Below are 566,391 nucleotides of genomic sequence, written 5' to 3'. Positions count from 1 at the left end.
TGGGCTGTGCGTGCGTGTCAATCACAGCCTCCCAGCTGTAGCTAGCCCCACTTCAGAGTTTGGAGAAGAGGAAATTGAAACTCCAGTCGCTCTTTTGCAGAAAGGAATTAACATCCAATTATTCCTGGGCTATAAATACCACCTCACCTGCCTGTGCAGGAAGGCCCGAGTGTGGTCTACGCCTGAGCCCATGGAAGGGCTTTTTGAATGCCTGCAGATGGAAGGGGCGGAGGGATGGGATCTGTCTCCTGAGAGCTGCACCCTTGGATGGAGCTCGAAGCAGGATTTGGGGTGGTAGGGGAAAGGCTGCAGGAAATAAGGTGGGCCCAGAAGTTCTGCTCCTAGACTGCTGGGCATGGCCCCAGCTGTGTGGGTTGTAGTGAGCTCCCGGTCCTTGGAGGTGTGCAAGCAGAGGCTGGGTGACCTGCAGAAAGGGTCTGCTCCCCTGGTGCTCCCCTGACTCATCTCTCTTGTCTGCGGTACCCCTCCTCCCCTGCAGGGGCTTGCACAGAGCAGGCCTTAAGGAGTGTGGCTGGAATTGGGTGAGTTCTCAGGCCCTTGACAACCCCAGAGACTGTCTGCATTCTGGGGGAGGGGACAGGAAGAGGCCAGAGATGGACAGCAGCAAGCCTTTAGGTCAGTCCTGGCTGGGGATGGACAGCAGCAAGCCTTTAGGTCAGTCCTGGCTGGGGACTGACAACGTCCAGGTTTTCACCAAGTGGGCCGCTTGTCCTGCCGGCTTTGAGTGCAGGGAGGCTGCCATGGCAGTCTGTCCCCATTGGTGACATCCACCCTCCACCCGAGGCATAGGCACTGGCTCTGGGAAGGGGTCTGATGAGACACTTCCAACTTCCAGCATTTTCCTCCACTTGCCTGCCATCGGCCTCATGCCATGGAGGGTCGACTTTTCCATAGCCTTTCTTTTTTTTCCCCTTCTATCTAAAATATTGTAGTCAAAAATGCAGAGAACTGAGAAAGTCATCTAATCCTACTGCTTAGAGAAAACCACTGTTAATATTTTGGTGAATTTTCTTTTCTAAATATACAAATATATATGGTTTTGCTCTTCCTTTTTTTTTTTCTTTGTAAACTTGAGCTCGTGTTGTTTTGCAGACTCATTTATCATCGCGTGTGACCGTTTTCTCACGGTACTCTTCTCAACCGTGACTTCACGGCAGTTGGCATTCCAGGGACGTGCTTTGTTACGGTTTTTCTGATTACCAACGGTGCTGCAGTGAATCTCCCTGCTCGTGTGATGGTTTCCACAGGTTCTCGTCCTCCACGTGAAGGCGGCGGCACAGATGTTCTCGAGGCTTCTGATGGATCCTGCTAGGCCTGGTTTCTCTTCTGAAGAAGCTAAGTGACAGACTTCAGAGTTGCCAAATGTCCCAACTTGTGAGACTCCGTTGAGATCATTTTACCAAATCAGGCCCTGCTTTTTGTGGCTCTTGGGGACTCTCCTGCCCACTTCCGAGCGTCACCATCACCCCAGAGTGACGTCTCTGCAGGGAGGCTGGGAGCAGGGAGGGGAAAGGTGCTGATGGTTCCAGTTGACTCCTGGGACCTTGGCAGGAACCCTGATTGATGGCAGTGAATTTAACAAATGTTATTTATGGAATCCCTGTCTAAGCCAGGTGCCGGGTTGCAAGAGAAGGACCTGGGGGCTAATAAGGCAGCTGGTGCCTGCCAGGACTTCGCAGGACCGTGAGGAGACAGACAGACACGTTGTTGCCGAGAGGTGTGCTGAGTGCAGTGATGGGGATCAGGGACCCAGGAAGCAGATGGAGGGCCGAGGGTCGGGGGTGGGGGGGCCTCACCGAGGGTGGCGACCACCGAGTGGGTTCCTGGAGGGTGTGCGGGAGCTTCCCGGTGGGCAAGCGGGTGAGGACACTGGGGTGATGTCGTCTGAAGGCCGGCCAACCAACCGGCTGGAGTTGCCCTGAGACTGAAAATTGCCAATTGCCATGAAGCTTTGATGATTAAATGGGTGGGGAGACCATCAGATTTGTTTTTCTTTCCAAACAAGCATGTCTGGAGTTACAGCAGACAGTGTCAGGGGTCATCCTGGGCCAGCAGGGGAAACTGGGACTTCAGGTCTCCCTCGTCCCACCAGAGAAAGCAGCTGGCTCTGTGGGGCTCGGCGCGTCAGCACAGATGGGAGGCGGCGAAGGCCCAGCACCTTCTTCCTTTCACCTTCAGGTGCAGCCACCTGGTTCCTCGGAGGGGCCCACCGTGGTTGCCAGCCCCGAGACACGCAGCAGACAGCCACGTCCTGTTCTGTGCAGCGAGCCTGCCAGAGGATGTGGTCGGACGGCGCTGGGGCGTCTTGGGGACCCGCTCCGGGGGACAGCGGAGGTCTTCCCTGACCCCCTCCTCAGGAGCTCTCCTGAGCCCGCCTTGACTGCCCATGGCACCTGTGGGGTCCCCCACCCAAATGAAGGCAGGGGATGGGGCTCGGCCCACAGTGGGTGCCCCAAAGTGTCAAGTGCGGGAGGATTTTCCAGATTTATCCAAATGGGTTTCTCCTCACAGGAGGAAGCCTGGAGTCACTCGGAGGTGTCTTCTGACTAATTTTTAACATAATGAAGCCACGTCCTTGGTGTCTGCTCAGAACACCGGGCCTCACTTTCCAGGGCTCCTCAGGGAAAAGCACTCAAGTGAACAGCTCTTCAGTGAAGGATTTCTTTAGTTCAAGGACTCCCTTTTCTGCTCTCCCCTGCTTGCATCACTGGAAGCATCTTTAGAAATCCATGTTAATTAATTGGCTCCAGCCTTGGCGTTGGTGGGGGTGGCGTGGTTGATGGCACGGGTCATACAGCCTCCCGGGTTAGGCCTGAAGCTGGCCCTGAGCCTCAGTGACCCTGAAGGGCACCGGAAACCCTTGCTGAGTCCAAGCTGGTGCCTGCCCGGGGTGGGTGGAAAAATTATTTAAATGAAACATAGGCTAGACATAGGTGGGCATTTTGGCAACGGATAGATTTTCTTTTTAAAAATTAGCCTGGGTGGCTCGGTTGGTTAAGCATCCAACTCTTGATTTCGGCTCAGGTCGTGACCTCATGGGTTGTGGGATCGAGCCCCGCCTCGGGTCTGTGCTTGGCACGGAGTCTGCTTGGGATTCTCTTTCTCCTCTCCCTCTGCCCCTCCCCTCCTCATGTGCATGCACGTTCCCCCCCCCTTTATTATAGAAATAATACATGTTCCTTGGAGATAAACAACATGAAAATCTACAAAGCCATTTAATAATGTCTCAGTGGGTGGCCTTCCAGGAGAACTTTCCTTGCACTTATATACATATGCCCATACATAACACCTCTTTCAGCGGGAATAAGATCATTTATGTGTGTGGCAGCCTCACTGCACACACACACACACAGACACCCCTTTGGGTGAGCCGTGTGGTCCCTAGAGACCCCAGGCCTGTGTGGCTATTTCAGCCTGAGCCATGGCGGGCCAGGTAGGAGGAAGTGGCCTCTGGAACATTGTGGGAAGTTGATCTGGGACCTTGTCTCTCAGACTCACATTGGTCTCTGGAGCTAGCTGGGGGCTGAGGCCGGAGACTCATCCAGGGGTGCGTCTTCTCCCTGAAGTCAAGAGGGACAACCACTGTCATTCTTGGAGCCACTGAGGAAGGCGTCATCTCCATTTTGCAGAGGTGGAGCCTGAGGCCCAGGGGCTCCTGCCTCTTCCCCACCTGTGTCCCCATGCTGGTGCCGATGACTCCTAAGCGCCCCAGGAGTGGCGGCGACCTTGCTTCCAGCCTCTGAAGGACACTCAAGTAGGAGTGATGCAGACTCCAGAGAGAGAGAGATGAGCAGAGCATGTCAATCTTCCCTGCTGAGCTTTCCTGGGGAGGTGCCAGGAGCCCAGAGGAAGCTCTGGGGGCTTTTATTACGTTAATGATCTGTATTGTGGCATTTCCAAAAATGGTTCCCACCTCCTCTATGCTGGAAGAGACAGGAGGAGACAGGCCATCACTGCCTCCCAAATGCAGCCAGCTTGCACCCCCTTAGGATTCCCTGCCTTCAGAGCAAAGCTTACAGATGCAAAAATCGAGGTTCAGAGAGGGTGGTGACTTGCCCAAGGCCACACAGCAAGTCACTGGCAAAGGTGGGGTCCACTTTCAGGTCTCTAGGGCTCCAGAGTCTGGAGAATTCCAAATCCCGCTCTGTCCCCTGCCAGAGGCACTGTGGCTGCTTTACTCTGTTTTCTGCCTCGTGACAGACCTGAGTGGAGGCACTTTGTGGGTGGAGCCCGAGCTGTGGGAAGAACAGGGAGCTGAGAGCTCGGAGTCTGGGTCCCCATGGGTCCTGGATTCCCTGTGCCTGCCCGTCCCATCCCCTTCCCTTTCTGGGCCCTGTCTGTTCTCGAGGTGCGGTGGGGAGTCAAGCCAGTGGGCATGAGGAGGGGGCCTGCTTCCTGGCACACGGACAAGGGGGGACTGCATACCTGCTCCCCTGCCCCCGCGTCCCAGGGGCTTTGAGAGCTGTTTGCAGAATTCACTTTGCAGGTGATCCAGATGAGGCTGCACGTCAGGGAGGCCCTGGGCGCTCCAGCCCCGCTGAGGGCAAGGGTCCTTGGGGTTTCTATGTGGACGGGGCTTGTGGAATCCAGGGCCCGCTGTGTAGGTTTCCCTCACTGTGACGATGCACGTGACTCACCCTCAGCTCAAGGACACGTGTCATTTATGGTCCGGTCTCTTCGCTCATCACTGGACATTCACTGAGGGTCTTCCTGTGACAGGTACTGGGTCAAGGGCTAGGCACGAAGCACGGATAACACAGGAGTCCTGTCCTCCAGAAAGGGAGGGGGGGTCCTATGGTGGGCCACGTGGCACGCACATGTGCTGGGTGGTGGACAGAATGGACTCTGTACTCTGATCGGAGTCAGATGTGCACAAAATGTACCTCCTTCCATAACTGATCTCATTTTGCTCTGGAAAACTGGTGGCAGGAAAAATGTATTTTTAAAAAAATGTGCTGATTTAACAGAACCCATTCTCTCCGGATTTAAAACAGGCTCTTCTGGATAAAATGTTCAGTTAAAGTTCAAACTCTAGACGGGCTTTGTGTGAATTTCAAAAGGCACTCTTCCTCCAAGCAGGTGCAGCTCTGTACCAAGGAGAGTGGAGGGTGGGCACGATTTCAACCGGTCCCTGTCCCCTCAGCCAGGCCTTCTTGGACAGTGAACAACTTGCACAGCTGTCCAAGGTGGATTTGTCAAACTCCCCATCAAAACTGTCTTGTCTCAAAAGGTCTCCCTTCCCCTTCATCCCTCCTCTTTTCAAGGTGGCTTTAAGGAGGGTGCAGCTTATGTGTGGGGTTGCAGGAGGGACCTCTAGCCCTTGTTTTGGACTTCAGACCCACAAACCGAAAGGCCGCTATTGGGTGGGATGGGCCTGAATATCCAAAATGGACTCAATCCTGGATCCGAGGCTCTGTGAGTCTGTAGGCCACACTCCCATCTCTAACACCTGGCTCGGGTGACTCAGCGGCCTCCCTCCAGTCCTGCCGGGCCCGGGGGGTTTAGGGCTTTCCCTCCTGCTGTTAAACCACCCCACTCCCTGGAGCCAGCTCCCACTGCCCTTCTAGAAACTCTGGAGAAGCCATGGCCACTGAAAAGGGAGTTGGCAGTGAGAAGAGCCAGATCTCGGGCACAAATGGGCATCCATCCTGATGGTTGTTCAGCGGTAACACGCTGGCTGCCACCCACAGGAAGTCCTCAGGGGATACCCACGAGAAGCTCAACCACTGTGGCTCCCGAGGGGTCGGAGGCTCACTGGCCAGTGCTCGCTCCGGCAGCTTGGACGTGATGGCAGGTGAAGGTTATGGGGGTGGTGGCCACTGGTCCTCTCTCCATGTGGTCTGTCTGCCCTCTCTCACTCCCATCCCCCAGTTTCCTTCAGGCTCTGGGGGGCTGAGTTTGGGGTCTGTCCTAGACTCACAGCTTGAGGGGACTAGAGCTTTGTGGCCGGCCACTCACACGGGGAAGAACCAAGGGAATCCACTCGCATGGGGAAAGATGCTCTATTGCCATATGTGAACGGTCTCTCCCCTTCCTGCTCACCTGCAGGACTTGATGAGGACATCAGGCTGCTCAGGGAATCCTTAATCAGCCTTGGAGCTCTCCCACCAGGGGCTACACCCCAGCCGCTACTCAGGCCTACCACCTGCCTCTGAAGTCTTGCTGTCCTTCCCCGTGCTTGCTCTGCCCGCTGCTCCGGGGAGCGGCTTGACTCACTCCCCCACTGGATTCCTACGTACACATCTGGTAAAAGTGGGGCTGGGACAGGAGAATCGCCGTCTACAACAGGCGGTGAGGTGCCCGGACACGGCCTATTTAGAAGACCGTGGGTGGGCAGCTGCAACGTGACCTGTCCCCACTAGGTGGCCACACCGAGTATTTCTGGATCCCTAGGACTCCGACAGCCAGACCCGCCCCACAGACCCTCCCCTCGGTAAGGGAGGCCAGCAGGGCAAGGCCTCAGGCCTGGGCCTCCTCGGGGGTGGGGGGGTGGCCCCCACCCTCTGTCGTCTCTCCCAGTCCTGACCCCTCTGGAGGCAGCCGGAGAGGTGGGTGTCTGAGGGCTTGGTGGTGGGAGTCAGGGTCTGTCTGACCTCACTGAGGGCACAAGAGTCAGACTCGGGCAGATCTGGGTTCGAGTCCCCATGCTGCTGGTTGCTCTTGAAGGGTCAGACCCTAAATGTTGGAAGAAGTGTAGTGCCGACACCCACCCCCAAGTAAGTAAAATTAGAAACAGTTCTAAGTCAGTTAGACCAGTCGGTTAGTAAAACTGGGTCGGGGTCGGGGAGAGCAACGAAAACAATACTAAAGTCAGAGAATGCGATGTACGGTGTTGAAGTGATACCGTTTCACCTGCGTGTAGGCTGATTTCTTGGGCATCTCAGCGCACGTCGCCGGCCCAGCTGTGTGACCTTGGCCACATCGCTTAGGCTCTCTGGTGCTGGGCCCTTGTCTGCAAAGCAGACTTAGTACGCGTTCCTCTGGGGATGCCGAAGGGCCACGGGGGATGATACATGTCACGTATTTAGCTTTGAACCTGGGACACAGTCGTTGCGCCTTAAACAGGGGTCCTCTGGGCTGTTGGGGTGTATTACCCACAGCGCTGGAAGCCTCGTGTTGGCTGGTCAGCAGCAGACAGGGACGACCGGGGGGTTCAGCTGATACTTGATCTACAAAGGATGGAGACACGAGTCAGGGGTCAGAGGGGAGACTGTCCCAGGCTGGGCCCCAGCATCGCCCCATGGCCCTCATGCCATCCCCACACATCAGCCTCTGGGACAGGTAGGTGGTTATTTTCACTTTCAGGGGCAGAAACTCAGAGACAGACGCTCAGGGAGGACCCGGGACTTGCCCAGCGTCGCGGCGGCGTGGGACTCTGAGCCCAGGTCCGTACAGCAGCTTGATGCTCAGCGCTGTCCTGCTGCATTGCTGAAGACGGTCCTCAGCACCATGTCTAGGTCTCGGTTCCATGGTCACTGGAGGGGTCCTGTGACGCCGTCTCCTCTTCTAACTTCTGCTGGGACAGAGGGGACCCTTCTCTCTCCTTCTGAGGGCCACAGAGAAGAAAGGTGATTTCCCCTGGGTCCCTCCAGGTGCAGTGCAAAGGCCCTGAGGCCTTCAGCTCGAGATCAGCTACGGGCCTGGACCCCTGCAATGGGCCTCCCACCTTCAGAAGTCACTGGGCCAGAAATGCCGCTGATGTCCAGGTAGCCCCCAATTCTGGTAGCCAAGCACTGTAGTAGATCGCTCTTGCCCTGGTTCTTTACCCTGTCCATGCTCGCCCTGTGCCTTGTGGCTTGCAGCTCTAACACGAAAGAGGAGGAATTTATTTCCCTCCCCTTGACTCTGGTTTGGCCATATGACTTACTTGGGCTTACAGGGTAAGTGAAAGTGACAGTGGTCAGTTCTGAGCCAGGCGCTTCAGAGGCCCCATGCTTGTGTCCTCGCCTGCCATTGTCAGGAAGAGTGGGTGGGGACTGCCCCTCTGGTCCAAGGAAGCGGGTGGAGGATGTGTGGGGAAGAGCTGAGGACACCCTCGCCCGCCAACACCAGCCAGCTGCAGACCCCTGAGCAGGCCAGCTGAGCTCAGCGAGCTGCCCCGCCGAGCCCAGCCTGGAGCTCCCCCAGGACAGGTGAGCAGGTGGGGCTGAGAGCGGGAGGATGCCAGCCACCCCCTGCACACACGAGTGGGCCCAGCGGAGCTCAGCAGAGCTCTCCAGCCAGCTCATTCTAGATCATCCGGCCCCAGCGAGCTGCTATTCCTGAACTAAGTAAACATGTGTTGTTGTGGGCACTGACGTTCTGTGGCTCTTTGTTATACAGGATTACCACGGCCCCGGTTAACTGATACACACATCCATCTTCCACCCCACTCTGGGGGAGAGGGACTGAAAATAAAAATGCATTACTCACCTCCCCAGGCTCTGAGGAAGCTCCTGCCCATGCTTCTCTCTTGCAGGGGCACCGGCGTGGGCCTGCAAAGCCTCCAGCTCAGCCACCATCCGGCCTGCAAGCAGGAGGCCCGCTCCCCCTCCCCGGCGGGCATCCCCAGGCTATCTGGGCAATTCTCAAAGAGTCTCCTTCTCTTTAAGCGTCTGGGGGCGATACTTGATGTGACAGCTTTGGTCCTCGGCTTCAGCCCTTAGCTGCCAAGCGGGGACAAAAACCTCGCTGGGCGGCCTGTTCCCTGAATAGTATCTTAATGAATCTCCACCTCGTCTGTGAGACCACCCCCACTTTACAGGTAAGGAAACTGAGTCAGCAGTGGTTATGTGACCAGGAGGAACAGCTGTGCAAAGGTCCTGGGGCAGGAATCGGTTGGGCGTAGTGGAGAACAGAAGGAAGACCAGTGTGGCTAGAATTTAGAGGGCGAGAGGGGGAGTATTATGAGGTGTTATTTGATTGCATTGTTTTGACATGAGTTTTAAGCAGTAGTGGAAAGTCCGCAATTGTACAACATGGTGCTCCCCGGCCCCCCAGCACTGCCCAGGCGAGAGCTGACATCTTGCCACCGCTGCCTCGCTTGGCAGGAGGCTCAGCCTGTCCTCGGCAGCCCTTGCTGAGGCCTCCGTGCCCCCGCCCCAAACTCAGGCACCCTAAAAGCGGCCTAGACCCTTGGGCCCCAGACAGGGACTAGGGGACAGGGAGGCAGCTCAGAGAGTGTGTGGCTGGCCTGGTGGCCCGGCGTGGATCACACAGGACGGGCTTGCTCAGTAGAGAGCCCATCGTGAAGACTGTTTTCTATCATAACGGACCTTGAATGTCAAAGCTGGACACACGGGCGGTCCCCTCCTGAGCTCCTCCAAAGCCTCCCACTGTTCGTTCTGTAATCTGGCTCAGGTCTGTTAAACCCGATTCCCCCCTGTGTTCTGTTTTAAGACAGCCCCCACCGAAGGGCTTGAGGAGGCGGGAGCTCCAGGCCTGGAAGTAACTCCAGGGTCACCGCCCGGCCGCCTCCGGGCTCAGTGACCTCCCACAAGTCAACTCGCCACAGCTCATTTATCAAAATGACGGAGGGAAGGAGGTCCATCATTACAGTTTCCAAGTTAGGGATTAACTGAGATTGTCCCCACGAGCTAAGGGTACATAAAAAGAGCCGAACCGCAGTAGGGGTCAGTCCTGCTGGCCACATGGCCAAGGACCTGAATAAGCAGCCCCTTAACAGACAGTAGCCAAGACTATAATCCTTCTCTGCCCGTCTTGCTCACTCACCTCCAGCCGCACGGGGACCCCCGGCTGCTCCTCACCTGTGCCCGCGTTCTTCCTCTTTGGGGCTCTGCACCTTCTGGCCCCCCGCCCCCACGTCGGCACCTCCCTTCCCTGGTGTCTGTTCAAGGGGGTAATATGCAGCAACCTTCTCCCCGCTCCCGTTCTCCTCAGCCCTCACTGTCTCCTCTGCGGCTTCCAGCAACACCTGACCTGTTACGTGACTTCTTTTTATTTTTGAGGGACGGAAGTTTCTAGAAAGCATGAAACCACTTGTCGTGGGTTGAATGGTGCCCCACCCCCCTCCAAAGATATGTCCATGTCCCAGAAACTGTGAATGCGACCTTATTTGGGAAAAGAGGGTCTTGGACGATAGAATTAATTAAGGATCTTGAGATGAGACCATCCTGGATTGGCCAGTGGGCCCTAATTTCAATGACAAGTGTCCTTATAAGACCCACAGAGGAGCCACCAGGAACGTCAAACCACCAGTAGCGGGAAGAAGCACAGGAGGGTCCTCCTGGGAGCCTCGGGAAGGAATATGGCCCTGCCAACCCCTTGATCTCAGACTTCTGGCTTCCAGAACTGGGAGAGTCCATTTTTGTTGTCTGAAGCGGCCCAGTTGGGGGTGCTGGGTTGCGGCGGCCGGAGGAAACTAGAGCACCTCGGTATCGCCAGCACCCAGAACAGGGCCTGAAACACAGCAGAGCTGAAAGGGCCAGAGAGCAACATCGGAGGCTCTGCGGGCCACTTGTTTCTGTCACCACAACCCAGCCCTGCGGACGGAGCGCGAGAGGCACAGGCGTAGATGCTGCGGAATCCACAGGGCTGCGTTCCAATAAAACTTTATTTATGGAGGCCGAAATTTGAATTTCATAGAATTTTCCAGTGTCACAAAATATTATTTTGATTTTTTCCCCCCAACTATTTAAGAATGCAAAAAGCACATTCTCAGCGGGTGGGTGGAGCACCCACAGGCTGGGGGTGGATTTGGCGCGGGGGCCACGGTTGGCTACTTCCCGAATGCGGGCTCGATGAGTGTTGGCTGAGGGGTTGACGACACCTTTGGGCAGGTGGCTGGAGGCTCCATTCAAATAGAAGCCCAGGGACCGTGAGGAAGCCGCGTGTACACTAACCTCCCCGAGGGTTAAAATGGAGCTGGATTCTGGCTGGGGGGTTTGTTCCCGGGTCCTCCGTGCTGGTCTGGGCCACGATGGCTCGTGCGGTGAAGGAGGCAGAGAGTAGCCAGGAGCATTCCCTACACAGATTGGACGTTGAACTGTGGACTTAGGAGGGCGGATCCCAGGTGACCATCTGGGTACAGCTCTGAGGACAGTGGAGCTGAACCTCTAACCCCGGGGTGGGCAAGTCTGGTCGGTCAGGGGCTGCCAGGATTAGGTCAGGGATGGAAATGTGCCAAGTAGGTCTGATGTAAGACAACTGGGAGTGGTGGGGAGTGTGGCAAAGCGGGGAGACCATCTCCTGCCTTCCAGCAATTACTCAGCTCCAGCTAATTCTGCCAGTTGGGAACGCAGGTCCAGTGGGGGCAGAGTTGTAGGTGATTCCTGAGAAGGTGGAGAATCCAATTGTTTGTATGTAATCTCCTGATCGAAAAACTTGGCTCAAGAGAAAAAAAATCTTGGCTCAAAGTAAAGAAAAAGTCATGCCTGGAGTTTTCCATATGTCGAATGGATATTGTTACGCCCATCTTGTGATGGTTCATGGGGGCCTGACCAACGGCACACAGCCCTGACATGGCCAGTCTGTGTGCCCGTGACCTCGCAGTTTTCTGAGTGAGGGCTCCCTGGGTCCCGTTCACGAGGTGGAGGGCGAGGGGCTCAGGGTGTCTCTCCAGCTGGGATGGTGGGTCCCTGTCACCTCTAGTCAGAGGGGGCCAGAGAGTGAGGGTCAAGTTCCTGGAGGGACAAGGCTACACGTGACTCTCCTTGGTTGATGGAGAGGTGGCCGGGCACTTAACGCCGTATCTGATGGAAGCAGCTCTCACGCATGTTTGCTAAGGAGCCAACCCTTGGTCAGAGAAACCTTGGGTAAAAGGGCTGTCCCTCTACACTTGTGTCTTTGGGGCCCGGGAAAGCCCTCCACACGCACTTAGCGGGCTAGACAGCCCTTCTGCAAAGCCCTCCTGCCCGCCCCGTCTCATTTCACAATCCCATCAGACTCGGCACTTGCTCTGGTGGAGAAGGATTTGCTTTTAATGAGTCTGCCCAGAACTGCCTTGTTTTCTTGGCGTTGACAAACTATATCCCTTAATGAAAGTTTCATTACTCAATTTAGCAAGGGAGACATGTAATCCCAGCCCCACCCGCCCTGATCTCGGAGATTATCCCCGGGTGTCGGTCCCGGCAACAGTCCTGTGTTTGACACCAATGCTGTCTTCAGGGCTTCTGTGGGCAGAGGGTGGGGGCTTAGCCACACACAGCTTCAGGGGTGAATCCTGATTGGCTGAAACCAACAGAACACCCCATTCTCCCCGTCCATGGTGAGGCATCGGGAACCACCTACTGGGGCTTCCTAGAGAGAGAAGTTCCTCTGAAGTTCCTGCAACACACCACCTTTATAATCAGAATTAAAAGCTATTAAAAAGGAAGAAAAGGGGGCACCTGGGTGGCTCAGTCAGTTAAGCGCCTGCCTTTGGCTCAGGTCATGATCTCAGAGTCGTGGGATCCAGCCCCACATCGGCTCCCTGCTCATCGGGGAACCTGCTTCTCCCTCTCCCTCTGCAGCTCCCCCTGGCTTGTGCTATCTCTTCTCTCTCTCAAATAAATAAATAAAATCTTAGAAAAATGAAAGGAAGGGAGGAAGGGAGAAAAGAAGAACGGAGAAAGAAAGAAAGATGCTCTCGAATGGTAAACAATTCTGAGAAGATAAAGGGCATCTTCTGTGGACTGGTGTGGATGTTGACCAGGTGGCCTACAGCCTCCAAGCTGGCCCCTAACGATCCCTGCCTTCTGTTCTGAGTAGTCCTCTCTCACATTGGTTGGTATTGACCTGTGTAGCACCTTGAATATTATGGAAATGACAGAGTGTGACATCCCAAGCTAGATCATAAAGGACATTGCAGCTTTTTCTCTGAGATCGCTAACTCTGAGGAAGCCAGCTGCCATCTTGTGAGGACGCTTAAGCCACACTATAGACAGGTCAGCATGACGGGGGCGGGGACAGGGGGCATCTGTTGCTTTCTACCAACAGCCAGCATGAACTTTTGGGGCAGCCATCTTGGAAGTCAAGCCTTCAGAGACTGTAGTCCTGTCCAACATCTTGACAGTGGCCCCGTGAGAGAACCTGAGTCAGAACTACCCTGCCAAGCCAATCCTAAGTTCCCAACTCAGACATACTGAGAGCTAATAAAAGCTTCTTGCTGTTTTAAGCGACTATGTTTGGGGTAATGTATTACACAGCAATGGCTGACTGGTACACCAAGAGGGAGGAGCCCATGTTTATTAAACCCTTGTGTTGTTCCAGGAATCCACAAATATTCTTATTGTGAACCCCTCAACAGACTCTCATGTGGGGTCGGTATGGTTTGAAGCATTTTCTGTATTATTCAGGTAATTCTCACAATAAGTCTAAGGCAGAGGCTACTATTATTCTCACTTTACAGACAAAGAAACCAAGACACTGAAAGACTGAATAGCCAAGGTGACACAGTGATTGGTGGGAGCACTGGGATTCAAACTCACATGGTCTGGCTCCAGGAGCTCCTGTACTTCTGCCCATCATGCCATGTTGTGAGAAGACCCCAAGGCTCAGCAGTTAGAGCAGCTGATGTCCTTGTGAGTTCCCTTTCTTTCTTCCCTCTTGTCCATCACAAAGGAATGGTTTTATGAACATCTCTGGGACATAGGTTGGCCATTTCTGCTCTCCACATTCTTTTTCAGTTCTATCAATTCTATATACTTTGTTTCTGGAGACGCTTTGAGAGTCCTAATGGGGAGATGTCTCCAGTTGACCTCTTCCCACCTTCCCAGTGACCCAGACTTGCTGCCCTGGATGCCTGGGGCCACCAGTAATTCCATCTTTGTCTTTCCTCTTTGAGGACATGCTTTGCATGTCCCCGGCTCTTAGGGAGAGGGCCGGAGGCTGGAAATGTGAAATAATGAGAACACAAATGTCCACTGTATCGGTTAGCTTCTGCTCCAAAAATGCTACGTAACAAATGACCCCCCCCAAGTCAGTGCCTTAAAGCAGTATCTGTTTGTTCATGTGGACCTGTGGGTTGGTTGATTGACTGATCTAGGCTGCACTTGGTGAGGGAGCTCTGCTGGTCCTGGTTGGGCTCAGTCACCTATCTGGAAGTCAGCTGGGGGGCTGTCAGTCAAGGTCCTCCTCCTGGGGCTAGCTGGTCTAGCTCTGGTGTGTTCTTATCCTGGCAATGACACAGGGCAAGTGGGAACACGCAAGGTACCTTGAGGCCTAGCCTGGGAACTGGCCCAGCAAGATTTCTACCTTATACTATTGGCAAAGCAAGTCACATGGCCAAATCCAAAGTCAAGAGCCTGGGAAGTGGGCCCATCGTGGAAGGGCATTCCAAAGTCACAAGGCAAAAGTTATGACACAGAAATACACAGAGATACGGTACAGAAATAAGTACCAGAACAACACCCCAGGCAGAAAGGTCACAGTAGCTTCCCAACTCTGCTGTATTTCTCTCAAACCACCAAGAAGGCTGGTTCCACCTTCTCCCAGGGCCAAGGTCCCCCTGCCCTGCAGCCAGACTACAGTATACGGCAGGGGCCACACTAAGTCACAACCACCTCGTCTGCTTCCTCTCCGCATTGAGCATGACCCTTTAGACCAGTAGTACCCACATTCCTGAGCGTGAAGACTTATGACAATCCCTTTGATTCATAGCCCAAATCCACCCACTTGCGTGCCCATCCTTGGTTCACTGTGCACCTGGAGGGTACTGGCCAGGGCTCGATTTTCTCTCAATAATATCCTTAACCCAAGAGGGGGCTCTGTTCTTTCTTCCGTGCTTCACTGACCTCACAATTTCAATGAAACCCTCTTCTAATACGATAGATTGCCTTTCTGGTCCAAAGCTTCCAACACACAGAATGGAGTTGACTGCTCAGGTGTTCCTGGGGAGGCCCTTTCCAGGTCGAGGCATCCTGGGCCACTAGAGTCCGAATCACATGCCTGGGGTTGAACCTTAGCTCTGCCATTGACCTTGGGCAAGTCACTTCTCTTCCAGTCTCAGTTTTCTTACCTATAAAATGGGAATATAAGGGCACCATCAAGGTCATGCGTGCAAACTCTGGGTACTCTGGGTGACGATTAGTGGATGTTCTTTCTCTTTCTTTTACTTGGGAGACTAAACCAATGAAAGGAGGGTTAGGCGTGTGTGTGTGTGTGTGTGTGTGTGTGTGTGTGACTGTGTGAGCATCTGCACTGGTTAACGGATTGTGTGGTAAAGATAAAAGGCTCCAGAAGATGTGTCTTGATTATAAGCCCTTGGAAGATAAGGCAGCGCTCCGCAGCACGGGCAAGTGAGACTCGGGCATCCCTTGCACAGGCCTGGACTTGAGTTTGCTAGAAGCCCACAGTGTCTCCTGCGTGGTGGGGGAAGCTCTCGTCCCCAAGTTCAAGGGTCCCCATGTTCTCACCTTGCCCTCCCAACAGTCTCCCTTTGGACAGTATCATCTATCACAGCCACAACAGGCATGTCCTAAGAACATGAACCATTGGGGTAATGTATTACATGAACCTTTCTGGTTGACCTCTCCGAGTTCTGCCCAGTTCGGTGCCTCAGTTTCCCTAGCTGTCAAAGCGAACTAGACCGTGCCTGCCACCTCGTGTGGCTTGTGGGTGTAATGAGTTAATAGATGGGAGCCTGCTTATATAGCTCCTGGCACAGAATCAATATTTTCTATTGTGATATTTATCACATATTATTACGGCTAAAAACAAGACCTTTGCACGGAAGACTTCCCAGCGATCCTTTGTTACGAGGTGGGGAGTGACCCTGAGGACTTTCCACAGCTGCTGAGGCTGAATTGAGTCTCGTGTTTTTCTTTCATGAAAGAGACAAGTGCCCACATTAGCTGACCTCTTCTGGGGTGACACGTGACTGTCAGCTATTTGTCCCCCAAAAAACAATGCACCTAGTCTGCTCCTTCAAGAAGAAGGTGACTTTTAAACAATGCATGAGACTAATTGCTTTTTGAGAGGAACTCAGGTGTTGGGAAGAGCATTCGGAAAGCAGATGTTTGGAAAAGCTTCCATTGTTATGAGCTTTTGTTGCCAAAAAGCAATGAAAGTATGTTTCCTTCAAAAACTCTCCGAGTCTGCATGCTTTAAGAACTTGAAAACAGAACATTTCAACAATTCTAAGACTTTTCAAAAGAAAACTTTTAAGGGGCGCCTGGGTGGCTCAGTCATTAAGTGTCTGCCTTCAGCCCAGGGCGTGATCCCGGAGGTCTGGGATCGAGCCCCGCATCAGGCTCCTCCGCTGGGAGCCTGCTTCTTCCTCTCCCACTCCCCCTGCTTGTGTTCCCTCTCTCGCTGGCTGGCTCTCTCTCTGTCAAAGAAATAAATAAAAATCTTTAAAAAAAAAAACTTTTAGGGAGACTTGAATCCATTTGCTAAAAACACACAAATACCAATCTGCTGATTTGTCTACAAGACTAAGTGATGGCCATCAAGGAAGAAGGATGTACGTTAGCCAAAGCACACCAAAAACGGTCCCTATTTTGTGAGTGGGACTCAAATGTGAGTATCGATGCATAGAAAGTATAGCCCACAAGCCACTTCTTCCATTCGGATTTATCAGTCTTTGTATAAATCAAAATTTCAGCCTTGCTTTCAGCTTTAACCACCGCTCAATCAAGTGTGGAAAGAACCTTACATAAAACCAGACCCTTGACCTACCGCAACGCAGTAGTGTTAACCCACGCTTTTCAAAAACCGACAAACAAAACACACGCAGTTGCGTTGCAAGCAGTAAAAAAACCATTAAGATTCTTTAAGTGAAAACCAAAAGGTCTGCTATGCTGATATTAAATAACATAGAAACATTTAAAAGTAGTGTTTATCTAGTCTTTATGTCCCTTACATTTTTCTAGTTTTTATATATATGCTTTATACTGTTTGTGATATATTTGTGCATCACTATGGAATTTATAAATAATTTATAAATATTGATACTCGGTTCCAGTCTTCTGCTCTTAATCCCTTGTGGAGTCCCGGGTCCCTCCCGCGCCCCCCCCCCCCCATCTCTCCCCAGGCAGTGTTAGCTCCCTGGTGGTGGGTGGGGAAGTAGGGAGGGCTTCCTCCCTGGTGCAGGAAAGCAAGGTCAGCTATGCTCCTCTTGGCCCCTAGGGGGCAGCAGAGGGAAGCAAACAACAGCTTTGGAAGGAAGGTCCACTCAAAAAAACAGCCCAAGAAGGGGCTGGTCCAGAAGACACCTTAAAACGTCTGTTTGCTTCCCAGTCTTCCTGTCATCCCTCCTCAAGGCTGGAGTAAAATCAGCTTCAGACCTTGGAGACTGAGGAAAATCCCACCAAGCGCTGAGAACAAGGAGAGGAGTCAGAGAGCAAGGAAGGATGGTTCATCTTGGGTCTTGGTGCCGACGCTTGATTCACTGGAAGACGCCAGGGAGACAGGCCTGGATTCTGACCCCTGCCTGCTCCTTCCTGAGCTTCAGTTTCTCCGTAAGAATCCCATAAGGGTTCAATCTCTGGCCAAAGTGCCTGGCACGCAGTTGGTGCCAAATAAATGTTCACGGGCTCTGACTTGAATGACTCTCAGAGCCGGCTTCAGTGTGTGGTGGGAACCTGACACATCTTCAAGAGGCCTCACCTCCCATCCACCCCCCTCATCCCCTACTGGCCTCCTGGGCAACCTTCCGGAAACACCCCTGGGTCACGTCATGCTCCTGCTCCACAGCCATCACTGGCTCCCATGCTCAGCACATGCTGGCCTTCCCTTTCCCCACCCCTATTTACAGTTGAGAACACACAGGCTCAGAGAGACGGGTGTGGCCCAGGTGTGGCCCAGCCCGGATGAAAATTCAGACCTTCCGCCCTCAACCTGGGACGCCTAACACTCTCCAGCTCCAATTCCCCTCCTTAGTGAGGCCCCGGGTACTTTCTCTCCCATCCTCTTTCCTTTACTCCGCTGCATAGACTACCACGTGCAATTACCGAGTTTATTATCGGTGTCCTTGTTTATCGTTGCCTCTCTCTCAAGAACATGAGCCCCATGAAATCACGGACCTGGTTTGTCATGTTCACCGAATCCCGGGCACAGAGCAGGGACTCAATAAATTCTTCTTGAACAGTTGTTGGAAGAACTAAGACAGTTTCAAAGAACAGGCCGATCTAATGAAATTGGATCCTTTCTCCTCGGGAGAACCCTCCCCCTGGGACTTCTTTGATTGCACGGAGCTCCAGGGTCCCTTCCTCCCCTGGGAATACTCGCCCGGAGCAGCAAGCAGCCTCTGAACACAGCAGCACGGGGATTGGGGTGGGGAGGGGGCTTGTGTAGAAAGCCTGGAGTGGTGTCTTTACCAGGGGAATAAAGAGGGTATTATGCTTAGATACCTTGAGAATGAATGTTTAAAAAACCTCACCGATAATTGTTAATTGACTAATCCCTTGCTATAATTAGGAGGGCCCAGAGGCCGGGGATGCTACGGTTTCCCAAGCTCTGTTTTGAAGATTTAAGAATCAGGAAGGGACTTAGGAGGCCCAGAACCAACGCCTTTGTATCAGTCGACTCCAGAGACAGTCGGAAGCAGAATGCAAGTGGGCCATGTCCCTTCAATGCATATTCATACTTCCTGAAAAGTAGTAATTTCATTATGAATAGCAACATTTTTTTTCTGGCCAGTTTTGTTGAATATAAAAGAGAGCATAATTCCCAACTGTGCGGCTCGATGAGTTTTCATAAACTGAACCCACTTGTGTGAGCGGCCCCCAGAGGCCCCTTACCATGGCCCTCCTGGCCACCAGGCCACCTCCCAAGCGTAACCGTCATGCTGACTTTGAGCACCGTGGATTGGTTTTATAAAACATGTTTTGGGCTTTGATTCTAGGTTCGCAGATTCAAATGAGCACCCCCGCCCCCCCCAAACTCAGGGCCCCCACAGGTGTCCTTGAAGATGGAAGGGCCCCAGACCTGCTGTGACCCCTCATGTCCCCTGCAGGGGACTTCTGCCAATGGTTACCGCGGTGGGCACGTAATTTCATCTTGCAAAAGAAGCTAGATGTCTAGATTTTGTATGAAATCTCATGATTACTGAGCGTTGGTAACTCATGAAAATTTAACACGCTGTGGAGGCAAGTCCAAGCAGGCCATACAGAACACGCTTACGGGCCAAATTTGGCCTGCAGGCTGTCAGTGGGGGAGACCTCAGGGGGCCCCCGGGCCTGCCGGGGAGACAGGTGTGGACACAGGCCTGGCAGCTCAGAGGAGGCCTGGGCAGGGCCAGGGAAGCCTCTGCAGCAGGGCGATGTTTAAACAGGCCTTTGAAGGACAGCCGAGATAGGGAGAGCAGGGGCGCTCCAGCAGAGGAAGGGAGGCAGGCAGGGACCCGAGGTCCGCTCTGAGCACCAGGTGGTCAGACCTGCAAAGTGGTTTGGTGTCGGTGGCAGCGGGAGGAGTGGGCTAAGGGGCTGGAGATGTAGGCCGGAGCCCATCTCGAAGGACCTGGAACAGCATTTAGACTTTGTCCTGGGACAGGCAATGCAGGGAGGAGGTTAAGCAGAGGGGCGGGGCTCATCGCTGTGGCAGTAAGTGCAGGGTGGGAGCTAGATGGGGACCGGCTGCTGCAGGGGCAGCAGAGAAACGGGAGGTCTCGGCCTGTGGAGGGGAACCAGGGGCTTGTGCCCACATTTCTGGACCCCTAAACAAATCCCACCCCCCTCACTCCTGACATGGACTCTCCTTGACCAAAGCAGGGTCAGGCCCCTCTGAGCCCTCTTCCTAGCCAGGCTCTAACCCTGGGCTCTGTCCTTGGCCGGCTTAGTCCCATCGGAGCTAGAATCCCACTGGGTCAGTTTAGCAAGAATCCCTCACCCTTGAAACCCACTCAGATTCCTTATCTCCACCCTGGACATCTTCTTCCCCGGGGCTGCCAGTGAGAGTTCTTCAAGTGGGTTTAGCCGAATCCCTCTAGCTGTGATGTCTTCCTCTTCGTGATCTTCCCCCGTCGACCCCGAGCCTGCCCCTCGGCTATAGCTCCCCTCTTTTCCTTGTTGTGTTCAGAGTGGAGCCCTATCTCTCTCCCCTCAGGCCAACGCCCCCATTCCCGTGGCCCCTTGAATAAAGAAAGCCTGTCTTACCATCTTTAACAGGTGCCACGAGTTTTCCTTAACGCCTGGCCGCACCCAAGGTGGTGTCACCTGTTCGTGGCTGTTTGACGATAGCCAGCCGCGCGACGGGGCAGCCCAAGGAGTTGCATTCGTTTCAGTCTTATCTGTGGCTTGAGTACAAGGCCCCACGCGGAATCAGCCAGAATTTCTGATCTTCCCTGTGTAGCCCCAGGTCGGCTTCTCCCAATGCCTTCTGTCTCCGCAAATGGCAACTCTGTCCTTGGAGGAGCTCCTGCCAAACACCCCAGGGGTGTCTTTACACCCTATGCTTGATCCTTGAACAGATCCTGCTGCTTTGAATATGGACCTGGAACCTCCACTGCCTTTGCTACCACCCTGGGCTGAGCCACAGGCATTACCCTGCCTGGAGATACTCACTAGCCACTGGCTGGTCCCCTTCTTCACCCAGCAGCCAGAGAGGTCCCGTTATACCGAGTCAGATCATGTCTCCCTCTGCTCAGAGCCGCTTGAGGCTTCCACCCCACTGGGGGTAAATGCTATAGTCCTCGTAAGGGCCCACCCAGACCACGCGCTCTCACCGTCTCCCCATCACCTCGGCACCCTTGTTTTCTGCTATTCTCCTTGCTGCCCACTCAGCTCCAGCCACACTGCTCTCAGTTATTGCCCTACCGCAGGGCCTTTGCACTGGCTACTCCCGCTTTCTGGAAACTCCTTTCCCGGGATGTCCCTACGGCTTGCTCCCCTCCTTCAAGCCTTTGCTCCAGTGTTATCTTCCCAGTGAGATCTCCTCCAAACCCTGCTTTAAAATCCCAGCCTGCTCCCCTCACTTCTGCCCTTGGCTTTGAACATTTGCATACCCTATATCATCGGTATTAATGTTCGTGTTCTCTTTTCTCCCCGGTTCTGAGCATCCAGTGGGGTGCTCAATGACTGGAGGACTTTTCACCCCCCCCCCCCCTGCATGCTTCCTCTGAGTATTTCTGAAGAGGGTGTGATCACTGAGACATATTTCAGTTGGGATCTGCTGGCTTTGAATGTCCAGGGCAGAGTTCCCAGCCTGAAGGTCACCGAGTCCTGCCCACATGTCCATTGTCACAAGCCTCCATCTGAGGGACTGATTTTCAAAAGTGTGCAGACACTCCTGTGATGAATATTGCACGCCTATTTAAAAGTGATACTGAAATCCTTACGAGTTTTTGGCCGTGACAGATTTCCTGTCAACCCATACGCTCAACTCCGTGATTATTCCATGGAGGTCCTCCTTCTCAAAGTAGTTCGGAAGGCCTCGCATTGGGCCAGAAAAGGGATCTAATGAACGAGTCTGGAGACCGCTGGCCATCCTATGCGTTCCTGCCAGGGACAGTGCCCACAATTACTGTCACCCACCAGCTGACCGTGAGCATAGGTTCGCCCACCAGAATAAGGCAATTCATACTCCGTTAACCTTGAATCCTGCAAGCCCTGCCATTCCACAAGCTGGCGGTTGTTGGAGCAGCTCTGAGCTTGGGCAGAATTCAAATGAGCTCTTGCAATCAACATTCAATTAATTGTCCGACGCCCTGGGCATCTGGGCCCCACGCCCTGCTGGTGTGAAGGGAGTTCAGGTCATCTCAGAGAAGAGGTGGGGCTGGGGGTGCTCACAGTTGGGCAATCCCACTTTGCACGAGAGATCCCGAAAAGGTTTGTGCAAATTTGGTCCACTGATCTTGGTTCAGATGTTAATGATAGTGGCTGGCATTTACTGACCACCTACTATGCACCAAATGCTTTTTTATAGGCACGATCTCATTACAACAGCTTCATATGCCTCCCTTTTTTTATAGATAGGGAATTGAGGCTCCCAGAGGTTAAGTGAGACGTTCAAAGCCCTCAGCTGGTCAAGCCCCAGAACTGCATGACCCCCAAAGTCAGTATTCTTGATCGTTCTGCCCCCACCCCAACCTTGAAGTTTCTGGGTAGACAGCCTCTGTAGGGCATCCCTACCTGGCAACCACAACTTTGTGTCCAGACCTCCTTGGGTCATGCTGCTCAGGAGGAAGCCTCCTTTGTCATACACAACACTTGGCGTCCCATGTGGGGCACTTTTTTGCCACCTTTGCTGCTGTTCCTTGCCATCATAGAGAGCCCAGGTGACTGTAGCTTCCACCTGCGAGAGAAGCCCTTCCTTTTGGTTTACACAGTCTAAGTCCCCCTGGGTGACCCCCAGGGAAAGCACAAGCCCCAAAGACTCTGCCACCCTGCATTCCTGCCCCCCCCCTTCTGATTGGGTCCTGCGAGTCCAGGTCCAGCAGAAGGCATGCCTTTCAGTTAAGCCTGAAGCTCCCTGGCTGTGGGAAGCCCAGGAAACTTTGCAGTCCTGACCTTTTGGGGCTCCTTCCTAGGGTTCCCTCCTGCTGGTCCTTGTCCTTCTTGGGGAGCCCAGCACCCTCTACTGAGCAGGATGCCCCCTCCTGGCCAGGTTTGTGGGCCGCCCCCATACCCCGCGGGGAGACTCTTTTTCCGAGAGTGCCTTGACTGACATTTTCCTGGCTTCTCAGCCCCTCCAATCGGGTGCGGGGCTCCTCGGGGGGCGTCCCCTCTCTCCGGGTCCCCCGCCCGCGCCCGGCGTGGGGCGCCCCCTCTCCCTGTTTAGGGCGGGCGCCGGAACAGTGTCGCCGGCCGCCTGCAGGTGTCTCCCCACGGAGGGGCGCACGTCCCTGCGCCGTGGCCGCTGCCAGGCGCCAGCGGCTCCTTGCCTAGGTGCACTCGCGCTCCGGGCTCCGGGCGCGCCGGAGCCGCTCCGCCGCTGCCGTCCGCCCCCCGCGCCCCCCGCGCTCCCCGCGCCGCGCCCTCACCCCGGGGGGGGCATGGGCCCGCGCCGCGTCCGCCGCCGCGGATCTCAGGCGCCCGAGCCCCGGGGCGCGGCGGGCAGCGGCCGCTGACGCGGGGCGCCGGCTGCCAACTTCGCGCGCGGAGCTCCCCGGCGGCGCGGTCCCGGCGGCGCGGGCGGCATGAAGACGAGCCGCCGCGGCCGAGCGCTCCTGGCCGTGGCCCTGAACCTGCTGGCGCTGCTCTTCGCCACCACCGCCTTCCTCACCACGCACTGGTGCCAGGGCACGCAGCGGGTCCCCAAGCCCGGCTGCGGCCAGGGCGGGAGCGCCAACTGCCCCAACTCGGGCGCCAACGCCACGGCCAACGGCACCGCCGCCCCCGCCGCCGCCGCCGCCGGGAACGGCCCCCCTGGCGGCGCGCTCTACAGCTGGGAGACGGGCGACGACCGCTTCCTCTTCAGGAATTTCCACACCGGCATCTGGTACTCGTGTGAGGAGGAGCTCGGCGGGCTCGGTGAGTGAGCGGCGCCGGCGGCTCGGCGCCCGGCTACCCCCCACCCCCCGCCCCGGGCGGCGCGGCCCCCGCGGCCCGAGCCCCGGCCCCGCGCGCCCTCCCCGCGGCCGGCCGAGGAGCCCCGCGCTCCGCAGGGCTCGGCCGCACGCCCGGGGGTGGGGAGCGCGCAGGAGCCGGCCGGGAGAGAGTGGGGGGCGGCCGGGACGCGCCGCCGTGCCGGGGCTCTGGGCAGAGCTGCTGCCCTTTCCGAGCGCCGGGAGCCTTTGGGGACGTCGCCGCGCCCCAGGGAGGCGCGTCTCCCGGGCACCCAACCCAGCGGCCGGTCGGCGGGGCGCGCGCTCCGCTCCGCGCCAGAACTCGTCTCTGGGCTCGCCCCCTCCCCCGCCTTCGTTGGCGGGGCACCGGCTCCCCCTTCCCGGCGGGTCCCGCCTGGGGGAGGGCGCACCGCCTGCTGCCACGAGCCCCCCTCGCCCCCCCTGCAGATTCCCGGAGCCTGGGGGGGGGTCGTTCTCCCAGACGGGGCTCGAGAGTCGGGGGTGGGGGGAGGCCGGTGGGTCCCCGGCTGGAGCCCTTCGCGTCCTGGCCCCCGCCCGGGAGAGAATGCAGCGGGAGGGGGGCGAGGCGGCGGGAAAGCGGGACCGCTCGGCTGGGCTCGGATCAACGTTGGTGGTGGTGGTGGTGGGGGGTGACTTTTCAGAAGGCGGGTCAAACTGCTCCCTTTGCCTCGCTCCTCTTCCTGTGCCAGCCCGGGGCAGCCAGGGCGGAGAGAGTGCCCCCGAGGCAGGCAGTGAGGCCGCGGTGGGGGTGGGGGTGCCGGTTCACACCACCCACTACCTCCCAGACCGTGTTGCTCTAGGTTGGGGCGTGAGTGAATTGACCTCTCTCCCCAAGGTTAAAAGTCTGTGCGTGCACAGCTGTTCCTCGTGCTAGGTCGTGGTCTCCGTGCGTACTCCGATGTAGACGGCGGGGCGGGGGGGGGTGGGGGGGTGGCTGACAACCGAGTTTGCCCTGAGTAAGTCATTGGCCTGTCTAAAGGACAGAGACAAGAAGGTGTAAAATAAACCCAAGGAGGCTGTTCCCTCTGCTTGGAATTCCCTTCCCCGCATCTTCCCTGGCTGGCTCCTCCTCAGTCCCCTGGAAGGTCCCCACGGGGCTTGCCAGGCAGGGTCTTCTGGAGAGAAGACCTCCCCATCCCCTTCGAGGCGGGGTCCCCTAACTTTGTGTCTCGTCACCACCTTTATCTCCTTCATCATGCTTGGCACAACCTGAGATTTTCTGGAGCTCGCGTCTGGGCACTGGCTTCTTGTCCCCTGTCTCCACCGGGTGTCCCTGTGAGGGCAGGGCCTGGGCTGCCTGGCTCGTGGTCATCCCCAGCCTCTGGGCAGCGTCTGGTGCACAGGAGGTCGTCAGTACATTTTTGTGGGATTCATGTTGGATGAGGGCCTGGGGTGATAGACCGGCGGTGTCCTGGGGTGCTGGCCGCCCCGCCTTGCCTCTGGGGGTGCCCCGCTGAACTTCCCTCTCACCACCTGCCTGATGCTAGCCGTTTGCCCCACACTCGCTGTTCGAATAGGATTCCACCTCTGACCGGTGTCACCCCATCAGACTCACTTCCGATATGTACTCAGAACTCACATCTCTACTCCGGGATGTAAAAAAAAAAAAAAAGAAAAAAGAAAAAAAAAAAAAAGAACCTCAAAAGGCATCTTGGCTAAAATTTTCTGCTTTCCACTCAGTCTGACCCTGACCTATTCCACGGAGGCCTCGTAATGTCTTACCCTGTGGAACATCTGCCTCTTTGGGGGGTAGAGGTCCCCACACATCACCTCCACTTGTCACCAAGTTTCCCCTTTGTGTAGAAACGCAGCCTCCTTGTCCTTCCTTTACGCACATACTTAAAAACACGAAGCTGCGTCTCTGGAGTGGTCCGGGCCCTGCCTCCGTGGGGTGTCCCGGCCCCCCATGGCTGGCTGAGCCTCTTCCCTGAGCTCTCTCCCCCTGGCTTCTCCCTGAAGGTCATGGCCCCCCCGCCTGCAGTGATTTCCGTGTGCGGAGCGTGGCCGTGTCGCTCATCCAGGGCTTGACACGGGATGTTTAAGCCCGAGCAGTTTTAAAAATTATTAATTGAAAAACATTTAAAGCAATGTTAGCTTACATTTATTGAGCCCTTAATGCGTACCAGGCGCTGCTGAAACTTCGCGCCCGCCAGATCCTGTTGACTCCGTGCCAACATCTCCGTGGCAGGCACTCCTTGGGTACCTCCTTTTCAGATGAGGAACTGGGGGTTCAGAGAGGCTTTTGTCCAGGCGTCCCAGCTGGCGAGGGGGCCCCGATTATCTTCGGGAACAGAAAGGGATCAGGGTGAATGATGCCGTTGGGGGATCCGGGATGGGCAACATTTTAGGGGGGGCCCTCAGCCGAAGACCCTCATCCCCAGTCCTCTGTTCGTAAAAACATGGGTGGTTAGTTTGTTGGATAAATAAAACAAACCCACAGTTTTCCCTTTTCTCTTCATCGCTGTTGGCTAGAGATCGCCCCTCCCAGAAAATCACAATTTTCCTCCCCGAGAGCTTGGAAAATAGTTATCAGCCTGTCAGAGCCGGTGAGAAATCTGGGAGGTCTGAGCCAGCTTGGATGGTTTCCCTGGCTGATGCCACAATGCCCAAATCCTGCCTCGCCACCTCTATGGTCCTGAAAGGATGTCAGGAAGTACCTGGCCTCAAACTTTGGTTGCTATGACAACCTTTCTTCTGCGTTCTGTGACCATTTTTTAATTTATTTTTTACTTGAAGAGGGGAAAAAAAATGCCCCAACACCCCCCTGCCCCCGCCAAACCTGCCCTCCTCTCTCCCCACCCCTGAGACATCAAGGACCATGTTCTTTCCCTCCCGCCCAAACTACAGGGAAGGCTTTCTTTCCTTCCCAGCATTTTACGTTCACCCCAATGAAAACACCAACCACGAAATCCTGACCTCTCCGTGAGAAGCAGCTGCTAACTGTTCCTTTCTCTCCAGCGCTTGTTGGGTAATTTCTTTCTGTGCCCAGAAGAACCTCTCCCCACTCTGGGCAGCCACAGGGAAATCTAATAAGCCCTTTTACCCACATGAAAAAATCTACAGCGTTCACAAAGAAAACTGCAGCCTGTCCTAAACAGACACAATTTCACCAGACCGGGCACAAAGAAAGCTTTTCTCCTTCCTCCAAGAAGGGGCGTCCACCTCCTTCAACAAACAGAAAGGGAGCGTGGCCTTGACACAGAATTACCCCGAGCCCTTCACGCAAATTGGATTTCTCCTCTGGATTAGATGCTCAGAAGGGCTGGGTGGTTGGCATCCTGGGGGGCGGGGGCAGCAGAAGAAAGGTCTGGAAAAGGAATAGTGAAGGTCTGGGGGTAGGGAGATGGGCTGGCGGGCGTGTGGTTGTGCTAACTGGGAGCACAGGTGAGGCTGGACCTCATCTTGCATGTGTTTGAACTTGAGTAAGTAGGTGACTGGGGAAGACTGGCGGGGTGGGTGGGCAGGGTCAAGGAGGGCTTGCCGGGAGGCCTGGAGGGAGGTGGGACTGAGGCAGCCACAGGGAAGGGAGGGACGGGTCCCAGGAAGCAGAAGCACTGTTTCCCCATCCCTGGGGTGGGTGGAGCAACGCCATTTGTGAAGGATGGAAGCTTCTCCGGTCTCCTGTCGGCAGTGTGGTTTGGGCAAGAGCCTCAGTTTATTCCTCTGTAGAATGGGGATCAGAGCAGGTGGCACTCGTTGGGGGTGTGAGTATTTAGGGAAATGTGTGCGGAAAGTGCCGCGCACCTGCTGGGTGTGTGAATGCCCCTTGCCCCCTCCAGAGGGCTGCCACCCACGTCCCTGCTTCCGCCGGTGACCCCCCTCAGTCGGCTGTCCACCCAGCCCCACAGCAATTGCCAGATCCTGTCTCGTCTTTGTTCAACTCCCTCCGTTGGCCCCACTGTCACTTAGAGTCAAAGCCATGTCCTCCCGTGGCTCCTCCCTGGCTGCGCCACTTCTCTGGGCTCCTCTCCTGCTCCCCCATCCCCCTTCGTGGTCACTGACTCCTCCCACACTGGCCCCCAAACGCCAGGCACACTCAGCCTCAGAGCCCTTGCACTGGCCCTTCCCTCCGCCTGGAATGCTTTCCCCCTAGATGGCCACAAAGCTATTTCTGGAAACTTCAAGTCCGTGCTGAGCTCTGTCGGCGCACCCAGTTCAAAATTGATCTCCCGGCACGTTTCCTGCTTGCTTTTTCTTCTGGCACTTGCCATGGACTTTACCTCAGTGTTGCCCATCTGTTTTGTGTCTTGCGATGCTGGCGGCTGAGTTTATCTGCTCCGTTCACCTAGTGCTCAGAGCACTGGCACATAGTAGGTCCTCAGCGAACATTTGCGGGATGAACGTTGGTTGTTGTTACGAGTCCTGCTCTTTCTCGGGCTCCAAGTGTCTTCTTACCCTGCAGCGAGGCAGGGGGCCAAGCGGGGACCCCTCCCCTTTCACTGAGGTGCCCACTACACACCCAGGTGCGTGTGCGGTGGGGCCATTCTCACTCAGGAGGAGGAAGCCCCTAGCTGACCCCCCCTTTCTGGCTTCCCCTTCTTTTCTACAGAAAACCCCTGATATTCCGCCTGCTCCCTTAAATTATGCCTCTACCTTTTTCACAAGTACGAGGGCAGCTGTGGTGTCCCCACCCAGGAGGCCTTTAGTGCTGGGAGTGTGTTGGTGTCATATCAGAGGGGCTTTGTGTTAGGATCGTCTGATGGGTGAGGACTGGGACTTTGAAAGACATGGCTCTAAACCCAAGATCAGTGTTGCTTCTTTCCATTTCCAGAACAGCTCTCTGACAGCCTAGTGCCATGGTTATACCTATTTTTTGGGGCACAGAGAGATGAAGGGACTTGCCCAAGGTCACACAGCTACCCGGTGACAGAGCTGGGATGTGCACCCAGGCAGAAGGTTCCAGAACCTGCCTCTTGCGTGCTGTGCGGCACCACAGTTCAGTCAGGCTCCCTGGGCTCCTCCAACAGAGGAAGAGCCATGCACTGGAGTCGAGAGCCCCAGGTTTGAGTCCAGACTCCAATGCCAGCTTGCTGAGTGACTCTGGCTAAGTCCCATTCCTACTCTCTCTGGCCTTTTCTTTCCTCATGTGTAGAATGAAGGTGTTGTGTGTTTTTTCTGTCTGGATTATGGAGCCAACAGAGCACACCCCATGATGACAGGCTTCAGAGACAGAGAGCCAGGGCCCCAGCCCCCACACCACCGCTCCCCTGCTGTGTGGCCTTGGTTGGGGGCTTGCCCTCTCTGGGCCTCAGTTTCCTTGGCTGGGACACAGGGACGATCAGAGCTGCCCCCCCCCCCCGCCTTGTTGGAGGTAAAGCCGATGGTGTGGGCACTCTGTCGGCACACGGCAGACACCCAGTAAGGGCCCTGGCTGTGAACGACCCCGTGGCCCACGGGTCTGCTCGGAACTTTCCATCTGTTTCCTTTGGCCCCGTGGTATTTACAGTTGCCAGCATTTGAAAATGGAGACACTTCACAGAAACGTCTGGATTTACGGCTTTTCTCAAAAGCCTGGCAGGTCCGTTGACACTGGGCCAGGGATCCCATGGGAGTGGCAGCAGGCTTCCCCGGGAGGCCACGGGCTGCCCCCTCCCACCCGCCCCCTCACTGTGGACATGACCTGTCCCCTTCCAGGGGCTCCGGCCTTGGGAGAGTCCTCCTCGGCACCTCTGGTCCTCATGACCCCATCTTGTCTGCTGGCGAATCCTGCCGGCTCTTCATTCAGAATCCAGCCCCCACCGAACAGGCCCCACAGGTCTGCCCTGGCCTGTGCCCTGGCACCCCACCCCTGGACCCAGGCAGTAGGACCTCCCTGGGGTCCCTGCTTCTGCCCTTGGCCCCCATGGTCTGCTTTCTATGCAGCAGTGAAACCCAAGTCAGATCACCTCCCTCCGCTGTGCACGGCCCTCCTGTGTAGTCCGTCTCACTCAGGTTTAGGGCTGATGCCTTCCAGGGCCTGTGGCCCGCTGTGATGTACCCGCATCGCCTCTCTGACCCCACCCCCTCCACTCTGCCCCAGCCCCAAGAGCGTCCTTGCTGGTTCTTGAACAGGCCAACACCTTCCTGCCCCAGGGCCTTTGTACTTGCTGTTCCTGCCCTCTGGGGACTCTTCTCCCAGATGTCTGCAAGGCAGGCGGGTCTGGTCTCAAATGTCCTCTTTCCCAGGGGCCTTCCCTGCCCACGCCCTCTCAATCAGCGACCTTGCCCCCCCCCGCCCCAGCACTTCCTTCCCACCGTCTCCCCCATGGGTGTGATTGTTGTGTTACCCACTACATATCATACTCGTTTATCTTCTTTATGATCTCTCTGCCCTTGCTCACCAGCTCGCTCCATGGGGGCAGGACTTGGTCCATGTCACAGAATGCCACATTCCAGCACCTAGACGGACTGGCACTTAGTAAGGGTGCAGTGACTGTGTGTTGAATGCATTTGGGATTCTAGAACTTCTTTGGACTTTTGGGTACAGCCAGAGGCCCTGGCTCTGTGCTCCGTGTCCATCATTCCCACGGACTTGTCAGTCACTCTTTCTTCGCTCCCCCCTTCTGTTCTGCTCCTGAGAAGCGGTGCTCCGTGGGACCCCATGGGGAGCTGGAGGGGTTCGGTGTGGTCATCGCCCCTGTTTCAATTCTGGGGTACCAGGCTCAGAACCATATTTTGGGGATACTATGACCTCGGGCCTCTCTGTGTCACCTGCAGGACCATGGTGGTGAAGCTCTTTTGGTCCCAAGAAGGACAGAAGCAGACTCAAGCCCCAGTATGGAAAAAGGCGTTTTTCATGGGGGGCTGCTGCCCCCCACAGTGTCCAGGCGGAGATGTAGTCACCAGGCCTCACAGGTCAATGCCAGGGCCCCACCTGGGCTCCTGGAGGCCCAAGGTGATGGGCCCTCCCGCCAACTAAAATCCTACAGGGCCCAGCCCAGAACAACAGGAGGGGGCCATAGAGGGACTGGTGGGGCCTGTGGGGGAAGTGGGGGCATCTGCCTCTGTTAGAGGGGCAGCAGCTGAGTCCCAGACGACCATTTTCATTGCAGGGTGGAGGCCCATAGGGGACCCCACTGTCCATTTTGTCAACACTCCAGGTGTTTCTAGGAAATCTCTTGATTGTTAAAATTTGGAAACCGATTCAGTTCAAAACAAGGAGACTGTCCTGCAGGCCAAAAGCAAACGCTTCCGACGGGGCGAGCAAACCCTCCTCTTTCCAGTTTGCCATTTCTAGAGCCGAGCTCTGCTGGTAACAAGTTTCGATTCCACGTCTGTTGGTTCACGGTCTTGAGACAGAATCTGATGGAATGGCGTGGTGCAGGGGGCCGCGGCTGGGACGGGGGGTAGGATTACACAACCGGTCCTCTGGGCAGAGGAGGCCAGAGCTGGGAGCCGGGGCAACGGATGGTGCTCGGGCAGACATTCCATAAAGGAGTCAGCCCTTCTGGCCGGGACTGTAGGAGTCACTGCAAGCAAGAGAAACTCAAGTGAGATGGCCTTGAGCAAAAAAAAAAAAAAAAAAAAAAAAAAAAAAAGGAACTGTGGTCTCTCTCTTTTTATAGATTCTAATTTTTTCTAAAGATTTATTTGTTTGAGAGAGCGAGAGAGCACAAATGGGGGGAGAAGCAGAAGGAGAGGGACAAGCAGACTCTGCTGAGTGCGGAGCCCGATGTGGGGCTCGATCTCATGTCCCTGAGATCATGAGCTGAGCCGAAATCAAGAGTCAGACGCTTAACTGACTGAGCCCCCCAGGTGTCCCCTTAAGTAATCTCTACAGCAAACGCAGGGCTCACACTCACAACCCTGAGATTAAGAGTCGACGCTGTACCGACTGAGCCTGCCGGGCGCCTCTGTGGTGTTTCTTCATAGAAAGTCTCGCGAGAAGAGTCTGGATGGTGGCGTGGCTGGATCAAGCAGGGTTACTGGGAATCTGTGTCTTTCCAGCACTTGGCTCTGCCTCCCTCTGGGTTAACTTTATCCTCAAGTGGACCCTCCCCTTGTGGCCGTCCTTGACAGCTTTGAGCTTACCTCCTGTCCTTCCAAGAACTTCAGTGGAAAAGCGAGGTCTTCCTTCCCAAGGTCCAAACAAAAGTTCCAGAACTGGTTCTTGGAGGATGAACTGGATTATGTCCTCAGCCCCTAAGCCATCCGTGTGGCCCAAGGGGGTAGCCAGGCCTTGGTCACTTGTGCCCTTGGTCACGTGGTCACACCCTGGGGGCGGGCAAGACATCTCTGACTGAGCCAGGTGGTCTGAGAGTGAGAGGAGTGTAGCAGTTAGCTCTTGCTATGTAACGCTGCGTAACAACAAAACCTCCGTGGTGGACCACTGCAGGCATGGACTCAGTGCGAGTCTGTGGCTCAGTGACTTAGGCTGGGCTGGGCTCACTCACGTGCGGGAGTCACTGGCGGGGGCCCGGGATCATGGGGGCACCGGGGCCTCTTATCGTCCGACAGGCTAGCCCGGCCGCTCTCATGGCCGTGTCGGAGACGTGAACGCGGGAGCGAGCACCGCTGTATGGTGCCTCTGCGGATGCCGCGTGTCCTTACATCCCATTGGCCAGAGCAAGTCACCTGGCCGAGTCCAGAGGCGGCGTGTGGGGTGCTGCAGTGTAATGGTGGCCAAGGGCATGGATGCACGGAAGGGGGAAGAACCGGAGGCATTAAAGCAATCGCTCTATCGCGGGCGTCGCTTGGACTCAGGGGCTGGTCCTAGTCAAAGGGGCAGTAGGTGCTGGTCAGGCAGGGGCAGAGCTGGCCCTCCTGACACAGCTGGGGAGCCTCTGGGAACCGAAGGAGTTTGGCCATGCCCTCCAGCCCTGGCCTCCTTCTTTTAGCCAAGACACTGCAGCTGAGCTTGACGCTGGAAGTTCTTTTTTTGTTGTTGTTGAAGATTTTATTTATTCATTTGAGAGAGAGCACAAGCAGGGAGAGGTGGAGAGGCAGAGGGAGAGGGTGAAGCAGACTCCCCACTGCACTGGGAGCCTGACGCGGGGCTCGATCCCAGGACCTAGAGATCATGACCTGAGCCGAAGGCAGACGCTTAACCCTCTGAGCCACCTAGGCGTCCCCAGAGGCCAGAGGTTCTTAACTGTTTGGTGTGCTGGGACTCTGTGATGCTGGCCTGAAACCAGGTGCCTGCATCGCAGAGAAAGGCATCCCCCTAAACACACCGCTGGGCCTCTAGTTTCCTGAGGTCCGTCCCTGGACACCACATCAGGCTATCTCTGACCACCTGCTGTTTCCCAAACTTGGCCTATGCCCCTGATTCATCTAGAGAACTTGTTAAAATGCACATCCCCAGGGTCTTGCCCTTGGACTTTTTGTTTGGTGGGTCGGGGCGAGGCCCGGGAATCTGTATTTCTAACTAGCACCCCAGGGGTTTTGGAAACACAGCAGGGGTGGGCACCAGCGTTCTGAGCCAGCCCTGTCATTTTGCGTCTGGGAATGAGGCAGTGGGCAGGCCCGGGGCTGGCCGAGTGTGGGGCGGGACTGGCCCCCAGTCAGAGCCCCTACCTGCCGGCTCCCCCTGCCTCCTGCTGTCTTGTCTCCTGGGACCACCTTCCGTTCCCCCTGCTCTGCCCAGCTGGCCCCCCCTGCAGCTCTGGCTCCTCCAAGCTGATTTCCCACCTGGGAACACCCTGGGGGTGTTCGCTCCTGTCCATCCCTCGCCTGGAATTCCCTTCTTCCATCTGTAGGTCTCTGCTCTGCCCGCAGACCCTCGTCAACCCCCAGCCCTAGCTGCTGTCTCTTCCAGAGGCGGCTCGCTGAAATGACCTTTTTATTTATTTCCTTGCCTCTTTACGATTTCCCTCTCTCATCCTAAAGTGAGCACCGCAGAGCAGACCAGGGACCGCGTTCAGCTTCTCACTGTGGTGTCCCAGGAGCGGGACACAGCGGTCATTAGGAAGTGGCAAAGTCCCTTGGGATCCGAGAGCTGACACCCAGTGTCTCCCCGTCCTGGGAATGTGCGTGTTGCCTTGGAAATGCTCAAACCCCAAGGAACCATTGAGGGCTGCCTGGGGGGCCAGGGTGTGTGTGTGTCAGGAGGAGAGGTTGGGGAGAACGTGACGGGACAGGGTCAGACAGCCCTCCTGGCCTGTGCGGAGCCCCCGTGGCTCCCCAGGCCTGTCCCAAGGATCTCAACAGATCCAAAGATGTGGTTTGGGTGGGGACAGTGGTGGAGACTATGGTTTAGAACAGAGCAAGCAGAAGTTTTTTCTCTTCCGAGTTTTCAGGGGAAACGTGGTCCTCAGTTTCTGTATCTGAAAAGTAGGGGTAATGGTGGTACCAGGCTTTTTGGACGGGCTCCTTGCAGGGACTCCTGGTTGATACCTACTCCAAATGGAAGGCCAGAATCCCTGCCCCCAAACAGCCCCTTAGCTCCAAAAACAAATACAAGGGGCCCGAACTCTGCAATTGGCTGGTGATGTTGGTGAGTTGTGGAAGGTGGCCTGGCCCCACGCTGCCCAGGCCGTTTGGATACCTTGGTTGTAGGGTGCGGGGCCTGCCCACTTCCCCGCTGTGGGGACGGCCAGTGGCCGTGGGAGCCTTGTCCTGTGTCCCAGCCTCCCAGGAACTCGGTCCAAGGTGACGGCGGGACCAGGGTGGGGAGAGGACAGAGTGGGGTGGAAAGAGGCAGTGGGAGACAAAAGGACACAAAGGGAGAGAGACGCAGACCCGGGGGCACACACAGATACGCACACATGCACGCACGCTCGCACACGCACGCGGAGGGAGCAGCAGAGGGGAGCCCGAAATAGCCCGCGAGGCAGGACGGGGCCCATGTGGCCCTTTCTCTGCTCTTCTCCAGAAGCTCCGGAGTCTGTGGCTCTGTCCAGGGGGTCCTGCCAGGCCTTCCTCCCTCGGCCCTGGGCGTGTGGCGAAAGCACCCTTCCTCCCTCGCCTGGCCTCCCTCCTCCCTCCACCCGTGCCCTGTTGGGGGGCCTCTCCAAACTGTCCCAGGTTATTTTTATCAGTCATTCACAGTCTAGTAGGAAACTCAGTCTGTGGGCGGCCGCTTCTGGGCCAGCCAACTGGATCTGTGCCCTGTCGCCTCTGGGACACACTTGTGGATCCTCCACCACCCTCTGTCTATGTCCGTTTGTCCTCCCTTCTCTCCGGGCCTCTGCCCACCCTGCATTCTCGGTCAGAGGGTCCATTCTGGAAAAGGGGAGGGAGAGGCTTAACTCCCTGCTGCTCTCGGCTGCCAGCCTTGTCCCATGCTGTATCCCCCCTCCCCCTCCGAGAGCCCTTCTGGGTGGTTCTGGAAGAGGCACAGAGGGAGGGAGATCCTCCCCGGAGCACGGTTGGGTGGGGTGGACACAAGTCTCAACTCACCACTCAGTTGGCAGGTCCACTTGGAGGTGTGAAGGGAAGGACCAAACCCCACACTAACCACTTGCGTTCCCGCCTTCATCCGCCGGGACAGGCTGCGTCATGCTGCCATAACCGTCTGCGAATCTGGGAGGGTTCAAACAGCCGTGGGGACTGCGTTTCATGCTGTCCTCTCCAGGGACCCAGATAAGAGAGGCTCCCTCTCAGGCCTCCATGGCTGCTGAGGCCAGAGAACGGGATGAATTTCTGCCTGGAAGTGGCACCGGCCATGGGCCAGAGCAAATCCCATGGTCCCGTCCCATGGGCCTAGGAAGCGGGGATGCTGGGAAGAGTGGTGACACCAGTGACACCCACACCCTTCCCCTCTCAGTCCTGGCTCAACAAATGACGGAAGACACACGTACATACACGCCACTCAATGCATCAGCACATCCTACTGGCTTCCTTGAAGAACACATCCAGAGTCCAGTCGTTTCTCACCCTCTCTCTGCTACCGTGGCTGAGTCAGCACCATCCCCTGCCTGGACCACTCCATCACCCCCCTCACTGGTCTTCCTGCCTCCCCTTGTCCGCCATAGTCTGCTGAGGGTTCCTGTACACATTGGATGACGTCCCTTGGGTAAAGCCAAAGTCCTCCCAGTGGCCACAGAACTGGACCTAAGTTGTCCCTGTTGTCCCACTACACTGTGCCTCGCTTCCTCTGCTGGGCTTTTGCACAACCCCCTGAACCCCCAGGCATGCTTCTGCCTCAGGGCCTTTGCACCTACGGTTTCCTCAGCCCAAACACTCTTTCCCAGATTCCCACCCCCTCACTAATAAAATGTATGGGGTCTTCTCTGGTGACCCTGTTTAAAACTGTGACCCCCACTCCCAGCACACCCTCTTCCACCACTCAGCTTAATTTTTTTCCCCTACAACACTTCTCCTTCTGACATTCATTGACCTCAAATGCCCCAGTGACAGGCAGCCCATTCTCTGAGAATCATGACCTACACCGACTCTGTTTAATGGACAAGGACGCTCAGTCTCTGCAGGGAAAGGACCTCCTTGCAGAGCTGGCGCTGGGACCCGACTGCCTTCCCCTTGGCCCTGACTTCTAGTTGCTGGCCCTTGGTTATCCCTTAAAGATCCACAGACCTTGACCTTCAGTTTCATGACTTCTGCTCAATTTGTCAGAAGAACGGTTATTTAAAAATAGCCCTTCCCCGTCCCCCCAAAAACCACTTTTCCTGGGATGGGTAGGAAGAGAACAGTGGGAATTACTCTGATGGGAAGCCTTGAGATTTTTTTTTTTAGATTTTATTTATTTATTAGAGAGAGAGAGAGAAAATGAGCAAGGGGAGTGGCAGAGGGACAGGGAGAAGCAGACTCCCCGCTGAGCAGGGAGCCTGATTCAGGGCTCGATCCCAGGACCCTGGGATCATGACCTGAGCTGAAGACAGACGCCTAACTGACTGAGCCACCCAGGCGCCCCACGCCTTGAGATTCATTCTTTCATTGAGCTTTGAGCCCCTACTCCATGCTAGGTCTTGGCTGTAAGTGCGGGCATGTTAGCAGGTAATGAGACAGAGGAAGTTTTTAATCTCATGGAACTTGCATTCTAGAGCAGAAGGACAGATAAGAGGTTGTATATACATCTGTGCATTTTACTGAGATTTATGGAGTCCCTGCTAAGGCCACTGTGGATTTGGTGGCGAGCAAAACAGACAAAGGCCTTGTCTTCGCAGATCCGACTTCCGAGGCGGGATAGACAATGAGAGTGGGTTTATTGGCGATCCTGGCTCATGCGGCACCAGATTCGGGCCGAAGTGACCCCGGGACTCAGGGGTCGGGGAAGCAATCGGACTCCCTCCAGGAGTCAAGGCTGATGGGCTGATTCCACATGCATTCTGGCTTGCACCAGCCCGACACGTCTCTGTGACTTTTCATTTTCCCGCTAAAGGTGGAATTGAATTTGGAGACCCATGGTCATCTTTCCATATACGAAACCCTCACCTGCCAGCCAAGTTGTTCTCACCCTTCAGATATTTTCCAGGACACTATTCCCATCTTCAAAGATTTACTCTTTTGTAATAAGAGATTATTTGGAAGGATTTTCTGGAAGCTGTCTTGTCTTCTTCCATCTTCATTTACTTATTTATTAATTCACTCATTCATTCAGCCCATTTACGGAGCCCTTATCTGCTGGGCACCTGGGATACTTGTAGAACTTGAACAAGGCCCCTGCTCGCAAGGAGCTCACATTCCAGCGGAGACAGAGAGAATACGTAAGTTAATAAAATAGTAATAGATAATTCAGTAATTTCATAGTGACGTAAGTGCTATGGAACAGGGCTATGAGGTGGCACTCAAGGTTGGAGAATTTTTTTTTTTTTACAGATTTTTATTTATTTATTTGACAGAGAGAGAGAGCGGGAAAGCACAAGCAGGGGCAGCTGCAGACGGAGAGGGAGAAGCAAGCTCCCCGCTGAGCAGAGAGCCCCATGTGGGGCTCGATCCCAGGACCCCGGGATCATGACTTGAGCCGAAGGCAGACACTTAACTGACTGAGCCACCTAGGCGTCCCTGAGATTAGAGTTTTTAATAGGGTGTCATGTCATGGAAACTTCTTCGAAGGGGTGCCATTTGAAGTGAGACCTGAATGAGTCAAGGGAGGCAGCCTTCAGGGGGCAAGGAGCATTCCAGGCAGAAGAAGTCCATCCTTAACAGTGGGTTGCTACGGTTTTCTACCTTCGGAGTCCATTTTCCGTGAGTTGTGTTTTCTCGGAAAATAATTTATTCATCGAGAGTTTTGAACTGACTTGCATAAAATTTAGCACAGTGTTTTCTTAGGATTGAAAGGAAAAGTCTCTCTGTGATTCGTTTCCTTTTTGTACTCCTCATCCTGTGGATTTGAGTTTTCTCTCTTTCTCTTGTGTTTCTTGCTGGAGTCTGCCGAGTGTGACAGGGGCCCTGGTGAACGTTGCTTTTCAGACCCTCCAGAAAATGCAGACTGGCTTGAAATCCTTACGTGGGACCTGGGCTGAGATGTCACATCCTCATTCTGGAGGCCCTGATAATTTGGTCCAGCTTCCCCTCCTTTTTTTCCACCCAGGTCTTGCCAGGCTGTTTTATGGTCCCTCCCCTCCTCCCATCCTACCCCCTCCCCCGGCCTGTTTTTAAGAGTCAGTTCTTTTTTTTTTTTTTTTTTAAAGATTTTATTTATTTGACAGAGACAGCGAGAGAGGGAACAGAAGCAAGGGGAGTGGGAGTGGGAGAGGGAGAGGGAGAAGCAGGCTTCCCACGGAGCAGGGAGCCTGATGCAGGGCTCAATCCCAGGACCCTGGCATCATGACCCGAGCCGAAGGCAGATGCGTAACGGCTGGGCCACCCAGGAGCCCAAGAGTCAGTTCTCTATCTATCCATTCTGTTTGTTTAAGTTTTTGAATACGGCCTGTTTTCTTTTGGCTCAGTTTTTTGAGGTTTTATTAGCGTTTTCAAATATTTGAGTTGAAAATTTTGTTTCCGTATTAAAAAAAAAAATTCATTTGATGCTATGAGTTTGCCTCTGAGCCTTACTTTGGCCCTGTCTTGTGCGTTTCAAAATACATTGCTTTCTTTGAAATGATTTTCTGAAATTACAATTTTGTCTCTAACAGTTGTTTTTTTTTTTTAAAGATTTTATTTATTTATTTGAGAGAGAGAGTGAGAAAGAGAAAGAGAGAGAGCACGAGCAGGGGGAGGGGCAGAGGGAGAAGCAGACTCCCCACTGAGCAGGGAGCCGATGCGGAACTCGATCCCAGGACCCTGAGATCACGACCTGAACCGAAGGCAGACGCTTAACCGATGGAGCCACCCAGGCGCCCTTGTCTCTAATGGTTCTGAAACTTAAGTTTCGTTTCTCATTAATCCAAGAATAATTTAGTAGAGCACTGGAAATTTCCCAGTGCTTTGTCTTATTTGCTGAAATGTTGTAATCAATCTCTAGTTTTACTGAATGGTAGAGAAGGTGGCCTGTGAACTTTCTGCTTCATAATCTTTAAAAATTTTTTGGACGGTGTCTTGGTAAATGTCCCTGAAAAAGCAGGGACATTCCCTGTGTGTAGGGTAAAGCAGGTTTATAGCTCATACTGTTCAAGGACTTTCTTGTTTGTTCTTCTGCCGTCTTGATGGCCAGAAGCCGAAGTAGGTCAAAGGCTTTCCCTTCCGTAGAACTCTTGCCATTTTTACTTGTGTCTCTGCTAGTTTTTGTTTTTTATAAAGTTTGATTCGATGTTATTCATCACAAAACGATTCATGACAGTTATATTTTCATTGTGAAATTGTGGATTTTATCTTTTGTCAAGATAAAATGACTATTTTCCCCTAGTGAATACTTTTTGCTTTGGATTCTATTTTTTCATATTTTAATATTGCTGTCCCAGCTTTGTTTTGTTTGCGTCCCCTTGATGTGTCTCTCTCTAGCCTTTTCATTTTCACTTTCCATGTCTTTCTGTTAGGTGCATATCTGGCCAGAGCAGTGTACTTAGATTCAGGCTTCTGGTACAACCGGGGCGTCTTAACCAAACAACATTTATATTCAATCTCATTTCTCCTTTTTTTTTGTTGAATGCTTCCAATTTTTTAGTCCTTTTTCTTTCCACGTTTTCTTGGCTATCTTTTACTATATGGATTAGGGTTCATTTCTTTTTTCTTTACTAATAATTTAAAAATAGATACACACTACTGTTAATTCTGCTTTTAATACTTGGATTTCTATTTCTTTGATAACTAAGCAGAGCGATACAGCATTTTCTAATTCTTTTTTTACTCATATTGGTAACGACGACGATCGCAATGTGATCCTTTGCTTACCTGGTTTCGGTGCTAATTGCAAGTCCCTTAGTTTACTTTCCCTCTGCTTTTGTTCATATGTTGGTTGGATTTGAATGCGACATAAGACAGCCACCAGGGCCGTGTTGGGTCCCATGCTAGATGCTGGGATATAATCTTGAAGTGGATGACTAGGTAGGCTCCTGCCCTCATGGAACTTCTAGTGTGTTTGTATGCGCATGTGTGTGTGCACTCATATGTGAGTGTGTGTGTGTGTGTGTGTGTGAATAATACACAAGGTAACAAACCCACCCCCTCTGAGGAAGGAGAGCTTTTTTTTTTTTTTTTTAAGATTTTATTTATTTATTTGACAGACACAGCCAGCGAGAGAGGGAACACAAGCAGGGGGAGTGGGAGAGGAAGAAGCAGGCTCATAGCGGAGGAGCCTGATGTGGGGCTCGATCCCAGAACGCCGGGATCACGCCCTGAGCCGAAGGCAGACGCTTAACCGCTGTGCCACCCAGGCACCCCCTCTCTCATAATTTTAATGTTCTCTTTGTCTCATTCTTTTGGAATTTGTCCTGTATGGCATTCTACGAGCTTCCTGGATCTGTGGTTTGCTGCCTGACGTTAATTTGGGAAATTCTCAGTCATTATTGTTTCAAACATTTTTCTGTTCCTTTTTCTGTCTCTTTTTTTCTCCTAGTATTCCCATCATGCCTATGTTATACCTTTTATAGTTGTCCCACAGTCCTTGGATATTCTCTTCTATTTTTTTTCCTGTCTTTTTTTTCTCTTTGTTTCTCAGTTTTGGGGGGTTCTGTTGAGATATCCTCCAGCTTAGAGATTCTCTCCTCAGCCATGTCTAGTCTGCTCATGAGCGTATCAAAGACATTCCTTATTTCTGTCACAGTGTTCTTGATCTCTGACATTCCTTTTTGGTTCTTTGGTACTTTTTCCACTTTGTATCGCCCATCTGTTCTTGCATGCTGTCTACTTTATCCATGAAAGCCCTTAACCTGTTAATCATAGTTGTTTTCAATTCCTGGTCTCATAGTCCCAACAGCATTGCCATTTCTGAGTCTGGTTCGGATGCTTGGTCTGTCTCTTCAAATTGTGGGGTTTTTTGTTTTTTGGGTTTTGTTGTTGTTGTTGTTGTTTTTTTTGTTTTTTGTTTTTGCCTTGGAGTATGCCCTGTAATTGTTTTCCTGATGGCTGGATGTGATGTCTTAGGCCTAAGGAATTGCTGTAAACAGGACTAGAGCTGGCTGGGGTTGGGTGTTTGCCTTCCCCCAGGTCAGTTAGGCTCTGATAATACCGCAGGAGGTTAGGATTTGGTTAACTAGTTTTTCTGGAGAGCACGCCTTGTTAAGGAAAACAGAATGCTCTGGTGTATTTCAGAATTGTTCCTTTCCTGCTCCCCTGCGGGAAGCATGAGATCTTTATCTGATATTCATTGTGAGGACTCGATGGAACTTCTGGAGGTCAAGCTCACAAAAGTGTGGGCGCCCCAATGACTGGCTTCCCCTGGAGTTTTCATCTCTCAGACTTGTCCACACTGAGCCTCCGGCAACTTGTCAGTTATGGTTCCAGATTTCCTACCCCGGAGCTGGTTCCCATGGTGGTTACTGCTCTGGTAGGGTTGTTACTCTCTGTATCTGTCTGTGTCTCCAATTTTGGGACAGCAGTTTGCCCTGTGACCTCACTTCTTTTAGGGAACAACAAGAGTTGTTGATGGCATAGCTGTTCCACTTTTGACTTCTTGTTAGGACAGATCGGTGACTTGCAGGCTCCTTATATGCTGGACCGGAAGCTGGAGGACCTGTGTTGTCTCATTCTTCTGCATTCCAGAATAGTTGAGAAAGTTTGTTCTCCAGCTTCTGGCATCTCTGGATGTTCAGGGGAGAGGACCCGCACCCGAGCCCTACATCCTTCCTACGTTTCTACTCCAGTGCTCAATGTGAGACCGTGCTAGACGAGCTCTGACCGTGCCTTGCTCTCCATCCCCGTGCCTCAGCCTGGTTCTGCTGGGACCTCTATTGGGTCCATGTGGTGCCTCCATTAAGGCAAGAGGAGGCTCGAGGACCCAATATCAATCCCAGCCCAGCGGAGCAGAGATATAAAAGACAGAAAGATCCTCCCCGCCTCTTGAGTTGGGTCTCATTATGTCCCTAAGTCGTGTCGAAACGTCTTCCCTTGGACGGGCTCCGTGTCACTAACACTACGTTGCTGGTTCAGGCTCCTCTGGGGTTGGGTCTGCCCTTCATTGCTGCCGATGGGTGGCTCTGCCTTTGTATCTGTGGGACCTTGCAGTCCTTCCTGTCCTCACGTGGCTCCCGTTTCAGCTCCTCAACGAAATCTGTGGTCTTCGCCTTCAATCGGCCAAGCCCTGGGTATAGAGTTTAGAGTTTGTACTTTCTTAGGGACCAAAACAAATGCTTTCACGGATTATCCGTGCTTCCTTTAATGGGTGCCTTTCAAAGAGGCGCTTCTCTTCTCTATCTTGAGTATATTGTTCCTCTTTTTAGGTTGTGGAATTGTCCCCCTAGCATCCAATATGTGATTATTTTCCATGTGCTTCCTCATTTTGGGTCTGGAACGGTCTCTCCAGGCCTCCTATTGGCTCATACGTAGCGTGGGTTCTCTTTGATCTTTCTCCCTTACACTTGGCTGCTGTTCTCTTCCTGCTCCCCTGTCTTAAGATCTTAACTGGCCCTGATGGCTGGCATTTATATTGCTAAGCTGATTTCTGTTTTGGGGAATTTAAAAAATATCTTGTGACTCTGCTAGCTAGAGGTTGGACCTCCCTTGCTCACCTCCCGATGAGCCTTGAATACGGCAAAGAGGAATTACTTTCCTTAACAGAAATGATTGATATAAAACTACACTTCCCAAGGTGCACCCTGCCTGCATTTTTCCCCATCTTTGCCCAGTTTTCTTTACAACTCAAGATGCAATGCGCTGTTGCCTGTCCACTCGGGCTCTCGGCCACGTGCCGTCCCTGGGAATCGCAGATGTTGGCTGGCTGGCTGGAAGCTGGGGGTGAGCAGTCCCGGTCTCCATAGAAAGTGGCTCAGTGCTACGGAGGGTCGTGCTGCCTCTGCCACACCCAGCGCTGTCGTGGCTGAGGGCGGTGGAGCCCTTCAGGCTGCTTCTTCCTTGGCTGCAAGGATAAGTGGATTCATAGAAATTCCTTTCTGGTCCAGCAGCGATCATTGCCCCATTTGTAGCTGCCCTTATAACATTTCCCGGCTTTGTGTGTCTTCTTGACATTTTGGTTGCAAGGTGGATGAGAGGGGCAAATCACGTATCCCTGGCCCGCCGCCAGTCTAAACCTAGAAGCCCCACATCCTCTGATGGGCACAGGTTTTGAGGAAGAGGAGGGGGAAGCGTGGTAGACATCTCCACTGGATTTAGCATGAAGAAAATCTCAGTTGGCATCGGGACACATTTATTCGCTCATTCGCTCCTTCATTGCGTGACTACTCACTGAGCTCTGGATATACGTTAATATTTCATCAGATGCCTTTTCCTGGTAGGAACTGGAGGTAAAAAGCAGCGCGCCTTGGGTCTCTGTCCTGGGAAGAATTCCTCCAGCGCCAGCTCTGGGTGATCTTGACCAAATGACTCAATCTAGTGGCGCCTCTATTTACCCATCAGTAAAATGGCCATAAAAGCCCAAAACACCTGAAGGGTTGTTGTGAGCTTGAGAAGGGGCAACATACAGGTGAGGTCTCTTCCACAGCGCCCAGCACGGGGCACGGGAGCACGTGTGCTGCCTTCAGGCCTGGATGAAGCTCTTGGAATGCAGGAGATGGTCTGCGGTGGGGACACTGGTGGGAAAGGAGACGCCAGGCTCTGCACTGACTCCAAGAGATGCTGGGCAGCCAGTCAGCACTGCCGGGCCTGGGGGGCAAGTGGCTCACCTGCCCCCGTGTCCAGCGGGTCGGAGCTCAGCAGAGGGAAGGTTCTCGGTTCTGGGGGCTGGGAGACTGTCTCCATCTCCTGGGTCCCACTCAGCGGAAGGGGTTCTCCATTTCCTTTGCTGGAAAGGCACCTGTCCTTGAAATTTCATTCATTCACTCCTTAGAAAGTTGTTCGAGTGCGTGCTGTATGCCAAGTGCTTTTTGCGTGTGTTTGTTTTTGAGTTTTGGGGCTAATTTTTTGGTAATAAGATTTCAGTGACAAGACAAGGTCCCTCTACTCTTATCAACTTTCGATTCCTTTTTAGGGGGAAGAGTGGCAAGGCAACAAATAAACAAATTAATAAAGTGGTTTCAGAGAGTGAGAACTACAATGAAAGGGGGGTCGGGGGGGGAGGCCTTCCTGGGGGGCCGATGTCTTCCCTGAGAACCGACTGTCAGAAAACAGCCTCCCAGGGAGGATCTGGGGAAAGCGCGTCAGGCAGAGGGAACGGCAAGTGTGTAGACCCTGAAGTGGGAGCAGGGATGCAAAAGAGGTGGGTGTGGCTGGGGTCAAGTTAGGAGGTGATGGCGGTGACCCACACAAGGTGCTGGAGTGAGCTGGAAGGGGTGGGCGTGGGGGAGGGGGATGGGCATCGGGGAGGGGGTGGGCTGGGGAGCTGTTTTGCAGGAAGAAGCAACAGGACTTGATGAGGCGGCCACCAAAGGAAGGAGGGGAGCCAGGGACGGCCCCTGGGGTTTTGATCTGAGAGACCGATGGGTGGTAGTGCCATTTGCTGAGAGATGGAGAAAAACGGTGAGAAACAGGTTTAAGGGGGGAAAATCAGGAATTTGGGGTTTGGGCATATTGAGGTATAAGCACTCATGTTGACATCTGACCTGTTGAGGACCAAGGACAAAAGCCCAAAGTATTGTGTGTGTGTGTGTGTGTGTGTGTGTGTGTGTGTATGCGTGGGTGTGCTCTGTGGAGGGTTTGTCAACATTGACACTGTTGGCATTTTAGATCAGATCTTTCTTTGTTGTGGGGGGCTGTCCTGTGCCTTGTAGGGCGTTTAGAAGCCTCCGTGCCATTAGCACCCACCTCAGTGGGTCCAAATGCCCATCAAAATGTCTCCAAGCATTTTCACATGTCCTCTGGGGGACAAAATCGCTCCCGGCTGACAACCGGCATGTGATCTTCCCAGGGACACTGACTGTGGTCCTGGGAAGAAACGGGTCCATTTCTGGACACGCAGCGTGAGTGCCAGCACCACCCGCTTCTTCACCCATGGTCGGCATCCTTCATTGATCGTATTACTTTTTCCTACAAATCTCAGACGCTGCCTCAGAATCCTTCGTAACACAATTGACCAGGAGTCATCGTCAGTGACTGAGATTGGTAATGAGAGGAAACCCATTTAATCTCCCTGTTCTAGGGCTAGAAAGAAAGAAAGAAAGAACCCAGAATGCTGTCTGTGGCCCACCCACTGATTTACAGTAAAACCCTCGATAGCGGTCCTTACCCATCTGTGCCTCAGTGTCCCTGCATGTCAGCTGAAAGCAACACTAACTGCTTTCTACGGATCTGACAGAGCCTTAAGTGGGAGGATCAATGAGATAATCTTGGTAACTCAATTTGAGTTTTTGGAGGCGGGCAGAATCTTACAGAAATGCACAGCGGGATCATTATCTCATGGGGTGCTGTGAAGGTGAACCTGTAAATAATTAGAAAACATTTAGCTGTTATAAAGTGCCAGGTTTAATAATGGGAATAATGAAAAAGAAAGGCTCTCAGAAGCGGGCAGGCAGGTTGGAAGGCCTAGCAATCGGCTCTCAGGCTGTATTGCCGGGAGGATGGAGTGGCGGTGCTCAAGGCTACGGTAATCTGTGTGTGCTGTTTTGTTCGGGTTCCGCGTCACCATGGAGACAGACTTCCCCCCCTTCTTTCCGTGGAGCTGATCCCACACCCCTGCTCTGTGTATACACGGTACACGCTTGGCCCCTCCCTCCCCTCTACCACGACTCCTTCTGGCTTGGGCAGAAGTGAGGACTCAGGGGAGGCTCCAGACACGGACAGTGTCTGGGAATCTGAGCGCCAGCGTTGTGGGTTCAAGCCCTGCCTCAGCCCCTTCTGGAGCATGTGATCAGGGATAAACCACTCAGCCTCTGGGAGCCTCCGTCTTCTAATCTGTAAAATGAAGATGAAATACTCCCCCCCCCCCGCCCCAGGGTTAAGGGGGGGGGCGGTCAGACTGCATCTTGAGGGGAGAGGCGCTCTCTGAGCTCCGAAAGCCTAGAATGTGACCTCGCTGCGTCGTTAATATGGACCTCAGAAACCCGGAATTGCAGCAATCAAAATCCTTGATTAAAAACAAGCAAAAGCAACAAAACCAAACCTGTGGTTCGTGATGTCCTCTCACCCTCAGTCCGTGCGTGGCCTCCCTGTATTTTATTTATGTGTTTAATAAGAGCCCTTGAGAACTGGGACCGTGACTCCGGCAGCCTACAGCTTGGAGCCGTGCCGGGTGCCGGCCTGGGCAGCCGGCCTGTGCGGGTGTCTCAGCTCCCCCGTCGCTGGATACGGAACCACAAGTTTCTGACCTTCTCTGTGCCTCAGCTCCTCGTCTGTAAGAGGGATAATAGTAGTACCCACTGCACGGTTGTTGTTATGAAGATTAAATGGACGGATCCCTGGGAAGCTCTGTAGGACCAGGTCTGGCTACTGAGCGTTTGTGAAGTCAATGAACTTCATCAAGCCTGACGCTTGATAGCCAGTTTCTGTAGAGCTGGTCACAAAGCCGGGGGGCAGGATGGGGAAGTGGATAAGTTGTGAGTGTGGGTGGCTGGGGGTCCAGGCCAGAGGGCCAGTGTGTGTGTGCACGTGTGTGTGTGTGTGTGTGTGTGTGTGTGTAGGGGCTGGTGAGGACCTGTCCTTGGTGCTGAAGTGGAAACATTTAATCCATGACCTGCAAGATGGGTTTGGGCACTTAGATCAAACATATAGCCATCAGGCAGTCGGAGGAAATCTCAGGGTGCAGAGCCGTGGGGAGAGGTTGGAGGTGGCTGCATCCCACTAGGGGAACTATTAGATGGAAAAATGTAACGTATGGCACTCAGCTCCAAAGAGTGAACAAACAGGATGTAGCTGGTGAATCCCCGCATAGGACATGGCCAGGCTCTGGTTAATCGAATTTGATATGAGGACAGGGTCTAGCGCATAATAAGGATGTATATGCATTTTTATATTACTATTGTTATCAACGCTGCTGCTATTGTTGTGCTGTTATTCTGGGCCGACAGTGTAAAATAGGTTCCAAAACCAGAATGTGACCTTGGGTCATATCAATAGAAACATTATATACTGTATGAGGGAGGTGTGGTCCCTCTCTTCCTTGCCACTGTATAGGCACACCTGAAGCATTTGGGATCAGTTCTGGGTGGCCCCAATTAAGAGGGACATTAATGAACCGCTGTGGGTCTTCTGGAGAGGAACCAGGAGGGTGACATTCACAGGGAAATGCAGTCTGTGTCTTAAATTCACCCATTAATGGCTTGCAATTCAAGGAACTAAGGAACAGAGGAATTCAGTCCTTGTGGGCTGCATACTCTTCTGGGGCGTGTCAGCCAGGCACCTGGCTCTCATACACAGCGGGAGATGCGGTTTAACAGTGTTGGGGAGCAGCATTTTAAGCCAAGGGAAAAATGGAAGGCAGAGTGGCCTGGGGCATGTGGGAGCTGTTTTGAAATGTGTCAAGGGCTTCTGTGGGAGAAAAGGGTCTGCCTTGTCCTATGAGACCCAGAGTCACCATCAGAGGGAGACAGTGCTGGGAGGACTGACAGAACGAAGCTCCGCTCAAGGCGCCTGGGCTGCTGGGCCACTGCCTTTCGCAGGGTTCCCAGATGCCGACTGTGAGTGGCAGTGTGCTTGGGAGGGGATTCTAGAAGTTCCGGTGGCGAAGGGGGGCCATGAGACAGGGTGCGGGGGTGTGGGCGGCGCAGTGTGTGCTGAGCAGGTCACCGGCAGACTCTGGGAGATGCCCCTGCGACGTGAGGAGTCAGGTTCCTGCCTGCCACCTGCCACGGACCACGGCGTCGCTAACTTGTCCTGGCTGCTGGCTGAGCCCATGGGAGGCGGCCAGGGCCAGGGGCACGGGGGTGGTGCCCGGGACCCGGCAGTGAGTTTCCTGAACGGGCTCTGTGCCCTGGATGACTGCCGACGGGGAGCAGGGCAGAGACTGGGTGAGGTGGCATCCTCGGGGCATTTTGTCCGTGTTGCCCACTCGAGAGAGGTGCTGTAATCCCAGACCTTGTTATCCCACAGGTGACTGGGGGAGTTTGGAGGTGGTTACACATGGTAGAAGAATAACTTTTCAAGCTGTTTTTTTTTTTCCCCCTTAAACCACCCACTCCAGCCTCACTCTCTGGCTAATTCTAAACATGGAGCCCACTCAGATGCCAGCTAGTGGCCAGAAGTGCCCATTCGTTTGCTGACCCAAACGAATCCTGCCCTGATTAATGGTGATTTCCCGAGGGAGCGTGGCCTGGTGGTAGCGAGGTGGCCCAGCGCACCAGGGGAACGGGGTGGAGGGAGCTCAGAGTTCCCATCTGTAAGCTGAGGGCTGGATGAGGAAATCTCTAATTCTAGAGCTGACATTTTCGGTCTCCGGAAAAGCTTGAATAAGACATTAAAGCAATTTATTATTTGAGCTGCCATTAAACTACAAAGACCCTGTGTGGAAATTCGGGCTATTACCATGATGTGGCAAAGTGCTTCCTAATATTTTATGAATTAATCGTGGCCCCATTAAAGCCCCTAGTGAGGGAATGCACGTGTCCTATAAAACCAGGCCGGGGTGGCCGAGGGGGCGAGCAGATGATAAATAATTACTGTGTCTGAGATGTGTCACCGACAAGTTGGCAATTGGGGGTCCCCGTGGGAGCAGGAGCCTCACCTATTTTATTGGATTTAAAAGGCACCATAAAAAACCCGTTTAATATACATATTCTTTAAAAAATATAGCCGTAATTAGTGTGTGCGGAGGAGGGGAGAGAATTCACCTGTGTGCGAGGCACTCTCCCATTTTACAGCTGGGGAAACTGACAGAGGAGCTCCGTGATTTGCCTCCTACCGGGGTTCTTACCCGGGGGCCATTCTGCGCCCCAGGGGACACCGGGCAATGTCCGGAGACATTTGTGTGTCATGACGGGCAGGGGGCGGGGGGGCTGCTCCTGGTGTCCGGTGGGTGAGGGCCAGTCTGCTCGGAGACCTCTCACCCTGTGCAGCACAACCCCAGCAGCAAAGACGGACCCAGCCCCAAATGTCAGCTGTGCCCAGGCTGAGAAGAAACCCTGCCTGGCGTCACCCCGGCAAGATCTCCTGGAGTCCTAACGCCGGCCCCAGCCGCCTCTGCCACTGCCCCAGTCCCGCGTGGGCACCGAGGAGCCTCGGTCTCCGGTCTCCAAGACGGGCCCGTGCTCAGAGCCGAGATGTTGCCGCCGTGTTTCAGCCCTGGTCTCCTTAGAGCAGGCGCTGAGGGCTCAGGACCGGCTCTGTTGCCGCTGCACTGTTTCCCCTCCTTAATATACTCCTTTATAGTCTGCTTTTCCATTAATTATTGTCATAAACATTCTCCACATTTCTGCAGTCCTAATAATGATCATGATTAAGGGGGTCCTACTACTCCATTCTGTTCACAAAGCACTCTTTTCTGAGTCATTCCTATGTTGCTGGGCATTTATTTTATCTTTTTGGTTCCTTTATAGTTTAATAGCACAATGATTCTTTTCTTGAATAGTTCATTTTTGTTTGTGGGATTATTTCCTTGGAACCATTTCCCAAGAGTATCTTTCTCTCTCTCCCTTCCTCCCCTCCCTCCTTCTCCCTACCTCTCCTTCCCTCTCCCGCCTTCCCTTCCCCCTGTCTTCTCTCTCTCCCTTTCTTCTCCCTGTCCCTGTCCCTCTTTCTCTCTCTTCCCGCTCCCTTCTTTCCTTCCTTATTTGATTTGATTTAATTTAAATTTTTGGAATAATAATATATGCACATGATTTGAAATTCAAAGGCATAAAGCAATGCACAGTAAAAAGTCTCCCTGTTCCCAGCCACCCACTCCCTCTCCCAGGGGCAAGCACTGGTAGCATTTTTCAAGGATTCGTCTATAACCCTTCTTTATAAATGGTGTGACAGTCTGCCCACTGTTCTGCCTGTGGGTGTATGTGGGAGCAGGTCTCCTTTAGATGTGGGGGTGTGGAGGCAAAGAGGGCCTCTCTGAGGAGGTGACATTTAAGTGGAAACCTAGAGGATGGTAAGAAGGAAGAAGAGTGAAACAAGAACAAAAGGCAGCAAGTGCAAAGGCCCTGGGGTCAGGAGTTTTGGCAGATTTGAACATCTCTAAGGAGGCCGATGGGGCTATTGCAGAATAAGAGAGGTCAGGTTGCTTGGGAGGGACCTGGTCATGCAGAGCCTTGTTGGCTGTGGTGTATAACATTTGGACTTCATTCTAAATACAGTGGGTTGCCTTTGAGGGTTTTTATGCAAGGAGGTGGTAGGATCTGATTAGCATTTAACGAAAGAGCATTGTGACTGATGTGTGGAGAATGCTGGATAGAGGCAGAAATAGGAGGGGTGACAGGTGGTGGTCCAGGTGAGAGATGCTTGTGGCTTGGCTTTCAGGGGAGACGAGAGAACTGGATGGATTCAGGATAAAGTTTGAAGGTAGAGCCAACAGAATTTGCTGGCCCATTGGATGTTGAGTCAGAGAAGAGAGACGCTGAGGACGACTCCTAGATTTCTGTCCTCACCAAATGAATGTGTTTATTACTGTAATGGGGAAGACTGAAGTGGAAACAGGTTTTTGGGTTTTTTGATTATTTAGTGGGAAGAGAGGGATTTTGAGTTCAGACCTGGCCGGGTTAAGTGTGTGATGTCTGTGTGATGGCCCAGAGGCCATGTCAAGTGCAGGTGGGAGGAAGTGGGAGAGAGTAAGCGAGGGGAGAGGGGAATCAACCTGCCCCAGGGGTCAGAGTGTGAGCCAGGCCAGAGATAGTGATTTAGAAGGCTATTGGCCCGGGCTGGGCCGGGTTCCCCAGGAGCACTGAATCTGTTACTTGCACCTGACTGTGCCAGCTCTGGGTGTTATCATTCCTTTTTGTCCTTGATTTTGTTTCTACTTTTTCAAAGCAGACATGGCCTCTAGTGAATTTAAAGACATTGTATGGCTGCCTGTATGGGGGTTCTAAGGGCTGTCTTCCTTGTTTTAGTGGCTTTCCCTCATCTAGGGTGCGAACAAAGTCAGCTGGTTACCCAAATTAAGAAAAAAAAAAAAAAGCCTTTCTGGTTTTCCCTCCATTCATGCATCTCCAGCCATGTCTACCTTGAAAGCCAGGGGTGCTCGCTGGAGAGGAACCTTCCAGTAAAGAGCCGGAGCGGGTCTTCTCTTCCATGTGTCCCTGAAATACCCAGGAGATGTGGCTCCCCGCTGATCTTGCTATAATGAATTCCAGTTGCTTTTTCAATATAAGTCCTGATTTTCTCTGCTTCCAGCTTATTTTCCTTTCCAGTGGGGTTATAATCCCTGTCAAAGCTCCAGAAGCCCCAGGATGCATTCTCCCCCAGCCTCCCACCCCCAAAACATCAAGGCATGGAATTGGGAAGGCCCCCTGTTCTCAAGAGTGGCTGTTTTTTTTTTTTTTTTTTTTTTTTTTGGAAATGGACACAGGGTTCACCTTCTGTCAGAATCGGTGCTCTGCACATCCAGTGAATCTCGTATCTCATATTTATGTTAACATTTACATAAGGTAGCATGAATTAATTCATCGGGCAGGTATTTACAGAGCACGATCTGTATGCTGGGGTCACAACTGAGCTTACCACTCAGCTTGCCACAAAGAATCTGGGATCTTCAAAATAGGCAGGAAATGAAGGTCACCCCTCTGGTCAAGGCTCCCACGAATGGACAAATGGACACATCCATTTATAACCTAGAGGGCCTCCCACTCTGGGACACCCCGCTTTGGGGAAGTTAATGGATGAGCTCCCGCGAGGCAGGGGTACAGTTACCATGGGGGGCAGGCTGAATTTCATCCATCCCTTCCCCGTGGCCTGAGTTCTCAGTGTGGGTATTGGGATACAAAAACGAGCAAGGCTATTTATTTGGTCACAGGTGACCAACTTCAACTCAAGCATAAGCAAAAAGGTGAGTTTTTATTGGCCCATGCCAGGGAGCAGGGCTTCAGGCTCAGCTAGATTCAGGTGCTTGGATGATGTCGTGCAGGATTCGGTCTCTGTTCCTTTCCACCTCTCTTTATCTCTCCTTCTGTTTCTGTTTTTCTTCCCTCTCTCAGAGCTCCGTTTCCTTTGTTGGGTTCACTGTATGCAAGCCTTCTTCATGTAGTGGCCCTTAACAGCTCCCTGTTTATACCCCCCCCCCCCCAGTTTAGCACCAGTAAACCTCCCAGGGAGGGCTCATCAGCCAGGGCGAGGGTCACTTGTCCTCCCTAAGCCTGTCGTCGTGAGGGGTGTGGCTCTGAAAGGCGGGGCCTGGGTCATCTGCTCCACCCCGGACCTAGGGCTGGGGTCAGCCGCAACAGAATCTCCTAGACCCAGAGTGGACGTCCCCGGAGGAGAGTGAGGATGCCGCTCCCACAGCTGGGGAGCACCGATTGCCAGGCAGGCAGAACGACAGGCGAGCACCTCGCCCCTTCTTTCTTCAAAGAGCGCCTCCATGACTCTATGCCTTGTGCGCACGGCTCCCTTCCGAAGCGTCCCCCATCTGGTCCTCCTGGAAAATTCCTTCCTCCTTTTCCTTCAAGGTTGTATGAGGCTCCCTCTGTCTATGACCTGGCATGCTTCGCCACGCCCTGTTCTGTCTCCACAGCTTGCAGAGAAGTGTGAAGTCATCGTTCCGCCCACCCCGTGTCACCAGTGAGGGTGTCGTGTGCATGCGGCCGAGTTCCCGGCATTGGGACGGTGTGCTTGGCAAGCCGCTCCGAGACACTTGCTAGATTCCTACGTGTCCTTCAAAACTTAATGCAAAGTCAGTGTTGCTTCCTTGATAAAGCGTCCTTGGCTCCTGTAGACGCGGCTAGCCACTGCTCTGAGCTCCCGACGCTAGGCCAGGTGACTATCTATGGATGAAGAAATGACTGCCTTGTCCCCACTTCTGGCTCAAGGTGGCCCCTAGAGACCGATGGGGAGGTAGGCGGACTCTGAGACAATCCATCATCAGTAGGCCTGTCCCGGGGGGGGGACCCTGAAAATTCCTGTGGCGGTTCGCCGGGGCGTTCTCATTCCCAGCCATTCTTGAAAACCCATCTGAGAAAAATCAGTGTCCCTTGCGGCTGTGCTGTGTTGAATGGCATGACGGATGCCTTCTCAGGGTCTTTCACTTTGACCAGCCCCACCGGCAGCCTTCTGCATACAGGCCTTCCTTGCACGGGTCTGGCCGTGTGGCCCGTGTTAAGAGATGGGGGAGGACTCTCAGAGGGCACACTCCAGAAGCTGTTTTAAAACTCCATTTGTATTTGAAAATTTCTCCCCCCACAACCCTCATGTTCTGCCAAACCCTCCTCAGGATGGCACAACCGCTCACACACGGGCTCACTATGTGCTTGAGAGCTTTGGACAGCTGGGATCCAGGACCAGACTAACAATCTGACCCAGTCAAGAACTACATCCTAAAGTGCACCTGGATTTTATCACCCGTCCGTCCTCATCCATTTATCCATCCCTCACCCATCAATCTTCCATCCGTCCATCTATTCACAAGCCATCCATCCACCCATCCATCACCCATCCATCCGTCCATCCATCCACCCACAAGGCATCCATCCATCACCCATCCATCCGTCTCTCCATCCATCCATCCATCCATCCATCCATCCATCCATCCATCCATCTTTCATCCACCCACCTATCCACAAGCCATCCACCCATAAGCCATCTATCCATCACCCATCCATCCGTCCATCCATCTGCTCGTCCATCACCCATCCATCTGTCCATCCATCCACCCACAAGCCATCCATCCATCATCCATCCATCCAGCCATCCATGCATCACCCACAAGCCAACCATCCACCACCCATCCATCCATCTGTCCACCCATCCGTCCCTCACCCATCAATCCTTCATCCTTCATCCAACCATCCACACACCCGGTTATCCATTTATGCATCATCCATAATCCATCCCTATAGCAAATATTTGTTGATGTCTCTGCTGTGCCCGGCACTGCCTTAGGCAGTAGGCTGCCCAGATGGGTGAGAAGTTCCCTGCCCTGGAAGAGCAAAATACAATGAGAGAGAAAGGTACAAAAGCAAAGATAATTAAAAAAGAGACAGGTGGCCTCGTCTCACGCCAGTGTCAGCCATTTACTTTACGCTCATGATGCCCGCGTACCTATGATACACTTTGACTCCAATAATGAACATGGCAAAAGTTCACATTTATCCAGTCTTTACACAGTACTTTCCCATGCGTGGTCTCACTTATTCCTCAGCACCATCCTTTGGGGGTAGGCATTGCTATTTCTGTTTCTCAGGGGGGAGGCTGAGACCCAGAGATGGCAGGGAACTGCCCAAGGATCTTCGCGGTGAGCGCAGTGAAGGTACTGATACGGTCTGTGGCTCCAGTCACGCGCTGTGTGGCAAGGCGCTGCCTGCAGCTCTGCTCGCCGCGGGTTGAGAGTCTGTCCATCAGCTGATGCAGGCCACGTGACATCTGGCGGTGTCAAAGAAGCCTACTGGTCCCCCAGTGCCCTGCCATCCATCACCCTCTGTAACGTACCTGGGCCAGGAATGAGAGCCTTCCTGACTGCTGGTCACCTCTGCAGGCTCCGAGAGCTCCTGAAGCTGAGCACTACCCCCCCCCCAACCACTGCCTTTCTGGCTACAGAGAGCCATAGCACCTCTAGAGAGAGGGAATTACCGCATCTGTCTGGGCGTGTAGCATAGAAGTTAAGCATAGCGCCGTTAGGTCCCTTCTAGACAGTATGAGCCCGAGGCTGGCTCTCTCTTTGTGTATATTCTAGAGACGCATTAAAAACATCAGCACTGAGCTGAGACCTTCTTCTTGGTATTAATAGAAGGGCAGGAGAAGCATTAAAAAGGGGATAATTTTTTTTTTCTCTGAGAGTTAAAAGCTTAGGCTTTGAAGCAAAACTGCCCAGGATTTAAATTCTTGGGCATGCAACGAGGGCTAACTCTTATTAATATTACTCTTATCATCACCACAGACAGAGTTGAAAAGCCACAAACAGAATAATGTGGTGGTAAAGAGTTTACACTCTGGAATCCTAGAGGCCCGCGTTCCAATCCCGGCTTTGTCGCCTGTTATTACCTTCGCCACTTTGCGAGTGACTTACCCTGGGCGAGCCTCAGGTTATTCACGTGCTGGATCAGGACGAAAAATAAGAAAAAAACAGTCAACACTAGGGAGCATTTGCCACAAGCTTGGCAATGTTGTCATGTAATGACTCACTTGGCCTTCACAGCCCTTCGAGGTAGGGACTGCCATCATCCCCATTGGACAGATAAGGAAACGGAGGCAGCAGGAAGTGTAGGACCTTGCCCGAATCCCCACAGACAGTAAGCAGTGAAGTTGGGCTTTGATCCTAGGCTGTCTGGCTCCTGAGGTCCTCATGGGTCTAGTTGGGAAGACCAATGAGATGACGTGTGCGCATCAGCTCAATGCCTGGCACGTAGTAGGACAGGATCCAGAAAGGTGATGGTGCTGCCCATAACATTGACTCTTTCCAGTACTAATGATGGAAGTCCCACCACCTTATGCAAAGAAAAGAAATCAATTTGTACTTATAAACAACAAAGTAGAGGTGGCGTCAGGTTCAATTGGATACAGGCGCCCAAAAAAGTCACAAGAGGCTCCTTCATATCGTAGACTCTCTCTCCATTGGATGCATGCAGTATGTTCGCCGCTGGCTGCATGGCTATCAGATTGAAATGCAAATAGATTAAAATAAAACAAAATTTATATTAAATCCCAAGTAAAATTTAAACCTGAGTAACTCCCCTGCACCGGTCACATTTCTTGTGCGGGCGGCACGGAGAATTCCATCATTGCTGTCATACTGGGCCGTGCTACCCGTAAGTCCTACACTCACACCCTACAGCTTTGCAGGACTAGACAGAAGAGAGCTTTTTTTCCCTGATCGCTCTGGCAGAAGGCTGTCAGGGCAGGCTCTCATTGGCCTGTTTCTATCACATGGCCATTCCTGAACCAATCACTGGGGCCTGGGGGTGGGGTGGGGTGTGAATGGAGCGCTCCAATTGGCTGGCCTAAATCATGTGCTCACCCAGTGGTGGGGACGAGTAGACCCGCTCAAACCACGTGGCATATGCTTCACGGAATGGAGGAGAGGGGAAGCTGGAGGGTGAAAAATAACGTCCTGTGATAGATGGTATTATTTGTTCATGATTATTCATTTCCTCCACCGTTGCTGCGTGTCTCTGAGGCTGTGCGTACTTTCCTGCCCCGCCTTAACTTTGGATTTGGTTATGTGACTTGCTTTGACCATTGATATCTGAGAAGATGTGATGTCCGCTGTATCCATGAGCCTTCGTCTTCCTTTAGCTCCTGCCTCTGGCCTGACAACGCAGTGCCCTGGGTAGTGGGTGTCTTTTCTCTCTGGTTCCAGAGGGAGAAGACACATGGAATCCAGTGCGGCGGGACCAGCTGAGCCCGGTTGAGCCGTGGCCGCCCTGCCGCCCCTCCTAGACAAGAACAGAAATAAGTGTTGGGTATGGAAACCTGCTGAGATTTGAGGACCCCCTGTCGCTGCAGCAAAAGCGGCTTCTGCAGACCTGATGCTGTTGCCCCAGTCCCATCCTGCTCCCCGCGCTTGCGAACTTTGGGCTTTTGCCAAGGGCACGCAGTCGTGTGCGGCAGATCCGTGGCACAATCAAATTCCAGGGAGGAGCAACCTGGGGCTGGAGCAAAAGGGGCTCCTCTCCCGATTTCTCTGGGGCTGCCATTCATTCACTCAGAAACGTTTCCCGAGCTCCTGCAGTGCGCCGGGTGCAGGAACCGCAAGATCTCAGGGGACATGTCCTTGCCCTGCAGGTGCTTGCAGCTGGAGAGGAGAGTGGTGGGCGGGCAGGACCAGGACTCTGGTGGACCCAGGCCGAGACAGCTGGGGGCTCAGCTGGCTGAGCAAGGGCTGGCCTTGGACCCAGAGCACTGTGTTTGTCTTACTAGTTTCTTAAACATGCCCATTGGATCACAGTGTGGTCCTATAGGGTAGGTCGTCCAGCAAGACTAAAGGGCTCTAGAGAGTCTTCTTTTTGTGCGAGGAACATGCCCCCCGAGCTCATTATCCTTCATCCAGCGCCTGCCATGGCATTTCTCTGCCTTGGCTGTGGGTCACATTTTACTCCTGTTGCAGTCCCCGGGGCCATCACAGTGACAGGTGCGTCACGCCAACTGTCAGCCTTGTCCTGTCCTAACACACTGTTCTCTGACTTCAGACCTTACTGGTCCTCATTATAAAAGCAAGGCTGGGATGGGGATCCCTGCTCTTTTATGGGTTCCTGGGTAAAGGCGCGGCTCTCTTCTGATTTATTCATGACTTCCTCAGACACTGAAAGCCAATTATGTCCACGTACAGGGGGTGGGGGTTACAAGGATGGTTAAGATACAGTTAGCGCTCTGGCCTGGGGAAACAGGGAGGATTTCCTGGAGAAGGTGGCCCTTGAGCCGGGCCTGGGAGGATGGGTGAGTTGATCAAGCGGAGAACATTTGAGGCAGAAATAATATAGAGACGGGCCTTTAGAGGTGGGGTTCCTGTCTGCTTCATGCCTATCCTTCCTTTTTTTTCCCTCAAGATTTTATTTACTTATTTTGAGAGAGAGAGAGAGATAATGAGCGAGGGGGCGAGACGGAGGGAGAGGGAGAAGCAGACTCCCCACTGAGCAGGGAGCCCGATTCGAGGCTTGATCCCAGGACCCCGGGATCATGACCCGAGCCGAAGGCAGATGCTTAACCGACTGAGCCACCCAGGCACCCCATGCCTACCCTTCCTCAAGAGTTGCTGTGTGGGGAGTGTTAAGCCCTGTTATCACCCGGGGCCCCTCGTCTCCTTTCCTGTTGATGTGGCTCTTCACACCCCAGGCACAAGGCAGCTCCTTGGCATGGATAGGACACAGTGATACGTCCTTCCCTTGTTCTTGCTGGCGCCCCCTGCCTTTCCCATGTGGGCTGCAGTGGGGCCACAGCTCCTTCTGCTCAGGCCTGCAAGGTTTGCTTTCAGGACCTGGGGCTTTCTCTTGGTTCTGGAGAGGAGTTCTTGTCGCAGTCGTGGTCAGTATGGCTGGAGCGCCCAGGTGGGAAATCAGGCTACGTAACACTCCTGTTTATCAGGCACCTACTACGTGCCCGGCGCTGCCAGGACACGGCTTTGGTAAATTTGAGAAAGCCTCCCACTCTGAGCATGGAGGATGGGTTCCACTGAAGTCCCTCTGAGCCTCAGGTATGTTTGTGTACAACCTGAACAGCTGTGCTTGGCAGCCCTGGGCCCCATCTAGTGACTATCTCATTTAATCCTTGTAACAGTGCTAGGAGGTAAATGTATTCTGTTTTCGCCCCTATTTTACAGTCAAGGAGACTGAGTCTTTGAGAAGCTCCAGGGACGTGTTTAAGGTCACCTAGTCGGCAAGTGTGGGAGCCACTTCAAGCCAGACATCTTTGATTGCAAGCCCTGCCCTCTCTCTGCCACACGTCACCGTCTCCTGCCGCCAGGCACCCGGGCCTCTCTTCTGATGGGCTCTTAGCTGATTTTCCAATAATCCTCCCCTGCTGTTCTGGGGCCTGTTATCATTCATTATTGCGTTTTGTAGCTTCATGGATTGTTTTATTTTTCACTCCCAGTGGCGCATTGCTTGGGAGCAGCCGAGAACCTGGTGAGCCCTTGCTCTAAATGTGTCGTGTCAGAGGCAAGTGTAGCTAATTTACTATCAGAGTCGGCGGCAGCCCCTTGTTGATTCCATTCTGGGCTCATTTCCTCTCTGATGATTTCCATGCAGGTGGTGGTCTACCTGCCAGCCCCTGGGCCAGGCTCCATGTGCACCTCATCTGGTTGTGAGCCTGGGGACAGCGCGTTGCCTGTAGCCCCGCAGCAGGCAGCATCGCGGCATATCTCAGGAGCACGTGTTCTTTAAGGAGCAAAACCCCATGTCTTGGGGGAGTGCTTGGTTTTGGAGACAAAAGATCTGAATTCAAGTCCTCTTGCTGCTACTTCCTTGCTGTGTGGTCCCAGGCAAAGCATTTCAGGTCCTGAACCTCTGTTTCTTCATCCATGAAATGGAGGCACCGTTTTCCTTCCCCAAGGTGGCAAAAATATTGACCATCTCAATGATATCACAAGTTGGTAAGGTTGTAGGAGCATGGGGGTCTTCACGTAATGCTGGTGGGATCCCCACATGTGGCTACAACGGACAGCAAATTGGCAACATTTATTAAGACTATAAATGTTTGGGGGCGCCTGGGTGGCTCACTTGGCTGAGCGTCTGCCTTTGGCTCAGGTCATGATCCAGGGGTCCTGGGATCAAGCCCCAGGCTGGGCTCCCTGATCAGCAGGGAGTCTGCTTCTCCCTCTCCCTCTGCACCTCCCCCTGCTTATGCTCTCTCTCTCTCAAATAAATAAATAAAATCTTTAAAAAAAAACCCACAAAACTAAATGTTCAGACCCTTTGCTTCAGCAATCCCAACTGCTGGGCCCGAGCAGGAGAAATGTACCCATACACAAAGATGTTCATTGCAGTCTTGTTCAAATTGGAAACAAAATGTTCCTCCCTAGGAAGATGACCGAGTAAATGGAATATTCACACGATAGTATATACTGCATCTGGTGCAAGGAGTGACGTAAATCTACAGGCGACACGTGGATACTTACTAGTGAGTGAACAAAAGCGGCCTTTAGAAAGAAGGATCAATTTCACATGAAACAGAAAGAGAACACTTGTGTTTTCTTAAAGTCTTTAGAAAGGGTGAATTATGGCGCCTGGGGGGCTCAGTTGGTTAAACGTCTGCCTCCAGCTGGGGTCATGACCCCAGGGGCCTGGGATTGAGCCCTGCATCCGGCTCCCTGTTCAGGAGGGAGTCTGCTTCTCCCTCTCCCTCTGCCCCCATCCCTCCGCTCATGCTTGTGCTCTCTCTCTCTCTCTCTCTGAGATAAAGAAATAAAACCTTAAAAAAAAGAAAGGTGCACAAAATAAAGATGCTCTGCTTAATACAGAGCCAGCCTCTCATGACTGCTTCTGAGGTCGAAGTAGAAACTTGCCACCACCCAGAAACTCCCCTCATGCCTCTGCAATGACCCCCCCAACTTTTACCCTGAGAAGTACCCACTTCCTGGCATTTAGTGGTCACTGCTGTGATTCACCTGATAATTTTGCCACCTAAGCCTACAACTTTAAACACTATAGTGTAATTTTGCCTGTGTTTTGTATTTAATTAAAGGAGTCACACGGGGTATTCTGTTGTGGGATTTCACCCCCTAGTTGCTCCGCTGTGGAGTTTTTTGGGGACATAAACATGCAGGTGAATGGGGTAAGGTACCCACCAGATTGAGGGTGTCAGTTTGGAAGAGGGGTCTGAATGTAGGGATGGGGGTGCTCTCAGGAGATTTAGGGATCTTCTACGATTTGGATTTTTCTAAAGGAGGGATGTATTGATGCCTTACTTGGTTAATTACATTGGAACAGAAAGAATACAATGGAGAGAAAACTCTGCTTGCCGGAGTTGTTGGGGACAGGGAAATGAGTTCATGTAGATAAAATCTAGAGCGCGGAGTAGGCATTCAGGAAAAGGGAAATGGGTATAGGTAAACAGAAACTGAATTTCTTCCAGAAGCAGCCAGAGGGGCCTCATAGGTTAGATGCACGGGCTCCAGGACAGGTGTCCTGGGTTCAAATCCTGGCTCTGCTACTTGCCGGATGTGTGACGTTGGGCAAATTACTTAACTTCTGTCCCCCTCCCTGAGTTTTCCCTCCCTGTATTAGTTGTCAGATGCTGCCTACCAAATCTCCCCAAACTTAGTGACTTAAACAACAATGATCATTGATTCTTGGTCACAGATTTCTAAGGGTGAGGAATTTGTGAGGCTTTTGGCGGGTGGCTCTGGGTTGCGGTGTCTCTTGAGGCTGCAGTAGACATGGATGGGGGCTGGAGAGTCAGCCCCCATGGTGGCTCAGTCACATGGCTGCTGAGTTTGGGCTGGCCAGTGGGTCCCTCTCCACATGCACCTGCCATGGGACTGCTTGAGTCCTTGAGACATGGCGACTGGCTTCCCCCAGAGCAAGGAGCCCGGCAGACCAAGCCAGAAGTTGCAGTGCCTTTTGTAACCTGGCTTCGGACGTACCACTCTGTCACTGCTGCAGGATTCAATCAGTCACACAGGTCGTCCCTGGTTCAGGGTGAGGGGGGACCGTACAAGGGTGTGAAGAGAAGGAGGTGAGGCTCCCTGGGAGTCATGTAGGGGCTGGCTACCACACCCCATCTGAAATAGGGACAATGGCACTCCCCTCCGAGGGCTTCAGTGAGGTTAAGTGAATCCGTCGGGGTTCGGGTACTTGGCGCAATGGCCGGCACGTGGGAAGTTTCCGACGAGTGCTAGTTGTCAGCGTTACTGCAGAAATGCTGCCACATGCATCCCCGTAATGCATTTTTCTGGGTTTCCTTTGACTTCCCAATTTTGTGATTGTCAGTCAGTTCTCAGCTTTCCTGGAGTGACACACTGCGTACCAGTCATGACGAGCTGCACTTTGGAGTGACCCCCAGAGCAGCTTCTGAGCCGGTGCACAAAGACGACACCCCACGGAGTCATTTGCATGTTGCCTTCATTGCGTGGACTGAGTCACCAATGCCCAGCAAGACGGGAGGGCTGATTTTAATCTCTTTGGGCACAGGCACGGAGTCTTTGACTTCAATCACTTTCCGCATGAGCACCCCAGAATGAGTGGAGCCATTGATGTGAGAGTAGACTTGTTACTTTCACCAAAGAACAGGAAACCTGACCATCTTCCCTGTTTGAGTTCAAGGATCCCAAACTCAAGTGCCTACAAGGCCAGACAGGTAACCCCAAACTGGGGGAAGTGGCCAAGGGTGAGAAGAGCCATGTGAGCGTGTTGCCAAACAGCAGCCGACCCTTGGCCTCAGTGTTGGAGAGACAATAGGGAGTGGTGGGGACTGTGGCAAACAAGCCAACAAATGCCCCGTCTCCAGGGCCATCGTCTGCAAGACTGCAGGCCGGTGCCACCTGGATTTCTGCCCCCTCCTCTCAGCCCTTTGCTGCCACGGCCCACCACCACAGCAAAACCTTGAGCCCTTAATGCTCGAGTGTTCCAGTTGATCCGTAGCCAGTGTGTAGAGTGGCTACTGGCCTCCTCTGACTAGCCTATCTCGTTTCTATAGGCTGTTAGCACTACAGGACGACTGGGTCTCGTCATACACCAGAGTTCAGCCTGGCCAGATCACAGCAGTGGGGAGGATTTATTGACTTCCTTCATCTGATAGCATCCACTGATTGACAAAGTCATGTTTATCATTCTATGCCAGATCATGATCAAAGGCGATTCAGAGCATCCTTCAAAGATCTCATGGAGGAAATAGGCACATCTCAACAGTCCATCTGGGGGCTGTGTGGTATGGACTCCAGTTTCCATATGAAGTGGGACCTGGGTTATTTGACAAATCTGAGGACATCAATAGTGGGGCAGATGTACTTAACTTGCTTAGAGGTGGGGTGGGTTGGGATAGGCATTGTGGTTTCCTGCAGTCCCTCTTCTTCCTTGTCCATCTGACAAGGTGGCTGAAAAGGGCGGATACTTTCCCAACCCTCATGGCCAGCAGTGGTTAAATGACCTAGTTTTGGTCAGTAAGATGTATGTAGGACTCTGCTGGGGGCTTTTTTTTTGGGAAATATTTTCCTTTTGATGAAAGGAGGTGGGTATATGAGTAAAGTCTTTCTCACCATCCTGGATGTTTCCCTACTTCCCATATGTGGGAGTGGTTGGGTGAAGATGTGACGTCTGGAGTTGCAGCAGCCATTTTGTGCCTTTAGGAGAATTTCAGAGAATTATATCCCTGAGCCACTAGAGCAAACCTTAACCACCTACATTCAGCCTTCTTGTTATTGTTGAAGCTACTGCTAGTTGATTTTTTTTGGGGGGGTTTCAGCCAAAAACTGCATTTTTAATGTTATAGAGAATGTTTGAGTATTTCATCTGAGGGTATGGAGAATTGGGTGACCCTTAAACATTCACAGGGGCTTAAATTTTTTCTGTCCTACTCCTAGGCCATTTTCTCTAAATTAAAAAAAAAAAATTCGATTGCCAAATATATCACCTATGCAAAAGAGTGTGTAAAACACACATGTATAAAGAATAATAATAGAACGCCCATATACTCACCGCCTCAGCTGAAGAGCGGAGTATCATCAAACCCTCCACTCTGCGTGTCCCTCGCCATCAGACCCCCTCCTCCCCAGAGCTGGATACTATCCTGAATTTTGTGTTAATCACTTCCTGCTGTTCTTCCTGGTTTTACCCCTCACGTGTCCCTACACAGCATCATATTGAATTTTGCCTGTCCTCGATGGTCTACAAAAGGAGGCAGACTATACACGTTCTTTTGTAACTTGCGTCTCTTGTCCTACGTGTCGTATATCATGTTTTTGAGATGCGTGCATGTCGGGGGTACGGTGATGGTTCTGTCATTCTCACGGCTGTATAGTTTTCTGCTGTAAGATCAGCTTGCAGGCGACGTGTTTATGCTGTGGTCGGCGTGCGCGAGCGTCACTTGGGGGCATACACCTTTGATGGGGATGCCGGGTTGTAGGAATGCACTTGTACCTCTATTAGATGATGCCAAGCGTCTTCCGAAGTGGCTGTGCCAGTTTGAACTCTTGTCTGCTCGTGTTGCTTACCGCCTCACCGACACTCTGTCCTGGGCGCGTTCTGCTCTGAATGGCTCTGTGGCCAAGCAGAGTTGACCTCTGACCTTTGAAGATGCCCTGCCCCCACTTATCATTAAGTATCAGCATTCATACTTCTCTAAATGATCACCCCAATGTGATTCTGGGGGGTCCTGCAACAAGGCCACTGTCTCACGCGTGGCCTTTCTCTCTGGGTTCTACTGAATTTGGAGTTTCCAGTGAGGGGACAAACCAATTTGACTTTCTCAGTCATGAGAACTGCACCTGATTTGATTTGCCCACATGTCAGCGGGAGCTTTTCCTGAAGGTCAGCATCCAATTTCTCTGCCTGGGTTCTCTCTCTGTCTTCTGAATAATCAGCTCTGAAGGTGGAGGCAAATTGCTGGATTCTCAGGCGTGCACGCTGGAAGGAGGAGGGGGCATTGGGGACAGGGTGGGCAGGCAGGAAGTTTTGACAGGAGGCGAGAGAGCCCTTCTTTGGTCTAATTACTGGTGTGGACAGGTCCCCTAACCTCTCTGAGCCTCAATGTCCCTTTCTATTGAGACGGGGGCGAGGGGCACCTGGGTGGCTCCGTCGGTGAAGCATCTGCCTTCGGCTCAGGTCCATGATCCCATCCCGGGGTCCTGGGATCGAGCCCCGCATCGGGCTCCCTGCTCCGAGGGGAGCCTGCTTCTCCCTCTCTCTCTGCAGCTCACCCTGCTTGTGCACTCTCTTTGTCAAATAAATAAATAAAATCTTTGAAAAAAAGGGGGCGATAATACAGGGTCATCGTGGGAGAGGGAGTGTCCACAGAGTCAGCACAATGCCAGCATGCAGCAAGTGCTCAATAAATGTTAGCAGCCGCTGTCGGTAGCTGTTCTCATCCGTAGAGCAGGATGCGGGGGTTTGAGAGCCGTCCCAGGTGTCCCTATCATGCCATAAATGCCCCGCGGAAGACTCATGATTTGTACGATGATGCGCTAAGACAGGGCCAGTGAGGGAAACAGAGCTGGGTACCTCTAGGGAAGCTTTCCCCCCCAGCACCGACGAAACCGGAAACAAGTCCGCATCAACACCCGAGCACGGACTCCCAGGGCTCATTTGCACCCAGCCTCGCGGTCAGCTCCACACTGGCCTTAAACCCTGAGGTGCCGGCCACCTCCGCAGATACGGGTCCTAGAAGGCCCTGGCTTCTCATGGAAACCGTTCCATCAAGCCTAAAAGCGCAGTGGGGAGGGTAGCGTTCGTCGTGAATCCGTTCTTCCAGGGGAGGTACAGGTGACTTGATAGCCTTCTTCATCTCAATTTGCCGTGTCCCCGGATGGCTTCATCCCGCCACAGCACAGACGCCCTTGAAGCCGCTAATCCAGCCACTGCCTGCGACAAGGGAAGGCACGTCTGCAGACATCCGGCTCCTCTCTTAAGTTCTTCAGTCCTGCTAAGGGTATTTCCTGGGCGGTGCTCATTCCTATTTAAAAATATTAACATGCTGGGGAAAATCGTGTCTGGACACAGTGTTTCCACGATTTCGCCATCCTTCCCTTACTTACCAGTCGTGGACGGGGTAACCTGTGTTAAAGGCACCCGTCTCATCGCAGAACAGACCATTCCCTCTGAGGGTCTTTTTGCTCCAATGGTCTAGAACAAGGGCTGGCAAACTCCAGCCTGGGGGCCAAATCTGGCCCACCACCTATTTTTTATAATCAAATCGGGGTGGCTCAGTTGGTTAAGCATCCGACTCTCGATTTCAGCTCAGGTCATGATCTCAGGGTTGTGAGATCGAGCCCCGTGGCAGGTTCTGAGCTCAGAGTGCCTAAGATTCCCTGCTTCTCCCTCTGCCTCCTCCCCCGCCCCCACCACCACAGCCATGAGCTCTATCTCTCTGTCTCAAAAAAAAGAGGGTAATCGCATTATTGTGCCCATGGCCTGTTTTGTCAATAAAGTTTTATTGGAACACAGCTGTGGTCATTTGTTTATGTATTATCTATGGTGGCTGTTTTTTTAAAAAGATTTTATTTATTTATTTATTTGAGAGAGAGACAGAGCATGAACGGGAGGAAGGGCAGAGGGAGAGGGAGAAGCAGGCTCCCCACTGAGCAGGGAGCCCCATGCAGGCCTCGATCCCAGGATCCTGTGGTCATGACCGGAGCTGAAGTCAGATGCTTAACTGAATGAGCCACCCAGGCGCCCCTATGGTGGTTTTTTTGATCCAGCCTTAGATTTGGGGAATTGTGGCAGGGACCAAAAGGCCCACAAAGCCTAGAATGTTTACTACCTGGCTTTTTACAGATTTTTCTGACCCCTGTTCTAGAATTATAAAAATCATCAGTTTCCTATGTCCAGGGCCTTTTCCTGCCTTGGGTTCCTAGAGCCCAGGATCAACCATGATAAAGCTCTGCCGCCGTAACCGAGAGGCTCTATGAAACAGTAGGGACAGGTTCACCATTTGTCAGCCTAGCTGCCTCAGTTTCTCCTTTGTGACCGAGGACAGATAAGCTCTGAGGAGTCACTCGTTGAAGCGGCTGTGATTTTTCTGGCCACATTTTGTGTGGGCGAGCTTCCCTTTCTGAGTCACCTTTCATCCCTGGGGCCTCAGGAAGCAGGGGACCCCTCTCATCTGACAGGACTTTGCCCTGGTCTTCAGTGGCTAGCCATTTCCTGGCCCTGTGAGGTCATGCTTCCTGGCTCCTGGCCCCGGCAGAGGGGCCAAACTCCCTGCCTCTACGACTACTCTCTCTGCAAAACCACTGAGCTCAGACCTACCTCGTTGGAAATTGATTCCTCCTCTCTGTCCCCTGTCCTGGAGTGGTCCCTGTCCCCAGGGCCTGGGTAAGAACCGAGAGTGCCTCCTTTCCTGAGAGGGCAGGAAAAGCCCATTTCTTTTTTCCTTCTTTTTTTTTTTTTTTTTTTTTTAAGATTTTATTTATTTATTTATTTGACACAGAGAGAGACAGCCAGGAGAGAGGGAACACAGCAGGGGGAGTGGGAGAGGAAGAAGCAGGCTCATAGGGGAGGAGCCTGATGCGGGGCTCGATCCCATAACGCCGCGATCATGCCCTGAGCTGAAGGCAGACGCTTAACGACTGCGCCACCGAGGCGCCAGGAAAAGCCCATTTCTAATTTGCTTTAGAAACACAGAAACATTTATTTATAATGTAATTAGGTATTCATTGTCAAAAGATAAACTAGCCCGAACGAGTGAAAATTAAGAAAATTCCTCTCCTTCCTGTGTTCTTTGGCTCCACTCTTCAGCTGAGTCTTATTTTTCCTGTTGCCCTCTCTCCACCTACCACCGCGTCCTCACGCAGGGCGACAGAAGCATGCGCGTAAGATTCCCCACTTGCTTGCTTTTCCTGAAGTAGAACTCAGGCAGGTCCCCAAGTCTGTAACATGGATTACATTCTTGTTCTCTTTCTGCCTCATTGTCTGTAATAGCTGTTTAGTAATTCCCCAGTGGGTACCTACCCTTTAATTTCTTCAGAATATAGGCTTCCTTAAAGCCTAGTGCAAATGCTGTCCTCCTCCGAGAGGCCTTCCTTGATTCCTGGAGCACAAAATGGCCACTTCCTGCTCCAAACTCCTAGAGCCCCGTCCTGGCTCAGATGTTGTATCAGTCAGGGAAAAGCTATGTTGCTGGAACAAAGAGACCCTGACATACAGATGCTTCAAGAATGGAGACCTTACTTGTCTCTTAGGTAATAGTCCTGCTTGCTGGGACAGCCCTGTCCCTCCAGCCATTTCAGGATCTTGGTTCCTTCCAACTCCTTGCTCCGACATCCCCTAGGGCACTCCAATGTCCCTGTGGTTGAATCTGGGCCCCCAGGAGCTGGGACAGAGTGTGGAGGAGGCCTGCCTGATGTCTGCATCGCTGAGCTGGAGTTTCCACTCACAAGCCATTGGCGAGAGCTTTGCGTGCCTGTGCCTACTGCCCAGGAGGCCAGATGTTGGCTTCAACATCGTAGGAGAATGGGAAACAGGATTTGGTGGATAATGGCTGGTCTTCTCCCCAAGCTTCGATGCCTTTACTTCATGTATGGGATCTACGTGTTTGCATTTCCTGGCTTTGGCATTGGCATTGGCAAGGGTGACAGAGCAGGGTTCAGGACTGGCCCATCTTTGCACCTTCCTTCAGGCCCATGAAGCACAGGCATATCGTCAGTGTGTGGTGATGCAGTCTGTCATTGAATCCGAGGGGGGGTGGGCTCCAAGCAGAAACACTCACGCACTTGGCAGAAAGCTGTTAATGTTTACTGTGTGCCAGGTGCTGTTCTGGGCCCTGGAGACTTCAAACATTGTTATCATTATCCTTTGGGGTTCCTGGAAAAGAAAATTCTGTTCCTGCCCCAGGGCCTTTGCACATGCTATTCCTGCTCCCTGTGGCTCTCCTCGTCACTTGCCCACCCAGCTCCTCCTTTGTTTTTCTTCGTAAATGTCCCCCGCTCAAGGAAGCTTTCTCTGGCCCCCCTGCCAGACTTGGTTGGCTTCTCCTGGTCATCCACACATTGTACTTTTCCTTTGTCACTTTATTAGAGCTGTGTTGAAGTAACTTTTTTTGGGTATAAGATGTTATTTCAAGTCAGTCCCTACCATGAGTGTGTAAGGTGCACGATGACAGGCGCCTTTTTGAGTGCTCAGCACCTAGCAGAACACTTGGCACCATAGCCATTCTCTCTTGACTTGTTAAATGTCTTATCCATATCATTGCCAGTTCACAGATGAGGAAATTGAGGCCCAGAGAGGCTGAGCGACTGGCCTAAGATCACACAGCTGGTGAGTTTGGGCACTGAGGTTTCAGCCTATCTGCCTCTAGAGCCCTTGCTTTCACAGCTAAATGCAATGAGAATGCCTCATGACGTGTGCTGTAATAGGGTATTAATAGGGTATTAGTTTAAGGGGTGGTGGGAGGGCAGAGGAGGGCATGACTGACTCAGCCTGGGGGAGTGGATGGCTGCCTGGAGGAGGCTGTGACCTTGACGACTCAGAGCCGTGGGTAGTTTGGAGCAGCTCTAGCGACAGTGGGGGAGCGTGGAAGGTGGGACCAAACGGTGGGCTCGTTGCGAAGGCCCTGCTTTGGGCTGTCAGGGAGTTCGGGCTCAGTTGAGCTGATGCGGACTCTCCGAGTTTCCTAAGTAGGTGGGGGGGGGGGGTGACGTGATCCAGTAGGTTCCATTTAGAACGTCACCTTAGGTCAGGGCTGCCTGCCGGTGCTTGTTGGCACGGGTTGGCTGGGCTCCCCGAGCATCCTGCAGTGGAATTCGTGGCCAAGTCTGTTAGTTAGGATTCTGATCACGGAGCCAAACACCTAAAATGACAGTGGGTTAAACGAGATAGAAGCTTTTTTTTCTCTCCCACATAAAAGTCCCAATTAGTTAGGTACCTCAGCTCCGTATCGGTGAATCCTCCGGGATTCTTCTAGATAGTTGCTCTGCCAGTTCCCCAAGCCACGGCCTCTAGTCCACATGGTCTGAAAGGGACCACGGTCATGGCCAGATTCCAGCCACCAGACCGGGTGGCTATTCAGGTCAAATAGGTAGGTTCCTCTTAGTTCAAACTAGAAAAATTAGGAGATTTCACCTAAGAGTTCAGGTTCTTGGACAATAGGAAGGCCTGGCGGTCCTGCCCGGCCCAGCAGATGGAGCTGGGTAACACTCATCTGTATACCCCGACCCAGCCCCCCAGCCCCACCCCTACCCCGAGGGGCAGGGAGGCCCTGCAGGTGCCGAGCCAGGGGCCCCGGCTCAGGTGGGCTGGCTGTGGGAGTCAGCACTGGCTCGGCCTCCTCCTCGCCAGGATTTGCCCCTCCCTGTCTGGTGACTGTGGTCCCAGCTAGTCCCTCTACCTTGCAAATCCGGAGACTCTCCAGGAGACCATGCTGGCAATCAGGGTGAGCTTCCCCTCCAAATGGCCCTTTGGACCTGTGTGCTGGGCCGTCATTCACCGTCCTGGGAGCGCCTCTGACCGGGAGCCCCCATGTGGGCAAGCGTGCCTGGCCTTGCAGAGCCCCCTGTCCCCAGCCCTGCCTGCGGAGGCTCCGGCCCTGCTCCACTGTCCTGGGAAGGGCTGAGGCTGGCCCAGTGGGGCCCAGCCAGTCCAACCGCAGCGCTGTTCAGACTTCGTGTCAAGGGCAACTGCGGAGGGGGAGGCCGCATGTGGAGTTTGCGATTGTGGCCCTGCGGAAGCTCTAGATTGTGCCCCCCCACTCCTGCGGGGGATCAGTCGCCTAGGAGTGATTGCCCGTGTAGGGATCGTCGGCGCCAACCTTCTCCATTATTCCTGACCCCAGGCCTCCGGAGCTGAGACTCTGTCAGGCGGGAGGGGGATGGATGGCTCTCCTCTCGGAGGCAAATGTGGACGAATGTGCTGGAGAACGGAGGGGGGCTTGCTGCCCAGCGGGTGCGGGCTTTGGGGTCCACAAGGCTCCTGGGGGCAGCAAATGGCATTGGGATGGTGACCCCTCAAGGTCAAACAGCACTTCTCAGCGTGCAGAAGTGTCTCCCATACGAGCCCGAGTTCAGTCTAATTCTTCCCGTAGTGGCGGCCGGGGCCTCTGTGCCTCCCGAGAACCAGGCACGTGGGTGCAATTCCCCAGAGCACGTGTGGGCTCTGGGGTCCAAGCCCCCCTCCTATCTGCAGGTTTCCCTCCTGAGCACTTGGGGGTGAGTGTCTCTCACAGCTGACCCTCCCCCTGAAGGGGGGGCGGCTCCCAGAGGAGATGCGGACCAACCCTCTTAAAGAGGCTCAGAGCATTTGCCGATTTTCCTGAGGCTCCGTGGGAGGCTGCCTCACACAGTGCGGGGCTTCCGGCCTCTGGCTGGCCCGTCCTCCTTCCACCTGCTTTTCCAGGGAGTACCTGATGCCACCCCCTTCATCACATAGAGGCCCTTCCTTTTCCCCCCGAGGCCCTTCCTCGTTGGAGGCAACGCACCATCTTGCGCATGCACGTGGCGGGACCCTCACCTTCTACTTGTTAAACCATTTTCCTCAACAAAGTGATTTCTGTTCCCCAGAGGAATTCTGGTGCCGGCAGCTAGGACAAGATGGGCCCCCACCTGGGGATGCTGCTCCCAGCCGTGGAGTGGGCTGAAGTAAGACATCGCCCCCATGTTACAGATGAGAAACTGACACACACAGAGGGGCGCAGAGACTCCGCGGAGTCCGCGGACTCCAGCTCCAGTGCTCTTTGCTGGCGCGAGGTGCCGAGTCTGCTTCCATCTTGAGCCTTCCTGGGAGCACAGGAGACCAAAGGTAGCAGCAAAACGTTTTACTCATTTAGCATGTAGGGGCGTGCCGTCTATGCGAGAAGGAGACGGAGGGAGACTCCCTGGCCCCGTGGAGCTGGTCTGGGGAGACAGACAATGAGTGTGCACACGAATGTGTCTTCCCATGGTCAAGTCTGTGTGCCGCTGAGCCAGATACAGCGGGGTCAAGGGGCAGGGGGTGCAGGGGTGGGTGCCATCTTCTACTGGGGGTCAGGAAGTCCTCGTTGAGGGCATGAGCCCCACCGAAGAAGGAAGAAGGAAAGCAGGGCAAGCGTCTTCCCTTCTTCTGGGGGAGGAGGGCAAGCAGGTGCAAAGGTCTGAGGCTGGACAGTGTCCAGGGGTGTGGGGAGCAGTGCGGACGCCCCAGGATTAGAGTACCGTGAGTGGTGGGGCTGGGGCAGGGAGTAGGAAGGGCACCTCGTGCAGGGCCCCTGGGCTGGGTCCTGGCTGTGCATTGGAGCCCCAGGAGTTAAAAGTCCTGACACCCGGGGCGCCTGGGTGGCACAGCGGTTAGGCGTCTGCCTTCGGCTCAGGGCGTGATCATGGCGTTATGGGATCGAGCCCCACATCAGGCTCCTCCGCTGGGAGCCTGCTTCTTCCTCTCCCACTCCCCCTGCTTGTGTTCCCTCTCTCGCTGGCTGTCTCTATCTCTGTCAAATAAATAAATAAAATCTTAAAAAAAAAAAAAAGTCCTGACACCTGGACCCACCTCCTGGGCGTCCAGGGGGCTCCTATGCGCAGCTAGGGTTGAGGACCACTGGTCTAGGGCCCTGCCGGCCACCGAGAGGACTTGGAGTTTATTCTAAGTGTGACCCAAAGTGCTGGGAGGGCAGGCAGGGAAGTGATGCAATCTGATTTACTTTTCTAGAAGATCTCCCCGGTGGAACTTGAAACAGATGGAAGGCAGTGGGAGGGAAGGCAGCGAGGCCACAGGGAGGCTACCGCCGTGGTCCAGGGGAGGGCCAGAGCTGGCTGCCAAGGAAACCCATCTTGGCTGGGGGGGGGCCTCAAATGACCATAAACTTAAGTGGCTTAAAACATAATTCTCTTACAGTTGTGGACATCAGAAGGTCTAAAATCAAGGTATCTGTAGGGCTGCGTTCCTCCTGGAGGCTTCAGAGGGGAATCTGTCTGCTTGCTTTTTCCAGCTTCTAGAGGCGGCCTGCATTCCTTGGCTCACGGCCCTTCCTCCATCTTCAAATCACACCACGTGCCAATTTCTAGTTCTATTGTCACATCTTTCCTTTTTCCGACTCTGAGCCTTTGGTTTCGTTTTTACACGGACCTTTGTGATGACCTTGGACCTACCCAGGTAATGCAGGATCATCTTCTCAACTCAAGATCCATAATCACGTCTGCAAAGTCCCTTTTGCCATGTCGGGTAACGTATTTATAGAATCTGAATATTAGTACAGGGACATCTTTGGGTCCGTTATTCAGCCCCCGGTGGAGGGTCTGTGGTGTGGGGCCCAGGGACTCTGTTCGCTCCTCCGGGGACTTCAGGTGTCTCCCTGCCTGGGCACAGCTATGCCTTGGCTTTTGCTCTTCAAAGGTGTGCCAGCAACAGAGGTCTGGTTTTGGGAGTTCTCCAGGCAGGCAGAGGACTTCTGTGGTTGCCAGAGCTGCTCACTGGCCTTAGGGGACACTGATGCCATTCCAGTTTCCAGCCAGAGGCCTTGGTCCACCAGATCACTCACTGCCGTTTGCCTGGTGTGTCCAGAATGTATTAGCTCCCTACTGCTGCTGTAACAAATTTACTACAAATTTAGTGGCTTCATAATACAGATTTATTATCTTAGTTCTGGAGGTCAACGGTGCCCTGTCATCTCACCCACTTACAACCAAGGTGGCTGGCAGGCTGTGTTCCTTTCTGGATGTTCTAGGGGAAAATCTGTTTCTGCTTATGCTTCTCGTTGGCAGAATTTAGTTCCTTGAGGTTGTAGGAGTGAGGTCCCTGTTTTCTTGCTGGCTGTAAACTGATGGATGTCCTTGGCTTCCAAAGGTCGCCACGATCTGGGGCTCATGAGCCCTTCCTCCATCCTCAGAGCCAGCAATAGGCGGTCAAGTTCTTTTCATATTGCATCTGTCTGTGTCCAGAGCCGGGAAAAGTTCTCCGCTTTTGAGGACTCATGTGATTGCATTGGGTCCTCTTGGATATTCCCAGATAGTCTCACCCTCTCAACATTTGCAACCTTAATCACATCTGCCAAATCCCTACTGTCATGGAAAGGAACATACTTCAAGTTTCGGAGGATTAAGGCGTGGCCATCTTTGGGGGCCATTAATCTGCCTGCCACACCAAGTAACGATAATAAAGATTGCAATGTAATTAATAATTACTAAGTATTTACTACATGACACACTTTATGTTCGGCAACTCACCAAATCCTCAGAATGATCCTTTATCGTTGTGCCCATTTTATAGATGGGGAAACTGAGGCGCAGAGGGGTTAAGTAATGGTATGGGTTGAATTATGTCACCCCCCCAGTATTCATAGTTTGAAGTCCTAACTCCTGGTGTCTCAGACTGTGACCTGTTTGGAGACAGGCTGTTTACAGAGGTAATTGAGTTAAATGAGGTCATTGGGGTGGTGTCCTTATGTGAAGGGGAAATTTGGAGTGACACATGCGTGCAAGGAGGACGCCACGTGAACGCCGAAGACAGGCAGCTAGGAGCCAAGGAGAGAGGCCTGGGACAGTCTCCCTCCCAGCCCTTGGAAGGAACGCACTTTGCTGAGAGACGGTCGATTTCTGTCGTTGAAGGCCCCCGCTTAGTGCTGCTAGCAGGCTGACACAGGTCGTTTATGTTCATTGTGGCTCCTGGCTTCGAACCTGGTCTCCTTCTCGGGCAGACTCTTTTCCCCTTGCTCTCGTCTCTACCTCTCTCTCTTTTTGCTTCCTTTGCCTCTGCCTTGCTCTGTCCCGATCTTTCTCTTGTCTTCTTTTTCTCATTCACTGTCCCCCTGGCTCCTCATGGCTTAATCCTGCTGAATCTGCTTCTGTCTCCCTCCTGCCCTCCTTGCCCTGCAGATTGAGAGGGGACCCCTCCCCGGCTCCTGCTTCCCAGCCGCACCCCCCCCCCCCCCCCCCCGCCGGTCTCCCTCCAGCCACTGTCTTCCAGAACATTCCTCTGTAACCGCACCGCTGATGGCTGGAGGAGCAGGCCTGAGTCCCAGGGTGCCAGCTCTGGCTCTGCTTGGGGCCTCGGTGGTGGCGGCTCTGGGTTGGCCGTTAGCTGGCTGGGTGCAGAGGCTTCCCAGTCTGAGAGAGGAGGCCCATGAGCCGCAAGAGGAGCCAAACCGAGCCTCCCCCGCCCCCTTTCTATGGGCTCTCTTCCTTCCTCTTGACGCTGCTGTGCACACAGGAACTTCTGACTGAGTGGCTGTCAGCCTGGCCGCCCCACCAGGCCTGGCTGGCGCGGGACACCGGCCGTGGGCATGTTCCGGCGATCACCCTGACCTTGACGCAGTGACTCTTGTTTGTCTGCTCCTGGCTCCTGGTTTCGGGACCTGCAGAGCAGCCCTGCCCGCCACACCCCAGGCCCAATGTTTAGGATCTGACCTGTCCCCTCTCCTGCCCCTGCGTCTGGGTCCCCTGCTGCTCTGAGTGGGTTGCTCCTCGCTTCCCTAAGCTCCAGGGACTCTGGTGGCCTTCTGTGGAGTGGGGGGGTGGGGTTGCTGAGATGGACACAGGGATGGAGGAAGGCAAGGCAGGCTGCCGAGAGGGAATTCTGGGGACTGCCCGGCACAGGGCACTTCGGAGCTGTCTGCCCTGCCCAGGCTCCCTTCTCTGAGAGTTTTCTTACCTATAGTGGTGGCCGTGATTTCCTGGGTGGCCTTGCCCTTCCCTGGCTGTGCTGATTGGCCTCTCGGGCTGGACACTTGACCAGAGCTGGGCTAGCCCGCCGCTTTGCCCTGGAAATCTGGAAGACCCAGAGACAGCTTAGGCTTCGTAGGGCGGCATGTGCGCTGCGGCTGGAGTGACTGCCTGTGTTCAGAGGAGCAGAGAGGGGCCCAGAAGAAAGTCCCTGGAGCTGAGATGACCAGAGACAGGCTCCCTGGCTCCGGACAGCCCCCTCTCCCGCAGCGCCTGCATCTGGCTTCAGCGAGAGAGCCGTATCACCTTCGCGTTAACAAGCGTCCACGCCTTACCTTGTGAGTGCGCTCTTTTGCAACCGCACAGCCTCCAGATAGAGCTTTGAAAACTGCAAATCAGATCACAGCGCTCGGTGCTTGGCTCCCTCCAGTGACTTCTCAGAGCCCCAGCATAGCTCCCCACGTGTGCCCTAGCCCAAGGCCTGCATGCCCCAGCCCTGCTCACTCCTCCCACGTCCCCTCCTTCTGTTCGCCCAGCACCCGCTCAGCTGCAGGCCCTCCAGCCTCTTTGCTGCTCCTCTAGCGTTCCAGTGTATTCCTGCCCGAGGGCCTTTGCACTTAATACGCTTCTCCCTGGGAGGCTATCCCCCTGGATCCTTACGTGGCTGGCTTGTCTTCATCAGGTTAAAGCTATAGTGTGCTCTCACCACAGAGCAGATCCTGTGCACCTTGTTGGAGATGCCTCAGCCACACCCCTCACTCCATCCCAGCTCCCCGTTTAGTTTCATTCCGAGTGCACGTTGTCAACTATTGTTTACTTCTCTGTGTACTTGTTTTCAGTCTGTCTCCTCTGCTGGAACTTCCTGTCTTGTTCACTCCTGAATTTTCAGTGCTTCGAACGGTGCCTGACACATAGTAGGTGATTAGTGAAGATTTGCTGATTGAATGCAAAAGAAATGGTAGAAGGGCTGAGAGACACTCTGGAACTTGGCTGAGTCTGCTGGGAGGGAGTTGAAGGATGCGTCTCATTCTGCCACACAGACAGGACTTCTCCTCTTACCCATCGGCTGCTCTGACCCAGTAGCTGATAGTTCTTAAGGTCTCCAGGTGGTGGGTGGAGACCAGGTGGCCGGGCTGCAGGGAGGTGATGAGTGCAGGGGAGCTGCTGGGGTCTTGGACCCCTCCGGTCCCCTTCTGGGCTGACATACGCTCCACCCACTGGGCCAGGGTCTGCTCTTTCTCTTGTGGACCCTGGAAAGGATTTCTCCAGGAGAGTCCCCTGTCTTTCCTAGAGTCCTTTAGTAAGTGGCCACGGTTCAGATTCCCCAAGACTTTGGGGCTTTGGCCAGGGGAAGGGTCTTGTGTCTGAAAGTGAGCCCCTTCTTGGATAAGCAGGCGAGAGAGACCATTTCATGTGAGGGTGAGTCGCCTTCTGCCTCCTCTCTCCACTTTGCTTTTAAAAAAATCATTGTATAGGGCGCCTGGGTGGCTCAGTCAGTTGAACATCTGCCTTCGGCTCAGGTCATGATCCCAGGGTCCTGGGATTGAGCCCTGCATCGGGCTCCCTGCTCAGTAGGGAGCCTGCTTCTCCCTTTACCACTCTCCCCATTTGTAATTTCTCTCTCTCTCTCTCTCTCCCTCTCGTGCGTGTGTTCCCTCTCTCTCAAACAAATAAATAAAATGTAAAAAATTTCATTGTATTTATTAGCTATGCCATTCCACAATGATCCTGCGACATGTTTCATGCTGTTAGGAAACCACCCTGCCATCAGGCTGCACAGACATCACAGGCTGGGGGGAGACCCCTGACGGTGGAAGATCTGGGCTACTGTTGGCCGTAGCTCCCCTTCTCTCTGGAAAAATGATGGCAAACTCTGAATCACCTATGGTAATGGGGAAGAGGCAGGATGAGCAGACGTGGTCCAGGGTCCCCCTCACCTCCCTGCCAGATAGAAACGGCTGACCAGCCGCTGGTCTTGGTGGATGGGGATTCTGCAAACTTTCTTTTCCTTCCTTGCGTGCGGATGGAGGTGCTGACGAGCAGTGCCATGGGTGGCAGGGGCGAGGGGGAGGCAAGAAGCCCGAATAAGCCACTCTTGGAATAATCAGCCCTGAATAATGGAGAGTTGACGGGGCATTGTCGTTGTCTTGGCCTAGAGATGCTGAGTCTGGGAGACAAGAAACAGGCAGATGGGAATGAGAGGGTCTGTCTGGAGAGAGGACACAACATCCGGGGTCAATGCAAAGCAACTTGGGGGCGAGGGGACCTATTTTTATTACAATTTTAAACTACAAGGGCAAAGGGCTAACCCCGCGGCGGGAAGGTTGCAGGGAGGAGGAGAGGAGAAACATACACAGGAAGGAACAATATTTCTTTCTAGACAGTAAACAACTGCCAAATAATCCCCAGAAACAACGCTTTGAGAGCGTCTGTGGTAAGCTCAGGGAGCTGCTCGTCCTGAAAGAGTTATTGGTTTTGTTCAAGCTTCATCTGATGCTCGCTTAAAAAAATAGATTTTTGTTTCCCCTCTTGCAACAGTCTGGAGGGGAAATCAAGCACATCACAGCTGCCTCGTGTCATCATTTAGACGCTGATGAATAAACTGACAGCAGTGGGGGGGGGGAAGCAAATAGACGGGGAAACGCGACCCAGACTCTTCCCCGCGATCTCTGTGTGGATCTTCCGCCGCGGGGACGGTCCAGAGTCGATGTCCCATCCCTGGGTCGGGTCCTTCCTGCCACTCAGCAATGTCCTAGGCCTCACCCTCCATGGTGGCCTAACTTTTGAGCACACGGGATGTGCACATCTGAGCAAGCAATGGTTAGGAGCATGGTCCGTGTAGACGGGTTGAACTGGTGTCCGACACAGACTAGCTGCAAATCCTGGGCAGCGTCTCCATTCCTCGGAACCTCCTTTGCTTCGGCAATAGAATGAGGAAGATCATAAATGTGGCAGGATCGCTATGCTTATAATATCAAGAGCTCCCTGCATTTCCCAGCATCCTCTGCTGTGGCACTGGCCATGTGACGGGTGTGGCCAGTGCAGTATGAGTGGAGGTGATCTGTGTCCTTCCCCGGCCGAGGTGGGTAAGTATAAGTGTGCCCCCCCCCCGTACTCTCTCTCCCCTGTCTGTGGTGCAGCTAGGCCATGGAAGGAGCCTGGGTCCCTGAGTCACTGCGTGGAGGGGAGTCATGCAGGAGAGAGGCAGCTGAAAGATTAGCTTTTGGGATTTTGGGGGTGTTTGCACAGCAACCAGTGTTAACTACGCAAAGGAATACAGTAGGACTCCTTTGAGAGTCATGGTGGGAAATTAAACAGAGCTTATAAAGAGCTTAGCAAAGTACCTAGCATGTAGAAAATGTTCCATTAATATTAAGCATGCATATTAATTTATTTACAAAGCAAATATTTATGGGGCTTCTGTCGTAGGCCAGGCACGTGGAATAGTCCTAACAACCACAGGCACGTAAAATTGTGTTTTGGATTAGCATGGCAATGTAGAAAGGACTTGGTCCCTTGTTCCTTCAGTGTCTGTGAACCTCCCCCTCCCCGTGTGCCAGGCATCACGCCGAATGGTGGGACACGTGGATGAATAAGTCAGTTCCACTCTTAAGTTGCTTGCAGGCTGCTGTGAGAGGCACAGGCAGACGATTCAAGTGACAAGTGTCACACAGAGGGGTCTTTCCAAAGTGCTGGCGGTGTCCCTCGTTCTGCCTGGGGAAATCAGGGAGGGCTTCACCGAGGAGAGGACTGTGGAATTCAGCCTTGAAGGTCGCCATAAGAATCGGACAGGTGGGAAAGGGCATTTCAGGCAGAGGGACAGGTCCATCGTCACGAGGTCTTGCGTCTGCGAGAGTGACGAATATTCTGGGGGCTGGAATCCAGGCTATCCAAGGCAGCCGGCACATTGCCCCCTCGCCGAGATGTCCACAGCAATCCCTGTGACCCGTGAATATGCCCCCTTACATGGTGGAAGGGACTTTTTCAGATATGATTCAATGAAGGATTTTGAATTGGGGAGATTATCCTGGATTTTCCAGAGGAGCCCAAGCTGGTCACACGAATCCTTAAAAGTGGAGAATCTTTCTCAGTTGTAGTGGGAGAAGGAGGCGCGTCTATTGGAGAGGAGAGAATCAACAGGGCTGATGTTGCAGATGGTGGAAGGGAAGGTGCGGAGACGAGTGAGCGTAGCTGAGAAGCTCGAAAAGGCGAGGAAACAGAATCTTCCCTAGAGCCTCCCCAAAGGAACCCAGCATTGCCAACACCTTGACTGTCGCCCAGTGGGACCCACATTGGAATTGTGACATATAGAATTACAAGAAAGATTTTCGTATCGTTTAAGCCGTTAAGTTTTTGTGTCGTTTAAGCCATTAAGTTTGTGGCCATTTGTTACTGCAGCAATGGGCAATGCATATGGCGTCTGATGGGGAAGGTCAAGTTGACCACACTGGACAGAGGAGGGGTAGGGGGAGTTGTTCGAATTTATTCTGTGTGCCCACTGGGTCTCAGACTTCTGTGAGGTTCCCACTTCTTCACATAATATTGATACTCTGTGTTCTGTATTAGTATTAGTTAATATTAATGTTCTGGGCTAATATTCTGAGAAAGAGAGAAAGAGCTGCCTTGTTTGTTTTAATGAGTGTGAATTTTCCATACATTGAATATATATTTGTTGTTTAATTAACAGACATTTTGGTTATTTCTAGTCCTTTGTTATTAAAATAATGCTGTAGTTATCTCGACCTTGTGTTATTTTGCACACGTGTGAGCATGTCTGTAAGATGAGTTCTAAGAAGCGAAATTGTTGGGTCATGGAGAATATGCATCTTTCGGGGTCTGCATTTTTAATAAATGTCTGAGGGCACGATGATTCTGGTGAGAACTGAAATTACCATGGAGCTTGCCGAACAGAATTCAGGTCTGGGCTCTGTAAACATCCCTGTGGCTGATGGAGGCAGGGAGGCCAGGGGAGAGGCTGAGGCTGGGGGCCTCCAGTGAGAGGAACGTGTCTGCGTGTGTGTGTGTGTGTGTGTGTGTGTGAGAGAGAGAGAGAGAGAGAGAGAGAGAGAGAGAATATGTTCTGTACTGGCCTGGCCTGGTGTAAGTTGATTTTCTTCTTCTTTTTTTTTTTTAAATCAGCGTGGGAAATTTCTAGGACATGAGAGGCTCGTTCTCAATGGCCCTGGGTCAGAGAGCCATGTGGGGTGGGGGCCGGAGTCCCCGAGGACAAGTGAGGCCTCGATTCTAATCTCTGTTCTACCTGCTCACTTTGAACCTAGGCAGATACTTACCTTTGTGATGTGGGGGTGGGGGCGGGGAGGAATAGAGAAATGTGTCATCCTAGCCTTTGACCCCGGTGTTTCCAGCTTAGGCCCCTTCTGAGAAAGATGAGAGAGAGCGCTAGGTGCGTACTTCCTCTGACCTCCTGATTTCCGATTCTCCTGTGACTTTCAGAGTTAAGTCAGGATGTCGTAACACAATATCTCCCATTGTTTTATTTTGGTTGTGTGTTTACATAGGTTTTTTGGTTTTTTTTTACTTTGATATTTTTACTATGAATTCTTCAATCTTGAGCTAATTTTGACTCTTCCCGGTGAGCTGGGTTTCAATGGCATCTAGCTTTTTTGAGAACAGCTCAGGGATCCTCTGCTCTTCAAGTACTTTCATGGCTGAGAATGTCAGCCTGCTGCCTTTTGACTTGAATGTGCTGCTGCCTTGCTGTTTATCTTCCTGAAGCCTCCCCCGAGAAGAGCACTGTCCCTGTGTTTCTTCCATTTCTCCTGAGGATGGGTTGAGTGCCAGCTCTTCTTGGGTGGCCTGGTGGCCCCCCTGGGCATGGGGACACTGTCAGGGGATCAGAGAGTGCCGTCATTTGCAAGGAGGAAATTTTGGCTGCCAGTTTCAGGGCAGCTGAGCAGAAGATTACCCCTCTTCCTTCCTCTGTTCGGGATATTTGTTACTCTAAAAATATTCATGGCCGCTGTGGAGGTTGTGCACTGCACAACTCCAGGGAATGTCCATGCAGGTTGTGCACTGCACAACCCCAGGGAATGTCATTCATATAAATCATGGCGTGGATGGCGCTCCTGGGTTGTGCAGGGTGGTGGATCTGCAAGCTCTTGGCCTGGGCTGGGCCTGGAAGTGCAGAATTCTTTTATCTCAGTATTTCCCATGTTTTAGTTTTTCTCATCTCACCTTTGTGGATTTGTTCTTAGCCACATACCCCTGTTCCATGATTTTTTTTTTTTTTGGCTCTGTATTGGCTCACATTTTCCTTATATAAATGAATTTAAAAGGGAAACTTTATATTACAATTGGAAACAGAAAACCAGCACAACTTGCCAAAAATAGAAGAAATACGTATATGCATGTGTGTATGTGTGTGTGTGTGTGTGTGTGTGTATGTGTGTGTGTGTGTGTGTGTGTGTGTGTGAAACAAAGCAATGCTATCCAATTCACGTTGGATACTTCTGCCTTTTTTCTTTGTTTGAAACAGAAGATGAGCAAGTATTAGAGCGATGTGAAGGACAAGCTAGCCCCAAACTGAAGTTTCCCTCCTGGAAGCGATCTGAAGGGTTAGAAGGGAATTGGGAAGGGAAATCACTCCCCATGATGTGATTCAGTGTAATCTAGCGCCATATTCCCCCGTCAGGAGCCACTCATGGGACGTGTGAGGAAACACTGGCCCAGTCTGATATGCCGCCCACTCCAGGCTGCTTGAAGCTCTTGGCAACGTCGCCACGGGGTGGGCTAAGCCTTGCTTCTATTCTTTCACCACCGGGAAATTTAATGCTACCCTGGAGGGGCCTGTTCCATGGCTGGACTCTTTTTGAGATGTATCAGGCAGTCACTGGGCCCAAGTGGGTTTAGCTTCGCTCCTTGGAATCAAGCAGAAAAGTCAAGTCCTTCTTCTAACTTATCTCTCTCCAAACGTGATTAAAAGTGGGGCCTCTATGAGTTACAGCCCCCTGGGTGGAATCCTGGGTCCACGACGTGCTATCTCTCTGTCTTTGGGTAAGGGACTTAACCTCACTGGGCCTCAGTTTCTTCATCCGATAAATGGGAACAATAACAGTACCTCCTTTGTGTGGCTTGAGAACTAGACCAGTGAGTGCGATGGAGACTTAGAACAGCGCCTGGCACATAGTAAGCGCTCAGCAAGTGTCTGCTTTTGCTGTTTTCTGTAGTCAGGGACTGTGGGCTTCTCATCCTCCTTTACCTTCTTCTGGCTCAGAAGGCGGAGGACTCGGGTTCCAGCTTCAGCTCAATGTCTGACCGATGATGAGAACTCAGGCCACCCTTGGGCGCTCCCTGGGCCTTTGTTTCTTTCTACATCTGGAAACTGAGGGCAGTGGGCTCCGTGGCTCTTACGTCCCTCCTCCAGCTCTAGCTGATTTGGGCAGAGAGGAAATACCAGATGAGAGGATGGGGGACCATAATATCCGTGTCTGCCACTGTGTGCCATGGGAAAACGATCTAGGCTGCTTTTCTCCTTTTAAATTTCCCTTCCTTCCATCCATCCTTTTCTTTTCTTTTCTTTTCTTTTCTTTTCTTTTCTTTTCTTTTCTTTTCTTTTCTTTTCTTTTCTTTTCTTTCTTCCTTCCTTCCTTCCTTCCTTCCTTCCTTCCTTCCTTCCTTCCTTCCTTCCTTTTAAGATTTATTTACTTCTTTGACAGAGAGAGAGAATGAATGGGGGGAAGGACAGGGCGGGGGGAGGGAATCCTCGAGCAGACTCCCCACTGAGCACAGGGCTCAATCCCAGGACCCCAAGATCATGACCTGAGCTGAAATCAAGAGTCAGACGCTCAACTAACTAAGCCACTCAGGTGCCTCTCCAGTTTCTCTTCCAAAACATGATTTTGGGGAGTGAGACAGGACAGCTCATGGATTCCTGGTGGTATTAAAAAAGGGGGGGCAGAAATAAGACTGAGGTATTAGGAAAAGCAGATTTGTGTAGCTTTAACCAAATCCAACAGATGGGATGACATAAAAAAAAAATCACGATCTCCTTAATTTATCAAGCTCCCTTGAAAGATGATGATACTAATAGTTGTGAACACTTCCTGAGTCCTTGTCAGGCACCAGCTGTCTCATGTGTGTGGTCCCATTTGATCCCCAACTGTGTACAAGGCGACAGTAGCTGCTGTAAGGAAGGAACCCAGAGACGTCTATGGATTAGCAAGGACCGTGGATTCACAGCGTAGCAATGTCTTGTTTGCTCATATAACGGTGGATGGCAGCTCTCCTCCACCCGGTGATTCGGGGACCAGGCAGTTTCCACATTGTGACTCTACCACTTCCCAGGGTCTCGGAGCCCTCGGGATCTAGGTGCCAGAGAAAAGCAAAGGCATGCCCACTTCCTCAAAGCCCTCTCCAGGAAGGGCCAAGCACCGCTCACACTTTCCAGGTAGAACCAGTCACGTGACCCCACCAGGATGCAGTCTGTTGGAAAATATCATGCCTGGCTAGGCGGCCACTTCCTAGCAATGACCCCGAACTACAGAAGGAGTAGCACAATTTTTGGGGGATAGCCAGCTGTTTCTGTCACACCTTCTGCGGTAAAAAGGACAATCATGCCCATTTTACAGATGAGGAAACTAAGACCCAGAGTGTCTGGGCTGGGTCATGGAGCTTGTAAGTGGCAGGGCTGGGACTTCGATTCAGGACTCTGTGAGTTCAGAGCTCTTGCTTTCAACTACTATGGTATTAATGTAAAATTAGCATTTAGGTTCTTCCAGCTATAAGAAGTTCTTTAGAATAGTTCTTTCCCTACGGTTTACCCACAGCGCCTGGAATGCCCGAGCAAGGTGTGTCTGGAGACCATGGTGATGAGGTCATGATGCCAGGCGGGATTTCAGCCTCCAGTATTTTATCCACTTGGAGAAATGATAATCCCCAGAAAGTTGACCCACATTTTGGACTCCTGCCAGAAATCAAGGCATGGTACCATCTGTAAGAGAGAAATAAATCAAAATATCATCAGCAGATAAGTGTGTACCATCTGCTGCCCTGTCAGTTGAACTGGCAGAGGCCTCTGGAGAATTCCAAGGGAGTGCTTGCCAAGGCTCTGCTGCCAGCCTGGAGAGCGAGAGGAGAAGCTTCGCACAAGGTCTGCTGGCATTTTTCTTTATTCTCTGATCTTGGAGCTGAATTCCTTGAATCCAGCCAGCGAAGGTGTGTGAACTTTTGCCCTTGCCAAACAGTTAAAATTATTTCTCATCGGCCATGGTTCTTGGGGGCTAGGACCAGCTCTTCTGTGCCCTCCTAGCAAGTCGAAAGCACTTGCTATAGAGAAAAACTAGCCACGCATCTACCAGGAGGTCGGGTTCCATGGAGTCTGGGTCTCAGAACCACACTCAGAATCAGCCAAGTTTGGGTCCGTTGGCTGGGCATCTGCAAATGTGGTCACATCCTGGTGGCTGCTGATTTCTCCTGCCACCTGTAGAGTCCTCTTTGGAGGGCATCTGGGACTTCCCTTAGGAAGAATGGAGTTTTCTAGAACCTGCTTGTTCTGCCAGGAGGCAGTCGTGGCCGAATGCAAAGGCTCCGCTGAGCCGGCTGCGTTGGAATCCTGGCTCCCACCACTGGCTGAGTGAACTTGGACAAGTTACTCGGTCTTCCTGTGCCTCAGTTTCTTCATCAGTAAAAGTGGGGATGGTAGTTTGCAAAGCTCTCTGGACCTGGCACGAAGCACGTGCACTATAAAGGTTAGCAAATATTTGTTGGCCGGCTTCGCGAGGCCAGCGTGACTGCCTCTCTCTCACCAGTCCCCTCCCCATGGGTCCCCCTGATGCCGCTCCCCACCCTGCCCTCCGCAGAAACCTCGACTACACCATCTGGTGGGGTATGGAGTTAAGTCACGATCCTCAGACTTGGGATCTGGGGACCCGGCCAAGGATGCTGGTCTCCCCAGCGCCCCTCCCACTTGCTGCCCATCTTCCCGCTGCCAGCCAGACCTGGACTCCTGCGTGTTCACGCCAAGGGCAACTTGGCCGACCCTCAGCGCTCCACAGACCTTCGCCAGCCTTGGGCATCTGCTTCTGGCCACCTCCCTGCATTCTGCCTGTGCCCCTGCCAGCTTTCCTCCACCTGCCCAGGGCGAGGTTGCACCATTACGGCCTCCTGCTTCTGGCTTGGGAAGACTTCCCAGCTCTCCCCGGGAAGAGCACAATGTGTCTCTAACCCACGATCCAGAGAAGGACTCAGAAATCAAAAATGGCTCCTATTTACAGAGCCAAGCACAGGGCAGGTGTTTCCACGCACTCTCCTGTTTTCCTCCTTTTCACAAGCCTAGAAGGCAGGTGGCCGCTGACTTCCATTTGGCAGGTGAGGAAAAGGGTCCGAAAGGTAAAGTCACTCTCCGAGGTCACATGACTAAGAAGAGGCAGAAGAGGGATTTGAACTCATGTCTTCTGGCTTCTGAGCCCCGACACTTCCATTTGCCTCTGAAGAGCACCCCTTTTCAAGGACGGAGCTTTGGGAACTTTGACGAGTGACAGTGGCGCTCTTCTGCAGATGTCGTCTGGTGTAAATCCCAAGTGGAGATGTCTTGTTTGACCTTGTTTGGCCCACAAGCAACCCCACGAGGTGGAAATGACCACTCTTTACTGGCAACCCCCACCCCCCCAGGCAAACTAATAAAACCCTTCGTTCCCACACAGTCCCACAGCTAGCAGATGGCAGAGCTGGGAGTTGAACTCGGGTCCCTCTGCCATCAGAGCCCAGGCTTTTCACCAGGGAGCACGCCCTGCTGGCTCCGCTCGCCGTTGCCACAGCCTGGCCTTTTCCTCAAGTAGACTGGACCCGGAGGAGGGACGGCAGGGCGAGTTTCCTGGCATCAGGCGGGAGTGGTGAGCTGGAGCGGAGGCGGCTGTGACCTGGCCGGTTGTGTCCACGCTGGATTCCTGGAAGCCTCGTTTCTGCCGGGGCCGTGTGCCAGGTGCTGCCGTTGGTGCGGGATCGATGTGCCCACGGACAGGCTCCAGCCGCTGTGCTGAAGGCAATTTCTGAGGCTTCCCCCCTCCCTGTCCTTAGCTCAGCCGGGTCCCTGCAGACAGTGGGTCAGAAGCAGTCAGCAGTGAGGGCGGGTCAGGGCCTCTCGGGTTAGGTGTTTTATTCCCACACTGCAGAAAGCCACCAGCCCCATAAGGTGATGTCACAGAGTCTAGGAAGAAACGATCTTCCGTTTGTCTTTTCTGAGCAAGGGAGCAAACCCTTCAAAAAGACATTTAGACACAACTTCTGGGATTTGTTTCAAGATAACCCTATGGGGTGGGGGCTACGGGTGTAAAGAGGCAAGATTGGCCGTGGAGGGACAGTTTCCAAGCTGCGGGTGGGGACATGGGGCTCCTTGCACTAGTCTCTCTGCTTTTGTACAAGATGGGAATTTCCCATAATAAAATGTTTAAGAAGGACATTTCAGAGACACTGTTGAGGCCAAAAATCTCATCTGGCCATGGACTGTTCTGGGTCTTTATTCTGCTTCTGGACAAGTCAGTCCCTTGCATGATGGACAGAGCTTTGGAAAGACATGGAGCTGAGCCCACACCTTGATTCTGCCACTTCCTGGCTGTGTAACCTTGGCTACGTCGCTTTGCTTATGTGAGCCTCACTTTCTCATCTGTAAAATGGGGATAGATACTGACCTCATTCAATTGTGAGGAGTGCCAAGTACTCAGCATGGTGCTTGCCCTGGGCCCTCCTTGGGTCATTGGATCCCAGATCTTGGGCAACCTAAAACATTCTAGTTTCCACCTGCTGCTGGGGAGATCTGCCATTTACAGCCCCAAAGGGGGCCAAGCCGGAGGGGCCAAGCTGTGCCTGAAGTAGAGTGAGACAATATAATGAAAGATATTGTGATAAAATGCTGGGAATTCAGAGCAGGGAGACATCTTTTTTGGGGGGAGGGTAGGTGGTGGGTGAACAAAGCGGTCTTCTTGGTGGGGGTGTAGGGTGGGCACTGAGCTGGATCCTGAAGGCTAGGGATGGCTCCGGCATGGAGAAATGGAAGGAGAGAAGATGTGGAGATTGAGAGGTGGGAAAAATGTAAGGCTAAAAATTGGAACCCCCAGACACAAAGCAGCAGGAAAGGAGCGGGTGTCCATGCATCATGGCGGGCACGAGACTGGGTATGGCTGCCCAACGGGGTACCCCCTCTTTACTCAATAGTGAAGACACCCCTTTTCTGTTTGCCTCTCTTGTCTTAGATGGGCCCCGAGACACTCCAGCTGAGCTCAACTTCCTGTCTCACCTTTGCCTACAGGTGTCATGGTCACACCTGTAGGATTCTGCAGACTAGAATCCCCCATTTGGTGTGATTCTTGATAAAGGCAATTTATGAAATGCTCTTCCTTTATTTGTTAATCCACAATCATGTCTGGAGCCCCTGTTACTGTCTCAGGCCTTGAAGACACAGCAGCCAGTTTCTGATTGTTGTAGAGACACTGGGCGTTATTCAGAAGGCTGGGGAAAGCCCTTGTCTGGTGCAAGGATTTTGAGTGGCTGATAACATACCCTTTAACGTAAGAACAGAAGAGCCACAAGGGCAGGGACTTGTCTGTTCGTTCACTGTTGTATCCCCAACCCGCAGAACAGTGCCTGGCACATAGGAGACGCCCAATAAACGTTGGTTGAATACAATTGTACGAATACAAAGCACTGAGAGTGGGAATCTAAGAGAAGAATGTTTTTTTCAGGATCAAAATTAATTCAAACACATCCCCACATCACTGCTTGATGTGATTTGGATTCCTAGGATTCAGAGAGAGAGAGAGCGAGAGAGAAAGGAAGGGGGTGGGTAAGGAAGAGCGGGGAGTGGGGGAGAATTCTGCATTATTGCTTTCTTTCCGGGCATGCAGGCTCCAGCCTGCTACAGAATGCGGTCAGGCCCACGGTCCACACAGATCTGCTTGTGAATAACGCCCACAGCCGAGAAGTCCCTCATACATCCCGCAGGGGACCCCAACAATAAACAAATAACCAAACACACACACAAGATCATTTCAGATAGTGCTCGTGGTGATCGTGGAAGTCTGTCCTCCTGCCTCTCTGTGCCGGGATGGGGGGAGTGGAGGAGGGTTAGGGGGTGGGGTGGGTGGGGGGAGACTGCCCTCTGCAGATGGAACAGCCCCTGTGCCCTCTGGTTTCTCATTGGTTCTGGCCAGGGGGAGGAGCCAGTAGGAAATCAGAGGGTGGAAGCAGAGAAGGGTGAGGGTATATCCCCCACTCTCCTGCCTCACTTTCTCCCTGTTGAGGTTTTGACAGTGACGTGTTCCTCTAAGGAGTGTTCTCAAAAATGAGGTTCCCAGACCAGCAGCATCAGCAGCCCCTGGGAACTTGTTGGAAATGCAGATTCTTGGGCCCCTACCCCTGAATTCTGGTTCTGATGCTTGCTTCAGTGTGGCTGAGCTCCCAGTGCTTTCCCTTGCCCGCCCCCCTGGGCTGGGGGAGGGGAGCCGCTCCCCACTGTTGCTAGCTCCTCGCGCCTGTCCACCCTTCTGTGAATAGTCCCTTCACTCGGCTATCTTCAGTGAGCTCTTTCCAGGGTGCCGTTTGTTTCTTGCCAGGACCCCGACTTCTCCAGATGGCCAGGAGGTCACTTCATGTTCCTTTAGACAGGGCACACCCTCTCTAGCTTACCCACTCCCCTCTGGCTTGCCTCAGTCACTGCCAGGCGTTGAGATCTCATGAGTTGGCCACCCTTGTGTTGGGGCCGGGTACCAAGCCCACCTATTGGCCACCTGCCTCAGGGCAAGGTGCAGTCATGAGGACCCCATACAGGATGTTCCCCTTCGAGGCTCTGTGGGTATGAATACGCACTCTCACTTTTTACAGGCAAGCAGTCTCCCATTCCTTTATTTCTCTAATCTAATGGGACTGAGCTTCCACTCTCCAAGGTAGGGAGAAATCCAGACCCCACATAATTGAGGCTCCCTACCAGCCTCTGGGTCATGGGAAGTCTTCAGAACTTTTGGGAGAGCCTTCTAGCTTTTTCTTACCCTTCTCCTTACTGGCGATGGTTTTCTGACCCCACAGGGGCCATGGGACCCTCGCTGGGGTGCAAGATTTTTTTCAGGCCTATGACCTCTGATCCCAATGTCCAGCTTTCTCAGGTTGGTTTCCAGGAAGGTCCTGACATCTCCTTAGGGGTCTGTGGAGGCTCTGCAGCTCATGGATCCCCAAAACACTCTTTCCCTGGGGTCTGCTGGCTTCACCCTCTTCCTGCACAAATTCCTTCTTTCTGTGTCCTCTCCAAAGTGGGGCAGCATTACCCTCCAGTGGACCTCTGGGAACACACTGGGTCTTTCGGGAACTCTCCTTCCTGGGGAGAAGATGCTCTCTTTCGCCTTCTCAATTCTTAGCAGCTCACCATGAGCCAAAGGGGATCAGAGTGAGAGGTAGCAGTGGGAGAAAGGGCATCTTCAAGGGGCAAAGATGAGGGAATTACCAGACAGTGCCCATGGGTCTGGGGGAGACAATGGTGCAGGCAGTGCAGGGCCGCACCCCGGGCACGGGCTCATAGGGGAACTAGACATCCCTGCGGCTGCCGCGTGACAGTGTGGACTCCTGCCTACTGAGCTGTCCTAGCTGTGCCACCTGGTGGTTGGCACCGCCCCTCCTGGTCCACCCTGTTAGAAGTACTATAGAAACACTAGCATCGGTGGTTTTCACTTTGTATAGATAGGGAAACTGAGGCACCAGAAGGTTCATGTTGAGTCATACATCTCGTAAGTGATGGAGCCAAGCTGAATCCAGGCGGGTCTGGCAATAGGGCTCCTGCTCTCAGCCCCACTTCCCACCTCCACCCACCACAATGGGGATCTGTGCATCAGTCCGATCTCCTCTCCATGAGACTGCAGAGGCCACGCCCCATGTTTCCTCTGAGTCCTGTTGGGTGACGACGATGATGATGACAGCCACCACTTCCTAAGCACCCACTCTGGTCTAGGCATCATGTCTAAGCTCTGTGGCCACGTTAAGTCTTTACAACGCCCCTATAGGTGCTGTACCCATTAAACAGTCAAGGAAATCAAGGCACAGAAATCACGTGGCAGGAAATGACAGGGCCAGGATTTGAACCCAGCTCTGCAGATCCCAGAACTTAGGCTCTTGGCCACTCTGCTACCCTGCCCCACAGACACTGTTGCTTGAAGGAGTGTCCATTGTGATATTATGATCCATCACTAAGATGGCCTACTATTGTTTTTCTAATGTTGAAAATAGATTTTTTTACAAGTCAGATTGGAGTGCCAGTCTCAGCCTAGCTGCATGCTGGAATCACCCGGGGAGTTTTTAAAACCCCACTGAACTTTAGGCCCCAAACCAATCAATTAAATCAGGGTCTCTGTGGGTGAGACGTGGGCTTCCGGGGGCTGAGAACCACTTAAATTGGATGAACTCTAGAATCCTTCCCAGCTTCATGTTCCATGTTTCACAGAAGGTACGCTGCCATCAGGTGGCAGTAACATGCCACAGCTCCATGATCTAATTGACAAGCCTCAGTCTGAAGATAAAGTGCTCGTCTCTAGTTTTATACCCCAATTAAATCTCTTAGTTAAACATATCAACTTAATGATAATTGACAAAGATGTTTTAAAGGCTACTTCTAAAAGCAATAAGACAATATGGTACAGTTTGACATCTTTCATACAAATGGTTAGCTAATTTTTATCATGAAGAACAGGGTTTGGAGAAAAAACTCCTTTCTGTGTTTGGATTCCGGTTATTAGACTTGTTGACCATTGAAACACCCAGTCTTCCTTATGTCATTACTATGATTTTTTCTTAGACGTCAGCATTGATCATCTCTGCTCAAACATCTTCCATTCAGTCTTGTCCACGTAGAAGGGTGAGAGTCATTTTATTTGGCCCCTTGTGGATTTTCCCTGTCTGCACGGGGCGGGGGTGGGGGAGTTGGTATGTTCTCAGGGGATTCCTTGCAGAATCGGGCAGCTCTACACAGTGGGAATGTCTGGCTGCAGTAGGAAGTTCTGACATAGCAAATTGGAACAGATAGCTGCAAAAATTTTAGGGCATGGAGTTTGGAGTTTACAGATCTGGACTGAGTCCTGCTCCATCGTTACTGGCTGTGTGGTCTTGAACAAATCACTGAAAGCTCAGAGGCTCGGTTGGAGTGTCTCTAAATGGGGATTCTCACAGCTACATCATCGCAGGTTATTATGGGATTAAAGGGAAGGCAAGCATACTTTTACAATAAAACCACCCAACAAACTAGGAATAGGAGGAATGTCCTCAACCTGATAAAGATTACCTATGAAAGCCTACGGCAAACATCATACTTAATGGTATAAGAATAAATGCTTTCTCCCTAAGATCGGGAACAAGACAAGGACGTTTGCACTTGCCACTTCTATTCCACATTATGCTGGAGGTTTTAACCAGAGCAACTAGGCAAGAAAAAGAAATAAAAGACATCAAGATTGGAAAGGAAGAGGTAAAACGATCTCTATTTGTGGATGGCATGATATCGTATATAGTAAATCCTAAGAATCTACTGAAAACTATTAGAACTTATAAGCAAGATTGCAGGGTACAAGGTCAATATACAAAAATTCATCATATTTTGATACCATAGCAATGAATAATCTGAAAATGGAATTAAGAAAACTATTCTATGTACAATAGCATCAGAAAGAATAAAATTCTTAGGAATAAATCTAACAAAAGAAGTGCAAAACTTATATTCCATAAATTACGGAACATTACTGGAAGAAATTAAAGGGGGTCTAAATAAATGGAAATACATCCCATGTTCATGGATTGGAAAACTTAATATTATTAAGATGGCAATATTCCCGAAATTGATCTACAGACTCAGTGCCATCCCTATTAAAATTCCAACTGGCGGGGTGCCTGCTGGCTCAGTCAGTAGAGAATGCAATTCTTGATCTCTGCGTTGTAAGTTCAAGCCCCATGTTGGGTGTAGAGATTACTTAAAATAAAATTCTTTTTTTTTTTAAAGATTTTTTATTTTTTATTTTATTCGACAGAGAGAGAGACAGCCAGCGAGAGAGGGAACACAAGCAGGGGGAGTGGGAGAGGAAGAAGCAGGCTCATAGCAGAAGAGCCTGATGTGGGGCTTGATCCCACAACGCCGGGATCACGCCCTGAGCCGAAGGCAGACGCCCAACCGCTGTGCCACCCAGGCGCCCCTAAAATAAAATTCTTAAAAGAAAAATCCAACCGGTTTTTTTCCCCCCAGAAAATGACAAGTTGATTTTAAAATCCATATGGAGTGGTGCCTGAATGGCTCAGTTGGTTAAGTGTCTGACTTGTGATTTCGGCTCAGGTCATGATCTCAGGATCGTGGGATTGAGCCCCATGTCAGGCTCTGTGCTCAGCGGGGAGTCTGCTGGAGATTTTCTCTCTCTCTCTCCCTCTGTCCCTCCCCCGCCCCAAATAAATAAATAAATCTTTAAAAAGACAAAATTCATATGGAAATGCAAGGGACCCAGAATAGCCAAAATCATCTTATAAATGAAAAGCAAAGTTGGAGAACTCACTCAATTTCAAAACTTACTATAAGGCTACAGTAATCAAAAACAGTGTGGTACCAGTATAAGGACAGATATATGGATCAATGGAATAGAATCGAGAGAACAAAATAAACCTTCCCATTTGTAGTCAATTAATTTTTGGCAAGGGTGCCAAGGCAATTCAATGGGGGGAAAGAATAGCCTTTCAACAAATGGGGCTGGGGCAACTGGCTATCCACCTGCAAAAGAATGGAGCTGGCCACCTCTGGTACACCATACATGTAAGTCAGCATCAAACAGATAACACATGCAAAGGTAAGAGCTAAAATGATAGAACTCTTAGGAGAAAGAATAGATCTTCATGATGTTGGGTCAAAGTCTTCTGAGATATGACACAGAAGCACAAGCAACAAAAGAGAAATAGATAAATTGAGCTGCATCAAAATTTAAAACTCTTTGCACTTGAAAGGACACCATCAAGAAAGTGGAAAGACTATTCACAGAATGGGACAAAATTCTCGCAAGCTGGATATCTGATAAGGTATATGTATGCAGACTCTTGGAAGAACTCTCAGAACTCAATAATAAAATGAAAAAATAGTCCAATTAAAAATGGGCAAAGGATCTGAATAGACATTTCCCCGACGAGGCCATGTAAATGGCCAAGAAGCACATGGAAAGATGCTTCACAGCACTAGTCATTAGGGCCATGCAAATCAAAACCACGATGAGATGCCGCTTCCCACCCGGAAGGATGCCTATGATATAAAAAAAGATACAATAACAAGTATTGACAAAGATGTGGAGAAATTGGAGCCCTCACACATTGCTAGTGGGAGTATAAAGTGTTGTACCTACTTTGGAAAATAGTCTAGTAGTTCCCAGGAAGGTTAAATACAGAGTTTCCACATGACCCAGCGTTTCCACTCCTAGGTATGTACCTAAGAGAAATGAAAAGTTGTCCCCACAAAATCTTGTGCATGAATCTTGTCATCAATGGCCAAAAAGTGGAAACAAACCCAAAGTCCATTAACCAATGAGATAAACACAATGGGATGTATCCCTATGATGGAATATTATTCAGCCTTTAAAAAGGAACAAAGCACTGATTCATGCTACCACATGGATGATTCCAGAAAACATCATGCTCAGCGAAAGAAGCCAGACACAAAAGGCCACCTATTGTCTGATTCCGCTTATGTGAAATGTCCGGAATAGGCAAATCCATAGAGAAGGAAAATAGGTCAGGGGTCGCCCAGTGCCGGGAGGACAGGGGGCAATGGGACTGGCTGGTAAGAGGTATGGCGTTTCTTTTTGGGGGTAATGAACGTGTTCTAAAATGGAATATGGTGATGGTCACGCAATCTTGTGAATATACTAAGAATACACTAAACACCTTTAAATTGTATACTTTACATTGGTGAGTTGCATGGCATGTGAATCATAGCTCAGTAAAACTGTTTAAGAGAAGGCAAAATGCTTAGCACATCAGTCTTACATATTTTCAGGAGGCCGGTGGTGGTGGGAAGACACTGATGTGGGAGCCGGGAGACCCAGCGCTGTAGGGCCTCCTTCTCCCTCCTGTCTGGGGGCATGGAGCCAGGGCCCACAGTGCTCTTGTGGACCCATACAAAAGTTTTAATTTCTTCTAAAATCAGAAGAAAAAGATACATTTTTAGGTGAAGAAAAATTTTAATATATAATTTAATATATATATTTGTCTTTAGCCAATGCAAGTGTAAAATGTAATTTTTAATTTAATTTTTTTTAATTTAGGAAGGACCCCAACAGGCCAAAGTGCCAGGACCCACAAGGTCTGAACGTGGCCCTGGGTATTGGTCTGAATTTGACCATTAATGTTTTCTCTCTCCAGATTTTGAGAAAACGATGTAACATTAAAGAAAGTTTGAAACAATTCATTCAAATCCATCCATTCTAGCATGCCACCAATTCTTATGTTTTTATCCTCCTTTCTAGTTCTTGGCTATCAGCAAACATCTCTTTTAGTGGGTTCTAATCTTGGTACATCTGACTTGCCGTGTGGTCCCGGTTGGTCACTCAGTGGCCCCGAGCCTTATTTTCTTCATCTGTGAAGGGAGGTGAGGGTCCTGCGTCTCAGCATAGAGTCTGGGGAGGAAGCCGCAGGAGCCCCATCCAAGCCACCTGTGGCCTCGTGATTCTTTGGAAGGGGTGATGTGAGTAAGACAGGAGTCCGCTCCTTAGCTGAATCTCAAGACCCTTTGTGATCTGGCCCCCGCCTTCATTCTCAGCCTCATCTGCCAGCACACCCCTTGTCTGATTTGCATTTATATGGGGCTGGAAGGACGTTCAGGACCCCAAAGGGGCTTCCAGGGGCCTTCTTGGAGAACTTAGGAAGCTTCAAGCAGACACATGAATTGAGAATGCTGGAAGTTTCCAGATCTTTTTCACCTCCCAACTCTTATTGGTTCCATTTTGACACAAAATCTATATCCTTGATGGGATTAGCAGTAGAATCCTTAAACCTGGGGTTGCAAGCTGACCCTAAAGGTCATCCAATCTAGTGTCCCAGGGGCCGGCTGGGTGGCTTCCGTGAGGCTAGAGGGAAAGCAGCAGGGAGGGGCGGGGACTGTGGCTCAGGGCGCGTCCGCGTCTGAAGGGGGCAGCATCTGCCTGGCTCATGTGATAGTTGCTGTGTGGGCTGTGGGCCCAGCGCTTCTGGTTCTTCAGCTGGATTTGTAGGCAACATTTTCCCTCCGTCAGGATCCTGTATGTGCTACCTTTGTGACACAGGGCCTGGAGGCTGGGCCATCTTGCTCATCACAGTATCCTTCGTGGTCAGCACAGTGCCCAGCATCAAGGAGGCCCCAGAAGAGACTGAAAAGTTGCAGTTTCTTATAGGCCTAAAGTTTGGGTGTAAGACATTCATTCATTCCTTTGCTCATCTGTTTGTCCAATCACTCTTTTGTTTATTCATTGATACACTCTTTCAGCAAATATGTATTATGCACTCACTATGTACCAGACACTGTTTCAGGTGGTAGGGGTCCAGTAGAAAGAGAGATGGGCAGTCAGGGGAGGGACCTTTGGAATATTAAATAGATTAGCCAGCAAAGGCCTTCCTGAGAAGGTCACATCTGAGGAAGGTGATAAAAAAGAGGAAGGAAGGGTTAACCATTCAGCTATCTGAAGGAAAAATGCTTCAGGCAGAAATGGCAGTATGTGCAAAGGCCCTGAGGTAGGGGTGTACCTGGCATGTTTAAGGATCAGCAAGGAGGCCAATGTGGATGGAGCCCAGAGAGTGAGGTAGAAGCGTATAGGAGATAAGGTCAGGGAGTTGATGGCCTTGTCAGGCCACGGGGTGGACTTGGAGCATTCTGAACAGAGAAGGACATAATAATCCATCGTAGGTTATAACAGGATTCTCTGGCCACTGTGTGGAAAAGGGCAGAAACAGGGAGACCCAGGCAGAGGCTACTGCCCCAATCTAGGTGGGTGATGGTGGCTGGAGCTGCAGAGTGGGTGAGAAGTGGTCGGTTTCTGGATATACCGCCAAGCCAGAGCCACAGATCAGATGTGGAAGTATGAGACAAAGAGAGAACTCAAGGTTGATGCCAAGGTTTTGGCCCGAGCACACGGGATGGAGTTGCCATTTCCCGAGCTGGGTGCACACTGAGCATGTGGGGCGCGCCCTCATGGCGCTTACAACCTGTGGGCCATCCATCCAAGAGTATATGCAAAAAGTGGAATCCTAAGGTGACTGGGTGTCGGAGAGGGCCAGCGTGCCGTGAGAGCTCATAATAGGGGAAGCGTGGCCCCGGCAGGGGGAACAGCACATGTGAGGCCTCATGGTGGAGTGTCGGGGCTGAGTGCAGGGGTCCCCGTGAAGGAACTTGGGCTTCATTCTTTGGGAGGTCATCGGAGGGTTTGGGCAGGTGTGTGTATGCCTGTGTGCATGTGTGACGCGATCAGAGCCATGTGTCCGGAGAGTATCCCTCTGGCGGCGGTGGTGTGGAGGTCTGGGGAGCCCAGCGAGGGGTTGCCCTCATCCCTCTGGGTCTGGATGGCGTGTGGGCTGTGGAAAGGGCATGACGGCTTGGAGCAGGTGGGAGCCACCTGGCAGGATGGGTTGGATCAGGGGTGAGTGCGGAGGCGACCTCCCTGGTGCTGTTTAGCTCAGTTTGCAGATTCGCTGTCCGCAGTTTCCCCGGGGACATTGAGTTTCTGGGAATAAGAGTTAGAGGTGCTCGGGGCCCCACACCCTGGCTCGGTGTTGAAGCTCAGAGAAGGGGAGAGGCAAAAGCCTGAAGCTCTCACTTCCTCTCACATTCTGAAAACCCTTCTTTTCTTTTCGAAGGTGAAAAATGTCGCAGCTTCATTGACCTGGCCCCAGCATCGGAGAAGGGTAAGTGTGGCCCCCCCACTCAGGTGTGCAAGCCCAGTGCCCCTCAGAGACACTTCCTGCCCAGTGGCATGCCGCAGCCCCGTGAGGGTTTCTCCAGCAGCGCCCCTGGGCGATGGCTCCCCAGAGAACCATAATCTTGCCAAGCTCCGAGTTTCTCGAGCAGTTGGGGAGGGGAGAGAGGCAGGTGGAGGATCATCGTGTCCTTCCCCTGATCGGGGCGGTCCTGGAGTCATTACACTTTCATTTTCATCACTTCCGGCGTGCACCAGGATTTGGTGGGAAGAAGGACAGGTGTGCAGAAGTTGGGGTCAGGCTAGACCAGTGTGGGGGGCACTGCATCCAGCTGCAGGATTTGGCCTCAGGGGCAGGAAAACAGATGTCCCGTGTCTGTCACTGTCTGGTGCATGGGGCCCAAGAGCAGAGAATCTGACCCCTGGTGATTCGCGTGTGGGGCAAGCACAGCAGTTAGGACTAGGTTTAGCTGCAAGGAATGGTGGTCCATAAGAGCTGGCTTCAGAGGAGAAATGTGCATTGCTTTTATAAAGTTTGAAAGTAAGCAGTCTAGTGTGGCTCTGCTCCAGAACCTTGCCATCTCCACCATCTCCGTGGTTTTGCCTTCATGGTGTAAGACGGCAGCTGGTGCTCCAGCTGTCACACCTGCCTTCCAGGCAGCAGCTTAGAGGGGGCAAAGGAGAAAGGGCAAAGCTTGCGTGTCAACTCCAAGGTTTCTAGAAGTTGCCCACAGCACCTGCTCATGTCTCCTTGGCCAGAACTTGGTCTCAGGGCCAGACTCAGCTGCAAGGGAGGCTGGGAAATGAGGCTGTTATCCTGGCAACCATGTGCTCAGCTAAGTCAGAGGCTTTATTATTAAGGGAGAGCAAGAGAGCAGATGCTGGAAGATGTGCTGCCAAAGGAATGTAGGGTCTTGGCCGCCTCTCCACCCGCCTCCCCCTTTCTGCCAAGGAGGACAGCGGCCAGGAGAGAGCAGGTATGCTGGTGTCTTCAAACAGCCTGGAGACTAGGAGAGTGCTCTGGTTCTGGGTGTCAGGGTGGGGAAACTGAGGCAGAAATCCAGTCCTCACATCTGTCCCAACAGGGGGGAATCTCTGTGTGCCTGGCTCAGGAGAAATCCTTTAGTCCAGGGCTTGTGGATACTCACGCCCCCTGCTGGTGGGTCCCTGCAGTGTCTGGAGGGTCAGGGACCCGGAGGGCGGGCCTCTGACCCATCCCGGGTGTTGGCAGAGGGGGCTCCGCGGGGGGGCCATGTGTCATGGAGGCCGGTGATGTTCGTGTCTCGCAGACACTGTCCCCTTGGTGAGCTCCGTGAGACGGGGACCCTCAGGGCCAGCCACTCCCTGCTGATCAGACTTTCCGCGGGGCGGGTGGGGTGGCAGGTGGCTGTCTCCTCAGTTTCCTCCCCGGCTTCCCAGCGACCGTGCCCCGTTTGGCTGCTACAGGCGGCCATCCCTGAAGTTTGGAGCTGAGCATCTGGGCCCCGGTTTCTAAGCTGCGGTCAAGAGGCGCGAGGAATACTATCGCTAATGCATGGGGGATGCGCGCTGAGCGGCAGTCCCTGCGTGCCCCGCACTGTGTTCCCAGCGCGAACTGAGGAGCCCCCCCACAACCCTGTGAGGAGGGGGCTGACAAACTCACCCCCGCTGCCAGATGAGGAATCTGAGCCTTACACACATGAAGCCACCTCAGTGTCCCTTCTCATGTGGGGCAGAGCCCAGGCTTCAGACTCCTCTGTTGTCCCGCGTCTTCTAAGCCTGTCCCTGGAGGCAGACCCTCGCCAACGCTCAGCCGATAACCCCCAAGACCTCGGAGCTCCGGGGCCACCTGTGCTGCCCCTCTGGCTTCCAGGCAGCACGGCCCGTGTGTGCACACGTCAGCGTGTGTGCGTGTTGGGTTGAGGGGGAGCGTATGCATGCACGAGCAGGTGCACGCGGGTCTCCTGTGTGGAGTGAGAGGTGGTGGTGGCTGAGCTTGCACACGCGCGTGCCCGTGTGAGTATGTATGTGCTCGTGTGCCCGGCTGAGCCTGTGCATGGAGGAGGAGGGCGTGTCCAAGTGCAAGCATGCATATGTGTGCACGTGTGAGCGTGTACGGATGTGTACACGTGTGTCCATGTTCGGTGGCACGTGGGTCACTCGTCCTCCTCCTGGAGACATTTGACCTTTATTCCTGCTTCTTTTATGAGGACCGAGGGCCCCAGAGAGATTGTATCTTTGTGTTTTACTGGCCTTGTGATTTTTCTTTCCGGGCTTGGCGGCCACGCCACGGCCCTTCTGGCTGTGTATATAAAAACGTTTATAAGGAGGCTGAGTGGGCTGGCTTTGCCGCCAAGTGGCAGGACGATGTTCACGTACTCACTGCCTGTCGAACACTTCAGCTGTCCCTTGGATCGGTGGGGTTCGTCACGCAGGCCCCCGACCTGGCCCTCTGGACATGCGTGCGGGACTGTGGTGCTCGTGGGTCCATCCCCGTGCTCACCTCTCACTGTGATGGTCCGTCTCACAGATGAGGCCCCCGAGCCACGGAGATGGAGTGTGTGGTTCGAGGCCACACGGGGTGTCTGGGGCTGGTGTTTGAGCCCAGGTGTGTTCTTTCCCAAAGCACACTCTTCTTCTGCATTCTTGTCCCTGCGCCCGCTCCCTCTGTGCCTTACCTTCTGGTCTGCCCGATATGGTAATAATCGTGGCACTCGCGCTAACTGGCTTTGCACAGTGCTTACCGCGTGCCGGGCACTGTTCTGAGACCTTTACACACACTGGCTCATTTAAATCCTCCTTTTACAGGTGAGGAAACTGAGGCATAGCACGTTAATTGACTTGCTTGAGGTCAAGTTAGGATGCTGGGATTTGAACCTGAGCAACTGGGCTCTTAAATGCCTGGTTCTTCTGCTGAAAAGCTAGGCTTTCCAAGACTCTGTGAAAGAGTGTGTGTGTGTGTGTGTGTGTGTGTGTGTGTGCACTTGTGTGAGCGTGTGATGTGTGATTCTTCCCCTTCCTCCTTCACCGAGACCTCTGAGCTGAGTTCAGGGTGTTCTCAGATAGTGCTCTCCTTCTTTCCTTGACCTCCTTCCACCTGGCAAGCCATGGTCATGCTTCCAAGGCCCTTTGCAAACGGCACCCCCTCTTTGCCATTTTTTCCAACAACCTCTCACCCCTTACTTCCTGACCCTGTCCCCTGGAAAAATATTTGTCATCAGTATTTTTACCATGGCACGCGTTTTTCTTCGTTTGTACCTGACCATTGTAGTTTTGTACTTCTCATGGGAAATATCTTTTTGTTTTATACTAGCCTAAGCCACATCCATTTTTCATCTGGATTCCTGCCACAATCTCTTAACTGCTTACCTCCTTCCATTCTTGCCCCCTGATTCACTCGTGCCAGAATGATGTTTTTAAAGCATAAGTCATCTCATGTGAATCCCTGTTTAAAGCCCTCCCTTGGCTTCTGTCTCACTCAGAGAAAAAGCGAATGTTCTCACTATGGCCTGTGAGGTCTGTGGGATCCGGCCCCAAACTTCTGGGTCTTCATCTCCTGCCATCTCCCCTCTCTCCCCACACTCCACCTCCCCCAAATCCTGTTTCGTGAGTTGGCCAAATGAGTGTGTGCCTCAGGGCCTTTGCACGTGTCATTTTCTGCTCCCGGAACACTGTTCTCTCAGTTCTCTGCACAGCTGGTTCCTCCTCGTCATTCAGGTTTCGGTTCAAATGTCACAGCCCCAGGGAAGCCTTCCTAGAAGCATCTCCTTGTCACAGCCCTTCCTCCTGCCAAGTCCCTCTCCACCCCTGCACGTCACTTATTCCTGCCTGCTTACCTGATGAACAGAGGGTCAGCTCCACGAGGGCAGGGGTTTGTCTCCTTTGTAACTCACTGTGTCCCTAGTGCCCAGGAGCAAAGCCTGGTGCTGTAGGGGCCCCACAACACCTGTTGAATGGATGAAAAATAAACATGGATTTTAACAGTATACACTCTAATTATAAAAATTATAATGAACCTCAAATGCATAAATGAGAAATAAAAGGTCTCTTCTGAGCCCACTGCATATTCCCTAATAAGGGTTTGGTTCATTAGCCCTTGAAGATGATGGATAGATAGATAGATAGATAGATAGATGCATATATATACATCTATACTTATATATAAAATCATGAGTTGCTTTTCATATCAATACATAAAACCACCCTCATCTTCTGGAACAGCTATGAAATATTCCATCACGTAGAGACAATTCGTGTAAGCAGTTCTCTTGCTGGATACTGTGATTGTGCCCCCACTCCCCTGCAGGCCTTCAGTATCAGAGCTGAATAATAGTAACTGGTACGCACGTCCTCCTTCTTCACAGGGCTGGGGCCCTCTGAGGATAGCAGTGGTTTCTTATTTACCTCCGGGCCTCGGGGGTCCAGCCCAGCCCTGGAGCTGCACTGGTGGAATAGTGGCTTGAGACTTGAACGAAGGCTGTGGGAAGCAGAGGAGGAGGGCGACTTAAAGATGCTTGAGCAATTTATGAAGATGAAATGTGCAAATGCAGAGAAACAGCAGCGTCCATATGTTGTGAACTTGATAGTGAAAATGCAGAGGGAACGCTCCTCATGCTTTCTTGTCTTCCTCTTCCCTGTCTCTTGAAATCTCAGTCTCTTATTCACTGGGCAGGATTCTCCTACCAAGCAATTGTGACCAACTGGGTAGTCTTCAAACCTATTGTACTGGTCAGCAACATCCACCGTAATGCTGCGTAACAAGCCATCCCGGAGCTCAGGGGCGTTCTGCATTTATTTTTTGCTGACATGTTTGTGGGTTGACTTGGTTGTAGGTTGTCTTGGTTCCAGGATGTAGTCTGGGTTCAGTCACGTCTGTTCCATGTGAGTTCACTCTGGGGGCCAGGTAGAGGGGACAGAAATGCAAGGTGGCAGGACACCTGGGTGGCTCAGTTGGTTAAGGGTCTGACTTTGGCTGGGATCATGATCTCGGGGTCCTGGGATGGAGCCCCACGATGGGCTCCTCACTCAGCAGGGAGTCTGCTTGTCTCTCTCCCTCTGTCCCTCCTCCCGTTCGTGCTCTCCCTCTCTCTCTCTCAAATAAATAAATACAGTCTTAAAAAAAAAAAAAGAAATGCAAGGTGGCTAACGGCACAAGCACATGTTAGACCTTTGCTTACATGGCGTCTGCTAACACCCCACTGGCTAAAGCAAGTCACGTGGCTGCGTCCAACATCAATGAGGCAAGAAATACACTGAGCTCAGGCTTCAAGGATGGTTGGCAGCTGGTGGTGCTGGAATTGGCTCAGCTGGATTTCTGGGGGTATGTGTGCATGGACCTCGCTGATTTGCTGCTCACAGTCTCCCCGGTCGTTGTCTTCCGAAAGTGACCTATTTATTTCTCCACGAGGGACCTAAACGTTTGGGTGGGTTCCCTTGCCGAGCACCAACTGAACGGCCTCTGCGTGCCAGTCATTCTCACACATGCCTTTCAGTTAGACAAACGTTTCCTTAGCACCTACTGCACGGCAGGCTCTGGGCTAGGCACTGGGGCTGCAAAGATGAATGAGGCGGAAGTCCCCGCCCCACCCGTGTGGGAGACAGCTAAGGAAATGCTTAGCAGGCATGGTGGAAGGGCTCCGGCAGAGGAAGGAAGAACCCACCCCTGCACTGGGAGAGGCAGGAGGGATGTGATTCTGCCACCCGAGATCCCTGCAAAGAGTCCAGGAAGATGTCTGGGTTTTCCTCCCTTTACACTATTAACAGGATACCCTGATAAGGATCGGTTCCAAGGTACCAGTCAAGGTGTGATGTGGGGAATGTCCCCAGTTCCTAACCCCCAGTTTGGAGCTTTCCCTTACGGGGTCCATGGGGCTTTCACTGTGAATGAATGAAAAATGAATGAGCGAATGAATGAATGAGCTAATTGAGCCTCCCGTGATTTATAGCCGTCATCAAGCCGTGCGGATATCCTCCTGCCTGCTCTTCCTTAGTGCCCATCAACACACACCATGGAATTCGATTCCGCAAGGGGGGCGAACAGTCTACAGCTGCTCACGGCAGCACGGATTTGGGCAAAAGAAGCCAGATTCAGGAGAATAAATACTGTATGATTCCATTTATATAAAGCTGGAAAACAGGCAAAATGAGGCCGCGCTGTGAGAAGGCAGGACAGGGGTCGGCCGCGAAGACTGAAGGGGGCCCGCCGTGCAGAGGGCGCCGGCAGCTGGCGATGTTCGATTCTTGGTCTGGGTGCTAGTTACATGGATGTGTTCAGTTTATGAAAATTCATCAAGCCCTATACTTGTGATAGATGCACTTTTTCTGTCTGTATGTAGAAAGAAAGTAGAAAGTAAAGTAAAGAGAAAGTAAAACAAAAATTTCCCACACTGAATTCTAAACGATCCTTCTAAAGTGGAAAATCCAATGGTATCAGGATTCTGCTTGAACCCTTTCCCTGGCTCCCAAACTTAAATACGCCGGGATATTTTAACATGGTGTTCACGGTCCTCTGTGATCTGTCTGGAGCTAGTCTGACTTTTTCATTCCATTTCCTACCATCCCTGACAGGGACCCTGGGCTCCAGCCCTGCCTTCCCCCTCGAATACACTTCCCTCAAGCTCCCCATCATCTTTCATACCTCTGTGCCTTTGCATATGCTGTTCCCTCTGCCTACCTGCCTTTACCACCTCTTGTGTGCCTTGGAAAACTTCTATTTATCTTTCAAAACCCAGCTTAGACATACCCTCTTCTTTTCTCTTTTCTTTCTTTCTTTCTTTCTTTCTTGAGAGAGAGAGCGAGCGCATGAGAGAGAGCAAGGGGGGAGGAGAAGAGGGACAGAGAAAATCCTAAGCAGGCTGCACGCCCAATGCAGGGCTTGATCTCATGACCCTGAGATCACGACCTGAGCCGAGATCAAGAGTCAGAGGCTCAACCCATATATGACTTTTTCTGAAAAGCCACCCCGAACCCAGAGATACTTATGGTGACTGGTCGTATTAGGACCCATCACTCTGTGTTGAGATCATCTTCTCCATCAGACTGGACACTCCCTGAGGACAGACACTGGGTCTTGTCCTTCCAATGGCTCCTGTGCCTCAGCTAGGTGGGGTTGGCACACAGCAAGAATTTAGTAAAGGTTTGTGGAAGGAGGGGAGGGAGGGAAGGAAGGAGGGAGGAAGGAAGGAGGGAGGGAGGAAGGAAGGAAGGAAGGAAGGAAGGAAGGAAGGAAGGAAGGAAGGAAGGGGAGAGCAGGGGCCTGTTATAGACCCTGGGTGGCCCATTTGTGTTTGGAAACCTGGACTCTGATTCGGGAGGCTGTGGTCTCCTCTAACCGCCCCCCCCCCGCCCCCTGGGCTGAGCTGCGTTAGTCACCCCTGCTCCCCGCTTCTGTTTCCCAGCTGGATTTCTGGCAGCCACCAGCTGGCAGGTTTTTGCGAAACAATCTCCAAAGCTTGTAGGTTTCATTTGTTTAATATTTCAGGGATGTGTAACAACGTGGTGGCTCCGTGGCCACAATCCTGAGTCTTGCCTGAGTCATTTCTCACTTCGGTTTCTATAATAGTCTCTTGTTGGTTCCCTCAACCTCTCTGTTCTGCGCCTGAAATCGATTTACAATTCTGCTGCTCACTTAATTTATTTAGTGCATTTTATTGATTTATGTCACAGACCTGAAACATGCATAGATCAGAACACGCTGGGCAGGGGAAGGGAGAGGACAACGAGCCCTCCCAGCTGCCCAAGAGCTGCCATTGGAGCTCCACGCGGGTCAGCCTGCTGGCCGCAGCCCCAGCACGCCGGGCGGCCAGCCTATCCTGTGCCTGTGTGTGAATCCTGGGCGATCTTTTCACTCTGTCCACCTAGGCACCTCTCTGTCAGCCCTCCCTTGCCCCCAGACTGCATCAGCTACTTCTGCTTCAAGTTACCGGGAACATACCTGTGGTCCGAGGCCCGACACAACAAGAGGTCTGATTTTTTCATCCTGTGAGACGGAGACTTCGGGACACAAAGAGGCAGGAGACCAGCCCCAGTAGTTGACCCGTCCATTGTTCCCTCCCACCTGCCATTCCCAGACATTGAGATAATTCTTGTAGCCCTTTGGCTGAGGGTGGGACTCATCAATCATCTGAATGGCCCTGGTCCATTTGCGGGGGCAGCAGAGCTCTGGAATCCTATAGAAAGAGATCATTTCCTGGCCATTCTCAATAAACTAACAACGCAGGCCAGCCCCCTCAGTGTCATTTAATTCCTGGAGGCAGGGTAGACTGCAGCCTCGCTTTCAGGGAGGGGCCTCCGTGACTTTGCCCACCTTGCCTCAGGCCAGTGGGTGGCATTCCTTGGTGTTAGGCTGTGTGCCAGGAGCCGGGACACTGAGGGGAGTCACCCCCAGCTTCTGCTCTTGAAGAGCCTTCTAGTGGGGGACAGATGGGGAGGACAGTCACATCTATGGGCCTGGGGCCCGGACGGGTGGCCAGAGGGCTGCAGAAGGGGCTGATGACAGTCTGGCCGGGCTGTGGGGAGAGGTGCCACGTGGGGAGGATCTGGAAGGATGAATGGCGTTCCTTCCAGTGCATAAGGGGCCCAGGGGCTGTTGTTCTGGGTAGGATGAATGGCATGTGCAAAAGGGTCCACGTGGCCGATGCACAATAGTCATTTACTGAATGACTAAAGAGTAGAAGGAACGTAGAGCCCAGAGAGGTTAAGCGCCTTGCTCAAGGTCACACAGCAAGTTTAGGTGAGAGTCAGGCTCACTCTCCAGGCTTCTGAGGTCTTTTAGCAGCACCCCGCCCCCCTTCCGGCCCCCCAGTCCTTTCTCCTCCCACCCATCCCTCCCACGACCCTCCAGCGTCGTTTTCTCCAGCAGTGCACAGGTCTCTGTCACCTCCCTCATTCTGAACTGCTAGTTCTGTCACTTTCTGTTCTGAAATTCTGGATTTCTCTAATTACGTGCCCTTAAGAAAGGTGTTTAAATCCCGATGCCTGGTGGAGGACTGCTCCTGGAGATCACAACATCTAGTAATTGCTTTATTGCTCTAATTCCAATTATTCCAGATTATCTTTCCAGGTAATTAGCTGTCTGGGCAGTCTCGCCCGCTCACTCTCTCAGAGAGCGTCATATTAACCCCAAACGGTGACCAGCTTTCATGTTTCATAATTGGAAACAGTTTCTCCATGGTGAGAAGACTCGCTTAAGTGTAAACAGTGGTAATTTAAATTTCTAAATGACTCTGTAGTCTTACCATCCTTTGGTGGGAGAAATGAGCTCGGACGCTTCAATCCAGCCCTTTGCCTGTCTGAGCAGGGGTTTCAGCATGGGGGGGGGGGGGCAGGGCTTGCTGAGCTGCACGGGGCCTGTGGAATGTGAAGGATGCTGGCTCCTTTCCATAACCCAGAAAAGTCTTCCCATCGGCTGGTTCTTTCTGGACCTGTCCCCAGAATGGAATTTACAACAAGGCCCTTCTCTTTGGCCCAGGACTTGCATTTGCAAAGAGCTTTAACTTTAGCCACACAAAGATTCCTTCAAATGAAGTTAGACAAACAGCTATAAATTGAGTTCACCACGTTCAGTTGGGCAGGTTACTCACTGTGCAACTCTGGGGGTCATGATTCATATTACAGTCTATGTGAATAGCATAGGGTTGGGCAGTGCACATCCTGTACAACTGTATGTGGGGGCCAGGGATACATAGACAGGGTTAAAAGAAGACAACATTCAACATACTGTCTATACCTACATCTCATTGCTGCATCACACTGCCTGGTATAAGCTGGGAATTTGTGACCCTATTTTGTTGTGTTTCCTTTGTTTTAATCAATATAATTTAATTGGTATAATTTAGGAAGAGTGAATCGCACAGGTTTTAAACGTACAATTCACTGAGTTTCAGGAAATACATACATGTGTATAACCCAGACCCCTGTCAAGATATAGAAGCAGTGTCATGGGCATGTGACTTATACAATCACAGAAGGTCCCATGCACAGAAGGGACTCACATTTGGTTAAATGTTCCAGGGTCACTATCCTGAAATTCTTAATAATTTTTTTTAAGTAGGCTCCACGCCCAGCATGGAGCCCAACATGGGGCCTGAACTCACAACTCTGAGATCAAGGCCCAAGCTGAGATCAAGAGTCAGATGTTTAATCAGACTGAGCCACCCAGGAACTCCAATAATTTTTTTAACAAGAGATCCTGATTTTTCATCTTGCACTACTTTCCCAGTTTGGGCTGTGTACTGCCCCCCGCCCCATAGAGTCACTTACTGTTTCTCTTTACACTGATTCATTTAGAAAGTCTAACTTTTTAAGCCTCATCCTGAGTAAGGATACCTATCAACTCATGGTTTTTGTGTGCCGAGTTATTCTTTCCAAGCTGCTTTAGAATAAACAATACCCCCCCATTTCCCCCCCCCCCCCTTTTTGCCAACATGACAGACCCAGCAGATCCCCCAACAACTTGCTGAGGTTTGTGCTGCTGGGACACCAAGTCATGGGTGGGGAAACTGAGGCCCAGAGAGATTAAGTCATTTTATCCAAGACCATATGTGTTGTGATGCTTCACCGTTCCACTTACTGCCTCAAAATGAGCTACTGAAATAGAAAAGAATCGTAAAGCTAGTCACGACTGGGAAGGACTGAGGTCTAGTGAGAGGGAAGGACAAGTTAAGTGTTGGCCAGATGGGGCTGGAGAGGAAGAAAGGGCTGCCACGCCGCATGGGTTGTCACTTGTGGCTCCCCAGGGGCTCACACTGCATGCGCCTGTCTCTGCTTCCTTCTCGTGACATCTCCAGTTCCAAGAAAGGGGCCCAAATGTCCCAGTTGAAAGGGCGCAGAGAGCTGATCTCACCAGAGAGCCCATTTTGCAGATGGGGAAACTGAGACCCCAAGAAAAAACTCTGTGACTGAATGGGTTGAGTATAGTGAGTATACCTACTGCGTACTCTAAGAAATGGGCTCGCCGCTCTGGGGCATCTTCCTCCAGGCCAGCCCTGGCAATGCAGTGAGCATGCATTGAGCGCCTGCTGCATACCAGTCCCTTCTAGGCACGTCATACCATTTAATCCTTGCAACAGCCTGCCGAGTAGGTATTATTACTACCACCCCGCCTTCCAGGACAGGAAGCTGAGGCTGCGATAGGTTAAGAAACCTGCTTTCGGTCCAGCCAGTGGCAGAGCTGGGATTTAAATGCAGAGTTTCTAAGCTCGGTGTTAATGTGGCGTGTGGGCTCTGGATTCAAATCCTGCCTCTGTCTTACTAGCTGTGGACGGGGGGCACGCTGCTCATCCTCTTTATGGCTCAGTTTCTTCATGTCTAAAATGGGGATAATAGCATCTGCTTTGCGGAACTCTCCTGAGAATGGAATAATCCATGTGAGGGGTTGATGCCTGGTCTGGCTCAGTCAACGCCGGCTTGAATGTTCCATTGTGTTTTCCCCATCTCCTGGGTTTAGCCCAGCCAGCAAGAAAGCTCACTTGGAAAGTAACTCAATTTGCATCGATTTCTACTTGAGTAACTTATTGAATAATGCACAGAATTCCATTCACTGCTAGATATTTCCACACCCCTTGTTTCACTTAATTCTTTCGACAGCCCTTTAGAATAGGTGCTATGAGTTCCGGTTTATAGCCAAGGAAACAGAGAAGACGAGCAATTTGCCTGAGGTCACACAGTGAAGTGATGCATCCATCAGTCCCGTGCTGTTTCTGCCACACCTCACAGGTCTTCCCACTCTGCCTGGTGCCTCCTGGCTCCTCTTCTGCTCCTCAGGCCCAGAAAGTTCCTTGGTTGGCCTTGTTGTGTGTTCTGAGCCAGCCAGGCGGCCCCCTTGGCTCACAGCTGTCGGGGACTACGTGGCAGCTGAGGGGACCCACGGCAGCTCCTGCTCCCGGCACCCTCTGCTCCTCACGCATCCCATCTGCTGGCTTCTGCAGCCTCTCATTTGCAACCATCTGCCGGGCTCCCCGGAGGCTCTGCGAAGGCCTGGGATGTAACACAGAACCCCCCACAAATATGCCGCCTTTTGCAGGCGTGAGGAGCAGAAGGCTGTAAGCCTCTGAAACCCTACCCATGCCCCGAAGCCACTAGGAACCTACAAACCCAAGAGAGAAGCCCTTTCAAAAGGAATGTTCTAGAAGGCTGACGCTCCTGCCAGATTTGCTGCCCAGGAGTCGGCTCCCGCAGCCCTGGTGTGGGTTCCCCGAGACAGCCCAACTCCTACAGGCTTTGTTCCCCGTACACTTTCCCCTGAAATCTCATTTTGAGTTTAAAAAGTCCAGCGTCTCAGGGCGCCTGGGTGGCGCAGTCGTTAAGCGTCTGCCTTCGGCTCAGGGCGTGATCTCGGTGTTCTGGGATCGAGCTCCACGTCAGGCTCCTCCGCTGGGAGCCTGCTTCTTCCTCTCCCACTCCCCCTGCTTGTGTTCCCTCTCTCGCTGGCTGTCTCTGTCAAATAAAAGGATAAAATCTTAAAAAAAAAAAAAAAAAAAGTCCAGCGTCTCTTGGCTGCGATGTCCTGGCCCCTACTTGTCCGGACACTCTGCGGCCTCTCAATCTTCTGATTTTCAGCATGCGTTTTGCCAGAGGCAGAGAAATGTAGGGGGGCAGTGATGGGATGCTTCGGCAGACAGGAGGGAGCACAGGTGGCTTCTCCAAAGCTGGTGTCTTGTTGGTCTCCTTGCTCATGCCCCTCGTCTGGCCCATCTCTGGGGGCGAGGCCAGAGGCTGTTGATTTTATTCATTAGTTTAAATATCTTGGGTCGTTTTTTTTTTTGTTTTGTTTTCTTTTGTTTTTTTTTTTTTGTTTTTTGTTTTTGTTGTTGTTTTGGTAACAGCTTTATTGAAATATAATTACTTACCATGCAATTTGCCTCCTTAAAGTGTACAGGTCAGTGGTCTTTAGTACGTTCAGGCTTGTGCAGCCATGGCCACTATCAATTTTAAGAACATTTCTATCACCCTGAAACCTGTTCCCTTAACCTTCAGCCCTCAACCCTCCGGACCCCACAGACCTCGACAACCAGCGATCTGCTTTCTGTCCCTGTAGAGTTGCCAATTCTGGACACATATGAGTGGAATCACATAGTAGGCGGACTTTGGGGTCTGGCTTCTCTCACTGAGCACCATGTTTTCAAGGTTCATTCACATCATGGCGTGTGTAGTATATCGCTTCTCCTTATTGCCAAATAATATTTCGTTGTATGGAGATACTCCATTTTGTTTCTCTTTTATTTATTTATTGAAGCTTTTTAAAATTGAGAAATACAGTAACATTAAAAAATACATAAAATGCAAATATATAGCTTAACAGTCTATTGTAAAGCAAAAACTTTATTACCACTGGGGTCGAGAAAGAGATCACTGCTGGCCACCCCACATGTCCCTTCTTGAGCACTGACAACTCCCGATCCCAGAGGAGAATAACCACTGATAGGCAGGGGTTGGCAAAGCACGGCCCACCGCCTGTTGTTGTAAATAAAGTTTTATTGAAACACAGCCACGCCCATTCTCTTGTGTAGGCGTAGCTTTTGTGCCACAATGGCAGAATTAAACGGTTGTGAGAGAGCCCATATGGCATCTGAATCACAGATAGCTGTCTTCTCACATGGTGCAAGGGGCCAAGAAGCTCGCTGGGGAATTACAAGGCCATTAATGCCATTCACGAGGGCTCTGCCCTCATGACCTGTTCACCTCCCAAATGCACAACCTCCAGATACCATCACACCTGGAGTTAGAACACCAACAGATGAATTTGAGGAGACACAGACATTCGGTCCATAGCGATCATAGCTGTAGTCTGTGCATTTTCATTGCTATGTAATATTCCATTCTATGACTCTACGTTCTTCTGTGCGTTCATTCTACTCTTAATGGGTATGTGGGTCACTTTCTGTTTTGCTTATGAATACTGCTGTTAGTTCTTCAAGCGTGGGCCCCGGACGGACAGCATCAGCGCCTAGGAGCTTATTAGAAATATTAATCCTCGGGCCCCACCACAGAACTCCTGAACAAGAAACTCTGGGTCTGGGGCCAGCAAGCTCTGTGTGACAAGCCCTCTGACCAGCCACCGCATGTGAGAATCACTACTCCGGTGTTGACCTTGACGTGGGATTGCTCCGTGAACTTTGAGTATCTGCAGATTTACTAAGCAAAGCCATCCCAATTTCCAAAGTCGGGGTACCAGTTTACGTGCCCACTAATGGAGTATGAGGATCCCCATCACTCTATCCTTGACAATACTTAGCTTTATCGGATATTAACATATTTCCAACCTGTTGGATGAGAAGCGGTTAACTCCCTGTGCGTTTCACTTTGCACTTCTCTGATTACTGACGGGGTTGAGTATCTTCTCACGCTTGTGGCTGTGCGGATTTTCTCTCGCAGTGCCTGTTTGCATCTCCTGCTTGTGTTTCTATTAGATTGTCTTTTTCTTATTGATTTATAGACATTTTAACCTTTTTTTCTTACACATTTTAATCTTCAGTTGCTTACAGGTATTTCGAATTCCTTTTCTCACTCGGGCTTGTCTTTTCACAGATGTCTTTTGGTGAACAGACGTTCTTTTTTTTTTTATTGTGGTAAAATATGCGTGACCTGAAATTTAACATTTGAACCATTTTAACCATTTGTGTAAGCGTAGGGTTCAGTGGCGCAATTATGTTCACATTGCTGTGTGTCCATCACCACCATCCACCTCCGGGGAGCTTTCTCATCTTCCCTAACTGAAACTCTGCGTCCCTTAAACACTAACTCACACTCCCTCGTCCCCCTGGCCCCTGGCCACCACCATCCTGATTTCTGTCTTTAAGAATCTGGCTACTCCGGGTACCTCCCCTAAGTGGGATCATGTGACATTCGTTCTCTTGTGTCTGTCTTATCTCACTTGGCGCGATGTCTTCGAGGTTCATTCGGGTTGTAGCAGGGTGTCAGAAACAAAATGTCTTGGTCTGGTCTGGTCTGTAGACACCACATTTTGTTTACCCATTTGTGGAGGGACATTTGTGCTTCTGCCTTCTGGCTATTGTGAATAATGCTGCTGTGAACACGGGCGTGCAAACATCAGTTCAAGCCCCCTGCTCTCAGTTCTGCTGGGTGGATACCCAGAAGGGGACTTGCTGGGTCACATGATGGCCGGGTATTTAATTGTTCGTAGACCCACATACTGTCCATAGCATTTCACATTTGTGGTGCTCGAGGGCTCCAATTTCTCTCTATCTTCACCGAGATTTGTTGTTTTCTGTTTTGATAATAGCCGTCCTCATGTGTGTGAGAGGGTGTCTCACTGAGGTTTTGATTGGCATGTCCCTAAGGTCTGGTGATTTGGAGCGTCTTTTCATGTGCTTTTTGGCCATTCATGTATCTGCTTTGGAGCAATGTCTATTCAAGTCCTTTGCCCATTCTTGAATTGAGTTGTTTGTTTTTCTGTTGTTGAGTTGTTGGAGTTCCTTATATTTTCTGGATATCATTCTTTATCAGATCTGTAATATATAAATATTTTCTCCCATTTCACGGGTTGCCTTTGCACTCTGTTGATGGTGTCCGAAAGCTTTTAATTTTGAGGAAATCAATTTATTTGTTTTTTTCTTTTGTTGTCTGTGCTTTTGGTGTCATAGCTAAGGGATCATTGCCAAATCCAACGTCATGAAGTTTTCCCCTATGTTTCCTTCTAAGAGCATGAGCGCAACCAGAACTTCTTCATCCATCCATCCATCCACCTACGTATATACCTTCATCCATCTGCCCATCACCCACCCAACCATCTAACTATCCACCCATCCATCCACCTATCCGTCCATACATATGTCCATCCATTCATCCACCCACCCACCAATTCATCTGTGTACCTATCCATCCATCTATCCATCCATCCATCCATCCATCCATCCATCCATCCATCCATTTATCCATCATCCATCCATCCATTTATCCATCATCTATCCATCCATTTATCCATCATCTATCAATTCATCTGTGTACCTATCCATTCATCATCCATCCATCCATCCATCCATCCATCCAGTAAACACTTGTTGATCTCCTCCATGTGTCAGACACTGGGGATATGTATGTTGTTCTGTGCGGGTCCTACTGGGTCCTTCTTGACCTCAACACTTCAGTAGCTCTGCTGATTCTCCAGCTGCACCCACACCACGTTTGGCCTCATGAAAAACACTCCAAGGCTGTTCCAGACCCATTTGTCTAGAAACCTTTCCTATTCATTTGCTCCTGCACTGTGGTGGGTGCAGGATAACTCGAGTCTTGTTACTGTCCTTGTCTCTCCTTGGGAGTTTGGATGGTTCTTTCTGCTTTAAGATTTCCTAAAGTCCGTTATTCACTCCCTTACAGGATGATGATGATAATGATGATGATGACGATGATGATGATGATGATGAGTGTGTGTGTGTGTGTGTGTGTGCGCGTGTTGGGGGAGGGCCCAGGGGCCTACTTTAGTGATCCACTCCAGCATCTTTACTTTCTGTGCTTTCCCTTGTATAGTAAGCCTAGCTGCTGTAACACAGAAACCCCCAACTCTCAGTGGCTTTCCATGGTAAAAGTTGATTTTCTGCTCATGTGGAGTCCAGTGTGGGTGTTCTGGCAACAGGCCCCCTTCTGCAGGCTCATCCAGAGATCTGGGCTCCTTCTTTTGCAGGACTTGGGAGTGGTCTCCATTCAGCCAACGACTGGGGACGAGAGTAGAGGAAGGTGTGGGAGGTCCCTAAGGGCCAGGCTTAGAAGCAGCTCCCTTCATCCCCACCCACTTTCCTTTGGCCAGAACTCAGTCTTACAGCTGCACTCAACTACCATGGATATAGGGAAATGTGGTTTAACTGTGCGCTCATCAGGAAGAAGAAATGGGCCTTGGTGACACATGAAAGTGTCTGTCATACCCTCTGACTTCCTTTCCTCTGTCCCCCAGGCCAGGGGAGCTTTATTAAGCATAGGATGTAGAGAGGGGAGGTAGCCCAGACTTCTCTTCTTCTAAATATATCATTTACAGTACAAACTGTGGCTTTTGAACTTAAAAGTCCAGACTTTTGCAGCTCAATAGCCTTGTTCTTGTGGCCTGAGAGCTGGCCTTGCGTTCCACAGTACCACCTCTCCCCTGCAGCAATGAATACAGGTGGCAAAGGACACGGGTTCAGGAAGGCTGTGGGAAACCTCAGCTAATGTCTCAAAATATTATCCCGCTCCAGTTAACTCGACAATCTGGCTGGGTGTCTGCCCCCTTTTAGTTTGGAGATTTCTTGCTCTTTTTGAAATTGGAATGCCATTCCTGCTTTCAGATACTTGATTCCTCACTGGTTCCTCAAGCTTCCCCACTGCACATCAACAAAGGGCCCGCCAGTCCCCCATGGAGGGTCCTAGCAGGGTTCCACCTTGCTAGTGCTCACTCTGCCCTTTTTACTTGAAATGAGCCTCTTCCTTGCCAGAGAAGTCAGGAACAAAGCAGGATCTGGGGAGTTCTGCTCACTTGCTGTCATGATTTGACATCGTACCTTGGGCTCCGAGCAGCCCATTCATCCTTGCCTTGTTATTCTTGTTCTGAACAGGACCGCAGAGCCCTTTGTGGTTCTTGCCAGCAGATTTTGCAGCGGGCTCTTGCCCAGCCCGACAGGACAGGATCTCCTTTCCTACTGGGGTGTCTGCCCCCATCCCTGCCAAGACTCCAGCAGCACATGGAGGCCTGCTTGCCTCTGGAAGCCTTTGTGGAGCCTAGCATTTTGGAGTCTTGGGGAGTCAGTGGTCATCCTGTGTGCCCCTCTGCTCTTTCCGGAGACCATCTCCCTTGTCGATCATTTAGGCAATCATTTACTTCTAGATCATTCTCCTAATGAGGCATATTGGGGCATGACTCAGAGAGCACTTCCTAAATCCTGGGCACCATGTGGGATTGGGGACTGGTGTGGGTTCTTCTGAGAAGAAAGATTGGCTGCAAGGGCCAAAAGCCTGCTCAGACTAGCGAAACTGGCAAGAGGCTTTGAGAGGACCCAGGTGAGAGGTATTAGAAGCCCGGAACTCTAGAGCGCAAGAAGGGCGCTGGCCAGGGTATGGTCCCTATTTCTCAGCACAATTGCTTCTTTCTTTTCGTGTGGCGACCCCTACGTGAAGACCTCCCAGAAGTCTACCAGCCTTCCCGCCCCTAATTAAGTCCTTGGGTCCCACTTCCAGAAACTTGAGGAGAGAGAATCTGATTGGTCCAATTTGGAGCCGGGACCAACTCAGGTCCAATGGGCTCAGGCAGGGGGCGGGAACACACGGGAACGGGAGGGGGACACCATGGTCAGGTTCACCAGGAAGGGGGTGTGGTCAGGGAGGCCATGATTGGGAGGGCTCCTGTGGCTGCGGGATGAGGAGAAAACCTTGGTTTAGCTTAGTAGAAAGAGGATGACTTTGAGCCAGAGGAACCCAAGATCTGAGTTCAAACCCCAGCTCTGATTTGCGAGCTTAGTGTCCTTACTCGTTCTGAGCCTCAGTTCCCTTATTTGTAAAGTGATCGGGATCATCTCCCAGCAAGGGTTCTGTGAATATCAGCACCGCCTCTTCCCTTGCTTGCATTGCTGTTGGGATGGGTATATAAAATTTTTATTTAATTTTTTAAAAGATTTTATTTATTCTAGAGAGCGCACGCGTGTGAACACATGCATGAGCAAGGGGGAGCGGCAGAGGCAGAGGGAGAAGCAGACTCCCCGCTGAGCAGGGAGCCCGATGGGGGACTCGATCCCAGGACCCGGGGACCATGACCAGAGCCCAAGGCAGACGCTTAACTGACTGAGCCCCCCAGGTGCCCCTGGAATGGGCATGTAAAATTTTTAGTGTCCTGGGCAGGCTGGGTGAAGGTCAGGTGGGGTCCTGAGGGGTGGGGTCGATTCCCTGGGTCCTCAGTTTGAGGGGTCTGAGGTGCTAGTGCAGTTGCCCTGTGGGTCCCAGAGCTGGACATGACCCTGCTTGGGGTAAGGATCAGGTTATCTGGCAGGAGTCACTGAATGGTAACATCTTGGTACATCTTACAGGCTGAGTGGTCAAGGTAGGGAAAGCATTCCAAGTGGGAGGAACAGCAGCGCCTGCAAATTCCAGACTGGGTGTCTGGGACCTATTCTATCCACAGCAGCTAATGGCTCTGGCTGGACACTGAGGGGCGGGGAGGAGTGAGGAGCCAGGCTGGAGGGGTCAGCAGGGCTGGGCTGCAAAAGCCTCAGATGTCACGTCAAGACACTTGGTCTCTATTGGGGAGGCCACCAAGGGGATAATCTGCTCTGAACTCTGACGGTGGTCCTTCACAGCTGTCTCCAGACAGAGGGGAGGCATCAGTGAGCAGCAGTGGCCACCGGAACTCTGAGGGAGCTCATGGAGGGCCTGTGAGGCATGTCCCCTTCATGTCTGCATCTGGGTGTGGCTGGGAGCCTGGTGCTGAGTAAGTGTTCGGTCGAGATGTTGACAACATCCGTGTTTCACAGACTCCGGGTGGAAGGAGCCTGAAGTCAGCATCTGTTTTATAGACTTAATTTGGCGTTGGGAATAAAAACCCGAGGGGAGCCCTGGTGCTGACTCCGAAGCCTTCCTTCCCCCATTGGGGTGTGAGGAGCTGGGAAGCTGGGGCCCAGGCTGCCTTCAGAGGGCTGGAAAGGCAGGGCCATGCCCAGCAGCCATCCCAGCTGTCCCTCCTAAAGCGGGGAGAGGTTTGATAGTGGGAGTGTGCGGGGTCTCTTTCTGCGCCCTATTTCCACCGAAACTTTGTATAATGGGGTCTTTCTCAGCCCCAGGTCCCTGGAAAAGCCTTCCCCTACCACCTTGGCTAAAATAGACCCCTCCCCGGCCACCCTGCTCTACACAGATCCACAGATCCCTGGAATGACCTTGTTGTCTGCGTGTCCTTGCTGTCTGTGTTCTTCGCACAAGACATCGAGTTCCATGAGGGCACCGCCTGGCCTGCGTCATTCAGTACTCGCCCAGTGGGTGCTCAGCAAACATCTGAGCTACGGTGTGGAGCGTCTGCTCTGAGCCAGGCCCTGTGCCTAAGACCATCTCATTTAATTCTCCCAATGACCCAGTGGAATAGGGGCTGTTTTTGCCCCCATTATACACAGGGGAAAACCGAGGCTCAGAAGTAGCCGAGTCCCTTACTCCCACGTGCATAGCCGGGAAGGGACGGAGTCGGGGTTCGACCCAAGGCTTGCTGTGCCAGCACTATTTTCTCTGGGTGTCCTCTGCTTCTGGTTCTCTTCTGCATCCTGGTTTCTTCAGAAGCGAAATTCATAGCTCACATTTTTAAGCGCATCTTCTCTTCCCTTCCTGCACCTCAGTGGCTTTCATCCCAGGGGGTTTATGTAGAATCAAAATAGCAGGAGTGGGAGGGTAATGAGAGGAGAGGCCCTGACACATGGCCCGGCGGCCGGCTGCCTCCTTCTGGGCTGCAGTGTGCTTTCCCCTCTGCTGTCTTGTTATTTCCCGTGGAGTTTTCATCAACGTCTCTTTAGGACTCAAGTTGACAAATAAACTGGCTGAGCTGGTGAGAAGGATTTAATTTAGCTCGCTCCGCACCCTTCATTCTCTTGCGCCCATGCCAGCGGAGCGAGCGGGGTGGGCTGGGCTCAGCGTCGGGGCTTGGCCTCCAGCAGATCCGGGCTTGAGTGCGGGGACCTCGGACCTGTTTCTGAGCCTGGGGGGTAAAGGTGACAGAGACCCAGGCATTTGAGGTTTGCATTCTGACAACATAATGTGAAGCCTTCTTCCAGGAGGGCATTTTGCTCTCTGAGAGTTCATGGAAGGCTTTGGATGTTTGACCTTAGGTCATTGGTTCAGCGAGGATTTATTGAGCACCAACTGTGGACCTCCTGAGGACTATTTTAGGTCTCTGTCCCCATGGACTTGGCTTTTGGTGAGGCAGGAACTCAGGGCAAGAGAGTGAGCTGGCCTTACTCTCAGTTCAAGGCAGTGATCAGCCGTTGTCTGTGCATATGGGCTGGTGATCGATCCATCAATTTCTCTTTATCCCCCCTCTTCCATACTGGCATCCAGCAATTCTGCTGAATGCATTCATGTTTGTATGTGTTCTCACCCACGTGTCGCTTTTGCATATTTTAAACTTATATCAATACTACGTCTATTAGTCAGCTATTTCTGCAATAAGGCTATCTAAGAAATCATGCCAGAACTCAGTGGCTTTCAAAAACAAGGACTGTTCTTCTTGCTTGTGGGTCTGTGGGTTGGGTGGGCTTACTGCTGCGGGCTGGGCTTGGCTCTAGATGGTGGCTTGGGTTCGGGTCTGCCCCGTGCATCTCCTGTCTTCCTGGAGCCAGCATTTCCCTGGAGAAGATTCTCACATCCATGGTGGAAATGCGGGAGATGGGAGAGAAATCTGTGATGGCACCTAAGCCTGGGCTGGGGGATCTCCACAGTCACGTCTGTCCATATTCCAGTGGCCCAAGCAAGTCACATGGCCAGGCCCCAAGTTAGTAAGGTGGGGAAGTGTCTTCCGCCCCAGGAGTCCAGGCTATGAGGGTTTGCTGGGCAGGAATACGGTCGATCGCTGGGCATGTTGTAGATGTCAGTTTCTTACGTTCCCATGAAGCACCACGTGTTTAAGATCCATCCATGTGGCTGTGCGCGAACCGGATCCAGCCCCTGCCCGACGCTTCGAGTCGAGCGTCTCCTCCCTGTGCCTCCTGCGGTCCCAGCGATGGGCACTGAGTTTGTTTCCTGCTCCCTGCTGCCGTCGATGCCACTGCCTGTCCTCCTGAGGCCCCGTATGAGAATATCCTTGGGGTGTAGGCCCAGGACCGTGGGGCCGTAGGGTAGGATATACTTATTTGCAAAATTAACACCAGCACATGCTTGAGGATCCCATCCCCCCGCAGCCGGACCAACACTAGGCCTTATCCAGCTTTCTGAAGTTTGCCTCTCTGGTGAGTAGAAAGCATAAAGTGAGGTCTTATGGCCTTTGCATTTCTCTGCTTAGTAGTGCATCTTACTTTCTTCCTGTGTTCCTCAGGCCTGGATTTCCGCTTCTGGAAAATGCTTCTTCTTGTCCTCTGCACTGTGTGCTTTCCACCAGGAGAAAGGCCAGTGGGCTGGGAAGGGGGGTGGGCTGGGGCAGCAGGGTGGGGACCACCCCTCTGGACAGGCTGGGCTGAGGTCAGAGCCGGGCATCCGTGTGGCTGAGTCCTGAGGGGCACAGGCAGGACATGGTGCTGGAAAGAGGTCCAGGCTCATCTGCTTTATTCGGCATTAATTATTTAGCCTTCGGAAGCAGCTCTGAATGGGACACCTGCTGTCCTTTGATTGGCCCTGTGAAGAACCCAAATGAAGACGCACATGTCAGATTATTTGCTGTATTACGAGTGACCTGGGAGTTGCCCGAGAGGTACCCCCAGCCCTTCTTTCTCAGATTGTTATGGAAATTGAGAAAAAAAAAACCAGTTTTGAACCACACCAGTCGAGGACCTACTGTGTGCTCAGGGCCTCCTACCCATTGAATTCTCAGGGATAATGATATCACCTTGGGGATGAGAATAGGACCTACCTCACTGGGGGGCTTGTGAGCATTGAATCTATTCACTCTGTCAACAAACACTGACTGAATCCTGTTATGTGCTGGGTGTGTGTTGGGCCCTGGGATACAGCAGTGAATAAAAGGAGAACAATTCTACCTTCTTGGAGCTCGTATTCCAAGGGGTGGGGGGAAGTGAGAAAAGAAATGAATACATAGCACGTAGAGTACGTTGGGTGGTGTTAAGAGCTAATGAGAAGGTGGGGCAGGGTGGTTGAAGTGGTAAGCAGTGGAGGAAGTCTTCCCCTGGCTGGAAGGTGGCATTTGAGTAAAGACCCAAAGGAGGTAAGGGTCTTTTCTGGGGTATGATCTGGGCTGTAGGAAACCCATTAGAACAGGAAAGAAGGAGAGGGTGGTGGAAGAGAGAAGAAAGCTGGGTCCCTGCCTACTCACTCCTCGTTCTCTCCTGTGCTGGGTCACCTCACCAAGTTCATCTTGGAGCAGACGTACCAATCACAACTGCAACAGTCAAGACTTTTAAAAACCACACACAACAGAAACACAACTCAGGCTGAAAGAAAAAAGAGAGTGTATGGGTCCAAGTCACTGAAAATCCACCTTCAAGCATGGATGGACCCAGGAGTCAAACGACATCTCTGGAATTGATTTCTGTTCAACTGTTGGCTTTCATCTGTTACGGCTTCATTCTTGGGCTGATTCTTTCCGGAAGGTGGCAAAATGACTGCTGGAGGGTCCATATACAGCAATCCCGGAGGGAAGAGAGCTTTTTTCCCTTCAACAGCACACCACCAAAGCCTCAGGCGGATTCTCCCTGGGATGCTTTAGGCTACTTGTCCTTTCTGAACCAATCACAGGCATTAGGGAGATGGAAAACTCTGATTGGCCAGGCCTGCCTCACGTGACCATCCCGGGCTAGGAGCGGGATCTTCCAAACCACAGGACTGAGTGGGGGGAAGGGTGGTGCTCTAAGGAGAACCCGGCAGCTGTTACCAGAGGGGAGGATGGGCTGCGTCATTCTACCCCACACACCAAGTTTTCCGCCTGCCAACACCTGCAAGGAACCATTTCTCCTCTAATGTGGCTCTTGAGTCTGGCTGCACATCAGAAAAACCCTGGGGCAACGTAGAGGAATATATGTATCTTGTGTCCCACCTCGACAGATGCAGATGCACGAAGTCTGAGGTAGGACCCTCCCTCATTTTATTTTATTTTATTTTATTTTATTTTATTATTTTATTTTTATTTTATGGTAGGCTCCATGCTCAACGTGGGGCTTGAACTCACCACTCTGAGATCAAGAGTCTCATACTCCGCCGACTGAGCCAGCCAGGTGCCCCCCTGCACCATTATTTTAAAAATGCTCCTTCAGGAGTCAGGGCTGAGAACCATTGCTTTTGGGTCCCCACCCCTTAATTTACTCCATGTATTACCATTCTATTATAAGGAAAAACCTTCAGTGTCCTAGTTCACAGGGAGGAAGACTAAGAGGGGCCGGAATCCATAGCCAGACTCGAAAGCCCTGAGCCAGGCTCTGGCTTATATTAAACTGGGGTTTGAACTGGCCCTCAGGTCTCCTGTGACGGGGACCAGGATGGCTCTCAGCAGACCGTGGCTTCTGATGGGCATCAAAGCCACTGAGGTTCATTCCACTCCCGCCATCAGGGCCACGAGCCACTCCTCTGAGGACCCCTGACCCCACTGGCCACCGCTGGCCCAGGCCACCACCCCGGTGTCAGCAGGAAGTTCACGGTCAGCTGAACAGAATCCAGGTAGACGCCTCTCTCGGGTGGGGTGGACCCGAGACACACAGAGCCCTGGACTTTGTTTCATCTTCTTTTTACTCACAAGGGTTTTATTTTCCTTAGAACTGGGCCTGGGGGCGAAGTGACTGGGGAGAACCAGGTGATCCCTAATGAGAGCCTGGTCAGGGGAAGTATCTTCACGGATGTTATTGTCTGCCATGTCTTGAGGACTTGGGCAGTGTTGGGTGGGGAGAAAGTTCTGGAGTCATGTGGACTGGGGCTGTAGTCCACACTCTGGGACTCGCTTCTCTTTGTGATCCTGACCTCTTAAGCCTCAGTTTCCCCATCTGTTAAATGTAGCTGATAGGAATTCCTACCTAATAGGGCTTTTGTGAGAATGAAACCGGCAGTGTCGCCGAGTCCATGGGCCTGTGACAGTTATCTTCACCTGCCGAATAAGTACTCATGGAGCACCTGCTTTCTCAGGATCTGGGGGAGGTTCTTGGGGAGACGCTCTGCCCTCATGAGCTTGTAATCTAGTGGAAGAGACACACATGAATAAAACGAAGCTAGGGGTCATTTATGCAGAGGGGGGAGTTGTGATAAAGCATGGATTCTCCACCGTGGCTGCACGCTGGAATCGCCTGGGGGAGAGCTAAGAAATATGGGTGCCTCACCCTCCCACTTAGAGATTCTGGACCTAGGCTGGCGTTTGGGCATCCGTGTTCTTACACTCTCCCTAAGTGATTCCAGTATGTGGCCAGGGTTGAGAATCACTGGCCAAGTGAAAGGATGATTGACAGCTGTGTACAACAAAGAAGACTTGCCTAGACTGGGAAGTCAGGGAGGGTGTCCTGGAGGAGGTGAGAACTGAGGAACAGGTGTGAACCTACTAAGATAGGTCTTGGTGGGGGCAAAGGTGAAAATGAGTGTCCCAGTTAGGGAACAGCACGTGCAAAGGCCCTGTGGTTCGAAGGAGGATGGCATTGAGGAGGGGGTCTGAGAAAAAGCCAGTATGGCTGGAGCACAGAGAGGATGAGTGTGGAGACATGGAGGGGACAGCCTGCACAAGACTTTGAAATCTTTCCTCCATCTGAGCAGTAGGGAGAGCCACTGAAGGATTCTGGTGGGAGGTGACAAGATCAGGTTTGCATTTTCAAAAGACTCCTCTGATTGTTATGTGGAGGGTTGATTGGAAGAGGATCCTTTTGGGTACAGGAGACCCAGCAGGAGGCAACGCAGTCCCGTGAGTGAGCAAAGACCAAGGGTTGGGTGAGGGAGTAGCTCAGCATAGAGGTCAAGTGCATGGGTTTGGCCTCAGTCTCTGACCATGTTCTCTTAACTCTTCTGAGCCTTAGTCTCCTCATCTGAAAAGCAAGGGTAGTAGTCCTAGCCACCTCCTAGGGGTGCTGTGATCATTAGGTGGGAGATTGTGAACTGCCTACGTCCCAGTAAGCACTTGATTGATGGCAGCCTTTCAGCCCACTTCTCCTTAGGCAGCTCTCTCTTCCTCTTCAGTCCTTGCCCCAGATGTCACATCTTCCAGCTCCTTGCTTCTCCGCTGGGATTCCTTGTCAAAGCATTTTATCAGCCGGATGGCTCTTGTCTGCATCCCCTGCTGGGCTGACCGGGAGCCCTGCAAAGGCAGGGAGCGGAACCATTTGGATCAGGGCTCCATTTCTAGCCCAGTGCCTGGCACATAGCAGTCCTTAATAGATGTGATAGGTGAATGCATATGTGAAGGGACAAGTAAGTGGATAACCCCTCTCCCCACAGCCCCTCATTTTATGGAGCCAGGACTGAGTACAGACTGGCTCGCAGTCAGGTGGGTGTGGAGCACTTCTGCGATGGCTTCCCACGCTTACAGTCTAACGTCTGGTGCCTCTCCTAGGAGAAGATGGGACAAGAACAGTGGGAAGGCTGTGTCATTCCTTTTCTCTGTTTCATATTTTCAAGCCTGTTTTGTTGAAATCCAATTAGAAGCCCCACTTCAACTAATGTACAAAAACTTTCATGGAGCATGCTTCTCGGGCTTTAACAGCGCACACATTTTATGCAGCTCATTTTTTTCCTTCCCCTCTGATGGTGGCATAAACACATTATGGTTTGGACCTCCTGGGCCGCCCTCTGCTGTCACCGTTCAAGGACTCTCTACGTGCCGCAGGTGGGAACCTGTTCTTGGTTGATCCTTTGTCTTTGCTTCTTTGCTGGCTTGGTTAATGATGCCATCATTCATCTTGTCAACCCCTGCCCCTTGGCCCTGACAGGAAGGCACCGCTGGTCTTGTGGATTCTGTCTCCCCAGATGGGGGGATTCTCTCACTTCCTTCCCACGAATGCAGCCATGGGTGAGCCTGTGGAATTACCCTTGGGCAAAGGGGGCCTGCTCCTAACTGGTCTCCTTTCGTCCACCTCTCCCCTGCTATGCATCCTGCACCCCCAGCCCAGGAGTGAATCTAGATTGGTCTAAATCAACAAGGTTATCCTGTCCCCTTGACAGTGATTGGCTTAGAAGTAGGTGTGTGACCCAGTTTTGCTGGGAGACTGTGGAAAACTTTTCTCGCTCTTAGAAGAGATAGAAGAGTGTCTTCTACTTCAGTCTGGATTGCCGACAGCATATTATGACCGTAAGGGTCAGAATGAGGACAACCCATCATCCGTCATTGTCGGGATGGTGGAGCACACATATGGGAAGGACTTTGTGATGATACTGTTGAGCAGCTAAATTAATCAATCCCAGAGCTGCTTTCCTTCCAAGGTTTCTTTTGTGTGAGATAAGAAAATCCCTTATTGTTTAAGGTAGTTGAATCAGGATATCTTGTTACTTGCAGCCTAAAGCAACCCAGGCAGATACAAGGACAATAGCTAAGTCCATTCAGGTCTGCTGCTCACTAGGACATTATACAGCCATTAAGAAAGAAATTCTAAGGTTGTGCAGCCACACGAAACAACATTATGCCATTATCTATGCAAAAAACTCAAGACACAAAACTGTTGGTCCAGTATAGAAATGTATGCAAAGGAAAAAAGATCAGAAGAAAATAATTTTTAAAAATGACGATGGCTGTGTTAGGGTAGTAAACTCGTTGATTTCTCCCTCTACTTCTTGTTACCTTCAGTAATGTGGGTACATACACACATACGTATGTATATATACATATACATTATGCTGAATTTACTGTATGTAGTATGTAGTATGCTATAATGATATGTAATATTTACCTCATAGTTCAGTAAGTATATGTAGTATATACTAAATACATAATACTGTATACAATGATATATAGTCATATACTTATATATATAATGTATATTTATATATGCATTATGTATATTTGCATATATGTAATTTTGCTCTTACAGATTTAAGCACTTTGTAAGCATAAATATTACATTTATAAGTATTAAATATTAAGCACTTCATACATATTAAATTGAGTTAATCCTCACAAGCCCTCTGAGGAAGATTCTATTGTTATTCCCATTTTTCTTTGAGGAGAGTGAGGCCCAGAGAGGCTGGCCCTCTGTGAACTCGTGCAAGGTCACAGATCTAGCATGTGGGGAGACAAGATTGGAACACAAGCAGCCAGGCTCCAGAGTTTGTGCTCTTAATCGCCATGGTACACTGCCTCTGAGTGTCCATAAAAATGATTCCCACAATACTATCTGGTTTTGCTCTTTTTGGCACACTGTGTATTGTGGATCCCTGGCGAAGTCTCCCCGTTTGTCATAGGGCATGGGATTGACAGAGTGTGTCAGGGATGTGGGAGTGGGAGGTAGTCCTCATCTTGGGAGGGGGTATGGAGCCTCTAGAGAGCACTGGGACAGAGGCAGTAGCTCAGTGAGTGTTGCCCAGATGGCTGTGGTGTGCTGCGTGCCACACAGAGGCTGGATGCTGGCCAGGGGCAGCAGAGTAAAGCTTTATGATCATGTCCAGTCCATATCCCTACAGCAGGCTTTACCCAGCCGGTAAAAACTGGTTCAGTTTGTCAAATCTATACATGCAAGCGGTATGTTTAAATGATGACATGTTAAAGCAGTAGTGGAGGATGAGGGGGCATGAGGTTAATGAACGTCAGCATGGGGTACCTTTACCTGTGTATGACTGGGGGGAACGCTGGTATGTAGGATTGAGTGCTATCCATTGTTGCACTGGAATCCTGGGGCAAATGGTACTGGGGAACTGTCCAGCAGGCAGTGCTGAAGGCTTGGATCATGAGAGAAAGCAAAATGCGGAATGAACAAAGGGAAAAGAGATGGGGAGGGAGTCACAAGGACTGAAAATCCAGGTCAGCATCTGCATCAGAGAATCACATCTTCCCCTAGAGGTGATTGATAATATTGATCAGGGGCCAATCTATTGTAATCAAGTAGGGAAACTTTAGGTTACTTAAGTATATAAGATGTATTTGGTTACAGGTATGTGAAGGAAAAAGCATAATTATATGGCCATGCATATTGGAAAATATTTTGTAGTTATGTTTTTCTTGAGAAATAGAATATATTGGCTCAATGGTATCAGACAAATATCTTGTGCAGTAAGATACTTGGAGACACAGGCATGATAAAGAGGGGGAAACTGCGGTTTTGACATTCTTGTGGCCACTAGAGAGATGGAAGAACTAGACTAGCACAGAGGAGAGAGAAATAAGTCATTTTCAGGGCAGGAGGGATGGGTGATGGATAAAGGAGATGCATGTGGGCATGGTCACGGCAAGGGTAAATAAATGAAATGTTGATGAATTTGTTTATTATGTTCTGCTCATCGGCACAGCTGCTTAGAGGACACAATGGACTGGGGGAAGGCAGCAGGTGCTCTTCTGGTGGTCTTTGGGGGGTTGGCTTGGCTTATCAGGAATTGTGGCATCTTGCTGCCTCGGTCTCCCTCCCTGTCTCTCACTGCTGCCAAAAAAGGTGGGTGACATGTACGATCAAGGCAGAGTCCTCATCGTAGGAGGGCACTGCAGTGTAAGACACATCACCAAAAACCAGAACTTGGGAAAGAAACCAAGACAGAGATCTGGATATGCAGAGGGAGGTATCGAAGCTATCAAGCCAGTACCCCAGCTGGACTTCCTACTGCATTTCTATGAACTGGGGCACAGTTGGGAAAGCCTTTGAAGGGTGAGTAGGAGTTTTGGAGGAAAGATGTGGGAAAAGGAGTCCCAGGCAGGGAGAATGTGCCAAACAATGTGTCTTGTTTGGGGGAATGGTGGGGAATTCATGTAGTTGGGGTTCATGGTGGTTGTGTTGTAGGAGATGAGGTTGGAAAAGTTAGTAGGGGCAAGAGTTAAAAAGAATATGCCAGATGAGAGGCTATGGGACTTTAAATAGTGCTGAGTGATATTCACAATCTTTTTAACAACAGACACCAACCGGAGGAACAGGTGCTGGCCATGGTGCTGGAGCGAGTCTTGGAAGGGGAATCTAAGGTCTTGGAGAGAGGGGCAGGAGCAGTGTGTGTGTGTGGTGGGGGGCACCTGGGTGGGGAGAGGTGGTCTTCAAGATAGCAACTGTTTATCCATACAAACTGATATGACAGTATTTCAATATTTGAACCATCAGAATGCCTGTATGGGTGCATATTTGCTGAACGTCAGGCCTGAGTCGACAGCAAGGGAGTGATACAATTGGATTTATGCTTTGAATAGTGGCTCTAGAAACAGCAAATATTTGTTTATCAGGTGGATTGATGGGTCATAGATATTTGAATGGATAGGGATCTGGGCTGATTTCTTTCCATTTGACAAAATGTAAGAGTCCTTCTTGTCCTTCTCAGCCTGGGCTTGGCCAGAAATCACCTGTTTCCATCTGGCCCTTCCTTCCCTGTGACTGAACATATCCCCAGCTCCCCATGTTGTCTGCGCTTGGCCACTGCAGCCCAAGCTGCCTCTGTCCCTGGCTGGTTGTCTCTCCTCAGCCCTGTCTGGACACGCCTGCTGTGTCTTGCTCTTTTCTCCCCTCACCAGCAGGAGAATTGGCAGTCTTCTGGGATTTAATTACAGGTTCCCTGAGGGCCTTTCAGCCCATCACAGGGCTCCTGCAGGCTGCTGGGAGGGTGACAGCAGCGTGCGGTGATGAACAGCAGCTTCCCTGCATGGTGGCTGTACCCAGTAGCCGGCCCACGCTCCTTGGGCTGCTCTGCATTTGCCTGAGCAAAACATGTCTCATTCCCATTTTGCAAGATCAGATAGCAAACGGGGAAAACACTTACAGCAGGAGAGATGATAAAAGACAAGAGGGCCGTGCAACCAGGGCGGAGGACAGAAAGCACAGCAGTTCCCCCGGAGGTAGTGCCTGCTTCCAACAACTCCTGAAACCTCTTTACATTTGTTAAATAATGACTTAGTAATTCTGCTCACTTTAATTAAGTCAGCCTGGTGAGCTGACAGCTCAGGTCCAGGTGGGGATCTTTTTGGCCTTAGGCAGCCGTGCTAGAGTCCAAGAAAGTCCATAGACTAGGGTCAGCAAATACACAGCGTGCATACTGCCAGCCCCCGCCATTCCCCACTCCTCCGCCCACGGCAGACATTGCTAATTGATCGTGGCACCACTAAGCCTGAATATTATAGGAGCCTGGATATGAGTGCTGGTCTTCAGGGCTCAAGGGTAGCTTAAAATAAGACAATGAGAGATTTTTTTTCTTTTGTCCTCTTGAAGTACAGTGACACTGTAGGGTCTCAAGTGTGCCTCGAAGGAGGACATTATGACCATGTCATAGGAAGTTTCTTCCCGCCAGGCAAGATTCCTCAATATTTCCACAGTTCAGCTTCCTCTGAAATTCCATTTGGTGTGGGGTCAGAAGGACCTTCATTGGGAGAAACAGGATAAATCCCCCTCTGTACCCTTTGTTCTTGGTGCTGGGGAAAAATAAGCATCTAAACATCTTGTCTCTGGTTTTCCTACTTCGGGGTGAAAACCAAGTGATGTGGACTCTACATTATCAGGGTGGAATGGAGCCTGCTCCCCTCTGCCTTTGCCACTGTGCTGTCAATTCTCCATCACTCTCAGTCTGTGTGGTCAGGAAGGGGCTGACCCTACGCTCCAGGGCTGGGCACGGGGTCTGGGCCTGGCCGCTCAGAACTTTCCATCTTTTTGGCTACCATGGCGGACACTGGGTTCTAGCAGGCTCATGAGACTCAGCTCTGGGGTTTTCCTGTACATACTGAGAAAGTGGGGCTCTCCTGCTGCGCTTGCAGGCTAAGCTGGAGGGCTGTTAGCCTGGAGCTGCTGATGAATATCTTCATGGTCCCTGGGGGAGATCCTGCAAAGGCCCTGGGTGGGGACTGAACTTGGCATGTTTTGAGGAAGAAAGATAGTATGGCGTGGAGGGTGAGGGGAGAGTGGTAGGAGATGAAGTCAGACAAAAAGGAGGTGGCCAGATTATGGAAAGCCCTGTAGACCACAGGAGGGAATTTGCTGTTTATTCAAGCGGCAGTGGGAAGCCATCACCACTTTGGGCAACCCCACACCCTCGAATTGTCTTTGCTTCTGACTCTTCCCTCCATATGAGGCATCTTGGATATTACCAGGTTTGATTAAAAGTTGGAAGACCGGAGGCCTCTTCAAACTTTGCTGATAACTTGCCCAGTGAAATGGGCCAGTCGCACCCCTCCCTTCTCTGGGCCTGTTTCCATTCTGGTTCCTGATGGAATCGGACTAGTTCAAGGATAACAAAGAGATTTCATCTTTCATGCCTTCTCTGTTCACTGGGCAGTGCTTACCTGGACAGCTGTGAGGAGAAGGATTGTGAGCATTGCCCAGGATCTGTGGGAGAGTGCCATGATCGATTAGCAATGTCTGCCATGGGTAAAGAAAAGGAAGTGGTGACTCATTCATCTCAAAACTGCACGCTCCTGGGAGACATAGCATTTTATGAGTCTTTATGTCAGATGTATCCTCTTGGAGCACCAGCCAGGAATAAAAGCGTCCGGCAAGTTAGGGAACTCATGCAGGGCTTCCCACTTTACAAAGAGTTTTTATGGCCATTTTCTCATCAGTCCTAATAGTCTGTCATGTTTGCCTCCCACCCAGCCTCCCTTCCTCTGGTGACCATATCCAGGTTTTTTTCTTGGGCACCAATCCCTTCCTATCCTCAAGCCATGTGCTTTGGGGCTGAGGACAGAGCATGAGACCCAGGCCTTCACCACGATAGTCCTCTAGCCATGGCAACGGGGAGAATGATGGATCCGTGACTGTACAGAGGTTATGGGAGATAGGAAATGTTTGCTGCAACTCCTGGAAGGAGATTGTGCCCTGTGCCCAGGGGCTTCCCCCCCAACCCCCGAGAACCAGCTTGCCAGCGTGCCACTGGCCTGGGGCTGCCAGCAGCTTTCTCGCTGCTGCAAGGAGGCAGAGACCTAAGCTACAGAGTGGAAGGTAGAGCCAAGAGATAGAGGACCAAGCCCAGAGTGCAACCGCACCTGCAGCTGGACCTTTATACCTTTCAGCTGATAAAATTATTCTTCTGTTTAAGCCTATGTGGGTTGTATTTTCTGGCCCTCACAACTAAAAGATGACTGGTATAAATTTTATATTCAATATGCAACAAACAGATGGCTTAATACTCATTTCTTCAAATGGAAAGAGTTCTTCACTGCCTTGGGAGGAATGTTCAGATTCTTACCTGGCACCCCAGAATTCTGGCTCCACTTGTTTTTTCTGGCCTCGGATAAAGGCCTCTGTGCTCTAGGTTAATTGGACTTTTAAACTGCTTTCAACAAAGTCTGCTCCCAGCCCTCCTCTGTGCCTTTGTCCATTCTGTTCCCTCAGCCACTCTGCTATGCCCATCGTATCTGAAAAGATCTCATTTACTTCTTAGCTCGTTAATTTTCAGTCTCCCCAAGGGAACAGACTCGTTGTTGCACTCACAGCAATGTCCCCGGCACCCCAAACAGCAGCCGGCATGGTGCTCAATCAACGTTTGTGGAATAAATGAGGACTGCTTGGGCCCATGAGCCCGGGAAGCCAGGGTGACTCTCCACTGTCATTTGTTTGCTCACTGCCCTGTCCTAGATGCCCAATCTTTATTTATGGCCTCACAAGGCCTTCTGCTGTTCATGGATTTCTTTGCTTTCAAATATTTCTTTCATATCTGAAATAGAAGGCTGGCAAATGCCCCCTAAATCACCAGGCTTCCTTGGCAGCGTGCCACGTGCTCAGACCCCACCCTGCCCCTCTCTCCCTACTTCCTGTTTTTGAAACCAGTTGTGTGCGTGTCTGTGCGTGCGTGTGCACGAGTGTGCATGCATGGGTGCGCACGCACACACACCTCCACTGGGAAAGAAATGCTTCTCTGTCCCCGCCGATGGTTGCCCCATCACTCAAGCTTGGCCTTAGCTCCAATCAATACCTATGTAGTTGCGGCTTAGTTCTGTGTGCAATCAGGAGCCATTTGCTCCTTGCTTGGTTGCAGGTAGGTTCTCTTCGAAGCCTATTTGAGATCACAGCCCTTTGATTACCACACAAATGACACGGGAGCAGTAATCACAGGGCTGCAGCGTTGAGCTGGAAGAGTGCCACCTGCCACTTTGCTGGACTCCTTCCAGACACTTGTTTTTTTGTTTTTTGTTTTTTCCTTAGGTGTGAGTGTAGCCAGGGGCAATCTTCAAAACATTGAGCAGCTGGTAGGATGCAGAACTGTCCAATCAGCCTGGTTGTCCCCTCCCCCCTCCCATGTATATATTATTATTTTAAATAATAATAGCTCTGACACAGAGGTGTGACCCACAGCCAGGCTCATCTGTGTCAGATGCTTTAAAAAAACATCAGATAAGGAAACAGAGACCCAGAAAGATGGCCATTTTCCCATTTTTCGTGACCATCACCCTTCAGAACTACAGAATATCGCGTCCAATGATGTATCAAGTTCACATAACGGTTCTCCTAGTGCCAAGCAATTTATATTGTTTCCAGTCTTTTTTGCTGGTATAAATAATGCAGCTGTGACGGTCTCGATGTCATTAAAATTCCTTGAAGAATTCATTTTGGATGACTATATAATATTTCATATTGTCAACAAAAATGTGTGTACAAGGATACTAATCACATCATTACTTATAATAGCAAAAATTGAATGTAATTAAGCCACACAGAAAAATGCTCCTGAGATGGTGCTAAGTGAACGCAGCAGGGTACAGAATCACATAATCAGTGTGCTCCTGATTACGGAGGGGGAGAAAGGTAGAGATGCGTGGAAAATAAAAAACAAAACAGAGGGAAATATCCCTAAATTTTACCAGCGCTTATTGCTGGGTGATGACTTTATATGGAAAATTGTTATTTTCTCATGTTTCTGTATTTTTTGACTTCTTCACAATGAGCATTATTACTTTGACATTTTAAAAATTGGTAAAATTTTTTTTTGTTTTTGTTTTTTAAAATAAATAAGTTCAGTCCGTGCATTTGGTTCACTGCTCTAGCCTAGGGTTTGGCCAACTTTTTATAAAAAGGGCTAGAGAGCAAATATATGATCGTAAATATTGACTTTGTAGGCCATGTGGTTTCTGTTGCAATTCCGCAACTCTGCGTGAAAGCAGCCATAGACAATTCATAAGCAAATGGATGTGGCTGCGTTTCAATAAAACTTTATTTACAAAAATAAGAGGTGTGCCAGATTCGGCCCGTGGGCCCTAGTTTGCCAATCCCTGCTCTAGCCTAGCTTAATTACTGTTTTCCTTTAAAAAATGACTTTATTAAATATTACAACAGATACATTCCAGTACTTGAATATAGAAAAAGGAATATTTATAAAAATAAGTTCAAAGTACCAATAATAAAGATGCAGTGACCATCCATGTCCTAATCCCCAATTTAAGCAACACTGCTATTAGCTTTGAAGCCCCGGGTCCCCCAAACCCAGACCCCAGACCCTCCCTTCAAAGGGAACTAGTTTTACCACAAGTTTGTATCTCTCAATACATTGTATAGTTTTGCTCACTTTTGAACTTCAGATTAATTGGATCATGGTATAAGTATGATTCTATAACTTGTTTACGTTTTGTTGTTAAGATTCGTCCACGTTGATGTGTGTAGACGTAATCCATTTCTTTGCACTTCTACATACCATTCCATGGTATGAATATACCATATTTATTTAGCTGTTAGACTGTTGGTAGTCATTTCGTTTCCAGTTTTTTTTTTTCTATTTCAAACTGTGTTCTGAACACTCTTGAATCCATATTATGGTGCAAGAATTTTTTTGACGTGCACAAATGCTATCAGGATTGTTGGGTCATAGGATCTGAACATCTTCGGATGTACTAGGTAAAGTCATTGTTCTCGAAGGTGGTTGTTTCAACCCATACTCCCTCCACCATGGGATGAGAATTCCCGTTGTTCCATGGTCTCACCAATACTTTCTTTTTTTTTTTAATAATATTTTTTATTATATTATGTTAGTCACCATACAGTAGATCCCTAGTTTTTGATGTGAAGTTCCATGATTCATTACTTGCGTATAACACCCAGTGCACCATGCAATACGTGCCCTCCTTAGTACCCATCACCAGCCTATCCCAGTCCCCCACCGCCCTCCCCTCTGAAGCCCGCAGTTTGTTTCCCAGAGTCCATAGTCTCTCATGGTTCACCAGTGGTTCACCAATACTTTCTATCTCCACACCGTAATTATTTTTCGTCTTAATATTGTTATTGAGTATACTACCTTACCTCCCAAAGCTTTGTGAAGTCGAAAGATGTGAAAACCAGGCCTTTAGGCTTAATGCCAGTTGTCTTACCTTTAGTGGACCTGGATCGCGGGCATGCTGGGAGCTGGGGTGCAAGGATGGTGGCTGTCAGACCCTCCTAGGATTTGTGGGAACTGACCAAGCCCCAGCCTAACACCCCCCCAACACACAGCAGTTAGTAGGTGGCCTTATAGCTTGAAATCAAAGATGACAAGCTAATCATTTGTTTATTTGACAAATATCAAATGCCTCCCGTGTTCTCGGCAGGGGTCAAGATGCTAGGGGACAGTGGTGCATAAAAGGAATAGAAAGCACTGTCTTCACAGAGCTTACACTCTTGAAGAGTGAAACAAACACCCCAAAAAATGAGTGGTCAATTACCAATTGTTATTAGGTGGTGGTAGAGTGTGGGGAAGAGTGAAGGGGGAAGGGGCTATAGGTGGGGGTTTGCATGTCGGACGGAGTGACCAGAACAGACCTCACTGACAAGGTGACGTTTGAGCAAGGATCTGAAGGCGGTGGAGGAACAAGCCATGAGGGTATCTCGTGGAAGAATGTTCTAGGCAGCAGGATCAGCAGTTGCAAAGGCTCGGAGGCAGGAGCCTGCCCAGTATGTTCACAGAAGAGCCAAGTGGCAGAGACCCGTATGGCTGGAGTAAAGAGGATAGAGGAGGGAGTAAGAGGAGACGGGGCTAGACAGGAGAGGGGCCAGACAGTGCTGGCTACGCAAACGGCACTCTTGATTCGGGCTGCCAGGAAACTCCGAGAGTCCCATCAGGCTGATGGGGGTGTCTGGGTCTGGCAGCTGCAGAGGGGAGGTGGCTGGATGTACACAGAGTGTCGGGGCCCCAGCCCTTGCCTGGGGCTCCAGGCAGGGAACTGGAGAGTTCGGGGAGACAGAGGCAGGCTCCCACTGGGGAGAGCAGGTGGACAAGGTGCGTGGACCTGTACTGTATGTGTCCGGGCATCTCTCCTGGGAAGACTGGGGATCATTAAGTACGAAGTTCTTGTAATGCCAGCTTTCAGGCTGATGGGGCTTAGGCAGGGGTGGGGTTGAGCCTGGAGGCGGCGCTGGGGTGGCCAGGCGGGGCCCAGAACAGGGTACTAGTCCCAGGCTGAAGTGATGCTGGGATGCGGTCTCAACCTCTCGGGTCCTGTCCTCCGCAAGAGCCCTTCCGCCTCAGGCTCTAGAAGGCTCTGCAGCCCTAGGGAGCCTGTTCTGATCTCAGCTCTGATATTTAGCAGCTGTGTGACCTTGAGCAATCCATGAACCTTCTGTACCTCAGTTTCTCTGACTATAAAATGGGGATAATATAGTACATTGTAAAGATTGAATCTGTTGAAATAGATTGATTAGAACAGCACCAGTAAAATAGTAAATAATAATAATAATTATATTTATATTAACATTAACAATAGCTTTGGAATACTAGCTGTATTACTGTTGCTGTTATTATTTCTCTTGAAGAGAAATCATTTTCTTGGATGTCACGGCATTTATCTTTGTCCCAAATGCAGATCAGACCAGGAGGGACCAGTAAGGGGGTACGTCACTTAATTGCTCTGTGATCATGGACAAGTTGCATTGCTTCTCCGAACCCTGGTTTTCCTAGCAATGAAATGGGATTGCCCATGCCCTCTTTAGACACTCACCAGCACTGGCTTGTCCAGAGCAGGGGGCAGGGCGGGGTCATGGTGGTGCTGCGTGACCTTCTCCATCATTCCATTAGACTCGCCCTTTCTGGACAGGACTGCAGGCAGGTAGTGGTGAATGGGGTGTGGGTCCTGACTTCTAGGCCCCCAGTCTCATAAGGGAGGCAGATAATGACATCGCAGCAACAGGAATAACAGTTCGATGTATGGTGCACTTACCACGCCCCAGACACTGCGCTCAGCCCATCCCATGGGTTATCTGTGAAGCTGGGGCTGCTGCCATCATCCCGGTTTTCAGGCCAGGAGGCTGATGTTTGGCGTGGTGAGGTGGTGGGCCTGAAGCCCCCAGAGCTATGGCGATGGTGCCAGGACTTGACCCACACTCTCTGACTCCAGCCTGGGGTGGGGTGGGAAGAGGCATTACTGTAGGCTTGCACTGGATGAGACACTTGAGCTGGGTATTGAAGGATGCATAGGAGTTGGCTGGGGACACCGGAATGGGGATGGGAAGGGCCTGCCAGGCAGACGGGAGAGCGCTGGCAAAGGTGTGAGGTGTGTGGGGGGATTAGAAGAGGAGTCCGTTATCTCTTGCCACAGGAACGCTGCCTATGAACCGCGTCCCACGCGGGTATGTGGGGCTGGGCAGGGGCAGCTCAAGCCTGTGGGGAGGTTGGCTAGGTGTCCTGCTGATCCTGGCTGGGTCGCTTAGGTGTACAGGCACAGGGTGAATGTTGCTGACTGAGGCTGGCCTCGGCTGGGTTGGTTAGGACTCAGCCCTGCTCTGTGGGTCCCCCATCCCCCAACAGGCTCCCCCGGACATGACCTCGTGATGATAAAAGAAGTACCTGGGCGTGGCCCCTCGCTTGTGTCCCATCCACTAACACCCCACTGGCCACAGCACGTCACATGGCTGAGCCCCAAGTCCAGGCAGACGGTAGTGCAGAAAGTACAGACACAAGGGGGAGCAAAGAATTGGGGCCACGTCTGCAGCCTGCCACACAGGGCGTTGAGGGGTGCAGAAGCTCTGCGGAGTGGTCACACTGACGACGAGGTAGCAGAGATCACTGGGGACGACTGGGGAGAACGGAGGGGCCAGCGGGAAGTGGGGAGGAGGTAGGAGACGCTTCCGGGCACAAGAAAGGACACGGGCCTGGACCAAGGCAACAGGGGTGGGGACAGAAGAGATTGATTATGCCACTTTTGTCCTATAAAAAACAAGGAGTCAGGCTGAGGCACTCGTTCGGCTTCGCGGATGTCACAGATGGCCCCGGGGATATAATTGGCCTTGGCCTCTGCAGAAAGGTTAATTGCTCAGATCACAGAGTCTGAGGCTCCTAGGACTGGCAGAAAACCTCCCCAATTAAGGACCCGGAGCTGGGAGCTTCTGTCCCCTCTGGTCGCTTGACCAGGCTGTGGGTGGCAGTGGAGGGGCAGAGAGGCGGCAGGCGCTGCCCAGGGAGCTCAGAGCCCCGGGGAGACACTAACCATAAGCAAACATTCCGGGGGCTGTGACAGCCAGCCTTCCAGGACAGTGGAGGCTAGAGGCTGTTTTGGCTGCAGGAACAGAAAACTCATGCCAACAGGCCTGAGCCAAGGGAGGAATTTGCTGGCTCTGCGAACTCAGTGGTCAGGGGTGGGGATTGGCCTCGCACAGCTGGATCCCGCGCTCTCAGCGGGTAGCTTCTGACTCTCTGCTGGGCCTCCCTGTGCCGGCCTCATTCTCAGGGGGGCTACCTAGTCACCATGGGAGGCCCCCTCAGCTCCACGTCTCCGTCCTCCCCGGCTGAGCAACCAGCACTGGCAAGGGAACACCTCCTAACCATATGTTTCAGCAAAGGCCCAGGACTGGCTCCGATTGGCCCGGCTTGAGTCCCACGCCCATCCTGGAACCATCACCATGGCCTGGGTCACAGCCCTGCTGGAATTGGGAGGGGGTGGTCTGCCCCATCTCAGTACCAGGGCTGGGAACCACGGCACAGTGGTCCCTGCAAGAAAAAGCCAGTTCTGTTCCCAAAAGGGATGCCAAGCTGGTCCAGGGCACCAGAGAGGGGAGTGGTGGTGAAGACGGGGTGTTCATACCTACCAGGCTCCCAGGAGTCACGTTGAGGAGGGAAGGGCCCTTAGGAACTGTTGTCCAGCGGCCCATTTCACAGATGAGGAGACTGAGCCAAGGATATGGTCCTTTCAGAGTGGGGAAGCTGCTGGAAAGACAAGGAAGATGGTAGAGTGGGGGTGGGGGAGGGTCTGGGGAGAGAAAGTTTGAATTGGTGGATAGATTGGGGCCTTTCTGGGTCCTGTCTAAGGAGCTGACATTTTAATTGAGACCCGAATGGAGATAGAGAGCCAGCCATGTGAGGATAAGAAGGAAAGAACCTTCCAGAGGGAACAACTAGGTGCAGAAGCTGAAGCAAACCTGGTCTCTCAGGGTCCCAGGCCAACATTTCAGCATAGGCAGGGGTGAGAGCCAGAGAGGTCACGTGTCTGTGCTTTTCTCAAAACCTTTTCCTGTGCATTTTCTCAAAAGTGACACATATTTCTGCTCAGAGCCGGGTGGCCAGGACAAGTCACCCTGCCCTTCCTATCTGCATGGGGGCCTGAGAAGCAGGGGAACGGCATGCCGTTGAGGGACAAGTAAATGTTCCCGCAGGGCAAACCCACCTTCCCTTCACCACCTTCTACCAGAAACTCTTACCTGAAAAACCTTTGCTCAGTATTCCCAGTTTGAAGTGCTGTCTCAAGAATGTTTTAATCTAAATGTTATTACTGATGAGGCTGAATCTATTTTTCCATATGATTTTAACGACCTTTCTTTCTTCTTTTGTGAATTATCTGGAAACCTAACCTCCTGGGCCTCCTTAAGAAAGTTTTTTTTTTTTTTCCTTAACCTGAACCGCAAGGCATTTGGGAGCTCTGATCTCAAAGGCCCACCCAGCTTGCATATGCTCCTGGATTCTCTGATCTTTAAAAATATCAAAGGAAATGCCATTTATATTGGCAAAAGCTTTGTGGGTGCCTCCCAGATGAGAGAATACACCCCTGAAGTTGGCGAGTCTAGATTATTTTTAGACTCTTCTGCTGGAGTGATAAAACCAGGATCCTTTTGGCCAAGGTGGTGGGGGGAGGGGAGTGGCAAGAGATAAGAGGTCGTCTGGCTCTAGTGTAATAAGTAGAGATTCTGAGTGCAAGGGAGACTCAGGGAAGAATCATGCATTAGTTTCCCCCCTGCCAAGAGGAATATCCTGCTCAGATCCAAGAAGCCCATCCTTTGTTCTAGAATAGCCCTTCATGCACCCTCGAGGATAAGCCCTAAAAGATTTCTGCCCACAGACATTTTTTCCCCCTTATACTGTCCATGCCTTGACGATGCTGACATGAACTTGCACAGCGTTTTTCCAATCTGCGGGGTCTAGCCTGGTGTACGGTAGGATTTACGTGTCTGTGGCGAAGAATCAGAAGTCCTGGGTCGGAGTCCACTGTCTTGCAGGGCTATGTGACCTTGTTCGATTCTTGTGCCTCTCTGACACAGATTTTTACCATCTGGAAAATGAAGTGCAGTGAACTCAATTATGACTGGGTGTCTGCGTTCTGGGAAGGGTTGGGAACTGGCATCCTAGGGCCCTGCCACCGCTCAGCTGTGTTTAGTTGACTCACATGGTGTTTGAAAACATTACACTGCATTGCTGATGTTTTCAAAATGCAGAGATTTCACATAAAAGTCAGGATTTCTGGCTTCTTCTGAAAAGTTGGAAGATCTAGCAACCCCAGGCGCGTACTCCCACCAGTTGGCTAGAGCCAAGCTGCAGCCTCTTCCTTTATCCCGGTAGCGGGCTGCTCCAGAAACTTGGGTTTATCCCGGAAACGGCTGCAGCTGCCACCAGGTTGTGTCATCTTCCTGACATGGAAGCTGACAGTTTCCATTTATTATTGGGACTGTGCCTTTCTTTAGGGGAGGAAAGTAAGAGATTTCTCGTACCTGAGTTCCTTGCCAAGGTGGAAAAAGCATGTGCAAAGGCCCTGAGGTAGGAATGAGTTTGGTATGTTTGTGGATGGAAAAGGCTGGACAGGTGGATGGGGGCAGATCACCTACGGTCCTGGGAGGAACTTGAGTGTGATGGGAAACCACTGGATTATTGAGGGGCTTACAGGAAGGATATTTGGTTTGCATTCTAGGAATATCCTTCTGGCTGCTGAATGAGGATACATGCTAGGGACAAATATAAAAAGGGAAGGGGACTAGGGAATGCTGGGAGGGTTGTTGGCAATTCGACATGGTGGGATCAAGGAAGACATCACTAAGAAATGACGTTTAAGCAAAACTTAGAGGAGGGGAGGGAGATCCAGAGGAAGAGTGTTTTAGGCAGGGAGAATGACAAGTGCAAAGGTCCTGAGGCAGAGTGTTCCTGAGCATTTAAAAACAGCAAGGAGGCCAATATGACTAGAAGGATGTGAGCAAGGGGCGGGAGGGTAGGAGATGAGGTCAGGAGAGATGGGGGTAGTTAAAGGCCATTGCACAGGTGGCTGCTGACCCCAACAGGTGAGAGAATGCTGAGCCAGCTGGCACGGACACTCAGAGTGGTTTCATGAAGGACCACAGAGGCCCTCTGTCTTGGCTGGGGCCCTCCTGAGGTCAGGACTTCCAAAGATGGGAGTGTGGGGAGGGGTATGGCTGCTGAAGTCTGTTTACTGAGCCCCAGACTCCTGGCCTGCTCTGCAAGAATTGGTCCCCCGGGTGGTGGTGGGGAACAATTGGAGCCCCTGGAAGGGAGTCTTAGCAGCTCAGGTCCCCTCCCCACCTCGCACTGTGAGTAGGTTCCGTCTGTGACCGTCGCTGTGATGGAGTGGTGGGAATAAGGGTTGATGGAGTCGGGTAGGAGTTTGGGCCACCTTAGGTACTTGTCTTTGTGGAACACATGTCAGACTAGCGTGACCTGGGGTTCTCAGGGCTGAACCATCTGCGGCTACCTTGGCCTCACATTGTACCATCGCCTTCAGGGATCCCACCGTGGTCTCCCCGCAGGTCAGTGTGGACGCCAGTCTTGTTCCTCCCTGCTCTCTCTGAGTGACGGGCAGCATGATCTTGTGGACACCCAGATCTGACCACCCCCCGCAGGAGGCTTCCCCCTGCTCTCATTGCTCTCGGGATAAAGTGGCTTCCTCTGCCCAGTTCTGGCCTTCACACTTGGCCTCTGTGGTCCAGCCATGCTCGCGGTCCTAAGCCCTGCTCTTGGTCTGCTTTGCCTTCCCTGGACCCTCCTCCGGAAACTCCCAAGACTCCCCAGCCCAGCCCAGGTGGTATTCCAGGTCTGGTGCAGAGCCAGCACTGAGCCACAGTGGGGCCCTGTGTCCACATAGGCCACGGAGTCCACACTGTAACCCTTGAGGTGGATGTTGTTGGCATTCCATTTTACCGATGAGGAAACTGAGGCCCAGCAAGATTTACATAACTTGCCCAGATCACAGAGCTGCTAAGTGGAGGAGGTGGGATTTGAACCCACTCTGTCTGGCTCTAGAGCCCTGCTCTTGTCCCCACCTTGTCCCTCTCCACTGAAACTGAATTAATAATTCACTGAATGAAGCCAGATGACCAACCCCCAGATTGGCTGCCCTCCCCTTCTCCCTCCTCTGAGCAAACCTCCCCAGGCCTGCTGATTCCCACCACCAAAGTCCATGGGGTCTACACTGCCAGCCTCATCACCCGCACCTATCCCAGCCCCCAAAGTCCCATTCCCCTTGGCATCGGCCTCTGAAGGAATCTGCCTCCCTCTCTGCACACAGAAGGGCCCAGATCTCCAAAGCCTGTGGACTTTTCCCATCTCCATCCTCATTCCCCGTGACCTTTGGGTGGCATTCACAACATGGCTCCTCCTTCTTGGATTACTTTCCTCTCTTAGCTTTGCTGCTGAAGGAGTCTGGCCGCCTCTTTGTCCTCTTTGCCTGTGTCATTTCTTCATTTGTTCATTTAACAAATATTTACTGAGTGCCTCCTGTGCCGTGCTAGACACTGTTCTCAAAGACAGAGCTGAACATGCCAGACAAAATCTCTGCCCACGTGAGGCTCTCATTATGGAGGGAGAGCAGGATACACATAAGTAAACTAAGAGATAACACCATTTCAAATAATGAAAAATAAAACAGGGCAAAGGGTAGAAAGTGATGTGTGTGTTGGGTGTGGTAGCTCCTTTAGATGGAGCTGTCAGTGCCATCTGAGCTGGGAAGCAGTCAATCAAGCAATGCTGGGGGTTGAGCATTCTGGACAGAGGACACAGCAAGTGCAAAGGCCCTGAGGTAGCTGGAGTGTGGTGGGTTAGAGGCCGTTCAAGGGCGTGCAGTGGTTTGACATCCTGGTGGGACCTCGAAAGCCAGGTGGGGAGTTGGGGTTTATTTCAAGTGCAGTGGGAAATCTCCAGAAGGTTACAGCAAGGGAGAGACTTATTCAACATAGTATTGAAGTCCTAGCCACAGCAATCAGACAAGAAAAAGAAATAAAAGGCATCCTAATTGGTAAGGAAGAAGTAAAACTTTCACTATTTGCAGGTAGCGTGATACTATATATAGGAAAGCCGAAAGACTCCACCAAAAAACTACTAAACTGATAAATTCAGTAAAGTTGCAGAATACAAAATCAACATACAGAAATCTGTTGCATTTCTGTACGCTAATAACGAAATAGCAGAAAGAGAGGGAAACACTCCCATTTACAATTGCACTAAAAAGAATAAAGTACAAAAATAAAAAGAATAAAATACCTAAGAATAAACTTCACTGACGAGGTAAAAGACCTGTACTCCGAAAACTATAAAACACTGATGAAAGAAATTGAAGATGGCACAAGTGCAAAGATCTTCCACGCTCATGGATTGCAAGAACCAATACTGTTTAAAGGTCCCTACTACCTAAAGCAGTTTACAGATTTCATTCAATCCCTATCAAAATACCACAAGCCTTTTTCACAGAACTAGAACAAACAGCCCTAAAATTTGTATGGAACCATGAAAGACCCCGAATAGCCAAAGCAATCTTGAGAAAGAAGAACAAAGCCAGAGGCATCACAATTCCTGATTTCGAGATATATGAATGGCATTTACATTTTTAAAAGATCCCTCCTTCTCAGAATGTGCGCCACGCAGCAGAACGACCAGGGGTGCTTGTTCAAAAATGTGGATCCCAGCCTCTGCTCGCATCTGTGGCATCGGCTTCCATGGGTGCAGCCTGGGAATGTGCATTTTCACGAGCACTTGCATCTTTGAGAACCGCTCCTTCAACCTGGAAATTACCAAGGGGTCAGCAGACAGAACTCAGGGGATCCGAGAGTTTGGGTGGCAAAATATTACATCTCTACTCTTGTAGCCTCTAATTGGCAGTCGGCATTTCCCTCCTAGCCCTACGTGGGACCTTGTTGCCGATCAGAATCAGAGTTTTCATGACACATTACAGGGTTTGTACACATCTCAAAAATACCATGTCCCTCCTCGCTGCTTTGAAGCCATGGGAGTTATTAGAGCTTGTTATTTCATGCATTAATAAAGAAGCATGTAGGTTAATATTATACATCTGACTTTTTAAAAAAATGTCTTGGTAACTCCATTTCAGTATAATTAGTTTCCTTTGCAATTCTATGTATGTTTGTTTTATGCATTTAAAAACATTATTCAGAGAAAGAGTCCTTAGGTTTCATCAGATGTCCTAGAGACAGAAAAGGGGCAGAACCCCTGCAGAGAGCTGGAGGCCGGCAGGCGGGGGGCGGGGGGGGGGCAGCACTCAGGCAAAGCTGGATGCCACTTGCCAATGCTGTGGGACCTGGGGCAAAGTACTTTCCTCCTCTGTGCCTCCGTGTCCTCACCTGTAAGATGTAGCACCTATCTTGAATGCTTGTTGGAAGGAACCAGCCAGGCTACCCAAGTGGGGGGAAGGGCACCAGGATGTGCCCTTTTCTCCACTGGAACATAGGGTTTTGAGGCCAGCTAGGCTTGTCATGAGGGGAGAGCTGGCCTGGCTGTGCTCTGAATCCCAGCTTTGCCACTTACTAGCTGTGACCCTGGGCTGGGTAATTAACAAATTTGTGCCTCTGTTTCCCCTCCATAACTTGGAGGTAGTAATAGCACTCAGGTCATAGTTGTGGGATGAGATGGGTTTCTATTTGCAGGAGCCCAGCACAGTGCTTGCCACTCCCTGGATGACATATTATAACATGGTCATTATCGAGGTGTATCTCACCCCTGAGGTTAAATTTGGGGTTCCCGGAGGGCTAGATCCAAGTCCTGTTCCCCTCTGCATCCCCCATAGTACCTGACGGGAAATACGTTTGCTGCAGTGACTGCTCTTTTTCAGGTGAGTTAAGGCAGAAGGGACCCTTGCTCTCTAGGTCAGGATCAGGGAGGGCAGGTCAGATGCCACTGGGGCCACAGGGGACCCCAGATTCAGCAAGGGGGCCACAGGGAGGCAAAAGGCAGAGGGCTAGAGCACAGCTAGTCTTGGGGTCCTGGGCAAATACTGAATCCGGATAAACCAGTTGACAGTATCTCCCCACCACCCACCCAGCCTGGCTTTGTCAGGCTTGAGACAGATGAGTTTTTTCTCCTGCTTTCCAAGCCTCACTGTTCTCATCTGTTGAATGGGGGCAGCTAGCACCCATTGGGTCCCACCACGAGCTAAGCCTTGGTTATGACTCTTGACATGTTTTAATTCTCACAAGAGGTGGATGGGGAGACTGAGCCTCAGAGAGGTGAAGTAACTTGCCTAAGGCCACACAACAAGGCAGTAGCAGAGCTGGGGTTTGCCTGGGTGGTCCGGCTCCTGGGCCATGCCTTAAGCACTGGGTACACCAGTATCTCACAGCAGGGAAGACTTTCTCCTCTTTCCTCCCTTCCACAGTGACCAGCTCCACTTTATGTTCACAGAGGTGTTCTCAAGGGTCCTACTCTTCCCCGCCTGGCAGCTGGAGTCAGAACCAGCGGGTGTCTGGGAGGCCCTTCTGATGCAGTGCCTTTCCTGGCTGGCATCTTCCCCGAGCCCTGACCATGTCTGTCCCCAGAGTGCATACGCCTGGCTTCTTTTCATCTCACTGCTTTCTCCAGGCTCCATTGTGAAGGACTCTGCTCCCCCTCGGGGGTGATTCCCTGGGCTGTAGCCGTCCGCCTCCGTGGCAGGATACTATAGGGAAGGGCAAAGTGCAGAGCACCTGCCCTGCCTGTGGGGGTAGCCACCCCTCGGCTCTAGCCAATGTTTTCATGTGGCAGTATGGCCCTGGCCTGCCGGGTTTCCACAGGAATCTAGATTTTCATGTGGTTTTCCCATTTTTAAATGTTGGCATCTAATTCAAAATCTTAAAAATACCACGTATACCAAGAGAGGAAGAAAGAGATGCACACAGAGAGAGGCCGACAGACACAGAAAGAGAGGAAACAAAAAACCCGGAAAACAACAAGAAACGAGAAACAACAAGACAATCTCAGAAACTTGTCTTTGGGCCAGTTTGCAACTTCTGACCTCCCCTCTTCTGTTTCCTTTGCCTGCGCAGCAGCCCCATTTGGGGACAAGGGGAGGCCCAGGGACATGAGAGCACTTGTCCAAGACAATGGGGGGCCAGTGTGGGGCTGGGGGCCAGAACCCAACCTCAGCTGTCTCAGCGTTTCCCAATACACTCCCCCTACCAGCACCCTCCCCAGGCCCCAGCCTCTGGGCCTGAGTTAATTTCCAAGGCCAGGTTCTGGGCTCTAAAGAGGAAGAAAACTCACTGCAGTCTGATGCTGAAGGCCACGGTCACCATGACACATCTCCAACGCTCAGTGACTGTCCCCGGATTCCAACAGAGCAGTTTCTAAAGGGCATGTCTGCTAGAGTCATTTCTAAATTGACGGGGACTGGAGCTTTGCGGAGCTCTGGGGGCAATAAGGCCTTGTCAGATTCCTTTCCAGTGATCAACTGGTTTGTCCACTTATGAGCTCAGAGGGGAAGGACTCGTTTCTCTGGGCCCGGAGTGTCAGCTTGATACACCCACATTTGAGGACCTACAACGTGCCAGGAACCAGATGGGGGGGCAGGTGGGGGGAAGGCGTTTGCAGCCATGATCTCATTTAATTTGTCCGGAGGACGTGTAAGTTTGGTAGCATTGATTCCATTTTATAGCCAAAGACATTGAGGCTCAGAGAGGTTGAGATAAAGATCCAAGGTCAAATCCAGGCCTCTTTGTCCGCATGTCCAGATCCAAGGTCAAATCCAGGCCTCTTTGTCCGCATGTCCAGATCCAAGGTCAAATGCAGACCTTTTTGTCCCCAAGTCCAGGCTCTCTCCACCTTCGCAAGGCATCTACCTGGATGTGGTGGAGAGACTGCCTTCTTTGCTGAGGTCGGTCTGGGGGCCACAACGGGGGCTAGGGTGGTCAGGAGAGGCTTCTTGGAGGAGGTGACCATCTCTGAAGAAAGAAGGTATATTAGTTTCTCATGGCTGTTGTAACAAATTAGCACAAACCTAATGACTTGAAACAGCATGGATTTATCATCTTACAGTTCTGGGCATCAGAATTCCGAAATGAGCCTTATGAGGCTAAAATCCATTACAAGGCAGGAGTGCGTTCCTTCCTGAAGGCTCCACGTGAGAACCCATTTCCTCACCTTTTCCAGCCTCTGAAGGCTGCTTGCATTCCTTGGCTCGTGACTAACCCCGTATCACTCCAACCTCTGCACTGTTGTCCCATCTTCTGTTCCTGACTCTGGCCATCTGGCCTCCCTCTTTTTTTTTTTTTATTTAAGATTTTATTTATTTATTTGACAGAGAGAGAGACAGCCAGCGAGAGAGGGAACACAAGCAGGGGGAGTGGGAGAGGAAGAAGCAGGCTTCCCAGTGGAGCAGGGAGCCTGATGTGGGGCTGGATCCCAGGACCCCGGGATCATGCCCTGAGCTGAAGGCAGACGCTTAACAACTGAGCCACCCAGGCACCCCTCTGGCCTCCCTCTTATAAGGATGGTCGTGATTACATGGGGCCCATCTAAATAATCCAGGATAACGTCCCCATCTCAAGATCCTAATCAGATCTGCGAAGTCCCTTCTGCCCTGTAAGGTAACATATTGGCATGTTCCGGAAACGAGGATGTGGAGATCTTTGCAGGATGTTATTCAGAAGCGGATGACCCCAGAAAGGACACCATTTTGGGGGCTGGGGCCAAACCTGAGGCTCAAGAGGCGTGGAATGTTCAGCAAGCAGCCATGCTGAGGGTTGGAGGTGGGCAGGGCTGCTCAGGACCCACGCACCTGTCAAGGGCACTGAATGCCGCATCGGGGCATTAGAACTTCATCCCCTAGAATAGCGCTCCTCACACTTGAACGTGCATCCGGATGCTGGGGAGCTGGTGACCATGCAGACCTTGAGTCAGTCAGGTCTGGGTGTGGACTGAGAATCTGCATTTCCCACAGGCTCCCAGGGGCTGCCGCTGCTGCTGGTGTGTGGACCCCCCGCGAGGCTTTAGAGGAATGCTCTAGAAAAGATGGTGATGCAGAAAACAGTCCCACCCAGGCTCCGTGTTTCCAGAACCTCACACTGTTTGGCATTTGAATGGCATTCTCTTCCCAAGCCCTCTGTTACCCAACGTTTTTACACATCCTACAAGAGTGGCCGCTGAAGATCGCCACCATGACCCCCAGTCCAAGCCTAAAAGTTTCTGTCTGACTCAGCGAAGGAAGATTCCTGGTGCCGTGACACTGGCGACTCACCAGTCTTCTCAGGCCTTCGTGAAAAGGATGTGGGGCCAGGGTGGACAAGATGACTCTCGGGAATCGCTCTTAGATCCGTGCTCTGGCTCCATTATATCGATGTGGGCACATTTTTAGAGCTGAATTGTCTTTCCTTTTAATCTAACTCTTTGAAATTTGGCACCCTCATGGGTGGGGTGGGGTGGCGTGGTATTTGCTGGAAACTCCCTTATCCCTGAGGCCAGCTGGATGGTGAGGGTTTGCTGGATATTTCACTCCTACATGGAGATATCAACAAGGACCGTGCAAGGTCTTAAAATGTTACTTCGCTGTAGAGAGTCAGGGAGAGAAATGGCTTTCGACAACATTGTATAGAGGGGGCTATAGACTCACAGACTCACCAGAGCGTGGACGGGAGCTACGAAAGGGTGAAGGGAACCAGGTAGGGTCTGTGCCGTGTTTGAGGGGCTCAGCCCCACAATCAGCATCCTCTGGGGATGCGGGTCCCGTGTTGCGCAGGCACCCGTTTTGCACACGAATCCAGAAACCTGGATGAAATTGTATGTGAAGTCTCCTATTTTTAAATGTTGATAATGAATTCAGATATTTTTAAAATACTGTGTGGGCCAAACAAGACATTTTTGTGGGCTGGATTCGGCCTGTTGGCAGCTTGTCTGAGAATCCACTTGTTTTCCTGGGAGGGAAACTGAGGCCCGCAGAGGCACAGGGGCCTTTCAGAGGTCCCGCAGCGTCGGCTGGAGCTCAGGGCTGCTGACACTCGGTGCAGCCACCATCCATCCGTCTCGCCACAGCTCTTCTTCGGGGCAGCTCCTTTCCCCCCACCCCCCAATCCTCAACCCCTGCGCCTCTCAGAGGGTTACCTGTCTCCTCAGTCTTGCAACATCAAGCAGCCGGGAGATGCATGGGCCCCCTCCTCCCCACCCCAATCTGCCCTCAACCGGTTTTGTGACGTGGGCACATCCTAACTCCTCTCCGGGCTAATGTCTCATCTGCAGATGGAGGGCGGGGGGGCTCCGTGGGCTCTGGAACCCCTCCCTGCAGGTCCCCGAGGCCTCTGGCCTTCTCCTCCCAGCCCCTGACCATCCCCGCCTCTGAGCTTCAGTATTGACATTCCTCAAACCGCGGCTGTCATGAAGCCGTTTCCAGCCCCAGAGGTCCCGGCCCACGTCATTTACATGATTTAACATGCTGGGTTTCAGGGGGCGTGTCTCCGAGCCCACAGCCAGCAGCTACCGCATGACTTATTGATTTGACATATTAAACTGATGGATTTGGGGGGAAAATGTTTTATTTTGAAATGCCGCCGTGCCTCGGGATTTTGCGTGATTTCGCAACAGTTCTGCTCCCCAGAAGGGTTTTATTTGTCCAGCGGCTGGAAGCCACTTGTTTCAGGCTGCCCACTCCTTGGCCACGTCCCATGGAAATAACAACAAAGACAATAATAGTAACAGCTCGCGCTTATGGAACACCTGCTGTGTGCCAGGCACTGCCCTAAGCACTTTACTCATCAATTAACTCACTTTGTCCTCACACAGCCCGCAAAGTGGGTACTATATCTATCCCCCATTTTCAAGTGAGAAAACAGGTTCAGTGGGAGCGTGTTGCTTGCCCCGTCTCCCAGCTAGTGCCTGGCAGAGCTGGGCATCAACCGAGGTGACCCGGCCTGGCTCCGTGCTCTTCATACCTGTGCCCCACTGCCACTTATAATTATTCTAATTGCTCATAATGATACTTATTAGGAAGTGATAGTAACACTTAGCTTTCTTGAATACTTCCCAAGTGTCAGGCTGGTGTGATTTATAGATATTGTCTCATTTAATGCTCAGGACAAGTCTATTATGCCCATTTTTCAAATCAGGAAACCGAGGGACAGAGGGATAAGGCCCCCGGCCAAGGTCGTACATCCAAGACACGGTTCCCACCTGTGATTTCCCACTCAGCCGAACGGGCCCTGGAAACTGAGCAAGGGAGGGGCCGGGGCGGAAGGGAAATTGTTCTTGCAAACCCATCAATTCCGTCAATGGAGGGTCAGAGTTGGTGTTATGAAGCTGTTTTTTAAAAAGGCAAAAAGTGCAGCTAACAGGATTACCTGTCACCCCACGGCCCCGTACCTGATGAGAAGCCATTTCATTTCTTCTGCCCTGGGAGGTCACCAGTTCTCGGCTACAAATCGAGGCATTCGTGCCAAGTTTCAGAGACTCGAAACAATCGTCTCTGTGATTACTGAGACTTTCTGGGCGTCACCAAGGCAAGACCCCATCATCCCGGTCAGAGGCTGCCAGCCCACTGTCCTTTCTGACTTCCTTTATTCACACGCGCTTGTATCCATGAAACGAATAATCGTGATGAGCACTGATTGCGGGCCAGGCCCTATGCGGTGATTCCCGATGTTTCATTATCCAAGTTCCACCTTGTCTGTGTTTGCCAGACGCCAGCACCTATCATCTACCATCGATTCAATCTTCTTCTGAAGTTGACTCTTTTTTTTTTTTTTTAGGGGGTTGGGATCATGGACTCAATCTTCTTCTGAAGTTGACTCATTTTTTTTTAGGGGGATGGGAGGGGCAGAGAGGGAGGGAGAGAGAGAGAATCTCAAGCGGACTCCATGCCCAGCACGGAGCCCGACATGGGGCTCAATCTCACGACCCTGAGATCATGACCTGAGCAGAAATCAAGAGTTGGACGCTTAACTGACAGAGCCACCCAGGCGCCCCTGGAATTGACTCACTTTCTTACACGTACATTAGAAAGGGACCTTTTGATCAGTGGTGCCCATGTTTGAGGGTTCGTCAGCATCATCTGGAGAGCTCGTTACGACACAGACAGGTCCCAAGGTCCATGAATTAGCATCGCATGTTCCTGCGTGAGGCTGTGGGTTGGGGGCTCACACTGAGACCCCTGGCTCAGATCGCTGCTCTAATTGGCTCCCTTGCCAAAACCCACAACATGTCAGGGAGGGTCCCTGCAGTAAACAGAATCCCCCAAATGGTTCAAATGAAGGCACTTTAATGAAAAAGTCCCTAGCGAGGTATGGGAAGGGCCAAGAGAATTGGAGGCCCCCGAAGGCTGGCAACAGAGGGGAGCCATTACCAGCCTTGGGGGGGAAGGAGAAAGGGTGGGAACAGTGTAGGAGCTGCAACTTCTTGGCTCCCACAAACCTTGGGAGCTGTGGTCCTAGGAAGAGAATGAAGCCTCTGCCAGAGAAGGGGCAGGGCACAGAAACACTGACTTCCGTTTCCCACCCCCCGATTTCTAGCCGGTGCCCCTCCTTGTTCATCCAGATGGCCAGGGAACCTGGGGGTGCAGTCCTAGGAGTCAGGCCCCTGGGGCACAAAGCAGGGCAGAGAAGGGCAGAGTGGCTGGGGGAGGACGGGAGAGGATAGGGTTGGTGGAGAATCACCAGCCCTGAAGGAAATTGTCTCAATGTCCTTCAAGTCTGCCTAGGAACAGATTCTGAGCCCTCTCTCAGTTTTAAACAATTAACGAGTGGTAGAAAGGTGTTAAGGACACATTAGCACCAAAGAGAGACTCTTTTGATTGAGGTGATAAGAATTTTAAAAATAACAGAGAACTGAGTAGCTTTTTCACTTTTTGATACAGACAATTTAGTGTTGTGCCGAGACAGGTGTCATACCACCTCTCCCCTAGTAGGAAACACAGATGTGTGGATGGCACCCCCCAGTGTTACCCACTTGGGGTACTTGGCGGCTCCCATCAATGGTTGAGGGCTGCAGCTGGGGGTGGAGGGTGGTGTCATGGCCCCCCAGTCCAGCCTGCTGTGAAGGTGGGTGAAGGGAGTGGGCTCTGGGGACCCCAGAGAGCCTTGTGCCAGCAGGGGGCAGTGTGTGTGGAAGCGCGGTGGCAGCGGCCAGTGGGGCACCCACAGTGTCAGCCTTTGCAGCCCTCTCCCCAGCACCCCTCCCCTTGAGTACCAATGTTCCCCTGGATCCATCTCTCACCCTTTTCTCTCTTGCTCCACGTTCTCTTCGCGTCAACCACCCTCGTGCCTCCAGCTACCATCGCTTTGACAGTCAGGGTAGATCTTGAGTGAGTGCCCACGTCTCGCTGATGCCTGCTCGTCTCTGCCCGAGCTCCCGCTACGTCCCTGACAGCCCGCTGAGGTCCTGCAACTGATGTGGAACCTCATTGTCTTCCTGCCTTAACATCACCCCATTCTCAGTGAAGAACATTCACCGTCTGCTCCATTGCCCAAGCTGGACAAGTGGCCCCACTCTGGACTCCTCCCTGTCCTTTGCCACCACATCCGTGGTCAGAGTCCACTGAGCCCATGCCTCCGAAGTGATCGGGTTCTCCGCTTGTGCTCACCCCCACCGTGGCCATGGCAGGCCACCATCGTCTCTCTCGGAGCGCAGCAGAGACCTCTAGCAGGCCACCCCACCCACGCATCCTTCCAGAGCGGGCCTCCTGAGGGGGGTCCTTCCCTTGCTGAGACACTGCGGGCCCCACGGGCCTCTGCCTCATGGGTCAAAGACACCTTCCACAGACTGGCTTCCGAAGTCCTCAACACCTGTCTGTTCTTCCTTGTGACCTCCTTCCCCGCAACACCTGGTGGCCAGCTGGCCTCGGGATCACGGAGGACTGAAGCCCGCCCCTCCCCATCGCACTCGGTGGCCACCCCCTTGCAGGAATCCTGGTTCAGGAATTGCTTGGCATGCTGGAGAGCATGGAGATGAGAGCCGTGGCCAGGGAATCCTGTGCCCCCCAAACCAAACGGGCCCCTCTGACCAGGCCAAGGGCGGAGAATGATAGGATTTCAAAATGGCTCTTCCAGCTGCCAGCTTATAGCCATGACGGGTCCTGGAGTCACAGAGGCCTGGGTTTGAAGCCAGACTGTACCACTATCTAGCTGCGCAGCCCACGTGCTTAGTCCCTCTGAACCTCAGTTTGCTCAGCTGTAAAGTGGGTGCTACCTACTACCTCGTAAGGGTGTGGGGAGGTTAACAGATGAATGCCAGCGTCTGAGGTCAGATTCCCCAGAAGTAGACACCGAGATGAGGAGTCCCGTGTAAGTCATGTACGGAGGAAATGCCCCAGGGGAGAGCGGCAAGGGAATGGGGGCAGGCAGGACAGGGAAATAAATCTGGAGAGAATAAGAAGCCTAAGTAACCCTAACCAGGCATTGGAGATACTGGGGCCTGTTTCCCCACAGTTAACTTACTTATTTTCTGAGCATCTCGGCCCCTGACGCCCCATCCGCCTCTCAGCGCATCTGAAAGCACACAGCCGGCTGCTGCTGTGAGGGGAGGTGGGAGGGGTGGAGGCCTGGCCGGGCCCATGTGGGCAGGGATAAGAGCACCCCCCGGGGGGGGGGAGTAGGGGTGCTGGGGGGGGAGGCACTGAGTCAGTGCGCGGCACCAGCACCGTGGTGAGCGGCGGCCTCCGCATGCCACCAGGGCAACAGCAGCAAGAGGTGAAGGCTGCCAGGAGGGAGGCCAGGCCTCCGCAGGAGCTGCCGCCCTCCTAGTGTGGCTCAGCTCGCCCCACATCTCCGGCCTTCCTCCCTGCTGCCTTGGTGGGCCTTGGGCCAGAGAAGGGCCTCAGAGGCTATGAGTGTGCCGTGCCTGGGGGTGTTTTAACAACATCCAGGCTGCCAAGAGCACATTATTCTCTTACAGAAATCCAAGGGATTGCCCAGGAGATGTGGTATTTTTGTAGCCAAAAAAAAAAAAAAAGAAAAGAAAAAAAGAATTTCTCCACAGCTCTAAAAGCCCGTTGTGCTAGGAATGATAGTGGGTGTTTCAGAATCTGAATTCTTCATCCGGGAGCAGATAAGGACTGAGAATTTTGTTTGTTCGCTTCATTCACTAAGCAGTATATATTGGATGTCCCTAGGACATTCCCGGTGGAAGGAACAATCTTATAAAGAAAGAGAGGTAGGAAGGACATGTTTGACAGGTATGGAGAACAGAAAAGCTGATGATCTGGACTCTTTGTTGTAAGGGATAGAAATTCCACCTCAAAATGGCTTAGGCAAAGGCAAGAGCTTAACTGGTTCATGTGATTGAAAGAACACATGACTCGGAGCTTCAGGCATGGCTGGATCCAGGGGCTCAAACAATGTCATAGGACACAATCCTCCTCCATCTCAGCTCTGCCTTCCTTGGCATTGGCTCTGCTTTCAGGAAGGCCCTTGCCCCTTGGTGACCCAGTCAGTTCCACCCTTCCACCCTCCCAGGCTCAAACCTAGTAGAAAGAAAGGAATTTTCTTTGCCAATAGTTCCAGCAAAAGCCCTCTAGCTAACTCTCATTGAACCAACTTGGGTCATATGTCCCTCTCTGACTGGCCAGGCCTGGTCCATAGCCCCTTCTTTAAAGCATGGGCCTTGCTCTAACACTGGTTGGGGTGGCTTGGAAGGTAAGTCATGTGATGTGTTAATTTTCTTCTGCCCATCCTTTTTCTCAGAAATCTGATCTGCTCCCATAATTGCATTTCTTCCTCTTGACTGTCTCTCCAGGCTTGACCTCACTCAAGCGCCTCTGGGCTCCATTTCCTGGGACACGGTGGGGACACATTCCTCTCATACAACAACAGCAATATTGCACAAAATGATCTGTCACTAGATGTTAAACACAAGCTCTTCACATGGCTGTCTAATGGACTCCTCACAGCATGACAACACTATGAAATAGGTGTTATTATTGTCCTTGTTTTATAGGTGAAGAAACAGAGGCATAGAGAGGTTCATCCCTGAACCAATGACTAGGGTCAGGGGGGTCCTGAAGCTCTGACTGGCTAGATAGGAGTCATGTGCCCGAACGTGGAGCCAGGATGTGTCAGCTGCAACTGAACTACACAGACCGAGAGGAGGGAAGGGCCTTTCCAAATGAAAGCCATGTCGGAAGAAGGGTGTGGGGGGATAATGTGGGGCGGGAGGAGCAGAAGATGCCCCCTAAACTAGGGGACAAATGATGGCAACCCAAATTGGGAAATTTTGGGAGAAAAGGGAGCTGTGGTAGCAGAGGGTATACAAAGATTTGAGGAGCCAAATCACTGGAAGGACAGAGGGGCAGTGCGCCTACAGGAACGGCTGGAACCGGGTGCTCACACTGTCAGAAGGCTCACACTCTCAGAGCGCGTTTTCCTGTTCACCTCTGTGCTTCCCAGCGCGGACTGCTAGGGAAGGGCTCTGATTGGCCAATCCTAGGTCACATGATCACATCGGACCAATCAACTATGTGCAGTAAGGGAGGCCCTCTTTAGAACATGGCTGCTCCGGGGACAGCCACGAAGTTGAAGCTGCATCAGGAGCTACAGTAGTTTCTAGAAAAAAGTGGAGGAGGGTACAGGGCTGATGAAAATGTAGGTGTATGCTCGTAGCTGCGGGTGACAGAGAATGGAGCCCTGACCCGTTTAACCACAGGGAAGCCCTCAGGGCTGGTGATTGGCCCGGTGATGTCACCCTCCCGTCACTCTGCTCAGAAACAAGTGTCTGCTTCATCCCAAGGCGGGTGCCCTCAGGGCCATCAGATGGCTCCCAGGAGCAGTCATCCACCAGATGAGAAGAGAAAGAGAGACTCCGCTGCAAGACGGTGGTTTCTCCGGTCAGAAGGGGTCCCCGCACTAGTAAGCGTCACCCCGAGAGCGCCGGGCTCCCACTGACTTGGGCTTGGGCGCCTGAACCAGTTCTGGGGCAGAGGACGTGGCCGTGATCGGCTGTGTCATTAGGACACACCCTAGAACTGCGGTCCTCATCTGGGCCCCCCAACCAATGGGCGTGAGGTGGAAGGTACACGGGGCGGGGCCACCCTGCTGCGTCCCTCATCTCACGGCCGCTCTGCCCCTGTCGTGCAGGGGTCCTGTGGCTGTCGGTGGTCTCCGAGGTGCTCTATATCCTCCTGCTGGTGGTTGGCTTCAGCCTCATGTGTCTCGAGCTCTTCCACTCTAGCAATGTCATCGACGGGCTCAAGCTCAACGCCTTCGCAGCTGTCTTCACGGTGCTGTCAGGTAAGGCGGACGGCCTCAGGCACTGGAGCCCAACCTGGGCTTCCGGCAGAGCGGACTGTGGGTGCGGAAACCGCCCTGGGGCTGAGGCCTGGCTGTTCCCCCCACCCGGGGTGACCTTGCACCACTCACTTCCCTTCTCTGAGCCTCCATGTTGCAGTTCATAAAATGGGATTTGCTCGCTTATTCACCCATTCGGTGGTTATTGAGTATCTGTCACGTGCCAGGTGCTGTGCGGATAAGTACTGGGGCTGTTAGTGATGAACAGAGACGGACAGTTGCAGCCCCAGTGGAGTTTCACGTGTGCGGGAGAGAGAGGTGGATTAGCTTGAGATGTATTTGGGAGCTGAACGCCACATGGCCTAGTGATGGATGGTATTTGTGGGACAAGGCAGAGAGAGGTGCTTTATTAGAATGAGTGGATGATGGTGTCTTCCATAGGGATATAAAAGGGGGAGCCCGTTTGGGGTGACAGGCACATCACTCATCTGCTCTAGCTTATTTGCCTTTGAGACATTCACGTGGAAGCTGAGGGAGCAAACAGGTGTGGAAGCTTGGGGACTAGTGTGGGGTAGGCAGAGATTGTGCGGAAAGGCCACAGAGCCAGGGATTTGGAGGGCTTTAGGGAGAATGGGGTGGTCAGCCTCGTGATAGGACTCAGGGAGGTGGAGACAGACGTCTCCAAGAAAAGGCCATTGGATTAGGTGGCCAGGTGCCCAGAGTTGTTTCAACAGATCCAGGTCATGAGGGGTTAAGCAGGGAATGTGCCAGAGGGAGTAAAAGGAGCCTATAAACCATAACTTCAGGCGGCCTGACAGCTAGAGTGGTGGCTTGGCTATGTAAGACATCTGTTCCTAAAAAGCCAAATGTAAATTGAATTTCTATAAATCTAATCCCATTCTTCATGCATTGGAAGAACCCTCTATTTAATGAAACTGAAACGACGAGCCTTTTGGTAAGGGAAATAATCCCCCCTAATTGAAGTATGTGTGTATAACAGAGGGATCCCTCAAAGATTGAGAGCTGAATTCAAGAGATTACAGTACGCTCTCCACAGATCAAAACACTCGTGACCTGGCGTTCTCCAGATGTGGAAATCTCGCCATCATAGTAAAGGAGAACAAGGAAAAAGAGAGACGCTCATGGCATAGTGTCTGTTTTGGTTCTTGGTCACACCATTCCTCGCTATCGGGCCATGGACTATTCTGGACCTCTTTGTTCTCCCCCTCACCATCCTGTATGCGTTTACTCAACCAATAGTCAAAGAAGGCCTAAAGGACCAGGCCCTGTCGCACTGTACGTTTGGGGGAGTCAAAGGAAAAATGGCGTACCTTCACCCTCCTGAAGTTTGCCATCTTGTGAGAGACAGACTCATCGAACAATTAGAATATGGTGGGTTGACCTCTGTACTGGGCGTGGTGAGAGGCCTGTAGGAGGGGCACCCACGTTGCCAGTGGGGGTGGGGTGGGGATGGTGAGGTATGGGTATGAGGAAGACATCCTTTGAGCTGAGACTTGGGAAAAAAATGTTAGATTTTCCCTGATTGACAGTTTGGGGAAGGCATTCCAGATAGAAGGAACAGCAAGGGCAAAGGCCCAGTGGGGTGGCATATTCTGGAAACTCCCGAGTTGTTCAGAATGGTGGGAAGGCAGAGAGAGAGCAGGAGAATTGAGAGTTGAGGCGGGAGAGCTGGGTGAGGGTCTTGGTGCTTTGCAGTGATCTTTAGATTTCACCCTGTAGGCTTCAGGGAGCCATTAGGAATCCGGAGCAGAGGGGGATAGGGTCAGGTGTGCATTTGGGGTGGAGGGCTCCGGCTGTGGCATGGGCGGAGTGGAGCAAGAGTAGAGGTGAGGAGACTGGCCAGGAGTTGAGAAAGGACGCGGCCCTGCCCCAGGGCAGGGGTGGGAACAGAGGATGTAGGCACACATGCCCTCTGTCCAGCCAGAAGGTGAAGTCAGCAGGGTTGCAGACTGCTCAAGAGAGCTTGGTGGGTATGGAAAGCAGAGAACCCAGGAGAGCTTCCTAGTGTGGAGTCCACAGAATTCAGGGGGTCCATGAGCTGGGTGGGGGAAAAGTTCCAGCCTTATTTCTCTAACTTGTAACTGACATGCAGTATGTCCTTCAACCATGAACGGAGGCAACAAAGCTCAGGAGCGGGGAGCACCTGTTATGTCGTCACCAATAATAATCTGTGTTTTTGCTCTCACGCTACAGTTGTGGCAGGTGTCTTGAGACGCGTTCATTGAAAAGTGTAATGCTTACTAGAGTTTCTGCGGAGTCTTGTTACCTAGTCTGTTAAGGAAGAAGCACATATATTCCTGTACCGCACACTTGTTTGAATATTTTGCTAACTGTATTTCCATGTAACTGGTGTGCTCTGTAATCCTATGTATTTTACCTGATGCAGCCAGAAACATGATTCGGAGGAGGGGCCCGTAGGTCCAGACGGCCAGAGCCTCTGACCCGGTATCCCCTGGCTGGCGTCTGGCCAGGGACGGGATGAGCTCTGGATCACCGAGATGGAGAAGGTGGGAAAAGAGCAGGTAGTGGGAGGTGATGGGTCCGCTTGGAGCAGGTGGGCTGTGACATGCTGGCTCCCCTCCCTTGTTAGTGGTCTCACCTTTTCTTTCCCCTCTCCGAGCTCGAAGAATCCCTTTCATTGTCCCAAGCACCCAGCCCTCCCCCTCAACCTGCTCACTTCAGTCACACAATAAAGGCTGGTGGGCAGCCCAAGACAGCCATCTCCAGGTCTTCAAGCAGACCTCTCATGGGGTAGGGGTGGGCGATCTTTCCCCTACCTCAAAGGGCTTATCAAAATTTTCACCCCTCAAAACAAAACAAAACAAAAAAACAACCCCAGAGCCCCACTGCTAAAGAAAATAAGATTGTCTCCAGTAATTTAGACAGATAAACAATGCAAGGCTCAGGGAGGTTAATTGACTTGCCCAGGGTCACACAGCTGGTCAATTGTGGAGCCAGGATTAAACCCAGCTTCTGCTGGCTTCAAAGCCCTGTGCTCTTTTCATAGGATCGAGCTGTAGGGGTGACCGGGCTGGAGGGAGAAGACTTTTAAGTCTCCAGAAAACAGTAACTAAGAAGCATGTGTGAGCCAGAAGATGTCATAAGACTGAAGTAAGAAGTGGTAGAGAGAAATGATTTTGTATTCATGCCTGGGAGAAGATAAATGGGGGCAACAGGATACCAGGAGAGAGGCTGCCCGGCCTGGGAGCCCCTGGCCTTTCCAGAGCTGCTTGAGAACAGGCCAAGGGGTGGGGGGGGGGCCTGGAGGAGGAGGTTGGCTTTGGGCCTGCTCTGATGGGAGGGGAAGGAGTGGGCAAGCCTGCTGACGGAGTCCTTGGGGGTGGGCCACGAGGGCTGGGCTCTGACGCTTCCAGACTAGCTCACACAGAGGGGTTCTCAGCCCAAGGTCAACACTTTCTAGGATAGAGGGGAAAGCACAGTTGGGGCAGCCCCTACTTGAACCAATTATTATAATCAATTTTAAAATGAACCAAGTGATTCTGGTAATTCATAAGTGCCAGTGCTGGCTGAGATACTAGGAGCACCGGCACTGGGCTCAGCCTGCCACATGGTGTCCTTGCCAGGAGGGGTCTAACACTGCGCGCACCCCCAGTGGCCTGCAGTCGTGTAGCTGGTAAGTCGTGAAACCCCCGACCGAGCCTGCCATGTAAAGCGCTTTGAGCAGAGCTTAGCACCAGGGACTTCAGCTTGTCATGTTGTTATTACTATTCTCAGCTGTCTTCCAATATATTGAGGGGTGGATCGTGGCCCCGGGGACCAGCCCTGTCCCAGTGAAGTGGGGGGCCGAGAGGTCACACTCTTCAGTGAATGGAGACAGGGTGGCAGGGCCTGCCCAGCAGGGCTGCGTTCCTGGCAGAAGGTGGTTGTACAGATGGGGATCAGTCCCCGAGGACTGGGGACAGGGGCTGTGGTTGCTGGCCCACTGGCCCAGAGCCTAGAGCTCACAGTACTTCTAGGGACCCATGAAATGTTTTCATTTTGACTGCTTTTCAAAGCAGAAGGAAAAAAAATTAGTAATAATGAAGACCCAACAGTGAATCTAGACTGGATCATAATTGTCTTTCTAGCACTGTAGTCATAAAATGTGATTTTTAGTATTTCTTCTATGGAGGAACAGGCCCGTGGAGGCAAAAGTGCATGCGGCCCATGAAAGTCATGATGTGGCCTTGCAATGGGCCACAGCTTTTCTCGGGCTCTCAGGACTGAGCAAGACCTGGTTCCAGACCAGGGGTGGCTCCAGCCGCCTGCGGCCCCTTGCTGGATCCCGTGGCTTTAGCCAAGAGGTGCTGGAGAGGACGGAACTCCCTGAGTTTCTTCCCCCAGGGACTAGAGTCTTATAGCCCCAAAGGGATGTGAGAACAGGCTGGGAAATGTCTGTTCTTCCTCAATTCCTCTGAAAAATGGGACCGATCTACTTAGGAAGAACACAAAGTCATTTGGAGAATCCCTGCACAATCCAGCCAACTGTGGACTTTTAGTAAAAACTGCTGGGGCTCAAAGAGAACATAATGGTTTCTGGGGAATAAGCAGACCTTGTGGAGAAGTCAGTAAGAGTATTTTGTTAAGCAATGAGAAAAGGAAATTTTGCGGTAAAACAAAAAATGGCCAAGGTGAGGTTGCTGTTTGGAATTGGGTTTCAGGAGCCGTTTTCAGAGCTAGGTATGAATTGAGGAGCAAGCAGTTCCACGGCCCACAAGGTGGACACCACAATGTGCTTTGGACAGAGGTTTAGGGACCTTGGAGCTTCTCATAGCATGGAGATTGAAACTTCCCACCGTAAACCATCACATATTGTTTTAGGATGAATTTCTTGATACCCTAATTCTTGGGTCTGTGCTGAAAAAATCCCACATTGATAACCCCCTCTGTTCAGTCTCTCTGCCCTGGTCACACTGGGTCTCTCGCCCATAACTTAGAAAGCAAGTACTTTTGTGTATTTTTGTGTCTAAAATGCAGAGTCAACGTCAGAGACATAAATATTTCCATATTATTAAAGATTCTTTTGATTGTAAATGATAAGAAACCAATCACATTAGCTAATGGAAGAAAGGGGATGATGATAAAAATCTGTTGATTCATGTAGTTGAAAAATACATGGTGGTTGAGCTTCAGGCATGGCTGCATCCAGGTATCACGTCATCAAGAATCTATATCTCCACATTTTGCTTTCTTCTGACTTCAGTCTCAATTAGGCTTTGTCCATGTGGAGAGAGGATGGTCACAAGCAGCCCCAGTCTTATGTAAGATTCCAGGGGTAGAGAGAGCTCCTTTACAACAGCTCCTGCAAAACTTTAAGGAGGACAATGACTGGACCAGCTAGGTTCATAGACTCATTCCTGGACCAGTCTCCATGCCAGAGAATGAAATACTCTGATTAGCCATGCCTGGGTCCCTAGACATACCCATGGTGTGGACTAAGTAGGATTGTTATGCAGTGGTAGGTAACTGGTTGCCCAGATGAACGGGTTGACTGCAAATCCAAATGGCTTGTCAAGTTGGGAGATTGGCAGGGGGTCGGCATTGGAGCTAAAGGACTCCGAGCCCCAGGAATGGCAGAGGTCTTGATCTGGGTTCCTTCAAAGCAGATCCTAAGATGAAGGCTTGGGTGCCGGTAGCTTATTTGAGAAGTGATCCCAGGAAGCACGGTGGGAGAGTAGAGAAGGAAGACAGGAAGGGGGGAAAGTCAATAAAGGGAGTGTCGATGAGCAGGTGAGCACTGGGGCCGACTGGGGTTCAGTCCTGCTGGGGTCTCTCTGAGAGACTGTGCCGAACACACCTCAGGACTGTTCACCCAAGGGCTGAGAAAGCAGCACAATTTCCTCGTCAGCTCCTGTCGGGCACTGGTTTAGAGTCACTCCTAAGGCATTCACCTTCCAGAATCTCTAATCTTCTCTGCCTAAGAAAGCAAGTGTCCGAGGAAGGAAACTGCTAACGGGCACAGGAACCATGCTAACCCACGCTGCAGGCGGGACTGACGGCATCTGGCATAGAAAACCAAATGAAGGCGAAGAGGGGGTGCTCTGCTATCACCGGCACACCGTAATATAATCCCGTGCTGTCGCCCAGAGTGAGCCTCAGACGCCACGGTCCCCAGCAAGACTGCCCCCACCTCAGATGCCAGCTACAAGTTCCGCTTACCCCAGGCCGGCCTCCCTTCTGACCAGCTGACAATTCAGGGTTCCCACAACCCCCTGTGATAATCCACTAGCACGACTCACAGAACTCGGGAAAGAGCTATATTTACGATTACAGTATTATTGTAAAGGAGGCAGTCGGGACCAGCCAAAAGAAGAGACCCTAAGGGTGAGGTCTGGGAGGGCCTCAAATGCAGAGCTTCCGTGCCCACCTGATTCAGTGGAATCGGGGTGCATCGCCCTTGGGGCACATCAGTGTGTTCATTAACCAGGAAGCTCGCTTGAGCCTGGTGTCCAGAGTAGGCAGGATTGATGGGATCGCTGTCCCTGTACTTGAACTCCTCTAACCCTCCAGCCAACCCCCTGCAGGCTGATGTTAGGGCTGGCTTTGAGCCCTACCCTCCGATCACATGGTGGGTCTGCCTGGTGACAGCCCCCATTTTGAGTCATCTCATTCTCATCTCATTGAGTTTAGCAAAAACTCAGGTGTGATCCAGGGGCTCCTGAATAACAAAAACACCTCAATCACTCAGGAAATCCCAAGGATGTAGAGTCTTCCCTTCAGAACTGAGGACAAAGGCCAGATAGATTCTTTATTAGGGGCCTGGATGGGCAGACTGGAGCTGTGCCTGCAGCTGAGCTGGCCGCCATCGGTTTTGTTCGGGTGGGTGGGTGGCACTGGTAACATTTCAGGGAGGGAGGGGCCTCGGCGGTCTTCTCTGATTTGGGACAAGCACCTTAAGCACTGGCAAGGGGGCTGGGCCTGCCTGGCCTGCAGGCTTCCGTGGGGAGGGGAGTCTGGATGAGTTTTAGATCCTCTCTCCAGCTCCCTGTTCCAACGCCTCCTGTGACCACGCCCAGGCTCCCCAGACTCCGATCTCTGGAGCTGATCCGGCCAGTGCCACGCTCATCCCCCGAACCCAAGTGTGCAGGGAGCACTGAAGCGCTTTTGTGTCTGGAAAGGAACTTAATTTGCATACTGAGCTCCCATCTTCCTGGCCTACCACAAGTCTTACCTGCAGAATTGTGGGGGGCTGTCTCCCTCCTGTCTTTGCTGTATGGTCTTACGTAACGTCAGACAGACACGGGACGGGGCTTAGTCTTTGTCATCATTCTACGGGTCCCAGTCCCTGAAACCCTTTCAGCCAGAAGTGTCCCAGAATCCGGAACTTTTCAGATTTTGGAAGGTAACATGACTCCTAGACCGTCCCTTACCTAACACCGCAGCAGGGGCAGGGGCTGCACCCTGTAAACAAACACAGGTCCAATCTCTGCAGTAAAAAGCCATGAATATTCATGCCGGGGGATAAATAAAGACCATCAGTAGCTTCACATCCATTCAGGTCAGGCTTTCTTGCTAAGTGAGTTCAGGCCAAGCCAGGTTTTAGGTCCATAATAAGTTTTACAAAGAAGCTTTTGGATTTCAGAAGTTCTGAGAATCTGGAAGTGTAGACAGGAAACTATGGGCTCAGTAGCTACCATTCACTGAGCATCTACTAGGTGCTAGACTTCTAAACACATCACCCCTGTGGAAGCCGGTGATGGTAAGTGCTATCATTATGTCCCATTTTACAGTTGAGAAAATTGAGGCACAGGGCTGGTGAGTGCAGTTCTGGCTTCAAAGCCCACGTGCTGTACTACTGCATGGGTCCGTGCAGGCCACTGCTGTGCCGCGGCCGCCCTGGTCCCCGGGGCTCTTTGTGGCTAGGGCCACATGGGAGATGGGAGGACAAGGCTGGTACTTTCAGTTCCTGTGGTCCTGTCACTCCAGATCAGAGTTCTCAAATCCGGCGCCCACAGGGACAGTGTGGGTGACATCAGTGGGTAAAGCCAGCTATATGTAACGCAAGAGTGACTGTGAGGACCCTGGCAAACGGGAGGGCACATCCCCTCAGCAGCACCTGGTTGCCATGGAGAGAGATGCGTGGCCTTCTGGGAAAGCCCCAAATCAGATTTTTCATTCAATTGTTTTTAAAATAGCTTTATCGGAGCATAATTTATAGATCATAGGGTTCACCCATGTAAGCGTACGATTTAATGCTTTTTAGTTACCATCACCACAGTGCGATTTTCAAACCTTGTCGTCACCCCAAAAAAGAAACCCTGTACCCACTAACACTTCTTAGTTTCCACCAAGCCCGCCAGCCCTGGGCAGCCACTCATCTACGGTCTGTCCCCGTAGATTTGCCTTCCAGACATCCCGTATAAACGAAATCATACAACATGTGGTGTTTTATGACTCGCTGCTTTCACTCAGCGTGAGGTCTTCACAGTTCATCCGTGTCGTAGCGGGTGTCAGCATCCTGTTCCCTTTTACTGCCGAAGAACATTCCATGGCCCAGATCCCCCACATCCGGTTTCTCCGTTTATCAGTGGATGGGACACGTGTGTTGTGTCCACTTTTTGGCCAGCTATGAGCCTTCTGTGATGGTGGCACGAACATTCCTGAACCAGTGTTTGTGTGGACATATGTTTTCCTAGGGCAGGAACGGCTGGGTCACACGGTAATCCTCTGTTTAACTTCTAATTCAAAATATTTGAAACTATCGTGCCGGCCAACAGAACCCTGACCTAATCTGCTCAGTAAAATGAACGCTTCCCAAAGTGAAAACCAGGAAGGGAAGGATTTGCAGGTGGGTTTTTCTTGCCCCTTTCCTGCAAAACCTCTGGGACAAGGAAGTTCAGAGCCTCTGAGTGGAGGGAAAGAAAAGGGGGAGAAAATACAGGGGGAAAAAACCCACGAATTAACATCTTAAGACAGTATCCAGCCACACCCATTTGCCTGAGGGTCCTTTGGCGGACTTCCCAGGCACCTGAGGTTGAAATGGATAATTCCTCAAAGGGACAGCTCTCCGTGTGATCCAGTTCCAGCCGCTTTAGGGACTTAAAAATACAGAGAAGTCTTTTCTCACTTAGTCTGATTTGACCATTTTCAAGATTTTTTTTTTCTAAAACAAAGTCTGTTTTTGCCATTTTTAGTTGGTATTTATCAAAGGTTACGTTTGTGGAATTGGATCCAGGCTCTGTCCCCAGGAAGTGTGGCCTGTGCCTTCCTCTCTGAGTAACTTGGTCTCCTGCATTTCAGTTGCTCCTGGCTGATCCTCAAACTCAGAGCCCATCCTGCCCGAGCCCGGGGCTCCTTCTGAGGGACTGCCCTCCACACTCTGCTGGCTCCCTCCCTCCCTCCTTCAGGCCTCTCTCCAAGGACATCTCCTTAGGGGGCCGGTCTTCCCCTCCTCTGCCCCCCAATCACCCTCCTGTGTTGTTTTTCTAAACGGCTTACAACTTTCCAACATTGCCATAGGCACTCAGTGGATACCGGTTGAGTGGATGCAAGAACTTCTATACCCATTTGTTTACTTGTCTGCTGCCCTGCCCTTCTGGGACCTGGTTTTCTCCACCTTGGTAGGACATTTTGTGCCGAGTCATTCTTTGTGGTGGGGGAGGACGGGCTGTCCTGGATCTGGTAGGACTGGCAGCGTCCTTGGCCTCTCCCCAGCGGAGGCCGCAGTAACACCTCCTTCCAAGTCATGACGACCAAAGTGTCTCCAGACCTCGCCCAGTGTTCCTTGGGAGGCAAAATCCCGCCTGGTTGAGAACCACGGCCCTACACAGTGGGCCCCAGGAGAGCAGGGGCCTAATCTTTCTCCTTCACTGCTGCAGCCTGAAGGCCTGGCCCACAGCTACTTCTCATTGAATGCATGAGAACCGCAGAGGCGAAGCCCAGGGGGAGACCCCTCAGCGTGGGCTGGGTGGCGTTTGGGCCTTGGGGTTCGCAGCGTGGGCTCCTAGAGCAGGCGTGGGCTCTGGAACTGGACGCATGGGCTCCCACCCCAGCCCGGCCACATTAGACTGCGTGGCCTGGGCAAGTTACGTATCTTCTCTGATCCCCGTGTCGCCTCCGAGAAAGCAGCGGCAGGACGGTTTTGAGCAACGGAATGCAATCACCTGCGGAGAGCCAGTGGAGCGAGGGGGCGCGCAGCGTGTACTCAGGCCTGGCTTGTTGAACAGGGCTGCGCTCTCGGGGGAGAAGGGCACGGATGCACATGTGTGGGGACCAGGGGCAGGGCTAACGGAATGACGGGTAGGTGACCGTGCATCCTGGTTGCTCGGGTTGGGAGGAGAAGCTGCTCTGCTTGCCCTGCTTCTGGGGCACGTTGAGCTTGCATTACTCTGCGAATGCATCCTTAGTTTCTTAGAACAGTGCGGATCTTGCCCTCGGGTTTCCTAAGCTGGAAACCCCCCTGGCCACCCGCCCCAGCGTCAGCACCAGCCCCTCGCTGCTGCCAGTCCTCTGAATTGCTCTTTCCTCCTGCCTCCGGGCTGCTTCCTTCGCTCTTGGCTTCTCTCTGCGTGCTGGAGCCACGGGACTTTTGGTTTAGGTTTTGACAGGGGCCACGGGACTTCTGGTTTAGTTTTTTTTTTTTTTTTTTTAAGATTTTATGTTTTTATTTTCTTAATTAATTTGAAAGAGAGAAACAGCCAGCAAGAGAGGGAACACAAGCAGGGGGAGTGGGAGAGGAAGAAGCAGGCTCCTAGCAGAGAAGCCTGATGTGGGGCTTGATCCCAGAACGCTGATCACGCCTTGAGCCGAAGGCAGATGCTTAATGACCGCGCCATCCAAGTGCCCCAACTTCTGGTTTAGGTTTTGAATGTATTTTCGCCCCGTGTGGCTGATGGGAGCAGAGGCTGGCTGGGAGCTAGGGGAGGTGGGCCTGTAACAGCCAGCCTCTCCCCTGGGTGTAAGTGGTTCTTCCACGTGGGGGGCCCCCAGAAACTGAGAGAAAGACTCAGCCTCAAATGAGGCCTTAAAGGATGGGCAGAAAAGTAGTCACAGGGTGGTCACGGGTGACAAAGGTGGAGAGACCAGGAACACAGCATCCGTTCTTTATTTATTTCCCGTCCCTCCCTCCCTTTCTTCCTTCCACAAACAGTCCTTGAGCATTTCCCCTGTGCCAGGTGCCAGGTGCCAGGTGCCAGGAAGCAGTCGGTAGGCTCTCCGCAGCGGGGACTTGTGTCTTGTGGGGGAGGCAGTGGCTTGCTGAGTGGCAGAGGCTGTGACAGGAAGAGGAAGTCCTGAGGCTGTGTCACAGGGGACCAGGCCCCCTAGGGGGCTGCCCTCTGAGGCCTGAAGGATGGGAGGAGTTAGCTGGCTGAGGGGACGGTGGGGGTGAAGGGGGTTGGAGAGAGTGCTCCAGCCAAGCAGGCAGTGAGGAGGAGGGCCCCAGGGAGACAGGATGTTCTCAGGGTGGAGGACCTGTGACAAGGTGGCCGTGGGAGGAGCCTGGAGAGCCAGGGGAGGTGGCAGAGGTGGGTGGCGCAGGGCTTCTGTTCTCTCCCCTGGACATCAGGTAGGAAGCCAGTGAAAGGTTTTCAACAGGGCAAGCTCAGGGAAGGTGACACCTGGAGTGGCTGGCAGGGACTGCGCTGGTGGGGGTGGGGAGGGGCAAAGTGGGGTGGGATTGTGGCCGTCTGAGGACCCCAGGCTAGGAAACGTGGGGGCTTGCCATGGGTGGGGTGCAGTGGGGGAGCCCCTGAGGGTTTTAAGCAAGGAAGATGTGAGGAGGCTACTAGAATGGTCCAGGTGAGAGATGCAGGGGGCTTAGGCCGGGGTGGCAGTGGCGGAGGTGTGACGGTGGTTGGCTTCTGGATATGTTTGACAGGTAGAACCAACAGGGCGTGCTGATGGATCTGACATAGGAGAGATGGGGATGGAGACAGAGGCTGGGGGATGGAGGGATGGGGGTGGGAACGGGGGATGGGGGAGGGGGATGGAGGGGCGGGAATGAGGAGCTCAGATTTGAAGCATGCTAATTGGAGATGCCTGCAAGACGCTGCAGGTGAGTTAGACACAGCCCCTGTCTCTAGGGAACCCAGCGTCGAGTCGGAGGAACCATCCAGGACACAACTTAGTGGCAGTGTGCTGGGTTAAAGGCTGCCACACAGGCGTGGACAGCGTTGCAGGCACCTGGAGCACTTGGAAAGGTGAAGGGGCCTCTGCACAGGTGACAAATCGGCTATTCTTTGAACAAAGATCCGTGAAGGGTGGGGACAGTCATTTCAGGCCGAAGGAACAGCAGGTGCAAAGGCAAGGAGGCACAGCGGGGCCTGGAGCATGCAGGTGAATCCGTAGTTCACCTGTGGCTCTGATACGAGCTTGAGCATAGGGGTGTGGGGAGAGAGACTGCTGGAGAGGCTGCCACGCTTGGCAGTTCAGACTTCCCTCTGGAATCAGTGGGAGCCAGGAATGGTTCTAGATCAGGGGAAGTGAGATGGTCAGGAGTGCCCTTTCAGAAGGTCCTGCTGTGTTCCCCTGGGACACAGGTTCCTTAGGACAACCTCCTCCCTTTGACTCACAGGTGGAGGGGCCGTGATTTGCTTCCAGGACGGTGTTTCTCAACCTTGTTTTCATTATTGCTCTCCTAGGAGCCTTGTTAGAAGTTTTTCTTCCTAATTGTCCCTTCCTCCATGAAATTTTCACCATGGGTATACTGTGTATCTGCTTACGTATTATATGTACGTCTGTGCTTTCTAGATAAAAAGAGTGAGGTTTTGTTTTGTTTGCATGTACAGGTGACCCTTGAACCCATGGGGGTTGGGGCACTGAGCCCCCATGAAGTCAAAAATCCATGTATAGCTTTTAACTCCCCCCAAAACTTAACTATTTTTTTTAAAAGATTTTATTTATTTATTTGACAGAGAGAGAGAGACAGCCAGCAAGCGAGGGAACACAAGCAGGGGAAGTGGGAGAGGAAGAAGCAGGCTCCCATTGGAGGAGCCCGATGTGGGACTCGATCCCAGAACGTTGGGATCACGCCCTGAGCCGAAGACAGACGCTTAATGACTGAGCCACCCAGGCGCCCCATGAGCCACCCAGGCGCCCCCCAAAACTTAACTATTATTAGGGATGCCTGGGTGGCTCAGTCAGTTAAGCATTTGCCTTCAGTTCAGGTCATGATCCCAGGGTCCTGGGATCGAATCCCACATCGGGCTCCCACTCAGCTGGGAGCCTGATTCTCCCACTGCCTGCCACGCCCCCAGCTTGTGCGGGTGTGCTCTCTTTCTCTCTCTCTCTCTCTGACAAATAAAAAATTAATAAAATCGTTAAAAAAAACCTTAAGTATTATTAGCTTACTGTTGACTGGAAGCCTTACTGACAACATCAACAGTCAGTTAACACACATTTGATATATTATATGTATTACATGTCACATTCTTAGTCTAAAGTAAGCTAGAGAAAGAAAATATAATTAAGAATATCACAAGAACGAGGAAATACATCTACGGTACTGTCCTTATTGAAAGAAATCCCCGTTGGAAGTGCCGTTCAAACCCATGTTGTTCTAGGTCGACTGCTGATGGTGGCCTTTCATGCTGAGAGCGACTGACTCGGGGGGAGTTAAGCCATGCTCTGGGAGCCTGGGGGCTGGCGTCTGCCCTCCTCTGATTGGCCGGCTGTGGGTCTTTGCTGACCTGACTGGTGGTTCTGTGCGATTTAATAATTTGCCCCCATGGAGCACCGCCCCCCACCCCGATGCTCCGTGTCTGTGCTGGACCCAAGGCAGCAGATCTGAGCGGGGTCTGGCCCAGCTTTCGATGAGCTTCTTGCCAGGGGGTAGCAGAAGGGGGAGACAGGCTGCCACAGACGGGGGTGGATGGTCATCATCCCGGCGTTGCTCAGAAAGACGGAGCCTGCGGAAAGATTGGGCCCCAACGAGAACTGTAGTTTTTTGTTTTTAGATAAAATTTCCGTTATCAAGAAAGTTGATCACCCATCCATTGCTGGTGGGAATGTGAAATGCTGCAGCCGCTCTGGAAGATAGTTTGGCAGTTCCTTTCAAAAGTAAAAATGGACCCAGCAATTGCGTTCTTGGGCGTTCATCCCAGAAAAAGGAAGACTCCTTTTCATGCAGGAACTTGTACACAAATGTTCATAGCAGCTTTATTTGTAAGAGCCTCAAACTGGAAACTAACCATATGTCCCTCCGTGGATGGATAAATATATAAACTGTGGTATATCCACACCCCGGAGTACTACTCAGCAACAAAGAGGAACCAACTATTAGAAACGACAAGAGTTGGGGAGCATGTGGAGAAGAGGGAACCCTCGTGCACTGTTTGTGGGAATGCAAACTGGTGCAGCCACTCTGGAAAACCATATGGAGTCCTCAAATAATTAAAAATAGAATTACCAGGGGCACCTGGGTGGCTCAGTCAGTTAAGCGTCTGCCTTCAGCTCAGGTCATGATCCCGGGGTCCTGGGATCAAGCCCCGCATCAGGCTCCCTGCTCACTAGGGAGTCTGCTCCTCCCTCTCTCTCTGCCCCTCCCCCTGCTTGTGCTCACTTGCTCTCTCTATCTCCCTCTCTCTCAAATAAATAAATAAAGTCATTTAAAAAAATAGAATTACCATATGATCCAGTAATTCCACTACTGGGATTCACCCAAAGAAAATAAAAACACTAGTTCAAAAAGATTTATGCACCCCTATGTTCACTGCAGCATTATTTACAATAGCCAATATCTGGAAGCAGCCCAAGTGTCCGACAACAGCTGAATGGATAAAGATGTGATATATATACACAATGGACTACTACTCAGCCATAAAAAAGAATGAGATCTTGCCATTTGCAACAACATGAATGGATCTAGAGGGTATAATGCTAAGTGGCTAAGTCAGGCAGGGAAAGACAAATACCATATGATTTCACTTATATGTGGAATTTTAAAAAATAAATGAACAAACAACCAGACTCTTAAATATAGAAGAAAAACTGGTGGTGGGCAGAGGGGAGGAGGGGGAGCGAGGGGTTGGGCGACATAGGTGAAGGGGATTGAGAGGTACAAACTTCCAGTTACAAAACAAGTCATGGGGATGAAAAGTACAGCGTAGGAAGACGGTCAGTGATATTGTACGGTGACAGATGGGGACGACACTCACCGTGGTGAACACTGAGCAATGTGTAGGGTTGTCAAATCCTTATGTTGAACACCTGAAACAGGCACAACATTGCGTGTCAACTCTACTTCAATAATAAATGTTTTTCAAAAAAGGAACCAACTACTGATATACACAACAACTCGGGTGGACCTCAAGGAAATTAAGCTGAGTGGGAAAAGCCAGTCGCAGAGGATATGTAAGCCATGATGCCATTTATGTAACATTTGTGCGGTAACATATTTCTTATTTATAGACACGGAGAACAGATTAGGGGTTGCCGGGGATTAGGGGTAGGAGGCTGATGGGTGTGGCTGTAAAGGGGGTCTTGTGATGGTGTAGTCGAGTATCTTAATGTGGTGGTGGGTAGGCAAGGCTGTGCATGTGACAGCACTGCACAGAGCTACACACACACTCACACACACTCATAGGTGCGTGCATAACTAGGGAAATCGGAATCAACCCTATTGGTTGGGTCCAGGGCAATTTCTTGACCGCCATATTGTATCCTAGGACCATACAAGTCGTGTGCTAACAGTGGGGGAAGGGTGCGCAAGATATTCTTGTACATTTCTTCCCAACCTCCTGCAAATCAATAATGATTTCCGAATAAGTTTTTTGTTTTTTATTTTAATTCCAGTTATCCGAGTTAGAAGGTGCATTAGAGGTGAGCCAGTTGGAAACCTGTCCTTTTTGTGTTCACTAAGCCTCTTGGCCCGCACTCACCTGTAGCGTTATACTCACCTGTCTGTGGCGGGTCCCAGGAGATGAGAAGCCGAACCAGAACAGTCCTGAGTCTGGAGCCCCATGATGCCAAACTCAGCAGGACCGGGAGGCCCAGATTGCACTGTTCCGTCCCTCCCTGCCTTTGCTTGGGCCCTTCCTGCTGCCTGTCTCCTTCTTCCCTTCCTCCCGCTGCTCCTCCTCGGTGAGCATGTGCTGACCTTGCCAGACTCACCTCCTTTTCCAGGCCTTTCTCACGCCCAGGTAAAACGGACCTCTCTCTCCCTCCGGTCCCTTTCGGGGGTTGAAAAGATAAATGCCTTCAGGGGTCTGGGAGGAAATACGAGTGAGAGCAGGAATGCGGCAGGAATGGCACAGGCAGGGGACAGGGACCACACCTGGTGGGTCCTGTGAGGCTCTGTGGCCACAGGCCCCAACTAAATGGCACAGCTCCCATCAGACTGCTGAGGGTCGCCGAGGGGAAATGTAGACCTGTTGTCGCCAGAGTTTCTGATTCTTACAAGAGAAGCCAAAACTCCCATATTTTAATGGAAATCCTCCAGATTTTTAAATGTTGGCAAAAAAAAAAAATCCATTTTTTATAGCTCTAGCCAACATCTGCAGGTTGGCTTCAGCCCATGGGCTGCCAGTTTTAGACACAGCTTCTGTCTTTCTATTTTAGTATTTGTAATAATTGATTTTACTTCACTATTTATGTCACCCTCCTCATTAGCCTTGGGGGAATGGCCGTGCCTTATTCACAGCTGTATCCCCAGTGGCTGGTCCAATGCTTTGCATATAGAGGACGCTTAATAAATATTTGTTGAATGAATGAGTTGGGATGTTAGAAGCAAGTCAGGGGCTGCAGTGGAGTCTGAAGATTCTAGAAAGGAACCGGGGTCTGTCAGCTGGGGGTAGCCTGTGTGTCTTCAGGAGGTAGGGCTGAGGGGGAGGCTGTGTCCTGTCCTTGGCCTCGCTGAGGCTGGTCACGGTGATTGAAATTCTGCCACAGCCTCTGCGTGCTGTGGCGGCAAGGGTTGGGGGATATGCAGGCCCCTGGGCCTTTCATACAAATGAGCCTGGCCCCAGGCACAGGGCCAGGCAGAAATTGGGCTTTGGGGGATAGGAGGAGGTGAGAATTTTAATAAGTTTAATAAAAACTGGAAGTAAAACCCACAGTCCTGGGACTTCTCCGTTCTAGCAGTTTTAAATGACTTAGTGGACTGGGTGTAGCAAGGGATGCTGGGTGCTCAGGGGCCTGGTCTCAGGGGAAACAGGAAGAGGCCCAGGCACTGGTCCAAGGGAAGGCTGGACTCGAAGGGGCATGGCGAGGAAGGTGTCCTGGAGGTATGGCCAGGAAGGGGCAGGGCCTGGGTGTGGGCCAAAGGAGATCAAGGCCTGGGCATGTGACCTTAGATGGAAACCTGGGCAGGGCAGCTGGAGACCCTCAGGAGGAGCCTGCTCCCTCCTCTCCCCAGTGGCCAGGACTGCAGCCAGCTGGGGGCCGTACGGGCATAGGAGGCAACCCCAGGCAAGTGGGTTGGGGAGGGAACTAGGTGGGGAAACTGAGGCCAAAGCCCTGTTGTAGAGAAAAAGGCTGTGCTCTGAAGTCTCTTGCACATGGCTGGGGAGGAGGGTGCAGAGGGGGAGAGGCGGGAAGGATTTAATGCAGGGACTGGAGTTCTCCATTAACTGGAGGGAACGAGACTCTGAGGGACTCCTGGGACAACTGGCCAGGGCTCACTAGTCTGCACTGTCCCTAACTGACCGAGGCAGGAGCCAGGCCTGCCCTCTACTCCCAGGGCTTCCCGCCAGGCACTCTCCTTGCTAGGGTGTGAGCTCTAGGTCAGGATTGGGTCTGTCTTGTCATTCCTATATCCCTAGTCCCTGGCCCAGAGGTGGCCTTCATAAATGGTTGTTCATGAGATGAGTGTAAGAGCGCCTGCCTTACAGTAACCTAAGAGGGTACCTGTGTGTGGGAGGGGTACACGGGGGAGACAGCAAAGGCTGGAGACTCCCTAAGACGTGCTCCATCACAGGTGTGGAGAAGTGAAGGTGGGAAGCCGTGGTGTGGGGGGGATGAAGGGCAGACTGCCTGGGTGTGGATTCTCACCTCACCACCCACTGTGTGTCTTTGGTCAAGTTCTCTATTTTCCTTGAGCCTTAGTTACCCCTTCCCCAAAGCAGGGTCATAGTCCCACCATCAGCCCCTACCATATGGGCGGGTTGCAAGGATTTAAGCCACGAGCAAGGACTGAGTACTTAGCACAGTGCCCGGTGTGTGCTTGGCTCTCAGGATGATGCCTGTATCAGAACTGGTAACATCGTGGCAGTTTGGGGACCTTCATGGTAACAGTGACTTGGCATTACAGTGGCAATGTGTGTAGTTCACACGGAACTGTGTGTAGATACACAGAAACAGAGATACCTAGTGATAGGAGGTAGAGGGAAAGAAAGATGTCCAGGGAAAAACAGCAAGGGCCTAGAGACACAGGGAGGCAGACTAGAGAGATGTAGAGGGAGAGAGAGACCATGAAAATACATTTACTGCCTGTGGTTATAGCACGAGTGGGGGTGGGGGTTGGCGCATCCAAGCCCTGCTGTTCATGTTTAGCCAGCGTGGCCATTTCCACCTCCACTCTCCACCCTGTGCCAGTGTCTGAACTCCCCAGGCACCGAGAAGGCCTGTAAGCCTCCCAGTCCAGCAGACAGAATAGACAGGGCTTGTGCTGGGGCTGGGGACACTTCCCAGGGTGACCAAGGGGGGTATAGAGCCAAAGGGGCCTGTGGATTATTCTGTCCTGATGAATCCAGTTCAGGAAAACTTGCTCTGAGGTCCAGGCTGGGAGCGGGAAGACAAAGGGTCAGGTGCTGGGTGGCTCTGGAGCAGTGGGATTGAGGTGGGGAGGAAGCAGGAGGTCCCAGGAGGTTGCTGGACTGGAGCCACGTGTGGCCAGGAGCCCAGTGCGTGGGGGTGGGCGGGGCCGCCTCACAAAAGAGCACCCAGGCTGGTGCGGTCTTCATCTCCAGTGGAGACCCATGCTGTTCGTCCTGCCCGAAACACTGTTCCTCCTTCTTTCCTGCCTTCCCCTCAAGCCCCAGGTCAGGCAACCTCTCCTCGTGAAATCTTCTTCCACTTCTACCAGTTTCTCATCTATCCTTTGGGAACTGTTCTAAATTTGAAAATGTGTATATGGTAGTACAGTGCACTCCCTTGTCTCTGCCTTGCTTTTTTCACTTATTATTTCTTGGGGGTCATTTTTGGTCACCATATTTTAATCGACCCAATTCTTTTTCACTGGTGGATTATTAACTTAGTCAATATTTAGGGAGTCCCTTCTATCTTCCAGACACTGTTCTAGGCATCCGAGACACAACAATGAACAAAATAGACTCCATTTCTACTCCGGGGAGCCGCTGTGCTAGTAGGGAGAGATATTTAATAGTTTAACATATGAATGACATGCTAGGTAGGACGAGTGCTGTAAAGGCGGGGAGGGATATCCTACATACTGTGAGAAGGGGAGGCCAGTACGGTAAAGAGACCTTTGAGCAGGAACCTGAAGGAAGTTGACTTAGTTACTGATGTGTAGCAAGCTACCCCCACACTTAGCAGTTTTGTGGGTCAGCGATCTAGGCCAGATGAGTAGGAAGCTCAGGCTCCCGGTCTCTTGTGGGCTGTAGTCAAGCTGTGGGCCAGGGCCGCGGTCACCGCAGCGCTTGCCTGGGGCTGAAGCACCCACGTACAGGCTCACGCTCGTGGTTGTGGCAGCTTCGGTTCCTCACGGGCTGGTCACCTGGGCCTCTCCCGAGGGCTGCTTGCAACAGGACAGCTTGCTTCCCCCAGCAGAAGTGACCCAAGAAAGAGAAGGAAAGAGAATGCATGCTAAGAAAAGAGTGAGAGAGAGCCCAAGATGGAAGCCACAGTGTTTTCTCAAACCTAACACCAGAAGTGACATTCCATCACATCCGTATTCTGTCGGTAAATCCAGCCCGTACTCTACGGGAGGGGATTCCATAATGGTTCCACAATGAGGCAGGGATCATTCCAGGCCATCTTGGAAGCTGCCTCCCGCAGAAGTGGAGATCCGAGGGAAGGATGGCTCAGGTAGAGGGATTGCAAGTGCAAAGGCCCTGAGGTAGGAATATGCCTGGCACATCGAAGAGACAAGGAGGCCAGAGTGGCTGGAGAGGAGTGGGGGAGTGGAAGTGGTACAGAGGGTCCGGTCAGGGACGGAGACATAGATTTCTGTTGCCAACACTTAAGCCATTAATCCCTGGTTGGTGGACTTTTAGGGTGTTTTCAACCCTCTGCTGCAATGAATATCATTGTCCAGATATTCTTGTCCACATGAGCTAATACATCTGGGGGTAAATTCCGAGTAGTGGGATTGCCAGATTTCCCCTCCAAAGAGCTAACCTTCCTGCTGGCCTCCTCTGAGAATCCTTCATGCCCTTGCCTTCCCTGGTCCCTACCTTGGCCTGGTGTCCTGTCCTGGCTGTTTCACACTGAAGGTTTGTACTGTCTCCCCAGGCTCCCGTCTTCCCTCCATCCCAGCTCCCTCCCTCCAGACGGCCTCTGCTGCAGATGGCTGGGGAGTCTAAGAGCCCCTTGGAGGACACTTCCCCTTGATGGAAATTCTTTGCGCTTGGAAAATTCTTCTCACAAACGGTATCTTCTGTGTGCTTTTCCCAGGTGTTGGAAATTCCCTGATGGCTATTTTGAGACAGTGAGTTGATTCTGTGCTTGGCCACCATTTATCTCTGGGAAGGTGGCCGGCTGGCAGAATCTGCCAAAGGACAGAGCGCTGAGAACACCTGGCCTGGAAGGAGCGTCTGCTGCCCCCTCGTGTTCCCCCTCTGCGTAAAGCTAAGCCACACACGGCCACATGACATTTACAAGGCCTGGCGAGGCCTGGGGCCTCTGAGACCCACTGGGGTTGAGACCACATACAAGTCAACCAGCATTTACCAAGCATGCCCTGTGCGCTCTGTGCTTTTGCGTCTCATATGACAAAGTAGGGGAAGTGTCACCTGCATGCTTAAAAGCTTCTAGTGGCTTCCAGTTGTGTTTGGAATAAAACCCCAACCCCTCCCCAAGCTGGTCCTTCCCCACCTTCCTGCACCCCCTCACCCCTTCACTCCACAGGCTCCAGCCACACTGAGCCCTTCTCCCCATCCAAAGGCCTTGGCAATCTCTGTTCCCTCTGCTTGGGACTGTTCCCAGGCTTTTTCATGATCAACTCTTCCTTATCCTCCCAGTTCTAGTTTGAAGCCCCTTCCCAGAGAAGCCTTCCCTGATGATCTAATCTGAAGTAGCTTTCTCCAGTCACTCTGTCTCCTCATTCTGTTTCTTCCTTGAAATTTCATCTTTATTGTCTGTTTCTCCCACCTGACTGTCAGCTCCATGAGGACAGGGACTCTGTCTTGTTCTCCACCATATCCCCAAGACGTAGAAAAAATATCTGGCACACAGTAGGTACTCAAGGAATATTGGTTGTTATGAGTGGATATGCCTGGGTATTATTCTCACTTTCCAGATGAGGGAATGGGGGCTCAGAGATGTTAAGTGACTTGTTCATGGACACACAGCTGGGAAGTGGCAGAACTGAGATTCAAACCCAGGTCTGTCTGACTCCAACCCAGTGCTCTGTCCCCCGTTGGATGGCCAGACAGACATTGCTGGCTGTCCAGAGATGACTGGTGGGTGTCAGGCCAATGTTTGCAACTTGAAGGTTAGTGGTGTCTATGGGCAGGTGTGCTAGGGGGTCCAGGAAGCAGGCTGGAATGAGGGGCTGCTGCCCTCCTCATCCATCCCCCGCTGTGGATAGAGCCTCACTGTATACTGCCATGTAACACTACACATCCTGGCCAGGCCTGTGGGCTCTGAGACCCACTAGGGTGGAGACCACATAAGAGTCAACCAGTGACAAGACAGGCAAGGTCTGGGTCACCATCTGGGTCACCAATAGCTCTCAGTACCTCCTCCTCCACATTTCCATTTTTCTTATCATCATGCTTAGTCATACCTCTTCTCCTGAGGTTCAGGTTGCTTGGGAGGGCAGTGCTGTGTCCTTTATCTGGAGAATCTGGCCCTTCCAGGGGCTACAGAGAAATAGTCAGGGGTGCCCACTCTGGAGCTAGCCCACTTGGCCCTCCACATACATCCATAAACTTTCTGAGCCTCTGTCTCCTTATCTGTTAAAGAGAGAGTAACAGTTCCTCCTTCATAAAGTCCCCCAACGGGGTCAATGAGGTGGTGCATGTCAATTGCTGTCTTGTGTGCACAGTCAAGAACCCCATGACAGTAGCTTCGTATTAGTCACCATGTAGCCCAGGCATCACCCTGCAAGGCCTTCCTCCTTCCTCAAAGTCTGCCTGGGGTACCCCACGCCGCATTATCTCTCACATTGCCACCACGCTTCCCAGTTACTTGCTCTCCTCCATTCTTCTCCACAAGGACACACGCATCATTCGTGAACTTCCTTTGCAGGGACAAGTCATGGCTGAGCAGATGTATCAGTTAGGGTATTATAAATTGACCCGGGACACAGAGGGCCCTCTGCTCCGTGCTCTGGTGGGCGAGTAGAGTGAGCTGAGAGTGGCAGAGCAGGGGGGTTGGGGAGTGCTGGGGAAAACTAGCAGGAGTGGGAAAGCATGGTCCTCAGGACAGGAAGAACTCAAGACTCCATCCAGCATGTGTCAGCATCCACGCATGTCTGACCCAGCAGATGGAGCACTGCAGCAGGAGTCCTGGGGTCAGGTGGGGGTGAGGCTTGGCAGCGACCAGCGTAGCCTCCACACTATGCTCTAGGCACTGTTCTGTGTGCTCGTGGCTCATTCCTACAACCACGTGGGGAAACCGAGGCACAGAGCATTTAACAGCATTGCCCAGATCACATGGTTTGTAAGTGTTGGAAGCAGGATTTGGATGTAGGTGGTCTGATTCCAGAGTCCACATTGTCCTGCCTCCCATGACAGCGGCTCAGTGGTCTGCTGGATGGGGGAAGAGGCCCAGCCAGTATATGGGGATGGGAGAGGTGGTCTAATCTGGGATGTAGGGGTGGGGCGATGGAGAGGGCGTATTCCCAAGAGCCCTAGAAGACAGTGAGCCGCTTAGGAGGGAAGTGGCAGTTTGGTTGGGGAAGGCGTCTGTCAGCTGGGGCGGCAGGATGGGGTGCACAGGGCCACTCCTGGGCCAGGCCTAGGGAAGGTGAGCAGACCCCACCTCCAGGAGGCCTGGGTCAGGAGCAGCGCTGCTGAGCCTGTGGCCAGGAGTCTCTGGCTGCATGGCTGAGCCTTGCTGGGGCAGACAGGGCCGACCGGGGGGAGCTCTAGGTGAGGGCTGCCCCCGGGGCCTACACAGAGCCACCCTTCACTGGCCTTTGCTCCTTAGCAGCTCACAGACTCCGCTGCGGCTTGATGCCTCGCAGTCTGAGGTGTGGGGCCCTTGCAGCCTGGTCGTCGCTCTGAGCACCAGGGAGCCCTGGTGGGAGCACCGCTCTGACTCCTGGGCCTTCCTCAGAAGAGAGCGAGGCAGACTCACTCCCACCCAAGATGAGTATGGAGGGGACAGGCAGAGGGTCTCAGGCAGGGACAGCAGGGCCAACAGCAGCCAAGGCAGCAGGCGGCAATATCCAGGCCCGGAAGTGATGCCAGGCGCACCCTGGGCTCCCGGGTGCCCTGCCTCGCCGTCCTCCCTGAGCACCCCCGTCTGCCCTGAGACTTGCTCAGACCCAGGCAACCCCGGATGCTAACCCTGCAGAAGCTCTTAGCACTGGCCGGAGGGTGACGGGGACAGCGCACGTGCCCAAGCTCCACTGTCCCCACCTCACTTCAGCTTTCTCCTCTTGTCACCTGGCCCTGTGGGGCTCTGTGTGGGCTCCTGTCCCAGGAGAGGGGTGGGCCAGGAGGCGCCTCTCTGTGAGCACCCCTGAGCCAGAGGTCAGGAGGACGGGTGCCTGTAGGAGGGACAGCAGAGCCGCTGGGCTTCCAAGGAGGCAAGGCTGACAGCGCCCCGGGCCCGTGTCCTCAGGACCCCGCAGTGGCTCCTCACAGCGCACTTCCCACCTCCCTGCCCTGAATCTGAGCACAAATGTGAGTCCCCGGTCTCTGCTTACTTATCACCTCCCCAAAGGGGCCGGCCCTCTCTTCCTTGGCTCTTAACTACCACTTTGTCCTCATGCCCTCTTTTCCTTCACAGCATTTATTAAACTCTGAATTTTAAATGCGCTTATTTTCTGTCTTCCTCCCGAAGAACATCAGCTCTGTGAGAGCAGGGACCTTGTTTGTCTTACACACTCCTTTATTTCCCGGACCACGCGAGGACGGTCAAGTGCTTTGCAAACTGTAGAGTGCCCACGGACGGTGGGGAGGGCTGTCCGGAGGTTTTGCTCTCTGGAGGTTTTGCAGCAAGGCGGCAGCTCATCTCATTTTCCTGGTACTCGGGCAGCTTCCTGGACAGCGAAACTAATTGGATAGTATCACAGCGTCGCTGCAGGGAAGCGTGGCAGCCCAGAGCACTTAAATCTAACCAGCCAGAAGAATAGGATTTGCATTTCAGCTAATGTGACTGGTGGATGGAAGAGTAGCTTTGGGAGGAATGTTCTCAAGGTTGGGCAGGCATGAGGCGCGGGGCCCCAAACCCATCATAGTTTCCTCTGTGCAGGCCAGGGTCCCGCAGGGGCCAAATGGGAGGTGGGGGGGGGGGGAGCCCACTGCGTGAGACCCGAATACAATGGGTGTTCCTACCTGGACCTTGTGCGCATGGACTCGATATTCCCGGGAGAGAGAGACAGAGAGAACCAGACAGGGAGGGAGAGTCAGAGACAGAGGTAGAAGGGAACGGAAAAGGAGACAGAGGCAGATAGAGAAAAGCCAAAGGGAGGGGCCCACGCAGTGGCCCCAGTGAGCGCGTGCTCCAGGACAGTGAGATGGAGAGACGGGACTGTCCGGTGAGCGGCCCACCCCCCTGTGATTCCAGAGCCCCCAGTGCCTTTCCTAATGCGAGCATCTTGCCTCAAAGAGCATGCTTCTAGCGCTTCAAGATTCTTCTTTTCGATGCCACAAGGGCCCTGAAGGTTAAGCCGATTCCTTCCTCTGGTGCCCAACCCAAGAGAGACCATCGGTGGGCAGATTGGAGGAACGCTGACCTTGAACTTCCAAGGGAAAGTGTGTGCTCTCCAGGACGCACCCCCTCCCCCGGCCCCCTGATTCCCAAGGCTGTCACAGGGTGTGCGGCTGATGGGACACGCCCCAGCCTACAGCCCCCTTGGGCGCCTGGTAGCCGCTCTCACCCGATCCGCCAGTCCTCACACTTTGGTGTGCGCCTCTCGCTCCACGAAGGTTGCCACATCCACGGGGCCGTCACTTCCTTGGCATTTCCCTCTAAATCACTCACTTTTTTTGAAACTTAAATGTATTCAGAAAGGAAGCTTCAGATCATCACCGGAAATGAAAAGCCAGTAGTACTTGCAATAAATAGAAGGGAACTGTAAAACTGGGAAAATAAAAACATCACCATTGTAAAAACGTTCGTGTAGCATCTCAACCAGTGCCCCCTCCCCCCCGCCCCAGGGGCCCTCTGCCCTTCCCCCATCCCCACCCTGCCAGGGGACATTTGGTAACCTCTGGAGATATTTTTGGTTATCACCGCTTAGAGAGAAGGGAGGTGAATGTTCCTGGCATCCAGTGAATGGGTGGAGGCAGGGGATGCAGCTAAACATCCTGAAAAGCCCGGGACAGCCCGCCGCCACGGCCAAGGGCTATCTGGCCCCGGGTGTCAGTAGTGCTGAGGCTTAGAACTTCTGGTCTAAAGTAAGCGTGAGCACCTGAGGGAGGTGTGCCCCACACTCAGGCAGCTCTGACCTGGGTAGCTCCTCACCCTTCAGGCTCAGCTGCAACACCCCTCCCCAGGGACGCCTCCCCAGACGCCCAGAGCGGAAGACTCGGGCGTCAGCTCCTGCGGCCCCTGCACCGCCCGTCTCCTGGCTCCCTGGCCCTTGGCCTTTGCTTTCTGCCCGTGTCCTGGTCCCCCACGAGAGCTGCAAGCAGGCAGGGCCCACACCTGTCTTAGTCGTCTTTCTCCAGCCCTAGCTCGTAGCAGGTGCTCCATGGTTACACGGGGGATGAAAGAAGGCTGGGCAAAAAAGAGAGGGGATTCTGTCCCTGGGTCCCCCACTGTTGGCCAAACTCTGTTTGTCACCTGTGAACGGGACACCCTTTTAGGACTGCTGTGCCCAGTAGTACCCAGCAGATAGAAAGGTCCCTGGCAGAGGGAGAGCCCTGGGTAAAGGTTAGGGGCCATCTGCAGGTGGCAGGGATCCCTGGAGAGATCGGGGGCTTGTTGCCTCGTTCATTTCTTCTCCCATAGTTATTGAGTTGTCCCGGGGTGGTTGATAATGGCACCTCCTTTCCTTTCAAGTGTCCTAGCCTGGACAGTCAATGATGGGGACCCCTCACCCTCACTCTCGGGCCACAGTATCTAGTGGGGCAGGTGGAGAGTTGAGCAGTCACTGAGGCTTGAGAGAGCGGTCCACACTGGCTGTCTCTGTGCCACCGCTTGGGGACCCTGACCTTACAGGAGGTGCTCAGGCATCTCTGTTTAGCAGCGGGGTCTAGAGGCTGGGGGTGGGGCTGGCTGGGAGCCGCTGAGAAGGCGCCCCCTCTGCAGACAGGGCTTCAAGTATCGTGCATTGTGCCGGCATTGAGGCTGTTCCCCACAGACGCAGCCCAAGGCCAAGGCTTGGGTGCAGTGTCAAGACCACGTTCCTGGGGCGTGTGGATTTCTGGGGTAGAGGTGCAGAAGGCAGGGTGAGAGAGGGCCAGAGCCGTGGCCTGGGGTGTGGACATGTCAAGGGGGCCTTCCAGCTCTGTGTTGGATGGCTCTAGCTTGTTCTCCTCATTCCCACCCAGGTACGGGCTGGGGTGCCCTCCCCTTCCTCCTACCACCATCCTGCAGGGGAGGCCCACCCACTGTATTCGGTGCTTATGAGTATCTGAGGCCATCAAAATGGGGCTAGTGCATGGGAAGAATCGCATGGGAGCAGGCCCCAGGAGGGCATCCCTCTTTCTGAACGACCTTGAGGACGCACCGGCTTGTGTGCACGTGGCCAGCCCACCGGGATGTCCGCTGCTGTCTACTGTCCACTCGTGTTGGGAGAGGACCCTTTGTGGGGGCTGCCCCATGGCCCACACGCTCCCGGGAAAGTCCTGAAGGGGCTGCTCTGCTCGTGTCTGCATAGTTGAATTCATTCTTTCCTGGGACCCACTGTCCGCTCTTCCTCCTCCGCGTCCTTCCGCCAGGCAGGCAACTTGACCTGGTCTCCAGGGGGAGGGGAGAGAGGCCGGCTCTGCCTTATCACACGTTCTGCCAAACCTTTTCAGCGAGCGCCTGCATGCAGGCTTTGGAAGTCTGCAAAGCTGGGACTTGAACTCTTGTTTTCCCAGTCTTCTGTGACATCTGTGCCCCCAAGTCATTGAGATCTTCTCTCTGGTTGCCCAAATGAAGGAGGCTAATGGAATGCTGGGACCGGGTGGGGGTAAAAATCCACGATTTTTAACATCAAAAATCATCCCACCACCAAATCGCCCTGCGCTACCCCAAGACTCACCAGGAACTGGGGTCATGGCCTCAGGGACTCCTTCTAGACCCCCACCTGGTGGGGAGGGTCTGAGCCCGTTCATTGCCTGAGGCTCGAGGGAGGGGGCTGGGACGGACAAGGCTTGTGGCGGTTCAGTAAACCCAGTTCTTGAAATGGGAAGGTCCCCTATGAAATGCTCCCTCTGATTTGGCCACTTCACTCTAAAAGGCAAATAGAGAAAGGAGCAGAATCCAAACAAGCGTGTTGCTAATGACTCAAGTGGTCTGAAAGGGAGACATTTGCAGGAAGGGCAGAGTAATGGCAACGATCTAGACGGCGCAGCCAAGGTTGAGGGGCGACTCGGTAATTGCCAAGCTCCCGTAGGATCCCCTCGAGAAGAAGCCAACCGGCTCACCCCCTTGTCCTCAGAGGGCAGAGCAAGAAATTAGCTTAAACTGGAGCTGGAAAGATTTAGGTTATGTGTAAGGAGGAACTTTTAAAACCCTGAAATATGCTACGGAGAGAGGCTCCGGGTTCTCGGGAGAGTGTCTAAAAATAGCCTGGTCTTTAAAAATAGTTCTGGGCAAGCTTTAAACATAGCCTCAGCTCAGCTTCTTGGTCACGGTTTTCAGAGCAAGCGGACCCACGGTATGGGGTCCTCCCCAGGTCAAAGGGCTCGAGGGACAGTCAGAACCAGCCTTTGGTCTCTGTCTGGACAAACATTTGGATGGTTTAGACACTTACAGATACGGGATTTATTTTTCTGTCTGCCTCCCCGCTGATGGGTGTCACGAAGTTCCAGCCTTTAGAATCTCAAAGTTCTCTTTCCGTTGGGAGCGTATTCCAGGGCTGACGCTAAGTGGGTCAACCCCACCAGTTACCCCCAGTCCCTCTCCACTCCTGAGGCAGGGCTCCCCAGCATCTGCGGGTCAGCTGGGAATTCATCCATCTCAGCAAATCTCCCATCCCTCCGGCGACCTGCTCACCTGCCTCCTGACCTTAGCAGATGTGGCCTGGCCACGTCCTTGTCGCCTGGGGAGCTACAGCTGCCTCGCCCCTGACTGCCTGCCTCCCACCATCTCGTCCTCCACACGCCAGTCAGAGAGCTCTTACAGAAGCACGTCTGATTCTTGCCTTCTTGCTTACAGTTACGTGATTCCTGCCCATTTGCCCTCAGGACAAAACCCAGACTCCCTAGGAGAGCTCCAGAACTTTTCAGTGTCCTGTTTATCCCTCTAGCAGCGGCTCCCCCACCCACGTGCCCTGCCTCACGGCCCCAACAGCCCACCAAACCACCTTGCCTCTGGGCTCTGCCAGAGCTGGTTTCACTGCCGGGCCCACCCTCTTGGTCTTTCTGAGCCTGCAACTCTCAGCTTGGATGTCACCTTCTCTGGGTGACATTCTTTCCTGACCTTCCCATCCAAGTCTGGTCTAGGAGTCCAGCTGGGCTTCCCATGGGCCCCTGGCCTTCCCCCTTGGCTGCTCTGGCCCACGCCAGTCCCCAGTGTGTCTGTTTCTCCCCCCTCCCTAAGAACATTGGGAGACCAGTTGGCTTGTTCCCAGAACATCCCTCCCAGCTGAAAGAGAGGCTGGCACACAGCAGGTACTCGATATATGCTCAGCGACTCATCAGCTGAATGTCAGGCTACCCCAGCAGGGGCTTCCCCTTGGCAGCCCTCCTGCCCTGTCTCATCTGGTTTCAGCTTCCTTCCTTCCACCAGCCGTGTGACATCCTGACATGACATGCGTGGGATTGTTGGCAAATCCAGATTGGTGCCCATAAACACGAGAGTATTTATTTAGACATGAATGCTCTCCGAGTGTTTGGAGTAATAACTTAGACAGCATCTTTAATAATAAACTCTGTTATAAATTAATTAATCAGCTACTTCCCTGATATCTCAATTAAATGGAGCATGCCCTCAGCATAATACATCCAAACCCTGCAAGAGAGAGGCGGGCCAGAGGCTAGAGAGTCCTGGAAGCCAGGGGGCATCATTGCTGCGTACCCTGCCCCAGGCGGCATCTCCAGGCTGCAGAGTGTTCCCGCAGGAAGGGCCACCTGGGCCGGGGTCCACCATGGCCCCTCCCCACAGGGCGGCGACATGTCTTCGCACTCCGACGTGTCTGTGTGTCCTCTCCCAGTGCCGGCGTCCCACTGCCGTGTCGCCTGATCTCACTTTACGCTCGTGAGCTCAGACCCCACACGCATGCAGTGTGCGTGCTTGCCTGCACTTCCCCACTCCCCAGAAAGTCTATGTCACCCCTTCTGTCACTCCTTAAACTCCCCCCAAGTCCACACCCAGCTGGCTCACTCTCAGCGGACAGCCTGGCCCTGCTTGGTGGAGAGGAAACAGCGAAGCTGCCTCCAGCCCCTTGCCTGTGTGGAAGCTTCCCTGCCCTTCTTGCCTCCTCTCTGCCCTTCTTCTGCACTCGCCCTGGGGCTCCTCTGACCAGCAGTCTCCCCCAGTCTACTTGATTGCTCAGGGGGGAGTGCAGGCACATTCTCTGTCTCCCCTCTTCAGTATCCCTCCCTGAACATCACTGTCACCCCCTTTTTCGTGCTTCTCCACGGGTTTTGACTCCTTCTCTGGGATTACTTGGCTGCTTTTTCTCCTCGTTTTGCCTGTTGTAGCTGAGCGTCTGTCCCCAGTGGCCTGCATGTTGGCAAATTCAGGGTCACTTCTCTATCTTCACCTCTGACCTCACGGGCTGCTCCCTTCGTCTCAGCAAGCGTACTTCCCTGGCCCTGGCAATGCCACACTCGCTTCCTCCTGCTGCCCGGGCCCCTCGTCGGCCCGCTCTGCGCACCCCTGCTGCTCCGCTCAGCCCCAACATTGGCTTGGCTTTCTCTTCCTACGATCTCTCTTCGGGTGGTCCCTCCCCAGCCCTTGGCCCTGTGCCAGTGACTCATGCATTTAATCCCCAGCTCGGACTGTTCCCTGAACGCCAAACTTATATACCCAACCGCTCGCTTGCCATCTCTGTTTGGATGTAAAATATACATGTCCAACTAATATGGCCCAAATGGGATTCCACCACCCAACGTCTTCCTTCCTTCATCTTCTTCACCTGAGTAGATGGCACCACCATCCGCCCAGTTAGTTGCCCAGACTGAAACTCTGGAGGTCACCCTAGATCCCAGGTACCCTCGCCCCCACGCCCAGCCCGTTAGCACGTCCTGTTCGCTCCACCTTCACACCTGTCCCGGGGCTGCCAGGAGCTCTGCGCCAAGCAGCAAGCCTCCTGGATGGGCCTCGCAGCCGGGCTCCCTCCTCCACACCCTCTCCCCCGTCCTCTCTGTACCCGGTCACCAGAATGAGCTGTATGCGTAGCCTAGGCCTCTGCTTCCTCCCTCTGCGGGCTTCTGTCACACTTCGCATAAAAGCCAGATTCCTCACTGTGGCCGCAAGGCGCTGGCCACCGCCTGCCTTCCGGGACATCTCCACACACCTTCTCCTTAGCCCTCTGCAGCAGCCTCGTCTCCTTGCCACCCCCAGGCCGGGCTCCTGCCTTCAGCCTTTGCCCGCTTCTCTCGCTCTGCCCAGAGTGTTCTTCCTCAGACCTCCCTGTGGCTGCCTCCAGCTCCATTCAAACCTTTGCTTAAAAATCACCTCCCGAGGGGCACCTGGTGGCTCAGTGGGATGGGCGTCAGCCTTCGGCTCAGGTCTTGATCCTGGAGTCCCAGGATCCAGCCCCAATGTCAGGCTCCCTGCTCAGCGAGGAGTCTGCTTCTCCCTCTGCCCCTCCCCCTGCTTGTGCTCTGTCTCTCTCTCTAATAAATAAATACAATCTTAAAAAAAAAAATCACCTCCCCGGAGAGGCCATCCCTGACCACCCAGTGTGATGGCCCCCAGGATCTCTCTGTCACATTGTCCTATTTTATTTTCATCATGGCACCTCTCACTACAGGATGTTTTCCTGGTAACCTATGTGCTCGTCATCTGGCTATCTCCACTAGAAACCGAGAGCCTTGAGGGCAAGGGCCTCGGTCCATCTGTGTCAGTGGCCCCCACACACTAGACCAATGTGTGGCATATGAAAAGCATTTGATAACTATTCACTGACAGATTGAATTATGAATGATAAATAAATGAATGATGACTTGGATAGGGCTCATGTAGACGACTCGCTCTCCCCAGTTGTCAGATCTGGCCCTGCCCTTGCTCATTCCCATATCCCAGACCCAGAACTTTCCACTAGCCAGCCTAATCCTCCGCCACCACGCACCTTGACATCCATGGTCTGTTCATTTGACACATATCGAACACTTACTGTGTGCTGGGACTACAGACCTGGTGCCTGGACAAGTGTGCCGTCTAGAGGGCCTATGCAGTGAGTCTCAGGCATTCATTCATTCATTCATTCATTCATTCATTCATTCATTCAAGAATATATAGGGCCTCCTTCCTGCCAAGCGCTGTTCTAGATGCTTCACAAGTTTAAGCTACCTGATACTCATACCAGTCTATGGCAGGTGCTGTTATTACCCTCACGTTACACTTGAGGAAACTGAGGCACAGAAATGGGAGGTCATCTCCTCAAGGTCACACGGCTGATGAGTGACAGAGCTGGAAACTATAGACTCTCTCTCACTTTGTTTCACCCCTGCTTCACCTTGGGCTTACCTTCTGACCCTCCCGACACTGTCTCTTAATTCTGGGCCCATGCCAGCCCCTCTGGACTTGACAGCTGACTTTCCTTCTTTGGTCTGACCAGCGGAGGGCAGGGCTGGGAGTCGTGGCAGCCCTTCCTGCTCTGGGGTCTGGCAGGCATCACACCCAGCCCAGCTCTGGCTCCTTGGTCAGTGTCACCCCCAGTGCTCTCCAGCGTCCCCCAGGGGCTGGGAGGAGCCATGGCCACCTCACCACGTGGGTTGTGGGTCAGGGCTCTCGTCTATGGCGTCAGGAGTTGGAAAATGAGGTTTACAGCCATGAGTTTCCTTCCCGCCGGGAAGCAGCAGTCCCAGAGCAGGAAAACCTCATTCTTTTAGTTGATGCTAATTTAGGAAGCGCAGTAACTCCGCAGAAAGTCACTTTTTCGCTCAGAGGAGCTGGAAACAATTCCTTCTGTGGAGGGTTTGTACGACAGATGCTACCATGGACCTCCCTTTGCAGAACAGACATGCTTCCAGAAATACGGGCTAGGGTCAGATTTTTAAAGGAGAGTCTTCAAAATGCAATCAGAGACTCTCACCAGCCTATCTTCGAGTGAATTGTCATTTTCTTAAAGCACGGCCTTTCATATTTGGGAGTAAATGGAATTCGATTGAGAAATCGATGCTTTTTCAAGCTAACAATTTGGAAAATTAATTATTCTGCCAACAGGCTGGGTCTGGCTTCTGGGTCTAGCTAGGAGTTTTCATTATGTCCCCACTGCCCTAACACAAGGAGGGGTTGTTCTCATGAAAGTTCTCCTTCTTTAGTAGCTGCTCATTAGAATACCTATGTCTACTAATGTCCCCACTTTATAGATGAGAAAACCAAGGCACCCAGAGGTCACAGAACTTGGAGAGCATCTGGACTGGCGTAGTACAGAAGGAACTGAAGAAGTTAGAATAACAGAGTGTTTGGAGAGCAAGCTCCCTCCCCTAGAAAGGGACTGGGGGGGGGACTAGGGAAGGGGTCAGGACCCCACCAAAGGCACAAGGCTCCTGGGTAGAGCAGCAATTTCAGGCAAAATGAGCACTGGGCAGCTAGGAGGGGAGGCTTGTCCTCACAGCTAACGGACTCTACTGTGAGTTATGAGGACTAAAACAGTGTGACATTGACATTGGAACAGAGTGACATTAGGACACGGACTCATATACATGTGGGGCTTGGAATGTAAGTGTCATTTAAAATCAGTGGAGAAAGAACAGGTCATTCTATAAGGATTCAAAATAATTAGCTGCTCATTAAAAACAGCTCACACCATTCACCAAGATAAATTCCGGGTGAATTAATATAAAAATATAGGACCGTGTATTTATGATGCTGCTTTTCTGAGCTATTTTTTTTTTTTAGAATGACATTGCTCTTTCTTTCTTTCTTTCTTTCTTTCTTTCTTTCTTTCTTTCTTTCTTTCTCTTTCTTTCTTTCTTTCTTTCTTTCTTTCTTTCTTTCTCTTTCTTTCTCCCTCCCTTCCTTCCTTCCTTCATTTCTTCCTTCCTTCCTTCCTTCCTTCCTTCCTTCCTTCCTTCCTTCCTTCCTTCCTTCCTTTCAAGATTTTTATTTATTTGAGAGAGACAATGAGCAGGGGGAAGGGCGGAGGGAGAGGGAGAAGCAGACTTCTCACGGAGCCGGGAGCCCGACGACACGGAGTTCGATCCCAGGACCTGGAGATCATGACCTGAGCGAAAAGCAGAAGTTTAAATGATTGAGCCCCCCCCCCAGGCACCCCTACGGTGTGGTTTTCTAAAAGTAGACACAGGAAGGGAAAACCGAAAAGGAAAAGACTGGTAAATTTGAGGATATCAAATATCAAAATGTATGACAAGAGCGGCTTTATCCATAACTGCCCAAACTTGGAAGCAACCAAGATGTCCTTCAGCAGGTAGATGGCCCGCAGGTGAGTGACCTGTGATGCGTCCAGACAGTGGAACATCATTCAACACTAGAAAGCCATGAGGAGACTTGGAGGAAACTTACATGCATCTTGCTAAGGGAGAGAAGCCGATCTGAGAAGGCTACACACTGTATGATTCCAACTATATATCATTCTGGAAAAGGCAAAACTATGAAGGCGGTAAAAAGATCAGTGTTTGTCAGGGGGTTAGGGGGAGGGATGAGTAGATGGAGCACAGGGGATTTTTAGGGCTGTGAAAATAGTTGACGCGGTAACGGTGGCTACATGTCATCATACATTTATTAAAATCCATAGAATTTACAACACAAAGAGCAAAACTTAATGTAAGCCAAGGATTTAGTTAATCAGACTGGATCAGTTTTGGTTTGTCAATTGTAACAAATGTATTGCACTAATGCCAGATATTAATCATACGGGAAACTGTGGGGGTGTGACCTCGGGCACAGAGGAACTCTAAGTTCCCCTCACTTTTTCCGTAAACCTCAAACAGCTCTAAAAAGTAAACTCTATTAATTAAAAACCAAAAAGATGCTCAGTACGTGGGAAAAGGCAAGCAGTAAAGTCTCGGTGGTCTATGCAACAGACAGGAGTAGTATCCAGAATACATAAAGAGTGCCTACCAATTATAAGGGAGAGTATATTTTTTTAAAAAAAGAAAAAATTGACAAAGGATGCAGACAGGCACTGTGGAGACAGAGGTAGGGATGGTCAATGAACACGTGAAAAATGCCCAAGCTCACTAGTAATGAGGGAAACACAAAACATAAAATGATGTTGAAGTGTCATTCTGCATCATGCAAGGGGCACGATAGTTAATGTTTTGGAATCTCCAGTGTTGGTGAAGATTTGGGTAAGGACGCCCAGACAGCTGGCAGAAGCACAAGATGGGGCTACCACGCGGGAGAGCGATTCCCCGACATGGGCTCAAATTTAAAATGCATAGGCTTTATGAGCCGGTAATTCTTATTATTCCCTCTGGAGAAATACTTGCTTGTAAGCACAAAAAGACTTGCAGAAAGGTGTTCACTGCAGCGTTGCTCATGGAGCAAAAAGCTGGAAATAACAATATAACCATCAATTGGATAAATAAAACATGGTATTCGTTATTAAGGAATCATACGCATCGGTTCCAAAGAATAAGATATATCTGTTACGTACCTCCTGGCAAGTTCACCCAGAATGGTGTCCAGTAAAGAAAAAGATGTCCATGTGGCTCACCGTTCTTCTCCTTCTAATAGACTGAGCCAGGGCAGAGAGGAGCAGAGAGGGTGGTGTTCGGTGTGACAGCCCAGGACAGTTCTGCACCACCGGCCAGGGCACAACTAAGGATGCAGTCCTCGGGCCTGGCAGAGACAGCCTGGAGGAGGGCGGCCCTTTACAAGGCTCCCGAGGTGGCCTCAGCACCTGTCATGGTGCCTGGATTTCCTCCCTGAATTTCCTGACTCAAGTGCTCCCCACCAGCTCACATCTGCGGTCCAGGTGTAGCGAGAAGTGTCTGTGGGGCGCTCTGCGTCCTTGGTCTCCGTCGGGCGGGTCCAGCGACCGAAGTGAGACCCAGAGGTGTGCTGGAGCCTGCTGGCGCCAGCTCGTGAGCCCCGACTATGCACACCTCTGCTCTGCTCTGTGCTGCTTTCAGAGACATCACATTGGTAGCTTGAAATTGGCCATAGTGGGAGTCGTTGCACCATGGAACAGGGCAAATGCTATGAATCAGGGCTTTTCTTTTCCCTCTGGAGAACCAGTTGTTAAACATTTGTCTTCACACTATGGGAACGCAGGATGGCCCCCTCCCTCCACTCCCCACACTGGGTTCCAGGCCGCAGAGCCCTGCTCCCTCTTTACTTCCATCTCTGCTTAACCTCCACCTCTCCTCCCCTTACCTCCATCTTTCCTCTTGTCTCCTCTTCGAGAAGAGGGGAGAGGGTGATCGGGCAACCAGGGGAGGACAGACGCCCACTGGGCAGCATGGGAGAAACCCGGGAGTTGAGGGCATTTGGATCTAGGCACCAGTCACAGCAATGCCGTTGACTCCTTTCGTGACCAGGGACAGAATTTACCACTCCAGACTTCTGTTTTCTCACCTGTGAAATGGGAATAATGATACTCAGGGCTGCCATATACAGCCTTGCAGGCATGGTTCTGCTTCAACTCCAGGGATGCACATGCACGTAGACTGCATTGTGAATGGACCCTATGGAGATGTGCAGTGGGCAACCTGAGCAACAGTACATAGTCCTGATCATGGTACTTCATGATACTTTAGAGGGTTGTTATGAAAAGTAAGAGGTAATAACACAGAGTGCTCGGCTCACAGCAGGTGCACAAGCGTGATTGTTTTCCTTTCTTGTTATCTACCCCTTCCCTCCTCAATACTGTATCACTTTATCATAAGGGTAGGTTTGTGAGGGCTCCAGACACCATGGCCCACACAGAGAAATGCCCCCAGGCTTGTAATAATCCTGCTAGCTGTAACGATTACATGCCCCGTAGGCACCGACCCTGAGGCTGCCTTGCCTCATTCACCCACCCTTCGCCTTACCCATCACAGTCCTCATCTTAGGGTTCAGGGATTTGAATGAAGCTCAGAGAGTGAAGCTCTCCCCAGGGCTACATGGCAAAAGCGTGGTGGAAGAGGATTTCCGCTCAGATCCCTGGGAATCCAAGTTTTCCCAGCCAGTGGGCTCAAAAGATTTTTGTTTCAAAAGATTTTTGATCGTGAGCCACAGAAAAGCATTTCATGTTTCAGTCCACACACACAGACGTATGCATAGAACTGGAAAGTTTCACAAAACAATATTCACTCTTGCTACACTTGATGGTATCCGATATGTCTATTCTATTTCATTCCGTTCTTGTTGCTTTTTTTTTTTTTTTTTTTTTTTTTACTGCTGGCCATCAGTGAAGGTGATTTCATGACCCACCAGTCTGGTGAGTCCAGACCTGCAGTTTGAAAAATACCCTCTAGGCTGCTTCTCCAAAATGACCTTCTAACATAGGCATCAGCAAACTATAGCCCACGGACTAAATCCGGCCCAGTGCTTGTTTTTATAAATAAAGTTTTATTGGTACACAGCCAGACTCATTTAGGTATTGTCTTCGGCTCTTGTGTGCTACAGCAGTAGAGAATTAGTTGCAACAGAGACCGCATGGACCACAGAGCCTAAAGTATCTACTTATTTGGTACTTAACAGAAAACGTTTGCCCATCTGTGTCCAGATCTGACCCTGTCTCCCTTGTTTAATTTCCCCAGGCCTGCCTTTTGCCCTCTTGCTCGAGCTCAAGCTCCTTGGCTGGCTTAGAAAAGCACCACCCTCTGGCTTCCCTGCTCTGGTCCTGCCGAAGGCCCTTCTCCTTCCGTGCTGTCCCCCAACACTAACAGGCCCATGGGGCAAAGGGGGACAGAGCCCCACCTGGCTTCCTGACCGCTTGTTCTGCCCCCCCACAGGCCTGCTGGGAATGGTAGCACACATGATGTACACGCAAGTGTTCCAGGTCACTGTGAGCCTCGGCCCTGAAGACTGGAGACCCCACTCCTGGGACTACGGGTGGTCCTTCTGGTAAGTGGCTTTGACCTTCAGGCATGCTGGGACTTCAGCAGCTCGGCCCAGCTGGGGGGGCGAAGGGCAGAAGAAGGCAAAGGGAGCTAGCCCGGAGTCCAAAGGCACTTTGAGACCCTAGAGCTGGGGTTGGCAGACTGTGGCCCATGGGCCAAATCAGGCCCACCACCTGTTTTTACACCGCCCTCAACTTAAGGATGGTTTTTACATGTCGAAATGCTGGAAAATAAACCAAAAGAAGAATAACATCTTGTGATGTGTGAAAATTATGCAAAATTCAAATTTCAGCGTCCATAAATCAAGTTTTATTGGGACAGAGCCACACTTAACGTTTGCATGTTGTCTGTGGCTGCTTTCCCACTACAACAGCAGAGCTGTGCTTGTGACCGACACTCAATGGCCCACAAAGCCTAAAATATTTACTACCTGGCCCTTTACAGAGGAAGTCTGCCGACCCTGCCACACAGGCTGCTCTGGAAGGTGGAGATGGAAGCTGGCAAGTCGTGGGGGCCCTGGGAAGTCTGATAGGCTGGGTGGGCAAAAGAAAGACAGGATCAGCACTAGACTCCCATGTATAAGTAAACATGGTTGCGTATTCGTTCAGGTCACAGAAAAGTCCAGGTGGATCGGCTAGGGTGCCTTGGGTTGTAACAGAAAAATCCATCCACGTCTGTCCAAGCAATATGAAAATATGTTGGTTCCTGTAAGTGGCAGGTGCAGCTGTGTTGTGGACTTCAGGGTACGGTTGATCCAGGGTCTCTGATGTCATCAGGACGGACTGCTCCTCCTCTGTGATCGTCTGCACACGTTAGCCTTGTCCCTGGCTGGGCTTCCCTCCTGGTGGTGAGAAAGCTGCTCCTGAGGCTGGTGCTTCTTCCTTCACATACGGGGGAAGAAAGGGCTTCTCTTTCCTGACACTGACTAAAGTCCCAAGCCTCCCTCTGATGGACCCAACTTAGGTCATTTTCTCTCTCCTGAATCATCACCATAGCTAAGGGAATGTCATGAGCTCATTGGCTCAGCTTGCCCACACTCACCTCTGGAGCGAGGAATGAGCCAAAAAGTCACAAATGGTGAGTGGGTAGAATGGATGCTGGGTGAGCTACCAAAATGTCTGCTTCAGGCATGGCTGGAACCAGGTGATTCATCAGTAGGTTACTCAGTCTCCCCTTTCCACTTTCCTGCCTCTGTTACCTTTGTGTTGGTTGGCTTCATTCACAAGCAGCTTTTCCCTAAGCAAAGATGGTCACCAAGCTGAGGTCTAGGCTTACATTTTACAAAGGTAGCAACACCAGCAGAAAGATGGGGCCTCTTCCCAATATTTCCAGCCAACATCCTGGTTATGGCTTTCATTGGATTAGCTTAATTCATGTGTCCAGCCCAGGACCAACGATTTAGACCCTGAGGAGACTGGACTACTCTAATTGGTCTGGCCTGAGTCACAAGGTCAAGGAGGAGGGATTGGCCCCACCCAAACCCTTGGACAAAGAGAGGAGGAGGAGAGGTCCCCCAATGGAAAATTGGGGGTGGGGTGGGGTTATCAGAAGAAGGAATGTGTGCTGGAAAGATGGCGACAGCAGATGTCCAGGTCTGCTGGTCCGCAGGTCTGCTTCTGGTGGCTGGGGACATTTATACACGTAGTCATTTTATACGTATTTACCGAATGATTACTTGGGGACAGCCACTCTCCTAGGTGCTGGGGGCACAGCAGTGGCCAAGACACTGTTGTAACAGGCAATTGAGACAAGTAAACAAGCTATCATGTGGCTATGGGGGGTTCGCAGACGGGTGTGGCAGCACAGAGAAGGGGTTGCGGACCCAGCTCTGGGCAGGGAGGGTCCTCTGGGGAGAATGTGGTCAGGTGGAGTAGTGGAGGAGGGAATAAGATAGGGTGCTAGGCGGGGGGGGGGGGGGGGGGGGGGGGGGGGGGGGGGGGCGGCGGGTACAGAGACTTTGGAGGAAGATGGTCAGAGTGGAGCAGGAAGGGCTCCAACTCAGAAAGACCCCCTTTCAGAGCAGTGGGGACTCCTGCTGATTTGGGCCCCTTCCCACTCTCTGCTTGGCCCCGCCCCTGCAAAGGCATGTGCCTTAAAGGGCCCTGGACCCTGCAACACCAGCCCTGATCCCTCGAAGTGGAAGCACCGCAGGGAAACCAGCTGAGGCTCTGGCTCCCTTTTACCCAATGCTTCCCTCCCTCTCACAGTTCCTGCCTGAGCTCTTGACCTCGGAAGCTGGTCATCTGAGCTAGAGAAGGGGACAAGGGAAAGGAATGAACATTTTTGAGTGTTGAGCACGTGTGTAAAATCTCAGCTGTGTATCGAGCCCTGGTATGTCGTCCTTGTCACAGCGCTATGGGGCGGGTACTTCGTGGAGAGGAAACTGAGGCACAGGGAACTTAAGTCACCCATCCAGGCTATCTGGATGCTGAGAAGCAGAGTGGGGAGCTGAACCCCGGCGGTCTGGCCTCAGAGCCCACACCCTCAGCCTCTGTATTGTGCCTCTCTGAGAACGGGGTGAAACAAAGACAGTTTGTAGATGTGCTTAGCACCCTGTTTGACACATAAGTGCTCTTAAACATCAGCCTTTTCTTTTTAAAGGAGTTTATTTATTTATTTAGAGAGCACACAAGCTGGGGAAGGGCAGAGGAAGAGGGAGAGAGAGAATCTCAAGCAGACTCATGCTGAGTGCCAGCGCAGAGCCCGATGTGGGGCTTGATCTCTTGATCCTGAGATCACGACCTGAGCCGAAATCAAGAGTCTGGCGCTTAACTGACTGAGCCACCCAGGCGCCCCAGACACCAACCCTTCTAATATTACCGTTATTGGTATGAAATTAATACATGCAAAACCCTGAGTTGCAAGTGTGAAAACCAGGGCTCAGATAGGTTGGGTCACTCACCCTGGGGCCCACAGCCTTAAGTGGCCGTAGGATTTGGAGCCCCCTCCTCCCATAGGCCTCTCTAGAAGCCTCTAGCTCTCCACCCTGGCACTCAGCGTCTAAAACCCAGCCTGCTGGTGTCGGCCACGGGAACCTTTCTTTCCCTGAAAGCTGGGCCTCCAGCCCTGCTCCTCTGCTCCTCTCCTCCCTTGGGACCGGCCTCATTCTCATCTGACTTATTTAAGGCCAGGGCCCAATGTGCGGCCCCTATTAGGGCTGATCCATTTCTTCTTGTCACCGAGGCCTGCGAGATGGATCAGCCCCATTTTTCATCCCTTGCTTTTGGGGCCTTGCCAGGGCTGTGCAGTGTCATTTCTCTTGTTTAATATGTGTGAGGCCATTTGTCAAAATTCTGGCCCCTGCGCCGCCCCTGTCCCCACCCCAGGCACCAGAGAGGAGACCAGCTTTGAGACCAGACGGTGCTGGCCTCTGTCTCCCCGCCCAGCAGAGCAAGACAGACTGTGGGGGCTTGGGAGGTCGGGGAATCGGAGACGCCCAGCTGATGTTGGGCACCAGCTGCTGGGAGGGAAGCCTGCACAGGAAGGGGAAGGTTCCTTGGTTGGGAATCAGACAGCCTGGCTCCAACCTTACCTGGACATGCATGGCTGGGCCGCTGTGGGCCGGCGGCGTGGAGGCGTGGGTGAGGCCAGAGGAATCAGCTTGGGAGCAGACCCCCAGTCTGATGCTCTCCGGCTGTGGGCTCACACCAGGTCACTCAGCCTCCCGGGGCCTCAGTATCCTCATTTGTAAAATGGGGATGGCCTGAGTCTACTCATGGGGCTCTTGAGAGCAGTGCATCGTGTTTCTCTTCATTTAGACCACAGCAGCCTCAAATACAAATGTGTTATTGTCTCTTACGGTTTAGTGGGTTGACCGGGCTTGGCTAGGTCATCCTTGTCAGGGTCTTCCATGACGCTGCAGTGGGATGTTGGCCACAGTGGCACCCTCTGGGGCGTGGCCGGGCAGGACGTCCAAGCGGGCCCCTCCCAGCACGGGCTGGGGGATGCTGGCTGGGGCTGGGGGCTCAGCTAGGCTGTCAGCGGGAGCGGCTTCCTGCGGGGAGCACGCGTTCCAAGCAATCCGAGCAGAAGCTACAAGTTTATTTTATGACCTTGCCTCAGGAGTCACACTGTCACTTCTGGTGCGTTCTGTTGGTCAAGAGCAAGTGATGGGGCCGGATTCAAGGCGAAGGGGCCGCACAAAGGGTGAGCCTGAGGAGGTGAGGCTCGGGGCGGGGCATCTCTGGGGAGGAGCTACGATGAGGACCGTGCGAAGCGATGCGTGTGAGGTGCTTAGCACAGAGGATGTGCTCCACGAATGTTGCTGTTAGAGGCAAGCAACCCAGCCTCTCGGCGTATCCGTCTGTAGAGCAGGTAACAGTCACGCGTGCGTCATAGGGTTGTTGGAGGGACTACGTGGACCAAGCTCTTAAAGCGCTTGGTACACAGTAAGTGCTCCTAAGTGGCGGTCATTCTAAGTGGTGACAGTGATTTTGAACCTTTGGTAATGCTGCTCTCACTTGCTGGGAGGCACGTGCCCCGAATGGCCAAGTGATGACTCCCGGTGGGCGTGCAGGCAGCCCCTTGCTGTCTGTGCTCTGGCCTTCACCTGCCCTGGCCGTGCCCTCCCGTCCCTGCCTGACTCCCCGCTTTGGCCCTAAGCCGCAGAACCCCATCCTCGCCTGAGCCCGGGGCCCCTCCGGCCGTCCTGCCTGCCTTCCCTGCCCCCCGCTCCAGCTCTGTGTCTCAGCTCCCCGAGCTGTCTGGTCTTGCCATGCTAACTCCCACGGAGGGGCTACCACGCCCAGGTCAGGGACCAGGACACAGCCTCAGAAAGAGCAAAGGCCCAGGTCGCATAGTTAGCAAACTGCATGCAGCCCGGGGCCGAACGCAGCCCCTAGATGTTTTGTGTGGCCTGCCATGGTGTTAGATAAAAGATGTATTTGGGCGCCTGGGCGGCTCAGTTGGTTAAGCATCTGCCTTTGGCTCGGATCATGATCCCAGGATCCTGGAATCGAGCCCCGAATTGTCACGCTCCTTGCTCAGCAGGGAGTCTGCTTCTCCCTCTTCTCTGCCCTTCCCCTCTGCTCGTGCTCACTCTCTCTCTCTCTCACACACAAAAAAATCTATAAAAATCTATACCTATTAAAAATACAGTGCTGAAAAAAAAGATGTATTTGTTTTTAACATCTTAAAAATCCGAGTTTGGGGCTTCTCTTGACTGTGAGAAGCTATGTCCTTGCCGAAGTGGCCTTGCCACATGACAGCAGGAGCTGGAGTGGAGTGGTGGCTGCCCCTTTAGATGGGGCATATGCTCTCCAGGTCACCCCTGTCCCCACCACTCCCTATTGCCCTGTATTTTCCCCACGTTATCACCCACCAGACAGGAATTTGAGTTGTGACCCCTGCGTGGAAGGTCAGCATGGCAGATTTCCTGGTGATGACAGGAACGTGGAAAGCTAGTCACTTTGTCCTTCTGTTTTGAATTTGAGCAAAATGGAGAAAGATTAAAAAAAAGGGCCCCTCCGACCACAACACACATAGCAAACCCCCAATCCTGAGGGGTAGGAGAGCATCATGGAGTTGTAGCTTTATAAGAGCTAGAAGCCCAGAGAGGTTAAGTGGTTTGGCACAGGTCACACAGCAAACAGTAGCAGGTTGGGCCAGTACCGAGGGGGGTGGTGCCTCTCTGTTTGCCTCTGAGACCCCATCTGTGTGAAGTTGATGGCCTCACTGCTAACCTCCCTTCTTTCCTTTGCCCCATTTCAGTCTCCACAACCCTGTGGAAACAGAAGGCTAGGCTCTTCCCTCTCTAGGGACCCTAGGCTGCCCTGCCGTCTCTGCAGGCCTTAGCTGGACTTTCAGCAGATCGATCCCTTAAGGGTGGGGGGTTCTGCTGCTGTGACCACAGAAGGACCTTGGCCCCAAAGAGCCCCTGGAGAGGGTGTGTTTGCTGGTGTCACTGCTGAGAGTCTGAGTGGTCAGCAGGAAGCTGGAAGCTCTTGCTCTTTCTCATGTCCCCCAAGGCAGGGGGCTCAGGCCTCCTCCCCTCCCTCTAGGACCAGGGAGGGGAAGGAGAGGTGTGGCTGCCCAAGGGTGCCTGCTGGCAATGCTGGACTAGCTGGGCCCCCAGAATCTGCCATTGTCAGCTCCTGCTCCCATCAGCTCTGGGGCACTGGGCATGGCCTGGACTGATCATTTGTGTCCTGTCCTGCACCGTGACTCTCTGTGCATCTGTCCTGAATGAGGATGAGGGCTGCCCCCCTTGGGGGTCAGGTAACAGTCTTCCCACCAAGCAGGGCCTGTGGCGGATTGCAAGGTGGCGTCTATGCATTTCTGGATCTGTCCCCAGCACCCCCTGCCCCGCCCTGCAGCTCCCAGAGTTCAAAGCAGTTGACAGCCACTCTGTCCAGCCTGTCACCCTCCCCTTCCCTCCCCACAGTGTCCACTCTGCTCTCGGCTCCAAAAACCAGGCCAGCCACCCACGTACCTCGCTGCACCCGCTCAGAAGTGCAAGCTGCAAACCCCAGCAGGTGTTTGAGCCCGGGGTTTGCAAACTGTGCCCTGCCTGGGGGCCCAGAGCGGTGCTGGCATGAGGCACAGCAGGGAGGAGGGAGACTTGTGGATGTAACCCTGAGCCCCCCAACCACAAAACCAATACAGTGTTTTTATATCTGTTTGTTCAGTCTGTTTTTATTGTATCTGTATTTCTTCATTCTACAAATATTTACTGAGCATCTACTGTGTGCCAGGCACTGTTCTGGGTGCTGAGGACATAGCAGTGAATCAAACAAAGCTCCTGTTTTCGTGAAGCTGAAGTTTGGTGTGGGTGGGAAGACCATCAAAAACCAAATAATTGGGGCTATCGCTTTTGGGGAGACGGAGTAGACATACTTCTCCCTATTCCTCCTGCTAAGTACAACTGAAATCCTAGAACATTAGACATAAAGCAAGCGTAAGAAGATGCTGAAAGGTAGACAGAAGACAGTAGGCTGGACTGGGGCCAAGAGACAGCACGTTGGTGAGTACTTTTTCTAGTGCATTCCAGTTTGGAAATGAAGAAGTCAGCAACCCAGCACTGCCAAACGGCACGTGCACGCACACGCACACGCGCACACACACACACACACACCCAACCAAAAGTCTGCTTTCTGTAGCCAAAAGACCAGGAAAGGGGCAGCCTACCAAGACAGGAAACTTAGCAATAACTGCTCTCGATAGTCCTACATCACAGAAAACAAACCACAAACAAGCCAACAGTTGTGGTTTGACCCCCCCACTCATGCCAAGCTTAGACTCACCTCACCAGGCTGTCATGAGGCCCCTCACCGGCTGCGGTGAGAGCAGAGTAGGGAGCCGGGAGGGTCACTTTGCTGGAACAGTAACAAGTCCCACCCACCCAAGAGTGGCAGTGGCGGTCACATGCGGAGCCCGGACCCCTAGCCCCAGCAGGGGGTAGCATGACTAGAAGTTTCCCCTTAAGACTGGGAACACCACTCTTCCTCAGCCCAGTGCTGGAAGTTCTTGCTCATACAGTAAAGCATGGAAAGTAAACCAAAGGCATACAGATTGGAAAGGAAGAACTAAGCCATACTTATTTGCAGATGACATTGACGGTCTATGTAGAAAAATCCAAGAGAGCTACCAAAAAATGCCTAGACCTAATAGACGAGTTCAGTACAGTCTTGGTATACGAGAGAAAACCACAAAAATCAATTGCATTTCTTTTTTTTTTTTTTTTAAGATTTATTGATTTTACAGAGCGTGTGAGTGTGTGAGAGTGGGGGGAGGGGCAGAGAATCTTCAAGCACACTCTCCACTGAGCAGGGAGCCTGAAACCAGGAGTCAGACGCTCAACCAATGGAGCCACCCAATCAATCTTTTAAAAAGATTTATTTATTTATTTGAGAGAGAGCGAGCCCAGGCAGGGGAAGGGCAGAGGGAGAGGAAGAGAATCTCAAGCAGACATGCCGCTGAGCGTGGAGCCCGATGTGGGGCTCTGTCTCAAGACCCTGAGATCATGGCCTGAGCCGAAACCAAGAGTCAGATGCTCACTGACTGAGCCACCCGGGCGCCCCAGTGCCCCAATCAGTTATATTTCTATAAACTAACATTGAACAGCTGGACAACAAAACTAAAAATACAATACTGTTTGCACCTTAAAAAGTGAAACGCTTTGTCATAAATCTAACAAAAAACATCTGTAGGACTTGCATGCTCAAAACCACAAAATGCTAATGGGAGAAATCAAAGAAGATCGAAATAAATAGAGAGATATACCATGTTTGTGGTAAAGACGCCAGTTCTCAAGTTGATATACAGGTTTCATGCAATTCCTATTAAAATCTCAGCAAGATTTCTTGTAGGTATAGACAAGAGTATTCTAGAATTTATTAGGAAAGGCAAAGAAACTAGAATAGCTAAAACAATTTTGAGAAAGAAGACGAAAAGTGGGAGGAATCAGTCTATCCAATTTCAAGACTTAATAAATAGTTACAGTAGTCTAGGCTGTGTGGTATGGGTGGAGGGATACACAGAGATCAATGGGCAGAACAAGGGACCCAGAAATAGACCCACACACAGAGGCCTAACTGATATTTGACAAATATGCAAACCCGTTAAGTGGATGGGGGAGTAGCCTTTTCAGCAAATGGTGCTGGAACTATTGGACATTCAAAAGAAAAATCAATCTTGATCTAAACTCCATGCCTTGTATAAAAATTAACTCAAAATGGGTCATGGACCTAAGTATAAATTGTAAAACTATAAAATTTTTAGAAAAAGAAAGAAAATCTTTGGGTTCTAGACATAGGCAAAGAGGTTTTAGATTTGATATCAAATGGATCAAAAGCATAAATGGGAAATTTGATAAATTGGATGTCAGCAAAATCAAACACTTGCTCTGTGACAGACTTGTTAAGAGGTTGGAAAGACAAGTTACAGGAAGAAAACGTTTGTAAGCCACCTCTCTGACAAAGGCCTGGTATTTAGGATCTATACAAACACTCCAAACTCAACAGAAAACAACAGCAGCAAAACAATCCGATTAGAAAGTGGGCAGAAGAACACGAGCAGATATTTTGCCAAAGAGGATAAACAGATGGCAAGTAAGCAACTGAAAAGATGTTCAACACCATTAGCCATTAGGAACACGCAAATGAAAACCACAATGAGGTGTTACTACACATCTATCCGAATCGCTAAGATAATAAAAAAAAAAAGTGACAACATGACATGCTGGTGGAGATGTGGAGAAACCCCCTGATGTAAGGGAACAAATGGTTGATACACACAGCAGCCGGAATGACTCTCCAGAGAATTATACTGAGTATGAAAGCCAGTCCCCAAAATACGCACTGTGTGATTCCATTTATGCAACATTCTTAAAATGACAAAATTAGAGAAATGAGCTGATTACTGGTTGCCAGAGGTTGGGAGGGGAGGGGTGTGGCTGTAAAATGGCAAAGGAGGGATTGTGGTGGTGATGGATGGAGATGTTCTGTATCCTGACTGTATCTGTTTCAGTACGCTGGCTGGGGACTGTATTTGCAAGATATTACCATTGAGGGAAACTGGGTAAAGGATACATGGATCTCTCTGTATTATTTCTTACAACTGCATGTGAATCTATAATTATCCCAAAATAGAAAGTTTCATTTAAGAACAAAGAATAATAAATAATAGGAAGAAAAGCTACAGGAGAATTACAGGGTGTGGCGAGGGCTGAGATGAAATTGAACAGGGGTGTGTGACAGGGAGAGACGCGCCTCCTCTGGTTGGGTCATCAGACTTGGGAGTTGGACCTGCTCCTGGATAACATCCTTGATCATATAAAGACTAGAAGTTCACTTTAAAACTAAGCTATGTAAGAGAGGGGAATTTATAGAAAGTAATTGTACAAGAAGTTGGGTAGCCAATGACAGACACCCAGTTCAAACTGGCTTAGGGAAAGAAAAAAATTCGATAAAGGAACTTGGGCTCCCATAACTGAAAAGTCCAGGGATAATGGCTTCAGCTCAGGGATCTAGCTCCTTACCATGGCTCTGCTTTGAGTCAGCCTCCTTAGCAAGTTGCGTAGTGGCAAGACAGTCTCCAGCAGCTCCAGGCTCAAATCCCACCAGCTTGGCACACTGGGAGAAATACGTCCGAGAGTCCTGGGATCAAGTCTCATTAGCCTGACTTGGGAGTCACATGCCCATCCTTGAACCTGTTACTGTGGCCAGAGGGAAGTGTTGCTCTCACTGGCCACGTGTTGGCCATGTGATCACCCCTAAAAGTTGGGGGTCAGGCCAGCTCCACACAAACCATGTGGCCTGAGAGGAGGGGAACACTGGTCCCTTAACAGAATGGATGCCAGTCAGGCAAAACCAACCTATGTATCCTCGTGGAATCCCAGGAAAAGCCTGCTTCTTTATTCTCTAACTTCACGTTCTGAGTTTCCACCTCTGTAGTTCAAACACACATCCCACTTTGAACTAGTCTTGAGTTTTATTGCTTAGAAGAGAGAGTATCTGACTGGACCAACTTTGGTCAGATGCTCAGCCCTCATCCAATCATCTATGAACAGGGGGCAGGGTCACCTACTGGCCTCTTTGATGATGGACAGGGCGGTTCTAAGATGGGCCAGGTGGACCCCGTCGCTGTCTATTACAGACACAAAAGCTTCTGAGAGATCTAAATTAGCTCCTTAGTATGAAAGAACAAGGAATCCATTCACGGTTTTGGCAGTAAGGGACAGGTGATGATAGGGGATCTCTGTGAGAAAGGCTGAATCCTCACACTTCCCTTTGCTTTCCTTCTGGGTGGCCTGGGGCTGATAAAGAGAAGAGCAGTGGTGTGTGAGGTGGGCTGCCCTGACTTTGAGGAATGTATGGGTGGGGATGTTGAGAGACCCGAAGGGTGGCTGGCATAAGGGGAGGCTGGATGCTCTGAGACAGCTGAACCCCCGATTCGGAGGAAACCAGTCATCAGGGCAGAGACTGGGGAGCAAGGACCTGGAGACCAGACTGGGTGCAATGAGCTGGAGCCAGGCAGGTCCCCACTCCTGGTTCTAAATGTCACCGCCCAGTCTCGGCCAGAGGAATTAGGTGGGAGGCCACTTCTAGAAGAGACACTGGGTCACAGTAGACCAGCAGCCTGGCCCGCTGATCTCCAGCCCCACACCGCCCTTCCCTTCTTTCCAGTTGTGGCTAGGACAGATTCTCCAGCTCCGGCTGGCTCCGCGTCCACATTAGGTGAGTGTGGCCAAGAGTGGCCAGTGGTGCTTGGAGGAAGGGTGGAGCAGAGCACCACACGTGTCCTGATAACTTAATCTCTCAGAGCGAGAGTTTGGAAATGAAGCCAGACAGAAGTGGCTAGTAAGAATGTTGAAACTGCTGATGGCAGTAATGACAGCAAACCTTTCCTGAGGGCCTAGTCTATGGGCCAGGCCCTGTTCTGAGGTGTTTGGAGTGGCCTATCTCCTTCAATCCTTGCAACGGCGTTGTGAGCTGGTGCTGTTGTTACGTCCATTAAAATGATATGAGGAGTAAGAGGCAGAGAGGTTAAGCATCTTGCCCAAAGTCACACATGAGGAAATTTAACCCCATGGACCCCAGCTTTTAGAGTGTCTGCCCCCCTCCATCTACTTCTCTGTCATCACTCTCCCTCAATCCAGCATCCCAGACCTCCTGTGGTCTGCGGACTGTTCCCTACTGCCTTGCACCTCTGCACCTTTGCACATGCCCTTCCCTCTTCTTGGAATGCCCTTCCCCCCGGCAGACTCTCGTTTGTCCTCCAAGACCCTGTGCAAGCCTGGTTGGGTTCTGGTGACCTTGCCCGAGGCTGGCCCCCTTGGATGGAAGGTCTCGCTCTTGCCTTGCCTCCCAGTAATAAACGCTGTCATGTCCGTGTCACCGAGTACAGCCTGAGTGAAGCAGGGACCTCATCTTGGTCTTCTCTGGCCCAGAGGAGGCAGCTGTGCAGGGTGGATGCATGTCCGGCGGGTGGGCTTTCCTGTCCGCTGCCCAGCCTCACTGTGGCGCCTCTCTCCTCGTCTCTTGGCAGCCTGGCGTGGGGCTCCTTCACCTGCTGCATGGCGGCCTCTGTCACCACCCTCAACTCCTACACCAAGACGGTCATTGAGTTCCGGCACAAGCGCAAGGTCTTTGAGCAGGGCTACCGGGAGGAGCCGACCTTCATAGACCCTGAGGCCATCAAGTACTTCCGGGAGAGGTCAGTGCACATGGGTCACCTCTGGCCACCATTGGGAATCCAAAGCCCAGGGTTTGGCCTCAGTGGCCACAGGGCTCCAGTCAAAAACTGGAGTGAGTGATCTGACAGAAACATCCTTGGGGGGTAGTGGGGGTTGAAGGGACAGGCTGGGTGAGGCAGGGTTTGGACCCCACTGTGTTAGAATATCTGGGACATTTTGATGTTTTATGGGACGTGAGGTTGCCTTGCGATCAGAGCCTGAGAAACCAAGAGGAAGAGAACTGAGTCTCAGTGTTTGGTACTTAGCCCCAGGCTTCTGAGAACCAGGCTTCTTAGGGGCATACAGAGAATGAACCAACGGCCCCTTCTTGGGCTCTGTCACAGCACTGAGTGAAGAGAGGACCCAGCAGTGGGGTTGTTGATGACTGCTGGAGGAGGAGGTCTCCTCAAGGCCAGGGACTACATCTGATCACTTGAGTCCTCAGAGTCCAGTTGGAAATAGAAGAAGTGACAATAAGTTGTGTGTGTATGAATGGACGGATGAATGGTTGGGTATATGTATGTGTATGGTCAGGTGGGTGGATGGATGGATTTATGAATGGATGGGTGGGTATGTGGATGGATGGATGGATGGACGGTTGGATGGATACATGTATGTATGTATTGGTGGGGGATGGGTGGATGGATGGATGCCCTGTCAGGAGCACAGAGGGAGAGGCCTGGATATAGTGGGATCCACAAATCCGCGGACAGGAATGGCGGGCATGGCTGGGAGACCCTGCACCCTCTCCCAGGGCACCACACCCATCTTCACACCGTGACCCTCAGCAGACTCCCCTCAGTCACCCCTGAAAGCCCAGTGGGTGGATGGATGGATGGATGGATGGTGGATAATGGATGAGTGGAAGGACAGACAGACAGATAGCATATTTCCTGGGACCCCCTCCTAAGTAAACTACCCACACCCAAATCCTTATCACAGTGTCGGTCCTGGGGGAGCTGACTGGATATGCAATAATGCCTTTCAATGGCAGGGAACTGAAAGGTTGTCAGGACTGATGACCGTCTGAGGAGGAAAAGGGGGAAGGAGGCTGTGGAGCTGCATTCTCTGTGGGGCAGTGGAAAGGTTTCAAGCCGAGGAGTCACATGACGGAGGCCACACAGGGACCTCTCTCTGACTGCTGCAGACCCTGTCATCTCTCCTGTGCCATGAGGGTCTCCTTTCTGTCCCTTGAACACGGCAAGCTCACCCCCTCTTGGGGCCTTTGCACTTGCTCTGCCCTTGCCTGGAGTGCTCACCTGGCTGGCTCACTGGGGTCTCAGCGTGCACGTCGCCTGCTCGGAGAGGCCTTCCTTAACCCCTCGCTCTAAGTTTGCCCCACACACTCCAGTCGCTCTTTTCCCAGAACACCTACGCACCCTGACCTTGGTCTGTTTGTGTTTGATAGTTTGTAGGCCGTGAGCTCCAGGATAGACGGGCTTCGCTGTCTTGGTCCCCGCTGTATTCTGAGCACCTACAACTAGGCCAGGCACCTAGTAGGTGCTTTTTTATTTTTCTTTGGGTAACCGATGGAATTGTTCTCCCTGGAGACCTCAGGCCTGGCTGCCTCTTACCGTTTCAGCCCAAACTTCTTCATCGGGCAGATTCAGCTTCCCAGCAGCCCCATGCTAGAGTCCCAGGTCAGGTGTCCAGTCTGGGGCCAGGCAGCTGTGGCTGGGGAGCTCAGACTGCCCAGGCAGACAGGGCTGCCTCGCCTGTGGCTGCGGACAAAGTGTGCTCACTAGGAGGGTGGCCATGGCCAGCAGAGGACGGGACCCGCAGTGGGCACTCCAGAAATGCTAATAGCAGCCGCACGCACAGCCGGTGTCTAAAACCACCCCTTAACGCTGCATCCCCAGCTGTCCCCTCGGCTGCGGGGGAGCCTGCGGCATCCGCGGGCGGGCTGGTTTTGCTGAGGCAGAAAACAGGACCTCCTAGTACCCCAGCAGCAAGAAGTTGCTGTTTGCTCCTGCCCTGGTTGCCACGGTCCCTGGCAGCTCAGGCCCCAGCTCTGTGGGGCAGACAGATAGTTCCCAGCATATGTGCAGAATATCACTTTACACGTTCATAACTCGAGCATCATGCACAGGTTAATCAAGTTTTATTTCCCATCCTCTCCGAGGAGAACATTTCAGCTTAGCTGGGCTGTTCTGGTTTTTTTTTTTTTTTTTTTTTTTTGGTGCCTTCCCCACAAAGCCCAGAGCATTGGATCTCTGTCTGTACAGGCTTGCAAGTGGCCCAGCAGCAGCAGGGCTGCAATTCTGCAATGGCCAGTGTCCCCAGAACTGCAGCCATGGACACCAGGGGAGAGATCGGAGGGGCCCACCTGCCTAAGTTTCCTCCCCCTTGGGGGACGGGGGGTTCCATGGAAGGGGGTGGGAGTAGGGGCTTGGGGGAAGCCTCAGTCTGAGTGTGTGGGCGTTCCAGGCCCGTGGCTTCAGTGCTGTGTGACTTGGGGGAAGGCGCTGAGCCTGTCTGGGCCAGTGTCCTCTGACCCCCAGCGGGAGAGCCCAGAGCCGTCAGCATCCTGGGAAGTCACACTTTGATAACCCTGGTAATGTGCTGAGCACAGAACTCCATTTTGCGTGTGTGAGTCTGTTTCCTTTGCCACTGATGTGAAATATAAAGCTTGGTAATGATTGGGACGATTAGCTTAGGAGATGGCATTTTAGGCATTAGGAATCTAAGAACCAGATTAATAAGCACAGCAGACATATGGTGCCTGCCCCGTGCCAAGCACTCTCTGTCTGCTGCGGATGTGACTCGGTGACTCCCACCACACCTCTGCGAGGTAGTAGGTACTATTGTGTTTCCGTTTCATAGATGCGAAATCAAGGCACAGAGAGGTAAAGCGACTTGTCTGAGGTCACACAGCTGGTAAGTGCCAGAGCTGGGATTTGAAGCAGGCCACCATCAGTCTCGTGATGTGTGGCCTCTCAGGACTGGTCAGCAGCCTCTGCCCCGCGGTGTTGAGGTGGGAGCTGGGCTTGCAGGGGTGACTGAGGGGAGTCTGCTGAGGGTCACGGTGTGAAGATGGGTGTGGTGCCCTGGGAGAGGGTGCAGGGTGTCCCAGCCGTGCCCGCCATTCCTGTCCGTGGATTTGTGGATCCCACTATATCCAGGCCTCTCCCTCTGTGCTCCTGACAGGGCAAGATGCCGCCCCATGGGGGCTGATGGAGGAGGGAGGGCCTGGTCTGCCCCCACACCCCACCCTACTCCTATTGGAGTTTTCTCTGGGGAGCCTATTACAGGTCTCGGGACTCGGGCAGATTCTGAACAGTTTCCCGGGGTTTTGAAATGCGTGTGTGTGTGTGTGTGTGTGTGTGTGTGTGTGTGCACGTGCGCATGTATGCATGGGGAGGGGCCAGTGTGCACGAGGGTGGACCAGGGGGTGGGTAGCCTACCCCCTGACTCTGAGCAGCCTTGCCCACTTAGAGAAATGTCTGGAATTAAGTGCTCCCCAGTCACCCTGCCTGCCATCCCCAAGGAGGGCGTCTTAATGGGGCCTCCTGACGGGAGGGTCGGAAGCTGCCGAAGGAAAGGTAAATGTTTGCAGACCGGGCTTTCTTGAATGCTTAATGTTCGGAGCTGCTTTAACAACTTGTGGAGGAGAGCCAGACCGGTCGGACTGGCCTCCAGCAGGAATCCAGCTGCACCAAGCAGACATCCCGCCTCCCTGGGGGAAGCCGCCGGGGTGGGAGAGCCAAAGTCTGGGAGCTTCCAGGGGGGAGAGCTCTCGGTCCTCTGGTGGCCTCCTCCCTGGGGAATCAGATCGCAGGCTTTCACCTTGCTCTACGGCATGTCCCACTCTCTGAACTTACTTGTTGATTCATTTACGGCCTCGTTTGTGCCTGCCGCCTTCCCGTGCGCGCACCGTCAGAGAAAGGGGGGAGCCGTCCTTCTGGCTTCCACTCGGGCCTGGCACCTAGCACCTCAGGGGCTCAGTAAGTTGTGTGACTAATTCTCCATAAGAATTACATGGTTACTCACACCCAGTGCTGGGCTGGCTTCCTCACGGCCCAGGCCTGTTCTGGGCCTGGCCTGCGTGCACTCATTTAACCCCGAATGCGCCCGCTAAGAAATCGACCGGGGTTGAAATTAACTCGGCAGTTGACTAGCTGTGGGTCACTTCCCCTCTTGGAGCCTCAGTTTTCCTGGCTGGAAAATGGGCTGGCACCCTTCCTTGCAGTTTTGTTTTGAGGATTACATGAGATGATGCAGTGACGTTTTGGTTACAAAACTGGGGGTCCCCCCTTCCCTACCCACACCCCCGCCAGAAACCGCCCTCTGTACAAGGCAAGGAAGACACACTCCCAGCTTGAGAAAGGGGCGCAGCACACACTGTAAGCTGGCGGCCCTTGGAGAATCCTGTCGAAAGATGTGCTTTGTTTGGCCCCCACAGTGGTTTAAAAATGTTTAAATTTGGCTGACTTTTAAGAATCAGAAGATTTCGTGTTAAAACGTCAAGGTTGTTGCTTCTCACGAGAAAGCTGAGGGTCTGGCTGCATGGGGGCCCCCGCTCTCCCATGGTGTCAGTGGGCTGGAGCGAGCAGCATCTGCCCCGGAAGTCCCCCAGGCTCTCCCAGCACCTGCCCAGCCCCTGGCTCAGGGTCTAGTGAGCACAGCAAGGTACCACTGTGAGGTCTCCTGGAAGGAACGGCAGGCCAAGGGCCCAGGCCCACCCCAGGGCAGCTGGAGGATAAAAGAGCTTTCAGAGATGAAACCCTTGAGCCAAGTTTTTCGAGACACGTGCAGCGCTCGCCAGCCAGATGGGCAGCGGGTGAGAGAAGGCGTTCTCAGGCACAAGCAGCAGCAATGGGCAAAGGCCCGGAGGGGGAACGCACAAGTGGATTTAGGAAAATCTGAGCAGTTGGGTTGATTTATGAGTGGGAGTTGGACCTGAGTCTCTGATCTCTCTCATCCTCCCACAGCATTGAGGTGGGGGCTGGCGGCCCCAGAGAATTTAATAGTACAGGCTTGAGACCCGTGGAATAGGAACCCTCCCCAGGCCTCCTTCCTGGGTTGCACGCAGCCCTCACTGGGCCTCGAGGCAGACGTGCAGGAGCCTGACTCCGAGATGGGGGAGATGGGCACAGACTTACATGATTTCTATGCCATCGAAGGCCTGAGCCCCCCCTTTGCCCATCTCCCTGCCTGTGCAGAGGGGGGCTCTCTGCTGTCTGCTCTCTCCTATCTGTTGTAGGGAAACTCTTGGAAGAGCCTGTCTCCACTTTGTCCCCTCTCTCTCACAGCACAACCCACTACAGTCTGCCGGGCACCCTCCACTGCCCCACGCAGCTCCCAGGGGCCCTGACCCTCTGCGTATACCCTCCTCCCTCAGCCTCGCTGGCCACTCCCTCCTCCCCTCCCCTTCTTCTGTTAAATGGTGATGCTCCCAGGACCCTTTCTGGGCCCTCCTCTGTCCTCATTTGACGTAAGCCTCAGTGGCCACACGTGTGCCAGGACTCCCACATTCTTAGTCCGCCCCAGACCGCCTGACTCCATATCCATCTGCCTCTGTGTCGCTTCTACTTTGGATTCTCAAAAGCACCAAAAATCAGCATGGCCAGGACCGACTCATGATGGTCTCCTCCAAACCTAGGCCTATTGCCGTGTCTCTCTGCCCCCCTGTGGTTCTGCGCATGCGAGCCGGACCCCTGCGAGCCCTGCATGGTCTTCCTGCATCTGGCCTCACCCCGCCCATCTGCGCCCCCTCCCCAGCAGGATACCCCTTCACTGTGCTACGGGGCTCAGGGCACCTCTGCCCCCAGCTTTCTGCCTAAAACACTGCAGCGATTTCCCACAGCTCTAGGACAGCTTCTTGTCGTCACCTATATGGCCCAGCCACCGCCTAGCCTCACCGAGGACCCTGGTCCCCTCCCCCTGCGCGCAGCGCCCCCTGGACCCTTGCAGTTCCCCGGCCAGGTGTCTCTACCTGCCCAGAGCCGCTGGACCGCTGTTCTCTCTGCCTGGAGTGCCTCCCACTCTAACTTGTTGACGTTCAACCTTCAGGTGGTGCTTCCAGCATCGACCCTGAGCCAGACAAACCCCTCTCTGCCCTGGAACAGCCCCGTGAACCGTCCCCCACCATACTCAGCTCTAACCGTGCAGTTCCTCAGCAGGGTCCACGGGACAGGGACCCATGTCCGCTCCCCTGTTTCATTCCCCACCAGCGTGATAGATGGAGACAGTGATGAGGAACAGAGAGGAAAGCCTCTTGGAAGGAGCCTCTTGGGCAGGTCACTGGCCAGTCAGGCCAAGTGACCTTTGCCCTCTGGGAGCTATCACTGGTCTTGCTTGTGTGACCAGTTTCCCACTGTTTCCCAAGCCAAGCTCAGCAGCTCCACACCTCAGGTGGGCCCACCTCCTCGTAGGCTGAGGAAGGAGCTCTGGAGATAGATCAAGTCTCGAGGCTTTTATGCATCATAGGAGCCCCTGAGAGGCCGTGGAAGGTGGGGTGGGGGTCCCACATGTGCTCATGATTATTTGTTTTTCTAAATGGCAATTTCTCACCCATGCAGTTCTGAAAATAATTTCAAGGTGCTTGTATCTAGAGGTCTCGGTTAAAAACCCAGTATTGGAGAAACGGAAGAGAAAACTGCACAGGACAATCAGGGAGGGCATTGGCAGCACGGGCATTTATCTTCTCTGTTGTCTTCCCTGCATGTTTCGTATCATGAAGATATTACTCATAAGATGGGAAACGCAAAACAAAAAAACCCATCTTTTTAAAAAACCCGTTTATCTCCCCTGTCTTGAAATGGCACCTTTGATACGATGTTACGGAATCTTAATTTCCTCTGTATAGTCATTGATTTGCCAGCATTTCTTTTAATTCCAGCCTGTATTCCACTGCAAGTGGATCATTTCAAAATCCCGGTGTCCTTTGTCCTCTGCGACCGTCCCTACATAGTTAGCCTCTGAGACGTGTTCTGTCACAGCACCCTCTTGCCCGCCTGTTTCTGCTTTCACGGCCTGAATATTACTTCTCAGCGACGCCGTGCCCTTCCTCGCTCTTTGTGGAGGTCCTTTGAAGTCGCCGTGTATTCTGGAGAGGAGCGTGGCGGCACCCAGAAATGAGAGGTGGCCCCGTGGAGGCTGCCGGCCTACGCGGCGTGAGGGGAAAGCCGAAAGCCCAGATGGGCCCTTGTGTGGACAGCGATCGGAGGGAAGCAGGAGAACATCTGGAAGGAATGGCCACTCCCTGAACTCCCATGTTTCCTCCTAAATACCAGCCAGCTGCAGGGGTCAGAGAAGCGGGAGGGAGCTGGCGAGGGGGCCTCCAGCTGCCCTCCAGCCCCACTGTCACTGCGGCCAGCTCTTTGGTGTTGCCTGTGTGTAGCCCGCACCGTGGGGAGGACACCGGAGGCCTGGGTTCGCTGGGCCGCAACCTAGGACACCGAGGGCAACTGGGCCAAAGCTTCGAGGAGCCCCACATGTACCCGAAACTGACGGTCCAGCGCCTGGCTCCTCAGTGTGATCCCTGGCCAACTGCGTGGGCCTCACCCAGGAACCTTCGAGAATGCAGAATCTCAGGCCCCACCCCAGACCGGCCGAACTACAGCCCCCGTCTGCAAATAGCCACAGTAACGCGAGGACAGGAGTTGAAGTAGGAGTTTGGAAGCTTCCACAGAAAGCTGAGATGGCTGGGCCACCTGAGCTTGCTTTCGTATGTCGTTTTTCCCCATTTCATTTTCTAGTAACTCATTTCGATTGTGTTTTATTTTTAAAAAATTGGTTCAAGGTAGATTGGAAACGAAGGGGGGAAGCCAGTCCTTTGTCAGACAGGTGCAGAAGCACGCACGGGCTGTGGATGCCAGTTCGTACCGGGAAATGGCTGGAGGTTTGGGAAACAAGCCAGCCTGGGGCCAGGGAGAGAGGGGCTGGCTTTGAGGATGGTACCGACAAGACCACAGGGGACAGAGAACGTTCTGGAAGGGCCGTGCTAGGAAGGCCCTGGGGTTGCTGTCGCAGCAGAGAGAAGATGGAACCCCTGTCTGTGGTGACCTGACGTGCTGTGGCCACATTTGGCCCTGGAATTCAGTGGGCAGGTACTGGGGGTCCTCCTAGAAGACAGTGTGGCGGCTCTGGTCCACCTGCAAACCCTCAGAGCCTCTCCACTTCTGTCACTTCCTGGCATCCATCTCTTCTCTCAAAAAAGAGCCAGTACCCAGCCTCAGCCCGATTCTGGAAGTCGTGGGTCACTGGGATGGTGGCTGTGTGACTGCACGGTACAGCTGTTGGCACACCTGCTGGCAGTTCTCAGAGCCGGAGCTGCATGGTCCCCACTTCCATCTAGGACCTCATGACACAGGCAGGGGGACCCAGGCAGGTGTGACTGAGAGCCCCCTGCCAGCGGGGGTTCTGCAGGGCACAGTGGAGACACACTCAAGATACGGGGACTGATAAGCCCGAGCTCAGACCGCAGCCAGCCGGTGTTGGCTCATGAGGGCCCAGTGTGCGGATGTCTGCCCGTCGGCTCCATGGTCCGTGACGTCGCACTGGTGCCTTCAGATCGGCCACGCTGGGCGTGAGCACAGACGCCGCAAAGCTGGCCTCTTGCCTTCTGTTGGGAAGCCGGCCGTTAGCCTTTACCAGAGCACCCCTGAACCTCCCAGGGCTACCTCGGCCTCAGTTTCCCTGTCTGCAAAATGGGGATGATGGTAACCGTGGTGGTGGCGGTGACTCTGGTTAGGATATAGGTCTGAATGGGTGCAAACAGACCCCAAATAATGAGGATTTAGACAATTGACAAGTGTATTTCGCTCTCACTTGAGAGGCTGAGTGGGTCCTGTCACCCTCACCCGGGGCTCATCCTCGCCAGGCACCAGCCTAGCTTCTGCTCTGTCTTGTCCCCGGTTGGGGAGACTCTGTCTCTTCGGGGACGGAAGGCTGCATGTGAGCCCCTGTGGGTGCTGTCTGCCCTGAATCTGCTGCTTCCAAAACACCCCTTTCCTGAGGCAGTGTGTGGCTCAGGTCTCACTGATGGAGTGGAAGGAAAGGGGGTGTGGCTTTCGGGGGTTGGGGGTGGGGATTGGTGAACATGTTAAAATCCTGTCCTTCTGCACCCGGAACCACGAGGTGGAGTCACAGACGGACGGACCATAAAGGCCCCCCGCAGACACGGCTGATGACGACCATGGTAATCATGTCGTGATGAGAGCTCCAGACAGAGTGAGCTTTTCCGTGGACTCACTCATTTGCTCCCACAGCCGCCCCGAGAGGCAGGTGCACTATTATGCACGTTGATCAGAGGGGCAAGTCAGACTGGCAGGTGGTCAGGACACGTCCAGACTCCAGCAGCTTTCACAGAGGTGATACCCGACGCCTGCAGAGGGACGCACACAGTGGGTTCACGGAGGACAGAGGTGCTCGCTGCCTGCCTGGTGCCCCTCCTGAGCACGGCTTCAGTCCCAGCACCCCCCGCCCCCCACTATTTGCCCTTCAAGGCACTCGCTTAGATTTGTGGGTAATTTCTCACACCACCATTAAAAACAACTGTTTTCAGAAAGCACATAGTATTTCCTGCAGGAAATCACAGTTCAAAATCAAATATAATTGCCACCTCGTGCCGTTTGCCGTTGTTCCTTCTCTACTCGGAGCTCAGCACCCTGGAGGCTCCCCACGTGGGCGGCTCTTAGCCTCGGGCTGCCTGTGCTCCTTCCTCCCCCTTCCTTCCCTGCTAGCATTTCTGTGGACGCCTGGCGCCAGGCACCGGGCTAGACCCTGTGGCCTCCAAGTGGAGAACGAGATAAACTCCATCCTCTTCTCTCGGACTTTAAAATGTACTGGGGAAGCCTGCCGATTAAGCGAGTTTAGAAACAGTGGTGGTTAACTTGTTCCGAGCCCTGGCTCTGTGCCAGGTACCGGGCTCCAGGGTTCACATCCACCAGCGGGGCGGTGGTGCTTGTCCTTACGCTCGTGCTTACCACCCTGTGCCCATTGCCATGTAGAAACTTCTAGATCATAGGGTTCAGAGCAGTCAGGTGAGCTGCACAAGGCCATGCTGTTTGGGAATAACAGAGCTGCCGTCGGCCGTGATCCCTCCTCCCTGCAGGGCCCAAGGGCTCAGTCGTGCCCAGAACATCCCTGTGTCCTGTTTCCAGCCAGGGAGCCCTGGGGGTTACTGGAGGGTCCCTCTTGCCATAACCGCGGCCACGCCTTACCCCTCATCAGACGGCTCTGAGAGCCCGCAGATCTATTACTTTCATTGACGACTCTGGCAGAAACAGCTGTGTTTGAGCAAGGGAACGAGCTCTTTCCAGAATGGTGGCATGGCATAGCAGGAGGCCGGGCAGACGGGTGTGGCTCCAGCCTCCTCTCTGAGAAGTGAGCAGGTCCCGCAGCCTCCAGCCTGCTGCTCCTGCATCGGATTCGGGCTTTCTCCACGTAGCCCCTGCTGCTCGCGACAGGTGATTCTCAGCCCTGGCCGCATGTCACAATCGCCGGATAAATGACAACTCCCCAGGTCACTTCGATGGACCTCCAAGTTGAGAACCACTGTTAAGACCACGCTATCTCCCAAAAACCCAATCTGGCCCTCCACCTGCTGCAAGTAAACGTCTACTGAACAACACTCCCGTTGGTTTGCACAGTGTCTGCGGCTGCTTATGGACCACAAGGCCAGTCGAATAGTTGTGACGGAGAAGCCTCATGTCTTTCCTATCCAGGCCTTTACCAGAATAGTTTGCCAACACCCGGACTAGGCAGTGATGCACCCTGCCAACCTTCTTAATTAACATTCCCTGGTCTAGAACTTTGCACATTAAGTTATGATTATTTATGTGAACAGGTGTGAGCTTCTGGAGGCAGAGCCTGAGTCCTCCCTGTGTCCCCAAGCCCAGCACAGGCCTCACCTGGGCCTCCAGCATTTGTTCACTCATTGGCAGGTGTTCTTTGATATGTTAACTATTGAACTTTGGGCTTCTTGGCCACAAGGTCTGGGTGACCAGGGAGGGGGAGGGACCAGACCAGGCGGGGCTGCTTCTCTCCTTAAACACCAGCTCCTTTGCTCACTGGCCCCTCTCCCCGGGGTTGAGACTCCCAAGGGAGGGGTTGATCTCAGAAGATAAGAAGTCCTGAGAACTGGGAGCCTGGGGTGGATCCAGTAATCAGTCCAAAGTTAAGGCTGCAAGGCCTGTCCAAGGCAGGGCGGGCATCTGTTGACAGAGGCCCTGGACATGGCCAGGCAGATGGCACTCCGGGACAGGGATGGGCTCAGTTAACTGGTCCAGCCTCCATCCAGTGTTTGCAGTTTCAGGATTGGTGGGACTCTAGTCTTGATTACCTCTGGGGCTGGGGAGCCCAGTACCTCGCCAGATACACACATAGCAGTACTTGCAAGAGTGCCCCTAAGTGTCTGTCAGTAGGGGATTGAATAGTAACTATTCTTTCACATACAATACGAGGGAAAAGGCGTGTGAGATTTATGTGTACTGACATGGAAAGATGCTGGAAATGTGCGGGTAAGAAAAAAGCCAGGTTGCAAAAGCATGTTTCATTTGAGGCTGTATATGTTTAAAAAAAAGTTTTAATTCTGAAAAGATAAACACCAAACTCCTAGCAGTGGCGATGCCACCAGAGGGAGGTGTCATTATAAGGGGACTTCTGCTCTGTGAGTGGGAGGTGGGTTTTTTTTTTTTTTTAAACAAGCCAGTGCTATCAGGAAAATAACAAAGATGTTTCTACTAAAAGATGAAAAAAAAATAAAAAGACATCTTTCCTTCTATGGAACCTTCCCACTGCACCAGCCATCTACGCCACGTACCTGCCTTCCCACGGCTTCAGCGCTTAGGGCTTTGTTCTGCCGTCTGGGACCACCCAGGCCGGAGAAGACACTTGTAAAAAACCCCGCTGTGTTCAGAGTTTGCTCGCTGGGACGCGCAGGCCTAGCCCCTGGGTACAGACGGCGTGGGCAGTCTCGGGCGGCGTTCTACAATGCTTGTCATTGCCTGCCTCGTGTGCCAGCCGTCTTCCTCCTGGACCAGAGGCTCTGAGGGCAGAGACTAGGAGGTTGACATTTCCGCGGCGCACAGAGCATCTGGAGTAAACGGCCCGGAGCAGGTCCTCGGATATTCCTGGTGAATGAGTGAGGGAGCAGGCTGAGGGGGCCAGAAGGCTCATGCCTGAGTATTTCTCTCCCTTCCCTTAGGCATCTGGCATTGCTTGCTTGTCCTCCGTCACCTTCCCCCGTGTCTCCTCCAGCCCCACGCTCTGGACCCAGCTGGGGTACTCGAAATAAGACGCGAGGGGAAGGACCAGAAAACAGGGGTGGGGCATTTGCCTGGGCGGGGACTGAGACTTCCCTGCACGAGAGAACAGAGGATATCCATGCAAAGAAGAGGCGGGTGGAGAAACGCAAAGCAAGTAGAAGGCAAAGAGGAGTTGAGAGAAGATCTAAGAACGTGCGCGGCCACGGATAAGGAATTGGGAATACTTGCAGCATTCTTTAGCAGATATAGTGGTGATGGGCATTGTTTCTGCTTCTGGGGACCAGACTGGGTTCCTCTAAAGGGGATACACGCCAGGACTGGACCGTGTGGAGCTCTGAGATGTGTTCGGGTTACACGGGGGCGAGCGCGGTGTGGGAACATGGCCCTACCCATTCCCCGGGCCCGGTCGGTGGCGGGATGAGAGCCAGGGTTTAGGTCTGCAGCTGCCACCACTCAGACCCTTGTCTGCTTGGCATCCCCTGCCACCCCCATTTCCAGCCTCCTCTGGAACTGCGGTGATCTTGAGATGCCAGAGAAGGAAGCCACACGTGTCGGTGGCAAGGAGCCACCTTCCAACCTTCTGCGTCAGAAGTCAGGAGACGGGGGCTTTGTGTCGATGCAGAAATGCCCTGAGGAAGTGTTTTCATTTAGTTAAGAAAAGTGACACAGCTAATAGGCGTCCATTGCCCCTAAATCAGAGAATAGATGTAAGCAAAAAGAAGGTTCCGGATGGAATCCCTATCTCCTCATTATCTAGGGTTAGTTTCTGTTGGCCTTTTGGTATATATTATGGCAAATGATCTTTTGTGCATATCAGCGTATAATTTTTAAATCAAACCGTGCGTTGTCTTTTGTAATTTAGCATTTGCACATAATTGCACATCTTTTTCTGAGGACACGTGGGTTTGCGTCCCTGTTCTGCCTCTGACTTCTTAGCTGCATGACACTACTGGTCCCATTAGCTTCCGGTGCCTCAGTTTCTCCATCGACAGGACGGAGATCACGGCACCCATCTAGCAGGGTTGCGGTAAGGCTCCGTGCGGCGGCGATAGCACGGGTTACTCAGTGTTCCCGAAGGGAAAAGACTGTACTTTTTTTTCAGGTCCTGGGTCTCTGCCAGCTCAGCTTGCTCTTTCTTACACAGGCTTTTGGGTCCTTTTCTTTCCAGGATCGAGAAGGGGGATGGGCATGAGGAGGAGGACCTGCGCTTAGATTGTCGCCACGAGAGATATGCTGCTCGTAAGTGACCTCGTCGGTAGGAGCCCGCGCCGTCCGGGGAGAGGGGACCCTGGAGATGAGCCAGGCCAACCTCTCCCTGCACCCCTGGTTGCTCCCACAGACACACACTGCAGATGGGGAAACTGAGGCTGGCATCTTGTAGCCAGTCGCCTGCACCCAGCAGCCAAGGGTTGCTTAGAAAGCGAGGGGGACGTTGGGCGCTTCAGGGCAGGCAGGCGAGCCACAGCTCGAGTCCCGGCAGTGGTGGCCGTTGGCCAGAAGGGGGAACAGCTCCGGGGTCCAACTAGCCAAGTCGGGAGTGACAGTGGATGAGATTTGTTCAGGCACAGAGGCTCCTGGCAGCTTGGAGGGCGTCGCCTTCATACGCCTCACGGTGGGGGACGCCGCAGGCAGAATCTAGGGCACCCGCTAGGAAAACAGATGCCTGGACCAGAAAGCAAAGGGAGGTGAAAGGAGAGAAAGGGCCTTGCTCCCCCCAGAAAAAGAAAGAGTTGACATGAGATTTAAAGTGAAAATGGCAGAAGCTCAGCCCAGCTCAACTCAGCCTGCGGAAGGCCCGCCAGGGGCTCCCCGCGTCTCCTCCCTCCCAAGGGCTTTTCATGCCTGACCTCCTGTGCATGCTGACCCCCAGCCCCGACAGCTGCGACCACGAGCTGCGTTGTGCAGGTGAGGAATTCAGCCTCAGACAGGTGGGGTAGCGAGCCCAAGGTCACACAGCTCTGCCACTCGTGGCAGTGCAGTTCCAGCAGATGCCGTCCGTCCCGCCCGTGTCTCCGGGACCTTGTGCGAAGCTCCAGTGCCTTCCAGCGGCCAGGATCCGCATCTCCGTGCCTGGGGGCCTCTCCCACCTGCACTCACAGAAGCAGAGAGGGCTGGGGAGCAGAAACCCCTCCAAGGGGCTCGGGAGGCACATAATAGGGACGAAGACTGAGAATGCTGGCGTGTTCGAGCGTCACTGGCTCCTGCTTGGGCCCGAGCCTCCCCACGCTCCCTGAAGAATGGGCAGGGCAACCCTGGGTGGAAGGAGGCCCTGGGGCTTGTCTTGGGGACAGGGAAGCCCAATCCCCGAAGCCCAAGGGTGAAGAAAGAGTTGAAGGGACCCTGTCTGGCTCTAAGAGCAAGCCCTGGAATTAATGAGGACACCCAGGGCCGGGGGACCTGCAGAAGCCCTCCACCTGCAGCCCGCCTCCCCCGGCCCTCACCCCTGCCCTGGCACCCACTTCATCTGCCAAGCAGCATTCCCTCACGAAAGGAGCATCCCGTGCACTCGCATGCAGGTCAACAGCCTGCAGAAAATCCATCTCTCATTCCCTCGAAGACACAGCCATGAGTGAGCGAGAGGAGACCGAGGCCTCCGCCTTGTGGGGCTCACCGGTGGGGGGGCGGGGGGGGGCGGAGAAAGAAGTGACTCAGACACAAACCAGACAATCTCAGGTACAGACAGGAGCTCAGAGGGCGCAGGTGAAGGTAGGAGAATGGGGCGGGCTCCTTGACAGCCGCCTCTCTGACCGGAGCCTGAAGAACGAGAGCCAGCCGGGTAAAGGCCCTTCCAGGCGGAGGCTTGCAAGTGTGGGACACTCCCCAAGGCAGGGGGCAGCCAGGACTGGAGGCTGGTGTGGCTGGGAGCAGGGACAGCAGTGGGGAGGCAGGCGATGGGGCCGGAGGGGCGCAGGGGCACGGGAAGGGGGGGGCCGACTGTGCAGTGGGGAGCCCAGGGGCATTTTGAGCAGAGAGGAGACTTATCCAGATTGTTTATATGTATCTGTGTATCTATCTATACCTTTAATCTGTACTCAGACCTGTATTACCTATCTGTCTCTCTCCATATCTGTATCTCTCCGTCCAGCCATAGCCATCCATCTGCACTGTGGAGAAAGGGTCAGAGGGGAGCAGGACCAGAGGCCAGCCAAGCAGCTTAGATGCTGTTGTAGTCACTCCCAGGAGAGATGATGGTGGCCTGACCTTCCGCAATGAAGATGAAAGTGGGTGGGTTCAAGACCTGTCTGCCGGAAGAATTGTCAGGATGTCTTCATCCGGGTTCTTCCAGAGACAGATCCAGAGATAAGGACCCAGCAGCAGCCAGCACCCATTTGTGTGATCCCAGAGGACACACGTAGGAGTGGGGGAGGTAGCCTAAGCAGGGAGAGGCAGGCGTCTGTACAGGACACAGTGTGGAGGCAACCTCCCTGAACCCCGCTGGGGGGCTGGGGCAGCCAGTGCAGAGTGACCGTATCCGAGTTACCGCCCCAGACAAGCCCGCCGCTCTGCTCGGGCACAGACGTTGCTGGGCTGGGGGTGCGCGGCCGGCATTCCTCTGGGGTGGGGTGGAGGTCAGCAGCCTGCTTCGTCGAGGGGCAGCCTGGCAACAGTGTGTCTGGAGAGGGCGGGTTGGTGCGGCCGTGCTGCTTTGTCTGGCTGTGGTTGGACAGTCTTGCAGAGTTGGGAAGGGTGGACAGCTGAAGCTAGGTCCTTTGGGGAGCATGCTTGGGCGGGGAGAGCCGGTGAAGCCGCCAGATCCCAATGCACTGCCCAGGGGCTCACACAGGAGCCGCGGAAGGTGGCAGGGAAGGGGCTGTGGAGGGCCGTCGGCGGCCCCCAGAGGTTTACCAGATCCCCGCTTCTCAGGAAGAAAGCAGCCTCAGATCCCACAGCGCCTCTGCCAGGTGTGCCTTTTATCAGCTAGCCAGGCTGCCGGGGATGCTGTCTTTCCCCCGGGGCCCGCAGAGGCGCTGGGGACTCGTTTATCACCAGCAAGGGAAAGATCCCGTCTGCTCTCAGAGGAGTTGGCTTTGGTCACTTGAGTTGCCCCTAAGGTGGCTGCTCCTGTGGCCACGGGAAAGCCATTTAATCAACACGTGGTTACGAAAGATGCTTCTCTGGCCTGGGACCCGGGCTGTGTTCTGGAACATGGGGGTGAGCAAGGTGTGTTCCTGGACTGGGGGCTCCCGAGCATGGCTGTCCTGTGCAGCCAGAGCTGAAGTGGGGTCCGTGCAGGCGCTGTGACAAGCAGAGGAGTGGCGCCCCCATCTGGCTCGCGGTGAGGGCGAGGTGCCGGAGAGGGAGGGGGGTCCTTGGCCAGGGGTGACCCGACTTGGTAGAATCCTACAGAGATACTGATTCCTGGACTCGATTACAAGAACAGCCAACGAGAGCTCAGTCCCACCAGGTCTGCTGATCATACCTCATCCTGGTGTGTGTTCTGACGACTTTTCATTTGTCCGCTTATTTAATCCTAAACATAACCCATTTTACAGGCAGGGCAAGTGAGGCCCAACGCGCGGTAGAGCCGGGATTTGCATCCAGCCTGTCCGGCCCCAGAGCTTGAACCCTGGGCCCCCAGGGCAAGCTGTTGCATGCCAGTGGGTGGCCCCCGAGATGGGTGCAGCCATCTACCAGGCGCCGGGCGGGGTCCAGGGACTCGGGGCCCAGCCCCATGTGGACGAGGTCCTCACAGACCTTGTGGGCTAGAAAAGCAGCCCGATCAGGCCATCTAGGGAAATAGCACCATCTCCAGAATGCAGCCTCTTAGCTGCTAGTGGGGTTTTGGCCAAGAAAATATTTTGGAAATGCCTGGTCGAGTTTTGCAATATTTCTGCACCGAACAGCTGCTCGGATTTTGTGGTGGGCTGACTTGCGGGCAGGAGGAGCGGGGGAGGAGGAATGTCAGCAAGCCCACATTATTAAAGGCTTACTGTGTGCGGGTCTCTGCTCAGCCGTTGACAGCCCTGGGAAGGAGGGAGGATGACTCTTCTGTGGGGATGGAAAGAGTAAGGAGCTGGAAGGCACCCTGACTTGCTGGGATCTCTGGTCCCCTGGGGGATATAGCCCGGCTCAGTTGTCTGTCTTCTCCCTTCTTCTGGGTACAAGGCCATTGCTGTTCTGGCCTCCCAAACCCCACCCTCAGCTCCTCTCCCTCTCCCTTCTCTCGTTTGGCCCCAGCCCCCTGACCTTTCTCTTTCTAGAAAATGGAAAACATCCCCTCACAGGACCTTTGTACTTGCTACTCTCTCTGCCCGGACTGCTGTCCCTCTATATCCTTGCATAGCTGGCTTTGTCTCACCTTGAAGTCTCAGCCAGAAGACCACTTCCTTGGAGAAGCTTCCCCTGACTGCACCTGCTTCCCTCTCTGTCCTCGTTATCACCTTGTTGTCTTTCCTTCATAGCACCTGTCCCTCTCTGAAATTATTTTTTATATTTACGTCCTTGGTTTTTGTTTGGTGGCCTCTCCCAACTGGGTTCCAGGAGAACAGGCCCCGTCTTGTTCGCGTCTGTGTTCTGAGAGCCCAGAACAGTGCATTGCACACAGCAGGTGCTCAGTTGCTGCCTCCAAGTTTCTCCCACCATTTCCCACTAGAGCAGCCACTTTTCCACAAACCAGTACATGAACTTTTGGTATCTTAACTGCTCTGGAAGTCGCTGTTTTTTCTTGGGCTACTGTGATATGGATTCTGCCACAATTTCTTTTTCCCGAGGAAAGAGTTTGCTTTTGAAACTTGCCTTTGGGGCTTTGCTGTGCCACCAGCTAGCTCAGGAGCACATCAGATGTGACATTTGATAGAGGTGATGCTGCCATCTGGTCCAGGTGTCTGCATCTTCCTTTTGGGGGCAACTGGGGCTTGCAGCTGATTGCAGCTGTCAAGTTCAATGCCCAAGACAAGCTTTTGATTTTGCCAGGTGTGTCTGTAAGGCCGGGCGGGGTTGGGCAAGAGGCTCTCACTCGCCGGGTACAGAGGTGGCTTCTGGGAGCTCCATCGAGCTGGGTCTCCGCCGCCGCTGCCCTCAGAATAGCAGAGGGAATTTCAAGGAAGCCTTCCCTGGGTCCAGAAGAGCTTGGCATTTTTATTAGATCAGAATCACAACCAGTAGAGTACTGCTCAAGTCTGCTTCCTTTATTAAAATGGAAACAGACAGTATTTCTGAAATACATATGGATGCTAACTCCCTGGGCACCCAGGTGGGGATGCGGCTCGGAGACATCCGAGACCCGGGGCCTGGGGGCTGAGAGATCGAGGCCAGTGTTCACATCAGAATCACCTGGGGGGCTCCCTAACATGCGGATTGCCGGGCCCCGTCTCTGAGTTCCTGGCTCCAGAGGGCTGGGGTGGGGCCTGGGGATCTGCATTCCTAATGGGTCCCGAGAGACGCTGTTTCTGCTGCTCTGCGGACCAGCTTCTGAGCAGTATTTGGCCCCGAGCCAGTACTTGTCCCTCTGAAGCTGCGACCAGGAGCAAATCTGCAGTTTGTCCCTTGCTTGGGCTCTTCGGTGGCTTCTGGGTGGAAACGGGTGCTTTTAGGGCCAACTCCTCTTCAATCCATCCTCCTAAGACAGTTTTGATGCTGTCTCCCCAGCCCCCTCCTCCTAGTTCCCCAGGCTCCTGTGGTGGCCCCCCTGGCGCGTGTCAGACTCTGTGTTGACCCGTCCCGCACATGCCCACAGAGGCCCTCTTGCCCCCCTCCCATCCCCGCTTATTTCCCAGTCACCCACTGCTCTCGGGACCCTTCTCTGCTAACTGTCCCCCCACTAGAATGGAGACGTTGTGGGGACAGGGGCCTTGTCACCACAGCTGTGTGAGCCCCAGGGCCTAGCCTGCAGTCCGTCGGTCGTCAGCACGTTTCCCAGGAATGATTTAGCTCACTTAGTCTTCCTGCAGTAGTTGCCCTGACGACCATTTCCATTTTACGGGGAAAGACACTTGGGGTCAGAGAAACAAGGTCGTTTGTCCTGGGTCACAAATCCGGGCGACTTGCTGTGCTTTTGTTCTTCTCTATGACGGTTTTCTGCCCAGAAACACTTGGGGGCAGTTGTTAAAATACAGATTTCCCTGGAGATTCCAATTCCTCGGTTTGGGGCCGGGCCCAGGGGTCTGCATCCGGTAAGTCTGCTGCTACAGTCCCCCAGACGCAGGATGAACCCCGTCCCCCTGAGGGGGCTGCTGGGGCCCTTTCCCCGCCGGCACCCAGCAACTCGGGCCACCAAAGTCCCCCACCCTTCATCCTGCCAGCCGCGTGTGCCCTACTTTCCAGCCACACAGACCTTCTCGCTTCCCCCAGCCGCCAGCAGTGCCAGGTTTTTCACACCTCCTGAAAACCTCATTTACCTGCCAAGAACCCATTTCACACGCTGTTCCTTCTGCCTGAAAAGACCTGCTCCCTTCCTCCGCTGGGCAAGAAACAAACCCTACTTGTGCAATTGTGAGCTTCACAGTGCTTTCCAAGTCTAGTTCAAATGTCCGGGGGATGGCAGCCAGCCCGCCCTTCCCCCTCCGCCAGAAGTGGCCATGTTCATCTCTGCATTGTCCTGTCCTGGGGCTCACATCCATAAGGTGGGATTTTGTGGTGGTTACAAGCCCGGCCTTTGGAGGCTGCCTGGGTTCAAATGCAGCAATGAGACTGTGGACAAATGACTTAACCTGTCTGGGCCTCGCTTTCCTCGTCTGTAAAATGGGCATAGTAATGGCATCTCATTCCGATTTCTGAGGATTAACTGGGTCAGTGCACATGAGGCGCAGTGAATGGCTCCTACCACACTCTAAGGGCTGTAGACACGTGTGCTTATGTCATCCCCACATGTATGTGTCTGTTTCCCTCACTAGCGCTGGCAGGTGTCTCAGTCCTGTCTGTAGACCCAGCACCCGCTGTGGAGGCTGACACACAGTAGGTGCCCAACAAATGTTTCATAAGAGAATGAAGGAATCCGTGGTCCTGGGAGAGGTGGCAGGTTAAGTGGCCTCAACCTGATCCCAAGTGCGGAAAACAGAGGAGGAGCACGGCATGGCCCAGCAGTGGGGGGGCCCCAGCAGACGGACTCCAGAGAGGACAAGAATGCGGCTCCCATTTGATCTCCTAAGACAAGCTGCGCCCAAGGTAGACCACGAAACCCAGCCTCCCCTCCACATGGATCTCCCACACATACCTGATCTTCTTCCCAAATCCTTGTTCGTTCATTTAACGGATCCACATTGTCAGCCGTGTGCCTGGAATTGTGTGAGGTGCTGGGGACACAGCAATGAAGAGCAGCACGGCTGGTCTGTGTCCCCACGTTACCCACAGCCTAGTAGGGGAAACTGGGAGCAATTGAGTAAATGGCTGTTACCAAATATGCCGGAGTCTCTGAAGTGCCCTCAGGATACAGATCTAAGAACAAGGTTGACTTGGAGAAGCAGCCATAGGGCCCTCGCCAGGGTGGGGCCATTTTAGGAGTGGAAAAGGGACAATGGTGTCACTAGCTGAAGGGTCTCCAAAGCCAGACACCTCAGCGCCAGCCTCCATTCATTTCTCCATCACTCCCCTCAGCCTGTCTCTTTCTAGAGGAAAGAGTTTGAGGTGGGGCAGCTAGACAGTAGGCTCTGGCTGGGCCCGCCAGTCCTCAAGAGAGGCCGTCAGCACCTCGGACAGCGGATGTGGGGGGAGGGCAGGGGGTGAGGCGTTCATCTGCCTCTCCCGTGCCAGGCCCGGCTGGGCTGCTGTGGGGTCAGAAACGCCAATACCAGCCACTTGCCCACGGTCATCAATTCCTTTACCAGCTTCGGAGCGCCTTGGACAAGTTACATCCCCTGTAAGTGCCCCCATTTCCCCTTTGACACGTTTGCCGTGGCACTGGCAGACTTGGCTTTCAAGGGCCCTTCCAACTCAGTGAATCCATTCCGGAACACAGGATGTGACTGCACGCAATTCAGCAGAGCTGAGAGCTGATCCTCTGGGGTCTTGGTGCTCTGGGGGAGTTCATGACAGTGATTTCCCACCGAACAATGGAGAAATGAGGACAGAAGAGACAGGACATTAAATGTGTTCATGTTCATTTGGGCCAAATACTCTGCTGAGCCTGGTTGCTTCCAAGGGAATTGAACACACAGCACTTGCTATCAACCCTCTGAGTGGCACCTTGGACAGATCTCTTCCTACCCTTGGGCTGTGGCTCCCCAGCTGTGAAGAGAGGTGGTTGAATCCAACCCCCTCTCGTGCAGGCATTTTGCTATTTCCACATCGATCTGAAGTCGGATAGCGACGGACTTTTAGCAGGGGACCTGCTGGGCCTGCTGAACCCTTTGTAACTCACATCCATTGCATGTTCAGAGAGGAAAAGGTACTTGTCAGCAGTCACACAGCTTTAAAAAAAAGACAAGACTGGCACAGCTTGTAAGCATTGCAGCCTGGATTTGAACCTTTGACTGTAAGATGGCAATTACAGTTTTCCCCCTAAGCCTGTATCCACAAGAGAAGAGACTGACCAAGGAGCACAGAACCTCAGAATAGGGAGGACAGGCAGAGCTCATTCTCCAAGCTTAGGAATTACTCCATCCTCCTCCTGCATGGTTTCTTTATTTGTTCTCAGGGCTCGCTGTGTGCCTGGCCAGGTGCTGGGGGCCAAGGCTCTGGGATGAAAGCACACCCAGTCCCTGACTGCCCTGGGTCCCCAGGTTAGGTGTGGAGACCCTCACAACATGGAGTGACAAGCCAGGGAGAGAGAGACGAGCAGCGTGTCGTGAGGTCACGGCGGGGAGCGAGGCCTGTGCCTGTGAGGTCGTGGGATGCTTCCCAGAGGGGGAGCATTGGAAAGACAAGTGGGGGACTCAGTAGCCAGGCAACAGCAGGGAAGGGCATCAGGCTGAGGGACCAGAATGTGCAAAGCCATGGCACAGAGTCATGGAACAAGGATGCAGGTTGGGAAGTAGAGTCAGAGCTCAGCCTGAGAGATGCTACTTGGCCCACGGATGGTTTTAAATGTTTTTAAAGCCTCAGTGGTCAGTATTGAAAAGCTAGGAGATTTGATCTCAAAATTCTAATTTTCAGTTTCTCTGAACTTTTTGGAAGATCTGAGCCCACATTCTCCATGGCAACAGTTGGCCAGAGCTGAAGAATGGCTGCTTCTGGCTCCTTTGCCCATTTATGTCATTTGGTTGGGCTTCATAGACATTTTGAGGTGGTATTCTCCAATCTACAGCATCAGATGCTCCCTTTACCCTGTCCCCCCCCACCGTCCCCCCGCTAGTGACTAGCCTGGAAGTAAAGATACTGGAAGATGGGAAGTGAGCGGGGGTCGTGGTGGCCTGGGGGGCTCTCCTTAGGCAGGAGGACGGAGCTCCCTACCGTCTGCTGTAAATGGCTCTGGGCCCCAAGCCCCTCCCGGGAGGCTGAAGAAGAAAGGCGGGGCCCAGTCCTCAGCGACGAATCCACCTCTGGATCCAGGGGACCAGCAGCCTGATTTTACCTCAAGAGGAAGGATAGGGATCATGGCCTCTCCTTTTCCTTCAAAATGCATGATCCCTCTCTGTCTATTCCAGCAGACTCTCTGGGGTTCGGCCTGTTGGCGACGGTGAGAGCAGCTACGATCACTTTTAAATATTCATTTAGAAAAACAATCAAACCTTTCTGCACATCAAATATTTGCCTCTAGATTTTTTTTTTTTTAAATCCAAACACCTATATCTTGGCAGCATTCACTTCCAAAGAATGCAACTGTTTCGGTGGCTGGGGCCAAAACAGACCTTTTTCCCGAGGCCAAATGGTTCCAGAATGTTTGCCAAATATTTCCCACCTTTTAAAAATACAGTAAAATTAGCAAAGCAGTAACATTAAAGAATATTAAAAACAGAAAAAAGTCAAAGCACAAAACCCCGCAACCACCACCCCACCCCCCCCCCGTAATTGGCACAACGATCCTCCCCTTTGCCCGTGGCCTTCCAGCCTTTGCTGTGAGGAGGACTTTCCCAACAGAGCTGCTTTGGGAGTGGAGGAAGGGTTATGAGCTGTCTGTCTGTAGAGGTGTGCAAGCGAGAGCTTGGCTTCAGGAATTCCCACCTCAGTGGGGGTTGCTACTTGGAGCCTGTCTGATCCATCATGGGGCATCTGTCAAGCCGTCGTTGTCCTCGGCGCGTGGTCTGATGGGGGCCAAGCCGGGGACTGCCACTGGGGTGCGTGCTGCAAGATGAGGGAAGCAGCCCAGGGCCTCAAAGAGATGTGGGGGGGCTTCCTGGAGGCGGGGAGACATGAGCTGGGCCTTGAGGGTTTGAGTCACAGGGGGTGCTGGGACATGGTAGCAGGTCTCAATGTGGGGATGGACGTGGTTCCGGCGGGTCAGAGACACTGGGGAGGCGTTTGAGCGAAGGCAGGGAGCAGGCTTCTGAGAATCCAGGGAAAGAGGGGTGAGCGTGTTGGGTGAGGACCAGCTCCCAGCCTTCCGCTCGCCCGGGCCCCTGGAGCAGCGGGCAGTGGAAGGAGGTGGTGGAGTCCCTGCCGTGGGCCAGCGAGCTGCTCGGAGTCACTTGGGCACAACCACGCACTCACGCTCGGTCCCTGGGGTCACACAGGGACTGGGGCCAGGAGTTGCATACTTGTCCTTCTAACCCTCCCCCAGCTCCTTGAACCTGTGGAGACACAGTGTCACTTGGGGAAGCCTGGCGGGGCAGTGGGTGGGTAGGTGGAGAGGCGGTCCGGGCTGGCTGGGGGAGGGGTGGCTGGGGAGCCAGGTGGGCAGGGGAGCGAGAGGGGCAGGAGGGTGGAGCGCTGGTGGCTGGGTGCACGGTGGGGGGTCAGGGATGTGGCAGCAGGTTGGGAAGTGGGCAGGTGGGCAGGTGAGGTGGGGGGTGGGCGAGCGGGAGGCTAGGTGGTTGTTTCTGGTTGCTGGTAGGTGGGGCTGTGGGAGGTCAGCTGCTGAGGTGTTAATGGGTCTGGAGGGGGCTGGGTGGTGTGTGGACAGGTGTGGGAGGCGCAAGAGTGGGTTTGGGACTGTGGGTGGGAAGAGCGTGTCCGAGCGGGGTGGTGGGCACACTGGTGGGTGGGGAGTGGATGGCGGTGTTGGCGGGTGTACGTCCGGGTGGGTGGGTGATGGGGACACGGGCTGGTGAGCTGGTGAGTGAGGTGGTAGGTAGAGAGCCGGGTGTGGGTTGATAGGTGGGTGGGCAGTGGGTGCGTGGATGGAGGAAGGCAGCCGTCCGTACTGACCACCCCGTCTCTTGGCAGGACACCATCCACACATGGGGGATTCCTGGCCCCGGAGCTCTGCCCAGGAGGTGCCAGAGCTGAACCGCCAGTGCTGGGTCCTGGGGCACTGGGTGTGACTGAGACCCAGCGTGGCCCCCAGACCTCAGGCTGTCATTGGAACCGGCCCCCGCCAGAAGATCGCTGGTCTGGTGCCCCTGGAAAGCTGGCCTGTGTGCTGTGAACTCAGCCAGCCTGTGTGGGAGACACAGGCCTGCCCTTCCCACCGCCGCCTGGGGCTCAGGGCCCTGGACATGGAGCCGGGGTGGTCTGGGGAAATGCACAGGGCTGCACATGGCGACTTTGGGACAGCAACTCCTGACTCTTGTCACCATCACACGCAGCGCCCTGTCCGGTGCAGCTGGGATGCCATGAAAGACACGGCCGTTGGCCACGGAAAGCCGGCCGGGAAGTTCAGGGGGTGTTTGGCGGCACGGAGCCCTGCACGAGGCAGGGAGCAGGTGGGGCTTCCTGGCGCTGGCACCATAGAGGGGGGCACACAGCAGGCACACAGCAGGGGCACAATAAATGCTTGTTGAACCTGTTTTCTTGCTATGTGTGGAGGCCAGTTGCTCTCTGGGCTGTGGCTGCCCCCCACGGCCCCATCCTGTCGGGTCCTCAAGGAGCCTGAAGGTGAGACAGGCTGAGTGTGCTGGGGTCAGGGCCAGACACTGAGGTGCTAGAAGGATGGAGCCCAGAGTAGAAGCTGGGTCTGGGAGGTCGGGGTCAGGGCAGAGCCAGGCTGGCAGGCTGCCTTGGATTCCAGAGGGTGGGCAAGGTAGGTATGGGACAGGCAGGTGGGAAATTTGGGAGACAGGCCCTCAAGCCCAGGCCCTAAGCTGCCCTGACTCCATGGGGACCCTTGACCTTATTTCTAGAGCTACTTTTACATTGAGTCCTGGGGCTTAGGTGCCTGGGGAAGCATCCCTATTATAAAGATGAGGGCACTTAGGGTCACAGAGATGAAGTAACTTGCCCAAGATCACGGAGCTAGTGAATGGCAGAGATGGTCAGAACCAGAACTTAAAGAAGTCTCATCCCTTTTCAGAAGGATTTCTAGAGCTTTCCCCCGAGTAGAGAATGTTCTTCATCCTTCCATAAGTCCGTCCATTATCCATCCTCCATTATCTGCCCATCATCTATCCATCCATCATCCACCTGTCTATCCATCCTCTATCATCCGTCCGTCCGTCCATCCATCCATCCATCATCCATCCATCCATCCTCCACTTACCAAATGTCGTCCCTCCTTGTATCAGATGTCTGTCCATCTTCCTTCTGTGCATGACCCCTCCTCATTATTTAACTATCCGCGTATCCATCTACCCGATGCCACAGTTCATTGTGCTCCTACTATGTGCCAAGCACTGCAGTAGCATATGGAGCCCTCCAGACGGGTGTCTGTCCTCACAGATGGGTGTGACAGAGAACTAGACAGACGGTTGTTGTACCGTGTGTGACGTGCTTGGTGTGCGGCTCTGGGGCCAGGCAGCCTGGGTTTATGTTCCAGTTCCTCCACTTGAGACCTTAGGCAAGTGACCTAACCTCTCTGTGCCTCATCTCCATGGGCGCATGGAGATAATCCTTACACCTACCTCTTAACAGCTGTCCTGAGGGCTAACTGAGCTGCTGGACGTATGGGATTTAGAACAGAGCCTGGCACCCAGTGCTTGTTGGTGTTTGCTCTTGATGGGGAAAGTCGGGGGCTGCGGGACGCCCATAGGCAGCACCTGCTGGGGGAGGGAGGCGGCGGTGGTCAGGAGAGCTCCTTTGGGAAAAAGATACTGAAGCCAAGACGTGAAGGTTGTCTAGCTGTCAGGCAAGAGGAGAGGAGCAAGAAAGTGGGAACATTCTAGGAACCGTACAACAGTCTAGACAGCAGGTGTGGAGAGAAGGGAGGGCCGTCAGGGTGAGAAATCCAGCTCAGACGAGAGGAGGTCAGGGGAGCCAGGCCAGAGGGACGCGAAGCCTCCCTAGGAAGATTGGACTTCATCCTGGGGCCGCCCCGCTGTGCCTTCTAGGAGGATTTCTGCCTCCGTATCCCTCCCAAGCTCAGACGGAGAGAAGCGGGTGGTCTGGTTCGCACAGTGGCCGCAGGGATGGGGCAACGAGGGCAGATTCAGGAGCTAGTCATGAGCTAGTCAATAGACTGACATGGAAGGGAAAGCTGGCAGAGGTTCTCAGATTCCAGGCTGGGGCAGGGGCGGGTCCAGGCAGCTTGAGTCTCAGGTGTCCGGGGTCACCACGCGGATCTGTGGGCTCATCATCACGCATGCGTTCATTAACCCAGTGATTCATTCATCCATTTTCCAGTCAGTCCGTAAATATTGTGCACCTACTGTGTGGGGCGGGAGATGGGGCTGGGAGGGGGAGTGGGGTCCCCTGACAAAGACCTCGATCGTCAGGACAGGGAGTGTGGGCTCTGGCCCCCGGGCAGGACGTGGGCTGGGCTCCCTGGGCACCAGGCGTCCTGGGGCTCTTTCTCCTCAGCCGGGGCCCTTCTGTAGTTGGCGGCTGGACCACCCACGTCCAGGAGATGATTTTCATTGACACGTGGGCAAAATTTTAATCTATTTTAATAGTTGTGTTTATGTAAACGTGTATTAGGAAACAATGTGTAACGGGCACATTAGTGTCATGATTTCACCGACGCTATCACTTAGGACGAAACCAAAATAGGCATTTCAGTAAAAAGACAAAGAGCTGGCTTGAAGAAAAATATTCAATAAATAATCGTGCAAGTGGTACGTGGTTGTGGTCTGCGGACGGCTCAGGTAAAGGCCTTACTTATCCCCTGCACAAGCCCACCCACCCGTCCTCCTGTCCCTCTGGGCACCTGTCGGGCAGAGGGGGAGCCCCAGCTGTCTTTCCGCCTCACGGAGCTGGCAGCAAGAAGGCTGCTCGTTAGGTGAGAGGACGCGCTGCCCGGCAGGCCTGGGCCTGGTCCCAGTGGCTCCCTACTGAGTGTAACTGGGAGGGTGGTCTTCACGCGGGGAGCAAACGCCGCGGTCGGCCTGCCTCTGGGAGGAGGGAAGACCGCCTGGGCTGAAGGCAGGGGGTGCCTGGGTCCCCGCGCCCAGTGTCCCTGTAGCCATGCTCCCCGGGCTCCCGCGCCCACACCGGCCCAGCAAGCCCGAGTTAGCGCTCGGTGCCAAGTGTGCGCCCACGGGCCCCGAGCACACGTTCCCAGGGCGGGAGCTGGTCCTGGACGCGCACTGGCCCTGGGTTGGCTCACACCGCCTCCTCTCCCCAGGTGCAGGGGCCGTGGGGGCCCAAGCTAAGGGTAATGGGCAGGTCCAGGCCGCAGGAAGTCGTGGGGCTGACCTCCGCCTTCGGCTGGTGGCCGTGATGAGCCGTCGTCCCTGCCGCCCTCACCAAAGCCAGCTTCTCCCGGCCACACGCTTGTCTCCCTCAGGTAATGGAAAGGTCAGCTTGACTCATGGGTGTCCATTTGCCGCAGCCAGGCCTGACTTGTCACGCTGGGGACTTGTCACACTTCATCCCCTGGGAGGAAGTGAGGACAGAGGAAAGCCTCAGAGGCCGTGGAGTTCATTCAAATCTTGAGACCACCACAGACCTGCAGCGGGCCCCATTCATCCACGAACCACGGGAGCCGCCATGGCGAGTCAGGAGGACACGATCTTCACCCTCGTGGAGTTCGTATTCCCGTGAGGAGACAGAGACCACTCAAATCATTCAAACAACAGCAGTATCACTCCAAGCATGAGAAGTGCTATGTAAGCGAACCAAGGGAAGGCCTGATTTACACTGGAATGTTGAGGGTGGCCTCTCAGGAAGGGCCATGAAGCAGGGACTGAAGGAAGCAGCAAGGGAGTATGGGTAGCAGCCACAGCATATGCAAAGGCCCTGGGGTTGAGAGGACTGTTGTGTGTGGCACTATGACAGGACCCAGTGCTTGGAGCTCAAGGCGAGGGCATGAAGTCTGCTGCTGAGCCATTGGTCTTCAGGGGTCAGAGCCGGTGGGGTCTGTGGGTGATGGCCAGGAGTGCGGCCTTTGCCTGGAAGGCCACAGGGAACCATGGCCACGAGGGTTTTTAGAGGAGGACACAGCAAGTTCCTCCTGGTTGTGTGGGGGGAAGGCCTGGGAGATGGGGTGCAAGGCAGAGGCAGGATGACCAGAGAGGGGGCTGTGGCAGGTCCTGCTGGGAGACGGTGGGGGCTTAGGCTGCGGGGGCACCAGGGATGAGATACGTCGTCCCAGTGCGGCTCAGGAGTGGGTGAAGGCACGAGGGACACCTGGGCTCGGCTGGCTGTTTTCTGAGGCTCCTGTCTGGGCTTTGATGCTGTACAGATGGGGACACCATGGGCCATTTGGGGCCACGAGGGGAACCAGGGAAAGCGTCATCTGAGTGGATGAATTAGGAAAGCACCTGACCTCAACCCCCAGGAGATGCGGCCCGGGACACACGGCTTGGGGGGGCTGGAGTTCAGCGCCCCTCACCCCTCACTCCGGGGCTGTGGCCAGTGACAGATCGCACCACCGCACCAGTGGACGGCCCCGCCGCGGGACTGAGGACAAACTCAGCCCAGCTGGGGACCATCAGTCATGAGGAAAAACCAATCTCCTCTGCGTGGGATTTACTGCCTGGACGGACAGGAAATCCCGGAGCGGGACCTCTGCCCTGTCCCCAGCACAGCCCAGCCCGCGACACCCCGGTAATTGCTTTTGGGGTCACATTTCATCCTGGACTGACACCGGCTGAGCCTCTGCCTTATGGGAGACCAGTGGCCAGGCTGACGCTGCCAGGACGGGCTGGGATGTGGGGGCTGGGGGGTCCCTGGGATTCCAGGGGGAGCGGGAAGGGGCTTCTGTGCAGGAGAAGTTCCACTGTATGAGGCCGAGCTGGCGAGCCCCTGCACCAACCCCCTCCCCTCCTTGGACCCTCCCAATCCCCCAGGGAATGGCCAGGGTGAGTGTGGGTGTCCTGGGGGTGCAGAGGCTGAGACCTCCACCTGTGCTCTAAGGCCAGCGCCCCTTGTGGCCCAATGAGCTCCAGCTAGCGGAGGCTGGGAGGTCGTCCAAAGGTCAGGAGGGGCAGGTGGAAGGCGGGGCCGGGTTGCTCCGGGGATGAGTCCAGCTCAGCCGCAAGGGCACTCTTTCCTTCTGGAAGCCTCCGTGTGCACACCTGGGGTTGGATCGCAGGCACGTGTGCTCGCTCCACTTCAGGCAGGGCTGTGGAGGGGACACAGGTGAGGGGCGCAGGCGGGGCCTGAGGCAGAGGGGCCGTGGGGAACCCGGCAGCCGAGAGTAACGGGGACCAGAGCAGAGAAACAGGGACTTGTCCAGACCCGGGTGGGATCAGGAGCCTCCGAAGGGCATATCCAGGCGGGGGCAGGGGGGAGGTGAGGACGCGGCGGCAACAGGCCTGGGCTGGGGCAGCCGCCCCGTCAGAACGCAGAGACAGCCTTGGCAGGCTCGGGGGACCACCTGGGGCCTTCTGAGGTCGTGGTGCCCTGTGCAGAACTGTCTGGGGACCAAGGAAGACACGCACAGAGCAGGTCCCTCCCACTGCCGGACGAGGCGGCAGGTCCCCGGAGGCCTGAGGGGAGGTTCCTCGGAGCCCTGGCCTGCTCTTCCCATTCGTCAGCTGTGGCCCAGAGCGGAACCCCACGCCGGGTGCCAGCCAGCCCCCCAACCCGACAGTTGCAGCTTCGAGGTAATTTGGGCCCAGTGCTGATGTGTGCGGTGGGAAGCAGGACGCCCAGGGCAAGGCCTCTGTTCTCCCACTGCGGCTCGGCTCGGGGGCTGGGGGGGGGGGGACTGCCACTCCAGCAGGCAAAGGTACCCGGACTGACCTCTGCCTTTGTGCCCTAGGGGGTCTGAGGGTCCAGGATCGATCCCCTCCCTCCGCTGACTTCCCAGGGAGGAACCAGCTCTGGGGTGTTCGGGGAGCCACAGGCTGGGGACTGCAGTCTTTAGGGGGACCAGGAAGGAAGGGGATGCTGGGGTTCATGCCGAGGCAGGTGGGACCTAGGGTGGAGTCGGGGGGGGTGGCTATGCAGGACGGGTAACCGGTTTGGTTCACTTGGTGTTTGCTTGGTTAAGTTGAGCCAACACTTACAAGTGAGATTTCACATTAAAAATAGATAAAACACCTGGATTTCTGGCGTCTCTTAAAATCCTTGAAGGTCTGGCATCTCTGGACCATTGTCCCTGAGTTACAGCTGTCCCCAAGAAGGGGTGTGCGCTGCTGACCAGGTCCTCATGGGCCGGCTTTGCTCCCGGACGTCAGACCAGGGCTCTGGCTGGGGGCTGCGAGGCGGATCGTGGCCCCGAAGCTGGAATGCGCCATGCGGCCTCCCACCCCACACTGCACGGCCTTGCCTGCCCTCCGGTGGCTCCAGGGCTGGCCCGGAGATGCTACAGATGGAGGTCGGGGAGGCTCTCCAACAGTGGGGGGCCGGGGAGACACTCCCCTCCTGGGCCAGAGGAGGGAGGTGGGGTTTCCAAGGGGCCCTCTTGCGTAGCACCAGTGCAACCACAGGAATCCGGCCTCGGGGGGCTTGGCTTCTAGGATCCACGTAACTCTAAGGGTAACCCCAAGGAAAGACCCAGGGATTCCACACCGCCTCAGCTCTCCCGAGGTTATCCCGGGATCTGTGCACTAATGGCTTCTGAAGCTGTGTGTCTTGGGCAAGTTACTCAACCTCTCTGTGCCTCAATTCTCTCATCTGTAAAGGGAGGGTCATAATAGTGCCTACCCCATAGGGTTGTGACGTGGATTCCATGAGGTGGTGCGGGACACAAAATAACCACTGTCATCTGTCTATGATCGTGCCCCCACTTGCAGGTGGGGAAAGGGAAGCTCTGAGAGGGGACTTGCCCCGCGTCATTCGCCGGCCTCCAGTGAACTCTGACTCCGTTCTTGGAGGCAGCATGGGCTCCCTCTGCCTGACCCCAAATCCAGCACGTGGGACCATATTCTTAATAACATCTTTTATTGATTTTGCAAGAGAAAAAAAATAGAAACTTATTTTACAGTTGATGCCTGTGCAGCTTTCTGCCCCTCCTACGGCGCATGGCGCATACAGTTACTATCAACAGCAGCAGAGGTTCTGGGAGTGAGTGTGCGTGGTGGTCTGACCTGTGCCCCCGCCTCGCGTGGGGACAGGGAGCTGGGCTGCCTTTATAGTGGCGGCACTGGCTTTGGTCCCTAAGGGCTGGCTGGATGAGCCCCCTGCTCCCCCCGGGCCGCAGCTCTCCTGGTTGCCACGTCTGGGAGGGGAGCACTGAAGCTGGGGGGCCCTGGATGCTACAGAAATGACGGATCTTCTCCGGGAGAAACAATTCCTTATCTTCACATCGGCCCCAGGCTCCAAATGAAAAGCGCATTTGCATGGCTGCTCCGCGGAAGCTGCAAAGCTCACGAAGTATTTGTGGGGCTCTCGGTTGCATAGGAACCTACTTCGAGTACCGAGTACCGTGCTGCGGCGGGGGCCGGGCTGGGCGCCAGGAAAACAACGGATTAATATTTGGAACGAGAAATTACCCACCACTGGGAAACCAATTAGGTCCCTGATCCCAGCTTGTTACATCGATGCAAATAGATACGTTCTGAGCTTCACTCGGTTGGGGGTGCAAGGCACATTTCCAACTCGCGGGGAAGCTGCTGGAAGGGGGGCAGGCTGGGCAACAAGCACCGCTGACTGCAGGGGCACCTGCGCGGAACAACGGGAGGAGCGAGTGGGAGGAGCCCGAGCTCAGACCAGAGGGAGGGGCCGCCCGCCTCCAGATAAAAGTTCAAGTGGAAGGGGAGGTGGCCTCGGCCCGAGGGTGGGGTCGTGGCCTGGTCCTGGGCCTGCCCCGTATCCTGACGTTGGACGGGCCCTGCCAGTCGTCTGGGGGGGGGGTGAAGCTGTCCACTGCCTGGGCTACGTGGCTTGGACGCACGACAGGTGGGCACCGCTCCCTTCCTTTCCTCCAAGAGACACACGCAATGCTGACGGGTCCGTCCTCCAGGCTGGGACGAGGGAAGGGGGTTGGAGCAGTCCTGGCTCAACATTCGACATTCGGGGGACCAGGGAACAACCCCATCCTCTCAGCCAGCTCCGCCAGCCCCCAGATGAGGCAGGGATGTGGCGGGGAGGGGAGTTGTTGGCACCTCCGCTTGGGCCTCCCCCTGCGCCCCCGCATGTTGGGGCTGGTGTCTGAGGCACCCCCACCCCGGCCTTGGGCAGCCACGCTGTGCAGGGAGGGGAGGCCCCCCCGGGGCACCACAGCGTCCTGGCCTGAGGCGGCCCAGCGTTTGTGGGCGCAGGCGTGGGTGCATTCGGCCCTGCTGGGCTGGAGCCTGCGGGCACCAAGCCAGCTGTCCTGGGAGGGTGCCCCGGAGCCGAGGAGCAGAGGAAGGCCCAGCCACACAAGTCCCCTCTCGCTCTTCCAGCCCCCAGAGTCCAGGCTGCCACAGCTGAGGACCGGGGGCGGGTGACACAGGCACCAGGAGTGGGGGGGGTGACAAAGGCCCTGCTGGCTGGGGGACCAGCTCTCCCTCCTCCGTGGTCAGCACCGCCACCGTCGCACTGTCTCTTTCTCGCTTATGCACGTTTTGGGGCGTAAGGCTGTCAAGGGAGAGTACAGAGAGGAGGGCGTTACCCAGCTTCAGTCCCTGAGGGCGGCCCCACACTCCCTTGGGAGTGAGGAGTCCACAGCTCTCCGGCAGCCTCCGAGCTTGGCACCCGGGCACGCTGACCTGTCGCCGCCCCCCCCCCCCCGCCCCCACAGCAGGCTCTGCCACGCTGTTGCCTCTGCCTGGCCAACTCCCTGCATGTCTTAGGGTACAGCTCAAACACCACCTCCTCTGGGAAGCCCTCGGCCCGGGCATCCTCCCTGGTTTCCCACGGTCCAGGGCAACCCCTTCCATATAGTCCGTCTGTCCTTAGCGGCCTTTTCCGCTTGCACCCCAAAGCTGGGCTCCCAGGAGGCCACACCGAGCTCCAGGTGCCTATGGGAAGGGGACTGCACGTTGCTCCCGGGGTTCTGCCCCCACAGGCCCTCCTCAGCCCCCTACAGCCTCCTGGGGAGAGAAGAGGGGTCCGAGGGGCAGGCAGGAGTGGGCGTGGGTGCGGGACCCTGTCAGCTCCCCATCTACGCAGCCTGGAGTCCCGCGGGCGACACTCTGGGCAGAGCCGCGAAACTGACCTGGGTCAACCGTGCTCTGTTTCCTTCTCGAGCTGGTGATAAGCTGGTTTTCATCCATCATCTGGACGTCCTGATCCTCCGCCTGATTGCTGGGGGAGGGGAGACAGAGGTTCGACCCGGCCGTCTGTCCTCGTTAGGGCCCACGGGCGAGACCGCGGGCCGGGCGTACCTGATGGTGGTGTGTCGCTCCTGGCGGCAGATGTCCGCGTCCTCGGTGAAGAGGATGGTGTGGTAGGGCACCGTGGGCTCGCACGTGGGCAGGATGCCCCCCACCAGGTGGCCCACCATGGCCAGGATGCCGTTGTACACAAGCAAGTCGTCCACCAGGAGCTGGCAGGCAGAGAGGAGGGGACGCACCGTGGGGCCAAAGGTCCCCCCCCCCCCCCCCCCCCCCCCGCCGCGGCCTTGGGCCAAGCGAGTTACAGCCCTGAGCCTGGCCGGCTAGCCCGGCCTGCATGAGGGTCTCAGGCCCTCCCGACCATCGTCGACCATCGGGGAAGGATTGGCCCCCAGGCCCCCGGTCTCCGTGCCCCAGGATCGCCTCCCTGAGGGAAGAACTCCCGAGACCCATGTGATTCGGAAAGAAAAGCCACTTTCTGGTTTTCAGGGTGATGATTCAGATCACGGGGGGCAGGTTTCGGAATCACGGGGGGTGCCGAATTTCCCTGCCTCGGGGACGCAGGCACTTGTGTCTAAGGTGGCACCAGAGAGAAGTAAATCAAACCGCGACAAGTGTAACTGCTGGCAGCCTGATTACCAATGAGCATAATTCTCGCGGGAAGCCCAGCTGGTAAGTACTCACGCCGAACTCTTTCACCCCGCGATGGGGCGTCTTTGCGTAATTCCACAGTTTGATCATAGACACGGTAGTGGGCAGATCGAAAATCACATAAACCCGGTTCACCTGTCAGAGACGAGCACTCATTCAAACAGGCCTGTTTGGAAACAGAGGCGCCGGGCGGGGCGGGGGCAGGGGCGAGCCCCAGCGCGTGGGGTTCCCGCTGCCGTCCGTCTCCTAGAAGCCCATCTTGAGTCCGGTCACGTGCAGCTGCGTTGGCAGCAAACCGCGGACTGGCTCTGGGAGGGCCTGTTGTCTTGAGCCCAGCGTGGCCCTCATTTAAATACCCGCAGAGAACTGGGTGCGCCTGTCCCTCTCCCCCAGGTCCAGCCAGACACACAGCGCGGGGCTTCCCTGGGGCCAAAGGGGCAGGCCACCGGCTGCAGAGTCAGGGAGCACTGTTCCCCCCACCCCCGGGCGCTGAGCACCGCCTTGACCCCGATCTGTCCTTTCTCCAGTCGTAAATGAGAAGCACAGCAGACAGGCCCCGAAGGCGCTGCTGGGTAATTTCCAGCCTGTGTCTTTGAACCTCTGCACGGGGAGCGGGGAGCGGGTTGCCCAGCTCAGTGGCAGAATCAGCTAGTAAAGTCAAACCTGGTGGCCTCCCCCCATGCCCCCCCAACAAAGACTCTTCCACATTAGGGGACCCCTTGCAAGACAGAATAAAGCAATGAGCATTCAGCGTCAGCCCCAGGCCGCAGACTCAGCTCTGCCCCCAGCCCCGGGTCTCAGCCGGCGGCCCCCCCATGAAGGCCTCGGAGGCTGTCGGGGGTTGCAGGGGTGGGGTACTGCTAGGGGAGGGTCAGCCTTCCGGCTGTGCTGTGGAAATAGTAACGGTCCTCAAGCTCGGCTGCCCACGGGGCTCAGGCAGATACAAGCGTTTGGGTCCAGCTGGGAGACGGGCGGCTGCAGAAAGCGACTTGCACCGAAAGAGGCTGATGAACACCTGCTGGCCAAGCTCAAGATGGCAGCGGGCAGGTGGGGCCCGGTCTCGGGGCTGAGAGACCCCGTGTTTCTCCTTTGCAGGGGTGGGGCTGGCGCTCAGGGGCACGGATGGACACTCGGGGTTCAGGGGGGGAGACGCTGCGGAAAAATAGCTGCTGATGCTGCTCTGTGTTTTGAGAGGAAAACACACCTCCTTGTCCTCCTGCCCAGTCACACGGAGGGAAAGGGGACACTTCGGCGGTCGCACGCATGCGCTGGGCCAGCTGCACTCCTCCACCCAGGTGTCTGGCTGGCGCAGGGCTAGAACCACCTGTCGCCACCCAGCCTGTCTCCTCTCTCTCGATCAACATCGCCAGGCCCTGGGGGCACGATGGCCCACCCCTACATCCCTAAGTGACAAGCAGGAGGGTCTGAGATCTGGGAAACCGAGTCAGCTGAAGAGCTGACAGGCAGATCTGGGGCCAGAGAGAGCGCCGGGTTGGGTCCCTCCCCGGTGACCTCAAGGAGCAGGCGGCACAGGGGACGTGGTCACCCCCGGGGACCGACGGGTGCCTGCCGCAGGGGGGCTCCAGAGTCCCATGTGGGGCCTTGTCTCTCCAGGGCCCCTTGCAGTAACCACCCCAAGTGCAAAGGGAATGAACTGTGGGCCCCAACGGGTGCCCGGCAGACGTGTCAGCGAAGACCTGCGCCTTCCTGATGGCCTGCGGGCATTTTGATTCCTTAACTTGGCCTGGAGGAAAGCCATGTCACCAAGACCAAGGACACAGAGTCCCCCCGCGAACCCACCAGGCCAGGCAGGATGGGGGCCAGCCACATGTGCCTGCCGTCGCTCGTGTCATTCACTTGGTCGATGAGCTTGTCAGGGGTCCGCACGTCCCCGCACACGCCCTCCAGGGAGTTCACGCTGTCGGGGAAGGCGGCGATATCTGGGGAGCCTCTAAGCGCTATAACCCACGCAGCGTGCTCGGCGCCGTGCGCCAGCCTCCTCGCGCTCACGGCGTGGCTCAGGGGACGCGCGGCTGGCGGGCAGAAGGGCCGTCTGCTGCTCGGGGCAGCCGGCAAAGGGACGGCCAAATGAGACATTCTGGGGAAAACGAGCACCGAGGCCGGTGGGGGTGTGTGGCGGGGTGGCCAACGTCAGGGACAGGGGAGGCGGCCAGGCAGACAGCCGGCTGGAAAAACAGCAGTCTCATGGGACTGCTGGGGGCAGGAACAAAATGTGTGGCTGGCACTCTGGGGAGTGGAGGGCAAACTTCGAAGGTGGTTGTTGTTGTTGTTGTTGTTTTGGCAAAGGGGCTGAGGGATGGTTGGATATGGCCTTGGCATGGGGGACCAGCCTGAGACGGGACGCCCTGGGGGAGCCTGACCCGGCGATGGCTACTTGAGGGCTGGACATTATCGCGGATCTGGACCAACCAGTTCCAGCTCCGGCTGTGCCTGCCGACCTATGAGGTCTGGGGCAAGTCACAGAGCATCTCGGGACCTGCTTCCTCATCTGTAAAATGGGTATAAAAACCTCCACGTCCCAGAATGGATGGGAGCAGGCTCAGTAAAATCGAACGAGCCTTCTACCTCCCAAGAAGTCACTAATAACCACCGAAACCACCAGGAATCATTTACCCCAGGCCAGGAGGATGGTGTCCCCTGGGGCAGGCAGAAAAGGAACCAACTGGAACCCAGGGACCACAGGGCAAGGGTCAGCAGTTGGAGCATGGTCTCCAGAGCCAGACTCCCAGCCCCACACTCACATGCTGTGTGACCTTGGGCAAGTTACTTAACCTCTCTGTCTCAGTTCCTCATGTGTAAAATGGGGATAATAGCACTCACTTCACAAGATGGTTATGAGGGCCAAGGAGGTACCATGGGACAAGCCCTCACAGAGCGAGCCCTCAGTAAATACTGGCGATTTGTTTTGGGGGCCTGTTAGGAGACAGTAAGGACATGTCTGGGGAAAAGGGCAGTGGCTACTCAGGTCCAGCCATCATCGCCGTGACTACTGCTAATTTCTCAAGAGTAGTTGAAGATGGAGATTTTCACGTGAAACCCCCTGATTTTTAAAAAAAATATCAGCGACTAATCCAAAATATTTAAAAACTCAGTGGGGCTAGCAGTTTGCAAGTTCTGGTGTGAGCATTCCATGAACAAAGGGGTTCACGGTCAATAACTTCAGGACACACTGGGTTGAATACAGTGCCATAGGCGGCTCTCTCTGCAGGCCTTGCCAGAGCCTTTAGAACTCCCAAGTCCTTGTGGTTCTCCAGGAGGGGGTGCAGCTGGTACCCTCCCCCAAATCTCCGGGCCACAGGCCTATCTGTCTTGGGGGATTCCTGCTATGGATGCCTTGGCAAGGGTGGCTGGAAGCTGTTCCCTGCTCTGCCCACCACCCCAAGGGTCAGCATCTGACCCTCAGCAGAGCCCACTGGCATTTTTAGTCCTGGGGTCTGGCTCCTACAGGGACATTTCCTCTCCTCCCCCTCGACCCTCCCATGCTCCCTTCCATCGCGGGGGAGTCCCCTTCAGCCTTGAAAGGATACTGTTTTCCGACAGAGGGATCTTTTCTCCCCGCTCGTCATAGAGCTCCAGGCCCGTGAGACCGATGTAATAGGGGTCGCCCCAGCTGGTCAGGAGCTGCAACTGGAAAATGACTAGGAGATGTTATTAAGGAAAAACAGGCTTAATTTTCTGAGAACAAAGCAAAACAGTGACAAAGATAGTTTAGGGCTACACTTTGGGGGGCTTCTATAGATGAATAAAAGGGAAAAAATCATTTTTTTTCTATGAGACTGAAGCCCATCAAAATATACTTGAATTTAAACTGCGTATGTGTGTGTTTCAAGAATTAAAAACTGTCCCCCAAGCCGGGGAGACAGGAGGACAAGAGGGAGCTGGCAGGACGAGAACCATTTGGGCCACAAACTCATTGTGTGCTGGCACTGACCGAAGTGACCGGGACTCAAACTGTCCCCTGCCTCAGTTTCCCTGGTTGTAAAATGACAAGAACGAAGTGCCCGTTCCCTCCTCCTCCGTCCATTTCAAGTGTGCAGGGTCCGGGGGGTGTTAAGGGGGGAAATACATGAGCTTTGGAGCCCCGGGAGGGATGGGTCGTGGCCACGTGAGCCGCCACTGCTGACTGCGTCCCACAGTCCTCAGCCCTGTCCCCCACCAGCTCCCAGCATTCCAGGGCCTGGCAGGGCAGGAGAGGCAGTTTCTGGGCAATATCATAGCCACGGGCAGTCCATCCAGAACAGGCTGAGAGAGCCAGGCTGCTCGTGTTCACTCACCTGCCCGGCCCCTTCCCAGCTCTGTGGCCCTGGGCAGGTCCTTAGCCTCTCTTGGCCTCCGTGTTCTCAGCTGTGAAATGGGAATGCTCGCAGCACCACCAACCCAGGCTGTGGTAAGCACTGAGTTAATAACCCGCTGTGACAGGGCCAGGCCCAGGGAAGGATCCAGCAAACTGGGGCTATCCTTACTTTATAATGTTCACCTCCTTCCTGACTGGTTCCAAGGACAGCCCCCAGTTCAGGCCCTGGGGAGAGTTCCAGCTTCTCTGGACCCTCCTGGCTGGAGTCCTAGGTGCTGCCTCCTGAAGACTCAGCCGGCCAGCGGGCGGGGTCTGTAACTGTCGCTGCCCCGCGCCCCCAGCAGCACGCAGTGAGCCCCAGGCCCCAGAAGCCTCCCATCCTCCCCTGGGTTTCCCCGTGTGGCCGCCCCAGCTCCTCGGCCGTGGCCTGCCTGGAACCCCAACACTGCCACGAGGACCGAGCCCTCTCCTGGGGTTCCAGGCGTGGCCCCTGAGGGCCTGAGATGCGCACACAGGTGGGAGGAGGATACAGCCGCAAGGCATCGGGGGCGCCTCGTAGTCCATGGTCGCCCGCTCCAGGCTTTGCGTGTCGAGCCTAAAAAGACACAAAACAGCACCAGGAAGCAGAAGATCGCAATGACCCTGACGGCTGGTCAGTTATGCCCCAGGCGGCAGACTTCAAAGACGTGGCCGGGTGGGAGCGGGTCCCCGGCAGCGGGGACGGACCAATGAAGTGTGTGCCCGCTGCGAAGTCCCGTCCCACCGCGGGAGACTCGGGCGCCTCGGGCTCGTCTATGTGGACTCTTCTTGCCTCAAAACAACCCCGGGAGGTGGGTACCGATATAGCCTGGGCTTTGCGGGTGAGGAAATGAGCGCAGAGAAGCGCAGTCATTTGCTGAAGGCCACACAGCTGGCAGGGGGCAGAACTGGGATGTGATCTGAGGCTCTGGGTTCTGGGAGTCCGCTCTTAACCACCCGGCATTCCTGCCCTCTCATGAACAAGGCAGGTCCGCGCTGTGCCGACAGCTGAGCGAGATCCATGCCGGAGTGATGGAAGGGAGGGAGGCAGCCACATAAAGAATCAGAACTGAACCTTCCAAGCAGAGGAGCGGCCAGAGCAAAGGCCCTGTGGTGGGAAAGCACCCGAGGGGCTGGAGTGTGAGGCAGGATGGGAGGTGGGCAGGGAGAGGAGGCTGGAAGAGGTGGGTGTACCCTGTGGGCTTTCGCTTTGTGATCCTGAGCAAGTGGCTTCAACAGCGGGGGCCTCAATGCTCACATCTGTAAAATGGGCGCAATAGCCCCTTCTTCAAAGGGTGGCTGGAAGGATTCCCTGAAGGATGAATACAAAGCATCCGAACAGATCTGGCCGTTGGGAGGAAGGGTTCTCTTCCCTGCACACTCCTCCCCTGGGGACACTCTCCCCCTGGTCCATGGACCAGTACCCACCAAGCCTTAGGGGTTTTCTTCATTTCAAGGGCAATGTTATAATTAAGTGGCTGTTCCCAATGACCAGCCCAAGAAGTGATCCAAGCCACACAGTGGAGGGAAACTCATTTTGTTTTGTGAGCTTGGCCTCTGGCGATTGGACATGGGGGGTGTTTAAATGAGTAACTGAGCATAGGCATTTACAAATTGTTATAAACTTAATGCAGCTAAGACGGGGCCAAGAAATACCAGCGCACCCATGAAATGTGAGGCTCTCATTTCCTCTTTGAATCTTTCTAAACCAGCAACCCGGGAACAAGAGAGAGAAGGCCCTTCCCCGAACTGGCCGGCAGGCATTTCTGGAACGGAGGCAGGCTGGAGCCCTCTTTTTCCCAGCAGGCAGTGCAACGAAGCATTGAAGCAGCTCAAACGCTCCAGACTGTGGGAACCCAAACGTCCCGAGACAAGGTGGGCACATCCCACAGGCTTCCGCGGAGCTCGGCAGAGCTTTAGAAAGCCGCCGAGTTGAAAAGCGAGGCGTTTGATCATCATTTCAAAACCTTTAGGTAGCGACTTCAGAGCGACGGTGAAGCCAGCGGCTGGAGGACGGGGAGGGGACATTCCCGGGGCTGCTCGCGCTCACCTCCGGGCCGGCTGGGGCAGCTGGCGAGACTGGAGGTGGTCCACAAAGAGAATTTCTTGAGCGAAATCAAAGTGGCAGTTGCCCGGCCCCCTTCCGGATGAGGAAGCCCTCTGGAGGGGAGACACACAGGCCGTCCAGGGAGATGTGGACGATTTTGGCCTAGCAAACAAAAGGAGAAATGCGTCTGAAGAAAGGGAGCCAGCAGCGTGCAGGGCGGGCGGCGTGCGCCAACGGGGCTGGCCCTGATGCTGGCCGTGGTCCGAGCGGGACGGGGTGCCCTCACGGAGTCCCCAGGCTGAGACGTCGCTCGGTCTGGCTTTTCTCGCAGACCAGGACCACCTGGCCAGGTCCCCTTTCTGGTGCCATCTGAACTCCGTGCCAGGCGCTGTGCTGCACGCTGGGTGGATAGCAGGGGACCAGGCAGGTGCGGCCCCTGCCATGGTGGCCCCCAAGTTTCAGGGCTGGCACCTGACTTAGCCCGGTGCCCTCCCCAGCCCCCATCTGACCGGCCACAGTAGCCTGAGGTGGTACAACGCGGTAAGCGCCTTTCTGATCTTCCTCCTCACAGCCCGAGCTCGTCCTTATAGGACAGGTCATCCCTAGCAGTGTCCTTGGTGGTGTCTGGGTCTCCCTCTGCGGCAGAGACCCTGGCCAGGCCATCTCAATCTGCCCCAGGGCCTGGTGCATCGTGGGCGCTTACCAAGAGCTTGCCGAATGGGTTCGGTTTGGGCCAACATGTTCCCCTGGCTTGGGACAGATTTCACCAGCCAGAGGCCAGGATCTACCAGTAAATCTCAAGCCTGAACAGCAGGGTCTGGAGTGGCTCAGCTCTGCTTCCCTTGGGCAGGGGGGGTGGTGGGGTGAGCAGAGAGGGGCAGTAGGCCAGCACTCTCTCTCTGACTACGCATTTTGGAATTGGGACTCCCGAAATCTTCTTGGTAGATTTTCACCTCTGGGAGACGCAGAGGGGCTCCCTCCACGCAGAGAGGGCCCTGCCCGGGGTCCCACTGGTAACTAACGTGCCTCCGTGACCCTTTGCTCTTTCAGCATTTCGGGAGCCCCCTCGTGGCAGCCGGTCACAGGGCACATAAGCCTGAAAACTGTAGGGTAAATGGCTTCAGGCATGGCTGGATATGGGGACCCAAAGGCTGTCCCTATATCTCCTCACTTGGCTTTGCTCAAGGCGGATTCACACCCTGGCCCAAGGGCTGAACCTGGACGAACAGAACTGTCACCCACTGGTCATACAACCGGACCAGGGACGTGGAACCGGACCAGTACAATCAGCCTGACCCCGGCGGTTCTGCTGGCTCGCCTCGAAAGAGGAGGTCCTTCTTCAGCTGGGCTGGAGCTAGCTGGAAGCTGGCTGCAGAGCAGAGGCCCAGGAAGGCCCCCAACCAGGGCTACCCCGTCCTCTGGGAAGTGCCCCTCACTTCCCAGGCCTCTGGTTAGTCCCTTGGACAGAGCTTCTATTATCACCCATCTTACAGCCACAGAAACTGGGAGTTCAGAGACGCTAAGCAATTTGCCCAAGGACACACTGCAGGAATCTGAAGGCCACTCCAGCGAGTAGGGCCCGGCTCTAAACACTCGCCAGGGGCCCGTCACCAGGGCGCCCAGAGGGCCTTGGGGGACACAGGCACCCGAGGCATTCTCCTGGGGGAGGTGCAGAGATTACATCACCTGCAGTCTGGGATCCCCCCTCCCAGGCTCTGCCCATCTCCCCACCTCCTTCATCCCACAGTGGCCACTTGTCACCTGCACCGACGCGGATGGCGGCGGCCAGGCCTGGGAGGCAGGGGCTCTGGGTCCAACATTTCCAGGCAGCCAATCCAGGTCACGGAGCCTTCGCTGGAAGGACTGATTCGCTCAGGGAATGTAAATGCCCCGAGGCAGGAGTTGAGCCGGAGGAATGTTTTCTTAACACCAATATATCTGCCTTTTTAAATGAACTGAGAGCAGACTCGAGGAGACGCCCGCGCAGCCCGGGAGGGTCTGTATGGTCCTGGGGGCTATCGCTCAAGAAGGTGAGTGCCCGGGGGCTGCTGACTCCACACAGGCAAGCCCCCACAGTTCTGCAGGCCCCACGCGGCCCACGGGAGAAACTCTGTGGCACCTGCGTGGCGGAGAGCCACACCCGGGGCTCCCGGGACCCAAGGCCGAGGCCTGGCTTTGTCTACGTCCGTGTGGCAGAGGCTGACGACCACCTTCCCAAGGCGGTATCATCCTCTTCCTCCTCCCTTTACAGATGGGGAAACGGAGGCCCGGGGAAAGCAGGCCACTCGCCAAAGGTCATACAGCTGGTGGGGGTTGGAGCGGGGATTCAGACCAGGGCCTTGTGACTTGAGGGCCCTAAAGGCATTGCTATATCTTAGTTGACATTATCACCATCACTTCTGTGTTGTGGGGGGGAGGGGACGAACCTATCATAGTCCGTAGTCACATGACGACACAAGAGCCCATGCAAAGGGCACTTCTGTTCTTCTCTTTCCACGGTGCAGCAGAGGCCCGGCTTTGTCACACCCAGCAGTGGAAGGACATACATAGAATTGGAGTGTGAGCGCCAAGCCCAGCAGATAACCACTGGGGCTCTCGCTGTGTGACCTCGGGACGAGTGAATGCACTGTTCTGAACCCCAGTTTTTAATACCCTGAAAGATGGGGGTAATAACACCTGTCTCCCAGAGGCTGGGGCGAGGGTCCCCTGAAATGAATGGGTGCAGAGCCCACAGCTCAGGGCCTGGCCCCCAAAGCGCTCAATGAACAACAAGGTCCCAATCTACCACTACGGTTGGGGGCTGGGCCTCCTGAGGACCCCCGAACCCCAACCCCCAGAAGAAACAAAGCGCTTCTGTGTCCGAAGTCTGCCCTGGGCTCTTCAGCCCACATTTGCTGTTTGCAGTAGAAGCAAACAGCAGTGTGCTCTCTCCCTGGCTGTAACCCCCCAGCTCCATTTGGAAAGTTCTGGAAGATTTATGCTCCTCTCTGGCAGCCACGCCAGCCATTCATCAAGGCGCCGTTTCCCTGACAGTGGACTGAGCGCGGCTGCTATTCCCCAGCTTACCCCGCGATAGGTGTCCTCGGGAGATTTATTGTAGTTCCAGAAGCGCAGGCCTGCGATGCTTTCGGCTTTGTCGAAGCGGATCGTGACCATGTGGTCCAGGCCAGGCGAGAAAGGGATCAGCCACATGTGCTCATCCTCCATGGTGATGTTGGCTCCATCGACTAACCTGCAAATAGTGGGGAGGGAGCGGTGAGGTGGGGCTTGGCCACGACCTGTGGGAGAAATCAGAGCAGGGGGTCTACACCCCATTATGGCCCCCGGCACCCTGCCTGGCGCGGGCCTGGACGCACTGGGCTTGTTAAAGGGAGGTGGGACTCATTACAACCACTGTGAGGGGCCACGTCTCATCTGTAAAATCAGACAAAATAAAGAAACTGGAAAATATAACAGTCTGTGCTGTTAAAGGTGCAGCGAAGCGATCAAAAGGTTTAAAATAACGGGGGGACATGTGTCACCTTTCAGGACCCTTTAACCCGGGGATCCCATTTCTGGAATTGTTTTCCTCTAGGGAAAATTTGTTCAACCTGTGGGAAAGGCTATCTGCATGAGGACATTCATTACAGTGTTGTTTATTTATATCAGCAAAAAAGGGGAAAAAACCCAACAACCAAAAAAACCCAAGTGTCTCAAAATACAAAGGGCCAAGTAAATCTGTACAGTTGTTAGTACGATAATCGTGAGGATGACGCAGTGACATGGAAAACTATTTTAATACTGGAAGATGAGGACAGGGGCCAGGAGAGCCTATGCAGAAGAGAAAAACACATTTGTGTCAGAGGTGATGGGAGGTGGATGCTTTTCTCCACTTTCCAAACTTTCTACAAAATGCTGTATTGGCTCTATGGTACATTTTGAAAGAATTCGATTCCTTCTTTCTGGTGCCTGGTGACAGAGATGCTAAGGCACTAGGGTGAACTTGGCAGCTCTTGGTGTGGGGAAAACACAAGAAGGGGGAGGTGTGTCCGTGGGAGCTGGTCTGGCTCATCACCATGCAGCCTGGATAGCCCAGGGAAGCCCCCTGCCCTTAGGGGTTCTCGGCTGGTGTTCTGAATGAACTCGTCACCTCGCCTGCATTGCATTCCTATCCTGGCCAGTTTCTGGTTCTCCTGCTCCAAACGTCCTGCCTCATCCTTCTCAACTTGGCCTGTGTTTATCACAAAGACCATCCTGCCACTGACTCCCCTGGACTGCCCAGCCTACAGGAACAGGGGCCCAGCTCTCAGCCTCTTGGGTAACCCTCCCCTCCACCTCCTGATTTCCTGGTGACTTTGAGGCTGCTGAGCTAGGAGAAATTCCTAGATTTAAAAATAAACTTTATTTTTTCCTTTTACATCTTAAAGTTCTGGATTTGGAATAAATCTTACAATCTAAGTGTTCATCCAAGGAGGTAATGTTTCTTTTTTTCTCTAAAAGGCTGTTATTAAATTGATGGATGGTGTGTCTTACAATTGCTGGCATCTTAAAACTGAGGAAATTCAGCAATTTAAAACGGAGGTGTTTGTGGAATTAGGTTGACTACAGAACCTTCCATTTCCTTCTAAAAGCAATTACTTCTGTGTCCTAGACATGGGGCTGCCTCCATAGAAAACTGCTACCCGATTCTGAAAGTAGGGAGAGTTGTTGAAGAGTTTATAGTTGATGGTGAAGGGATGTCCCTACGGACACCCTGAAGAATATCTACATGATATTTCCCAGCTCTGTCCACAGAAAAGCCTAGAAACTGTGACCAACCCAGTAGCAATGAGCATCTCTAGTGGCTAGATTATGGTCTCTAAATACCATCTCCCACTAGAAGGAATCAAGGCTTCTTGGGAAAAATGGCTGATTCCACATCTGGGACAAGAAATATGCAAGGGAAGCCTGGAATATCTTGTGACATCAGAAAGCAGGAGAGCTGTCCCACACTACCATTTTAAAAAAGGATCCAGGGGGGCGCCTGGATGGCGCAGTCGTTAAGCGTCTGCCTTCGGTTCAGGGCGTGATCCCAGCGTTCTGGGATCCAGCCCCACATCAGGCTCCTCCGCTGGGAGCCTGCTTCTTCCTCTCCCACTCCCCCTGCTTGTGTTCCCTCTCTCGCTGGCTGTCTCTGTCAAATAAATAAATAAAATCTTAAAAAAAAAAAAAAGGATCCAGGAGCTGTCAGTATCTAAGAGCATCAATAAGATAAAAACCGCAATATATTGAAACCCTTCAAAGAGTCTGTTTGAAACCATGATTTAGGATAGTCAAACACAAACGTTTTAATGTTAGAGAAACAATTTTTTATTTTCCAAACTGAAAAATAAAGGAAAAGAACCAAGCATTCAGGGGCGCCTGGGTAGCGCAGTCGTTAAGCGTCTGCCTTCGGCTCAGGGTGTGATCCCGGCGTTCCGGGATCGAGTCCCACATCGGGCTCCTCCGCTGGGAGCCTGCTTCTTCCTCTCCCACTCCCCCTGCTGTGTTCCCTCTCTCACTGGCTGTCTCTCTGTCAAATAAATAAATAAAATCTTAAAAAAAAAAAAAAGAACCGAGCATTCAGACTACCTTTCCTATTTGCATTGTATCACAGAGTAACCAAATAATTGAAGAAAAATTTCTCTTTATTGATGAAAAAAGAATGATGGGATCAGTGCATCACCATCTTGCAAGCAAGCAGCTCTAGCCACTGAGCACTGACGGCCAACGTCACAAAAAGCTTCACCACCAGACACTCTACACGTCCTGAAGGGAATTCACAGTGACATCCACACCCCCAGGTCATGTCCAACCTCAGTCTGATCAGGCATCTAGACGCAATGAACAATTTACAAGACATACAGGGGCCTGAGGAACAGGTTAAACAATACCATGGAGATGCAACTCTATACAGCAAACAAGTCTTTCTTCAACAGATAATTTGTTAAGAAAAAAATGAAAAAGGATGGAAGGGAATCTAGAGATTATAAGAAGCTTAAGAGACATATCAAAGAATCACAACATATGGACCTTATGTGGACCTCAAACTAACCAATCACAACGTATGGACTTTATCTGGATCTCAATTCAAGAAACAAACTTAAAAAAGGAAGGTGAGAAGACTTTCAGGGAAATAGGAACATGCTGGATGTCTACTAATTTAGGGAATCACCGTTAATTTTTTGGGGTGTAACAACAGTACTGAGATTATGTTCTTTTTAAAGTCCTTACTGTTTAGAGCTACATATGGAAGTGTTCAGAGATGGAGTGCTATCAGGCCTGGGGGTTGCTGTGATCCCGTAACCCGGGCAGAGGGGTTTGGTAAGTGGGTGGGTGTGGATGAACAAGTAGGGCCGCCGTGTGCTGATCACTTTTGCAGTGGGAGCTGGGTCCACAGACTCCAAGCCTGAGTATGTGCGTGATGTGCCAAGATGCGGAGTGCTGAGTGGTTCATGAGCAGACACGGACAGCAGGCGTGAGGGCCACGGTTAAGGGGCCCCTGATGGGAAAGCAGGGAGGAGTCTACCATTGACCGCAGGTGCTCTGGGCCGGGCATGGGGTGCAGATGTGGTGTGGCGATCCCCTCCCCGCCCTCCAGCCAGGGGATTTATTGTCCCCCTTCTACTGATAAGGTAAGTGAGGCAGGGGGAGACAGTGGAGGTCAGTGGTTAGGTGCATGGCTGTTGGTCTCCCATGGACCTCTGTTCAGATGACTCTTAGTCTGGGTGACTTCTGGCCAGTTTTTAATCTTTCCGTAGCTCAGTTTCATTTGTAAAGTGGGGGCCTCTTAGGACCATTTGAGGCATAAATGGACGAGTATCTGTAACCTGCTTAGTGGAGCCCCAGAGTCTGGCATTTATTTGGGGCTCCAGGAATAGCCGCTATAATTTTATTATCATTCCTATTGTAATTGGAGAGGTTAAGAGACTTACTAGCTGGTAAGGGGCAGAGCCAGGATTGGAACTCTCATCCCTCTGACCCCTCCAGCAGAGCCCTCCAGGCAGAGTCCAGGCCCGGCAGCTGTCCTGAGCAGGGGGCCAGCACCCGTCTGTGGTGACGGGAGCGTGGACTGATGCTATTATCCCAGGCTTGCCCTCTTCTTGACTGGCCCCAGTCTGGGCTGATGAAATCAGACAAAAGCGGAGAGGAAAGCGCCCACAGAGGACTGCGGAGACTTGGACTTCCGGAGCCATCCCCTCCCACCATGAGCAATGGCAAGCTTTGGGTTCCTCGTGTTCAGAGGCAGAGACGGCACAGCGAAGGACTGCCAAGCTCTCGCCGGTGTTCCGGGCCCCATGCTGAGCGTGCTGGAGATCACACAAAGCACGACTGTGTCTGGGAGCAGGAGAACCCTGCCCACTGCTTCCGGCCCTGTGGCCCTGGAAGGGGGTCATCTCCCTTTCCCAAGCCTTGGTTTCCCTTGAGTCTAAAATAGGAAGACCACAGACCCCATGGGGTGGCTGTGGAAGGTGGAACAGGGAACACGACTTGATGTTTGAATCTGGAGTCAAAGATGAAGAGCAGGTCCCCGAGCCCCCGCTCTGCATCTGAGCCTGAGTGACCCCGCCTCTCGGGCTGAACGTGTTCCGTTGCTCGTGGTGGGAGGGGATGGCTCTGGGAATCCGTGCAGGCGGCTTCTCACAGACACTTACTTGTCCAGGGTCCGGGAGTCATCGGTGTACTCAGGGAGGTCATTTAGGTCTTTGGGGGAGGCCGAGATCTGGTGCAGGCTGACGGGCAGTGCCTGGCCGTCCTTGCCCACCACTTCCAGGCCCGTGAGCCCCAGGTAGTGCGGGTCCCCCCAGGAGGCGGTGAAATTCAGCTGGAGGCCTGTAACAGGAGGAAGAGTGGCCCATGAACACCAGAGGTTCCGGACAAGGGCCCACAACGGAGACGGGAAAAGGAGCGACCTTGAGCCTCTACCAACTTGAAAACCCAACTCAGATGAAAGCGTCTTCAGAGCAGGCTCTCTACCTCTTCTTTTAGTGACCCTCGGGCCTGGGACACTGCTGATGTTCTAGAAATGTCTGCAGGATGAATGGACCAGTATTGTTTAAACCTGCACATGGGGGGCACCTGGGTGGCTCAGTCGATTGTCTGTCTTCGGCTCAGGTCATGATCGCAGGGTCCTAGGATCGAGTCCCATGTCGGGCTCCCTGCTCAGTGGGGAGTCTGCTGCTCCCTCTCCCTCTCCCCCCGGTCATTCTTTCTCTGTCTCTCACTCCCTCTCTTTCAGATAAATAAATAAAATCTTTAAAACCCACACACAGCCCTGGATCCTTTCTCCTGCATCCATCATGTTGCCCCCCCCTCCCCGGCCCATGCTGAACACCCTGGCGTGGCTTCCCATGCTGCTTGGCCAACAGGCCTTGTCCGTCTGGCTTCTACCTACTTGTCTAACCTCATATTATACCTTGTCTTATACCAGGGAGCGTGGCTCTGCCCAGTCTTTCAGTCATTCTTATTTCCATCCCTCTCTCCTGGCACAGGGCCTTTGCCCGTGCTGTTCTCTCTGGAACTCACATGGCCTCGTTGTGCTCACCCTTCAGATCCCAACTCACTTCCCTAGGGAAGCCCTTCCGACTTCTCTGAGCGCATCAAACCTCCATCCACAGCCTGCCGTGTCACCGTGAACTTCCACTTCCATGCCCTGGTCACCGCCGTGATCTTGTGACCATTTGGTACATAGCCATCTGCCCTGCCAGAGGTGAACTCCCTGAGGGCAGAAACCCCAACCGATCTGCTAGACCTTTGTGTCCCCAAAGCCTGGCACAGTGCCTGACACGTAGCAGGAGCGCGGTCCAGATGGAATGTTTAAATAAGCAACTGCATGCAAGCAGCTATGTCAATACAACACATAAGAAATGGACATTTTATACAAATTGGGCACTATCGCGAGACTTCCTGGGATCCAGGGTAAGCAAGTGTTTTACTGATACCCCCATGTTTCTGCCCCTGCCTCACTCCTGCTCCATGGGAGACCATCTGGAAGTGACCCTCCGTGGTCCTGGGGCAATATGGCCCAGGCGAATCATCCATTTGCCCAGAGAGCTCAAACTGAATGAAGCCCTTGGTCAGGTCCTATCAGATATCTGGCTAGAACTTCTCTTTCCTTACTGGTCTCCCGTTAGAGCAGAACCAAGCCCAGTGACTCTCTACCCTGTAAGAATCTGGAGCCTCTTTTAGCACCCTTTGGGGGGGCTGCTATTCAGAAGATTCACACCCTTTGCAACTTTCAGGATGTCATGTGGTCCCACCTAATTGAGCTCAGGTGTGGAGGCAGAAGCCCAATGAGGCCAAGCCACCCAGTCTCCCTGGAGCTCGGCTTCCTCTCCTACACACCTGTCATTTCCAATATAGGTTTGGTAACTCAGCCACAGGTCCTTCTGCTCTCCATGGTGCTGAAGCAGCACGGAGAGCATCCTGGGGGCAGGTGGAAAAGACATGCGGCCAGCATGGTACTGGGCACATCCTAGCTCCTCACGGCACCAACGGCATGCAAAATGGCCACACGTTCTTTGCAACGTGACTTTGCAGCTTCTCCCATCCAGAAGCGGGGGTCCATTTCTCCACTCCCGGAATCTGGGGCACGTGATGTGCTTTGGCCAATGGGAGAGACGCAGAGCTGGTGCGCGCAGAGGATGGAAAGCGCACTTGGGAGTCCTGCCGTGTGAAGGAGCCGGGCGCGCCCGGTCTCCCTGTCACTCCGGCCAATAGCCTCCCAACTGCTGGACATGGGAGAGGAGACATCCAAGGTCATTTGGCCGTCAGCCCATCTGCCAGCTGACCGGACCCGTGAGCAGACCCAGGAGAGGCCGTCGAGCCAGTGATTATGAGCTGATCATGGATTAAACAGTGGTTGTGCGAAAGCCACTCAGGTCTGGGTTGGTTTGGTTTGCGGCAAAAGCTGATCGATACACTCCTTTTCATCCTGAGTCTCTGTTCAAATGTCATCTCCTCAGAGAGGCCTTCCCTGACCGCGCTCAAATGGCAACCCCCCCTGCTGCCTCCCCGCTTTATTTTTCGTCACAGCACTTGTCACTACCCAACAACGTATTTTCCATTCCTTTGCTTGTGTGTTTTCTCGTCTTTCCCACTAAGTTGGAAGCTCCCTGAGGGGAGGAGTTCTGTTGACTCTGTGCACTGTTGGACCCCCAGAGCCTAGAACAGTGTCTGGAAAACAGATGGTCAATAAAAGTTTTTTTTCCCTTTTAAATAAATGATGGATTGAAAAGTAGGTATTCAGTAGATAAACACAGGTAAATGAATTAAAGTAAAATCACTGAGTTTCCCCAAATTCATAGTTAATGGTAAACAAATCAGAGGTCAACACATTGCAAAATCTCTGGGGAAGCTTCCATTAGAGTGAAGACAATCAGCCCATAACAGACAGACAGATAGGACAGTTCCATAGAACAATGAATGCCATGACAACAAGAAGGCGTGGGTAGGGAGTGACTGAGTGGAGTAGCCGGGGTCAGGGAGGGAACTCTCTGAGGTGGTGGCACCCGAGCTGAGACCCGAGTGATGCGTAGGAGGCCGCCATTCCTCAACATTCCTGGAAGAACATTCTAGGCTGAGAGGACAGCAAGGGCACAGGCTCTGGGATGGGAAAAAATCTGACCTGTGGTTAGAACCAAGTCATCAAGGGGAGCAGTGGGGGGAAATGAGGTGCAAAGCATTGGGCAGGGTCTAGATCAGGCCATGGAGTCTGGATTTTCTTCTCTCTGCGGTGGGGTGTCACTGGAGGGTTAGACTTTGAAGCAGGGGGCTGACTCGATCCCCTCTGCATCTTGGGAAGTGTACTCGGGTTGGGGGTTGGGCTCTCCAGGGAGACCAGGCTGTTGTGATACCAACTGCGCTGGACAAGGGGTGGTCCTCCTGGAAACGGGGAGAAGCAGACAGACTCAGGATCTGTTTTGGAGACAGCACAGTCAGAATGCTCAGCGGCTTGTGCAGAAGTGAGGGAAAGAGATGACATTGTTGACCCAAGCGACAGAGTGGCTGTGGGTACTGACCCCGAGGGGCAGAGTGCATGGAGGTGAGGGAGGGAGTGGATCTGGATGAGGGGATCACTGTGAGGGAGAAATGCCACCTCCCCCAGGGAAAACAGGAGGCAGCCCCCCGGCAGCCCCCCAGCCTCTCCCCAGCCGCCCCTCTGCTGGCCTGGCATGCCGAGCTGCAAGGACATCTAATTTGGGGTTGCTCCAAAAGTGCCTGCTCTCCTGTTTGAGCTAATATTCACGTTCCATATTCATTTTCCTCTGGTGTATCAATTAGTATTTATATAAATGGAAATTAATTTTGTTATTTCTCTCCCACGTTTCAACTCTCTCAGCTACTTTCCTATTCATCACTGCTGATATTTGCAAAACGCCCAAAATTAGTGTCATCTGCAAATTAGCAAGTCATATATCCCCTTTCAAAACATTAATAGGATTGGCCATATTTACCAACCCTGGCGCATCCCCCCGGGTCACGTTATCAAAGTGCTCTCCATTTGCACAGGCTGGTGAAGTGGGTTTAGAATTTTAGACAGTGGGGGGAGAACAAAAAGGCTCAGAGGAGAGCGATTCAGAAATCACACGCCTCCAAAAGTGCAGAGGATGCTTGGTCAGGACGTTCTTCTTCCTACTGAGTAGAGAAGCAGACATCGCATGTTCCCTACAGCAGAAAGGGCTCTGAGCTCTGCTCTGGGCAACACTCCCGAAGGTACTAGAATACATTTCTGAGAAAGGTCAGAAGCTGGTTCAGCAGGAAGGACATTTACAGACAGCATCTTTGGGGAAATCATCAGATGAAGGGGACAGTGGCTGCTTCGAGGCCAACCTTCCTTCCTTTCCTGGCTGTGGCACTCCCACCTCCACCAGAGCATGACTGGGTGGTTGACCCCTCGCCTGGGGCTCCAGGGATGGGCTCTGACCCAGGCCTGGCCAATCCGTGCTTAGTATCTCACACTCCCGCCCTCCCCGCCATGGTGAGCCACAGTGATTGGTTTGTGGATAGGCAAGTGACCCAAGCCAGGCAGGGGAGACCTGATTTTGGGCCGACTGTTGGCCTCAATGGGAACAGAAGCTCTCGCATGTACCGGGGTACCAACGGGAGAAAAGGCAAGAGAGAGTGACAGGGCAGAGGGTGGGAGGGAGACACCAAGGCTTGATGACGTCATTTGCACCCCTGGATCCGGCTGTATGGACCGAATAAGAACTGAGTGTTGGGGAGATAAGGCAGGGGTAGCCTCCACTTGGTGCCCGCACGGGAGACGAAACCAAGCCCCAAACCAGGCTCTCGTCTGCACTAGGCTGGTTCCAGAAATTCTCTGTTGTCTCCGAGTAATTGAGAGAAACTGAGAGAGTGTTCTGGAATGTAAGGAGCTGTGAGGATTCAAAGCAAGGCACCTTCCCCTCTTCTAAGAGGGGATTTGTCTTTGTGCTGTGAGGCGGGGAGAGATGGTTCTTGCTGGGCACATGGGCAGGCTTCCCGGGGAGGACGGGGGTGACAGCAGGGCCTCAAGAAGGGGGTGCAGAGGATGCTGTGGGGTCTCACTCCCACCCCTGGGACCGAAGGGCTCATTCTTCCAGTGGAGGGGAGTGCTGAGGGCTGATGTCTCACAGCTGAGTCCACCCATGTGCACTGCCCTTGGCCTTGCCCCTCCCTAGGGGCAGCCCACATCCCGAAACGGGTAGATACAGGCGTATAAGCGCCTGGGCCCCTCACTCAACTCAGGACCTCTCCCTGGGCCTTTGCAGCTCCAGAGGCCTTGAGGTGACCGAACAAGGCCCAATTCCTCCCTCTGACCCTCCCCCTTGCTGCCCTCCCTCAAGAGCACGCCCCGGGGAACTCTAGCTGCTGTGACTGCCAAGAGCTGGCTGACAGCCTCCTTAACAGGGAAGGGGAGGGCGATCAGTCAACCAGGACCTCGGGCCTGAAGATGCCCCAGGACACAGGGCAGTGCTGGCGGGCGGTGCACAGAGTGAGGGAGGACCTGGCTGGAAGGGTCAGCAGGGAAAAGAAGAGGGAACAGACTCAGTGAAGCCCAGATGGGATCTGCTCAGAGGCCACAAACTGGCAGCCGGCTGGCTGAACACACATGTGTTTTGTTTGGCTCATATGGTGTTTTAAAATATTATAAAATTAGTCACCAACACTTAAAAATTTGGAGATTTCACATAAATACCCAGATTTCTGTCTTCTCAGAAGACCCAGCACCCTGGGCTAGGATTCCTGCCGCCCCCGCCCCACCTGGAACAGGGAAGAGGCATGTTTTCTTTGTGTACGCGTAGGTGTTTGAAGGGCAGCCCAAATCACGGGACTGGCAGATGCCTTGGGTCTCTTCTCTTATGTCTGCTTGTCCTCTGCTTTCTGGGCTCTAACTACAGCCGCCCAGGTCACGGCACAACTAACACATAAGGTGACTGCATACCAAACATGAAAGTGTCCTTCTGGAAAAGCCTACTGCAGGGAGGTATCCCTCCTCCAAAGTGATGGCGGACCAGCTGGGGCCAGTGAGCCTAGGCCAGGCTGTGTCAGCCCCCACTCGTCCCGCAGTGTGGCATCTGTGTGCAAGGTACAACCTGCCTGGCTGTCCGAGGAATCTCTGCCCCTGGTGGCCATGACTCCCCCCTGGCCCCTGATAGTCCTCCTGCCACCGGACACTCTCCCAAGACAGGATACTCACAGATCCCGTGGTAGATGCCCGGCTCTGGCGTAGTTACTTCGGGGGCAGGGGGACTGGATGGCAGCTCTCGCCCGGGGACCTGTGCACGGGTTGGAGGAGAAGCAGAGGGAAAGGAGGTGATTTTAGTGATACTCGCACAGCTGGTTGGCCATTCTCCCAGATGCTATATGCACCCCGAGCCCCAGGGAACCCCTCGTGTCTTTTTGTGCATTTTCTGCCACTGTGGAAGCTCTGTCACTGGTAACATGGCCAGACCCAGAAACCCTTGTGTGTCTGTGTCCCCGCCAGCAGCTCTTACTGGTAGGGGAGGAGTTGGACACCACCAGCTAAGGTGATCAGGATTTTCTGGAACAGGGAAGGACCCAACAGATGTTTACCTAAGGAGCTGGAGGAAGGAGGGAGGGAGAAGGGTCAGGAGGGAGGGATGGAGGGACGGAGGGGGGAAAATTCAACTGCAGAGAGTGGCTCTCAACCCGAGGCCTGGGCATCTGCATTTTTAAAGCTCGTCAGGTGATCGGCATGGGAGGCCGGGATAAAGCAGCCCTGGTCTGGAGGCGGTTGGAGTGGGCAACCGCACCCCACTGTATACATTTTGCTCCTTAGACGTCTACGCTGTAAGTTAGGGCAAAAGGGCCTTTACGACATTGCAGACAAGGAAGCTAAGATGCAAAAGGAAGGGAAGCTGGTTGCCTGGACGTGAGAGTTTCGGTGGGGATGGTGTTTCAGTCCCAGGAACAACGGTGCCCTCGGCCCAGCCCCTAGACACAGCCTCCTGAGGCCCTTTCTTGCCTGGCTGTGGGTGGAGAGTGAGGAAGGTGGCCTGCCAGGGGTATTCACGATGCCGAGCAGCCTTGGGTCACCAGGGAAGGCCGCTGCCCTGACACCCATGTGCCTTCTCTTGCCTTCCCTGGCTCCCTGCCCTCCCGGAGCCTCCTGGGACGCTCCCTGGTGGGTGCGCTGACCTGGATACCCAGACAGGTGGGGTGCAGCTCCAGCCCTGTCGCTTTCTAGGGGTGAGCCACTGGCTTCCCAGAACTTGGGTTCCTCGTCTCGGAGACAGAGAGAAGGATTCCTCCCTGTCCTTCACAGGCTGGATATGATCAGAGAGCCTTAGAGGCATTTGGAAAGTGCTGGGCACATAAAAGGCTTCAAGGTCAGCTTCCGACTGGAGACCCAGGGATCAGATCCAGACCACAGACCTGCTGTGGCTCACAGAAGGTTTGAAAGCATTTCCACTTGGTTGCCAACAGTTTTTAATTGGGACGTTTTCCATAAAAACCCAGATTTCTGGCTTCTCTTGAGAAAAATCAGGAGAATATCAAGATGAACTACCAACTCCTATCTGTCCTGAGAAGCAGGGGGCTCTGCACCCCTCAGTCTTGCATGACACTCTGCCTGGCCCCTGTGGGTTTTTTACCCCCCGGTGAACACCGTGGGATCTGCACACCATAGCCCCATGACCTTGCTGGGCCCCGCCTCCTGTCCTTTGGTTTCCAGCTGTCCCCACTCCCCTCCTCCACCCTCTGTAGCCAGCTTCTCTTTCTCCTTGGGGCCTCAAGAACCCTGGGGGCCCTGGGTCTCCCAATTCCTGGTCCTTCACTTGGACCGGCCCTTCCCTCGAGGGTGGTCTTTCATTTCTTAAAAAATTGCTTTATCAAGTTAAAAACACAGATCTTGGAGACATGCATGCAAGTTCTAGCCTGGTTACTGTCCTGCTGTGTGTCCTTGGGCAAGTCACTTAACCTGTCTGAGCCTTGGTTTCCTACATGGGGATACTGATGATCTCTACCTGCAAGGGTGGGTCACGTGGTAACACGGTGCTGGTGGATTGCCACACGTGTGCAGGAACGGATGGCTGAGACGATCATTACTTTAATTCTCAGCCTGCCTATTAAAAGCATTTCTAGTCCTTTCCATCAAAAACAACAGTGAGTGATCAAAACACAACCCAAAGCAAAGACCCCCCCGAGACTGCCAACCCCTAAATCACAGAGACAACGCAGAACTGATTTCTCCTAGCTTTGATTAAAATTTGAATACTTTCTTCACTTTGCTTAAAAAAAAAATAAAAAAATAAAACATAATTAGAGAATGAAATATGACACAGAGGACCAAAAAATGAAGTAGAAAAATGGGAAATGTCAACACAGTAGCACCAACAGCTTAAAGGCTATCCATCTTTATTCCTCCTGCTCCACTCGGAGCCAGGAGGAGAAATCTCTCCAGGGGGCTCCCCTCCCCGCCAGTCCTACCCGGTCCTCAGCCCAGGGGCCGGCCTGGGTGTAGGGCCTGTCCTCCCCATCGCTGCCGGCGGTGCTCGGCCTCCTTCGCGTCTCCTCGTTCTGCAGGGTGTAGGGGCTCTCCACGTCCACGTCAAAGGTCTCATCAGAGCAGAATATGGCCTCCAAAATGTCATCGTCAGTCGTGAATAAGATGGTGTCTCCAAAGTGCTCTGGGGCTGGGTGGGATACCACGGAGACAGGAAGTGTCAGCTGGCTCCAAACCCCCATGGCGTGGAGAGCAGGAACCCAGACCCATCCACCTCTGTGCTATAAAACCCCCACCCACCGACAGCTCCTGATTTGTGTTAGGAAGCCTTCCTTGTGATTACTCACACATTTGCAAGTGAAATTCACATGGCCCGGGAGCCACTTAGACCTAACGAAGGGATCTAACCTAATGACAGTCATCGCGATCCGTCAGGAAACGAACCGCTTCTTAGGTGTGGGGGAGGTACCTTAGCAGATGCTGTTGGGGCCTCACCCAGGGGCCTGCTGACCCCTTTTTGGGGGCTGGAGGCTTGCCTGGAAGGGCGTGGGAGTTACACCCCCAACCCGGGGAGCCCTGCTGCTCTGCCTTGAGGCAGGACGGATCCCGCAATTTCTCCTCCAGACCCCTTGCGGATCAGGCTGAGACTCGGCCTCCCCCAACCGCTATCCTTGCCTGGCGTCTCCCCATTCCTATCCTGTCTCCCTCCTTGCACCACAGGTTCTCCTGGGAGCGCCCCCTCAATAGCTCACTCGCAGAAGAATTCCCCCTTCTCTGACTCAGGCGCTAGGGAAGCTGAGTAAGGCTGGTGCCCGGGGGAGGAGTGTAAACGAGGTCAGCTCTCCCACCCGCATGCTGCAAAAAGCGAGGAGTGAGCCAGGCCCAGGAAGAGGAGAGACCCATCTGTCACTGGCTAGCCAGGGCCTTTAGTTTTTCCTCAGAGCCTCAGCGGGTAGCAGGTAGGGGCTTCCAGAACGTTCTTACAGACATACTCTACCTCCTGTCAGGGTCCCCGAGGCCTTGGCGATCTCTCCTTTAAAGATGCACTGTGCGTCTAACAGCATGGTGATGTCCTTCACGCCACGGAAGGAATGTATCCGAGATTTATTGTAGTTCCAAATTCGGATCAGGGCGACTTGGCAAGGGTGCACGAAATCTATGGAGATGGAGTGGGGCTTGCCCAGCGTGAAAGGGGCCAGCCAGACGTGCATGTCGTCCTGGGTCCTGTTCACCCCATCGATGAGGTTGGTGACCACGCGGGGGTCTTTCCCGTAGGCTGGTAAAACATTGATGTCCGGGGGGTCCGCGTGAATGTTCGCGATCTGCACCGGCTCCCCCTCTGAACTGAATATTTCTATTCCGTTAAGGCCGACATAGTGCCTGTCCCCCCACGTCGACTTGATGTCGATGACCAGGCGCTGTCCATAAGGCAAGACGGGGATTTCAAAGTCGCTCCCGTCATCCGTGTCTGCGGAGCTGTCCTCCGGCCCTCTCCTTGGCTCCGGCTTCTCCTCCTTCCCGGGGGGCAGCTGGTTGCTGTGGCGGCTGCCCTTCTGCTGCTGTTGGAGGAACTCGTCCAGGATGTCGCCCTGCAGCTCCACGTTGGAGATGCGTCCGCGGTGGGAGCGGTCAAAGGCGCTGAGGGAGTCCCAGGACTCGTGCAGCGCGTGCTCCTTCTCACTGCACCACCGGGGCCGCGGCGGCGTCTTGGTGGGCCGGGTGTCTTCTGCAAGAACACGGGGGGGAGGTGAGCCCCATTAGCGGCATGTGTGCGAGTGGGGACCTCTACGGATGGTCTCAACGGGGGCTCTCGGCTAGGTGGGGTCGCCCTCCGGGGGACATTCAAAAAATCAGGGCGGTTGCTCTTGGCTCTCTCTCAATGCCTGGAGGCCCTGTGGGCCTTTGACAGGTGGACCGGGATGTTCATCCCTTGCCCCGCATGGGGACAGTCGGGGCCCCCATCACACAATATTCAGGTCGGTAAAAAATCGATTATGGTTACCCAAGTCTAGAATCTGGTTGTTTTGCAAAAAGCGAAGAAGTTTTCAATACACTTGGGATTTTCTAAGAGGGAGACCCCCCCCCCATGCAAGTCAAGGGCAGACCTTTCGTTGTGTGAGAACCTCTGCGAGAAGCCATTCTGCACGTCAGAGACACACGATGGGCGGGGGTGGGGGGATGGGGGGGCAACGCCTGAGTCAGCATCCAGAGGGGCAGCTCTGAGGCTGTCACATCACGTGACTCTGACGGTGGTTTTAAAGACTGCCTGATGGCAGGTGGAAGGCTCGTGAATGTTAGATGGGAAAAAAGCCAGCTACGCTCTTTTGGCTGCAGCAAACCCGGGTATGGGCGGTGTGAACCAACGTGTTAGCATGCTCCTTCCTGGGTGGTTAGGAGGAAGGACTTCCAGCTTCCTCTTGATCACCCGATCTTCTAAGTTCCCCAGATGTATTAATTTTATAATCAGGAAAAAGTGCTATGAGGAATGCCAACAATACAGGTAAGGAATGTACTCCTATGTGTGGCTAGGCTGGCTTGGAGAACAGAAGCCTGTGTCCCCAGCACATGGACAGCGTGGGCCTGGCCCTCAGAGGGTCGGCTCTGAAGGCCACACTCTCCTCCCTGTAGAATAGAAAAGCCCCGGCATGTGCCCCCACAGCAGCCTGTCCTCACTAACTGCCACGTAAGGGTGTCATTCTGGAAAAACAGCAACTGATGACACGGACGTTCTGTTTTTCCTCCTTTCATATCGGACTGTGCCCTGCACTCTATTTTCTGCCTGTCTCCTAGGGTGCCTGGCTCCATCAATTATCCTCTCTCTCCAGAACCCTCCATCACCCCTTCCCCACTGGCACCTTGCCCTCTCTCCGCCTGCAGACACATATAAATCTCTCCTATCGGAAAGAAAAAGGAAGCCGGACCTGATCTCGTGGCTTCCTCCAACTGCCGCCTGATTTTCTCCTTCCCTTGGCTGCAGCCCCTGCGCCCCTCTCACTCCCACCCTCCCTCAACCCCTGTAACCGGGGCCCCCTTTGCAGAGTTACTGGTTTGGCCCCCCCAAGCCCCACCTGCCCTTCTCCTGATCTTCCTTTCGGGATCCCCCCACCATCAGACCATCCAGATTAGACAAATGCTGACAGCGTGCTTCCAGGCTGGGACAGGAACTACAGAGAGAGAGGGGCTCTCTTTAGACTGGTGCCCCTTGGTGGCAGGATGTTGGATGTGGGTGTGCAGTGCCGGTGGCCAGTTGGCTACACTGTGGGTGGAGCCTGCCTGACAATGAAGCCAACACAGGGAATGAGAGCCAAGAGATGGAGAGAGTCCCGATGATGTCATCTGAGCCCCTGGATGCAGCCATGCCTGAAGTCAAACCCCTGGTGGCTTTCCATCCCTTGCCTTCATATGAGTCCTCTCATTCCCACAACCCTCCACGGAGCTGACTTTCTGGGAGTACACAATGACTCTGAGTACCCAATCCTTTCTCGGTCCTTGTGCTTGACATCCCCGGCGAAGCTCTTCCACCAGACAGTCCCTCCTCTGCCGGCTCAGGAGCATTTGCACTTCTGGGCTCTCCACTGCTCCTGCTGCCCGCCTCCCCATGCTGGGGCCCTACCCTGAGCTTCTGCCTGACCCCATCCGGTCCTTTCTCAACATTGCCCTCCCTCTCTGACCTCACCCTGCCAGCTCCTGGTTGCCAGGCAGGCACTGCTCAATTTTCTAGGTCAAGTTCTGGCTTCTCTCCCCTAGCCACCACCTTGCGGTTCCAAGGACCCCTCCAAAGGTCCAGACATATCCACTGTGTGCCTGAAAGGGAATTTGTCACCAACTCCTCCAACTGGCATACTATCTCCATCAGCTGGGCATGAAGAACATCTTAACTCCTCGCCATGCCCCCGCTCCCTGCCCCGGGCCCTCGGGTGGCCCCTCTGGCTTCTCTAACCTCACCTCACACCTTCGCCCTAATGATCAGCTCCACGGTGTTTCTGTTCCACGGACACAAGTCTCTTCCTGCCTAGCCCAGCTGTGCCCTCTGTCAGTTATGCTCTTCTCCCAGATCTCCGCGTGCCAGCCCTTCTTGGCTCCCTCCCTCCTTGGGGAGGACTTCTTTGCCCTGCTCCCTTCTGTGTCCCAGTGCCTGGCATAGGACGTGGTGCACAGAAGTGCTCAGTCCACATTTGCCGGCCCAGGGATGGATGGCTGGCATCACCATGACGCAACACCTGGGTTCAGGCCCGGGAGCGGAGGGACTCCCCCCACCACCTGTCAGCTCTGGTACACCTGTCCTCTCCCCTCCCCTCCTTCTCGTCTGCCATTAAAAAAGACCCCAGGAGTTCCTTCCTTTCCTCCCGGCGTGAGGCTTAACATCTGGCAGAAGGAACTTCCCATATGGATCGTCATGACATCAGTTTATTGGGATTTGATTTCCACTGACTGAAATGAACGGCCTGGGTTGGTCTGCAAGTGAGCCGAGGAGAGCGAACAGACGTCATGTGTCAGGGACTCAGCCTGTGTGTCTCGGCCTGGGTGGGCAGGAAAGGCAGGACTCTGCTCTCATTCCGCACCTGCTTTCTGATTTATTCTCCCCGAGATGTATACTCGGGGTTTTGAAAGCGGAGAGGTGCAGGCTTTCTCCTGGATCTCTCGGATGTGACAGCAGGCTGAGAGCCCACGTTTCCCTCTGTCTGCAGGAGAACACACCACTCATTAGTCCCTGGGAGTGGGGGAGCTGCAGCGATCTGGGCTTTGTCTTGTCTGTGTCAACATTCCTACCCACAGCTTGGAATGGACACGAGAAAGCGGCTGCTTTAACCTGCAGTCGACACAGTTGGGAGAGGTACCAGTATGAGATGACGGGATTGATGATTTAAAACTACCCCTTGGTGGAGGTAAACAGGAGCTATGAAGTTCAAAACTCAGGCTTGTAAAAATCAACAGCACCACTGTGAGGTATATGCTAATCGTTCCTAAAACGGGAAACGAGAATGAACGTGGGGAGACACAACAGAGCCATGTGTGTTCAAGGTGAAAAGCCCTCCAGCCGCAGCTGATTGGACAAGGGGTGGACACCTGACCCACGTCTGCCAATCAGTGCCTCCCCTGAGACTTTGGGAGCGAGAGCTGGGCAACTGTCACTCTTGGGCTTCGGGGCATCTCCTGCCCTGTGCACAGAGCAGAGAAAGCTGATCTCATGAGGAGGAGTGAGGGAAGGTGGCAGAGGCAGGGCCCAGCAGCCGTGGCAAGTCAGGGGGCAAAAATCTCCTGGGTGCCCCCTGGCTATCTGCTTCCTCCTTCCAATTTTAGGTGATGGGCAGCCACACTTTCTGGAGGTCCTGTGATCAAATTGGGCAGGTGCAATTTTATTCACCTCTAGCCAATGGACCCCTGATGCAGACGCTTCCAAAATGCAGATGACATTACAATGAGATGCTCTGGTGGACAAAAGGATTTCCGGGCTCTATCCTTCGGTGACAACACGACTCTAGCCCCAGGGAAGAACTCAGGCAGTCATTCATTCTACAAGCATCGTTGGAGGGCTCGGCCGGCGCCTTTCCTGAAGGGCATGGCTGTGGGATTTGGCTCTATGTAATGGGTAATTTAAAATTTCTAAGCAACTTTCCTTTCTAGCATGACTGGCTTAACAAGCATTAAATCTCCAGGGCTCGGTTCTCAATGTGTCATTAAGCCAAGCAGTGAAATGCCTGGAAAGAAATTAAAATGAGACCAAATCTTCTGAATGTGGACAAGTTAGAATAACACCCATCACCCCAGAGCTCCCAGAGGTTCTGTGGGTCTGTTTACCAGGGAGGCTCCGGATCGCCTGGCTCTCCCCGGTCGGGCAGCTGCGGAAATGGGCTGCCATAGGGTGAGTAGTTGGATGCGTGGATGCTGGAGCAGGATGGCCTGGGTTCAGATCCTGCTCTAACCCCTTCTGGCCGTGTGAGCTGAGGAAAGTTCTTTAAACCTCACATTTTGTCTGTCAAATGGGGCTGGTGTGAGAAGGAAATCATTTTTTTTTTTTTTAAGATTTTATTTATTTGACAGAGATAGAGACAGCCAGCAAGAGAGGGAACACAAGCAGGGGGAGCGGGAGAGGAAGAAGCAGGCTCCCAGCAGAGGAGCCTGACGTGGGGCTCGATCCCAGAACGCCGGGATCACGCCCTGAGCAGAAGGCAGACGCTTAACGACTGAGCCACCCAGGCGCCCCGAGAAGGAAATCATTTGAGTAATGTGCCTGGACGAGATGGTAACAGAACAGAGGCTGACCCGATTCCCTAGGGAACAGACACACTGGCTTCTCATACAGATTCACCAGGATGGGGGGAGGGGAACCACAGGGGTGGGGGAGGGACGATGAACAGCAGCGGCCGACGCCTGCCGCCGGCACTGTGCCAAACGCTGCACCACACGCAGACCCTCATCTCATCCTCCCAGGAGATGGGTATGGTTGGCGTCATTTCACAGACGAGGGAACTGAGGCTCGGAGGGGTGTCGGGACTTGCCTGTGGGGTGGGTTGGGGGTGGGGAACCAGGATACACGCCCAGGCGGCTTGACTCTAGCGCTCGTGCTCCTGCGGGGTGCGGGGTGGGGCGGAACGCCATGCAGAGGACCCAGGATCTGGTGCTAGTGGGGCACTTCCCACATGCCAGGCTCTAGTTACTAAGTGACACCATCATCTTATTCATTCCTCAACACCGAGGAGGGGGAGGCGGTTTGTTCCCATTTTACAGATGAGGACGCCGAGGCTCAGAAAGTAGATGTGCCCAGCTCTGTAAGTCCCAGCCTAGAAGTAGCAGAGGCTGGATTCAAATGGTCTGAGGCCTAGCTGTTAGGCAGCGCACCTTCCCAGGAGCCAAATCTGAGTGCAAATATTTAGAGACCCAGCCTTTCAGATTCCTCAGATATAATCTACTGCAAAGTTAACGCACCAGGTGAGTCCTCCCAGCAGATTTTTTTTTTTTGACCCACATAGTGGTTTAAAAATAATCTCAATCCATTGCCCATACTGAAGAATATTCTACACTTCTGATTTCTCTTTATAAAAGGAGAAGGGAGACCTGGTACATGGGCCTTGCATTGCTGAATGCCAGAAAGCATTTCGAGTGGAGTAGCAGCTGCCCGTTTTAGATGGGCTGGCCCTCTCCAGTGCCACAGTCCTCACCACTCCTTATAGTACTTCCCCCACCCAGGCAAGTGCCAAGTGCTACTTCTCAACACGCTTGGTTATTTTTCTGATGGTACGGTTAAGAATAAAGGGAAGTCATTAGAGACCAATGTCTCCATCAGAGGCAGAATAACAAAGCCTAGATTGGAAAAGCCTCATGGCAAGAAAAATGGGCAAAGGAGCTGTAACTCGGTGGCAATGACAAATATATCGAGGAATTTAATGTGCAGAATGTCTTCCCATTCCACTCATGCCTATCACCTCTATGGCCCCTGAGACAGTGAATTGAGAAGAAGCCCCCTGCTTTGCAGATGAGGAAACAGAGGTCCACGGAGCCAAATGGTATCATGCCAATCAGCAGCCCGCGCTCGGCCAGGACGACAGCACCCACGTCAGACGGCTCCTCGCACTTACCTTTGCCAGTCGGCGGGCCATCGCTGTGACTGCTGATGAGGGTGTCCTTCCTCGGGCCCCTCCTCCCACTAGCAGGGTGCTCCCTGTTGGAGGGCTGGTTGAAGATGTCAAAGTCATCACAGACTTTGGGGGTCACCTTCTGGGCTCTCTCCCCAGCGATGACATTCCAGCTGCTCGGCCGCCCTGGCTCACGCCTGGGGCCTTTATCCCTGACATCCGCCTCTCTAGGAGCCTCCCCCACAGTGTCAGGGCTGGCGTCTGATGCAAGTCTGCCTTCCCAGTCCAGCGGCTTCTCAGGACTCAGCCAGAGGGGTTTCGGCTTCCTGCCTCCCTGCTTCCTGCCTTTCCCGGTGGCCGAAGGTTGCAACCATGATGGGGTTTTCGCTGGTGGCTCGGAGACCTTTCTGCCCATGAGGTTTTCCAGCTGTTGGGCCAGTGAGAGCTCTGGGTCAAGGGGAGGGCATTCCACAGGCGGGCAGAGGGGGGGAGCCCCCGGCACGCCACCCGTCAAGGCTGGGGCTGCCGAACAGCTTGCGTCTTCATCTAACTTGGACAAGCTGTCCTTCGTGCAGTCGGGAGGATTCATCTTTCCGCCAAGTAACGTTCCTTGGGAAGAAACCTTCACATCCACTACTGCTCCAGCTGGTGGAGAGAGCTCCCCATCTGTGCCAGCCACCTTGCAGGCCTCTCGGCTTTCTCCCGAGGGGGCACCCAGGGCCCTTCCCCTGCTCTCATCCTGCTCCTGTTTGAGGCCCACCAGGATGCTCCGGTCAGCGGGGGCCTCTCCACCTCCTTTGTCTAACGTGCCATCAAAGATGAGGTTTTTATTGACGTAAAGCTTCACATTCTTGGCACCGATGTCAAGATCCTGAAAACACAAGATTTAACAAAATGAAGCTGCGTGGCATCGGGCTAACGTATCGAAGTTTGGAAGTAGGAGATCAAAAAGAAACATGGGGGATGCTAGAAATGCAAGCTTTAAAAAAATAACTATAGCATCCGGGATGTTAAATAAGGCTAGTGTCATTTTTGTGTGAACCTTTCCGTACTCTCTAAATCAAAGGACACTCACAAAGAGCCCGATTGCTGCCTCCGCACCGTTACTCCCTGCTGGGACACTGGTAACAGCCTGCTAATTGGTCTGCCTGCTTCCTGTCTCTTGCTTCCTTCAACCTCAACTTCACATTGCCAGAGTTCACTCTCTACAAGAGCAAAGCTGGCCCAGTCACTCCCCTTTGTGAAATGCTCCTTGTTCTTCACCGTCTGTTCTTTAATGCATGGTTCCTGGGACCTCTGCATCAGGAAAGCCTGATGTGCACGTGAAATGCAGAGCCCCTGATTCCATGTGTGTCCTATTTTGGGTGCCCTGAAAGCAGAGCCTGAGGCAAGGGTTGAGTACAGGTGGCTTATTTGGAAGCTGTTCCCAAGAAGGAGTAGGGAGAGTAAGATAGGGCAGGAGAAAAGCCCCCAACAGTTTTTGAGCTGGTCCCTGCTATAGGCAAATGGGGCTCCATCCCTCTGGGGCACTTGCAGGAACCCACAGAACACACCTCAGAAGTGCCCCTCCCAAGGCGGGAGGCTGGGGTGTTTATCTACTGACCCCCTTCCCTGCAGTTGAAGGTTGCCCCTGGAAGCACTGACTCCCCACCACACAAGCTGAGGGCGCTGGTGGCTTTCGAAAGGCAGAGAAACCTGGGAGCCCTTGAGGCGGTGCCCTGTCACCATACCCAGGGACTGTGTCACCTCAGCTGCGATCGGAGGGGGGCCGAGGGGAGGTGGTGTGGTGCTGTATTTACATCAGGTTCTCTGGATGGTTCTTTGGCACATGGAAGGTGGAGAACCTCAGGCCGATGGGATGAATTTCGAAGTCCTGGGCATGACAAACATACGGTAACCTTCACGACAGGACGCCTGGCTTAGCCTTCCCGTCTCCCCCTCCCCATACTTGTGCCGCCTACGCAGGCATTGAATGCTTCCTTGTTCATGCTTAAAAGATCAGCACACCTCCTCCTGCCACTGCCCTGTTCATCCATTCCCCTTTACAGCAAAACTCTTTGAAAACAGCTTTATTGAGAAATAGAACCCGAACTTCATACAGTAAGCCGTGCGTATTTAAAGTGTACAACTTGGTAAGTTTTAACCTATAAATACACAATGGTGTATCATCTCCATAACCAAGCTAATGAGCACATCCGTTGCCCCCAGAGTGTCCTGGTACCCTTGGTAATCCCACCCTCCCTGCTTCTCCCATCCACAGGCACGCGGATCTTTTAAAAAATCTTTTTTTTTTTTAAGATTTTATTTATTTATTTGACAGAGATAGAGACAGCCAGTGAGAGAGGGAACACAAGCAGGGGGAGTGGGAGAGGAAGAAGCAGGCTCATAGTGGAGGAGCCTGATGTGGGGCTTTATCCCGTAACGCCAGGATCACGCCCTGAGCCGAAGGCAGACGCTTAACCGCTGTGCCACCCAGGCGCCCCTTAAAAAATCTTTTAAAAAAAGATTTATTTATTTATTTGAGAGAGAGAGACAGAGAGAGAGAGCATGCGAGCAGGGGGACGGGCAGGGGGAGAAGGAGAGAAAGAATCTCAAGCAGACTCCCCACTGAGCATGGAGCCAGACGCGGGGCTTGATCCCAGGACCCTGAGACCATGACCTGAGCCGAAATCAAGAGTCGGACGCTTAGCCGACTGCGCCACCCAGATGCCCCTTCCCAAACCGAATTCTTGATCTACTTTTTTCAAACCTGGTCTTTGCCCATCTTAAAAATGGGTCCCACCATTCAACTGGATGCCCCAACCTGGGAGTCCTCTTGATTCCTCTTGTTCTCTCACTTACCAATCCCATCTGCCAGAGTCCCCAGGGGCGACTTCCAAAACCCCTCCTGAATCTCTGACCCCTTGTCCCTGAATGTGCTGCTGCCATCAGCCCCAGGGGACCCCCATGTCTCCCCGAGACAATGACCAGAGCCTCCTAATGGCCTCTGCTTCCTCTCTGTGCTGTCACTGTGCTTTTGCCCAACACGAACACACTTTATTGTCTACACAGCAGCCAGTCTTTTTTTTTTTTTTAAAGTGTATCAGCTCATGGCAGCCCCCTGCTTAAAACCACCCAGCAGTTTCCCATGACACTGAGAATAAATTCCAGCTCCCTTCAGTGGCCAGTGAGACCTATGTGATCTGGCCCTTGCTGACATCTCTGACCCCAGCTCCTATCACATTCCACCTCCTGCCCCCACTCCCCACTCTGGTCGCTGCTCTGAGATCCTTCAAAGCTCATGGCCACCCTGGGACCTGTGCACTTGGCTGGAGTGTTCCGCCCCAGATACCTGCAAGGTCGGCTCCTTCCTGTCTTCTGAGAGATCTTCCTGACCCTCTCTCGAGCCCCTGACTCATCCGGTCCCCTCTCTCTCCCATTGCCCTGTTCAATGTCCTTCCCCCCTCTGGAATGGTCTTGCTGATCAGCTTTTAGCTTAGATCCTGTCTCCCCCACTCCAATTTCAGCCCCCAGATACTGGAGGCCCTACCAACCTTGTACAAGGGCCCAGCAGGTACCCAGCACATGCCTGACACTCAACCCAGACTTTGCAACTGCAAGAGCATGAACGCAGGTGCCTTCTCCAGGACGGCACTGTTCTCTGACAGTGTCTCGAGAACAAATCTCATCAGGAATATGGCAGCCTGTTTTTTCACCCCTTGGTTGGTGTCCCCCTCACTTTGGCTGCTGATCTATGTTTGAGATACGCACTCTCAGACCCCGGGGGTATTCACCTCTCCTTATTCCCTGCCCTTAGCCTTCCTGCTGCTAGGCGAGTAAGCTCTAACTAAATTTCTGGTTCGCCAAGTTATGGCCACAGAGGTTTCCGTCGCAATTTCGAATGAGAAGCATCAAGCCCGTGTTACACCACAGGAACCCGACTTCAATCATCCAATTGCGGGATGGCAGGCTACTATTTGCCGACCGTCAGAAAAGTCGATTCTCAAAGCTCTCTTTTACATGTTTCTATGGATGTGTTCTCTGTTTGGCGGAAGCACAGAGCGGGTGATTGCTGTGAATTAATCAGGAAACAGCTATTCGAGAAGGACAGCACGGGCAGCGTCAATGGCTCGTTTTGCACAATTTCCACCACGGAAACATCTGGCGAGACAGAAACACTCTCATTTCAAGAGGTGATGGGGTGGTGGGGAGGCCTTCTGGTCCGGCGCAGTCACGAGGTGGGGACCCTGGCTCTCCTCATGAGATGTCTGGCTTCCGAAGTGTGTTTGTCTACATTCCATGGACAGCCTGGAGCACTGCTTGACCTCTAGCTGTCTGCCACCCAGCTCCCTCCAAGAAGTCTGGCGGACAGGGGACAGAAGAAGGGACGCAGGTGGAGGCGGGGGCCAGGCAGGTGGGAGAGAGATGTGCTAGGATAGAACCTCAGGGCATGGTGGTGGGGGGGGGTGCGTGGGGAGCCGTGAGGTTGGGCCCTACCTGACAGTGCTTAAATCTGAGAAAAGTTTCCAATCCTCTGCAGGCCAAACAAGCCGAATCTGTACGCGGATTTTGCCCAAGGATCACCAGAGGGGGCTCCCTCATTGGGGAACAAATGGTAGTCACTTCACCGGGGATTCCAAGTATAAAAAAAATAAAAGGTCGCCGCATCATGTCACCCAGCCTTGGAGCCACTCTGCAAGGTGAGCACTAGGGCCCATCTTACAGATGAAGACACTGAGTCTCAGCCTTCCCCGAGGCTGTGCAGCTGGTGCACGGGGAGCCAATCTGACCCGCATCTCCCTTTAGGTCAAGCTAGACTCTGAGGCCTGGCCACGGCCACAATCACCTGCCCCGGGCGGAGCTCCGACCCCATTTCTAGTTTTCACTAAGTCCCTGTGGACCTGCTGTCTCTTGTCCCCATCCTGGCTCCCTCCTTAGCCCCGGAGGTGATTGCTCTGGGCCCCTGGGTGGGGGGTGTGCACACACGTGACCTTCCAGACTCTTCCTCCGTATTTACATAAGTACGGACGTGCCCATCACCACACCTCGAGGTGAGGTTAGAAACCACGTGAGATGCACATGTGTGGTGGGGAGGAGGCTGCTCCAGGATTTTGCAAGTCCAGATTCCTCGGCATCCCCGCAGTAAAGTTCTGCATATGGTGTGTCTTCGGGTGTGGATACAGGGAGAAGGTTCTCTCTTCTAAGGAACCAGCCTGCTTCCTCCTTTCCAATAAGCAGGCCTTTAGTCCCGCCTGTTTCCCACTCTGGCCTGGCTTCCGAGGAGTCCAGGGTGAAACTCCTCCTACCTCCTTAACCTTCAGAGACACTCTCCTGTCATGGGTTTTCAAAAGGACCCTTTGGAACCCTTCGGTTGGCTTGTGGTGAATGGGAGCATCTTTCCTTGTTCACACCCCGACTTAATTGCCCTTCTTTACAGTTGACAAGAACCCACCATGTTGAGGCTATCATGCATTTTTAATACAATATTAATTATTTCAATCTGTGTCATTTAATCGACTTTGCAAGGCCGTTTTCCTCCTTGGCCCAGGTGCCGAATGACATCTCTCTTCCAATGAGCACACACACCGCTGGGCGAAGGTTGATGGTGGAGCAGCTCCGTTATGACAACGACCCAAGCAGAGGTGTGGGCATCTGCATTCACCAAGCGCTCTCCCCGAGACAAACACCTGCCTTTCGCGCAGCCGACAACCCCGGAGAACAGTGTTTGCAGCAGGCACTGGCCAGGCCTAAGTGCTGAGTGCCGGGCAGAGGCCTTGAAAGCAAACCGTCCCTTGGGCACCCGACTAGAGTTGGCCCCGCTGTGCAATGGCTGGACCCCATTCACGCACAGACCGTGGGGGTCACACTGAAGGCATCCCACATTCCATAGGTTCTGTCATGACCCGGGGCTTTGAGCTGATTGGGAGGGGTTCCCCCTGAGAGCAGGTTTACTGGGGAGAGGGGGGCTTTGGGGACTGAGCTGCGGCTGCCTAGGAGCCACCATGCAGGCTCAGGGGCCCGGCCCTCCAGGAATCCCCTGGCCCTCCCTGTCTCCCCCTCCTCCTTTCCTCTGGTGGAATCGAGGGTCCTCCCCTGGGCTCTGGGAGCTGGGCTTACCAGCTGGTGCCTGTCCTGGCCTGGATGTAAGATCTTCAAGGACAGGGAACAGTCCCGTCCTAATTCCTGCCTGTCTTGAGGCCCACCTCTGGGAACTGACTGTGCGCCTTCCTGGAGCACCTGAACTTGAATGTTTTATGGGGCGGAGACCTTAATGGCCTTTTACATGCCCCTGGGGAAGAAGAGAATGAAAACCGCTTTTGTGATGTAGAAAGTCAGAAGAAGACGGTGAGACTCTGTGACAGGGGACAAGCACCTACCACCTGCTGTGCTCTGGGCCAAGCACTCTGGCCCTCCCAACACCACAGACGCAAGACCATAGACTCGAACAGGATGTGACAGATCGGGGCACTAATGGGCGGCCCTACAGCTAAATCTGGGCTGCGCTGACTCCCGGAGCAGTTAACATTTCCAAAACTAGCTGACAATTTCTAAAAATTGGGAGCTTTCTGGTCTCTCTGGAACATTCAGGCCATCTGGCACCACGGGGCCAGTGCCGAGGGGCAGTGACCGCTGCCTTGACAGGGCACGGCTCTCCAGTGACCACAGTGTCTACTGAAAGGCAGGGCTGTGTGATGGGCCCCAGACGGCCTGGTGGTCATGTGACCACCAGCAAGCCGCTCTGCTGTCCAGTGCCTCAGTTTCTCCCTCTGTAGAATGGAGCTGATCACGCCTACCCATCTCTAGGACCGCTGGGTGGAATCAATAAGCTGCTACATGTGAAGCCCTTTGCATATGCCTAGCTCATGTAAGCTACTTGTACCCGGTCCACTGCCAAGCCAGCTGCTCAGGGCTAGCGTGCCCCGGAGACTCCCTGCTCCCCTAAGGCTCCGGTGCGGCAAGCCCCCTGTTCCGGGCAGAGGAGGAATCCCATGCCCCGTAGGGTGGTGCCTAGAATCACTCTCACTGTCCCTAGGCCAGGACTCCCCTAGATCTGGGCTGAGGCCCCAGAATGCAATTCTTGCAATTTTGTTCAATCTAATGCATAACGCATGGGGGGCTTTCGGGGTCCTGGCCTGTGTGGGATACAAAAGAAGAAAGCAAAGTTTATCTTAAGGAGTTCACGACAGTCTGTATATTAAGGGGTCACAAACTCAGATGCTTGTAATGCCCCAGTGGTGGTGGTGGGGGGGTGTGGGGCCTGGGGTGAGCGGGAGAACACTCCTTCCCCCCCAGTCCAAAGGGTGCCCCCGGCCACTCAGCACCAGCTGGTGGACGCCACACAGGGAATGTTGCCAGTTCATCAAAAGCCAAGTTTCAAATATTGTCAAGTGATTCCCAAGCTGTCCAACACTGTGAGGACCAAGTGGGGTATACCCACGGGCTGGCTTTGACCAGGGGGCACCAGTTTGGGGTACAGGAGGCTCAGGAAACTGAGGAACACCTAGGGAAGCATGGGACTTGGTGCCTGGAAGGGCATGGCTGGAGACCACCCGAACGGGCCTGGGGCAGGCTAGGGGTGTGCGGGACGCTTGTGTGCGAAGAGAGAAGGACCGCAGTGTCCCTGAAGGCAGGGTTTGTAATAAGCCGGGCTAGGCATTCTGGGTTCTGGGAACAGCAGGTGCAAAGGCATAGCAAAGAGAACAGTTTCCTGGGGACCAGAGAGAGATAAAAGTTGCACAGGGGTGGAAGAGGCAGGGGGCCAGTTTGGGGGTCTGGGAGCAGAGGAGGTCCCCCCCCCCATGCATGCACATATACGTGGGCTCTAGGCAAGCATCACACATGGGAGAGGCGATGGGGTGTAACCATGTGTCACTGTGTCAGGGAGACTAGTGGGAGTGGTGGGGACTTCAGTGCCGTGACTCAGCTCCCCCGAAGCTCCCAGCTGTGGATGTGGCCTGGTGTTGCCAGATCTTCGTTTCTCAGTAAAAGTCAAAAACCATATTTTCACATAAAACCTCCCAATTTTTAAAAGCTGGCAATTCAAAGAATTTTGCAAAATGCCACGTGAGCTGGCTGAAAATGTGTCTGTGAGCCGCCTCTGGTTGGTGGGGGCACAGCTCCTGTCATGGCCTTCTTACCAGGATGTTACCGGGATGATGTACCAGGACGGTGCCACTCCCTGGAGGTCCTCTGTGGCTGCCAAGTCCCCAGCTCGTCCCCTGGCTCACCCCCTTTCACCGCACTGGCCCCATTGAACTATGGTTTGCTTTTGATCCCCCTGGACCCCTCCCCCCCCCCCGACTGGGTGTGAGCTGGCAGGGGCAGACAGCATGTCTGATTCTTGGTCCCAGCACAACAGCCGAGTGTGGGGGATCGATAAGCCTCTGCTGATGAGACAGGGGGCCGAGCGGCTGAGTGAGGGGAGCGGGGAGATGGGATGCGTTCCGCTCGGGGGTCAGCGGACAGGAGGGGGGGGAAGGAGCAGCTGGGTCTGGAAGGAGACAGGTTTTGGCAATGGAAATAGCAGGACTTAGGGATGACTGGCAGTGAGGGGCAGGGGGAAGAGAGGAGGACGCAGAGGTGGGAGTGAGATGCTGCTGTAGGCTGGGGCAGACTTGCCTGGGCTTGGGTGGGTGGGGTTGGAGTGTCAGTGCCTTGCTGGGCAGAAATGCCAAAGACAAGTGTCTGGGGGCCAGGATGGAAGCTTCAGAAGTTAAGCTTGGGGGAAGGTTTAGATCTGGGAGCTAATGAATTAGTTCGACAGAATGTGACTTCTGTGTTCTTTGAGAAAAAGAAAAAATACCTAGTTTAGATATCATTTCCTATGTTCCCTTCTCATGGAGACAGCACCTCAATTTTCCACGGGGCATCCATCCTTCCCCCAACCTCCCTTCAGAGGGATAATGTGAGCCCCACCCCAGGTTGCCTGGCTGCTGGGTCCTAGACCCGGGGCTTTCATGAGGACAATCTCTTTCTGCAAGGGCTACTAAAATCAGGAGTCTGATGTCATTAGGTGCCGCCCCTTGGAAGCCAACACAGAGGAAAGTAGAGAGGCATGAAGGAGGGAGGCAGATTCTGGATGACATCATGTGAACTCCTGGATCCTACCATGCCTGAAGCCAGCCACCCCATACTCTCCTGTTACATGAGCCAACAAACTCCCTTTTGTGTTTATGCCAGTTTTAAGCAGGTTTTCTGTCCTTTGCTACCAAGAGAATCCTGATTGATACACTAGCCCTGGGATGGAGAACTTCAATCAGTAGGTTCAGTTACTGAATCACTACTGGCCAAGGTGGGCAGAAGGCAGGCGAGGGGGAGCCCCACTCCTGAGGGAGTCTGGGATTATCTAGACCGGCATCTGCATGTGGGTGAGCAGCCCTCCCTTACTCAGACATCTGTCCAGCCCAGCTCCTTGTCCCGCTGTAGTCCACGCAACCCAGTGCACGGGCCTCAGCTTCTGTCCTGGTTCGGCATCTGCGCTCTCATTCCTCATGGGAGATGTCTGGCCCTGAATCCCAACCTGCCGCTTGGATCCTGAACACCTTGTTGGGCCCCCTCTCCAAAGGCTGAATTCTCTGCTTGCGTCTCCCTCCCCTGCTGGCTGGGGGTCTGCTTCAAACCCGGGACTCCTGGGGCTCTCAAGGTTACCATGCCCCTAACCTCCTGAGTGTGGACTCTGCTCACAGATGTCAGCACCCTTTGGTGATTGCCAGAGGACCAGACCAAGCCTGAGGTCAACACCTCAGAAAGACTCTCATGCACCTGGGTCGGTCCCCTTCCCACCAGTCACCCTGCTAAGATGCCATCGTGCTCCCCAGACCCTGCCACGGGGCACAGCCACTAGGCCAAGCTGACTCAGCCAACCAAATGAAGGTTGCCCCTTTGAATTCGAAGCCGTTGTCATGTTTGGTCTTGGTTTATATCCTGATCCAAACAAACCAACAATTTTGAGACAATTAGGGGTATTTGAATATGGACTGGATATTTGATGATGTTTAGCGCATAGTAAGTCATTACCGCCAGGCAGGATAATGGCATTGGGGTTACATAAAAACAAACTCCTTATCTGTTAGAGATGCACACTGAAGAATTTATGAGTGAAATGGTAGGAGAGCTACAATCATATGTAGTAGGGGGTAGATGAAACCAGAATGGCAGGTGTCGATTACTGTGGAAGTGGGTGAGGGGTGTGTGTTATTGAACTCATCTCTCTCGTTTTGCGTTTCTTTGAAAATTCTCCCTTCTTCCCCAAACAGAGGCCTTGTTGAAATGCAAACACTGTCCTGGGATGAAGTGGGTCTCCCTGTGGTACACCCCCTAAGCACTGAGACCCTCACCCAGTCACCATGAATGACCCTTAGCTACGCTATGCTAGAAGCCTCCTTTGGGGGCTTCCTGTTCCCTCTAATCCATTTTCCAAACAGCAGCCAGAGTGATCTTCTTAATTCCTCGGTCAGATTATATCACCCCCTGCTCAAAACCCTCCAACAATGACTGCGGACACATGTATAGAGCTCACGAGGGCCAGGAATCATTCAGAGCACTTCCCATGTATTCAGCTGAACAATAACTACCCCATTTTATGGATGAAGAAACCGAGGGACAGAGATGTGACTGGTTCAGATGCCTTTGCTCTAACCATCCCTTTCCAGGAATAAGATCTGAACCAGAGAGGCCACCCCTGACCTGGTTCCCACTTATCTCTGCGCCCTCCCCTCACACTCACCTTTGTTCACCATTCCCAGCCACCACCTAAACTATGTCCTAGAAGTGCTAAGCATGTTCCTGCCTTGGGGCCTTTGCTCGGGCTCTGGCCCCCTCATGGGAGGCCTCTCACCACTCAAAGCGTCCCTGCCTCCTTGCCCCCGGGCCTCTCTCCCATTGCCTTACTGTATCGCCTTCAGAACACTTGGCACTACCTGAAATTAACATTATTCATTTGTGCCCTTGTTTATTTCCCTTCCCCGTGAGAAGGCACAGGGCTGTGTGGACAGGGCCTCCTCTGTGCGCTCACCCTGGCACCGTGAACACCAAGACCTGTGTGTCCAATACACAGTCACCAACCCCATGTGGCTACTGAAGTTAACATTAAATGAAATGTGAGATGCAGTTTCTCATAAGAAGCGTTGGCAAGAATGCAGAGAAAAGGGAACCGTGGGCGCACTGGCGGGGCTAAAAGTGGAGCAGCGACTCTGGAAAACGGTACTGACGTTCCGCAAAAAATGAAAGGGAGAACTACCGTGCGATCCAGCAATTCTGCAACTGGGGATTTGTGCTTATGAACAGAAATCATTATCTCAAAAAGATATCTGCACCCCCGTGTTCACTGCAGCATTATATTTACAATAGCCAAGACACTGTAACCCAAGTGTCTACAGATGAATGGATAAACGGATAAAGATATGGTACGACACACGATGGACTATCACTCTGCCATCAGAAAGGAGGAGATCTTGACATTCGCAAAGACATGGACAGACCCTGAGTGCCTTACACTAAGTGAAATAAGTCAGACAGGGAAATATAAATATTGTACGATCCCACTTACATGTGCAACTTAAAAAAACCTGAACTCACAGATCCGGAGAACAGACTGGGGGTTGCCAGAGGCAGGAAGCGGGAGGTGGGTGCAATGGGCGGAGGCGGTCAAAAGGTGCAAACTTCCAGTTCTGGGATGAATAGTCCTGGGGATGTCCTGTATAGCATCATATCTGTAGTTAACAATTACTGTATTGCATATTTGGAAGCTTCCAAGAAAGGCGATCTTAAAAGTTTTCATCGTAAGGAAAAAAATGTTCTGTAACTATGTGCGCTGATGGAGGTTAACTAAACTTATTATGGAGATCAGATCGTGCAACCTAAAACATCTAAGAATACAATCTTACATGTCAATTACAGCTCAATGAAAAATGAGCCAATGAAATAAAATGCAGTTTCTCCAGTGTGCCAGCCACACTGCAAGTTCTCAACAGCCACCTGTGGCTTGTGGCTGGTGAACCAGACCGGGCAGATAGAGAGCATTAGAGTTATCACAGAAAGTTCTATGGGGCAGCGCCAGCTTAAACCACTACGGAATATCGCAGAGATACACCACCGGGGAAATCTAACATTCACTCATTCATTCATTCATTCATCCATTCATTCATAAACTATTTAATGAGCAGCATTTCTGTATATGAACAATACCCCTGGGTGTCTGTCCTGCCTCCCCCACTGCTGTGACCAGGCTGGAGGTGGCATCTGAGTGGTTACGTTGGGGGTGAAGATGGTGATAATATGTCTGTTTTTACCGAAGGGTGCCACCAGTACCAGATAACTCAGGCTTGCTCTGAAGGAAAGCACAGACCACGGGGAGCTGCCGAGAGCCCACTTCTTGGACGGGTTACTACATACTCTACTAGGGAGACTATTGGCTCCTTCCTCCCAACAGATGTAGCTCTGCAGGGAAAGTGCTGCCGAGAAAAACCCACATCCCCCACGTTCCCTTCCCAGCTGTGTCCCCTGCAAGTCATTCGCTGGGCAAGTCACGCCATCTGAGGAGTACCAAAAAAATGTGACAGACGTATGATCGCAGCCTCCTCCTGAGCCCGAGGCAGACATTGCTGATCCATCACATACCCTTCTCTTTATGAACCAGAAGGAAGGGTCCAGATCCTTCTCAAGATGGCACTCCAGGCAACCATTTCCAAGCAGGGCTGGCAAAAAAGATGCAGTCTCTCTGCCCCCAAGGAGCTCACTATTCTAAGCTCCAGCCTCTCCGTCTACAAGGTGGGGACTGACGTCACCTTGCAGGATTCTTGGGGTTGAGAGGATTCGTTTGTTGAGTTATTTGTTCATGTATCAAATGTTGACCGAGCGCCTACTGGGTGCCTCACGCCTGCCTGCGTGGACGCAGCCCTGGGTAAACGGCAGCTGGGCCGAGTATAGACATCTGCGTGCTGTCTTTTGTTTGCCTGCATGGACGGATTCTAGCCTGCGTCCTCACTTCCCCTGAAGTCCCTCCCCCTGGGCCAGCCCACACTCACCACATCGCCTAATGAGGGGGGAAGGGAACCCGGGGAAGGGAACCCAACTTCATGGGCAGGCAGCGTATTTTCTAATAAAAGAGACTTCCCTTTTTCTAGCACCTTCTTTTTTTTTTTTTTTAAAGATTTTATTTATTTGACAGAGATAGAGACAGCCAGCGAGAGAGGGAACACAAGCAGGAGGAGTGGGAGAGGAAGAAGCAGGCTCATAGCAGAGGAGCCTGATGTGGGGCTTGATCCCATAACGCCAGGATCACGCCCTGAGCTGAAGGCAGACGCTTAACCGCTGTGCCACCCAGGCGCCCCTGCACCTTCTTTTCTTATGTTCTAAATAAGCCTTGGTTGGAATCGCTCCCCCCCATTTAACTTTTCTCCCTTGGATTCCCATACACAAAACACTGTATTAACAAGCCGTGTCTACCAGGCCGAGCTATATTTCCTATAAACTCTCATTTTATCTCCTCTAAAACACACAGTAATAGCATTCTCTGGAGAATATTAAATCAAACCAACCTGCAGCAGCATTTGTCTGCGCTTTCTGCCCCCGGTAAATTCTGGCAACAGATGGGTGTGCGTTACATAAGCGGCACCCCCGGCAGGGACTGCAGTCCTGCACGCTCTGCTCGGTGTGTAGAAATACCTCTCAGGACGTTGATCCCTGCCACTGAGGCTCCCCAAAGCACCCCCCACGACACCCTGATGTCCTGCTCCTCTTTTTTATTCTCAGCACACAGGGAAGGCTGAGTGCAGATTCAAGAAGAAAGGCAGGCCCAGCCGTAAGGGATGAAGCTTATCTGCTCTGTAATCCAGCATATAAAATCCGCTTTTCTTGGCCGGAGACATACATTCAATGACAGGGCTGAGCTATAGGGCACAGGCTTGGGCAGCCAGCACTGTTTCACTGCTCATTCCAGAAGATGCCAACGACCACCTGCCAGGAAGTGTCCAGCAGACTCGGGAATGAGAGAGCAGGGCCCTACCTGCAAGGAGTGCCTGCGGCTATGCAGGGGTGGGGTCCTGCCGGGGCGGGAGGACAGCCCCTAAGCACACAGCTGGACCCCTGGGGAGCTGGGAGGGTGGCTTCGAGAGGGAGAATCCGCAGGAAGAAGAATGGGATGGGGGAAAGGGAAGGAGGGAGGAGGAGCAGACTTCCCCGCACTTGATCCCCAGCTCTGCCTTTGACCTTGGGTACAAGCCTGAGCAAACGCCGTAAACTCCAATTCTCCATGTCTCATCTGGGTATCAAAAAGCGTAAGACAAACTGCTTGTGGGTTCTTGGGCAATGAACTCATTCCTTCATTTGATAACCACGTGCGTCTACTTTGGGGCAGAGGCAGAGACAATGCAGGCCCTGCTCCCAGGGGCCCACGGTGGTATGGGGGAGGCAGGTGTCCATCCCGGTACTGGGGTGATGGAACACATCCATGAGGTCCAGAAGTGGCATGAGGGTCAGAGGTCAGGGCTGGCTTCCTGGAGAAAGTAATGTCCGGTTTTCCAGGAATTTGCATTGGAGGGGGCACCTGGAGCTGAGCCGGATGGGAGGGGCCAGGGCCTTTAGGTGTAACTCCCGGGTGGAGTGTTTGGCACTCCGGGGTGTGGCCAGAGCAAGGGGCAGGGGCTGATGGGAAGGAGTCATGGGGCCTGGCGCCCGGGGATTACGGGGCCCGGATGTCATGCTCAGGGGTTTGACCTGGATCCTCCAGGTCAAGGGGAGCCCTGGAGGGTTTGAAGCAGTGGAGAATCATGATGAGACCTCTGTTGGAGACAGACTGGAGGCCCGGGCCTAGGGACGGGGAGGGCAGTTTGGAGGATGCACTCTTGCACATCTCTGCCTTTGCACGTGTGGGGCCCTCCTCCTGGGGTACGCTTTCTCCTTTTCTGCCTCGGCTCTGTGCCGCTGTCTCTTTCACTACGGCTCAGGTGTACGCTCCTTCCAGTACCTTCCCAGAGCTCACCCAGCCTGACACAGGCTCCCTTGGTGCTCCAGGGGTTGCAGTCCAGACAGGCCAACTCCGGCCCAAAGATGAGTTTACTTTGGACTATATGGTGGTTTCAAAAGAATTTAAATTAGCTGTTGACATTTACAAACCAGAAAGGCTCCTATCAAATTCCAGATTCCCAGCTCCCCGGGAATGTTCAGAAGATCTAGCAGCACTGGCTGGCATACATAGCAACCATTAGCTGAAGCTGACGAGTGGCCTTCCCTATACCTGAAGCATGTGCTTACCCGTTTGCCACACTCCCCACCATGTCCTACTGTCTCTCTTGACAATATTGAAGCTGAGGACCAGTTCCCCTTGCTCATCTCCCTTGTGTTATCACTTCCCTGAGAACAGATTAGAAAAGAAAATAGAACACTTCTTTTCCCCACGTCCATCATAAGAGGAGAAACACGATAGGCTGAGGGGGTCCTGTCCTTCCTCACCCACTGAGTTCCCTGCTGAGTTCCTGGAGCTTCTATTTAAAACTCCCGGCACGCTGCGGTCACCTCTAGGAAGGCCTTCAGCACACCGCATCATATTTTTATTTACTTGTCTGCTGGCTTTTAGACAAGGAGTACCTCCAGGGCGGGGACTGTGTCTTTTATATCAATGTCCCCCAAACTGACCAGGAAGCCCGACGGCACATGCACTCAACAATAAATGTTGAATGAAGGAATAAATGCAAATGAGAACATGAAAAAACAGTCCAGAGAAGAAAGAGAGGTTAAGTGCTTGGGTATAGGAGGTGGTGTGGGGGTAGAAAGGAGGGCAGGAATTCTAAAACTGGGGGGACAGAAGAGCACAGAGGTTAAGAGCCTGGCTATTCAGAGTGGGGTCCCCACACCAGGAACACTGGCTCACCTGGATGCAGGATCTCAGGCCCTGCCCTAGACCCGCTGAATTAGAACCCTCATTTTAGCAAGATCCCTGGAAAGTTGAGGCAGATAAAATTTTGAGATGAGCTGGCGAAGTGAATGGGCCGAGAGTGTGACTGCGTGAGTTCACATGCTCCTGGCGACGCTTACTGGCTGTGTGACTCGGGATATGTTACCTAACCTTATCTATCAAAACTGAGTCCCAGTTCTTATCCATCCAGTTATCCCAAAGGGTGGCCTGATTTCACTTCCCAAACCTTCAAGCGGAGGCTGTGCTCCCTGTGGCTCCAACCACGCAGCGTGAAATGCCCCGCCAGGCACTGGCTACACCCAGGAGGAAGGGCAGTGGGGCCCCCTGGTACCCATCTTGCAACTTCAGCAATCAGATGATTGGACAGCGCTAAGTGCTTCCATCAGTCAAATGCCCAGCGAGGAACCCTTACTTACGCCATCAGCCGTCCAGTAATTCCAAACCTTGATCTTGGCTAGACCGAAGTCCTGCAGCCGTCTGGTGTTGCGGATAACGAAAAAGAGCTGGAGTGGTGGGTGGAAGGGGCACGTCCACAAGGAGGGGTCTTTCTTGCTCTGAAACACCGGCAAGAGAGGTGAGTCAGCCGTTAGTCTGTTTTCTGCCTCTCCCCAAAGTAAACGGGCTGAGGGCAGGAGGCCAGGCCTCCCTTCTCTACATAATCCAAGGTGGGCTCTTAGACCTCACCTGTCCCGACTGCACTTTGTGGCAGGTACCAACTCGTGCCTGGCACAAAGCTGCCACGCAAGCCTCTCTGCTCTGCCATTCAGACTGAATTTAAAATGCAACGGGCTTTTATTTTAATCAAGTTAATCAGCTTTGGGGAGAGCACTGGGGGTGGGGAGAGACGAGAGAGGAGGATGGGCAAAGAGCAGTCACTTGTGTTATTTCATTAACCCGGCAAGCAGAGTCTGTTTTTCTTTTGTAAAACCCTGTGGAATTTTAAAAATGTAAAAATACAGAAAAAAAGAAAAAAAAAAAAAGAAAGAAAGAGAAAGAAACGGGCGTAGGCGTTGGGACAGGGTTGTGGCACCGAGCCCCAGGAATTGCTCTGCTCTCTGGCAGGGTTTCCAAGCCTCAGAACCCCTGAGTGTGGTTCCTGACCACCGACCAGGCTGCTCTCAAGGCCACAGGGGCAGAGGAACAGGGAAGCCCCTCTGTCTCGTCCGCTTGTGCCAACAAAATTCCTTGTCATGGGTGTTTTAGATGCAGGTGGAAAAAGCCAAATCTGGGGAGTTTTCTCAGCTCCAGCCGCCTCCTGTCCTGACAAAACTCACAGCTGCTGCCGAACATCTCCCCCCAGGCTCGGCCTCAGGGCCTTTGCACAGGCTGGGCCTCTCCTTGCAATATGCTTCCAGCCTCTCCCACTCGGGGAAATGCAGCACAAATGTGCTGGCACCCCCACCGTCATGCCTTCCCTAACACCATTGCTCTGTCCTCCAGAGGCCCACAGTTCCTTGCAGTGCCTGAGGCTAGCATTTACTCACTGTCCCACAACTATCTATTTTCCAGTCCAGGTCACCCCTCCACATGCTTGGCTGCAAGCTCCTAAAGGGAAGTGGCCGTGTCTAACTCATTCCAGAACCCTGAGCGTTCAGCACAGTTCCTTGGCACATGGTAGATGCCACAGAATCTTTGTTGAATGAATAAATGACAGAATGAATGACTGATTGATATTTATCTCCTAATAGCTGTCCCTTCACTGAAACTTTAGAGAAGAGGCTATACACTGATCTGGCCTGCAGGGCAATTTTGTTTGGCTCATGAAGCATTAAAAACACATCTCTGGCCACATTTAACCATGGGGAGATTTCCCCTCCCCTTCCAGAGATAGGTTCTGCTCTTGTGTAGACACGGACAATACAGCCACACTGGGCCCCTGATGGGTGCTGGCTGGAGCCAAGGGCACCACTCCCGTGGCCGGGGCGGGAGGGTCTCTGGTGCCCCAGTCCCCACCACTCCCTACTGCTTTACACCCCCTTCTCTTCCCAGGGTATGCCTCTGTCTGGCCCCTGCAGGCGTGTGAGTCTCGGGCCCCTGCTTAGAGGCTGAGAGCGGCAGCAGCATCTCTGACACTGGCTAGAGATGTCCCTTTTACCTAAAGGGAGCCTCGCTGTGTATCTGAGAAGGTCTCAACAGGCTCCTGTCACCAGGGCCGTGCAGGCTACTTGACAGAGCCAGGGAAGGAGCAGATTGGCTGGCTCAGGGGTTTTGCCAGCCCCCAAGGAGATGAGAGGCCCAGGCTCCAGCTGCGGGGGAGAACAAAGGGCGTTTGTTCCAGTGACAATGGTGCCTTTCAGGAGGGAGGACGCTGCTTTTGTTAAGGGAGCGAGAGGAGTTCAAGGGGTTCTGACTTATTCTAGCCAAGTTTCTCAAGCTCTGCAAGAACTTTTAGTGCTCTGGGCAGCTGCAAGGGGTCAAGATACCACAGCTCAAAATCCACTGGGTGCCCCTCATTCCTTCCCCACGTCGGGGCCTAAATTGGGTCACTGTGGCTGCTCGACAAAGGAAGAGTCTGAAGGCTGACCCTTAGACGCGGGTGAGGGGACCGTAATTGATTTCCCATCACATTTCTGTCAGCAGGAGGGATAACAGGAGGACTAAGTGGGAATCATGGTGTTCAAAGTCAAAGAACATTAACCTGCGGGTAACTCAGGGCCTCATTAGCAGACGGAGTCTCGAAGAAAAAGGCTGATGGGAAGCCGCTGAGGGCTGACCAAGGCGCGCTGGGCAAATCGCAGGTGCCAAGCCAGCAGGCCGAGCGTCCACTGCACCTGCCCATCGCAGAACTGGCAGAATGAGAATCGGGGCACCTTCCCTCAAAGCCCTGGGAGGGGCTAGAGGTGTCCCCCGTATCCCCCGTGTCCCGGAAGGAAGACCACAGCTCAGCAAGAGAGCAAGGGGTGTGGCTTGCCTAAGTGGTGGAGTCAGGATTCACACCCATTTTAATTCATTAATTCATTCTGTCTTAGTGTGGATTCCCCCGGAAGCGGACCCCGAGGCAAGGATTTCAGCGTCAGGAGATTATTTAGACACCAAAGGAAACACGAGTTGCAGTGTGGGGAGGCCAGGGCAGGAAAGGCATTCCATAAAGAGTGTTACCAAGCTAGCCCCTCCAGTGGCATCTGGAACTCAGGGCCACCAGGGAGAGCCAGAGCAGTACATGCCTCGCAGCAACGCCACCCTCGGGACAAGGGAGCCGGGGTATTCATACCCCAATTCCCACCAGCGTAGGTTTTGGGCGGCTCCCAGGGGCTCAATTCCCCACCAGTTTGGGCCTGCTGCATGGGAAGCAAAGTGGGCTCCGGAGGCCAGAAAGACAAACATCAGTGCCCGCACATACGGACCCAGGGGCCGGGGAGGCATCAACAGCATCTGTTACCCGCTTGCCCAATATAAATACCTTCCTGTGGGGCGGGCACCGAGCCACATGCAGGGGTGGGCGGTGGAGCCTGGCCCACCAGGTCCCAGCTCTGCACGAAAGCAAACAAGTAAAATTGCCAAGAAAAAAAAAACCCAATCAGGCAGGGATACACTGGACAAAGAAAATAAGCGAGAATTGTTAATGGCCAATGGAAGGGCATTTTTAGAACGGACGGTCAGGGGAGGCCCCTTGCAGGAGGTCCCTCCTTAACTCCCAACAAAGGTACTTTCCTCTTCCAGAATTAACCTGACGCAGATCCACTCCCTCGGGCAGATGCTGGATTGCCCTCAGAAGGAGCCCCAATTTAATAAATTACCGTAATCAAAAGCAACAAGCTATTGATACACACAACAATTTGGATGGATGTCAAGGGCATTATACAGACTGGAAAAAGCCGGTCTCAAAAAGGTTACATGCAGTATGATTCCATTTATATAGCATTCCTGAAGTGACAAAAAGCATAGATAACAGATCAGTGGTTACCAATGTTAGGGACGTGTGTGGGGAGGTGTGGCTTTATTAAAGGGCTGCATGAGGGAATCCCTTTGAGGTGACAGAACCATTGCTTTGTAACTTGATGTAGGGGTGGCTACATGAATCTACACGTGATAAAATTGCACAGAACTCACACACACACACACACGTGCGCACACGTGTACGAAGGTCTGCACATTATACTAATGTCAGTTTCCTGGTTTTGATAATGTACTACGGTTACATAGGACGTCAGCGATGGGGCAAGCTGGGCAAGGACACATGGGACCTCTCTATCCTTTTTTTTTAATTGAGATATAATTCACATATATTGAATCACCACTTTATAGCGTGTAATTCAGTGTTTTTGTTGCTGTTTTTAGTATATTCCAAGGCTGTGTAATCATCACCACTATCTTTTTCCGGCAAATTTTTTTTTACCACCCTAAAAAGGTACCCCATACCCTTTAGCAGTCATTCCCTATTCCTGCCTTCCCCAGCCTCTGGCAACCACTGACCTACTTTCTGGCCCTATGAATTGCCTGTTCTGGACACCGCATATGAGTGGAATCATACAACATGTGGCCTTCTGTGTCTGGCTTCTTCCTCATAGCATCCTGTTTTCAAGGTACATCTTTAATGTAACAAGTGTCAGTGCTTTGTTCTTCTTCGGAGCTGAGTAATATTCCATTGTGTCAGTTCCGTCAGTCCGTAGACATTTGGGATGCTGGCACCTAGCGGCTATGATGAATGATACTGCAATGAACATCTGTGTCTAAGTTTTTGTGGGAACACGTTTCCAATTCCCTTGGGTCTGTACCCAGGAGCAGAATTGCTAGGTCATGAGGTAACTCTACATTTAACTTTTGGAGAAACAGCCAAACTATGTTCCACGATGGCCGCACCATTTTATTTTCTGTTCCCACCAGGAAGATATGCTTTTTCCACAACTGCCAATACGCTTATTTTCTCTTTTCTTTTCAAAAATGATAACGTCTTAGTGGGTGTGAAATGATATCTCTTTGGGGTTTTGATTTGCATTTCCCTGATGACTAATGAGGTGGAGCATCTTTCCATATGCTTCTTGGCCATGTACGTCTTATTTGGAGGAAAGTCTATGCAGAGTACCTTGGCCATATTTTCATTAGGCGGTTTGGTCATTTTATTGTTGAGTTTTAAGAGTTATTTTCTTTATGTATTCTGGATGATAGACCCCTATCAGATATATGATTTGCAAATATTTTCTCCCATTTTGTAAGCTGTCTTTTCACTATCTTGATGAATGTCATTTGACACAAAAGTGTTTTAAATTTTGATGAAGTCTGATTTATCTATTTTTTCTTGTGTTGCTTGTGCTTTGGATATCCTATCTAAGACCTCATTGAAAAGCTCAAGGCTACAAAAATTTATATTTATGCTTCTTTTAAGAGTTTTACAGCCTTAAAACTTTGAAAGTTTTAAGGTCTTTGATCCATTGAACTAGTTTTTGTAGACGATGTTAGGGCAGGAATCCAACTTCATTCTTTTACATGCAGAAATCCAGTTGTCCCAATACCATTTGCTAAAAAAAATAACTTTTTTCTCTATCCAATAGTATTGGCATCCTTGTTGAAAATCAATTGACTGTAGACATAAGGGTCTATTTATCTCTCAATTCTATTCCATTGCTCTCTCTGTCCCTATGTCAGTACCACACAATCTTGATTACTGAAGCTTGGTAGTAAGTTTTGAAATTGAAGTGTGAGTCTTCCAATTTTGTTCTTTTCCAACATTGTTTTAGCTATTCCAGGTCCCTTAAACTTCCATATGTATTTTAAGATCAGCTTATCACTTTCCACAAAACAGGCAGCTGGAATCTTGATAGGATTGCACTGAATCTGTAGATAATTTAGGGAGCGTCGTCATGCCAACAGTATTAAGTCTTCCAATCCATGAACGTGGAACATCTTTTCATTTATTTGTGTCTTCTTCAATTCCCACCAATAATATTTTGTACTTTTCAATGTATAAGTCTTTCATTTATTTGGTAAAATTTATTCTTGAGTATCTTTTTTTTTTTTTTTAAATTGGTACAGCCACTGTGGAAAACAGTATGGAGGTCCCTCAGGGAGTTAAAAATAGATCTACCTTAAGTATCTTATACTTTCTGATGCTATTTTAAACACATTTTTCCCCTTAATTTTCTTTTCAGATTGTTCATTGCTAGGGTATAGAAATACAACGGATTTTTTGTATATTGGTCTTTCATCCTGTAAACTTGCTGAACGTGATTTTAGCTTTATCAGTATTTTTTGTGGATTCTTAAGAGTTTTCTATATATAAGATCATATCACCCACAAATATAGTTTTACTTCTTCCTTTCCAACCTCTTATTTCATTTTCTTGCCTAACTGCCCTGGGAAAAATCTCTAGTATGAGGCTGGACAGAAGTGGTGAAAACAGTCATCCTTGTCTTGCTCTTGATCTTTGGGGGAAAGCCTTCAGTCTTTTACCAGCATGATGCTGGCTAGCTGAGGGTTTTCATGGATGCCCTTTATCAGGTTGAGAATGTTTCCTTCTATTCTTGGTTTGTTTATGGTTTTCATCACAAAAGGGTGTTGAACTGGCAAATGCTTTTTCTATATCCATTAAGTCACATGGTTATTTTTCCTTCCATTCTATCAACATGTTGTATTATATTGATGGATTCTTGTATATTAAATAATAAACCACACATTCCTGGGACCAACTCCACTAGGTTTCAATGTATAGATCTTTCTATGAACTGGTAGATTTGGTTTGCTAATGTTTTGTTAAGGATTTTTACATCTATATTCATAAGGGATGTTGGTCTATAATTTCCTTTTCTTGTGATGTCATTGTCTCGTTTTGTTGTCAGGGTAATACTGGCCTCACAGAATGAGATTGGAAGTGTTCCCTCCCCTTCTATATTTTAGAAGAGTTTGTGAAGGATTGGTGTTAATTCTTTAAATATTTGGTATGATTCACCAGTGAAGCCATCTGGTCCTCAGCTTTTCTTTGTGGGAAGTTTTTTGATTGTTAATCCAATCCCTTTACTTGCTATAGGTCTAGCCAGATGTTCTATTTCCTCTTGAGTCAGTTTCGGTGATTAGTGTCTTTCTAGGATGTTGTCCATTTATTTCATCTGGGACATATTCATTTGTTGGCATAGAATTGTTCAGAATATTCCCTTGTAATCTTTTTTTTCCCCTGTCAGGTTGGTAGCAACGTCCCCTTTTTCATTCCTGATTTCAGTCACTTGAATCTTTTCGCCTTTTTTCTTGTCGAAACCTAGCTGACAAACCTAGCTAAAGGTTTGTTAACTTTGTCGATCCTTTCAAAAAACCTAACTTTTGGCTTCATTGATTTCCCTCTATTATTTTTCTCTTCTCTGCACAATTTTAAAAATAATTTCCTGTGATTCTATGATTCCTTCAAATAAAAAGTACAAAAAATGTACTGTGTACATTTACGTGCTGGGGATATAGTACGGTTAGGACAGACAAGAACATGTAGCTTAATGGAGGGGAGACAGATGATAATCAAGCAACCAAATCATTTCTTAACATGAAAAGTGCCCTGAAGAAAATGACATTTTCTGGGGGTGGCGTGAGACAGGACTCCAACACACTATAGTCAGGGAAGGGCTTGCTGAGAAAGTGGTATTTGGGCCAAAATCTGAATAAGGAGAAGGCAGGTAGGAGGGACAGAGGAGGGATGTTCTGGACAGAGCCCAGAGGTGAGAGGAGCTTGGAGCGCCAGAGGAGCAGAAGGAAGCCCCATGGTTGCTGGAGCCTGGTGTGTGAGGTGGGGGGGTGGGGGTGAGAGGCAGGCAGAGAGGGAACTGGAGGCCTGTTCACAGACAGCTTCCCAGGCCATGGGAGGCATGTGATTTTATTTCTAAGTGTCCTGCAAAGTCATGGCCGGGGTTTTAAGTAGGGGAGGGGTACAGGCTGACATTTGTAAAAGATCACTTCGGATACAGAGTAGAAAATGGAGCAGAAGGGGCTGGAAGAGAAGACAATGAGACAGGAGGCCACTGAACAGTGCCAGCGAGAGGGAACAGCACACTGATCTGACTTGGTGGCCACCAGGGAGATGGAGAGTAGGGGCCAGACTGCTGGAAGGTGGCGGGCAGGGGTTGGGGAAGTCCAGGAAGATTCCTAGGTGGTGAGCTTGGCAGCAGAGCGGACCACAGTGCCCTTTACTGGGCACAGGAGTGTTGTAGGAGGGAGAGATGTGGGTGGGGCCGGGAAATGAACACTTAAGATTTAGAGCTCTGAAGTCTGAGGTGTCCAGCAGGCATCTGAGGAGAGATGTCAAACAGGCAATTGGCAGGCATTCAAGTCAGGGACTCAGAGAAGCAGGCGGGTTGTGGTGTATCCATTTGGAATCATCTTGAAGCCATGGGCCTGGGCGAGGCCACTAAGAGAGATGGTGTAGACGCAGAGGGGAGGAGCGATTGCACCGAACATGGGCACCCCCTCATCTTCCAGCAGCACCGCCCCCAATCCCATTCTCTTCCACTGAAGCGACTTATCTTTTGAACTCAGACTCCACTTTCAATTATCTCCTGGTGAGACTGCAGCCAAGTTCCCCCACCCCGCAGCCGTGTGGCTGGGGCAAGGTCACCAGTCCTCCCTAAAACGTGCTTTCTCATTTATCAGATGTGGAGAGCAACTCAAGGTTGCTGTGAGGCTCACCTGAGGGATGTCTGCAGCCCTGGCCTGCATGCTGTGGGTCTTGAATAAACCCCAGTGAAACTGGGTGGCCCTAAGAGACAGTATGTGCTGGCAGTCCCGGGCTGGGTAAATAGGACGACCATCAGGGAGACCCCGTGCCAGGGCGGCAGGGGGAATCTAGCCAGCTCCGAGATCCAGCAGCCCAGGGTGAGATAGTCGCCTCTTGTCCCAAACTCGGGGCCCAAAATTTAAAACCTCGACCCCACCAAAACCATGGGCCAAATTCTTCCCTGCTGTCACGTGGCAAAGCTCACCAGCCTCTGCTGAACAGAGGAAAAGGAAAAGTCATCCTGAGAACTGGCCCCAATCAAATCCAATGATGCTTTTTATTGCCCTGGTATGTTCTATTCTGTATACAGCAGGCATCCAGAGTGCCACTGCTCTGCATAAGGGGGGCCGGGGTGGAGAGGGCCCCTCTAAGCCCCTGCAGTACACACGGGTGCCTACAGACTCGAAGCAGGAAGCAGAGCAGGAAATGCAAGGCCAGAGCATCCCAGCGGCCATGACCTATGGGACCTGTTTCTTTCAAGGTCACGGAGCTGCTGATCTTAGAGGGCTGTCACCACCCAGTCTAACCCTGTGGACGGGTGGTGTTTCTCAGCTTACCTAGCATCTCCCCTGCCTTCCTTTCAGTAACAACGCTGAATTTCTCCAGGGAGAATTCCCTCCCTGGCCCACTGCGGCTTCTCACTGTAACCGGCATGAAGGTGCCTACCTTCCTAGCCAGGCTGGCCCGCAGCCTTCCTCTCCTGGGACTGTGTATCTCCAGCACAGTAATAGGATGGCAAACCAATTAACCAACGCGGCCCCCCAAGCCCAAAAAAAGGCCACACCCTTGGTGCCCATGCATCCTGGATGCCACCTAGACCCCCAACATGACCGTGGGGGCTGCCCCTTCTGGCCTAGGGGACAGTCAATCTACCAGTTACCCAAAGACTCGCAACAAAGTTCTTTGCTGGAAATCTGCAAAAGTGAGCCAGACTCCTGTTTCTTTGCTGACAAACAAGAATCCTGTGGATTATCCACACCCTCCAGTTTTACTTTACAGGAGGCAGAGAAACTGATTCTCAGAGAACTGCTAAAGGCTATCGAGTCAAGACCAGAACTCAGGATTTTAAAGCTCCCCTCTTGTTTTCTCGTCTTTAAATGGGAATAATATCTACTTCTTAATGATATTAATACTATGACTAATAACAACAACAAATACAGTAAGAACTGATGTTTTGGGGCCCTTTGGAAGAGCCAGGCATGGTGCCAAGCTTTTTACAGTTACGTTTGATCCGCACAACATCGTAGCAAGGTAAGGACGATTATTGTGCCATTTGACAGATGAGAAACTAAAGTAGAGGTCAGGTGCGGTACCCGTGCTCATGAGGCTGTAAATGGTAAGCTTCGAACACAGGCCTCTCGGCTTCTTGAGCCCGTGTCCCACTAGGTATAAATAAGATTGTATGTATGACGCCCCATGCCTCGCACGAGGCAAGAACTGAATGTATAGCAGGTGTTTTCATTTTCAATACTTTTTTAAAAAAATTAATAACTTGTTCTTTGGAATTGATAATACAGCTACATGGCAGGAAATTCAAAAGGCGCCAAGGAGCGCCCAAGGGAAGACCCCTACTGCCTCTGTGCCTTGCCCACCTGTCTTCAGAGGCACAACCTGCTCCCAGTTCCTCAGGCCCCTGCTGGAGAGAAGTCATACCGAAGCCGAAGCACAGACTAGTAAAGGTGACTCGGCGGGGTGGCCTGTCTCAGCTTAGCTCCCAGCCTCTGCGCCCAACATGCAAGTGGAAAGAGGAGAAAACTCCAGTGCTTTCTCTTTCTTTCTTTTTGACTAGATATTTAAAGGAACGTTCAGTGTTTGCTGGGAAGCAGGACCCTAAGCGGGCGTGGGCCTGGGCCTGGGCCAGGCTGCAGGCTATGAATGTGGCCCCACCACATTCTGGCAGTGTGACCTTGACCAATCCATATTCTTCCCGAGGCATTAGTGTCTTTGTCTATAAAATGATGGCAATGACCTCCATGACCCCCCGGGGGTCCCACATTTGGCGGCACCTGGGGTAAACTGCAGGCTGGATAAAAGGGGATGACTTGGCTCCTCTTTGCTCCCTCTCCCAAGAAAAACCCACAGAGCAGGGATCCTGGGGGCCCTCACCTGGACCTTTCCCTCAGGCTCCTCCCACTGGGCCCAAATGAACGACAGTGGAAGATTCTATTCTTCTTCCCCTCCCCGCACCTGCATCGCGGCCCTATCATGGGCAGAGAAAATGCATCAAAATACGAGGCCAAGCCTCACTCCGGTACTGCCTCCACTTACAGCTAAGTTCCTATTGACCAGGTGGCCCAGGTCCCCGGACGTGTCCATGGTCCGGATGTCCACGTCATGGGGCGACACATAAAGCTTTGTGTTGTGCAGGTCAAAGAATTCCACTTCCGTGAGACCCACCCAGGAGGCGTGGCCCCAGTTGGACAGGATTTCCATGGTCACGTAGACGGCGTCTTTGATGTCTCCGCCTTTTGTTCTTGATTTGTCCTTAACGAAGAGAAAAAGAATGACAAAGGATGAAAACATGACAGGCCGGATTCAGCTTACCACTAAGCAATACGTTATTTTAGCCACTGAGGACCTCAGTTTCCCCATCCGTACAAGGAGGGTAAGAATAGCACCCGTTACATACAGTTTTTACCAAAATTAAAAGAGCTCCTGTTTGTAAGGCACTTAAAATACAGTGGGGGGGGGGGCGGTGCTTGGATGGCTCAGTTGGTTAAGCATCTGCCTTCTGCTCAGGTCATGATCTCAGGGGCCTGGGATCGAGCCCTGCGCCTGGACTCCCTGCTCTGCAGGGGAGCCTGCTTCTCCCTCTGCCTGCCGCTCTGCCTACTTGTGCTCTTTATCTGTCAAATAAATAAAATCTTAAAAAAAAAAACCACATAGTTACTGTGAAACCCGGGCAGTTAGTATTTTCTGTAAGAGTTTGCAAATCACAAAAGATGTCTAAAAGGCATCAGATTCTGCCTGAATGTGCTCTTCTCATCCCCATTTCCAAGTGTTCGTGGCTGAACTGGGGAGGTATTACGGGCTAAATTATGTCCCCCCCCAATTCAGATGCTAACACTCTAAACCCAGAATGTGACTATATTTGGGGACAGGGCCTTTAAAGAGGTAACTAAGGTAAAAGGAGGCTGTGAGGGTGGGCCCAAATCCAGTCTCACCCATGTCCTTACAAAAAGAGGAGAGCTGCTCACGAGACACACCAGGGGTGGGCATGCTCAGAGAAAGACCGAGGAGGACACAGCCAGAGGACGGCCATTTGCGAGGCAGGAGAGGCCTCACCAGAAACTACACCCGCAGACACCTAGATCTTGGACTTGAGCTGGCAGAACTGTGAGAAAATACATCTCTGCTGCTTAGGCCACCTTGTCCACGGTTCCTGGTTACAGTTGCCCTAGCAAATGAATTCGGTGGGTAACATAGGACCCTGGCCAAGACACCTGATGTCCCTCAGCCTGGTTGGGAAACAAGAGATGAGGACATCATCTCTCTGGCAATCCTGTCACGGAGACTAAGGGAGATACGGCCACCGGGAAAGGCTCTGTCATGTGTCCCAGCCCCCATGTATGCTCCCTAAGGGTCCACTTCCAGCCATTTCTCCCCTTGCCGATTGGAGTGCTGTCTCCTTTGCGGGTAGGCTGTCTGGTCTGAGGCTGCGTGAATGCCATCAATAAACAGCCACGTTGCAGAATGGCTTCCCAAGGCCCCCTCGGGCCCCGACTGCAGTGCTGGTCGCCACGGATCAGTCGCTCATAGAATGGTGCATTCCCTGTGTGCACATGCCCTCTGTTAATTAGCACTGGTAATCTGCAACGGTTCTGCGAGCAGGGAGTTGAGCAAATGAACAGCAACTGTTCCCTACTTATTTTTTTAATTAATAGCCAGCGAGACGTGCTATCACTCTCAGCGTGTGTTTGGACACGCCTTGATTGCCACGCGATGGGGACGGGGACGGGGAGGGAGGGAGGGAGGTCAGCTCCCAGCTCCCAGAAGGAACACAGGGCCGGCTTTTATTAGCAGAGCCCGCTGCGCGTCTTCCTCCTCCGCCGCAGGGCCGTGCCGGGCCCTGGCCAGGCCCTCTCCGCTGCGCTGGGCCTGAGTCCCAGGAGTGCAGGACAGTGAGGAACCTCAACCCTCTGAGATTGGGTGGTGGATGCGCTTGCGCTGGTGAGGGGCGTGGCGCCGCCAGGTGAGCGGGGCAGGAGGCGTGCAGAGGCGGCACCGTTCACCTTGGCTGTTGGCCGCACGGAGGAGGCCCAGATGGGCGGCAAGCTGCGGTCACAGAGGGGCTGCTGGATCTCACACCCTGTGCAATCTAAAACGTGTGAAGTCCTGCAGCGAGGCTTGGAAATGAAGAAGCTGAAGGGTCTATTAGCTAAGGAAGTGTCACAACTTGCCAGTGTTGCGATTCAATGGCTACGCTGCTTCTGAATTGCTCGCTTTAGGACCCCTCGTGGGGGTCGAAGGTAAACGCTGGTCGGGCAGCTCCTGGTCTCTGGCATGCACTGTCCCCTCCCCCTCTCTCACCAAGAATAACTGATTTTCCTGTCTGGAAGTCACCCTTTCTCTTTCCTCAGCCACGAGGATGGTCCTAGAGGGGGATGGGCCCCTTCCCACGCTGAGGAGGAGCCTGACTGTTCCAGTGAATCAGTGTGGCCGGTCCCCTGAGCCCCCAGGAGGGGGTGGCTCGGTGATGGGCACGTGACCCACTCTCAGTCCTGTGCGTGGAGGACATGCTCTTCTCTCCTGACTGTAGGGCCCAAGGGGAGGGAGACAAGAGGCGGGAACCACTTGAACTACTGAGAGGTCCCAGGGAGACAGCAGAGCCGGGCCTGGGTGCTGAGGTGGGGACAGAGCTCAAGGATGCCGCTGGCACGGCGGAGACACAGCGTGAGCTGCTGGATCAAGCCCCACCTGGTCCCCACCGTGGCATTTACTACAAGAGTCTATCATTTCCTTCCCTTTGTTGGATATGTCAGTTTGCCCTGGGTTTTCTGTTTGCTATAAGGAGACTTGATCAATCCAGGTTCTTTTTAATGTGGCTCAAGTTTTATCACACTTAGCATCTTCAAGGCTAAGAAAGCTACTGTTCCATGCAGGGGGCATGGACGGCGGGGGGGGTGGGTGGGCGGTAAAGCTTTGAATTTTCTGATTTTTCTAGATGTCCAACTTTCAACTGATAATTTGCTGGCTCCTTCGCGCCGGTGTCAGGCATGGAGGTGCTCACCCTCACAAAACTCTGCTGTTCTACCCTCACGAAGCCCATGGTTGTGGGTTATTTACCCAGTGTGACAGCCGCACACTCCCAGGATCAGAGAGCTTAAGAGGCTTTAAAGGTCATGTGCCCACCAAATGATGGATCAGACTCGGGTCTAGGCTGGCATGGGGGTCTTCTGCTCTCATGGGAGGTTTATGTGTGGCTCTGGGAGGGCTCATGTGACCAAATGTGCCTTGGGCAAAGGAAGGGCTGAGAAGATGTGCCGGACACACACCTTCTAACACAAAAGAAATGCGAATCCCCATTACCCTTCCACCCGGATGCCACTTTGGCCTTTTGGTTCACGGCTCCGCTGTGTCGACACGTCCCACGGCCGTGGCTTTGCACAGTCCCACTATCACACTGGACTCAATGAAGACTAACATCACCTTTTGCAGTTAACTCTATATCCTCACCATTTTCATCCTGCATAATCGCCATAATGGTAATTCCCCTCCTTTTATACCACCGCATTGTGCTGATACATCACGCCTTCCCGATTAACTCATCATGAGACATTTATTATTTCTGGTTCTTTTTTTCTTCCTCATTCTTCCCTACTTCCAATCATTCTGCAACAGACATCTTTGTGCCTATAGTTTTTGCGTTCTGTTGAGTGATTTTCTTAGAATGAGGAAGCGGAATCGCTGGCCTGGGAAGCCTTAAGTCTTTCTAAGGCTCTTCCTGAGCCCGGCCTTTCTGCTTTTTGAGAGTTCCACCCATTTACATTGCTGCTAGCAGGGTAAGCCTGCTGTGACCTCGCCAGTCCTAGAGGTTATCATCAAAAAGAATCCGGGAGGGATGCCTCCGTGGTTCAGTTGGTTAAGCACCTGCCTTCAGCTCAGGTCAGGATCCCAGGGTCCTGGGATCGAGTCCCGCATCGGGCTCCTTGCTCAGCGGGCAGCCTGCTTCTCCTGCTGCCTGCCACTCCCCCTGCTTGTGCTCTCACTCTCTCTCTTTCCCTCTGACAAATAAATAAATAAAATCTTTTAAAAAATCCTGGAGCTCAGATATCAAGTGGGGCATTAAGGTTGCTCTAACCTGCATTTCTTGATGACCAGCGATGTTGGCCATTTTCCTCTGGGCTTACGTGCTATTTATATTGCCTCCTATGTGGATAGGCTTCTCTCTGCTGCAACCCCTGGCTCCACTCCATGCCTGTCCAGACGCTGGGCGGGAGGGGGATGGAGACTTGGGCAGAGGGACGTTAAGTTTACCGCTGTCAGCCATCCCTACCACACAGAGATGATCGCACCGAGGGGTCCTTCCGCCCTCAGCTTTCAGGCAAGATGCTGAATGCGTTTAGAAATCCTTATAAGTCAATGTTCTCACCTCTGGGTCTGGCACGGGGCCGTCTGTTGGTGAAGCAACCATGCTGAGACGGGCAGAGTCGCTTTCGATGTCCTGGAGCACTTTCAGAAGCCTTTGCTGCTGCCTGAAAGGGGATTTTGGTTTAGGGAACGGGCAGTGACAGATGGTTCACAACAGAGAGCAGACCCATCAAGGCCACTGCACTAACTTCTAGCTCAGAAGAAGTCGTGGTTTGAGAAGAGAATAACTGATCTGCATACGGTTCAAAGGCACACATGGGTCGTTTCCTCCCCTTTATAATAACTGTACAACTAGTGATAAAAGAAAAGCCAAGTAGAGGACATTGTTTGGGGCAAGATGGCCGGCAGACCGGTAAGATGGCCAAGATGGCGGAGCTAACTGGTAACTCAGAAGGGTCTGGAGCAGGGCGTGGCAGAATACAGCCCGCAGAGCCTGGGAGCTAACAATGGCTTTTACCTTTCGAAGGCTTGTTAGAACAAACCAACCAACAAACAAATAAACTGAAAAGCCTGAAGTATTCGCTATCTGGCCCTTTGCTAAAAACCTCTGCTACTCCTGGCCTAGAGACCTACTTCGCACGTCCTGCTTCTGGGGCTGCAGGCATTCCCGACTCAGTAGAGCGGGGTTTGCAAATGCACCCCACATGTGCTGTTTAAGGTGGCGTGTCCTCAAGACCCCGGAGCACCAAGGATCTTGAGGATGAAGAAAAAAGCAGCGGATGACGTGTGTGCTGCCCGCAAACAGAAGTTTATCAGACGTAAGATATCCTCAGGCACCACCCCTTTCCTGCGCAGAGGAACCCCTGAGTTCTATCATGGCCACCGGGGTACACAGTCTGGGGTCTCAGACTCTTACAGGAATGCCCGGCACGGAAAGAGCACAGAGTCCCAGGCCAGGGCCTCCGCTCCGTGACCGGCATGCCCGCTGGATTCCATCCCCTCCTGCCCCCCAGCCAGGTGCCGGCACATTGCAGAGACCACGGTGCCCAGAGGGCGTGGCTGTGTGCCAACCATGCTTGAAACTATCGGATCGACCTGGTGCATCTTTCCGAAGATCAATGTTGCCTCAAGACTAAAGGGAAGACTGTTTTGAAGAGAACACTTGACAGTTCCAGTAGCTGCTCCTACAAGTTAATGGAACCGAGAGCTGCTTTTGAACAAACTTAACAGAAAAATGACGGTGGAAGGGACACTGCTTTGGGCCACTCTCCCCTTCTCCCCTCTAGACGCCCACCCCCCCAGCCCAGTGACAGCAAGTTCACCACTGTCTGCTACATGGGGTCCTCCGACGGAAGCCCCTGGGGGGGATGAAGTCTTACACGGGGTGGACGGAACCGAACCAGCAAAGACACATGGGCCAGAAAGACATCAAGTCAGTTCCGCGCTTTGGGGCTGGAAGGGGAGGGAGGGCACGGTCTAAAGGAGCAGCTTTGCGCAGCCTGGAATAACCGAGGAGGAGCAAAGAGAAACCTCAGTTAAGGAGATCCTTAGGGCTGCATTACTATGGGGTTCTCGGTAGGTACCTGCTCCCCAGAAGGCCGATTCTGTCGATGGCTTCGCTGACGGCTCTGGCTCCCTCTGCTGCCCTGGATGGCTCCTGCGGGATCGTCGTGCTGTTCGCACTGGTGGCCACGGGGGTAGGAAGCTGCGGGGGATGGACATGCTTATTAAGCAGGAAGAGGGAATAGGAACGAGAGGGACAGAGTCCACACGGGCTGGTGAGATCCAGGATCTCCCACCACGATCTCTGCAAAGAGACAGAGATCTCCGTTTCTTAGGATCCGGGAGGTCCCAGGAAATGATCTCTTCAATTAGCTATAGAAAAATTTCTCTCTAGGGGCTCCTGGGTGGCTCAGTCGTTAAGCATCTGCCTTCGGCTCAGGACGTGATCCCAGGGTCCTGGGATCAAGCCCTACATCAGGCTCCTCCACTGGGAGCCTGCTTCTTCCTCTCCCACTCCCCCTGCTTGTGTTCCCTCTCTCACTGGCTGTCTCTCTCTCTCTGTTAAATAAATAAAATCTTTAAAAAAAAAAAAAAGAAAGAAAAATTTCTCTCATCAAAATCTCTCCCCAGCTCGGTCACACCCCCGCTCTGTTTGCTACAAAGTACCCAGACTCCATGGAAGGATTCCAGTGACATCCTTAGGGCCATTTCATTTTTAATCCTCCTTCTTTAACATTTATCATCTAAACTAGAAACGTGCTCTGCTCTCTATCTGCAAATGATTTTAGTCATCGGAAGCTCTGCGGGGCCAGGGTCAGGTCCTCCAGAAATCACGCCGATGCGGTGAGCAGTCCCACAGCCCGATCAGAAATGTCAGGCGGCGAAAGTTCAACAGGACTGGGAAAGAACAGGCCAGGTGGGACACATAGAGGAAACCGCGATGGTGCTCTGGGGCCTTTTCTCTTCCCTCCCCACCTTCTCTCCCTTCCCCACCGTCTGCTCTCTACCCTCTGGTGCCCCCCACCCTCACCCCAGTGAGGCTTCCTCTTGCCCCTGGATCAGGCCAGCTCATTCCCACCTCAAAGCACTCCCCTGTCCCTTCTACCTGCTGTTCCGTGTGGCTGGCTGGTTCCCTAATGCACTGGGCTAAGCTCAAATGGGACCCCCCAAGGGGCTTTCTTGGACCACCCTTTCAGAGAGTAGCCCCCATCTATAACCCTTTACTGTCAGCTCTCTCTGAAGTCATCTGGTGTATTTATGGCTTTATTTGCGTGTTGTCTGCAAGCTCCCTGAGGCCAGGGACTAATCTGATCTGACTTAGCCACCTCTGTATTCTGAGCACATGGCCCAGACCTGTGCACAATCTAACAAAGACGTTTCTGGGCGTTGTATTCGTTCACGTCTGAACTCACTGAGGCCGTCTTTGCTGAGATAGGCCTAACTGACCTAGGTAGGTACAGATATAATTTATTTATTCAGGATCCTAAGATCTGTTTTTGTCCTTTCTTGTCAGGAAACAGAAACATGACAAGGAATTGGAGTTCCCAGGCCTGGGTGAGTTCTGGCTTCCACTCGTAACCTCGGGCAAGCTACTCCAGCCTGGGTTTCCCCATCTGTGAAATGGGCAGAATGACACTGTGCTCAGGGAGGACAGGGAGGGCTTGCTGGGACCACAGGGGGAAAGATCTCTAGAGACCCCCGGATGCTGCTGGGGACAGTGGGTACAGGGGCTCTGTTGTTCTGCTCAAGCCTTCACTCACCTCAGGGCTCTCTTCCTTCCCCTTCAGTAGACTGGTCCACGATTTTGCTGCTGGTCCCTCCGTGTCCTGGAATGATGTAATCACACGATCTGATGTCAGAGTAAAGCCATTCACTACATACTCTGCACGGCCAGACGAGGGCACAGAGGCGCAGGGACCGTCCTGAGATCCCATAGACACAAACGTCAGGGGCAAAGGACTGAGCTCCAAGAAGACAGACAAGAGGTACTGCTTGATGAATGCCCCAGAGGGCAGCTGGCGTGCGGGATGCGTACACCGAGGCATGCCCAAAGCCTCCAGCTCCTGAGGGGTCCCTATTCCACCCTGCCACGTATCCTCCTGCTTTCTGCGCAAAGCTGAAGGTGGTGGGCACAAACTCAAACACCTGCCAGGCCAGAGAAATTTCCGGAACAGGTGCAATGGGTCAGAGGCAAGACATCAGGGAGCGCTGAGGGCTGCAGAGGCCCGAGGGGCTCGTGCTCTGGGGAATGAGGTCTTTTCGGAACAGCCAGGGCTGTTGTCTACTCCATTCTTTCTCTGGCCCACCAGTTTGCAGCCCTGGTTTAAGGTATCCAGCAAACTGGCATCCACCTTGGGCTTTCAGAAGTAAACAAAAAAGAAGGGGAAGGAAATGGGGATCTTTGGCAGGTCAGGGAGTGACTGGGCATCGAGCAGCAGACATGCAGATGGTCTGAGTTTGGGGATGCCTACAACACGTCTCTCTCCTCACTGCCTGCTCTTTGCAAGTGCTGCTCAGACACCACCGGGTCCCTGAGCCGCCTCCTCTGTGGTCCCTCCCCTCTGCCCCTGAACGCACCTGCAGCGGGTTGGCGGGGGGCTCGGACTTTCTGCCGAGGAGCGCCCTCTGCAGGGCTTCATTCTCCACCTGGATGGCCCTGAGCACGGCCGAGGCGTCTTCCTCTCGGTCCTCAGCCTCCTGCACGGGTTTGCGGGTGGCCGAGAGGGGTCTCTCGCGGCGGCTTCCAGGTCCTGCGGGTGGGAAACAGGGGGTGCGCCTTTAGATGGAGGTCTCAGAGGCAGCTCAAAATCTATTAGACCCAAATTGAGGAACACTCTATAAAACAACTGGCCTGTATTCTCCAAAAAATGTCAAGGTCATGCAAGACAAAAAAAAAAAAAAAAAAAGGCTGGAGAACGATTCCAAATTAAAGGAGACTGGACAGACATGGCAAGAGAATGCGGTGCTGATCCTGGCCCTGGATCCTGGGTGGGAAAGCACTAGTGTGCGGGACGTTACTACAGAAAGTGCAGAAACTCCAATATAGTGTGCAGCGTAGATAATAGTATTGTAGTAACGCTAACTCTCCTGACTTCCCTGAGTGTGCTGTGCTCATGGAAAATGAATGCCCCAGTCTTAGGAGATACACACTGTAGTGTGCAGGGGTCAAGGGTCAATGATGTCTGCAACTTCATCTCAAATGATTAAAAAATACACACACAGAGTACAAATATAAGTCATCGGGGACAAGGGGCACCTGGTTGGCTCAGTTCGTTGAGCGTGTGACTCTTGATCTTGGGGTTGTGAGTTCAAGCCCCATGTTGGGCCTGGAGCTTACTTAAAAAAAAAATCAATCAGTCACTCAATTCATCAACTGGGACAAAATGTTAACAGCCGGTGAGTGGGGCTGGAGGGTATATGGAAGATCATTTGTACTATCCTTGCAACTTTAAGTTTGAAATCGCATCTAAATAAAAAGTTGTAAACAATTAACGCTCTCACAAAGTACTACGAGAAATAATATATGCTATCACAGAGACAGATGTGTATTTGGGAATATTTTACTTTATTTTGTTCTGTTTTCCCACGGATGACAAGAACTGCAAAGACTTTACATCTCAATTTAAGACAAAAGCATTGCAGTGCTGAGGTCGATCCCGGAAGTTCCGAGGGAAAGACAATTGCTTTTATAAAGGATAAAGTGACATGCAAACAGCACCCAAGAAGACTGGCTGAATAAAATGAAATACGGTTCCCCCACCCCACAGAGGGCTACGCAGCAGAAAAAGAAAAGCGTGCTAAGCTCTCTACAGATAAAACGAAACGATGACTCGAATCTGCTTCCTAATCATCTGGGCTGTGGGTGGGGATGTACATGAAGCGACATTGGCCATCAATTCACGATCAGTAATGGATACACGGGGGTCACTATAACATCCTCTCTATTACTTATACGTGGATTCTTTCAATATTAGAAAAAAAAACTCCATTGAAAAATAGAGCTGCTCAAAATATTTCTACTGGAATGCTTAAAGAGGCTTTTACCCATTGACTTTCATCCCCTCGGCAAATATTTATACAGTGCCAGGCTCTGCCCTCAGCACTGGGGACCCAGCAGTGACAGCGGAGAGGACCCCGCCCTTATAAAGTAGGACAAGTAGCCCGGGGGAATTATAAACAAAACAGAGTGTTAGGTGTCAGAAAATGTTATGGAAGAACAGGCAGAGCGGAACAGAGTGGGACTGCAGGGTGGAGCTGTGCTCCAGACACCGGCGAGACCTGTGGGTGGTGTGTTCATGGGGCAGCCACGGGCAGCGGGGGAAACAGGTTGAGGTGGCCTGAGTGGGGGCGGGGAGGGCCAGGTCACTCAGAGCCGTGAGGTCACCGTAAGGCCATTACTCTGAGTGAAATGGGGAGCCACTGTATGCTCTAGAGCACGGGAGGACTTGACCTGACTTAGGTGTTGAGTGGGGGACAGACTGAAGGGAGGTGGAGGAGGTAGCAGTGAGACTAGGCTTCTAGAAGTTTCTAGCTGCAGCCAGGGGAGGCACGGCAGCAGCGGAGGAGGGACACAGATTGTGGTCAGATCCTGCATGTGTACTGAAGGCAGGGCCCGTGGGGTGTCCTGACAACGTGGATGTGGCTGGGAGAGACGAAAGGTTGAGCTGCGAGGGCTGTGGGTAGAACAGCATCGGGAGCAGAGAGCAGGGGCTCAGGTTCGGGCAGAGTGGGTCCAAGACGGGATTCAGGCATCCAAGTGGAGCCAGCAAGTCGCACGTACACACGCGAGTCTGAGTTTGAGTTTGGGAGAGGGTCTGTGCCGGAGATGTGAATTCAGCAGAAGCAACTGGATTGTATCATTTAGCAATAATGTCAAAGATTGCCATGGAAGCTGGCCTCTGATAAACTGGGAATTCACAGGTGACCTCGTAGGATATATAAAACAGCGTCCATTGAATACTGAGTACTTGAGTCCATCCGTTTACGTTGAATACTGGAGATTCCTTGCAGCACTTGACCCTGCTACTATGTTGTGTTAGAATGTTGCATCTGAAGGAGAGTTCTAGCAGCAACATCCGGGATGGCATTGGGAGGAGAGGAAAGGAAACACAGCAGCTCCACCGGGCTGGCTTCCGGTACAGCCAGGCACTGGGCTGATGGGAGACCATGGGTTTTTTATGGGAAAGCTAAACTAAAATGAGGGTATATCAATTTCTACCAGGCACCCAGGGAGTGGCTGTGAATCTGAATGCCCTGGGCCAGGGGCCACAGCCCAGCTCCAGCCAACACTTGCCATATAGGGCTACACTCTCAGTGTTACCATTTTTTTTCCCCCAAGAAAAGCTAGAATCTGAAATCTATGTGAAATCCCCTGAATTTTATTTGTTCATGGACATAATTCTGGTTTTTAAGAAACCTTACAAAGGCCAACAGAGCCGAAGGGACAGCCTACCCCAAGGCCACGACAAGTCCAAGACACTCTCCCAGAAGGGTCAAGGGCACCCAAAGGAACCTGGAATGCCTGCAGATGGCCAGCCTGGGCGATAAACAGCAAGTGGGTCATTTTCTGACTTTGATGTACTGTCTTTCGTCATTGCCCCAACGCTGCTCCTAGGGACAAAAGAGGTGAGGAGCTGGTGGAAAAGTGATCCGGGATTCTGCTCATCTCGGTCAAGGCCACTTTATAGTCTTCCTTGTTTGCCTTTCTTATCAGGGACTTGGTCTGCTGCAAGGGGGCGGGTGGGGGGGATGAGAAGGTAAAACAAATACCCAAACATGGAGCAGAAAGAAGGATGGTTGGAAGCAGCTCAGCTTAACAGGCTGATGGGAGCGGGGAACATTACTGGTGTGGAAATGCGGGTGGGTAAAAGGGATGCAGAGGGCCCCACCAGGCTCAGGTGGGGTGGGGGAGGGGCAGGGAGGAGGAGTGGAAGGAAGCTAAAGGACCTTGTCTTGAGCTACACTGAAGCTGGAACAGAAAAATCCACACCCTCGCCCCAAGGATCGCTGAAGCAGAAATGGGTTCCCAGCAAGGCAAAGGTGTTAAGGACACAGGCTCTTGACCTTCACTAGGCTGTGGAATGACACGCCCGCCTGCCTCACAGACCTCACAGTCAGAGACAGATGTGGATCAAGCAGGTGGAGACAAGTGCTATGAGAAGCAAAGTCAGCAAAGGCCAGAGATGAGGCAGGGAAAGGGACACTTAATTTGAGACACTTGGTTAAGGAAGGCGACATCTGAGCGGAGACCTGAAGGCAGTGAGCCCTGAGAATACCCATATGGGGAGGCTGTTCCAGGCCAAGGGAACAGCAGGTGCCAAGGCCCTGAGGTGGGCGGGGCTTGGCAGATGAGGAATGGCAAGGCGGGCTGGAGTGGGCAGGAGGGAGAAGTCTTGGGCTGCGCTCTCGTGTGGCCCCGAGGCCACATCAGCCGAAGAGGCCTCATGCTACCACCCTGGAACCTGGCATGATGAGTTTTGTCCAAAGGATGTATGGAAAATGATTTCCACCCCAAACCTTGCCAATCTTGGTTTTTGTGAATATCACTAACGCATACTTTTTTCTCCACCATCAGCAGGAAAGCAGAGCTGACAAATTCAAGGCCCCTTCTGATCCTATAGGTGATTCTATGGGAATCATAGACGTTGTGTGTAAAGCTAAACAACTGTGTTCACACTCTGACATGGGGCCGGCGGCTCGAACCCCCGTGTTGGTGGAAGGCTCCGGCAGCGCCAGGACCAGCAGAACCCGCAATTCATGAGCTCCTTCTCCATTTCCCCCATGGAGCATGTATAAAGTCGCTCTGAAAAGAACTGGGTGACGACCCCTGCCTTTTTACCATCTTTCTGTGGGCAAGTGGCCCGCCCCCTGGTATCTTCGTGGCCTGGGGCTGGGGTGGAACAGGGCGCCTGAGACAACGTATCTGTCCTTGGTCGCTGCAACCCTAGGCTCGCCTCTTCTTGGAAAAGGATACCAAGGTAGGCTTTTTCTTCCAGTGGGGGCCAGTTCTGTCTGCACAAACTCTTCACCCCCAAGCATCTTCCACTTGGAGGGAATGCTCCCCTGGCAGCATGATCACTGCTGCCTGTGCCCTTTGAGTCATATTGTGCTAAGAAGATGCTTTTAAAAATTAAATCAGCCTTTCTCCGAGTGAAGGTCAACTCCGCAGCTCCACAACCAGAGCCTTCCCCACCCGTGGCTTCCCAGAAACGTCGGCACACGGTGCTCGTGTCCTCCCGAACCACGTCTCTGCCGGCCAGCTTGTGTTTACTGTGTATTTCCTCACAACGCATGAGGCAACCACCTTTTAACTCGTCTTGACGCCCTCATTGCTCACTTGGGCGAGCCCATTTTGCACCGGCCTTACCACCACACGAGGGTGGATTTATTTTCGTCCTACACCTAGAGAGTGTCAGATTTATTCGCAAAATAAATTTGTGCCACCAGCAAGAACTAAATTGCACATTTTAATTTATCCCACACTGCTCTTTTCTAGTAGAAAAGCATCCCTTTTCCACTAACTTTACTTGCTCTTTGCCTCACCAACACTTGCCTTGTGTCTCTCTCCCGGAGAAGCAAAGAGCATATCAACACGGGAGATCTGCGGTGAATACAACACATGTCACAGGAGAAGAGAGGAGAGGAGGATGCGGGCCTGCCGGTCGGCGAGGTGACTTATTCCCACCTGCCAGCTGGGACTTGAAAAAGCTCACATTCAGGGTATCAGCAAAGTTACCCCTTACTGCACGTGGGGGGCCTCCTAGGTCACCTGGGAATCCACTGGAAGGGCCGACATTACATTGGAGAACAAGGGTTTAGGGGGAAGATCGTGAGCCAGTAGCCCACAGGCCAAATCCAGCTGCAGATGTCTTGAGTGACTTTTACTTTTTTTTAAAATTGGAAATAGATGCCAAGCTTTTTTTTTTTTTTTTTTTTAAAGAGGAAATCCACTTGAAAATTGGACTTCCTGGCATCTCCCAAAAAATCATACAATCTGGTAGGCCCTGACTGGCATTCCCACGCAGCAATCAGAGGCCAGAGCTGGGTAGCGGTGCCCCTGTTAGACGGGTTATAAGCCCTCCGGGTCCCGCAGTGCACCCCCACTCTCTGGGGTCCGGTGCCCATCAGCCGGGAAACTGTGTGCTAATTTGTACAGCAAAAGGTCCAAGGAAACAGCTGACTTAGCCCTGTTTTGTCCTGAGATGCCCACACTCACCTCTAAAATCCAACCGGCAGGTGGGCAGGAGGCTGCGCCTGGGACAATGGTCTACCCCTGAGTACTCCAGACCTCCGTGCATTCCACCACGGCACAGCCTCGGCAGGCCACATGCTTCCCACGGTGTAAGAGACCGTGACCAGTGTCCGCTCGTTCCTCCCCCTTCTCCCCTCGAGGTGTGCTGCTTTGCACCGTGATGCAAGGGGTGGAGACTGTTTCTCTAGCCGGGCTTCGTCTGGTGGCTTTCTTTGGCCAACAGGTCACTGGATGATCGTGACCAAGCAGTCTTTAAAAAGCACTTACATATTGGGGTGTGTCCTCTCTTGCTACCCTGAGACCACCACGTGCTGGCCAGTGAGACCACGTGGAACAGAGGCGGTCATCCCAGCTGAGGCCCGGGGGCCAAGCAGCCTGCGAGTCATGTGAGTGACTGGCCCTCTGAGACCTTCCAGCCCAGCTCATGGCAGTGCCACCCAGCCCACCTGTGGACACCTGAGCAAAAGTAAAAGGGCTGCTGCTTCAAGCCACTGCATTCTGGGGCGGCTTGTTAGGCAGCTGTAAATAGCTGATACGCATGGCTCGTCAAGGCCTGTGTTCTCTTGTCTCTAGAGCTTCTCTGGGCCCCTCGGTGGGCAGGTGCTGTCTGTTAACTCTAACACTCATCCTTTTGCTGCTAGCTCTTCTCCAGCCCGGGAATGCATATGATTTTCAAAGAAGGCAATCAGGGCTCCCCATGCCGCCCTGACTAAATGGCTACACTCGTCCCTCTTGGATAGGACGGTCCTTCGGTCCATACCCTGCCTCTGGAGAATCTGTAGCCAAATGTCCTGCCTGCTTGATTTATGAAACGAATGACAGTTGTTTCTGACTTCCCTGTAGCAGTGACCACCTGCACAGCTTCCCTTCAGGGAACTGGCCCTTCCCCTCTCTTCTCAGGCTACAGTTTGGACAGATCTGACCCCACTCCTGGCCCGGCCTGGGGCAAGGACAGAACTGCCTCTCCCTGTCCGTGGAGATTGGAGACCCGTTCAGGGGAGAGCTGATTCTTGGGCTCTGCTGGAATTATTAGGAAAGGAGCCTTCCCTTCCCCTAGGGTTGCTGAGCCAGTAAGAGAGAGCCTAGAGCCCCTGGGGCCATCTGTGGGCCGTGCCTGAGACTAGAGATGTGGTTCCCAACATGTGGTCCCCGGACCGGCGACATCAGCATCATTGGAGCTTGTTAGGTGATTAAAATACTAAGGCTCCGTTCTAGACGCACTGAATTAGAAACTGGGGCTGGGACCCAAAACTCTGTGTTTTTAGTTGCTCTGCAAATAATTCTGATACATGTTCCAAGTTTGAGACCTGCTGGACTAGAGAAGACTAGAGCTAAGCGATGAAGAAACAGCTTCCTGGTGATATCATCTGGGCACCTAGATCCCACCATGCCTGAGGCCAAATCTATAGTCCTGGACTTCCCAGGTTCTGGGAGCAATACATTTTCCTTTGTTGCTTCAGCCAGTTTGGATTTCTGTCACTTGCTATTAATAATGAACACGGACGAACTATGTTATAAGACTCTGGACTTTGGCAGAATGGTCTTTCTGCTGCTGGTACCCTGTCAGGGTCCTCTAATTCAATCATGCTGAGGGGCGTTACTTTATTTCTATGGTTGGCAGCTTGTCTGAGAAAAGTGGTTCAGATGTATCACTTCCCTAGAGCACTCTGACAACTTGGACAGTAAACTTTCTGCATTAAAGACTGACGTTCTTCCACCCTCAAGAAGACAACAGGTCTCTGGAAGTCTTGTGGAAAACTCATGGGTAAGAGACTGGCGCAATATAGGACATTAAGACCCCTTCGTTAGAACCACGACAGTTACCATGACAGAGAGGAATTATGCTCTCATGCATCATATGCACATTAAATTGACACAAATTCAATTTTATGACCTTGGCCAAAGGAAAAGGGGCAAGAGGAGAAGTAACTCGTTAAAGAGTGCAGGCAATAGGCGCACTTCTGGTAATGTCAATACAGACCAATGCTTCCTTGGAGCACAACTAGAAAACCTGGACCAAATATTATACAAATCTGTTTGGAAAAAAGAAATTTGTTTGAAGACATGGAAAGCGAACAGGGCTGTGAAGGATTACAGGGTCAAAAGTAGGCAGGGGAAGGAAACCCAGAGAGGTGAACCCAGCACCTGGGAAGTATTTTCCCTCAAGCAGCTGTTGACTCTGATCTGAGCCGCTGCAAAGCTGGGAGGCTGAGCAGAGCCGGTGACAGACTTGGGGCCACAGCCTGAGAGTCAGGGTGACCTGGAAAGAGCCAGGAGCGAAGAACACAGAAAGGTTAACAATATGGGCAGTCCAAATTACTACTGTGTAAAATTAAAAATAATAGCAATCATAATAATGATGACGCCGTCATCTAGTGAGGCTTAAGATCTAGGAAGAATTAAAAAGCATGACAATAATAGCATTTAAGTCAGGAGGGGAGTAAATGGAGTTACGGAGTTGTAAGGTCCTTCCACTGAATGGGAAGTGGTAAACTTGCTAATTTAAAGTAGACTCAGATAAGTCAAGAATGCGCATTGCAATCTCGGGTAATGACTGAAAGAATAATATAAGGATGTATAACTAACAAGCTAATACAGAGGGAAAAGAGGAACAACAGAAAGTAATCAGTTCAAAAGAGGGCAAGAAAAGAGAGAAAGAGAAACATAAAACAGGCAGAACCAATAAAAAGCAAGCAATACCATAGTAGATTTAACCTCAAGTATATCAGCAATTACATTAAATGTAAATGTACTAAATGTGCCCATTAAGACACGTAGATTGTTAGAGGATAAAAATAAAACCCAATTACATGCTGCTTACGAGAGACAAACCTTGACGTAAGGAAGGAGAAAGTTTGAAAGCAAAAGGACAAAAGAAGACACACCATGTAAACAGCGACCAAAAAAGAAAGCTGGTGGGCTTTAGGGCAAAGAGCATCACTAGACTGAACAGGAGACAAGTGGTGATACAAGGTTCCATTCACCAGGAAGATATAAAGAGGCTCATTTGTGCATGCCCCCCAAAAGACAGTCTCCCCCCCAAATATAAAGCATGTAAGCAGTCCAGATTTTGCCTGGAAGGGGTGAGCTGATTTGATTCCACTGTCTTCTCAGGAAGTCTCAGGTTCCTTGTGCCTCTGCGGGTATGAACATCCAGTGCCCTTAGCATAATGCCAGTGTCTAAAAACACACATTTGCACTGCAGCCCAGACCCTAAATGAAGTCACCTGCTTCATCTGGGGCTCGGCCAAGAAGCTGGGCTTGTTCCCGCTGTGGAGGAGAGACGATTTCCCAGCTCCATCTGGGGCTTACTGGAGATAGGTCTGTATGAGGTAGTCTATACAGGGCCATATTTACACACATACGATGCCCTTCATCATCGGTTTGAGGGATGGCCAAGGGTTTGGCCACCGCCTGCGCTTCTTCTGACCTTTAGAACCTAATCCCTGTGTGAAAAGTGGCTCCACCGTAGTCCCAGTGTGAGGGTGGTGACAATGCCATGGTTTTCAACTTTCTTCAAATTTAGCTTATGTAGGGGCCAAGTATATTCGAGAGGCTGAGCTCCAAATCTGTTCAAACTGTTCCACGACCTCAGACAGTGTCTTCTTTCGGGGAGCCGATGGGACAAATTGCTCTAAGAACCAAGTACCAGGGACAGCTGGCAATCTGATTTTTATCAGAGGGACCCAGTGACATGCGTTTTTTTATACGAATGTGTGCTCCTCCGCCATGGTGGCCAGGAAGCTCAGAGTCACTACTGAACCCCCGCATGTGCCCATTTGTTCACCCCTGGCTTTATCCTATTTTTTTCTCCCCTCATCTTCTCTTCACTCTCATTTCCTTGTGTATCTGTCAGTCTCACGCTACTTGCTGCTGTAATTTGTTAGAACATGCCAGAACTTTCTGGAGAATGGCTGATTATAAATTAACTAAGCTCTACTTTGCAAAATGTTGTCCATGAAGGTATGTGTGATGGGTTGAACTGTGTCCCCATAAAAGATGCTGAAGTCCTAATCCCTAGGCCCTGTCAGTGTGAGCTGATTTAGAAATAGGGTATTTGCAGGGGCGCCTGGGTGGCACAGCGGTTAAGCGTCTGCCTTTGGCTCAGGGCGTGATCCCGGCGTTATGGAATCGAGCCCCACATCAGGCTCCTCCGCTATGAGCCTGCTTCTTCCTCTCCCACTCCCCCTGCTTGTGTTCCCTCTCTCGCTGGCTGTCTCTATCTCTCTGTCAAATAAATAAATAAAATCTTTAAAAAAAAAAAAAGAAATAGGGTATTTGCAGATGGTGGGGTTAAGAGAAGGTCATTAGGAAGGGGAAATTTGGACACACAGACAGATGCAGGCACAGGAGAGCCACGTGAAGGCTGGAGTCAGTTGTCACAAGTCGAGGAACTACCAGAAGCTGGGAGGGAAGCCTGGTACAAATTCTTCCCTAGAGCCTTCAGGGGGAACATGCCACCTTGGTCTTAGACTTCTAGCTTCCAGAACTGGGAGGCAATACACATTCCTGTTGTTTGACCCAATCAGACTGTGGTACTTGGTTATAACAGTCTGAGGAAGCTAATACGGCATTCAAAACTATTTTATTTTATTTATTTATCTTTAAAGATTTTATTTGTCAGAGAGACAGAGAGGAAGCACAAGCAGGGAGAGTATCAGGCAGAAGGAGAAGCACGCTCCCCGCTGAGCAAGGAGCCCGACGTGGGGCTCGATCCCAGAACCCTGGGATCATGACCTGAGCTGAAGGCAGATGCTTCACCGACTGAGCCACCCAGGTGTCCCTCAAAACTATTTTAGCTGATACATGGTTTAACTTTTAAAATATTAACAGTTATACATTTATATCAACGAGCATTAGAAAAAAATATCACAAGGGACTCAACTCTGATTTTTCGGCATGTTTTCGGTTCAGACCGGGCTGCTGTGGCTATGTGGGAAGCAAATAGCATTTTAGTTGGCACATGAGGGGCCATGCACCCAGTGGAGTGGTTAAGAAAACAGACTCTGCCATCAGCTTCTCAAACACTGATTTCACCACTCACTAACTGTGTGACTTTGGGCAGATTCCTCAACCTCTCTGTGCCTTGGTTTCCTCTGTATAATGATTGTCGCTAATAGCAGTGTCTACTGCATGGGACGGTTTAGATGATTAAATGCAAAATTACATGTGTGATATAAAACAGAGCTTTTTTGGGTCAGTGCTTTGTAAGTGCTGGCTCTTCATTCTATTACCCAGACACGGAAACTCTAGTGATTGTGGCATGCACGTGAAGGAGGGAAGTCCTAGTGAGCCCAGCAGGATGGCTGGGAAGGTTGCTTGATCACCACGGTCCTGCTCCCACTCTACCAGGGACTCCGGAAGGCTTCCTGCATGGTGGCACCCTACTCTGGGTTTCATTTCTTTCAACAACTCATTTTGAAGGAACTTACTGGAAACCCTTTAATTTTCACAAAGAGTGAACACCAGCAGTATAGACCGGAGTCTTGGCCACGGAAGCAGTGGTCAGTGAAGCTAGTTTGGGTGTCGAAGAAACACCACCACCCGGGATTGCCACCTACACTCTCCACTTGCTGTTGGGGCTCCGAGAGCTGACCTGGCCTTCATCTTGTCCCCTGGCCCCTTCTCTCTCTCTCCTTCCAGCTTCTTCTGACCAAAGAGGATAGATTCAAAATTCACAAGGTTTTTCTAACATCTTAGATCTTACTCTTCACCCCTATAGACTATATCTCAAATTATCTATTTGCACAACCTACCCCAGACAAGTGACAGGCCAGGGATCCCCCATCACTGCTGCGTCTTGGCTCTCCCGCCCTATCTGGGCTCCCCACTGCCCAGCTTCTGGCCCCTGATCCTTCAGGATAAGTCACAACTAGTCTCATCACCAAGCCTGACTGCTATCAGGAATGGAGCCACTGGTAAGACTCAGAGACAGAGTCACCACCTTCTGTACCGTGCAGTGGGTTCTTCCCTGGTCACCCCACATGTATCATGGCTCCCGACAGGCCACACTCCATGTGGCAGCCAGAGGGACCTTATTCAAATGTAAAGCAAGTCACGGCAGCCCCTGCTCAACTCTGTGACCCCATCTCAGCTTCCCTGTGCTCCAGCCTCCAGCCTTCTTTCTGATTCTTGAGCTGACTGAGCAGCTCTTTTCTACCTCAGGGCCTTTGCACAGGCTTTCCCCCCTCTGCAAAGGGCTAGTCCTTGACCTCACCAGGCCTCAGCTCAGGTTTCCCCTCCTCAGAGAGGCCTCCTTTAAGCACGCCGCCCAGCCATCACCCCATTGCTGTCTTGGTGGTAGCTGTCACCACCCCATCTTTGTGTTTATCTACCCCTGCCCGCTGAAATATAAACACCAAGACGGCAGGAGCAGTGCGTTGCTCACTGGGTCACCAGGCCCTGGACCAAGGCTGGCACATAGTGGGTGCTCCAGACACAGGTTTCTGGTGAGGTAAAGGAGACAACAAATGACCTGTTGCCTTGCCTGGAAGCCCATCCAGGACTGGACTGGGCTGGATTGCAGCCTGCCCTGACTGCAGCCCCGGGCCTGGGCCCCATGGCCCAGTCTCCCCGGCTGGCCCTGTCCATAGGCCAGGCCACATCCCCAGGATGCTTGCTGCCGGCCCCAACGGCTCCCCCAATTCCCCATCCCCCCACCCCAGGGCTCCCCGTCCTGGACTGAAAACCCATGCCGTAATGCTGCCCTAGTTACCACCGGGCTTGTCAGGGCCAGCACCCCCCTTGGTGCCTCCAAAGCCATCTCTGTGACCAGCCAGCCCTGGGGGGTCCAGCTGGGCCCGGCACTCCAGAGCATGGGCCTTAGAGCCTGGGTGTGAATCCTGGCTTTGCCATCCTGCCTGCAACCCTCGACAAGCAACTTACATGTCCTCAACCTTGGTTTCCTCATCTGTGAAATGGGAGAAGGGGGCCTCTGCGTGGATACTCTTATCCACAGGGATCTCCTGGAGTTTGCTGCCTAGCACCCACTCCCTTTGCCTCTGGTGATAGCACCTGTGTCTCCTTCCCAGAAGCACCCTGGACTTAAGCCAGGAATGACAGTGGCTCCGAGGCTTTGCTGGAATTTGTGGGAACAGTGTCAGCTGACCCAGCCAAGCACCTGCTCTGAGCTAGTGATCCTCTCTCCAGCCCTTTTATCCTGATAGCAACCATCGGATGAGGGTATCGTTCTTATTCCTGCTGGGCGGATGGAAAAATGAGGCCCAGAGAGGTTAAGTAACCTGCCTGAGGTCACAGAGCTAGCAGGTGCATGGCAGGATTTACAGCAGGTGGTCAGGCTTGCTTTCTGCCGGGGCTGCTGGGCTGTTGGACTGCTGGGCTGAGAGCCCAGGGACGGGGGTGGCCCTCCCACCACCCCTAAGAGTCAGCTTAAGAACAAAGGGCACAAAGAGTGTTGGAGTGGGACAGGGACAGAGGAAGACTTCTGATTTTCATCACTGGATCCTGCTGTGCCTAAGATCCCACCACCTTAACTTTGTAGTTACGTGAGTTCGTTTGGACTCTTTCCCTTAAAGACACTTTTTAAAATCACTTGCTACCTAGGGGCGCCTGGGTGGCTCGGTCGGTTAGGCATTTGCCTTTGGCTCAGGTCATGATCCTTGGATTGAGCCCAGCGTCAGGTTGCCTGCTCAGAGGGTGCCTGCTTCTCCTTCTCCCTCCGCCCCTCCTCCTTCACTTGTGTTCTCGAACACTTTGCGCTCTCTCTCAAATAAATAAATAATCTTAAAAAAATATATCATTTGCTACCTAAAACGCCTTGTGCTGTATTCACGTGTCTTCTCCTTCAGTTGGAGCTCGGGTTGTGGTAAGAATTAATCAGGGCGCTGCCCTGCCCACAGTCCCTCAGCCAAACCTCGGCCCACAGCTCTGGCTCTGGAGGGACGCGGAAGAGCCTAGCTCCCTTGCCCCGGGTGGGGAGGAGAGCTCACACGCAGAGGCTTGTGCTCAGCACTGCCCCCCAGAACTCCCCAGCCAGGAGGCGTTCCGCTTGCTCAGTGAACTTGCTTGCTGATAAAGGCAGTTTGGGCTCCTTCCCTTTGCTGCCCCCAACCAGGGACCACCTCCCAAATAAAGGACTCGTTCGCAAATCCTCACCTTGGAGTGGGTGGCTGGGGGAATCCAAACAGAGAGATGTTTACACAGCTCGAGCTAGTGCTTGGTAAGTGATGGCTGTTCCTGCTACTTCTCCTCCTTCCACCTGCCCAGAGCCCAGGCCTCAGTCCCTCCAGCTCCCAGGAGACACGGATGGAATGCTGGCCACAGAGGGCAGGGCCCCTGGCTCAGACGGACTGCTTGTCTCAAAAGGCTGGCTGGCTGGGGCTGGATATTTGCCTAGGACACCCCAGGCTTCCAAATTCTTGGGATACCAGGGTGCCTTGAACTGAGGTGCTTTGTTTTGGGTGGAAAACCCAGAAGCAAGTGGCTTCCCCAGATGCACTCTGTCCCTGGATCTGACCCAGGGCCTCGGGCTACAATGATTCACGGACAGCCTCCAGGGCGTACGGTCTGCTGATCAGGACACAGCATGGAGTCTGTCCACCAGGGTTTGGGGCGACATCGGCCACTTTCCAGCCGTGTGAATCACCTGCTCTGGGCCTCAGCTCCTCACTGTGAAACAGGGACAATCCCTGGACCTTTCTCAAGGGCTATGTATACGGATTATCATTTATTTACAAGTGATAGGACTCAAAGCTGACAGCAGTGGCTGGCTCGCGGTAAGTACTCAATCAACGTAACTTCTCATTTCATTAGAAGAGCAGCAGACCGACTTCGCCATCAACTCTTGTACTTTTAGAATGTAGCACCATTTGCATGCATCATTATCCATATAAAGTAAACAAATTAATTTAAGAGTAAAAACAAAATTAAAAAGTAAAACCAAAACGAAAATAGGTTTTCAATTATAACCACATCTTGGTTGCAGAATGAGAAAGGCGCCATGATGATTAATGTCATGTGTCCATTTGACTGGGCCACAGGGAGCCCAGATATTTGGTTAAACGCTACTCTGGGTGTTTCTGAAAGGTGTTTTTGGATGAGATTAACATTTTCATTGGAGAACGAAGCAGATTAACATCCAGAATGTGGGTGGGCCTCATCCAATCAGGTGAAGGCCTGCATAGAACAAAAAGACTGACCCTCTCTCAAGTAAGAGAACTCTCTAGAAGACTACCTCTGGACTTCCTCTGCAACATTGGCCCTTCCAGTGTATATGGCCTTTGTACTAGAACACTGGCTCTTCCTGGGTTTCCAAGCTGCTGACCCATCCTGCAGATTGGAATTACACACACACACACGCACACACACACGCACACACACACACACACACACACACACACACACATGTTCTGTTGGTTCTGGAGACCTTGACTAACAATACATTTGTGAAAGGTGAGCTCAGGCCTTGATGAAGAGGGTAACACAGCAAGGACTCCTCCAACACGGCATCCCACTGAGAGGGACCCAGGCCCAGTCCCAGCCCTGCTCAGGGGCTGCCAGAACTCTTACTTGAGCATGTCTTCTCCTGGTCTGGGAACACAGCAGAGGGCTGGAGGTTCAAGTTCAGTTCGGGTCTGCTGGGAATGAAAACCTCAGCATTGTCCTTCCGCTTAGCAGATAAATTCCTTTCCTTTTTGTTACCTGTAGGAAAACAATGGTTTAGATGTCAGACACGGAGAGTCAGCAACGTTGGGTCACGCGGCTCCGGTATCTGCCGGTTCGTTCACTTATTCATTCAATAGATACTTCTTGAACCTCGATTCGTGCCAGGCACCATGCTCGTTTGGGATCAGAGATGTGAATAATGCAGCACATTTTGGCAAGTAATTGAAATGGTCTATGATATGTACAGGTTTTCAGATGTTAACATTTTGAGTAGGAACGAGTCTTGCAATCGATGAGGTGCTGGGTTTAATGGGCAGCATGGTACATAAAGTAATGGTGCCACCAAGGACATCCTGGGGCGGAAAGGGTAGGGTGAAACACACTTGCCGCCCCCGAGGTACTCACAGCCTCACCGAGGAAAAGATGATGGAAGGGATAAGGGGGGAGAGCTGGGACAGAAGAAGGTTCCAGTACCAGGGGCACGGAGGAGCATGCAACCTGGAGGATGTGGCAGGTGGGAGTGCAGCAGACAGTGCAGAGGGCCCTTACAGGTGACCACGATGCTCCCAGAGGCATGGAGATGGGCATTCCAGACATAGGGAACAGCACGTGCAAAGGCTTGACAGCTGGAAGGTTACGTGGCAGGTGAGTGGCTGGGGCCTGAGGGGGTGACTGGAGCCAAACAATGAAGGGCCTGGAGGCCATGCTGTTGAGTCAATGTTTCCCAAAGTGGGGTGCCTGGACCACAGGTGGAACGGGAGATGATGCCAGATGCCGTGTGGGCAAATGGTTTTTAAGCAGTTACATAACCAGACGTGCATGGAAAAACACGTAACCAGCCTACTGAACCCTTGACTTCACTGAGAGAGCATTGCTTAGAACAATCCTAGAATTACTAAAGAAAAGAAAGAGAAAGGAAGGGGGGTTGGGGAAGAAACTGAGAGAGAGGGAGAAGAAAAAAAGAAAGGTGCTCATTTAAATAACAGTTAAGAAATGGTACAGGAGGCTTGTGTAGGTGGCAAAAAATAAAAAAAAGTGACTTCAGAAGGTTTGCCAAATGGCCCAAGCGCAGGGAAAAGGGAGCCAGGGTGCCAGGAGGAGGCCACGCTCAGGGCTGCCAGGTAGAACAGCCCTGTCGGCAGCGAGGCTGGGGTGGCTAAGCAGAACAGAGACTGCAGGCAGGGAGACCGGTTAAGTCCCTGTACGCAGACCTCCTGGCCTGGGAAGGCAGCAAACCTGGGAACCGCCTGCGGGAGTGCAACGCGATAGCACTTCCAGCAGAGCAATCCTGGGGGCTTCTGGGGGGCCCAGAGAGAGGGAGTCCCAGAATCCAGGGCCCCATGGGATTCTTGGGAGCTCAGGATGGAGGTAGGGGGCTCGTGTGGGGTCTCTCAGACTTGCACCAACCTCTCCACCATCCCCTCTTGACTTTATGAAGAACGTGTGTGTATTTTTCTATGTACTTCCTGAAGCAGCTGCTCCCTGGCTGGCCTGAAATGCAAGACCCAAGGGATGACATCCAGGCCTATGTCCAGTGGGACAAGACAGAGAACAGACAGGGGCCAATGATCACAAGACTGACTCCCTACGTGCTGAAAATATGCTGCCGCTGCTAAGAGTGACAGCCAGCACCGATGGGGTTCGACGTCCCGAGCGTTTGGGTGGGTCAGCTCCCTGGTCCACCCTGTCTCATTCACCTCCCCAGCCATCCCAGGAGGAAGATGGGAAGCCGAATAATGGCCCGCCCAAAGGTGGCCTGACACAAAGTCACAAGGCAAAGGGGAATCCTCAGTGCTAATCAGCTAACCTTAAACTAGGGAGATTATTTTGGATGATCCCAGTGGATCCGATGTAATCCACAAAGGTCCTTAAAAGTGGAAGAGGGACAGAGTTTCAGTTTGGGATGATGAGGAAGTTTTGGAGATGGATTATGGTGATGGTTACACAGCAGCTGTACTTAGTGACGCCAAGAGGCGCTCTTAAGCCATGGCGAAAATGCTAAAATACAACAGGTGTACTTTACCGCAGTAAAACACGCCCACGGACGCACACATGGAAGAGGGCAGCAGAAGGAGGGCCAGAGGGACAGGGGACTCTGGGAGAATGGCACAGCCAGGCTCAAGGCTGCTGGCTCTGAAGGTGGAGGGAGGGGCTGGGAGACAACAAATGGGGAAGCCTCTAGAAGCTGGAAAAGGTGAGAACATTTTCCCCTAGAGCCTCCAGAAGGATCACAGCCCTGCTGACACTGTGATTTTAGGCCAGTGAGCCTCATGTCCCACTTCTGGCCTATAGAACCATAAGGAAATAAATGTGTGTTGTTTTAAGTCACTGAGTTTCTCATCATTTGTTATAGAACTAATACGTACTATTACAGAGTAGGGCTCTGAGGCTGGAGCTGTCGGTCTGAGGTCCGACATGCTCACTTGGCCCTTTCCCTGTCCCTGGGGACACCACGCTCATTCCCTCTTCGAGCCCTTTGTGCTTGCTACTCCCTGCCCCACGGGATGCTGTTCTCACGGCTGCTTCCTCTTCATTCCTGTCCCAGCATGACCATCACCTCCTGAGAAGGCTTCTCTGACCACTCCAGCTCGCAGGGTCCTTCTCTGACCCCCATCCCCAACCAGTGTCCTGTTTTATAGTCTTCATGATGTTCAAGACTCTTGGGGGTTCTCCCCTCCTCCCTGAATTCCTTTTTTTTTTTAGAGAGAGAGAGTGTGTGCAAGCACATGAGAGGTGGGAGGGCGGAGAGGGGGTGGAGGAAGGGAGAGAATCTTAAGCAGGCTCCACACCCACATGGAGCCCCATGTGGGGCTCAATCTCATGACCCTGAGATCATGACCTGAGCCAAAATCAAGAGTTGGATGCTTAACCCACTGAGCCACCCAGGCGCCCTATCCTCCTCCCTGAATTCCTAAGCTGACCCACCACTTGGCCTTCCCCTGTCCAGTTATTGGGAAAATAACTTCTGCCTTTCCCTGTGCCACTCACGCACTGGCCCTCACTCACAGGGAGGACACAGGGGATGGGACAGAGGGTGGTGGTGGCAGGAAACCATCCAAGCGCAATCCAGCCACTCCCATCCCTCCTCCGGCAGGGTGGCCCTCAGGGCACACGGCCATCTGCCACCACACTGATGCCATCAGTGGCCCAGCTCAGCCAGCATCTGGGGTCAGGGGTCTGCCTACTTCAGAGGGCAGCCCCGAGTGACCAGCAAGCTGGCTCTCTCTTCTCAGCTGGAAAGGTAAACATTTGCTCTATCAGATTCCCAAGCCCATCTCTCATCTGTTTCAATTAGGAGGGAAGTCAGAGTGGGGTGGTGTTACTTACTGGCTCCTCAAAGCCCAACCACTGTTTTGTAACTTGTTTCAATTTATATATTCAGCCTACTGATTAAGGGCCCAAGCTCTGGGCTCAGACTCCCGGCAAATTCAATCCCACACTGTGTGACCTTGGGCAAGCTATCTGCCCTCTCTGTTCTCCAGCGTGCCCAGCTCTAAAGCAAGGACATTGACAGGACTTGCCTTGGCGTTGTGCTTAGGATTACAGATGCTTAGCCCTTAGAGTAGCACTCGGCACATGTTAGTAAGGATTCGGTAAATGCTGGGAATTGCTATTATTTATTTATTGTTATTTATTTAGCGCTTGTCTGGGCCCTGGCAGAGCTCACAGGCCAGAGGGGGAGAAAGACAACTGGGGTCCATGGCAAGACCAGTGCCAGGATGACACCTGGAAGCAGAGGAGGCACTGACCCACCTGGCCGAGCTGGGAGGGCAAGGGAGGCTTCTTGGAGGAAGCCGCCCCTGAGCTGAGTCTTGAGGGGAAAGGAGGAAGCCAGGTTTCAGGGTTCAGAGTGGAGAGAAGAGGAGATGTGGGCATTTGGACAGAGGGAACAGCCCAAGCAAAGGTCTGGAGACAAGAGAACACAGCGTGAGCACATCGGAGGGACAAATGTTCTCTTCTCTGGAGGCATCGACCACTGCGTGTGGGGTTTCCAGGGCTGCTTGTTATTATATCCGCCCCCCCCCCAATCCATATGTTCAAGTCCTAATCCCTATTACCTCAGAATGTGACTGTATTCGGAGACAGGGTCTCTAAAGAGGTAATTAAGGTAAAACGAGGCAATTAGTAAGGTAAAATTAGTCAACTCGTCCAGTCTGACAGTGTCCTTGTGAGAAGACGAGATTAGGACACACAGACACACACAGAGGGAAGACCACGTGAGGACACAGGGAGAAGACACCCAGGGAGAAGCCACGGAGAGAGGCCCAAGAAGAAAACAACCTGCCGACACCCTGACTTTGGACTTGCGGCCCCCAGAACTGTACAGAGATACATCTCCGTTGCTGTTGAAGCTCCGCCCCCCCAGTCCGTGGTACTTTGTTATGCAGCCTGAGCAGACTAATACACTCCGCCTGATTTCAGACAGTCCCTCATTTCTCTTCCCGTAGGCTCACACATGCTTCCCAGCTGGTTGGCCTTGATATTTGGTTCAGAAAGTACGGCACATGCCGCTTTGAGGAGGCTGTACTTGGAATGGAGAGGGAAGGGCAAGCAGACCAAGCGAGCCCAGGACTGGGCACGGGGACTGTGACAGGAAGGCCCCTCCCTGCCCCGCCTCAATTGCTTTTTTTACTCTCCTTTCCAGGGTCTTCTCTGGAGGACCTCCTCTAGCCAGGACAGCTGCTATTTCTGCCTGCCCAGCACACTTTCCTCCTTCTTCAGATTCACCTTGAATTTTCCTTAGGAAACTATCCGTCCACGTGGTTCAGGTGGCAATAACCACACCAGAGCCTTATGGGCTGGACCAGGTCAACTGGAGCCACAGTGACAAGTTCGGAGATGTGACCCAATGTGGGTTCAAGAACCAGGCCTGGGACCTTTGGTGGAGCTTTGAGGAAGAAAAATCCACTTTCTGATGTAGGCGTAAAGCCCACGTCTCAATTCCGTGTCTGTATGTGGAGAGCCCACCTGTGAATGGCACGAAGACAAAGGAAGGCAGAGATGGGAGAGAGGAAGGGAAGGAGAAGGGAAGGGGGAAGGAGGGGAGGGGAGGGGAGAGTCCTTGACAGCTGTGGACTTCTCAGTTATCCAAGCCAATAGAGCCCCTTTTGCTTACGCCAGAAATACAGGTCCTGCTACACACCCTATGAGGCACAGGATAGCCCCCCAGAACCGTCTGCCAGACATCTGCCATCTGGAATTTCAGGGTCACTTGTAGGCCTCTGGAAGCCTTTGCTTCTCGCAATCAGCAGAGATCTGACTGATATACCTCCCTGGTCTGTGGGACGGTCTCCCCAAAGCTGAACACCACATACTGCTGGAAATTCAAGTCCTGCCATTAGACCCAGACACACCAAAGGCAAAGACAACTCACAAAAGACAGAACTCACTCTTGGAAGCTGGGTTAAATTCCAGCACCACGAGGGTGTCTGGGCCCTGGGGAGGGCGTCCTTCCATCTCCTGGTCCTCGGGAACATCCTTCTGCACGGAGTCCCCACTGGAAAGAGGGGGTTCCTCTCTGGGGTGGCCCACCAGCACCTGCTCCTCGGGCTCGGGCTCAGAGAGCACCTCTTCTTCGATAGAGTCATACTCATCGCTGGAACAATCTCTTTGTTTCCTCTGCAGATTTACACTAAGTTCCAGGCTTTTTCTTAGCTCCTGCCAAAAGTCAGGAAGAGAGGCAAAAAATGAAATATGTTACTTTGAGAAAAACTCCTCTGAAAATAGATCATTAGAACCAAGGGACTATTCCCAGCAAACGAACATTTACCAAGATCACCTCGACACATGGGGCTGTCATCGCTTTGAAGATGAGAAAACAAAGACAGGGACAAGGAGCAGCTCTCTAGCAGAGCGGTATTTATAGTATGAATTGTGGTCACACGCCTGGGATGTCACTAAGAGTGTGTGCGTATGTGTCTGTGTATTATAGATGTTTTGGTCTGGGAGCTCGTTTAACCAGATTGTGGGGTCCCACCGCCCAGAGTTGCTGATTCAGGGGGTCCTGGACGAGGCCTGACAACGTGCACTTCTAACAAGGTAATGTTAATGCTGCTGGTCCAGGGACCACACTCTGAATATGAAATCTCAGAGGCCTCCAAATACCCCTGAAATTCCAGATGGTACAACGTCTGGCAGATAGGGGGCGCTTGTTCTGCGTATCGACGGATGTTTAGAAACACCTAAGATGTCAAAAGATTTAGCACTTAACCAGAGCTGCTTGATAATTATTTTTCAATCTGTGTTTCATCTCCATGAGATAGCAGATTTACGCTGTGAAGGACAAGCATTAAAAATCTACATTTAGAGTGACCAGAAAATTGATCGCTGAAGCCAGGACACCTTTGAAAGGGAAAAGGGGCACTAGTCTGTTTACTCTGGGACAAAAAAAAAAAATGCCAACTGGACCATCTGGGCAAGCCAGTGTGTTTGGTCAGCCTAGCTCTATGTCCCCCACAGCTCGTGCTGCCTAACACAGCTCTGAGAAAACGAGAAGCAATCGATACCACTTGCTTGATATTGGCGGTTGACCAGTAAACTTCACAGTTCCTATGCTGCCCAAGTCCCAGCCCCTGGACCCTGTAAATCAGTGACAGCTCATGAAGAGGGCAGAGGCACTAGAACACTTTGATCATTCTCGATAAATCACCCTGAAAAGACCTGATGATAGAAACATGGACATGAAAGGTGCTGGCTTCTGGGGGCTCAGGAAACAAGGAACATGTTATGGAAACTAGAGAGGGGATCCCATGAAGTAGTGGCAGGAGCTTAGCTGGGCTGGGCCTACGGTTCTGTGATAAGTGGATCTTGGAACTGAGATTTGATGATTTGGGAAACTCTCGGCCTGTCCAGTTGCAAAAGATGCTAAAGTGACGTAGCTGTCATTCGCGGTCAGACGGGCGTGCTCTGGAGAAAACCCGGGGTGCGCCTGGACAACCTTTTGCTAATACTTGAGAAGGAGCCAAAGTTTAGAGAATTCAACCACATGGAGGGTTCTCTGAAGACACTAGGCCTGGAACCTCTTCCACACCCCAGCAGATGCCAGGCACAGGGACAAGATTATCCAGGAAAGATCCGTGAAGGAACCTCTTGCCTAATGGAGGGAATCCTAGAGGCGTACATAGGAGATCACGTGGTTTTTGAGGATGTCGAACCAGCGGAAACAGGGCCCACTTGCACCGGAAGGGAGAGAGGAAGGACAAAATAAAAGAAGGCTGTCATCCTCCCCAAATTCTACACTCAGGAAGCAGGGTGATACTTGGCTGCGACACGTGCCACCCTCCATGAGAGAGGAAGGGTGGCTCCAAGGGTGGGGCCATGGGCCCAGAGCCACAGAGAATTCTTCCCAGGCCTTGAAACCCAGTGGAGTTTGCCCAGTAGGGATTTCAGCACTGCTTGGGTTTGGTGACTCCCCTTTCCTTTCATTTTGTCCCTGTTGTAATGAGAACGTCTGTCATGGTGACCCTGGGCCCGACCCGCCAGTGTACTTGGGAGCAGATGACTTGTCTTCTAGTTTCACGAGCTCACAGATGGAGACGCTTTTGCCCCCGGAGGGGTTCTACCTGGAGTCCCACCCAGACCTAATTCAGATGAGGCAGATGATGAGATTTGGAAGCTTTGAGCAGGTGAGATATAGATGATATTCTGGACTTAACACTGTAATGGGCTGAGATATGGGGAAGCTTGGGATGGAATGGATGTATTTTGTATGTGGGACGGACATAGATCTTTTGGGGGCAGAGGGCAGACTGCTGTTGGTGGAATAAATGGCCCCCAAAGATACCCACGTATGTGGGACGGACATAGATCTTTTGGGGGCAGAGGGCAGACTGCTGTTGGTGGAATAAATGGCCCCCAAAGATACCCACGTAAACCCTGGGACCTATGAATGTTCCTTTATGTGCCAAAGGGTCTTTGCGGATGTGATTAAGGATCTTGAGATGGGAGAGATTAGCTTGGATTATCCAAGAGGGCCTAATGTAATCAGCAGGGTCCTTGTAAGAGGGAGGCAGGAAGATAGGAGTCAGAGACAGAAGATACAAAAATGGAAGCAGAGGTCAGGGAGGAGCAGAGATGCTACGCTGCTGGCTTTGAAGGAGGAAAGAGCCACAAGCCAAGGAATGACAGCAGCTTCTAGAAGCTGGAAAAGACAAGGAGATGGATTCTCCTTTGGAGCCTTCTCAAGGAACACAGGCCTGCTGACATCTTGATTTTAGACCAGTGGAACTGAACTTGGACTTCTTTCTTTCTTTTTACTTTTTAAGATTTTATTTATTTATTTGTCAGAGAGAGAGAGCAAGCATAACCAGGGGCAGCGGCAGGCAGAGGGGGAAGCAGGCTCCCCACAGAACAAGGAGCCCGATGCAGGACCCAATCCCAGGACCCTGGGATCATGACCTGAGCCGAAGGCAGGTGCTTCACCGACTGGGCCACCCAGGTGCCCCCGACCTTGGATTTCTGACCTCCAGAACTGTTAGAGAAGCCAGTAAGTTGCAGGTTGTCACAGCAGCAATGGGACACCAGGGTGGCTGTCTTTCCCAGCTTTCTCCCTCCCACCCTGCCAATGCCAAGTATCAGTGCCGAGGAAACAGAACACTGCCTGACACATGGGAGCTGCATGACAAGTGTCTGCCGAACGACTACATGGTCCCAGTGACTGGGTGGCGGCTCGAAGCAACGGTGAACAGCACCCATGTGCCTTGGAGGGGGCATCCGTGAGCTGACCCCTCAAAAAGTTACTTAAGTCGTCTGATCTGCCTTTAGCACCCATAAACATGGGCTAACACATCCCTGCCTCACGGAAGTGTTTTATTATAGTGGTCTGACCTGGGGATGAGCTCGCCCCCCAGGGGACATTTGGCAATGACCGCTGCGGAAGGGGGGGGGCGGGTGTCATCTAGTAGATAGAGGCCAAGGATGCTGCTACATCCTCGACGTACAGGACAGTTCCCCTCAACAAAGAATTATCTGGGCAAATGTCCGTGGTGGTGAGGTCGAACAGCCCTGTATTAAAGCGAGCACCAGTGGTGTTTAAAAAGGTAAGGACGAGGTCTCCTAATTGACTGTGTTGAGGTGCTCCATGCAGCCCTCCCGGAAGCCGGATGAGGTCCTGGTTTGTATCTTCCAAGACTGACAGCAGTGGGCAGCTGGAGGATCGACACGTTTAGTGCCCCTGCACAGGGACGGGGAGCTGCTGGGTGGGCTCTTGTTGAACGAACGGCAAGGGCAGTGACTATCAACCCAGCGCTGCTCTACAGTGGAAGAAAGCTTGGTGCGTTCAGCTCCTCTCATCTGAGGCTCACAATAACCCGGCAAGACAGATCAGGAGAGTGAATCCCCGCGATAACGTGAACTCCTGGTCAGATGGGACAGGCAACTGGCTCCTGTCCTTGGATCAAAATGATATAGTGGGTGCCCGCTAGCCGGGAGATTCCTTGCTGGGAGACTGTGGTCACTGTCCAGGAAATCCCGGTCAGTCCCAGGGCCCACGGTCATCCCTGCTGATGCCTACAGCAGAGTGGAGCCACCAACACAGCCAGTTCCTAGGAACATTCTGGATGGGCCACTAGGATGTTCAAACCCATGGTCACCTGCGCAGACTCCCTCTAGCCTCTTTGTCCCCTTCGCCACGTTGCAACCCCACAGTTTCAGTGACTGGAGTTTTGGGGTTCTCCCAGATTGGAGGCCCTACAGTTTTTGAGCTGGTCTGACTTGTCATCATGATGAAGCATCAGGGCAGTGACAAGTGACCCTCGGCCACTGCTCCCTGCTCCTTCTAGGTTGTCCACGTGGAAAATAAACTCCTTTGCATTCCATCATGGTCCAACCATTGGGAGAGGAGGTGACGGCTGCCATCACTCATTTATTCAAGCACGCAGGCCTGCTAAGGGCTGGGGTAACGGTGGGCAGTAAGATGGCGAAGCCTCAGACCATCGGGGCATAAAGAGAAAGAAATAGGGGCATTTCTGCTGTGGCCAGGACTGTGAAGGAAAAAGCCAGGCTGCATGATGGCACGGAGGGTGAGTGAGCTGAGGAGCCCCTGTTGAAAGCCAGCCGAACAACTACCCAACGAGTGTCTGGGGCCCGAGCATGTCAGGCAGGAGGAACAGCAGAGGCAAAGGCCAGGAGGCAGCCGCTGCTGGAGGGCAGTGTGAACCAGAGGAGGGAGGGCGGGGGAGCAGGGAGTGGTCACAGCAAGGCTTTAGAGGCCCCGAGGCAGAGTCTGGATTTTGGTTTATGTGGCCACAAGAGGCCCCTGAAGGGCGCTAAGCAAAGGCACACTGTTATGTGACTTCGGGTTCGAAAGTTCGCTATGGCTCTGGGATCCCGAGGGGATTTCGAGAGGCGGGGCCAGGGTGGAGACGGCACACAGGTGCAGCTGCAGCGGGGGGCCGGGGGGGGGCAGTGGCAAGGTGAGGGGGCAGCAGAGGGGGAGACAGGGGGTGCCTCTGGAGATGCATCTGGAAGGCAGTGATGACGAATGACTAGAAATGAACAGTGTATACACCCTTTGACCAAGTCTCTCTGAGAAGTTATCCCTCGGTCAACACACGCAGCTGGCGAAGGGATCCGTGATGATCGAGAATGTTCCAAGTGTGCCACAAGAAGAGGTGGGTTAAACGCTCACTGAGCAGGCATCTGCGGAGCCTCAAGCGTCCCTCACGGAAGATGAGGTAGATCCCCTGCACTTACTCAGAAAGGGAGTGGGGTACCCATTAAGCCAAAACAAGCCCATCGAAGAATGTACATGTACAATAAATCCGATTTAAAAGATCAGTTTCTGTGCACATTTGCAGAAACCCACGTGAAAAGTCTGGAAAAACAGTCACCACCTATTAATGGTGTTCTCTCTGGGGGTTGTGTGATGAGAACTTCCTTTTCTCCATTGTTTTACTTATTATTTTTTTAAAATGATAAGCATATTTCCAATTTAATAATTAGGGAAAAAATGACACATTTACATTTATGTGTAAATCCTGTCCCTGACTCCGGCAAATAAATAAATTCCCTGCAGGAATGGGAGGGAGAGTGGGGTGCAGGCCCCTGGACAGCCAGCTGTCTGAAAAGTAACTGATCTCCATCCCTGGGACTCATCTCGTCCCCCCAGAAGGATGACTCAGAAAGCAGCCAGCAGCCACACCCAACGCCATGTCTGCCTGACTTCATGTATCCAGTGAAGTGGTCCAGACTTACAAATAATAGGGCACCGATTCTAATGGGAAGAAACTCAGGGAACCCAGCGGCCCTGAGCCCTCCTCCGGAAAAAAGCTCCCAGAACAAAATCCAAACAATGAAGGGTGAAGTCAAAATGAAAGGCACAGACTTGGAGAAGTGGTGGTAAAAGGTCTGACGGTAAATGTGGAAGCCACTTAGAGAGCAAATAAGCACAAGACGATTGTGCACACTTGGGTTACGGGCCGGAATGCCATGTCCTCAACCAAAGCCCTTAGCTTAGCTAACAAAAGCCAGAAGAGGGCAGGCAGTGTGGGTACACCCCCGGCCTCATCTTCCATAGCAGCCAGTCCATTCAAATCCATCTTTGGTGGAAACACACAGCGTTGAAACATGGCAACTCTGACCTCGTAATGTTTTTGTCATAATTGAGTAAACCGATGAGATATTTTTAAAAACTCCCCTTGCGATAAAAAAAGTCTGAGTTTCAATAATTCCTCCTGTTTCCATTTGCTTTCGCTTCTGCTAAGTTCATGCAAATTTCAGTGCCATAATTGTATTGACAAAACACACATGAAAAAAAAGGCTAGATTCTGCGTGGCTGGTATCTTCTTTAAAAAGAAAAATACTGCATTTGCTCACGCTGGATGAGCAAACTCTAGGAACCTAAGCTCTTATAATGCCTATGTGATCTAAAACCATCTGTTCCTGGGGCAAAGGGGAGACGGAGTAAGGAGCCACACTCCCTCGAGGAAGCAGTTCAAAACCTTCCCATCTGGAAGGATGAGGACCTTGGATTGGTTGCTTTGAAAGCCAACCTGCCCATGCTTCAAAGGGAGACCATGCAGGGGAATCTACTGGTTGCTTTGAAGCTGTCATCCAGAAATTTCTCTGTGAAAACTAACTTTAGAGCTTTGCTTTACAACCCGGTCCTATGTGATTTCAGTGTTAAGTGTTTAAAATGTTAAGTTCACGTCCTTGCAACAGAAAGCCCTCTGCTCGGAGGCCAGGCGGTAAATCCGCCAGGTGGAGAACAAATTGGCCTCCTCACTGGAGAGCCTGGGAGGAGGCGGAGGAAGGAACAGACACACGGAGCACCTGCTCAAAAGAAGCAGGGGTCTGATGGTCAGCGGATTAGTGCCTTACAGGCCTGATCTGCCTCCTTCTGCTGGGCTAGGGAGGGAGGGGACTGGGTGCCATGAAACAGGAAATGTTTGCAATAACAGTAACAATATAACCCACAGCTTTGCTACATATGGGGGCGCCGAGCTAACCTCTCCATGCACCTGATCTCGTTGACGCCTCCCACCATCCTGGTGGGTGTCCTTGTCTTATAGGCTCAGGGCACCTAAGTACCAGTGCAAGGTCGCGCAGCTAGCAACGGCGGAGCCGGTTTGGATGAATGACTGTCTGATTCCAAACTCTGGGCTCTTAGCCACGTGCCCGTGTTTATTCCCTGCCTGGCACCCACGAGTCGGAAACAAGCAGTCTCCAGAGCGGGATCAATGTCAGGTGCTCGGTGACTGTCCATCGGTTTGCACGGGACTGATCAAAGTCGCCCGTAAGAGCTTTTGACACAAAGCTACCTTGAGGCCAGTAAACGTGCTGAAGTGTGTGCTAAGTGTTAGCGGAGGAAGCTTGAGACCCCTGACTACACTCAGAAAGGGGAACGGCTGCATCTAAGTTCTGCGCCCGGGTTCTGGGCCTGACTCCAGCCCCCCTGGGTCCTCAAGCAAGTCTCTGGGCCTCTAATGTGCCCCGGCGACCTGACAAGGTGGCTGAAGGGCAGCCATGAGGTAATAGTTATGAATCAGTGCTCCGTGATTGCTTTCACAGAGGGCTTGCTTTTACAGAACATTTCAAATTCAGGTGACGGCATATTCTTTATGTCGCAGATCTTGCTGATTTTGCCTAAGAGATGATCAGATGTGTTGACCGTGAAGCCCCCACGGATACTCTGACCGTCTTCAAGCGGTGGCAGCGGTAGGTACGCTGACCTGCAGCCAGCCTCCCCTGCTCCCCAGTAAGACCCCCAATGACGTCTCTCGTTTGGTTGGCAGTCTTATAAAATTGCGGTTTGCAATGCGTTTAGTCTGGCATGCACCGCTGGTTGCAATAATTCCCATCACTTCTATTGCCTTCCATGAGCCATTTTGCACAAGTACATTAATCTGCCTGGCCCAGAGAGGATTTTTACCCTGCATTGAGGGGTTAATCGACTAATTTGTTTTTCTTTTCATTGGCTCATGTATTCAACCAGTATTTGTTGTTGAGTATGTTTGCCCAGAGAAGTAGATCGGACAGCTAACTATTTGGGATAGAGGAATGACCCAGGCAGACAGAGTCTGTTCCCATGGAATCTCTAATCCAGCAACAAAGACGGCCATTCTAGAAGAAATTACACATGCAACAGGCTTCAAGTACCCACACCTAGACACGCTGGCCCACGCCTCAAACCTGGTAGCTCCTGGATTATAAACTTCCCAGAATAAAGTGACTAGAGCCCTAACTTCAGGGTCCACCCCGTATTTTTGAAATCACATCCCCTTCCACCAATTCTGATGGAACTATGGCTAGGAAAATCTAGTCATACACTATGCACTTCAAATACCCGTGTGATGTTAGTTTTTGATACTTTCTTATTGCCCCACTCACCCTTGCATTGTCTTGTACTAATTTTCATTCAAAGCTGAATTTATTTATGAAGTACCTTGGGAGTTCAATCTCAAATGTCCATCGTTATGAAGAAAAAAAAAAATCTATCCTTGTCTTAGGGAGTGGGGCAAGGTCAGAGGGGGGCGGGGGTGGAGTGAGGTCAGAGGGGGGCAGAGGTGGAGTGAGGGCAGAGGGGGGACAGGGGTGGAGTGAGGGCAGGGGGGGCAGGGGTGGAGTGACGTCAGAGGGGGGCAGGGGTGGAGTGACGTCAGAGGGGGGCAGGGGTGGAGTGAGGTCAGGGAGGGGGGCAGGGGTGGAGTGACATCAGAGAGGGGGCAGGGGCCCTGGAAGCAGAAGGCCCTGGAGGCCGCCAGCCTGCTTTCTTGGCTGTGAGGCCCTTGGCAAGCATCTGGGCATCAGCGGCCATTGGTGCCTCACCGGAGCCTGCCCAGAGCTGACTGTGGGAAATGGGATGAAGGGATAGAGACAAAGCAAGAAACAATGCTGCCAGCCAACTAGAAATTTTGAGGAACGCCTGAAAGTCAGAAAGCAGAGCGCCTATCTTTCAATAACTAAAAGCAAAGGAAACTTCTGACCCAAACATGGGCAGTAACATTTTCCAGATAAGGAGTGGTACACAGTTGAGTCCAGAGTCAAGACAGAGAGAGGGGAAGCCCTGGGCATTCACTGGGAGGCTGCTTTTAGGGCCACTGGCCGCTTCCCAGCGTATTAAGTGTAGAGGTACTCACCCACAGGCTGAAGCCCAGAGTGTGGGCGCTGGGGCAGGAAGGCAGGACAACGCCCCGGGAAGTCACACAGGAGCTCCCATAGCTAAGGTACACAACTTGTACACAGCATGTTGTACCCCAACCTCACAATCACTGGGGTCAAGTAACATCAAATAGAATGGACAGAGCGAGCGGGATTCTCAAATACGAAGATGAGCACACAACCAAGATTGAGAAAACTTTGGGGGAAAATCAACACCCTGAAAGATAGGCACTAAATTTAATTAACAAAAGAACTAATACCCAATAAAAGAGTTAATAGAACAAATAGAAGACCTAAGAATACAGAAAATTAATATCCCTGGAGAGATTAAAGAGGACATTTCATCCATGAAAAAGAAACAACTAGATATCCCAAAAGTTTTGATTTTATTAACATTTTAACAAGATAAACTAAATAGCAGAAACAGATAAAAGATGTGCTAGTGGGGCGCCTGGGTAGCGCAGTTGTTAAGTGTCTGCCTTCGGCTCAGGGCGTGATCCCGGCATTATGGGATCGAGCCCCACATCAGGCTCCTCCGCTATGAGCCTGCTTCTTCCTCTCCCACTCCCCTGCTGTGTTCCCTCTCTCGCTGGCTGTCTCTCTGTCACATAAATAAATAAAAAATCTTAAAAAAAAAAAAAAAAAAAGATGTGCTAGAAAATCAAACCAAAAATTTTATAAGAACACGGTACAAAAAGACAAAAATGAAGTGTGAAAGAAAAATTAAGAGACTTGAAAGGATAGATGTGGGCCAATGTTTATGCAACAGAAACTCCACAGAATAGAATAGACGCAATGGAAGAGAATAATAATAATAATAATAATAACAACAACAACAACAATTAATAGTAATAATAATAGAAGATTTTCCAATGCTAAAGAAGGACACAAACCTTCGAATTGAAAAGGTACATCTACTGCTTTAAAGGGGACAGATATTAATACTGATCTATTCATATGGATAAAAGATCCAACCTATCAGAAAACATCTTGACTCTGTATGCACACAATAATAATGATTTGAAATATATAAAGCAACAACAGAGAAATATAAGGGAAAATTGACAAGTTTAGAGAAATCAACCAGATTAAATAAACAAAAGTAGGATCTATTGTAGTGGTTTGCTAATGAGCATAAAAATTTCCTGCCTTATTAAAAATGCAGATTCCAAACACTCCATTCCCGACCCTACTACCTCCCTCATTTAATTCCGTATCTTTGAGTGGGCAATTTCACATTTTTAATAAGCAGCCCAGGTGATTGTGATGTAGGTGATCTGGGACTACATGTTAAGACCACCAGGTTAAATAACTCAATGAATGGCTTGACTTAATAGATACATTGAGAACTTTGTACCAAAAGGAGAATAATTATTCTTCTGAAATACAACGGAGCAGTCGTAAAAATGATCTGGTAGACCACAAACAGAACCTCAAAAACTTCCAAAAACCAGAAACCAAACAAGCCATCCTCTGATCATAATGCAGTAAAATTAGAAATTAACACAAAAGGATAGAAAAAAAAAGACAAACGAAAAAGCTATTTACTTAGAACATTTGTAAAACTCTCCTATATAAAGAGGGAACTCCCTCCCCTCCCCAATCACAAACCAATTAGAAATAAATAACAATGAAAACACTACACACATAGCAAAAATTGTGGGATAAGGACAAAGCAGTGTTTGGAGGAAAACTTATAGCCTTAAAATCATTATATTAGAAAACAAGACTGAAAATAGATGAAATAAATATTTAACACAGCAGGCTGTAACGTAGGGGTGGGGAGAGAACCAAAGCAATAAATTAAACCACAAAGTTTAGGGAAAGAATCAAGATAAAAGTAAAAATGAACCAAAATAGAAGCCAATAAGTGAATGAGTGAATAAATAAGTAAACAATGAAATAAAGTATACGTGCTCAATAAAACTAAAAGCTGGGCATGGTTTGGCTAGGTAGGCAGAGAGAGCTTTTCATATTTTACTCACTTCTGAATTGTCTGACTCTTTTCTAATGAGAAAGCACTCATATATTAGATGTCATATTAAATGATACAAAATAATGTAAAAATACCTGAGAAATCCTAAGTAGGCTATAACCGCAAGAAATAAATGGCATTATTTATTCCAGTAGTGATCCAGAGGTCAGTTATTTTTTACTTCCATTAAGACTGAAAATGCTTTAGTAACTCAGATACCATCCGGCGTCTTAGAAATGCTCTACTGGGTGAAAGCCTCACTGCGTCTCTCACTTCTGGACCTGCATTTCATGGGCAGTCAGTGCTTGTTCAGCATCATTCCACATGAATCATTCATGCTCATCACTGAAGAATTCCTGTACAGATGGCCTTGTGCGCTCTGACCCTCCTGCCCAGGACCCAGTCTAATGCCATCAGTCAGGCTGTCCTTTGGTCAGAGCTGTCTAGCTGGGCATCTCTGCGTGCATTCAGGGCACCTTGGCTCTGGGTACCAGAGGGGCTAACTCAAGTGCCCCTGGAAAGGAGAAAGACCTCTTCCTCCTCTTGTCAGGAATAGACAAAGCTTTCTAACCCAGAAGTTGCAAGCTGGTGGTCACAGGCCAAATCTGGCCAGCCATACATTTTGTTTGATCTACAGAGAACAGGGAGTTAGTAATCACCATAAAAAAAATTGGAGAAACCAAACACAAAGAAACCCAGATGCCTGGCTTCTTCTACAGTTAGAAAGTCTGGTACCACTGGGCCCCTATTTCCACACAATGACAGCCAAGCTGTGTTGACAACACTGTTGCCTACATCCCCACCACTCCCTGCCATGCCCTGACACCCAGGCCAAGGGCTGTTACTCGCTTGGCTCTCTGTGTCACTTAAAATATTCAAATAATTCATAATAGAACAGGGCTTCCAGGGAAGGTGGTGGAATAGGAGGAGCCTAAGCCCACCATGTCCCATGGATACAACCAGATAACACCCACATCAGTGTAAAAAGCCCAGAAAGTGACCTGAAGACTGGCAGAACAGACTCTCCACAGCTAAATGTAGAGAAGGGGCCACATCGAAGAAGCTAGGATGAGCACAGATACAGACTTGGGCGACTGTCTGCAGGAGGGACAGAGGGAGGGACGTCGCAGGTATGGAGAGGGGAGAGAAACAGACCCTCACACTGGGCACCCCAAGCAAGGGGAACCCACGTAAGGAAGACAAATTCCCATAATATCTGGCTTTGAAAACCAGAGGGGCCAATCTCATGCGTTCTTATAGTCAGTGAGGCTTAATACCTGGAACTTTAAAAATCAGTGGCTTAGCTCTGAGAGATCCAAGAGGGTGAGAGGAAACTGAGTCATTGTCCTTAGACAACCCTGAAGATACAGCACAGAAACTGCAGCTTGAAAAACGCCCGGGGTATACCAGAGAGACACTTGTTTGCTAGTCTCACAGTGTGTGCTGGAGGGGCAGGGGTCTTTAGTAGACTTCTCCAGGAATGAAGTGAGTGCCGTTTCCCTCAGCTGTCCCCCAGCCTAGACACACAGACACCTGTGGGGAGCAGCACAGCACCAACACTTTCTACCTAGCTTGCTCCCAGTGTGCCTGCCCCCAAGTTCTCCTGTGGACACGCCCCCTCCAATATGCCCTTGGCTGGAGCCCACCCGAAGTGGTGCCACAAGCTGGCAGTGTGCGAGCAGCCCCATCAGGGGCCAATAACACTAAAAGCAACTCTTGCCCCGGGGAGAGAAGATAACTATATACACCAGTCCAACTGTGGCTCCAGCAGTGGGCTGGGGGCAGACATCTATCTGGTCTGACTGCAAGCTCCACCCACCAACAAAAGCTTCTCAGGGGACAACACAGGGAAAGCACCCTACAGTTCGGTGCTACTGCATCTCTGACTCAACTCAAGCCCAGGGCGGCCCCAGACTGGCCCGCTAATAACATAGGGACCAAACACTGCCCTAAACAGGCAAAGAGAGCCACTGCAGACGACTGGACTGACAGGGACAGTGGCTTAGCTACAACAGCCAGGCACATGCAACACACATAGGAGATACCCCTAGGTTCTGGAAAATGGAACATTGCACTGCAGGCCACCATGGGACCTCTTCTTCATTAGGCCACTACTCTCAAGACCACACACAGAAAGAAACACAGAGAGTTATACTAAATGAGGAGACAGAAGAACATGTCCCAAATGAAAGAATGGGACAAAATCACAGCAAGGGACCTAAATAAAACAAAGATAAGTTAATATTCCTGATAGAGAATTTAAAGTGATGGTCCTAAATATACTCACTGGACTTAAGAGTGGAAGACTTCAGTGAGATCAAAAAAAGAGACAGAAAATATAAAAATGAACTAATCAGAGAGGAAGGACTTGATAACTTAAATGAAAAATACACTAGAGGGTTGCCTGGGTGGCTCAGATGGTTTAGTGTCTACCTTCAGCTCAGGTCATGGTCACTGGGTCAAGCCCCACATCAGGCTCTCTGCTCAGTGGGCAGTCTACTTCTCCATCTCCCTCTGCCTCTCCCCGTGCCCATGTTCTCTCTCTCTCTCTCTATCTCTCTGTCTCAAATGAATAAATAAAATCTTAAAAAAAAAAAAGAAAAATACACTAGAAGGAACGAATAGTAGGCTACAGGAAGGAGAACAGATCAGTGATCTGGAGGTCAGAGTAATGGAAAGTAATCAAGCTGAACAGGAGAGAGAAAAAATAGTAATAAAAATGAAAATAGGGGCACCTGGGAGGCTGGGTCAGTTAAGCTGATGACTCTTGATTTCGGCTCAGGTCATGATCTCAGGGTCCTGGGATCAAGTCCCACATTATGCTCCATGGCTAGCCTTAAGCAGGCTTAAGATTCTCTCTCCCCCTCTCCCTCTGCCCCTCTCCACCCCCACTCGTACGCACTCTTTCTCTAAAAAAAAAAAGAAAGAAAATGAAAATAGGTTAAGGGAACTCAGTGACACCATCAAGCATAATAATTTTTTTTTTAATAGGGATCCCAGAAGAAGGGAAAAAAATTATTTGAAGAAATAAATAGCTGAAAACTTCTCGACTCTAGGGAAGGAAACAGAAACCTAGATCCAGGGGGTACAGAGAGGGCCCAACAAAATCAACTCAATGAGGTTCACATCAAGACACATGGTAATTAAAATAGCAAAAAGTAGTGATAAAGAGAGAATTTTAAAAACAGCAAGAGAAAACAGTCATATACAAGGGAAACCCCAAAAGGCTTTCAGTGGATTTCTCAGCAGAGACTTAGTAGGCCAGGAGTGGCACGATACATTCAAAGTGCTCAAAACAAAACAAAACAAAACAAAATCTGCTACCCAGAACACTCTATCCAGCAAGGCTATGATTCATAACAGAAGGATAGATAAAGAGTTTCCCAAACAAAAGTTAAAGAAATTCATGACCACCAAACCAGCCTTACGAAAAATGTTAAAGGGGAGTCTTTGAGTGGAAAGGAAAGACCATAAGTAGGAGTCAGAAAAGTAGGAAGCACACAAGCAGTAAAATTAAGTGTATCTATAAAAATCAGTCAAGGGACTCACAAAATAAGAGAACATACAGTATGATAGCATATACCTAAAACACTGGGGGGAGGAGAGGAGTAAAGAATGGCTTCAAACTTAAGCAACCATCAACTCTATGATACAGACTGTTATATGCATAAGAATTACATACAAACCTAATGGTAACCACAGATCAAAAACCAGTAACAGATATACAAAAAATAAAGAGAAAGGAATCCAAGTACATCACTAAAGAAAGCCTGCAGTGAGAGAAGAGAGCAAGAGAAGAAAGGAACAGAGAACTACAAAAACAACGATGGAACTGGGGTGCCTGGGTGGTTCAGGAGGTTAAGCGGCTAACTCTTGATTTCAGCTCAGGTCACGACCTCAGAATCCTGGGATCAAGTCCCACATTGGGCTCTACACTCAACAGGGAGTCTGCTTAAGGATTCTCTCCCTCCCTCTTCCTCTCCCCCTACTTGCTCTCACTATCTCTCTAAAATAAATAAACTAATCTAAAAAAAATCATAAAACAAGTAATAAAACAGTAATAAGTACATACCTATCAATAATTACTTAGGAGCAAATGCTCCAATCAAAAGACATAGGGTATCAGAGTGGATAAAAAAATAAGACCCATCCATATGCTGCCTACAAGAGACTCATTTCAGACATAAAGACACATGCAGATTGAAAAGAAAGGGATGAAAAAGCATTTATCATGCAAATGGAAGTGAAAAGAAAGCTGGGATAGCAATACTTATATCAGACAAAATAGCTTTAAAACAAAGACTGTGTAACGAGACAAAGAACACTATGTAATCATAAAGGAAACAATCCACCAAGAAGATATAACAATTGTAAATATTTACATAACCAACATAGGAGTACCTAAATATATAAAGCAGGTAATAATAAACATAAAGGAAATAATGAATAGTAATACAATAATAGTAGGGGATTTTAATATCACACTTATGTCAACGGATAGATCTTCTAAACAGAAAATCAACAATAAACAGTTGCTTTGAATGATATATTGAGCCAGATGGGCCTAACAGAGATATTCAAAACATTCTATCCTAAAACAGAATACATGTTCTTTTCAAATGCACATGGAAGATTCTCCAGAATAGATCATATATTAGGCCACAAAACAAGTCTCAATTCAAAAAGACAGAAGTCATACCATGCATGCTTTCTGACCATAACGCTATGAAACTAGAAATCAAGCACAAGAAAAAAAACCTGAAAAGAACACAAATACATGGAGGCTAAATAACATACTACTAAATAATGAATGGGCCAACCATGAAATCAAAGAGGAAATAGAAAAATACATAGAAACAAATGAAAATGAAAACACAGTGGTCCAAAACCTCTGGGATGCAGCAAAAGCTGTTCTAAGAGGGAAGTTTATAGCAATACAGGCCCGCCTCAAGAAACAAGAAAAAGCTCAAATAAACAACCTAACCTTACACCCAAAGGAACTAGAAAAAAAAACAAACAAAACTCAAAACCAGTAGAAGGAAGGAAATAATAAAGATTAGAACAGAAAAATGAAATAGAAACTAAAAAAATAACAGAACAGATCAATGAAACCAGAAGGAGCTGGTTCTTTGAAAAGTTCAACAAAACTGATAAACCTAGCCAGACTCATTGAGAGAGAGAGAGAACTCAAACAAAACCAGAAATGAAAGAGAAGAAATAAAAAGTCACCAACAAAACACAAAGGATTGTAAGAGAATATTATGCAAAATGATATGCCCACAAATTGGACTACCTAGAAGAAATGGATAAATTCCTAGAAACATATAACCTCCCAAAACGGAACCAGGAAGAAATAGAAAATTTGAATGGGCTGATTACCAGCAGTGAAATTGAATCAGTAATCAAAAATCTCCCAACAGACGAAAGTCCAGGATCAGACGGTTTTACAGGTAAATTCCACCACACATTTAAAGAAGAGTTAATACCTATTCTTCTCAAACTATTCCAAAAAATAGAAGAGGCAAGAAAACTTACAAATTCATTCTATGAGGCCAGTATTATCCTGACACCAAAACCAGATAAAGACACTACAAAAAAAGAGAATTACAGGCCAATGTCACTGATGAACAGAGATGCAAAAATCCTCAACAACATACCAGCAAATCGAAACCAACAATACATTAAAGAAATCATTCACCACGATCAAGTGGGATTTACTCTCGGCTGCAAGGGTGGTTCAATATTTGCAAAACAATCAATGTGATATACCACATCAACAAGGATAAAAACCATATGGTCATTTCAATTGATGCATAAAAAGCATTTGACAAAGTACAATACCCATTCATGATAAAAACCATCAACAAAGTAGGTTTAGTGGAAACATACCTCAACATAATAAAAGCCATATATGAAAAACCCACGGCTAACATCATACTGAGATGAAAAACTCAAAGCTTTCCGTGAGGTCAGGATCAAGACAAGGAAACTATAGAGAGAGAATGTCCACTCTCAGCACTTTTATTCAACGTAGTTCTGGAAGTCCTAGCCACAGCAATGAGACAAGAAAAAGAAATAAAAGGCATCTAAATAGGCAAGGAAGAAGTCAAACTTACACTATTTGCAGACAACATGATACTATATATAGAAATCTCTAAAGACTACACTAAACAACTACAAGAACTGATAAATGAGTTCAGTAAAATTGCAGGATACAAAATCAACGTACAGAAATCCGTTGCATTTCTATACACTAATAACGAGGTAACAGAAGGAGAAATTAACAGTCCCATTTACAATTGCACCAAAAAGGGGTGCCTGGGTGGCTCAGTCAATTAAAATGTCTGCCTTCGGCTCAGGCCATGATCCTAGGGTCCTGGGATTGAACCCCACATCAGGCTCCCTGCTCAGTGGGGAGCCTGCTACTCCCTCTGCCTCTGCTGCTCCGCCTACTTGTGCTTGTTTCTCTTGCTCTCTCTCGCTCTCTCTGTCAAATGAATAAATAAAATCTTAAAAAAAAAACCAATCGCACCAGAAAGGATAAAATACCGAGGAATAAACTTAAACAAGGAGGTGAAAGATCTGTACTCTGAAAACTACACAATATTGATGAAAGAAATTAAAGATAACACAAACAAATGGAAAGGTATTCTATGCTCATGGATTGGAAGAACAAACATTGTTAAAATGTCTATTCTACCCCAAAAGCAATCTACAGATTTAACACAATCCCTACCAAAATGCCAACAGCATTTTTCACAGAAATAGAACAAATAATGGTAAAATTTGTGTGGAACTACAAAAGATCCCACATAGCCAAAGCAATCTTGAAAAGGAAGAAGAAAACTGGAGGTATCCCATTCCCAGATTTCCAGGTATACTACAAAGCTGTAGTAATCAAAACAGTATGGTACTGGCACAAAAACAGACACATGGATCAATGAAACAGAACAGAGGGCCCAGAAATAAACCCACAGTTATATGGTCAATTAATCTTCAACAAAGGAGGCAAGAATATGCAATGGACAAAAGACAGTCTCCAACAAATGCATGGGAAAACTGGACAGTAACACGCAGAAGAATGAAACTGGACCATTTTCTTACACCACCCACAAAAATAAACTCAAAAAGGATAAAGGACCTAAATGTGAGACCTGAAACCATAAAAATCCTAAAAGAAAGCACAGGCAGTAATACCTCTGACATTGGCCATAGCAACATTTTTCTAGATATGCCTCCTGAGGCAAGGGAAACAAAAGCGAAAATAACCTACTGGGACCACATTAAGATAAATAGCTTCTGGGGTGCCCTAGGTGTCTCAGTTAGTTAAGCATTGGACTCTTGATTTCAGCTCAGGTCATGGTCTCAGAGTCCTGGGATCAAGCCCTGCCTCCAGCTCCCCACCGAGTGGTGAGTCTGCTTGTCTTCCTCTCCCTCTGCCCGTCCCCCACTCTTTCTCTCTCATTAAATAAATCTTTTTTCAAAAAAATGAAAAACTTCTGCACAGCAAAGAAAACAATCAGCAAAACGAAAAGACAATGTACTGAATGGGAGAAGATATTTGCAAAGGTTAGTATCCAAAATGTAAACCACTTACACAACACCATAAAAACCAAATGATCCAATTAAAAAATGGGCAGAAGACATGGACAGACATTTCTCCATAGAAGACTTCCAGATGGCCAACAGGCGCATGAAAAGACGCTCTACATGACTCATCATCAGGGAAATGTAAATCAAAACCACAATGAGAGATCACTTCATGTCAGAATGGCTAATATAAAAAACACAAGAAACAACAGGTGTTGACAAGGATGTGGAGAAAAAGGAACCCTCGTGCACTAGGAACTGCAAACTGGTACAACCAGTATGGAGGTTCCTCAAAAAACTAAAGATAGAGTTACCATTATGATCTACTAATTCCGCTATTGGGTATTTACCCAAAGAATATGAAAACACTCATTCGAAAAGATACATGCACCCCCGTGTTTACTACAGCATTATTTATAACAGCCAAATTATGGAGGCAGCCCAAGTGTACGATGCTAGATGGCTAAAGACGTTGTGGCATACACACACACACACACACACACACACACGGCAGCCCAAGTGTACGATGATAGATGGTTAAAGACGTTGTGGCATACACACACACACACACACACACACACACACAAACACACACAACGGACTATTATTCAGCCATAAAAAGGAATGAAATCCTATCATTTGCAACAACGTAGATGGAGCTAGAGAGTATTACGCTAAGCAAAATAAGTCCGCGAAAGACAAATACCCTATGATTTCACTCATATGTGGAATTTAAGAAAAAAACAAAGAAAAAAAAAAAAGAAAGAGAAAGAGACAAACCAGAAGCTGACTCTCAACTATAGAGAAAAACAGCTGGTCACCAGGGGAGGGGGGGTTGGGGGAAATAGGTGATGGGGATTAAGAGCACATTATCATGCTGGGCGCTGAGTCATGTACAGAATTGCTGAATCATCATATTGTACACCTGATACTAATATAACACTGCATTTAGCTATACTGGAATTAAAATAAAATACAGCAGCAATAATGATGACCCCAGCACGACACAAGGCCAGCCAACGGGATGCATCTGTGAGCTGAGGCTGGACCTTGAAGTCGGGGGTCCAGGACCTCCCCATTGGCCACACCCACTTCTATTCATCATTGTATTTCTACTCTAATCTTGAAATCCAGCTTAATTTTTTCAAGTCATATCTAATAAATCCTCTCCTATATGCCCCTATTTTCTCTTTTTTTCCAGTTTGAAACATATTTTGAATGTGACTAAAGTGAGAAAAACCAAATATGAAGGATTCATATTCATTTTCTTAACAATGCTTTAATAACACAAAATTACTTCTCTATTTACCTAAAATTCACCTCTTTAAACAGTCAAAAATCTAAATAAAATAATTTTCTATGAAAATATTTCTAGGGGTGCCTGGGTGGCTCAGTTGGTTAAGCGTCTGCCTTTGGCTCAGGTCATGATTCCAGGGTCCTGGGATTGAGCCCTGTTTTGGGCTCCCTGCTCAGTGGGGAGCCTGCTTCTCCCTTGCCCTCTGCCCCCCCACCCTACTTGTGCTCTCTCTCTCTCTCTCATGTGTGTACACTCTTTCTCTCTGTCAAATAAATAAATAAAATCTTTAAAAAGAGAAAGAAGGAAAGGAAAAGGAAAGGAAAGGGAAGAAAAGAAAGAAAAAAGAAAAGAAAGGAAGGAGAAAGAAAGAAAGAAAGAAAGAAAGAAAGAAAGAAAGAAAGAGAAAATACTTCTAAAATACGTTAGAACTTTCTTGTCTCCTTAAAACATAATTTAGTCTTTCCTTGATATTAATGGTCAATGTTCTGGATAGAAATTGATCTGTAATAGAGGAGATGCCGTCAGGAGCTATTATGGTTTTGTGTCTTTCATTTATTATTTTAAGTAATATCCTCTGTCACCAGAGTTTCTGGAAGTACAGGATATGGTTTTGAAGACAAGGGTGGCGCTCCGTCCCATTCCTTTCTGGCTTTTGTGAACCTCCTGGATTTTTGTTGTTGTTTTATTTTGTTTTTTACTTTACAGTTATCTTACGTTTGTATGATGAAGAAGAGATTCTAACTTGGAATTTTAAGATTCCTTTCTTTTATAGTCCCCAGATCTAACCCACAAAGTCCAAATTATCTCCACAACTTTCCTTCCATGTGCGGTAAACTGAAATCTTCAGTGATTCAGAATGACTGGGAGTTCCTACGTTAAACACTGTGCTATCTCCTATATACAAATTCTGTAAGCTTAAACGTGAGATCTAAAACATGTATTTCAAACAAATATCCTAAGTGATTCTTGTGCATATCAAATTTTGAGCTCCACAGCTCTGTCTTTTCTAAAAAATGTGGTTCTCAAACACTGCTGCAAAATATAGTCACATATTTTGGTGCTTAAAAAAACAACAACAAAAACGTGCCCAAGCACAAACCCAGGATCAGAGTCTGAGCTTCTAGAAGGTAGGACCTGTGCATTTGTGTTTATTTTATTTAGGTAGCTTTTACTTTGCCATGTTCTGTTTATTGCAGACTTCGTATGCTGTTTGCAGGAAACAACAGAGAGAGATCCCACGTACCTTTCACCCAGTTTCCCCCATGGTAACATCTTGCATAATTAAAGTACAGTAGCACAATCGGGAAACTGACATCAATACAATCCTACTAAGTAAGCTTTTTCAACTGGCTCTCTTTTTAAACTTTTCTCTATCTTTCTTTGCTGATGCTTAGCTCTGTTGAAGCAGAGTATCTCCTCCTTCACGTGCTAGCTTTTTATTTTTATTTATTTATTTTTTTAAAAGATTTTATTTATTTATTTGACAGAGATAGAGACAGCCAGTGAGAGAGGGAACACAAGCAGGGGGAGTGGGAGAGGAAGAAGCAGGCTCATAGCGGAGGAGCCTGATGTGGGGCTCGATCCCATAACGCCGGGATCACGCCCTGAGCCGAAGGCAGACGCTTAACCGCTGTGCCACCCAGGTGCCCCAACGTGCTAGCTTTTTAAAAAAAGAAACTTATATTACTCTGGGAAACAAACTGAGGGCTTCAGAGGGGATGGGGGTGGGGGAATGGGATAGGCTGGTGATGGGTAGTAAGGAGGGCACGTATTGCATGGTGCACTGGGTGTTATACGCAACTAATGAATCATCGAACTTTATTTTTTTATTTATTTTTTTAAAAGATTTTATTTATTTATGTGACAGAGAGAGACAGCCAGTGAGAGAGGGAACACAGCAGGGGAGTGGGAGAGGAAGAAGCAGGCTCCCAGCGGAGGAGCCCGATGTGGGGCTTGATCCCGGAATGCCGGGATCACGCCCTGAGCCGAAGGCAGGTGCTTAACGACTGCGCTACCCAGGCGCCCCTGAATCATCGAACTTTACATCAATAACCAGGGATGTACTGTATGGTGGCTAACATAATAAAAAAACATTTAAAAAAAAAAGGTAAAACCCACAGAAAACATATTGGAATAATATAATGGAAGGGTATAACGAATACCCCAAAACCCTTCACCTATATTCACCAGTTATTCACCAATTCTCGGAAGACCTGAGAACGAGGACCTTCTCTTACATAAACACAAAATAATCATCAAATTCAGGAACTTTAACATTGATACAATATTGTTACCGAATATAGTGAATTTTCAAATTTGTTAATTTCCCCAAACCATCCTTACACTTAGGGCAATTACCACTCCGACACCTCCCTGCCCCCCGGCAAGGATCTTATGTGGCCTAACTGTGGTATCTTGTTAGCCTCTTTTATCTGGAAAACCCTTTTCATGCCACTGATAGTTTTGAAGCCCCCAGGCTAGCTGTTTTGCAGACAGTCCCTCAATTTGGCTTTGTCTGGTTGTTTCCTCATTGGATTTCATTTTTGAAAAACATTTTTTCATCCATGTTTGCAGCTATGGGTTCACTGAGGAGAGCTCTTCTGGATCCTAAGCATCACTGATAGACGGCCACCTCTCAGCACCCGCTTCCAGGCAGCACATCAATCATATTCAGAGGACTGTGCCCCTACAGAGAACTAGGTACTCTGGGGAGCGGGGAGCAAAAGCAGCTCGGCGTAATTCCCAGCCTATGATCGTTAATTGCAAGGAGTAAGGAAGGAGTCATGGGGTCTGGGTTTCCAGTCTGGGTTCTTCTGAAGCCTGGGTGAGCCACATCCTTCCTCTACTCCTCAGTTTCCCCAAACTACAAAATGAGAATGAAAATACCTAGCACTTGGGAGCCTGGGTGGCTCAGTCGGTTTAGCATCTGACTTTGGCTCAGGTCATGATCCCAGGGTCCTGGGATCGAGTCTCACATGGGGCTCCCTGCTCAGCAGGGAGTCTGCTTCTTCCCCTCTCTCTCCCCCTTCCCCCTGCTCGTGTTCTCTCACGCTCTCTCTCTTTCTCAAATAAATAAGCAAATGTTTAAAAACAAAAAAAGGAAAATACCTAGCGTTTAACTCACAAGGTTAATGCAGGAATGGATGTAACATACTCAATACAGTGACCAGCACTTAGTAAGTGTTCATTTAATATGAGCTACCACTACCTTTAAAAAAAATAGCACCAAGTCAAATCTCACATGTATTGTTTTAAATCTAGTGGGTGGGTCCAAGGTGTTTGTGAAAGCCAAACCCTGCTGTGACCTGAGCCATCTTCCCAGGTGTAGACGAAGATGCTCTCGTGGGGCCCACCCTCCAGCCCAGCTGCTTGGCTCTGGCAGAGACCCTGGCCCTTCGTGGGGTTATGAGGCTGAAATCCATCTTACCATCACATCCTGAATAGTTAAGAGAATCCTTTCTTTGTCTGAATTGCTTGCAGGGTCAGGGCATCCGTGGGCATCCAGAAGGGAGAAATGAAAATCACAGGGCGTGGTGTCGGCAGAAGACTTGGTACCCTAGGGACAGGCAGAGAGAATGGGCGTGGGAAAAGCAACTCACGTCCCTGAAGCCATGCTGGGTCCCTCGTCCTCTCTGTTGGTCTCCATGCCTCCCATCTCCCTCCTTACCTCCTCCTCATTCTCTGCTCCCGCTCCCAAAGCTGATCTGGTCAAACTCATCCCTGCCTCACCCACACCACTGCAGGCCCAAAGAAAGTAAGTAGACTGGGATTCAAACTCGGGCCACCAACCATCTGAACACTGGCCCAGTGAGGCCCGAGTGAGGACCGGTGTGCAGGTATGGCCAACACATCTTGTTGAATAAAAAAGGTGGGGTTATCAAATAGGATGGATGGTATATAATCCCATCTATGGGAAAATAACAATAAAAAAATAAAGGAGGGGCACCTGGGTGGCTCCGTCGGTTAAATGTCTGACCCTTGGTTTCGGCTCAGGCCACGATCTCAGGGTCGTGGTATCGAGCCCTGCGTCGGACTCCAAGCTCAGTGCTGAGTCTGCTTGAGATTCTCTCGCCCCCATTCCCTCTGTCCCTCCCCCGCTCAGATAAATACAATCTTAAAAAAAATCAAGGAAAAACCAGTACTCACGGGGAAGTTATTTATATGGTCATCTAAAACACAAGTACCCAAGCAGTGGGATGCATTGAAATTACAGAAGGGGGACTGAAGGGGGACTGAAGGGATTTGCTGGAGGGCCCTGCTGGAGACCGGTGGGCTGGGCTGCTCCACGGGGGGGCGGGGGGGCCAGCGATGGCACAAGAGACTCTCCGCCGTACCCACAGGTGGGTGAGCCGTCATGGCCTCGGCAGAGTCCACACAGGGCGGAGCTGCTGGGGGCACACAGCTTGTGACAGGGGTTTAGTTGTTTCTATGTGTCAGCCAGTCCAACGACTTGAAAACACTGAGCTGTCATTGTGGGCAAATAACCAGTTCACCCTACTGCAGGGTCCACACAATGGAGGGAAAACTCAGAGCCGATAACTACACTCGGGCACTACCACTCACTGGGAATGGGCCAGGGCTGGAACATTCCAGATCCACCACCTCCTCTTGGATATGATCCCCACACACATATAATGAGTATAAGAAATCTTTATTCTGGATGGATATACCCATCTATGATCTCTGGGGCAGTGGGATTATGAAAAGACTTTTATTTTCTTTGTTATCAGTTGAATTCTTTATATAGACTATGCATTATCGGGGAAAAAAAGACATCTTACTAATAGAAAAGAGTGTGCACTTTGTTTCATTCCTGATACATAAATGGAGCCTTATTATCCACTGTAACACAAAGCCCAACATGACTGAGACCTGGTTCTTTGGCAGAACTCTTTGGAAAGAGGCGTCCTCTTTTCATTGGAGTTCCTAAGCTGCTCGAAACCCTATGGTGGCCTCCCCTCTGACTCAAAGTAGAAACCCTCGTCTACTACAGCCTCAAAGCCCTGGGCCATCTGAGCCTTGGCCTCACCTCTTTTACTCGCCTGCTTGCTCACCCAGCTCCCAGACGCACTGGCGTCCCCCCTGTGCCCCTGCCTCAGGGCCTCCGCACCTGCTGCTTCTGTGCCTGGCACGCTCTTCTCCACCTGGCTCACTCCCTGGCTTTCTGGAGAACTGCTCACAGAGCGCCTCACCGATGAGAAGCCCTGCCCATCTTTCTCCAGCCGTTTGCCGTTTCTCTGATAAGCCCTATCGCCTGCTGGCATATGATATGTTGTTTATTATCTGTTTTATCTTCAGTGTATAGAATGGTGCCTGGGATCTGGAGCGGGGACCGGGGCCCATGCAGTGCACACACCTGTCTCCGGGGGCGGCCGCTCCTCAGCTCCAGCCACGGCTGCCGCGTAAGGATGGGGCTCCGAAATGTTCGGATTTTTCAAGACAAGCCCCAAATTCACATTGTTACATGGAATCTCCTGATTCTTAAATGTCAGCTAGTTATTCTTTCAAAAGCCCCGTGCACGTCAATGGGCTGGAGGCCAACGGAGCGTGTCTGCGGCATGCCGGTCTGTGAACTCAGAGCCGCCAAGAAATTGAAGATCGCTAAGGGTATGATTGAAGGCGGACAGGCTGGTGTGTTTCAACAGTGAAGGTCAGATGAAAAGTACACACGCAGGCACGCATTTCCTTTTGCTCCATGTCAGAGCTGCACTTGCAAACAGTGTGATGGGGCTGAGTATATTTAGCCACACGCCTCTCTCTCTCTCTCTCTCTCTCTCTCGTTCAGATTGTATTTCTTACGGCTTCTGCCTTGGCCGAAAACTGGCATCACCATTTTACTCTTTCACTTAGCAGGAAAATAACTCCAAGGGGAAATTGACTGTGAAGCCTTACGGAGTGCCCCCTCAAGATGAGGAGGAAAAGGGAAGAAAGAACCACAATCAGGCACTCACGGTGGAGAAAATGAAGTGCCGGCAGAGCAGGGCAATGCGGATTCCGAGCACGCGCGCGCAGGATGCTAATGGAAGCTTTAATAGCTCGTGAGGGGCAGGCTGTCTGGTGCTGCGGGGAGCCTGGGAGCTTGCAAAGGAAGCACTATATGTTCATTTAACGGGCGGGTACCAAATGGCCAAAGGAGAAGAGGGAACTACCCCACTGCCGGCGTGAAGGGCGTGCATGGTCTCTGATGGGGGGCGTGGCTGGGACTGTAACAGACGGAACTTGGCTCCAGACCAGCCTCCCAAATGGAGAGAGACTGACGGCTGTTTACACAGACATGTGTTCAGATCTTGAGCAGGGACCGTTCTGTTGATTCAGAAGCGTGTGTGTGCGCGTGTGTTGTGTGTGTGTGTGTATGTGTGTGTTGTGTGGGAGGTGGGTGTTAAAGGCAGTAAAGTCCACACCACAATTTTGCCTACTGTAAAATCCCATTTCTAGGGACTGGGTAGGAAACAAGGTCATTGGGTTATTTTATTTAAAAAAAAAAGGGCTTTCTTTCTTTCTTTTCTTTTTTTTTCCAGGAAGACAGAATTTCCAATTTACTTTCAGACTTTTGTGGCCAGGATGCGAAACAAAGTGACCCTTTGCTCCTTACCTGTCCTTCCTTTATGCACCAAGAAGGACATACAGACAGGCAACACCACAGAGGAACGTTGCCTGGACACTATTCCCACGGCTTTTATGAGTCACGTGCATTTCTTAAAGGTGGGTTTTTGGTACAGAAGCAGCACACAGGAGCAAGATTTTGTTCTCTGAGGGAGCCTGCTGAGTCTGCAGCCCAGGCCCACAGGGTAACATGCACCCGGCGAAATGGGGCAGGGGTTGGCTTAGGGGCCTTTGTCCTGCTGCCTCCAGATAACTTTGCTTCTACATAACCATGGAGACATCTACACGCTCATTCTACATATAAAAGCAATGCCCTTGGGATAAAATCCAACCACCCAAGCTCACCCCTCACCAGGCTCATTGTGCACCTCCTGGTCTGCTCCACTGCCCCTCCAGCTTCACATCCCACACTGCCCCTGGGGCTCACATTGGGCCTGCACTCTGCTCCTTCAACAAGTCCAGCCTCCCGGCATCTATACGTGCTGTTCCCTCTGCCTGCAATGCTTTTCCCATCACGTTCCAACTGAGTATCAGCTCTGCCCGCCTCCCCTCCCCTCTCACCCAGCTTTTAGGACCCTCGCAAATGTCACTTCCTCTAGGAAGCCTTCCTGGATACCCTCTCTCCTGGGCCCACCAGGCTTTGCCCCAGCTCTCAGCTCCCTCTTGAGGTAGAAGGATCGTATGCCATTGCCTCTCTGGGGTCAGACACCAGCCTTAACGACACCTGGACCCCGGGGACCTAGTAGAGCATCTAGCCCGTGGTCTGGGTGCTCACTACAGTGTGGGAGATGAACGTCAGAGTGAAAGAACTCAGGGGCATCAGGAAGGAAGGTCGCAACGCGCCCCGAGAGCCACTGTAGCACAAGCCGAAGCCAGTCCTACCTGCGGACGGTCCCTGGAAGCACCCTGTGCCTTGCTGGTCTCATCGCCACATGCCTCAAAATCTTCCGAATAGTCCAGAGGAGGCTCGATGTGGAGCCGCGGGCCAGCTTCCGTTCTGATCTGCACCGATTTCTAGACAGAAGGAGACTGTTTCAGACGTGATGGAACGAGCATCTTGATTCCTCTGCGGGGTGAGCACCTTAGTGGGCTGACCGCAGGGTGGCATGTCCGCCTCCCCCAAAAGTCCGGTCCCGCCGCCTCTGCTCAAAAGTCTTTACTGCTTCCTACTGCACAAAGCACGTTCAGTAGAATTTTTTTTAAAGCAACTTTTTGGGTTGAAATACCTTATTGGTAGAATTTTAGTGGTTGACAAACTTCCCCAAATTGGCTTTGTGATCCAATGAGTTTAGGAGGCCCTGGGTTTCTTTTCTGCCTCAGGACTTCTCAGGGCTGGGGCCATAAGCGAGGCACCCCATTTAAGAGGGGGCTCCGTCGTGGGTGTTCTGTACGTGCACGAGTCCAAGAGCGAGGGCCTCCTTAAACTTTCTGCTCTGGGCCTCGCTCTAGGGAGGCCCGGCTCCTGAGAGAAGGAAGAGGTCAGCCAAGCCATGTGTACTGAATGTCTTACTCCTCCGAGGGACAGGGATTTAGACCCTGCCTTTCCCCTCATGTCCTGGGTTAGAACCCTCCACCCCTCTAAGACTTCACGTCCCCACAAGCTTGATGAACTTAGCTGTTATCTCGATGATGAAGGACACTGTGCCGAGCCTTAGTGTCCTGCAGGCCTCTCCCTCGTTAGGACTGAACACCCTTCTCATCCACAGTCACACCGCACCCCCCACCCCCACCAGCGCTGTCACACTAGTGTCACTCCTAGTGCGAAGAATAAATGTGCCCGGCCTCAGCTACAGTGGCCCTGGGGGAGAAAAGAGGGAAATTAAGGAATTTCCTGAGACTATCGAACACTCAAAAAAGTAGGCAGAGACGTGGCTGTAGATCATTCAAGAAAAAGATCTTGGCAAGAAAGAGTAAAGAAAAAGAGAAGCTGGAAAAGGCAAGTAGGGAGCCCCCTGTCAGAGAACAGGCAGGAGGCAGAGGGGCAGAAGGAAGGTACTTGGGACACTTATCCTTGCCTAGGGCCATCCGTCACTTGACGATGCCCCCCGTGCTCTGACTCCCAAGTGTGGCCTCGCTGCCTCCCAGGCTGTGTCGGCTTGCTCCCAGAGCACTGCTCATGGCGGAAGCAGCGGGTATGGAGGGGAAGCAGTACACGGAATACCGAAAACCTGGGGCTTCCTGGCCAGGAGACTCCTTAGAGCTTCCTTGCCTTGGGCCAGGATGAAGCTGTAAGGGCTCTGAAGTTCATTTCCAAGATGGATTTCCTACCATAACTCTGGGAAGGGCAGGCTCCCCCCTCCTCCTCAGGAACCATTTAATAGTGCCCAAATGCTGACATGAGAGAGACATAAAAAGCGGGAGAGACAGACTGAGAGAGAAAGAGACAGACAGACAGAGAGAAGGAAGGAGGGCAGGAAAGGTGGGGGAGGCAGAGTAGAGGGGGAAGGGCACCGAGGGAGGGGTACCAGGTATGGGCCACAGCCTGGCCCCTCCATATTTCTCTGTTCCTTTATCTAGAAAGGGAAGGCTTGGACTAGGACCTCACTACTCCACGTACAGCCGGTCCGTGCACCAGCAGCCTCGGCTTCTCCCGGGGAATTTGCGAGAAATGCTGAATTTCAAGCCCCATCTTAGAGCTAGGAATCAGCATCTGCATTTTCACAGGAGCCCAGGTGACTTACACACATAGTTTGAGTAGCGTGAGCATAAGTCTTGCGGTGGGGGCTGCTGTTTCCACCTGTCCCACATGCACTCCCCTGTCTTTGGGCAAAAGCACACTGATTTCCTTTTGGGAAATCCTCTTCCTCCCCACCCCTAATCCAAGTGTTCATGTGGAACTGAGTCCATGGGTGGCTGGAGCCTAGGACAGACCCAGCCGATCTGAGCACTAGATACTGCTGACTCGGAGTGACTAGGTGATTGGTTCAGGGGAGCCAAAGAGGTGCGATAGCACGGTGACAGAATGTAGGGTGGAGCTGATGGTGGCCAGCTTGGTACCACACAGAGCAGCATGGGGAAAAGCAGAGCTGAGAGATGGAGAACAGCCCTCCTACACTGTCCGAGCACCTGGATCCAGCCATACCTGAACTGGGCCTTCCCACGGGCAAGTGAAAGAGCTGGCATTAATGCAGCTCTGCTGGTCTGATCTGAATGATAAACATGAGAAAGACCTCCAGGGTTCAAGGAGGAGAGCCCAGGTATGGCTCTCTCCACTGTCGCTTTCCCATCCTCCCCCTTCCCCAGAAGTGCCCCTCTCCCTTCCTAGGAGCTTGGCACAACTGCTTGCCTTGCCCAAAGGTCGGAGATGGGTTTGCGGTAGGCATTAGGGCACTTAATCAGCAAGTCCTTACTGAATCCTGCCTGCACACAAGGTTCTGGAAGCATGTCAAGATAGCAAAAAAATGTAACCACCGATGGCCTGGCCTTAGGGAGTTCACACAGCACACACAACAAAAGAACGTGTTTAGGAAGCAACATTTGTCAAAATTAACGTGGTCCAGAAAGCGTTTTAAATGCTGAGTGGGTGCTGGAGAGGGGAATAAATAGTCTTCCATCTGGCCTGCTCTCCCACCCCAGCCCCAGGGAGGTGCCTCTGCCACCACTGGAGGAGATGGGGAGCCGCTGCACCCACATGAAGACGCCCACCTCCCAATAGGAGCACGAGGCTGGCAGGTTCCAACCCAGCCCCCAGGAGGTGCCCGCTCCCTGCCTCCCACCTTCCCATGCTTGCAAGGATGATGCCCGAGCTCCTGGCGGGCTCCCCGCTTGGCATGCTGCTTTGCCCAGAGTGGGTGTTTGTAAGTGGCTGCTCTCTCCTGCCCACTTGCAGCGCCCAGACCTGGGCAGACCCCTGCAGGATCATCCACATACCAGGACAGGATTTAAAAGTCCTGATCCCCGAACACCCTTGTTCCAGTTTGCCAGCCCAAGGCCAGCTTTTGTCCTCAGCCACACTCAGCCCAAGGCCATGCCCAGAGTTATCTGTGTGTATCTGCCGCCCCCTTAGCAAAGTGTTCTAAGAGATGTGCACTCAAGCTACTGTTGATTAGAAAGATCAAGGCTAAGGGTTGCCCAGTATGGTTGTTCAGGTTGTGCAGTATGTAATTGGCTCCCTCTAGAGGTAGGAGAGCTCTGAAGACACTGACAGGCAGGTTTGGGGTGGGGAGTAAATCTGCCTTATTTGACATGTTCTTCCCGGATTTGTCTGATCTCTTACAAATAATAGCACTCGACACTCTGACAGTTTGCGTCATGCAAGGTCGCTGTAAAAGCCGATGCTTTATGGGTTGTTTCATTTATTGTCCTCACGGCAGGGGTTTTCAAAACTCAGAAATGGGAAAACAAAAGAAAGGGCTTCACATTTGTACTCGTGAGCATTCCTGGGGGTGCTTTAGCTGCCTTGCCCACAACAGGAAACCGGATACAGCAGTAGAGCGAGAGCAAAGTCTTTGCTTTAAATTGCAATGAACTTGCTTTCCGGGCCTTTAAGGAAAGCCCACCCCACAGTAAATTGCTGAAAGGCCAATCCCTTCACTACCAATTTAATGCTAAGAGCCGATGACGTTCATCAAATCTGACAGCATTTTGGTAAACGACGGCTCTGTTGATTAGGCCGCTGTCCACCCAAGTATTACAAGGCTGAGGAAGCCATAAATCTTAATCCACTGATAGCAGGAGGAAGATCTGAGGCTGAGAAGTGGTGGGGGATAAAGGACAGTACCAACAAGAGCCCATTTATCACCTCCAGACCAGTCCACAGTGCAGGCGGCAGCTCGGAAGCCAACAGAGCGCCACCATCCGCCTCCTTAGCTCTCCCACAATCGGGGAGTCCCAGGAAGGGTTTTCCAGGTGCAGCAGTCAGGCTCTGGGACAGTGTCCGGATGACTCTGTGACCCTCCGGCAGAGGGATCCTTGGGCCTGAGGCAGCCCCTTCCGCCAGGGGCATCTCTACCCAAAAGTACTTCCAAGTTGCTGGGCAAGACCCTAAGAAGGGAGCTTATTCTTCTGGAAGAGGTGAAGGTATTGGTCCCGGGCACTGGGAAGGGGACATGTGACCTGAGGGAATTTAGGGCAACACTCAGAAAAAGTGGGAAGCCAGCCAGCTGAAGAGTGCAGGGAGGCCATGGCGAGGGAGCAGTGCTGGCCAGGGGTGGGCTGGGACTTCGGGGCTCCCTGGGCACTGTGACCTCTGTGTCCCCTGCTGACCCGGCCATAGTCAGTATCAAAACACCAAGTGCCTGTGTGGCCCCCAGCTGTCCCTCCTGCTAGGCACAGCCACATAGGAGCAACCCCAGGACTGGGACCGGGCTGTGGAACCACTCCTGATAGAGTGGCTTTTGAGAACTGGCCACCACTGGCCACTGGGGATTCTGCACCTTGGCCACTGCCTACCTCTGGCTGCCTCCAAGGACACTGGAGTCCACCCAAAAGGGTGAGGTCTAGATTGCCTTCTCTTCCATCCTATGCACCCCAAAACCGTCCCTGTGTACTTTCTACCAGGGAGAAACTCTGTACTTAGCTCAACTTCTTGGGGTCAAAAGAAACCCAATCAGTCCCTCTTCCCCCCGGCAACAGTACAAGCCGTACATTGGGTCTCTCTACTGTCCTGGATGAGAGCTGGCAGCTCAAGGCCCTGCTTGAGGAACAGCTCCGGGGCAGGCAGGCTTTTCACTTCTGGTCACAGCCTAGCAAGGCAGAAGCAGGCATCTGGTCCAGGCTGACCAACTGGGAGATTCAGATGGTCTCTCTCCTGGACAGTTTCCACAAACGAATACTGAAAAGACCAGGGGGATGACACCATGGGATGGGTCGAGGAAGCCGAGACAATCAGGGGACTCTGAGGGCCAGGGACAGAGCTGCGAGGTGGAGACCAGGGGCAAAGAGACACAGGCTGCGTTAGGCTTACAGGGGGAGCCCTACTTCAAAGTCTCCTGCCTGGTCCTCCTACAGCCAGTTGGCCCTATGGTCATCCTTCGGCATGCAGCCCCTGGGGATCTTTTTGAAACGTGAGGCCAAACACGTAACTCTCCTATGAAAAACCCTCCAGAAGATTCCTCACATCTAAAATGAAATCCAAACTTCCTCCTGGGGGCTTCCGGGCACTGTGTGAGCCGCCCCCTCCCACCTGTGACCCCTAACCCCCACACTCACCCCCTCCATCCCTATACACTGGCCACCCCAAGGACCCTTCAGCCTGACCCTGCTTCCTGCTGCCCCCGCTGTGCCCTCTGCTGGGAGACTCCCGTCAGACCTCCCTGGGGTTAGTTCTGCTCTTCCTCAGCTGTCAGGTCAACGTGGCCCCCGGGGCAGCCTTTGCTGCCCACCCTCTCTAGAGCGGCTCTCCCCCAGACCCTCCCCACCCACCCCCCAGCAAGCATGAGCTCCAGGCGAACAGGGCCCGGCCTGCCTCACTCACGGTGCTGACCCCGGCGCCTACAAGCGTCATGCAGGTGCTCAGTGGAGGGCACAGAGTAAGTGAAGGAACACCCCAGAGTGAAGAGCCCCAAAGTCTCCAGGCAGAGCCGCCCCAGCATCCGCCCCTCACTGACTACAGCAACGGTCGGGCCCATCTACTGACTGCTTCCTCTGTGCTGCACACGGCTTGACATGCTCCAAAGACACTGGCTTGTTCAGTCTTCGTTAACTACCCTACCGGGCAGTTGCCATTATTAACCCCACTTGCAGGTGAGAGAACAGGCCCAGACGTCGAGCCACTTCTCCTGGCCGTGCTACCGGGAAGTGGTGGAGCCAAGGCTTTGCTTGACAGCTGCTGGGTTCCTGAGTCAGTGCCCTCACTCATCTCTCCGGACCTGTCTGTTCCCCTACCGCCTGGTGCTCCTCCCCGAAGCAGCAGACGGCCCTGCTGATGGACCCCCCTCTCCATGACACACATGGAGCATACACTCCCTCCTGGCAGCTCTGGGAGGTTTCATTGATGACAGACACAAAGCTCAGAGAGGTCACACCGCCAGCTCCAGGGCACACAGCTAGGAAATAGTCTGTCTGACTCCAAAGCCCATTCCCATCTCTCCAGGGCCATGGGTTCAAAGGCCCCAGTGAGCCAGGAGGGAAATGGAAAGGTGGGAAGCCACTGGGTGGGAGGGAAACAGCAGCCAGAGCACAATGACAGACAGCAGCTGCCACCCGGCCTCAGCTCTGGGGCTCTAAAGGGAGTGGTGTGGACTGCGGCAAAGAGGAGCACGTGTACCCTGCCTAACGGGCGCCTGCTACTGCGCTCTGCTCATGGCTGCCTCGCAGGGAGGGGAAGCCCAGCATGAAGGCCAGCTTTTCCATTTTTCCAGGCAAGTAGGAATCGAGCTTTTTAAAAATATAGAAAAACTTTTGAATTTAAATGTTAGCGAGTGACTAAGTCTTTTTTAAACCGTGTGAGTCCAAAAAACATTCTCCGGGGGACAAGTTCAGCCCACAGGCCTCAAGCTGCTCACTCGGAAGTCCAGCAGGCCGGTCCTCTGTGCACTTGGACTGGTTGTCACATCTTCCTTGCAGGCGGGGCAGTCCCCCTGCCTTCACGGCCGGGGCTCCCAGGGCAGGAACCGAGCCTTATGTGACTGCTTGTGTCTAACCCCAGAGCCTCACACAGTGCCTGGCCCAGGGTAATAAATGCTTGCTAAATTAAAGTTAAAGGATGATTTCTTTGGGGACATGGCTTTTAGTCCACTCCTTCTAGTCCACTTCTGAATGCTCCCTGGTTTATCCATATCAAGGGGGGGTGGTCCCCAAAACATGGCATGTGGGTAGAGCAGACTCCATGCAGTAGTTGGGGGGGGTGGGCTGAGCCCCCAGGACCCCTCCTACTTTCTTCCTAGGGTGCCTTTGTGGTCAGTAGAGGCCAGAAGGCCAGTGTGTGTTTCCCAGATGCCCTTTGTGCGGGCGTTCTGGAAATGAGCTAGGTACAGCCCATCAGATGGCCTCCTACAAGCAGGGAGAGCAGAAGTGAGGTGCAAAGAAGGGGACACATGATGGCTGACGCTGTGCTGAGCACAGTGGCCAAGGCAATGGGTTTTCCAGCGTCCCAGCCCAGACGGACGGGCCATGGGCAGCGCTGCTCTAGCAGGCACGGCATCATCTGAGGCCAACAGTTGCGGCGGTGGCCACCTGGCTCCTGGATGACAGCTAAGGCGACGGATCCCTGATGCCGATCCTCCACCCTCCCCGCTGTGTCTTAGGTAGCAGCTTTCCTGGCAGGCTGTGCTGGAAGGCTGGGTGCCATTCTTGGAGGCCCCCTGCTCAGAACCCACCCCGCCCCCCCCCGCTTGCCACCCGGAGATCTTGCAAGCACCTGATTCCCTGCATTCTGTTCATCTCTGATTAAAACAGCCTGAGTGGTCTCTACTGTTAGGCACTGACTGACCCCTGACTGATACGGTGCAGAAGGACAATTACAGCCTTCACGGCATTAGGAAGCCAGGAAATTAGCCATGATTAGGCCCTGTGAAGTGTGGGACCACAGGGAGAGGCTGGGAAGGGATGCTAATTAATCTTAGGCCAAGTCTTTTAAATTGCACGGGCTCTGGGGCCAGCCATGAAGTCACAGTCTAAGATGCAAATATGGCTCCTGATAATAGAAGGCACTCAAAACAACCAGAAGGAGGGTCTGAAGTGGGAAGTGGAGAAAGGCCTCCTTAATGAGAAATTAACATTCATTGCTGGGGACAAAAGGAGGCCTCCAGGCTGTGTGCCCTGTAGGCCTTACTCATCTGCACGTGGCAGTCAGCTGGCCAGGAACACCCTTCAGTACATCACAGACCCACAAAGGCAAGGAAGACCAATGGGTATGGGGGGGTCACAGGTCCAGGGTTCAAACCTCCCTAGTAGCTACGTGACTCTGAGCAAGTCACCTTATCTCTCTGAGCCTCCGTTTCATCAAGGGCACAATGAGGACAGGGATAGTCCTCCAGGGTTATGGCAAAGACGGACCAATAAAGCTTACGGAAGTATCTCCTACAGACCCACACATATGGCACAGTGCAAAAGGTCAGTCCCGATCTGGGTGACTGCAGAATTAAAAAAGGATTACACACCACTGCTTAAGCCTCACCTCGGACCAAGTGAGTCCGAATCTCTGGGGGTGGGGCTCCCCAGATGATGTGAACACTCAGTGGAGGGCTGAGACCCATTGATCCCAGGCAAGGTGTGAGTAACCGCAAAGTAAGGCCTATATGGGCAAGAAGACCGCGCTTGGAGCAAAGATCCAGGCTTAAGTCTTGCTGCTGCTGTCACTTCTTAGCTGTCGGCCTTGGAAAGCTCACTTAGCTCTTCTAAGCATTCAACCCCTTGGGTTCCTTAACACAGAATAACATCGGAACTTGCCCTACGGGTCTGCTGTGAGGACAAAGGGGAGGAGTCACGTGGGCGTGTAGCCCACACCTCGTACCTGGTTGGCACTCAAAAATGCAAGCCACTGGCCTCAGCAGTACCCTGAAGTGGCATCTCAGGTCTGTGGGGGGCAGGGGCTTGGTCTTATTCACCCACTGCATCCCTGGCATCAAAGAATGTGCCTGGCACATAGTAGGTGCGCAGAAAAGACAGCTGTCCAAATGAGTCATCACCATGGGGCTGTGAGTCTATGCTGGGGTGACCACACCCCCCATCTGGAGGGGAGGATCATGCCACAGAGTGGGGGCTGGTGGGTCCCCAGGCTCCTCCACTCTCCAGGGGCCAGTACCCCATGCAGAGAGGACACCAGTGTGGGGCCTGGCCAGACCCACCACTGCCCATGGGGATTCCCAATGCTCAGATTCTGTTTCTGTTCCCACAAGAACCCTGCTCCTTATTCTAAAGCATAAGCGGGGGCTGTGTGTCTTGACACGGCCCAGAGTTTCCAAACCTGGTGCCATCCTCGGCGCTGGACTTTGCTGGGGGCTGTCCGTGAATTGCGTCTTAAAGCTTCCTCTGCTTCTCGCAACAGGGTTCTTCGTCCGTAATCTGCACCAGGGATGAGGGAAAGAGACTCAGTGAGATACCGGTGCCAAATTCACACCCAAGAAAGATGCATGACTTCCATCTGAAATGCACACCCATGTGCCCAAAGTCTCGGATGCAAAGAGAGTCACTATAGCCACCTTTGTAGCAGCAGGGCATTGGAAAACAGGCCAAATGCCCAGGAGAAAGGGAAGGGGGAGTAAGTCACCACTGAATGGGGGCAGGTCTACATACAAAAGAAACAGTCTCTGAGATATGGAAGCAGGGTATACATGGTGTGTGCTACAGGCCAGCATTTGAGTAAAAGAGGAGAGAAGGGAGGGATATTTGATGAATGAGTTAAGATACTGCTGGTGGCCTAAGTACAGAGACTCCTGCTAACTGTATCTCCTTGAAACCTGGACCAGAAAAGGCCTGCTTCTCCCAACTAGCAGCAGGTTGCCCTGACTCCTCCTCCCCGAGAGCTAGGAGAATCATCCCATTTCCCTTGTTGCCCTGGCAGCTAGGATGCTTATGGTAAACTCTAAGCTGAATGGCAGTGGCTCTCCTAGGGGAAGGTTTTGGGACATCACTTTCTCCTTTTATCTCCTCATTGTTTTGACTTTTGCTATCTATTATGGCTTGGGATACTTCCCGTACCAGTGAGGCAATGACTCAGAACGACATGAATCAAGATTATTGTGTGACAGGCATTTTACATTTCTTATGTCATTTAATCTTCCTGGCAAGCCTGCAAGGTAGGCTTAATTATTTCCATCTCATAGAAGAGGAAACTGAGGGTCAGAGAGGAGCCGATTGCCAGAGGTCTCAAAGCTAGAGAGTGGCAGAAACCCAGCTCTGTCTCGTTCCAAATGTTCTTCCTGTAACTTGGTAGCAGGCCGGGTCCTAAGACAAAGCAGTCAGCCTTCAAGGGCACTCTGGTGCCCTAGGGATGGGTGCCCTTGTCAGTCCCATTTGACAGATGAGGACACAAAGGCCCGGAAAGACAAAGTAACCTGGCCAAACTGGGACCGGATCCCATGGGCTCTGCCATTTCATTCACTTTCCCGCCAGGTTGTTTTTGGTGCCCGTACTGGGCCAGCTGCTGGGTGAGGTGCTCCTCTTCCAACTTCAGACTCTCTGAGCTTTTAGTACAGGACACATGGGATCGGTTTAAAGTCTGTGGAGTATGGATTAACTACATTTAGCATGAACCATGGAGTCAAATATCACACGGGGCTGGGTACTGAAGTGAAGACAGATCCAGTGAAAATCGGGTATAATTTAAATTATTCTAGACACTCCCTTCAATTACTGGCACCGCGAAATGGAAAAGCCAGGAATTTACTGCTCTGGCCACCTTTGCCCTAGGGTAATGGAGGCCAAGGCCAAGTTTTAAAAGGAATAAAAAGGGATTTCTCTCTCTTTCTCACACTCCTGCTCTCTCTCTCTTTTTAGAGAGAAAGAAAGAAAGTGCATGTGCATGCAAGCAGGGGGAGGGGCAGAGGGAGAAAGAGAATCTCAAGCAGGCACCATGTCCAGCGCAGAGCCCGACGCAGGGCTCGATCTCATGACTCTGAGACCATGACCTGAGTTGAAATCCCAAGTCGGCTGCTTAACCCACGGAGCCACCCAGGCGCCCCCTGCTCTCTTTCTGGCAAAGTGGGCAGAGTTAACTTGAACGGGTTAACTAGTTATTTGCTCGTAAGTTTAGGGGCATGGGATGTGTCTCCACTGGGCCCAGGTGACCCGTGCTCACCGTGTGTCCCCTCGGCGTGTGATGCACTCCTGGTGAAGTCGGAGTGGACAGCTTTGCGAGGGGACGTCTTCAGCTCCGAATTGGCCCCGTTGACGTAGACAGAGAAGCCCTGCTCCAAGTGCTCCAGTCTCAGTTGCATGGGGTCCTTGGTTTTCAGATGCTTCAATATCCTGGCAGAGAAACGATCACTTGCTCCTTGTTATGAGCGCCTGGGCCGCCGCCCACCCCCACGCGGGGAGAGAACTGCGCCTCTGACGGGCAAAGCGTCTCTAATCGGAGGCCGGATGGCGGGTGCCCAGCTGTTCATCGACAAACAGCCTGTAAGAGGCCCATTACATACACGGAGAAGCAGCAAGGGGGAGACTGTTTTGGGCCCCGCAGGGGTGTTTCTGCTTTCATTCTGAGGCTCAAATGCACGTTAGCGACGACGCAGGCGCATGTCGTCCTCGCCCTGCGGTGGCCGAGACAGAAAGCAGGCGAGTGTGAGCGCGGCCACCGCGCAGCCTGGGTTTCCTGGGATGACTCCAATTTCACGCATCTCCACCTTGTGTGGATAGAGGCACCTTCTCCAGGGTATAGCAAAACACGGTTCTAAGGGTCTTAGGTTCTAAGCCTTTGCAAGAGATTTCAGAGAACATCTACAAATCAGAAAACATCCTTCGTCAGACCAGGCAGACTGACTTTTTGCTTCAGGAAATAAATGTGTTCTCGAAAGCTTGCCCCTAATATCTCAAATGTCATCATTTTATATTCTGATGCAGTGAAAGCATTATCAAAGTAGGCTTTAGGTCAAGATTAATGATATGATTATCACCTTTTGGCTAAAAGGGTCTTGGCGTGAACACGGCTGGATCTTTAGTTCCAGTTTTCTCAAAAACCCAACCTCACAGCTCAGGCTCGATCCTTTCCCAACTCCTGATATTGTCAGTGCCATCAGCATCCTCGCCAACCCCTCCAGAACCACTTCCATCGGACACCAAACCCTTCAGGGTCTCTACAAACACCTCCGTACACCCCCGCATCAACTAGATTTATCTCGGCACGAGAAGAAATACAGACAACCAACCCGCATGGCAACCAGCGTGCGTGCCCTTTGTGATTAAACACGTTCCTACCAAACTAGCAAGATGCAAATTTTTTAAAATAATAGAAATAGTAACCACATAAAGGGTGTGTACGAGGCGCCAAACTCTGTTCTACCTGTGGAACGGATACGGTAGTTGGTTCTTGCTATTCGCGGTAGGTTTGTTTTATGACATCACCGCAAACACTGAGTCAGTAAATACTGAAACCTCTTCCTAGGGGAAAATACAGGATTTGGTTCCTGTGAGCCTCTGCCACAACATTTTCATCAAATGATCAATATATAACCTTGCTGTATGTGTGTTTCTGTTTCGAGGCACCTTATCTGATACACAGTTGAGACACTGACATGGAACTCACAGCCAGCAGCTCTGTAACTCAGGCCTGAGGGAAGTTCATCTAACACATGTTTTTTCCTCCGTAAGAGACATCATTGCCTTCTTACATTTAAGAACACTAGACAGCACTTCAGCACCATGCCTGGGGGCCAGTTTAAACAGCAAAATCACCAAGAAATAGCACAGAAATGTAGAAGACATAGCCCTAAGTATACTGGGAAAAGGCCACTTGTTTATGGGGTAAGAGCTGAAATAAGAAGGTGGAGTATTCCCTTGTTCTACCATAGCTGGGAACGTGTATATTGGGCAACCAAATTTTTTTTGCCACTCTGCACAAGTCTTTAAATGACCACAAAAGCACTACAAGTATTTAAAATTTACGAATAAATTTTAGTGAGTAGGTGAATTCATATTTAGGGAACCCGTGAATAATAAGGATTGACTATATTAAGACATTAATCTTTCCCAACGACCCTGTGGGGTAATTACTTTCATTATCCCCATGAAATAGATAAGGAGAGACACAGAGAGGTTAAGTAACTGGCCCAAAGTCACACAGCTGGTATGGTGGTAGGGCTAGGGTGCAAACTTAAGCACTCTGGCTCATCTTCACCACAACAAAGACGACCTCTAAAGCTAATAAGCGAGAAGACACTGAACCTGGCAAACTTAGACGTTACTGGTAACTCACAGAACCTTCTCAAAGGTAATATGAAAACAGAGAAAATGCCATATGCTTGGTCTTCCCCCAGTGAGCCCATTCTGGCAAATCACTCTTGACCAGGAACAACAGTCAGTGTTCAGTCATAACAAGACCCTGAAAGCACCCAAAAGTCCAACACCAGGGAAGTGGAACCTGGAATCCCACGAAGCTGAGATCAAAGAGTCTGTCCAAATGTGAGGAATTGCTTGTGATCGGTGGGGGGGAAGGGAGGGGGGCGCAAATAAAAGCGTAACAAAAACGGTACGGGTGTGTGGTTAAGTGCAAAGTTGGAAAAAGGTGTGTTTGTGGACCCAGAGTGGAAGGTGATAAATGTGAAAATCCAATCCGTTGTTGGGGTAGGGTGGTGGCATTACAGGTGATTTCTTTGTTTGTTTTTTAAATGTTTCTTTAGTTGCTGATACATTCATCTTTTCAACAATCGTGGCAGGAACATTTATTCCAGACTTCTTATCTCCTGCCGGCCTTGGAAGCCTGGGAGTTGATGGTTGGGCGGGTAACAGCACAAAACAGAAGGAAAACACAAGTCACTAAGCGACGCTTTCCAAACAGAGCCACAGTTGCACTCTCTAGAACAAACCACCAAAGGCTTCATCGGGCCCTGGGGAGACAGCGCAGGGAGCCCGAGCCCCGGGAGAGCCAGAGAGTGGAAAGTCTGACCACCCTGCCACAGGGTGCCTGCCTCCACCTCCCTCCGGAGGCCGCCCTGTCTCCTGACGCTGCCTGGGTGGTGACGGTGACATCCTGCTCGCTATGCGGGATCTGGGACTGGCACTCCGTGTGTGCTTCTCTTTAAGCAGAATGATTGATGAAAATGTGCATTTATGAAACTGATAAATGAGGAGATAATTATCCAGACTGTGAAAGGGATCGCTGAAGGAACTCCCCAACTGCAGCTGAGCCGACAGTGATACGCACTATGCACGTGGCATCAAAGAAAAGTGGTGTCTGGTTTTTTTTAATTGATAGACTGCTTTGCATAAAAAGCGGCCCTCAGTGTAGGGGAGTCAGAAAACTCAGACACGGTCCCTGCCCACCTGCTGCCCCATCACATTCTGCTCTGCTCTGGGTTTTGCTGGCTTCAGGGTATGTGGCCCACTGCCTCACACTACGGGAGACTCTCTGTGTGTCTGTCTACTCCCCCTTCCTACCGGGGGCACCTGACCCCTGGATACGGGTCCGTGCTGAGTGTGAGGAACGCTCTCGAGACCTACTTCCGGAACAAGTGGCTCTAAGGCACTCAAGGTCTAGCAGGGGAGAGAGGACACGGATACACATCCTAACACAGCTCCCGGGGACCCGGCACTCATCACTGGAGCCTGTCTTAGCCTGTAGCGACCTGTGGGGCCATGTGTACAGAGCCCTTTGGACAAAGAGGAAGCGGGAGTGTGACAGGGGGACATGACTGGGTGGTCGGAGCACGAGCAGGGACCCAGCTGGCCAGAGAGCACAGCCAAGCGCGAGGGGCGGGTGGCGAGTCGCTCCTGGGCGTGGCTGTGCCTGGGTGGCTGGCTGAACCACCTTGGCCTCGGAGCGCTGTGGCTGCTGTGTGACCAGGCTAGCCACGTGGCCCCTTGGACCTCGGTCACCCCAGAGGGCAACCAAGGGCTTCTCCAGGGATTACGCCTTCCAGGAATACGCGGATGTCAGCTCAGGGAGAAGGCATGTTTAACATTAATAAGGTGATGATGGTGATGATGTTGACACCTGGGTGTTGTCTCTCTTACTCCCTCACTGGTCCTACTAGTGGCCTGTTTTATAGATGAACTTGCCCAAGGTCACAGAGCCCAGGAAGCAGCCTGGATTTAAATTCTGGTCCCCAAGGCTCCAGAGCCCGTCTTCCAGCCACACCATTCTGCTGTTTCTAGTCTCCTCACTTATCATGCCACAGGGCCTCTGAGCAAGGAGAGTCCAGACAAGGAGCCGTGGCTTCCAGCTGGGGGCTTCCTGGAGGTGGTGGCATCGGAGACCAGGCTTCAAGGATGGAGGGGTGGAGGGCAGCAGCGCAGAGAGCCGGCTGTTCCTCCCAGAATGTTGGTGCTCACGGGCTCTGGGATTCGCCCTTCAGGATGTCAGCAGCCCCCACGCGTGGGGGTGGAGGTCACGCAGTGTGGGGCACGAAGCTCTGTACGGGAAGCTCTACCATTTCCCCAGCTTGTGTGACCTTGGCCAAGTCCCGACACCCCCCAGGCCTGTTCATCTTCTGTAAAATGAGATCAAGGGTGCTTCCGCCTCTTTGGGTTGTCATGAGGATGGAGTGGGATAGCAGGCTCAAGCTCCCGCTCAGACACAGGTCCATGCCAACACCCCGCTGGATGCTGGTTCTCCCTTTCCTTCTCTGCCTGAATTTCCTTTCGGGGCAGTGGGTTCACTTCTCTTGTGGGCATTTTTCCCTATACGTTTCCCTTAAACCACCTTTTCCAAAAAAGAAATAATACCATTGTTGGACTCCTGGATCTGGTCCAGCCTCCAGCATCTCGAGGGATGTATGACGGCCCCTCTCGGCTGTCAGCCCTCCAGCACTTGGCCCAGTCTGGCTGATCTGTTGTTGAGTGAATCTGTCACGCATGATTACATCTTTCATGAAGGTGAGTGACCAGACTCACTAAGGAGCCTCTGGGGGTTTGTGCAGGGGTAACCTGGGGCTGTCACATCCTCCTCCACCTTCCCTGGTCCTCTCCTGGAGCACATGACCATGTTCTGCTTCTTCGGGCGTAGTTGTAAATAGGTGGCCTTATGCTCACCTGCTGCTGCCCGGGGAGTTCCTCAAGGGCGAGGACCGAGGGGCAGACACTTGTTCATTTTGCCTCACCAGCAGCTCTCCCCCATCTTCCAAACCTAGCCCCTTGGGTCCCCTTTCAGGACCACTCCATTCCTTCTCTTACTCCACATGGTTTGGGTGACACTCGTTCCAGCTTAAGGAGGTGGCCAAGGAGTGGCCTGTCAGACCATGCCACCTCACCAGGCACAGGGGGTGATGGGCTCGGGGCCGCGGCCGGGGCCCTCCTCAGAACCGTTGCTGGAACTATCAGGAAGGAAGTGCTCTCTCCTCCTTGAGAGAGGGTGTAAGTGTGGGGCCACCGGTGGCTGCCTTGGCCCCTGTGAAGGAAGTACTGGTCTGGGGTGACTCCGACATGGAGTCAGAGCTGAGTACCTGGATACAACTATGCCTGAAGCCGGGTTTTTTACTTTCATGAGCCAGTAAGTTTCCTTATTGTTTAAAGTCCATTTACCTTGGGTTTCTGTCTGTTCAACCCCAGGAGCACTAACTAATAAAGTCTGTGCCTTCCTCCTCACGATGTTCCCCTTCACACCAGTGGCAGTGCTGAGCACTGAAAAGGCACTCAGCGAAATCCTACTGAGTAAGTAAAAGAATAACATTGCCGGCTTCGGTGGTGGCTATGTTCTGGGCAGGTCGCTCCTGGGAACTGGCTGCAGTGATCGCACACACCCCCTTTCTCAGGTCACAGGGCAACCTCGACATTTCCCTTTGTGCAAACTATACAGCCCAGAGGCTGGTTTTCTACCAGGTCATAGAACTAGATTTCCAATAAACTGTGGTTTATTCCCACAAAACCCCTCTTTGTGAAAGTGGCAACTCTGGAGGGTTTCTCCCCTCCGGATTATTTATGACAATGTCAAACCGAACACCAATCAGAAAGTACAGCCCCGCTCCACCACTTCCTGGCTGGATGACCTTGGACAACGCAGGCTCACTGCTCTGGGTCTTCTTTGTCTGGAAAATGGGTGCAAGGAGTGTAGCTATACCTCACCAGGTTGTGGGAGGATACAATGAAATGATGGGGTGAGGTGTCTGGCATGCGGAAGGCACCCTAGAAAAGGTACCCTTAAAACAACACCCGGTGACAGCTCAGGGGGCCATCCACTTTTCGTGTCTCCATTTGGAAGCGTTTCCAGCTCCACCTTCTGAGTTCCTGTCATCACGCCAGCCCCCTCTTGGTGACAACGCATCCCCCCAATTTTACGGCAACTCGGCTTTGACATATTTTTTAATTGCCTTTGTGCGACAACCTTGTCTCTGGGTATTCTCTCTATGCTATCGGCTGGTCCCCCTTTGACACACCTATTGATCTGCTGATTAATGAGGAGCAATTTGCTCCTAAGGAACTATGACAATGTCCTCCCAGACAAGTCACACGGCCATGATTACACGATCACTCAGGTGTTCGGTGGCACCACCCAGCCTGCCAGGAACGGAATAAAAACACCCTGCTCCGTGGCATTAATGATGGTAAAAACCCATGTTGGGCTAATCAGCACGAGCCTCCAGCTACTGTAGTTGGAGCCGCCTCTGGGGGCGGGGCAGGGGGAGATGAGCACAGGGCAGCCGGGCACAGAGGACACAGCCCGGCGCTTCCAGCTGCTTCTATAGAGTTTACCTGTTCAGGAATTCGCCACTAGGGGTCGCGCTGCCTCACTGGGGGCATCTGGCGACATGGGCGGGTGTTGTTAGAGATCCTGGGCGTCTTAGGGGAATTTAGTAAAGGGGTCGGTAGGCAGGCATGCTGAACTCCTATAACACCAAGGACTAAACTCGCCCGTGCAACATGCCAGCACGGCCCCACCTGACAAGCTCCAGGAGTCTGGCCAGTCAGATGAGGGCTGAATGCAAATGTGGGATGACAACCACCCCCCACTCCCCCATCCCCGGCTCTCTTGCCTGCAAGACCCCAAACTCATTCCCATTAACACCAAGGCCCAGATTAGGGCCCCATCCTCCCCACTCCTGTAGGTCTGTTTAAGGGGCCTGCAGCATTCTTCCCATTGTTCTGTGTTTTAATCTGACAGCATTACCAACATTTTAAAACTCAGATGATTTTCCAACCCAAATCCAGATTTCCAGTTTCTCCAGCAACTCTGGAGGATAGGGACCCCTGGGTCCAGGCTCCCACAAACAACAACTGGCCTGAGCTGAGCGGCTGGGAAGTGAGAATCCCAGGTGCCCACCCTCTCCACCGAGCTGGCTTCACTCACTGCCAGGCCCCTCCTAGCATCTCAGTTTGCAGACCCAGCTGAACGTGCAACCCAAGGCCTGATGACAAACCACAGCGAACTGAACGTGAACTTCCACAGGCCCCGGGAAGGCAGTGAAGAGGTGGTGCCTCTTTCCAGCCAGACCACACTGCTTTGCCCTCGGTCACCAAACATTGCATCAACCGTAGGATTTTTCCAGAGCTAGCGCACCAGAGTCAAAATGAGTACCAGCTTAATGTTAAATGACATATTGACCAACTTTAAACACAGATGTGAAACGACTCCACCTTGATCTAATGAGGCATGATTATAGGCTCAGATTTCACGGGACCGTCAGAGCCTGGAAGATCACAGACTGGGCTATTCAGGTGACCAATATGCAGGCCCTGCCAAGTTCGAGCTTTTCCATGACAAAGCCACCTTCTCCCAGAACGGCAGCAGGGAGGCAAGAGGTGGTACTTACATGTGGAACGGTTTGCTACAGCTCAATCAAAGATGCAATTAAATCAGAGAGTGGAGAAACAAGAGCTGGGATTGCAGATAATATTCCCAAGCTCTGGGTGGAGGCTGCCTGCATCCCATTCCTATGTGAAACAGAGCCCGAATGCTGCTTAATAAATCGAAAAACGGTTTTTATTTGGCTAATATGAAGGGCTGCCGTTGAGCAGCTCATCTTACCGGTTCCTCTGCTGGAGCAATATTAAATACTCATCATGTTTCTCATCGAAGTCTGGCACCATGTCCTTAGTGTAACCCTGAAACGAAGAAACAGAGCAGTAGGATATCGGAATGCGGGGGAATTACTGCCAGAGGCAGGAGGCCGAGAGGCAAAGGCTGAGCTTGACGAAGGCCTGGCTCCCTGGGCGCATCGCTCAGGCGACCCAGAGCCCCAGAGATGGTCTGATGGCCCCGTGGGTCTTGAACATACACAATCAACATCTACAGAAAGGACAAGGCTGGTTTCCCGGTCTCGACACTGTTCTGCCCATGCCCCCTATAAGATCAGGGGCTCGGGGCCAAGATTTGAGCTTTACTGTTTTCTCACACTCATTATTTAATTACCTGAATGAGCATAACCAAATGTAACCCAAATCAGATGTTTAAGGAGAGATCTCATTTTTCTCTTGCCACGGCAAGAGAAATGCCTGCTTACTAGAAAACAGTCATTACAAAAATATAACCCAGACAGTGAGAGCTTCTTTAAGAGTAGACACTTGTGGGCTTAGGCCTCCTCTTCAAGCAACAGAATTCTGGATTTCCTTTACAGAATCATTCAGCAACACACCCCCCCCCTTTTTTTTTTTCAGTTCACTGGCTTCCTGAGAGGCCCTTGAAAGCTCCTTTGTTGGCCTCTTGGGTCACATGACCTTGGCCTTGGCCCTGCCAATCAACACAGTGCCTCCCGCAGCCATAGTGATTCACTGGTCTGTGGATGAGCCGTGGCCCAAGTCAGGCCCTTGAAAGTCAGCCCTGGGACTGTGCTGGTCCTCTTGGGGGAAGAGCTGCTCTCTTTCCACTGGGGGGCTAGGCTGATGAGACACAGGCCTGGAACTATCTGAGAATGAGGTCAATAACTGAGACAGCAGGTGCATCGAAAAATGGAGAGAGACTCTTAATGTCATGATTTGATACCCTGGGTCTGCTTATGTCTGAAGAAGTATCTGGACAATTTAGTTCTTGCTTTGGAAGTTTCTGCTGAGTCTCTGTCATTTGCAGCCAAAAGAATTATGTCATATATACCATAATCTGACCATTACAGATAACCCCAATCAGAATCTTGTATGGCTTTATGGAGGGATAACTACACGTATTTAAAGTGACATATGTATATACCGGTGAAACCCCCATTATAACTTGAAATATATTCCCCCAGATGTTTTCTTTATCATACACATATATATATCTATAAATACACAAACACAGGCATTCTTTTACTTTTTTGAGGGGGAGGGAAAGAGGGAGAAGAAGAGAGAATCTGAAGCAGGCTGCACCCCCAGCGAGGAGCCCAACACAGAGCTCAATCTCACGACCCTGAGATCATGACTTGACCCGAAATCAAGAGATGGACGCTTAACCGACTGAGCCACCCTGGCACCCCCACGGACATTCTTTTAAATAAAAATAGGATCATATTATAAACAATGCTTTGCAATTTTCTGTTTCTGAAATAACTCTTTTGCCAAGGGATGGATTAAAGAGACAATATAGGCTTGGTTCTGGTCACAAGTTACAGGGATTAAGTTTTAAATGGCAAGTAAGACATTGGCAATAGAAATGCAATTTGTGTGAAAATCCTCACTGCTACCATGGGGAGAAGAGAAAAGACAATTCCCATCATTCTCCTCTTCTCAAAATCCGGCTTTAACACCATTTTCTACCACCTTAGCCACGGGTCACCCATAACCTCCTAGGCCAAATAGAAGAGCTCTTCCCATGTCCATCCTTTTCCACTGCTCTGGGCCGTGGGGGACTGCTGACCCCCATCCGTCCCCAAATTCTCCTCCTTCAGCTTCTGTAGTTTTTAGAGTCTCTCTCTCCTCCTATGCCTTGTCTGGCTTCCTTTCCTCCTTGGCCTCAGCTGGGGATGGTCACCATCTCTGTCCATTTCTGGGTCTCTGGGTCTCTCTCCCCGTCTTCTCTTTCCAGTTACAAGGAAAGGGGCTCTCTGGATGGAAACCGAAGGTCGTTCCTGGTCCAGCGCTGACAGCCCAACCCCCTTTCTCGTTCCCCTTCCTGTAGGACTCCTGTTGTTGCCATCTGCTTACCTCTTCCTTGTTACTCTACTTCCCACAACCCACCCACCCCGACATCCCCCTCTCTTTGGGCCCACTTGGGGACAGGATGAAATACTCCCATCTTTTCCCCTGATGTCCCTGAAACCTCTGAGTTTTACGGGGTTTTCCCGCTAGCTCATTTGGCCCAACAATCAGGAAGTGGGGACTCCTACGTACTGTAAGCAAACAAACTAGCAACAGCTGACCCAATCTCTTACTTTCCTGGCTTCCTGAGATGCCCAGAGAGGTGACTTTGTCCTCTCTGGGGCTGAGCCCTGCCTCGCCCTGAATGGGAGAAAAGCACATACAACCTGGGCCCTCCGAGAGCTGCTTGCAGGACACTGGGTGTGGGGAGGATTCTCAGTCCCTTCTAGAATAACATGTGTCTGATGTGGTGCATTTCCATATACATGATTCTCCTTTGATCTTCGCAACAGCTCTTAAAGTGGTTATTATTACCCCATTTAAGATACAAAGAAACCCATCTCATGCATCTTCCGGGAACAGCCATCCTACTCCACGGCAATTTACATAACCATTTTGAAGTATCAGAATGACCACTGATATATTATGGTGTGGAATGGACATTCAGTGACATTTTTAGATGAAATACGAGACGACAGAGAGATCTCAGCTCCTGAGGGCTGCCCTGGGCTTGCACCTCAAGCCCTCCGAGAATGCATTTATTTGCCTCTGCCAGGAGGGAGATGTCATCACAAAGACTTGAACGGCACGGGCACACGTCCAGCCAAACTTCTCACCAGCCTCGTGCTTTTCCATGCTTCTCATATGCTAACTATCGTGCACACAGATGGCCTGGGACTGTGGTAAAGTGGAGGTTCTGGCTCAGTAGGACTGGGGAGGGAGGGGTCCACATCTGCATTTCTTTATTTTTTTTTTAAGACTATTTATTTATTTATTTGAGAGAGTGAGCATGCGCACATGAGCAGGGGGAAGGGGCAGAGAGAGGAGAAGCAGGATCCCCACGGAGCAGGACCTGCGGCCACGGCCACAACCTGAGCCTACGGGGGGAGCTTAACTGACTGAATCACCCAGGTGTGCCCCCCTCCCACATCTGCATTTCTAACAAGCTCCCAGGCAGTACCCATGGGCCACGCTTGGAGTAGCAAGTCCTGAGTCTAGCCCACCTCTAATCAGACAGTCTCTGGAATTGAGCTGGGGAGGACATGAGCTTTGAGACCAGGCCTGGCTCCAAGTAGCAACACTGCCATTAGTTTACTCTGTTTGGAAGTCATAACAGTACCTGTCTGGTTGGATTTTCCTTTCCTGCATAGGGTTAAATGCAGACTGGAAGAAGTAACAGTGGAAAGGACTTAGCACAGTACCCAGCACTTAGAAGGTTCTCAGTGACTATTAGGTACATTTATATTTATAAAGTTCCATTATTTACAGAGCACATCTTAGCTCCTCCCCACAGACGCTCATTCCTACCCCTCCGCCTTAATCATTCAATACTCTCTTTTCCAGAATCCACTCCATCTCCTCCAGCTTCCACCCAAATTCTCTCTAGGGCCCAGCTGAGTTCCCAAAGTCTCCACGAAGCCTTCCGTTGCCATTCTCGTCCTACTCCCTTCAGCTCATTCTGAAACCCTGCAATTAGCATTAAATTATATACAATACAATGTGCAATAGTACATAATTAAGCGCTAAGTTGTTAGCATTTAACTATATATGTTGCTCACTAATTATCTGGGGATTTGGAGACTTGGGGGTGAACCCTGAACTCCACTTACCTTTGCTGAGCCTCAGTTGTCCTCGTCTGTAAAAGGGGGGTAATAATACGGTATACCTCACAGGGTGGCTCCAAGGTTCAACTAGGAGCAAAGCAGAAGGGACTTGGGGTCTTTTTCTTTCTTCCCCAGCTGGATTACAAATTCCCGGAGGGCACAACTATGGGGAGGCAGGGGGAAGAGCCTCGGCCTCACCACCATCCAGCTGTAGGATGGTAAGTGCTAAGGCTGGCTAAGCACCAGCTCGGTTCACCCTCACTCCAGCCCTGGTCTGACGCCAGATACAGACTCTACCCAGCATCGCACGCTTCACTTTGCGGAGGCTTTATGTGTCTGGCTAGAAGACAGAGGCATTTACGTTGAAGGCACCCCTCGAAGGTGTGAGAAGCTTGTAAAGGGCCAACGGTAACCTCACTGTCTTGCCTCAAACATGTATCAAGGGCTTACGGTGTGGCTGTCACATATGCATTGAGGGTTTAACAAAAGCTCGGACCCACTGTGTGTATATGCCTGCAGGCTGTACTCAACCACCCGTCAGGGGCCTGCTCCCCACGGTCTTCTTGTGCTTGGGATGAATGTTGTGTATCCAGTCAAGCAAACACGCACTAGCTGGGGGTCCCAAACATTGGGGATGGCCTGCAGGGGGTTCTAGGAACACTCATTCGACTGCATGCACAAGGGTATTCTGGGAAGAACGTCTGTAATTTTCAACAGATTCCCGAAGGCATCTGAGACCCCAAAAAGGAGAGAAATGATCACAATGAAATGTATAAAATGGGATGCCAAAAATTTGAATGAGGGGCCTGGGAAGGCTCCCCAGGGCATGGCCAGGCCCCAATCACCAAGGGAAACCACCAGATACCCCAAACCTGACCACTTCTCCCCACCTCCCCATCACCACCCTGGTTCAGGCCCCCTCACTGGCCTCCCGTTCCTGCCCTCACCCTTGCAGTCTCTTCTCCCTGCTGCAGCTAGAGCGTCCTGAGGAAAGCAAAGCCCAGTCATGTCACTCCTCTGCTCTGGACTCTGCCTCAGGGCACTGGGCCTCCACTCACATCTCTGACTCCACTCTTCCCTGCCACCCCAGGACCCCTGACACTCAGCACGCTCCTCCCCAGGGCCCTTGACTCCGCAGTCCTGCATGGCTGTGCTCTTCTCCCAGTAAATACCCAGCTCGCTCACCTCCTTTAAGGCCTGCCTCACATCTTACCTTCCAGGGGGGTCCTCCCTGGCCACCCTACTTAAAATTACAAGCTGTACATCACACCCCTAATTCCCACTTTCCACTAACATACTATCTCCTTTATCTCATTTACTATGCCTTTTATGTATTGATTCCACGGAGGCAGGGACTGGGTCTGTTTGGATCGCTTGTGTATTCCAAGCCCCTAGGACAGCACCTGGCACACGGTGCGCCCTCCCTAAATACGGGCTGAGTGAAGGAATGCATAAGGACACATTTGAGCTGGGAGTTTTAAAGCTGAAACATTTTCTGGGCCACAAGTAAAAGGAAAGACATTCCAGGCAACAAGATCAGTGTGGGCCAAGGTTGGCGGGGGAAGGGGGCTTGAAAAAGCTTGACAAGTCCACGGACAGGCCAGAAGTTGGGGTTGACCAGAGGTGGGGGCGGCGGCTGCATGAGTTAGCTACGGCAAAGGGTCTAAGGAGTTTGGATGTGACTTTATCCCAGATGCCGGCCCCAGAGACAGCACAGAACCTTATCAAGGGCCAGACTATTCATTCTCTTTGGGGGAAAAATGGAATTGGAAAGAAATGCCAAAAATCAGTTATGCTTAAAGGTGCTCGACAGAGTCTATATTTCAGGGATCACATACTCCTCTGAGGCCAGAATATTGGAATTCTCCTAAACAGGGCTGATTTAGCGAGTGCCTGCGTGTGAGCTGCATCTCTAAGCAGCTTAGAGCCGCAGAGCTGGTTTCCAGGGCTTGTGAATGCCAGGGACCTAGCCTTGCTGGGGTCAGGTCCCAGCAGAGAAGAACAATAACTTTGGATGGTTTAATAATGAGGCTGTGGAAACACCGTGTCTTGGGGCCCTGCAGAGTTCACAGAGCAACCCTCCTACCCCGCCTCCCCCCAGGCTCACGTCCTACCTGAGGAACAATTTAGGAGATGAGCAAATGCTCCAGGTTACTGGGGCCCAGCTCGGCAGGCCGCCTTAGCTGCCATTTCTTATGCTCTCTGGGGGTGGTTATTGTGGGGGTGTGCAATGATGCTATGTTCTGGGATCAGTGTGCCCATTTTACAGGCTCTGAAAGCTGAGGCAAATGGCCTCACGGCCACAAAGCAACATAAGTCGAGCTAACGCACGTTTGTTGTGTGTGTCGGCTCACTGTCTATACATTTCCTTCTGGTTACACCACCTCAATCTTCCTTTGAGAAACTGCTTCTCCTCCACTCTCAATCCATGTGGTACCCTGGCCAGCCACACTACTCCATCTCCCTGGCCGTGTGATTGGCTCAGGGCTAGGCCAACAGGCTCAGCTAAGGGATTGGCTGGATCTGCGGGGAAACCTCCCTGGGCCTGTTCCCCTGGAATTACTAGCTGATAGGAGCAGAGAGCTATGACGGCCACCATGAAGAAAGCAGTCATTTTAATCAACTGATCAGGTTCCCCATCATGAACCTCCTTGTATGTTCCACGGGGAGATCCGTCCAAGAGTCACACCAACACAGAGGCAGCTGAACTGAGGACAGAAAGAGACAGACCATATGGAAACCAGATCCTCCTGACCACATTTAATCCCCTGTAACCAGCCGTTCCTGAAACCAGCATTATACTGGACTTTTTAGTCACATACCTTTCTTTACTTGAGCTAGTTTGAATTGTGTGTGAGTGTGGGGCGGGGAGGGGGGGAGGGAAGGGGGAAGGGAAAGTCATAACACCTGAGTGAGTTCCAGCTGTCAGAGCAATAAAGCCAATACTCAGGAGTGTCTGAACCCAAAGTCTGTCCCGTGACCTAGGGCTCAGAGAAGTAGTTAGCAGAGGATTGAAAGGACACTCCTTAAGGAACGTTCTCAGTGATGGCCCCAAACCCACAATAAGAGATGATCCAAATGTACCTTGAAGTAGAAAACTCCTATTCTCCCTTCAAAACCCACCCCCAAGTGCCTCCTGCTCTATTCTCCTAGTGATCCTGTTCTTTATGTCCCCACGCTGGGTAGTAAGTCTTTAATGCCTATTAGTGGAATGAAAAAGGATCATCCTGAACTTCCTTTTTACTGTTCTTGCTAACATATCAGGTGTCCGTCCATCCTCAAAACAGGAACAAAAAATGCTCTGCGCTCCGTAGGCTACATCACAAAGGAAGCTAAAGCGTCAGCTGATACTACCCCCTAGAGGTTGGAGCGAAATAAGGCAACGTGCAGCCGCCAAGATTTGAGCCGAATTCTCACGCCCTGGGTGGACTGGGTTAACAAAATCGTATGCTCTGCACACACCAGACAGAGAATCAAAGGAACAATTTGGGTTATTGCTCACATACCTCAGACTTACATTGATTACTTCACTACCCTGCTACGTACTATTATTTATTGCCACCGATACATACCTGGAGATTTTATACTTAGTGCCAGGGTTTGCAGAACACCGATACAGATCTAGAATCTAGGGTTTCCTCTGGGACTTTAGGACACACTAGGCTCTGCCTCTGTGAAAATGCTTTTCTTATATACCTCATGAAAAAAATCAACTTCGATACCGATCTGCTAGAAAATAATTAACATTTCTTCTTAATTCTCAGAAAAGTTTTCTTGTAAGATGGCAGTGTGTGTTAAAAACTATCTTTCAGGCTGGCAAACATAGATTTTCTCTTTTTAATCTTGAATGAGTTTACGTTAAAAAAGGAAACTTTATATTAATGCCATAAATGGAAAATCATTACCACTAGCCATAAATAGAAGGCCGACATAAATACGGACCTACTGAAATAGCACACGCTTTACGAGCCACCTACAGTGCCGTAGAAATACGCAAACCACACACTGGGAAACTCCACACAACCCTGCGAGGTGGACGGCACTGACCTCATTTTACAAATTCATCTGTTTGCTCAATATTTATTGAACGCCTATCCCGGAGACAGATAGCAAGCACATCAAAGTCTCTGCTATTACATTCTAATGAGAGGAGACAAGCAATAAAAAAAAAAAAATAAGTAAATACGTAGTATGTCAGAGGGTGCTAAGTGCTGTGGAGAATGGAAGGCAGAGAAGGGAGGCAGGGGGGATTGGGGGGGAAGGGAAGGGGAGTGGAGAGGGAGGTGCTGTTTTAGCCAGGGGGTCAGAGCAGGCCTCTGGTAAAGTGGCATTCAAGAGGATGCTGAAGGAAGTGAAAGGGAAGGTGTGGGAATCGGGACCAAGGGGTTTTCCGGGTGACAGCAGCAAGTGCAAAGGCCCTGAGGTGGGAGCATGATGGTGTGTTTGAGGAAGAGAGTACGCAAGGTGGGGGAGTGGGAGGACTGGGGTGGGACAGGGCGGAGGCCATGGCGAGGACTCTGGTATTACTCTGAGGCACCAGGAAGCTCTTGGAGGGTTTTGAGCAGAGCTGACATCACGGTACCTAGGTTTTAAGTGCGCTGGGATGGGCTAAGGCTACTCCCACCCTCCTCCCTGAGGAGACCTCTGGAGCAGACTTAGGCTGGCAGGGCCCCTGAAAGCAGGGTCTGCAGGCTCAGGGGAAGAAAAGAGGCCTGCCTGCTTTCACACTCCCAAGGCTTGTGCTGAACTGACTGAGGCGGCTGTCACCGGTCAGCCCCTTCCAATCCCGAGGGACTGGCCACTTGGCCTGATGGGAGGAGAGGGGCGGCCTAGCTGGAATTTTCTCTTTTCCAGTCTCTGCCGCCACCATTTGATTTGCATCAAGAGCTTTTCCTTCTAAGGGAATGAACCTCTTCAGAGCTCCTCCATTCCGTGGTTGCCAGAAGGGATGCTCACCCCTCAGGGAGGGCCACCCACCCCCAGCCTCCTGAAGAGGGGGAGGGTGCTCGGAGGCCCCTTCCTACTTATTCCACAAATACCCCTTAAGCTTCTCCTGCAGAATGAGCACTGTGCCAGAGACGGGCAGAGATGAATGGGATCTGGCTCCACCACCCTCCCTGACCTCACTCCCACCACCCCTGCCCCCAACCCCAGCCTAACAGCCCTTCTGGCTGTTTCTCAGAGAAGCCGAGCCTCTGCTGGAAGGTTTCCTCCTTGCTTGTGGGCATGTATGGCCCTTTCTGGGAGCCTCTCCCGACTCCCCAGGCCTTCTCCTCTCTGAAAGTATCCCCACTGGTGTGTTTGTGGCTCCCCCGCTGGGACATCAGAGCCAGGAGAACAGTGCCCTGCCAACACTCACCGCTGTACCTGTCAGCCTCCAACCAGTGCCTGGCCCACATAAGGAGCTCCCAGAATATTGTGGAAAGGAAGGAACAGAAAGAAAAGAAGGAAGGCAGGAAGGCAGGATCCCTGTCCTCAAAGAATTTAGCAGGGCAGTCCCTGAAAGACAAATGCTTGGTTGCCATGGGATCATTGCTAACAAGAGGAGGCACGAGTGCCAGGGGCCAGCGTGGGGAGTGGCTGACGCCTGGCGCCACTCAGGGCTGGGCGGCTCTAGGGAGAGGATACAGGCTGACCAGTAGGCGAGCTCAGTAGGGGGCCAGGGGAGGGGAGGGGAGGGGAGGGACAGGGAGGGCATCCAGGCAGAAAACAGGGTGTGCAAAACAACAGTGCAAGGAGCCCCGGGAGCTTGTCTGGGGGTTGGGATGGAGAATGTTCAGAGCACATTGGTTTGATCTCAGGGAATAGCGAGAGGGACCTGGCCTCTGACATTTCAGGTCTGCTTTAGGCTGGTGAAGGGTAAAGCCCACTGTACCAGTGACAGGTGCTAGGGCCGGGGATGAGGGGGGACCCGAGGAAGGGAGGGGAGCCTCATGCTCAAGTCTGGGGCAGTGCAGTAGGGTCAGGGGGTCCAAATTCCACGTTCCCTCACTCGCTAAAGTCCAGAGTTTTGTCATGTGAGCTCATGGAGATGCAGGAATATATGGGAGGCAGTTCATGTCAGCTCCCACAGCCCCATCCCCTCCCTGACCGTGTGAGACCATCGATCTTTTCCTTCCCTCTCTTTCCCCCCACGTCCCCCCTCCTTCCCTTCCTCAGGCTTACTACTTTCAGACTCACTGAGCACCTCCCAGCCCATGCCAGGACCAGGTCCCTCGCCTTCCGGAGCTGACGGTCTAGGGAGGGGGGTGATTTTAAACAAATGAGCCGACCACCCAGTATACATCGCCTACCATTTTAAGCACTCTGGAGGTGGATGTGGGACCTTTACAGGGGACACACGACGACGGCACGGAGGTCAGCCGAGGCTTCATGGACGGGCGACAGAGAACCAAACCGTGAAGGGCAAACAAGATAATCTGGCGAGAGGGGAGCGCACCCCAAGCAAAGTGGACACACACGTGGAGGCCATGTGGCAAGAAGGCGCAAAGGACAGGAGGGGCAAGGATGCTCTGCGGGGCTGGAGCCAGGGGAAGGGCAGCAGAGGACGACGTGGGGCTGAGGGGCCAGACCACCAATGCCATGTGCCCACAGCAAGGAGTTCTGCCCTCAACCCCAGACCACTGGGGAGCCACATTGGGTTACTGGAGCGGGGGGGGGGGGGGACGCTGGAATTAGAGGTTGGAGGTGGCCAAGAGTGGGTGCTGAGAGCAGGTAGAAGGCTGCTCTCAGTGTTCTGACAAGAGGTGTCAGCAAAATGGAGGAGGCAGGGAGAAGATATTTTCAAGGCGAAGGCACAGGGTTTGGTGATATGAGGGCAGGGAGGCACTGAAGGCTCTGGGGTGTCTGGCCGGTGTAATGGGAGGGATAGTGTTGCCATTCTTGGAGGGGTGAAAGCTGGCGGGGCGCAGGGCTGACTTTAGTTTGGGGCAGCTGTGTTGAGACGCTGAAGCACCCAAGAGGGGCGGTTCATGGGCTGGCAGTGGGGTGTCCAGGTTTGGGGTTCAAGGCTTCATGGCACAGTGAAGATGCCCCTTCCTCCCTGCTCACCCCCATCCCAGGCAGGGTTACGCCCTCCCTCAGCAGTGTTCCTGACACCTTCTCATGGACCGCTCTCTGTCAGAGCACTTAGCCAAGCCACTGTGGATGCAGCCCAGATGACTCATTCGCACCCAGGTACTGAGACCAGCGACGGCTGGCAGCTCACAGCCGGTCCCTTCCCAGGAAGAAGCCAAGTGATGCTGGCTCTCAGATACGGGTTGATGCCAAGGGTACAAAGACCCAGGCACCTTGCCCGACTGGGAACATCTCTGAAGCGCCACCCATTTCCAGAGTTCCCTCTGGGATTACCAAGGCTACATCACTATTCAACTCCTCCCATTTCCCTCCTCCCTCACAGGTGTCATTCCAGAGAGTGCCCCCCCACACACAATATATCTCCCTCCCAGGGTCTGCTTCCTCGGGAACCAAGACAGCATATCTCTCCTCCTTGACCATGAGCTTCCAGGGCAGGGCTGAGTCCTGTTACATCAAAGGACGTGGATAAATGTATTTTGGACAGCATGAACAATCATGACTCAGCCAGGACTTCCCACATGGTCCTGAATGCAAACAAGACAGACCCAAGTCCACAAAGTATGATGAATTCCTTGTACCATTTTTTTTTTAAGATTTATTTATTTATTTGAAAGAGAAAGACAGAGGGAGAGCGTGAGCAGGGAGAGGGGCAAAAGGAGAGGGAGAGCAAGAATCCTTAGGCAGACTGCTCCCTGAGCACAGAGCCCGAAGCGGGGCTCGATCCCAGGACCCTGAGATGATGACCTGAGCCAAATCAAGAGCCAGTGGCCCAACCGACTGAGCCACCCAGGCGCCCCCACAGGACCCAATTTTTAACTCTGAAGTATGGTTGCCATGGAGGTGCACGACATAGGTCCTTAATTCCCGGGTCGTCATTCGACTGCTGAGCAGCCTGGAGGGGTGGTTGGGACTCGGCTGTGCAGCCAGATGCCTGGGTCGGAATCCCATCCTGCTTGGGTGAGTGGCAAATGGTACTTGTGCCTGAGTTTCCCCGCTGTCAAACTGGGATGATGTCCTAGCAGCACAGTGCATAAGAGCCAAAATGCAGAAGCAACCCGCTTGTCCTTCAACGGATGAATGGATAAACAGGGTGTGCGCTCTCCATACAATGGAACGTCGTTAGGCCATAGAGAGGAAGGACGTACTGACACATGCTACAACATGGATAGCCCCTGAAAACATGATGCTCAGTGAGAGAAGCCAGACATTTATAGGAAACATCCAGAACAGGCAAATCTAGAGAGAGAGAAAGCAGAGAAATGGACGCCAGAGCCTGGGGGAAGGAGGAACAGGGAGTAACCGCTAACGGGTACAGGTTTCTATCTGAGGTGATGTCCCTGTTTTGGGATCAGGCAGTGGTGATGATTGCACCGCACTATGAATATGCTAAACACCACTGAACTGTACACTTGAACATGGTAAATTTTGTGCTATGGAAATTAGAGCTCTATCAAAAACAAAAGAAATGGAGATAATGAAAAGCATCCCCCTTATAAACATAAACCGTTCAGAATACAGCCTGACATTCAAGAGATGCTCACTACGTGTTAGCAATGAAGACGATGCTGATTAGAAATACTGAGAAGTTTCTAACTCCGACGGCACACGCTCTGAACTCCTGGTGGACCCCGGACCCAGCTCCCCGAGCTCCCCCTGAAGGCACCGTCCACCAGAGCCAACACCCACCTGAAATTCACACGAAGATGACGTCACCTTTTTTAAGGACGCCACTTTCCTTTGCCCGTGTGGGATGTGGCTGAGCTAAACTGTTTCTGGGGAGAGCAGCTGGGTGTAGGATTTGGTCTGCCTCCAGAGAGGGGCTGCGATCACACCCTCAGAACAGGCGCTGGGCTGGTGACAATCACAACCCTGATTGTGCGCCAACCCTTGGACGTGGCGTCGCTGGCGGCGGGGGGGTGGGGTGGGGGGTGTGCAGCAAAGAACGCTGTCAGGCTCGTGGCGGAATAAGAGGCCCGAGGATAGAAGAGCCGGTCTGCTCTAATAAAAATAGCGTTTTTATAATGTCTTGACCGGTGTGTTTGTCAAAAGGGGATGACTTCAAGCTGGCGAGGAGGTCTAGGAATAGAAACTGGCTGGCAGGGAAGAAGCCAGGCTTGGTGGCTGCAGGAAAGAAGGCATTTCGTTTGTGCAGGAGGAAAGGAAGGGGTCTCTGCCAGCCCCTAGAGGAGCCTGTGTCCTGTCCCAAGGTGGGTTCTAAGAGTGGGACAGCACCCCTCAGCTTCCATAGCCTCTTGGCTTCCTCCTCGCTCCTTACAACCCCACAGCCCGCCGCTGAGCTTTGCTGATCTCTGTGGCTGCCCTCATTACGAACCTGCCAAGGCTGGCGAGTCAGGGGGCAGAGGCACTTTGGGGGGCCGGGGGGCAGTACCCACCCAAACAAGAAACAACAAAGCCCGGCATAGCTTTGCTCTACTCGGACCCCACCATTTCACTCCTTGGAAGCCTCTGGAAAGACACAGGTGCCCGAGGAGGAACGTACAAAATGCTAATGTCCTCCCACTGGAAAATGGCAAAATAACGCACAGTCTGGCCGTACCATACCACAACAGGTTTACAAAAAAAAAAAAAAGACAAAGGTTTACTTGTAATACCAAGGATGGCTCTCTGAGACGTAGTTCAGGAAGGATAGTTACAAGTTACAAAAGCACATCGCTGAACAGAACATTCATTACGACACCATTTTGTTAAAATACATACACTCCCCAAATATGACATATTTCACAGATACACTTGGTATATGGAGGCATGGAGAAAGGTCTGGAAGGACGCACGCATACCAAGCTCCTGACAACAGTTACAACAGAGGGGGAGGTGGTAGGGGTAGGAACTGGCAAAAGGGATTTTAGCCCTATCTAGAAGCTTAAAAATAATTTTCTTAAGGAAGTTGTTTTCATATATTACTTGCTAACTAATGACCTCCACCCATCCTACTTCCCATTACAAAAAAGAAAAAAAAAGGGGGGGGGGGGGCGCCTAGGTGTCTCAGTCAGTTAAGGCCTCTGACTCTGGATTCGGCTCAGGTCATGATCTCAGGGTCAAGAGATCCAGCCCCGCTGGTCGGCTCCATGCTGAGCTTAAGACTCTTTCTCTCTCTCTACACCTCCCCCACTCCCCTATCCCCACCACCCTTGCTTGCTCTCTCTCTCAAAAAAAAAAAAAAAAAAAACCAATGGTTTCACATTCCAGATAGATGAAGCTTGACATGGCTTTCCCTTTGAATTCCAGATTTTCATATCCAGTTGCCTGCTCGAGGTCTTGACAGGTTTTAAGCTCAGTTCCTGGTCTTCCCCCTAAAAGTTGCTCCCACGCCTTCCCATTTCGGGAATTAACCAATCTTTGTTTTCTGGTTGTTCAGACAGAACCTTAAAACCCCCCCTTTTTTTTTTTAAGATTTTATTTATTTATTTGTCAGAGAGAGAGAGTGCCAAGCAGGGGGAGCAGCAGGCAGAGAGAGAAACAGGCTCCCCACCGAGGAGGGAGCCAATACAGGACTCAATCCCAGAACCCTGGGATCATGACCTGAGCCAAAGGCAGACGCTTAACCAACAGAGCCACTCAGTCGTCCCTTAAAAACCCTTCTTGATTCCTCTCTTTCTCTCCCACCCATAGCCAAGCCAGCAACAAATCCATGCGGCTCTCCCTTCACAGTGCTCAGCATCCAGCACCTTCTCTCCACCTCCACCGTGGCCCCTAATCCCAGTCACCATCACCTGCACGGGTTTTCTCTGCTGGACCCCCAGCGATCTCCTGCTTCTGCCCCTGCCCCAAAGTCTACTCACACACACAGCCGGAGAGCACGTCCTGCCAAAATCTGTTTGGTTCTGGCCCTTTCTGGCTCAAAATCCTCCCGTGGCTCCCTCCTCACTCAGACAAAAGCCTAAGTCCTGATAAAGGGCCACAAGGCCCTGCATGACTCGGCTTTTCCCCGTGTCCTTGCCTCCCACCTCCCTGCCCCTCATCCCCCCTAACTCTGCCACACAGCCTCCAGCCTCGGGACTTCTGTTTCAGCTCTCTCCCCCTCACTTCCTTAGTCTCTGTCCCTTCTCAGGGAGGCCTTCCTGAGGACCCCCGCCTGCACTCCCTACCCCCTTTCCTGCTTTATTTTTTTTCTCGGACACCCTTCGTATTTCACTTATTCATTTGCCCAGTGTCTGCCTCTAACCACCAGGACATGAGCTCCACAAGGGTGTGGATTTGTGCCTGTTTCTTCACTGCAGAATCGCCAGGACCCAGGGCAGTGCCTGGGACACAGCAGGTACTTGACAAATATTGGCTAAGTCCATGTACGAATGAGCAAATGAAGTTTTCTCTATAGGACCCCAGTTACCCCCTTTGCTTCTATGGGACCCCAGTTACCGCCTTTGCTCCTAGTATGTATTCTTTGCTTCTATCACAACAAACTACTTGCTGGTCCCTCGAACTCCTGTATATGCTCACGTGTTTACACCTGTTCTTTTTTGCCTGTTACCCCAATCCTCCTACCCTTCCACTGTTTCAGCTTCAATTTCATTTCCTCCTTGAAACCCTGGCCAACACACGTCCCCTTTGCTATCCTGTTGGCTCAGTTACAGGCCTTCTCCTCTGGACTCCTGTACTTTCTCCTTGTTCCAGAGTTGATAAACTGCTACCATTTATAGAATCATTACTCTATGCTGGCCACATGGTGCTTACATGTATTATCTCACTGTATCATTACAACAACCGATAAAGATGGGATCTGTATCCTCTCCACTTTACAGTTATGGAAACTGAGGCACAGAGAGTCATCAGTTAAAAAGTGAAACCCCTGGAATTTGAATCTAGCTTTACTGGACACCAAAGTCTGTGGTTATACCCTTAAATATCAGGTCCTCCACAGGGGGGAGTCCAGGGGGAGTCCCTCCAGTTGTGAGTTCTGTTATGGCATCTTTTGAGTCCCTAAAAAACAGGCAAACCAGCCAGCCAAGGATCTCAGAGCCCTGGGCTGGGGCTGGACTGTGACATGGACACAAGGCGGTCCTTGAGCTTTCTGGCCTGAGACACGGGCCAGCCCTTACCGACCTCATCATAGAAGCTGACCTGGGACAATGTGGCCCAGGGTACGGAGCATGTTGTATTGACATGAGCTTGGGAATCAGACAAAAACACGAGCTGTGTGACTTTGGGTCTCTCTTTCATTTGTAAAATGTGCACAGGGGCTCTGGACATCAGCCTGTCCCGTGGCTACAGCACTCACTCCACAGGCCACGTTCAAACAGTACGACCCCGCCGCTCACTACATGTGCCCGGACCAGGAGCGGGCCCCTGACCCAGGCAGGGCCACTAATCCTGGGGAAGTGGGACTGTCAGGCTCAGGGAAGATCTGGTAGCTCTCTTGAAAGGAGCAAAGAGCACTCAGGTGTTGCTTGTGGGACTACTTTCTGCCAGGCGAACTGAGAGAGAGAGAAAGCTCGTCCGTAGCAAGTGAGAAGAGTGACAGATGCTGACAGACATAAAGATAAGAGCCACCGAGAGAGGATTTTCTGGGACCCTAGAAAGTCGCAGGCTCTGGTTCACCATTCTTGACACCCAGGTGCGTCCCTGTCCTTGGCTTCTGTGAGGTGCCCACACTGTAAAGTCTTTTTTTTTTTTTTTAAGATTTATTTATTCACCTTAGAGAGAGAGAGAGAGAGAGAGAGAGAAAGCGTGTGTGCGAGCAGGAGGAGGGGCAGAAGGAAAGGGAGAGAAAGAATCCTCAAGCAGCCTCCCTACTGAGTATAGAGCTAGATGCAGGGCTCGATCCCAAGACCCCCACCAAGATCATGACCTGAGCTGAAATCAAGAGTCGGCCACCCAACTGACGGAGCCACCCAGGTGTCCCTACACCGCAGGGTCTTGTAATGAAGTAATATAGTCCTTCTTCTGCTAAAGCTAGATTGAAGTTTTTTGTTTGTTTTTTTTTTAAATGGAGTCCTAGGTAATGCAAATATTTACCTTGCAGACTTGTTATAAGAAATAAAAGTAATATGTGAAAAGCACTTACCTCAGTGCCTGGCCTGTGGCAAATAAGACCGGGTACATGGTTGCTAATATTATTATTATAATCAAGCCACAAGGACATACGATTACGGGAACTGGACAAATTAATCAACTTTGCACAGTCATCTAAATTACTCTTCCCCTGAAGGGTGGCATGCCATGGGGTTTTGTCCTTGGTCCTATCCCAAGCCATCATTTTATCAATGGCTAGATCCGGCCGGTGAAGGCTGCTTATACAGTCTGCAGATGACATTCAGACGGGAGGCCCACGGAATAAGCTGGATGATGGAATCTGCATTCAGATCAATTTCTACAGGCTCAAGATGGATCGAGAACAGCTTGATAGAGTGCATCACGGCCAAGGTAAAGGTCCTATACAAGGAGAGGCCCTGGGAGAGAAGTCTGACCTGAGGCAAGTTCATGAGACAAAGACGGAGCTTCTCGCTCATGTGCTCAGTATGAGCTAACAGTGCAGTGTGGCTGCCAAAAACTGTCACCCCCAGAGCACACACAGTGTGTTAGAAATTCATCAGAACAAGAGGAAGGGCAGCAACATGTGTTGGCACCTACTGTGTGCTGACCCCACGTGAAACTCTTGATGCACTGTTTCAGTTGATAGTCTCATGAACCTGGGTGGTGGGTTTTATGATCATTATTCCCATTCGGCAGGTGGGGGAGGTGGAGGCTTAGAGAAGTGAGTGGCCTTGACCAATGCAGTAGAGAGCAGAGTTAGTCTCTGAACTCAGCTCTTATTAGGAAGTGCATGCCATCTCTATAGTCTACATGGATTGGTTCATAGCTGGAATGTTCAGTTTGGTTCCAACACAGTGTATTTTGAAAGAAAGAGGACCTTATTCAGATGAAGGTGACCAGGAAGGCGAAAACTGTAACAAGAAGTCACCTTGAGACTGAATCGAGTTGGGAAGACTGAGAGCAAGTACACACGTCAGCCTCTCCTGCCCAAGCCCACAGAAATGCCCCAATTTAAAGTCCATAAGAGCATGGGAAGATAAGGAGGGGAGCTCCTGGCAGATTAAAAATGTTGAGATTTCCCTGAGAAAGGGATGGCAGACAGAACTGGATTAATGAAAACAAACATGGGCCAAATCAGAAGGTAGGAAGGCCTGGTATAAAAGGGGAAGGGAGTCGCGGGCTGCTCCAAACCAGGAGGTGACACATTCTCCGGGGAGAGGAAAGGGCCCCACATCAGAGTTCAAAGACACGGACTGCAAACTCCTGTGGGGGCACGAACAGGTAGCTCTTTGGCCCACCTAGCTTGGAGGATCTGTGACTGTGGATCTCTGGGACAGAAAAGCAGGACATATCCAGAAGGAAAAGGTAGATCCTGTGTTCAGAAGACAAACTATTAGCACCACGCTTCTTGCGGCAAGTTCCGCACCTCTGACTTGATCACTGGCAGCTGAAAAGAAATGCATCCAGGGGCACCTAGGTGGCTCAGTCGGTTGAGCATATGACTCTTGAGTTCGGCTCACGTCATGATCTCAGGGTCGTGAGATCAAGCCCTGCATCGGGCTCCTACCTGGGTGGGTAACCTGCTTGAGATTCTCTCTCTCCCTCTGTCCCTCCCCCACAGCTCACTCTCTCTCCAAAAAAAAAAAAATAAATAAATAAAAGAGGAAAAAAATGCATCCACAGAGAGGAAAACAGGAGCTCACAGGACACAGAGGAAGCACATATTCACAAATAACCAAACATTCCAGGAAAACTCACACCATGAGAGAGAGGGGCCAACTCAACTAACAGAAGGACCAACAACCAAAGACACAGGGATAATGATGCAAACAGAGACATTTTAAGTATATTTAATATTCTCTGAGCAAGTAACAGGGGATATTGTCTCCATCAGACAAGAATAACCTAGTATGGAGAAGAATTAATTAGAAATCGTGAGTGAAAGATTTAATCATCAAAATAAAAAGATCAAAAGACAGTGAAGGGTAGCCTAGATACAGATACAGGGAAAATCACTGAGCTGGAAGATCAGGGAGAGGCATTTACCCAAAACGCAGGATAAGGACAAAGAATACTGGCAAAAATAGAAAAGGCTGTTAATACCCACTATTGGCAAGGTCACAGGCATTCTCAAATATTTTTGGTAGGAATGTGAATTAAGTTTTTCTTATGAGGGTATTTCCAGATTTCTTGTCACTGGCGCCACACAAATCCCTGCTGTTAAGCCAAGGGTCAGCCAATTACAGCATATAGGCCAAATCTGGCCTGCCACCTACCTTTGTAAATAAAGTTTTATTGGAACACAGCCACACCCATTCATTTATATATTAAATATGGCTGCCTTCATCCTATAATGACAGAGCTGAGTAGTTGTGACGAGACAGTGTGGCCTATGAAGCCTAAGACATGTATTATCTGATCTTTTACAGAAAAAGCTTGCTGACCCCCAATTTAGGCCATTATTAGTTGGGTTTCCTGTTATGTGCAGCCAAATACCTCCCAATGGAAACAATGAATAGAATTGTACAAACAGAATGAGGTCTAGAAAGATGAACGTTCCACTGAGAACTGGTCATTTCCAGGGAGAAGAATGAGATTGGGGCAATCTCAAGGGGGATTTTTATTCAATGCCTAACCTTGGAATTTTATAAGTGATGACAATGAACTCAAATTATTTTGCAATTTAATTTTTCTAATAAAAGAACAACTGAATGTCTATACCACAGTGATAAAGAACAAACTACTGATACACTTAAAGACAAACGAAACTCACAAATAATGTTTTTTTGTTTTTTTTTAAAGATTTATTTATTGATTTTAGAGAGGGGGAGGGGCAGAGGGAGAGGGAACCTTAAGCAGACTCTGTACTGTGGGCAGAGCCCAATGTGGGGCTCAAACTCATGACCCTAAGACCATGACCTGAGCCAAAAGCAAGAGTAGGACACTTAACCCACTGCACCACCAAGACACCCCTCTCACAAATATGTTTAAAAGAAAACCGGGGTGCCTGGGTGGCTCAGTTTGTTAAGCGTCTGCTTTTGGCTCAGGTTGTGATCTTGGGGTCCTGGGATCAAACCCAGTGTGGGCTCCCTGCTGAGCAGGGAGTCAGCTTCTCCCTCTCCCTCTGCCCCTCTCCCCCAACTCATGCATGCTCTCTCTCTCAAATAAATAAATAAAATCTTAAAAAAAAAAAAAAAGAAAACCAAAAAGACGTAAAATAAGTACTTACTCTGTGATTCCATTTATATGAAGTTAAATACAGGCAAAACTTATCTATGAGTCAAGATAGTAGATGTCGGTAATACCCTTGGAGAGGTGTATGAACAGGGAGCTGGCATGAAGTTGCCTCCTGGGGGGCTAGGAATGCTCTATCTTTTGATGGGAGTAGTGCCAACACAGGTGTACTCACTTGTACAAATTCTTAAAACTACGTACTTAAGACCATCCGCTTTATTGTATGTAAGTTTTATCTCAATAAATAAAAAGCTGAAAATAAGAATGGAAGGTAGGCATTTCTTTTATTTTCTTTTTCTCTTTCTTTCTTTTTCTTTTTTTTAAGAGAGAGACAGCAAGGGGAGGGGGGAGAGGAAGAGAGAGAGAATCCCAAGCAGGCTCCACACTCAGCAGGGGCCCGATGCGGGGCTTGCTCTCACGAGCCTGAGATCATGACCTGAGCTGTAATCAAGAGTCAGTCGCTTAACTGACGGAACCACCCAGGCGCCCTGGAAGTAGGCATTTCTAATTGTCCCGCAGCACGATCCTAATCTGACATATAGGTAGCTATGCACCAAAAAGCCAGGAGGAAACATGAAAGCGAGTGAGCGTCATGATCCAGGTGGTAGGATAATGACAGATTGGTGTACCTTTTCCTATTTCCTAATTTCTCACCAGTCAGCATCCATTAGTTCTGGTATCAGAAAGCGATGAAAAATGCCTAACGCGGGCCCAGCCAGGTGTGTGCCTGCAGGTGTGGATGGACCAGCCCTGCCTCTGGTGCTCCCCCTGCTGGCAGCACAAAGAGGACACCCCGGGGGCCACATACACCCACACAGCACATGCAGCTATGGTTCCAACTGCTTCACACGCACTGCTCTCTACTTCTCTCAACAACCCCAGGCAGAGGTACTCCATTTTCAGTTCCATTCTGCAGATGGGGAAACTGAGGCACAGAAATACATAACGGAAGCATATAACTTGTCAAAGGCCACACACCTAGAGCCCGGATGCAAGCTCCAGCAGTCTGGGCTAGATCCCAGCCCTGTCCTTGACCACCCCTGCCATTCCATCTCTCTTATGCCAGCCATCTTCCAGGGCATCAACAAAGTATGAGCAGCCCAAAGAATATTTTTTTTAAAGAGTTTAGGTTTCTATATCAAAAAAAGAAACAGAAAAGAAGTGGAGAACTTCAATGAATTTCCTTATACTTGACAGTTTTGTGCTGAATCATATAGTGGGGACAGGGAGGGGCACATATCCTCTTCATCGGCCTCGGATTGGAATCCAGTGGTCATTAACTGCACTTGGGGATGCAGGGAGTGGGTATCAGACCACTCGGCTTGGCATGATCTGGCTGTCATTGCCCCTGTCTCCCTATTCACCTGCCCAGTCCTATGGTCCCAAGAGGACAGATGCAGTCCTCTGGGGTAACTCTGAACCGGCAGTAGGGTCCGTGGGGAGAAGAGGGAAAGTGGCCTGTAGGAGAGCCAGTCGGTGATCCGAGTGGGGCTGGGCTTCATGTGTTCATCTCTCTCTACCTCACGGAGTCCTCAGCCTGGGGAGGAAGGACCGAAGATGCCCATTTTACAGGTCAAGAAACATTAAGAAAACAATCATTTGCAACACAGCAGAGGCCACAGTCATCCCTCCATTTCCAAAGTGAGTGTTTTGGGTGCCTACGAAGCCCCATGACTGTGTGAGTTGGGCCGCTGGCAGCAAAGAGGTCAGGAATCGCACTCTTGTACCCCCAGAGGACCAAACAAATCCCCCCAACTTAGACCTGTGGGGGGTTTGCCCACGACCTGCCCCAAAGCCCAGCTAAGGAGCTAGGTCCTTGAGGACTGAAGGAAAACCATCCTCTAGAATAGAAGAAAGTGGAAGTGATGCTTAAAGAAAAGAAAGGAAAGTGAGCCTTGGAATGGCCGCAGAACTTGCGTGAGGTACCCCGGGGTGACGCGGGCACTCGCTGCTTTCCATGGCGCGCAGAACGTGGAGTATCAGTGCGGCCCTGAACTCGCTGCGTGAACTGGGCAGCTTGCCTCCTTGCTGTGAGCCTGGGACCCTCACATGAGATGAGGATAATGTTGCTCACCTCCCGGGGTCTGGTGAGGATTTAACAACTGCACTGTCGTCAGCCTCAGAGTCCCCACTGCAAGGTGGCCGTGTGCTGGACAGCCGTTGCCTTCAGCCTGCTGTCTACCCTCTCCCGCTTCTTCCGGGCACAGGATCCTGACTCTGCTTTGGGCAAACACCCCTTCTTCAGCATGTGTTTCACATGGGGCACCGCCCACCCCAGCCCCGTCACTGGAGTGCTCTAAAACCCTGGGTTAGCCGTGGGTCTCAAACTGCTCTCTTTGGCTGCAGTTGTAGAGAGAATTATAATAACGACAGGAAGGAAAGGAGAGGAAGAAGCTCCTGTCACTTTTTCAGGGCTTACTACATGCCAGACACTGCTCAGAGTACCCCTGATGACTTGATGAGGTGGACACCACTAGTAGCCCCATTCTACATATGAAGAAACTGAGGCCCACAGGCGGATACACACTTGGTAAGTGAGGAGCTGGGATTCAACCCCAGGCCAGCTGGCTCCAGCACCTGTGCCTTCCCCCACCCCTCTGACGATGAGGTCAGCTTGCTCTGAGATGGACCAGCCCGCTGGGCGGGGTGGGGGGGGACCGTCATGGATGAGTCTAGAGGGACTGAATGAGAGCGCCTGCATCCAGTCACGCCTGGTGTGGTCCACCCCTGAACTTTTCAGCTAGGTGAGGCAACACAGTCCCTTTCTGGCTGAAGCTAGTTTGAGGAGGGCTCCCATCCCCTGAACACAGTCTGACAGACAGCCTGTGAACCCTAAGGATGCTGTGGGACATCCAATGGCTCTTGTCAAACCTGGGGGACACAGGAAATGGAGGCCCAGTGAGGGGACAGTAAGTGTGCCCATGGTCAGCAGTGGTGGCTGAAGCCCACGTAGCCTGGCACTGTCATGGCCTTTGTCCTGCTCTTCCAGAAGCATCCACAGACTGAAGGGATAGTTGTCACGTTCTCACGGGCGCTTTTCCCCCAGCAGACACACCTTTCAAGAGGCATTCGCAGGAAGCGCCTTCTCTTAGACAGTATCATTCTCCTTTCTAACCACATCCTGTATTCCACAAAGTGAATTTGGGGGTGGGGAAGTAGAGGGAGACACTTTCAAGGCAATTTCATGCCTCAGATCTGGAAATAGAGAAAACTTTGATGAAGCCCTGTTGAAGGGCATATTGTTTATCCAAAACAGACCCAGGAAGGGGAAGCTGTCAACATTATCTCTTGCTGGTCACAAATTGCGGCTCTCTGATGGGTTTTTCCTAGAGTTTAATCTTGTGCTGGAAGCTAAGCTGATACCAGAAAGGTTTCCGACGCGTCAATCTCCTTCCTGGCATTTTATCAGAAATTGATTCTCTTTGCTTTCCGAGGCTCGCGTCTTGGCCCTGCTGTCAAATGTGGGTTACGGGCATCATGTCTGCGGACACGTCTCCTGGGCTCTCAGCCTGATTGCGGGGGTCTCAGAGTAGGCTGACCATTTGGTGCAATGAGTTTCCATCGCCCCAAAGGGGTGAGGAACACTGGCCCAATTGTGGTCTGTTTTTCCGTGGCAAGACTGCTCATTCACCTCTGACTCTGAAGGGATTAGCTTTCTAAACAGGCTATTTTGCCCGTGCCAGTCCTAAATTATAGCACACAACATCTACCGAGCTCCTAGTAGGTGCCAAGCACCCTTGCAAGCACTTTACACATATTAAATCACTGAATTTGTCCCACGACCATCTGAGGCAGGCTCTCTATGATGCCTACTCTTCACAAGAGGAGGTTGAGTCGCAGGCAGGATAGGCAACTGGCCTGAGTGACGGGGGGGTAGGCTGGGAAGCCAGGCTCCACTACCTTGCTAAGTGGCTTCAAACCCTACCTACCATGTGACTTGTTTGCCCTGGAGCGATCAGAAGTTGTCAGTGTCTTGAGGGACCCCCCTGAAATTCTCGGAGCTGCAGAGACCAAGACCTCAAGGGGCAGAAAGACTGACAATCGTAATTTCGCAACTGGGAATGCACTTGGCAATTGGATGGAAAATGTATTTACTCCTTCTCTGCCCAGAAATGTGAACTAAAAGCTTTCATTCCGGGAAAAGTGCGGATTTGGAATGTCAGCTGTCATATCGGACAGGCTCTTGTAATACAGAACTATCAGCCTGCATTGCCTTTTTTCCTTCCCCCCTTCTTCTTCTTTTTTTTTTTTTTTTGTTATTTTAAAAAATTTTATTTTTTTTACTTAAAAAAATTTTTTTAAGAATTTGCATTTCTTTCTTTCTTTCTTTCTTTCTTTCTTTCTTTCTTTCTTTCCTTTCTTTCTTTCTTTCTTTCTTTCTTTGATTTTATTTATTTATTTGACAGAGAGAGAGACGGCCAGCGAGAGAGGGAACACAAGCAGGGGGCATAGGAGAGGAAGAAGCAGGCTCCCAGCAGAGCAGGGAGCCTGATGTGGGGCTCGATCCCAGGACTCTGGGATCACGTCCTGAGCCAAAGGCAGACGCTTAATGATTGAGTCACCCAGGTGCCCCTACTTTTAAAAAATTTTTAAACAAAGGGATTGAGATCTATAAAAATGGAAGGGCGAGCACCCCATTCCCCGGAAGGCTGAAATGGCAAGAAGGGTGAGTCTGAAATGAGGAAGGGGAAGGGGCCACTGCATGCCAGTGGAGTCTGAAACTTCCAAGTCACCAGTCCCACTGGTGCTCCTGCAACCAGCCAAGCAAGGTGCTCAGAGCCAAGTCAAATAAATAAATAAAATCTTAAAAAAAAAAAATTTAACCTTTGGCTACTCCTGTACATGCACACAAAGATGCTCTAGGGTATTCTTTATTTTATTTTTTTTTAGATTTTTTTCTTTTATTATTATTTGGCAGAGATAGAGACAGCCAGCGAGAGAGGGAACACAAGCAGGGGAAGTGGGAGAGGAAGAAGCAGGCTCATAGCAGAGGAGCCTGATGTGGGGCTCGATCCCATAACGCTGGGATCACGCCCTGAGCTGAAGGCAGACACTTAACCGCTGTGCCACCCAGGCGCCCCTAGGGTATTCTTTAAAGTGCGCTTCCGGCAGCAAATTCTCTTTGCAGCCTAGAGCATTGTCAGCCAGGAACGGTAACCTATCTAGGGACGGGTCCACACTCCCTTACATGCATTTATTCGGTATCAAAACCTGATCGGAACTGACACGAAACTTACAGCCTTTGTCTAGCCTACTTAGTATGAATATTCATATTTCCCTGCAGATACGTGAATGTGTTTGATTACAGGGTGTTGTCCCAGGCCATACTGGGACGGTATTACTTTCTAAATTCGAAAACAGTGAAACACATTTGGCCCTAAAGGTTTCAAAGAAAGGACCGTGCTTCTGTGCATTCATAGTAGAGCCCTATGCAGCCATACAGAGGAATGGATGAGGGCTGTGCACATGTCCTCTATGGAACGCTCTCTAAGACATGTTAGTAAGTGAAAAAAAAAAAATATCCAAGAAAAAAGCATCATGTGTCGTTGTGCTATCACGGGGACAGAGAAGGACAGATATGCTCTGCATAGTTGCGTTATCTATGGAAGATTACTGGAAGGACACACAAGCCATTGTTTACTGCGGGTGCTTCTTGGGAGGGTGTCTAGGGGGGCTGATATCAGGAGCACTGTGTTCCCTAAATACCCTTTGGTATTGACTACCAGGTCAATCAGACTCTTTCTGCGTCTGAACTGGGAGAAGGTAGGGAAGGGTAGGGAAGGGCATCAGGACCATGACAAGGTGCATAGACCAGAGGGTAGCGGTGGCATGTCCATGACGGTACACAGAGAGGGTCATCTGGCTTTCCCCAAGCCTGGAGGCAGCCAGAATCCTGGACTCCCTCCTTCACTGGGTTCTCCTGAGATCCAGTTCCTCTTTTGCATGGCAAAGATGGAAGGAGTCTCTAGCCCTTGCATTGAAAGGCTTTGCTTAGTTGCAGGAAGTGCTCGTGTGTGTACGTGTGCGTGCGTGCGTGCACACATGTGCCTGTACGTGCATACAGAGGGAAAGCTTAACGTTTTCTAGGTGGTTGAGTTAAATGACTTTTGCAGTCCTTTACAAAGTGAGCTCAGCAGATGAGTGTGCTGTTAAGAGCATTTTTCAGAATCTCCAATCAGCTGCAAAAGAAGGCAGTCCATTTTCACAGGAGACTCTCAGACTGGTTCAGGGTAGGGGCGCTGGATCTAGCCTGCCTGGGGCCCACCTGCCTGGGGGCACACAGCCAGGAGACTGGAAGGATGGAATCAGCCCAAAGTCCAGCTGGAGCAAGGGAGACCCCTTCAGTAAGAAGTACAATTGTGCGCCTTCTCTGTCCAAGGACACGAATACCTGTTAAATATTAGACAAGCTAAGAAATGATTAAAATAATGTAACAACTAACATTTATGGAATGCTTACTACCTGTCTGGCATTGCGCAGGGTACTTTAACATATTACTGTACCTAGTAAACAAAAATCTCAAAAGGCGGTGAGAGGGGTCAAAAGAATCGTCCAAGGTCATATGCCTGGGATCTGAGGCAGGAGGAGTACACTGTGGGTACTAACTCAGTTTCCCGGGGCCCCGGGGGGCTCTCTGCTATCACCAGCGTCACACCTGTGAGCCCCAGGGTGCCGTGGGCAACAGGATGGATGCTGGGGGGCTGACGAATAAAGATTTTTTTCCTGCTTTGTGGTTTTCTTTTTTACTTTTTTAAACACTGTGTGATAAATTTACTTCCTAATGATTTTTGAGTAAACTACAATGACCACAATTTAAAAACCATTAATAATTCATGACCAAGGGCCATAAACACTATATAATCTCCAGAGGCAGAAACCATGAATACTTTTTAGAGACAAGGCTGAGAATATTTTTATCAGCTAAATGGAAAGTATCTACTGGCTTCAAGCTAACCATCAGACGCATGTTTCAGAAAAGACTGTAGCCCTTCCAAAGCCTCGGTTTAAGCTGCCTCTTCCAGGAAGTCTGCTCTCCCTCCTCCGGCACTGCTAGGGGTTTATCTGTGTCTGTGGGAGGGCCTGGGAACTGGGGTGTCCCGGGGCCACACAGGCATGCAGTGCTCAGGGAAGAACCCGAGGAGTTACTTAACACGGGCTAAGCACTGGCTCTCACCTGTGGCTGGGGGAGTGGTTATAAAATTCTGAATCCTGGGTCCCCACCCCCAGAGATTCTGATTTAAGTGGTTTGGAAAAAGGCCTAAACTTTGGGGTATTTAAAAAGCTCCGGGGTGATTCTAATGTACAACAATGTTTGTGACCACTGACACAAAGACTTTGGCATGGGGCCAGTCACAATGTGGCTGCTGACACCTGCTGGCTACCGAGCAGGTGTGTGTGGAGGGCAGGGAGGGCAGAACGGAGGGCCCATGGAAAGGGGTGGCCTACCTCAACACCAGCCCCTGCCCAGCGTTGCTTTATGGGAATAGGCCTCTGCTCTCATTCTCCATTTTATCAAAGGAGGCAGAAGTGCGCATTTTTATGTGAAAATTGTAAATGTGGACAGCTAATTTTTTAAAAATGGAATAAGGTCTGGGCCAAACAAAACACATCTTTGGGCTGAATTTGGCCTGGTGAACTCACTGCGAACAGCCTCCCCTCCTCCCTCTGCCATGTTGGCCCATGACCACAGAGAGAACTACCCAGTCCTGACCCAGGAAGGAAACAGCACGTTCACCTGCCCTGGTGTGAGCAGGCCCTTGTCACCTCACCACCGAAGCAACACAACGCACCTCCCTGTCCGCCTGTCCCAACCAGCTTGTCTTCTTCCCTTTCATGGTGGCAGTCTGATCTCCACCTGGCATCCTGTGTGAGGCGGTGTCAGGAAGTACAGATTTCAGAGGTGATGGGGGGGGGCTTGGGAGGGGCGGGGGGGATGTGGAAGGAGGAAGTGGGCAGGAAATACACATGTTCTAATACACCAAGATGAGCATCCTGGCACCTTGCTATTCCTTCCTTTCTCGTTTCTCTAACCAAACAAAAGCCCTGTTAAGAGAGTCCGCACCCTCTTTTTCAGAAAGGCCTGAAACCATTTTAAGTATCTTTTGGGGTGAAACTTAGATATTGTGATAAACATCCCCACTCTGTTTTTCTCTCATTGCAAGCACTTTGCAGGAGAGGAGTGATCTGAAATGCTCTCGGGCAACTGGCATGATGGGAGTAGCCAGGAAAGCAGCGATTAGGGAGTCCTGTTGCCAAGGAGAAAGAGAGAGGGGGAAACGAGTATCTCAACTAGGTACCTGCTGCCCTGCTTTGTCAATTTCCAGCAAATCTCTTAAGGTGGGTAAATGCAATGATGTTGCTCTGTGACCAAGAGCCTCGGTTATGTTGAAACAGTTCATTCCTGGCTTGGGGGTGGTGGGCTGGTCCCCACCCTAGGTGACTTTGGGCTGGGAGCCCGTGGGCCTGTGCTCACTTCTGTTCCATCTCTTCTACCCTCCAAGTCCCTGGAAGGACTTTGCGGGAGATACACACACTTGCTCCTGCTTCTATCAAAATGTTCCTACCAGGAAGGAGTGACAGAAGCCACCCCAGTTCAGTTTCTAGAATGGCCACCAGCACCAAAGTCCAAGCCCTTGCCCCAGGTAGGTTGCTTAAATAAGAAGGAAACCCATGCCGGCTGTTCTGGCTACAGTTGAGAAAGGACACAAGAGGGGACAGGATGACAACTGCAGCAAAGCACCCCCTAACCCTAACTTTGAGGTCCAACCCCAACCTGCTTCAGTTGGCTGAGGGTGAGGCCAAATGGGAGGACGCAGCATGTACGTGCTGATGAATTTCAGGATTGTTCGATACTTATGATGAGCCTCATGCCTTCACACCCTTGTACCCCTACACCCACCTGCAGCTACATAAGACTAAAATTCAAACTTCTGTGAGCTTAAGACTTGATCCAAGGGTCCTGCGATAACCTCTGGGTCCTTGCTTCCCCTTGGTACCCCCCAGCTCAGTAATCTTGCAAACCTTCCTTATTCACATCTCTCTGACTTTGACTTTGACATGCTCTTTACTTGGCTGGGAAAACTGCTGCTCATTCTTCAAGAGGCAGCCTGCATATCAGCTTTTCCACATGCCTTTCTGGAGACCACTGGCAGAGTCAGGTGAGCCCTTTCCTGTATTGAAATTCCACTCTCTTCGTCCTTCTCACACGGCATTATAATGACCCCACTGCACATCCCTTCCATCTATACTGCGCACACCATGAGATCAGGGCTGTGTCTCTCTCATCCCTTCTGCCGGGCACAGAGCAGGTGGGCTCAGTGTGGCAGATTTCAAGAATGGCCATAGTATTTGTAGCTTTCCCAAGCAGAGGTGAGGCCTATTTCCCCACCCCTTCCATCTGGCCTGACCTCGTGACTTGCTTTAAAGAAAACCAAGTTGGCAGAAGGGACACCATGCTGGTTCTGAACCCAGGGCTTAAGAGGTGCTGGAGTTTCCACTCTTCATGCTCTTGACCCCCTGAACCCCCAGAAGAACAAAGCTGGCTGGCTTGCTGGTGGATGAGAAAGCAGTGAAAAGAGAAAGCACTGGTACTCAGCCATCCCCAAGCTGACAGTGCTCAATGCAAACGCGTAAGTCCAGCTGAAATCAACAGAACTGCCGAGCCCAAGCCACCGACCCACGGAATCATGAACTAAATGCACCGTTATTATTTAACGTCCCTGAAATGTGGGTTTGATTTGTTACACAGACAAAGCTAACTGATACACTATGTAAGAGATGGTTACTACCAGTGACACTCTGGTTGAGAACTCGAGGTGCCAACTATCCTTTGGTCCAGGATTCAAGCTGGAGACTCACAGAGAAACAAGCAGGAGATCCAGGAATACTTATTCACCAGCAGGCACCCTTCAAACAGAGTTGACTCCCACCCACCCTCACCAGTGACACATTTACCTCCTTTTTCTCCCGTGAGCACGACCGGCTTCTGTCAGCCTTTCGTAGAGTCTGACCTGTAGCAGTTCAAAAGCAGAACCAGAGATTAAGGCTATTTTAAAACAGCTAGTTTATCACTGCAAAAGCTTTTTATTTGCAAACTGAATAGACGGGACCAATCATAATCAAATGATTTTAAGAAAATGTAGCCTATTATTATAGTGGGAAAATGGCATACTCTTGAAATAGACCAACGGCAAGGAAATGGTAATTCACACACTCACGTTATTTGACTGTAATGAACAAAGCCTCAGCTCTTTAATCTGGAACATTATCTGCACTCTGCAAGGGCCGACGGTAGATTTCCCAGTCGAATTACATTTTTATTAAATTGTTTGGAATTATATAAAATGCCTTCCACAAAAATGCCTTCCACTGTGCGCATACACATAACCTTTGATGAGTGCACACCAATATGCTTCACCAAACCCCCAAACTCACCACCTAGGTGATGGTACAGATGTGAATTAGCAGTAATCACCCACATTTCCCATATAACGGGCAATTTCAGAGAGAATGTTGCTTTTCTTAGAAAACTGGAAGACTAACATTTGAAAGTATACGTCAATTCAACAGCTCAACATCATACGGTTTAAACATGCTGTTCCAAATGCAGTTTTCACAACTTTTATGGAAGTGTCCGTTATAAAAGGGCTCCTTGATGGAAAATTAATGGATTGCCTTGGTTTTAAAATACAAAATGAGACCCTCTGTGCATTGTCGATGTGTCTTCCTAATTATCCAGCTTTACTCTCAGGTGGCTATTTGTGAGAAAATCAGTACCACAAGTCCCATTAGCCAAGAGCACTCCAAAGCAGGAGCAAAAAGACTTAGCGATGACTTCCTGAGAGGCAAGAAGTAAGGACTGAGTCTCAGAGGAAAGATGTTTGTCTCTGGATGTGGCCACTTCCGGTAGGTCTACACAGGCCTGGGGGGCAGGGGGTGGGGGACCTCATAGCCAGTGATGAAGCACAAGTCAAGGGATGACACTCTTTCCAAGAAAGTGAGAATAAGGGGAAGAGTGAAGGTCCAAAGATGAACCTCTGGCAATGGCCAGAATTTGGGGCCAATAAAGGATTTGGAAAAGAGGCAGCCGGAGAATCTATAGGAGACCCTGGATTATACAGTATCATGGTATGGTAGATGTCTTTTGGGTTAGCTGCTCAGCTCATAAGGACACCCTAAACTGCCTCCTCTCTCACTCTCCTCCCTGTCCTCAGAGGGGAGCTCCATGACTATATAGGACCCCAACCTCAGAATGGTGCGCTGGGGATGGACGCCAGACCCAACTGCAGTCAATCAGAATCCTAGCTCCAGGAATTAGAAATTGGTTTGGAAAGACAGAGAAGACAGAGGGCCCGAGCAGGGCTATCTCCATGCGTGAACTTCCATGCGGTCAGCAGCCACCTGCCTTGGGGGACAGACTACAGAGTGAAGCGATCCAAAACTGACTACATGCCTGCCCTTGTGTTCCACAGACACCCACTTAACATACCACGGAGGTGCTGGATGCCAACAGTGGGGGGAGGCTGTATGTGTATGCAGGCAGGGGGGTATATGAAAACGCTCTGTACTTTCTACCCAACTTTGCTGTGAACCTAAAATTGCTCAAAAAGATAAGGTTTATTCATTTAAAAAATTAAGAAAAAGGCCCAGAATTAAGGATCGGGCATCTGGGTTGGTGGGCCCATTTTATCCCAACCTCCTGACCCCTGATGCTCTGGAGGGAGGAACCAGGGTGGACAGCAACCAGAACCCCTTCACCGCCCCTGCTCTAAGCTGCCAGTCGAGGGACTCACTGTAGAGCCTCAGGCCGACCACGGAGGATGGCATGCCGGGTCATAGGCCACGCAGGGCAGAGCCAGGAGCCGTGAGATTGGCCTGGAGCTGGAAGGGGACAGGGAAGGTTGGAGACCAGGGGTCAGACCAGAGTGCTCTACCAGCAGAGGCAGTGCCAAGTCAAGTAAGATGTCAGCAGGGAAACGGGCCCAGAACAAAGCCAGAGAGCAGAAGGGAAGGAGAGCTAGTCCGGGGCAAACACAGCAGTCCCCAGAGTCTGGTTGTGGTTCTTCTAATGCTGGTCAGACAGTGGACAGCAGACCAGTTACAGGATCTTGGATAAGTCACAGGATCCTACAGGTTCCTTCTGGGCCATATTTTCTTCCCTTTTTTTTTTTTTTTAATTTTAAATGAGAGGCTGAATCACCTCTGGGGTTGCTTTTCAGTAAAATTGTTACAGCAATAGAGAACAGTAAGAAAAACATTAAGGTGGGCCATAAAAACCACACATTAATACAAAGAACACAGAACTTTACTGAAATTTGAAAGCAAATCTCTCTACTGGAGTTCATTAGAAGCTGCTTATTCATTAAATTGGAAAATAATTTGCTTATTTTCAATGAAGATAATTAGCTCTAATTATGCACACTTGTAATCTAATGCCCCGTTCTCACACCACTGAGCCCCTCTCCTCGGGGCAGCTCCACGTGGAGGATGCTCCTTCTTGCCAAGGACAGAAAGAACGAGATCACCTGTGGACCTGTCTACTGCACTCGGCGTCTCTAAGTATCTTCCTACTTATATCTCCTTGTATTCTCACAACACTCAGGGAGGGAGGTGGAGGAAGGTGACATTAATATCAATAGATGCTGCTTGCAAAATTGAGGGGGTGTTCCCCCGCATTTTGCAAGGTGACCTGTCAGTTTCAGCCCTGAGACCATAAATAAGGCCAAATGTAAATGATAATATGTGTACTTCACATTATAAAACAGACATGTGCCTGGGGAACAGGGGAAAAAAACAAAACAGACATGAATGCATATAATATTCTCCCACTTAGGACTTCAGAGATTCTTATCTGCACTGTGGATTTATTTTCATTGGTTAGAAGATTCTGACATTTTGGTTTTACTTTGCTCTAGATGCAGTTCATAACATTCAGTGCTATCATTCAGAAGGGAGGTGCGTCTTCCTTGGATGTCAGCTTCTGAAGCCATCAGGCAAGGGAAAAGCAGCATCAGAATTACCCTTAAAAGAGCCGTAAGCCTCCTGTGAAGTACAGTCCACAGGACACAGCCTTTCCTGTCCATTACTGTAGTCTACTGCACGTGTGAAGTATTTGGTGCATATGGAAATGTACGGTACATGATAAAAATACATATGCATAATAGCATTTTGCGGTATTTCTAACTAAATTATTCACACGGTAATTACTCCCTCTATTTTTCCTGTAGGGTAGAAGGAAGAGTGGCAGGGGGGAGGGTGAGAACCAGGCACCAAGTTCATGAATGTTAATGCTTGGGGGACACAGCTCCACTGAATTGGACACCTACTATGTGCCAGGATTTTAGCTTCTGCATCCCTACAGCCACTGCTCTGGGTCAGGGGTCAATAAACTTGTCCTGTAAAGGGCCAGGGAGTAAATATGTTTTATTTTTTAAAATATTTTATTTATTTATTGGAGAGAGAGTGAAAGCAAGAGAGATCACAGAGGGAGAGGGAGGATCTGACTCACTGCTGGGCGGAGAGCCTGATGTGGGGCTTGATCCTAGGACCCTGAGATCATGACCTGAGCCCAAGGCAGATGCTTAACTGACTGAGCCACCCAGGCATCCCCTGAGAGCAAATATTTTTTTACCTTATAGGCCATAAGTTCATAAAATCATAAAGCCTCTGGTGCAACTACTGGACTCTGCCATCGTGGCGTGAGAGCAGCGCTAGACTGTTCGTAAACAAATGGGTGCCGCTGTGTTCCAATAAAACTTTATTCACAAACATAGGCAGCAGGCTGGGTTTTGCTCCCAGGCTGTAGTCTGCTGACTCTTGCTCTAGATGGATGGTACTATCCCATTGGTGCCAACCAAGGAAGAAATGAGAAACAAACTTTGAGGGGGTGATTGAGCTACTTTTTTGAGGTCACAAAAATGTAACTTGTAAGTGACAGGGCTCAGTGTGCTCCTAATGTCTACTGTCACTAACATCATCACCATCACAATCATATTAATCAGTGTTATTACCATGTGAGCTCACCTTAAGTCAGGTTTACTCTGTGCCAGGCACTGAGCTCCAGGCTAAGTCCATGAATCAACCCATTTACTCCTCTCAGCTACCCAAGAAACAGGCACTCTTATTATACCGCCCGCCTGTCAGATGTGGTCACTGAGACCCGAAGAGGTTATTAGGAAACTTGCCCCAAGTCACCCAGCTAGTGAGTAGAGGGGCCTTGATCTGGATCTGAGCAGTCTGGCTCAGGAGCCTGCACTCCTAACCACGGGGCCACACTGCTCCTCAGTCAGGGCGCTAAAGATAAGTACAAGCACACGAGAATGGACCGGGGAGGGAGTCTGATGTAAGCAATTCTTTCTGCGATGCAGCTTTTTAGTGTACTTTGGACTCCTAGAGCAATTAGTAAGGGGGTTAGATGAAAATGATTTCCCAATGATCAAAGAAGACGGCGCTGCCGGCCAGCCAGCCAGCCAGAAAAATGCCGTAAGATGCCAGAAGTGGTAAGGCGGGCTTGGCATTAGACACTCACTCCCATCTACTCAGGTGAAATGCTCAGCCTTGGCAGGAAGGGTTGGGCTTTGGAGACTAAATCCAGTGGGAAGCCTGCAGGCAGAGAGGGCCTGTGCAGGGACCTCCCCAGCACAAAGGAGCTTTGAACAAAGAACTTGTTTCTCTCCACTGGGGTGATGGTACCGCCATGAGGTTACAAAAATGAGCTTATTTCTTCTGTTGCCCAAATAGGAGAGCTTATGTTGCTCTCATTTTATATATCTATGGAATTTAATTTAAATGACAAATATCCCACTGAAATACCACTTAATCTCACTAATCGGACTGGCAAAAATCAGAGGTTTGACAACATACTGCTGGCAAGAGCTCGGAAGCCGGCTCTTTGAGCCTTGCAGAGGGGGAAGTGCAGAATGACAGAGCCCCTTTGGAAGGTATTTTGACAATATCCTCAAAAGTACAAATGTATTTTCCCTTTGGGCTAGCAACAGCACTTCCAGGAATCCACCGCAAAGAATCACCGCCACAAAGAGGAAATGGATGTACAGAGGTATTCACTGTATCACAATTTGCAATAGCAAATGTTGGAAATGACCCATAAGTCTATTGATAGGGACTGGCTGAATAAATACAGCAAAACCACACAATGGTATAGAATACTGTGAAGCTGGAAAAAAGAATGGGCAAGCTCCTTCTATATAAGACAGTCATGTTACGTGAAAAAAATCAATAGGCAGAAAGTATATGTACTATGCAATCTTTTCTTTCTAAAAGAGGAAAATAAGAATAAATACTGACGCTGGTTCTGTTTGTATAAAGAAGCACCCAGAGCTACGTGTACAAAGACAACAAATCACTGTTGCTTTTTACATGTTTTTATTTTTGAGTGATGTACTTGGACCTCTCTCCTTTTGGAAAAATTAAAAGAAACTTAAAATATTAAATGTCCAAAAGGCAGATTCAAATTTTTCAAACATGCAATGGGAAATGCTGTAGGTTGGTCCCCATCAGAGGACCCAAGAAAGGCTAGTCTTCCAGAGGAAGATGGGGTAGCCTCTATGAACCTCAGCGCCCCAAAGCCTGCTGGAAAGACAATATGGTATTTTAGGAGCACAAACTGTCTTCTTTTTTTTTTTTTTAAGATTTTTATTATTTATTTATAGAGACAGCCAGCGAGAGAGGGAACACAAGCAGGGGGAGTGGGAGAGGAAGAAGCAGGCTCCCAGTGGAAGAGCCTGACGCGGGGCTCGATCCCAGAACTCCGGGATCACGCCCTGAGCCAAAGGCAGACACTTAACAACTGAGCCACTCAGGCGCCCCAACAAGCTGTCTTCTTTTAAGAGATCAATCTGCAATGCGTGAGGGATAAGAATGAAATGATGACAAAATGTGGTTTCTGGAAATTGGAACAACGGTTTCTTGGCTAAGCCAAAATGCTACTGGCGACCAGCTCCTTTATTTAAGAGCAAAGTTTTTATGAAATGGCCAGACAAAATGAGAAAGGAAAAAGGAAAAAGGAAGGTAGAACAAGGAAAGGAAAACTGGGGCCAGTCTGGACGGGCTGTCTGGAAATCGTGGTTTCTTCGTGCTTACTGAGCACCTACCCTGACAGCTTCTTCCCCAGGTGATCTCTCAGGACTCCCTATCCTGCACAACAACAAAGCCACGTGGCTCAGAGAAGTAAAGTAACCCGCCCAAGGTCCGAGCAAGGAAGGGGAAGAACTGGATTCACAACCTGTCAGTCTGGCTGCTAATCCAGTGTTCGCTACACCCTGCTGCCTGCTGGCACCCCCTACCCCATGTCAAGTCCGGGAATGGGAGCACCCCAGTCCCGCTGTCATTACTACCCCACCCCCACAGGTCTTCAGCCCCATCCCAGCTTCCTGGACACCCACCTACAGCCTCTGCAAAGACACTTGTGGCAGAGGAAGGTGGGGGGTGGGTACAGAGCAGCCTGGGGAGCACCTGCCCAGCCTAAGGGGAATTGCTATTTGGTGGTGGTGTTGTTTTGTTTTGTTGGGGGCAGAAGGGGAGAGAGACAGAGAGAGGGAATCTTAAGCAGGTTCCACACCCAGCACGGAACCAGAAGCTCGGCTCGATCTCACGACCCTGAGAAGATGACCCCAGCGAAAGCCAAGACCAACACTTAAGCGACTGAGCCACCCAGGCGGCCCCAGAGAATCGCTCCAGCTGCCAGTTTCCATTCAGGAATGTGGGCCCAGCCTCATTAGATTGGATTGTTCCAGAGAAGTCCAGTATTAGGAGAAAGCTTCTAGATTTGAAATATTGACAAGCAATTAAAAAAAAATTTTTTTTTTTAAAGCTCTATACAGATCCAACAAAGCAGGCTTCTAGATTCGAACCGAATAGGTAACTAGGCAGAAGGCTGGAGACTCTCCCATTATTTACCTCGACGCCACGGACCATTTTTGCAGGGGAGCGGGGAGAGCTCTTTAAGGAAATCTCACCATAATAACAGAAATCTGTTAGACAAAAAGCGTGACTGTTTGGAAGACAGGTAAACGTGGGCTCTGCAACACACTTTCAGATAACCTTCCAATTCCCCATGTGTGCCTCCAGGCTGGTTCTGGGGACTTTAAGTCACATTCTGTCTTCTGAAAGCCTGAAACAATATCCCTGTCACTCTTCCTTTGCATTTTCTGTGTAACTCGAATTCCCGGGGCCCAGTTTACTGCCAAATTACCTGAGATAAACAAGTCATGCTAAGATTCTCTTTTCCTTTCCAAACCCAAACAGCAGCTGGCAGCTAGAAATGGTTATTTATAACCTGCACACTGTTACGTGCATTTGCTTGTGCATTTCTAAAAATGCTTAGCCATGCATTCTTTGGCTGCCTTCATAATTACGTGAGAGCCTAGGGACAATGCTATGCGGCGGCAGAGAGGGTAGGCTGTGGGTCAACCTGTCTGGCTCAGCTCCTCAGTACCTGTTTAGAAACCCTGACAGCGTGATTCCATTTCAGTCTATTGTCGGCGTTAAGACAGTGCATGTGAAATGCTTAGAACGGTGACCTGCACATAGTAGGTGTTTAGCAGTAAGTAGTTCACTCCCCCATAAACGGCTATGTGTTTGTGGATCTTGGAGGGTTCTGTTGGACTCTGGCTCCCAAACATATCCTGAATCTGTCCTTTCCTCCCCATCATCCCTCCGCCAGGTCCATGATCATTGCAGAGCCACCTGGTAGGACTCCTGCCTCCATTATTGCTGGGCTTTTCCCATGGCAGCGAACTAAAAACGAGACCATATCCCTTGCCTGCTTGACCCTCCAGTGCTTTTCCCTCTGCATGGTTCTCTCTCCAACGCGCACGCTCACACCCACACCACGCACCCCGGCGGCCTGCCAGTCTTTCCTCTGCTCCTTGGACTCACGATTCCTTCCTGCTCCTGGTCCTTTGCTCTCATGGTCCTTTCCTGTTGGCTCCTTCTTCTCAATCAGATCTCAGCCTGAAGGGACCCCCTTCCTCAGAGAGGACTAGCCCACCATTCTCCCTACTTTTTACCCTCTGCACAGGCCCTGTCTCATCTTTTTCTTGTTAGTGTGGTTGGGATCTGTCTCCCCCTTCCCTGACCCCCCCCAATATGGCCACTGTTTGGCTTTTTTTTAATCACTGAATTTCCCATACCTGGAACAGTGCCTGGAACGGAATGGACATCAGTATACATTTCCAGATTCTGTGAATGAATGAATGACCAAATTTTTGAATAGACAATGCCGGGAGGACAGGAGGCCTGAGTATGAACTTCTATGATGACTTCATCTTCTCTCACAATGTATTTTCCTAACCCTATCTCCCTGCTCTTTCTCAGATGGTGAAATGAAATATGACAAAGTGAGTTTAATACACCACTGGAGATAATTGGAAAATATTGATTTTTTTTTTCATTTGAAACAGTAAAGATAAGAAAATGCCACACTTCTGTAATCTAATCAGTGGCTTATGTGACAGCATGCTTCCCAAGCTAAAATGTACTTTGGTCAACCTCTGTATCCATCATACAAGTTCCCAAATCCATTCCAACTACACAGGCCAACCCAGCCCCCCACTGACGACAAGTGGGGACATTGCGTTTGTGAATCTATGTGAGCTTGTGTGTATATATCCAAATTAAAGTGTCTTTTGAGTATTTGCATTCCACTCCTCCCGTCCCCCCACAATGAGCTGCCAAGTAGCCCTGGAAAACATAGGAAATGACTGCATGAGCTCCCCTGGAACCCTAAAGAAATAGATACGTTCCTTCCTCTGACAGCTAATTTTTACCGAGAGCCGATTAAGTGCTGGGTACCATTTTAAGGGCTTTAAATAGATGGATTCATTTGATTCTCATAGCAGCCCTAGGAGGAAGTCCTACTATTAATCTCCATTTTATAATTTCAGAGTCCAGGCACTGAGAGATGAAGGGACTAATCCCCCCGAGGTTGTGCGGCCTCAGAACTGGAGCCCCCTTGGTAGGTCTCCACAAACTCTGCTCCTTCCTCTCCTCCCCAGATGAGGATGACGGGGAGAGCAGGAGAGTCTAATCCTCTGCCCTGGTTTTTCAGGGTAGCCTTCTGCAGGCTTAAAATAAAATCTCCATCTCGAATCATGCAAGAGGCAGGTCTATCCACCGCAAGGGCTCATTAGGAGGGAGGGTTTGTCATGGTTGGGGGGGCATGGGGCACTGGACAGAAATGCCTCTGGGCCTGTTCTCCCACTTCTGTAGGCACGTTAACTCCCCAGGCTGCGGCCCCAACATCTGATAAATGACAGCGGTCAGACCAGATCGAAAGTTGGTTTGGTCTCCATAATGTTTAAAAAAAAATTTTTTTTTCCCCAGCCAACATTTACAGCTTGGGAGAGTTCTCGTTTTAAAATCCTGAGTTCTGGCTTGTTTTGAAAAACTAAAAGATCTGGCAACACAGGGCTTGCGTTCCTGCCTGGCAACAGTTGTCTGGAGCTGAGGACAGTTGTCTGGCAGATGGCGTGGTGTCCTCTGGTTCCCAGTCCCCGCTGGCTGGCTGTCTCCCTGCCACTGAGGTCAAGTCCAAGTTGCCATTTATCAGCAGGTCTGAGAGGTTTTTCCCTACGGTAAAGATGAAGGTGAAGGTCCATGTGTCCACATCTCCAGCAAAAGTGAGAATCATTATCGTCATCATCTTAACTGCAGCGAACATGTACGTACTTATTGTACGCCAGGTCCTGATCTAAGGGTTTTGCATCCATGACGCTTTTAATTTTCACAATAACCCCAGGAGGTGGGACAACTAGTATCTCTGTTTTACAGATGATTGGAGGGATGGAGGAGGTCACATGCTTCAAGGAATTAGTACACGACCGAGTTCTTTAAGAAACTGAGGAATATTCCCAGGTATGCAAAGCGTATATAGGTGTTGAAAGAATCTGACCTAAAGCAGCATAATGAAATACACCCTGGCCACTGCGGTCACTTCTATTACCTGCCTGGTCCCTGCAGGCTTCTTTTTTTTTTTTTTTCTTTAAAGATTTTATTTATTTGACAGAGAGAAAGAGAGCGAGAGAGACAGAGAGAGAGCACACGCAGGGGGAGCAACAGGCAGAGGGGAGTGAGAAGCAGACTTCCTGCTGAGCAAGGAGCCCAACGTGGAGCCCAATCCCTGAATGATCGGGACCCAAGCCAAAGGCAGACGCCCCACAGACTGAGCCACCCAGGCGCCCCCTGCAGGCTTCTAAACTTCTATTCTTGCATAGTATCCTAGAGTTCAGAAATCTACCAAGTTCCCTGGACTAGATCTGTTAAGTCTCTTCCCAAACTAACTGTCTTTGATTTTAGGTAGGTTCATAAAAAGGCATCTAAATAGTTTGGGATTCTTTTTTTTTTTAAAAGATTTTTATTTATTTATTTGAGAGAGAGAGAGAGAGTACTTGAGCGAGTTGGGGGACAAGGAGACTCTGTGCTAAGTGCTGAGACAACGCTGGGCTCGATCTCAGGACCCCAAGATTATGATGTGAGCCCAAACCAACAGTGGGACACCTAACTAACTGAGCCACGCAGGTGCCCATAAATCGTTTGGGATTCTTGAGAGAGATTGTGTGGACATGTATGTGCACACACACACGAGGGCCTGCACACACATTGCATTGCAAAGTCACTTAGAGTTCATAAGAGTGTGGTGGTCCCTGCATGGGCGGGTGACCAGTCATCTGTGGTGGTCCAACTTCCTGCCTGGTGCTGCATTCACCAGTAACCCTCCTATCCTCCAATGACATGTCAAGTCAGGGGCTGTCTCCAGAGAATCCATCAGCTAAGGGTGGTCAAGGTAGCATCAGAGTCAAAAATGAGGCAGGAGGTGGGAGTGATGGTGACTGCGCTGGGAAAGAAAATGGGAGGGCAAGAACGCTAACTGAAAAGCAAAGGGAGACAGGATCACAGCAGGGGCTCGGGGTATAGTAAAGGTAGCTAGATGAAGGCATGTTATTAGGACTGGGCTGAACTACTCCAAAGGACACTGTCTGGGGGAACCATACTTTCTCATAGGCGAAAGAGGAACCAGCTGAGATCTCTGGAAGCCTGGCCTATAGGCTTGACTGCAAGGGCTTTTTCTCTGCCTGCTTTATGGAGACCAGCCAGCAATTCACTAAGGGACAAATCAGTTCATCTCTTTCCTGGTTACAATGTCAGCCCAGCAAACACTCATGTACATCTTCCTGTGCCGGGTAAATAAAGGAATGAGAGTGGGTCTCTATCCTCAAGGAAGAGGAAAGGCATGGAGCCCTGTACCTGTAAAACAGCAGGATACATCAGGGGGCCATGGGATCCCACTGTGTGGGAGGAGTTAATTCTGCAGGTGGTATCAGTCACCGTAATCCACAGTGTGGAAGTCACTTGAAAGGAGACAACAGGTAGGGAACACAGCAAGGGGAAGGTAGGGAGGTGGGAAAGAATATGGTGTGCACAAGAAATGGCCGGCTTTCTGAGGTGGCTTGGGCAGAGGTTGAAATTTCAGATGCCTAGAGGTTTAGGAAAAGGCACTCGACGACCGGCGTCACCAGCCAGAAGAGGTCAACCTGTCACCACATGTTCAAGGTCAAGAGGGACCAACAGTCAGTGCTGGAGGACCAGGGCTTTGTGGGAAGGCAGGCCCAGCAGAGCCAAAGTACCCTTCCATCGAAAGACTGAAAAGTCCAGGTTTTTATGGGAAATCACTATTTTTAAATACGGTAAAACACATCAATGGACCCAGTTCAGCCCACTATAATACCTCTGGACACGAGGCTAAGTGGGTATCTAAACAGGAGACTGGAGACCAGCACATCAACCAAGCGATAGAGGAAGGGAGGCACATGGCTTCCCCAGGGAAATTCTCCGATTTAAGGTGCTGTGTCCATGGGGCAATTGTTAAAGTTACAAGGGTCAAGCTGTTCAAATCCATGGGCCATCGGCAGTCAGTCCGGTGCCACTGAGGACAACGGATACTTCCTTATTCTTTTAGAAAGCGAGCTGTAAACAGCACCAAGCTCCTTCTTCCGATCAACCACATTGCTCCTTGTAAGCCCTCTCCTACTTGGGAGGAGAGGAGGAGCCACAGGGTCAGATCCTGAGAGAGCCAAGGAGATAGGCACGGGCAGTGCCTTTTAAACTGTGTTTGCTCTTCAACCAGCCTAATGAGTAGGCATTGCCCACACGCTCACTTTCCAAGTGTAACAACCTGGCCACACGCTGATGGGGACAAGTCTGAGACAGGTCTTTGATGACATAATCTAGACGTACATGAAGTCAAGAGCGTACACTTTATTTGGCTGAGTCCTCCTAGCTCTGCTACCTGCTAGCTGCATGGTATAAATGACCCCAGTGACAGCGAGTATCATATGGAGTTGTCTCAAGAATCAAATCAGATCCTCTCTGGCAGGAGTTGGCAAACTTTTCCAGGGAAGGGCCAGATGGTAAAGATTTTTGGCTTTATGGACCATACAGTCTCTGCCACAACTAGTCAACTTTGCCACTGAAGCATGAAAATGGCCATAGATTGTACACATTTATACGCAAGTGGGCATAGCTGTGTTCTAATAAAACTTTATTTATAAAAGCAGGTAGGGAGCCAGATTGCTTTTGAGAAATGGGAAGACCTTTATGAATGTTATCTCCTAGGGACTCCCATGTTGGATTATAGTTAGCTTTTGATGACTAGCTTTCTCACCAGACTATGAAGTTCTTCAGGGCAGAGAATATATCCCCCCCTCTTTTTTTTTTCAGATTAAAATGAAGAGAACAAACATATATATATAGCACACTGTGCCACACAAAAGTAATCTGTAGGGATTTCCAAAATTGCCCAAGTGAATACAAGAGCAGAATTGTAACTTCTCTTTTTTTTTTTAAGGTGAAAAAAATTTTTAATTTCTACGTTCAAAAAAATCAACTTAAAGTTTTAAGGTAATACAAGGAGAGGCGCCTCGGTGGCTCAGTCGGTTCAGCGTCCGACTCTTGATCTCAGCTCAGGTCTTAATCTCAGGGTCATGAGTTCAAGCCCCATGCTGGGCGTGGAGCCTACTTTAAAAAGAAAAAAAAAATAATAATACAATAAGCTCCTATCTACTCTTCACCTGGATCCAGTCTTACTCATCTTGATATCTCTGGATTCCAGCACAAGGAAGGCACTGAAATGTGGAGTTACTAAACAAATGTCCTAAGGAAGAATAAGCAAAGCATAGTGTGTCAACGTCCTGTAAGCTAAAATCACAGGTTGAGATGAATACTGAGAAACAGCAAGAGGAAAAGAAATGAATCAGATGCAAGGATGGGCACAAAGAAGGGAGGAAGACAGAACAGACATAGAGACTCCACGGACCACACATTTGTTTTGCCTGCTGAATGCTTGCTCTGTTTTATTCTACATCATTTTTGGCTTGGTTTATTTTAAATAGTAAGGGAAATCAACAAATCACCGGGAGCCCAGGTGAATACCGTACCAGAACAGAAAAGACTAGACATGCTGACAGTGTACTTTCAACAAAACCTTACTAATTCAACCGTCACTCGTTTTGCAGTTTGGGATTATTTAGACAAGCTAGGCTAAATTTCATCTTGGCATTATTAATTCTTTGAGAAAGTGTACTAAGCAAATGAACAGGATAAGCAGGGGAAATGTTGAATATTTGCTCTGGGGAGAGCAAAAGCAAATGAACAGCTTTAAAATCCTTTCTAATTATGTCAATGTGCTGAACTTTTGTCTAATTATTATGTTCCTTGAAAACTGAGTAGAAATATTTTTTTTCCTCGAACCATCTCATATTTTAAAAGCACTGGAGGAAATGTGACTTTAACATAAAGGTGAACACTTCATAGCAGAAGACTCACACTCTGCTAGTTTACATTCAAGTAAATGAAAAATGTCACACGCCGGCTTTTCTTTTAAACAAACAGTGAGCTAATTACAAAGATTATTATTTGCTAGAGAGCTTCATCAGATTGTCTCCTCCCTCTTCTGCCAGCGGAAGTCTGCCCATTCGCAGATCATGACAGCACTGGCTACCATGTCAGAGCGCTTTTTACATGCCAGACTTGGAGTTAAGTGCGTTCGTGCATAGCCTCATTGAATTCACCAGTGGCTTACCAGACAAAACAAAGTAAGCCTTATCATCAGCTCGATTTTATTGACAGGAAAACTGAGGCTCAGAGAGGTCAGAGTACACAGCTGAGATATTACACAGATTACACAGCCCCCCAGATATATCAACATTACATCATGCCATATTGCAGAGCCAGATAAAACTTGTCCAAAGTCAAAAACAATGGGTCAGGAAAAATGGTGATCTGCATATGCAGAATCGACCAAAGTACAATCCAGTGTGGGGATACCTGGTAGATACTTAAGCTTTGGTAAGGTTGGGAAGTAAACATCTTTTCAATAAGGCCAGGCTTGGCTTATCTAGTTGGCTAGACTCACAATTCATCATGGGATGCTTCACTTTACCCAACAGATATGTGCCTCTAAAATTGTTGTGTAAATCTAAGTTTTAAAAATGGTAATGGAGGGGCGCCTGGGTGGCACAGTCGTTAAGCGTCTGCCTTCGGCTCAGGGCGTGATCCCGGCGTTCTGGGATCGAGCCCCACATCGGGCTCCTCTGCTAGGAGCCTGCTTCTTCCTCTCCCACTCCCCCTGCTTGTGTTCCCTCTCTCACTAACTGTCTCTCTGTCAAATAAATAAATAAATAATCTTAAAAAAAATGGTAATGGAAATGGGATCCTTTGAATGCTAAATCTAATCTTAGGGCAAATGCTTTCTTAAAGAGAACAAGTTTTTCCTTTTTGTAACCAATCTGATAATTAACAGGTTCCTCAACTGGGCCATGATAATGCTCTAGGAGACAGCAGGATGATGACAGAGGGACTGAGCGGACTTCTTGAAAATGGTCTAGAGCGAAGTTTCTCAAACTGTTTTTCCCAGACTCTGGGAGGAAGAGGGGTTCACATGGACAAAACTATTTTCATCACAATTCTAAGACATCTTCACTGTGTTGATATTTGCACTGATGAAAGCAGCAGTAGGTAAAACTGCTTGTGGCCTGAGTTGCCACAAGGCAGCGGCACGAAACTGTATTAGTTGTCATCACATTCTTTACTGCCATGTACTCACGAAAAAACAACGACAACAACAAAATCACTTTCACCTAACAATATCCTTATGAAATTGTAACAATTAATTTTATTCAATTTTGTCTCATGAGTACACATCGCTTTAACATTCTGTGTGGCAAAATGGGAAGTACACATCGAGCACTTCTGCTACAAGCCAAAGAAAACACACACACACGCTTGTTTGAGTTACCAGCTGAACTAGCCACATACGTATAGAATGCCATTTTTACTCGAATAAACAACTAACAAACTAAGTTACTCAGACTAGGGTATTTCACGGACATTTTCTCAAATATGTTTAAAAAAAAAAAAGTGAGTCGGTCCTTTCAAGGAAACAACTGCCAGTGTCTGTTGCTCAAATGAAAACTTGTTTCTACTACCCTGAGTTTAGCAGCTTAAACTTTTTTCTAAAAAATGAGATAGGTGGTGATAGTAACAAATGTGAATGTATAAGGACATTCCACTTGATATTACATAATGGCATTTGAAATGTCAACATCTGGAAGATTTGCATAACTCAGTAAACCAACATTTTCCAAATGACCAATGCCTCAGGTAATAAAATCAAAATATCCGAAAAAAGAACAAGATAAACCAATGGATTATAATGTAACAGAGTACAAAAGTTCACCAGTATGGTTTCAGATGGCACACTGTGCATACCCTTCAGAAATTACCACTTGCTAAGTTTTGGTACAGTATCAAAAAAGAATGTCTAGTTATTTGAAAAGGCAATTAAAATCTGTGTGAGGCTAGAATTACTTCATATACATTAGCCAAAAACACACCAGTTTGGTTGAAGCAGAAATGAGAGTCTAGCTATTTTCTATCAAGCCAGACATTGAAGAGATTTGAGACAATGTAATGCTACTCTTCCTACTAATTTTTTTGGGGGGGCATAGCTATTTTTCATTAAAATTATTATTTATATTCAGAAGTATAGGGTTTACTGTTATTTTTTAAGATTTATTTTATTGAGAGAGAGCAACCACGTGCAAGCGTGGGGAGAGGCAGAGGGTGAGAATCTTAAGAAGACCCCCTGCAGAGTGTGGAGCCCAACACGGGGCTGGATCTCACACTCCATGAGATCATCACCTGAGCCGAAACCAAGATCTGGATGCTTAACAAACTAAGCCACCCAGGCGTCCCAAGTTTACTGTTATTTTTAAGTAATTGATACATGAATGTTTTAAGATTTTCTCAGCTTTAATTTCTGATATGGTAAATATCATAGATACAATATACATAAAGCTCTTTTGAGGTAAGAGCGTAAAGGCGTCCTGAGATCAAAAATATTTGAGAACTATTGTTCTGTAGCAATGTTACATTGATCTTTCCACAAGGCAAACTGGAAATGGCATTTTATAGTACCTCTTAAGTACAAAGTGCAAAGATGTCTTTTAAGTACACATCAGACTGTTCAATTAAAAAAAATTTTTCCCCACCCTACATTAAGTGGATACAAGGAACAAACTCCTGGAAGTAAGGGATAGTGGTGAAATGAGAACAACGATCTGCATTCTAGCACAGACCCTAACAGTCTGTCTAGACATTAGTTTTCCTATCTTCAAAATGAGATCAGAGTAGCCTATTTTTAGACTGTTTTCAATGGTCAATTCCATGATTCTAAACAGGGAACCCTAAATAGTGGCCCACAGGCGGCATCTGTCCATCTGGCCATCAGAATGATTGGCTGTCATGGTATTTAGAGCAGTGCCCCAGGAAAATAATTGGTTGGAACTGAGTAAGAAGCTTTCCTTTCAAAAGTGGAATTGATTTTCAGTCACAGCCCAATCCAGCCCACCAGACTTGCCCCGGCAGATATCTCCATTTGCAACGTCTGGAATGAAGGGCCTCTGAAATCTGTTCCAAATCTCAAGCTCTATAATTTAGCTCCAGAGACAGAGTGTCTGGGTTTCTTACTCACTCTGCCACTTGCTGGTTGTTTGATTTGGGGAAAGTTAACTTAACTTCTTTGAGCCTCAGTTTCTTCATTTACAAAACTGGATAACACCACTGACCTCAAAGGGCTGTTATGAAGCTTAACGAGGTGTTGACAGCGCTTACAGAATTCCTGGCACGGAACAGTACTAATTATTAACATCAAAGCTCAGAAAACGAGCTCAGAAACGAGCCCTCGACTTCGTCCACCCACCTTATCAACTCCGTTTTCCCAGTAGCTGACGACCGCACTCCCCAGGATGACGCTTACCCCCATACCAACTCCTAGATTTCACAATTGCACATCCGAGGAAGACACACAAGACCCCCCTTCAGACTTCTATCTCTCCTTGCTACTTTAAAGCTCTTCTGAGCCCCCGACCTGTACCGGGTTCCTACACCAACACAGCTCTGCACAGTGGCAAACCAACTGACCACTCCCCCCAGCCTCTTACCATCCCGGACCACTAGGACTCCCTTTCCCTCTGACCAGAGACCACCCTGGGTCACGCAGTGGTGGCCCAGGGCTCTCTTGCCTAGGATTCTGTCCGAGGGAGCCAAGGGAGAGATGGGAGAATAACTGCCCGACCGCCCGGAGGGGCCCACGGACACTCACCGTCCATCCCTAGAGGCGGCGGTTCCGGGTGCTCGAACCGGAAGCGGCCTCTACACTGTTTGCAGTTCCCCTGGTTACTGCGGGGTTCCGGACCAATGGCGGTGGAGCCCCGCGGACTGAGCCCGCCCCCAAAGGTCTGACGTCACGCCGGCGCTCTGGAACTCCTCCTCGGATTTCTAGGTCCAACCCGCCTCCCAGAGCTGCCGATCGCTATGCGCAGGCGCGCTGGAGGGCCCTTAGTGTCCTGGTGCGCAGGCGCCCGGGGAGCTGCAAACTGAAGTAGCAATGGACGCGCTTGAGTCGTTGTTGGACGAGGTGGCCCTGGAGGGGCTTGATGGCCTGTGTCTGCCCGCTCTGTGGAGCCGTCTGGAGACGCGAGTGCCTCCCTTCCCGCTGCCTTTGGAGCCCTACACGCAGGAGTTCCTCTGGCGGGCCCTTGCCACCCACCCGGGCATCAGCTTCTATGAAGAGCCTCGAGAGCGACCCGACCTCCAGCTCCAGGACCGGTCAGCGGCCTGGCCCTGAGGCGGGCGGGCGGGCGGGCGGCCGCGGAGCCCAGCGTCCGGTGGCGCTGGGAGGGGCCCGGGTTCTGACGGGAGGGGGCGGGGGAAAGGAGGGGAGCTGGGGGAGGACCGCGAGTCTGATGGGGGGCGCGGTGTAAGGGTGCCTGGGGGGGTTCCTCGGGCCTGGCAGAGCCTGGACGTCTGATGGAATTGGGGGTCAGCTAGTGATGTCCCGATCGGTCCGTGTAGGTGTTTGGGTGGTGTGAGCAGGACTCTTGGGGAGGATATTCTTCAAGCTTCAAAGAGTACTCCTCTTTCGTGGTGAATAGGAAGTCAGTTTCGATCAAGACTGGAGACCGTTGAATTTAGCCACCCTTTCTGGGGCATTCATTCAGTGCTGGACTAGAGAGCCTGAGGCAACTAGAGATCTGCTTAACAGCAAGCTTAGCAATAATGATAATAACAATAACAACAACAACAGCGGCTAGCATTTATTGAGTGCTTATTATTGGCCTGGTACTATATACTATAAGGTCCTGTTCTGGGAGCTTAGGAGATTGAACTCACTTGATCCTCACCCATAGGTGCTGTTATCTTCCCCATTTTGCAGAAGAGGAAACTGAGTCGTAGATTAACCTGTCCAACGTTACAGAGATATAAGTGACCAAGTGTTGATTTGAACCCAGGCAGTCTGTCTCTGTAGAGTCTGTGCTGTTAAGCTGAATTGTGAGGTGAAGTTCCCAGAGGTAATACTGTCTAAAACAAGACTTAAAGATTGGATTTAGGTGGCGGGTTGGCAGAGTACTCTAGAGAGAGAACAGCAAATCTGAACGCCTAAAGGAAGAGAAGTAAGTTAAGTTTGGTTGAGCGTAGGATTGGAGGTGGGGAATAGGGAGTAATAGTTGGCACTTACATATATGCTTATTGTGAGCTGGAACTTGCTAAGATCCTGACATATAGCAACTTAAGTTTTACAATAACCTTAGAGGTGGGAATTATCACTACCATTTTCCCGAAGAGGGAATTCGGGCACAGAGAGGCTAAGCAACTTGTTCAAGGTTATCAGCTAGCAAGAGCAGAACCCAGAATTTGAATCCTTGAAGTTTGGGGTACAGAATCCTCGCTGCCCTTAACCAGATTGGACTGGAGAGGTAATCAGTGGTCTTTTAATCCACTTAAAGAGTTGATTCTTTATTAAAAGAACAGTTGGAAGCCTCCCTCTTTCCCCCTCCCCACTCAAAGGTGGGTCACATTGAGGGCAAATTGTGAAGTTGAGAGATTTTAGTAATCCAACCACAAACAAAGAATCATGGTTTTGATGTGGTTTCTAGGTTGGGGTTCAGAGCCAATGGCCGAGAAAGAATTCTAACGAAGTCTTCGGTGCTAGAAGGCTTTCGTTAAAGCATGGGGACCGGACCCATGGGCAGAAAGAGCTGCACTGGGGTTGTGAGGAGGGAGTGATTTATATACTTTCAAGTTGGGGGAAGTAAAGACAAAGGGAGGTTTCCAAAAGGACTCTCCTATGCCGAAGAAGATTCACAGGACCCTAGAGGCCTGGCTGTTTTCAAGCTAAGTTTGTTTTTCCCTCTAGCGAAGCATTAACTTTAAGTTGGGAGCTTCCTGGAGGAACTATACTCTACCTGCCTTATGTGACAATGGGCTGCAGGTTATAAGGAAATTTAATTTCATCTGCATTTCTCTCTCGTCTCTGTTCTCCACATCAGTTTTGCTTACTGTGGTGCAGGTGAGAATAAATAAGAGAAGCAAATGGAACCAAGACTATGAAGCAGAAGAATCAGGAGAATTTGGTGACTGGATGTGGGGTATAAGGAGAGGGGGGAATCAGGGATGATGGCCTCTGGTTCCTGATATTTGGATTCTTGAGTGAATATTGATGCCCTTCATTGTTAATAGGGAACACAGAAGAGCAGCAAAGTGGTTGGGTCTCGGTGCTAGTGGGCAAGGTGCTGAATGTACTTTGAGACACATTGAGTTCAAGGTTCCTATGGGTGATCCAAGTGGAGATTCTGTTTAGTAAACATTTGGCTTCATTGGGTGAAAGGGGGCTAGAGGGAGGGATGGAGCTGGACATGGGAGTTATCCCATGTGGTTGGATTAAAGCTGTGCCTAGGATCATTCCTGGAAGAGAGTACGGTGTGATGGGAGGCCTAAGACAGGGCCCTCAGGTGCACCAACGTTGAAAGGCTGGATGGACAACTAGGAACTGTCAAAGAAGCCTAGGAAGGTGTGGCTGGAAAGGTGGTGGACTGTAGTCCACAGCCCCTCCTGGCAGATGGTAGAAGACTTGATTTGGGAATGGAGAGTAAAGCAGAGCAGAGGTCACAGAGAAGGCCAGGAAAGAAAGGGCTGGTAAGTGTAAGTGGGATTTAGCCTCAACTAGACTAGTGCAGGCTGTGAGCAGGGTTTGTTAAGGAAAGCCTAACAAACTTGGCTGACTGGGTAAGGGAAGAAATGCAAGTCAAAGATGTTTCCGTGGCATTGATACGACGTAACTGGGAGAAAGTGGAAAGGAGGGACTTCATTGGAGGTGAGGAGAGCCAGTCATAACTTTTGATTTGGATCTCCTTGAATTCGAGGTGTTTGGTAGACAACTGGAGGCACAAGACAGTGTTTGGAGGAGAAAACAGGACTGAGGATTCCGAGGTGAAAATTGTTAACGTTCAGGCATCTGATTTGGAGGGAGACCGAAAGGCTATGACTTGGGCCAGTAAGATGGTTCTAGTGCCGGCATTCAGCTTCTGGGGTGGTTTGGGGGAACCCTGGAAAGGTCTGTGCTCTCTGGGGTAGAAAGGCAGGAATGCTGCTCTAATCTGCATTTGCAAGGCTGGAGGACTGAGTGAGCTCACTCCTTCTCTCTGATCTCAGCAGGAGGTTTTCAGAAGAATGCGCCAGGGGCGCCTGGGTGGCTCTGTCAGTTAAGCATCCGGCTCTTGGTTTCTGGTTTCGGCTCAGGTCATGATCTCAGGGTCGTGAGATCCAGCCCTGCCTCCGGCTCCCAGCATGAAGTCCCTTTGAGATTCTTTACCTCTTTCTCTCCCTCCTGGAGCCCTCGCTCTCTAAAAATAAATAAATAAAATCTTTAAAAAAAAAAAAAAAAAGGAAAGAAGAATGCACCCAGTATGTATTCTTTCCGAAGCTGAGTTGTGGTTTGGTATTTGTGCTTTCCCCCTTTTAGGTATGAAGAGATTGACTTGGAAACCGGAATTTTGGAGTCCCGGAGGGATCCAGTCGCTTTGGAGGATGTCTACCCCATTCATATGATCTTAGAGAATAAGGACGGCATCCAAGGGTCATGCCGGTACTTCAAGGAGAGGAAAAACATAACCAATGACATCAGGACCAAGTCTTTACAGCCCCGTTGTATGATGGTGGAAGCCTTTGGCAGGTAACGGATCTGCACCATCAGAGCCTCACGGGCCTCCTGCTGCCCTGAAGCCAGCGGGGTGTAGTCAGAGCACGGAGGCTGGTCCGCAGTGGGTCAGCCCTGCACCAAGCCTCCACCTTCTGCACTCCACTCTTGGTGGCGCTGATTTTGCTCAGGGGCCTACCTTTCCCTTTTCCTTGGGTCTCCAGTCCTGGCGCAGTTCCCTTTCCTTTGGGTTCCCAGTCCTGGCGCAGCCATCTCTCATTTGCATCAGTGCCTTTCCTTCTCTTGTCCAGGCTGGGGTGGTGGGGTGGGGGGAGTCCAGTTTCCCAGAGTGGCTAATGCAAGTCCTCACCTTCTCCAGCCCATCCCCCCTCCCACCTCCCCTTCCCACTTCACAGAACAGGGAAGAGCTGCCAGTGGGAACTCTGCCGACATCCATCTCCTTCCGCTTGTAATTTTACCGTACCTATTTCCCATCCCGTCAGCTCAGAGGCAACAAGAAGCCCTGGCCCAGGCTGTGCTCTGCTTCTCTTCTCCTCCTCTCCACATTTCTCCAGCCTAGCTCCTTGCACCTCCCTTGTGCTCCTGCTGGAGCTCTCTCCTCAGCCCTGATGACTCGCCTGTCTTACAGCAGGACCTTCTCTTGACCTTGGGTCCCCCGTGACTGTTGATCGCTCTGGGCTGCTGGAGGCTGCGCTTCCTGGAAGAAATAGCCGCCTTCACTCTTTCTCCCCTTCACTCCTCTGCCTTTATTACTTCACCAAAATCGGATCTTCTGAAATTCCTAGTAACAAGCCTGTGAACACTGTTTGGCCCTTAAGCTCCTTGACCCCACCACCCAGTCAGGGAGTTTTAGAGCTTTTGCCCCCTGACTTCGCTTTGTTTTTCTGTGCTGGCCGATCCTCACCAGCTCCCTCATGGACTCCCCGACTTCCGTCCACCCCCTAAATATTGGGCTGCTCCCAAGGGCTCTGTCGCTTCTCCAGATGTCCCTCAAGTGCCACGCGTGGAGTTCAGTAACCTCTTCCTCATTGTGCCCAGAAGTCAGAGCGTTACACTCCTTCACCCCAAACCTGCCTCCTCTTCCCTTCCTTGCCTCTTTTGTGATTTCCTCTGCTCCAGGGTATTCTTGTGTGCCTGTTGTACGAGCCGCAAACTGGGGATTCCGGGGCCCCTTCTCTCTGTACTTCTGCATTCAGCTGGCAACCAAGTCCTGTGGACTTGACCTTCAAGCTTTATCTCAAACCCCGTTTGGCCTCAGAATAGTGCAAGAGTCTCCTGCCTGCCTTCTTGCTCTCTCTCTCTGTCTCTCCTTTTTTTAAAAATTATTTATTTATTTATTTTAGAAATACAGAGAATCCCAGGCAGCCTCCCCACTAAGCACAGAGCCTGACGCAGGGCTCAATCCCAGGACCCTGAGATCATGACCTGAGCCAAAATCAAGACTCAGACACTCAACCGACTGCGCCACCCAGGCGCCCCTGTCTCTCCTCTTTGGAATTTTCCACACCGCATGGCACATTGTTCTCTAAGATGGAATTGTGATGAATAGTGCCTTGGTCACTCGGGATCTGTTTCCAACTGGCCACATGTGCCCCCCACACATGCTTTGTTTAGCCAACACGGTGATTCGTTTGTTTTAAATTTCATTTCGTTGCTAATATTTAAACTCTGGATTTCTCGCTCCTCTTAAAAAAAATCACAGTATCGAGCTGCAGTGGGACTGATTTTGACTTGGTAACATAGGCCAGAGCCATGAGCCACATCCCACCTAGAGCTCCATGCCCTGCAGCTGCCTGTCCCCTGACCTTAGCCCATCAGGCTCTGTAGGACCTATCCTCCACTCCCCCCAGCTCTCCAACTATAGCCCTTCAACTTGCCTGAGTCTTCTCTGTGCGGTGGCCCAAACATGCAGGGCTCATTTCTGTCTCAGGGCTATGGCACGTCCTTCTGCTGAGAATGTTCTGCCTCAAATCTTCACATCTCCACCCTCTACTCGTCATTCAGTCTTCAGCTTGGCTCCTCACAAAGTGTCTGTGTTGTCCAGCACCATTATGTTACTTGTTGCAGTACCAAAAATGGTTATTTATTTATTTTTGAGAAAGAGAGCGCGCAAGCATGCATGCATGAGGGGTGGAGGGGCAGAGGGAGAGGGAATGAATCTTGAGCAGAGTCTACGCCCAGCATGGAGCCCGACGTGGGGTTCAATCTCACCACCCTGAGATCACGACCTGACCCAAAATCAAGAGTTGGACGCTTAACTGTCGGAGCCACCCAGGCGCCCCAGTACCAAAAATGGTCTGAAGTGTTTATTCACATCACCCTTTCCTCACCAGACCATAAACTCTTGAGGGCAGGAACTCTGTCTTGTTCATGGCTGTATCTCTAGGATCTAGAATAGGCGTGGCACAACATTAACTCCTAAGAAATGCACGTTGACTGATGGATGATCCTGTTGGGTGTGAAGTTGTAACCCCTGACCTGTGTCATGACATCAAAACTCCCCGTGATGCCATTGTAGGGCCCTCAAGATGTGGACTCCCACCGACCTCTTGAGCTCTCCTTCCTTCTGCTTTCTCACTTGCGAGCCCACCCCAGACTTTCCAGCCAGGCCACACCACTTGCCTCCCAGGACAGGCGTGCTCCTCCATGCCTCCGGAAACTTGGAGGTTCTGCTTCCTTGTCCTTCACCCACCCCGCTGACTGCTAACTCTGGAATCCCCTCCTGCGAGAGTGTTCCCTGGTTACGACGCGCACGTTCTAGTCACACACGCAGGCTGAAACTGGGACTCCGCACATAATGGCATTTTGTAGGCTCGGCCATCAGAGGTGCTGTCTGCCCGCTCTTGGGCCATAGCGTAATCGCTCCCTCTCAACTTACTCCTTCAGTGGACTGTGAGCTCCTTGCCGGTAGATACCACTTTTATTTATTTTGGTATCTCTGGTACTTTGCATTGTGCTTAATCAGTATTTGACATCCTGTCTGGTGACCACACTCAGCAATTTCAGTCCAGCAGGAGTCACTGAGTCAGCTAACTGGAAATGTTGGCATTATGACGTCCAGTGTAGTAAACAAATCTGAGTGCATTTGAAAAGCAGCAGACCTGTTCCCCTGTTTTCAGACTTTCTTTTCCTGGGTGTCCTCTTCCAATTCAGCTTCATGAGCCTGTTTTGAAACGAGAGAGCGTAGATCCTAAGTCTGTGACATGCCGACACCGGAAGTGAACTGTCTCTCTTTCATGTGTATTCACAACCTAACATTCTTCTCGAGGATGGATTCCGCAGCCCTCCATGACTACATTAGACTCATTGTAGGTCACAAACAATGTAAAGGAACCTGCAGTGAGTTAAAAGGAGGACAACCTCTTCTTTGATCTTTTGGCCTAGTTGGTGGTAGAAGTGAAGTCTGCTGGTGTGGGGTAGGAGGAAGGAGAACCATCAGACCGAGGGATCTGATGGAAGAAATTAATTTTCTCTGCCCAGTCTCCACCACTTAAGAGTGAGACTCTATCACAGTGCCTTATCTGCTAATCTAAGTTGACGTCTTGGGCAGATTGTCCTACTCCATTCACACACTCTTAGGGTCCAAGCCTTGCAGCAGAGATCCCGTGAGGGTGTGCTGGCAGAGAACCCATCACTCACTCGCTCCTTGGCATTGAGATACACCCACTTGGAAGCACTCCCTTTCCCACATGAGTCACCCATGGTCCATGCATAAGCGCTCATGAGCTACCAACCTCTCTCATCTTGGGCCAGCATCTCCTCTACTCTGTTTCATTGCTCTGACCGCAAGGCCTGTCTTCCATCACGTCACTCAGTCTGAAACACCTTGCTAGGCAGGACGTATTCTCAGCCTCTCTGTTTTCACAGTCCAGGTCAGTAGGAGGAACTAATGATTTTTCCCAGGTCTGCAACAGACTACAGATCCACTGATTGCATAATTGAGGACAGGCATACCTCATCTTACTACGCTCACAGATCCTGCTTTATTTATCGGTTGAAGGTTTGTGGCAACCCTGCGTCAAGCAAGTCTGCTGGCACCATTTTTTCCAACAGCATTTGCTTATTCGTGTCTCTGTCACATTTTGGTCACTCTCGCAATACTTTGAACTTTTTCATTATTTTATTTGTTATGGTGATCTGGGATCCGTGATTATAATTTTCTGAAAGCTCACATGATGGTTAGCATTTTTTAGCAATAACTATTTTTTAATTTAGGTGTGCACATTGGGGGTTTTTTTGACCTGATGGCATTGCACACTAAATAGACTACAGTATAGCGTAAACATGCTTTTATATGCACTGGAAACCAAAACATTCGTTTGACTAGCTTTATCGCGATACTCGCCATAGTACAGTATTTGCTTTGTTGCAGTGGTCTGGAATCAAACCCACAATATCTCAGGTATGCCTGTATTTTTGACTCTGAAATTTATTTCTAGTTCCGTAGGTTAGTTCAGTCACTTAACAAATGTTTGCAGAGCCTGTACTCCACACCACAATCATTCTAGGCACTGAAGGTGTCCTTGTCCTAGTGAAAGAGTCAACAATGAACCTACTTTTACGGCACTTAAATTTGAAGGGAGGAGACAGACAAGAATGTCTCCAAAAGTAATGTATATGTATATGGCCATTTTTAAGAGTGCTTGGTGCTGTGAAGAATACGGCAGTGGTCAGAGGTAGGGAATAGACTGGCTAGACTTTCAGAAAGGCTTGAGGAGGTGATGTCTAAACAGTGGCTGGAATGATGAGAAGGAGTCAGTCTCCTACACACCAGGGGAGGAGCAGCCAGGCAGAGGAGGCAGCTTGTTTCGGGACCAGCAGGGCTGTGGAGGGTAAGAGGCAGAGCTGTGGAGGGCGCATAGGGCATCCCAGGCCCTAGTGAGGTCTGTGTGTCCTGGCAAGACCGTGGAGGGCTCCACGCAAGATGACAAGGTTGGCTGTGTTCACCGCGGACCCCGTGCAGTCTGGGGACGGAAACCTCCTCGCCAGGGGCATTGTGAACCTCTAAGAAGCAGCACAAAATGACGATCCTCTAAGGTTCTGTTTTTTTCACATTTTGATTTTCTTAGAGTCACTTAAAGCTCTTCTTCCCTGTGGTTGTTTTGATTTGCAGGTGGGGAAAGAGACTGATCATCGTTGCCTCCCAGGACATGCGTTACAGGGCCTTGATAGGCTCAGAGGGTGACCCCGACCTGAAGCTCCCCGACTTCTCCTACTGCATTTTGGAGCGATTAGGCCGGTCCCGGTGGCAAGGGGAGCTCCAGCGAGACCTCCATACCACTGCTTTCAAGTGAGGGGATGATTCACTTCTCTCCTGAAGTGCTAGGACTCTCCAATGATTGTGCCGTGCCCCCCAGCGCAGGCCTTGTTGACTCCCCTTCCCCGTTCGTCTCCACCCGCCACTGGGGCAGTCTGCAATCCATGATGATTGGGCATCAGTGCTTCGTTTTTGAAGAGACCCTGGAGCCACCGTATAATTTAGTGGCTAAGCCAAACATTTGGAAAGCGGAAGGTGGAGCTCCAGGGGGATGCCAGGGCAGTGGGCATAAATGGGGCCCATCGAGCAAACCAGGATATAGAGTGACCTTACTCCTTGGCCACGACTGGACTGGAGACCCGTATTTGATGGTGTCCTCACTAACCCTCATCGTCGCCCAGCCCAGCCATCCCATCCCGCTTCGTTTCCCGAGGCCTCTCTCCCCATCTCTCATCCACCTCTGTTGGGGGCTGGGGGGCACTCGGGCTGAGGCATGCCTGTTCTTTTCAAGACCATTGTCTCACAGCGACTGTTCCCTTGAAGTGGCTGGCTAGGAAGTGTGTGTCTCTAGCATGTTCAAGTGAGAGGCCATCTGTACTGTTGGGGGAGAGTTGCCGGCAAACAAACTGACATAGCCATGCTCTTCCTCTCCTGCAGGGTTGATGCTGGGAAGCTCCACTATCACCGGAAAATTCTGAACAAAAACGGGCTCATTACGATGCAGTCCCATGTGATCCGATTACCCACTGGAGCCCAGCAGCACTCAATTCTCCTCCTCCTGAATCGGTTTCATGTGGACAGGTACGGCGTGCAGACACCAAAGCACTTGGTGGAAAATTTGGAGATCATACAGAAAAGAAGGATGAAAAAAAAATCCTATAACCCCGCAGCCCGGCAATAGGAACTATTAACATGTTGGTGAAATTTGGGGGGAGCGTAAAAAAAATAAAAAATCAAATTAGATTCGTTACAGTGACAGAATGAAGATTGAATTGTTTCCAATTTAAAATTGGCATGTTTTTCCGACATGCAACTCAGAATCAACCTAGATGGTGAGATGGGGAGGTTTCTGCTAAGTGAGTACCATGCGTGATGTTACCATTCAGCTACGTGTCCTAGTCCGGACAGTGTAGCAAGGTGGTGAGATATACACATTGCCTTCTGAGCATCAAAGAGTTTCTGGGAGTGAGTCTCTGCCTCTTTGCTACTCCCTGTTGGGGTGACTGCCTGGCATAGAATGGGGGAAAGAAATGCTCCACCACCCTTCAGAGAGGCCTCACTCAGCCTGCACTCCAGCACCTTGTGCCGCCCTTGATGGGAGGTGCAGTGACCAGGGTGGGGAAGGGTTGAGTGGGTGAAGGACCTAGAATACGTGGCCCTTGGGTGAGTAGGCTGGGTGCCCCCTGAGTATGTGGGCACCGATGCCCTGTAGTGGAGGCTGGCAGTGTCGCTGGAGACGTGAGAGGCAGTAGGCATTCCCCCTTCCCTGGACCACGGGGAATGACTCTGTCTCCCCTAGCCAAATAACAGAGGCCTTGCCCTTTACCCAGTGGCCTGGCACCTCGTCCAAAAGGGAGGTGGGTGAACACTCAGGATTCAGTGAAAATTTTAAGGTTTGCAGTGCCCACTACATAGCATAGGCCTGGACCCAAAGAAAGCACTTAATCTACATGTCTAGACAGACTATTGACTAAAGATTTCCAGGAGTAATGATATCACTGTATTCCTGTCGAAATTCCAAATTTGTTTTCAACCCTACGTTTTAGAAATCCTGCATTAGAGAAAATCGTGCTTCGAGAATTTGCATTTTATTTATTTATCTTACTATCCATTGGTTAAATACCAGTATCAGCAGACGACTCCACTGGTGTGTGGCCTGTGTCCACAGAGAACATAGGTGGCAGCTGTGGGTGGCAGGGAGAACAATGGACTAAGTCATTTGTACTTGACTTGGGCGAAGTCACTTGAGCTCTCTGAAGCATGGTTTCCTCTCCTGGAGCCTGGGCACGACACGGTGCCGGTTCTAGTCCGCGTACAGTGAATATCTGCGCCTGCCTTTATTCATGTGTTGAGAGGCAGTCAGTGTGGGCGTCGACTCTGAATCCCATACATATGCCCTCCCTACCCCCAGGGCTGTGGGCAGGTAAAGCCAAGGCCTTCCCCAGGCACCCACAGTCCGGGAGCCTTCTGCTCTCTTTCATAGCTTCCTTGGTGGCCATTAGCTTAGAAGCTGTCATGATCCTACACAATAAAAGTGAGGTGGAAGGTGGGGTCGCTCATGCCGGGGAAGTCAGGAGTCGTGCTTCAGGATCAGAGGCATCAGGACAGCAAAGAGAGCACTGGATGTGTCCAAAGACCTAGGTTCACGTCTTGAGTCTGAGTTTTAGAAAAGCCTGTTCACTTCTTTATGAAATAATCCCCCTCGTTCACCAAGTGAATCATATGGAAATATAGACAGTGCTTCCTAAACTTTATGGTATTATAAAAATGTCAGGCATTTTCGAGAATCGCGATAGCAGCAGCCGAAGAGTCTAGTCTGTGCATCGTCACCACTTAGGTGCCCTTGGTCGTGTGACCGAACCACTCAGAGCCATAGTCCCTGCCCCGCCAGGTGCGGAATGTGTGCTGGACGATGGCTGAGACCTAGGACTGAGGCGGTCTGGGCTGGTGTGTTGTCATTTAAGTCTTGCCTTGGCATCTTTAAAACACAGGCACTCTTCAGCAGTAGGGTTGAAAAGATGCACTGTTCTGTGTTTCTCACAGGAGGAGCAAGTACGACATCCTCATGGAGAAGCTCTCGGGTGTGCTGAGCACACGGAGTAACCAGATGGAGACCCTGGGCAGGCTGAGGGAAGAACTGGTGAGTGCCCGGGGCGGCCCTTGCGCTGGCTGGAGTGATGTGTGCTGCAGCCTGGACCTCCTTGTCGAGCATGAATTAGATGGCTGGCACGTGGAAGCCCTGTTAATGGCCTTGACCGTCCCTAACTTTGAAACAAGTGGGATCTTCCTTTGTTTCACAGGATAAGAAAGTGCTCAGTCCTTTGTTGAAGGCCTTCGTGCTCTTAACCGGCTCCCATTGCTGCCCACAGTCTGCTCTAGGACCTAATGTAGAAGTTCGTGTGGAATGGCAAATCTGGGCATTTAGGGGTGCTTCCATAAGCACACTTCTAATTCTGTCCCCACTGGCTTGATACGGAAAGGGCATCGTGACTTTGCAGAGAGGCAGGCGAGACGATGCAGGGAGAAAAGCACAGACTGGCCAGCTTGGGCTCTGGGTCCCCAGAGTAGAGGCAGGGTGAAGGGGGGAGAGGAGGAAAGCACGGAGGAGCCTCGCTGCCTCCAGGCTGATGAGGACAGTCTTTGGTGGAAGCTAGGGAAGAGCCGACATGGGAAAGGGGAGAGAAACATTGCCCTGTGGGTTAGACAGCAGAACTGAAAACCTAAAGTTCAAAGTCAAGCTGTGGGGCGCCTGGGTGGCTCAGTCGTTAAGCGTCTGCCTTTGGCTCGGGTCAGATCCTGGAATCGATCCCCTTGGTGGGAAGCCTGCTTCTCCCTCTCCCACTCCCCCTGCTGGTGTTCCCTCTCTTGCTGTGTCTCTCTCTGTCCAATAAATAAATGAAATCTTTATAAAAAAATAAAAAATAAAAATAAAGTCAAGCTGTTTGGGTCATAGTGATTAGCCCACAAGGGGACACGGTTTGGAGTCTGATGATTGGCGCCAGGATAATGCTCCTCACCTCGTGCTGCTGCATTGTGCGTGAAGCCCCAGTCTCCGATTCCACTATAGAGGGAAAGGGGCCTCTTCTCTAACGCTAGATCTACTACGTGCCCAAGTCTCTTTAAAAGATTTTATTCATTGGGAAGCCTGGGTGGCTCATCGGTTAAGCATCCGCCTGCAGCTCAGGTCACGATCCCAGCGTCCTGAGATCGAGCCCTGCATCGGGCTCCCTGCTCAGCAGGGAGCCTGCTTCTCCCTCTCCCTCTGCCGCTCCTCCTGCTTGTGCTCTCTCTCTTTCTCTCTCTGACAAATGAATAAATAAAATTAAAAAAAAAAAGATTTTACTTATTTAGAGAGAATGTGTGCATGTGAACAGGGGAAGGGGAGAGGGAAAGAATCCCAAGCAGACTCCCTGCTGAGCATGAAGCCCAACGGAGGGCTCCATCCCATGACCCTGAGATCGTGACCTGAGCTGGAATCAAGAGTTGGAGCTTAACTGACTAAGCCTTCCAGGCGCCCCATATCGTCTCTTTAAAGCAGAGCTTATGAGGCTTATGGGTCAGATTGGGCCTATATGTTTTTTAAAGTACGTTTGACCTAGCATTTTTTTTTATTGAGATTTCACATAAAAATCAAAGTTTCCAACTTCCTTTAAAATACCAGAGGCTCTGGCAAGCCGGGGCCTGCAGTCTCTCATTTAACAGCAGGCAGCTCGATCCAGCTGTGCACTGCCCTGCCCCCCAGGCTCCTTCCTTCCTGTCACCTCTCAGACAGCAGGCCCATGTCATTTGCCATTACACGTGCACTGCTGTTTGCGGTAAATATTTCTCGGTATTTGAGTCTCTATCAAAAGTGGAAAACGGAAGGCAGACCAATAAAGCTTCTTTAGGGTCCCTAGTCCCTAGAAAATTCCTGCTCGCTTACAAAACAAATCCTGCCCACTCTGTCCCTTATATTTCTTGTCCAGCAGACATTGCAGAACGAAGCCCTCTGCCCGCCCGGGTCACTCAGGCGTGGGGAGAGCGGGCTAGTATGGTCTCAGGTCAGCCCTGTGGACTGGCTCAGGGGAGTGCACCGTGATAGGGCATCGTTCCATTATTTATCCAGCAAATACTTCAGTGAGCATCTGCTCGGAGTCAGAACTGTGTGCTGCACCACGGTGACAAAAGTTGGTGAGGATGACAGGTCTCATGGTGTCATGGAGCCGTGTCACCTGAGGGGCGGACGTGTGAACACACACTTAGGCTCAAAGCCTATTTAAAAGGAGGCGTCCAAGCTCCATGAAGGGTGCACTTTCTTCAGAGAGCTGGGAGAAGCTTTATAGAGCAAGTTACGGTCGAGCGGGGGCTTGGAAGATGAAGCGTTCCCCAAGTAGTGGCATTTCAGGCCCGGGAAAGCGGCTTGAGCAGATGGGTTGGAAGTGCAGTAACCCAGTCGCAGCGAGCTCAGGCGGGGGTCGCAGAGATGCGGCCAGGGAGGGAAGTTGGAGCCAGATAGGAGAGGTCTAGAGCACCAGGCTGAGGAGCTGGGTTGTGGCCTTCAGCCTCATAAACTGCTGGTGGCAGTTCGTAGATGGAGAAGTTGCAAGGAGAGAAGAATGTTGAGGAAACGAATGGTGGCAGGAAGAGATGGGAGGTGCAGGCAGGAGGTGGGTGCTGTTGCCTCGGGCCGGGCCCCGGGTGGGTGATTGCTAGTATCACTGGACATGTTTCAGTGTGGTGAGTGACTGAGGCCAGGAGGTGGAGGTGAATGAAAGAGTCTTGCTATCTGGCCTGAGTGATTGCACCTCACTGAAATGGACGGGGCCCGAGGGCAGGCCCAGGAGAGCAGGGGGCGGGCCTGTTTGTTTACTACTGAAGCCCCCCAGGCGGACGGCCAGGGCCTGGCCCATGGTAGGCGCTCAGTAACATGTGTGGCATGAATGCATGAATAAAGTAGGGAGTACAGAAGGAGGAACCCGTTTGCGAGGGCGAGCTGCATGACAAATTTGACTTTAGGATTTACTGAGTATGAAGATCTTCTGGGACTTTTCACTTGGCGATGTCTCATTGGCAGCTGGAAACAGGGTCAGAGAGAGCTGAGCAGGACTTAGTGAATAATTAGCCAATACATGAGGTTGATGCCATGAATATGGATGCTGTCTTTTTTGGGGAGTGGGGGAGGCTCGCACTGCTCCTTTCCCTTTTTTCTGGGCAGATTGTGTGAGTCCCTGCCGGCAGCCCCCCGGAAGGCGGGACGACATCATCCTCCCTCGCTTCGGCTGGTCCGGGACTTAGGACCATATGTTAGGGGCTGGGGTTTGATGGATGAACTTCCGTAGGGTCTTTGCATGATGCTGGAGGCCCAGCTAGATTAACAATAGATCCCATTTACAAGCCGGTGTGTGGATGGGCCATATGTGAGTCGTCTGTATTTTTTTGAGAGCCATATGTTCTCCTGCCCAAGGGCTGGAGCCCTGGCTAGTCTGACAGTTGATCACACGTACGTGGTGGCGGCGGCCCGCAGACATTTGCTCCCTCTCTCACCCCCGGAGGGTAAGAGGGTAAGAGGAAAGCCGTAAGACTCCACTGACAGCTCTTAGCGGTGAGTGCCTCCCGTGGTTCCGCCCACAGCTCACAGCACCCGGAACTGGCCTCACCACTCCAGGGCTCGCAAAGGCCAACGCTAGCAGCAGCCAGAATAGATATACGGACGAATGAAACAGGCCAATTATAAAAAACGGTTTGCTCTCAAGAAATATTTCATTGTCCTCTTGGCTGTTGTGAGAGAAGACGGCACCTAACTGATGACAGTTAGGAACTGACCTGCAGCCCCGACATGCAAGGGGCTGCCGGGGCCATTCTGCGAGAATGTGCCTGTCCTGGCTCTCATTGACGGCTGCTCTGACGATCCGCAGTCCCAGGATTTGTTGCCAGATTTCTTCCGAGTGAAGCCAGAACCTACTTTTTTTTTTAATGAAATCTCACTTTTCAACGTTGGCAAATAAATCACTTATTTTCACAAACGTGTAGATGGGAAAACATGGCCTATGCTGGAAGCAGCTCGCCGGTGGCCCCTGCAGTTAGGAGCACATGGGGTCATTTTGTGGAAGCTTCACTGATAAACGAAATTGCATTTTGTTTGCCGTACTTTTTTTTCCTTTTTTTTTTTTTTCTCTTTGTTCCATTGCCCAGGGAAGGTGTGTGCATGCTTTGTGTGTGTGTGTGTATGTGTGTGTCTGTTGCACACTTCCTTGTTAGAAAACCAAACACTGAAAAAGTATATAGTGAAAAGCCACCTTCTAGCTCTGCCCCCCGTCTGCCTGACTCCCACCCCTACATATCCTTCCAGGATCTTTGAGCAAATAAATCTCTTTCTCCCTCTTGTAATCAAAACCATTTTTAGAATTGTTTATTTAGTGCTCTGGACCTTGTTTTGTTCCCTTGACAGCATAGTTTGGAGTCTTTCCTCCTTAGCCCCTGCAGTGTTTCCTCGCTCAAGAGAGTCGGTTAACTCAGGTCCTGAACTTGGGTTCGCTGACATGACTTTAGCGGTTGCAGACGCCTCGCTCGCATCTGATAGCAGCTCTTACATTGTGTTTTGGCAGGGGCTGTGCGAAAGGACATTTAAGCGGCTGTACCAGTACATGCTGAACGCTGGCCTTGCGAAGGTGGTGTCTCTCCCCTTGCAAGAGATCCACCCTGAGTGTGGGCCTTGTAAGACAAAGAAAGGTAAAGGCAGTCTCAGCCTCTTTCCCCTTGGCTGTGCAGACGGCTTTCACTTCTCCCTTCCAAGTTCCGGCCTTTCTCTCTTCCCACGTTCAGCCTTGCAGTGGGTGATTGCACATGTGTTCAACTCGTTCATTCCTCAGTGTCTCACTTAGGATCTCCGATAGCAAAAGTGCTCGGGAAATGTTCACTGAATCAAAGTAATCCTAAGTGTCAGCATGCGTCTCTGTGTAGATGTCCCTCCAACCTCTCAGCTTCGTGGTGTCCAAAAGCAAGTTCATCTTTTCCTTCTTACACTAAACCACTGTTCTCTCCAGCATTTTGAGAGTACCGATGCTGTGTTGCATGATCTCAATATCCTGTAGCCCTTGCAAGGTAGGTGGTAGTATCACCTTTTGCATATAAGAACATTAAAGTTAAGAGATGCAAAGTCATTTACATAAGGTTGAGCAATCAGTAAGTGACAGATGTGGGATCTGAACCTTCCAGGAAAGTTAAACTAAGGACCATAGACTGTAAAACTTTAAAAACCTTCCTTAGTCCTTTATCTTTCTCTATTCTTGATTTTTTTTTTTTAATGCCACGCTGTTCATGACCAACCAAAGTCATTTAAAAAGCTGAGGGTCAGAGCTTTCAGTAGAAGATGATAGATGGGATATATGCGTTTATCTGCACTCTTCCCAAACTCTTGCCTAGTGATGACAAGGGATATAAAAGGAATCAACCTGCAGGTACAAAGAGACCAGGACAGGAATGACAGCAGAGAGTCGTCAACAGTATTCTGGTGCTCAACGCAGATGGACAGATAGTAACGGACTGAGCAGCCTGGGGAAGCTCAAGGCCAGTGAAGGGCAATAGCCAAGAGTCGATGCCTCAAAACCTGAAATAAACTAAGAATGTGGAGATCCCAGGTACCTTTGAGCACAAGTTTGGACGGCGCCAGAGACAAGAGGGTTGGCTGGCAGTGTGGGTGAGCAGCTGCTGCTTCCCCAGGTCCTCTCCCCCTCTTTGCATTGCCACTTTCCCTAAGATGCATTGGAAGGTTTCTGGAGTCACAGACCCAGTGGGGACAGGGCGACGTGCTGAATATGGGACACTAAAAGAGGAGGGTCCTCTCACTATTGTTCCAAACTTGGCTTCTGCACATTGGCTGTCAGACTAACCGTCCCCTAGGCCAGAGGCTGGAGGCTGCTTTTCTGCAGAAACTGACTGGCCCAAGAGAAGAGTCTTCTAGATACTGAAATTTAGGGGTATCCCAACAAAACAGCTGACCCCTGCATGCTCTCCCTACACAGAAGCCCACACGATGGCTCCCTCCTCCTGCCCCTGAACAACACCCGAAACACAGTCTTCCAGCAGCAATTTAATGCTTCAACAAACATTTGAGAACTCTAACAGAAACAAACAAACATAGGAAATAGAAAGTGAGGCACAGAGGAAAACGTGAAAGAACTGGCAGAGAGAAGGCATTGCATCCATGAAAACACAGAGAGAAGCTCTCAAGGAGGGATGTGCAAAAAAGAAAAAGGGGCGCCTGGGTAGCGCAGTCATTAAGCGTCTGCCTTCGGCTCAGGGCGTGATCCCGGCGTTCCGGGATCGAGTCCCACATCAGGCTCCTCTGCTGGGAGCCTGCTTCTTCCTCTCCCACTCCCCCTACTGTGTTCCCTCTCTCGCTGGCTGTCTCTCTGTCAAATAAATAAAATCTTTAAAAAAAAAAAAAGAAAGAAAAAAGAGCCCTTGGAAATAGAAGAAATGTGACTGTTGCAATAAAAGATTAAGCAGAAGAAGGTAGTGAGATAAAGTTGAGCTAAGTTGAAAATAAGACGTTAAGCCTAGAAGGTCCAACATCCGCACAAGGGGCTCAGGGGGAGAGACAGAATGTGTGCAGAGTAAGAGAGGAGACACTGAGGAATGACACAAGCGATTCTCCCAGATCTGCAGGACATAAGTTCTAGAGCAAAAGACCCATCAGGTGCCTACAGGAAGAACACACAGAACCCCACACCAAAACTCAACATCCCAGGACTCGGGACACCTGGAGCGAAGGAGCCTCCAGAGAGGAGACGGCGGACTTCCCAGTAGTAATTGAAGCCAGGTGGCCTTGAAGCAGCGCTTTCATTCTAAAGGGAGTGGATTTTCCATCTGGAGCTCTCTGTTCAGTTTTCATGTCAATCCACTGTGAAAATATGGAGATTTTCATACATGCAGATCTGAAACAATTCATCTCCCATCTCCCATGGTCCCTTTCAGGAAGTTGCAGTCAAATGGCAGACTGAAACAAGATGTGGGAAAAGTGGGGTCCGGGTCGTTGGGAGACCAGGAAAAACACGAGAAGCTGGTAAAGGGAAATCACCGTGACAGGCGCCATGGCAACCCGTCCACATGGGAGCCAGGCAGGAGGGCTCTGGAGGGACGGAAGTCCGCGCGAAGGATCAGCTGCCTAGTGAGTGTGACTGTGTTTAGAGAAGGTTGTATGTCAGCTGAGTGTGTGTGTGAGAAGTAGTGACGGGTACACACAAAACCAAGCCAATGGGAAAGAAATGAAGTTATTAACGCCAAGGGAAACCAAAAGGTGTATCAGAAAAAAAGGTCAGGGCCTACGGAGGCTGGCTTCGTTACCACAGCTCAGAAGAGTGTGCTGATGTGGACAGACCACGGCCTACCCAACGAGTGGCTTGGTGTGTACAGGAGGTCGGCAGTCGTGTTTGCCAAGTGAGAGTGAACTGCCCATCTGAGGGGCTCTGTCTCTTCCTTTACCTCCTCGCTAAGCTGATCAGTCACTGCCCACGCTGTCTGGCTTTCGTGTCTGAACAAAGTTTTTGGAGGAGGTGGTAACACACCAGTATTACCATACAACAGGTGAATAAACCAAGGAAGGAGTCCCTGGGGGTAGGGAAAGTCCCTAGAGGGGACCTCACCTTTGAGTCCCTTCAGTGCCAAGGGCACATGTGACTGGTCGAATGCCTGGAGTCCCTCCAGAAAGGTGGCATCAATCTTGTCAGTAGAGAGAAAGCCAGGAAGTATCGCCAGGTCGTGTGGCCGGGAGAAAAGTTCAGAGGTGTCCTGGGGACTTCTCTGAATGCTTAATACTGTAATGACCTGTGGGTCTGTTAATCATTTTTATTTCCTGATTTATTGGAAGGGAGACATTAAAAATAAACAGATGGAATGATTATATTTTTAAAGTAAAGAGAAACTATGAAGGAGATGCCGTTAAAGGAGACATTAAAAATAAACAGATGGAATGGTTATATTTTTAAAGTAGAGAGAAACTATGAAGGAGACGCTGTTAAAGAACCTTCCTCACTGCCAGGCAGCCACAGAGCAAAGCTTCTCCCAGGCTTGAGGTCCCTGGAAATGTAAGGCAGCCCTTGCAACGAAGACACCAACCACAGTGAACTTTAATGTAAGACAGCTCTGGGTCAAAATGCTCGTTCTGTCACTTCCTGTTGGGTGACCTTCCCCAAGTTTGGCCTCTCCGCCGCAGCAGGATTATCTGGGGATAATAATGCAACTTTCCCGAGCGTCATGGGGCTTACAGAAGACAGCATACACAGAGCAGGAGCCACAGACTGGGAACGGCCACACGTTGCAGTGTATTTTGCTTGGCTCACAGTGTTTGTTTTCATCGAATTCATTGCTGGGCATTTAAAAGTCAGAAATCATACCAAAAAAGTCAGCCTTTCAACTTCCCTGTAAAAAATGAAATGAGGCAACATTAAATTTCATTTCTTTAATAGCCATCGGCCAGGCGGAGAAATGCTGCCACCTTTCCACAGGGCCCCTCTTCCCCATCCCCCAAGGATGCCCTGCCTCCTGCTGTGTAGCCCCATAGGCAGCTTTACTCTGGTGTGTCCGTGTCACATGGTGAGTGGTCCCCATTTTCTTGAGGCCTAGTGCTGGGAAGAAAAGCCCCCCCGAGACTCGCTACTGATGGTCATGATGGCTTTAACTCCTTACATGGGGTTAAGTGGGCAGACCCCTAAGACAGTGACCATCAGAAACTTGAGGCTGTCACACACTGACACGGTGAACCCGTTCTGACTGTTCAGGAGGCTCATGTCATTCCGCGATGTTTTTTTTTTTGTTGTTGTTGTTTTAAGATTTTTGTTTACTGATTTGACAGAGAGAGAAAGCTAGCGAGAGAGGGAACACAGGCAGGGGGAGTGGGAGAGGAAGAAGCAGGCTCCCAGTGGAAAAGCCTGATGTGGGGCTTGATCTGAGGACACTGGGATCACACCCTGAGCCAAAGGCAGACGCTTAACGACTGCGCCACCCAGGCGCCCCCCGCGATGGTCTTGTTACCCACCTCCTGCTGCTCAGGTCATCGGCTGGGTCCTGTGGCGCACTGTGCCTCAGGTATTTATCTGTGTGACTTGTTTCCAGCTGGGTCGGGAGCTCCTTGAGAGCGGTGGCCTCGCCCCTCACGTACTTTTATCCTTGAGGCCTTTGCAGTATCTGCTGGCAACAGAGTAGATGCTAAGCAAATGCTTAGCAAATTTAATTTAATTAGGCACCACTTCAGTTCCTCTCCTTGTGCAGGAGACAGGGGATGAAGGCACAGTTTTAGTCTTTTTTTGCCTGTGCTTTATCATCCCAGTTTACAGAATTAGCATAAACCTTCCCTCTAAGGCATTATAGAGCAGACAAGACTTAAATAATAAATAAAGATGATGGATTACTTCATGTAAATTTACAGGTGTGCCTGGATATATGCGAGTTGTTTCTAAAAGCTGTAAATAAAGAGTTTGGATTTAGGCATATTTCAAGTTCATTACAGGAAGCCACAGTGATCTGCTTTGCAAAAAGAAAGAAAAAAAAAAGCCTTGGTAATGAAACAGTCACCCTGAACTGATCTGTTTTTGCAAAATTTGGATTATATTCTTCAAGTGTTTACTAGTCATACTGTTTTATTCATTTGGGCTGCGAACAGAAGGGAAGAGAAATAGAAGTTAAAACTTTGTGATTCTTCTGAAAATGAGGGCCAGCTGGAAGCACGTGACAGAAGTTGTGTGCCCTGAGGCCGAGGATGGATGTGGTCAGTCAGGTTGTCCAGGGTCAGGCCAGTGCGTCCGCACGGAAAGGGATGGGGAAGCGGTCCGAGCACCTGTATTCCTCTCTTTATGATGTAGACTCCTCCTATAGCCATTAACTCATGACCCTTAGAAAGAAAGAAAAACTCAACAAGATTACAGGACACACGGTCAATATACAAAAATCAGTTGTGTTAACGATCTCAAAAAACAAAATTAAGAAAACAATTCTGTTAGCATCAAAAAGAATAAAATACTTAGGAATAATATATTCAGGCAAAACAAGTATAAAACGTATAATCTGAGAACTACAGAACATCATTGACAGAAACTTAAGATCTAAGCAAATGGGAACATCCCTTGTTTATGGAGCTGGAGATTTATTTATTTTTTATGATTTTATGTGAGAGAGCGAGAGCATGAGCGGGAGAAGGAGCAGAGGGAGAAGCAGACTCCCCGCTGATCAGGGAGCCCGACGTGGGGCTCGATCCTGGGATCCTGAGACCATGACCTGAGCTGAAGGCAGACGCTTCACCGACTGAGCCACCCAGAGACCCTGGATCTGGAGATTTCATGTAGTTAGGATGGCCGCACTTCCGAAACTGGGGAGGATCCCAGCTGACTTGTGTGTAGACATTGACAAGCTAATTCTAAAGTTCGTATGGAATTGCAGGGTACCCAGAAAGTTAAAACAATCCTAAGAAACAAGAATCAAGTATTGTAGGAAGACTTAAACTTCCCAGTTTTGGAACTACTGCAAAGCAACAAGAATCAAGCCAGTATGGTACCGGCACAAGGATAGACAGATCAAGGAGTAGAATTGATAATACGCTGGTGGTCAGCTGATTGTCAGCAAGGGTGCCAAGACCAACGGAGAAAGAAGCCAGTCACAGAAGGCCATTGCTGTACGATTCCATTTAGAGGGAAGTCCAGAGTGGGGAATCTGGAAGTAGATGAGTGAGTGCTTGGGGCTGCGGTGGGGGCACCCAGGGTGCCAGCTGCAAGGTCTGAGGTGGGGAAGGTGTTCAAATTGGACTGGGGACAGACGCACGAACCTGGGAATACACTGAACCACCACTGACACGTGTACATTGCACAAGGTGAGTGGTGTGGAATGGGAATCATAACTCAGTAAAGTTGTTAAAAACGAACACCAAGAAACACTTGTAACAGGGTACAGCAAACTAAATTAAGAGCATAAAAATGGCAAAAAGCGACATTTGAAAAGTTATAATAGGATTAAAGTATACAAGCTAAGGAAAAAGAGAAATGAGCCATATCGAGAAGGATTAAAACGCAATAAAATAAAGGTAAAGGTTTAAAAGAGCTTTGAAACCAGGAGAGTAGAATTAAAAAGAATGAAGATCAGAAACACAAAAAGGATAAAGGGTGAACATAAACATGAAAAGAATAGAAAAAGATCATCAGAGCTGAGTTTAAAGCCTTGAAAATTAGTGGCGCGGGGTTGGGGGGTGGCTGGAACCAGTAAAATCAGTTAAAAATAGCAAGATCTCTTTCAGTTAAAAGTGGTAGAGTTGATTAAAGGATGCCAGCTCAAAAAATGAAGGGTAATTACTCTCAATATTTGAGATAAATAAAAGAAACAGACATTTTAGTATGGCAAAAAATGATTTGAGGCAAGCACCTAAAAGGTAGAGTAAGATCCTCCGTGGCATTAATTCCAGACCTTGAGTCATGTCAAGCTGGGCCCCAGGCAGCCCTCCTGCTCCCGAGGGAGCTCAGCACCTGGGGACAGTGTCCTTGTTGGGAAATAGTGCTTTCCTTGTGGCTCCTCTGCGGCTCTCCCCGGGAAGGAACCGGTCCTTAAGCCTGCTGACCGTGAGGGAATGTCCATCGGCCTCGTTGAGCAAGAGAACATGCCCGTCTCGGCTGTGCTGTGGGAGGGGGCGGGGGGGGTATTCTGCAGAGTCAGACGGGGGCAGGTGGCAGTAGGTATGCCACACACAGAGAACTGATGTGGGGAGGGGCTGGCGAGGTTGGCCTCGGGGCTTGGAAGAGGCCAGTGCAGGGATGTGTGAGCACGTGCCTGGCCGCACGGGTGACCAGCTAGCCACAGGTTGGCAGGGGGCCAGTAGAGTGACAGGTGTGTCCGTGCTGGGCGCCGCTCCATTCTTAACCAGTGCCTGGCTCAGAGCCTTCAAGAAAGGTTCACTGTTGTCATGCTCCACACAGCAGTTTCCACCAGCCCTTTCCTTCTGTGGGTCTCTAAGAACCTCCGGCTACCTAAACGAGTCAGTCCCTGACTCAGCCCGAGGGTTTGGGAGGTGGTTCTTGCACTGGGCATTCAATGGGGGCCCTGGAACTCTCGGCGGACTGAGAGTATTTCTCCAGTGACCTAAAGCTTGTGAGCCGTCTTGTATTTATGTGATTTGTAAGCACCCTTGTTACCTTGTACAGTTAGCAAGGGGAACATAGGCTCGGTGGGCTTATCTGAGGCCATGAGAAAGAGGAAGGCACCGGGGGAGATTCTGCCATTTTGTTATCCCATTTTGTGGACAGTCCGAGGTGGAAAAGCCATCCAGATAATATGCCAGGCTCTGTGCCAAGTGTTAGTGCTTAATTCTGGTCCTTTTGGCCACCCCATCATGTGGACGCTCTTTTCCTCCCCTCCACTGATAAGAAAACCAAAGCACAGATCCCTTGCCTCAGGTCATAGAGCGAGGAAGGGCCAGCCTGGAGCTTTGAACACAGAAGGTGTGAGTCTCTAACCAGGGCCCTGGGCTACCTCCCTGAGAGAGGGAAGGGGCTGAACCGATGGGCCCTCGGAGCTGGTGGGTGAGTGCCTGGGGCCTGAGCAGGGGCAGGGGCTGACGGTGGGGCTGGCCTAGGACAACCGTCCCAGGGCCAGGGGAGTTGGAAGTTGTGGGCTCCCCCCTGCTGGCCTTCTCCCCAGTCCATCTTCCATGTCCATCACAGAAATAACTCCAAATCATGCCTACAGAGTAAAGGCAAACCAAGCTACAGATTAAAAAATACGAGCTCCATTGCTTGGCCTCAATACCTTCTGTAGTCGGCCTTCCCCTTCATCCCCACCCTCCCACCACCCTTCGCCCTCCTCTGCCTTTGCCCTTGCCCTTCTGCCTAGACAATTCCCGTGTGCCCTCCAGGGTTCCCCCTCTCGACCTTCCCCTGCCTAGCCCCACGTGCTGCCTCATTTCCCAGCACTGCACATGCTGGCGGTAGGGCCCTGAGCCTCCCGGCTCCTTTCTCTGTAACCCCGGCGCAGGTAGCGTGCTTGCTTTGTGAGGCTGAGCACCTTCCTGCATTCACTGTGCTGGTCCTTCGCAGCAGGTGAGTCCAGCCATGCTGTGAGGACTGTGCCCATTTTACAGACGAGGAGCCCGAGGCTCAGAATGGTTAGCAGATTGCCCACGGTAGAGCCAGAGCTCAAACCCTGGCTTGTGCGAAACCCAAGCCGACCACTCCCCCCGCCAGACACTGCCCTTTGCAGGGCAGGAACCCCGTCTTCATCTTGATATGTTCGGGGCCCAACACAGAAGAAATGCTTGAAATTGAAGGAAAGGCCCCGAGCACTCAGATTTTCAGCCCAGGTGATGAGGTAAGATCCTTGATCCTCAAAGCTGAGTTCTTCCAGGGTTGCAGTATGATCACTGTGATAAGAGCAGGAGCGAGTGCTACCTATTGACATGCTTGCTCGCCAGGCACCGTCCCGCGGACGCTGAGGAAGATGCTGGTCCTGTCCCCATTTTACAGCTGAACAGCCTGAGGCGCAGGGCGGTCCTCTCACGAAGCCATGGTATCCAGCTGGTAGGTGGCAGAGGCAGGTCCTCACCAGAGACGCTCCAGAGCCCATATTTCTTTTTTTTTTTTTCCTAAGATTTATTTTAGAGAGAGAGAGCAGGGAGGGGCTAAGGGAGAGGGAGAAAGAAACCTTAGCAGACTCCATGCTGAACGCAGAGCCCGATGCGGGGCCCCATCTCTTAGCCCTGAGATCATGACCTGAGCAAACCGACTGTGCCGGCCAGGGGTCCCCAGAGCCCAGATTTCTGACCGGTTCTATCACCCTGGGGTGTGGGCTACAGCACCCTCCCTCGTTCGGAGTACAACCCTGAAGTCTGTGTGTCTAGCAGTTACCCGAGGCAGTTACCTCCTTAGAATGTCCAATGGGCTGCTTTCCCATTACAATTTCCAGACTACCTGCCTGACACCTTAACACTGACCATCCTAGGCCCGTCCAGGTGTGTGGGTGTGGGTGTGGCAGGACGGGAGTAAAACACTGAATATACCTAACCTCTCCCTGGCTTACCAGTAGGACTGTCCCTTCGTTGATGACTTCAAGAGTGAGTCTGTTGTGGTGCGCATTCATTCCCGTCTTGGTTTTGTTCTCTCCTGGGTTCATCACATTGAGAGCACCGCTCTGCTGGGTGGCCAGGTGAGGTCGTGGTTGGGAATGTGAGAAACACAGGCTGTCGGTCCCCCTTCACCGCAGCTCAGGATTTCCCTTCATGGGGAACGGTGTTTTCCGATAGAAATTGGAAGTTCCAGCCCCGCCAGTTTACCCAGTGTGGGAGAAAGGCCCCTTTCTAGGTCCAAGACATCAGTTAGGTCACTTGACCCCTCTGAGCCTGTTTTCCTTTCTCGTAAGATGGCAGGAGTCATGTGCAGAATCCACACGGTGATTAAAATAGCTTCTGAAATGTCTAACCCAGTGTCAGGTGCATCCTAGGTGCTCAGGAAGGATTCAGTCCTTACTTTCTTCTTTCTAGGTCTTCAGAATGTCAAAATGAAGCCATTCTTCCTTCATGCCAGGGCGAGCCCATTCTGGATTTTCGGCACAAAAGAACTGCGTGCTTGGTTTGCGTGAAACTGTAGACATTAGTGCACACTGTATCTTTAAAATGCCTGAGAATGTGTGCAGCGATCTCTTGCCTTTCGTTCCTGGAAAGTAAGCCCTGTGCCCAGGCATCCGTGGTTGCTGATAATAGGCCGTGATTCCTCAGATGAGGGTTGCTGGTCACTGAGGGGGCAGCTCAGATGAGCTGATTGGCTCTGTTGGCCCTGCGTGCGTGTGCTGACCGAGGTCTCGCTCTGGCGCCTTCTGCTTTGGCTTTTGCCGACTTGTGGTCTGGAACAGGCTCCTTAAAATTGCCTTAAAAGTAGCCAAACATGAACCAAAGGGATTTCAAGAAAAAAAATTGGAATTCTGAGGCTGGTAAAACTCCAGAGCTATTGGAAAGGCATAGAAGGCTGGCAAAACGAATTCCAAGTGGCTCTTTGGAGCCATGAGCCACAGACGAGGCGGTGTTGGCCTCCTTCACTGGCCTCATCAGTTCTCCCTGCAACCCCATAAGGCTAGACATTCTCCTTAGCCCTCATTTCCAGGCAAGCCGGTCAAGGCTGAGGGAGGTCAACCAGCTCGTTTCGGTTTGCACACCAGCTCTGGCAGAAGAGTCCAGGTTCTTAACCGCTTCCTCTCTAACACAAGGGTTTTCAAAGTAAAGGTGCATTTGACACGGGTTTCCAAAGTAAAGGTGCATTTGACACGGCATGGCGAAAAGGACACATTAAGTGATCGGTGTTTTGAGAAAGACCAGAGAGACACAGTTTGGATAAATGATTGGGGTTTCCTTGTCTGATGGATCCAGAAGGAAGTCTGCTGTTGGGATTCGTGGCAGAGAAATCAGCGGTGCTGTGTGGGATGGGCCGAGCAGCAGACCCCATGGCCCAGACCTCACCAGCAGCCACCTGGATGTGTCATGCCTGGCCTTCTAGAGGCATAGCCGCCTCGCGCTGAGCCCTGTCTGAGCTGCTTGAGCCGAACCCTCCACTGAAAGTCTGCTGGAGACTCACCTGTGTCGTGGGGCTTATGGGGGCCCCCAGCCTCGGACTGTGAGATCTGAGGGGTCAGTTCATGCAAGGCCCATGACACAGGAAGTGCTGGCTGATAGGGTCGACTGACTGCTGTGTCCCAGCCTCTGCACGGACATCCTCTCCGGGCATCTGCCCGCTAACGCGTGAGGTAGAGAACATCGGCCTCTCGTTTTGCTGAGCTGAACACAAAGAGCGCTGCTCAGTCACTTCCCTGGGGTCTCAGGAAAGGGAGGTTGTAGAGCTGAGATGACCCATGTCTGCCTGACCCTGGAGCCCAGGTTTGTCCCCATGCTCCTCTGAAGGTCCGGCCGTCCTGGCTGGCAGCAGAGGCGGCCCTGGGGCCGTTTGGACAAGGCGGTGACGGGGGACAGGCATAACATGCTGTCAAAGCGGGTGGGGCTCAGGTGCCGAGTTGAGCTGTGAGGAGCAGAAGCTGGGAAGGCCGAGAGGGGTTTCCTTCCTCGCCCGTTGGATCCACAAGTGTATAGTAGCCTTTCTTCTCCCCCTGTGCTGATGCTGAGCGCCGCTCTGTGTATCTTTTCTTGTCCAGTTACCCTCTTAAGGAAATTAAAACGGGGTGGAAGACATAACGCCGGGCTGTTGCCGAGGCATGCTGGTCTGCCTCCCCTTAGTGCTGCATTGGGCCACCGCTCACGCAGAAGCCGGAGTCCCCGGCCCCAGATCACCCGCTGTGCTCGGTCACACAGATGCCTTTGAATTAGGGGCCATAGGTTGTCCGAGGTTTGGGACCTGGGCTCGAAAGCCAGACTGGTAAATCCCAGCTCCTCCCTTGCTAAGCAGCGGGAGTTTGGGCACATGCCTTGGCTCCCGGTGTCCTCAAGTGTGAAACGGGATGGTAGCCACAGTGAGGACCAGCTTATATAACACACAGAGAGCTTTGATCGGTGTTCGGCACACTGCATGCGTCGAGCAATGGTAATAGTTTTAATATTAGGAGCAGGTGGTCGCTCTGTGGGCACTGTCTGAGAAGCCTGGGAGGGGCTTGGGTAGAGAACGGGGGGGAAGATCATGTGGGGAGTGACTCGGTGGTTGGTGTTCTGCCTGTGTGCTGGGTGTGCTGGCTACTAGGAGGAAACCCCAGTGAAACATCCAGTTCTGGTCACTTGAGTCTTGAAATAATTTTCACCCATACAGATGGGCCCAAGGGTCCCCCCTTATCGCCATGCCTCCCCTCCTGGTTGCTTTAGGCTCCCATCTGGGGAGGGAGAAATGAAGGGAGGGGGCGGGGCAGGCGCCCGAGCAAAGGGCAGAGCAGGAGAACCTGAGAGGGCCTGGCAGCCATGGACGGAGCCAAGGCTTGAGGAAGCCAGTGCTGTGACATCATGTTTCTTCTGTTGAAAAATCATGAACGGTGGGGGGGCATTTTCAGTCACCATGAGGCGTGCAGGCAAATCAGCACCAGACTGGTACCTGGGGCTTCCCACACTCTGCGACCATTTGCCCCAGGCCTGCCCTCCAGGAGGGTTCTGGTAGACTGGCCTTGGCCAGTCCCTGCTCCGAGGGTAAGTCTGATGAGTTCGGGGCCCTGAGATGCACTGATGTTTGTGAATTTCACCTGCAAGCCTCATACTCTGCCCCCCATGAGACTCCCCTGCCCCAGTTGGGGTGTCGTACCTGACCTTGCTCAGAGGTCAGTCTGCCGTGCTCGCCGTGAGCATTTCCCACCCCACGGGAAGGCCCTCAGTGGCCACAGCTCCTGCACAAGAGGCGCTGGGTGGTGGCAGAGTCCAGCTTTCTTGTGGCCCCCCCTGCACTGGCACCTCGGTGTGCAGGTGCAGAAACCATCTACGACACTGCTTTCTTGTTTCTCAGTTCCGGAAGCCCGAGATGGGTGTCCTAGGGCTAAACTCAACAATGGTGGCAGGGCTTTGCTCCTTCGGCAGATTCTAGGAGAGAATCCGTTTCCTGGCCATTCCAGTTTCTACAGGCCCCGTGCATTCCTTGGCTCCCGCTTGCTCCCTCTGTCTTCAAAGCCAGCCACGTGGCATCTTCCAGTCTTTCCCTCTGATCCTCCTGCCTCCCTCTCGAAGGCCTCTGACATTCTCCAGGCTAAGACCACCCCCACAGCAAAAAGCCTTAACTCGTGCCTGCCCATGAGTCCCTCTTGCCACAGAGGGTAATGTATTTGCAGGTTCCAGGTAGCAGGGCGTGGCTGTCCTTGCGGGGCCCTTATTCTGCCATCACACTCCTCTGTCCTAGGACCTCTTAGTGCGGGATCATTTCTTCTGCAGTGGAAACCTGTGACCCCACCCAAGTACCTTTGCCCCTTTGTCACTTAGGAGCTCCAGAGAGCTTGGGCAAGTCATGTCATCCTCTGTACCTCAGTTTCCCCGTCTGTAAAATGCCCCCTGGGATTGTCAGGATCACACGAGTGAGTTTGCACTAGTAAAGCGTTGACATGTTTTTGCTCTCCCTTGCAGCTTTTCTCTTGGTACAGCCATGGCCCAAGCTTGTTACTCTTCTCACAAGGTGCTTGCATGGGTTGGGTGTGGGCACAGTCGTGTCTGAAGGGTCACGCTAGCCCACAGATCAATGGCTTGTCCGTGCCCCACCGCTCAGTCCCTCATTGTTTGTGTGGTTCCGGAAAGCTAGCGCAGAGTGCTGTGTGGACCTCTTCAGGCTGGCAGCTTTTGCCTCCTTGTGGAGTTTTCTTGGAATAAATTCCCACTCTTGGCATCATTGGTGAAAGCCTTCCAGCAATGCCCTCAGAAGGTTCTAGAACCATTTATGCTGCCACCGCAACTTACTGGCAGTGGGTTTCCCCTTAAAAGGGGAGCAATGGCTTTCACCCTTTTGGCAATACTGCTCGTGTGCGGGGCACCGTGCTGGGTGCTGGGGAGCCGGTGTGGACAGATAGGCCCACTTCCTCCTGCCGCAGAGCTTGTCTCGAGCAGGAGAAGGCTGCTGTTTGTTTAGTAGGACTGACACAGCGCCTCATTATTCCTCTCATTTGCATTTCCTTGTTTACTAATTATACGGAACACAAAACGGTTCTATGGAGGACACGTTCAGGTCTCGTGCCCCAGGACATGCCGTTTTCAGTATTCTGAACTCGATCCTTTCCCTGGGTCTCTGTCTCAGCTGTGCCCCCTACCCCCTGCCCCCCACCCCCCAGCAGTGCTCTGTTCATTGCTGGAAAACATGCCACGTTGCGATCCTAGGGACGGACGTCATGGTGCGCTGCCTCAGGCTGCTGAAGGAATTTAAACGGAAGGTCGAGGACGACCATGACCAGGACGACGACGACGACGAGGAGGTTATCTCCAAGGCCGTACCCCCGGTGGACATCGTGTACGAGCGGGACATGCTCACGCAGACCTACGAACTCAGTAGGTCTCGTGCGCGCGCCTGCTGGCATGTGTCTCCTGTGCGCTGCAGGTCCAGAGATGCGTTTCCCCCGTGGCAAAGGAGAGGGCTGTGTGGTGGAGAGTGGGAGGCAGCAGGGAGCCCCGTGGTTCCCTGGAAGGCTCAGGCTTTGGGTCGGATCTGAGTGTGAATAGTGGCTCTGTAGGACGGTAGCAAGATCCCTGAGCCTCCGTTCCCACATCTGTACACTGGGGGTGATACGCACCCCAGCGCGTAAGGGGGACTGAGTGAGGAGCAGAGTCAGAACATCGATGCAGGGCCTTCTCTGTGGGAGAAGCTCAAAAACTGAGCTATGAATACGACAATGCAAAAGATTCGAGAGCCACCTCCCATCTTCTGAAATCAGTCTCGACTTACTATAGGCCCGGAGTCTAGTGCTGAGGGGAGGAAATCATCTCTCCCCACTCCTTGCCCTTTCCCTAAAGCCCCTAGAATTCACGTAAGACAGCGGTGACTCAGAGCCGTCAATGGGGTGGCCGCGGGTCCCCGTGGGGAGGACAGAAGATGAGGTGTGGTGACCACAGGACGCGAGTCAGCAGCTGGTATGAAGCCACACCAGTAAATCAACCCAGCTTTTTTTGAGGGTCTTTTTGGCATTTCTTATCAACTCTTAATATCATTCCAAATGCATTCCTCAGGACACAGTTTGGGAAAAGCTGCCCTTAACCCTCTCATGCCTACTTTGAGCATGTTGTTAGTTCAGTATGGTGACACATCCTAGTCCCCTCTTCCGATTCTTTTTTTGAGAGCGTGAGTGTTTGCTTGGTTGGGTCAGGGGAGAAGACGCAGAGGGAGAGGGAGCCCAATATGGGGCTCGATCTCACAACCCTGAGATCATGACCTGAGCCGAAATAAGAGTCCGACGCTCAACCAACTGAGCCACCCAGACGCTCCCTTTCATTCTGATGTTCATTTTTGTGCAAGTACAATGATGCAAGCCCTCCTTTATCCAGGCGGCTTGTACCTGGCAGCCTAAGTGTGCACTGCAGCAGGAAATAAAGGGGGGACTATTTTGGAACACAGAGCTTTGCTGCAAAGCCTGCCCCATGGTTCGTGCACTTTACTGGAGGAGGGGGCTCCTACCACCCCTGCCCCCACGCCCACCAGGCTCCGTCCTGGAGTTCCAGCCCCAGAGCCACTGAGTAACTTCAAAGGGCTTCTTCGAGGCACAGACAGTGACAGCATGTAGCAGGGCAGGAGTGGACAAAGTCGACGGAGTGGATGATAGACCACAGTCAGCCACTTGCTTACCACAGGCCCGATGGCACTCTACCCACCCCCTCCAGCCTGCTGGTGGGTGGCTGTTACAGGACACGGCTGCCATCGCTGTTCGGGACGCCTTTGAGTCTGCCCAGAAAGCCAGGGAAATGAAAAAAGTTCTTAATTAAAAATATCAAAAAAAAAAAGAATGTTTCCTATATCTGGAAAAGTCCTCATGAAGGAGCAAGCTCAGCTGCTGGGCAAAAGCGCTGTCACCCGGAGCTGAGCACATGCGGAGCTGGTCACTTGCCCTTTACTGTTCTGACGGGGAGGAGGCAGCACCGAAGCTTATTAGCTTTTGGAAGGAGTGTTTAGAGGTTCTTGGAAGGGGAGGGAGAGAGAGGAGACGTAGACTTTATCCTGCGTGTTGGTTTCCCCACATTGACGAGTCGGTGCTTCCCGAGGGTGGCGGGAGCGGCCTTGGCCTTGGGCGGGAGGGCTCCTTCGCCGAGGCCGCGGCTTATGCATTATACCGTTCCCCACAGTTGAGCGCAGAGGCACGAAAGGAATTTCCCAAGCCGAAATCCGAGTCGCTATGAACGTGGGAAAGCTGGAAGCAAGAATGCTGTGTCGCCTTCTTCAGAGATTCAAGGTTGTCAAGGTAACATCACGAGTCATGCGCACGCTTCATTGTCTGGCTGTGCGTGATAGCCCAGGGCTGTCTCAGCCGGTCTCCGCTGCAGGTGGCTGCCCTCAGTCATGCCATGTTCCCCCACACACACACTGGTTTTTGTTGGTTTTCACTTTTTCAAAATGGAATGAGTCTTCAGCCCTGAAAAGTCAGCAGGAGATGTAGCCACGTGGGGGCACAGCCGTGTAGGGACTCCCAGGAAGCTGGCTAACCTCCCACAGCCCCTTTAGTCAAAGCAGGTGCACTGTCCAGGGGCCCTGGCCCCCACTCCGGCTTCTTCCTCTCTCGTCACTTGCCTAGCTCCTGGGGACAGCAGGTTGGGCTTCCATACGTGTCTGCTGGTCCCCTTTTGGAATTCATGCCTGCGTTCCAGCCCTGTCTTTCCCTCTCTTCTTGCCAACATTTTCACCATTTTGCTGGAAGGCAGGATCACAGTCCAGCTAATGATTGCAGAGCGCTTGGCGTGTGCCTTGGCATGAGCTTGGCATATAGAAGATGTTGCTCTTCCTGCCATTAAGGGCCCAGGAGACCCCCTTTTCCCATGTTCAAAGAATGAGTGCGGGTTGGTGATGACCTCATCCTCCATCCCCAAGGCAGGGGCCCCATGGCGCTGGTGACCTCCAGTCCGTGACGTTTCTGAACCCTTGAATCCTGTGTAGCTAACACTCACTGCTCACTAACCTTTTCCTGTGGGCCCAGTCCTGCGCAGGGCGCTGGGGAGGTGGGGCGGGCCAAGTTAGACCCCTGCCCTCAAGGAGCTCACGGTCCGGTAGAGCAGACACATCAGGATTGCAGTGTGGAAAACCATCTCCAATAGGCCTGTGGAAGCAGCACCTGAGAGAGGAGCAGACAGGGAGACAGGGAACGTCAGTGGGGCCGACGTGGGGCCTGGGCAGTGACAGGAGGTGCAGGAGAGATCAGGAAGCAGCCCCCACAGCCCACCGCTCACCCGCATGCCTGAGTGTTGTTGCGCCCTCCGAATGTGATGGAACACGTCTCCTATCCCCTCCAGGGCTTCATGGAAGACGAAGGGCGTCAGCGGACCACCAAGTACATCTCCTGCGTGTTTGCAGAAGAGAGCGATCTGAGCCGGCAGTACAAAAGGGAGAAGGCCCGGAGCCAGCTGCTGACCACAGTGAGCCTGGCCTCGGTGCAGGAGGAGTCACTCGTGCCAGAAGGGGAGGACACCTTCCTCTCCGAGTCAGACAGCGAGGAGGAGGGCAGCAGCAAGAGGAGAGGCAGAGTATCCCAGAGTGACGGGAAGGCCTGTTTGAATGCCAGTCTCGGGGCCCAGCCTCATCACTCCACCTCAGCGAAGGGTAGGGTGCCCTCAGGGTTGGGGGGAGGGCGGGCCAGCCTGGGGGGGCATGTGTGCCCTCCCATCTGAGCTGCTGCCGACCCTGCCTGGCTCTGGGGATCTTCAGAAAACAGCCTGTTCAGTTTAGCAGACACCTGAGGATCTCCTTGGTGCTGTCCTAACTGGGGACCTGTTGGTGTCACATGATCACATAATCCTAAGTTTGGGGGAGATGGTCATGTGGTGTATCTCCTGGCTGCTTACAAGTCAGTTCTCCTTGGCCAACGTTCAGTTTGTTCTGTTGTGTTTTACTAGTAAAGGGATGGGATCCAGTCACCTTCCTCCGTCCCCTTCCCTCCAGCCATTTGAGGAGCCCTCAAGTTTTTAGTTTAGTTAGAGCTTTTCTAAATGTGTGCAGGGTGGAGCCCACGACAAGTTTGCAGGTCTGGTGTCCAGCTAAGCAGGGTAGTGGGGCGGGGAGGGGCACCCACACTGCTCACTTGGTCCTGTACCCGAGTCCCCCAGCCAACCACGTGGAATCCTGGGCCTGCATGGGGCTGGTCTGGCTGCCGAGCGTAAGTGCCCTTCTTTCTGTTCCTCGATGGGGCCGCAGTTCAGTCCTGCTCCTCCCGCCCCTCCACTGCAGGCGGCTGGAAAGTCGTAAACCCCCACCCACCGAAGAAGCAGCCGCCTTCCTCGCTAGGAGCGGCTGAGGAGAAAGCCAGCCAGAGCTCTGCGGGCAGGGACAGCCTGCAGGACAGCAGCACCTCCTCAGACCCCGGCGTGTCCTTCGGCTCCCACTGCATGAAGAGCAGCAGCGGTGACATCACCGTGATCGAAGAAGTCAGGCTGGAAAACCCAAAGGTGAGTGCTCACGGTGGGGAGCGCCTTTTCTCCGACAGGCGCCGGGGCAGGTGGACCTTGGTCTTCTCAGATCTGTGCATAACAGTCACAGCAACAACAACAACAAAATCAGTAATAGTAAGAACACGGAGTCTGAGTGCTCTGTGTCGGAGCACCTTTCTGCCTAGCCAGAAAGCCGGCACTGTTGTTTACACAGTCTTTTCATTTCCAACAACTTACTCCTTTTACTTAATTTTATTTTGGGAGGAAAATTTGTTTAGATTAGCGGTTCTTCCCACTCTCGGCCAGTGTAGCCTCCCAGGGGACATCTGGCATGTCTGGACGAGGCCTTTCTGCTGGTCACGGCTGGGGGAGCGGGGCCACCGGCATCTGGTAGGCGGAGGCTGGGGTGCTGCTTGATCTCCTAGAATGTGCCAGGACAGCCCACAGGAGGGAATTATCCCGCCCAGATGTCAGCAGTGCCAACGCCGAGAAGCCCTGCCTTAGGTGAAGGGCCAGTGTCATTTGCCATAAGATGAAAGTAATTATAAAATAGATAAAAGAAAACCAAAACTGTTCAGTACTTTCTGGCCAGATACTGTTGGGTGTCACAGCGTTAAAGACACAATAGCATCAAATGCTTTTCATCAGCATAATTAGAAGGATGAAAAAGGCAATTGACACAGGAGCGCTGCTCTCATGATGTGATTCAGTTCACCTTATGCTGTCCTTTGTCACTTGAATGTGCCTCAGAAACCGCCGGTGGCGTGTCCTGCGCTTCCAAAGCACAGCGTCAGGACGAGGCAACCCACGCAGGGCACAGCTGGGATCGGGGCAGCTTTACATGCTGTTCTGCTCTTTTGTGGAGGCCTCACAGCACCCCTTTGAGATTGATGTCGGCTCTGGGCCGGGACGAGACCGGGGAGGCCCCGGGGGAGTGAGCGACTTGCCTGCTTGGTGGCTGCAAAGTGGGGACGAGAACCTGTGTGTGTGGAGCTCCCCCCTTGCTTCTCCCTTGCTGGTGTGGAGGCCTGGGCTTTTGGTACCACCCTACAGCAGAAGCATTGGGGCGCGGAGTGCAGAGGTTCTCTGTGGATTTTTCCAGAAACTTTCAACCCTCTCCTCGTCTTTGGATGCCGGAAGTTCTCAAGTCCCGGTTGGGACTGTGTCTCACTGAAGCTGGGCCTACCAGCAGGTGGATCCCAGCAGGTTTCCGAGGGTCTGTCTGCGTCGCTCACCCCTCACCCCCTTGGCACCTTCTGATCAGGCTCACGTGTCTCCAGGAGCATGCATGCTCCCTCCAGGTCCTAGAATTCCTTTGTCTGGCTCAGCTCTTTCTCTTCCTCTTAGAAATTTGTTCCCAAAGTAACACCAGAATGCTGTCCTCTCTGCATCGTGCTGAGAAGACGGCGAGAACGCCGTATCTCGAGGGCCGTTGGCAGAGCGTGTCTCCACCTTGCTCACCAGCAGCCCACTCCCCCGCCCCGGCAGGTGGTCGATTTACTCACACGGCTCCCCTCCAGAATGTCTGCTCTAGTGCGGGAGAGCACAAAGGTCTTTCTCCTGGGCCCCTTCTTGAATCTTAAACCCTTTTGAGCTGGTCCCCCTTCAGGAAAGAACTGTGCTTCTCCCAAAGCCCCAGCCCTCAGCGGGGAAGTGATCTGGGGCTGGCTTTTCTGACACCAGCAGCGAGCAGCGTCCTCGAGCTGGTTCTCATTCCCCTGAAAGCACCACTCCAAGTGAGGAGGGCACCCAGCGCAGGAAGCCCTGGGCCACTGTGGGGTGCTCATTTGTGCCGAGTGATCTGCAAGTTGGAGTCAGGATTTCCCTTCCCTTCAGGGGACACTCGAGGGCTTTAACAGATCTGATCCAAGGGCAGGTAGAATGAGTTCACGGAAGCTCTTAGAAGACAGGAGCCATGAAGAGAACTGTGGGCATTTTGGCAGAAACAGGAGAGAGAGAGCACACAGCTCTCTTCTTCTCCCTTTGTCTTTCATTTGGCACACACCCTAACAAACCAAGGGACAACTGCGTGAACCGAGAAGCCCACCGCTGCTTCTGCCCGATATTCCCAGTGAGACCCAGCCCTCTTGACTTTCCTTCTTGAAATGTGGGTGTAGAAATTCCCTCAAGAGGCAAAGCGCCCCCGCGGGGTTGGTGTCTGGCCCCCTAACCTTACTGAACCTGTTGTGTTCTTCCTTGGTCCCTGTTCTAGGAGAGTGGCAGTTCCCAGAAGACAGGGAAGCACGGGCCAGGCCAAGACAAACCCCACGAAACTTACCGACTACTCAAACGCAGGAACCTGATCATAGAAGCCGTCACCAACCTGCGCTTAATCGAGAGCTTGTTCACGTAAGGAGCCGTCTTGTCTGTCTGTCTGTCTGTCTTGCACTAACAGGAGATCTCAGGCCAGCTGGCTATCACAAGCCACAGAAATGAGCGAGGGGCTTCTGAGTCTTCTGCCGCTACGTAGATTCTCATGGCACCCCTGAGTGGTAGAAAGGATTTCGCACTTGTTCCAGCGATTCGGAAAGTGTAGACGTTGAGGGGCCTCGAACCCCTAGACGGGCAGAGAGTGAGTGAGCGAGAAGTGGAGTTGGGGAAGGTGCAGGGCCCCTCTCTTTCCTTGGAGAAGAAGCTTAGGCAGATAAGAGCATCAGCTTATAAACTGTTCCTAGTTCTGCGGGGAGCCATTGTCTGATACGAGATCAAAAACAAAGATGTGCAGGTCAAACTTGTGTGTCTGGGGTGGCTCTGTGCACGTAGAGGATCTGCACTTGGTGGGGTCCTTCCAGCCCACCATCACCACCCCTTCCTGGGCGGCTTCCGAGGCACCCAGCGTCAGAGCCGCTCCATTAGAAGGAGCCTTGCCCTTGGTCCAGCAGCTGCATCCTAGTTCACTAACTAGGGGCTGGAGAGACCGCGTGCAGACAGCGCTGCTTCCATCCCCTCATCTGTGCCATGAGGGGTTTGGCTGGGCATTCCTGTTGTCCTTCTGGCCCTGCCATTCCATGATCCGTGATCTGGAAACATCACCGCGGTGACTCGGTAAGATCTAGACGGATGCACGAGGGGAGGAATCAGAGCTGCCGACCTGAGTGTCGACAGCAGAACACTGGACCATCCTGTGTCTGGGAGTTAAATTCGCACAGAGACGGGGTGAAGACAGATCCCATCGTGGCACTCAGCATCCCCACTGTCGTCATCAGGAATCATGCTCCCGTTAGTTCCCGGGGAAGGGCGTAGAGTGTGAAGCTGCTGGGAGTGGCAGCCTGTCTTCAGCTACCTCATTTATCGCTAAGACAGAAGTCTCCAGAAGTCAGCCTTTCAATGGCAAGCCCCCCTCTCCTAACTCTCCCCCGGTTTCCACTGGATACAGCTTGGCAGCTCTCAGCCTGGGTTGAAAAAGCCGTCCACGGTGAGAGTATTGGGAATATTAACTTTGTATTTTGTGACACCCCAGGATTCAGAAAATGATCATGGATCAGGAGAAGCAAGAAGGCGTGTCTACCAAGTGCTGTAAGAAGTCCATCGTCCGCTTGGTGCGCAACCTGTCTGAGGAGGGTCTCCTGAGACTGTACCGGACTACGGTTATTCAGGACGGCATCAAGAAGAAGGTACGCTTGGCTCCCCCGCCGCCCACCGCGCCAGCCTCACGCTGCTGGAGGTTTTCTTGTTGGGCTCCTCTCATCCTCTTCCGATTTCACTTGTTCCTTCGCAGCCAGTAACTCCATTTCCCATCAGGCCTCCTCATCTGGGGAGCAGGGGCCGCGCCAGCTTTCTGTAGAGGCTGGGGCGGCACCCAGGCCCGCTCTGAGTGACAGGAAGGCCAGTAGGACACCTCAGAGTTCAGCAGAGCAGCACTGGCACAGATTCAGCCACGTTCAGCAGGTGGAAGGTGTAGGCTAGGGCACCAAGATCAGTTTCCACGGAGATGCGAGGAAATGTCCCCGAGGAAGTGATGGTGGTGACTCAGCACGCAAGCTTTGGGCATTATATGAGGGTGCACGTGGCTCTTCGGTCTTCAGTTTATCTGTTTCTGTAAAATGTAAGGGTGGGGGCCGTTCCCTTAGCAGCTGGAGCTCAGCAGCTCTGCGCGTGCTCTGAGGCCTGCAGTTTTCAGGGTCAGAGTCACTGGAGACAGCCCCACCGGGCCCGGGGACCAGCGGGAAGGGGCTGCAGGGACAGGCACTAGTAATTGTCTGACCCTTCTTTTCCGTCTGCGTTGTCGATCTCTGCCTTAAGAAAGCTGTGCTTTGATGTGGTTTATTCCTTAATAAGCTGGCAAGGTCATTTCTGCTTTTTTACTTTATCTTATTTGGAGACAGTTGAAGTTTGAAAAACACGGAGCAGCATGAGAAATGACTTCCACCGTTTCTGCCCTTCTAGCTTGGCAGTTCTCATCAGTTTTTCTATCTGCTGTTGAGTCCCCTTGACCTTGCCCTTCTCCTGTCTCCCCCCTACCCCACCACCAGCCTGCCCCTCCTCCTCTGGAGCAGGCAGGGGGTCCTTGTGCTGACCTCTCTCATCGAAGGACAAAAGCCCCCATTCCTCGGCAGAGCCCCTTGGATTCCTGTTCATCTTCACAGAGCAGCTATTTCTTCGGGGGGCGGGCAGCCTTCTCAGAACAGGGATGAGCGGAAGAAACTCTCCCCCAGTCTAGGAGTAGCCCAGGGATCCGCTGTGTGTCCAGCTCCTGTTTGGCCTAGTGTCCACCAAGCGGTATGGGGCGGGCAGCGGGGGCGGGGGGAGGGGGACAGACGGCCACGCATAAGCACCAAGGATTCCACGTCCTCAAACGTGAAGGCGCCAGTACCGGGCCTCCTGCCACACGGCACCACTGACACTGCTGTCCCAGGAGCCCGTGTGTCCAGCTGGGGAGGGCGGCACTACTGTGATCGGCCTCCAGAATGAGCTTAAGGAGCTCACCGGCGCCGGGTCCGGTGCGCAGAGCGCGTGCTGATCCCCTGAAGGTATGTTGACTGGAGCTGCCGGGGGGCAGCATCTGCTTTGGCCTTTGCTTCTGTGTCCTGCCCTGCCCACTGGGCCTTTGGGCAGTGGCCATTCAGCTGTGAACAGTGGGGAAATGGCAATGCTTTCAAGTACTCCAAGATGTTGCCTAACCGCATCTCATTGGAGCCTCACAAAATCCCTAGAAAGTTGGCAGGGCATCAGGGAAGGGTCCCCATTTCACAGATGAGAAGCTGGTCCCCATCCGGGCAGTACTGCCCATTCCCAGTGATCCGCCTCGCCCCTTGGGCCATTCTCGGCATGAGGCCTGCTGGCCAGAGTCACCCGTTTAGAAAACCTTACCTCGCTCTGTCCTGGCAGCGGCAGAGACAGAAGACAAGCCTGGCTCTCCAGGGGCCGTCACTGTGAGGCCTGCCATCTATGGCCTAGCCACCACCCTCGCACCCCTCTGCTCACCTCCACCAAGCGGTTTCCCTTTGTCACCCCAGATAACGCGCACAACATGGTGGCCACCCTAACTGTTCGGCTTCAGGACCTTGGAAGAGGTAGAGTAACAAGCAGCTCGGAACCCTCTGCCAGTTGGCTTAGACGTGCGCCTGGCAGGAGCCCCACAATGGCACTGTCAGCAGGGGAACTTGATCAAAGCTGCTTACCTTTTCCAGATGGAAGCCCTCAGGACTCACGAGCAACTGTGGGAACTCTCCGATAGCTACAGTGGGGCGTCAGGAGCGGGCCACCGGGTGGCGGCGGAGGCCAAGGGCCGGGACAGCCTAGCCAGGGGCCCGCAGGGCACGCCACTCTGTTTCCAGGGCACACGTTCCTCACCTGAGCCGAGCAGCTCGTTTCCAACGGCAGAGCTTTCTGGCTCACTCACTCCAGGGATTTTGATGCCAGAAATTGTAATGGCAAATCGTTGAGCAACACCTTTCGCTTCGGTCTCAGATATCTCTTGGAAATGTTAATGAAGACAGGAGTGGGCAGCGTGGCACCCACCGTTCAGGAAGCCAGATGTAGAACTAGGTCTCCCTCAGCCCCTCCCCTGCCCCTCTGGGACACTCCGGCCTCTCGCTCCGCAGGTGGATCTGGTCGTGCACCCGTCCATGGACCAGAATGACCCGCTGGTGAGAAGCGCCATCGAACAGGTCCGCTTCCGGATCTCCAATTCCAGCACAGCAAACAGGCAAGTGGTGGCGCCCCACGGGGAAGCCGCCTGGCTCCGTGTGTCCCCGCCCGCAGCAGTTTGCACGCGCACCCTTTATCTGTACTCACGCGAGATCGGTGCATTCACTGCTTTGGGAGCAATTTCTGGATTTTTTTTTTTTTCTTTAAGATTTTATTTATTTGAGAGAGAGACCAAGCACAAGCTGGGGGAGCAGTAGAGGGAGAGGGAGAAGCAGGCTCCCAACTGAGCAGGGAGCTTGATTCAGGACTCGATCCTAGGACGCCGGGATCATGACCTGAGCCAAAGGCAGACGCTTCACTGACTGAGCCACCCAGACCCCCCAAATTCTGGACTTTTAAGGGGAAAAAAAAGTCCTGACGTTCTTCATGCTACTCTGCCCAGTGGTGTCGACAGAGCGCCCCGAATCATGGGCCCTGTGAAGTGTGAAGCTCACTCAGTCTCCTAATGGCTCAAAATGAGTCTAGTTGCCTTTCTGAGGCTTTCTCTAATTTTGTTCGTAGCATCCATCTCATGGACTGAGAACACTCGGGTGGGAGAAAATTCTTAGCTGGGTTTAAACTGGAGGTGACCAGTGGGCGGGCACAGGGCTCCATGTGGATTGCAGACCTTGGCTTATGTACTTCGAACCAGTTGCTGATGGATTTCACATCCATTCCTGATCTCTGGTACTTCTTTTTTTTTTTTTTTTTTAAAGATTTATTTATTTATTTTTAGAGAGAGAGTGAGCAGGTGTAGGGGGTAGAGGGAGAAGGAGAGCGAGAATCTCCAGCAGACTGTCCACTGAGCATGGGGCCTGACGTGGGGCTCCATCTCACGACTCTGAGATCATGACCTGAGCCGAAGTCACGAGTTGGACACTTGGCCTCCCAGGTGCCCCAGATCTCTGGCATTTCAGAAAGTGTCATAGGACCCAGCACATTGGGCTGCCTTTCTTACAGCAGCTGCCCTGTAGATGGGGTGCCCTCTGCAGGTCACCACAGCCCCTGTCACCCCCAAATGTCTAGTGACCTGACACACTATTCATTCACATCATCTGCTTGGTTCCGACAAGCAGGTGAGGTTGTAACTCCAGGGCCAAGTGGCTTCATGTGATTCCTGAGGGCAGACCCTGTCCTTCCTCCCAGTTCTTGTTCTCCCAACATGCTGTTGCATTTGAACTGCAGGGTTAAAGTGCCCCAGCCTCCAGTGCCTCAAGAAGTTGAAGAAGAAAGTCAAGGAAAAGAGGGTCCAAGCGGATCAGGAGACTCTCAGCTGAATGCTTCCTCGAAACCAGAAAGCGGACGGGTGAAGAAAACCGATGAGAAAATGGGCATCACCCAGCTGAAAAATTACAACCCTGTTGTAGGTAAAAAAGCAGTTCCCCGTCAGTGTCTGGATTGCGTCATTGGTTGTCTGCATGGTGATGGCTGAGTCACTTGCCATTCTGCGTTCTAGCTCTGGGCTGTAGTCCGAAGAAGCAGGTCTGAATCGCTGGCTGGGTCATGTGGGGCTGGTCCCGTGACCTCTGTGAGCCTCAGTTCCCCCATCTGCACAGTGGGCGTGGTTCTTGCCCAGCATACCTCGAAAGGCTGTCAGAAGGCTCAGAGGAAACCATGCTAGATCCTAACATAGTCACAGAGATGAATTTCTTCTCCGTATGCTCGGGCTGGAACATTCTCTAAGCCACCGAAAACCTGTGTCTCTCCTGATCTCATAACCCTTCTGGTACTTATAGTCACTGTGGAGTTTGAACGTTCGTATGATTTTCCCAGTCTGTTCTCTGACGGGATTGCCTCCGCCCTGAGCCCCCACCAGGCCTCTCCAACATGAACGCATGCGGGGCAAGTGCCAATGGCCAACGGGCTTCACTCCTCTCCTGGTCATAAGCATGCACAGTAGCGGGGGAGGACAGAGGTGACTGGGCAGGGCACAGAAAAGGCCGTTTGTGTGACCTCCCTCTCTGCACCCCCAGTCACAGCAACGTGGCCTGCCTTCACTCTTCCTGCTTAGGAAGTGCAGCCTGAGGGAGGGCCCCAGGCAGGAGCAGGTGCAGCTGAGAGGCGCCTGAGCTTGCGCAGTCAGAAGACAATGAGGTGTTCCTCCAGTGGGCGTGGTGGTGGGGGAGGGGCTCCTGGCCGCGCGCCCTCGCTCCCCTGCTCCTGTGGCTCCCTGCTCCCTCACCTGTCTTCTCTCCCTGGGGAAAGCAAAGGAATACTTTGTGTCAACAAAGAAGCAGGATGCTTTCAAAGAACCTAGATTCGGGGATATTTTGCACAGGGGGCCCTTCTCCGTCACACTCTGGCTTACCTGCTTCACCCTCCTCCCTTGCTGCACCCCATCACTGCGGTCTCCTGGCCCTCCACCAAACATGCCGGGCGCACGTGCATCTCTGGCACCTCGCCTTTGTCCCGGGGTGCATGTCCCCAGGTGCCTGTGTACCCCCGCCACCTTGAGGTCTTCACTTGTGGAATTACAGCCCTCCTCCCCTTCCTCACTTTGTTTTCTGATACATGATTCTAAGTATCTTGTTATTTGTGCTCTTTCCCTGAAAAGTAAGTTCCATGAGAGTAAAGACATTTGCTGTCTCCCTGGCATGTGGACATAGTGGCACTCAGTGGTTTTTGAGCGAATTGATCTGAAGTGAATCTGGGAGTTCTCAAGCATTGCCCTCCCCGCTCTCTTGCCTCAGTTCCAGGACTTGGCCGCTCTCTGGGGTTTCTGCCCAAAATGCCTCGTCTGCGGGCAATACACATGTTTCTGTGGTACCTAATCTACGGGCACCCCACCAGCTACCTGGCGGACAGGCCGAGCCTCGGCACTACAAGAAGAGTGTTAAGGCAGGACCCAAGCAGGATGGGAGTCCCGCCCTCCTCCAGAAGTGGCCTGGAGGCCTCCTCTAATGCCCCAGCCAAGGACAACCAAGATGGAATATTCCTGGAGACCGAAGTGGAGCTCCCCACGGAGAAAGGTGAGGAGCTCCCAAGGCGGGCACACCAAGTAGCATCCAGAGGGAGTCATGGTGCTTCCTCCTTATCATCTAAACTGGCTGAATCCCCACGGTGCCCTGATCAAAATAGAGTCATAATCCTGACTTCCTGAACCCGTGGGCCTCTTGCCTGACAAGTAGGGTTTTGCCCAAGTTTGTGGTGAGGGGGAATCAGGACCTGCTGGGATGATGTCACGTCACCATCGTGACTGGGACCCTGCCTGCAACACCGACTCTGATTCTCTTCTAGTGTATGTGGATGAAGCCTCATGGAAACGCTACGTCCCTCCCATCCCAGTCCACAAGGACTTTGGCTTTGGCTGGGCTCTCGTCAGTGACATTCTCCTCTGCCTGCCCCTCTCCATCTTTGTTCAGATTGTACAAGTCAGCTACAAGGTACAGATGACTCCCGGGGCTGTTGTGGGGGCTCATCCCTCAGCTCTAGGCCAGAGAACCTACATTCACCCAGTTAAGGGAAAGTACTTCCAGACTTGCAGTTGTATGGATGTATGGATGGAGGGAGGGAGGGAAAGATGGAAGGACAGATAGATGGGATGGATGGATGGATGGATGGATGGATGGATGGGAAAGGAGTGAGGGGAAGGAAGGAAGGAAGGAAGGAAGGAAGGAAGGAAGGAAGGAAGGAAGGAAGGGTAGATGGTTGGGTGGATGGGTGGGTGGAAAGAAAGAAGGAAGGAAGGAAGAGTTGGAAATGCTGGAGATGATGGAGAGAGAGATGGATGGGTGGGTGGATGGAAGGAAAGATGGATGATTGGATGGGTAGATAGGGAGGGAGGAAGACAGGATGGGTGGATAGAGGTAGATAGATAAATGACTGGATAGATGGATGATTGCCTAGTGGGTCAAGGGAAATACTTCAAAGACTTGTTCTTATAGTTAGATCAATCAGCTAGATTGAAAGACAATTATGTTGTAAGAATGAAGTATGTTTTTAGAAATTTGGTAGATACAAAAAAAGGAGAAAATGGGTTCAGAGAGACTGCTGCCCAGAAAGGAGTGGTGCGTGTGTTTCATGATTCTTGCAATTGACCCTGGCCCTGAGGGTGAGCTGATCCTGAAAATGACCTCTTAGGTAGACGACCTTGAGGAGTTTCTGAACGACCCTCTGAAGAAACACACGCTGATCCGCTTTCTGCCCAGGCCCGTCCGGCAGCAGCTGCTGTACAAGAGGTGAGGTTCCTAGAACGGACATGGACTGGCCAAGGGTCCCGGCAGGCTCCCTGAAGTGAGGGCTCTGAATGGTCACTCACCAGGAAGAAGAAAGAGTTCTGCCTGCCAGGTCGCGAAGACACGGGGTTCTCGTTAATTCGGTGGCCCTGTGAGCCTTGTGGATAAAGCACGGGCAAATGAGGTGTAGGCTGATAAATTTTATTACTGAATTTCAAGGTTCTTTTACAAGTAAAGGCTGCTGATGAAGACTGCAAGTATTGGGGTGGTTTTTCCCTTTTGCTGCTTATACTTCCTAAATCAAGGCCCGTTGTAGGATCAGTGCTCCATTGCCCTGGCTGGGTGTGATTAAGGGGCAGGATCTGGGGCTCCGCACAGGGCAGGCCCAAGGCCAGTCCTCCAGGTCCCATGAAGTAGAAGGGGGAGCCACGAGCGAGTCACATCCTCAGCCCAGACGCAGACCCCCTGACCACAGCTGAGTGTGCGGTGACTAGAACCCGCCCCTCCCCTCTGTTTTCCAGGCGTTACATTTTTTCTGTGGTGGAGAACCTCCAGAGGCTGTGCCACATGGGTCTGCTGCAGTTCGGCCCCACGGAGAAGTTTCAGGACAAAGACCAGGTAGCGTCTCTTATGCCCGAACGAATGGGGTCCTGATAGCTGAGCAGTTTCCAGACAGCTGACCTGACGGTGGTTCTGAGGTTCTTTCTTCGCCCTGTCCGCGTGTCTCTAGGTCTTCATTTTCTTGAAGAAGAACGCAGTCATCGTTGACACCACCATCTGTGACCCACATTACAACCTGGCCCGCAGCAGCCGGTCCTTCGAAAGGCGTCTGTACGTCCTGAACTCCATGCAGGATGTGGAAAACTACTGGTTTGATCTGCAGTGCGTCTGTCTCAACACCCCTTTAGGTACCGTCTGTCTGGGCGGGATCCCTCCGCTCCCCCTCCTTCTGTGCGATCATGGGGGTTTCGGGCAAGAAGACGGTAGACATGGCTGCTGTTTTCAGACTGCTCGCCAGAGACCTGGAGTGTCTGTCCTTGGGGCTCCCTTAGAAAGGAGGGCGGTGGGCTTTGAATGGGGGGCTCCCAGACCCCTACACCCATTTCACCCAGGCCACCCTGCTTGGTCTGTATTCACTCGCACATTCGGTAGGTGTTTGTCGAACGCCTTGTGTTTGTCATCTCCTGGGTCTGCCCGTGAGCAAGGACACACCTGTCCCTGCCTTCGCTCCAGATCCGGAGTGAGGCCCGTGCTGTGGAGGAAGTATACAGGGGCGTGCGTGGAAGGCGTTCTGCTGGGATGGTCAGGAGCAGCCTTTCTGAAGGGGGGGTGTTTGAGTGGAGCTCTAGAGGCTGCGGCCGAGCCAGCCAAGCCCAGAGCTGGGGAAGAGCCCCATGGGCACGGGCACAGCAAGTGTGTTGTTGGAGAAACAGAAGAGGCTGGTGTGTTGGGGGGAGAGTGGCAGCTGCCATTGGAGAAGCAGTGGGGGGAGAGTCAGACGCTGGGGGCCTTGCAGGACTTGGTACAGGCTTTCTCCTAAGAGTGGGGAGAAGTTCGCCCTGCCTGCTGGGTGGAGAATGGACTGAGGGGCCAAGAGCAGAAGCAGGGCTCTGACTCTTATCCAAGAGAGAGCTGTCCTCTGGTGACCGTGAAGAAGGGGGGCAGCTTGTTTTGGGGGTTTTGGTTTTTGATTTTGGGGGGGGTTGGTGGTTTCTTTGTTCTTTGGTTCTGTTTTGTTTGATCTTCGGCGGGGGAGATATTTTGGAGGAAGAACTAAGCAGATTTGGCCAGCGGGGCGGTTGAGTTGGCTTTGGGGTAAGACCTTCGCTTGCATCTTCTTCCTGTTCCTGGAATGTCCCCTGCCCTGTGTCCACCTGGCAGTGGCCACGCCTGCGTCAAGCATTGCCTCTTCGAGAAAGCCTTTCCAGGACCTTTATGCTGTCTTCTGATTTCCTTCTGGGGATTCCTTGGGCCCAGGAAATTTGGCTTCCATCCCCTGGTGTCTCAGAGTGCCTGGTACACAGTCGACATCACATAAATGTTGATTGACTAGATGGAGGGTATGTGGAGGCCATAGATCAGCGCTCTGTCCTCTAAGCCAGATTCCATCCGGTGTCTTCTTGCCACTTCTGTGAGGAGGAAGGGATGTCACGTCCGGTCTGCACCTGGGAGAGGAGCCCTCTTCCCTTGCTCCTGTCACAGAGCCAGAAGATCAATACTGCACTCTGCTTTTTGCAAAGCAGGAGTCCCACATTTATTTTGTAGAATTGTTTAGTGCCGGCAGGGTAATGAGCCCCTGTATTTAGAGCCTTTAATGTAATGGGTCCAGACAGATTTTAGAACTGTGTGCTTCATGGAGTCTCTGGCATTCAGTGAGCTAGGCTTTTACCATTTCAGGTTTTTAGAGTACCCTAATTCCTCTGCATTTTATACCCAGATAAAAATTTGTGAACCAGTATGTTATTTGCACCAGAGTTGTTGAGTCTTGACAATTGGTGAATTTCTATCCTTTTTAGTGTTCATGAGCAGAAATGGGGGAGGCTTAGAGTCCATTAATCAGGCATCGATTGTCCCTTCGTTCAACAAACATTCGAGGAGGTTCTGCCCCGAGGACTGACGGAAATGCAGCATACAGTAGGATGTGAGCGTCCTTTAGAGCAGGGGCTCACTGAGCAGGGGTGTGCACTGGAAGCTCCTGGGGAGCCAGCTGAAATGCAGATTCCTGGGCCCCGTCCAGAGCTTTGGATTCAGCAGATGTGGGGACGACCTACGTCTGCGTTTCGAACACACAGCTGGGTGGTACGTGGGAGAAGCACGGCCTTAAGTCCCCCTAGGTTCAACCGGCCATTCAAGTGCATGACCTTGGGCCCCCCTGAAGCCCTCTCTGAGGTTTGCCTCTCCGTTTCTAAGCTGGCAATACCAGCACCACCACCTTGTGGGTGAAGCCAAGCTTGAACACAATGTCATGTAAACACTGGCTGAGAGGCGCAGGGCATGGGCTCTTGCCACTGGCCCTTCGCCCCGACCCAGACCCAGGTCTGCCGTCAAGTGTGTTAGAAGACTGTCGTTGGTACCCTGCAAATCACCATAACCTTCCTTTGCCTGACTCAAGCAACAATTTAGTGTAGTAGTTTGTATTTTCCTGCAAGAACCGCGGTCTTCTTTATTGTGGATTAACAGCACGTGATTTCTGAGCTATGTTAATGCACGTCTCGGGCACACAGGAGACATCTGGCTGCCTCCCGGCCCCCACTGGGCCCAGGGAAACTGACACCGCACTGAGCTCTATCTGTCCAGATCCCTGCTGATCCTGACCCCACAGCCACTGCCAAGTGCGTCATTTTTGCTTACTGCTCCCTCTGTGCTGGCACCCGGGAGCTCCACAGGCTTCCCGCGAGGAAGGAAGCCTCAGGGCTCCTCTGCTCCTGATCCCCCACCCCTGTTGGGTTCTGTTGCCGACTTACCTTCCCTGCTGAGCGGAGGTCAGCCAGAGTACAAATCCTTCACTCGGGTTCACCCACTGGTATCGAACCCTCTGACATCGATGATAATGCATTTGTGCCAAGAGGTTCCACTGGTTTCAGAGCCCATCCCCTGGTCGGGGAGCGGAGTCACAGGAAGGGACTTGCTCTTGCCCCGCGGCCGCGAGTTGTAGCCGACCAAAGCCGCAGCAGCGCACCATCGTCAGGGAGGCTTGTGTTTCGTTTCCTAGGTGTGGTGCGCTACCCACGTGTCAGGAAGAGCAACGCCCAGGATCAGGGCGTTGATGAGGAGGGCAGTCTGCGGAAGGAGCAGGAGAGCGCCATCGACAAGCACAACCTGGAGCGCAAGTGTGCCATGATGGAGTATACCACGTGCGTGCCTGCCCCCACACCGCGTCCCCAAGTGCAGGGCCACGGTTAGGGTTAGGGCTCCAGCCCCTCCGTGCCCGGCCTCACGTGTCAGGCCAGGAGTGCTCCAGGCTGTGGCGCAGAGGCACCAATCGATGGCCATGGGCCATATTGTTCAAAAAAAAAAAAAAAAAGCAAAATTTAAAAATTGGAAATTTTACATCAATACTTGGGGGTTGGACAGGTGCTTTGTTTCTCTTGAGTATTACCAAAAAAGGTAAAAGTTAGTTAGAAAAAAATACCCTCGCCCATGTCACAGGCTCTCTTTTCAGTTCCCAAGAGGGGCTCTCTTTCTGTTTACTTCCCGCCTCTCAGGGGGAGCCGTGAGGTTGTGGATGAAGGCTCAATCCCCGGAGATGGGCTGGGAGCCGCTGGGCTCGATTCCAGTTTCTACGGGCACCTAAAGCGCAACTGGATCTGGACCAGCTACATCATCAGCAAGGCCAAGAAGGTGGGCTTCTGGGGGGCGGGCACCCCCCACCCCGGGAGCTGCCAGAGCTACGTAGCCATGCCCCTCGCCCTCGCCCTGCTCGGCTCGCTGGTTCCGAACTGGTAAGACCAGAGTTGACCAGAGGCCCAAGTATTGATTCCCATATGTATGGTAGGTATGTCAGTCTGGCCTGGCCTGGCCTGTGTTTTTTCAGTGCAATTTAACCGATTCTGTGACGTGGACAGCTAGCTATTCCTTCTCAAAGAAGGAACAGAAAGTCCATGAGACAGAGATCGGACATGAGGGAGTGCAGAGAAGCAGCCCAGCCCCTAGAGCAGCCCAGCTGCCCCCGGCCTCTCACAGAGACCTGAACACCTCTGTACATTTGATGCTCTGGGCCCCTGGGGATTCAGGGAAGCCCCTGCTTGATTCCAGTGATGCACTTGCCTTTTAGGAGAACACTGCTTCCGAAAATGGGCTTACGGTGAGGCTGCAGACGTTTCTGTCCAAGCGCCCGTTGCCACTCGGTGCCGGAGGTACGTGTGCGGGGAGTTCCCTCCAGACACGGACGTGGGGCGAGCTGAGGCCACACAACTACGGTACGTTCCGTTTGGCTTCTGGCTTTCACGGGTCTCATCCTGAGATGTCACATCCTGTGCTGATTTCTAGGTAGTGGCAGGTTGAATATCTGGGGCGAAGCCAGAGTGGGAGCTGAGCTCTGCACTGACCGGGAAGAGCAGTTCGAGATTGACCGAGAGCCCACGCTGGACAGGAACCGGAGAGTGAGGGGTGGAAGGAGCCAGAAGCGGAAACGGCTGAAGAGAGACCCCGGGAGGAAGATCAAGAGAAAGAAAAAAGGTTTCATGATGATTGCTTGCCTCTGCTAGGCCTTTACATTCCGGCCTGGAGACGGGCAGTCGTGTCTCTGCGGCCAGCGTGGGCTCTGCCCTCAGACTTGGGGTTCTGTTTTCCCACCATCTGTGGGGCCCACTCTGCGTGGCTGCAGATTTATTCCCCACGTTGAGCTGGCAGACAGAGATCTGCGAGCTCCTGATGTGCTCTCTCTGTTTCCGTGTTGTACAGAGCCTTCGCCCTTAGTAACCCCCCTCGGTTCAGTTTTCTAACTTCATCTCAACTGAGAAAATTGAAAAGTCTAGCAGAAGTCCTCATCACAGCCCAAATCCTATTATTCTTTTGGTTTGGCTTTTAATATCTGCATTAAGTGAATCAGGCCGAAGTCCAAAGTCATGCTGTGTTTGTAAATTAGAGGAAAGGTGGGAGTCGGTCAGGCCTGCAGAATCTCTTCCGATCTCAGGACCCCTCAGGCGTGTCTTACGCCGCCATTTTGGACGCTTCACCTGGGCAAGACTTTGTAGTGGAGGACGGTGAGGAGACAGGTGTGTCTCTTCGACCACTTTTACGTCCTCTAAGTGGTCTGGGTGTTGTAACAACGATCTGATAGCTACAGCGCTTTCAGACGAGAACAGAATGTTTAAACAGGAACTTGTTTTCGGTGGTTTCTTTGGCTGGTGTTTATCACAAGTAGCCTTGTGTCCGTTGGAAAGGCCCCCCTCAGCGCAGCCTATCCAGATACGCGTGAGATGAATTTGGCTCACAAAAACCTGAATTCATCACAAGGCGAAACACGGTGGTGGTGTCCCTTGGAATCCCAAATGTTCTCGCCCTACTTTTCTTCTGCCTTAATTTGGAAAAACTTCCTAAACAAACAGTCTCTGGGAATTGGCAGTAGCATATGGTGTTTACCTCATGAAACTGCCATGAGTATCTCCCCGAGGGGAGGAGATGTTGAAAAAACCTAGTGGGTAAGAGCTCCTGGTTCAGATCCTATGTCTACTACTGACTGGGCTATGTGACTTTGGGCAAACTGCTGTACCTCACTGTGTTTCAGAGTCCTCAGCGACAAAATGGGTTTATAACGACCTCCTTATAGGGTTGGTGCAAAGGAGTATTTTTTTTTTTAAAGATTCTGTTATTCATTTGAGAGCGAGCAAGTGAGAGAGCACATTCGAGGGGGGGAGAGGGACAGAGAGAGAGAAAAGGGAGGGAATCGCAAGCAGAGTCCGCGCTAAACGTGGAGCCCAATGAGGGGCTTGATCCCACAACCCCCAGATCGTGACCTGAGCCAAAACCAAGAGTCAGATGCACAGCCGGCTGTGCCATCCAGGCGCTCTGCAAAGTAGTAGTTTAAATATGAGTTGTTCTACATAAAACGCTTAAACCGGTGCTGGGCACGCAGTAAATACTCCATAACGTTGGCGACTGGCACCGCACTGGGTGTCTTGTACCCAGTCTGGTTCAGTCCTCAGGGCAGCCCTGTAGGATGCGCCTTGCTGTCCCCACGGTGCCCCAGAGTGCACACATCTCTGAGGTCACTGCGCTGGAGAGTGGTGGGGGCCCTGAGCGTGCTCCGTATGCCTTCAAAGTGCCGAGCACACAGTGGGAAGAATTGGAGATGGGCAGATACTAACAGGAGGCCGCGTTCAGGCTGCCTAGCCTGTCACTGTGACATTGGACCAAAAAGATGAAAGGGGTAAAAGGAAAAAAAGAAAAAAAAGAAAACATATATATATATATATATAATTTGTATATATAGGTCTATATATATCCAGGCCCGAGTCTTCTGTGGTTAGTTTATCTGGCTCCCGACGCAATGTGATTCTGAGAACCGATACCGTGGTCAGATCTCACTAGCTGAGCAGGGACCCTTCCCGTCTCCAGAGGGACAGCTCCAAACCGGTTGTTAGAGGCTCCCTCTCTTCTCCCCCTGATATTCTCAGAAGAGTCCCCCCAAGAGAAAAGCCGGAGCCTGCGCTACCACGACGAGGCAGACCAGAGCGCCCTGCAGAGGATGACCCGGCTGCGCGTCACCTGGTCCATACAGGAAGACGGGCTGCTCGTGCTCTGCCGGATCGCCAGCAACGTCCTCAACACCAAGGTATTCAGCCCCCGGGCCCCTGCTCCCCCCCCCCCCCGCCCCCGGCCTGCAGCCCGCTGCGTGGCTCTCCCTCGCGTGGGGCGCACTTTTCCCCGCGTGGCCGCCGGGGCACTCCTCTCATCCATTCTGCTTGGCCACCAGGGAAAATGTTGCCCGGAGTCCTACAAATGCATACGCCCATTCTTGCACATTTCTTTCCAGCCTTGGGCCGACACACGCAAATCTTTGCTGACCTGCAGGCTAACCGGCCCAGGGTTGTTCTCTGTCTCTCCACCAGGAGTCGGACACTTTCTGCTCCCCTTCTCCCGCCCGCATCGGTCTGAAAAACTCCCCTCCTTATCTCTCCTAACTGCTTATCATCCCTGGAAAGGCTTCGGGGATCCTGCCCGTTGAAAGTAATTACCGTGTTCTCGCCGTGTCCCTTGGATGTGGACTTTTCATGCTGTTTCTTTTGCTTCTGGTACTTCTTGGCCCATTGGCACGACTGTGCCTCACAAGGCAGGGAGACTTCTCGTTTGTTTTCGTAGCTACAGCCCCCAGCGTGGTGCCTATGGCACGGTGCTCGCTCGTTCACTGCACTGCGTCAGTGTGGAACGGAGATGGTGGCCTCAGCCTGGCGCCACGCCTCCCGTGCCACAGTCCCCCACACTCGCATGTCCTCCTGGCCCATGTCCCTGAACCCCAGCGGCTGGGGAGGAACTTGCTTCCCAGCTAACAGACTCTTCCTCTTTCCTCTGATGTCTCCGCCTCCAAGAGGGCCCCGCAGCCTGAGGCCGACGTCACCTCCTCACCGTTCCCCAGAGCAGCCTCGTTCCCCAGAGCAGCCTCGCTGACTCCTGGGCTGTCTGTTCCCACCACTTTGCACTGTTGGGATGAGCTTGCAGCAAGGCCTGGGGAGAGCAGTCAAGGTAGTCAGACGTCCGGTCAGGCTGGTCCCCCGAAGCCACCAGAGAAGGAGCTCTGCCAGCGTCTAGTGCAGCCCCCGCTAGGTCGGCTGCGGGAGGAGCAGCCCTGGCTGCCCTCTGCCTGCAGGCTTGTTGGGTCCCTTCTCCCAGGAGCAAGCTAGAGATGCCCTGTCGCTCTCCCTAATGCCTGTTCCTCGCCTCTGCTGTGGCTTTTCATCGCAACGCTGACGGGAGGGAGGTGCCTCCCACCACCCACCCTCCGTGTGGCCGAAGCGGCCAGCAGAGCCCAGCGGACCCTTAAATCAACACCAGATTCTTGGGCCGCATCATTCTGGAGGCTGTCGGAGAATAACCTTGTCATCGTGCACCCTTCCCTGTCTGGGCTCTGCCTTCCTGCATTCTTTGGCCGAGGTGTTCTCCTGGGTCTCTAATAAAAGCTCATCCAGTGCCTCTGTTTCTGCTGACGCGCAGAACGTTTCCGAGCACACGTAACGTGAACTTAAACCTTGAAAACCATCTGACTGAATACAGTGATGTACTCCTAACCTTCCCCAACGTGTTGCTCCTCCAGCCAGTGTGACCGACACCCTCTGAGCACCTGGTACTTGCCGGAAGACGCTCTTCCCACTGGACGCTGAGCATTTGGCTCATTCGTCGCCCAGCACCTCCCTGTGCCAGGCACAGAGTCGGGGCTCCGTAAATGGGGTAGTTTGGGGTATCCGCTGTGGAAGGGGGCGCCACAGAACATACCCTCCCCCCTCCTTTACGTTAAGGACCCGGAACGTGGGCTCTGAGGATACTGACTTTCCATCTTGGCTTGTGTTTGCTCCAGGTGAAGGGCCCATTCGTCCCCTGGCAGGTTGTGCGGGACATTTTGCACGCGACCTTTGAAGAGTCTCTGGATAAAACGTCTCACTCGGTTGGACGAAGAGCTCGCTACATCGTCAAAAACCCACAAGCCTATCTGAACTATAAGTAAGCCTCATTTGAACTCTCATAACTTCAGGCCAAGGTTACTCCCGTGCTTCTAGTTCATTCTTTACTCTCCTTTCATCTCGGTTGCTTAAGAGTCCACTGTAAAATCCAGAGAGAGCAGTGAGTTGCCTACTAGCTCACCAGTAGTCTGTCCCAGTGTTGGGGTCCGTGATTTTTCAAGGGCCGGGCCTGCTTCCGGGCCCTTCCACATTTCCGGTGTCACGTGGACTTCAGGCCAGCCTTGGGAAGTAGGTGCCGTTCTCCTTTGCTACCCAGGAAGAAACGGGCCATCCAGGCTAGGTGACTTACTGAGTATATCCCCACAGCAGCGTGTGGTGAGGCCAGAGCCTCTGTGCCCACCTCTTTCTCCCCCGGCCAGGGCACAGCGCCATCGCCTGCCCTGTCAGCCTCCTGACAGCCCTCTCCATAGGCACAGCCTTGAGTGAGGAGGGCCAGAGAGCATCTGAGTGGGGTGCAGAGGGGCCCAGGTGTTGCTGCCAGCACGAGAGGGGGGCCAGAAGGGGACACATGGCAGGGTTGAGAAGGACCACTTCCGCCAGCTGGTTGTTCATGCTGTGGGGTCAGTAGGAGAGCTTGGCTCTGGCTGGATTCTGAGCCTCGGGCTGCCTGCCGTCAGCCAGGTTGTAGAGAGGAACTGCCCAGTCCTGGGTTGTGGAGAAAACTTCTCTAGCTGGGGTTTCTCAGCCTCAGCACTATTGACCTTTGGGACCAGACAATTCTTTGTGACGGGGCTGTCCTGTGCATTGTGGGCTGTTTAGCGGCAGCCCTGGCCTCTGCCTGCTAGATGCCACTAGCGCCCCGCCCCCAGCCGTGGCAGCCAGACACGTCTCCAGATGTCTGCAGGGACCAGTGGCTTAGACATAGCAAGGGGCCTTCTTGCGGGGAGCCACTGGCCCCCATACACAGAATCTTAGACTTTTCTTTTTTTTTTTTTTTTTTTTTTAAAGATTTTATTTATTTATTCGACAGAGATAGAGACAGCCAGCGAGAGAGGGAACACAAGCAGGGGGAGTGGGAGAGGAAGAAGCAGGCTCATAGCGGAGGAGCCTGATGTGGGGCTCGATCCCGGAACGCCAGGATCACGCCCTGAGCCGAAGGCAGACGCTTAACTGCTGTGCCACCCAGGCGCCCCAGAATCTTAGACTTTTCTATCTAAAAGGGCTCTGGTCACCTGCTCCAAACTCCTCTTCTTTCAGAGTGGAAATGGGCCCAGAGAGAGGATTCAGGTTGGCCAGGGTGACAGTGCATTAGCAGGGGAATGAGTGCTGGAACTTGGGCTTCCTGGCCCCTTCCCGACGCTCTTCCTCGTGTCCTGCAGCAGTAGCCGGGGGACAGGAGCATGAGGGGGCTGTGGCCTGGAGCTGCAGGCCTCGGTACAGACGTGTATCCACTTGGAGGCTGCTCTCTCATCTGTGAGCAGGACGGTACTACCAGTCATAGCCACCCCTGGCCCCCCTGCCCTAGCCCTCGGCGGACATGTGACCTCGGGGTCCGCTGTACCTCACTGAGCTCTAGAATGCAAGGACGGTCTCTACCTTGTGGACTCCTTACAAAGGTGCAAGTGCCCGGCTCCTAGGAACCCTGCAAACACCTGTTGTCTTGCCTTCCATTTCTTTTTGGGCAAATCAGGCTCTCCTTCCATCACAGAGAGACAAAGATGTCTGCAGGGGACAGTTAGTGAACACCAGGGCCTGGATCATAGTTTAAATTTTACAGTACACTTTCACATCGGGCATCTCGTTTGGTCCTGGCCAGATGCCTATGAGGGCAGGCAGGCAGGCAGGGGTCATTGTTCTCAGTTTACGTGTGGTGGATGGAAGCTCAGAGAAGCCAAAGGTGTGAAGCGTGAGCAGCAGCAGGCCTGACTTGAATCAGGGTTTCCTGACCCCAAATCCTTCCTTGTTAAGGGCTGTAATCACTCAGCAGGTGTATAAATAAATCACACCCTGTGGTTAGCCAAGGCCGGACGAGTTAGGAGTCTTCCCGATGGTTCTGAACACAGACATCATGACCTCATCATGACCTCATGTCTGTCCTCTCTTCCTACAGGGTTTGCCTCGCTGAGGTGTACCAGGATAAGGCACTTGTTGGAGAGTTCATGAATCGAAAATGTGACTATGAAGACCCAAAGGTAGGCCCTGTGTGGTCCTTGGGCTCGGCCTGCCCTGAAGGCAGGGAGGTGTAGGTCCCTGTCTGGTCCTCCGGGTCCCGAGTGCCTCTTCTGGCCTCGCAGATACGGACATTGTTCCCGCGCGTTGGGGAGACCAGCTCGTCCGTTCTTGGGCCTTGGCCCTCCTTTGATGGGGCTGTTCTTAGAGACAGAACTTAACACGCCGCTTTGTAATTCTGCAGGGCCTTGGGCCTATTTCGTTAAGAAAATAGCTCTTCAGAAATTCTAAACAGCTAGATTCCCTGGAAAGCTGGCAGACAGGACAGGATGTGAGTTTTTCTGAGTTCTGTGGGAGGAGGTGTGCAGTGGCAGGAGGCTGCAGAGACAGTGTGGGACGTACGTGGGTCTTGCCATCTGGGGCTCGGGAGGGAGCTGGCAGTGTAGGAGTGAGGGCGAGCAGCGTGCTCCTTGCCCCACATCCCTGGGCGGAGTGGTGAGTGTCTGTCATCTTCCCAGGTGGGCTCATAGGGCTGGGGAGGCAGGGAGGCAGAAGAGGCCACGCTCTTCAGTCCGTGTTTCTGGGAGGTCACTGCTGTGGGAGTTTGTTACAAGATTTTCCTTGATGAAGAAGTGAAACCTCCCTTTGCGGGAGAGAAAGGGCCTAACATCTCATTCTCCCACTTTGAAAGGTTTGTGCCAGTGAGTTTAAAGAATTTGTGGAGAAGCTCAAAGAGAAGTTCACTTCGGCTCTAAAGAATCCTAACCTTGAAATCCCAAACACACTCCAGGAGCTGTTTGCCAGGTGAGGTTTTTCGGGGAAGTTTCTGTGTGATCCTTGTGGGGCAAGAGGGAACGTCACGGCCACGGGCATCTCCCCTGGTCAGCACTTCCCAGGCCTCGCAGCTAACCCTGCCGTGTCCTTGACTCTGAACCACCTTGCCTCCTCTCATGGGGGACTTAAAAATGGGGAGGCCCTGCTGCTGACCTAATCCAGGCCTCCGCAAGTGGTTGGCATGCTTTTGCTAAGATTGCTCGTTTGACATGTGAGGAAACTCCAAGCTAGAAGTAGCACGCCCAAGGCCACAGTGCTTGTGAGCCACCGGGCCAGGATCTGAACTTCCATGGTGGGTCTCACTCCAGCGTCCCAGCTCTTTCCGGCTCACCCACTGGGCGCCTGCAGGAACATACTTGGCTTTGAGCACAGAACCTGTGAAATGTTAAAATCTTGAGTTTTGTGAACAGGCCTGTTTCCACTGCTTAATCCAAATGTGAGTCCCTTCTTAACCACCCTCATCGAGACGGTCCCTCTGGCCACTGGATTTCTGAATCTCTTCCTGTAGAGGTGACAGTCATCGATCCGTTTGTTTGGGGACCATACAATACGGTTGTGGTTAGCCCCCTGCGCTTCAGTTGAAGATCTTGTTCTTTGATTCATCCAACAAATAATTCATGTCGTGCCCGCGTATGCAGGCCTAGGGAGTGATCTGTAGTCCTTTGCGGAGTTGACACCTGTTACTATCTTTTGTGTTTTGTGTTTGTTTTTGCAACAAACTGTTCCCCAGAATTCCCAAATGGCGTGGTTTATATTCAGTCTTAAAAAAGTGCTTCAAATGACCCGGTTACCTATATGTAATTTATAACACCACCTATTTTCAGTAAATTTATGGGGGCAACTTTTAGTTACAGAAACATACAGTTAAAATAAAAATTATTTTAAAGGAGAGTTCATGAACTGTCTGGAAGAAAGAAGTCCCATCCAGTTGTAACAGTTTTAACACTAAATTTGATCTTGAGCACCCTGGCAGGCCAGGCAAAAAAGGAAATGGATCCAACTACTTTGCAAATAGCTCACCTTTCTGAAAAGGTGCTTTTTTCTTATTACTAAATTTCAAGAATTTACTGTTGCCAGGATGAATTTTGACTTCAGGATCATAGAAACCAAAGAAATGTCTGACAAATACACGGCCATGTTTCTTTAAAAGTAGGTTTTGCGATTTCTTGTATTTGTTTGCCTGGCTGTGTAGCGTGACGGCTGGAGCATCAGACTTCTCTTGTTGTATTTATTTGCTTGGTAGGAACACAAGGAAGCAGCATTACTTGAAGCTCAGAAACACAGATGGGGGAATAATCTGCTACTTAATACAACTACTGTCTTTGTTGGGTATTTTCCTCCACACGTCTTTCTTATGCTTGTTTTTAATCATAACGAGCCCACGATTTTAGATCCCTTTCCCTTAACAGCTAACAGTGGCTCTCGGCCAGTAAACACTTTCCTTGTTGTTTCATAATTGTCAGTAAAGCGAACATTCCTCATCCCCTCAACCCACGTTTTAACAACACGCTCATTTGATGAGCAGAACGTGGTATTCTCTCATTGTAACTGACGTGTACGCATTCGAATTTTCATGAGTTTTACGTTTCCTCCAACGCTTTAGCCAGTAAACGGCCATGTCGAGCAAACCTCCCCTCGGTTGGTGAAGGTCAGCCGTGTTCGCTGACAGGCTCGTCTCTCGTTCCTTATGCAGATACCGAGTTCTGGTGATTGGAGACGAAAAGGATCCAACCAGGAAAGAGGATGAACTGAATAGGTAAACACCGATTGACCCAGTGCCTTTCCCTCATCTGCTTGATCGGGCTGCCGGTGGCCCAGTCCGGGGCCCACCCAGGGCCAGAGCTAGCCCGCCCTCCGTCTTTGCAATTAAAGTTGTGTTAGAGTGCAGCGACGCCTGGCCCATTGCTGTCTGGGCTGCCTCCATCCTGTAGCGTCAGGGTCGAGTGGCTACGACCGAAACCGTACAGCCCACGAAGACCCCAAAATCTTCATTACCTTCATTACTCTGTGCCACAGAGCCCTTCCTCCCTTCCTGGGAGACGCTGGCCGACCCTAGTCTCAGAAATCCATGGCCTAGCCTTAAGGTGGCTCGAGGAAAGGACTTGAATTCCAGGCCATAAGTTTTCCACACAAGGCTCTGGTTAGAAAGCTCAGCTGTTTTTTCCCTGTGGGATAACCAATGTTCAGCTTGATCTTACCTCTGTATTTCAGTGAGAAGCTTCTTTGGAGAAAAACTGAAGTTTAAGACTGGAAGAAAATGGGGCACATGGCTGGGTCAGTCAGTAGAGCGTGCAACTGTTGATCTGATTGGTAGATAGACAGGCGGAAAAAAATCTCAGCACTAACTACATTCGTCAGTTGTCACATAAACCTGTTTCCAGAGTACGGCACGCTTTACCCGCTAAGCGGAAACATTTCTCCCTGCAAAAATTGACCAGTTAGTAAGGCTTAAAACCCACCACTTGTTTTGTTTTGGTTCGTGAATAGTTTTGGCATTCGAGTCACTTTGGCAGGATCACTTTTTCTAAATAAAAACTGCGTCCACCCAGGACGAGCAGTGCCCGTGGCCCACGGCCTCACGTGCTCTGCCCTCCTCCCCACTCTTTCAGCGTGGATGACATCCACTTCCTGGTGCTCCAGAACCTGGTCCAGAGCACACTGGCCCTCTCGGACAGCCAGATGGAGTCCTGCCGGTCATTTCAGGTGAGTGGCGGGGACCTGGGGACAGCGTGGCGGCAGCGCTGTGGGGCTCGGGCCATCAGAAGTGGGGGCCCTCGCTCATGCTCTTCTCAGCTGTGCAGTCTCGGGGGGGGGGGGGCCCGATTTCCCCTGAGAGTCGCGTGCCCCCTTTTTTCATCTTCCAAGTGTGGGGACAGGACCCAGTGACTTCCACAACCCCTCCCGGGCTGAGGTTTTGAGTCGAATGTAAATGCAGAAAATTCAGCCGAAGAGGAAGCGAGCCACGACTGAGAGCTGAGGGAGTGCCTGACCTGTGCGGCTTATCTTCTCCAGTCAGAACTTAGAAATGTCGAGCTCTTTTGATCGCTAGAGATCACCGAGCGGGAAAGCGGCCCTTCTGTGGGCCATGGGCTTATCTCTCTCCTGAGAACGTAGTAGAACCCAATGCTGCTCTGTCTTGGCTGAGTGAGGGTGGGAGGGAGGAAGGCGGTTCTCATTCAAGCCCGTCCGGAGCCTGGGGAGGTGTTGGTATTAGCACTCATTTCTGAACATGGAAACTTGCGTTCCAGAGGCGCGAAGAAGCAAGTGCCCAGGGTGTCACAGCACTCTCCGTCAGACCCGGACTGTGGCGCCAGGGCCCCAGCAGAGAGGTGCTGAGGAGGGCCTGCGCCGCCCCCCTCCCCGGAGGCAGTGCCTCCCTCGTTCTTAATGTTCTGGAGGACCACATCTGTCAGCACGTGGGCCCGGACCCCACCCCCCGGGGCCGCAGAGGGGCTGGGAGCCTGACAAGTGTGCTGCCGGTCCCCAGGACTCTAACGCGGGGTGTAGGCGGCGAGGTGCCCTGGGGGAGACAGCGCAGTGTAGACCCAGCTTGGGCACTGCCCACATTCTCCAGGCGGTGCTTGTTACCTTGGCCATAAGGGAGGTGAGGAAGACTCGGGGGAAATGGAGTGATTCGGGGAAAACCTGTGGCCGGGTATGACCACAGTCCTTGTACAGCAATGGCCAGGACCCCGCAGACCCAAGACTGAGTGTTCCTGTCTCTTCTTTGAATTCGTCACTGTGAGGTGCAGTTGCTTGTCCAGCAGTGACATCTGGGACAGTATAGTGGGAGGTCCCCAGTCATCCCGTTCTTGCTACCCTTGGTGCCACAGAGCCCTTCAGCCCTGCTTACTCACATGAAGCATGTGTGTTTCCAAATGGGAGGCTGGTCGTGGGGCCTTGCCCCCGCCTCTGTGCCCAAAGCCTCGTGTGAGCCTGAACATGCCAGAAAACAAGACTGGAATAGGGTGAGGTGGGGCAGAAGTCCTACAGAGACAGCCCCCAGTCTGGCCCCTGGCTCTGTCTTGCTGCACTTGAGCTTGTTTAAAAAGAAAAAAAAATTTTTTTAATTTACTGCCCGCATTGCCCATAAAAATCCCAATTTCCAACTTTACCTGTGGCCGTGGAGGGACCTATTGGCTGTGCTGCCCAGCAGGCTTTGAGCTGGACAGGACCTTGGGAGTTAGTCCAACTGCCCATCACATGAGAAAGCCCAGCCCCGAAGTCAGTGACAGAAGCCAGGTCCCTGTGTCCCAGCCAGGGCCTGTCCCCTGCATCCTGCTGCTGCTTGTCCCTCCTCCAGTTCCATTTCGAGGTGGTGTCTGGGCTCTGGTGGGTGGGGTCAGAGGCCATACGTAGGATTCCACTCGGCTCCCTGCAGCCCCAAGTTGCCACGAGGCATGGTGCAGGGCAGTGGGTAGGAATCTGGCGGGCAGGACCACACTCCCTCACTCCCTATACGTGGTCCGAGCGCTCCTATGCCCCGCCAGCGGCTGACGGAGGAATACGCCCCTCTTGTCATCGTCTTCACATGGAGAAGAGCTGAAGATACCAGGCTTTCCATGAGAAGCTGGATCCCCGCTTGGCTAGGGGGCGGGAATGGTGGTGGTATGGCCTCTCTCCAGCCCCTTGCCCTCTGCCTGGGGCGGTACTCCCCGCCTCGGGCCTGTGCGCCACAGCTGACGTGGAAGCTCTGTCTAGAGAAATCGAGGGTGGTGTGGAGGCCTCAGACTGACAAGGCCCAGTGTGTGCCCAGACCTCCCTCCGGCTCCAGGAGAACACCCCGTGCTGCCCCGGCACCCCATCCGACCACCGCTTTGGCTCCCGATCCCGTGTGTCTCTGCAGTGGCGCAGTGGTGAGGTCTCTGGCCTCGAGGACAAGGCCTTGTTCTGTTGTTGGTCCCAGCCCCACCCAGCGATGTGACCTCGGAAGATCCCTTGAAGTCCACGAGCCTCCGTCTTCCCTGCCACTCGTGGTTTCTGGGCCAACACAGCAGAGAACCTCCCAAGCCCAAAATTCTCAGACCATGACTGCACATTTTCCTGGCCAGTGCTTTCGAGGAGGCAGGTCTAGCAGGAGCTTTCCTGTGGTCTGGCGTGTGCTAGACATTCGCTGTTGGGTCACTGGTTGAGCCAGTGCTTTTCAGAAACGGGAGTCACTGGGACTCTGCAGTCCCTGCGGGCCTTGGAGCTGCTCTTCCCCTGGTCCGGGTCCGAATCTGAGCCACGGAGCCAGAGTGGCGTGGCCAGCGGTGGAGCCTCTGTGATGGGCTGGACACCGCCTTCCATGTTTGTTCCGTACTGGGTACGCGGAGCTGGGTGCCGGGTGTGGGGTGCCGGGGGCTGCCGTGGCAGCGGTAGTCCATTGAATGTCTTTCTGTGGTACTTCCTTTCGGGTGGGCGAGAGAGACGAGTAAGTGAATGAGGTCATTTCAGGCAGAGAGAGTTGCTACGGAGATAATGATACAGGCCCCTATGACACAGTTGACTGCTGCAGAGCAAGGAGAAGGATTTGCTTCTTGACGGGACATATTTGAACTGAGAGCTGAGTGTCGAGTCAGCCTTGCAAAAATTGGGGGTTGATGCTGTCCAAGAAATGGGAGCTGCAAACGCCAGGCCACCACGGTGGGCAGGCTCTTTGAGGGAAGGTAGGAGGGCCGGTGAGACGGGAGGCTGGTAAGTCCGGAGTGGCGGGCAGGGTCGCGCTGCCGGGGTCCTTGACAGGCGGAGCGAGGACCGGGTGTTCCCTCTGTAGAGGGAGGCCGCACGTGGTCTGATGGAGGTACACAGGGCTCACTGTGGCTGCGTGGCAGATAGCCAGGGGCTGGGGGCAGTTAGCCGGAGGCTCCAGTGACGAGCGGTGGTGTAGACGGCGTCAAGCACTTGTGTTTGGGAACGTTGTATGTGGACACTGCCAACTGGATCTATTAATGGGCTGGGCGAGGGCTCAGGAAGCGAGTGGTATCAGAGGTGGTTCTGAGTTGATTCCCACGACCTTGTATCCAAAGACATAGGCGTGGGGTGCAGAGCCGTCCTTTGTCTCCAGCTGCCTGGCTTTCTCTGGGGTGTCCTTCTCTCTGATACGGGTGAAGGTTGATGGATTGCTGGCTTTCTGCAGGCCTTCCCGTCCCGCACCCCCAGGAGTCTGCTCCAGCCTCCCGACCCCTCAGCCCCATATCCGTTTCCAGCATACATGATGGACTCCCCTTCTGTGCACCCCCACGTTCTGCCCCTTCCCCCAGCTGCTGGAGAGCCTCGCTCACCCACGGCCTTGCTGTGTTGCAGACTTTCCGCCTGTACCGAGAGTATAAGGACCACATCCTCGTGAAGGCCTTCATGGAGTGCCAGAAAAGGAGCTTGGTCAACCGGCGCCGCGTCAACCACATGCTGGGCCCGAAGAAGAACCGGGCTCTGCCCTTCGTGCCCATGTCCTACCAGCTGTCCCAGACCTACTACAGGTGAGCCCTCTGGCTGGGGCTGGGGGAGGCAGGGCCCCGGGTCAGAGGCCGGGCCACACCTTCTCTGCAAAGAGCAGCACCTGGAAGCGGAAGGAGCAGGCGTCCATCCACCTCGGAAGGCGTGCAGCTCCTGGAACGAGAGTCCTCACCAACGCCTGTGCCGCCTGCCAGGGGATGAGGGCAGCGCTCTCGGTAGTTTGGGGACATTTACCATTCTGCAGGTGGCGTGTTTCCTTTCTCTTGTCAAATTGGGAGAAATGAGTTTTTAATGTGCTCATGAGCCCAGTGAAAGGCACAGCGTCCTGGTCGGGCCTCATCGGCCATTCTCACGGCGCAGAGCTGCACCGAGCTGTGCGTGTCGCAGGCTCACACGCTTCCATTTGAAGCCATCCCATCTTTCCCAGACGCGGTCTGCAGCCCCTCAGCTGTCCGAGTGTGGTCTGGGACGCTGCGAGTCACCCTCCGCAGCCCCTCCTCACAGGAGCACCCCTCACAGCGCGGCCTCGCTCCAGCAGCCGGCATGGCTGGTCTCTGTTACCCGCTTGGCCTTTTGTGCCCCCGGCCTCCTTGACCACGCGAAGGGGAAGTCTGTGAGATAGTCCCAGGGGTTTGGCCTTGGCAGCCCTTAGCCTTGGAGGGCTTCCCCTTTTCCAGGCTCTTCCCCCTGTCAGTGCTCAGATCTGCACTCAGGCCGTGGTCCGAAACAGAAGAAGAGCAAAATGAGGGGGGTTGGATTTTTATGCATCCCTTTGCCTGTGACCCAGACACTTGCACCTTTCTCAGAGGCCCCCCGAGTGGCCCTCGGTCTCCTTGCCTCCCTGGGGTGCAGCCGGCTATAGTGAAAAGAGCCAGCCCGGGCAGCAGAAGATGTGGGTCCAGGTCAGCAAGGCCATTTGACCTCGAGCTACTTCTTGACGATTTCTCCACCGTGGCATTCTTGTCTGTGAGCCAAGGGGCAGCATTCGCATCCAGAAGACCTTCTGGGTCCCTCCCTAGGACCTAGGCCCCTGTTGCAGGGTTGTGGGAAGTCATGCTTTTGTTCAGAGGCCAGGGCTAGACTCTGCAGTCATCTCACGGAGACAGTGACAGGGACACGTGTCCTGTCATCTCTGCACGGGTTCGGGGCTTGTCCGGGGTACAGATAATCGTTGCAAGAAGTGCGTTCGTCTTCCCCAGTTTGGCGCCTGTTTATAGCAAATGCCCGTGAGGTGTAGAGTGTTAGGTCAGATGCAAAGACACGGCCCCACCGTGAAGGTGCTCAGGTGAGCAGGGAAGGCACACGCAGTTAGACTGGAATACGGCACCTTCATTTGACGTGGAAAAGAGGGCTTCGGGGGGAAGCTGGTGTGGTCAGTTTTGTTTGTTTGTTTGTTTAATTTTATTTATTTATTTGACAGAGAGAGAGACAGCCAGCGAGAGAGGGAACACAAGCAGGGGGAGTGGGAGAGGGAGAAGCAGGCTCCCAGTGGGACAGGGAGCCTGATGCGGGGCTCGATCCGAGAACCCTGGGATCACGCCCTGAGCTGAGGGCAGACGCTTAACAACTGAGCCACCCAGGCGCCCCTGGTGTGGTCAGTTTTGAACGCAAAGATCTGAAGGGCCCGTAGCCCATCCACATGGAGGCTTCTCACATCCCGTCCTCAGTTTGGACCTTACCTCCATGCAGGATTTTTACGTGGCGATTTCCCAGCACTGTCTGCACGGAATCGTTCCAGTTCTTCAGCACAATCCTGGCTGCCGGCAAGTTGGACCAGCCTGATAATTTTTCCTTCAAAGACCAGGATAATAGCAAGTCTACCAGTCACCTGGTGGCATTTTCTCTGGACAGCCCTGGAGGACACTGCGTGGCCGCCCTGACCCTTTTCTCTTTGGGCCTCATTTCCGTGGATGTCCGGATCCCAGAGCAGATTGTCGTGGTGGACAGCTCCATGGTGGAGAACGAAGTCATGAAGAGGTAAGGGCGGAGGTGTCCGCTGGCGCCCCACGCACGCTGCTGTGAGCGCAGCTGGGGGCCTCAGCCACTGTGGTGCACGTGCACACACAAGCAGGGGGAGGGGGAGGGGCAGAGGGAGAGGGAGAAGCAGGCTCCCCGCTGAGCAGGGACCCCCCCATGCAGGGTTTGATCACAGGCCCCTGAGATCATGACCTGAGCTGCTTCGGCGACGGAGCCACCGGGCACCCCTGGTCTTTATTCATTCCACAAACACATGCTGAGTTTGTGCGTGTCACGTCTGGCACCGTGTGGCCTCTGGCACACGAGGTGGCAGGTGTCCGCCATGCGGCAGGGAGCTCCTGGGGACGGGACCTCACAGATCGGGGGACTAGGGACTTCAGCACCATGGCCAGTCCAGTGCCTTGTGCTGGTGCCTCCAGGCGCAGGGGGAGCCAGTGGAGGGCGGGGACTTGGCTGTGCCAAAGAGAGGGACCCGGCACAGTGTGGCGAGGAGGGGTAAGGCGGGAAGGTGGCTTTGGCAGAGGTTCCTTGAGGGCCTAATAGCTAAGCTGGGGTTTAGTGGAAAAGCAGGCAGTTTTGGGACAGAACCTGGAAGGGTTTCCAGGCAGAAGGAACAGCCCCTGCAAAGGCACTGGTACATGAACAGGGGTGAGTGTGGTGTGTGGGGAGTGGTCAGAGGAGATGAATCTGAAGCGGCAGTCCACGCTGCCCTTCACAGCCGGGGGTGAGGGGAGGGGGTCCATAGCGACCACAGGCCATTCCTGAAACTGGACCACGGCAGCCACTCTGAGCGGGCCACTCTCTGAGGGACCCGGCGTGCCGTGGCAGGGCCGGCTGGGCCTGTGCTCCGTCACCCAGGTCCGTGTTCTTCTCCTAGTCTGGGGAAGGACGGGGGCTTAGACGAGGATGACGACGAGGAGGAAGACTTGGATGAAGGCTCAGGGAGCAAGCGCCGGGCCATCGAGGTGAAAGCCCGCCAGGCCTCCCATACCAACTACCTGCTGATGCGGGGCTACTGCGCTCCCGGCATCGTCAGCACCCGCAACCTCAACCCCAATGACAGCATCGTGGTGAACTCCTGCCAGGTGAAGTTCCGGCTGCGCCGCACCCCCGCGCCCACCCGGCTCCGGCCCACCGGTAAGTGTCACCCCACCACCATTGGCGCCCCGACCCGGGGGCCCCCACGGACTGGGGCTGGAACTGAACCCACGCCCCTCCCCTCCCCTCCTGGGCTGGGGTCTTCTGGTGCTTCCCCCACTGCCCCGTGCACCTTCCCCCGGGGCTCGGAAGTACACACTTCCACAAACTTCTTAAGTATGACTTTCAGCCTCTTTCCCTGAAAGAGGAGTTCTTGGCTTACAGTCGTCATCTACACCTCCTTTGTTTCCGGTTTTTATGCTCTTTTTAGCCCTTTCATGTGTTACCTCTGAAACTCAAACCAGCTTTCCCATACCCCAAATTTGAGGCGGTCTCTCCTCCCGCTACATAAAATGAGAATATTCGGGCCCCTTCCCAGCCCTCCTGCCTCTGCCTTCCCTTCACCTTTTGGGGTGCATGGTGTTCACTTCCACTTTCGAAACCCCAGTTGGTATTCTGTGCTCTGCCTGGAGTTTGGCTCGGCCAAACCTGTGACCGTGATCTTAGCAGAGCCAGCTCTTCCAGGAAGCCATGCACACCAGCCCAGGCTCGTGGAAGCTCACACGGGAGTTCGGGGTGGGGTCCCGGGGAGTCCCCCAGCATCTGAGGAGCAGTGAACACAGGAGCCCCTGAAAGGCAGGGCCCAGGGCAGCCCAAGTTGAGGATCCCGCTCCAGAGCTCCGGGGCTACTGTTCCCAGACCCCAGCCCCACCTTGCCCGTCATCCTGACCCCGGGTGGGGGGGGGCATCCTGACAGCCAGGGCCCAGCCCTGTCCTCCTTGTTGGCGGCGGGGGGGGGGGGGGGGGGGGGTGAGTTGATGTTCTAGCACATTCCTCCTCAGTATTGCTTGTGCTCAGGTCTGGGCTGATTTGCGTCCTCCTCGTTTTCACAGCCCCTTCTCTGGAAGAGCTGCCGGTGGGCATATCCTGCCTCCCTGCCGCCTTCACCAGGCTGATCAAGAGCCAGGGGGCGGCCTGCAGCCTGGAAGCGTTTGTCCACCAGGTGGAGCTGTGCGGGTATGAGCCGGGAGATGTGTGTGCCGTCTTGGAGGTCCACGGGGTCATTGCGGCCACCGGGTGCTTTGGGGTGGACAGAGTGGAGCTGAGCAGGTGGTTCTCCGCATTTGAGAGGACAGATGCCGAGCGCACCAGGACCTTCGCAGACTACGTCCAGGTGAGCCGTGCTGTCAGGCCCCGCGGGGTGGCCGACGTGGAAGGCGCCGCTCCCCGGCCAGAAGCACACTGCGGAGGAGGGGCTTGGTTTGGGGCACGTGCTGTAATTTCTTCAAAAATTAAATTAGTTGCCAAGATTGAAAATGGGAGATTTTGCCTAAATCTCAGCTTCTCTGGACTATTAGGAGGTTTGACACCCTGGGCCCCGTTTCTTCAGCACAGTGGGTCGGAGGCAGGTAGGGCCATCTCCGCCCAGAACTCCCGGATATCCTGCACCTGGCCCCACAGGACTCCCCGCTTTACCTGCCTGGGTCCATGTTCATCAGGGACCCTTGAACCCAAGGAACGTAGTAACAGATGGACCTTTGAAATCAAGCACCTTGGGACCTGGCTGGCCCTCCTCTGCATGGTCCGTAGTTGGAAGCAGGGGGGTGCATGTCATTTACGGCAGCTTTGGTTCTAAGAAGTTCGCCCCACGCCCCTGAGAGGGAAAGGGCTGCACCGGGGCCACCAGCTGGCACCCATGTGGGGTTGGAAGCCAGACCTCACCCTCGAGTCATCTGTCGTCACGGAGCTGGGCTTGCCATTTGCTCGGGACGCTGAGATGCATCGGGCAAGGGGAGCAAGCATGAGGGTCCCGCGGTCCCGCACGGACCCGGTGTGTCTCCCGCTTTTCCTAGGACCTCCTAGAGCATCACCAGGTCCTGGAAGTCGGTGGCAACACCACTCGCCTGGTGGCCATGGCCTCTGCCCAGCCCTGGCTCCTGCACTCGGTGCGGCTGAAAGGCAGAGAGGAGGATGCTTACCCTCAAAGGGAAGACCCCCAAGCCAGACCCCAAGACAGGCCTGCCAGCGAGGACAGCCCCTCGGAGAGGCGGGCACCGCCTTCCCAGGGCTCCCGGAGCACCAAGAGGCGCGCCAGCTGGACGAGCAGGGACGTGGCCAGTCAGGGCGGAGAGAGCGACTCTGAGAGTACCCAGAAGCCCCCCGCCAAGAGGCCCACGCTCCAGGATGTGCGCTTGGCTCCCGGCCCCAGGCCCCAAGCGGAAGAGGGGCCAGAAGCCCCCGCACCCTCTCTGCCAGCAGCTCCCGGAGTCACAGGTGTGAAGGAGCCTCCCCCAAGAGCACCAGAGGTCGGGCCGGAGGACCAAGAAGATAGCAGGGTTCCCAGCCCTCTAGGCCAGGAACAGCTAAGCTGTCAGGCCCAGCTTCCAGAAGGATCTGAAGACCCCAGAGGTACCAAACGAAACTTGTCCCCTACCCCACCTGCCCATCCTCTGTCCTGGGGCCTGAGAGTCCCCCACACCCTACACCTCCCCTGAGACTGGGAACCCCAGCTTTTCCTAGCCTCAGCCTCGAGGGGGGAGAGGTCTTGCCTGTTTCCTCTCACTGTGTCCACTAGAGGGCTTCAGGGACTCCTGAGCAGGGCTGTGAATGACAAGTGTGGGACAGGAGGGGTGGTTCTGGAAAGCATTGTTGGCTGAGGTGTCCCGCATGAGGTCGCAGCGGCAGGACTGGGGGGGTGGGTGTCGCGCCTCCTGTCGGGATTGGCAGACGTGTCGGGACGGAAACCTGCCGTGTTCCTCTCCTGTGGTGTAGTTGCTGTCACCTGTGCTCAGCGCTGGCCTCGTCACGTGGTTTCTAAAGGCATCTTTGTTTCCTGGGGGCTGTTTTTGCCGTAGGGGTTTCCACACACAGCTCTGTGGTCGGGGTTCTGGGTGGAAGATGAGGTGCCCGCCTGCCTGTCCTTGTGGGGGCTCCTCAGGGCCCTGGGAACACCCCCCCGCCCCGCCGACGCTTGCACACCGTGGCCTAGCCGGTTCGGTTCTGCATGTGCAAGCCCCTCGGGGTGGGCGAGGGCTCTGCGAGGAACGGGCTTGCTGTCCCTCTGTTCACGGCTTTATCTCCAGAGCCCGGAAGGACATGTCGCGTGAACAGAAGAGGAAGAGATGGACTCCCACCTCTTAGGTCTCATGTCCTTCCTCTCTTCCATCAGGTTTGGCCGAGAGTTCTGTGGCCGGCAGCCTCTCCCAAGCAGCGTGGGGAAAGTGAGTGTGTGTCCAGATTCAGGCGGCCTGGCGCAGGGCGCGGGGGCAAGGGTGGGGAGTCTGTCCCTGGGGTCCCAGTAGTGATCGTCACACGGAGATCTTCCACGGTCCGGTGCGGTGGTTCTCGGCCAGAGGACCTGGAAACCTGTGGGACCTCGGTGGTCCCACTTGCTGGGGGAGCAAGGCAGGAGCTGCTGCAGGGAGCAGGCGAGGGCCGGAGGTGTAGACTTGTGCAGTGTGGGTCCGTCTGGAACCACGGGCTTCACAGGAGCCGTGCTGGAGAGGGGGTGCCTCCCAGGCGTGTGCACAGTCCCCCAGCTGGCTGGGGCCGTGAGCCCCCGGCTCAGATAACAGCCCTCCCAAGGCCCAATCAGAGCCGAGAGTCCAGCTGGTCCTGGGCCCCTCCCGTGCCTGGACCCCGTGTGGCAGACCAGTCCCTGGGGGCCGGGGGGACTGCTGTCTAAGACACAGAAGTAGAGCTTCCGCATGAAGATCTCTGTGAGCTTTAGCCTGATGTGGCGTCAGCCATGGCTTCAGAGGCCAGGATGGAGCTGGTGAATCCAGAAGTCGGCTTGTCTCCCTCCCCTGCCAGCGTGGGGTCCTGTGGGGGACATTGGCACGTCCCGGCCTCGTTAAGGCTGAGTGTGAGCGGGTCCCGTCGGCCGGCGGCCCTGGGCCCTGGGGTTGGGACGCCTCATTCCAGATGGGGGTGGTGGGTAGAGGAGCAGGACCCCCAGCCCCGTGACGCGGGCCAGGCCCCAACTGCCTTGAGGCTCAGCGTCCCTCGCCCACCAAGCCTGACGCCTGCCCGCCGCCACCACAGGGACTGCGAGAACATCTCCTTCATCGCCCGCCCGTGGCGCATCGTGGACGGCCACCTGAACGTGCCGGTGTGCAAGGGCATGATGGAGGCCGTGCTCTACCACATCATGACCCGGCCTGGCATCCCCGAGAGCTGCCTGCTGCGGCACTACCAGGGCGTGCTGCAGCCCATCGCCGTGCTCGAGCTGCTGCAGGTGCGGCTCCCCCAGCTCCCTGCCCCCCCCACCCCTGCTGACCACGCCTCCCTCCTCCTGGGCCCCTGCCTCAGCCTCCCAGTGGGGTGGACCGTCAGGAGATGTCCAGGCTTGTCCTGAGAGCCAGGCCGCTCCCATGGGTCCCTTACTTACTTTACCCCCCTGCTTGGCCCCGCCCAGAGAGGCGTACTCGCTGCCCTCCGAGGCTGCCAGGCCGGCCGATGAGCCCCTCGCCTGTCCTCCCTGGGCCCCTGCAGCCCCCACCCCTGCCCTGGGGTCCTGTGGCTCCCGGGGTGGGATAGAGGGCCCAGTCTGCAAGTGCGCCCGTCACCCTGCCTGTCCCGCTGTCTCTAGGGCCTGGAATCCCTGGGCTGCATTAAGAAGTGCTTGCTGAAAAAGCCGGCAGCCGTCTCTCTCTTCTCCAAGCCCCGGGTCGCGGAGGGCCAGGCGCCCTACAGCCCAGGCGAGAGCCCCACCGTGTTCTACGAGCCCACGCTGGACTGCACCCTGCGGTTGGGCCGCGTGTTCCCCCACGAGGTCAACTGGAACAAGTGGGTCCACTTATGAGGCGTGTCGTCAGCACGACCCCTCCCACCGGTGCACGGGGGCACCGAGGCTCTGTACCAAGCCTCCCGCCTGCCTGCTCCGCGGGTCTTCTGGACCGAAGGCCCTGCCCGGTCCCACCGGGCATTGTCAGGGGGCAGCTGCCGGGAGGCTTGGGTCCCTGCTCTTCCTCTCTTGTTCCCAGGGTGTTTTAGCCGTGGCCGCAGCACGGATCCTGCTCGCCCGTCGCTGCCTGCCTTCTCTGCGGAACTTGGGTTGTGGTGAGTTTGAGAGGCCCTGGTGGGCTTGGCCTCTGAGGGCCTCCACCGTTAGGGAGCAGAGCTGCCTCCCACGCTCCGTGTGGGCCTCAGCTTGCATTGCCCACACCCCGTGTTGCAGATTCCAGCCCCCATGGCAGAAAGGCCAAGTGCCCCAAGTGGCAGGGCCTCGTGGGGGGCGCATCACAGAACAGGGGCTGCGTGTCCTGCCACCGAGGGCCCCAGCAGGGACTGACCCCTCTCCAGGCAGCACATCGGACCCAGAGAGGAGCCTGGGGTTCCCTTGTTGGCCTGGCAAGACGCCCAGCGGGCCGTGGGGGGGGGGGGGGGGCTTTCCACGGGTGGAGCCGAGGAGCCGGGCGGGCCTGGGGTTGGTTTGTTCCTTTCATTTCTTTTCTCTTTAAAAAAATCCCTTGGCATGTATTTATTTATTTTGTAATTAAAGTGAAGTAAAATGTGTTTAGTTCCGTGTGTTTCCTAAAGAATCTGTGATCCCCTGGGGGCCTCCCTGCTTTCAGCTGCGGACCAGCCAGTACTAGACGCTCCCAGTAAAACCAAAGGGAGGGGGAGGCCCACGGCCCGGCCCGCCTGCCCCGGGCGCAGCCCACCCGCCCGCCTCTGCCCCTCAGCTGGGCCCAGGCCTGTGTCTTCCCGGAGAAGCTTGGGCAGGTGTGCCATGCAGGGCCGGCCCAGTGCCGGGCCGGAAGGTCGCAGGGGTCACAGGCCTATGGTGTGAATTTGGGCAGTGGACATTCTCTTCAGCCTTCCCGTCCCTTCTCCCCTCCCCTTCCTTCTCATTTTCTTCCCTCCCTCCCTTTCTCTCTCTCTCCGTCTTTTCTTTTCTTTTTCCTTCTCTCTTTCTTTCATATGTGTATGTTAGCTGCCAACATTTTTTTTTTAATGGACATTTCACATTTTAAAAAAATCCAGACTTCTATCTTGTTGCAAACTGGAGAGTTCCAGCAACAGCGCATAGGGCAGTGGGGACGGGCCCCTCAGTCAGCACTGCCCCAGCGCCAGCCTTGCACCCGCCGGCTTCTCAGCCTTACAAAAGCAGCCCATCTGGCCATGTCTGACCTGTAGCGTTGGCCTGGCCCACCTCACAGCCCCGTATTTCCGTCCTGGGACCAGACTCCGGGGTGATGACGGGCAGGACGGAGCATGGGGTGGGAAGTCTGAGGGTGAACGCCAGCACAGCTAAGACCTGGCCAAGGCTTAACCATCATTTTTTTTTTCCTTTTATTTTTACTCAAGTGTAAAAAAAAAGAAATAGTGTTTGGGGGGATTTTTTTGAGATCAAGTAGAATAAGGAGTGTTATTTGCTTTATGAACAGAAAATTCTGAGGCGCCTGGGTGGCGCAGTCGTTAAGTGTCTGCCTTCGGCTCAGGGCGTGATCCCGGCGTTCTGGGATCGAGCCCCACATTAGGCTCCTCCGCTATGAGCCTGCTTCTTCCTCTCCCACTCCCCCTGCTTGTGTTCCCCCTCTCGCTGGCTGTCTCTATCTCTTCAAATAAATAAAAATAAAATCTTTAAAAAAAAAAAGATTCTTTACAAATGCCAGTTGTTTGGGAATGCATCGTGTGGCGGAAGACAGGAAGGGTTACGGGCACCCAGTCTCGACACTCCCATCTCAGAGCCTTGCTTCTCTCATCTGAAAAATGGGGATGGGCTACCCCCCTCATGGGAGGACCAAAGGCACTAAGGAACACCCAAGTGCAACCACATAGTAGCGCTCAGCAAAGTTCTCTCCCTTTCTGGCCCCGTGCCGGAGGGATGGTTTGGGCCTGTGTTTGGAGAGACATAGGGATGAAGGGTGGAGCCCTTTGGTGGAGAGATGGGCTTCTATGACCACGGCTCCACATTCCACAACCAGCCATCCTGTGCAAGGATGACCTGTTCTCCCCCTCTGTCTGCCCACCTGTGCATCTGTCCATGTCTGTCTGTCTGCCCATCCACCCCCATCCACCCCCATCCATCTATCCATCCACCCACACCCCTATTCATCTATCCATCCATCCATCCATCCATCCATCTCCCCATCCATCCATCCATCCATCCATCCATCCAAGGCAGCTCTGCCCTTCCAACCTCCGCACAGAGGGCTTCAGGAACCACAGCACAGACCAGAAGGTCTGAGCACAGATGCCTTTAGGGGTCAAGCAGGTGACATAAATGAGAGGAACGGGAGCCATGTGTTTAATATAAATACTAGGGAGTGGTAGAGACTGGAAAACTGAAGTGTGTGTGAGGGTGTGAAGATTTCACATTTAGACCGACTCCCAAACATAAGGCAGGGGGGGATGAGGAGGGACACTGAGCCCAGAGGGCACAGGTCCCGTACACCCTGTCCTGCCATTCACAGGATGCCAGAACTATAGGGCCTGGACATCCGTGGCTCTCTCCTTCATGCCCCCCGCCCAGCTCTTTTGGTTCTTACCCCTTTTAACTTACATCAGCAACATGGTAACGCATTCTCTTTAGAACACTTAAAACGGTATAGGTAAGACGCAAGCCTCCAGGCTCCTTTCCCCTTAAGAACTTTTCTCTGCATTTACATACGTTTTATGCACTCTAGAAAACATGGGCCTGTGATGCTATTTACATAAACTGTCCCACTGATAAAGCTCCCTGAGCCCCCACCGTGTCCCTGGATTTATTCCCTCCTTTCTCTAAAGGTAAGCACCGCTCTTCCCGGCTTCCCCCCAGGTTTGCCTCCTCTGCCTTCTCTCAGACCGGTGTCCTGCCCGCTGCTGGTCCTCCTCCCGAGTCCCCCTGCTCCCCTCTCTGCCTCGTTTCTCACCTGGGCTGAGAGTGATCTCCGCCCTCTGACTTCCCCTGACTACCCAGCCTTCCCTTGGACGCTTGACCCACTTCTGCCAGGGATTTTCCAGTTGTGCGTGTATGTGTCCGTGGATCCGTTATAGACAAGTATGTGTGTATATGTGCTGCGCACGCGTGTGTGTACATGTGGGCGTGCGTGCACACGTGTGATCTCCCTGCTTAGTGATACTTCGCCACCCCCACCATCCAGTGCCCTGTGCACATCCAGCCACCCAACCAGAAGTCAGCCCTGGTTGAATTAAAAAGCCCGTCAGTTCACCTTGTGTCCTTATCACCATACTCCCACTGCGGAGGGTCGCTGCAACCATAGTATAGGGCCGCGCATACAAGCCATGCGACACAGTGCCTGCAGGGTGTGAGCCAGTGTAGAGAAGGGAGGGCACCGCCCGCCACTCTTCAGACAAGTTCCCGTGGCCACCAGTAGGTGGCAGCAGCAGCCCGACGGCTCTGCAGCTGGTTCCGCTTACTCTGCAGGTGTCTGCAACAATGTGTCCAGCCTCCAATGGCTGAGAACTGAGAACGGGAAAAGCGTGCTGGAGTAGTTGGGGCGGGGAGGTGGGGTGGGGGGGACTTGTCCACAAAAATGATGATAAAGCAACAACACCACTTTCTGAGCGCTTGCAGCATGCCAGACGCCAACCTCCGCACTCAACACGATTTCCCTCAGCCTCACAGCAGCCTCAGAAAGAACTCTGTCTGCTCCATATGCCCATTTCGTGTCAGAAGAAACTGAGGCACAGAAAGAGAAAATAACTTCTGCAGATCGGCATCTAGCGGGTGGATCTGCTGGCGTGCGGCTCGGGCCATGCAGTCCCAAAGCCCTCCCCCTCCACGCCGCTTGTTAGAGGCAGGGTTTGCTTTGGGGTGAGCCGCTGACATTATTCTAGGAGACCCCCTAAATTGCAGAATGAGAAGGTTTCTTCTCTGGGGCCACCAATGGCAAAAGAAAAGCCCTCAGATCTGTTACCCTAGGGATGGGGGAAAGACCCCTCACTGCTCCCTGGGGTGAGCAATGGAAGAGGGACTCTTGCCCCATTTACAGACTTCCCAGGAGGCCCCCATCTTCATCTCTGTGTCCTGTTCTGTGGCACCTCCAGGTCCCGGACAGGTGGCTCCCTCCTGCTCTCAGTCCCCTCTGTCCACTCTGCCCACTGCCTTGTCAGTCGCCACTCTGCCGTTAACTGATGGATTCACACATTGATCCAGTCAGCATTTGCTGGGCACCTGCCATGTGCCAGCACTCTTCTAGGCTCTGAGACACAGCGGTGAATAAAACAGGCAGAACCCCCGTGCTAGCGGGATCGACAGTAAACACGACAAATCTGGAAAAGACGTAGGCTAGAGCGTAATAAATGTTACCGCTCGTGGGGGGGAAACAACCAAGTCAGTGGGGTGCTGCGGTTTTGAATGGGGGGCCCAGGGGAGGTCCTGCTGAGAAGGTGACGTCTGAGCAGAGACCTGACTCCTCTTGTTTTCCCTTCGTGGCTTGATGCTTCTTGACTGCGGGAGACCCCTCTACCATCTCCTCCCCGTTGAGAACCTGTATTTCTTCCTCCTGTTCTCCTGGTGCGACGGGCTCCCGGGAGGCAAGGGCATGTATGTGCTCTGTCTTTCCCATCCCTGGTTTTCCGATGGTGCGCCCGGGCGGCTGTGGTTGGGATGTGCCCCACGTGGTACCGGCCGCCCGTCCCCAGACCAAGTCCCAAGTAGGGGAGGGGAAAGAGGCTTCCCCTCCAACAGGGAGCCTAAAGGAAGACACCCAGCTCCGCTTTCTTGTGTGTGGGCCTCATCCTAGCGGAGCCGAGACGTGGAGGTCCTCCCCGAAAGCCGAGCAGCCACCAGCGCATTTATCACAGCTCACGGTGGCAGAGAGGAACAATACTCTCGAGGACATCACAATGGTCAGGTACGTGCCCTGGTCCAGAAGGAAGACTTACCACTTCTGCTTGCAACTCCCTGGCCAGTCCCGGTCATGTGGTACCATACCAGCGGGCCCAGAAGCTGAAGAGCTGGAAATATCTGGTGAACAGCATAATGACTTCCATACTGTGTACCCCAAAAGTCCATGGGGATGTGGTTTCAGGCATGGCTGGATCCCCGAGCTCAAGAGATATTACCAGGAATCAGTCTCCATTCCCAGCTCTGCTTTCTTGTGTGTTGGCCTCACCGCACAGCCCCAGGCTTCAGTCCCTCCCTCCCTCTCGGCAGTCCCAGCAGAAAGAGCACATGGACAGGTTTGGGTCATGTGTGTGTCCCAGAATCAGTAGTATGGCTGGGGGTGGGGCGGCACATGGACGCTGTCGGCCACTCCCAAAGCTGGGGTCAGCCGCCCACAAAGATGCTGCATGGACAGAAGCAACACACACCCCTCAGTTGTTTGCTTAGAGTTTGTTCCCTCTTGACCTAAGTCCCTCCCAGAAGAGCAAGGGGAAGGACGAGCTGCATTTGGGGGTCAGGAGACCAGAGTTCAAGTTCTGACTGTGATCTTTAATTCCGTGTGTGACCTCAGGCAAGCAAGCCCTGGGCCCGCCGTGCACCTTCACGTCATTTGTCAAATGGATCGCCCTGCCCTCTCCAGCCCGCAGCTGGAGAAGGGCCGGCCCGGGAGTAGAACATGGCTTTCGTGCACGGGGTATTGCTATCAACCGTCCTGACTCTCTAAAGAGAGTCATTAGCAGCCGTGGCCTGGACTCTGGGTGCCGAGGGGCCACCTTCCCCACCTCCAGGAGCTCAGGGCTCCTTCGCACCTCCCAGCCCCTGCTCAAGCTCTTCCTTCTGCCCTGAAGAACCCATGCATCTCAGAACACCTATTCATTTTTCAAAGTCCAACAAACACCACCTCCTCCCTGAAGCCCTCTAGCCCCTCCCGATGCCCCTCGGGGCTCCCATCAGTGGTGTGCTGGGGCTGGCTTGGACCACCTAGGAGGGCTGATGACACACATCTCTTCCCAATCCTGCTTTGGGTGTCAGGTTGGTAGCTTGAAATTGGCTACGGTCAAAGCGTCTACACCGTGGAAACGAAGCACACACGACACACTACAAATCGGGCTTTTTTGAGTGCCTGTGTGCCGGGCTGGAGGTAGGGCAGTGAACAAGCTAGAGGGAGCTGTTGCCCTCGTGGAGTTATATTCGACTCACGGTCTTGGTCGGTAGCATCTGTTTCCACCTGTCCGCCAGCGCTCTTCCTTCTAGCCTTTTACCATCCCTTCATCCGTCTGTCCGCCCACCCACCAACGTAGCCACCGGTCCCTCTGTCATCCACCCACCCAGCTCCTGCTAATCCACCCTCCCAGGAGGGCCGGCTCCTGCCTCCGTTTCGCAGCCTGCTTACGAACTGAGTCCCCTTCAGAGACAGGTGGTGAGGAGCCATGCTTGGCCCAGGCCAGAGCCCCTGACCAGACCCCAGCCCTGGCCCCCTGGCCCCAGCCCAGAGCTCTGTGCACGGGAGAGCTGAGCTACCTCCCCCGGGGAGCTGGGGGCTCAGGTGGCCCCTGGAACCGCTGCCCCCAGGAGGATGTGAAAACCACAGCACACCTTGGCCTCCCCAGGGGTGACGGTGGGGGATGGTGAGGGTTGCTCACTTGTGCAGGAGCTCCCTCCCATGTCAGACTCGAGCTCCCCACTGAGCCTCCCATGGATCCCAGGTCAACAGCCCCACGGTTGAAACCATCAATGTTCTAGAACTTTCAGCACCCAGGACTCTCTCGGGGACTCCCCCGAGCCACCCCAATTTACAGATGAGCCACAGTGAGGCTTTCTGCAGGACCGACTTCCACCAAATTGTAAGCCCAGACTCATCCAAGAGGGGAGGCAAACCCAAGCTTTCTCCTTCAGGTTCTGCCCACAGCCCGGCCTCCTGGGAGAATGACAGGGCCCAGGCAGTGCCAGGCCGGGGCAGAGATGCCCCGGGGGCTCTGAGAGCTGAGTCAGACTCTCGGCCTCCCTAACCCTGCTTGGTGGTCTCAGAAAAAGACTCCTCTAAAGGTGAGCACCCCAATTGGGAAAACAGCCTATGCTCTCTCGTTGGTTGGTTATGGTTTTGTTTTCGAAAGTGGGAGCTGCCTGCGGTCTCTGGGCCAGAGCTGATGTTCGGTAAGGAGCCTTCAAAAGTGGCCAAGATGGATTTTCTTAGCTTCTCAATTCACATTTGAACAGGCTCCCTGAGAAATCCTCAGCAAGACCTTGACTACCCGATTCCCGATTCCCGGGGAGAGCAGAGGGCTGAGTCATCACGGAGGATTCCTGCCTGCCCCTCCCCCACCAGGAGGGCCAAAGGAGGTGTCCCCTCCCCCCGCCGCCCTGCACCCCAGAACCTGGCACCCGTATTTGTGCCTGATAAATATTTCTTGGGAGCATAAAGGGAATAACTAAGTGGGCAGCAGGAGCCAGCAAATCTTGGCTGGCAGGGGCTGCTTCTAAGGGACAGGCTGACTGGAAGCCTGGAAACCCCTCCCCCCAGTGCCCCTCTGCGGAGCCCAAGCTGTGTTGCCTTCTCACCCCCGCCCACCGCCAGCACAAGCCACGGTCTGGGGCCCCAGAAGGAAGGAATCTGCATTTATTGAGGGCCTGCTCTCCTGCAGCCCGTACAGTGGGTGACCTCACCGAGTTCTCCCCAAGGTGGGTCACGCTACCCGCACCTCCTTGTCCAGACAGGAAACTCCAGCCCAGAGAGGGGAAGCCGCTTGCCCAAGGTGGCACAGCCCAGGGGCATCACAGTCGGGATTCAGACCTCGGTCCACGGGCCCCCACAGACCTTCCCACACCCAGGGTCACAGTGGGCTCACTCCATCCTCTTCCCCTCCCCCTGAGAAGTGAAAAGGGACGGTAGGGACTTCTCAAGGCTCCTGGAGGCAGGACCTCCAGGGCGGGGACGGGTGCCTGTTCCAGGTCCCAGTGGGCCCTGTGGGCAACGTGGGAGTAGCCTCTCAGCACACGACCTGGGGGCCGCCCCACTTCCGGAAAGGAGGGCGGCTGTCATCGTGTGCACACAGTCTCAGACACATATGCGTCTTGCCTCCACGCCCATGGGACACACCCGTGTGCTCCTGGGCCACACATGCACAGTGTCAACCAGGCTCAGGGGCCCCATCTGGGGGCCCAGAGGTCGTAGGCCTCTTCATCCCACGGCCCAGGTGAGCGCAGCTCTGCTCCAGGCCGAATGGCTCAGCGGGCTCTGGACAGCCAGGCGGCCTCACTGGCTGGCCTGGGGCCCTGGGCCCTCAGGGGGAGGGGCCATGACCACCCACTGGCGGAGGTAGCTCCTGGGGGGCCCTTCGTCACTGGGGCTGGTGAAGTCACACTCCACGGGGCTGCCGCAGTCAGAGCCCGCGAAGCCGCTGTCAAAAGTGTCCATGTCCAGGCCGGCGGGAGGCGAGCCCGCTTCGCTGTCCGACGCCCCTCTGGGGGGCCCGCCACTCCACGGCGGCCCCGGGGTCCAACCTGCCTCATCTTCAAGGGGCAGCTTTAGTCCGTCGAGGAGGCTGCCAGGAGGGCCTCCCAGCCCGGCAAGGCCACCAGTCGAGACGCAGCCACAGGAGAGGACCGTAGTCCCGGTGTCCAAGAGCGGGTCCTCGGCGCCTGAGCTGGGCTCCAGGCTGGCGTCCAAGTTCAGGGCTGGGTAGCCATCATCCCCACAGGTGCAGGACCAGGCACACGGCCCCTCTGTGTCTGCTACGGTCACCGTGTCAATGGAGAGTACGACGCCATATGGTCGGTCCCTCTCCTGGCTGTAAGCCGAGCCACCCAAGCTGCCAGCAGTGAAGGGGGCCAGGCCCCAGAAGCCCAGCTCAGGCAGCCCATCAGCTTCCACCAGGTCAGTGGACTCCAGCAGCTGCGTGGGCTGCAGCCCCTTGGTGGCGCTCCGCGGAGGGCAGCAGGTGTGTGTCTGCAGGGAAGAGAGCACCTCGGGGCTCCGGGGTCCCAGCTCCAGGCTGGAGGCAGTGAAGGGTGCACCCACCCATTTCTGTGAGAGAGAAAAGGGGGACGGTCATGACAGGAAGGGGGCAAGGAGGGTATGGACAGACAGACATAATAGAGACAAGACAGAGACACAAGAGAATAAAGAGAGCACCAGGGGTCAGAACCATGGTGCGCCCCTATCCAGGGACGCTTCCTCCTGGGGCCTCAGTTTCCCCACCTGCAGGAGGGAGCCGCTGCCCTCAGTAGCCTGCCAGACAATCAGTGCTCAGTGGCCTGGGGTCTGCATAGGGCCTGGGTAGCAGATTGCTGAGTTATAGGGACAAGGGGGCAGGAGGGCTTGAGGTCTGGGTGACGGAGCTGCCACCTGGTCCCCTGTTTCATTTCCTCAAGGACACTTGAAAACTGAAATTCTCCTGTTGGTGTCCCACTGGAGTGGACACTTGGCCAGGGCAGAAGCCTCAATTCTTCTGGTCCCATTTATATCCCTGGAGGCTCGCACAGTGCCTCGCATACAGTTGGTGCCCGATAAATGTGTATTAACTAAATGAACATGCGGAGTGAATCAGTGACAAACCACTTGGAAAGGCCTCTGTGTGCTTGGAGGGTAAGGGATGTGGGGTGTTGACAGACAAGGCAGCACCCCCAAGCTTTGAGGGACCCCCTGCCCGCCCTCGCCAGCCAGGGGTCCCACTCATGACACTGGGTCCCCATCCGAGCGGCAGTGAGAACTCCGGAGAACCAGAATCTCCCAGTTTTGAGCCTGCTGCCTCAGAAAACATCTCGGGACCTGGATGAGGCCCCCCCATCTGCCAGGAGTGCCCACGGCACAGAGCTGCAGTGAGAAGTTAATGCACTCACATCGCTGAAGCTCCTAGCACAGGGCCGGGCGCACGGTACGTGGGTATCCGGCAAGTAAACCCCAAACAGGTGTGGGATCTGAGCTTCAGGGAAGGTGCAGAGGAAGGGGGAAGGTCTCTCTCCCGTGGGGTGGGGAGTCCAGGCCGCTCCCCTGCCTCAGGAAAGCTGCTTCCCCACTCGGAGCCTCAGTCTCCCCAGGGGTGGCCGCGGACAACAGAGCACCCCCCCCCAGGGGCCGTGATCAGGATGGAAGGGGCAGAGGGCAGAGGGCGCTCAGTGCAGTGCCAGGCACACAGCAGGAGCTCAGCCGATGCTCTGGTCCACGTTTCCTGACATCCAGGCTCAGCTGGAGTGGGCGGGCTGCCCCCCCCCCCCCCACCTGTCACCACATCCTCTCTGCGGCGGGCCCTCCCACGCGGGGTGGGTGGTGAGCGGTAAATGGGCACAGACAGCTGTGGGCGCCGACGGGTGACGGGTGGTTGGGGCTTGGCAGGGGGTTGGTGTGTTTTGCAGGTGGGGCCATACCCTTCCCAGAACCCACTCCGTCTCTACCTCCAACTCAAAGGCTTCTGACAAAGGAGCAGGAGGCCAGTTTGTGATTCAAGGAACCACCTGGCTCACCCCTCCCCCAGCCTGGCTCCTGGGTTGGGAGATGCTGCCCATTCTTATACCAGTTCCGCCCCACCCGAATTACTTCCTGCGCTTTGCAGATGCGGAGACGGGGCCTGGCTGGGGCCTGGGTGCTCTGGGCCTGCAGGGTGGGGCTGGGGTCCTAGTGCGTGGGTGGAGGTAAGCTCCCAGAGGGTAAGAGGCTCTGACGGGCTTGTCTCAGGCTGGAGAGCACTCACCTTGAAGTCTCCACTGTGGCCCACGTAGAGGGGCTGGAAGAACTTCTGTGGGCTGGGCACCTGTCCCCACACCTTCTTCCACAGCCTGGGAGGGCAAAGACGAGGTGAGCCCTCACCATCCCCCAGAGGGCAGCCTGGCCTCCCGCTCAAGGGCTCCCCAGCTTTGTCCTGCAGGAGACTCAGCCCCCCTCCCAAAGCACACCCACGCACCTCCCTTCCACCCCTCTACCCGGGGCCTCATTTTCCACATCCGTAAAATGGGGGCAGCAAGTCTTGCGAAGGTGCCCAGAGTTTAAGTGCTTGGCTCCCCCTCTGAGCCTCAACTTCCTCCTCCACCACCAGGGGTGAGCAAAGAGCCGGTTCCACAGGGGTGCGAGGAGCACTTGGCGGGTGTCTGCACAGCGCCCCAGCACCCCAGCACCCAGAGAGCGCTCCGTGATAGTCATTATTACTCGCATCGCACTCTTTCCCCCTCCAGCTTCTCTGCCTCCATCTTTATCAAAGCCTCTGGATGAGGATGAACACATTGAGCCGGGTGTCAGAGCCCCCCCGCCCAAGGCTCAGCAAACCCTGGCTGCAGCTCCTGCCTCCATCGGCAGCGCTCCTGAAGGCCAGCAGAGTTCAGATTTTCATTTTAATTAGTGGCAACATTCAGCAGAAACCCAGCATATAAATGGATGAAAGCAAAAGCTCCGGGTGGAGCAGAGGGAAGGGGGCGGATTATCACACCCACCCTTCACCCCCACCTGGTGGCCCCGCATGCCCCCCCACCCGGACTCAAAGCGTCAACGTCACTGGACAAGATCATAGCCTAGGTCACGGTCACGAGCACAGGGGCGGACTCCACCTCCTCTCCTTCAGAGCTGTGCGGCTTTGGGCAAGTTCCTTGCCAGCTCTGTGCCTCCTCGCTTGCCCCTTCTGCCCAGGGGGTAAGTACCAAACGGCAAGCTCCCGAGGCAGGGGTGAAGGTGAGGCGGGTGGGAGCTGTTTCTCATCACCATCATTCTCAAGATCACTGTCACGATGACAGGTTGTGTCCCCTAACCCTGCGTGGTCATTGGGAGGCTGTAGCCCAGGCCGACCCCCTCCCCCTGCCTCCCCGAATCCTTGGCCTCACCTCCAAGGCAGGTGGATCTTCAGGCCTAAGAAGACGAGGATGGGGAGTATGATGACCAGGAGGAGATACAGCAGGTAAGTACGCCAGCCTCCCTTTATCTCTGGAAAGGAAGCAGACACTGGGTGAAGGGGAACCCACTGCTCCCAGAGGCCACGTGGGGCGGGTGTGCTGGGCAATGGGTCCGGGCAGGTGTGGAGGACGTGGGAAGGCCGCGGGGGCCTTGAAGTGAGGTGGTCTGGGCTCCTGCTCCCACCCCCACCCCAGGCAAGAGACTTCATCTCTCTGGGCCTCCGTGTTCCCATCTGCGAGATGGGGATAATAATTCCCACTGCGGGGAGTTACTAGGAGCACCGAACGCCCTGCCAGGAGCCACACCTACCTTCCGGCTGGGTGTGAAAGATGACTGGGTCACTCCACTCACTCCAGGTCCCCTGGAAGGACGAGCCGGCCTGGGGCCCTGCGCGTATCTGCAGCTCATAGCTCGAGTCGCTCTGGAACTCCAAGGGAAGGAGAGAGACGCTTCTCGAATCCACCGAGATCAGCTTTCTCCCCGGACTCTGCCGACGCAGGGAAAGGAAGCACTGGATCAGGCCCACCCAGGCCAGCCCCAGCCTCCAGCAGAAGCCCCCTTTACCAGCCACCACGGAAGGGAATGAGGGTCTCCTGCACAGTCCCTGCTCCCTCCAAAAGACCAGGCTCAGCCTGAGTCCTGGCCCCTCCGGTGCGGGTGGCACGGAGCCATGGGCACCGCCTAGAGCTTGTTTCTCTCTGACCCCAGCTCTCCCCTCACTGTCCTGCCAGGGGACCCCCCTCTGCGAGGACCAGGACCAGCCCAGGAATAGCAGTGGCCCCTCTTGGGAATCCTTAACCGGCAGCATTCCAGACAGTTGTCACTTTTGGAATTATTCCTCATGGGCCTTCTCAATAGAGGGCATTTCTGGAAGCTTTCGACCACAGGCATCTCAGCAAAGGATACCTCTGGAACTTCCATGGGGAACATTCCAACCACATGCACGAAATTCTTCAACTGGGACCGCTCTGAAGGATGGATCATTCTAGAAGATTTCAGCCGTGACTGTTCTGAATAGTTCCCTTTGGGAACTCTCTAACACTCTAAACAAGACTACTTCTAGAAGCCTTCACCTTGGAAACAATGGTCCCTCTAACACTGGACTTTCTTGGTTATTGAAACTTCTGGAGCTCTTCACCTGTGGCCATTCTAGGTCAGGTGGGAAGGCTCCAGATGGCCCCATTTCTGAACCTTCCTCGGCTGTGACTGTACTAGACTCCAGGAGGAGACCTGAGGAAGTGCCACCCCCTTCCTCTCTGGCAGGGTGGTCGAGGAACCAGGGGCAGGAAGGAAAGAATTTTGAGGGGCCTCCTACCGCAGGGAGAAATGAGGAGAGGCAGCATGGGGTGGAAGGGTGGAAGGGGCAACTTCCAGCCCTGGGGGGTCCTTGGTTCCATTCTGGGCTGTGAGTCACCCACTCACCTGTCTCTTGGACCCCCTCCCCACCACCAGCGCCCCGGATGCTCTGCAAGGCGGTGTGGCACCTCCCCTCCCCTCCTTCCCCGAGCCTCTGCAAGCCTCACCAGAGCCCAGGGGCCTCCCCACTTCCTGTATCGCAGCTCAAACTGCAGCTTGCCCTTCAGCGCGTAGGAATCGTAATTGGAGCTCCAGGAGATGTTATAATGTCCTGAGAAGTTCATGGTCACGGTCACGTTGAAAGGGGGGGACGGCTTGACTTGAAGGGAAAAGCCAGAAAGATAAGAAAGGGGTGAGATCGGGCCGCAGTGGAGAAGGATGTGGTGGCGGGAAGTTCCCCCACACCCTAGCCGGTGTTGGTGGTGGGGTCAGGATCCGTACCCCCATGTGACTCTGGGTGAGGCAGCCCCTGTCTCCGGGCCTCAGTTTGTGCATCTGAGAAATGAGAAGTTCAAACCACATTGGAGTTGCAGCCACGGGGGCGGGAGGGTAACAGAAGTGCGCGAAGCCGGTTTGGGGTCTGAGGACAAGGAAGGGGGATGCCACACGCAGGCTGGGCAGGACTGCAGGCCAGGATGGCCAGAGAAGAACAGCCTGGAATCCCAGATGGCGGAAAGCTCTCTCCAACATTGAAGTTTGCTGCTAATCCAGGTGCTGGGTGGCTCAGTCAGTTAAGTGTCTGCCTTTGGCTCAGCTCATGATCCTGCGGTCCTGGGATCAAGTCTCCTGTCTGGCTCTCTGCTCAGTAGGGAGCCTGCTTTTCCCCTGCCTCTACCTACCCCTTTCCCCCCCATCCCCGCTCGTGCCCTCTCTCTCTCAATCTCTCTTCTGCATGGACGCACCCTCAAATAAATCCATTAAAAATCTTTTTAAAAAAAATGGTTAGCTCCTAATACAAAATCTTGCATGTGGGCCAGAGGCACTGGTTCTGCGTTTCTGTTCCAAACCATGACGTCATTTTCTCTTAGCTGCAGCTTCCCAGAGAAGCCTAAAGACTCTGGTTGGCATTAATGCTAATGAGCTAGCATTAATATTCATTAATGTTAATGGTGAAAGCCAGCGCTACTGAGCTCCTGCAGGGCTGCCTGCAGAGCAGTCTGACCCTCCTCAGTGGCCCTGGGTTCCGAGACTTCTGGAAAGGGCAACACCACACCTTCCTGGGTACCTCCCAGGCAAAGGTCAAAGCCAGGCCTCCCGTTCTGCTCTACCCCAAATTTCTTTCATGAACGTGAGCAGGATACAACACGTTATATGCCTTCATTTCTTCTCTTGTAAAGGGTACCAGCTCCTCTTTCATGGGGTGACAGTTCTCGGGGACCAAACTCAGGAGCAGAAGGAGGTCCCTTGGGGGAGAGAGAAGCCATGGGCTCCTGTTTCCCGGCTCCCGCTCTCTCTTCTTCTTCCACCTTATTTGCCAACATTGGACATTTTCTGCATTTCCCTGTGGGACCCTGTTCACCGTCCACCCCTTCTCTGGGGTCTGAGCTGCTTGGGGCTGAGGTTTTGTTCTCCTGGGTCAACGCTGAGCCCACAGCTCCCAAGACAGAGCGGGTGCACCACAGACCCTGCAGAAATACTTATTAAATCAACAGATGGACCTTTCAGGGGTTGCAAAAGGAGCTCTAACGCTGCTTCCTTCTCTGCCCGAGGTGGGAGAAGGCCCACATTCCCAGGGCCCCAGCGAGGGCTTTTCTGTCTTTGAACCATGGGTCCGTTTGGACTGGACTCGTTCTTAAACCTGCTTCTGTCTTCCCCAGGCCGATGGAGCTCTCCGCTTCCCTCTGTGTGGCCTGGGCTGGGTGGTGTGGACCGATTCAGGGAGGGACTCGGATGTTGGCGTAGCCCAGTGCCCAGGAGGAAGAAGGGGCCGGGAGTGGCCTGGGAGCCGAATGCCGCCTCCTGCCACATCTGGGCACAGGGGGGCCTCGGGCCCCGGCAGGGAGGGCAGGGAGGAGGGGTCAGAGGGAACCGTGACTTGGAGGCCCCTGGAAAGCAAAGCAGCTCCTTCTCCGCCCTGCACCCTGCCCCTGCTCCGTGAGCTTGCCACGCCTGGGGCCAAATGGCCAAGGGGGCACGTGTGTGCTCGCGTGTGCACGCACCGGCACGTGTCTGAGAGAGCACGTCAGCATCTCTCTGTCCAAGCTGTCCAGGCCCCGGGTTGTTGGTAAGACATCTGTGCCTCTGAGGTGTATTTATGAGTGTGTGTGTGTGTGTATGAGTCTAGGTGTGTCTGGGTATGTGTGAAGCTTTGCTCACACCCTCTGTGTGCAAAGTGGCACAAGCCTGGACCCCCCCAGCATGAATGACAGATGCCCTCTTATGTTCTTGCCCCACCACTGGGAATCGGGGGACAACCTCCCAGGACGCAGGGCTGAGCCCCACCAAGGGCAGGTTTCTCTTCGTGGTCTGCTTGTATGCCTCTGGGCACGGGCCTCTCACTCGCTCCCTGGACACTCCTCACAGCTGCCTCCTGTGCCCTTCCCTGCCCCACCCTGGCTCTGGACCCATAGAAACAACCGCTTCCCCCAGCCAGGCCTCCTTCCTTCCTGCAAGGGGGAGGGAAATTCTGGGCCTCGTTGGAGCTAATAAACGGGAGAAATCTCAGGGAAGTCTTTCTCCCGTTACACCACCTCCCCAACTTGCCTCAAAATGGAGGCAGAAGCCCAGAAGGGCCCTCACTCTACAAATAGTGAGCCAGTCCGGGGTCACAGACGGGCAGGTCCTGGGCCCCCATCCAGCTCGGTTTCAGGCCTCTGCTGCCTCCCTTCGGTTAAGGCCCAGACCTAGGTATCAACCCATCCCACCTTAGTCATGCTTCTAGAGAACAAACTGAGAAATGAGCGCCTAGGACAGGTCAGTTTGACGATGGGGGAGAGCCGGCCAGCGGGCCGTGGGAGTCAGCCCCGACCTGGGTTCTCCTCTGCTCTGGGGTCCCGGGGATACTCACTGCTGTCGGCCAGGACGAAGCTGCCACACTCCTGGGAGTAACTTCCGGACTGGTCCGTGACATTGACGCTGAAAATGTCGTCGGCCATGAATCGAAACACATCCATGTGGCATGTGTACTTGGCATGCGTGGCGTTGTGGGCGGACCGGTGGAGGCTGCAGGAGGTGACCTCGTCCTCCAGTTCTCCATATGGGTCTTGCCTTCAAGGACAGAGCAGCCAGTCATGGCTAGAGGCCAGAGGGGCTCCGTGCACACGGCCAGAAGTTCGGGGCTTGGAGGGATTTGAGGGGAGGCTGGGGAGTAGGATCACCTGGTCCACCAACGCTTTCCCAGGGAAGGTGTTGCCTCCCCCGAAGCATCCCTGATGGGTTGTGTCTAGGTCTGGCTTGTATGCCTCCAAGGAATGAGGAACTCACCACCTCACATAAGGCAGCAACTCTCAACTTTGGAAATTTGGGCCATTCTTGCCTAGCCTGAGCCTAAGTGTGTCCCTGTCAATCCCATCAGCTGCATCACAGTCCTATAGGAAGGATGCTAAGCACCTCAGGTCTCCTTCCTGCCCTCCTTCCATCCAGCATCCACGGAGTACCCAGTGAGTACCTGGGCTGAAGGCCAAGGTAAGAGCCAAATGAACCTCATCCCCTGCTCTGGCTGAAATTTCAGGGACGCTGTTGATATGGGATTGGGAGCCCTCCTCTGGCCTTTTTACTTCCACTAGGCATTAAGGGATGGGTTTTGAAGTATGTATAGGAGTTCAGCAGATATTTATTTCCCTACCTACACCTTCAGGCTCTGAACATGACTACCCTTCCCTTCAAGGCCAATACGGATGCGAAGACTCTATTCTCCACTAAATATTTGTTAAGATAGAAACTTTTGCTCAATCAAAGCAAGCCTTTTGCACAGGAGCCTGGGGAGGCTTTAAAAACTTCCTGTCACTCCCATGCCTAAAATATGGGACCTCTCGCCACCCATACAGGGAAATCTGACCTCGGCCTCCCTCTCACCTTCTTTTCTTGTTATTCTCCCTCACACTGACTCACTCTGCTCTAGCCACACCGACTTCCTCGCTATTCCTCAAACTCACCAGCTCTTCCTCCACCTCAGGGCCTTTGCACAGGCAGTGCCTCCAACTGCAATGCTCCGTCTCCAGCTCACCAGCAGCCTCCTTCTCATCCAGAGAGGCCTGCCCTGACCGCCCATCCCCACTTGGTGTTAAGCCTGATCTCTCCCCCTACTGCAAAGCCCCATGCAGTGGTCCCTGCATCTCTCACTATGATCTTGAGTGAAGTCTCCCCTCACTGTTCTTTAACAATGTGGACTAATCAGGCCGCCTGTGTTTGAATCCCAGCTCCACCATTCACTGGCCATGTGCCCTTGGTGAGTTGCATAACCTCTCTGAACCCCAGTGTGCTCATGTGTAAAATGGGAGTAATAATTGTGAGGAAGGGAAAAACAGTCGTTCATAGAGGCACAGAACAGGGAGCCTGGGATGTACTAAGCGCTAAAAAAAGTCATGTGGGAGTTTCGTCGTCCACAGGTCTCAAAACCACAGTTAGGGCTGGGGGTGCCTGGGTGGCCCAGTCGGTTGAGCGGCCGACTCTTGGTTTCAGCTCAGGTCATGAGCTCGGGGTCGTGGGCTCAAGCCCCATGCTGGGTTCCGCGCTCAGCACGGAGTCTGCTTGGGTTCTCTCCCTCTGCCCCTCCATACTCTGCTCTAAAATGAACAAATAAATCCTTTAAAAAACCCCCACAATTAGGGCTGTGTGGGCAAGAGAGTATGGCCTTTAGAGCCAGATGAAACTGCCCCATGGTCTCTCCACTGCGTGCTTCGGACAAGCACCGTGAGCCTGGGGTGCCCGTCTGTTAAATGGGCAGGGCGATTCCCCACCAACGAACCGTCTTTCTTGGGGCAAAACCAAATGCCGTTGGTGAACTTGCTGGGAGAACCCTCAGGAAGTGGACCTACTATGTTGATTGCTAAGCCATCCGTGGGTCACATAGTAGGTCCAACTTGGTCTGTGGTCCTGCGGTCCTGCTGCACGCCAGCCCTCCAGCGGCTACCCTGAGTGGCATCCCCAGGGCTGCTGAGGTCTGGCCACTTACCAGGTGAGGGTGAGCATGCCCGGGTGGAGGGTCCTTGTCTCCAGGGTGCAGGTGACTGTTTGGAAGTAATCGGTGTAGCAGACGAGGTCTCGGCACCCCCAGGCTGGAAGATTAGGGGAGAGACACTGTAGTGGTGCGGTGGGGGGCTGGCCGGAGGTTGCATGGTGACTCACCCCTTCGCCCCCTCAAGGGCTGGAGGCTGAGTGGAGGCACAGGTCCCCGGGGCCAGGACGAATGTGGCACCCCACTAAGATGCAGGCTTGGGGAAGGCGGTCCCTGCCACCTGAGAATTCCTTGTGTGACCCCCGAGCTTCAAGGCTGGCTATGGAGACAGGAGCTCTGAATGTGAAACATAACATACTAAGCATGTCCCCACCTCTCAGCACTCTCCCTGTCCCCCTCCCCGAACCCCGTGTGCAGCCACCAGCTCCCCGTCCCTCCTGGCCAGTGTCCCTCTCAATGGTGTGTCCCAAACTCCCCAGCTGCAGGCTGAATCTGCAGCGACAGGGATTCGTGAAGTCCCTGGGGGTACAGCTGAAAATGCCCCAAGCCCCGACAAGGGGGAGCCCTCTGCTTTGCAGCAGCTTGTCCGAACCAGGACACAGACCTCACGGAAGCCGGAAGTGCATCGGGGGAGAAGGAAAACATCCCCAAACCGAGAAGCTCTGGAAACTTCTGCCAAAATGTCTGTATTCGCCTACTGGCCAAACCACCACCGCCAAGTGACACAGGGACTGCTCACTCAGGCCGCTTTGTTGGGAGACTTCATGCACTCCCCCCTACATTAATTGCTCCCCTTTGTTCTAAAATTATAGGTGCCACCATAGTCTAAATTTGCCTGAAGCATAATCTGAATTTGCGACAAAATAATTGTAGTAAGTTTGACCTCGGTTTTGCTCTGCGAGATCAAACACCAACGTTGCGATTTCTCCCCCGCCTACCCTCCAACTATTTACCAGAAACGTGTTCCCCTTTTTAAGTGGATTCATTCTTAGTGGCTTTTTCCTATTTTTCCTTGACTAATGAAGCCCCAACGGGTGGTGGTATGCTCCCTTCCTGGGCCTCACTTTAGGTCAGAAGCCAGAGCCAAGAAGAACGTTGCTGGAAACTTCCTTAGCCGGCTGCCACCGCCATTTTATAGACAAGAACCCAGAGGCTCTGAGACTGGACCACACCTCCTGTCAGTCTGGGTCTGGGCTGCTGAGACTCTCACCCAGGAAAGAAAAATCTCATCTGTGCTACTTGCTGACAACCGTGCACGCAGCAGACATCACTAATCGATCATGGCACTCTCTCCCTTGCACGACCCTCAACACAGGTCTCCCTGCAGCCACGACCAAGGGATCTGAGTTGTGGCAATGAGTCCTGCGCTGGGAGGACTTCCCCTGGGGAGGAGCACAGGGCCCACCAGTGGGCACAGGAGGCCAGTGCAGACACTTGGTGGAGAAAAGAGGAACTGATTTTGGTGGAACCTAAACCCGGGGCTGCAGGAGCCGCCATGTGGCTATGTATTCTGCCAGTTGAAAGGCGGGTTGCTCTAGCTTAGGGTTCTAGAACTTGGGGGAGGAGCTGCCATTCCTAGCTAGACTCAAGGTCACCAAGGGCTTGACAAGGTTTGTCCCAATCTTGAAATGGAACATTGGGGACAGGACAGCAGCCCCTGAACTCGCATGGATGTGGCATGAGGAACCCAGTCACCTGGTCCGTAGCCCAACCCCTGGGCAGACAGCCCCAGGGCCATCCCTCACCCAGAGTTATCAGAGCATGCAGGGGGCCGTGAGAGGCTGGAACAGTGGCACGTGACTCACGATGGCTCTGAGTCCCTGGTTGTAAGCTGGGGACACTGGCCCCTTGGAGGCCGTGGGGGGTATGTAGGTGACATCATGCCAGTGCGGACCATGCGGCCTGCACTCACTCAACCAAAGCATCAGAGCAAGGTGGCTCAGCCCCCGGGGATGGGGCAGATTTGGGATTCTGGCTCTGCCACTGCTTGGCCTTGTGGCTGTGGGCCTGTCCCTTAACCTCCCTGAGCCTTGGAGGCCCCAGGTGAGAACCGGGCGTCATTGCTGCACGGACCGCACGGAGCTGTCATGGGAGCAGAGTGAGGGGATGCCCGGCACCCAGGACCCAGTAGGGGCTTGTCATTTGTGCCCATGGGGCATGGCACCCTGGTGGGTGACCCAGGACAGAGCGCTGGTCGCTCAGAAGGGGAAAATAAAAGAGCCAGACATCTGTTTCCTGGAGAAGCTATTTGAGGCTCTGGGTCTTTCAGTAAAAACCAGAGCAAAATGAAGAGTCAGCAGAGAGGCAGCTGAGGGACCCCTGCCTCCAGTCTAACGCTCATCTGAGCCCGTAGGCTCTGTCCCTGCCTCCTCTAGGCAGGCTTCCCGGATCTCTGAGCCCAAGTCTAACTCCTGGCCTTTCCCAGCTCCGGTCTCTAACTTCTCTCCCTCTGACTACAACATCCTCTGGTCTCCCGGGGGTGCCTTCCAAGGTCTGGCTACTTTTGTCTCCACCTCCCTTCCCCCTCCGCCCCGCTGGCAACCCCCCACCCCCATCCGTGCCTGCCGAGGATTCTGTGATTGTTCGATTGTTGATAAATGCCTCTTAGGAGAGTCATTGCACGAAGAGAAATTGAGGTTAGACCAAAGGCAGGACTCCCTCCCTCTGAGGGTTGGGAGGCAGCCAAGGTAGAGAGCTGTGGAAATGGAGAATCGAGCTTCTCGTCCCCGCAGTGAGATAGGAAGACCTCAGCTGGGGGTCTGGTCCACGTGGGATTCACATGAGCCACTGCTGGCTAACGGGGCTCTCTGGTGGGACGGGTTCTAGGTGACGGCGAGCGGCTAGCCCAGCCCAAGTGAACAGATGCCACAGAGCCCGGCCCTGTAGCCTCCAGCCATGCCCTGGAGCCCATGGGCCAACCGGGCCCTCCCCACCCGCAGACCTTGGGGCAGCTACTCACCCCACTGGAGCATCAGCAGGAAGAGAGAGGCCACCGAGCCACACAACATGCTGACTCTCAGGGTCCTGGAAGAGACACGCAGTGAGACGGTGGACCCGGGCCTGGGGACAGGGACCCTGAGCAGTCTCCCTCCGGTCCTCTCCCTCCCTTGGAAGACTTGCCTCAGATTCTTGGAAAAGCAAGAGTTAGAGGAGCCCGGGGATGCTCCTGAGGGTTCCTGCCCCTTAGAAGTGACTGATTCGCCCCTTGACACCCCACTTCTCCCACCTTCTTCCTGTCCCCTAACACGGTCCCAAATGAGAGGCGAATTTAAAGAGCGAGGAGCTAGCTGCTTTCCTGCCCCTGGAAGCCTATGGATGTTAGCACTATGCAGGAGATTAAACGTGGGCATTTATCCAGCTGAACAAGAGAGAGACGGGAGGCAGGGAGGGGAAGTTGGTTGGAAAGTGGTATTTGACAAGCTGAGATCTTGAGCTGAGATTTTTGTCCCACAAAATACCCATGTTGACATTAGCCCGATAGACGGGCTTCTTACTGAATAACAGACCCAAGGTTAGCCCACAAAGACCCCTACTGGATACCTAAGATAAGGTTAGCCCCATAACAAGGCTCCTTACTCAGTCACAGAGCCCAGGTTAGCAAGTGCACTAGAAAGCATCCGGGGAACCCAGGCCGGACCCCTGGGGGGGGTGTCAGCCAGAGGCTGTGTGGGGGGCGTCCACCTGCCCAGGCCCAGGAATCCCACCCAGACTGGCCCCCGATTACAGGATTGTAACTAGAACTGGAGCCTAGAGGGATGCCCCATGCAGGAACCAAGTCGCAGGCATGGATCCTTCCAGACACCATCCCTGAGCCCACAATGAGCAGACCCCCCCCCCAATCTGGGTTTCCCCAGACCCTACTCTGGCCCCGCTGAGAGCTCCTTCTGAGTTCCCTACCAAGTCGCCAAGCAAACAGTGGCAAAGCACACTGAGAGGTCAGGTCACCAGCTGTGTTGCTCTGGGCCCGTCACTTCCCCATCTCTGAGCCCTATAGAAACAGTAAAGCCTGCTTCCCAGATTCTTGTGAGAGTTCAAGGAAGCATTTTGCAGAAAACCCTGGGCGTGGCCCCTGACACATAAACACTCAACAAACAGCTGTGACTGATAGAGAATTTAGAGCATCAGAAATAGGGGGGGCCCCACAATGATCTAGCCAAGAGGCCCCTAAATTTCTCACTTTCAAAATGTTGGCCATATTTGCAGATCATGTATGCTACCATTTATTTAATGTTTTCTAGAAATAGCTCATTTAAAAAATCCAACTCCAGCCTCACCTTAAGAAATAATATTCATAGTTGTATATTTTTCCCCAGTACACCTTAAAATGAATAAATCGCTATTAAAATAAAATAATGTTGGGGCAACAACCTTTTAAATCTGCTTTAAGGAACACTGATCTTGCCTGGCCCAAGCCCTGCAGGAGTCCTCTTATCACACTTTGAGGATTCACGCCCCATCACGGGAGGTGGGGTTCCTATCAGCCCCTCCCTGGCGGGTCCACACCTCTGACCCCAGCCCCAGTACCAGGCCTGGTATGGCTCTGTCTATGTCACTCTCCAGAGGCCCCATCTGGACCAAAAGATAAAGCACCAACTCCCTCGCCCAGACTAAAGGCTCCTCATCCCTGTCAATTCCTCAGCTCTGCACATATGACACACAGGTGCCTGGGGACAGAGGGGCTTCACCTGCTGCTTCTGTCTGCCCAGCACCTCTGTCTCCCTTATGAAGAGCTTCTCAGACTGGAGCTGTCCCTGTGTGGTCTGCGTGAAGAGGACCGGAACCCCCGCTCCACAGGTGGGTACTTGACCCAGACCTGGCCAAGACAGCACCCCACCAGCCTGGCTGCATTGAATGGATCAGGGATGGACACCAACCCAAGCAAGGCGAATAAGAGCAGTCTGGGCAATTTTTCCTAGAACACTAGTAAACAGGTCCTTTTTTTGGCTGCCTGCTGGAAGCTGGTCACTTTGTCACTTCTTAGGGAGAGCCTGCCTGAAATTTTCTCAAAAGCTGACAAATACAGACCCAGAGTCCCCATGGCATTATTTAAGGACCTGGATCCAGCCGTATCTGATGTCCACACTTGGACTTTTCCTTTACATAAGCGGCTGTCCCCCCAAAAAACCCACTCACCCTATTTTGGTCCACCATGTGAATTATGTTTCTGTTGCTTACCACCAAAGATAGCTGACACAGTGGAATAAAGCAAAGGGATCCAAATTAGAAGCCAGAGCAACCTGGAGCAAAAAAATAACAAATTGTTTTTTTTCCTTGTTTGTCTTCTGACCTTGTTTATCATCTCTAAAATGGGGACAATCAGGCCCACTGCACCTGGCAGTTAAGAAGGGTCCGTGGAAAGCAGATGTGACAGTGCTCTGCGAACCGGAACGTGCTATACAGGGGCGCTGGGTTCTTGCAGTTACTGGCCAGCTGCTCTGGATTACTCCCACCCCTTGCTCCTGAGGCCCCGTCGTCCCTTTCTGCGTTTTCATGAGGCAAATTCTTGCGCTGAGTCTTCTCCCTGAGCACCTTCCCCGCTCCCATCCTCCTAAACTCAGTCTTCATGGCCTCCTTGCTCTACCCTTGCTTCCATGAAGCCACGTTGGAATGTTCCAGAACTCCTGCCACTTACTGCCTTGAAGGTTTTCACCAGTACTATTACCTACTGGCTATTTATCTTTACCGTGCCTCCCATGTTTACTCCAATAAACGTGTCTCAAAAGAAAATACACCCCTACAATCAACAGGGAGCTAGTATGGAACGGAGACACTGTGTGTGCTCCGGTGTTTAAAAGGCAGACTCCAGGCCAGCCTGCTTCAGCTCAGATCCCAGCACTGCCATTTCCAGGCTGTGTGACCTCGGGGAAGTTTACTTAACCTTCCTGGGCCTTGGAGTCCTCATCTGTAAAATGCGCATACTAGTAACAGTGCCCGCCTTGGGGAGGGAGGTACTTAGGAGAAAGAAATTAGTCAGTATTTGTAAAGCATTGGGAACAGAGCCCAACATCATTGCAGATATTATGTGTTACTTAAACAAAACAATCGATGAATTGTAAAACTAAACAGGAGGCAAACAAAAGACAATCATCGAATGTGAGTGAGATGCTATCTCCTGCTTAAAACCGAGAAGTTGGGAAATCCAGTTTGCCGTCATTCAAAGGGGGACTCAGGAGTCTCAGGTGTTTCAGGCAAAGTGGCACCAAACTGCGATGCTCCTGGCCATCAGAGGATTGAGAGAAGATTGAAAAAGGTCTAACCCTCTCATTAGGGGATGCAGAGATATTGCACACTGTCTAAAATAAGCTGCTCAACTCTGGGAACCGCAGCCTGGAACGGTAAAGGCTCCGAGCTGGAAATCCCATCCCACCGCTCTCCCTGCCCCGAATCCGTCCCTTTGTGGGTCTTCACACGTCCCTTTGTGGGTCTTCACACTCAGGCTGACTCCTGAGGGCAACAGCACTTTCTCCCCAGGTGCGCACCAAACCACCAGGTGTGCTTTCTGAGCGAAGGGGAGAGGGTATCCTAAGGGCCTTCCTGCTGTGGACTCCCCTGTGGCAGCACCTATCTCTTCAGTTTCCTACAGAGGAGTGAAGAGCACCGCCTTAGAGCCTGCCAGCTCCCCGCTGTGTGTCCTTGGGCAAGTTCCTAACCCCTCTGATTCTCTCTATACAACGGGGGTCATGACTCTTTGCTGCAGGCTTGCTGGCAGCACTAAATACATCATTGCTTGTGAAGCACCCCGGCACAGTCCCGGATGGAATGGAGCTGGGGAGAGGTGTTTATCTGCCAGGCTCCAGTGCCCAGCAACGATTTCAGGGGTTGCGGTCGTCCAGACGAAAGCCGGATTTCAGGAGATTCTAGGGAAGTGAAGAAGCTTGGAGGTAGGAAGTCAGACTGAAGTGGGTTCTCCAGAGAACCCAAAGTGCTGAATTCACAGCCAACAAAGAGATGCAAATTAAAACCACAATGACATACCATTTTAATTTTACTCGATTGGCAAAAACTAAAAGTCTGACAACATCCCATGTTGCGGAGGACGTGGTGTCATGGGAACACTCATTCACAGCTCGCGGAAATGTAAATTAGTGGGCTGGAAAAGAGTTGGGCATGGTCTGCCGAATTCGAGCAGGTGCCTGCATTACGTCCCAGCCATTTGCCTCCCATGTACACTGGTGACGAAACCCCGGCACGTATGTGCCAGAAGCTTACGCAGAAATGTTTATAGCAGTGTTGATTTGAATGGTGAGCAGTGGAAACGACCTAAATATCCATCAACAAGAGAATGGAAAGATCAATTGTGTAATCAGTCCATGTGCAAATGAATCATAGTTTCACACAGCAAAGCGAATGGCTCTCAAAAACAAGATGCATAGTGAAAATAAAATAAAATAAGAACCCATGCGTAGTAAGACCATCCATGTCACACTTAACACCGTGTAAAACAGGTCTATACGTTGTTAGGTGAACGTACGTGCGCCCGGAAGTATAGAGAAATTTAAGGTGATGACAAAAAAAAATCAAAATTTTGAATAGAGTAGAAAAGGAAGGGAGGTGATTGGGGGAGTAGTCAGGGTTCTCAACAGTTTGGGGAAACTGAGCAAAGCTACCGTGGCTGTTGATTATATTATTCAATATACCTTTTTGTATGACCAAACCGTTACATTAAATTTTTTAAAAAAGATTTTATTTATTTATTTGACAGAGATAGAGACAGCCAGCGAGAGAGGGAACACAAGCAGGGGGAGTGGGAGAGGAAGAAGCAGGCTCCCAGCGGAGGAGCCTGATGCGGGGCTCGATCCCATGACGCCGGGATCACGCCCTGAGCCGAAGGCAGACGCTTAACCGCTGTGCCACCCAGGCGCCCCCGTTACATTAAATTTTTAATGTCAGTTAATCTTATGTTTCTAAAATAAAATGTGAAGGCAGACTTCCACTTCTGGCTACGGTGGAGTAGCTGGTATCAGACTGAACCCCCTGCTAGGAACTGAGAACAACTACGAAGCAGGAGAAAAAAAAAAAAAATAGAGGACATGAGAGAATGATGAAGTTAGATGGTACTTGAGAGGCCGGGGTTCCAGAGAGAAGAAAATGTCCTGAAATTCTGCATGCAATTTCCCTTCAAGTCATGTGTCAAGTCATTGCAAATGCATTCCATACCAAGAAACCTAGCAGAAAGAATCTGGCAACAGGCTTAAAAACTAAGAAAGAGATTTTGTAGTTTCACAACAGTGAGGGAAGAATTGGAGTTCAAGCCCTGGCAAGGAAGATGGGCCCTGGCAAATACCCAGTTATTCAGGAAAGGATATACTTTGGGAATAAGGAAAACTCAGACCCAGTTAGGCATAACTGCAGCGAGACGATCTGCTTCAATGCTCTATGCCTCCTAGAAGAAAATTGGAACTTATCTGGAAAAAGTCAGCTTCGCCCAAAGCCTCTATATTTTCCATGCACAACGTCCAGCAGTCAATCAAATTGACAAGCCAAACCTGGAAATGGTACTAAATGACCAAAAACCAAGAGGATTCAGAAAGTGGCATTATCCAAGATGATTTTAAAATACTCAGATGAGTATGTTGAAGAATTCCACCAGAAATTTGCAATTTATGTAAAAGTAGAAATCCTAGTACTAAAAAATTCAATAACTGAAATTTATAAGAAATGCATGGATTTAGCAACAGATTAGTAACACTAGAAGAGAGGACTGCCGAGCTGGAATAGAGAATACTCAGACTGAAGCAAAGGAAAAAATGTTTAAAAAAAGAGCAAAAAAGATACATATTGTGAAAAGGTCCAACATATATGTATTTGGAATGTAGAGGAATGAGAACAGCTCCACTCTCATGATTTCTATTAAACATTTTACCGGAGGTTCTAGCCAAGACAATTTGGCAAAAAAAAGAAATAAAAGTCATCCTGATTGGAAAGGAAGAAGTAAAGCGTTTCTGTTTGCAGATGACCTGGTCTTGTATACACATTCTAAAGAATCCACACCAGAAAGCCAAAATGAAACAAAACAAAAACTATGAGGCCTAATAAGTGAGTTTGGCAAGGTTGCAGGTTACAAGATTAATACGCAAAATCAATTGTATCTTTGTACAACAGGAATGAACCATCTGAACATGGATTTAAGAAAGGAATTTTGGGGCGCCTGGGTGGCTCAGTAAGTTAAGTGTCTGGCTTCAGCTCAGGACATGATCCTCGGGTCCTGGGATCGAGTCCTGCATCGGGCTCCTTGCTCAGTGGGGAGCCTACTTCTCCTGCCTGCCGCTCCCCCTGCTTGTGCATGCTCTCTCTCTCTGACAAAGAAATAAAATCTTAAAAAGAGCAGCTTTTAAAAAAAAGAAATTTCATTTACAATAATATCAAAAAGAATAAAATAGAAACTTAACAAAGGGTAAGAGGTGTGCACTGAAAACTGCTACACCTTGTTGAAGGAATGACAGAAGGCCCAAATAAATGGAAGCCAACCTCAATCCCATGTTCATGGATTGGAAGACTCAGTATTGTTAAGATGTCTTCCCCAAATGAGCTACAGATTCAAAGTGATCCCTATCAAAAGCCCAGCCGGCTCTTTTGCAGAAGTTAAAAAGCTGATCCTAAAACTCATATGGAGATGTAAGGGGCCAGAATAGACAAAATAATCTTGAAAAAGAAGAACAGAGTTGGAGGACTCAGACTTCTCCATTTCAAAGCCTACTACAAAGCCACGCCGATCAACACGGTGTATACTAACCTATATAAAGATCAATGAAGTCAAACTCAAAGTCAACACTTCTACATTTATGTTAAATTGAAATTTGACAATGGTGCTAAGATAATTTGATGGGGGGGAGGGGAAGTAGTCTTTAAAACCAGGGTTGCTGGGACAATTTGATATCCACGTGCAACAGAATGGAATTGGACTCCCATCTCGCACCATATACAAACGTTAACTCAATGGGGTGCCTGGGTGGCGCAGTCATTAAGCATCTGCCTTCGGCTCAGGGCGTGATCCCGGCGTTCTGGGATCGAGCCCTACATCAGGCTCCACCACTAAGAGCCTGCTTCTTCCTCTCCCACTCCCCCTGCTTGTGTTCCCTCTCTTGCTGGCTGTCTCTGTCAAATAAATAAATAAAATCTCAAAAAAAAAAAAAGTTAACTCAAAATGGATCAAAGACCTAGCTGTAAGAGGTAGAAATAGTAAGCTTTAAAAATAAAATACAGATCTAACTCTTTGTGACCTTGTATCACACAGCAGTTTCTTAGAAACGACATCAAAAGCACAAGTACCAAAGAAAAAATAAATACATTGGACTAAATTTAAAACTTTCATGCATCAAAAGACACTACCAAGAAAGTAAAGAGGCAATACGCAGAATGAGAAAAAATATTTTTAATTATGTATTTGTAAGAGGTCTAGTATCAGAATAATAAAGAACTCTTACAACTCAAGATTTAAAGACAATCCAATTTTTAAATGTGCAAAATATTTGAATAGAAATTTCTCCAAAGAAGATATACTCATGACCAATAAACACATGGGAAGATGCTCGTCATCTCCCCCCCACACACTCATTAGGGAAATGCAGATAAAGACCACTTCAAACCCACTAGATGGCTATTTTAAAAACAGAAAAATAAAAAGTGGATGAAGATATAGAGTTCTGGAATCCTTATACATCGCTGATGGGAATGTCAAATGGTGCATTTGCTATGGGAAAGAGTGCTGCAGTTTCTCAAAAAATTAATATAGTGTTACTGTATGACCAAGCAATTTGACTTCTAGGTATACAGTGAAAATAATTGAAAACATATGTCCATTAAAAAAAAAAAACTCTACATGAATATTTACAGCAGCATTATTCATAATAGCTCCAGACAGGAAACAGCCCCAATGTCCACCAATTGAGTGGACAAAACATAGAGCATCCGTAGAAGAGAATATCATTCAGCCATACAGATGAGTGAAGCATACCGACATATGCTTTATCACAGAAGCACCTTGAGGGGCGCCTGGGTGGCACAGCGGTTAAGTGTCTGCCTTCGGCTCAGGACGTGATCCCAGCGTTATGGGATCGAGCCCCACATCAGGCTCTTCTGCTATGAGCCTGCTTCTTCCTCTCCCACTCCCCCTGCTTGTGTTCCCTCTCTCGCTGTCTCTATCTCTGTCAAATAAATAAATAAAATCTTAAAAAAAAAAAAAGAAGCACCTTGAAAATTTATGCTAAGGTAAAGAAGCCAGACACAAAATCTACATATTTTATGACTCCATTTATATGAAATTTCTAGAATAGGAGGATCCATAGAGACAGAGAGTAGATTAGTGGTTGTCAGGGGCTGGAGCTTTGCAAGGAGGGGGAATGGTGGATAGGACCTTTTTTTTTTTTTTTTGAGTGATGAAAATGTTCTGCAGTTAGAGTCACACCACTTTGTGAATATACTAAAAACTAAAAACCACTTAATTGTACACTTTTAAAAGTGAATTGTATGGTATGTGAATTAGATCTTAATTACAATTTTTAAAATAGAAGCAAAATAAACATATTTTTCAGACCAAAAAAAAAAAAAAGCTAAGAGAATTTGTCACTAGCAGACTACATCAAAAGATATATTAATGAGTTTTTTGGGTGAAAGAAAACACCAGATGGGAAGCAAGGTAATATAGGAAGGAATAAAAAGCAATAGAGAATATTATAAATATAAATGAATAATAATTGCTTAAAGTAATAATAATGACAATGTCTTATGAAGTTTAAACTGTATGCAAAATTAAAATACATTATCATGATAGCCCAAAGGTAAGAAGGAATGAATAAAGTTAAAGGTCACTGTATTGTCTGGGAAGTTATAAAAGTACCAATATAAGGTAGACTCAAAAAAAAAAGTATGCACGTTGTAATCTCAAGATAAGCACTAAAAGAATTATAACAGAAAATATAACAGACAGGAAACAGAATAATAATTTTTTAAACTTTCTTCTTCTTAAAAATGAAACAAAGAAGAAAAAAGGAATAAAAAATAGACAAAAGGAAAACAAAGAGCAAGATGGTAGACTTAAACCCAAACATATCAATACTTTTATCAAATGTAAGTGAACTAAACACTGGAATGAAAGATGTAACTTTGTATCAAAACTTGACATTAAAAGAAAGTAAAATTATGGGTCAATCTTTCTCATAAATATACGTACAAAAGTCCTAAACAAAATATTAACAAATTGAATGTAATGATATATACAAAAGTAGATAGACATCATTATCACATGAGGTTTATTTCAAGAATGCAGGGTTAGTTCGGCATTTGAAAATCAGTAATCTATTTCATCACATTAACAAATTAAAAAGGAAAATTTATATGATAATTTAATAGATACAGAAAACACATTTAATAAACTGTAACACCCATTCATCATTTTTAAAACACTCAGAAAACCAGGAATACAAGGAGTCTTCTTTGATCTAATAAGAAGCGCGCGCACACACACACACACACACACGTGCACATAATATGAACGACTAACATTATCCATAATGCTCACATACTGAACACTATATCCCTGTGGGCAGGAAAAAGACAAGAATGTCTCATACTGCAGGTCCTAGTCAATGCAATAAGGTAAGAAAAATACATAATTTATAAAAATTAGAAAATTATAAGGATTGGAATGATATAAGAATCGAGCACCTATTAGAATAATAATTGTTAAGCAAGGACACTGAATATGAGACCAATATAAAAATCTGTTGTACTTCTGAGGATCAACAAAATTGAGAAACCCTTAGCTGGAGTAAGAAAAATAAGAGAAGACTCAAATAACTAAAGTCAAAAAAGAAAAAGAAGACATTACAACTGATGCCACAGAAATAAAATGATTATAAGAGACTACTATGGATAATTATACACCAACAAACTCAAAAATGTAGAAGAAATGGATAAATGCCTAGAAACATACAACCTACTGACACTGAATTATGAAGAAATACAAAATCTGAACAGACCTATAAATAGTGAGCAGATCGATTCGGTAATCAAAACTCTCCCAAAAAAGAAAAGCCCAGGACCAGATGACTTCACCGGTGAATTCTACCAAACATTTAAAGAAGAATTAATGACAATCCTTTTCAAACTCTTCCCAAAAAATTGAAGATAAGAGAACATTTCCAAACTCATTTTATGAGGACAGCATTACCCTGATACCAAAACCAGACAAAGAAAACCCCAAACCAATATCCCTGATGAATATTGATGCAAAAATCCTTGACAAGACACTAACAAACTGAATTCAACCGCACATTAAAATAATTACACGCCATGGCCAAGTGGGGATTTGTCCCAGAGATGCAACAATGGTTCAGCATCCAAAAATAGACCACATTAACAGAGTAAAGGACAAAAATCACATGATCATTTCAATTGATGCAGAAAAAGCATTTGACAAAATTAACCATCTTTTCATGATAAAGACATTTAGCAAACTAGAAATAGAAGGAAATTACCTTAACACAATAAAGGTCATATATGGAAGCCCACAGCTAACCTCTTACTCAATGGTAAACTGATAGCTTTTTCTTTAAGGTCAGGAACAAAGCAAAAATGCCCACTCTCTGGGGCGCCTGGGTGGCACAGCGGTTAAGCGTCTGCCTTCGGCTCAGGGCGTGATCCCGGCGTTGTGGGATCGAGCCCCACATCAGGCTCCTCCACTGTGAGCCTGCTTCTTCCTCTCCCACTCCCCTGCTTGTGTTCCCTCTCTCGCTGGCTGTCTCTATCTCTGTCGAATAAATAAATAAAATCTTTAAAAAAAAAAAAATGCCCACTCTCACCACTTCTATCTAACACAGTACTACAACTCCTAGTCAAAGCAATTAGGCAATACAAAAAATAAGTAAAAGGTAGTCAGATTGGAAAGGAAGAAGTAAGATTATCTCTGTTCATAGCTGACATGACCATATATAGAGAAAATCCTAAAGATTACACACACACACACACACACTGTTGGGCTAATAAACAGATTCAGCAAAGTAGAATGATATAAAATCAACATTCAAAAATCAGTTGCATTTCTATACAGGAACAATGAACAATTCGAAAGAGAATTAAAATAATATTTATAATAGCATCAAAAAGAATAAAATACTTAGGAATAAACTTAACCAAGGAAGTGTAAGACTTGTATTCTGAAAACTACAAAACATTGCTAAAAGAAATCAAGAGAGGGTACAAGTAAATGGAAAGACATCCCATGTTCATGGATTGGAAGATGCAATATTATTAAAATGTCCAAAGCAATCTACAGATTCAATGCAGTTTCTGTCAGGATCCCAATGACATTTTTTTTTTGCAAGAAATAGGAAAAAAAATCCTAAAATTCACATAGAATCTCAAAGGAATCTGAATAACCAAAGCAATCTTTGACAATGAGAAACAAAGCTACAGACCTCACACTTCTTGATTTTAAAACATATTACCAAGCTACCATAATCACAGTGGGCATTGACATAAAGACAGACATATAGCTCTTGGTGCAAAGACAGACGAAGTAGGTATTGGCATAAAAACAGGCATAGAGACCAATGGAGCAAAACAGAGAGCCCAGAAATAAATCTTTGCATACATGGTCAGTGAAGAAAGGACAATGTTTTCAGATGGTGTTGGGAAACTTGGATGTGCACATGAAGAAGAATGAGCATGGACTCTTACATCATACAAAAAAATTAACTTGAAATGGATTAAAGACCTAAATGTAAGACTTGAAACTATAAAACTTCTAGAAGAAAACATAAGGGAAAACTTCAGAACATCAGGCTTGGCAAGACAATAAAGCAAACATAGACAAACAAGCCTACATTAAGACCCCCTGCACAGCACAGGAAACAGTCAATAGGGTGAAAGGACAACCTACAAAATGATAGAAAAGTCTTTGCCAATGGTATATTGAATATATTCAGAAGATATGAAGAACTCCTACAACCCAGCAACAAAACAGAACAAAGAGCCTGGTTGAAAAATGGGTAAAGGAGAGCCCAGATGTCCATCGACAGATGAGTGGATAAAGAAGATGTGGTATATATAGACAATAGCATATGACTCAGCCATCAAAAAGAAGGAAATCTTACCATTTGCAAAGATGTGGATGGAACTACAGAGTATCATGCTAAGCAAAATAAGAGAAAGACAATTATCATATGATTTCACGCATGTGGAATTTAAGAAACAAAACAGATGAACATAGAAGAAGAGAGGGGAAAATAAAAGAAGACAGAATCAGAGAGGGAGACAAACCACAAGAGGCCCTTAACTATAGGAAAAAACTGAGGGCTGCTGGAGGGGAGATGGGTGGGGGGATGGGGTAACTGGGTGACGGGCATTCAGGAGGGCACTTGATGCAATGAGCGCTGGGTGTTACATGCAACTGATGAATCACTGCACTCTACCCCTGAAACTAGTAATACACTTTATGTTAATTAATCAATTATATTTAAATTAAAAATAAATAAATAAAAAGAAAAATAGGTAAAGGTCTTGAATACATATTTCTCCAGAGAAGACTGAGAGAATGGCCAACAGGTGTATGAAAAGATGCTCAACATCACTAATCATCAGGGACATGCGAATCAAAACCACAATTTGTTATTACTCCACACCTGTAAGGATGGCTATTGTATTGGTGAGAATGTGGGAAACCTGTATCCCTTACACACTGTTCGTGGAATTATTCAATGGTGCAGACATGGTGGGAGACAGTATGGAGATTCTTCATAAAATTAAAAAGAGAACTACCATGTTATCCAGCAGTTTCTGGATAACACTTCTGGGTGGATATCCAAAAGAATTGGAAACAGGATCCCAAAGATATTTGCACACCGACATTCACTGCAGCTTTAGTCACATCAGTCGAGGTGTGTAAGCAACCTAAATTCACCAACCGATGAACGAAGAAAACGTGGTACATGCATACAGTGGAAGATTATTTAGCCTTAAAAAGAAAGAATGCTACAACTTGAATGAACTTCGACGACTTCATGCTATGTGAAATAAACCAAATACTACAGGGTTTCACTTACATGACATATGTGAAGTCATCAAACTCATAGAAACAGAAAGTAGAATGGTGGTTTTCAGGGGACGGAGGGAGGGGGTAATGGGGAGTGGTTCAATGGGTATGAAATTTCAGTTGTGAAAAAGTTTCAGAGATCGGCTGTACAGCAATGTGCACGCACTTAACAATACTGTACTATTGTGTATCGTCCCTGCAAAACTTGCAAAGAGGAGAAAAAAATATTTATTCCTTTCTGAAGTCCCCAGCTGGCATGCTCTGCCTGCGTTCATGAGATTAGCAGGTGAGGGGGTCTGCACACATTATAAAAGCAAAGGTAGGAAGTCCCCTAACTGGCGGTCAGTTGAAGTGAACTGGGTTTGGCAGCTATTTCTCCCTATATCTGGAACCCCAGCTTGAAAATTGTGTTAACAAAGTTAGTGCCGTGTGAAGAAAATCTGCTGGATTTCTATATACCAAGAACAAACAGAAACACTTAAAAATTATACAATTTGCATTAGCATAAAAAATCAAATACTAATGAAAGATGCATGGGACCTCCACACGGAAACCTATAAGATTCTCGTAAGAAAAAATTTTAAAGAGACAGATAGAGGGACATGCATGTTCATGAACTAGAAATTTTCATATCTTAAAGATATCTGTTCTCCCCAGACAGAACTAAAGTTTCAATGAAGTCTCAAGTTTCAAGAAAATCCCCAGGAAATCTTCCTGGAAATTGACAAGCTAGTGAGAAAATTTATATAGAAATGCCTAAAGAACTGGGAAGAGTTTAGACAATCACGAAGATTAATATGGCATCATTGCAAGGAAAAATAAACTGGAAAAGAACTGAGGACAGAAATAGACTCGTGTTTATCGTCACTTGAGTTTCAACAAAGGCACTACTGCAAAGTCATGGAGAAAGCGTGATTTAAAAAAAAGTGGTGGTAGATTAATTGGATATTCATATGGGAAAAAATAAATCTTGACCCTCCACTTCACATCACACATAAAAATAAACCAGACATTTTGTAGACCTAATGTCAGAGGTAAAACAATAAAGCTTCTAGAAGAAAACAGAGGATAATATTTTCATGACCTTAGGGCAGACGACACTTCCTAAACAGCACATAGAAAGCTTGAGCTGTAAAGAAAAAGACTGATAGATTGAACCTCATTAAAATTAAGAATTTTTGTCCACCAAAAGATTAAGAAGATGGAAAAGAAACTGAAATGAGAAGAGATTATATCTGTTTCTATACATCTATAACTGTACGTTTCTTTTATATAATTGTATATAATCCCCATAGTTTATATAATTGAATTTAATATATGTAATATATATAAAATTTATAGATCTGTTATATATACATATATATATCTGTATCCAGCATATATAAAGAGCTCCTACAAAACAACAATAAACAACACAAAACTCAATTTTAAAAAAATGGACAAAAAGCTTAAAGAGACATTTCACCAAAGAAGACATCCAAATGGCCAATAAGCATAGTAAAATGTACTTAAAAGCATGACTCATCAAGAAAATGCAAATTTGCTCTGTGTGATATCATGACATATCAACTCAGAAAGGCTAAAATGAAAAAGACAATTCAGTGCTCGTAAAGGATGCAAAGTAACCCACACTCTCAATCTCTACTCAGTGTCCTGGTGTCCATGCAATTTGATACGACCGCTTCGGAACACTTCTGCAGAATAGAATCCCACTTCCAGGCTACACATCAAAGAGAAATATGTACATCTGTACCCAAGCAGACATGTGCCGAGGTGTTCACAGCAGCATCATTTACAACCACCCCAAACTGGAAAGAACCCAAGCTTTGGTTACCCTGTGTCTTCTTTCCCTCATGGATGATTCAGGAACAGGATTGTTGAGTGTCTCAGGTCAATCATCATCTCCAGCGGGGCTTGGGCGGGGATTGGGGCTTGAAAGTGAAAGGTAAGGCAGGAGCGCAGTAAAAACAAAATGGCCCGTTTCCCACAGGGACCAAGATGAAATGAGGTGGGTGAAGAGGGACTCCCCAGCCATGCCAGAAACAAGAGCCGATAGATCGCCAGAAGGGGAAGTGTCAAGACTGAGGGACTTCCCAAAAGGGAACCCAGAAGAAAGGGCTCCCAGTTTATCCCTGGTCTTCTGGGACTTCTGTACCTGCCCTCCTGCTGGTCTCCTCCCTGATCTCTCCGGCGTCCAGCTGGTGCACCTCCAACCCAGTCCTCATGGCAGCTGTGTCACTCCACGGCTCCCCATTGCCCTTCAGAGAAGACCCCAAATTCCTTAGCCCAGCATTCAAGACATTTCAGGATCTGACCCCTAAGATAGCCTCTGACCTCCAGCATCCATCCTGGACTCCGGGTATACCAGATGCCCGACAGCTTCCCCAACGGACGCTCACCCCTATTCCACACCTTAGCACGCGCTCTTTCAGCCACCAGAACTCTCTACGGTCCGCGGTGGACTGTCAGCCTCCCACTCGGTCTTCAAAATCCCGTTCGAATGACGTCTCCTCTGTCAGTCTTCAACCTCTCCAAAGAGTATGAGTCACTCTTTCCTCTGGGGTCCATCCCTCCACCAGAGCCCTCTGCTCACGCTGTTTTCAGTGACATTCTGAGCAGCAGCCTGGTGGGGACCATGTGTCTCTTGGTTACTGCTGAATCGCCAGTGGTTAACCAGCACCCGACACGCAGTAGATGCTCAAAGCTTCTGTTACATGAGTGACTAAATGAAAGGGAATGCTTTCGATCTTAATGGATTTTGAAGCCTATCCTCAATGTTAAAACCCATGCAGACTCTTCACTCCAAAAGTCAAGGTTATTCTTTTTGACTCCTCTTTCTTAAATTTGGTGCACTGAGGATCTTGACACACTTGATAAGGATAAAAGCTCCAGGGCTCCATCTTTCCCCCTCCACCGCAGGGCCTTTGCGCATGCCATTCCCTCTGTCTAGAACATTTTTCCTCATGCTTCTTTGTTTTCTCATCCTCTGGTTTCAAGTTCTATGTTGCCTCCTCGAAGAGGCAATCACCACGTGTCCCCTGCAATTCTCTGGGCCACACATATCTTTGTTTCCTTCCTCGCAGTTGTGACATTAGAATTAGTTTAGTAAGTGTTTTTGTTTTCGTGTTTATGACCTTTCTCCATCACGGAACATAAGTTCCCAGAGGCTGGGAAATTTGTCTGTTTCGTTCATAAAAGAAAGCATCCCTAGTGTATGGAGTGGGGCCTAGAGTGCAGTCGGTTAAGTGTCTGCCTTCAGCTCAGGTCATGATCTCCGGGTCTTGGGATCAAGCCCTGCATCAGGCTTCCTGCTCAGCAGGGAGTCTGCTTCTCTCTTTCCTTCTGCCCCTCCCTACCACTTGTTCTCACTCTCTCTCTCAAAACAATCATAGAAGGAGCAGGCCCGTAGGCGGCCCCCTGAGAGACCTCAGTTTCCCCATCAGCTCCATCACAGTCCCCAGGAACTTCCCTCCACCCGAAGCAACACCCTCGGCTCCCAGGGTCTGAGCGATCGTAACTGCTGTCATCACATTAGTAACAAGGAACTTTCAGAGAGGGACGGTGGGTTGCCCAGGGTCACACAGAAACTTCTCAGCCAAGCAGAGCTCTCAGGCTGGGGAAGAATCAGCCAGGTTGCCCTTGATCAGAAAGGAGGCTCTGCCACTGACCCACAGTGGACCCTTAGGCATGTCTCTCCCTTTGTTTGGGGCTCAGTTTTCCTCGCCTATAGAGCGGGCAGTGCCCTGGCCTGGCCGAGGGACCGTGAGGCAGGCACACTGCAGGTATGTGGGGAACATTACTTGCTTCTCACAAGTGTTTTTTATTTTGCCAGTGGCAAAGGCTGGGTTGTGGGTGTCTGAGGCCAGGTGTGCCAGGACCCTGGGGTCACAGCTTAGTCAGTAGGAGCTGACCATGAGGAGAAGGTCCTACCCCAACCTCAGTCTGTGACACCTGTCTATCTGCCTCTCCCTCCCAGCCGGGCTGGGATCCTTGTCCACGAAGCCTCTCCTAGCCTGAGCAAGCCTTCCCTACGGGGACTTCTCCCAGCCTGTGCAACCTCTCCTAGCTGAGAAGCATGCCCCACTCCCAGTAACCGCCCCCTGCCTGTGCGGTCTCTACCTGCCCTACAATCCTCACCATGCTGGGCAACCTCGCCCAGACTGTGTGACCCCTCTCGGCTCCTGTAGCCACCCCTCCATCCAGCCCCCTCCCCCCCAGACCAGGACGGGCTGATCGGAAGGCAGAGAAAGAAGGGATGCTTGCAGCCACGAGGCGGGGGGCTGGGGCAGGGTTGGCAGTCTGCCCTCTACCTCCCCCTGCCCAGCAGGACCCCACCAGACTGCCCTCACCCTGGCCAAAGTGGGCTGAGGGTTACAGATTCGTACTGGAGAAGCTCTGGTCCCAAAATCTACATCCTCAAGCCCTCTTGGCAGATGAGGAAAGAGAAGCCCAGAGGGGCCCAGCGGCTTGCCTGTGGTCACACAGTGAGGAAGGACACAGGCCTGAGCAAGGAGCCAGGTTGGTGTACTTGCCTGGCTTCTCTGGGGACCATTCGGGTGGCCAGACCCTTCCTGGAGGCTGGGGGGGGGGGGGGGACCAGCAGGCTGCAGGTGTCCCAGCCACTGGGGGGCATCAGTGGGGCCCCTGCCTGCACCCTGGGGAATATTCTCAGGATGTTTCAGAAGTTCCAAGTTTACTCAGATCTTGCATATGAGCTGTCATAAAAAGTCCCTTTGGCCACGCGCCAGGGCAGGGAGTGGGGGCGGTGGCACCTGTGAGCCAGGGGTGGGGGTGGGGCCCCTCTCTGCTCCCCCTGCCCCCCCCCCAGATTTCAGGGTGGACTGGAAGGCAAAGATGGGAGAAGCGGGCGAGGAAGGGGCTGTGGGGGCAGAAGACCCTCCTCCTTAATGTTCCTCCTGCCTTCACAGCTGCCTTCCCTCTGCGTGTGAAAGACTCCCTGGGTGACCCTGAAAACCCTACCCCTCTCTGAGCCTCAGTTTCCCCAGCTGTGAAAGGGAGAGTAGAATCACCATAAGAGCTATCGTTTCCTGAAGGCTTAGTGTGAGCCAGACGCCATGCCATGTGTTCTAGCAAATAACAAGATGACTGTTACCAACAACACTTCACGTAAAACATAATTGCTACTATTTCTCGTGAGCCAAGGCTAAGCCCCCTTCCCCTCCTCGTGGCGCTGGCCCTGTCCGTCCGTCTGCGCCACTGAATCCCCAGGACCTGGGACAGTGCCCACTTAACAGCAGGTGTTCAAAAAAACACATGTAGAATAAAATCTCCCAACAAACCCGAAATGGATGTTACAGATGGGGAAAGGGAGGTTGCGTGGCTTTCTCAAGGTCACACAGGTACCATGGGGTGAAGCTGGGGCTCCGTCCCGTCCTGGCTGACTCCAAAGCCCCAAATCTTCATCAGCAGTGTGTTGGTACGCCGTGTCCCCCACCCGACCACTGGGACCTCCCAGCCATCACTCCTGCCTGCAGGGATACTGAAGGCCCTGGCTCTCCTGTCTGGAGTCAAGGACGCCTTCTTCCTTTCATTCATTCATTCATTCATTCATTCATTCATTCATTCATTTATCAGGCGCCACAGAAAGAAGTGGTGCCTCCCAAAACCTCTGGTGCCCTTCGCCCCTTCCACGTCCTGCACCGGCCCCCACCCGCCGCCCACAAGCCCTTTATGGTCACCAAGCCCCAGCCGTCACTGGGCAGGTGGGAGCCCAGGACTCAGCCTTTGTCTTGTTCACCCACCTCCCTGGCCCTGAATTTTGTTCTCCTAACATGAGGGCCCTTCGTTCCCTCCCCTGTGGGGTGGTGAAGATCCAGACACCCTGCCAGGGGTGGAGAGGGCAGGACCGTGCGGAGCCCACCACAGGGAGCAGGTAATCTGGGCTGTCCCTCTGAAGCCTGCCCTGCCCCCTCTCAGAAGGACCCTCAAGACTGTGAGTCTTGCTTTTATGCTATCCCACCCGGCAGGCGTGGTCCTGCCGTCAAGCAGACTGGAGGGTCCAAACCCAGCTCCGCATCTTGTGGCCACAGGTGACCAGATATCCTCAGTCTCCTCATCTGTGAAATGGGCTGAATGAGGCTCCCAGCCTCACCTGATATGAGGATAGTGGGCAACTGTCAGGTGTCAACAGCGTGCTGAGCCCTGGTGCTGGGAGGACCAGAACCGTGGAGGCTGAGGGAGGCCGGGCTGCAGGTTCTTGAATGTGTCCCTGAGCCCTCTTCCGCTCTTGGAGACTGGCCCTTCTCTGCTATGGGCTCCAGGTTCCTCGTGGTTACAAGCTGCCTTCCTGGGCTGGCTTCTAGTTGGCAGCTTTCATATTTTTGTGCCCTCCAGTCCTCACAACTTGCCCCACGAGGATGGAACTGCCTTCATCCCCATTTTACAGATGAGAAAACTGAGACTCCACAAGGCTGGACGAAGCCCAGAGACTTGCCCACGTTCTCCCCAGCTAAGGAGTCGCATGGCTGGCTTTTGAACCCACCAGGTTTTCCCCACTCCACCATGTGCTTCTAAAACCCCCACGCTTTCCCCCTAGGGGAATGCAGATGTCTTCCCAGGAGCAGCCCCTGCCTTTTTAATGCCCCTGCCTGGGCCCGCTGCTTCCACTGAGCCGCACTGGCCGTTCCTTCCACAGGTCCGACGTTCCCACCAGATGCCTGTACTCACCCAGCTGCTCTGCCAGGCAAGTGCCTGCCTTCTCCTTCCTCCCCCTCCTTTCCCCCATGTTTCCAGGCTCAGCCTCCCCCGTCCCCTCGCGCCCTTCTCCTCCGTGGGCCCATCGCCTGGGCTTTCATGAGAAAGACACAGTGTGGAGGACAGGGCCGGCATCCGAGTCACCTGCCCACCCTGCTACACACTGGTGAGTCACCTTGGGAAAGTCATTCTACCTCTCAGAGCCAGCCCCCATTCTTTCTCTGTGAAATGGGTACACCAACCCGTTTTGAGGGGTTGGATGACATAAAGAACTAAAACACGGAACCTAGCACAAAATCTCTGCCCCTTCCCCCACAACTGGGCCCCCTAGAAGTGCCATACCATCTCATCGTCCCACCCATGCCCACTCTGCCCTGAGGCATCGGGTCTGGTCTGGGATCAGCCTTCCTTCCCCAACCCCTGCCTTTTGGAGGCCGGGTTCCATAGACAGCTCTTGGGGTCCTCTCGGCCATGCCCCTGCCTCCGGGCCTCCTGCAGCCCCACAGAAAGATCCTGTGGTCGTCCTGCAGGGGGCCAAACAGGAGACTGCAGCCCCAGCCCTGCTGGTCTCACTGTCCCAGCGATGATGAGGGCGCGAAACCCCTCCGTGGCCTCCCGCCTGGGGCAGAGAAAGTGCCAGGTGCCTGCAGAGAACAGTGGCTGGAGCCCAGTTACCTGCTGTTCCAGCTTGTCCCTCAGAAATCCATTCTGTGCGCTCGGGGTAATCCAGTGGGCTCCCAGGGGCTGCAGCCAGGCTCAGCGTGGGGGAGGGGGACGAGGGTTAGAAGGAACGGGCAGGGCGGGGATGGGGAGCCACAGCCTGGCCCGCGTCTCCAGCCAGACAAGCATAGGACCTGTCACCCCGATGGGTGGCAGCTGGGCTCCAGGCAGGTGGGCCACACAGAGGGAGCCAGCTGGGGGCACAGGCAACCGGCGGTCACATCCCAGCGAGGTCACACACAGACAGAAGGCAGAGACTGGGGTAAGGGACCAATCGGCTGCACCAGGGAGGGGGCGCGTGGCGACAAGGGCTGTCAGGCAGGCAGACAGACAGACAGGGGAAGTCAAGCAAACCGGCAGGTGGCCAGCCAGGCAGACACCCAGAGAGACAGACAGCCAGAAGGGCAGGCAAACAGACAGACGGCCGTGTGGCTGGCAGTCACTTCCAGGGAGGAGCCGGCAAACAGTCGGACCCCGAGCCTGTGGGTCACTCGGCAGAGAGGCACCAGTGGGTCTGTCAGAGTGTGGCTGCCACCCCTGCCCCGCCGGCCGCGTGTGCAGGGTGGGAGGAAGAGGAGGATGTGGTGAGCAGCTCCCCGCAGGCCCCGCCCACCAAGCCGCTGGCCCCTCCCTGGGGGAGTGAGAAAGAGGTGGGAGGGGGCCGGACCGCAGGGCAGAGCCCTCTGATCACCAAAGGTCACCTGCTAGGAAGACATTTGGGGCCACCAGCGTGATGCTGGCCTCCTGCGGATGGCTGACATTACCCCCCAGGCCTCACGGTCATGACCTATGAGAGGCAGGCAGGGCCTGTGAGGCACCGCTTCTCACGGACGTGGACGCCAAAGCACAGAGGCGCGCAGGGGTGGTATAAGTGGACCCAGGGGGCCCCGGTGGTCCTCAGAGCCCACCTCTCAGCTGAGAGAGAAGAGTGAGACCCCAGGGTCAGAGACTCGCCAAGCTCCCATGCTTCACTCAGGCACACTGCTTGTCTGGCCCAGGAGGGGTCTGAGTTTGGAACCCCCTCCAGGCCTCCTCTGACCCCCTTGCCTTTGAATCTAGCTTCCTGATCCAGAGCTGCAGGGAGCAGGACCCTGTCTCCATGCCCTTGAGAAGACGGTCCCTCGGGCATGTCAGGTCACGTCTCTGAATGTCTCCTTTTGCTCATCTGTCAGGTGGGGATGCATAGCCAAGGGGAGAGGGCAGCCATTATGAGCACATGAGAAAAGAAATTCTCAAGAGAGTTTCCATCTTGCTGACAAGTCAGAGGGGCCCAGGAAAGGGTCAGATGTTTCCCTCTGGCAGATGTTTAAGAAATCAGGAGAGAAAATGCAGCAAACCCATGCCTAGCAGGAGTGCAAGAGGGAGAGCAAGAGAAGTTAATTACCACCACCACTATTGTTAGGATCTTGCATTTTTTAGGCATCTGCAGGATCTCATTTTATCCCACAAACCCTGTAAGGCTAACAAGACTGTTCCCATTTTACAGATGAAGAAAACAAGGTTCAGAGAAGTGAAACATCACTAAGAGGCTAAGAAGCTTCTCAGCTAAGAAGTGACTTCAAGCTAAGAAGTGACGTGGCAGGGATTTGATCCTGGGTGTATCTCCTTCCTACGCCTGCACCAGGCTGTGAAAATGGGTCCGAACCAGGACTAAATGTTACAGGGGGGGGGAGTGCTACTTTGTGCTGTTGGGATGATACAGGTTTGCTCAAACGCGCATGCCATCTCTCCCCAGCTGACTCATTTTTGGGAAACAATCGGCAGCTAACCCACATGACCACTCCAAAGAAAAAGAGAAAGCATCTCGCTGCTTATTTCTTCTATTTTTTTCTCCTTTTTCTAGCTGTTTTTGAGGAACTTGGTACAAATTCCCCTGCGGCTGATTTGAAGGATGTTTGCCCTATAGAAATTCTCTCCCCCACTGTTGAAATATCTCGTGTTCTCTGGAGAACCAGTATTGGGAGGAAGCCAGCTTTTGTTTTTCTTTTCTTTCTCTTGACCTTCAGGGTGAGTTTTATGATACCGCGCAGAGGAAACTGAGAGCTTAAACGATGAAGAAAAGGAATAGTACAATGGAGCTAATATTTGCTGAGAGATTACTCTGTGTCAGGGTTGTTTTCTTTTTTTTTTTTATTTTAATTTTATTTTTTAAGTAATCTCTACACCTAGCATGGGGCTCGAACCCACGACCCTGAGATTGAGAGCCTCACTCACGCTCTACTGACTGAGCCAGCTGGGCGCCCCTGTCCCAGGGTTTTTAAGGTCTTTAAAGATACATCATCTCACTTAAAACTCATCACTGGGGGCGCCTGGGTGGTGCAGTCAGTGAAGCATCTTACTTGGTTTTGGCTCAGGTGGTGATCTCAGGGTCATAGGATCGAGTCCCACATTGGGTGCTGAGCATGGAGTCTGCTTGCGATTCTCTCGCCCTCTCCCTCTGCCCAGCTAAATAAATAAATCTTAAAAAAAAAAAAAAAACTCATCATCATCCCCATCCCTATTTTATGGAGAAGGAAATTGGGGCTCAGAGAGGGCAAATGACTTGTCCAAGGTCACACAGCTGGTGAGTGGCAGAGATGGGATTTGAACTCAGACTTCGGGCTCCTGAATGTATATTCTTGATCGCTCACTACAGTGCTTCTGGAGGTATGTTAACCTGAAGATATTCAATCCCTCCTGCCTCCCCACCCTTCTCTCCACCTGCTCATTCACCCACCTACCCACTCATCACCCTTCTATCCACCTGCCCAGCCAGCCAGCCACTCTCCGCTCCCTGCCTTCTGTCCACTAACACTGAGCGAGCCCTTGGCTGTGTACTGGGGGTACCCCACAGAAATATACACAAGCCCTCACGCAGCCTGGATTCTGATGGAGAGAGACAGACAAAAAGAAGTAATGGACAAACGAAGTGCAAAGGGTACTAAGTGTCACAGAAAATCGATGAGAGGTCAAGGCAGGAACATTCAGGGGCATGCCGGATGCCAGAAAGGACCCAACCATCGTGGAAACATTTTGGGCAGAAGGCACTCCAAGTACAAAGGCACTAGGCAGGAAGGAACGTGGCTGGCTCCAGGAACTTGAGAACGGCATGGTGGAACAGAGCAACCAAGGTAAGGAATGCAGAGGTGGGCCAGAAGTCACACAGCACGCACACGCCGTGTGGGACCCTGCGGAACAGCAAGGAAGGTCGACTTAGTTCCAAGGGATGTTGGCAGTTATGGCTCAGGCCATAACTTAGGGAGTGAGTGGGGTGTAGCAGGAACCACTTAACCCCTTGTGTTTAAGAAGTAGATGCTTTTGGAAGTGGAAACTGAACACAGTGGCCATGTCCATGGGGGTAACCATGAGCCCCCTCAGAAACAGATCTGCGTTGAGGGAAGGGTCCCTTGAGGGGGCTCTTTGGGTCTGTGCATGGCTCACAAGGTCCTGGAAGGAGGGTGTGATAAGATCTCTCAACACCCCCCCAGCCCCCACTAGTATTCAGAGCTGGTCAATGGGGAGGAAGTGGTTAAATTTGCATTTCAGCCAAAGACCTACTGGGAAAAAAATAATTGAGAGAACCCCTCCTTCAACTCATTTCCTCTTTTTTATTTTTATTTTCACAGCTTTATTAAAGGTGTAATTTACATAGCATAAATTCCAGCCGTTGAACATGCGCAAGTCAATGATTTTTAGTGAGTTGTGCCACCATCATCGCCCGACCCAACCTTAGAACATTTCCAAAAAGATCCCTTGTGTCACGTTTGTAATCAATCCCATTTCCCCTCCTGGCCCACCCAATCTTCTTCCTGTCTGTACTGATTTCCTTTTCCTTTTCTGAGTATTTCATATACATTGAATCGTGTGTGTGGCTTTCTGTGTCTGGTGTCTTTTGTTTAGTATAATGTATTTGAGGTTCCTCCGTGTGTAGTGCGCACTTCATTCATATGTGTTGCTGATAACATTGCACTGCAACAATATTTCTGTAATGTAATGTAACAATATTGCAACAATGTATCCAATTGACAGGCCACGTTCATCGGCTGATGGGTATCTGGATTGTGTTCACTTTGTCTGTATCATAAATAATCCAGCGTTGGACATCTCCATGCAAATCTTTGTGCAGACACGCATTTTCAGATCTTTTGGGTACATACCCAGGATTGGATTGCTGGGTCTTCTGATAATTCTATGTGTAATTCACTGAGGGCTGGCGGTCTGTTTTCCAAAGCAGCTGCGCCATTTTATATTGTCACCAGCAGGGTGTGAAAATTTCCATTTCTCTACATCCTTGGTAACACTTTTCTTTTCCTTTTTTTTTTTTTTTTTTTTTTTTTTTTTTTACTATAGACATCCTGGTGGGTATGAAGTGGTATCTCATTGTGGTTTTGCTTTGCATTTCCTTAATAGCTAATGATGCTGAGCACAGTACATCTACTTGGTAGTCATTCGTGTGTTCTTTTGGGGAACTGTCAGTTCAAGTTCTTTGCCCATTTTTTTTAATTTTTATTTTTTGAGAGACAGAGAAAGAGCATAGGCAAGTGGGGGGGAGGGGCAGAGGGAGAGAGAGACTCTTAAGCAGGCTCCACGCCCAGCACGGAGCCAGATGCAGGGCTCCATCTCATGACCCTGAGATCATGACCTGAGCTGAAATCAAGAATTAGCCAACTGAGCCACCCATGCGCCCTGTCCTTTGCCCATTTTTAGATTGTGTTGTGCTATAGACTGAATATTTGGGTGACACCCCCCCAGTCATGTGTTGAAATTCTAACCCCTAATGTGATAGTAATGGAGGTGGGGCCTCTGAGAGATGATTAGGTCATAAGGGCAGAGCCCTCACAAATGGGATTAGTACTCTTAAAAAAGAGACCCCAGAGGGATAATTACCTCTTCCACCATGTGAGGATGAAGTGGTCTATGAACCAGGAAGCAGGCTCTCACCAGACATCAGATCTGCTGATCTTGGTCTTCTCAGAACGATGTGAAATCAATGTTTTTGTTGTTGTTTATAAGACCCCTAGTCAACTGTGTTATGTTGTAGCACCCTGAATGGACTAAGACAGGTTGTTTGTCGTTTTGTTGTTGAGTTCTAAGAGCTCTTTATATATTCTAGATACTGACCCTTATCAGATATATAATTTGCAAATATTTTCTCTCATTATGTGGTTCACCTTTACACTTTCTTGATAGTATCCTTTGATGCGCAAAAGTTTTTGATTTTTATGAACCACAATTTATCTCCTTTTTCTTGTGCTGCTCATGCTTCAGTGTCATACCTAGAATCCATCACTAAATTGAAGGTCATGAAGATTTACCCCTATGTCTTTTTCTAAGAGTTTTATTGTGTTAGTGCTTGTATTTAGGTCTCAGATCCATTTTATATTAATTTTTGTATATGATGTGAGATAAGGGTCCAAATTAATTCTTTTGTGTGTAGATATCTTGTTGTCCCAGTATCACTTCCTGAAGAGGCTGTTCTTTTCCCATGGAATTGTCTTGACATCTTTGTCAAAAATCATCGGCCATCTATGCATAGATTTATTTCTGGACTCTCAATTCATTTCCATTGATATCTATTTCTTTTTTTTTTTTAAAGATTTTATTTATTTATTTGACAGAGAGAGAGACAGCCAGCGAGAGAGGGAACACAGCAGGGGGAATGGGAGAGGAAGAAGCAGGCTCCCAGCAGAGGAGCCCAACGTGGGACTCTATCCCAGAACGCCAGGATCACGCCCTGAGCCGAAGGCAGACGCTTAACCGCTGTGCCACCCAGGCGCCCCTATTTCTTTTTTTTTTTTAAGTTTTATTTATTTATTTGAGAAAGAGAGAATGTGTGCAGATGCATAAGGGGGGAGAGAGGCAGAGGGAGAGGGAGAGAAAGAGGGAGAATCCTTAAGCCAACTCCTCTCTGAGCACAGAGCCTGACATGGGGCTCAATCCCAGGACCCCGAGATCATGACCTCAGCTGAAATCAAGAGTCGGCTGCTTAACCAGCTGAGCCACCCAGGCACCCCAATCTCTATTTCTACCCTATGTCAGTATCATACTGTTTTGATTACTGTATATAATCCTTTCAACATGCAATAGGATTCAGTTTGCTAATACTTTGTTTAGAATTTTGCATTTTTATTCATAAAGGATATTTGTCCATAGTGTTTGGCCTCCCTCCCTCCCCTCCTTCTGTCCTCCCTACCTCCTTCTTTTTTTCTGCCTTCCTCCCTCCCTTCTTCCTCTTTCACTTCTGTCTTTCTCTCTCTCTCTCTTTCTTTCTCTCCTATTTAAATTAATTTTATTTGTTTCATTTTTTGGTGTGATCCATAGTTTTCTTTTCTTCTGGTGCCTTTAGCTCTGGCATCACAAAATGATTTAGGAAATGTTCCTTCGTCTTCTATTTTGGGGAAGAGTTTGAAAAGGACTGGAGTTAATTCTTCTTTAAATGTTGGGTAGAACTTACCAGTGAAGCCATCTGACTCTAGACTTTTGTTGTTGTTATTAGGAGGATTTGATTACTGATTCAATTCTCTATTTCTTATATATCTGGTTTAGATTTTCTATTTCTTCTTGAGTCAGTTTTGGTAATTTTGTTTTTCTAGGTATTTGTCTATTTCATCTAGGTTATCTAATTTGTTGGCATACAATAGTTTATAGTAGTCTCTTATAATCCTTTTTATTTCTGTAAGATTGGTAGTAATGTCCCCATTATTTCCATTTCACTTAGTTGCGTTTCTTTCTTCTCTCTTTCTTTTGATTGTGCTTAGTCCAGCCAAAGGATTGCCAATTTTGTCGATTTTTTTTTCAAGAAATAACTCTTGGTTGTGTTGATCCTCTCTATTGTTTTTCTATTTTTAATTTCATTTGTCTCACTCTAATCTTTATTATTTCCTTCCTTCTGCTAGCATTGGGATTTTTTTTTTAAAAGATTTTGTTTATTTATGTGACAGAGAGACAGCCAGCGAGAGAGGGAACACAAGCAGGGGGAGTGGGAGAGGAAGAAGCAGGCTCCCAGCGGAGGAGCCCGATGTGGGACCCGATCCCGGAATGCCGGGATCACGCCCTGAGCCAAAGGCAGACGCTTAACGACTGCGCTACCCAGGCGCCCCCTAGCATTGGGTTTAATTTACTCTTCTTTTTCTAGTTCCTTAGGGTGTACAGTTAGGTTACTGATTTGTAGTCTTTCTTATTTTTTAATGAAGGCATTTACAGCTACAAATTTCCCTCTTAGCTGTTTTCACTGCATCCCATACATTTTGGTATGTTGTGTTTTCATTTTCATTCATCCTTAAATATTGTCTAATTTCCCTTGTTATTTTTTCTTTTATTCATTGGTTGAGAGCATGTTGTCTAATTTTCACGTATTTGTGAAAATTCCCAGTTTTCCTTCTGTTGTTAATATCAAGTTTCATTCCATTGTGGTCAGATAAGATAGTTAGTATAAATGCAATCTTTTAAAATTTATTGAGACTTGTTTTGTGGCCTAACATATGGTCTATCATGGAGGATGTTTCATGTGCACTCGGAGGTCACTACTGTGGTTGGATGGCATGTTCTATAAATGTCTGTGTGGTCTAGTTGGTGTGTAGTGTTGTTCAAATTCTCTGTTTCCTTATTATCCTTCTGTCTAGATGTTCTATCTACTTTTGAAAGTGGGGTATTGAAGTCTTCAACTATTACTGTAAACTGTCTGTTTTCCTCTTCAGTTCTGTGAACATTTGCTTTATTCGTTTTGGGACTCTGTTGGTTAGTGCATATATATTTATAATTATTATATCTTCTTAAATTGACACTTTAATCAACATATAATGTCCTCGTATCTCATAAAAATTTGACTTAAAGTCTATTTCACTGTATTATTATGCCCATTCCAGCTTTCTTCTGGTTACTCTTTGCATGAACTATATCTTCTTTCATCCCTTCGTTTTCATCCTATTTGTGTCTTTGGATATAAAGTGAGTCTCCTGTAGACAACATAAAGTTGCACCATGTTTTTTATCCATTCTGTCAGTCTCTGTGTTTTGATCTATGCATTTAATCCACTTACATTTAAAGTGGTTACTCATAAGGAAGGATGTACTTCTGCCATTTTGTTATTGTTTTATAAGTCATATCTTTTTTATTTCTCAATTCTTCTATTACTGTTTTCTTTTGTGTTTGATTTTTTTCCCAGTGTGCCATTTTGAGTCTCTCCTCATTTCCTTTCCTTTTCTTTTTTTTAAAAGATTTATTTATTCGACAGAGAGACAGAGAGACAGGCAGCGAGAGAGGGAACACAAGCAGGGGGAATGGGAGAGGAAGAAGCAGGCTCATAGCAGAGGAGCCTGATGTGGGGCTCAATCCCATAATGCCGGGATCACGCCCTGAGCCAAAGGCAGACGCTTAACCGCTGTGCCACCCAGGCGCCCCCTCATTTCCTTTTCTGTATATATTTTAGCTATTTTCTCAGTGGCTTCCTTGAGGATTACAATTAAAATACTAAATTTATAATAATCTACTTTGAATTGATACCAACCAGCTTCAATAGCATACAAAAGCTCTGCTCCTATACAGCTCTATCTCCTACCATTTTATGTTGTCACAAATTACATTGTTATATATTATGTGCCCATTAACATTGATTTATAATAATTGCATATGCATTTATCTTTTAAGTCTCGTGGGAAACAAAAAGAAGAGATACAAACCAAAAATATAATAATACTGGATTTTACACTTATTTGTGTATTTACCCTTACTGGTATTCTTTACTTATTCATATGGCTTTGAGTTACTTTCTAGCATCCTTTTATTTCAGCCTGAAACACTCCCATTAGCATTTATCATAGGGCAGATCTACTAGCAATAAACTCCATCAACTCTTGCTTATCTTGGAATGTTTAATTTCTTCTTCATTTTGGAAAGATAGTTTTGCCAGATGTAGAATTCTTGGTTGACAGTTTTTCTTTCAGCACTTTAATTATGGGATCCCACCACTTCCTGGCCTCTATGGCTTCTCATGAGAAATTGGCCATTAATCTTATTGAGGATCCCTTGTACAGGATGCATCACTTTTCTCTTCTGCTTTCGAGACTCTCTTTGTCTTGCAACAGTTTGATTGTAATGTGTTTTGATGTATACTTTTTTTGCATTCATCCTAGTTAAAGTTTGCTGAGCTATGTAGATGTGTAGATTCATGTTTTTCATCACATTTGGGAAGTTTTTGGCCATTATTTCTTCAATATATTTTTTTCTGGCCCTTTCTCTGCTTCTGTGACTCTCATAATGCATATGTTGATATACTTAATAGTATCCCACAAGTCCCTTAAGTTCTGTTAGTTTTTCTCCACTCTTTTTGCTTTATGCACTTCCAACTGGGTAATTCCAGTTTATTCTCTTCCAGTCATCGATTCTTTCATCTGCCTGCATTAAATCTGATGTTGAGGGGCACCTGGGTGGCACAGCAGTTAAGCGTCTGCCTTCAGCTCAGGGCGTGATCCTGGAGTTCTGGGATCGAGCCCCACATCAGGCTCCTCCACTATGAGCCTGCTTCTTCCTCTCCCACTCCCCCTGCTTGTGTTCCCTCTCTCGCTGGCTGTCTCTATCTCTGTCAAATAAATGAATAAAATCTTTAAAAAAAATAAATAAATCTGATGTTGATCTCCCATGGCAAAATTCTTACCTCAGTATTGACTTTTTAGCTGCAGAATTTCTATTTGATTCCTTTATAGAATTTCTATCTTTTAATTGATATTCTCTATTTGATCACACATCATTCTGGTCTTCCTTAGTTCTTCATCCATGGTTTTCTTCAGCTCTTTGAGTTATTTAAGACAACTGGCTTAAAATCTTTGTCTAGGGGGCCTGGGTAGCACAGTTGTTAGGCGTCTGCCTTCTGCTCAGGGCGTGATCCTGGCATTCTGGGATCGAGTCCCACATCGGGCTTCTCCACTGGGAGCCTGCTTCTTCCTCTCCCACTCCCCCTGCTTGTGTTCCCTCTCTCGCTGGCTGTCTATCTCTGTCAAGTAAATAAATTTAAAAAAAAATCTAAAAAAAAAAATGTTTGTCTAGTAAGTCCAATGTCTGGACTTCCTTAGGGACAGTTTTGTCAATTTCTTTTTTTTTTTTCTTGTGAATGCACCATGCTTTCCTGTTTCTTTGTATGCCTTATATGTTTTTGTTGAAAACTGGACATTTTGAATATTATAATGTGATAACTCTGGAAATCAGATTCTCCCCTGCCCTTCTGCGCCAACAGGGATTGATTTTGTTGTTTGCTGTGAGACACAGCCATCCAATTGTTTAGCAACTTTTCCAATCTATTTTTGCAAATACTGTATTCCTTGTCATGTATGTTCACTGAAGTCTCTGTTCCATTATCTCAGCAGTCAGCCAGTGATCTGATAGTGATGTCCATAAACACCTGGAGCCAAAATGAAAACAAAACAAAAACATATTTTCTCAATCTTGATAGATTTGCTCTGAGCTGGGACATTTCTTCAATATTTAGCCAAGCTGACTACAACTCTGTCTTAGCTTTGTCCTTAGCTTTTCACCTGTTTGTGAAGAGCTCAAAGAACAGCCAGAAATATAAACTTAGGGTCCTCTTAGATTTATTTTTTCGCTGTGCATGCATTCAGCCCTGGGCATGTGCCTTGCACTCCAGAGTCCCTGGTATATGTGGAAGCCCTTCAGAGACCTTGTGTCTTTCTCCTCAGTCTCCTCCTTTCCAGGTTTTTTGATCAATCCGCTGTTTGCTCTATCATCCCATGCCCCGGTTGTGTAATATATGTCTTTAAATTATTTCTACAGATGCTATTTAGGAAGCAGCTCCAGTCCTGAGAGAATTTCGATGGGGACAAAACAAATGCCGAACTGACACCTCAGGAAACTACCAGAAAGATCAAAATGCACAACTATAATTCTTTGAAAACTAGGTCCTGCATTGCCCTTTCTGATACCAGCCAGTGGCACCAAAAATGTAGCTACTGTTCCACAGCCACCACTAATCTGGGGAGTGAGAGATGGTAGACAGATGAGCAAAAATGCCACAAGACTTTTTTTTTTTTTTTAACCAAAGATTAGCAGCCTCTTTCTTCATTAAGCACTCCCTCTGGTTGTCGTATGGCTTTGATCAGATTCCAGAATGCCAAAAAAGTTGATTCTGACTATTTTTGCCAGTTTAGTGGTTGCTTCAGTGGAAAGACTAATTGTTGGAGTTCCTTACATTTTAAGTTTTATTGAAGTCCAAGTTACCAATTTGTGTGTGTGTGTGTGTGTGTGTGTGTGTGTGTGTGTGTGTGTGTGAATTGCACATTTGGTGCCATATCTAAGAACACTGTGCCTCACTTGAGGTATCAAAAGTCTCTTTTATGTTTTCTTCTATAAGTTTTACTGTTTTAGCTCTTATGTTCAGAACTATGACTCATTTTGAGCTAATGTTTGTGTATGGTGTGAGATAATGATCTACATTTATCTTTTTGCTTGTAGTTACCCAATTGTCCCAGCATGATATGTTGAAAAGATTATCCTTTCCCCCACCGAATTATCTTAGCACTTATTTTGAAAATTAATTGACTTTCAATGTGTGGGTTTATTTCTGGACTCTCTGTTTTGTTTCATTGCTTTATGTCTATCCATAAGCCAGTACCACGTTGTCTTAATTATAGCTTCATAGTAAGTTTTGAAATTGGGAAATGAAAGTCATCCAACTTGGTTCTGCTTTTCTAGAATTGTTTTGGCTATTCTGGGTCTTTTGCATTTCCATAAAAATGTTAGGATTAGCTTATTAATTTCTGTGAAAATACCTGCTAAGAATTGGACAAGGATTGTGCTGAATCTACATATCAATTTGGGGAGATTTGCCATCTTAAAAATATTGTGTCTTCTGATTCCTGCACATGGACTAGCTTTCCACTTGTTTAGGTCTTTTAAAATTTCTCTCAGACCCCTCCTTCCACATCCATTCCTTTTTGAGGTCCAACAATGTATGGTTCTTCTGCTGGACCAAATGGCCTGCTGAGGGTCACAGCCAAAGCAGGGGGTGTTTCCCTAGGAGGTCACCTGAAAGGAAGGAAGCATCTAGAGGGTCATGACAGGAGGGCTGGGTTGTATGTACATGTGGCTGAGATTGGGAACCCCCTTTTCACTCAGTTATCTTGATACAGTGGGTTAATTTCAAGAGCAATGGCTGAATATGAAGGGAAAATGAATAAATAGCAGCCTCAGTTATGAATAACATAGAAGGGATATGATAATCCTACTTTAAAGACTCTGGTTTGTATCAGGCTCTGGACCAGTAGCTGTGTTATTTAAAAAGATGATAAGAATGTCTTAGGATTTTGTAAATCTATTCCCCAAATTAAGCTCCCTGGTGGGCTGATCAGATCTTCCAGCCATTGATTACGTCGATTGCTGTTTGAGGATGAGGGGTGTCTTGGTTGGCTTCCCCGGAAACAATTTACAAGATAAGGATGTAAGTGCAAGTAGTGGATTTGGAAGGTGATCTTAGGAAACACTTGTAGGGGAGTAGGGAAGTGAGGCAGGACAAGGAAGGGAGCCAATAAGGGTGCTTTAAGGAGGAGATTACTGCTGTAGGCAACTGGAGCCTAATAACCCCACCAAGGACTCTGGGAGACAGTGTAGAACATTCTTCCAAATCGTCCCACATGCAGAATAAGGAAACGGGTACCTCTTCACTAAGACCTCAGACCCCAACTGTCATGAGTAGAGGGCTGCTTCCAGATAGCCAACCATGCTACCTGCAGCCAAAAATAGACCCTCAGGGAGAGGGTTGATGATATTTGCAGTAGGAATGCCTCAGTGTGTAGAGCTGAGAGGGTAAGAATGAGGCTCCAACGCCCACTACAAAGCAAATGTAGTGACCACCAGCTGCCTGCAATCTTCCAGCCTGCCCTTCTTCCTCATATCAGACCTGAGGGGTAATTGTGGACAGCGACATGCCCAGCTAACAGACCGCTTCCCAGCCTCCCTTGCAGCTCGTGATGGGAGTGTTCAGACAGAGCTTCTGAGAGCACCCTTCGGCCCCACCCCTCTTTCCTTTCCTCCCTTCTCCTGCCTAAAATGTAGATGTGATGGTTGGAGCTCAAGCAGCTGTTTGGGGACCAAAAGGAAAGACCAAGAGAATCACAGAGAACTTGGCCCTAATCTCACGGGCCATGCACCCATGTCAGCAGCTACTTGCCTCCAGGCTTCACATTACACAGGAGAATAAACCCTGAAGTGTTTCAGCCGCCGGAGTCGGCCTCAGTGGCATCATCTGAATGTGACCTCCAACCACTCAAGGAGCTTGAATGACTCTCAAAAAGAGAAAGCAGTTTATTTGTACACCCAAATACTGACAAAGTTGAAATGAACCAGGACAAGAGGGTCGAATTAATAATTTATAAAACATCCATAAAATGGAGTACTCTGCAGATATTAAAAATGGATAATTTGTCCATAAACACTGATGACAATAGAAATAGATAGGCTTTATTATTTAAAGTCAAAAGATGTAATACTTCAAGTGAGAAAATCAGGCCATAGGAGTAGAAGTGCCATGTACAGTTTCAGAGTCATATCTTTATAGGGAGGTGCTGTATATTTTAAAATATTTTTAAGTTTAAAAACAAACAGGGGTACCTGGGTGGCTCAGTAGGTTAAGCATCTGACTCTTGATTTTGGCTCAGGTCATGATCTCAGGGTTGTGAGATCAAGCTCTGTGTTGGCCCCGTCTTGGGGGTGGAGCCTGCTTAAGATTCTCTCTCTCCCTCTCTCTCTCTCTGAACCTCTCCCCCTTTCTCAACAAACAAGCACACCAGAACACCTGCTCGGTGTCCTGAGCTGCCATATGCAAGACGTCCATGCCCTGAGGCAGCCATGCTGTGAGGAAGCCAAGCCGCTCAGAGAAATCATGGCAGGTTCCCTGGTCAGCTGTCCTGGTCTTTGAGTCGTCTCCACCCAGGTGCCAGACAAGCAGGTGAATGAACTGTCAGATGATTCCAGCCTCCAGCTATTAATTCACCCCCAGCCTTCAGATCTCCCCAGCTAAAGTCCTGGACATCATAGAGCAGAGCAAAACCATCCCTGCTGTGTCCTGTCCAAATGCCTGACCCAGAGAATCCATGACTGTGGCAAAACGGTTATTTAAAGCCACGAAATAATAATAAAATAAAATAATAAAATAAAATAATTAGATAAAATAAATTAAATAAGTAAAGCATATTTCCCTGCTGCCCGGAACATGGGCATGGTGGTGGGCATCTCGGACAATGCAGACAAAGGCAAATCCTAGGGAGGGCAGAGCAGTGAGCGTGGGTCCCTGGGTGACTCAGCCCTGGACACCTACCTCTACACTGTGATACGGGAGAAGAACTGCTGTTATTTAGGTCACTGCCACCTTGGGGCTTTGTATGTGCAACTGAACCCACATTTAAACTCATACTCGTAAATGCAGATTTAGATAGCATGCGGGTGTAGACACAGAGGTGGGTGGTGAGGTAGATATAATCCTGACCAACAGCTAGACGGCCGTCAGGGTCTGTTACCAAAGAAGAAGGATAGAACCGATCCTGGGCAGACAACTAAAAATTGCGGTCATATCCCGGAAAATAAAGTAAAACAAATATTATTACTCAGCACCCATGACTCACATGATTATTTCAGCTGCGGTCCCAGAAAACCAAATGAAGCAAGCTTAGCAAAAGTGGGAATTTACTGCAGAGAAGGAGGAGCTGCTCCGGGATGCCGTGGGGGCTCAACAGAACTCCCAGCTCACCAGCTCTGCAGCGGGAGCAGAAACCAGTGGTTCCCACGGACTCTGGCCAGAAAAATCCCAGGGGATTATTGGGTTGACTTGGATTGCCTCATGAGCCAATCTGCACGCAGGTCTGGAGTCAAAGGTGGCTCAGCATGAGTAAACTGGCAATCCCTGGACCAGTCTCTGTGGCCCGAGGGAGGGTGCCTTCGGGTAAATGCCAGCTCACCTCTGTGACTGTCACAAAAAGAAAGCAGCTCAGTGTAAAGACAATAGCCATTACATAGACTCATACTACTGCCATGGACACAACTGTGTCCCCAAAATACGTATGTTGAAGTCCTAACTCCCAGTGCTGAGACGGGGCCTTTCGGAGGTAACATTCAATATGATCGTAAAAGTAGAGGCCTGATCCAATAGGACCACGGTCTTCCAAGAACCAGAGGAGACACCAGGGTTTTCTCTCTCCATCACGTGCAGACTTACCAGGGAGGAAAAGGACCCTCACCAGCGACCGACCGTGGGAGTCTGTGATCTGAGGCTCCCAGCCTCCAGGACTGCGAGGACGTACATTTCTGCTGTGTAAGCCACTGGTCTATGGTGTTTGGTCGTGGTAGCCTGAGACAGATTTATCTGTCTTAGTCAGGATTCTCCAGAGAAACGGAGCTCTGGCGAAGACAATCATTCATAACAAAGGTAACAACATTGTTTACATTTTTAAGGAGCTTACCATCTCGCAGGCACTGTGTAAAGCTATCCTGATCACGTTTCCATATCCACGTTTTAGATCGGAGGAAACAGAGGTGCAAAAGATTAAGCAACTTGCCCACGAGCGTAGATCATAGTACTTGGAGACAGGATTGGAATGTGGACAGTCTGGCTCCAAGTGTTAACGGGGCTACTTTGAGGTCACGGGAGTTTTTATTTCTAATTTTTTTGTACTTTCCTGTATTGATTTTGTAAAGTGATATATTACTTCTAGAATCTGAGAACAATAATAAAGCTATTCGATTTTAGAAATTAACAAAAAGAAGGTCACAATGCACCTGTGTGCTGGGGGAAAGGGCGCAGCAAGGAGGGAAGGCATTAAAAATCTATGGAGACCTGAGTAGGGGTCCTTCCAAACACACTGACCTAGGAAGCGTGCCGTGGCTTTACTTTACGTCAAACGGTCAATTTTTCAGGTGAAGCAACATGTGCTTGGGGATTTTTCTCAGACTCAAGAGTGTGCCACGGCTCAAAGAAACTTCAAGCTCCCTAGGGCTGCATACCTAGAGGTGTGATGCATGGAACATAGGAGGTTATCCTCACTGCAGTGGCCATATCAGCAGCCTATGTCCAGTTCTGGGCTGCCTTCTTTTTTTTTTTTTTTCTTTTGTAAAGATTTTTAAATTTATTTTAGAGAGAGAGAGAGGACTCAAGTGGGAGAAGTGGGAGAGGGAGAGGGAAATAACCCCAAGCAGACTCCTCTCTGAGCATGGTGCCCAGCGTGGGGCTCGATCCCATGACCCTGAGATCACGACCTGAATCAAAACCAAGAGCTGGGTGCTTAACCAATGGAGCTACCCAGGTGTCCCTGGGCCTTCGTTTTAAGGACATTGGCAAACTGGGGTATATTCAGAAGAGGGAACCAAGAAAGCAGGGGGAGGGAGCGTGGAGAGGGTCTGTCAGCCATGAGAGAGCTGAGGTCTTTAGCGTGAAGAAGAGAGGATCCAGGATGGGAGACATGAGAGCTGACCTTTAGGTTCAGACCAGTGCAGTCAGTGTTGTCTCATTGAGGGATAGTGAGCTTCCTGTCTCTGGTGGTATGCAAACCAAGGCTTGGCCACCTGTTGATGTGGGTATATGGTTGGATTGATTGGGTGTGTGGTTGGACCACAGGGCCGTGAAGGCTCCTTTCATGCTGAGTGTCTGTGTGACTCTGATTTCTGGAAAGACGTGGGAGGGTTTACCCTGGAAGGCGAGCATTATGGACTCAACGTCTGTGTCCCCCCGAAAATTCCTGCATTGAAGCCATCACCCGGGTGTAACTGTATTTGGAGATGGGGCCACTAAGGAAGTCATTAAGAATTGGATTAGTGTCCTTATTAGAAGAGACGCTGGGCAGCTTGCATCCTCTCTCCACATGCACAGAGGAAATAACCGTGTGAAGACACAGCAAGAAAGTGGCCTTCTAGAAGCGAGGGAGCAGGTTCTCACCAGGAACTGAATCAGCCAGCACCTCGCCTTGGACTTTCCTGACCACAGCACCGTGAGAAAGCAGTATGTGTTGTTGAAGCTGCCCTGTCTTTGGTGTTATGGCGGCCTGAGCTGACTAAGACAGACAGTGACAGCAGGGGTTGCACACATCAGGGCCCTCTGCTGAGCTCCCTCTGGGGGGATCCTGGGGTACCAGCCCTGGCCTTGGGGTACCAGCCTCCAAGGTCCAGAGGGTGGGCTGATGAGGGTCAAGGAGGAGTTGCCCATCCCCCCACCCCCTGTGGCCTTGGATCTTTCTCAGTAAATAGAACAGAACTTCTCTGGTCTCAAGTCCAGTGGGGAAGGGACACACAGGACTAAACATAAGGCACTTGGCATAATGGCATGTGGCACGTGTGAGAGTGACTTTTAGTTGTTGTTGTTAAGAATGGGAGCGTTGCCTTATTTTGGGCTTGCCAGCTTTGGAAATGCGAGAATTGTATCCTGGTGATTGTATCCTGATTTTTTTTCTGGGATGTCACCCCTCCTCCATGCTCAGTTTCTGTCCCCAGGCCAGCACATGACCCTGCCCAAAGCCAATCAACTATATTCTGCAGGCCATGTTAATTGATCCAGTCAGAGTGCATGACCCAGTCAGCACCAATGAGACCCCATGAAACTTTTGGTAGAATGACTGGGGCAAAGACAGAACAGGAGCAGAGAAGATATGCTATTTGAAGCTACTTTATATGTCTCATGCCACAGTGGAGGAACTTGCCTCAGAATGGAATAAGATCAACATACAGAAAGTGACTCATGACATGAATTGAATTATCAGGCATCAGGACCCCTTGATCCAGCTGTGCCTGAAAGCCAGACTTTTTAGTGAAATGAGGCAATAAGTTCCCTTTTGGTTTCACTCAGTTTGGATTAGTTTTCTTTCACTTGAAACTGAAAAGGTCTTGAGAGATACACCACTGTGTTCCCTCTTGCTGGCGGCAAGACTGGTGTAAGGGTTACAACAATGGTCTGTACAAAGGGCCATGGGAGCAGACAGGAGGCAACTACTAATTAAATGCCTAGAGTGGTGTGAAGGGAGTGTCCAGGGAAGGCTTCACGGAGGAGGGATCATTCAAACTGGACTTGGAAACGAAGAGCAGTTCTTCATGTCGGGAAGACAGAAGTGGCCATTCTAAAATTTTTCAAAAACATGACTGGGGTTGGGGCACCTGGGTGGCTCAGTTGGCTAAGCATCTTCCTTCAGCTCAGGTCATGATCTCAGGGTCCTGGGATCAAGCCCCATGTTGGGCTCTCCACTCAGCGAAGAGTCTGCTTCTCCCTCTGTGATTTCCCTCTCTCTCTCTCTTTCAAATAAATACACAAAATCTTTAAAAAAAAAAAAACAAACGTGACTGGGGAGACCAAGAAATACACTTTTTAATAACCTAAGGGACAGTGACAGAAACCAGAGTGGAAAGGTTAGAAAAACTTTTGAACTGAACGACATAAAAAGTGCCTATCAAAACTTAAGGGTGCAGCTAAAATAATACTTAGAGGAAGATGTGTAGCCTTAGCATCTGTAAATTAGGAAAGAAGAAAAACAAAAAAAGAATGTTCTAAACACCCTTCTCAAGAAGTGAGAAAAGGAGCAGCAAGGTAAACAAAGAAGAAAGTAAAAGAAAGGAAATTGTGATAAAAACAGACTGAAAGAGGAAGGAAGCATAGCCTGAGAGGACCAACAAAGCCCCAAGTCCACCGCTGGTGAGCCAGAGACTCGGGGGTGTGATCGCATGCCCTATTCTGGGAAAGAGTGACCCCCCTGGTGCGGGTGAACTGGGCAGAGGAGGCCACCAGCAAGAGGGAAGTGGTGAGGCTCTAGCCTGGAGGGGCCAGTGGTGCCCAGAGCTCGGAGGAACTCCCCTGCAGAGGAGTGGGACCAGGACCTCACCCCATGGGCAGTGGAAGCCGTGGAAGGTTCTCAGCAGGTTATTGGGCTGGAGACATGTCTGGCCCTTGGAGACCCTCTGCAGAAGAGGGGTCTTGGCTTAGATGCTTGGGCTGATTGAAAAGGAGAAGAAAAGCCACAAAGATGTCATGTTCAGTTTTCCAGGAACCAGCCTCTGTCATGGGGAAAACGGCCACCACCGCTGCCTGCTCCCACTGCCACCTTGACATAGGGTCACTTCCCTTTCCAGGAGAGGCTGCCAAGCCCTGGAGGTGGTCTCTGAGAAGGCCCTGGAAGGCCGGGGGAGCCGGGTTTCCCAATCTCAGCACCGCCGACATCGGGGCTGGGTAATTCTTTGCTGCAGGGACTGTCCCGTGTGCATGAGAGGGTGTTGAACAACATCCGGGCTCTACCCATTAGATGCCATCAGCACCTCTTCCCAGGTATGGCAGCCGACGGTGTCTCCAGACATCGCCAAGCATCCCCTGCAGGGGACCCCTGGTTTGGTGTCGTGGTGAGGGGTGCATGACCCCAACCCTTAGGGCGGCGTGACCCTGGGGGAGGCCCTTCCCCTCTAAGTCTCTACACCCCCACCTATTGAATGGGGCCGGGGAGACCCACCGCACAAGATAATGATAGGGATGCAGTGACGTCACCATGCCTGGTGGGGCAAGGGCTCAACACGCAGCAGAGGTCACCGTGACACGCGCGGTGATAACTATTTCATCTGCCCCTGGGGTCAAGCCAGAGAGGCTGGGTCCCCAGCACGGCTACAGTGCTTTCTTGCCTCCTGCTTTCTCTCATGACCCTAAACCCACCCTCAGGAAGCCTGCCCGTTCTCCCTTCAAAGCATGCTCAGAATCCACGGTGACGTGGCCCCCACCTGCACGGTGACTGCAGGCTGCCAATTCCCCGCTTCCATCTCTGGGCCTCTGAAAACATCCCGTTCTTCTCGCTGCAGTGGATCATTTTAAAACAAAACCTCCAAAGCCTCCCTGTCATTCTAGAATAAACCCGGAGTCCTTACTGTGGCCAGCAAGTCCCTCCCGTCCCCCACCCACTCAGAACTCACACTCGTACTCTCCCCTGCAGCCCACTGGCCTTCCTGTTTCTCCTCTGTCACACGGTTCCCTGGGACCTTTGCACTGGCTGTTCCGTCCTCCTTTCCCCTCACTCCTCCAGATACCTGCATGGCTCATTCTCTTTCTTCATTCAAGCCTGTGTTCAAAACGTCCTCTCCTGGGCCAGGCCGTCCCTGAGCTTCCCCTACAGCTCCTCCCCCTCCATTCCCCACCCCACCCAGTGCCATCCCACGTCACACCGTGTGCACCTCTTGGTTGGCTGTCCCCTACACGTTAGCTTCTCCAGGGCAGGGATTTGTCCGTTCTGGTCACTGCAGAACCCCTAATCCCTACAGCAGGGCCTGGCACATAGTAGGTGCTCACTAAACATCGTTTGTCTGATTGAATTGCTACTTCAAGGCCCTGCTCTTCACACCCCAGGAAGCAGAGTCAGGCTGGCCTTAGGCCAAGGCTCTTTCAATGTCAACCGCCATGTGTGGCTCACAGGACTCTGCTTTTCCCCCACGGCTTCACCCTGCACCTCACCCGCCTCACGTTATCCGCTCCAGCGAGGTTGGGCTGTTTCCTGGAAAACTAGGGCTGGGGCTTCAGATGTCAATGGACATGGCTACCTCCTCCAGGAAGCTTTCCATGATGCCCCCAATCTGGGTGAGTTGTCTCTCCTCCGGGCCCCTGCTTCCCTCGTCGTGTGCTATGGGTGCTTGTCTACTTGACCTTACACTCTACACGGGCGGGGAGCTGTCTCATTTCCCCCAGCGCCTGGAACAGTGCTGATACTCAAAAAACACGATGCGAATGAATTAACCTCGGGGTCCTTCCTGTCCTCCAGCCCCTCCCAGAGCTCCATCCTCTTGAATCCCTCGCCTTCCTAGGGACCACATTCCTTCATGCACATTACAGCTCACTTTAGACGCTTCAGAGGCACCAGATGCTTTCCGTTTTACAGGCACTTATGGGAATTTGACCGCCAAAAGGACTGACGGGGCACACATCCTGGGACTGCCTATTCTTTGAAGTGAGCTCGTCACCCATCATCTCATTTTGCCTCTCCAGACCCCAGTGGGCAGGCCTAGCAAAGACTGGCCTGTCCAGGCTGGGAGGCTGGAGTCAGGTGACCAAGGAGAGCCCAGGTCCTCCTTGGTGAGTGGGGGGGGAAGGACAGCCGAGCGGAAGGGGCTGCAATGCCCCACCCACCCCCCTCCGGTCATCTTAGCCCAGGAGCCTGCTTATTTCCCAGTAACTCACATGTGAATCTCGGGGCCCAGCAGAAAGGGTCCTTATTTCTCTAGGGCCGCATGTCGGGGACGTTGATGTGCATATACAGGCGTGTGCGACACACAAACAGAACAGCGGCAGGTGGCATGACTGTGTGCCAGGTGTGTTAGTCCCTTCCTGAGTCCCCAGACCAGCTCTAGCAGACAGGTGCTATTGGTACCCAGCCTCGCAGAGGAAGCAACAGAGGCACAAAGAATTCAAGTTTCGTGTCTGGCATTGTGCAGCTAGAAAGACATGAAACCGGAATTCCCACCTGGGTGGCTGGGCTCCAGAGCCTGAGCTGTTCACCCCCGCATGGTGATCTTTATTACAAACGTCCGCGCGCGACCCCGTATGACCGTATCTCGGATCGCAACCGTGCATCTGAAGCCACACCCTGGCTCGCGCGCTCACGTGCACACGCAACACATGCCCGGAAGCATAGACTCCCACGAGCACGGGCTTCTTCATGTGTGCTCTCGTGGGCCAGCGAGGACTTCCCCTGCTGGCTCACGCACGCTCTTCAAACACGTTCACACCCAAGCATGCACGTCCCCGCTTGCACGCCTGCGTAGAAGGCAAGCAGCACCACCGTGCGTCCACGTTCACACCCGTGCAAGCGCACGCGCATTGTCATGCGAGCACAGACACGTGTGTGTCGCTGTGCACACTTGCACCTGAGCAGATACTAGCTGAGCTCCTACTACGTGCTAGACACTGTTGGGGAGATCGCGGGAAGAGAACAGAGCTGCTACCCCCTTGGTGATGTACTAGAGGGGGCACGTGCGTGCAGAGATACGCAGGCGCCATGGTCACATCCTATAGGTCCTGGCAGTCAAGCGTTCACTATAGGTCAGGTGCAGAGCGGAGCCCGATGCACGAGGAGGCCCTGGGAGCACCAACCCCCCGATGAGCACTTGCACACTACATGCCTCCTCTCCGGCAGGAGCCACAGGGCACAACCTGGATCTTGGCAAGAGGTGACTGGAGTACAGGAGACAGTTTTCAGCACCTTCTGTGTTCTGAAGGGCCCCGAGCCCCCATCAACCCACCTGAAACCAGACCGTGACCCAAGTGACAAATGCCACGTGCATTTGCAGACCTATGCACACCCCCATGTGTGCACACATGTGTGCAAGCCCCCCATTGCCCCAGCCTTCTCAAGGCCTCCTGCCCCATCAAGAGCCTCCGCCGCAAAGTCCCGAACCTCCTCTCCTTCCCCCCTCTTGCACCCGAGGGAGCCATGCCCCAGAGCCACCCAGATCTTCCAAGAGGCTGCACACAGGGAGGAAGGGCAGCAATGACTCGGTTTCCAGGCAGCTGTGGTGAGTTTCTGCAAAGACTCCCTTCCTCAAAGAGGCTCCTCTTTACTGAAAGTTCAGGCTGCTGTGGTTTCCCCGCATTGACACAGAGGAAAGGTCAAACTCGCAAAAATGTTTACACAAAACTGTCCATCAGTCAATCAACAAGCATTTACTGACAGCTGCAGCCAGCACCCTGGGCTGGGCGTGCAAGGCAGGGAAAGAGGGAGAGGAGTAAGCACAGGGTTTGTCCTACAAAAAGGTCAAGGGCCACGCGGGAGCTGTGGTTGGCCGTGGGGGGAGGGGGAAGATGGGCCCAGGCAGAGGGAGCTCCGTGCACAAAACGGGGTGGGGGGGGGTTGGAAGGAAGGAGAAGCACGTCCTGGGCAGATCAGAACAAGCATTCTCTTGGCTGGCCAGATCGCAGCTGGCAGTGAGCTGCGAAGCCAGCCATCCAGAAACAGAACCCAGAAGCCTGGTATGTGGCGGTGCTGCTCTCTGGGGCGGGCGTATGTCCCCCGCGGCCAGTTTCAAGCTGCCCACCTGGTGTCTCCAAGCGCAGAGCTGAGAAGAGCTGCATACGCTCCACCCCCAGGACCTGGTGCGGGCCAGCCTCGGCACATGTCGCTGATCCACAACCTTCCCTTTCCAGGGACACATGGAGGACAGAGCCCGAGCCCTGGCGCCCAGGGCAGACCAAAGTCCCAGTTAGAAGGGCCAAGGACGAGAACAAAACCGCTTGCTCATTCCTTAATGGGAGTTCTGCTTTGTCCTTTCATTAGCTCAGGACCCGCCCTGTGCTGGACCCTGGGCACCCCGGGGCGTCTCAGGCCACCCTTTCCTGTGCTGATGGGGAAGCACAGGTGCTGAGAAGCCCAGAGGAGAGGGCACCTTACCAAGGTCTGGGGAGCCGGAGGACTTCCTGGAGGAGGTGGCATCTAAGCTGAAACGGAATGCAGTGAGTAAGGGGTAGAGAGGAGTTCTTTCCACGCAAAGGAAACAGCACGTGCAGTGGCTTGAGCGATCTCACGCACTCTCTTGGTTAACCCAGCGAAAGCATCCTGTTTAACAGACTTCTTACATGAGCCGGCTCCAAGTACCGTACAGGTCGTCGCTCATTGAATCCTCAGATGACCCCATGACGTACTTGCTATTTTTAACCTCCTTGTACATATGGGACAACTGAGACCCACAGAAGGTAAGTCAACGTGCCGACGGTCACTGGTTCACTCTGCCTCCCCATATGCCACCTCTCAGCATCTGAAGTGGGTGCCGCTAGGGGAAATTTTGGGGGGTACCCAGACACGGCAACCACCTGTAAGTTTAGTTTTGGGTTAATTAAATGTCAGCGTGTGGGAGGTGATCTGTTCAGCTAAAGCAGAGTCTCTCCCCTCCCCCCACCCCCCCATCAGACGCAAACAAGGCCCTCCTATGGTAGAAGCGTTTACTGGAGAGGTCAAGCAGCCAGTCAGCAAACGCTGGTCAGCATCTTCGTGTCTTGGCCTGGCGTGGGTCTGGGAAGTTTAGCGTGAGTTTAGAGTTCCCTCTTTGTTGTGTTTTGTGTCTCCACTGAACATTGCATCTGGGCCAGGCCCCCGGGTGGGGGCTGGGAGATACAAGAGGAAATAGATTCGAGTCCCTGTCCTCAGTGTGTCTGGTAGGAAAGACACACCAAGAGCGACTTCCTGTATGTTCGAAATATTCCATTATCAAATACAAAAAATAAAACTGACAATTACAATAGGTGATGATAAAGGGATATGTGCTAAACGGAGAACAATTCTGCCCTGTGTTTAGGGACAGGCTCACAGGGAAATGTCCACTGAGACTGGACATTAAAAGGTGGTAATTTCATTAATTGCTGGGAGGCTGGGGGAGGGGAAATTGGGAGTGACTGCTGATGGGTTAGGGTTTTTTCGTGAGGGGGCTGGCGGGTGGTGATGGAATTAGATAGTGGTGATGGGTGTACAACATTGTGAATATACTAAAACCCACGAAGTTATATATTTTTAGAAGACTAAAATGGAGAATTTTATGTGATGTGAATTCAAACTTAATAAAAAAGTAAGCTTTTTCAACCAAGAGCCTTGTGGTTGTAAGTGACTGAAACTGCTTTTCTAAGTGGGTTTACTGGCTCATAAAAAAAATTTTTTTTGAGTTCAAGAATATGGTTTCAGGCATGGATGGATCAAGGTACTCAAATGATTCCTTTGGACTTGAAGGCCCAGCCTCTGGGATCTGCTTTCTTCTGTGTTGGCTTCCTTCTCAGACAGGCTGAGTGAGACTCAGTGGTGGGAAGAAAAAAAAAAAATCTCTCAGAAATCTAGGCTTGTAACCTACCAGCTTAGGAGCTCTAAGGAAAGAACAGATCTTTGTTCTAAGGGTCCCAAAGATCATGTCAGGAAGGGCTCCCATTGGTCAGATTGAATCACATCTGTTTCTGAACCAACCGTTTATAGATTGGGGAAAGAATATCCTGATTGGCCGAGCCCGCGTCATGTGCTCTATTGGGAAGCTGGGAGAGAGATCAGTTCCATGGACACAACGTGAACAAAGGGTAGGAAGAGATTGTCTCCAAGGAAGACCAGGTGCAATTCTCAGAAGAAGGACAAGCGGGTGCTGGGCAGACGGAATCGAGTCCCTTTGCACGAGGATGAAGTAGGGGAGGGCACACTTGGTTGAGAGAAGGGCATGAGCAAAGCCTTGGGGGTCTGCAAATGCACGGTGTGGTCTGGGAACAGTGGCCAGGCCATGGGGTCTAGGGGGTGACAGACAGGTCATGATAATTAGAGAATGCCCAGGTCATGGTGTCTGTAGGTGGTCGAGTCATGGTAGGTAGGGTCGGGCAGGTCATGTTGACTAGTGGTCCCCAGGTCTTCATGTCTAGAGGGGCCCAGGTATGATTCTGACGCTAATTCCGATGTGTTAACCAAGCAGTTAACTCAGTTCTAACACTGCCTACCTGGAGAGGCATCAGGTTGAGGGCTCGGTCCTACAAGACTGCCCCAGCCACTTCAGACCCGGATCTCGAGTCTGGGTTGTGTCCCGTGCTTCTGGCCGACCAGCATCGGATCAGAAGTTCCAGCATTCCCTCCTTGGGTTTGAGTAATTTGCTAGAGCGGCTCACAGAGCCCAGTGTAACGCTTCGCTAGAGCTCACCATCCTTGCAGCCCCTCCATGTTCACCAACCCAGAAGGCCCCCTGAACTTTGTCCTCGTTGGTTTTTATGGAGTCTTTGTGAAATAGTTGTGATTGATTAAATCATAGGCCTTTGGGGACTGAACTCAATCCCCAGCCCCTCTCCTTTCCCCAGAGGTCAAGGAGGCAGGACTGATACTTTCAGCCTAATCACAATGTTGGCTCCCGCGGGCAACCAGCCCCCATCCTTAGGTGACCTAGGGACTTCCCAAAGGTCACCTCATTATCGTAACAAAAGACACATATTGCTCTAATCACTTAGGAAATTCCAAGGGTTTTAGGAGCTCTGCGCTAGAACAAAGACCAAAGATGCATTTCTTATCATGAATCAGAGTATCACACCAGCTCAGAGATTCTAGGGTGCCCAGGTCATGGTGTCTAGGGATGACCAGGTCACGGTGTCCAGGGGCAACCGATCATAGTATCCAGGGGTGACAGGCCATGGTGTCTAGGCTGTAGTATGGGCCGAAGAGACAAAGAGAAGGAGCCAGGATCCAGGTTGCAAAGGGGTCTGGACTCTGACCTGGAGACCAGGGTCTTCCAAACGTTTGTCCCTCATCCACACGGCCCCTGGTTCTAGCTTCCATGCTTACCTCTTTCCCTCCGCCATCAGGTACTTAAACTTGGTTTCATATGGACTTACTTGTTCTATTTGAGTCATTTTATTTTAAAAAAGAAACATTGTCATCATCACGAATGGAAAACAGGAATCCTTTATCATAAATAGAAGGGAACTGCAAAAACAAAAACAGTGAAACCAAAACTGAGTTATTCAGTCTTAGCGAGATGCTGTAACCTGTGGAAGGCTAGTCAGAAGAAGAGAAAGAGAATTGAAAAAGGAATTGCTTTCTTGGTTTGTTGCCCTTTTATGCCACACCCATGTGACACTGAAAATCATCTTAGGGCCCCCCTCCCCAGGGGTTGGTGCCCCCCACCTGGGTTGCCCTGGGATGAATGTCCCATACTTGGGTTACCCTGAGCATAGGTAACCACACTTTAGCCTAATGGGAGCCAGGAGGCATTGTGAGCAGGGGAGAGGCGCACATGCTTGCATCTCAGTAGGGAGGGAGGAAGTAGGCGGTGGCGGGTGGGGGTGGGGGAGGGGGGAGGGGGGCAGGGGCGGGGGGGGGGGGGTGATGATGGCCACTGTCTGGATTTAGCAATTGAGACCCAGAAGGAGGAGGTTTGGGGAGAGTGATGAAGAGCTCAGTTTGGGATATACTGATTCTGAGATGTGGGGACATCCATGTGGAGACCCATTCATTTGTTCAGAAAGTATTTATCGAGCACCTCCTGTGTACCGCTCACTGTGCTGGGGATCCAGCGGTGAACCAACCAAACAAGAATCTCTGTCCCCATGGAGTCTACCTTCTAGTGGGGGGAGATGTGGGAGAGAGACCTGATAAGAAATAAAAGAGTGAGTATGTCATAATATGTATGTCACAGTAGAGAGTGATGTGTCCTAGATAGGATGCGTGAAGTGTCTGGATGGGAGGTGAAAATTGAGATGGACGTATAGGTCTGGAGACCAGGGCTGGGGAGATATATTTAGAAGACTTCATTCATTCATTCATTCATTCATTCATTCATTCATTCATTCAACAAATGTTTATCGAGCACATTCTATGTGCCAGCCACTGTGCTGGAGGCTGGGCCACGCAGTCTCTGCCTTATGAAACTCCAGTCCAGGTTTACTAAAGGTTGTAGTGAACTCTGTCATGATGGGGTTCAGGAGAGCCTACCCCCAAATGTGTCACTTTGGCATATGGATTCTTTTGAATTAAAGTGACTTAAGACAGCCTATGCAAAAAGGACCCTGGGACCCCTCCTCTGTCCCTCTGAAAGCAGGAAATAAATCATCCATGTGAAAGGTTCCCTCCTTGTGATAACCCCGGAGGTGGGAAATTCAGGGCAAGAAAGATGTACAAACAAACCTTGTTATTTTTACTCATTTATCGCCCCAACCCAAATTTTGTTCAGAACTCTTTACTAATTGAAGCTCCCAAACATTTTTCTTTGTTTTCTTTGTCCTGTCAATTCCTCACAGATTTGTGTGTCTTTGTCTAAAACATATAAAAACACATGGTTTGGGTCATTTCTTGGGTCTTAATTTTATTATTGGATCTCCGTGTGTACCTAATGAAACTTGGTTTTTTTTTTCCCCTCCCATTAATCTGTCTCATATCAATTTAATTCTTAGACCAGCCAGAAGAAACTTTGAAGAGTATAAGAGAAGTTTTCGTCCCCAACAATGAAAACAGAAGAGATTGCCCGTGGAGTGTGTGTGGCGGGGCGGGGGGGGGGGGCACTGAGGACTCCCAATGTTTAAGGTAGGGCAGAGGAGGGGCGCCTGGCTGGCTCATTCGGTTAAGCATCAGACTCTCGATTTCGGCTCAGGTCATGATCTCAGGGTTGTGAGATCGAGCCCCATGTTGGGCTCCATGTTGGGCTCCATGTTGGGCTCCACGCTGGGCATGGAGCCTGCTTAAGATTCTCTCTGTCCCTCCCCCTCCTTCTCTTAAAAAAAAAAAAAAAAAAAAAAAAGAGGTAGGGCAGAGGAGAAGACCCTAGGAAAGGAGCCTAAGCCGGGGCCAGCAGCCAGTAGCAGGAGAACCAAGAAGGGCAGAAAGGGATGGATTGAAACAGACCTGAACATGGCGGCCGGACTCAGTGAAAGCAGTTTCATGGCAGAAGTGAGGCAGCTTCTGTACGGAGAGGGTTGAGGAGTGGGTGTGCAGGGAGGAAGTGGAGGCAGAGAGGACACAGCTTTCAAGAACGTGGCTGCAGAGGGAAGGAAAGAGAGAGAGAAAGAGGGAGAAGTAGGAGGGTTGGCGGGAACCTCTGTTTGTTTGCAGATGGAGGGGACTTGAGCAGAGACACGCGGTGATGGGAAGAAGCCCTCAGAGGGAGGAAGCTGAGAACACGGGGGCATGATGGCATTTTGGGGTCCAGAGAGGGTGATGGGCTCAGCCTTGGAGACAAGGAATGACCCCATTTCAGGAATGGTTACATAATTTTAGGGACTCAGAGCAAAATGAAAGCGCGGGTCTCCTAGTTCAAAAAACATTAAGAATTCAAGATGGTGAGTCTTGGTATTCAGGTAGGGAGTGGGCGAGAGGCTTGACCTGCTGACTCAGCTGAGTGGTGGCCTCTGGGCACCCAGCACATACACATGAATGGCCACCACCATGCTCCAGCCCAACAGCCCATGAGGTGAGCAGCTGACCTCAACCCTCCCTTGTGCCTGCACCCCGGCCCCTTCGAGGGGCAGAAGCAGCACAATTGCTGGGGAGCAGTGTGGGGGGGAGATCAAGCAGGGTCCAGAGCGCCAGGGTGTGGAGGACCAGGAGGCCAAGCACCCGATCCAGGGAAGCGAGCACATACTGAGCTGGGGCTCCGAGCCCTCAGGGCACGCTCCAATGTTCCTTTGAACTTCCTTTACAAAACACATATTTAAAAGATACAATTAAAATTCCCAGTGCTACTGCGCTGGGGGCAGTTCTGAAGCCTTCCCTGCTCCACATTCACTTCAATAAGAGATGATGGATGCCTGTGGAGGTAGGGGGTGGACAGACATTTGACAGAATCCTCTGGAAGTGGAGACAGAGTGCCAGTCATGAGAGAGAGGACAGGGATGTAGGGGCGGGGCTTGAAGAAAAGGCTGCAATGTGTCCAGAACCCCAAATCAGACACGTGGAAATATCCATGTCTTAGCTCTCTATGGCTGCCGTAACAAGTTGCCACAAATCTCGTGGCTTGAAACAAAAATGCATTATCTTAGAGTCCTGGAACTCAGAAGACTGAAATTGGTCTCACTGAACTAAAAATCAAGGTCTCAGCAGGGGTCCGTTCCTTCTGGAGACTCTGTTCCTTGGAAGAGTCTGTACCTTGGCTTTTCCAGCTTTTAGAGGTCACCTGCATTCCACCTACATTCCTGGCTCATGGCCCCTTCTTCCATCTTCAAAGCCCACAGCCTCGTATCTTCCAATCTCTCTCTGATACTAACTCTCCTATATCCCTTTTCCATTTATAAAGACCCTTGTGATTATATGAGCCTTGGGCCCATCTGAACAATCCAGGATAATCTTTCTACTGCAAAATCAGTCCATCAGCAGGCTTGATTCCACTCTCAACCCTGACGTTCCCTTGCAATGTAGCATAACACGTTCACAGTTTCCAGGGTTTAGGATGTAAGTATCTTGGGAGGTTCGTAATTCTACCTACCATAATCTTTAAGGCTGTTTTATGGCTGCAAAAGAAACTGCAGTGGCTTACACGGAAGCAGGCTTATGGTTTATTTGAGAAACCAGAGGTTGATTTGATCACTCGATAATGTAATCAAGGACCCACACTCTTCTTCTCCCATTCTGCCATATTCAGACACTATCTTTCATCCCTCGTCTTGGCCCCTCATGATCCCAAGATGGCTGCCAAACCACCAGACATCACATCCAAAGCAGCACAGATGATGGCTACTACTGCTGCTCTCTTTGGTTACAAGAGAGAACTGCCAGCTTGCACCGCGGTTCCATGACAAAGAGGAAGGACCAGATTTGTTGACCAACTCGAGCTGAATTTACCAGCTGGAAATCAGGAAATGCCAGTTCCTGGATGGGGTGGGGTGTCAGGGATAGGAGCAAGAGGTCCAGATGGCCAGAGCTGGGGTCAAAGATTAGTCTGTGACCAGGGCTAGGGGTCAGCATGTGGCTGGGGTCAGTGTGCAGCCAGGATCATGAATAGGCCCACAGCATGGGTCAGGAATTCACTGATGGCTGGAGTCAGAAGTGATTCTGTGGGTGGAGTCAGATTTCGAACTGGAGCTAGGATTCGAAGTTTGCTTTAGGGTTCCTCTCTCCCTCTTGTCTCCTGCTCTGGGTGAGATACACCGACGTGAGTGTTGTCTAGTTGTATCCACGGGACAAGGTGAGCTTAGGGTGCTCCTACTCCAGCACGTTCCCAGCGTCTCTTGTCTCACTCTCTTTCTCCGGAAAGATCTGTCAAAAGCTTGGTGACTCAGGCTGCGGGGAGGAGAGAAGCAGAGTCTGGGCATAGACCCTGTGAGATGGAGGAGGTATGGAAGAAAGGAGGGACAGCCTGTAGTAAAACCGCGAGGGTGGGAGGGGGAAGATATATGTAACGTGTATGGGTAGGTGGGGAGCCACACTGGGTCCCCACCACTGCAAATAGACAAGCACTGACTCTGCGTATGAACATCTAGACGTTGCTGAACGAACCGGTGGGATGACGCCATTGGGACCATTTCTGTCCTGGATTTCTGTTGTGCTAGTCTGACCTTCTTTGCAATAAAGTAGCATTAAATTTAGAATGTCATTATTTCCTTTAATTCTGTTTTTTAAAAGATTTGATTTATTTATCTGATAGAGAAAGAGCACGAACACAGGGAGGGGCAGAGGGAGAAGCAGATCCTGAGATCATAACCTGAGCCAAAGGCAGACGCTTAACCGACTGAGCCACCCAACCCAGGTGCCCCCCTTTAATTATATTTTACACTTTCACTCCCCCAACACCCACAGACCCACCAGTATAATAAGAAGAATGCGAGCAGACCCTCGGACAGCACTAACCATGTGCAGGCACCATTCTAAGGCTCATAGGAATTAGCATATTTAATTTTAACTGCTGGTCCATGAGGGCCGGACTAGTATCATTCCCGTTTTACAGATGAGGACGCAAGCACAGAGAGGTTATGTAACTGGCTGGAGTCGCACAGCTGATCCTTGGAGCACACTGAGTTCCTAATGGGTGTCAGACCCTTTTGCGGGGTGCTGAAGGGGATGCGGGAGAAAGGCAGAGAAGAAAGAGACGTAGGGGGCCTCTTGGGCACCGGGATCTCCCAGGCCACTTTTCTGGACATGGCATGGCCCTGAACCTGGAGCCATGGGGACAGAGGCAGCGCTGGGCCAGAGAAGACCACTAGGGGGCAGCAGGGACCAAGGAGCGAGCCTGCAGCCAATCTACCGCAGCGAGTCTACCCCCCGCCCCCCACTGGCCAGGTGCCCCTGGCTTGTCAATAAACACGTGGGAAAGGGTGAGATTTGGAGGAAGAACTGATATTGTCCGGCTGCCATCAGGTGTCTTAGGCATCGATGGAGCAGCTGGGCACCCGTCAGGACATCTGCTCCTCACCCCGTCACTCTGGGCTGCATGCTACTTCTCTTAGCCGTCTTTGATGGGCTGGAAACTGAGGCCCAGAGTGGTTAAGTACTTTGCCCACAGCCACACAGCCCCGGATTGGCAAAGGCAGGTTGAAACGAGGCAGGATGAGTGCAGAGCCCTCGCTTCTCGGCGTCTCAGTGTTCTGAGACCTGAAAGAGGGGTATGCAAATATGGGCAACTGGTGGCCGAGAGTGGTCTGGAGTCAGGGCTCGTCATGGGCAAGTCCCTCCCACGTCATAGCCCCGCAGTGGGGATCCGATGAGCTCACGCCTCCCTTGCAGTGGCTCAAAAACTTTTTGCTGGCCTTTTCTTTTTTTGATTAATAACTTTCGTGGGAAAATAAAGTCAGAAAGGTTATTCAACAGGATGTTCACGGAGCTACACCTTCAAAAACAAACATTCATTTTGTGACCGCCCACAGGGTGCCAGAAGCCATCGGGGGATGGGATTTCCGGTGGTTTTCACTTTCCTCTTTATACCTTTATGTTTTCTCTGAATCAGAGAAGGCCGGCACGTGCCAATTTAGTAATCAAAAACAAACAAACAATAAGCAGGGTTTTTGTGTAAAAATAATAAAATAAAATAAAATAAAATAAAATAAAATAAAATAAATAAAATAAAGCAGAGGCACGCCTCCGCCGGGAGGAGGAAATCTTTGTAAAATCGAGGCTGGAGGTGGGGGGGGGGGCGGGGCGCCTGAAATCAAAGCATCTCATGCTGCTGGGGGTCTCCTCGGCCCAGCCACCTCCTGCTCTGTGCACCTCTGGTCCAGCCCCGCGAGGGGTGCTGGGAAACTCCCGCCGCTAGCATCTTGCTTCACCCACACCCGCAGCCTATTTCCAGCTCCAGCGAGGGGCAGTCCTGGGCTGGGCCCACCTGGTCAGCCAGATCCCTGCTCTTCCGCCGCTCTTGAGGCAAACGTTAGGTGCAGCCCATTCCCATTCTTTCTTTGATCTTTCCGGAGCCAAACTGAGACAATGGACAGAGGTATGCTGGAAGAAAATGATCTAGGTAGCCCTGCACTGTCCAATACCATAATCACTAGTCACAGGTGGCTGTTTACATTGAAATGTCAATTAAGTCCCTAAAATGTAAAAATCAGTTCCTTAGCCACGCTAACCACATTTCAAGCACTTACTAGCCACACGTAGACTGCAGTGGACAGCGTACAACCCTCCCCTCCTAGCAAAAAGTTCTGATGGACAGCACTCTGCTAGACATTCATTTGTCTTGCTACAAAAATCCCTTTCAAAAAGTGGTCTTTGAGCCAACAGGTTCTTTTTCTCTTTCCTTCTGATTCCCTTCCTGCAAATCTAAAAATCAAACTTTGATCCATGCTCATAATTTGAGTTTTTGTGTTTCTTTTGACAACTAACTGACTCTGGGGGAGTAGTTAATACACATTCAAGTGAAGGAGTGAATTTCCAGGCTGCAAACTCCTGACCAGAGAGCCTGGGGATGGAGGGAGGGCACGGGCTGCAGAGCTCCCAGGTCAGGATTAACCAAGGGCGGGTGGGGGGCATCAGACCACCCCCTGGTTTGGAGGAAGCCCGAGAGATGATGAAGATGATGATGATGAGGGAGACTATCTCCAGGACACCCCTAGGATGCAGATTTTATTATCCTTCCTGTTTTACAAAGGAGAGAGCCAAGGCATGGGCAGGATAAAGGGGATGTGGCAAAGAAGAGGTCTGGGGCTTCAAGCCCCAAAAAACCTTGGGGTTCCTTGACTAATTTGGAGAACTGGGGGGCCAAGGACCAGATTTTAAGGGGATTTTTAAGAGTTCTTTGTTGGAGAAATTCCAAGAAGGCCCTTGGCAGCCAGCCGTTCCCTGGGGGAAGTCCCTTCGCTCCTGAGTGAGAATATCAGCAGTGAGGATTTTAAACGGCCGCCCCCTCCCCAGTAGCTGTTGTCAGGAGGAAACTGAGTCCTCCACTTCTGCAAGGTGGGAGGGAGCCCTGCTGGATGGAGGAACACTTCCAGTGGCTTCACTTCCCCTCACTGGCTCCTGCTTATGGGTAGCTTTGTTTGGGGACTGGGGAGATTCAAGATGGGTGCCTGGTTTCCATCGGACCATGTTTCTCAGTGCATGGGCTAATGTGCAGTTGAGCCAAGATAGAAATTCCTCACTCCATCCTGCCTGACCTTATCTCCCACCACTGTCCCTGGTTCATTGCGCTGTAGCAATCTTTTCGAACTGTGAGGGGGTCAAATTCATTATGCCTCAGGGCCTTTGCACTTGCTCTACCCTCTGCCCAGAATGCTCTTCCTCCAGCACTTCCTGGCTTCTTCCAGTCACAGAGAGCTTAACTTAAATGTCACCTCCTTAAAGACCTCCCCTTTTCTCCATAGCACCCTTTAGCGTCTGTAACTTTCCCCTTTGTCTATTTAATGTCTGTCTCCTGCACCGAACTGTAAGATCCAGGAAGGAAGGGACCTCGTCTCAGTTGCCTCAGCACCCAGCACAGTGCTGGGCACACAGTAGGTGCTCAGTAAGTATGGGTGGGAGGTGCAGCTTTCCTGCACTCTGCTACGTCCTTCCCTGAGTTAAGCTGGAGAAGAGGGTTTGGGGAAGCAAGAACAGTGGCCTTGCCCCCCCTTCCCTGAACCTAGGAGGGTAGATTTAAATCCACCTAAGGAATGGGAGGAGTCTAATTCTCTATTCTCACTTCCCAAAGCCCAGACAACTCTGTAATAGGAGTCTCAGCTGATGACCTGGGTCCCCTTCTCTTAAGATCCTGGGGGAGGGGACAAGGCGACCAGCCTCAGTTCTGTGTTGGACTTCCAACCCAACCACCACTCCACCACTCCCACAAGCATGTTTTCTGAGACAACGCTCAGGCCAAATGGATTCGAGCTGACATTCACATGGTGGCTTGCTGGACATGGGGTGGCATACCATGGTGGCTGGGAGCTCTGCAGTCTGACCTGGGGTCAAGTCCTGCTCCAGATGTCCTCGCTGTGTGGTCCTAAGCTAAACCTCAACCTCTCTGGGCCTGCTTCCTTTTCTATAAAATTGGGATCATAATCGCACCTGTGTCCTAGAGTAATGGCGTAATGGATGCGTACAGCACTTAGCATATTGCGTGGCCCTAAATAGTTATTTTGATCTTAAATTATTACATATGTTTTTTATAAGGCGCTCTTGAAGGCAAAAAGTCCAGAGGGCTAGTTCAAGCTCTGTCATTCACCATGTGACCTTGGGCAAGTCCCTTTTCCTCTCGAACACTGAGTTCTCCCATCTGTAAATCATAGGGTGGGACGCGACTTGGGCATCCAAAGGAATCGATTAGGGCTCAAGATTTCTAACAAACATCAGGCTGCATGTGGGGTAGTGAGCTCCCCATCACTTCCAGTGCATTGTGTAGATAGCCAGAACAGAAAGGAACCTCAAACCACCAAGCCCCCTATTTTGCAAGGGTGGACATCACGGTAGCTACTCAGAGACCAGAGTGATCACGGACACAGAGCTTAAATCCCGTCTGCCTGGATGTCGAGCATGGACCACCTACAGCCTGGCTAATGGAGACCCTGCCTGGGTTCAGCTACAGACGAGCCTGCCACTAACTAGCTGTGTGACCTTGCCAAGTGTAGCCGCTGCTGGCAACACTCCGTCAGCGTCTCCTCGGTGCGCCAAAGGCTGCTCTGATACTCGCTCTGCCTGGGGACATGTTTCCTGGAGCAGC

The 566,391-nt window shown here is 51.8% G+C and overlaps 4 protein-coding genes across 6 annotated transcripts; 2 read left to right on the top strand and 2 right to left on the bottom strand.

Moving 5' to 3' along the window:
- The first annotated feature begins 23,014 nt into the window (after nucleotides 1–23,014).
- On the top strand, nucleotides 23,015–228,201 carry GSG1L (GSG1 like). Its single transcript, XM_026515663.4, has 7 exons — nucleotides 23,015–23,348; nucleotides 96,243–96,290; nucleotides 153,376–153,528; nucleotides 190,956–191,067; nucleotides 203,049–203,216; nucleotides 216,616–216,686; nucleotides 227,646–228,201. Exons 1-7 carry the CDS (start codon nucleotides 23,015–23,017, stop codon nucleotides 227,741–227,743), a joined length of 984 nt encoding a protein of 327 aa, XP_026371448.2. The 3' UTR covers nucleotides 227,744–228,201.
- Nucleotides 228,202–234,606: 6,405 nt separating this feature from the next.
- KATNIP (katanin interacting protein) lies at nucleotides 234,607–417,788 on the bottom strand. The gene is given in 30 exon segments (XM_026515659.4): nucleotides 234,607–236,243; nucleotides 236,824–236,912; nucleotides 236,993–237,153; nucleotides 237,626–237,727; nucleotides 239,393–239,532; nucleotides 241,141–241,251; nucleotides 242,438–242,502; nucleotides 243,976–244,064; nucleotides 244,066–244,134; nucleotides 247,039–247,204; nucleotides 251,625–251,802; nucleotides 257,651–257,729; nucleotides 259,903–260,108; nucleotides 260,916–261,644; nucleotides 267,496–268,363; nucleotides 283,801–283,938; nucleotides 294,339–294,554; nucleotides 298,663–298,765; nucleotides 300,185–300,306; nucleotides 301,865–301,930; nucleotides 302,682–302,854; nucleotides 317,884–318,015; nucleotides 323,370–323,637; nucleotides 346,867–346,995; nucleotides 350,925–351,056; nucleotides 359,890–359,987; nucleotides 361,723–361,892; nucleotides 369,538–369,614; nucleotides 399,638–399,693; nucleotides 417,360–417,788. Coding segments are annotated over 30 exon segments (4,998 nt in total). The 5' UTR covers nucleotides 417,367–417,788; the 3' UTR covers nucleotides 234,607–236,184.
- Nucleotides 417,583–489,731, top strand: GTF3C1 (general transcription factor IIIC subunit 1). 3 transcript variants are annotated; one of them, XM_026515658.4, is made up of 37 exons: nucleotides 417,583–417,865; nucleotides 421,059–421,268; nucleotides 426,367–426,543; nucleotides 427,168–427,311; nucleotides 429,274–429,370; nucleotides 433,815–433,938; nucleotides 448,004–448,171; nucleotides 449,954–450,069; nucleotides 451,112–451,418; nucleotides 452,043–452,260; nucleotides 454,455–454,591; nucleotides 455,703–455,856; nucleotides 458,287–458,390; nucleotides 459,557–459,738; nucleotides 461,062–461,340; nucleotides 461,609–461,754; nucleotides 462,452–462,549; nucleotides 463,068–463,164; nucleotides 463,277–463,454; nucleotides 466,259–466,400; nucleotides 466,752–466,887; nucleotides 467,321–467,402; nucleotides 467,536–467,724; nucleotides 469,665–469,822; nucleotides 471,560–471,702; nucleotides 473,773–473,854; nucleotides 474,523–474,635; nucleotides 476,359–476,421; nucleotides 477,275–477,368; nucleotides 480,951–481,123; nucleotides 482,790–483,077; nucleotides 483,955–484,214; nucleotides 485,108–485,388; nucleotides 486,068–486,623; nucleotides 487,384–487,435; nucleotides 488,259–488,451; nucleotides 488,806–489,731. In XM_026515658.4, exons 1-37 carry the CDS (start codon nucleotides 417,645–417,647, stop codon nucleotides 489,016–489,018), a joined length of 6,375 nt encoding a protein of 2,124 aa, XP_026371443.1. In that variant the 5' UTR covers nucleotides 417,583–417,644; the 3' UTR covers nucleotides 489,019–489,731. The 3 variants fall into 3 exon arrangements, with proteins under 3 accessions (XP_026371443.1, XP_044246027.1, XP_044246028.1); XM_044390092.3 differs by having other exon boundaries at nucleotides 467,321–467,465; XM_044390093.3 differs by lacking the exon at nucleotides 426,367–426,543 and having other exon boundaries at nucleotides 417,587–417,865; nucleotides 467,321–467,465.
- Nucleotides 489,732–496,652: 6,921 nt separating this feature from the next.
- IL21R (interleukin 21 receptor) lies at nucleotides 496,653–531,400 on the bottom strand. Its single transcript, XM_057315189.1, has 9 exons — nucleotides 530,818–531,400; nucleotides 510,358–510,422; nucleotides 507,396–507,498; nucleotides 505,290–505,489; nucleotides 502,450–502,601; nucleotides 501,236–501,413; nucleotides 500,857–500,956; nucleotides 499,740–499,824; nucleotides 496,653–498,076 (listed from the first exon to the last, which is right to left on the bottom strand). Exons 2-9 carry the CDS (start codon nucleotides 510,404–510,406, stop codon nucleotides 497,306–497,308), a joined length of 1,638 nt encoding a protein of 545 aa, XP_057171172.1. The 5' UTR covers nucleotides 510,407–510,422; nucleotides 530,818–531,400; the 3' UTR covers nucleotides 496,653–497,305.
- Between the last annotated feature and the right edge of the window lie 34,991 nt (nucleotides 531,401–566,391).

Source organism: Ursus arctos, unplaced genomic scaffold, assembly GCF_023065955.2.
Source record: "Ursus arctos isolate Adak ecotype North America unplaced genomic scaffold, UrsArc2.0 scaffold_2, whole genome shotgun sequence".
Lineage (NCBI taxonomy): Eukaryota > Metazoa > Chordata > Mammalia > Carnivora > Ursidae > Ursus > Ursus arctos.
This window is presented reverse-complemented; position numbering and strand designations above follow the sequence as displayed.

Coding starts and splice junctions, on each gene's coding strand:
- GSG1L (XM_026515663.4), top strand. CDS start 23,015: ATGAAGACGAGCCGCCGCGGCCGAGCGCTCCTGGCCGTGGCCCTGAAC. Junction 153,529..190,955: donor TGTCTTCACGGTGCTGTCAG/GTAAGGCGGACG, acceptor GCCCCCCCACAG/GCCTGCTGGGAATGGTAGCA. Junction 191,068..203,048: donor GACTACGGGTGGTCCTTCTG/GTAAGTGGCTTT, acceptor GTCTCTTGGCAG/CCTGGCGTGGGGCTCCTTCA.
- IL21R (XM_057315189.1), bottom strand. CDS start 510,406: ATGTTGTGTGGCTCGGTGGCCTCTCTCTTCCTGCTGATGCTCCAGTGG. Junction 500,957..501,235: donor CTTTCACACCCAGCCGGAAG/GTAGGTGTGGCT, acceptor CTTCCTTTCCAG/AGATAAAGGGAGGCTGGCGT. Junction 499,825..500,856: donor AAGATCCACCTGCCTTGGAG/GTGAGGCCAAGG, acceptor TTGCCCTCCCAG/GCTGTGGAAGAAGGTGTGGG.
- GTF3C1 (XM_044390092.3), top strand. CDS start 417,645: ATGGACGCGCTTGAGTCGTTGTTGGACGAGGTGGCCCTGGAGGGGCTT. Junction 454,592..455,702: donor TTAATCGAGAGCTTGTTCAC/GTAAGGAGCCGT, acceptor GTGACACCCCAG/GATTCAGAAAATGATCATGG. Junction 466,401..466,751: donor GCCATGATGGAGTATACCAC/GTGCGTGCCTGC, acceptor CCCGCCTCTCAG/GGGGAGCCGTGAGGTTGTGG.